Source organism: Macaca mulatta, chromosome 19 (genome assembly GCF_049350105.2).
Source record: "Macaca mulatta isolate MMU2019108-1 chromosome 19, T2T-MMU8v2.0, whole genome shotgun sequence".
Classification (NCBI taxonomy): domain Eukaryota; kingdom Metazoa; phylum Chordata; class Mammalia; order Primates; family Cercopithecidae; genus Macaca; species Macaca mulatta.
In genome coordinates, this window is record NC_133424.1 from 18082115 (window position 1) to 18607446 (window position 525332).

The 525332-nt window shown below is 52.3% G+C and overlaps 12 protein-coding genes, 5 long non-coding RNA genes, 1 other non-coding gene and 2 pseudogenes across 122 annotated transcripts; 11 read left to right on the forward strand and 9 right to left on the reverse strand.

Annotated features, from left to right (window-relative positions):
• Positions 1-10001: 10001 nt before the first annotated feature.
• UNC13A (unc-13 homolog A) lies at positions 10002-107653 on the reverse strand. 23 transcript variants are annotated; one of them, XM_028839139.2, is made up of 44 exons: positions 107477-107653; positions 95305-95334; positions 93934-94033; positions 91865-91982; positions 87998-88121; positions 86041-86114; positions 83670-83724; positions 80444-80479; positions 73583-73790; positions 70806-71318; positions 70196-70304; positions 68001-68047; positions 63980-64058; positions 63810-63815; positions 63385-63456; positions 62905-63124; positions 61610-61837; positions 60337-60478; positions 60041-60210; positions 57066-57181; positions 55599-55762; positions 54719-54869; positions 54043-54111; positions 53639-53728; positions 53290-53424; positions 50454-50587; positions 47536-47621; positions 47213-47339; positions 44765-44861; positions 44254-44397; positions 43358-43441; positions 42038-42115; positions 41683-41771; positions 40869-41021; positions 39148-39271; positions 37860-37865; positions 36152-36190; positions 35016-35045; positions 32948-33004; positions 32465-32545; positions 31746-31893; positions 24942-25034; positions 23126-23285; positions 14844-19851 (listed from the first exon to the last, which is right to left on the reverse strand). In XM_028839139.2, the coding sequence occupies exons 1-44, from the start codon at positions 107496-107498 to the stop codon at positions 19551-19553; spliced, it is 5109 nt and encodes a 1702-aa protein (XP_028694972.1). In that variant the 5' UTR covers positions 107499-107653; the 3' UTR covers positions 14844-19550. The 23 variants fall into 23 exon arrangements, 16 of the variants coding, with proteins under 16 accessions (XP_077834455.1, XP_077834454.1, XP_077834456.1 ...); XM_077978317.1 differs by lacking the exons at positions 37860-37865; positions 63810-63815 and having other exon boundaries at positions 43361-43441; XM_077978316.1 differs by lacking the exons at positions 37860-37865; positions 63810-63815.
• Positions 100129-104591, reverse strand: LOC144336856 (uncharacterized). The gene is made up of 2 exons (XR_013409227.1): positions 103381-104591; positions 100129-100239 (listed from the first exon to the last, which is right to left on the reverse strand). It is a non-coding gene; the product is annotated as an uncharacterized LOC144336856 (long non-coding RNA).
• A 28915-nt stretch (positions 107654-136568) lies between the features above and the next one.
• MAP1S (microtubule associated protein 1S) lies at positions 136569-153199 on the forward strand. Of its 6 annotated transcripts, none has more exons than XM_077976732.1 (7): positions 136569-136712; positions 138029-138130; positions 141507-141589; positions 142429-142683; positions 143230-145615; positions 151882-152117; positions 152956-153197. In XM_077976732.1, exons 1-7 carry the CDS (start codon positions 136595-136597, stop codon positions 153109-153111), a joined length of 3336 nt encoding a protein of 1111 aa, XP_077832858.1. In that variant the 5' UTR covers positions 136569-136594; the 3' UTR covers positions 153112-153197.
• Positions 153200-166113: 12914 nt separating this feature from the next.
• Positions 166114-175404, reverse strand: LOC144336861 (uncharacterized). Its single transcript, XR_013409266.1, has 5 exons — positions 175268-175404; positions 173660-173737; positions 169907-170049; positions 168695-169340; positions 166114-166333 (listed from the first exon to the last, which is right to left on the reverse strand). It is a non-coding gene; the product is annotated as an uncharacterized LOC144336861 (long non-coding RNA).
• On the forward strand, positions 172134-213677 carry FCHO1 (FCH and mu domain containing endocytic adaptor 1). Of its 48 annotated transcripts, none has more exons than XM_077978429.1 (29): positions 172134-172193; positions 178729-178878; positions 179004-179170; positions 179530-179603; positions 187189-187280; positions 188817-188891; positions 191357-191596; positions 194919-195071; positions 195280-195384; positions 196946-197044; positions 197134-197230; positions 198934-198978; positions 199092-199176; positions 199754-199778; positions 200152-200209; positions 200676-200854; positions 200939-200963; positions 201327-201378; positions 202831-202922; positions 203291-203566; positions 206148-206260; positions 206369-206456; positions 206627-206735; positions 207878-208033; positions 208957-209089; positions 209578-209777; positions 211710-211765; positions 212800-212964; positions 213401-213677. In XM_077978429.1, the coding sequence occupies exons 8-29, from the start codon at positions 195018-195020 to the stop codon at positions 213421-213423; spliced, it is 2235 nt and encodes a 744-aa protein (XP_077834555.1). In that variant the 5' UTR covers positions 172134-172193; positions 178729-178878; positions 179004-179170; positions 179530-179603; positions 187189-187280; positions 188817-188891; positions 191357-191596; positions 194919-195017; the 3' UTR covers positions 213424-213677. The 48 variants fall into 48 exon arrangements, with proteins under 48 accessions (XP_077834555.1, XP_077834556.1, XP_077834524.1 ...); XM_077978430.1 differs by having other exon boundaries at positions 191360-191596; XM_077978398.1 differs by having other exon boundaries at positions 191455-191596.
• On the forward strand, positions 205360-372154 carry CCDC124 (coiled-coil domain containing 124). 6 transcript variants are annotated; one of them, XM_077978485.1, is made up of 6 exons: positions 205360-205370; positions 359707-359728; positions 364171-364340; positions 370792-370981; positions 371398-371512; positions 371673-372154. In XM_077978485.1, exons 3-6 carry the CDS (start codon positions 364182-364184, stop codon positions 371878-371880), a joined length of 672 nt encoding a protein of 223 aa, XP_077834611.1. In that variant the 5' UTR covers positions 205360-205370; positions 359707-359728; positions 364171-364181; the 3' UTR covers positions 371881-372154. The 6 variants fall into 6 exon arrangements, with proteins under 6 accessions (XP_077834611.1, XP_077834613.1, XP_077834612.1 ...); XM_077978487.1 differs by lacking the exon at positions 205360-205370 and adding an exon at positions 251087-251096; XM_077978486.1 differs by lacking the exon at positions 205360-205370 and adding an exon at positions 265202-265212.
• B3GNT3 (UDP-GlcNAc:betaGal beta-1,3-N-acetylglucosaminyltransferase 3) lies at positions 220207-239562 on the forward strand. The gene is made up of 3 exons (XM_077978476.1): positions 220207-220385; positions 233040-233658; positions 236846-239562. The coding sequence occupies exons 2-3, from the start codon at positions 233089-233091 to the stop codon at positions 237395-237397; spliced, it is 1122 nt and encodes a 373-aa protein (XP_077834602.1). The 5' UTR covers positions 220207-220385; positions 233040-233088; the 3' UTR covers positions 237398-239562.
• On the reverse strand, positions 243518-248931 carry INSL3 (insulin like 3). Its single transcript, NM_001204361.1, is given in 2 exon segments — positions 243518-244065; positions 248740-248931. Coding segments are annotated over 2 exon segments (396 nt in total). The 5' UTR covers positions 248930-248931; the 3' UTR covers positions 243518-243859.
• On the reverse strand, positions 252686-275649 carry JAK3 (Janus kinase 3). 5 transcript variants are annotated; one of them, XM_077978375.1, is made up of 25 exons: positions 275492-275620; positions 273498-273580; positions 271429-271625; positions 270973-271125; positions 270565-270676; positions 270225-270370; positions 269514-269808; positions 268838-268960; positions 268587-268744; positions 267429-267540; positions 266390-266576; positions 264876-265003; positions 264545-264676; positions 263744-263828; positions 262476-262603; positions 261610-261742; positions 261379-261530; positions 261098-261248; positions 259310-259449; positions 259039-259228; positions 258207-258331; positions 257754-257926; positions 257044-257161; positions 256649-256759; positions 252686-254464 (listed from the first exon to the last, which is right to left on the reverse strand). In XM_077978375.1, the coding sequence occupies exons 4-25, from the start codon at positions 271113-271115 to the stop codon at positions 254297-254299; spliced, it is 3210 nt and encodes a 1069-aa protein (XP_077834501.1). In that variant the 5' UTR covers positions 271116-271125; positions 271429-271625; positions 273498-273580; positions 275492-275620; the 3' UTR covers positions 252686-254296. The 5 variants fall into 5 exon arrangements, with proteins under 5 accessions (XP_077834501.1, XP_077834500.1, XP_077834498.1 ...); XM_077978374.1 differs by having other exon boundaries at positions 270973-271096; positions 275492-275619; XM_077978372.1 differs by lacking the exon at positions 273498-273580 and having other exon boundaries at positions 270973-271096; positions 275492-275649.
• On the forward strand, positions 286044-289538 carry RPL18A (ribosomal protein L18a). The gene is made up of 5 exons (XM_015123281.3): positions 286044-286100; positions 287524-287703; positions 288316-288445; positions 289140-289249; positions 289394-289538. Exons 1-5 carry the CDS (start codon positions 286083-286085, stop codon positions 289484-289486), a joined length of 531 nt encoding a protein of 176 aa, XP_014978767.1. The 5' UTR covers positions 286044-286082; the 3' UTR covers positions 289487-289538.
• On the forward strand, positions 288807-288939 carry LOC114675604 (small nucleolar RNA SNORA68). Its single transcript, XR_003726524.2, has one exon. It is a non-coding gene; the product is annotated as a small nucleolar RNA SNORA68 (small nucleolar RNA).
• Positions 297738-471383, forward strand: SLC5A5 (solute carrier family 5 member 5). 2 transcript variants are annotated; one of them, XM_077978457.1, is made up of 16 exons: positions 297738-298463; positions 299921-299986; positions 300274-300325; positions 300453-300520; positions 301802-301956; positions 303844-303984; positions 304085-304214; positions 307631-307719; positions 308726-308838; positions 308915-308985; positions 310856-310942; positions 311027-311223; positions 315212-315336; positions 318155-318270; positions 321082-321560; positions 471277-471383. In XM_077978457.1, the coding sequence occupies exons 1-15, from the start codon at positions 298107-298109 to the stop codon at positions 321244-321246; spliced, it is 1932 nt and encodes a 643-aa protein (XP_077834583.1). In that variant the 5' UTR covers positions 297738-298106; the 3' UTR covers positions 321247-321560; positions 471277-471383. The 2 variants fall into 2 exon arrangements, with proteins under 2 accessions (XP_077834583.1, XP_077834585.1); XM_077978459.1 differs by lacking the exons at positions 299921-299986; positions 471277-471383 and having other exon boundaries at positions 297778-298463; positions 321082-321561.
• LOC719261 (ATP synthase F(0) complex subunit f, mitochondrial pseudogene) lies at positions 352295-352610 on the forward strand (annotated as a pseudogene).
• Positions 359699-364758, reverse strand: LOC144336867 (uncharacterized). The gene is made up of 2 exons (XR_013409274.1): positions 363955-364758; positions 359699-361539 (listed from the first exon to the last, which is right to left on the reverse strand). It is a non-coding gene; the product is annotated as an uncharacterized LOC144336867 (long non-coding RNA).
• Positions 380249-429203, forward strand: KCNN1 (potassium calcium-activated channel subfamily N member 1). Of its 7 annotated transcripts, XM_015123285.3 has the most exons (11): positions 394619-394829; positions 401636-402118; positions 403088-403183; positions 409294-409712; positions 410174-410182; positions 413267-413408; positions 416685-416795; positions 418917-419044; positions 422006-422014; positions 422439-422508; positions 428222-429203. In XM_015123285.3, the coding sequence occupies exons 1-11, from the start codon at positions 394662-394664 to the stop codon at positions 428474-428476; spliced, it is 1890 nt and encodes a 629-aa protein (XP_014978771.2). In that variant the 5' UTR covers positions 394619-394661; the 3' UTR covers positions 428477-429203. The 7 variants fall into 7 exon arrangements, 5 of the variants coding, with proteins under 5 accessions (XP_077834592.1, XP_077834593.1, XP_014978771.2 ...); XM_077978466.1 differs by lacking the exons at positions 394619-394829; positions 410174-410182; positions 422006-422014 and adding exons at positions 380249-380378; positions 382610-382733; XM_077978467.1 differs by lacking the exons at positions 394619-394829; positions 410174-410182; positions 422006-422014 and adding an exon at positions 380282-380378.
• On the forward strand, positions 430458-443877 carry ARRDC2 (arrestin domain containing 2). Of its 4 annotated transcripts, none has more exons than XM_001114031.5 (8): positions 430458-431691; positions 437248-437314; positions 437508-437655; positions 438118-438220; positions 438310-438566; positions 438723-438885; positions 439099-439256; positions 442685-443877. In XM_001114031.5, the coding sequence occupies exons 1-8, from the start codon at positions 431433-431435 to the stop codon at positions 442736-442738; spliced, it is 1209 nt and encodes a 402-aa protein (XP_001114031.3). In that variant the 5' UTR covers positions 430458-431432; the 3' UTR covers positions 442739-443877. The 4 variants fall into 4 exon arrangements, with proteins under 4 accessions (XP_001114031.3, XP_077834601.1, XP_001114050.3 ...); XM_077978475.1 differs by having other exon boundaries at positions 430463-431691; positions 442688-443877; XM_001114050.5 differs by lacking the exon at positions 430458-431691 and adding an exon at positions 436705-437118.
• On the reverse strand, positions 455253-458775 carry LOC144336863 (uncharacterized). Of its 2 annotated transcripts, XR_013409269.1 has the most exons (4): positions 458677-458772; positions 457837-458427; positions 456372-457380; positions 455253-456037 (listed from the first exon to the last, which is right to left on the reverse strand). It is a non-coding gene; the product is annotated as an uncharacterized LOC144336863 (long non-coding RNA). The 2 variants fall into 2 exon arrangements; XR_013409270.1 differs by lacking the exon at positions 457837-458427 and having other exon boundaries at positions 456372-457174; positions 458629-458775.
• On the reverse strand, positions 466939-470326 carry LOC144336865 (uncharacterized). The gene is made up of 2 exons (XR_013409272.1): positions 468594-470326; positions 466939-467020 (listed from the first exon to the last, which is right to left on the reverse strand). It is a non-coding gene; the product is annotated as an uncharacterized LOC144336865 (long non-coding RNA).
• A 6138-nt stretch (positions 471384-477521) lies between the features above and the next one.
• On the forward strand, positions 477522-478355 carry LOC720120 (small ribosomal subunit protein uS13 pseudogene; annotated as a pseudogene).
• A 9791-nt stretch (positions 478356-488146) lies between these two features.
• Positions 488147-513980, reverse strand: IL12RB1 (interleukin 12 receptor subunit beta 1). Of its 11 annotated transcripts, XM_077978440.1 has the most exons (18): positions 513843-513980; positions 513551-513705; positions 511430-511489; positions 509829-509955; positions 508901-509070; positions 505865-506004; positions 504649-504679; positions 504103-504222; positions 502366-502448; positions 500979-501216; positions 499120-499287; positions 497963-498100; positions 495344-495499; positions 493042-493176; positions 491379-491475; positions 490282-490357; positions 489037-489228; positions 488155-488758 (listed from the first exon to the last, which is right to left on the reverse strand). In XM_077978440.1, the coding sequence occupies exons 2-18, from the start codon at positions 513612-513614 to the stop codon at positions 488753-488755; spliced, it is 2001 nt and encodes a 666-aa protein (XP_077834566.1). In that variant the 5' UTR covers positions 513615-513705; positions 513843-513980; the 3' UTR covers positions 488155-488752. The 11 variants fall into 11 exon arrangements, with proteins under 11 accessions (XP_077834572.1, XP_077834570.1, XP_077834568.1 ...); XM_077978446.1 differs by lacking the exon at positions 513843-513980 and having other exon boundaries at positions 488147-488758; positions 489144-489228; positions 509829-509943; positions 513551-513802; XM_077978444.1 differs by lacking the exon at positions 513843-513980 and having other exon boundaries at positions 488147-488758; positions 489050-489228; positions 509829-509943; positions 513551-513802.
• Positions 513981-525332: the final 11352 nt, after the last annotated feature.

Below are 525332 nucleotides of genomic sequence, written 5' to 3' on the forward strand. Positions count from 1 at the left end.
AGGGCACACCTGTAATCTGGCTACTCATACTCAGGAGGCTGAAGCAGGAGTATCTCTTGAGTCTAGGAGGTTGAGGCTGCCGTGAGCCATGATCACACCACTGCACTCCAGCCTGGGCAACAGAGCAAGACCCTGTTTGTATAAAACAAACCAAACCAGAAAACTTCCCTGAAATAGCCCAGGGACAGGTGGCCAACTTCATTCTATCTTAGACCAACCACAGGATCGTCGCAGATGACTTCAAATGAGGAGAGGGGCTGTCATGGTTTGGGTCCCCCGAAACAGACCCCAAGATGAGGATTGAAGGGCACTTACGTTATCAGTGACCCCAGGAACTTGCCATGGGCCAGTAGGGAAGTGAGACGAGAAGGGAAAGAGCAGTCCCAGCCCAGGGAGAGAGGGCTGGGCGTTGCAACATGCCCAGTCGCGTTTGGATTTTCTGGGTCAAATGCTTATAAATCCTCAGGATTGTTACATCCTGAGAGTGTGCAAGAATATACCTGAGACTTTTATAAACTAACACAGGCCAGGTGCCGTGGCTCACACCTGTAATCCCAGCACTTTGGGAGGCCGAGGCTGGCGGATCACGAGGTCAGGAGTTCGAGACCAGCCTGACCAATATGGTGAAACCCCATCTCTGCTAAAAATATAAAAAAATTAGCCAGGCATGGTGGTGAGCACCTGTAGTCCCGGCTACTCAGAGGCTGAGGCAGAAGAATCACTTGAACCTGGGAGGTGGAGGTTGCAGTGAGCCAAGATCGCGCCACTGCACTCCAGCCTGGGCAACAGAGCAACACTGTCTCAAAAAACAAAACACGAACAACAACAACAACAAAAAAACCTAACACAGATGGTGTGCAATCAGTGTGAAAAAAATCAGAACCTACAGCTAAGCAAACTGACAAAGCAAGAAGTAAATCACACATTTTCAGACACAACTAACATTTTCAAAAACTTTCCAGCCTTCCTCATTTGCATGGTATAAACATATATGCATTGAAAAAAAAGGCGGTCCATGTTACATAAACTGCTGCAACCTGCCTTTTCATTTTTCATGGAATGCATTTTTATTTCTAAGCATGGGATCAAACTGTACCTATTTTTTTAAAAACAACTTTTATTTTTAAATTTAACAACTATTGTGGATATCCTTTGCAAAATAGGGTTAACATCTACCAGCTCTTTTTGTATTGGGTTTTTTGTTTGTTTGTTTGTTTGTTTTTTTTTTGAGACGGAGTCTGGCTCTGTCGCCCAGGCTGGAGTGCAGTGGCCGGATCTCAGCTCACTGCAAGCTCCAACTCCCGGGTTCACGCCATTCTCCTGCCTCAGCCTCCCGAGTAGCTGGGACTACAGGCGCCCGCCACCTCACCCGGCTAGTTTTTTGTATTTTTTAGTAGAGACTGGGTTTCACCGTGTTAGCCAGGATGGTCTCGATCTCCTGACCTCGTGATCCGCCCGTCTCGGCCTCCCAAAGTGCTAGGATTACAAGTTTGAGCCACCGCGCCCGGCTCTTTTTGTATTGTTATGGAAAATATTCCCTGTTGTTTCTCGCAGTGAATAGCATTATACAATACATCTTTCCTACTGGATTTTTTGTTTTTTTGTGGTTTGTTTGTTTGTTTTGTTTTGTTTTTTGAGACAGCCACACTCTGTCACCCATGCTGGAGTGCAGTGGTGCAATCTCGGCTGACTGCAACCTCTGACTGCCTGGTTCAAGTGATTCTCCTGCCTCAGCCTCCTGAGTAACGGATTACAGGCGCCTGCCACCACACCTGGCTAATTTTTGTATTTTTAGTAGAGACGAGGTTTCACCATGTTGGCCAGGCTGGTCTTGAACTCATGACCACAAGTGATCCACCTGTGTTGGCTCCCAAAGTGCTGGGATTACAGGCGTTAGCCTCGGCTCCTGGCTTTCTACTGGATTTTAAAATTTCAGTTGGGTAAATAGAGACAGGTGGGATTGCTGAGTCAACTGGGCTGTGCACTTCAAGTTTCAGTAGAGGCTACCATATTTCTTTTTCTTATTGAATCCTAACTATTCATCATCTATTGGCCAGAGTGAATTATCCATGTTTATTAAACGGTCCCTTCTGTGAAACATTTTTTTTTTCATTGAGGCAGAGTCTCATGCTGTCACCCAGGATGGAGTGTAGTGGCATGATCTCGGCTCACTGCAACCTCCACCCCCACCCTGGGTTCAAAAAATTCTCCTGCCTCAGCCTCCCCAGTAGCTGGGATTACGGACACCTGCCACAATGCCCGGCTAGTTTTTGTACTTTTAGTAGAAACAGGGTTTCACCATGTTGGCCAGGCTGGTCTCAAACTCCTGACCTCAGGTGTTCCTCCCGCTTCGGCCTCCCAAAGTGCTGGGATTACAGGCGTCAGCCACCGCACCCGGCCCCTTCTGTGAAACATTTTTTTTTCATGTTTTGCAGGGAAGTTTCTAAATCTTATTTAACCCCGTGAGTCTCAACCAGGGGTAATTTTGTTCTTCTGGGGACATTTGGCAGGATGTTTGTCTCCTAAACATCCTACAATGCTAACACCATCCTACATTGTACATCCTATGCAGTAGGATGCAGCTAAATATCCTACAGTGGACAGGTCGCCCCACCATACAGAATGTTCCAGTCCAGAATGTTCATAGTGCTGACATTAGGTCGCCCCACCATACAGAATGTTCCAGTCCAGAATGTTCATAGTGCTGAGACTGAGAATTCCGGTACCCGGCCAGATATGGTGGCTCGTGCTTGTAATCCCAGCACTTTGGGAGGTTGAGGCAGGCAGATCACTTGACCGCAAGAGTTTGAGACTAGCCTGGGGAAAACCTTGTCTCTATAAAAAAAAAAATAGAAAAACTTGGCTGTGTGTGGTGTCACGTGTCTGTGGCCCCAGCCTCAGGAGGCTGAAATAAGAGGACTGCTGGAGCCCAGGAGGTCGAGGCCGCAGTGAGCAGTGATTGTGCCACTGCACTCCAGCCTGGGCTACAGAGTGAGACCCTGTGTCAAAAAAGTCAAAAATAAAAAAAAGAATCCCTGTACCCGATTCCTTTTAGCCTCTTGGGGACATGAGTCCTTAGAAAGGTCTTGTCTGTGGCATGAAGTGAAGCTTCCTTTACTATGAAATGTATCTGAATAAAGCATAGATTCGCAGGCTCTTCTTACAGACTAAAGGGTTAGAATTTGGAGGCAGCCGGGTGCGGTGGCTCCCAACTGTAATCCCAGCACTTTGGGAGGCCAAGGCAGGCGGATCACCTGAGGTCAGGAGTTCGAGACCATCCTGGCTATCACGGTGAAACCCCGTCTCTAGTAAAAATACAAAACAATTAGCCGGGCGTGGTGGGGCATGCCTGTAACCCCAGCTACTCTGGAGGCCGAGGCAGGAGAATTGCTTGAACCCGGGAGGTGGAGGTTGCAGTGAGCTGAGATCGCACCACTGCCCTCCAGCCTGAGCAACAAAGAGCAAAACTCCATCTCAAAACAAACAAACAAAAAAAACTAACTTGGAGGTGGTGCCTGGGAACTGAATTTTATTTTGAAGGCCCCCATACAGTTACCTAATTCTGGTGTTGCCTTTGACCTCCGCACCTTCAGGAGACCCTCATACTTCTGGAGCTTTCTAAATAGACACACACACACACACACACACACACACACACACACACACACACAATGTGTACTTGTCTTGACTTTGTAAAATTTAATTTAATTTTTTTTTTTTTTTGAGACAGAGTCTCGCTCTGTCACCCAGGCTGGAGTGCAGTGGCACGATCTCGGCTCATTGCAAGCTCCGCCTCCCAGGTTCATGCCATTCTCCTGCCTCAGCCTCCCGAGTAGCTGGGACTACAGGCGCCCGCCACCACACCAGGCTAATTTTGTTTTTGTATTTTTAGTAGAGACGGGGTTTCACCATGATAACTAGGATGGTCTCGATCTCCTGACCTCGTGATCCGCCCGCCTTGGCCTCCCAAAGTGCTGGGATTACAGGCTTGAGCCACCGCGCCCGGCTGTCTTTGTAAAATTTTTATTATTATTTTTTTCTGAGACAGGGTCTCGTTCTGTTGCCTAGGCTGGAGTGCAATGGTGCAATCACACTTCACTGCAGCCTCAACCTCCCAGGCTCAAGTGATCTTCCCACCTCAGCCTCTTAAGTAGCCAGGACTACAGATATGAGCCACTATGCCGAGCTAATTTTTTATTTTTTGTAGAGATGGGGGTCTTGCTATGTTGCTTGTCTTGAGCTCCTGGGCTCCAGCAATGCTCCCCCCTTGGCTTATCAAAATGCTGGGATTACAGGCATGAATCACTGTACCCGGTACCTTTATTTTATGAATGCTGTTTTTAATTATGAAGTGATTCTTATTCATGGGAACACCCTTCAGTTGGTCCACTGGCTATTATATTAGTTCCCTGTTGCTGCTCTAACACATTTCCATAAACTTAGTCGCTCAAAACAACATCAATGCCTTAGCGTATGGTTTTGAAGGCCAGAATTCTGACAGTTTCACTGGGCTAATGTCAGATCAAGCTGAGGTCAGGTGTGGTGGCTCACGCCTGTAATCCCAGCACTTTGGAAGGCCAAGGTGGGTGGGTCACTTGAGGTCAGCAGTTCGAGACCAGCCTGGCCAACATGGCGAAATCCCATCTCTACTGAAAATACAAAAATTAGCTGCACATGGTGGCGCACACTGTAATCTCAGCTACTTGGGAGGCTGAGGCAGGAGAATTGCTTGAACTCGGGAGGCGGAGGTTGCAATGAGCTGAGATTGGGGCCACTGCACTCCAGCCTGGGCAACAGAACAAGACTCTGTCTCTCTCAAAAAAAATCAAGCTGGGTGCAGTGACACACACCTGTAATCCCAGCTACTCGGGAGACCGAGGCAGGAGAATCGCTTGAGCCCAGGAGTTCAAGATCAGTCTGGGTAACATAGTGAGACTCCCGTCTCTAAAAACAAATAAGTAAAAATAAATTCAAGTCAGCAGGATTGGTTTCTTCTTTTTTTTTTTGAGATGGAGTCTCACTGTGTTGCCCAGGCTGGAGTGCAGTGGCCGGATCTCAGCTCACTGCAAGCTCCACCTCCTGGGTTCACGCCATTCTCCTGCCTCAGCCTCCCAAGTAGCTGGGACTACAGGCGCCCGCCACCTTGCCCGGCTAGTTTTTTGTATTTTTTAGTAGAGATTGGGTTTCACCGTGTTAGCCAGGATGGTCTCGATCTCCTGACCTCGTGATCCGCCCGTCTCAGCCTCCCAAAGTGCTGGGATTACAGGCTTGAGCCACCGCGCCCGGCCACGATTGGTTTCTTCTGGAGGATCTGGGGGGAATCTCTCTCTCTATCTTTTCTGGCTTCTGAAACCCACTGGCATCTTTTTTTTTTTTTTTTTTTTTTTGAGACCAAGTCTAGCTCTGTCACCTACGCTGGGGCTGGAGTGCAGTGGCACGATCTCAGCTCACTGCAACCCCTGCTTCCCAGGTTTAAGTGATAGTTATGCCTCAGCCTCCTGAGTAGCTGGGATTACAGGCGCCCATCAACATGCCTGGCTAATTTGTGTATTTTTAGTAGGGAGGGGGCTTCACTATTTTAGCCAGGCCGGTCTTGAACTCCTGACCTCAGGTGATCTTCCCACTTTGGCCTCCCAAAGTGCTGGGATTGCCGGCATGAGCCACCATACCCCATCCCCACTGGCATTTTTTTTTTTAAAATGCTTTAAACAATTTATTTTTTTAGAATTCAAAAGCAAACTCTGGATCTTGAGCTTAACTGTAATGGAATATATTACGTTCCATTTATTTTTGTAAATTATTTTATTTCTTCCTTGATGATTTAGAGGGACTATCTTCAAGTCAGTACAAATATTTCATACATAATAACTGGCCAATTTCTAACCAATTGAGTAATTTGTTGCATAAAAAGCTACCTCACATCTTTCAGCAAGAAATACATTAAATTTAAATAGTGAAGACATTATATAACGAATTAGGACACAATTAAAATTTGCTTTAAATATTTCTTTGGGGGGAGAACACCACACTTCTACTCAATGGAGAGAAAGCTTTTCATAGTCCAGAGGCGTTTTATTTTATTTTATTTTATTTTTTTGAGACGGAATCTCGCTGTGTCGCCCAGGCTGGAGTGCAATGGCACAATCTTGGCTCACTGCAAGCTCTACCTCCCAGGTTCAAGCAATGCTTCGGCCTCAGCCTCCTGAGTAGCTGAGACTACAGGCCACCATGCCGGGCTCATTTTTGTACTTTTAGTAGAGACAGAGTGTTACCATATTGGTCAGGCTGGTCTCGAACTCCTGATCTTGTGATCTGCCTGCCTCGGCCTCCCAAAGTGCTGGGATTACAGACGTGAGCCACCCCGCCTGGCCTTTTATTTATTTATTTATTTTTAACACCTATTATGTCATGAATTCATAGGGAAGAGTTTCCAGCAGCTCAGGCTCCTTCCGACTGGTTTTCACGCAGTGTGTGCTTCTCTGGGTGGAGCAGGCTGCCACTTCAGTTGAACCCAGATACCTTGGTCTTTGGTTTCTTTCTTTTCCTGATTGTTTTCTTTCATGCGTTTCAGGAAGCTATCTTGGCTCTTTGAGAGTGCTTAATGTGCTCAATACGCACATTAATTCTCTTGGCAAGAATCTTGCCCTTAACTTGTTTGTTTACAATGCCAACAACATGCTGGGGAACATTGTAGGAGTCCAGTTTTGCCACGGTAACACTTGCGGGGCATTCCTTTTTGAATACCACGCACTCTCTTGATGTCTACAGTATCACCTTTCTTATAGATTCATGTATACATGGCCTAAGGAACAACTTCATGTTTTCTAAAAAGCCTAGAGAACATATATCAGGTGCCTCTCCTTTCCCTTTGTGTTTGTCATCTGGGCAAATTACTGGAAGATGGCGGTTCCGGCCGAAAGGCCCCACTGGTATCTTTTGCTTGTGGTCCCTTCTCGTGTCAATCCAAGCCACTTCAATCCCTTCAATTCTATGTATTCACCTAACCTTCTTGCCTCCCTCTTCCAAGGACACTTGTGATTACATTTACAGCCCATTCAGATGATCCAGGATAATCTCTCCATAATCTCAAAATCCTTGACTTAATCGTATCTGCAGGGCTGGGCATGGTGGCACGTGCCTGCAGTCCCAGCTATGAGAGAGGTTGTGGTGTGCAGTAGGATTGCTTGAGCCCAAGAGTTCAAGGCCGCAGTGAGCTATGATTGCACCACTGCACTCTAGCCTGAGCAGCAGAGCAAGATCCTGCCAAAAAAAAGAAAAAAGAAAAATCACATCTGCATCTGCCAAGTTTCTTTTGCCATTTAAACTAACATCCATAGGGCCAGACGAGGTGGCTCATGCATGTAATCCCAGCACTTTGGGAGGCCAAGGCGGGTGGAACACCTGAGGTCAGATGTTCAAGACCAGCCTGACCAACATGGTAAAACCCCATCTCTACTAAAAATATAAAAATTAGCTGGGCATGATGGCAGGCGCCTATAATCCCAGCTACTTGGGAGGCCGAGGTAGGAGAATTGCTTGCGCCCAGGAGGCAGAGTTTGCAGTGATCTGAGATGGTGTCATTGCACTCCAGCCTGGGCAACGAGAGCTAAATTCCATCTCAAATAAATAAAGTAACATCCACAGATTCTGAGCAACACACATGGATATCTCTGAGGGGACATTATTTAGCCTACTGCTACAGTATCCTTTGGAGGGGCTGCCATTGTGTCTGACTCTATGGATGTATCAGTCATATGATACATAGTTACGTATCATAGTACAGTGTATCAGTCATGGATCAAGGTGGGAAAACAGAAACCACTTGAGGTCTTTTAACAGAAAGGGGTTTGATACAGGAAATTCACAATGACTCAGTGCTGCCATTGCAGCCTGAAAAACAACCACAGGCAATACATAAATGAATGAGCTTGGCTGTGTGCCAATAAAACTTTATTTGCAAAAACCAGGGTTGGGTCAGATTTGGCCCAGGGGCTGAAGTTTGCCATCTCTGGGTACAAAGGATCAGGACTGAGTCTGGTTCTACAGAGATGACCTTGAAGAAGTGGCTTTCCAAAGCTCCCCGAGGTTGTCACTGAACAAGGGAATGCTGAAACCCCAACTGGTTCCACATCTGGCTGCTGCCAGAGTGAAGGGGAAGGAAAACCAAGACGACTCTGGTCCCTTTTGTTTTCCATACTTGAACTTGGGTGGACACCTTGGGTGTGCCTAGCTGCAGGGAGACCTACGCGTGTAGCTGGGGCTTTGGAATGGGGTGGGACAGGGGCAGATGCTGATGTCAACCTCCCATGAATGGCTTATTAGCATATGTTACAATGATGATAGGGACGGCGGTGTAACTGTAGGGTGCATAATCACAGTCACCATTACGTGTAATTGCAGGATTTGGAGCAGAGTAATTCTCATGCAATATAATCAATTATATAATGAAATGTAATCTCAGACAGATCATCAAGGACATAACTGTGTTACGCCCTCCAGGAAATGGAATATGCCTCGTTTTGAAGTTCCCAGGAGGTTCTGCCAGGTTGGCTGGTGGAGGGAGAAGAAGTCAAGAGCCAAATGGGGTTAGGATGAGAGGGTGATTGGGGTGGGGGTGTTTCAGGTGAGAGTGGAGGATAGTGATGGGCATGAGAATAGTTGGGAGTTTAGTCTGAGGTTGAGAGAAGTGAGGAGAAGCAGGGGAAAAAGTTCAAGAACAATGGGGTCAGGTCAGGGATTAGCAAACTGTGGATGAGGGCCAAATCTGACATCTGACTTTTTTTTTTTTTTTGAGACAGAGTCTCGCCCTGTTACCCAGGCTGGAGTGCAGTGGCGCAATCTCGGCTCACTGCAAGCTCCCCCTCCCTGGGTTAACGCCATTCTCCTGCCTCAGCCTCCCGAGTAGCTGGGACTACAGGTGCCCACCACCACGCCCGGCTAATTTTTTGTATTTTTAGTAGAGATGGGGTTTCACTGTGTTAGCCAGGATGGTTTCAATCTCCTGACCTCATGATCCACCCGCCTCGGCCTCCCAAAGTGCTGGGATTACAGGTGTGAGCCACCGCGCCCAGCCCGTTTTTTTTTTTTTCTGATACGGAGTTTCACTCTTGTTGCCCAAGCTGGAGTGCAATGGTGCGATCTCAGCTCACTGCAACCTCTGCCTCCCAGGTTCAAGTGATTCTCCTGCCTCAGCCTCTGGAGTAGCTGGGATTACAGGCGTGTACCACCACACCTGGCTAATTTTTGTATTTTTAGTAAAGATGGGGTTTCACCATGTTGGCCAGGCTGGTCTCAAACTCCTGACCTCAGGTGATCCATCCGCCTAGGCCTCCCAAAGTGCTGGGATAACAGGTGTGAGCCATGTCACCCAGCTTTTTTTTTTTGCGATGGTGTCTCTCTCTGTCACCCAGGCTGGAGTGCAGTGGTATGATCTCAACTCACCACAACCTCCGCCTCCTGGGTTCAAGCCATTCTTGCACCTCAGCCTCCCAAGTAGCTGGGATTACAGGCATGCTGCCACCATGCTTGGCTAATGTATTTTTAGCTGAGACGGAGTTTCATCATGTTTGGTGATTCCTGAAGTGCTGGGATTACAGGCATGAGCCACTGCACTCAGTTCCCCCAAATTTTTTAAAAACAAGTCAGATTTGAGGCTGGGCACGGTGGCTCATGCTTATAATCCCAGCACTTTGGGAGGCCGAGGCGGCTGGATCACCTGAGGTCAGGAGTTCAAGACCAGCCTGGCCAACATGGCGAAATCCTGCCTCTAATAAAAGTACAGAAATTAGCTGGATGTGGTGGCATATGCCTGTAATCACAGGTTCTCGGGAGGCTGAGGCAGGAGACTCACTTGAACCCAGGAGGTGGAGGTTGCGGTGAATGGAGATCATGCCACTGCGCTCCAGCCTGGGTGATAGAGCGAGTCTCCCTCTTAAAACAAGCAAGCAAACAAAACAAACAAACAAACAAAACCCCAAAAATTATTTGGCTGAACAAGAATCTGGAAAAAAAAAATTTTTAATTGAGGTAAGATTCAGACAACATAAAATTAACTATATTAAAATGTCCAATTTGGTGGCACTTAGCACATTCGCAATGTTGCACGACTATCACCTTTATCAAGTTCCAGAACATTTTCATCCCCCTCAAAAGTGATCTTGTTTCTATCAGCAGTCACTCCCCACTCCCTCTCCCCCAGCCCCTGGCACCACCAATGTGTTTCCTGTCTCTGTGTGTTCCCAGAAAGGGGTCCCGATCAAGACCCTAAGAGAGGGATGTTGGATCTCGTGCAAGAAAGAATTCAGGGCGAGTCCGCAGAGTAAGTGAAAGCAAGTTTATTAGGAAAGTGAAGGAATAAAGAATGGCTACTCCAGGGCGGGCGTGGTGGCTCACGCTTGTAATCCCAGCACTTTGGGAGGCTGAGGCAGGCGGATCATGAGGTCAGGAGATCGAGACCATCCTGGCTAACACGGTGAAATCCTGTCTCTACTGAAAATACAAAAAATTAGCCGGGCATGGTGGCGGGCACCTGCAGTCCCAGCTACTCGGAAGGCTGAGGCAGAATGGCGTGAACCCAGGAGGCGGAGCTTGCAGTGAGCCGAGATTGCGCCACTGCACTCTGGCCTAGGCTACAGAGCGAGACTCCGTCTCAAAAAAAAAAAAAAAAAAAAAAAAAAAAAAAGGCTACTCCAGAGAGCTATTAGAGTGACTGATGCGGATCTATTTGCCCCTCACTACAAAAGGGCCTCAAGTCTTTGATCTTGCGTCCTTCAGTGTGTGGGACCCATTGTGTTACCCATGGGGCTTGGGGACTGAGGCTCAGGGCTGCTTGCTGGGAAATGTAACTCCTTTGTCCCAGAAAGGTAGAAGGAGTGAGAATGGTCATCCAGGCCTAATGTCAAGTTTCTGCAACCCAACCCAATTCCCAGACGCATTTTGGTCATGATCAATACAGGGGTCAACCCTGAGGGCTGCTGCTTGCCCGTTGTTATGGTTATTTCTTGATGATATGCTAAATGAAGGGTGGATTATTCATGCCTCCCCTTTTTAGACCAAATAGGGTAACTTCCTAACATTGCCATGGTATTTGTAAACTGTCATGGTGACGGGGGGAGTGTAGCAGTGAGGATGACCAGAGGTCACTCTTGTCGCCATTCTTGATTTTGGTGGCTTTGGGCCGTTTTTTGTTGTTGTTGTTGTTGTTGAGACGGAGTCTCGCTCTGTCGCCCAGGCTGGAGTGCAGTGGCGCGATCTCTGCTCACTGCAAGGTCCGCCACCTGGGTTCACACCATTCTCCTGCCTCAGCCTCCTGAGTAGCTGGTGGGACCACAGGCGCCTGCCACCACGCCCAGCTAATTTGTGTATGTGTGTGTGTGTGTGTGTGTGTTTTAGTAGAGATGGGGTTTCACCGTGTTAGCCAGTATGGTCTCGATCTCCTGACCTCGTGATCTGCCAGCCTCGGCCTCCCAAAGTGCTGGGATTACAGGCATGAGCCACTGTACTCGGCCAGGCCGGCTTCTTTACTTCAAACTGTTTTATCAGCAAGGTCATTATCTTGTGCCGACCCCCCATCTCATCTTGTGGCTGAGAAGGCCTTAACTGTCTGGGAATGCAGCCTAGTAGGTCTCAGCCTCATTTTATTGAGCCGCTAGGCAAGATGGAGTTGCTCTGGTTCAGACGCCTCTGACTTACGGATTTGCCTGTTCTGGACATTTCATGTCAATGGAATCTCACACTATGTGGCCTTTGTGTCTGGCTTCTCTCACTCAGCATCATGGTTTTGGGCTTCAGTCACGTTGTAGCATGGATCAGTGCTTCCTTCCTTTTTTTTTTTTTTTTTTTGAGACGGAGTTTCACTCTCGTCGCCCAGGCTGGAGTGCAATGGCAGAACCTTGGCTCACTGTAACCTCTGCCAAATGATTTGATCTTGGGTCCTTCAGTGTGTGCGACCCATCGTGTTACCCATGGGGCTTGGGGACTGGGGCTCAAGATTGCTTGCTGGGAAATGTACCTCCGGTTCCTTTGGTTCTCAAAGGCCTGGAGTAGCCACTCTTTATTCCTTTACTTTCCTAATAAACTTGCTTTCACTTACTCTATGGACTCGCCCTGAATTCTTTCTTGCACAAGATCTAACATCCCTCTCTTGGGGTCTTGATCGGGACCCCTTTCTGGGAACACATAGAGACAGGAAGCGGGAAGCACCAAAACCAAATGATTCTCCAGCCTCAGCCTCCCGAGTAGCCGGGATTACAGGTGTGCGCCACCATGCCCGGCTAATTTTGTATTTTTAGTAGAGACAGGGTTTCACCACGTTGGCCAGTCTAGTGTCTAACTCCTGACTTCAGGTGATCCGCTCGCCTCAGCCTCCCAAAGTGCTAGAATTACAGGCGTTAGCCACCATGCCCAGCCACTTCCTTCCTTTTCACGGCTGAATCATATTCATTGTATGAATAGACCACGTTATGTTTATTCATTCATTTGTTGGTGGACACTTGAGTTGTTTCCACCTTTTGGCTATTGTGAATAGTGCTGTTCTGAACACGCATGTCCAAAGGTTTGAGTATATCTGCTTGATTTTCTAAATAAAGTTTTATTGGCATGCAGTCATGCCCATCATTTGCATGTTGTCATGGCTACAATGGCCGAGTTGGTTGCAACAGAGACAGCGTGGCACGCACAGCAAAGCTATTTACTAGCTCACCCTTTACAGAAAATTTTGTTGACCCCTGTGTTGATCGTAACCAAAATGAGTCTGGAAATTGGGTTGGGTTGCAGAAACTTTGCATTAAGCCCGAATGACCATTCTCCACTCCTTCTACCTTTCTGGAACAAAGGGGTTACATTTCCCAGCAAGCCGTCCTGAGCCTCAGTCCCCAAGCCCTATGGGTAACACGATGGGTCCCACACACTGAAGGACACAAGATCAAAGACTTGGAAGCTTTTTGTAGCGAGGGGCAAATAGATCCACATCAGTCACAGCGTGTAGCCTATGCACTTTGGTACAGGAACAGCTCGGTCTCTAAGCCCTGCAGTCTGGCTCACGCAGCAAAAATGAGCAGGGGCACTCAAAGACCAGCAGGCTGACTCTGGGGACAGGATGCAGACAGCTGTGGTTTGTCCCGTTTTCCCAGCTATATGCTGTTCTTCTTTGAGAAGATACCACACCCCCATGTGCAAGTTTCTCAGAGGGGAAGAAGTCCCTCAGGAGCGGGATTGCTGTGTGCTGGATAACTCCTGGCGTAAGCCACTGTCTGGCCCCAGTTTTAGTCCTGTTGGCTGTTACTTGCAACCAAAAGCACTCACTGAACCCACTCCTGGTGGTGGATCCCACAGTCCCCGTCCTGTCCACTCAAATGTATAAATGACCCTAGACATTAGGAGGTGAATTGCGGAATTTACCGAGGAAACTGGGCTGAATCAGATTCCATTTCTACTTCCTCGTGGGATGGGGACTCAAAACAAAAATTAAATTCAGTTGTTGGAAAATGGAGTTTCATTCATTGCACATTTGAGTTTATGAAATGAGATTCCCAGCTGGTACATTTAAAACAGACATGGCCAGGCACAGTGGCACACGCCTGTAATCTCAGCAGTTTGGAGGGCTGAAGCGAGAGGATAGCCTAAAGCCAGGAGTTCAAGACCAATCTGGGCAACATGGCGACATCCTGTCTCTACAAAAAGTACAAAAATTAGCCAGGTGTGGTGGCACACACTACTTAGGAGGCTGAGGTGGGATGATCGCCTGAGTCTGGGAGGTCGAGGATGCAAGGGGTTGAGATTATGACATTGCACTCCATCCTGAGTGACAGAGCAAGGCCCTGTCTCAAAAACAGACAGACAAGAAAATCCCAAATAAACCAACAAAACCAAACAAGCATGGGGGTGTGGGTTGAATCAACGGCCTGTATTCCTAGCATTTGTATCTTAACTTCCTTAAGGGCAACAGATGGCCAGGCGCGGTGGCTCACGCCTGTAATCCCAGCACTTTGGGAGGCTGAGGGGGTGGATCACCTGAGGTTAGGAGTTTGAGACCAGCCTGTCTGACATGGTGAAATCCTGTCTCTACTAAAAATAGAAAAATTAGCCAGGCAAGGTGGCGAGCGCCTGTAATCCCAGCTACTCAGGGGGCTGAGGCAGGAGAATCACTTGAATCTGGGAGGCAAAGGTTGCTGTGAGCCGAGACTGTGCCACTACACTCCAGCCTGGGCAACAGAGACTCCATCTCAAAAAAAAAAAAAAAAAAAAAAAAAAAGAGCAATGGTTGCAAATGTCCTGAGTTCAAATCTCAGCTCCATCTTTTCCTGGCTGTGTGATCTGAGCAAGATCTCATCGCTCTGTACTTCAGTTTCCTTCTCTGTAAAATGGGGATGACTCAGGCCGGGCGCGGTGGCTCAAGCCTGTAATCCTAGCACTTTGGGAGGCCGAGACGGGCGGATCACGAGGTCAGGAGATCGAGACCATCCTGGCTAACACGGTGAAACCCCGTCTCTACTAAAAAATACAAAAAACTAGCTGGGCATGGTGGCGGGCACCTGTAGTCCCAGCTACTCGGGAGGCTGAGGCAGGAGAATGGCATGAACCTGGGAGACAGAGCGTGCAGTGAGCTGAGATCCAGCCACTGCACTCCAGCCTGGGCGACAGAGCGAGACTCCGTCTCAAAAACAAACAAACAAACAAAAAATGGAGATGACTCCAGTCGTGGATGAGCCACATTCACTGGCAAGCAGTGTGTTCTACTGAGTCTGCAGGTGCTAAACGTACGTGAGAGTTTTCGTCGTTGTTGTTGTTTGTTTGTTTCTGCTGATACAGGAATGCGAGGAGGCAACCACGTGTCGGAGGCTGTGTGTGGTTTTTCTTTTTTTAATGTCTGCTGTTAATAAAATATTTTTACAGAGACCAAAAAGTCAGAATAGTGCAAAACATCTCAACACCATGCATTCATGACCACTTCTCGTTTGTGTTAAACATTTGTTCCAAGTCACATATTTACAGAGAAATGAAGGCGTCTGTGCAGACACCGGACCGACGGGGTGGAATCAAAACAAAACAAAAAACAAACAACGCTTTGATTTCACATCTGCAATCACATGCTAAGAGAAGTTGTGTGGAGGGGAAGCGTCCCCGGACTGCTTGGCCGGTTTGTGGGGGTCTGAGGGAGCACGAGACAGGGGTGGACAGGGGTCAAACACCCCTGGCTGTGTGGTCAGGGATGATCAGGGGACCCTCCGCCTGTGACCTGTGTCTCCAGAGAGCCACTATGGCTGGACGGGGGTAAGGGGGTGGGGTGTTACTTGACACAGTCAACTTGATTTTTCTCTAAAACAATAAAAGGCAAAGAGAAAAGCAACACGTGTCAGCAAAGACGACTTTGGTCCTCAACGATTCTTAGGAAAGGATTCTGGGGAGCAGACGGGGTTGTGATCCGGGACCAACGCCCTCCCCCCAACTTCCCCAGGGTGGCAGAGTTCCGGGAGGCCCCAGGTTGTCCCCATCTGCAAAATCGACAGCACATGGGGTAGGGGTCGGGGACAGAAAGGCTCTAAGATCCCAGCCGAGAGAGGTCCCAAGGATTTCTAGTTGGGTGTTTAGTTTTTTGCATCTCTGATGGGGGCATGGTGAGGTCTCAGGCTCTGGCACCTGAGAGAGGAATTGGGGGCATGGACAGGCACCTCCTCATTTTATGCAAATCATTCGAGGACAGACTGGTGACAATGGACAGAGCCTTCTTTCCTCGGGACACCCTCTTTACTTTCCCCCGACACCCCCTGCCCTGGTCTCTGCATTTCTCTTTCTCTGTATATTTCCACCTCTATGTCTCTCTCCGTTCTCATCAGGGCGTGATCTCACCCTCTCTGTGCCTTCTACTCTTTATTCCTCTTGGTCAGGGGACTTTGACTCTGAGGCATCCCTCAATGTTACCCCTTTAATCCCTGCCCTGCCACAGGCCAACCCTCTTGTGCTGTTTCCCTGATTCATGGAAATCTGCGGCCAGCTCCTTGCATAAAGTGAGGTCCAGGGTTCAGAATCCTGGAGGTGTCATCCAAGGCTGGGCTCTGTGGCCACTTGCTGGGTGGCGATGGGGAAAGCCCTGCTCCTCTCTGGGCTTTGTTCTGCCAATCCAGGAACTTCCTGATTTCAAAAGGCTTTCAGCCGCCTGGACTCCTTGTCTTGTCTCTGTCCGTGTCTCAGCCATGTCCACTCTCTGTCCCATGTGTTGGGCTCAGACACCTCCTATGTGCCCAGGTCCGTGTGGAAGGCGAAGGTTGGTATGGACAGACATGGACAGATACACATGCAGATGTGTATTCTCGCACTGACACTGCCCCAACACATAATTCCACTAGGCACAGACTCCCTGCCATCCACCTGTGCCCAACCTGTGCTAGGTAAAGTTGGGGGTCCTGAGAGGCCTCAGACCCCAGTCTGGGAGAAACAGAGCTGAAGAGAGAAACCCCAGTCCCATGGCATCAGGCTGGACTGGAGGAGGGATGGAGGCTGGGAAAGTCCTGAAGGGAAGGAAGGAGGGTTTTCTCCAAGAGGGATTTTCATGATGGGTTTCAAAGGATGAATAGGAGTTCTCTGGGAGGGAAAGAAAAGAGGGTGGAAATTGCAAAAACAGTTCTAGCCTGGGAGGCAGGAAAACTCATTCAACAAATATTCCCTGAAGCTTGTTTCCTTCACATGCCTGAGCCATTCTTGGGGAACCCTAAACACACACACACACACACACACATGTCTTGACCAGAAAGACTCCTAAGGAATCTTTTGGGAAATATCCTGACTATCTCAGGCAGCTCAATTTCCCCATTTCTTTCCAGCCATCCAAAAATGTTCCAGGTCACCCTCACCACAGGTCACAGATCACTTCCCCTTTGGGCTCTACGGGTTACAACCCTGAATCATCCATCCACCCAACCCCCACCCTCAGGCATGGCATGGTCCGAAATTCACATCTGCTCCTCAGCCCATATTACAGTCACATAAGCTTATCCCTGGCTACAGCTTCCCAAATCCTTTATGAGAATTTGCATTTTAGCCTTTGGTTCAGAACCTCCAGTTACCTGCATCTGTCTGAATTTAGGGGACACGCAACACCTTCAAGCAAATTAGAAAGTGGCGCCACTTCTTCCAGACACTTGGGCCATTCACATGTTGGGACACCAAGGTCATAAACATACAACACTCAATGTCTAGGATTTGCACGTGGCCTTCTTAGCGATGCCAAACCCTTGGGCAGTGTGCAACTGGGACAACTGTACTCAGCAGCCATGGAGCTCATCTAAGCGCAGGATTTTTTTTTTTTTTGGGGGGGCGGGTAGAGGGGAGGGAACGGAGTATTGGTCTGTTACCCAGGCTGGAGTGCAGTGGTGTGATCTTGGCTCACTGCAACCTCTGCCTCCAGGGTTCAAGCAATTCTCCCACCTCAGTCTCCTGTGTAGCTGGGATTACAGGCATGCACCACCACACCCAGCTAATTTTTGTATTTTTAGCAGAGACAGGGTTTCACCACGTTGGCCAGGCTGGTCTCAAACTCCTGACCTTAAATGATCCACCAGCCTCAGCCTCCCCAAAATGCTGGGATTATAGCCATGTCCACAGTTATAGGTGTCTTTTCAATACAGCCTTCAGAATCTTTCCAATAATCCATTTCAGTGTCTCCAAAGCACCCCCACCCCTCCTCACTGGTTTTAGTCTTCACAAAACAGCTTTTGCAGACTGGAATCCAATCTCTCCCCAGCTTAAACATCTCCTGGAGCTCCCCGACTGTCTTAGAATAAAAGTGAAACTCCTCAGGACAGCGTACAAGGTCCTGCCTGGTCTGATGCTTCTGCAGATCTCCCCAACCCCAAGGCTCCTCATGATCCCCCTTGCTGGCTCAGCTCCAGCTGTGCCACCTTTCTCCTTGTTTCAACAGTTCTCCTCTCCTGGTCTTCGCACATGCTGTTCCCAGGCCTGGAGCTCTTTTCTCTCTAGTAAGTGGTTCCCTCTCATTCTTCACCTCAGAAAGCCTCCCCATCTGATGTTCCATCCTCCAGGAACCCAGCTACTCATCTCACTCCGTTTTCATTTCTCCCTAGCACAGCAAAATCTTGTCTTTCTCAATCCAGCAGAAAAAGGCGTGCCATACGAGCACGAGGAAAAGCAGATCCCAGAGCAAATATGGTCCACACTGAACTTTCCCCTAAGGTCCTGTGTGCACAAGGTTAACTGCAGCCAAGTCACTGCAACTTTGCTTACTGGAGAAAGAGCTTCCAGCAGGCTAGAGGGCCATCTGAGGTATCCTGTGGCTTGGGTGTTTGAATCAATAAATAGGATCTTGGAGACTAAGCTCTCACTGTGTTTGGGTTTCTCTCTCTCTCTCTCTCTCTCTCTTTCTCTCTCTCTCATTCTCTCTCTCCCCCCTAGAGTTTCTGGTTTCTTTCTGTTCTTTCCTATTTGGAAAATTCTGGGAAAGGAAGAAGGGGTGGAGAAACCTGGGACCAGGGGATCCCAAATTCTCTTTTGTGGTGGGAGGTCCTCATGGCATCCCCCATGGAGTGCCAGGAGAAAGGGCTGAGGGCAGGGGTCTTGCTTGGCAGCCGGAGAAGGAAAGGCAAAGTAGGGGTCTTGGCCTGGAACTCCCACCCCTTGGAGGAGACCCCCGAGGGGGAATTAGCAGCAATAGGGAGCTGTGTCAGGTCATCCCGATCTCAGCCCACCCTTTCATGGGGCACACAGGCCTAAGGGAGAGGAATAGAGGGTATGGCACCTGGAACCTCGGCCAAGTCTCAAGCAGCTCTTTGAGCCTCAGTTTTGCCATCTGTCAAATGGGTGTGTTGAAATCTATGATATGAGGACTGGGTTTGTTGGGGGAGAGGGAGAGGCAAACTCCCAAAGGGAAGTAGGGGCAGCGTGGGTGCCCCAGAGCCGTCCCCTCGGCCCCCAGGGTTTGGGCGCCCAAGGGCGCATGTGCTTTTGAAATCCCATCCTCCCCCCTCCCCCCATTTATTTTTTGCACAAACATCTAAAGGGACTCCGGTATTCCGGGGCCCTCCAACCAGAATCCTGGTCCCTCCAGTCCCCAGATCACCTAGAGGGGCCCTCCAGGGAGCTCTATCCCTTGCCCAGGGCCCCCCCTTGAGGGAGCTGAGATTTCCATACTTGGCAATTGGTCTGGGGTCCCAGGGGTCTGGGTCCCGTCTTATGGCTTTTCCAGGGGACAGGAGGCTGTGCCTCCCAGTACCGGAGCGCCGGGATGTGGCCTCCTCCATGGGGACGAGGTTTCCCCCATCCCAGCTCAAAATGCCCCCTAGATGCTGGGGGCGTGGCCTCAAGTTGGGGATGTGGCTTCTTCCTTCATCGCGCCCTTGGGCGTGGCCTCCCGAGAGGGCGGGGCATCCTCCATTCCTAATTCTCCAAAAGGGAGAGCTCAGTCAAGGGCGTAGGCGCAGCCCACCCTCGGCGTGAAGTCTCCCGAGCCCCGCCCCTGGGGAGGTCCCACCGAGACGCAAGCCCCTCCCCGCCCAGCGCCCTCCGCGCAGGCGCAGTGCCGCTCGGCCGCCCGCCCCGCGCTAAGGCGCAGGCGCGGCACCACCCTCCTCGGCTGAGCGCGTGTCCGACTTGAGTTTCACGAACTCTTTGGCCACCTCGTCGTTGCTGCGCTGCGAGAGGATTCGCAGGACCGTGAGGCCGGTGTCGTCCATGTGGATGCGACGGCCTAGCGGCAGCCAGCAGGCGGCACTCCCGCGCTGGGCCAGCTCGCGCAGCTGCAGCACGGCCAGCCCCACCGTGCGGTCCTCGCGCGCGAAGCAGTAGTCCTTGACGCACACCTGCAGCTCGTAGCACTCGGGGCCCGCGTCGGCGCTCAGCGTACTGCGGGGGGCGGGGGGAACGAAAGTCAGGCCACACCCACAGTGATGCCCCGCCCCCACCGCATTTGCTGGCCACGCCCACGCCCGGGAGGACGACCCCGGGGTACCCACACCTGTCACCTCCCACGCTACGCTAGCCCCGCCCCTGCCCCGTTACGTGCCCTACAACCCTGCGCTTGGCCATGCCCACAACAGCTGATCTCGAGCTGGGCCATACCCATGCCTGTTTGTCCCGTTTTTCCACCCACGGAAAAATGACCGCATAGTTTTACTCCAGCTCCCGCCCCTCTAACCCTTTCCTCAGACACCGCCCCGCAAGGCCATGGCCGCACCCTGAGATACCCGCGCCTGTGCCCTCTGCCGGCTGAACTGCTGCCCGCACGGCCCCGCCCCTAATGTCCCATCCAGAAGCTCTTTAACCAGGCTCTCCTCTAGACCCACGACGTGGCCCTTTCCCCAGCCCCCCACACCCCCAGCCCACCCCTCTTACTTCCAAGATGCCCTCCAGACATGAGCTTGCCCTGGTGCCTCACCATGGGTGACACCACCGCCCGCATGCCCCTCACCTGTGCTCCTGCTCCTAAGCAGTCCCAGTGACCTGCCCTGACACCGGCTGGATAAGAGCCCCTCCTACAGGGCCACGCCGCCCAGCTGCTCCCTCTTGTCCCCCTCCCAGGTTGCACCTCTATCCCTGAAGTACTCCGGCCCACCCTGGCTGACATCTGACCTCCCACTAGACCATGCTTCTCCTCCTGAGTATTCCCTAAGGGGGCCAATCGCCCCAAAACCTTCTGACCAAGCGCCCTGTGCTGACATGACCTGGAACTGGCTTCAATCTTGTCCCATAAGAGCTCCCAGCCCCCCAGATGATACCAGCTAACCAGCTCTGATTTACCGTTACCTCTGTGCATTTTTATGTATTTATTTTATTTTATTATATTTATTTATTTTTTGAGCGGGCGTCTTCCCGTCACCCAGGCTGGAGTGCAGTGGCACAATCTCGGCTCACTGCAACCTTTGCCTCCCGGGTTCAAACGATTCTTCTGCCTCAGCCTCCCTAGTAGCTGGGATTACAGGCATGCACCACCACACCCGGCTGATTTTTTGTATTTTTAGTAGAGATGGGGGGTGGTCTCACCGTGTTGGCCAGGCTGGTCTCGAACTCCTGACCTCAGGTGATCCACTGCCTTGGCCTCCCAAAGTGCTAGGATTACAAGCGTCAGCAACTGTGCCTGGCTCATAGATTTTTGGTTTTTTAAAGGCAGGGTCTCGCTATGTCGGTCACCCAGGCTGGAGTACAGTGGCACAATCATAGCTCATTACAGCCTTAAACTCCTGAGCTCAAGCGATCTTCCTGCCCCAGTCTCCCAGGTAGCTGGGACTACTTTTGTCTGCACTTTTGTCCCCCAAGAACATCCAACATTGCCCTGCCCCAGTGCTTTATGAGGCTGACACTTGACCCAAGGATCCAGCCCACATGACCCCAACTATACCTCTGCTAACCACCACCATCTAGCCCTGTGAACAGACATTTTTTTTGAGACAGTCTTCTTGCTCTGTCGCCCAGGCTGGAGTGCCATGGCACAATCATGGCTCACTGCAACCTGTGTCTCCTGGGTTCAAGCGATTCTCATACTCCTTACCCTCTGGAGTAGCTGGGATTACCAGCGCCTGCCACCACACCCGGCTAATTTCTGTATTTTTATTTTTATTTTTTTATTTTTATTTATTTATTTTTTTGAGACAGAGTCTCGCTCTGTCGCCCAAGCTGGAGTGCAGTGGCTGGATCTCAGCTCACTGCAAGCTCCGCCGCCCGAGTTTACGCCATTCTCCTGCCTCAGCCTCCCGAGTAGCTGGGACTACAGGCGCCCGCCACCTTGCCCAGCTAGTTTTTTGTATTTTTTAGTAGAGACGGGGTTTCACCGTGTTAGCCAGGTTGGTCTTGATCTCCTGACCTCGTGATCCGCCCGTCTCGGCCTCCCAAAGAGCTGGGATTACAGGCTTGAGCCACCGCGCCCGGCCTAATTTCTGTATTTTTAATTTTTTTTGAGTCTCGCTCTGTAGCCCAGGCTGGAGTGCAATAGCGCCATCTGGGGTCATTGCAACCTCCACCTCCTGGGTTCAAATGATTCTCCTGTCTCAGCCTCCCGAGTAGCTAGGATTACAGGCGCCCACCACAACACCCAGCTAATATTTTATATTTTTAATAGAGATGGAGTTTCACCACGCTGGCCAGGCTGGTCTCGAACTCCTGGCCTCAAGTGATCTGCCCAAGTTGGCTTCCCAAAGTGTTGAGATTACAGGCGTGAGCCACCATGCTCGGGCAGAGCAGACTTTTTTTTTTTTGAGATGGAATTTCGCTTTTGTTGCCCAGGCTGGAGTGCAATGGCTCGATCTTGGCTCACTGCAACCTTCCGGGTTCAAGCGATTCTTCTGCCTCAGCGTCCTGAGTAGCTGGGATCACAGGCGTGCGCCACCACACCCGGCTAATTTTTTTGTGCGTTTTTAGTAGAGACGGGGTTTCACCATGTTGGTCAGGCTGGTCTTGAACTCCTGACCTCAGGTGATCTGTCTGCCTCGGCCTCCCAGAGTGCTGGGATGACAGGCGTGAGCCACCACACCAGGCCAGAGCAGACATTTTTATGCTCTCCACATCATCAGCATCCTCTAGACCCTATCCTGATACCCGCAGCCTAGGCCCACTCCCAACTCCGAGAACCTCCATCCAGTGTGACCCCACCCCCATGCCTGGGATCCATCCACACTCCACTCCTGTCCCCAGAGCCGACTCCTCCAGATGGGCTGCCCCGACGGTCCTGACAAGGCTCAATGTGGACTCCAGTAGTCCCCACCCCCATGCGACCTCGGTCCTGTCCCCAGGTCCCTCAGCCCCCCACTCATAAGCCTCATCACTGCCACCCTCATTCCTTCACCAGACAGAGTCTCCAGCCCCAGCAATGGCCCTGCCCAACATGCACTTCCTACCCAGACTTTCCCTCCCCTCCACAAGTCTTCATCACGAAGTTACTCCACTCTACTCATTGCCTCCCCTGGGATCTGCCTGCTCCCAAAGGTGACCTCCATCCTCGTGTCCCCTCCCTGATGCCATTCCTGCACTACTAAGGTGTCTCCCTTTCCAGCACCCGCACCTAGAATGTGGCCTCTCCCATTCTCGGGCCCAGATCCCAGATCCCTCCTGCCTAGCTGGCTTTGGGGTTCACCTCGCGGATGCCCCCGCCCTTGCCCCCATGCTCTTCGCAGCATCCCAAACTCACAACTGGAAGCTCTCATTGTACTTGGGAGCCCAGCTATTGTTCTTGGATTTGGTCGCAAACTTGCGTTTCTTGTCGCTGAGCTGGGGCCCAATGATGTTGACCTCGATGAATGGCCGGAAGATGCCAGAAGTCTGCCATTTGAGGTCATTGGCAGCCACCACTGTTGGGGGAAGTAGAGGGTAAGACAGGTCAGGTTCTCCCAGTTGGAAAAAGTAAATGTTTGTGGCTCTCAAAACCTGCCCCAAGGCTGGGCGCAGTGGCTAACGCTTGTAATCCCAGCACTTCGGGAGGCAGGTGGATCGCTTGAGTCCAGGAGTTTAAGACCAGCCTGGGCAACATGGTGAAACCCTGTCTCTACGAAAAATACAAAAATTAGCTGGGTGTGGTAGCACATGCCTGTAGTTCCACATACTTGTGGGGCTAAAGCAGGAGGATTGCTTGAGCCTGGGAAGCAGAGGTTGCAGTGAGCTGAGATTGTGCCACTGCACTCCAGCCTGTGTGACAAAGCAAGATCCTGTCTAAAAAAAATAAAACTAAAAACAAAACAAAAACAGCTTCCGCGCCCACCAAAAACTATGTCTGAAATAAAGACTACATTTCCCAGCATTCCCATGCAGCTAAGTGTGGTCATATGACTATGTTTTGGCCAATGAGATGAGAGAAAAAAAATCATGTGTACTACTTCCCCACTGTAGTTTAAAAGGCAGGGAGTGAACCCTAAACTTTCCCCTTCCTCTAGCTGCAGTCTGCAATGCTTGTGGGGCTGAGCTCTTTATGAGCCTACAGTGGAGGGAAAACACATTTGAATCCAGGTGTGGTGGCTTACGTCTGCAATCCCAGCACTTTGGGAGGAAGGATTGCTTGAGGCCAGGAGTTTGAGACCAGCCTGGATACCAGAGTGAGACCCCATCTCTACAAAAATATAATTAAAAAAGTAGCCAGGTGTGATGCTGCATGCCTGCAATCCCAGCGACTCTGGAAGCAGAGGCAGGAGGATTGCTAGAGCCCAGGAGTTTGAGGCTGCAGTGTACTATAATTGCACCACAGCACTCCAACCTGGGCAACAGAGTGAGACTCTGGCCTCTAAAACAAACAAACAAACAACAACAACACATTAGGGATGAAAATGCAACAAAAGATGTCAGCAGCACAGATCACCAGCACCGCGAAGCCGTCGTATCAGCTTGAGGCTGGTTGCTCTTAGACTGTTACCCCAGAGGAAACCAATTCTATCATTTTTGTTCATTTGTTTACATGGAGTCTCACTCTGTCACCCAGGCTGGAGTGCAGTGGCGCGATCTCAGCTCACTGCAACCTCCACCTCCTGGTTCAAGCGATCTTCCCACCTCAGCCTCCTGAGTAGCTGGGATTACAGGCGCACACCACCACACCCCGCTACTTTTTGAATTTTTAGTAGAGACAGGGTTTGACCACGTTGGCCAGGCTGGTCTCGAACTCCTGGCCTGAAGTGATCCGCCAGCTTCGGCCTCTCAAAGTGCTGGGATTCCAGGCCTGAGCCACCACACCTGGCCTAATTCTGTCTTATTTAAGCCACGTCAAAAACAACCCAATCTGTGTTCTAGTCAACAAAAGACAAGAAAAGGAAAGCAGGGCTGAGAGATGGAGAAAGTGGGATTCAGTCTTATAACACTGTTTACACTGCTGGATCCGGCCACGCCTGAAGGTGGTGACCTCTGGACATTTCCATTTCATGGACCATTAAACAACAACAACAAAAAAAGGTATTGCTTAAGCCAGTTTGAATTTGATTTCTGTTTTAGAACCTAGCAAGTCCCTCCCACCTCAGACCACTCACCTTTCACTGTGACCTTGTGTTCCCCAGTTCCTGGATGAGTAAACAGCTCAACGTGGACGGAGACTTCACCCACAGGGTCTTCTACACCCAAGCCTGGGCAGGGCAGGGGAGGATGGTCAGCATGAGCTCTGTTCTTTCCCACCCACCAGGAGGGACCTTGACGGCCTCCCACCCACCCGTGCTGGCGGCACCAGGTCATCAGCCCTGATAGGGAGGCACTGAGGGGGGCCGGGATGGGAGGTGCTCTTGGGAAGCCAAGAATCCTGGGTTCTGGCCTTTTACTGCCTTGCTGTGTGATCTTGGGTAGATCACTTAACCTCTCTGAGCCTAATGCAATTCTTTTCTTTTTTTTTATTCCATTGACTGCCATGTTGTCAAAATTCAGTCTTCACGTTACACTACATCTTGGCAACATCTGGCACCCTGGCCTCCTGTGGCTGTTTGTCCTCTTGGCTGCAACAACATCACCAACTCCAGATTCTCATCCTACATAGTTGTCACTCCTTCCAACCCCCTTTTGTCATTTTCTCCTCTGTGGGTCCTCAAACTAACCCTGCACCTCAATCTTTGACTCTCTTCTTTGTCTTCACTTCTTCCCTAGGTGCCCATAAACTGGAAAATCCTGCCAGCTCTACCTTCAAAATACATCCATATGTCTTTTACCTGTATCCTACACCTGCCCCCAGCATCCCATGCCTGGACTATCGCATTAGCCTCCTTACTGGTCTCCCTCCTTCCATTCTTTCATCGACTCTCAATATACCAGCCAGAAAAATTGTATTAAGTCAGAGCTTGTCGGCAGGGCATGGTGGCTCACTGCTGTAATCCAGCATTTTGGGAGAGTGAGGCAGGAGGCTCCCTTGAGCCCAGGAGTTTGAGACTAGCCTGGGCAACACGGCAAAACCCCATCTCTACAATAAATACAAAAATTAGTGGCCATGGTGGCGCGTGCTTGTAGCCCCAGCTACTCTGGTGGCTGAGGTGGGAGGGACGCTTGAGCTCAGAAGTGTCCAGGCTGCAGTGAGATGAGATCGCACCACTGCACTTCAACCTGGGTGACAGAGTGAGACCCTGTCTCAGAAAATTAAAAAATAAATACATAAATAAAATTTAAAAGTCAGATCATGTCCCTCCTCTGCTCAAAACTCTTCCGTGGGTTGGGCAGTGGTGGCTCATGCCGTAACCCCAGTACTTTGGGGGGCTCATGCCTGTAATCCCAGCATTTTGGGAGGCCAAGGTGGGCAGATAACTTGAGTTCAAGAGTTCGAGCCCAGGCTGGCCAACATGGTGAAACCCTGTCTCTACTAAAAATACAAAAATCAGCCGGGCGTGGTAGTGCACGCCTGTAATCCCAGCTACTTGGAAAGCTCAGACAGGAGAATCACTTGAACCTGGGAGGCACAGGTTGCAGTGAGCCGAGATTGAACCACTGCACTACAGCCTGGGTGACAGAGAGAGACCCTGTCTCAAAAAAAAAAAAAAAAAAAAAGAGAGAGAAAAGAAAATTAGCCGGGTGTGGTGATGCGTGCACCTGTAGTCCCAGCTGCTTGGGAGACTGAGGCAGGAGGATCGCCTAATCCCAGTAGGTTAAGACTGCAGTGAGCTATGATCCCGCCACTGCACTTGAGCCTGGGTGACAGAGTAAGACTGTATAAAATGGAAACAGAACAAAGCAAAAACAAACTCTTCCATGGCTCCCACCTCACTCTGAAATAATCAAAGTGGTTTTTGCGATCTACAACACTCCTTCCAATAGTGGCCCTTTCCAGTAGGTTACTATTACCTCTCCCCACTCACCCCATTCTTGCCCTTGTTAACTCTGACCCAGCCCCACAGGTCACCTCATTGCATCACCTGGCTCAGAATCCTCATCCCTCCTGATGTGACAGCTAGTAGGAGCATATTTTATTTTCCTTACCCGTATTTCCCTTCTAGTGCAGAATCTTTTTTTTTTTTTTTTTTTTTTTTTTGAGACGGAGTCTCACGCTGTTGCCCAGGCTGGAGTGCAGTGGCGCGATCTCGGCTCACTGCAAGCTCCGCCTCCTGGGTTCACGCCATTCTCCTGCCTCAGCCTCCTGAGTAGCTAGGACTACAGGCGCCCGCCACCGCGCCCGGCTAATTTTTTGTATTTTTAGTAGAGACGGGGTTTCACTGTGGTCTCGATCTCCTGACCTTGTGATCCGCCCGCCTCGGCCTCCCAAAGTGCTGGGATTACAGGCTTGAGCCACCGCGCCCGGCCTCTAGTGCAGAATCTTAAGTTTCTTTTCTTCCTTTTTTTTTTTTTTTTTTTGAGACGGAGTCTCGCTCTGTCGCCCAGGCTGGAGTGCAGTGGCTGGATCTCAGCTCACTGTAAGCTCCGCCTCCCGGGATTACGCCATTCTCCTGCCTCAGCCTCCCAAGTAGCTGGGACTACAGGCGCCTGCCACCTCACCCGGCTAGTTTTTTGTATTTTTTTGTAGAGACGGGGTTTCACCATTTTGGCCAGGATGGTCTCGATCTCTTGACCTGGTGATCCTCCTGCCTCAGCCTCCCAAAGTGCTGGGATTACAGGCGTGAGCCACCGCACCCGGCCTTCTTTTTTGTTTTTGAGACGGAGTCTTGCACCGTCCCCAGGCTGGAGTGCAATGACGCAATCTTGGCTCACTGCAACCTCCGCCTCCCAGGTAAAGCAATTCTCCTGCCTCAGCCTCCTGAGTAGCTGGGATTACAGGCATCCACCCACACGCCTGGCTAATTTTTATATTTTTAGTAGAGATGGGGTTTCACCATGTTGGCCAGGCTGGTCTCAAACTCCTGACTTCAAGTGATCCACCCAACTCAGCCTCCCAAAGTGCTGGGATTACAGGCATGAGCCACCACGCCCGGCCTCAACCCCTAATTTTTCCGTTCTGGAGTCAACAAGTTCCCTTGTCTGCTTGAATTGTGGTGTGGTGGGCTTCTGTGTGGGGTCACACGTGCCCTCCATGGTTCCAATGGGGATCATGGATGCGGCAGCCTGTAAGAATGTCTCCCAGTCCTGCCTTCTGTGACTCAAAAGGGCATCCTGTGGGGCCTGTGGACCTGTGACCGCCAGCACCTCCACCAGCCCCTCCCCAGCCCCTACCAGGCAGCTCCCCACTCCTGGACCACCCCATGCACGGGGAGAAGAAGGGGAAAGTCAGAGGTGAGGGCGGGAAGTTGGGTCAGTCCAAGGCTGATTGGGTTACCTCGCGCTGGACAGGAAGTGACTGAGGGTTGGGAAGCACAGGGGCCTGGAAACCCCCATCACCCCAGGACTGGGGTATGTGGCCCCGGTCTTTGCTGCCCACCCAAGGCCGCCTTCCTTGTTACCTCAGGCTCCCATTCCACCCCCGCCCCCCGCCACCAGTCACATGCTCAGCCGCCCTGCCCTCCCCCAGGCCGATGCTTCATAGCAAGCTCAATCCGGGCCAGACTGGGGTGCCGGGGGGAATTGGACAGTGGTGGGTCGGGTGAGGGGTCAGACCAAGGCCAAAGCTAGTAAGAAGGGGGGAGGGGGGCAGTGCTGGGTGCCCCCATCCCATGCTTTGCTGGCTCTGTGAGGAAGGGTCTGTCCTGGGCCTCTCAGTGCTTCTTCCAACCCCGCTCCCCACTCCCCAAGTCCCGGGACTCCTGCAGGTGAAGGTTCCTCGGACAAGTGGTTGAATCTCCTTTGGCTCTCAGCATCTCATCTGTGGAATGAGGGACCCCTCGTGGGGCAGTTAAAGAAATCTGTTTCAGATTCCCCAAGAAGGTTAGGCACGGAGGCTCATGCCTGTAATCCCAGCACTTTGGGAGGCCGAGGTGGGAGGATCATTTGGGGCCAGGAGTTTGACACCAGCCTGGGCAACATAGCCCAGGAGGTGGAGGCTGCAATGAGCTGAGATTTCATCATTGCACTCCAGCCCGGGTGACAGCACCTGCCTCAAATTGAAAACAAACTGGTCAGGTGCTGGGATTACACCTGTCATCCTAGCACTTTGGGAGGCCGAGGCCAAGGCAGGTGGACCACTTGAGGCCAGGAGTTCAAGACCAGCCTGGCCAACATGGCGAAACCCCCGTCTCTACTAAAAATACAAAAATTAGCCAGATGTGGTGGTGCAGGCCTGTCATCCCAGCTACTCAGGAGGCTGAGGCACAAGAATCGCTTGAACCCAGGAGGCGAACGGAGGTTGCAGTGAGCTGAGATTTCGCCACTGCATTCCAGCCTGGGTGACAGAGTGAGACTCTGTCTCAAACAACAACAACAAAACCAAACATAGATTCTTCAAGAAATGCCTGGCACAAGGTCCTGCTCAGCGTTAGAACCTGATAAGTGTTCACTGTTTTCTATGCTAGGAAATGTGACATCAAATATATTAATGAGAACAATAATAATGGCCGGGCGTGGTGGCTCACACCTGTAATCCCAGCACTTTGGGAGGCTGAGGTGGGCGGATCACCTGAGGTCAGGAGTTCAAGACCGGCCTGGCCAACATGGAGAAATCTGTTTCTACTAAAAATACAAAATTAGCTGGGCGTGGTGGCGCATGCCTGTAATCCCAGCTACTTGGGAGGCTGAGGCAGGAGAATCGCTTGAACCCAGGAGGTGGAGGTTGAGCCAAGATTGCGTCATTGCACTCCAGCCTGGGCAACAAGAGCAAAACTCCATCTCAAAAAAAAAAAAAAAAAAAAAAGAAAGAATGAAAGAACAATAATAACAGTGAGGAATTGCTGAGATCTTACTATCTGCCAGAAATCGCTCTAAATGTAACTCCTTCAATCCTAAAAATAATCTCCTCAGCCTGGCATAGTGGCGCACACCTGTAATCCCAGCATTTTGGGAGGCCAAGGAGGAGGATCACTTAAGGCCAGGAGCTCAAGATGAGCCTGGACAACAAAGTGAGACCCCCTCTCTACAAAAAAAATTTAAAAATTAGCTAGCCATGGTGGCATGTGCCTGTAGTCCCAGCTCCTCGGGAGGCTGAGGCAGGAGGATCACTTGAGCACAGGAGGGAGGCTGCAGTGAGCAGTGATTGCACCACTGCATTGCAGCCTAGGTGACAGAAGGAGACCCTGTCTCTAAATAATAATAATATCGATAACAATAATCTTATGAAGTAGGGTCCTTGACTGTCCCCATTTTACAGATGAGAAAACTGAGGCTCAGGGAATCAGATTCTTGCCCAAGGTGCCTACCCATGGAGTGGCTGGGCTGGAATCACAGCCCAGCTCTTAATCTGACAGGTGCCTGTCCCGGGGTCCCAGGATCTGGCTTAAAAAAATGTGTCATTTCAGGAGAAATGAATTCTGGGATTCTCACTGGAATCACTTCTTCCCCATGTAGAACCAGCAAATCGTCCTTCCCCCTCACCCGCCTGGGCCCTCCAAGCTGCTCAGGCCTGGGCGGCAGCCCTGCAGGCCCCTGAGGCAGAAGGACGATCCTTTTACTAGCCGGGGCCGGGAGGGGCGCAGGCACCGGGCACCAGGCGCGGGCGGCGGGCGGGCGGGCGGGCGGCGGAGGCACGTACCCTTCTCAGGATAAATGTCTTCACTAAGGGTAAACCTAGTACCTTTTCCACCATGGACTAATTGGGGGGTGGAGAGGGGAGAGAGGTGGGAAGCATGGGGAGCGGGGAGAGACGAGCCAGTGAGAGGTGAGGATGGAGGAGTGTGTGTGGAGCGGGCAAGGGAGGCGCGGAGAGGGGACAGCGAGTGAGAGGGAGGAAAAACAAGAGAGAGAGAAACGTCAGCTGCAGACAGACGGAGAGACAGACAGACAGCCTCCTGCTCCACGGACACCAGAGACACTAAAAGCAGCCAGGACTGGAAGGGAAGCTGAGCTCAGAGACCCAGCGCCCACGGAGGGCCCTGGGCTGGCTGGATCCGGGGGGAAGGGGGCCGTCGGAGGCCACAGGCCTTTACTCCCCTCGCCCCAGGCTGGGTGTCGATGGCGATTCTCCCTCTCCCTCCTGAGGTCAAGCTGCCAAACTTCTTGCCCTTGTTGGGACCAATTTTGAAAAGGGGGGCGGTCCCCAAGGAATCCCGCCCTCCATCCAGCCCCAGCTGCCGTGTGTGTGCACTCAGAGAGGGACAGGAGACCGAAGCAAAAGACAGAGAGAAAGAGAGAGAGAGTTTGAGAAATGGGAACTCCCTCTCCGTCCAGCCTCCCCCACCAAGTCGAGGTCCCTCCCACCCTCGGGGCTGTCAATCATTCCTTAGCCCCATGACGTCACAGAGGTCCCTCCTCAGGGGACTTCAACCACTCCCTGGGACCATGAAGTCAGAGGTCCCACCCGTGGACCTGCCAATCATTCCTTGACCCCTTGACATCAGAGGTCCTGCTCATCCTGAGCTGTCAATCACTCCTGAAGTCTCCCAGAGCTGTCAACCACTCCCTGGACCCATGACTGTCCAGGTCCCTCAGGAGCTGACAATCATTCATTGGCCCTGGGACACCATAGATTTTCCCGGGAGATGACAATCACCTTGTGGCCCTACGAAGTCACAGGTTCCACACCTAAGAGTCATCAAGCCTGCCCTGGTCCTTGATGTCAAAGACATTCCATCCCAGAGCTGCCAATCATTGTCTGGCTCCAGGACATCACAGATTTTCCCAGGAGCTGACAATCACCTCCCGGCCTGTGACGTCAGAGGCCCCGCCCCCACGAACCTTTGATCACTCATTGGTCCCCGGACTTGGTGCAGAGATGTCAATTCCGCCCCATCCATGAGATCACAGGGGGAGTGAGCCGCACAGCCGCTCAGGCTTGGGGCGGGGCTGTCTCTGCGGAGCGGGAAAGGGTGATGGGGTCTGGGCGCCCTTACCCTGGGCCGATTGCGTCTGTACAAAGGTCTTAATGAGCAGGTCGGTGGCCTGTGTGTAGAGCGACAGGGCATAGCGCAGGGATTGCAGGTCCGGGCTCTTCTCCAGGAAGGTCTTCTTGAGGCCCACGCCACCCGCATGGAAATATTGCTGGGGAGGACAGGGTGGGAAGAGGTGAGGCTGGTGGGACGCTCTACCCACTCATAGGGCGGGGTAGCCCTGCTGTCACCACTCCCAATTCCTCCCGCTACTACTTTCTCACCTCTTCCTTTGCTTTGCCTGGTGAACTCCTATGCATTCCTCAGAACCCACCTCTCACATGCCCTCTTCCAGGAAGCCCTGGCTTCTCCCACCTTGGGTTCACCCAGCCCCCATCCTTCCCTCTACCCTTCTACACCTCAAGAAACGCCTGGCACAAGGTCCTTTACATCCTTCCCTCTATACCTTCTCACTCCTTGGGCTCCCCCAGCCCACATCCTTCCCTCTACCCCAAGCCTAATCCTACAAGGCTGAGGATGTCTGTATCCAGCCGTCTTCCCTGACCTGGGGCTCCTTAATGCTCCGGCATTAGCCAGCCCAGCTCTGGCACAGAAGAGGGAATGAGGGAGTGTTTATCAATTGAATGAATTAATGTGGGTCTGAGGCAAACCTAGGTCCATGACCACAGCAGCCACACCCTCTACACCCCCCACCTGGCATGGGGAGGGGTAGGGCCTCTCACCTTGATTGTGTCCAGGGCCAACTCAACCACCGCGCACTGCTTTGGGGTCAAGCTCTTGGCTTCTTCTCGTACCATGTGGTCCTGGATGGATGGGGAGAGGGGCCACGTGGGTGGAGTGGGCTCCACCTTCGGAATCTGTGCTTATGGGTCTCATCCCTGTTAAACTTGGAGGAGCTGGGCTGAGGGTCTATGTTTTCATCATCCCAGCACCCAATATGTGACTGGTACACAGCAGGTGCTCAACAAATATTTGTTGAACAAATGACTTGCCCTCTTGATCAAGTTGTACCTGAAGCTGAACCATTCACATCTTTCCGACACACTGGGGAGCAAATATCTTGTGCTTCAGTGAGTAGTTTCTGTCCTTTGAGCCTGTAATGCACGTCATCATCCTGCAAACCCTCCCCCAGGATGGTGGCAACCTGGAAGCCACATGAGTTTGGGGAGCAGTCCCTCACCTCATACTCTAGCCCCACTCCTCACCTTGAGTTTGGACAGCTGACCCAGCTCCTTGGCTGCATTGAAGATCATCTGGGTTCCCTGTGGGTAACAACAGACAGCTGGGTGAGGGCAGGGGCGCTACAGCTGACACTCCAGCCCCAGAGACCATCTTGGTTCTTGCCCAAAGGCTCTGGGCAGGGCAATAATTGTGTCCCAGGGACAGAGGTCTGGAATTCCCCAGGAAGAACTGAGGAGGATGTGGTGACCTTGTCCCTGAAAATCCCAGTCCCATGGGGATAGTACCCACCCTCTCAGCCTCAACCAGGCTTGTGTAATGGGAGAAACAGACAGGGACCAGACTGAGGGGCAGTGGGTTGGGGGGGCCTCAGACGGTGGTGTTTGTGGGTATGGACAGGGTTTCCCAGGGAAAGGGAGCTTTGGGAAAACAAAAGGCCGGGCTGCGGTTTCAGAAAATGGCTCTGGTGAAACACTTCCTCCTCCTCAAGGAAGCATCCCCTCTGCAGGGAAATTTCCCCTGTAAGGACTTTCAGTCTGATTTTTTTTTTTTTTTTTTGAGACAGGGTCTCCCTCTGTTGCCCAGGCTGGAGTGCAGTGGCGTGATCATAGCTCATTGCAACCTCAAACTCCTGGGCTCAAGCAATCCTCCTGCCTCCCCAGTAGCTGGGACTACACGTGTGAGCCACCATGTCCAGCTAATTTGTGAAATTTTTTTCATAGAGATGGGGTCTTGCTGTGTTGTCCAGGCTGGTCTTGAATTCCTGGGCTCAATTGATCCTCCCACTTCAGCCTCCCAAAGTGCTGGGATTACAGGCTTGAGCCACGTTGCCAGCCAGTCTGACCTCTTTTTTCTTGAGACAGAGTCTTGCTCTGTCGCCCAGGCTGGAGTGCAGTTGCACAATCTCGGCTCACTGCAAGCTCCACCTCCTGGGCTCAAGCCATTCTCCTGCCTCAGCCTCCTGAGTAGCTGGGACTACAGGCGCCTGCCACCACGCCTAGCTAATGTTTTTGTATTTTTAGTAGAGACAGGGTCTCACCGTGTTAGCCAGGATGGTCTCCATCTCCTGACCTCGTGATCTGCCTTGGTCTCCCAAAGTGCTGGGATTACAGGCGTGAGCCACCATGCCCGGCCCAGTCTGACCTCTTAAAGGAAAAATCCTCCCTCTATACAAACACCTCCATATCCATCCTCCACCCCACTCCCAAACAGACACTGGCAAGATGGTGATGTGGTGATGGCTCTGACAAGCCAGATGGGCCTGGGTTCAAATTGCAGCCCTGCTGTGTGGCCCTGGGCAAGTCACTTAACCTCTCTGAGCCTCAGTTTTCCCATCTAGATGGGGAAAATCATATCCACTTTGTGGCTTAGTCTGAACTAAACATGTCTTTGCTCAGTGTTCACTAATTATCACTTGGTCTCAAAGTCATGGGCAATGCTAAGGGAGACGGGGTCCCAGCCTGGAAGGCATGTCTCTAGCCCCCTCTCTCACTGTTGGATGGCCCCAGTCTTGTCCCTGAATACTCTGAGCCTCAATTCCCACCCTGGCTACCATGGATACCCATGGTAACTTGGGGGACAGGGTGGGGCTGAGTATTGAGGTAACGAGTCTCGTATTACTGGGTCCTGGGGTGGTCTGGGGGTCCTGGGTGAGGCTATGTGGGGAGGGGGCCCATTTACAGTGGGGAAATTTGAATGATGTTTATAGTCTACCAGCTGGCCACCTGGTCATTCCTACTAGTATTATTATTATCATCTTGGCTGTTACTATTCTTATTTCTTGTCGTGATCCTGAGGTTCTTACAAGGCACAGTTATTCAGGGGTCCAGCGAACTGGGCCTCAGTTTCCCCTGCTGGACCCACCTGTAGTCTGGCAGGGCTCAGGGGCCTTCCTGGGTACCCTCTGCCCTACCCACCAACCCCCCACCCGCCACCCCAAACGAGCAAGCCAGACAGACAAAGGAAGAAGAGACCAACAGACAGTTTCACAGTACGCCCTCGGACGGCACGAACCACAGAGGTGGAAGGGGGCACAGGGGTGGGGTGGAGGGGAGTGGGGTGGGAGCCAGACAGACAGTGAGAGGCCGGTCTTACGTCTGAGTGGCTTGGCAATTTCACCCTGCCCTGTGGAGAGAATCAGGTGGAGGTCAGAGTTCTGGTGACTGCTGGGAGGATACTCAGTGGGACTTCCCTGCCCCCTCAAAGCACAGTCTCACTTCCCAGCCCAGGAGCTCCTCCCCAGGTCCTGAGTCTAATGGTGGGCCCCCTCCCCAGCTAGCACCTCCTCTTGTCCCCCAGCGGGGGTTTAGGGGTCAGACTCCTTGACTGCCAGAACATGCTCAGGGTGCCCAGGAGGCTGGAAGCAGCCTCATCCCACAGTCAGCCTGCCCCAAGATGGGGCACCTGGGGAGGTGGGGAGATGAGACAGGGCTAGGAATCTCTCCTCCTCCGTTCCCTAAGGGGCTGCCCCTATATCCCAGCACCCGAGTCTACAAAAAACATACTAACATATACTGTAAGTTCACTCAATGCTGAAGAATCCATACACTAAACTACATACGTGCACTCCTAAACACTTGCAGGCATGTGCACAATCACACACATAAACCCACACACCCTTGACCCCACACGGATTCACATCCACATATAGGGTGCCTGGACACTGAATATGCCCCCCAGAGGGCTGGCGGAGAAAGTAGAGAATGTGTGAATCCCTGTGACCCACATTCACAAAGCTATGTACTCCGTTAATATGCACAAAGGTACAACAATATCTTCTGCACAAGTGCACAGCAAGACAGCTGCTTGCGTGTTGCTGTAGCTCCCATCTCCTTAACAACAAGCACGCACTAGCACAGCAACAAAAAATATTTCTACATAAAAAACAACACGTCTCAATCCAGGGTGGCGATCCAGCGTATAGGCTCCTCAAGAAGTCACAGAATTTCAGCTGAGCCCAGGGCTCAGATGAGCCCTGTGGGTACTACTGTGGGAGGATGGGAGCTGTTTGTGCACACACATTAGTTCACATGTGCACACACACTGCATGTTCTGTCCCTGGAGAATCACTTCATCTCTGACTTCTGGATTTGCAGGACTTGGTTAGGACAGCTATCTCCTACCCATGACCCCCAGCTGCCCTTCCTGCCTAGGTGCACAGACACACACACATGCACACGCATGCCCAGACACCGGAGCTCAGGGCCTCAATGAGACGAGGCCCTCATTACCTTTTCTAATCCCTTGCCATGTTTTCTCAAGAGGTTCCCCTGCAGAGACAATGTTACAGGGTGATCAACCTGGCACGTCGTGCAGGGTGGGAACCTGGGATGCTCACAGGAATATTCACGGGGATGGGGGAATCCACACAGCACAGGGGACTTGACTGGGTTGCATGGGGATAGTGTGTTTGTTTGTGTGTGTGTGTGCACGTGTGGGCACACTTTAATGACTGACTCTTAAATGGTGTGAGTTAGAGACAGGAAAGAGAGAGAGAAAGATACAGATACAGAGCTAGAGAAAGCCAGAAAGAAGGGAAATAAGTCACTGCCAAAATAAAATCCATTTACATTTACTGTACACACGAGACCTTTGGTTCTTGGGTTAACAGGAAAGCAAATGTGCTGCATATTCAGACAGATCTGAATTTGAATCCTGACTGGCATATATTTACTATATGACCTTGAACAAGTGACTCCTCTCCGAGCCTCAGCTTTCCTCATCTGCAAAATGGGGATAATAATATCCACCTCACTCAAAGGGTAATCATGAAGGTGAGCTGAAACAGGGGCTATGAGAAGGTCTGGCATATGGGGAGTCATTAAATGTGAATTCCTTTATCCCCCTGCCTACAAATGCATTGCCTGTGGTCAGGTATGCTGCCACCAAGTGGTTATAGCCAAAGACCCAGGCTGCAGCTACCAGGAAGTAAGCACTTGTAAACTTTTGACAAAGTGAAATCTTGTAACAGCCTTGTCCTGCCCACAAAGGGAAAATCTGAAGTTGTTTTGTCTCTGCTCTCATACATGTCTGCATATCACCACCACCATCACCACCACCACCACCATTAGCTCTGATTTAGTGATCACTGCCTCTGGGCCAGTCACTGAGAGTGCAGTGGCGGGATCTCAGCTCATTGCAACCTCCACTTCATGGGTTCAGGCAATACTGAGATGAGTATTTTAATGCATCATGCCAGTTGGTTCTTAGAACTACCCTCAGGGAGGTGACACAATGAGCCCCATTTTCCAGACAAGAAAACAGAGGCTGGGAGGTCAAGTGACTTCCCAAGGTCACAGAGGGAGAGTGGCTGGGCTAGGATTTGACCCCAAATCTGCCTGACCTCAAAGCCATGACAAAAGTCTCCCACTTGGTCAACTGGGTGTATGTCTGGGATTGGTGTGTGTCGGTGTGGATGGCGGGAGTTGGGTAGGCAGGGTGTTGGGGCACCAAGGAATGGTCTGGAGCATGGAATTGCAGAAGAATCAGAAGTAGAGACCCTCATGGTGGGGACCTGCATTCTGAGAAGCTGCTGACAGTTCAGAGCCCAAAGAGGAGGTCAGAGGAATCCTGGGGTTGATCCTCTTTCTAGCTTCAAGGCATCTGGTGACATTTGGGCCCAGGAGCAAGGTTGGATTCTACCCTTAGATGGCAGGTCCGCTGCGAAGGAGGAGCTGGGATTTGGGTTTGGAAGCCGGTAAGGGGGGCTCCTCTGGACTTCAATGGAACAGAGAGGGTAGGCGTGGTCTCCTTCCCTCCCAGCCCCGCCCCCACCCCATGCCCCGCCCCAGACAGACACAGGCACATCTAGGCGGGAGGGAGGATGGTGGGTGAGGAGGGGGCGCTGGGTGGGTGGGGAGAGGGGTGCAGCGACGCGGTGGGCTGAGTCCAGACACAGAGAGGACGGACAGACAGACGGACAGACGGGCCTCTACTTACGATCATCTGTCAGCCGTGATGGGGGCGGGGCGGTGGGGGAGGGGGGAATAAGGTACCATGAGTCTCCCGGGAAGGCCAGGGAGGGGGCAGAGATGGCAGCACGGAGGGGCAAGACCCCTACCCCAGCCCAGCCCAGAGGAGACGGGAGGATGGGAAGTCCGAGCCTCCCCCACCATCGTCGCCTATCTATGGCCCCCACGCACCCTTCCCAAGCCTCCGTGGTCCACCTGGGAAAGACCTCCCCACTCCGCAACATACCCACAGCCCAAGTGCCATTGCTGTCCTCAGGTTCCTGACGCCTCCCTGAGGGACCCACGCCCAGCTACATCCCTCTACAGATGTCTGGGTCCCCCTGGTCCCTGGAGATTATGCCCTCTGGTCTATCGGTCCTGGTCTGTGGATGGCCACTGACCTCTGCTTGACCTCTTTGACCTTGGATGCCCTCCATGACCTCTGGCTGACCTCCAGGAGCCCCCTGGTCTATTGATCTCTGATCTTTGAAGTCCATGGTATCCCCCTTCTTTGGCTTTTGAATGAGCCCCAAAGCTCTTAAAAAAACCCATTGATGTCTATGCCTTCTTTCTTTTTTTTTTTTTTTTTTGAGACAGGGTCTCACCCTGTCGCCCAGGCTGGAGTGCAGTGGCACCATCTCAGCTCACTGCAGCCTCTACCTCCCAGGTTCAAACAATTTTCGTGCCTCAGTTTCCCAAGAAGCCGGGAAAAGCATGCGCCACCACATCCAGCTAATTTTTGTATTTTTAGTAGAGATGAGATTTCACCATGTTGCCCAGGCTGGTCTCAAACTCCTGACCTCAAGCAATCTGCCCGCCTCAAACCTCCCAAAGTGCTGGGATTGCAGGCATGAGCCACAGTGCCTGGCCAATGTGGGCCTTCCGTGACTCAAGGATAACCTTGATCCTGAAGCTGACTTGTTTTCTAGATGACCTCTGACCTCTGAATGCTATTTTGACCTACATGTGACCTCTATGACTTTAGCGGTCTCTTGACTCTACCTGATCTCTTCGACCCTGGAGAAACCACAATGGACTCTGAATGATCTCTTTAACTCTTCGATGATCTTTAACCCCCATGTGACCTCTCTGACCTCTGAATGGCCCCCCACTGACCTCTGGTGGCTTCCATGACCCTTGGATGGCCCTTGAGCCTGGATGACCTCTCTGAGACCGGATGCCTTTGTTCTCAACCCCCAGCCTCTAGGCACCAAGTTTTCTGGGCTCCCCCCAGGGATGTGACCCAAATATCCCCACGGGCCCCCTGCAGGTCTCACCGTCTGGTCGGTGAGGGGTGGCAGGACGATGGTTTTCTCCATAGTGTTCATAACCAGCTTCCACAGCTCCTTCAGCACTCGCTTCAGCACCGTCTTCTCACAGATTTTGGCAAAGAGGGTCAGGCTGGGGACGAGGGGCAGGTCTGAGAGAGGGCCCAGTTGGCCCCAACCCACAGATCCCCTTCCCTTAACAGGTGGGCAAGGCATTCCACAGATAGGAAAGAGGGCCCACAGCCTGTACAGGGACCCCTGGGTGGTTTGATGGGGCTATGATATCTGATGCATGAAGAAAAGAGTGAGTGGTGGTTGGACTGGTCAGCAGGGACCAGATGGGAAAGGGCCTCAATGTCTGCGAGGAAGGCTTAGGCCTTATCATGAGGATAGGGGTAGTGGGGAGCCATGGAGTGTTCAAGAGGGAGACACAGCCAGACTTTCATGTTTGAAAGAACAGTGTGGGGGAGGAACTGAAACAGGAAGGATGGAGATCAGGGACTAGGAGGGAGAAGGCCACGCCCAGGAGGAACAGGAGGGGAATGGTCAGAGGGCAGACTTGAAAGAGAAAACAGCAAAGAAATCGTGGTTGGATGGATAGGGGTTGAAGGAGACAGGCAGTCCACCATGATCCATCTGCCAACTGATCCAGTCACCCACCAATCCATCCCTCCTCCAGTGGTCCTTAATTCTCTATTTCTTTTTCTATCCATCCATCTGTCCATCTGTTCATCCATCCATCCTTCCATGCATCCTTCTACTCAGCCATCCACTTATCCATTTATTTATCCATCCACCCATCCATTCATCCATCTGTCCATCCATCTATGCATCAAAACATTTATTCATCCATCCAAATATTACTCAGCTATTAATCCATCCATCCATCGACCCACTCATCCACCCACCCACCCATCTGTCCATTCATTTATGCATCAAAATATTTATTTATCCATCCAAATATTTATCTACCTATATCTATCCACCGTCCGTCCATCTATCCACCCACCCATCCAACCATCCATTTATTTATCCATCCACCCATCTGTCCATCCATTTATGCATCAAAACATTTATTCAATGATCTAAATATCTATTGACCTATCCATCCATCCATCCATCCATCCATCCATCCATCCATCCACCCACCCATCCATCCATTTATTCATCCATCCACCCATCTTTCCATCCATTTATGCATCAAAACATTTATTCATCCATCCAAATATTTATCCACCTATCCATCCATTTATCCATCCATCCATCCATCCATTGGTCCATCCAACCATCCGTCCATCCAACCATTCATCAAGTCAGCCTGCCGGACATCCATCCATCTATGCATCAATCCATCTATGCATCAAAACATTTATTCATCCATCCAAATATTTACCCAACTATCCACCCATCCATCTTTTTAAAACATCTATCCTCCATCTAGCCTTCTAAACATTTATCTTTTAATCCATGCATCCACCCACCTATCCACCCCTCATGTCACCTATTCATCCACCATTCATTCATCCACAAAAGTATTTACTCACCGATCCTTCCAATTATTTGCCCACCCAACTTTCCATCCCCTTCATTCCACCCTCTACTCAGCCATCCAACTATCCAGTGACTATGCGGCAAACATTCCCTGCACACCCTCTCCAGCCAGTCCCTGGGTCTCTATGGCCCTGCCCCAGCCCCTCCCTGGCCAGCCCAGTCCACCTGGCCCGGCTCACTTGCTGTCCAGCAGGTCCATGATGGGCTGCAACACATTGTCAGCGTCCTGGGCCACGCTGCTGCAGGCACTGGCTGGCACATTGCCTGTGCCCTTAACCTGGCTAAGGATGTCACCCATCTGTTTAACACACTCTTCAATGTGCGGCTGGAAGCTGGGGACAGAAAGAAAAGGCTCAGACCACAGGAAGGGCTGGATGAGGACACAGATGCTCATCTTTGGTCCTCGAGGTCATATCATTAGCATCACAGCACATAACCGAGCAAGAATGGAGAACAGGCCAGACATGGTGGCTCACGCCTGTAATCCCAGCACTTTGGGAGGCCGAGGTGGGCGGATCATGAGGTCAAGAGATTGAGAGCAACCTGGCCAATATGGTGAAACCCCGTCTCTACTAAAAATACAAAAATTAGCTGGGTGTGGTGGCGTGCACTCCAGCCTGGAGACAGAATGAGACTTCATCTCAAAAAAAAAAAAAAAAATAGAGTGGAAAATAATAACAGCAGAACCAGGCAAAGGGATAAGATGTTTGCCCACATTGCTCATTTCATTCTCAAAATCCTACCCAGGTACTATTATTGTCATCACTCCAACTTTACAGAGGAATAAAAGAATATATAAGGCTCAGAGAGGTTAAGTGACTCACCCAAGGCCACACAGCTAGTAAGCAGTAAAGCCGAGATTTGAACTCAGCCTTGTCTAACTCTGAGCCTGCAATCTTCACCGCTACATCTGCTGAGCCTCCAGATGCCCCAGGCTCAGAGGGGTGAAGGCTGTTCCCTCCCCACTGCCCCCAGCCCTGGAGATGCTCCCACCTGGTAGCAAACACCCGGCTGAGCTCATCCAAGACGTTATTGAGTTTCACCTGAAGCTCCTTCAAGATGTCACTGGCTTCGGCATCCAGCTAACAGGGGAGAAGGGACATCAGGCCAGGTTCAGTAAGTATCCACATGTACTGGGCATTTTCTCATCTGACCCAGGGAAAGGGATCCCAAGGGGCTGGAGGGGAAACTGAGGCACAGACAGTTGTGTTGCAAGCCTGGGTTGAAGAGCATGGTTGAGCTGGAATTCATCCCCAGGCCTGGTGGCATATGAGCTTAGGGGCCTGCAGGGACACAGTGGTGGGGGTGCCCCCTTCCCTTCTCCAGCCCTGCCCTGGCCCTGCCTCACCTCCTTTCCTCCCATGGCTTCGAACATCTTCTCCAGCTGAACTCGTAGCTGTTGAGTGTTGTTCATGAGGATGCAGGGCTGCGGATGGGAACAGAGAGAGGAGTCAGGCCTCAGGACCTCTCCCCAGAGCCTCCCCTACCCACCGCCAGGGACCTCGGGATGGTTTCAGGGTCTGAGTTTGGAGGAAGCTGGGGTCCCGAGGGGTCACCTGCGAATGGAAGGCAGTGTTTGAGCTCAGGCTTCCGGGCATGTTGTTGCCGGAGCATCTCTGGGGATTGGTGGGGGCAAGGAGGACTCAAGTAATCCCACAACCCCAGGCCTGGTGGGTCCATGAGAGGGGCTGGGAACACTGGGGGTAGCAGAGTTTCCTGCAGGGGTCCAGAGCTTTGCAGCTCGCACAACGAAGGCTTCATTTGCAACACACTGAAGGCGTGTGCCCTCACCCCCAGATATACACACGAGACCCCCCCCCCCACAGATACACAAACTCAGACATGCACAGCCAGACACAGTCAAAGATACACCCTCACACCATGCACATTCGACACAGCCAGACCAAACCTGGTGAGACACACCCACCCAGACGTGCACACACACACACACACACACATACATAGACACACACTCACACTATATGCCGTTAACTCAGCCAGACGAAACATGGTCACACACACCCAGACACACACAGCTGGACACACACACAAGCATACACACACTAACACTATAACCAGTTAACACAGCTAGATAAAATATGAGACACACACCCAGATGTGTATGGTTGAACACACATACTCACACATACATACACTCACACTATACCCAGTTAACACAGATGAAACACGGCTAGACACCCACACTCAGATATGTACAGACACACACAGAGAGGCACACACACTCATGTTATACCCAGTTAACACAGCCAGACGAAATACAATCACACACGCACACTCAGACGTGCACAGTCAGACACACACACATTCATGCCATAGATACCCATTGAACAAAGCTAGATAACATATGATCAGACACGCACACTCAGATGTGCACAGACACACACACACATGTGCAGTGTACCAGTCAACACAGACAATACACAATCAGACACATGCACTTAGTTCCCATACACTCAGACACACACAACTAGATACACTCCAATCACACACATTCAAACAAGCACCTCTACACACACACACAGTCCAGTCAGATCACACACAGGTGGACATACATAGCCCCAGGTGTCAGGGCTCTGGGGAGAAGGGAGTCCTGGGGATGCTGAATGGGGCTGAGGAGGGGGATAGGTCAGGGGTTCCCTCAGGTCACCACTTTCTCCTTCTCCTTGGAGCAGTAGGAGGCGAAGTCCTTGGAGATGATGTCTGCATACTGGAGGAGCACATTACTGATGGTCTGGGGAAGACACAGCATGTGGGTGAGAAGAAAGGCTGGGACCAAGGCAGGCCCCAGTCACCAGGTCCCATCAAGGCCACTAGAGAGATCAGTGATGAACTCAAACCCTAATAGCACCTAAGATGGGCCCTTGGGCTAGGCAAATTCTCCACCCAAGATGACCATCAAGACCTAGAGGAGATACCGCTCGATGAAGACGATCATTTTATGTAGACCCAGCTCTTTTTCAGAGCAACCAAGCATCATATTAACCCAGTCTCAACCACAAGCATGACCTCATCTCAAATCAAAAGCCAGTTCCTACTTGTAATCCCCAAGGTCAACACAGCCTAATGCCAAACCTCAACCCCAATGATCCCAACCCTCAAACTCACCCCAAGACTCACTCGAATTCTGTATCAATCTCAGCACTCATTGCAACCTCAATCCCAGATCAAGACCCAACCCAACCTCAAACTCCAACCAAACAGCATTGCCAACTCGCACTAATGACCTCAATTCCAACCCTGATCTCAACCCACACCTCAATTCCAACCTTACCCTACACCTCAACTCCAACCCTAACTCAACTCCAATCTCAATTTAAACCCTAATCCCAACTCCAACCTCCATCCAAACCTCAACTCCAACCTCATTTCAACCTCAACCTCAACCCAAACTTCAACTCCAACCTCAACCCAAACTCCAACTTCAACCCCAACCTCAATAACATCACCAACTCCAACCTCAGCCTCAACCTTAGCCCATCTCCAACTCAGACCTCAATTCCGTGACCCCATTCCCTAGCCCCAACCCTACCCACTCTCCCACACCTTGGCAAAGCGCCTCATGTAGTGCCCCACAATCTGGGGGTCGGGACACTCAAGTTTCTTGATGATTTCAAAGCTCTGGTTGAGTTGGGAGAAGACGTCCACCACGGAGCAGGAGAATAGGGCATGCTCTGAGGTCTGCTGGAACTGCAGGGGGAAGCAGGCCAAGAGGAAGGAGGAGATCAGCACCAGAGAAGCCCCAGAGCCCGACTCTCCCACTCTCCATGGGGAAAGCAAGAGACCAACTTCCCCAGGGTGAGATGGACAGAGGGCGAGGTTGACTTAGAGTCAACTCTAGAGGTAGACGCAGAAGCCATGGGGTGCATGGAGGTGTCTGGCTTGATGGAACTCACATTTCATAGTTGATGAATGAACAAAAGATTTTTAAAAATCATGAGCAAGACAAAGATGGCGGACACCTACCAGAGACTGGCCTCATCCCAAGAGCAAATTTCCCCTGAAATTGGACCCCAGTGGGAAGATTAGGAACCTGATTGTGGGTTGACCTTCTTACCCCATCCTTCTTGTCTCGCTCCAGGGCACCGTGCAGGAAATCCCGGGACACCTCCTCATTCTCGTCCAGCCACTGGATGACGAAGGGTTCAAACCATCTGGAATGAAGAGCCAGGGTGGGGCTCTGCCACCTCTTGTCCTCCTCAACCTTTGCACTGCCTGGTTCTGACCCACTAATGAGTGGAGCTACGGCTGCTCCTATTCTCCCTGGAGCTCTCCCTGCAGCTCTCCCTGCAGCCTTGAGTGGCTGCTCCTCTGCTCGCCTCCTGCACTGAACCTTAGTTACTTTGCTCATGAAATAGAACGAGTGGCCCCTTTTACAGGAGGGCCCAGGCCTGCGGGAATCCTAGTTCAGATAAACTGCCTGTGGCAAATGAATTTATTCTCTGAGCCCTTCCTTCCTTCCTTCCTTCCTTCCTTCCTTCCTTCCTTCCTTCCTTCCTTCCTTCCTTCCTTCCTTCCCTCCTTCCCTCCTTCCCTCCTTCCCTCCTTCCTTCCCTCCTTCCTTCTTCCTCCCTCCCTCCCTCCTTTCTTTTCTTTTCCTTTCTTTTTTTCCTTTTTCTTTTTTTTTTCGTTTTTGAGACATGTCTTGCTCTGTTGCCCAGGCTAAAGTGCAGTGGTGCGATCATAGCTCACTGCAGCCTTGACCTCCTGGGTTCAAGTGATCCTCACACCTCAGTCCAAATAACTGGGACTACAGGCACGTGCCACCATTCCTGGCTATTTTTTTTTTTTTTTTTTTTTTGTCTTCTTTGTAAAGATAGGATTTCCCTATGTTGCCCAGGCAGGTCTTGAATTCCTGGCCTCAAGTGATCCTCCCACTTCGGCCTCCCAAAATGTTGAGATTACAGGCATGAGCCACCGCACCCAGCCAGAGCTTTCATTTCTTGTACAACAGAAGACTATCCGTCTGTGCTGTTGGGAGCAGTGAATGACACAGCACAATTCTCAGGAACTGGTGGTACCATACTATTCTCCAACACACAGCCCAGGAGTCAGATGTCCCGAGTTCAAATCTCGGGTCTGTCCTGTACTAGGAGTCACCTTGGGCAAGGCATTTGGCATTTATTCACTCATTCATTCTATTTTTATATTAATTTATTTTCTGAGATGGAGTCTCACTCTGTTGCCCAGGCTGGAGTGCAGTGACACTATTTCCGCTTACTGTAACCTCTGCCTCCTGGGTTCAAGTGATCCTGCTGCTTCAGCCTCTCGAGTAGCTGGGACTACAGGCGTGTGCCACCACACTCGGATACTTTTTTTTTCTTTCTTTTTTTTTTTTTTTTTTTGTTTTTGAGACGGAGTCTGGCTCTGTTGCCCAGGCTGGAGTGCAGTGGCGTGATCTTGGCTCACTGCAAGCTCCGCCTCCCGGGTTCACGCCATTCTCCTGCCTCAGCCTCCCAAGTAGGTGGGACTACAGGCGCCCGCCACCACGCCCGGCTAATTTTTTGTATTTTTAGTAGAGATGGGGTTTCAAGGTGTTAGCCAGGATGGTCTCGATCTCCTGACCTCATGATCCACCCGCCTCGGCCTCCCAAAGTGCTGGGATTACAGGCGTGAGCCACCGCACCCGGCCAGTTTTTTTTTCTTTTTTTGAGAAGGAGTCTCACTCTGCCGCCCCGAGATCACTGGTGTGATCTCGGCTCACTGCAACCTCCGCCTCCTGGATTCAAGCAATTCTCCTGCCTCAGCCTCCCAAGTAGCTGGGATTACAGGCACCTGCCACCACACCCGGCTAATTTTTGTGTTTTTAGTAGAGACAGGATCTCACCATGTTGGCCAGGCTGGTCTCAAACTCCTGACCTCTGATGATCCACCTGCCTTGGCCTCCCAAAGTACTGGGATTACAGGCATGAGCCACTGTGCCTGGTCAATTTTTGTACTTTTGTAGAGCTAGGGTTTTGCCCTATTGGCTAGGCCGGTCTCAAACTCCTGACCTCAGGTGATCTGCCCGCCTTGGACTCCCAAAATCCTGGTATTACAGGCACAAGCCACTGCGCCTGACCCATTTGTTCATTTCAGAGATGGGATCTCACGATCTTGTCCAGGTTGGTCTCGAACTCCTGGGCTCAAGTGAGCCTCCTGCCACAGCCTCCCAAATTATCGGGACTACAGGCATGTGCCACTGTGCCTGGCCATTTGGCATCTTTAACTCTCCAATTTCTTCTCCGCAAAATAGGAATTAAAATGATCCCACCTTAACTCATAGAATTGTCAAAAGGATAAAATGAGAAAGTCACATGGTTCCTGCTGCTGTTATGACTATGAATTTTCTGGGCTGTAGGAGTCAACTGCTCAATGGCTGAGAGCGGAGAACACTGGATTCAAGCCCCACCCGTGCCCCTGATGCCCAGGTAACCCTGAGTAGGTCAGTCCTCCTCTCTGGCTTTCCTTCTAGCTGTCAGCGCTTCAGTTCTGGCTTGGGCTGGGCTTGGGGCAGGGGACTTACGCAGGGTACTCAGGCACGCGGTCCTTAAAGGCCGGAAGTTCCGTCACATACTCATTGTAGAGCCATTTCACCTTGAAGTGGAGGTTCATGTAGTCGGCACTCTTGCATAGACGATGCTTGTCGTGCTCTGGCCAGGGACAAAGAGGGTGGCACAGCTGGAAGGGTCTGCCACCCTGTGTCTCGGCAGAGAGGCTGCCCACTCTGGCCATCACTGATGTCCAACTCAGGCATGAGGGTACAGGGCACTCACAGCCTTGGAGGGGACACAGAGGTGCAGCCACCTGGTTTGGCCAGGCTGGGGAACACTGGGGTGGGAAACTCACCCTCCATGGCATACTTCATGTCTTGGGCAAACAGATTCCACATCACTTCAGCGCTGATTTTACCCACATTCAGCTCCTGGGGAAACCTGGCAAAGTCATGGAAGTATAAAACTTTGGCAGGCAGAAGGCAGATGGGATGGGCTGCTTTGTCCTTCCCTGCCCCACAGGGGAGTGTAGGGTAGGGTAGAGGGATTTGGGTTCAGGTTCCCTCATAGCCACTGCTGACTGACTCTGCACTAAGGCTTTGCTTCTCTTTGAGCTTCCACCCACTCATCCATCTGTCCCTCCATTCATTCATTCATCCACTCATGCAACTATCCACCCATATATTCAACAACTAATTTATTCATCCATCTATCCATCCATCCATCCATCCATCCATCCATCCATCCATCCATCCATCCATCCATCCTTCTATCCATTCATTCACCCACTCATGCAACTATCCATCCATCCATGTACCCATCTATCTATTCATCCATCCACCCATTATCCACCCATCCAATCCTACCTTCCTCAATTCATTCACCCACTCATGCAACTATCTATCCATCCACCTACCCATCTATCTATTCATCCATCCACTCATCCATCCGTCCCTCTATCCATTCATTCACCTACTTATGCAACTATTCACCCATCCACTCACCTATCCATCTATCTATTCATCCATCCATCCCTCCATCCACTCATTAATCCAACTATTCACCCTTCCACCTAACCACCCATCTATCTGTTCATCCATCTACCTGTTCATCCATCTGTCCCTCTACCCATTCATCCAACTATCCATCCATCCACCTACCCATATATCTATTCATCCATCCATCCATCCATCCCTCTATCCATTCATTCACTTACTTATGCAACTATCCACCCATCCGTTCACCTATCCATCTATCTATTCATCCACCCATCCATCCATCCCTCCATCCATTCATTTGCTCATTCATCCAACTATTCATCCATCCACTCAACCACCCATCTATCTGTTCATCCATCTATCTGTTCATCCATCTATACCTCTACCCATTCATCCAACTATCCATCCATCCACCTACCCATCTATCTATTCATCCATCCATCCATCCGTCCATCCCTCTATGCATTCATTCACCTACTTATGCAACTATCCACCCATCCGTTCACCTGTCCATTTATCTATTCATCCATCTATCCGTCCATCCCTCCATCCATTCATTCACTCATTCATCCAAATATTCATCCATCCACTCAACCACCCATCTATCTGTTCATCCATCTATCCCTCCACCCATTCATCCAACTATCCATCCATACACCTACCCATCTATCTGTTCGTCCATCTATCCATCCATCCTTCCATCATCCACTTATTTATCCATCCCTCCATCCATTCATTCACCCACTCATACAACTATCCACTCATCCATTAAATGACCCATCTATCTATTCATCCATCCACTTATCCATCCATCCTTCTATCCATTTATTTACTCACTTATCCAGCTATCCACCCATCCATTTACCCATCCATCTGTCCATCCATCATCCATCCATCCTTTTTTTTGGAGACGGAGTCTCACTCTGTCACCCAGGCTGGAGTGCAGTGGTGCAATCTCAGCTCACTGCAACCTCCACCTCCTTGGTTCAAATGATTCGCGTGACTCAGCCTCCCAAGCAGCTGGGACTACAGGCATGAGTCACCATGCCCAGCTAATTTTTTGTATTTTTAGTAGAGATGGGGTTTTGCCATGTTGGCCAGGTTGGTCTCGAACTCCTGACCTCAGGTGATGCTCTTGCCTCGGCCTCCCAAAGTGCTGGGATTACAAGCGTGAGCTGCCGTGCCCGGCCCATCCATTCGTTTATCCACACAGTCATCCTTCTACCAATCTATCAGTCCATCTGTTATTTATTTATTTATTTATTTAGAGATGGAGTCTTGCTCTGTCACCCCAGGCTGGAGGTCAGTGGCACAATCTCGACTCACTGCAACTTCTGACTCCTGGGTTCAAGCAATTCTCCTGCTTCAGCCTCCCGGTAGCTGGGATTACAGGTTATGTACCACCACACCCGGCTAATTTTTGTATTTTTAGTAAAGATGGGGTTTCACCATGTTGGCTAGGCTGGTCCCGAACTCCTGATTCAAATGATCCACCCGCCTTGGCCTCCCAAAGTGCTGAGATTACAGGTGAGAGCCACCATGCCTGACCCCATCTATTTATTAATCCATCCATTCATCCACCCACACTTCAATCCATCCAAATCCCTGATCTTAATTCCCTAACCAGGATATGTTAACACCCCAAAGCTTGAGTCCTCTCTAGCACTCATCTGGCGGATAAATAGAACACAGTAACCCATTCAGCTAACACAGATGAAAATGCTACAGACATATAAATCCACAAACGAAAACAGTGCACATATTCATACACAATACACAATATTGTATATTGTACAATATTGTATGTTGAAGTGCATTCAACAATTTTACACATATACAAATTAAGCCCAAAACCCATTGACCACAATAATATACAAAATTGCTTACATCCACATGTGTAAGATATAATGCAATTTAAATATATGATATGTGTTAGGGTAGCACATAGTAATACTTGAGCAACATTATTATTAATTAACCTACACACACATACAAAATTATATACATATGTACACACTGTTATTCATGCAAATGAATACATACAAAATACATGTCTGATTATACCAGTGATTGTGAACATACACACAATTTTATATTTCTGTTTGCAAATTGGACCCATATTTGAATTTTGCACAGGCACAATCAGACCCACAATTACCCCCAGGTGCACATTTGTGTAATTAGAGAAAATCACCTTGACACGCAAGACACAAAGTTGTATACGAACGCATGATGATAAACCCAGATAATTAAACTACACAGATATGCAACTCACTGATTGAGGCAGGGAGTGTAGGAATTCTTGTCTTCCTCAATGATGGACACTATGAGGGTAATCAGCTTGGACCAGAAGTCGAGGTTCTTGATGCTGGGCCCCTGTTCCTCTGGGGGAACTTCCCCCTTCTTCGCCTGAAATGGGCAGTGGAGACCTCGGTTATAGGGGGTCCAGAGGTTGGTGTCTCAGTCAGTTTATTACTGAAGAACAAGAGGTTGTTGAGGAATGCATCCTATTAACATGTATACGGTTCAGGTAAGAAGTCTATATAGAGAGGAACTGAACTCATAAACTGGCCCAGAGCTCATGTCAATGCAGCTTGATAAAGCTTAAGATTTTTAGACTCCACTCTAAAACTGAATGGAAATAAATGAAATCAAATTTAGTTGAACAAATCCAGCTCCACTAAACCAAATGGAAATGAAATGAATGCAAATCAAGCCCACTTAGCTTAACGGAAGTAAGTTCTTCCTCAGAGTTAAATCAATGGAATTGAACTGGGGCCAATTACGCTGAATGGAGTGCAATTCAACCTAACTAGATTGAATTAAACTCAAATGAACTCCATTGGATTGAACCTAATCAACTTGTCCAAGATCAACATCAACTCAAATCAAAATAATGGAAATAAATCAACTTGAACTGAACTCTACCCAAGTCAACCCAATCCGATTCTACCTATCTAAATCCAACCTCACATACGCAGGGCAATTCAACCCAACTTTCGTTAATCAATGGAAATGAGTGTAATCAGCTGAAATTAGCCCAATTCAACTCAATTCAACTGAAATCAATTGCATCTAATCCAACAACCCAGTTCATCCTAACTCAAGACAATTTAACCCAGTTGAGAACAACCTGACTTGACTGTAAATGAACTAAATGGAAATGAATGAATTTGTACTCAGTAAAACTCAGCGCAATCTACCAACTTAGTTCCGCTCACTATTTTTTTTTTTCTTTCAAGAGACAGGGTCTCATTCTGTCACCCAGGCTGGAGTGCAGTGGTGCAATCATGGCTCAACATAGACTCAAACTCCTGGGCTCAAGTGATCCTCCCACCTCAGCCTCCGGAGTAGCCAGGACTACACGTGTGCCACCATACCTGGCTAATTTTTGTATATTTTGCAAAGAGAGGGTCCTGTTATGTTGCCCAAACTGATCTCGAGCTCCTGGCCTCAAGGGATCCTCCTGCCTCAGCCTCCCAAAGTGCTGACATTACAGGTGTGAGCCACTGAGCCCAGCCTGGCTCACTAATTTGTCAAGAACAATTTTAACTTAAGTCAACCAAATAGAAATAAATAGAACTAAACTGATTATGGTTGAAGTAAACAATCTAATTTAATCCAGTTCACCTCAACTCAGTTCAAATGAGAGCGAGACTGATTCCAACTCTAGTCAACTGAATGTAAAGGAAAAGAATGAAATCAAATTGAACTGAACACAGCTTATGTGTTATATCCTATCAGAACCTAGGTAGGGGCTGCCTCCAGCTCCCACAGCCTCCTGAGATCCCACTATCGCAATACTAACCATCCCTGTTTGTAAATTTCCAGTCCGTACATCTTTCCCTCATGATAGGCTATAAGCTCCTTACAGGTGGTGGCTCATGCCTGTAATCTCAGCACTTTGGGAGGCTGAGGCAGGAGGATCACTTGAGCCCAGGAGACCAGCCTGGGCAACATAGTGAGATGCCATCTCTACAAAAATACAAAAATTAGCCTGCCATGGTGGCGCATACCTATAGTCCCAGCCACTTGGGAGGCTGAGGTGGGAGGATCCACTTGAGCCTGGGAGGTCAAGGCTGCAGTGAGCTATGATTGCATCACTGCACTCTAGCCTGGGCAACAGAGTGAGACCCCATCTCAAAATAAATAAATAAATAAATAAATAAATTCAATTTAACTCAACATTTACTGAACAGTGACTGTATGCCAGACATAAATTTTTATGCCAGGCTGGGCATGGTAGCTCATGCCTACAATCTCAGTACTTTGGGAGGCCAAGGCAGCTGGATCATCTGAGGTCAGGAGTTCGAGACCAGCCTGGCCAACATGGTGAAACCCCGTTTTTACTAAAAATACAAAAAATTAGCTAGGCGTGGTGGTGGGCACCTATAATCCCAGCTACTCGGGAGGCTGAGGCAGGAGAATCATTTAAACCTGGGAGGCGGAGGTTGCAGTGAACTGAGATCATACCACTGCACTCCAGCCTGGGCAGCAAGAGTGAAGCTTCATCTCAAAAAAACCATTTTTTTTATGCCAAACTCAACTACGCAGCCAAGTGTACTGAGTGCCTACTATATTTTATCTAAACTTATAGCTCACGGCCGGGCGCGGTGGCTCACGCCTGTAATCCCAGCACTTTAGAAGGCCAAGACGGGCGGATCACAAGGTCAGGAGATCGAGACCATCCTGGCTAACATGGTGAAACCCCGTCTCTACCAAAGAATACAAAAAATTAGCCGGGTGTGGTGGTGGGCGCCTGTAGTCCCAGCTACTCAGGAGGCTGAGGTAGGAGAATGGCGTGAACCCGGGAGGTGGAGTTTGCAGTGAGCCGAGATCACGCCACTGCACTCCAGCCTGGGTGACAGAGCGAGACTCCATCTCAAAAATAAATAAATAAATAAATAAATAAATAAATAAATAAATAAATAAATAAAACTTAAAGCTCATGAACTCTTCTCCCTAATCCTGAGATGTGGGTTAATGACCCCATTTTATAGAATAAGATACTGAGGTTCAGAAGAGTTAAATCCTTCGGGAAGGGGCAGTGCTGGGACTTAAGCCTGTGTCTAGTTGGCGTCACTGTTCCCTCGACCCATCTGGAGTCTCACCGGGTCTGTCTGGTACTCCCGGCTGTAGAGTTCATGGCAGTTGTTGAAGATGTACTCGTAGGTAGAATTAAGGCAGGCTTTCACACAATCCTTTACCACCTGGCTGGCTCGGGGCGGGCTCTGGAGTTCTTGTACCTGAAGGGAGGGAGAGAGGCACAGGCGGCCACAGCTGCGACAGGAGGTCCCCAGGAAGTGACTGCAAGTCATTTTGGATTTAAGGAAATGAAGCGGTATGAAGGAAGGTTACTGAGAAAGGTTGCCACTCTCCAGGAGGAATGTCACTTGTCCTGGAACTGGGAACCCTAGAGAACCCTCCTTGGAGGGCAAATGCAACTGGATCCTTTCCTACCTTCATCCGAAAGAAGGTGATGCTGGTGAGAAGGTCCACAGTGGATTTGAGGTCCTGGAGTCTCTCTGGGCTGCTGGCTGGGAAGTTATTCTGTGGGAAGTAGGAAGAGAGGTGGGGTTATGGAAGAAGGTTGGGGGAGGATGAGAGACTGCTTTTCAGGGGGATACAAAGGCTTCCTGGTTTCAGGCTTGGGGTTGATTAGAGCACCTCGAAGCAACTGGGGATCTGCTTGGATGCACCAAGCACATTAGGGCAGGTAGTGCCCATGCAGGTGCACACACGCCGGAGGAACACACCGTACACGTGAAGATGCATCCTCCCATGCATACACCTGCTGGTAGCTTCCCCCTCCAGGCACACACACGTGCACAGGGTGAGCAAATCCTCCTGCACGCGCTTCCTACCCGGTACATGGAGAGGTCAATCCGCAGGGAGTTATGCAGCTGGTCCAGGAGTTTCACGAAGCGCTCTTTCTGAGGAGGAAGGGGAGGAGGGAGGATGGATGGAGCAGGACATGGCCGCCATACTGGCTGAGTGCCTATTGTACACCAAGTATACCTCATCCACCACCCTCGTAATGTCCATTTCCATTCTATAGTATTCTTTTTTTTTTTTTTTTTTTGAGACAGAGTCCTGCTCTGTTGCCCAGGCTGGAGTGTAGTGGCGCAATCTTGGCTCACTGCAACCTCTGACTCCCAGGCTCAAGCAATTCTTCTGCCTCAGCCTCCCAAGTAGCTGGGACTACAGGCACAGGCCACCACCCCTGGCTAATTTTCTTTTGGATTTTTAGTAGAGACGGGTTTTCACCATGTTGGCCAGGCTGGTCTCAAACTCCTGGCCTCAGGTGATCCACCCGCCTCAGCCTCCCAAAGTGCTGGGATTACAGGCATGAGCCACCGCACCCAGCCTCCATTCTATAGCAATCTACAGAGGAGTAAATGGAGGCTCAGAGACGGGTAGTGATTGGTGGAAAGTCACACAGCAGTCTGGTCTAGACTGGGGACCCAGGAGTCACATCAGATCTGACCGGCATAAAGTTGGGCTCTCCCTCATTCTCCAGTCCCAGTCCCCAGGACTGACCCCAAAGTTGGAGGCGGCGAAGCGGTCAGAGGCAGACACGTTGGTGGAGGCGGTGGTGTGCGCGTAGTAGGCATTGATGTTGGCGAGTAGGGTGCTCATGACGGCAGGCACCCCCGGGCACATATACTTGGAGGAGAGGCAGGCAAAGTGGCTGGAGAGAGGGAGCAGGAGGCACTGGGCCAGGGGTCCAGCTGGGATGGACCAAGTTCCCCCCTAGAATGCCTCCAAGATAGCATCTGTGAGTGGGTCTCCGTCACCTCCCAAGCCATCCCCTGCTTGATTCTGTCCTTTGGGTCTCTGCATCTCCTCTCCCCTCCATCTTTATATCCATTTGAGTTGCTCTAACTCTGCTTCTTATTTATTTATTCATTTATTTATTTTGAGATGGAGTTTCACTCTGTCACCCAGGCTGGAGTTTAGTGGCACAATCTCGGCTGACCGCAACCTCCGCCGCCTGGGTTCAAGCGATTCTTCCACCCTAACCTCCCGAGTAGCTGGGATTACAGGCGCACGCCACTACACCTGGATAACTTTTGTATTTTTAGTAGAGATGAGGTGTCACCATGTTGCCCAGGTTGGTCTTGAACTCCTGGACCTGGAGTGATCTGCCCACCTCGGCCTCCTAAAGTGCTGGGATTACAGGCTTGAGCCACCATGCCCAGCCTCTATCTCTGCTTCTAACTCCTCCTTCTCTTCCATGTCACTCCAGATGTCAACCACAACGCCGTCCTGATCTCCAGGGGAATTACAAAACACCCCCCCTCCACCATGCCCACTTCCTCTCTGGATCCTCCCCCTGAGAATCCCTCCCACCCCAGACCTGCCAGTGCCCACTTGGTGACCTCCCTCTTGTTTCCTGCACCCCAGCCTGCAGCCTCACGTCATGGCTTGGTAGATGGACTCAACGCCGTAGCGCATGGCAAACTCGTCCACAATCTCCTGGGCTGTCTCATCGTAGTAAACCTTCCAGGCATCGTCGCCCTTGGCATCCGGGATCTTCACAACCCCATTGTTCTGCACGTCGGTCACAAAGTGGAACAGGTTCTGCCACCATGGGAAAGAAAGTGTCATGGAGAGTGCAAGCGGTCGCCAGGGGTCAGAGGTCCCAGGGTCTGGGGCAGCTTATGTCATCCATCTGCCTGTTTATTCATTAATTCATTCATCTACTGTTTCATCCATCCACACACCCACCAATCTAACTACCCCAAATTTCACCCATCCACTCTTCCAACCTTTCAGTAGTTCAACCACACATCCATCCACCCATCCATCCATCTCATACATTGATCCACAACTTAATCCACCTGTCCAATCATGCATTCTTCCATACAACCAACCATCCATCCACCCATCAATTTATCCATCCATCCATCTATTCCTCATCTGTCCACCAACTACTCACAACCATCCAGCTAAATACTCAGAAATTATGAACCCACTTATCAATACTTGCAATAGTTCAACCACACATCCTTCCATTCATCCACCCACCCACCCACCCATTTATCCATTTGTCCATCTGCCTGTACATCCATCCATCCATCCATCCATCCATCCATCCATCTACCTATCTACCCATCCGACTATCAACAAGTTCACCTATCTACTCAATCTTCCTTCTAATAACTCAACCACACTTCCATCCATCCCGTCCAATACATCTTACTCTGCTCATCCAACATCTCATCTACCCACCCATTCAACCATCTATCCAGCAATCTATCTATCCATTCATCAAGTTATCCATCCATCATTCATCTATATCCATCCATCATCTAGCAATTACCCCCAAATTCACCCTTCCACACATCTATACTTCCAATAGTTCAGTCACATATCCATCCATCTGATCATCCATCCATCATACATCTAGCCACAAATCTACCTACTCATCCATCTATCCATCCATGTACTCACCCATCTCTCCATCCATCCTTTTATCTACTCATCACTCATTCATCTACTCAATCATTCATTCATTCACCAGCATTCATTCAACAAACTAGTTCCTGGGGATACAGTTCTTTCCAGGAACCCCAGGCAGCTGGAGGAGACATACCCAGACACAAACAGCCCAATCCTCAGTGGTTAGGGCTGGAATAGAAAGAAGAACCTGACGGTGAGTAGTGAGAGTCAACTTGGAGGCCAAGGAGGGCTTCTCAGAGGAGGTGACCCTGAATCTGGACCCTGATGGATAGTGAGGAGTTTTCCAGGTAAAGGGAATGGCATGGTGGGCAGTTTCAGAAGGCCAGGAGAGTGTGGATAGTGTGGCCAGAAAGAGGAAGAGCCGGGCAGGCAGGAATGGTGAGTGGAGGTGGTATGGGAGGGGCCAAGCAATGAAGCTCACCTCATGCAGACAGGTATACTGGACATGGTATGGGGCCACCTTCTCCTCGCCTTTGATCTCCACACTGATGTGGAGCCGGATGGCACCCGACACAGCAGATTTGTCAGTTCGCTTGTCTGCAGGGCAGAAAAGGATGACAGCGTCAGAACCTCCCACTATAGCCGTGGGCAACTTTTTTTTTTGAGACGGAGTCTTGCTCTTGTCACCCAGGTTAGAGTGCAGTGGGGCGATCTCGGCTCACCGCAACCTCCACCTCCTGGGTTCAAGCGATTCTCCTGTCTCAGCCTCCCGGGTAGCTGGAATTACAGGTGCCTGCCACCATGCCTGGATAATTTTTGTACTTTTGGTAGAGATGGGGTTTCACCATGTTTGCCAGGCTGGTCTCAAACTCCTGACCTCAGCTGATCCACCCGCCTCAGCCTCCCATAGTACTGGATTACAGGCATAAGCCACCGCGCCTGGCCAGCTGTGGGCAAATTTTTTTTTTTTTTTGAGATCCATCGTCCAGCTAATTTTTTATTTTTAGTAGAGACGGGGTTTCCCCATGTTTGCCAGGCTGGTCTTGAACTCCTGACCTCCGGTGATCCGCTCTCCTTGGCCTCCCAAGGCAATTTTTAATAGATGCACGATTCTGTAGTCCTCCCAGACTTCCGGAAGCTAAGGGCTTGGTGTCTCTCTTCTGATTGGCTCCCTAGGCTTGAGTCTCCCCGCTTAGGCTAGAATTCCTTAAGCCCTGTCTCTCCCTTCAAACAAGGATCCCAGACCTTGCTTCCTCACTCAGATCAAGTTCCTGGGTAGGTGCCTCCCTCCTTAGACTAGCAGCCCTAGGCCCTGCTTCTTTCCCAGTCTGAGCTCCCAGGCCCTGCCTCCCCCATCAAATCATGCTCCCTAGAGACTATACATCTTAGACATGGTTCCTGGGTCTGTCCCTCTCTCCTCAGACTAGGACCCCTGGTCTTTTCTCCCGCCTCCCCCATCAGAATGGATAGCTAGATGTCCTCCAACCTAAGAGGTTCTGCTCACCTTTCTCAGGCTAGGTCCTTTCTACCCCCTCAGATTAGGCTCATACACTCTGCCTTCTCCATTAGATTGGACTCCCCAGATTCTACTCAACTTCTTTTTGAGACAGAGTCTCGCTCTGTCCCCCAGGCTGGAGTGCAGTGGCGCAATCTCGGTTCACTGCAAGCTCCGCCTCCCGGGTTCACGCCATTCTCCTGCCTCAGCCTCCTGAGTAGCTGGGACTACAGGCGCCCACCACCACGCCCGGCTAATTTTTTTGTAAGATGGGGTTTCACCGTGTTAGCCAGGATGTTCTCGATCTCCTGACCTCGTGATCCGCCTGCCTCAGCCTCCCAAAGTGCTGGGATTACAGGCGTGAGCCACCGCGCCTGGCCTCAACTTCTTTACACAGGGTTCTTGGATCTGTAGCAGCCATCTCAGATTAGGATTCCCAAACAATACCTCCCTCTTTAGACTGGATTCTTTTCTTGTGGTGGGGGGTTGGGGTCACACAGAGTCTCGCTCCATCACCCAGGCTGGAGTGCAGTGGCATGATCATAGCTCACTGCAGCTTCAACCTCCCAGGCACAAATGATGCTTCCACCTCAGCCTCCCAAGTGACTGGGACTACAGGCATGCATCACCACACCCAGCTATTTTTTTTTTTTAAATGGAGACAAAGGCCTTGCTGTGTTGCCCAGGCTGGTCTCGAACTCCTGGGCTCAAGTGATCCTCCCATCTCAGCCACCCAACCAATGTGTTGGGATTACAGGTGGGAGCCACCATGCCCAGCCTGGATTCTTTTTTTTTTTCTTCTTTTTTTTTTTTGAGACGGAGTCTCCCTTTGTTGCCCAGGCTGGAGTGCATGGCTTGATCTCGGCTTACTGCAACTTCTGCCTCCTGGGTTCAAGCGATTGTCCTGCCTCAGCCTCCCCAGTAGCCAGGATTACAGGCACGTGCCACCATGCCTGGCTAATTTTTGTTATTTTTAGTAGAGACAGGGTTTCGCCATGTTGGACAATCTGGTCTCAAACTCCTGACCTCAAGTGATCTGCCTGCCTCAGCCTCCCAAACTATTGGGATTATAGGATCTCTCCCCGGGGCTGGAGTGCAGCAGTACGATCACAGCTCGCTGCAGTCTTCACCTCTCAGGCTCAGGTGATCCTCCCACCTTAGCCTCCAGAGTAGCTGGGACCACAGGTGAGTATCACCCCGCCTAGCTAATTTTTGTATCTTTTATAGAGATGGGGTTTCACTATGTTGTCCAGGCTGGTCTCAAACTCCTGGACTCAAGTGACTGGCCGCACCCAGCCTGGATTCTTTTTTTTTTTTTTTTTTTGAGAGCGAGTTTTGCTCTTGTTACCTAGGCTGGAGTGCCATGGCACGATCTCAGCTCACTGCAACCTCGTCTTCTTGGGTTCAAGCGATTCTCCTGCCTCAGCCTCCCGAGTAGCTGGGACTACAGGCACCCAACACCACGCCGGACTAATTTTTATATTTTTAGTGGAGACGGGGTTTCACTATGTTAGTCAGGTTGGTCTCGAACTGCTGATCCGCCTGCCTTAGCCTCCCAAAATGCTGGGATTACAGGTGTGAGCCACCATGCCTGGCCCCAGCCAGGATTCTTAAAGCTCAATCTTCTTTCTTAGATTTGGTTCCTAGGTCTCTGTCTCTCCCCTCAGACTAGGATTCCCAGTTCTTGCTTCTTGCCTCCCCCATTAGACTAGGACATGGAGATTCTGTCCCCACCCTCCCTTCTAAGCTGAACTAAGAGGTTTCTGGGCTCTGCCCACCCTCCTGGCATGGGTGCTTCCTGCTCCCATCATATTGGGCTCCTAGACCCTGGATTCCCCATCAGATTATGGTCCTCGACCAAACTCCTCCTGAGAATGCATCTCTCCGCTCTTCATGGGCTCCAGTTCTGGCTGGATCCCTGGGACCCGTCCCCACCCCCTTCAGAACCCAGCTTCTCTCACCCAGGTTGTACCACACGTCCATCTCGCCGCTGAGCGTCCGCACCTCAATGATCGTCTGCCCCAGGAAATCGTCAGATTCCCTCTTGAACCTCTGTTTCACGCGGGATTTGATGTCATCATCCTCGTCCCAGACGCGCACCTTGATGCGGTCGGAGGAATTGTGACATTCACTGTGGCAGGAGGAGGAGGCAGAGGCGGGGGTCAGGCGGCCAGTGTGAGTCCTATGCTTGGAGCCCTCTTTTGGCTGCCCCAGCAGAGTGCCCCACACGGGACCAGTGACCTAGCCAGGCACTTACAAGTGGAAATTCTCCTCCCACACCGGGTTGAGGTTCCCATAGATGGTTTTTGTCCGTTTCTTGGTCTTCCCAACCTGGACGGTGACGTAGGGGTCACTGGATCCCGTCTTGTCCTTTGCCTGCAAGCCCTGCGCGCAGACCACTGGAAGACACAGAGGGCATACAGAGGTGTGCACTCTAGGAGCGAGGCATGCTGGGAACAGTCACTGCCACACGCTACAGGCCAATAATTGGGACGCCTGCAGCATGGCTGGAGAGCAATGGCAGGACACGCTGGGCTTGCTAGAGAGGTTTTTTGTTTGTTTGTTTCTGAGACTGAGTTTTGCTTGTCACCCAGGCTGGAGTGCAACCCCTGCCTCCCAGGTTCAAGCAATTCTCCTGCGTCAGTCTCCCAAGTAGCTGGGATTACAGGCATGTGCCACCGTGTCCGGCTAATTTTTTTGCGTTTTTAGTAGAGATGGGGTTTCACCATGTTGGCCAGGCCAGTTTCGAACTCCTGACCTCAGGTGATCCACCTGCCTCAGCCTCAGCCTCCCAAAGTGCAGGGAGGGAGCCCCCAACCCATGAAGGATGGGAAGGTGCCCCAGCTGCCTCCCGCATGGATAGGACCACTCTCAGGTGTGAACTCTCTGAGGTCAGACACTCACAAGAACCCATTGTCCCTGATAGCTCCTGCTCGTTAGCGTCCCCTGCAGGGTGCCTTCCCTTCCTAAGTCACCACCCCAGTTCCATCCTGGGGTCACCCACTGGATAACCCATATACCCTGAAATCCTCATCCTGGGGTCTGTTTATGGGGAAACCCACATGAGGCTGGGTGTGGAGAAATGCCAGTATCCTCACCCCTGAGTGGGGTCACACTGAGCTGCATGCTCGACGTTCTCACCAACGGCCCCATGATGGGCTGAGCCCGTTGCCCATAGCATTGTCTGCTAAAGGCATCGCCTTCAGGACTCCTTCCATCCCTGTCTCAAGTCCTTGCCCCTCACCAGGACTTTCTGGGGTCACTTTCCAGATAAACTATGCACCCTCAATTCCTCTTCTTGGGGTCTCACTCTGGAAGGCACCATCCAAGACGAACCCAGATACAGTGCCCTGAACAGGCGTTTGGAGGCACGCATGTCCCCCCACATGCGTGCACAGGCGGAGATGGGATGGAATGCACGAGACTGAGTGCACGCTGCAAAGGAGAGGGACCTGGCCATGGGACAGGGCATGAGACAGGTCTCAGAGGGTGAAGAAGGAGGGGCCCTGTGGCGGCCCACGTCCCCTCACCGGTGATGCTGATCTTGGCGGACCACTTGGACGTGCCGTCCAGCACGCTCTGCTTGACCGCCTTCATCTGTTGCGTGTGCGCCGTCTTGGTCACCGCGAAGATCTCCTGGATGAGCTCGAAGATCTCGGGCTTGTTGCGCTCCCGGATCTTCATGCGGTCCTTGAGCACCATGATGATGTTCTGCGTCCGGTCCTCCGCCCCGTGCTTGGAGCTCTTCTCCGCAGCCCCTGAGGACGCCCGAGGCCGGCGCTGACTCCAGCGCCTCTGCCTAGTGGCTCCTCACCAAGGTGAGAGCCCGGCCCCCACTCATCAACTGCAGGGACTCAGGTGTCACCCCCTGAAGCCGGTTTCCTACCTACTCTCTGTACCCCCCACCCAGACCCTTCACCCTTTCACCTCCTCTCGGAGCCATGCTCCTCTGAGTCCCCATGTCCCTTCTCTGCCCCCCACCCCTTGGAGTCCCCACAGGTTTTTGGAGCCCCACTCCTCTAAGGCCTCTTCCCTAAGCCCCACTCCTCTGAGTCCCCGCCCCCTCTCTGCGTCCCACCCGAGTCCCCGCCCCCTCTCTGAGTCCCACAACTGTGAGTCTCCGGGCCCCTCTCTGAGTCCTTGCCGCCTCTGAGTCCCACCCCTCTGAGTCCCTGCCCCCTCTCTGAGCACCACCCCATCTGAGTCCCCGCCCCTTCTCTGAGCCCCACCCCTCTGAGTCCCCGCCCCCTCTGAGTCCCACCCTTCTGAGTCCCGCTGCCTGTCTGAGCTCCTCTCCTCTGAATCCCCTCCGCATCTCTGATCTCCATCCCTGTGAGTCCCCTCCACATTTCTGAGCCCCTTCCTTCTCTGAGACCCCTCCCTTTCTCTTGGTCCCACCTCCTCTGAGTCCCCTCCCCCTTCCAACCCCCCTCCTCCACAGTCCTCTTGCAGTCTGAACCCCTTCCCTCTCTGAGGCCCCCTTCCTCTCAGAGCTACCCCTAGCCAACCCATTTTATCCAGGGGAGCTGCCTCTTCTCACTAAGCCTGTCCTTTGCACAACCTAGCTAGTCCCTGAGCCCTGCCCCACTCCTCTCTGACACCCTCCCAGTTTCTTTCCCCATCGCTCGACCCCCTAGCCCTGCCCCCAGAGAGTCCTGCCTCTTTAACTCCACCCCCAGTTCCTCCCCTGCCTCACGACGCCCCGCCCCTTGCCCCGCCCCATGGTGCCCTACCCATCGCCTTGCCCCTTCAGCCTTTCCCCGCCATGCAAGCCCGGGGGCTCCCCACGCCAACCCACGACCCTGCGTTCAGGCCCTGCGCTCACGCTGCAGGCAATCGGCGTTGAGCAGGTCCTGGCACTTTTCGTGGCACTTGACACCACACTCCGTGCAGCGCATGCCCTGCCTCGCGATGCCCCACAGCAGCCCCTCGCACTCGTAGCAGTAGGTGGGCGTGGTGGCCGTCCACACTTCGAAGTTGTGTGGCGTCGTGCACGAGATGGGGTAGATTAAGGCTTGCAGGGTCTTCTTGTAAACGTGGTTTTTCTGCAGGGAGGGAGGGGATGCTGTTTGTGGGGGCTAACCTGGCGCTGTCCCTGTCCTGCCCCACTCCGCCCCAGCACTGAACGCGGTAAGGTTCCAGCCCCTCCCCGGCCTCCACGCTGTCGGAATCCCCGCTGCCTTCTGCCAGTCTGTGTCACACACACACCCCTCCTCTTCCCAGGGACCCACAGAGGCTTGGACAATTCCAGAAGCTCCCAGCCCAGTCCGTCCCTGACCCGGGCAAAAACGGGTGCCCCACGCACCAGCTCCTCGTTGTTCAACGTGCTGGAGGCCAAGGCCGAGGTGATGCCTGCTTTCCTGGACTGGACCAGGGACTACGGAGGTCACAGAAGAGGGAGTCGGGGGTTGACATCCATGAGATTACCACCGGGAGAGTTCACAGCCACGGATGGGGCCAGCAGCCACATTTTGAAGCCACAACCGCAAATTGAAAACAGGTCACCGAAGGCATCCGGGCCAGACCCAACAAAGAATTAGGAGGTGACAGAGGCTTTGAGTTAGAAGGGACCCTGGAAAGTGAGCAGCCCCACACCCCTGACTCACAACATGCAACACAGTGGGACACAGCAAGGTTCCCCCAGAATCCATGAATTGGGGACCTGTTAGAAGATCCCAGTGGGGGAGTTTGGGGAGAAGACCCCAAGGGGCCCATGTCGTCATCACTCACCATGGCCTGAAGTGTCCATGCAGCACGTGGGGGTAGAAATCAGATTACATTAGTCTCACAGAATCCCTAGCTAGCCCCCAACCCCAGGTTGACCATGGGCAGTTCCACAGGTTGTGTACTGCTTATAGCAGGCCTGCTCTGCTCGGGGTGTAAAGGACGAGGGCGCTTACCAGGTCGCTCACGAGTGGGATAGGTTTCCTCTTGCGGATGTCTGGCATGCTGTCGATGATGATGAGACCACCTCCTGGGCTGTAAGACACAGAGGGACATTGAGGGCCCAGATGTCCCTATTCCTCACATAGACATCACTCGAGCCCTGGAGACAATACTTAACCCCCACAGGTGTTAAAGGGTTGAATTGGGTCCCGCAAGAAAAAGATATGTTGATGCCCTAACACCCACTACCTCAGAAGGTGACTTTATTTGGAAACGGGGTTGTTGGAGATGAATTAGTTAAGATAAGGTCATACTGGAGTAGGGTAGATGCTTAATCTAATATGACTGGTGCCCTTAGAAGAAGAGATACATGGGGAGAAGGCGGCTGCATGACGGTTGAGGCAAGGAGTGACATATCTACAAACCAATACTCGGTGGCCAAGGATTTCAAGCAAACTAGAAGCTAGAAGAGGCAGCGGAGGAATTCTCTTCTACAGATTTCAGAGGGAGCGTGGCCCTACCAATGCCTTGATTTCAGACTTCTGGTCTCCAGAACTGCGAGAGAATACATTGCTGTGGTTTTAAGCCTCCCGGTTGTGGTACTTTGTGATAGCAGTCCTAAGAAATGGAGACACCAGGCCTCAACCTCCTCATCTGAAAAATGGGCAGATGATGTAGTTGCCCTCCTTGAATGAAAACGTGAATTAAGGCAAATCTAAATAATATACTAAAATACAGATGAGGCCGGGTGTGGCGGCTCATGCCTATAATCCCAGAACTTTGGGAGGCCAAGGCAGGTGCATCACCTGAGGTTAGGAGTTTGAGAGCAACCTGACCAACATGGTGAAACCCCGTCTCTACTAAAAATACAAAAATTAGCCGGGCGTGGTGGCGCGTGCCTGTAATCCCAGCTACTCAAGAGGCTGAGGCAGGAGAATTGCTTGAACCCCGGAGGCAGAGGTTGCAGTGAGTTGAGATTGTGCCACTGCAATCCAGCCTGGGTGACAGAGTGAGATTCTGTATCAAAAACAAAATAAAATGGCCGGGCGCGGTGGCTCACGCCTGTAATCCCAGCACTTTGGGAGGCCGAGACGGGCGGATCACGAGGTCAGGAGATCGAGACCATCCTGGCTAACACGGTGAAACCCCGTCTCTACTAAAAAAAAATACAAAAAACTAGCCGGGCGCGGTGGCGGGCGCCTGTAGTCCCAGCTACTCGGGAGGCTGAGGCAGGAGAATGGCGTGAACCCGGGAGGCGGAGCTTGCAGTGAGCTGAGATCCGGCCACTGCACTCCAGCCTGGGTGACAGAGCGAGACTCCGTCTCAAAAAAATAAATAAATAAAAATAAAAATTAAAAAAAAAATAGAATAAAAATAAAAATAAAATAAAATAAAATAAAATAAAAAATAAATAAAAAATAAAACCTTTCTTGGCTCACTGCAACCTCCCCCTCCCAAGTGTAAGCGATTCTCCTGCCTCAGCTCCCCAAGTAGCTGGGATTACAGGTGCCCACCACCGTGCCTGGCTAATTTTTATATTTTTAGTAAAAACAAGGTATCACCATGTTGGCCAGGCTGGTCTCAAACTCCTGACCTCAGGCGATCCGCCCACCTTGGCCTCTCAAAGCGCTGAGATTACAGGCGTCAGCCACCGTGCCCAGACTTCTTTTGAGACAAGATCTCATTCTGTCACCTAGGCTGGAGTGCAGTGGCGCAATCACGGCTCACTGTAGCCTCCATCTCCTGGGCTCCAGCAATCCTCCCACGTCAGCCTCCTGAGTAGCTGGGACCACAGGTGTACGCCACAACACCTAGTTATTTATTTATTTATTTTTTAAAGATGGAATCTCGCTCTGTCGCCCAGGCTGGAATGCAATGGCATGATCTTGGCTCACTGCAACCTCTGCCTCCTGGGTTCAAGCAATTCTCCTGTCTCAGCCTCCCAACTAGCTGGGATTACAGGTGCCCACCACCACACCTGACTAATTTTCTGTATTTTTAGTAGAGATGGGGTTTCACCATGTTGGCCAGGCTGGTCTCAAACTCCTGACCTCGGGTGATCCACCCGCCTCGGCCTCCCAAAGTGCTGGGATTACAGGCATGAGCCACTGCACCCGGCCCACATGCAGCTAATTAAAAAAAATTTGTTTTGTAGAGACGGGGGGGTCTCACTATGTTGCCCAGGCTGGTCTTGAACCCCTAGCCTCAAGCAATTCTCCCGCCTCAGCCTCCCAAGTGGCTGGGGTTACAAGCATGCACCACGACACCTGGCTGATTTTTGTATTTTTTAGTAGAGACGGGGTTTCACCATGTTGGCTTGGCTGGTTTTTTTTTTTTTTTTTTTTTTTTTTGGAGACGGAGTCTCGCTCTGTTGCCCAGGCTGGAGTGCAGTGGCGGGATCTCGGCCCACTGCAAGCTCTGCCTCCTGGGTTCACACTATTCTCCTGTCTCAGTCTCCCAAGTAGCTGGGACTACAGGCGCCTGCCACCATGCTCGGCTAATTTTTTGTATTTTTAGTAGAGACGGGGTTTCACCGTGTTAGCCAGGATGGTGTCGATCTCCTGACCTCATGATCCGCCCACCTCAGCCTCCCAAAGTGCTGGGATTACAGGGGTGAGCCACCGTGCCCGGCCGGCCTGGCTGGTCTTGAACTCCTGACGTCAGGCTTCAGGAGTTCAGCCTCCCAAAGTGTTGGATTACAGGTGTGAGCCACCACGCCTGGCCCCAAAATGTTTTCATTGGCCAGTGAGATAGGTGCCTGCAGCCAACGATTCCAGACAAGCCCTGCAGGGCTATTCAACCTACAAAGCTTTTTGCAGGAGCCACCTGAGGCTTTGAGACTCCTAAACCACATCTTTTCGGTCTCTACTAAAAATACAAAAAACTAGCCGGGCGTGGTGGCGGGCGCCTGTAGTCCCAGCTACTCAGAGGCTGAGGCAGCAGAATGGCGTGAACCCGGGAGGCGGAGCTTGCAGTGAGCCGAGATGGCGCCACTGCACTCCAGCCTGGGCGACACAGCGATACTCCGTCTCAAAAAAAAAAAAAAAAAAAAAAACCACATCTTTTCTCGGCAGCCTCCCCTTGTCTGACAGGTTTCTCCTGAGAGCACATCCTTCATAAATCACGTGCACAGGAATCCCCATTTCAGGCCCTGCATCCAAGGCTCTCAAGCTGGGGCACCTGCTCATTTATTAAGCAATCCCAGTTGCTGTCTCCCTGCCTGTTTGCCAAGGACGTACAAGGAAGGTCACTATCGTGCTGCTATTTTAAAACCTGAACATATTTTTAAAATATCTTGTGCATCCTCTAACCTGAAAATCCATAACATAAGAGGTTAGATGTGACCACATGCTCCACTGAAGACTAAACAACTATCTTTAATTAAAGAGCCCACAACTGTAGCAATCATCAAAGTGATTTAAAAATAGAAATCAAAGCAAAAATTTTGCTCCGGGATTACAAATGTATAGTGTATCTTTCCCAATAATGTCTAGTCCTAATAGTATCTGCTTTATCTTACATTTATTTACCTATGTATTTGTTTGTTTATTTTTGAGACAGCATCCCGCTCTGTCACCCAGGTTGGAGTGCAGTGGTGCGATCTCGGCTCACTGTAACCTCTGCCTCTTGGGTTCAAGTAATTCTCTTGCCTCAGCCTCCCGTGTAGCTGGGATGACAGGTGCCTGTCACCACACCCAGCTAATTTTTGTATTTTTAGTAGAGACAGGGTTTCACCATATTGGCCAGGCTGGTTTTGAACTCCTGACCTCAAATGATCCTCCTGCCTTGGCCTCCCAAAGTGCTAGGATTACAGGCACGAGCCACTGCACCCGGCCCTATCTTCAAAGATTACTGTCTTTTGCGTCTACGTGTGGTTGTGTACCTTATGAAAGTGACATATTTTGCCCAAGCTCAATTTGTCCTCTGTCTAAATGGAACCCCTCCCCATCCTCTCTGGGCCGAGGCTCAGGCGCAAACCAGCTTTGGGCTCGGGGTTCAAATCTTCCACCCACAGCTCACAGTTCCAATACTTACCCGCCTTTGAACCATAGGGATTTGGACATTTCTCCTTCACCCCGGGCCTGCAGGACAGACAAACAGATATGGTCAGTGTGGCTGTCCCTCCCCTTCCCAGAGCAGGCTCCACACCCACTTCTGACTCCCCTCTGGGCTGGGAGTCAGATGGCCTGGGTCCTAGTCCTGGCTGAGTGATTTTAGGAAGTTCCCTGGCTATCTCTGGGCCTTAGTTTGTCCATCTGTCAGATGGGCTGGGGGAGAAAGAAGCTCCCTTCTTTCAACCACCTCAATGGACCTGTCTCTTCATTGCTTATTCCCTAAACCCCCTACAGTCTCACTTGTTCATCTGCTCTCTGGCCCCGGGCCCTTTCCAGGAGTTGTGACTTCAGCTTGTACCTCTTTCCACCTTCTGCAGCCAACCAGCCTCTATTTATCATTCAGGTCTCAGCATAGAGCCGGGGTCTATGCCCCCTACCTTCCCTCCATCTTGTAACTAAAGGGTTAACATGGGGGAGTCCTATGAGGAAGACAGGCAGTACTCTTCTGTTCTGAAATATTGAGGGTGTGTTTGGTTTTTTTAAAGACAGGGTCTTGCTATATTGCCCAGACTGGTCTTGAACTGCCGGCCTCATATATCTTCCTGCTTCAGCCTCCTGAGTAGCTGGGACTACACGCATGAGCCACCACACTCAGCTCCCGAAATATTTTTGAGATGGAGTTTCCCTTTTGTTGCCTAGGCTAGAGTGCAGTGGTGCAATCTCAGCTCACTGCAACCTCTGCCTCCTGGGTTCAAGCGATTCTCCTGCCTCAGCCTCCCTAGTAGCTGGGATTACAGGCACCCACCACCACGCCCAGCTAATTTTTTGTATTTTTAGTAGAGATGGGGTTTCACTATGTTGGCCAGGCTGGTCTTGAACCCCTGACCTCAGGTGATCCACCCACTTCAGCCTCCCAAAGTGCTGGGATCACAGGCGTGAGCCACTATGCCCAGCTCTGAATTTTTTTTTTTTCTTTTAGAGATGAGGTCTCACTACGTTGCCCAGGCTGGTCTCAAACTCCTGAGTTCAGGTGATCCTCCCGTCTCAACCTCCCAAATTGCTGGGATTACAGGCGTGAGCTCCTGAAATATTGTTGAAATATTTTGGATGTCACTTTTCCTTAAGTGTCATCTCCTCCAGGGAGTTTTCCTGATTGCCTTGGATTAGTTTTATGCTTTTCCTATGAAACCCAGAGAGCCCTCCATGTGTCTTTTTCTTGTCATATTACTAGTTCCATAGTTTGTTTTTCTTGTATATCACATAGTTCCAGTAGTAGCTGCTATTTTTTCAATTTAGTGAAAGTTATCCAATAGCCTTTTCACTGTGTACTCTTCCATCTGTCTAATTTAGAACCATATGTATGTATCGCTGAGTCAAAAAATAGATTTCTATTTTAAAACTGATGAGAAATTTCGTTTGGTACTTTTGTGGCTCTGATATTTGATGGTCTAAACCTCTGGAAGCCTGTTTAGAATCTCCTCCTGCCAAGCCTACTGCAGTTTGGAGGGTAACCCTGGAGAGCAACACAGCTGTCCCCAGCCCAGGGTGAGCTGAATGAAAGAATAAATCAATGGCCTCAATCCTGCTGCCCATCTGAACAGTCACCTTGACCCTGATGCTAATTCCTTCCCTTGATTCCTACTCCCCTACTGACCCGGCCCCAGACCTTTCCCTAACCCTGACGATGACTTCCAATTTGACCCTAAGCACTGACCCCTTTGCCTAACACCAATTCTAACCCTGACCTCTGATCTTTGATAGCTGAACTAACCCTGACCTTGATCCCTAACCATGACTTCAGCCCTGTTTCAGCCCCAGTTTTCTCTCCTCCCTCTTGACTTAGAAACCCCAGGCTGACACTGGGGAGGAGGTTGGGCTGGGGATGGGTGGGGCCAGACTTGGTGTGGGGTTTGAGAGTGGGCATAGCCAGGCTAGTGTGGACAGGTCATGGGGATACCCTGGGCTGTGTGCATGCGTAGCTAAGGAAGGGTCAGGGTGGGTGTTGCATGGGCACAGTGTGCGGACTGCACTAGGCATCCCCAGCCTAGGCTTGGGTGCAGGTGGGGTGTTGGGCGTGGCCAATTTAGGTGTGGGTGTGGCCAAACCATGTGTGGGCGTGGCATTGGGCATGGCCTGGCTGAGTGTGGCAGGGGCATGGCTGGGCGTGTCACTCACCTCCTGCAGCTGCATCCGCACCTTGTTGAAGGCACGCAGCCAGTTGGCCTTGGCCCTGGACATGGAGTCCTGCCCCTCCTGGCCTTCCTCATCCTCTCTCGGCCTGAAACTGAGGCAGGGAACGCTATGAGGCTCCGGGCTGGCTCTCCGTGACTCCTGACCTTCCCTCGACCCTCCAGCTGTGAAAGTGATGCACGGCTCCCCATGGTATCTCTGACCCCTCAAAGACATAGGGACCCACCTGTGTCCCCTGGCCCACCTCGGTGCCCCTCACCCCTTCCCACACACCCAACGCTTCTCTGACACTTCACTGTTCCCCAGCTTCCTTTTCACCAGCCCAGTCCCTCTGGCACCCCATTTACCCAGGATCTTGACCTCCCTGAGCCCAGCAACCCCTAAGGTCACAACCTCTAAGACCCCTTCATGACGCCCCTGAACCCTCTTTGACCCCTGTACTCTGCTCTGTCACCTCTGATCCCTTTAAGAAACCCAAGGGCCTGTGACAACTTCAGCCCTGGCAACTGCCCAGGTTCACACTGACCCCATCACAGCCCTATTGACCCTGTGACCTTCTGGCAGCCCCTCTGGCCCCTTGGTCCCCTCCTGTTACCTCTCCTCGGCCTTGGGGGGCTCAGCCTCAGGGATCTGCTCAGCTGCAGGCACCTCCTCGGGTGTGGCTGGCTTGGGGGCCACCTTGGCCGTGTCGGGGGCCTCGGTGGGTGCCAGTGGGGTCTTGTCCTCCTTCCCTGGGGCAGCTGGCGGGAGGCTGATGCGTTTGAAGTCTTTGGGCTCAGCCACAGCCACCTCTTCACGCTGGGCATAGCTGCCCAAATCGTCAGGCACCTCCTCCTCCTCCTCCAGCTCCTCCTCGTCTTCAGGCAGCTCCTCCTCCTCCAGGAAGTCCTCCAGGTCCTCCTCCAGCTCCTCCTCATCCTGGTCCCAGCGAGGTGAGTCTTTGTGATAGCTGACCGAGCTGTGGCAGGAGTGGTAGGAGTCCCGGTCCCGCTCGTCCTCCATCTCGGAGCCCTGCAGGCTGTGCTCGTCGGGGTCGAAGTCCTCACTCAGCTGAGAGCTTCCCTGGCTCAGCTCCGCTGAGGAGGCGTAGCGGCTGCTACCTGTGGGGCTGTGGGGATGAAACAGGGTTCAGGCGCTGGGGTACCGAGTCACTGCCCACCTGAGCCCCAGTCACACAGGCATTGACTCATCACCGATTAAGTACCTACTCTGTGCCACGTCCTGCTCCAGGGGCCAGAAAACACAGCCATGATCAGAAAAAATAAAAATTCCCCCTTTTGGCCGGGCACAGTGGCTCACGCCTGGAATCCCAGCACTTAGGGAGGCTGAGGTGGGCAGATCACCTGAGGTCAGGAGTTCAAGACCAGCGTGGCCAACATGGTGAAACCCTGTCTCTACTAAAAATACAAAAAATTAGCTGGGCATGGTGCCGTATGCCTGTAATCCCAGCTACTCAGGAGGCTGAGGCAGAAGAATCACTTGAACCCGGGAGGCGGAGGTTGCAGTGAGCTGGGATCATGCCATTGCACTCCAGCCTGGGCAACAACAGTGAAACTCCATCTCAAAAAAAAAAAAAAATTCCCCGCTTTTGTGGCATTTGCGGTCTGTGGAAGACAGGCAATTGACTGTGCTGGGAACTCAGGGTCAGCGCCATCACCACAGCCCTGCAGCACGTCTCCTGGCCTCCACCTCGAAAAAGTATAGAAAATACATTCACTTCCCTGTACCCTCGGCCCCACCCCAGGCCAGCCTCTGCTGTCTCTACCAGATGCTGTCCCCACAGTTCCTGCTTCCCTTGGAAGCCACAGGGAGTCGTAAATCCAATCACCTCCCTCCCCTGCTCTAAATCCTACCATGGCTCCCTAGTGCCTTGCAATAAAATCTGTGCTAGCCCTGCGTGGCCCATACCCTCCAAACTCCCCCTGCATACCTCCCTCCACTTCTCCCCACCTCCTCCATTCCAGCCACACTGGCTACGTCATTGTCTCTCCAACACCATAAACCTGTGTACTTGCCATGGTCTCTTCCTTGTCTGCTTTATCTAGAAAACTCCTACCCATCCTCTGGTACCCACTGAAACATCACTTACTCGTGCGAATGCCCCCCATTCTCTGGCCAGGTCAGGCCCTCGGTTATATGCTGCTTATATGAACCCAGGATCGTGCTCAGCATCAATAGGAATATCTGTCTCTGTCTAAGTGCAGGCAGGGGAACATAGGGGCCGCCACTCAGCCCTCTTCTAATCATTCACTTAGTCACTCAACAAACTTTATCATCTCCTGATTAGATACCTCCTCCAATCTTAGTGCCTGGGACCCTCTTCCCTGGCCAGCCGTAGGGATGCTAGAGGAATAAAAAGGGGTTCAACGCCAGCCCGGGCGATGGAACAAGACCCCCATCTCTACAAAAAAATAAAAATAAATTAGCTTGGTGTGGTGGCCTGTGCCTGTAGTCCCAGCTACTGGGGAGGCTGAGGTGGGAGGATCGCTTGAGCCCAGGAGTTCAAGGCTGCAGTAAGTCACGATGGTGCCATTGCACTCCAGCCACCATGCCTGGCTGTGTAGAATTTTCTTGTAAGCTTTTGGGTAAAGAAAGAGGCTGGGCCGGGAGCGGTGGCTCAAGCCTGTAATCCCAGCACTTTGGGAGGCCGAGATGGGCGGATCACGAGGTCAGGAGATCGAGACTATCCTGGCTAACACGGTGAAACCCCGTCTCTACTGAAAAATACAAAAAACTAGCCGGGCGAGGTGGCGGGCGCCTGTAGTCCCAGTTACTCGGGAGGCAGAGGCAGGAGAATGGCGTGAACCCGGGAGGCGGAGCTTGCAGTGAGCTGAGATCCGGCCACTGCACTCCAGCCTGGGTGACACAGCCACACTCCGTCTCAAAAAAAAAAAAATAAAATAAAATACAAAAATAAAAAAAAAGAAAGAGGCTGGGTGCAGTGGTTCACCCCTGTAATCCTAGCACTTTGGGAGGCCGAGGTGGGCGGATCACTTGAGGTCAGGAGTTTGAGACCAGCCTGACCAACATGGTGAAACCTTGTCTCTACTAAAAGTACAAAAATTAGCCGGGCTTGGTGGTGGCGTGTGCCTGTAATCAGGAGGTGAGGCAGGAGAATCGCTTGAACCTGGGTGGCGGAGGTTGCAGTGAGCCGAGATGGTGCCACTGCACTCCAGCCTGGGTGACAGAGCAAGACTCCGTCTTAAAAAAAAAAAAGGAAAAGAGAAAAAGGGCTCATTCCCACAAGAAAATGTGAATTCTGCCCTCCTGGAACTCCACCTCCAGCTCCGTCCAGCCCCCAACCTCTCTCTCTACTCCAGGAGACACAGCAGGACCCTCATACACGTGCACACTGCACTCCACGGCACCTACCTGAGGGCCTGCGGCTCAGAGAACTCCTCATAACTGTGCATGGAGTCGCTGTAGGATTCCCGGGAGCCCAGGGGTGGTGGGCGAACAGAATACTGGTGGACTGAGGCGTTGGGTTGCGACGTAGTGTAATAGGGTGGCGGGATGCTGTTGCTCGTTTCACTGCGGTAGTCACTGTCGCGATCATCCACTGCACTGTCGGGGTCATCGTCTGGAAGAGAGAGGAGGTATGGGAAGAGGGTGAGGAAGAAAGAGTGCACATGATGGGGGCCAATATAGTTTCCCAGACTTAGGGTGCTGCTACTGAAGAAGAGAATTTTTTACTAGTATGGATAAAGAATTGTGGGTCATGTTAATAGAGATTTAGGCTTCAGAGCAAGGGAGGTGAAAACCCTACTTTGCTTTATGTGGGTCAAATTGGACCTACAGTCTAGGTGCTAGTGTCGGTTCTCCAAGGTGAAGAAAACAGGGACAAAATAGAGGGCATCCTTCAGCTCAAATGTGAGGAACAGCTTTGTTCAAGGTCAGGATCTCTGAAAATGAGATAGGATTTTTTTCCGCTGGACAGTTAGTTTCCATAACAGGAGTCACACAAACAGGAGGAAGTTGGAGGACAATCAGGAGTTCAAGGTGGAGGGAATGCCCTTTAACCCTTAGAGATTTCCTGATATCTGAGGGTGAGGACCCCAGACCTGAACTTACATGTACAAGAACTAAGAAGATGCTGAGACATGGTTCTGTCTGTTTCAAAAAAGGATTAGATTCTTAGCTTGGCAAAACCACCACACACTCAGAATCTATTGCTAAAATGGAATATGGTAGAGTTGCCAAACTTCATGTTTAATAAGAACTAAAAGATATTTTGGTTTAGTTTGGTTTCCTTAGAAAAAAGAACAGTTTGTTTTCTAAATCCTAAAAAAAAAATTCCAATTCTAAAAGCCACATGTCTGGGTGGTGGCATAATTGGGGATTGTACATTTTCTTCTTTATTCTTTGCTGTACCTTCTGAAAAAAAAAGATTTCAATAATGCAATCTTTTTAATTTTTTTAATTAAAAAGAATGATAAAAGTAGGGCCGGGCGCGGTGGCTCACGCCTGTAATCCCAGCACTTTGGGAGGCCGAGGCGGGCGGATCACAAGGTCAGGAGATCGAGACCACGGTGAAACCCCGTCTCTACTAAAAATACAAAAAATTAGCCGGGCGCGGTTGTGGGCGCCTGTAGTCCCAGCTACTCGGGAGGCTGAGGCAGGAGAATGGCGTGAACCTGGGAGGCGGAGCTTGCAGTGAGCCGAGATCGCGCCACTGCACTCCAGCCTGGGCGACAGAGCGAGACTCCGTCTCAAAAAAAAAAAAAAAAAAAAAAAAGAATGATAAAAGTAAAGCAAAGGCTGGGCACAGTGGCTCACACCTATAATCTCAGCACTTTGGGAGGCCAAGGCGGGCAGATTACCTGAGGCCAGGAGTTCGAGACCAGCCTGGGCAACATACCAAAACCCTGTCTCTACTAAAAATACAAAAATTAGCCGGGTGTGGTGGCAGGTGCCTGTAATCCCAACTCCTTGGGAGGATGAGGCAGGAGAATCTTTTGAACCCAGGAGGCGGAGGCTGCCACAAGCCAAGATCACACCTCTGCACTCCAGGCTGGGTGACACAGAGCCTGTCTCCAAAAAACAAAATAAAATAAAAGTAAAGTAAAATGTAGTCCATGGGCCAGGTGCAGTGGCTCATGCCTGTAATCTCAGCACTTTGGGAGGCCAAGGCAGGAGGATCACTTGAGCCCAGGAGTTCAAGATCAGCCTGGGCAACAGCAAGACTCCATCTTTTTTTTTTTTTTTTTTTTTGAGACAGAGTCTCACTCTGTTGCCCAGGCTGGAGTGCAGTGGCACAAGCTCCGCTCACTGCAAGCTCTCCTGCCTCAGCCTCCAGAATAGCTGGGACTACAGGCGCCTGCCACCACGTCCGGCTAATTTTTTGTATTTTTAGTAGAGACGGGGTTTCACTGTGTTAGCCAGGATGGAGTAAGACCCCATCTCTTTAAAAAATTTAAAAATTAGCTGGGTGTGGTGGTGGGCGCTTGTAGTCCCAGCTATTTGGGAGGCTACAGCAGGAGCATTGCTTGAGCCCAGGAGATCGAGGTAGCAGTGAACTATGATTACGCCACTGCACTGCAGTCTGGGCGACAGAATGAGACCCTGTATCAAAAAAAAAAAAAAAAAAAAAAAAAAAAAAAAAAAAAGTAGTCCATGAAGAAAACATGAGAAGTATGGGGTAGGGGAAGAGGATGTAAAAAAATGAAGAAACGCCCAGACCCCAAAGTCTCAGAGCAATGAGTGAAACCTTCAGACTTTTGCTGTATTCATCCATTCATTTAGACAGAGTCTCTCTCACTTGGGCTGGAGTGCAGTGGCACTTTCATAGCTCACTGAAGCCTCGACCTCCTGGGCTCGAGAGATCCTCCCACCTCAGACTACAGAGTACCTGGGACCACAGGTACACACCACCACGCCCAGCTAATTTTATTTACTTATTATTTTGTAGAGATGGGATCTTGCTATATTGCCCAGGCTGATCTTGAACTCCTGGGCTCAAGCAATCTTCCCGCCTCAGCCTCCCAAAGTGCTGGGATTACAGGCATGAGCCACCTTGGCCGGCCAGCATTCTTTCTACCCAATTGTCCTTGACCGGGCTGAGATGTTTCCAGCCAAATTGCATGAGGCTGTGCACATGTTCACCCAGTTTTTTTTTTTTTCCCCCTGACAAATTATCTGCTTATGAAGGGTAAATTACTTTGAATTGAATTCTTTTTGCTTTTGCCCAGGCTCTGCTTTCTTAAGTAGCTCTTGACTAAATTGCCTGCTTCTGGCTATTTTCAACCACTTTTGTTTTGACCCAGTGGTCTGTTTTTAGCTCAATTGTCTTTCCTTTTTGACCCAATTATCTATCAGCTTTAGCTGCATTGGTGTTTTGTTCTGTTTGTTTGGTTTTTGGGTTTTTTTTTTTTTTTTTTTTTTGAGACGGAGTCTCGCTCTGTCGCCCAGGCTGGAGTGCAGTGGTGCGATTTCGGCTCACTGCAAGCTCCGCCTCCCGGGTTCACGCCATTCTCCTGCCTCAGCCTCCCGAGTAGCTAGGACTACAGGCGCCCGCCACCATGCCTGGCTAATTTTTTTGTATTTTTAGTAGAGACATGGTTTCACCGTGTTAGCCAGGATGGTCTCGATCTCCTGACCTCATGATCTGCCCGCCTCGGCCTCCCAAAGTGCTGGGATTACAGGCTTGAGCCACCGCTCCCGGCCGGGTTATTTATTTATTTATTTATTTATTTGAGACGGAGTCTCACTCTATCGCCCAGGCTGGAGTGCAGTGGCACGATCTCGGCTCACTGCAAGCTCCGCCTCCCGGGTTCCCGCCATTCTCCTGCCTCAGCCTCCCGAGTAGCTGGGACTACAGGCGCCCGCCACCTCGCCTGGCTAGTTTTTTGTATCTTTTAGTAGAGACGGGGTTTCACCGGGTTAGCCAGGATGGTCTCGATCTCCTGACCTCGTGATCCGCCCGTCTCGGCCTCCCAAAGTGCTGGGATTACAGGCGTGAGCCACCGCACCTGGCCAAGGGTTTTTTTTTTTTTTTTTTTTGAGACGGAGTATTGCTCTGTTGCCCAGGCTGGAGTGCAGTGGCCAGATCTCGGCTCACTGCAAGCTCCGTCTACCAGGTTTAGGCCATTCTCCTGCCTCAGCCTCCCGAGTAGCTGGGACTACAGGCGCCCGCCACCTCGCCCAGCTAGTTGTTTTGGTATTTTTTAGTAGAGACGGGGTTTCACCGTGTTTGCCAGGATGGTCTCGATCTCTTGACCTCGTGATCCACCCGTCTCGGCCTCCCAAAGTGCTGGGATTACAGGCTTGAGCCACCGCGCCCGGCCGGGTTTTTTTTTTTAAGAAGGAGTCTCGCTCTGTCACCCAGGCTAGAGTACAATGATGCAATCTCAGCTCATTGCAGCCTCCACCTCCCAGGTTCAAATGATTCTCCTGACTCAGCCTCCCGAGTAGCTGGGATTACAGGCATGCACCACCATGCCTGGCTAGTTTTTGTATTTTTAGTAGTGACCAGGTTTCATCCTGTTGGCCAGGCTGGTGTCAAACTCCTGACCTCAAGTAATCTGCCTACCTTGGCCTCCCAAAGTACTGGGATTATGGCGTGAGCTGCCGTGCCTGGCCTGTCTTTGCTTTTGACCATACTGTTCGTTTGTGGCAAGTTGGTTGTTATCAAGCTTGCCCTGTCTGCCAAGCATTCATTTTGGTGAAATTGATTTTATTTATCTATTTATTTATTTATTTTAATATATTTATTTTTTAGAAATGGGGTCTCACACTGTTGCCTAGGCTGAAGTGCAGCCGCACAATGATGGCTTATTGCACCCTTGACCTCCTGGGCTCAAGCAGTCCTCCCGCCTCAGCCTCCTGAATAGCTGGGACTACAGGGGCACACCACCACACCTGGCCTTTTTTTTTTTTTTTTTTTTTTTTTTTGTAGCGGTGGGGTCTTGCTGTGTTGCCCGGGCTGATTTCAAACTTTGGGGCTCAAGCAATCCTCCCGCCTCAGCCTCCCAAAGTGTTGGAATTGTAGGTGTAAGCCACTGTGGCTGGCCTAAATTGATTTTTTTTTTTTTTGAGTTGGAGTCTCGCTCTGTCGCCCAGGCTGGAGTGCAGTGGTGCAATCTCAGCTCAGATCATGATCTGACCTCGTGATCCGCCCGCCTCGGCCTCCCAAAGTGCTGGGATTACAGGCGTGAGCCACCGTACCCGGCCCTAAATTGATTTTTAACCAACTCGTTTTTGATAAATTGTGGTGGACCAAAGTGTTTGTCAACAGTTTCACTGGTCCTGGAGATAGGTTTGTCCACCAGGATATAAGGAAGGAGTGAAGGACTTCCCAGTTGGTGGAGAAGAGAGAAGGAGGCAGATTTATCCTCAGAATAGAGGACTGGCCAGGCATGGTAACTCACACCTGTAATCCCAGCACTTTGGGAGGCCGAGACAGGAGGATTGCTTGAGGTCAGGAGTTCAAGACCAGCCTGGCCAACATGGTGAAACCCCATCTCTACTAAAAATACAAAAATTAGCCAGGCATAGTGGCATGCACCTGTAATCCCAGCTACTCAGGAGGCTGAGGCAGGAGAATTGCTTGAACCCGGGAGGTGGAGGTTGCAGTGAGCAGAGATCGCACCACTGTACTCCAGTCTGGGTGACAGAGCGAGACTCCATCTCAAAAAAAAAAAAAAAAAAAAAAAGAGAATAGAGGACTGGGTCTCTCTAGAAGAGGCAGGGTATGGGAGAAAGGGAGCAACTCCTTAGGGCACGGGTCTGGTCTGTGGCCTGTTAGGAGCTGGGCCGCACAGCAGGAGGTGGGCGGCGGTTGGGTGAGTGAGAGAAGTTTCATCTGTATTTTTTTTTTTTTTTTTTTGAGACGGAGTCTCACGCTGTTGCCCAGGCTGGAGTGCAGTGGCGCGATCTCGGCTCACTGCAAGCTCCGCCTCCCGGGTTCCCGCCATTCTCCTGCCTCAGCCTCCTGAGTAGCTGGGACTACAGGCGCCCGCCACCGCGCCCGGCTATTTTTTTTGTATTTTTTTTAGTAGAGACGGGGTTTCACTGTGGTCTCGATCTCCTGACCTTGTGATCCGCCCGCCTCGGCCTCCCAAAGTGCTGGGATTACAGGCTTGAGCCACCGCGCCCGGCCTCATCTGTATTTACAGTTGCTCCCCATCACTCACATTACCGCCTGAGTTCCGCCTCCTGTCAGATCAGCGGTGGCATTAGATTCTCACAGGAGGCCGGGCACAGTGGCTCAAACTTGTAATCCCAACCCTTTGGGAGGCCAAGGTGGGTGGATCACCTGAAGTCAAGAGTTCACAACCAGCCTGGCCAACATGGTGAAACCCCGTCTCTATTAAAAATACAAAAAAATTGGCCAGGAGCGGTGGCTCAAGCCTGTAATCCTAGCACTTTGGGAGGCCTAGACGGGCAGATCACGAGGTCAGGAGATCGAGACCATCCTGGCTAACCCGGGGAAACCCCATCTCTACTAAAAAATACAAAAAAAAAAAAACTAGCCGGGCGAGGTGGTGGGCACCTGTAGTCCCAGCTACTTGGGAGGCTGAGGCAGGAGAATGGCGTGAACCTGGGAGGCGGAGCTTGCAGTGAGCCAAGATCGTGCCACTGCCCTCCAGACTGGGTGACAGAGTGAGACTCCATCTCAATAAAAAAAAAAGAAAAAGAAAAAGAAAAAGAAAAATGGACATTAAATTTAGGGAGGGCGTGGCTTGCCTTCTTCCCTGGGACAGCAAATGAAGATGAAAGGTAAGGTGTGAGTATGGGCGGAGCCTAGGGGGTTGGTGAGGTCTCCGCGTGCATCTCCCTGAGGTTCCTGGCCCACCCCTCTGTTGGAGACCCCGGCCACCCACTACCCTCTGAGTGACACTGGACCCATTTCCAAGCGGAGAAGGAAGATAGGAAGACCAAAAGGCAGGGGATACAGGAGAGGAGGTGAGGTTATACAGGGGGAGTGGCGGGAGGAGGCCACAGCACCCAGCTGGACACAGGCAGGTTGTCGGTCTAAATGTCCACTCCTCCAGGCTGAACCCCCCCACCCCAACGACGGTGCCCACTCCCCAGCAGACAGCGGGCCTCCCAAGACAGGCACTAACGAACAGGGTACAGGAAAGCTTGAAAGGGGTCTCGCCAAGCCCCCTGGCCCCCATGTGCTGGTCACAGGCTCCCTGCTTCCCTGTGTGATAGTGGGGAGGGGCCTTGGGATCACCAAGGTGCCCACCTTCCCATGGGCCTCCCAGAACATCAATCAGGCTGAGTACTTACTGTGCTGCTCACCCCAGCCAAAATAATTCCAGTTGCCTACAAAGAGAAGGGGCAGAAATAATAAAAGGGAGCAGACAAAGGGGTGGGTGTAGGAAGCGGGCTCCCCTGCGGTCCTCCTCACTCTCTGCATCTGCTCCCCCCACCCCAAGAGCCCCTCTTGTCCTGAGTACCTTTCCTAAGTATCACTTTCATTGTTGACACTTGCTGTGTCTCTGCTCTCCACCTTGGGAGGAAGGTGGGATATCCCTGTTTGTTTATTTTTTTCTTCTCTTTAATTTTTTTTGTTTTTTGAAACAGGGTCTCACTCTGTCATCCAGCCTGGAGTGGAGTGGTGCAATCATGGCTCACTGCAGCCTCCAATTCCCAAGCTCAAGTGATCCTCCCACCTCAGCCTCCCGAGTAGCTGGGATTACAGGCACCCACCACCATGTTCAGCTAATGTTTTGGTTCTTGGTGGTTTTTCTTTTTGTTTTTTTTGTGTAGAGATGGAGTCTTGCTATGTTGGCCAGGGTGGTCTCAAACACCTGGTCTCATGTGAGGCCGAGTAGCTGTGATTTACAGGCATGAGCCACTGAGCCTGGCTCAGTTTTCAATGAGAGGAAAGGCTCAGTCAGGAAGTAACAAAGTGGGTATCTGGGCCCAGGGTTTTCTGACTATGAAGCCTGGGGTTAACAGTCTCCCAGTCTCCACCATTTTCCTCTCCCAGCTCTTGGATAAGGAAAGACACACTAAATTGGAAACCCTAAGGTTTAAAACACCTCTGTTGGGTGGTCTGCTCATTTTACGGGTGAAACTATGAGGCTCAGAGAGATGCAGTGAGCAGCCAAAAGTCACACAGCCTCTGAGCATCAGGGCCAGGGCGAGAACCCCTTTGCCTATCATGTGCAGTACCTGGCACTTCAGAAAAATGTCCTGGACCAGAATCCTGGCTCCTCTGACCATTGACTGCTTCCTCTGGGAAATGGGGGTGACAAAATACACCCAGGAAGGACTTGTGGGTAAATACTGAGTGGTGGTCTCCACTTCCCAAATCGAACTTGCCCCTGGCTCTAGTCCATCTGCCCAGGGACTCTCTGCCATTGCCTTCCCACTTCCACTCTGCCTGGCCCCACCCCCATTGCAACCTCTCAATGACCCCATTCACCCAGAGGGGGTTTGTAATTCCTTCCGGGCAGTGATGACTCCTCCCTGGCCAGGGAAGCCAAGGAACTTTCTCAATATCACACCCCAAGTTAGTGTAGAAACAGGATACTCCAGCTGGAGTTCCCCAAGCCCCCCTCAACCCCACCTCCATTACCACCCTCCTGGACACATGGTGGGGGAGACACAGATACAGGGAAAGCTGTGAGGGGGGAAAAAAGGAAGATGGAAAAGCAAATGGAAAGGGGTTAGGCATGGTGGCTCACACCTGTAATCCCAGCACTTTGGGAAGCTGAGGTGGGTGGATCACATGAGGTAAAAAATTTGAGACCAGCCTGGCCAACATGGCAAAACCCCATCTCTACTAAAAATACAAAAATTAGCTGGGCGTGATGGCATGTGCCTGTAATCCCCACTACTCAAGAGGCTGAGTCACAAGAATCGCCCAAACCCAGGAGGCAGAGGCTGCAGTGAGCCAAGATAGTACCATTGCAGTCCAGTCTGGGTGACAGAGGGAGACTCTATCTCCAAAAAAAAAAAAAAAAAAAAAAAGAAGAAGAAGAAGAAGAAAAGAAAGTAAATGGAAAGGAGAAGGAGTTGGCTGAAGAGTGAAGTGGGGTTTTGGTGTCAGCAGGTGGGAGCTCTGTCCTGAGGCTATATGATTTGCTGCTACTCCTCCACCACAAAGCAATGGGAAGTCATTTTAAGGAGGGAGACAGCTCTTCCATCCATGAAAAGACCTTGTCTGGATGCATCTGAGTGTCGACAGGGCCCAGGAAGATTAAAAAAATCTTGACAACTGCAGCCTTGATGGAAATAGGAAGAGAAACGTGATCATCATCATCAACAGACAAGGTGCAGTGGAAAGGGAAGCAAAGTTGGAGTCCCTCAGACCTGGTTTCAAATCCTGGCTCTGCCACTTGCCGGGTGTGTGGCCTTAGGTAAATCACATCTCCTCTTGGGCCTCAGTTTCTCCATCTAAGAAAATGGGTTAGTGAAACAGCCTCCATCTGTTGTACGTGTGCCCATTGTACATGTGCTGGCAGGATCTTCTGTCTGTGTCTGTCTGCGCCATCTGACTGTAGGCTGCTCGGGGTTTGTGCTGGCCCCGTGAATAGTTTGTGGAATGAGTTATACGCCCTCATCCAGGATGTGATGAATGGAAAGTGAAGCATCTACGAAGTGTTTTTCATATCTCTAGATGTCCTGGATCCTTCCAACAGCCCTTAGAGGGAGGGGGCTGTCAGATGCACTATTTCAAAGAGAGGGCCCCTAAATATAGAAGAGGGACGCTGGCCTGCCCATGACCACATAGCAAGGTGGGAATCAAGCCCAAGTCTCAGAACTCTCCCTTCCTTCCTTCCTTCCTTCCTTCCTTCCTTCCTTCCTTCCTTCCTTCCTTCCTTCCTCCCTGTCTTTCATCAAGCCCAAGTCTCAGAACTCTTCCCTTCCTTCCTTCCTTCCCTCCCTCCCTCTTTCTTTCTTTCTTTTCTTTCTCTTTCTTTCTTTCTTTCTTTCTTTCTTTCTTTCTTTCTCTTTCTTTCTTTCTTTCTTTCTTTCTTTCTTTCTTTCTTTCTTTCTTTCTTTCTTTCTTTCTTTCTTTTTCTCTTTCTTTCTTTCTCTCTCTCTCTCTTTCTTTCTCTTTCTCTTTCCTTCCTTCTTTTTATGAGTCACAGTCTCGTTCTGTCACCCAGACTGGAGTGCAGTGGCATGACCTTGGCCCACTGCAGATTCTGCCTTCTGGGTTTAAGCAATTCTCCTGCCTCAGCCTCCTGAGTAACTGGGATTACAGGCACCTACCACCATGCCTGTTCAATTTTTTTGTATTTTTAGTAGAGATGGGGTTGTGCCCTGTTGGCCAGGCTGGTCTCGAACTCCTGACCTCGGCCTCCCAAAGTGCTGGGATTACAGGGGTGAGCCACCATGCCTAGCCTCAGAACGCTAATTTCTAATATACTGTAAGTGGACACTGCACTCTCAGGACTTGTATCTCCAGACTGGAGGAGCCTTTAGACAGGACAGTCATGGGGTAGGGGAGGGATGAGTGTTTCAGCTGATGCCCAAGGAAGAATCAAGAGGTACTTACAGCACTGGTTGCTGGGGACAGGCAGAGGCTTGTCTTGCTCATCTTGGAACGAATACTGAAGGGGTGGGGGAAGGAGAAAGGGCTTATCTCAGAGGGGCCAAAGGCCAGGGGACCAGGATAGTCCTCTGTTCCATCCCATCCCGACTTCCCTCTGCCTCCCAAATTCTCTCCCCCACTATGAGAAGGATACAGGGAGTAAGAGAGAAAAGGAGAGAAAGATACACACACACACACACACACACACACACACACACAGATGTGAGACAGAGAGAGAAAGACGGAGACAGAGACAGAGAAAGAGTGAGAAACAGAGATAGAAAAAGACTAGGGGCCAGGTGCAGTGACTCACACCTGTAATCCCAGCACTTTGGGAGGCCGAGACAGGCAGATCACTTGAGGTCAGGAGTCTGAGACCAGCCTGGCCAACATGGTGAAACCCTGTCTCTATTAAAAACACAAAAAATTAGCTGGGCGTGGTGGCACGCGCCTGTAAGCCAAGCTGCTTGGGAGGCTGAGGTGCGAGATTCACTTAAACCCGGGCGGCGGAGGTTGCAGTGAGCTGAGATTGTGCCGTTGCACTCCAGCCTGGACGACAGAGGGAGGCTCCGTCTCAAACAAACAAACAAACAAACAACTAGGTATATACCCAAAGGAAAAGAAATTGTCCTACCAAAAAGACACATGCACACGTATGTTCACGGCAGTGCTATTCACAACAGCAAAGACATGGAATAAACTTAGGTGCCCATCAATGGTGGATTGGATTTTTTTTTTTTTTTTGGAGACAGAATCTTGCTCTGTCACCCCGGCTGGAGTGCAGTGGCGTAATCTCGGCTCACTGCAACCTCCTCCCGAGTAGCTGGGATTATAGGCGCATGCCGCCATGCCCAGCTAATTTTTCTATTTTTAGTGGAGACGGTTTCACCATGTTGGCCAGGCTGGTCTTGAACTCCTGACCTCAGGCGATCCTTCCACCTCTGCCTCCCAAAGTGCTGGGATTACAGGCGTGAGCCACCGTGCCCGGCTTGGATTTTCTTTTTGTTTTTTTAATGTGGTACCTATACTCCATGGAGAACTACACAACCATAAAAATGAATTAAATCATGTCCTTTGCACGAACATGGAGGTGGCTGGAGGCCAGTATAAAGCGAATCTATCCAAAAACAGAAAACCAAATCCCACATGTTCTTGCTTATAAGTGCAACCTAAACATTGGGTGCTCATGGACATAAAGATGGAAACAGTAGGCTGGGCACCATGGCTCCCATCTGTAATCCCAGCACTTTGGGAGGCCGAGGTGGGCAGATCATGAGGTTAAGAGATTGAGACTATCCTGGCTAAACAGTGAAACCCCATCTCTGCTAAAAATACAAAAATTAGCCAGGTGTGGTGGCGCACGCCTGTAGTCCCAGCTACTCGGGAGGCCGAGGCAGGAGAATCACTTGAACCCGGGAGGTGGAGGTTGCAGTGAGCCGAGATCGCACCACTGCACTCCAGCCCGGTGACAGAGCGAGACTTTGTCTCAAAAAAGAAAAAAAAAAAAGCGATGGAAACTGTAGACACTGGGAACTCCAGAACAGAGGAAGGAGGGAGTAGGACAAGGGTGAATAAACTACCTGTTGAGTACTGTGTTTACTACTTGAGTAATGCCGTGAAATTCCAAACCTTAGCCATAATGCAACATATTCGTGTAACAAACCTGCACATGTACCCCTGAATGGAAAATAAATTTTTTATTTTATTATTATTATCTATATTATTATTATGAGACAGAGCCTTGCTCTGTCGCCCAGGCTAGAGTGCAGTGGCGTGATCTTGGCTCACTGCAACCTCCGCCTCCCAGATTCAAGTGATCCTCCCACGGACCTGGAAAAACAGGCGCCCGCCACCACGCCTAGCTAATTTTTTGTGTTTTTAGTAGAGACGGGGTTTCACCATGTTGGCCAGGCTGGTCTCGAACTCCTGACCTCAAACGATCTGCCCACCACGGCCTTCCAAATTGCTGGGATTACAGGTGTGAGCCACTGAGCCTGGCTAATTTTTTTTTTTTTTTTTAGTAGAGACGGGGTTTCACTGTGTTGGCCAGGCTGATCTTGAACTCCTGACTTCAGGTGATTTGCCCACCTTGGCCCCCCAAAGTGCTGGAATTCCAGGCATGAGCCACTGCGCCTGGCCTCTGCATGTTTCTTGACCCCATCATTGTCTTGAGATTGGACCACATGGGTCATGGACGCAGTCAGGTTAACAAAGTTAGAAACAGAGACGCAGGGAAAGACAAGCTCAGAGAGAAACAGTATCAGTAAGTGAAAATCGTGGGGAGACAGAGACAGAAACAAGGAAGAAAACAGCCCCCTCCCACCGCAACACTCACTTCATCCTGGTCCCGCATAGCGTTGAGCTGCTCCAGCTTCTTGGCCCAGTAGCGAGCCTCCTCTTCCGGAATGTCTGCAAGCAGAGCCGTGTCCGTGAGCCTGGAAGCTCCTCCCTGCCCCTCAGCCTCCATCCTCCAGGCCTACTGAGTTCCAGCTGGGCCCTGGTTTCTGGGGTCTTTGGCAAAGCCTCAGAAGTAGGGGTGGGCGGCCGGGCGTGGTGGCTCAAGCCTGTAATCCCAGCACTTTGGGAGGCCGAGACGGGCGGATCACGAGGTCAGGAGATCGAGACCATCCTGGCTAACACGGTGAAACCCCGTCTCTACTAAAAAATACAAAAAACTAGCCGGGCGAAGTGGCGGGCGCCTGTAGTCCCAGCTACTGGGGGGGCTGAGGCAGGAGAATGGCGTGAACCCGAGAGGAAGAGCTTGCAGTGGGCTGAGATCCGGCCACTGCACTCCAGCCTGGGTGACAGAGCAAGACTCCGTCTCAAAAAAAAAAAGAAGTAGGGGTGGGCTGGTCTGGGGTCTCAAGAGGATGGATGGAGATGAAGGGGAGGTACTGTGGTGTCTCTGATGCCCCTCTTCCCAGAGCTGGATGGAGAATAGTTGGAGGATGAGAGGAGATGGTTCCTAGCCTTTACGAGGGTGGGGAAGCCATTGTTTTTATTTAATTTTTTTAAATTAAAAAAATTTTTTTTTGAGACGGAGTCTCACTCTGTTGCCCAGGCTGGAGTACAGTGGAGCAATCGTGGCTCACTGCAACCTTCGCCTCCCCGGTTCAAGCAATTCTCCTGCCTCCGCCTCCTAAGTAGCTAGGATTCCAGGTATGCGCCACCACGCCTGGCTTATTTTTTGTATTTTGAGTAGAGACAGGGTTTCTCCATGTTGGCCAGGCTGGTCTGAAACTCCTGACGTCAGGTGATCCATCCACCTCAGCCTCTCAAAGTGCTGGGATTACAGGCATGAGCCACCATGCCCATTGTTTTTATTTTTTATTTTTTAGAGACAGGGTCTCACTCTGTCACCCAGGCTGGAGTGCAGTGGCACAATCACAGCTCACTGCAGCCTCAAACTCCTGGGCTCGAGCTATCCTCCCGCCTCAGCCTCCTGAATAGTTGGGACTACAGGCACCTGGTGAATTTCTTTTTCTTTTTTTTTTTTTTGAGATGGAGTCTCGCTCTGTCATTCAGGCTGGAGTGCAGTGGCGCTATCTCAGCTCACTGCAAGCTCCGCCTCCCAGGTTCACGCCATTCTCCTGCCTTAGCCTCCCGAGTAGCTGGGACTACAGGTGCCCGCCACCAGACCGGCTAATTGTTTTGTATTTTTAGTAGAGACGGGGTTTCACCATGTTAGCCGGGATGGTCTGGATCTCCTGACCTCGTGATCCACCCGCCTCAGCCTCCCAAAGTGCTGGGATTACAGGCGTGAGCCACCTGCGCCCAGCAGCCACCTCGCCTGGTGAATTTTTAACTTTTTCATAGAGATGGGATCTCACTAGATCGCCCAGGCTGGCCTCAAACTCCTGGCCTTAAATGATCCTCCCACCTCAGCCTCCCAAAGTGCTTGGATTACAGGCATGAGACACTGTGCCTGGCCAGCCATGGGTTCTTAGAAGAATGAGGTGGAGAGACTCGAGGTGCTTCCGGAAAGGAAGAGGGGACTATCTGTTCTCAGCCTCTGTCTACATGTCTCTCTGTCTCTCTTTGTCTCTCTCTCTGTCTGTCTCTCCTCCTATCCCCAGCGCACTGTTGCAGCCTTAGGCATCACCAAGGAACCGCCAGGATAGCTCAGCCCTGAGCGCCGTGGGTTTGTGAAACATTTGCAGCTCATTGGGAAGGTACAGGGCCTGGGTCATGGCCTGCACGCAGCAGGTTCAGCCTGTTGACTCTCCTGGAATAGCTGAGTGAGTCCAGAAGTGGGGCCGGGCTGGGTGAATGTCCCGTGCCTGGGTACTCACCTAAGGGCAGCTCAAAGCGCGTGTCCAGGAGGATGCGGTGGAAAGTGGGGTCCTTGGTGCCGCAGATCTCACTGTCTGCCATGATGACCTGGGAGTCCAGTGTCAGCCACTCTCCAGGGCCCTCCTGGAGGTCAGTGGAGGAGGTATGTGGGTCAGGCATCTGCTACGCTGGTCCCTGGGGCCCCTACTCTCACATGAGACATCCCCCTCACCCCTACCCCAAAACAAAAGTCGTGTCTCCTCTCCCTCTTCCTTTCCTTCCTTCCTTCCTTCCTTCCTTCCTTCCCTCCTTCCCTCCTTCTCTCCTTCCTTCCTTCCCTTCTTCCTTCCTCTCTCTCCTTCCTTCCTCTTTCTCTCTTTCCTTCCTTCCTTTTTCTCTTTCTTTCTTCTTTCTTTCTCTTTCTTTCCTTCTTTTTTCTTTCCCTCCCTCCCTTCCTTCCTTCCTTCTCTCCTTCCCTCCTTCTCTCCTTCCTTCTTTCCCTCCTTCGTTTCTCTTTCTCTCCTTCCTTCTTCTTTCTTTCTCTTTCTTTCTTTCCTCTTTCTTTCTCTCTCCTTCCTTCCTTCCTTCCTTTCTTTCTTTTTCTCTTTCTTTCTTTCTTTCTTTCTCTCTCTCTCTCTTTCTTTCTTTCTCTCTTTCTTTCTTACCCTCCCTCCCTCCCTCCCTCCCTCCTTCCCTTCCTTCCTTCTCTTCCTCTCTCTTTCTTTCTTTTTAGAGATGGGGTGTCACTATGTTGCCCAGGCTCATCTCGAACTCCTGGCCTCAACTGATCCTCTTGCCTCAGCCTCCAGTAGCTGGGACTACAGGCACATGCCATTGTGCCTGGCTATGTCCCATGTTACACATGAGGAAACTGCGACTCAGAGAGGAGAAGGTCTCAGTCCAGGGCCACATGGTGAGTCAGGGGAACCCAAAGCAAAGGACCCAGAGGGGGAGTCCCTTGGGGTTATGTAAGGGCAGTCCCAGCCCGGCATGGTCATTCCCCACCCCTGATAAGGGGTTATGAGACTCTGACTTAAGATAAAAACCCTGGAGCCTCCCAGCATCCAGGGAGAAAGTCCCCCAGGACAACGAGCCCATTTCCCCTGGCTCAGGAATGTGAGCCTTTGAGCAACTGGGGTTCACCCTGAACCTCAGTTTGTTCATTATTCAAATGGAATGATCTTCGGCGGAATCCACTTTCTGTTGCCCCAGGTGACCAGGCCCCCCTCACACTTGAAGGGCCACTGAGGAAATTTTGGGTCTCCCTCAAGGCTTCCTTTTATATATTTAAATTTAAATTAAATTAAATTAAAATTTTTTTGAGACAGGGTCTCACTCTATCACCCAGGCTGGAGTGCAGTGGCGTGATCTCGGCTCACTGCAACCTCCGCTTCCCAGGCTCAAGTGATTCTCCTGACTCAGCCTCCTGAGCTGCTGGGATTACAGGTGTGCGCCAGCACGCCCAGCTAATTTTTTGTATTTTTTAGTAGAGACAGGGTTTCACCATGTTTCCCAGGCTGGTCTACTGAGCTCAGGCAATCCACATGCCTCAGCCTCCCAAAGTGCTGGGATTACAGGTGTGAGCCACTGCACCCGGCCAAGGCTTCCTTTTAGACTCACTTGCCTAGACTGTTGCAACCATTTCGTCCCTCTGTATTCATTCATTCAAACACAGACACTCACTGGCCAGGTGTGGTGCCTCATGCCTATAATCCCAGCACTTCGGGAGGCCAAGGTGGGCGGATCACTTGAGGTCAGGAGTTCAAGATCAGCCTGGCCAACATGGTGAAACACCATCTCTACTAAAAATGCAAAAATTAGCTGGGTGTGGTGGCGGGCACCTGCAATCCCAGCACTTTGGGAGGCCGAGGTGGGCAGATCACTTGAGGTCAGGAGTTCAAGACCAGCCTGCCCAACATGGTGAAACCCCATCTCTACTAAAAATACAAAAATTAGCTGGGTGTGGTGGAGGGTGCCTGTAATCCCAGCTACTCAGGAGGCTGAGGCAGGAGAATCACTTGAGCCAGGGAGGCGGAGGTTGCAGTGAGCCAAGACTGTGTCATTGCACTCCAGCCTGGTGACAGAGTGAGACTCTGTCTCTAAGTAAAATAAAATAAAATAAAATAAAATAAAATAAAATAACGAAACGAACAAACAAAAAACAGTCCCCAGTCCCTCCTCTATGCCTAGTTCATAGTGGATGATGCAAGGGTCCCCAAGAGGCCCCAGCCATCATCACCCTGGCCCCTGAGGAGCCCATAACCCTGGGAAACAAGGCTGGACACAGGCACCCCCAACCCCATGAGGTCATAGCTAGCCCAGAGGGAGGAAGGAGGACTAAAGGATCCAGAGGGAAGTCAGAGAGGGCTCCCTGGAGGAGGGCACATGGAATTTAGAGGGTGATGGAAAGGAGGACACTTGAAGCTCAGGGAACACACTATACAAAGGTTCAGAGGCTGCAATCTGGGAGGGGTGGAGGTTGAAGTGTGGGGGAAGATGAGGCTCGTGGGCAGGTGCCATCTGAGGGGCCTCCCAAGGCAGATGGACAGGGGAGGACAGATGAGAGCTCCAGCTAATAAGACCTTCCTGGGGTCAGCATGGAGGGGTTGAGACTTAAGGTCAGGAGGCCAGGGATTGGGCTGTGGGGACAGATGAATAGACATGACCACGGCCTGGTGTGGTGGCTTGCACCTGTAATACCAGCACTTTGGGAGGCTGAGGTGGGCGGATTGCTTGAGCCCAGGAGTTCGAGACCAGCTTGGGCAACATGGCAAAACCTTGTCTCTATTGAAAATACAAAAAAAAAAAAAAAAAAAAAAAATGAGTGGGGCGTGGTGGCATGCACCTGCAGTCCCATCTGAGGTGGGAGGATCACTTGAGCCTGGGAAGTCGAGGCTGCAATGGGCCATGATCGTGCCACTGCACTGCAGCCTGGGCAACAGAGTGAGACCCTGTCTCAAAAATAAATAATTAAATAAAAAATAGACATCACTGCTACCTGCTGACCGTGATGCACAGGCTGAGGGGCCAGGTTTGTTACCTAACACTTTCTTATGAGCTGGTGTAACCTTCCTGCTGCTGCCCATCTGGGACACAAAATGCTAATTGCCTACATTACCCCTTTTCTCCTTCCAAGGTAATACATTTTTAGCTGTGCCTAGGGTTGCACTACCTAGGACTACATTTTCCAGTCTAGGACTACATTTCCCAGAATCTCTTGCAGCTAGGTGTTGGCCACATGTCTAAGTTCTGGCCAATGAGATGTGCATGAACCACCCCCCTTCTCCCCACCATCACCTTTCTGTGGTTGGAATGAAGATGCAATGGTGAGCCTAAAGCAGCCATTTGGGGCCACAAGGTGGAAGCCACAAGGAGAGAGAGGCAGAGCAAAATGGAAGGTGTATAGGTCCTGGTGACTTTGGAAGGTTCGTGGCAATCTCAAGTGTCTACATTGATGTTGTTGGGGGATTGGAGATAAATGTCCATCTTGTTTTTTTTTTTTTTTTTTTTTTTTTTTTGAGACGGAGTCTCGCTTTGTCGCCCAGGCTGGAGTGCAGTGGCCGGATCTCAGCTCACTGCAAGCTCCGCCTCCCGGGTTTACGCCATTCTCCTGCCTCAGCCTCCCGAGTAGCTGGGACTACAGGCGCCCACCACCTCGCCCGGCTAGTTTTTTTTGTATTTTTAGTAGAGACGGGGTTTCACCATATTAGCCAGGATGGTCTCGATCTCCTGACCTCGTGATCCGCCCGTCTCGGCCTCCCAAAGTGCTGGGATTACAGGCTTGAGCCACCGCGCCCGGCCTAAATGTCCATCTTGTTTAGCCCACTGGTCTCTGGGCTTCTGCAAGGCACTCGTCCTTCCTCACCCTCAGGCCACCCGCCACTCACCTCATTGGACTGGCGGATGGTCCGCAGTGGGATCCACACAGTGCCCACCATTGTGTCCCAGATGAGACCTTTGTTCCACACCTCCACTGTCAGTCCCAAATCCAGACGGTTAATCTCGCTGCGGAAAAAGGAGAAGGGGCATCGAGGGAGCAGGAGGGAGGAAACGAGGGCCCAGAGAGGTTAGTTCATTCACCTGAGAACATACAGCATACTGCAATTCAAACCTAGGCTTGGGAGTGTCCTAGGTGGTAGGGTAACATGGTGGTTCTTATTTTATAGAGGGGAAACTGAGACCGGGGTGGGAAGTTAAGAGCTCGGGGTATCACAAAAGAACCAGGATTCAAAGCCGGGAAGGACGGCTTGGGAACAGATGTTAGACCTCGCCTGCACCTTCATCTTTCTGAGCCCTTCCTTGGCCCTCCAACCCTGATCATGCTGGGTAAGTGAGAAAGAGGCTCAAATACCCTCGTAGCTCCCTTTACCCCCAGGATAGGGACATTGGGGGCACCTCTGTCCTTCGCAGTGTCATCTCCATCTAATGAGGTGAGGACACAATCCCACCTCCAAGCACTTTCCCTACAGGCCTCGCCCTAGACATATGTGGATTCGGGGGAGCAGGAAACTTAGTGAAATGTGAGATTCACTGAATTTACAGTTCACCAAAGATTTATCTTAAAGAATGTATTTTTAAAATATGTCCGGGCGCGGTGGTTCACGCCTGTAATCCCAGCACTTTGGGAGGCCGCGACAGGTGGATCACCTGAGGTTGGGAGTTCAAGACCTGCCTGACCAACATGGAGAAACCCCGTTTCCACTAAAAATTCAAAATCAGGCCAGGTGCGGTGGCTCATGCCTGTAATCCCAGCACTTTGGGAGGCTGAGGCGGGCGGATCACGAGGTCAGAAGATCGAGACCATCCTGGCTAACACGGTGAAATCCCATCTCTACTAAAAATACAAAAAATTAGCCAGGCGTGGTGGCGGGCACCTGTGGTCCCGGCTGCTCGGGATACTGAGGCAGGAGAATGGCGTGAACCCGGGAGGCGGAGTTTGCAGTGAGCCGAGATCGCACCACCGCACTCCAGCCTGGGGGACAGAGCGAGACTCTGTCTCAGACAAAAAAAAAAAAAAAGGAAAAAAATCTGTTGGCCAGGCACAGTGGCTCACGTCTGTAATCCCAGCACCTTGGGAGGCTGAGGTGGGCGGATCACATGAGTCCAGGAGTTTGAGACTAGCCTGGCCACCATAGGGAAACACCATCTCTACTTAAAACACAAAAATTAGCTGGGTGTGGTGGCACACGCTTGTAATCTCAGCTACTTGGGAGACTGAGGCAGGAGGATCACTTGAATCTGGGAGGTGGAGGTTGAAGTGAGCCGAGATCACGCCACTGTACTCCAGCCTGGGCAACAGAGTGAGGCACTGCCTCAAAACAAACAAACAAACAAAACTGGTGGCAAGGCCTGGGAAGGCATGATGCCTTGAAGTTGTAGCTCGGGGGGTGGTGGTCAGGGAGGGCTTCACTGAGGAGGTGACACAAGCTGAGACCTGAAGGAGAAGAGCCAGCTGGGGACAGGAAAGCAAGTGCAAGGGCCCTGGGGCAAGAATGAGCTGGGAGGTGTTGGAGACAAGGGGCAGAGGTGGGTGTGGCTGGGGCAGGTGAGGGAGACAGAGCGAGAAGCTGGTGGGAAGTGCGGGGAAGGCGGTGGGTTTTATGGTGAGGTCGATGAGCCATGGACAAGTTTGGAACATGGGAGCGACAGGATGTGATTTGCAGTTTTAAAAATATTCCCCTGGCTGCCTGGAGAACAGATTGTAGGAGGTGGATGGCACAGGAGGCCAGGGCGGAGGCTGGCGGGCAGCGGGGACTTGGCTGGTGGCCACGGAGACCAAGGGAAGGGATTGGATTGGGGATGTGCTTTGGAGGCGAGGGTGATAAGGTGGACATGGGAAGAGGGAGGACAGAGGGGAGTCGCCAGGGATTCCCTGGTGTCCAGCTCTGCCCTGAGGGGCCAGCGAGGTGCTGGGCTGTGCCAGGGGCCCAGGTCATGCCAGACACTGCAGACTCACAACATGAAATCCTGCTCCCAGCTGGGCTGGCTGCCCCGCACCGCGATGGTCGTGCTCTTGACATTCTGAACTTTCAGGGTCACGTACGTGTTGAATTTCTCTGTGGCAGTGAGAGCAGCAGTCAGCGCTGGGGCTCAGGGACTCTCCAATGCCCTTCCCAAGCTCTAGACGATCTGCTATGATCTCTTCGGGAATTTCTGGGCCACTCACCCCCTAACCCACAACCCTAACCCTCAGGGCACAAGGGAGGGGCCTCAGTGCCGGGAGACGTGGAATTTTGGGATACTTCATCCACCTGCTTCGAAATGACCATGTCATTGGTTTTCGGCTAAAAAGACTGAGGTCCCAGAAAAGGGGAACAACATTGACCGTAAGAAACCCCCTTGGCAGGCCGGGCACGGTGGCTCGCGCCTGTAATCCCAGCACTTTGGGAGGTCAAGGCAGGAGGATTGCTTGAGCCCAGGAGTTCGAGACCAGCTTGGGCAACTTGGCAAAACCCTATCCCTACTAAAAATACAAAAAATAATTAGCTGGGTAGAGTGGCACCCACCTGTGGTCCCAGCTACTTAGGAGGCTGAGGTGGGAGGATCGCTTGAGCCTGGGAGGTTGAGGCTGTAGTAAGGCATGATTGCACCACTGCACTCCAGCCTCAAAAAATAAAAATTTAAAATAAAAATAATAATAATACAAAAAAGGCAGGGCAAGGTAGCTCACGCCTGCAATCCCAGCACTTTGGGAGGCCGAGGCGGGCGGATTAAGATCAGAAGTTTGAGACTAGCCTGGCCAACATGGCGAAACCCCATCTCTACTAAAAATAAAAAAAATAGCTGGGCGTGGTAGAAGGCGCCTGTAATCCCAGCTACTTGGGAGGCTGAGGCAGGAGAATCGCTGCTTTAACCTGGAGGCAGAGTTTGCAGTGAGCTGAGATCACACCACTGCACTCCAACAGAAGGAGACTCTGTCTCAAAAAAAAAAAAAAAAAAGAAGAAGAAGAAGAAGAAGAAGAAGGAAAGAAAAGAAAGAAACTCCTTTCGCCTCTCAGCTTCATTTTTCCCACCTGTAGCCCCATCTAAGAGTCCCCATTCTGCCTCTTAGGACCCTGGGAAGAGCCATTGGCTCAGGGCAAGCCCCACCCCTTACAGAGTCTCCAAGGATGGCTGGGGAGACCCGCGGACCCCCATACAAACTGCAGGGACCCCAGGCCAAGGGCTGCCCCTCCCCCTATTTAATCCTCTGACCCCTCTCCTGATGCTCCGAAGACATAAAGCCCAAGTCTAAGTCTGGGCTGGGACCCCCTCCCCAGTTTCTCCAAGAGACAGACAGACAGACAGACAGACAACACCGGACAGGACAGCAAAAGAAGCTACTTACCTTGGGCACCATCAAACTTGGCTTTTTTGACTGTGGAGAGAGACAGAGATAGGGAAGGGAGACGGGAGAGATGTGGGGAGAAGAAAGGCAAAGATACAGAGAGATTCAGAGACACATCAAGATAGAGACATAAGGAGAGAGACACGGAGGAGAGACAGGCAAAGATAAAAAGCAAAAGAGACAGATGTTAAAAAAGATAAAGATAGAAACAATGTCAGAGACAGAGACAAGGGGAGGAGGAGAGGTAGGAAAGAGGAGGCAGGGATGAGAGGGAGAGAGAGAAGCCATCAGACAGATGAGCACAGGCAACCCTAGAATGGAAGGAAATTTGGACACTGAGAGCATTCCCTACCTGTCCCCTCCCTGCATCCCCTGTCCTCATCAAATTCCCCAAGCTCCCAACTAGCTGTGCCTTTACCCACAATTGAACAAGATTAGAAAGAAAGAGCTGGGCAGATGGTGGGAAAGGCCTCCTACAGGAAGCCCTCCAGGATTGCCCCAGAAGAAGAGGGGAAGTTGAGGAGGTGGAGAGGAAGAAGGCGAGGATAAAGACAATCTCTGATGACTCCACCAGCCCTGTCAGGTCAGCAAGACCTCTCCCTCAATTGTCCAGCTCAGTCTGCGATGTCAAATGCTTCTAGGGTTTGGGAAAGCCTCAAAGAAGGCTGGGTGAGGTGGAACGTAGCAACCCAGAGAGCTGGCTGTCAAAATGCTTGTGGAGGGCAAGGCGCGGTGGCTTACACCTATAACCCTAGCACTTTGGGAGGCTGAAGCAGCTGGATCACCTGAGGTCAGGAGTTCGAGACCAACCTGGCCAATATGGTGAAACCCTGTCTCTACTAAAAATACAAAAATTAGCCAGGTGTGGTGGTGGGCGCCAATAGTCTCAGCTACTCGGGAGGCTGAGGCAGGAGAATCACTTGAACCCAGGAGGTGGAGGTTGCAGTGAGCCAAGATCATGCCACTGCACTCCAGCCTGGGCAACAGAGTGAGACTCTGTCTCAAAAACAACCAAAAGTAATGCACATGGAGACACCCGGGTCCTGGCTGGAGGGTTGACAGAGATCGTCCAGCCCCACTTGCTTGTGGGAAGTGCAACCTGAATATATGTCAGGCACCGCCCCGCGCCCCCGCCGAGGTCCAGTCTTCTCACATTTCACATAATCCCACAGCCCCAAGAGATTCATAAGCCATTTCACCCCATCCTGGCTCTTCTCAACGGGTATTCAGTTTCCACTGCCAACACCTCTCACACCTTGCTTTTGTCCTCCACATCTTTTTCCTCCACTAATTCTCTACTCCCACCCCCAATCTTCTCCCACACTGAGCTCTTCCCTCCTTTTCCTTTATTTTTTTTCTTTTTCTTTTTCTTTCTTTCTTTTTTTTTTTTTGATGGACCGAGTCTTGCTCTGTTGCCCAGGCTGGAGTACAGTGGTGCCATCTCAGCTCATTGCAACTTCTACCTCCCAGGTTCAAGCAATTTAGCTGGGACTACGGGCCAGCTAATTTTTGTATTTTTTAGTGGAGACTGGGTCTCACTATATGTTGGCCAGGCTGATCTCGAACTCCTGACCTCAGATGATCCGTCTGCCTTGGCCTCCCAAAGTGCTGGGATGACAGGCGTGAGCCACCGCACCTGCCCCTTTTGTTTCTTCCCTCTTTTCTTCTCCCTTTTTCCTTTTCAAACTAGTGTCTTTGTTTGTGTAGGCAGTGCATGCACATGTTGTAAAATCCAAAACAACCAAAAGATTAGACACCGAGAATAAAGCTCTTTCCATCCCAGCTCTTCATCTCCCTCCCAGATGCAATCAACGTTGGCAGTTCCTTGTACCACTGGAGATGGTCCATGCGTCGGCAATCATACCCACGTTCGTCTTGCTTGATTTCCAAGACAAATGGCAGCATTTGACACCCACTGTTCTAATCCTTCATGTTTTTTCAGTATGTCTTGAAGAGTGTGTACTAGCGAGCTGAAGGATAAATTCCTAGAAACAGAATTGTGTTTCTATGGGCAGATGTCACAGCCTCCCATCCCGGGTTTGTATCTCTGTCATCTCTTGAATTTCTGTCTCACAAAAGGCACCTGAGTGGAGCCAGTGAAGAGATAATTCTCATGAAGAGCGGGGGAAGTGTGATGGCCCTAAACACATGTCAGTGAAGACTGTCTGTTCCTGGCCAGGCGCGGTGGCTCATGCCTGTAATCCCAGCACTTTGGGAGGCCAAGGCAGGCGGATCACTTAACGTCAGGAGTTCGAGTCCAGCCTGAACAACATGGGGAAACCTCGTCTATCCTAAAACTACAAAAATTAGCCGGGCGTGGTGGCACGCACCTGTAATACCAGCTACTCGGGAAGCTGAGGCGGGAGAATCGCTTGAATCTGGAAGGCAGAGGTTGCAGTGAGCCGAGACTGTGCAACTGCACTGCAGCCCTTGGCTGGGCCTTGAGAGAGGTGAGTGCTGGTTTGAGCTGGGTTCAGATTCCAGAGCTGTGTGACCGTAGGCAAGTGAATCCCTCTCTCTGGTTCATCTCAGTTTGGTTCCATCTCTGTCTTTTTTTTTTTTTTTTCTAGGTCTGGTTTTCTCTGTCACATCCTCAGCTCCACCTAACCCCCAGGGAGCGCACCCACCCAGCACCTCACCCCTGGGACTGAAAGAGGCTCAGGAAGACTCAGGAATGAGCCCAGCAGGAGCTTTGGGCCAGGCTCCTGGAGGAGGTCCAGTCTGGAGGGGTGGGAACTCTCTGTGAAAGGGGTGGGCAGGGGAAGGGGCAGGAGGGAGAATGGTGACAGGGTTGGGGGTGGAGGGGACGCTGACAGAGGCTGAGAAAGGCACCCATAGCTGGAGGGACTCATATAGGGAGAGGAGAGAGGAAGAAATGATGGGCGTGAAAGCAAGAGAGGAGAGTCTGGACAGATGGAGAGAAATAGAGACACAAGGAGACAGCGAGAGCACCAGGCATAGAGGCACATGCCTGTAATCCCAGCTACTAGGGAGGCTAAGGCAGAAGGATCCCTTGAGCCCAGGAGTTCAAGACCAGCCTAGCCAATGTCGTAAGATCCCATGTCTAAAAATAATAATTTAAAAGAGAGAAAGAGGCCAGGCATGGTGGCCCACACCTGTAATCCCAGCACTTTGAGCCTGTGGTGGGTGGATCACATGAGGTCAGGAGTTTGAGACCAGCCTGGGCAACATGGTGAAATCCTGTCTTTACTAAAAATACAAAAATCAGCTGGGCGTGGTGGTGCACGCCTGTAGTCCCAGCTACTCGGGAGGCTGAGGCAGGAGAATCACTTGAACCCGGGAGGTGGAGGTTGCAGTGAGCCAAAATCGTACCACTGCGCTCCAGCTTGGGTGACAGAGCGAGACTCTGTCTCCAAAAAATAAAATAAAATAAAATAAAATAATATTATTTATTATTATTAATAAAAGAGAGAGAGGGAAAGATTTCCACTGGGGGGCAGGCAGGTGGAGGAGACACTGGGGAGAGGAGAGGCAGTTGGGGGAGAAGGGTGGGGATGCGTATGGGGATGGGAAAGTGACAGGCTCTGGGGGGGCCTCACTGGGGTCTAGCCTGAGCTGGGCTCACTTGAAGCTCCTCCAACTGTGCCCCGTTTTATAAACCATGGATTTAGGCTCAGAGGGGAGCCCAGTAGCTCCTTGATCTTTTCTGTGTGTGTGAGCCTCTCTCTGTTTCCCCATCCCTGTCTCTCATCTCCCTCCTCCCTGTTCTATTTCTCTCCACTCTGGTCGACTTCTTTTCCTCTCTGTTCTCCCCTTCTCTCTCTGACTGTCTCTGCCCTTCTTGTGCCCCTCCCTTGGTCAATTGGCTCCTCTTCCCTAAGCCTCAGCTCCTTCCCGCAGCCTCTCTTGGCTGGAGGGGAATGATCTCCGTTGGGGTCCTCAGGCAGTGGGGGACCGGCTGGAGGGCTGTACCCTCTGACAGCTGAAGCCAGGCTCCGGCCCTTAGCGCCCTGCCGAGGTCCAGGGTGAGGACATCCACGATTTTTCATCGCTGGGGCTCCGAGTGGGAGAGGGGTCTCAGAGGGAAAAGGGGACAGGGAAGGGGGCCGAGAGTGGAGAGAGGGTCCTCAGGAGGGAAGGGGGTTCGCGGTGGGGGAGGGGATTCGGGAAAGGGGATAGGCGCAGAGAGGAGGGTGGTCTCAGGGGGAGGGGCTTGGAGGAGGAAGGGTGCTCAGAGAAGGAACCGACTCTCTCTCCCCGTCTTCCCCGGTCAGTAAATGGTCCCTGAGTCACCGTCTTCGTCGTCATATCCCGCCACCTCCCCGCCCGCGCCGGGTTGCGGTATCAGGGTCAGCGGGGCGGAAGCACCACCCTTCCCCAGCGGGCTCCAGCGGGCTTCGGGTCACACGCACGAGGCTATTTATAGCGTGGGCGCGCGGAGGGCGTGGGCGGCGCGCCGGCGGGCAGGGGGGCGGGGAGGAGGGGGGTGCCCACTGCCGTCCCCAGCGCGTCATGCGGCCTCAAAGGTCTTTGGGGCCCCCCAGCAGCGCTGACTGATGAATGTAGTGGCTGAACCCGGGAGGCTGAAGCAGGAGTTCAGGCTGCGGGACACCCCTGCAGCCTGGCTCGGCGCCTCAGTTTCTGCATCTGGAAAATGGGGAGACGGAGTGGCTGACCTCCCTTCCCTCTTCTTTCTCCTCCTCTTCTTCCCTCCTCTTCTTCCCTCACCCCTTCTGCAGAATCATGATTGTAGTGTCGTATATACTACTATTATTATTACTGGTATCACTACTGTTTTTATTATTTGGTTGTGTTCTAAAGGTGTCTCTGGCCTGGATTCTAGGATTTGAACACCCTGGATTCTTTTCTTTTTCTTTCTTTTCTCTCCTTTTTTTTTTTTTTTTTTTGAGACAGGGTTTCTGTCTGTTGCCCAGACTCCAGGCTGGAGGGCAGTGGTGTGATGATCATGGCTCACTGCAGCCTCGACCTCCCAGGCTCAAGCAATCCTCCCCACTCAACCTCCCGAGTAACACAGACTGCAGGTGCGCACCACCATGCTTGGCTATTCCTTTTTATTTTATTTATTTTATTTTTTTGTAGAGATGGGGTCTTACTATGTTGCCATGGCTGGTTTCAAGGCTCAAGTGATCTTCCCACCTCGGCCTCCCAAAGTGTTGGAATTACAGGCATGAACCACATGGCTGATTGACCCTGATTCTAATTAAGGGGGACTCCAGGGACTCTTGGGGGCACTCGTTCCCTGACCTGCCACGTGGAATGGGGTGGGGAGACAGGAGGTGGAGATCCAGCTGTCTAGGGCTTCTGAAAGCCCACCCGCCCCAGGATTAGCTTGAGGGAGGGGAGGAAGCGTAGAGAATCCAGAAATAGATTCTAGGAGATTTGATCGTTTTGTGTGTGATGTTGGTGGAGGGCATTTCAGCGGGAGATGGATGGGCTTTAGGATAAAAGACCTCAGCTCTGCTGGTTTCGCATCTGGGAGAGACTAAATGAGGACCCTTATCCTCCGTTGACACAAATAGACCAGAGCCAGACTGAGCCTTCAGTGTAAAAAACACCAAGAACATGGAGTTCCAGAGAGCTTCAGGAATCAGGAATTTCTGTGTGTGTTGTTTACCATGTACCACTTAGAACTAGGCCTAGCCTATAGTAGGTGCTCATTAAATAGTAATTCATGGAAGGAATGACGTCACCTCCTCCAGCAGCCCTGGGAGGTTGAGCTAAGAGCTGTCCCCCAGTGGCCCCGGCAGGCGCTGTCCACGGTGCTGAATGCTCGGTCCCCGCCCTTGTACCCTCAATGAACTTGGCTCCCTCCTGCGAGTGGGCCTGGGGAAGTCTCTTGGAGCGCTCCTCAGGCCGCAGAATGCAGTGGACTCTCGGAAATGTCCTACACTTAGAACCGCCTTCCAGAAAGCTTTTAGTCCCCATTAATGAAAACATCATCACTGATTTTTTTTTTTTTTTTTTTTTTTTTTTTTTTTTGAGAAGGAGTCTCACTCTGTAGCCCAAGCTGGAGTGCAGTGGCGCGATCTCGGCTCACTGCAAACTCCACCTTCGGGGCTTCAGCGATTCTCGTGCCTCAGCCCCCTGAAAGGCTGGGACTATAGGCGCGCGCCACCATACCCAGCTAATTTTTTTGTATTTTAGTAGAGATGGGGTTTCACCATGTTGCCCAGGGTAGTCTTGAACTCCTGAGCTCAGGCGATCCGCCCGCCTCGGCCTCCCAAAGTGCTGCGATTACAGGCGTAAGCCACCGCGCCCGGCCCATCATTGATTTTTCATGTCTTTTGCTCATGATTATTGGGCCTTCCCGTAGGCTGGGCGTCGTGCCAAGGGCTCTGCAAGCCTCATTGGAGAGTTCTGACAAACATAGATGGTGGGTGTTACTCCTGTGCCCATTCCACAGATGAGCACAGCAAGGAATGCAGAGGATGTAGGACTTGTCAGGAAGTGGTGGACTTAGGAATTCACACTCAGGCGTGCTGGACCCAGAATGCCCTTATTGGCACCTTGCAGAAGAGGTTCATTGTGTGTGGAAGAAAAGTGAGGCCAGGTTAGGGAAAGGGTTAGGCTGCAGTCCTGAAGATGCAACTCTGGAGGGCATCCCACGAGGACGGTAGAAGCTAAGACCTAGATGCAGCTCCTCCTACCTGGAGGGTATCAGAGACTGAGTAGCCAGGAACAGAGGGATGTGTGAAGGCTTCTTAGGCAAGGCGCAGGGGAACAGCACCGATGAATGGAGAGATTGTGACATGTCTGTTTACTAGATGCATGAAAGAAGAAAGCAATCCTGACTGGGCACGGTGGCTCATGCCTGTAATCCCAGCACTTTGGGAGGCCAAGGCAGGTAGATCACTTGACAGACAGGAGTTTGAAGCCAGCCTGGCCAACATGATGAAACTCCATTTCCACTAAAAATACAAAAAATTAGCTGGGCATGGTGTTGGGCATCTGTAATCCCAGCTACTCGGGAGGCTGAGACAGGAGAATTGCTTGAACCCAGGAGGCGGAGGTTACAGTGAACTGAAATTGTGCCACTGCACTCCAGCTTGGGCATCAGAGCCAGACTCTCTCTTAAATAAATAAATAAATAAATAAATAAATAAATAGAAGAAGGCTATCCCAGGGCAGATCCTCACCCCACAGAAGGGACTTGGCTGTCTCCCAGGTCCTGGGGGCTGACAGAAGGCTCAACCTTCTTCTGCCAACCCCAGTAGGCTCTGGAGTCAGTCAGCTCCACCTCTGGCTTTGTTACACCAGGCAAGTTGTTAAAGCTCCCTGAGTCTCAGTTTTCCTCATCTGTACAATAGGGCTACTGTGAGAGTTAAAGAGGGCATGGGCATAAAAATCCTCAACATTGTGCCTATGAAATGCTGGGCCAGGCACAGTGGCTCGAGCCTGTAATCCCAGCACACTGGGAGGCCAAGGCAGGAGGATCACTTGAAGTCAGGAGTTCGAGACCAGCTTGGCCACTAGAGATGTATTTGTATTTTTAGTAGAAATGAGAAACCCCATCTCTACTAAAAATACAAAAATTAGCTGGGCGTGGTGGCACATGCCTGTAATCCCAGCTACTTGGGAGGCTGAGGCAGGAGAATCGCTTGAACCCAGAAGGTGGAGGTTTCAGTGAGCCGAGATCACACCACTGCATTCCAGCCTGGGTGACACAGTGAGACTGTGTCTCTAAAAAACAAAACAAACAAACAAACAAAAGCTGGATAAATGGAGTTTGTTGTTGATATTATTGTAAGTTGTGAAGCAAACCTGCCCTCACCTAAATTCACTGATTTGTTCATGTCATTTATTCATAAAATGTTTATAGAGCCTTTAAAACATCAGTTGGTGTGGTGGCTCACACCTGTAATCCTAGCACTTTGGGAAGCTGAGGAGGGCGAATCACTTGAGCCCAGGAGTTCAAGACCAGCCTGGGCAACAGGGCAAAACCCTGTTTCTGCAAAAAATAAAAAAATAAAAATAAAAGTTAGCCGGGTGTGGTGGTGCATGCCTGTAGTCCCAGCTACTTGGGAGGCTGAGGCGGGAGGATCGCTTGAGCCCTGGAGGTCAAGGCTGCAGCAAGCTGAGATCGTGCCACTGCACTGCAGCCTGAGTAACAAGTTTTGAGTGAGACTCTGTCTCAAAACAAAACAAAACATCAAGTGGTCTGTGCAAAATGCTGTGAAGCACATAGGAAGATCTGGAACTGACCTTTCACACCACCATGGTTTTGCTCATGCTGTTCCCTCCACCCAGAGCATCATCTCCCTCCTGCTAATCTCTCCCTCATCACATCTTCTGAGACTCAAATAAATGGTGGTGGTGGTGCAATCAGGGCAGGCTTCCCAGAGGAAGAGAGCCCTGGATACCCCACTCCTCAGCTCCCTTAGCCCTCCCTCACCTCTTTCATTCTAACTCCATGGGAGGTGCATGGGTGGTGAATAGGAATAGGGTTGGGTCCCCAGAGCCAGGAACAGTGGCTGGTATACAGTTGATGCTCAATTAATGCTTGTTGCATAAATAAAATGAGTGACTCCACGAAGGAACCAGGTAGCATTTGCCATTCACAGCCTCAGGATCCTGCCAGGACCTCGCGAGTGGATTAAAATGTTGGGGAGCAGCGGGACTCCACGTGGATAAGTAAATGAAGGGGGCAAAAATAAGACCCATGAATCATACAGGGTGGTCTGCTATGTGTTGGTGCTGGGTGTATACACAAGAGCTTGCATTTGCCTATACTTGCTTGGATATTTGCAGCAGTAGTTGGCTTATCTTACCAGAGCAGGCAGGCGCCTGCCTGTACATGGATATGAGCGTGCATGTGTGCAGGGTATGTGCACCATTTCAGTGCAGGTGGGAGTCTGCACATGTGTGTCTGGGAGTGGGGTGTCACTACATCAGAGACACATTGGTGTGTGTGAGCTTGTGGGTGATAGGTGGAAAACACACATATTGATGCTTGCACGTGTACATGGATGCAGTTCTGTGGCAGCTGTATTTGTTTATATGCATACATGTATGCACTTGTGTGCAATGAAATACTCAAATGTGTATTTACTTGTATGCATCATCATCCACTTGTTGAAAGGGGGTGGTTTGAATGTCCAGGCAAGTGTTGTCATGTGCGTACACACATGGCTTTGACATATGCTTATATGAATATATGTGTGCTTCATGGGGTTGGGGACCTTAACAGATATTTATGGGTACATGTCTGAGCGTTAGGACATGAGTGAATCTCTTTTTTTGAGACAGAGTCTCACTCTGTTGCCCAGGCTGGAGTACCGCGGCAGGATCTCAGCTCACTGCAGCCTCCACCTCCCATATTCAAGTGATTCTCCTTCCTCAGGAGCACGCCACCAAGCCTGGCTAATTTTTTGTATTTTTTTAGTAGAGACAGAGTTTTACCATGTTGGCCAAGCTGGTCTTGAACTCCTGACCTCAAGTGATCTGCCCACCTTGGCCTCCCAAAGTCAAAGTGATGAGATTACAGGCCTGAGCCACTGCGCTCAGCTGGACATGAATGGATCTTTATGTGACATGTATATTGTGAACATTCATCAGACACACGTGGATACATCTATATGCGTGCTGGCAGACACACAAACACACTCACACGTGTGTTGCCAGGACTATATCTGTAGTGGCAGACTGTGTCCTATATACATGTATATGCTTGTGTTCACACAGGCGTTTGAGTACACACGTGTGCCTATGGAATGCGCCTTCCCAGGCACATGGTCTGCGTGGAGCCTTCGTGCATCCTAAGCGTTTGTGTCCACACCAGGAACAAGTCTGGGTATGAATGTGTGTAGGGATTGGCAAACGCCTGTGGGTCCCCGGTGGAGGGGAGGCGGGGCAGGTATTTCCTCAACTGAGCTCAGGCAACACATCAACGCATCTCAGCCTAGCTTTACTCCTGCCAAGCCCACCCCAACACTCCCCATCTCTCCTGCTCAACCATCCCAGCCCCTCCTCTCTCTGGGCACCGTCCCACCTCTTCCTGGGAGACTGGCCTCACCCAGCACTTCTTCTTCTCCCCACCCCTCCCTGCCTCCTACTCCTCCTCACTCCAACCTCACACCTCCCTTTACACCTCAGGGCCTTACCTCCCACCCCCGTCAACCTCTTCCCCAGCCTTGCCCCTCCCAGCAACTCCTCTCCACTCAGCTGTGTCCCTCTCTATAAGGTCCACAGAATCCAGCACAGTCCTCCCCCCACGTCTCTGTTTCTGGAAGCCTCATCCCTCTTGCCTCCTGCTGCCCCCCCCTTAATGCCACCCCCGCAGCCGAGCCTCCTGTTTGCGTCAGAGTTAAGGGTGAGATCCCCACCCCCCTCACTCCACTAGGCAAACCTTCCAGAGAAGCCCAACTTGAAGGATGTGAGGCGGGGTGGGGCGGGATGCTGGGGGGAGAAGAGAGAGGACAGAGGAGTCTGCCAGGAACACCCACGTCGGAACCTCCTCCAGTGCCGCCTCTAAGAGCCCGGCTACTTAGGGCAGGGGGAGAGGTCAGTAGGGGGTCTGGATATTCAAGTTCTCCTCCCATTCCGTCCTCAGGCCTAGGCGGTGGAGGCCACCTAGGGGTCTCCTTCACTTCCCTACTCCCTTAACTCCATAAGCCTGGAGGCTAGGGGCTGAAAGAGTTGACCTTTGACTCTAGGGACCCTTCTTCCACCACCCCCAGCCCCGTCCAGCAGAAACGAGCTTAGAGAAAGGAAGCCCCTGTCCCTTTAAGAACACCCGCGTCCACGCCGGCCCATCCCGGCCTGATTTGCACTCGGAAGCCGCCGCGGCGGGGAGCGGGCGGGCGGGGCAGGGTTTGTGAATGAAGCGGCCGAGGGGGAGGGGAGGGAGGAGGAGGGGCAGCGGGGGCGGTTCCCGGATCCCAGGCCTGCCCACCCTGGGTCCAGGCAGCAGGAATTCAGCACACACACGCTTCCTGTCGCTCCAGGTCTCCCGAAGCCTGCCGTCTCAGGCTTGGCCGACACACCCCTTCCCCCACCCCAGCCTTCTTGAAGTAGGTGGGAGTGATGGGGGGACCCCAGTCCTTAAGAACCAGGGGTTCAGAGCTCTGTAAGCGTTGAACGGCGGTCCACCTCCACCCTTGCCGCCCAAGGTCTCCCAGAGCTTGAGTTCTCAAACAGGAGTGCCCAGAACGCCTGGGTTCGGGTGGGCTGGCTTCTCCCCAACCCCAGAGCCATAAAGGTGTGGGGTAGGGGGTCATGCCCCTCCCACGTCTCCCTCCCTCCCCCAACCCCAACGCATAGCGTGGGCCTGGGCGTGGGCCTCTGTGCAGATGGCGTTCTGGCCCCAAAATAGCTCCCCCCGCCACCCCACGTCTCCCTCCCTCCCTCTCTCCAGCGCAAAGTGGGTGAGGTGAGGATGGGCCGGGAGGGGGACCAAGGGACATTGCTCTTCCAAGAAGTAGGCTCCCTGCCAAGAAGGCCCTGAAACGTGTTTGGGAGAACTGGAGGGGGCAGGGAGCGGGAAGACCTTCTGGCCATTCCTCCAACCCCCTCACTCGGGAGACCAAAGAGTTAACTGGAAAAGTGCCCCCAGACCCCCAGTCACAGCCCTCTCTGGACGTTGGGAGGGGTCTCCTGTCTCCACACTCCCCCCACTCCAGTCCTCTTTACACCCAGGGCTGGGAGAGTCCTAGAACTCGTGGATGTCCTGATGGCCAAGCCCCTCTACCCATATCTTACATCCCCACGGCTTGGAGAACCCTCCCGCCGCACTCTCCTTCGAATTTCCAGCCGGGTCCGCGTCCATGAGGACCCGCAACCCAGCCCACAACACCAGATCCCTTCCAAGTACCCCTGCAGGCTTCAATCAAACCACCCAGCCCATACTCTTCCTCACTGACCCTCTAAAAACCCGGTCTACACAGACGCCCCAGTCTAAATTGTTTCCAGGTAGAACCCCGGATCCCCGTCCACGTCCACACGGGCCTCCGCGTTCAGCCGCATCCACACGACCCCTCCAGCAGCGGCCACCAGGACCCCCGAGAGCCCTGCCGTGTCTACACGGATCATCCCTTCCGGGGCCCTGCTGCGTCGACAAGGGCTACCCCTCTCAAAAGTCCAGCCGCCTGGACTCGGGCCACCCCCCAGGATCCCCCTAGGAGCCGCATCCATGCGGACCCCGAGCCCAGCCCGCGTCCAAACGGGTACCCCGACCCCCAGCCTCGCCTCCTACCTCCAACGCACAGCAGAGACATGTCTCCGGGCTCGCAGGCGGACCGGAGGCGGCCGGGCCGGCTCTGTCGGGTCGGGCTCAGCGGCCGCTGGGCTGGGGCATCTCCCGGCTGCAGCCCGCGCTTGGCTCACGCCGGGGCCCGGCCGCCACCGGCCATCTTGGTTCAGCACCGGGGGCGCGGACAGCGCCTGACGTGGCGCCGATGCGGGGCGGGCAGGCGGAGCCCAGGGACGCCTGATGGGGCGGGGGCGCTGCGGGCTGGGGGGGCGTTAAAGGGCCTGGCTCCGGGAAGGGGCGCCCCGCCCCAAACCTCCTCGTTGCAGGTGGGACAAGGGGCGAGGGCGGCCCCCAAGCAGGTTTCCTCCCGTGCAGACCCCCACCTGCACTGAAATGGTGCACGTGTCCCCCCGACCTATGCATGGACATTCCTGCCCTGGTAACCTAGGCAAACTCCTCCCTGCAATACTCAAGCAAGTACGGGCAAACGCAAGCTCTTGTGTGTACACCCGGCACCAGCACGAAGCAGATCGTCCTGTTCCTGAGTATCTCTCTTCCTCTGTCTCTACCTCTCGGTGTCTCTGACTCTGCTGACTGGTCTCTTTCTCTCCCTGGGTCTCTGTTCCTCTGACTCTGTCCACTGCTCTCTCTCAGTCATGTATCTCTTAGCCTCTCTCTGTACAGTCTTTTTGCAGGTCTACTGCATCCTGTCTAGGTCTCTCTCTGTGTCTCTAAGCCACCCAGCCCATGGGTCCTTACCCACACTCTGACTGGATCCCACCCTTCATGCCACTGTGTAACTGGAAAACTCCTATTCATCCATCAATGTCTTGTCTGAATATCCTCTCCTCCAGGAAGCCTTCCCTGACTGCCCCAAGCTGAGCCTTTGTTTCTCCTCTCTGGAGTCCCCCAGCCCCTATCCCTTCCTCTGATTGGGCCCTGACCCCAGTGAAACTCTGCCATTCCTCCCCTCTTTTTTTTTTTTTTTTTTTTAGTTGGAGTCTCCCTCTGTAGCCCAGGCTGGAGTGGCACATCTTGGCTCACTGCAACTTCTGCCTCCTGGGATCAAGTGATTCTCCTGCCTCAGCCTCCCCGAGTAGCTGGGACTACAGGAGCGTGCCACCATGCCCAGCTTTTTTTTTTTTTTTTTTTGTATTTTTAGTAGAGACGAGGTTTCCCCATGTTGGCCAACCTGGTCTTGAACCCTTGACCTCAGGTGATCCGCCCACCTCAGCCTCCCAAAGTGCTAGGATTACAGGCCTAAGCCACCGTGCCTGGCCCCCTCCCCACATACCTAACTGGGCAGTTCCATGTGGGCCCCTTGCCCTGCAACCTGCTCGCTGTATCACTGGCACCTAAAATAGTAAGAAAGGCTGAGCCCCACAGGGCCTCCTGCCCCCAGCCCACATGAAAGAGCTTCATAAATGCAGAATGTGCATGGAGTTGAGTGAGGCCATTGTTCAAAACCCAACTCTGCCTCTCATCACCAGCATGGCCTTGGGCAGGTCATGTGACCTCTTTGTGCCTCAGTTTCCCCACCTGTAGAATGAGTATGATAACAAGTCCTGCCTCACAAGGTTGCTGGAGGTATTACATGAGTTAACATATGAAACCAGTTGTAGGCCGGCAGCAGTGGCTCACGCCTGTAATCCCAGCATTTTGGGAGGCCAAGGCAGGCAGATCATGAGGTCAGGAGATTGAGACCATTCTGGCTAACATGGTGAAACCTCATCTCCACTAAAAAATACAAAAAAAAAAAAAAAATTAGCCAGGCATGGTGGCAGGCGCCTGTAGTCCCAGCTACTCGGGAGGCTGAGGCAGGAGAATGGCATGAACCTGGGAGGCAGAACTTGCAGTGAGCGGAGATGGCGCCAATGCACTCCAGCCTGGGCAACAGAGCAAGACTCCATCTCAAACAAACAAACAAACAAACAAAACATGTGAAAACCAGTTTTTTGTTTTGTTTTGTTTTTTGTTTTTGAGACAGAATCTCAACCTGTAGCCCAGGCTGGAGTGCAGTGGCACCATCTCAGCTCACTGCAACCTCCACTTCCAAGTGATCCTCCTGCCTCTGCCTCCTGAGTAGCTGGGATTACAGGCACTCGTCACCACATCTGGCTAATTTTTTTGTGTTTTTTGTAGAGACAGGGTTTCACCATGCTGGCCAGGCTGGTCTTGAACTCCTGACCTCAAGTGATGCACCCACCTTGGCCTCCCAAAATGCTGGGATTACACGAATGACCCAAAACGCCTGGCCCCAGTTGTAATCTTAATGCCTAATAGTAACTATGTTTGTATCTGTCACTGCTTTAAATTTTTAAAAAATCAGCACAGCTAATTTTTCTATTTTTTGTAGAGAGAGTTTCACCATGTTGCACAGGCTTTCTCAAACTCCTGGGCTCTAGTGAGCCTCCTGCCTCAGCCTCCCAAAATGTTGGGATTACAGGCTCGTGAGCCACCATGCCCGGTCTTAAATTTTTATTGAACATCAATGAGATGTAGGTATACTATAAGGAGCAGCAAAGACAGCCTTGGATAAAAAAACATTACCATCAAATAGAAGACCCCTGTGTGCCTCTCCCCAATCTCATCATCCTTCTCTGCAAATGGAAGAACTAGCACAAATTTTGCTTTTCATTTCCTTCCTTTTCCTTATAGTTTACCACATGCTTGTCAGCAAACAATACATGGTTACCTCTTGCACGTTTCTACTTTTTTGAGACAAGGTCTTACTGTGTCACCCAGGCTGTAGTACAGTGGTGTGAGCTCCTGAGCTCAGGCAATCCTCTCCGGTCTCAGCCTCCCAAGTACCTGGAACAACAGGCATGCACCACCATGCCTGCCTAGAGATGAGGGTCTCACTATGTTGCCCAGGCTTGTCTTGAACTCTGGGGTTCAAATGATCTGCCTGCCTTGGCCTCCCAAAGTGCTGAGGTTATAGGTGTGAGCCACCTCATTTGACCTTGTTCACATTCTTTACTAGTCTGTTTGTTTGTTTGTTTGTTTTTTGAGACAGAGCTGTACTCTGTCATCCAGGCTGGTGTGCAGTGGCACGATCTCCGCTCACTGCAACCTCTGCCTCCCAGGTTCAAGCGATTCTCCTACTTCAGCCTCCCAAGTAGCTGGGATTACAGGTGCCTACCACCTTGCCTGGATTTTTTTTTTTTTCTTTTTTTGAGACAGAGTTTCACTCTTGCCCAAGCTGGAGTGCAATGGCACGATCTCAGATCACTGCAACCTCCGCCTCCCGGGTTCACGCGATTCTCCTGCCTCAGCCTCCCGAGTAGCTGGGATTACAGGCATGTGCCACTATGCCCAGCTAATTTTTTTGTAATTTTAGTAGAGACAGGGTTTCTCCATGTTGGTCAGGCTGGTCTCAAACTCCTGACCTCAGGTGATCTGGTCACCTGGGCCTCCCAAAGTGCTGGCATTACAGGCATGAGCCACCACGCCTGGCCACGGAGGTTGCAGTGAAAATTTTTGTATTTTTAGTAGAGACAGGGTTTCACCATGTTGGCCAGGCTGGTCTCAAACTCCTGACCTCAGGTGATCCACCCACCTCAACCTCCCTAAGTGCTGGGATTACAGGTATGAGCCACTGCACCTGGCCTGCTAATCTGTTTTGTTTGCTCAATGTGATTCTGCTGATATCCATCCATATTGCTGTATGTGGCTGTAAGGCTTGCATTTTTCACTGCTGCATAGTATTCCTTTGTGTGAATCTTCTATTGGCTATTCATCTGTTCTCCAGGTCATGGACTTTTGGGTTGTTTCAAGCTAGGTTTATTACAAAAAAAAGTTTTTATGACCATCCTCAGACCCGACTTGTGTGCTGGCACACACAAGTAAGGATGGCTGGGTCAGAAAATACATATATGCGGCCAGGCACGGTGGCTCACGTCTATAATCCCAGCATTTTGGGAGGCCAAAGTGGGCGGATCACGAGGTCAAGAGATCAAGACTATCCTGGCTAACATTGTGAAACCCTAGCTCTACTAAGAACACGCAAAAAATTATCCAGGAGTGGTGGCGCATCCCTGTAGTCCCAGCTACTTGGGAGGCTGAGGCAGGAGAATTGCTTGAATCCGGGAGGCAGAGGTTGCAGTGAGCTGAGATCATGCCACTGCACTCCAGCCTGGTGACAGAGCAAGACTCTGTCAAAAAAAAAAAAAAAAAAAAAAAGAGAGAGAGAGAAAGAAAGAAAAAGAAAGACAAAGAAAAGAAAATGCATATATGCTAAGCTTCACCTGATAACATCATGTTTTTTATTGGGACTCTGGCAATTTACATCATACCAACACAGTATGATCATCGGTTCCTCTATGTTTTGATATTGTTTTTTGTTTTTTCTTGAGATAGTCTCACTCTGAGGCCCAGGCTGGAGTGCAATGTTGTAATCACAGCTCACTGCAGCCTCCACCTCCTGAGCTCAACAATCCTCCTGTCTTGGCTTCCCGAGTAGCTGGGACTACAAGCCTGTGCTACCATGCCTGGCTAATTTTATTTATTTATTTTTTATATGGGATCTCCCTGTGTTGCCCAAGCTGGTCTCAAACTCCTTAGCTCCAGCGAACCTCCTGCCTCGGCCTGCGGAAGTGCTGGGATTCCAGGCATGAGGTACCGTGCCTGGTTCTAAGTTCTTGCCAAAACTTTGAATTGTCCAAGTTTTTTCACTGGTCCAATGTGGAGGGAGGGAAGGAGTGCCTCATATGGGTTTTGGTTTGCTTTCTGATTGCTCTTGACATTGAACTTTTTATGTGATTACTGGTTTCTTTTTCTGGTGAAATGCCTGTTCAAGTCTTTTATCCATTTCTTTCTCTTTTTTTTTTTTTTTTGAGACTGAGTCTCGCTCTATCATGTAGGCTCGAGTGTTTCTACTAATGTTGACATCTTATATATGGTTACAGGGTACATTTTGAGATGGAATCTTGCTCTGTTGCCCAGGTTGGAGTCTGGAGTGCAGTGGTGAGATCTTGGCTCACTGTAACCTCTGCCTCCCAGGTTCAAGGGATTGTTCTGCCTCAGCCTCCCGAGTAGCTGGAATTACAGGTATACTCTCTATCATACCCGGCTACTTTATGTATTTTTTGTAGAGACAGGGTTTCATCATGTTGGCCAAGCTGGTCTCCAACTCCTAACTTCAAGTAATCCACCCGCCTCAGCCTCCCCAAGTGCTGGGATTACAGGTGTGAGCCACCGCTCCTGGCCTCTACTTATATATTTTTAATGAATTTAGTGGTGGGGGTCTTGCTGTGTTGCCCTGGCTGGTCTCAAACTCCTAGTCTCAAGTGATCTTCCCACCACAGCCTCTAGCAAAATTTACCATTTTGAACCGGATAATTCAGTGGCATTTCCCACATTCACTGTGTTGCTATGTTGTTGTGTATTCATCACCTCTGTCGCGTTCCAGAACATTTCCATCACCCTGAAAGAAAACCCCATCCCCATTAGTAATCACTCCCTTTCCGCCACGCCCAGCCCTGGGCTACCATTAACCTGCTTCCCATCTCTATGGATTTAAGTTATTCAACTTGCTCAGTCTTTTGCAGTGTAGGACAGCATGTCTAACTCATAGCATACTCGCTTGTTTAAGAAATCCTTACGGCCGGGCGCAGTGGCTCAAGCCTGTAATCCCAGCACTTTGGGAAGCCGAGACGGGCGGATCACGAGGTCAGGAGATCAAGACCATCCTGGCTAACACGGTGAAACCCCATCTCTACTAAAAAATACAAAAAACTAGCCGGGCGTGGTGGCGGGCGCCTGTAGTCCCAGCTACTCGGGAGGCTGAGGCAGGAGAATGGCGTGAACCCCGGAGGCAGAGCTTGCGGTGAGCCGAGATCGCGCCACTGCACTCCAGCCTGGGCGACAGAGCGAGACTCCGTCTCAACAACAACAAAAAAAAAAAAAAAAGAAGAAAAGAAATCCTTTCCTGGCTGGGTGCATTGGCTTACCTATAATCCCAGTACTTTGGGAGGCCAAGGCGGAGGATCACCTGAACCCAGAAGTTGAAGACCAGCCCAGGTGACATCGGGAGACCCCATCTCTACAAAACACACAAAAATTCGCTGGGAGAGGTGGTGCATGCCTGTAGTCCCAGTATCTGAGAGGCTGAGGTGGGAGGATCACCGGAGCCTGGGAGGTCAAGACTGCAATCTGCAGTGAGCTGTGATTGTGCCACTGCACTCCAGCCTGGGTGATAGTTTGAGACCCTGTGGAAAAAAAAGAAAAGAAAAGAAAGAAAAAGAGGTCAGGCGCGGTGGCTCACGTCTGTAATCCCAGCACTTTGGGAGGCCGAGGCAGGTGGACCACAAGGTCAGGAGATCAAGACCATCCTGGCTAACATGGTGAAACCCCGTCTCTACCAAAAATACAAAAAAATTAGCCAGGCATGGTGGCGGACACCTGTAGTCCAAGCTACTTGGGAGGCTGAGGCAGGAGAATGGCATGAACCTGGGAGGCGGAGCTTGCAGTGAGTGGAGATCACACTGCTGCACTCCAGCCTGGGCAACACAGAGAGACTCCATCTCAAAAAAAAAAAAAAAAAAAAAAAAAAAGCCAGGCATGGTGGCTCACGCCTGTAATCCCAGCACTTTGGGAGGCCGAGGCAGGTGGATCATGAGGTTAGGAGATCGAGACCATCCTGGCTAACGTGGTGAAACCCCGTCTCTACCGAAAATACAAAAAATTAGCCGGGCGTGGTGGTAAGCGCCTGTAGTCTCAGCTACTCGGGAGGCTGAGGCAGGAGAATGGTGTGAACCCGGGAGGTGGAGCTTGCAGTGAGCCGAGATTGCGCCATTGCACTCCAGCCTGGGCGACAGAGCGAGACTCTGTCTCAAAAAAAAAAAAAAAAAAAACCAGAGAAAGAGAAAAAGAAAAGAGAAAAGAATAGGAAGGAAGGAAAAGAGAGAAAGAAAGAGAGAGGGAGAGAGGGAAAGAGAGAGGGGGAAAAGAGAGAGAGAGGGAGGGAGGGAAAGAGAGAGAGAAAGAGAGAAAGAAAGAAAAAGAGATAGAATAGAAAAGAAAGAAAGAAAGAAAGAGAAAGAAAACAAGAAAAAAGAGGGAGGGAGGGAAGGGAGGGAGGAAGGAAGGAAGGAAGGGAGAAAGGAAAGAAATCATTTTCTGCCCCAGCGTCATAAAGATCTTCTCATACGTATTCTACATTTTTTAAATTTTGTCATTTGCAGTCATGTCTTGACCTCTCTTGGAACTGATTTCTGAGTGTGGAGTAAGATAAAATCCAATCGCATATTTTGTCCATGGAGATGATCTATTGTCCCAATACCCTGCAATGAAACTCACAGAGCAAGTTTTCATGCATGTGTGGATTTAACAGCAAGCATAGAACAACCAGAAGTCAAGCAGTGCTGCTGGATGTCTGCCCACCTGGAAGTCTGTTCTGGATCTCTCTTCTGTCCCAAAGGCTGATCTATCCCTGGTAGAAGCTTTGTGCTTTTATCTGCCAATACCAGTCACTCATCGTTTATGTCTGCCAATAGCAGTCACTCATCTTACTCTCCTTCACAAGCATCGGATTTATTCTTTGCCGCCTTCTCAGCTTTTTGGGTTCCATGGAGAAACTCAATTGGGACTTAGATTGGAATTGCATTGAATCTATAAAATCAGGAGAATGAGCATCTTTTGTGATTGAATCTTTCAAAGTGAACATACAATGAATCATTCCGTTTATCTATCTTTCAGCAAAGCTTATAACTTTGGGATTTGTTTCTAGATGCTTTGAGTATTTGGTGCTGAGGATAAGTGGCCTATTTATTTATTTGGGGGACAGGGTCCGGCTCTGTCACCCATTCTGGTGTGCAGTGGTGCAATCACAGCTCATTATAGCCTCAACCTCCCTGGCTCAAATGATCCTCTTGCCTCAGCCATCCCAGTAGCTGGGACTACAGGCGTGTGTCACCATTCTTGACTAATTTTTGATTTTTTGTAGATATGGGGGTCTCCCTATGTTGCCCAGGCTGGTCTTTGAACCCCTGGGCTCAAGCGATCCTCTTGCCTCATCTCCCAAAGTGCTGGGATTACAGTTGTGAGCCACTGTGACTAGCATCTATCAAGTTTCTCAACATTTTGTAAACCCAATAGTTAGATGTGCACATTCTTTGGGGGTTTATTGCATATGAGGATGTCATCTGCAAATAAACACACTCTTTTTTTTTTTTTTTTTTTTTTTTTTGAGGCAGGGTCTCGCTCTGTCACCCAGGCTGGAGTACAGTGGTGCGATCTTGGCTCACTGCAACCTCTGCCTCCTGGGTTCAAGTGATTCTTGTGTCTCAGTCTCCCACATAGCTGGGACTACAGGAGCAAACCGCCACACCTGGCTATTTTTTGTATTTTTAGTAGAGATGGGGTTTCGTTACGCTGGCCAGGCTGGTCTCGAACTCCTGGCCTCAAGTGATCCGCCCGCCTTGGCCTCCCAGAGTGCTGGGATTACAGGCGTGAGCCACTGCGCCAGGCCTAAAGACACTCTTAATTCCTCCTTTCCAGTCCTCAGAACTTTCATTTCTTTTTTCCTTTAGTAAAATGCCCAGCACCATGTTAACAGGCATTCCTGCCTTGTTCCAATTCTGAAACAGAATGTTTCAACGCTCACCATTGATCACTCGGATCCAATTAATTTTTAAGCCCTGGTGCCTCATTTCATTCCCACCAACAGCACAGCTTGGTTGATTTGAAAGCTATTGATTTGAGCCGTCTCCTCCTCCATCCAATTAATTATGCCATGCTGCTTCTGTCTTCTTTTGCCTTCTCTTCTCTGTGGCCCCCTCTTTTTTTTTTTTTTTTTTTTTTGAAGCGGACTTTTGTTCTTGTCACCCAGGCTGGAGTGCAATGGCATCATCTCAGCTCACTGCAACCTCTGTCTCCCAGGTTCAAGCGATTTTCCTGCTTTAGCCTCCCAAGTAGCTGGGATTACAGGCATGAGCCACCACACCTGACTAATTTTGTATTTTTAGTAGAGATGGGGTTTCACCATGTTGGCCAGGCAGGTCTCGAACTCCTGACCTTAGGTGATCCACCTGCCTCGGCCTCCCAAAGTGCTGTGATTACAGGTGTGAGCCTCCACACCTGGCCGGCCCCCTCTTTTATTTATTTATTTATGAGACAGTCTTCTTAACCCAGACTGAAGTGCAGTGACAAGATCTCGGCTCACTGCCACCTCCGTGTGGCCCCCTCTTAACTTCATTCCCCTCCATGTGCATCTGCATTTGGACCCTTTGCAAACCCCGACTCTCTATGTGCTTCCATCTCTCTTCTCTTGGCTTCCAATTTCATGCTTTCTCTCCACCACCCTAGGAAACCCACAAAGAAAAAAATAATAAATTGAAAGAGAAGTGATGGGAGATAATGTACAGGCTGGTGAAAAGTACAACCCCCTCCCCCACCTGCAGAGAGAGGCTCCCACTGCCAGCAAATGCAGACACATCCTTCCTGCCTTGCTGAGCTCCAGGGCCTCCCCAGGGACCCTGCTCTTATCAAAACCTGCCCACCCCCTGTGCCAAAAGCAGCGATGAAAACATCTGGGCTTTAGATGAGAAGAGTTTCGCTGCAACGTCTGTCCAGCTCAGCTTTTGAATGGAGAATGAATGGTAAGAGCTTTTTTTTTTTTCTTTTTGTGAGATGGTGTCTCACTCTGTCACCCAGACTGGAGTGCAGTGGCACGATCACAGCTCACTGCAGCCTCGACCTCCCTGGGCGCAGGTGATCTACCCACCTTAGGCTCCTGAGTAGCCGGGACTACAGGCACACACCACCATGCCCCCAGCTTTTTTTTTTTTTTTTGAGATGGAGTCTCACTCTGTTGCCCATGCTGGAGTGCAGCGGCATAATCTTGGCTCATTGCAACCTCCACCTCCCTGGTTCAAGCAATTCCCCTGCCTCAGCCTCCCGAGCAGCTGGGATTACAGGCATACGCCACCATGCCCAGCTAATTTTTTTGTATTTTTAGTAGAGACGGATTTTCACCATGTTGGCCAGGCTGGTCTCAAACTCCTGACCTCAGGCAATCAGCCCCCTTTGGCCTCCCAAAGTGCTGGGATTACAGGCATGAGCCACCGCACCCGGCTCCAGCTAATTTTTTGTACTTTTTGTAGAGTTGGAGTTTCACCATGTTTCCCAGTCTGCTCTTGAACTCCTGGGCTCAAGCAATCCTCCCACCTTGGCCTCCCAAAGTGCTGGGATTACAGGCATAAGGTACCCACACCTGGCTGGGCAGAGCTTTTTCTAGCAGCCCCAATCCAAGGCAAACTTGCTTGGTCTTCAAATAAATTCCCGGTCCTTACGGGGTGCATTTGATGTTTCTGGCACTGTGCAAAGCTCCACGGAGTAGACAGATATTGATGAGACATCAATTTGTTCAGCCAGCATTTGCTGGTGCCATCTGGATGCTGGTAACTATGCTTGTCACCAGGTTCTGCCAGGCAACATGGTCCCTAGCATAGGAAGTGGGAAAGAATAAGCAGGCAGAGGAAGTCAAGGACGATTATGAGGCGATGAGACGGGTCCCATGATAGAGAGGGATGGAAGGGGCAGGGGAATCTGCTTCCCGGAGGAGGCAACACGAGAGCCAAGCGGTAAAAGAGGTGGAGCCAGGCATGGGGAGAGATGACGGACAGGCATTCACAGGATAGGTGTGGAGGCCCTGAGGTGGGGCTGTGCCTGGTGTGTTGGTGTGTTGGAGAAGCCGAGAAGGCTGGTGTGAATGAACGAGGGGGAGACAGGAAAAGAGGCAAAGAGGAATGGGTGTGGTGACTCACCCCTGTAATCCCAGCACTTTGGGAGGCCAAGGTGGGCAGATCACCTGAGGTCAGGAGTTCAAGACCAGCCTGCTCAACATGGTGAAATCCCATCTCCACTAAAAAATTACAAAAATTAACCAGGGGTGGTGGTGCACGCCTGTAGTCCCAGCTACTCTGGAAGCTGAGGCAGGAGAATCACTTGAGACCAGGAGGCGGAAGTTGCAGTGAGCCGAGATTGTGCCACTGCACTCCAGCCTGGGCAAAAGAGCAAGACTCTGTCTGAAAAAAAAAAAAGAAGAAGAAGAAGAAGAAGAAGAGAGAGAGAAAGGGAACTATGGGGGAAGGTTGTTCAGAGCCTCAGGGCGGGCGATGGAGAAGGCTCTGGAATTTACTCTGAGACGGACAGACAGAGAGATGGAGACAGTGGTTGAGAAGGAAGAAGAGATGGGGGTTCAGCTCTGCAAGACAGGGCTGAGACTCCAGCCCAAGCCTAAGGGCCACTGAGGTCTTGTTCTCACCCATGTCTCCCCACCCCCAGACCTCTCTCTGATGCCCCCAACTGCACTGGCAGGGGGTGACCACCTTGAGCGGGAAAAGGAATCAGAACACTGTGGGCACTCCATAAACATGAGTGATTCAGTATGTGCTGGAAGGAGCAAGGGAGTGCTGGAGTTGGGGGCCAGGTCAGCAGGGACACAGACTATGCCAGGCCTCCTGATCATGGGGAAGAGTGTGGGCTATATTATGAGGATAATACGGAGCCATGGGAGGGCTTTGAGCAGAGGAAGGGCGTGATCTGCTTTATGATTTTTTTTTTTTTTGAAACAGAGTCTCACTCAGTTGCCCAGGCTGGAGTGCAGTGGCGCGATCTCAGCCCACTGCAAGCTCTGCCTCGCAGGTTCATGCCATTCTCCTGCCTCAGCCTCCTGAGTAGCTGGGATTACAGGCACCTGCCATTCTCCTGCCTCAGCCTCCCGAGTAGCTGGGATTACAGGCACCTGCCACCACACCCAGCTGATTTTTTTTTTTTTTTTTTGTATTTTTAGTAGAGACGGGGTTTCATGTGTTAGCCAAGATGGTCTCGATCTCCTGACCTTGTGATCCACCCACCTTGGCCTACCAAAGTGCTGGGATTACAGGCGTGAACCACCGTGCCCGGCCTGTTTTATGATTTTAAGAATCCATCTGGGGCTTCCTAGGGGAGAAGGGGTGGCTGGGGGCAGGAGTGTAGGTGGCAGGGAGCCAGGGCAGCATCCACACAGGATACAGCAGCGCCCCCTGGGAGCTCATGGAGGCTCAGTTTCATTCTGGAGCCTGAGACTGCAGGACCTGCTGATGCACTCGATATGCAGGGTAAGGAAAGAGAAGGGACAAGAGTGAGTCCAGGTCAGGCGCAGTGGCTTGTGACTGTAATCCCAGCACTTTGGGAGGCCAAGGCAGGAGAATTGCTTGAAGGAGACCAGGAGTTTGAGGTCAGCCTGAGCAACAGAGTGAGACCCCATCTCCACAAAAATTTTTAAACGAGCTAGGCATGGTGGTGTGCACCGGTAGTCCCAGTGCTCAGGAGGCTGCAGGGGGAGGACTGCCTGAGCCAAGGAGATGGAGGCTGCAGTGAGCCATTATTGCAACACTGCATTCCAGCCTGGGTCTGAGTGACAGAGTGAGACTGTCTCTTTTTTAGTTTGCTTGTTTTGTTTGTTTGAGACAGAGTCTCCCTCTGTTGCCCAGGCTGGAGTGCAGTGCCACGATCTCGGCTGACTGCAACCTCCACCTCCTGGGTTCAAGCGATTCTCATGCCTCAGCCTCCTGAGTAGCTGGGATTACAGGCACCTGCCACCACGCCCCACTAATTTTTTGTATTTTCAGTAGAGACAGGGTTTCACCATGTTGGCCAGGCTGGTTCTGAACTCCCGACCTCAAGTGATCTGCCTGCCTCAGCCTCCCAAAGTGCTAGGATTACAGGCACGAGCTGCCACGCCTGGCTGACCCTCTTAAAAAAATAAAATAAAGAGTGTATCCAGGAATCAGGACCCAGGCCACTGTGTGATAGTGGAGCCACCAACAGGATGGAGAAGTGGCAGATCTCAGGGCAAGTAACTTCTAAGAGCCAGGTTTTGGCCTTGTGGGTGTGAAATGCCTGCAAGGCACCCAGTGGAAATATCCAATGCCATTGGATACTGAGGTCTGGAGCTCTGGGGAGATTCGGGCTGGAGATACCAATGGGATAGTCAACAACATGCAATGAGGTGTGGCCATTTGGGGCAAGGGCATAGATATAAGGTCAAGGGACACCCTGCCCTTCCAGGACCATCAAAGCCAAGATATCACACCCAGAGGTCCACCCTTTACAACTCTGTCCATGCTCAACACCAGTCCCTGTTATCAGGTCAGCAGGAAAGTTACCTGCAGGGAACATGGAATTCAGGGTCCTTGGGCATACCATAGGTGCTCCTCTTCTTCTCTCAAGTGCTTATTTATTCATTTAGTTATTTATTATTTGAGATGGAGTCTCGCTGTGTCACTAGACTGGAGTGCAGCGGCGTGATCTTGGCTCACTGCAACCTCCGCCTCCTGGGTTAAAGCAATTCCCCTGCCTCATTCAATGAACACAGCCTGGATCCACATCCACGCCCATGTCGCGCTGATCTGAAAGGGGACGTTTCTGCTGGGTGTGGTGGCTCACACCTGCAATCCCAGCACTTTGGGAGGCCGAGGTGGGCGGATCACCTGAGGTCAGGAGCTCCAGACCAGTCTGGTCAACATGGTGAAACCCCATCTCTACTAAAAATACAAAAAAAAAAAAAATTAGCCAGGCGTGGTGGCGCATGCCTGTAGTCAGTCCCAGCTACTTGGGAGGCTGAGGCAAGAGAATCGCTTGAATCCCGGAGGCAGAGGCTGCAGTGAGCCGAGATCACACCACTGCACTTCAGCCTGGGTGCAACAGAGTGAGACCCCATCTCAAAATAATAATGATAATAGTACTAATAATAGTAATAACGAAAGGGGACATTTCGACGTTCACCATTGATCACTCGGATCCAATTAATTTTTAAGCTCTGGTGCCCCATTTTCTTCCTGCCAACAGCTTAGTTAATTCCAGAGCTATTGATTTGAGCCTTCTCATCCCTCCACTTAATTATGCCGGTGCTGTCTCCATCTGCTCTTGCCCTTTTTTCTCTGCGGCTCCTTCTTTGCCAAGGTCAGGGGTCCAGTGAGCAAGGAGGATCTCTCTCAGCACAGGGAATTGGAGGAAGGACATTCCTGGCCGAGGGCAGGGCGTGTGCAAAGGTTCTGAGACTGGACCTCTTATTGAACTTAATTGTAGCTGTCAGGCCGCCTGGGGCAGAGAAATCAATGAGGGCAACCTTGGTTTATCGCCTATAAAATGAGGATAAAAAATAATGGTTTCTGCCGGGCGCGGTGGCTCACATCTGTAATCCCAGCACTTTGGGAGGCCAAGACGGGCAGATCACCTGAGGTCAGGAGTTCAAAACCAGCCTGGCCAACATGGGGAAACCCTGTCTCTACTAAAAGTTTAAAAATTAGCTGGGCGTGGTGGCGGGCGCCTGTAATCCCAACTACTCCGGAGGCTGAGGCAGAAGAATCGCCTGAATACAGGAGCCAGAGGCTGCAGTGAGCCGAAATCCCGCCACTGTACTCCAGACTGGGCAACAGAGTGAGACTCTGTCTCAAAAACAACAATAACAACAACAACAACAACAAATAATAATAATAATTAATAATAAAATGGTTTCCCAGAGAATTAAATGGGACGAAGGCAACATCAATCTTTTGAAAGTTCCGGGCCCTGACCTGCAGGGATGTAGGGCGGAACTAACAGGAGGCAGCAAAATGACTGGATGGGCCTGGAGTGGTTGGATGGGATTGGATGGATCACAAACCAAAGTGATTGGATTGGTCAAGAAGATGAGACGGAGGCGGGAAATAAAGGGAGACGAAGGAACGTAATAGGTTCAGACTCAATGGGGGCGGGGTTCCGGAGTCAGAGACAGGGCCTCAGCCCAAAGTTCCAAGAGTGACCAGCTGGGGGCAGCACTAGGCCATCGGGCGATCCCACTGCTGGGAGCAGCGGGGAACCAGGGACTCTCTGTGACCCTCTGAGGGAGGTTAACTTGTTTAACATGTGCCTGCAGTGTGCCAGACATGGAACAGAACTCTACAAACACTCATTTAATCCCCATAATAGAGTTTGCAGATGGAGAAACTGAGAACGACAACGTTAAGTCGCTCACCTAACGTCACACATCAGGGGAGTGGCAGAGCTTGGATTTGAATTTAGGAAGCCCAGCTGAGGCCCTTAACCCCTGCACTCTGCTGGCTCTCCTTCCCCTAAATCTCCTAAAATGGCAGTTTAAAACGTTTTTTTAAGGTGGCGGGGGGCGGGGCACAGGTATGGTGGCTCATGCCTGTAATCCCAGCACTTTGGAAGGCCAAGGCGGGCAGATCACTTGGACTCACGCCTTTCCTCCAAGTCCTGTTTCCCCACTCTAGACTGGCTGGAGACCTCGTGGACTCACCCCCAACCTAAGAGGCTGAAGCAGGGAGGGGAGAGAACACTCACCGTAGGGCCTCTCTTTCCGTTGACCCATGAGAAAACCATGGATCAGAGATGCCGAGGCATTTGCCTATACCACCCAGGTAGTAGGAGACATTGCTGGACCCCAACTCAGGGGTTTGACTTCTCATATCTATAGGACCACCATAAGGGGACTGTCAGGCAGGCCTGTCTCAGACTCTCGGTGCCCGCAGCTGAAAAGTACTCTGGGGCCCTATCAAAATGCTTTACCAGGCACGGTGGCTCATGCCTGTCATCCCAGCACTTTGAGAGGCTGAGGTGGGCAGATCACCTGAGGTCAGGAGTTTGAGACCAGCCAGGCCAACATGGCAAAACTCCTTCTCTACTGAAAATACAAAAATTAGCCGGGCGTGGTGGCAGCTCCTGTAATCCCAGCTACTCGGGAGGCTGAGGCAGGAGAATCACTAGAACCTGGGAGGCGGAGGTTGCAGTAAGCCGAGATCACTCACTGCACTCCAGCCTAGGGGATAGAGTAAGACTCTGTCTCCGAAAAAGAAAAGAAAAGAAAAGAAAAGAAAAGAAAAGAAAAGAAAAAGAAAGAAAATAAAGAAAATGCTTGAGACCCAGAGACATGTTGGCTTTGGCTCCAAAATGCAAAACGAAAACTGCAAAGTCCAAATGAATCGATGTTTAATTACATTCAGACACAGGATGTCACCTTTATTTGGGGTTAAATTCAATGCATCTAGAAACAGTCCCGGGGTTGATTCGCTATCCCTAGGACGAAGGGATACCTAGAACGAAGCTGCAACCAGCTGCCAGAGAGCTACTTGTAGCCAGTAGATTTCCAAAATAAAATGATAAATTACAAGAATAAAGAACACCAGGTGAGCGCTTAGCACATGCAGGCCTACACCCTCGGACTGTTTTAACTCTTTAATCCCCACAGCGACCCTACTAGTTCAATTGATGGAGAAACCAAGGCCCAGGGAGGTCGCACCTCTGGGGAGAGACAGAGCTGAGATATGAACCCCACCAAGCTTGGTGTCTGTGCCCTTGATCCCTCAACCTCATGTTTTACAACAGGGTCATTAGTAGAAAGGGAGGTGCGGGGACGTTGGTGACCGTTTGACTTGGTGCGGGTCTGGATGTCGAGACATGGTGCTGCTTGGGAGCCCAGACCTGGGCGGGAATTGGAAACTGGGTCTGGACCCAGTTTGGTCACCTCCGCCGGGGTAACAACACTGCGCGCCACCCCGGCAGGTCGCATCCAGCTCGGGATCTGGACCAAGTGGCTGGGATGCAGCACAGTCCCTGACCACGCCCCTGTGACTGCCGCTGCCTGGACCACGGCTGGCGACCAATGAGAAGACGCACATCAAAAGCTCCGCCTACAAGGCCCTTCTTCCTTGGTGATTGGCCATTTCAGCTTCCCCTCACCTCTGCCATCCTCTGGCCTACAGCCTCCCTGGAAGTCTTTAATTTTTCCCACACATCTCCCCAGCAGGCCTTTGCACACGCTATTCCCACAGCCAGGAACACCCTTTCCCCTCTTCTCTGGGATAAACTGCTTTATCCCCCTGTCTCTGCCAAGATGTCCCCTCCTCCAGGAAGCCTTCCCTGACTCCCATAACTGAGTGGAGGAGGTCAGCTGCTCTCATCACATGAGTTTCCTTATTTGCCTCCCAAGCAGGCGATAAGCTTCTCAGAAGCCAGGACTGGGTCTCAGAAAGTTTTGTCTCTCCACTGCCTCACATGGTAGGTACTCAATAAACGTATGTTAAAAGGAATAATTAATGAATTAATCTGGTCTTAAAGATTGAGGAGCACTGAGCTAGCAGTTAGGAGCTAGGAAATCCTGAAGGCAGGGCTGGGACACCTGTTGCTGGCTTGGCACAGAGTCTAACACACAGTGAGTGCTCAATACATGTGTGTAGAAGGGAGGAGGGAAGGGACATGTATGTCATCCCTGAGGACGGCCCATAGTATGTGCTTAATGTTGGCTCACTGCACCATTTCATAGTCCCCCACAGCCCCAGGGACCTAAGTCAGTCTTATCCTAGTTCCAGCCTGTCCAACTGGCCACATCTCTACTCATGTGCACCCCATAGCCAGCCCTGAGGGTGGTGGCGGAAGCATGGTTTCACTCTGTCGCCCAGAGTGGAGTGCAGTGGTGTGATCTTGGCTCACTGCAACCTCCACCTCCAGAGTTCAACCAATTCTCATGCCTCAGCCTCCCAAGTAGTTGGGACTACAGGTGTGTACCACCACACCTGGTTGATTTTTGTATTTTTAGTAGAGACAGGGTTTTGTGTGGTGACCAGACTGGTCTCGAACTCCTGACCTCAAGTGATCTTCCTGCCTCAACCTCCCAAAGTGCTGGGATTACAGGCGTGAGCCTCCACACCCAGCCTAAGCCGTATATTTCAAAGCAAAAGTATTTGGCTGGGACCGGTGGCTCATGCCTGTAGTCCGGCACTTTAGGAGGCCGAGGCAGGTGGATCACAAGGTCAGGAGTTTGAGACCAGCCTGGCTGACATAGTCAAACCCCATCTCTACTAAAAATACAAAAAATCAGCTGAGTGTGGTGGTGGACACCTGTAATCCCAGCTACTTGAGAGGCTGAGGCAGGAGAATTGCTTGAATCTGGGAGACGGAAGTAGCAGTGAGCCGAGATCAAGCCACTAACCATCAACTTCCACTCTGAGGGAATCAATTGCAACCACACCCTCCTGTCCTAAGAGACCCCCATATGGTCCCCTTCAGAGCCCGCTGTTCCTCTACCCAGGGCACCTCCTGCTCTCACCCCTTCTTCCAGCCCATTCATGATCACTTGGAGAGTCTGTATCTGGTTCTGTCTCCCTGAGCCTGGAGGATCCTTGAGGCCAGGCTGGAGTGAGAGTAGCACAGAGGTTTTGGCTGGTGGTAGTGGGGAAGGGGAACTGTTGAGTAAATGAACACATCCTCTGACTGGCAAACTCCCACGCACTCCTCAGAACCCCAGTTGCAAAGTCTCATTTTTCAGGATAAGTTCCCTGCCTCCCCAGATATAGTCCCCACTTTTCCAGCTCCTAGCTTCACCCTCTATCCCAGGCCTGACATCACACAGATGAGGGAGATCCGTGTCCGGCTGATCTTCCTCCAGACTGACGTCTCCTTGGGCACCAGGACTGAGACCACTTAGGTACGCCAGCATCACCCAGCACAGGAAAGTTGTCAGGGAGTGTTTATTGAAGGAATGAATGAATGAATGAATGAATGAATGAATGAATGAATGGATGGATCTGTTGCAGGGCCTACAGTCAGTTCCCCTGGGTTCACATCCAAGTAAATGCACAGGTCACTGAATCTGTCCCTTGATGTCTTGACCCTCACATTCCAGGCAACTACACGTGTTTACTCAAAGCCCATGCCCCGGGTGGTTGCAAAGATAAACTAACACACAAATCTTGTGACTAGAGGGATGTCAGGCTCCCTGGCATCCCAGAGCAGGAGTGAATCGCACCCAGGACCAGCTCCGTCCTCCCCCTGCCACCCCGACAGGTGAATTGCGCCACCACTAGCACCAGCACCCAGAACCGGGATGTTGTCAACACAAGCGCTCAGTGAATGCTGACACACAGGGTTGGTCTGAGGGCGAGGCAAGGAGTCAAGAAAGGTGACTATTAAAAATCTAACAACCTGAGTTTGGTACAGTGGCTCATACCTGTAATCCTAGTGCTTTGGGAGGCCCAGGTGGGAGGATTGCTTGAGCCCAGGAGTCTGAGACCAACCTGGGCAACATAGTGAGACCTTGTCTCTACCAAAAAAAAAATTTTTTTTTTTTTTTTCAAATTAGCTGGGCATGTTGTCACGCACCTGTAGTCCCATCTATTCAGGAGGCAGAGGCAGGAGGATCACTTGAGCCCAGGAGATCAAGGATGCAGTGAGCCATGACTCCTGGAATCCAGCCTGGGCAAGAGTGAGGCCTTGCCTCTTATAAAAGGCCTTGCCTTTCATAAAAAAATAGCTGGGCACCGTGGCTCACGCCTGTAATCCCAGCACTTTGGGAGGCCGAGGCAGGCGGATCACAAGGTCAGGAGATTGAGACCATCCTAGCTAACACGGTGAAACCCTGTCTACTAAAAACTTCAAAAAATTAGCTGGGCGTGGTGGCGGGCGCCTGTAGTCCCAGCTACTCGGGAGGCTGAGGCAGAAGAATAGCGTGAACCCGGGAGGCGGAGTTTGCAGTGAGCTGAGATTGCACCACTACACTCCAACCTGGGTGACAGATGAGACTCCGTTTCAAAAAATAAAAATAAAAATAAAAATAAAAAAATAAAAAAATAAGTGGCTGGGTGTGGTGGCTCACGCCTATAATCCCAGTGCTTTGGGAGGCCAAGGTGGGCCAATCACATGAGGTCAGGAGTTCAAGACCAACCTGGCTAACATGGTAAACCCCATCTCTACTAAAAATACAAAAATTCACTGGGTGTGGTGGTGGGCGCCTGTAATCACAGCTACTCGGGAGGCTGAGGTGGGAGGATCGCTTGAACCCGGGAGGTGGAGGTTGTAGTAAGCCAAGATCATGCCACTGCACTCCAGCCTGGGCAACAGGGTAACACTCTGTCTCAAAAAAAAAAAAAAAAAAAATCCAGACCTGGCGTGGTGGCTCACACCTGTAATCCTAGCCCTTTGGGAGGCCAAGGCAGGTGAATCACTTGAGCTCAGGAGTTCAAGACGAGCCTGGGCAACATGGCGAAACTCCATCTCTACTAAAAATACAAAAATTAGCCTGGTATGGTGGCATGCATCTATAGTTCTAGCTACTTGAGAGGCTGAAGTTGAGAGGATCGCTTGAACCTGGAGGAAGAGGCTACAGTGACCTGAGATGACGCCACTGCACTCCAGTCTGGGTGACAAAGTGAGACCCTGTCTAAAAGAAAAAAAAAAAAATCTGAGCACTGAAATGTTGGTAGGAAACAACCTAGATATTTGTTATCCAGCCGTTCCAGCCCTGGGCACTCACTAGAGAGAAAGGGGGTATATCACCAAAAGATATGTATAAAAAGGCTTAAAACAGCTTTTTTCTTTAAATATTATTTGAGACATAGGATCTCATTATGTTGTCCAATCTGGTCTCGAACTCCTAGCCTCTAGCAATCCTCCCGCCTCGGCCTCCCAAAGTGCTGGGATTACAGGCGTGAGCACCCACGCCTGGCAATCAAAACAACAACTTTATCCACAATTGTCAACACCTTGTTGAGGCTCAGAAAACAATACCCCTAAAATGAAGGCCTCAGAAACAAGAGATTTTCTCTGAACTTCTCTCCTCTGTCTCCAAGGTCCATTCTCCCCCCAGGGTTACCATAGAAACTAGAATTATTTTCCCCAAAATAGGACAGAGAAAACAGAACCCCTTTTCCCCAGAGCCAGCCATAAACCCTAAAAATATCACTAACTTGCCCTCTGACCTTCTGTGTAAAAACTGGCCATAAAGAAATTGGCCAGGCGCATGGCTCACGCCTGTAATCCTAGCATTTTGGGAGGCCAAGGCCGGTGGATCATTTGAGGTCAGGAGTTTGAGACCAGCTTGACCAACATGGTGAAACCCCATCTCTACTAAAAGTACAAAAAAAATTAGCTGGGCACAGTGGCATACGCCTGTAATCCCAGCTAATTGGGAGGCTGAGGCAAGAGAATCGCTTGAACCTGGGAGGTAGAGGTTGCAATGAGCCGAGATCACACCACTGCACTCCAGCCCGGGTGACAAGAGTGAAACTCTGTCACAAAAAAAAAAGAAGAAAGAAAGAAGGAAAGAAAGAAAAAAGAAAAAAAGAAGAGGCTGTGTGCAGTGGCTCATGCCTGTAATTCCAGCACTTTGGGAGGCTGAGGTGGGTAGATCACAAGGTCAGGAAATCGAGACCATCCTGGCTAATGGTGAAACCCCGTCTCTACGAAAAATACAAAAAAACTAGCCAGTCGTGGTGGCGGGTGCCTGTAGTGACAGCTATTCAGGAGGCTGAGGCAGGAGAATGGCATGAACCCAGGAGGTGGAGTTTGCAGTGAGCCAAGATTGTGCCACTGCATGCCAGCCTGGGCGACAGAGCGAGACTCCGTCTCAAAAAAAAAAAAAAAAAAAAAACCAAAAAAAAAAACAAGAAATGATCTAACCTACCTTGTTTGTACATCATAAGATGCCCATTCCAGAGAGGGTCCTGCCCCTATTCCCAGAAGGAAGGAATGCTGCTCAGAGAAGCCAAGAAGAATCTAGACAGACAGGCCTTGCAGGGTTTCCCCACTCTGTCTCTGCACATTGATTCTTTTTTGCCCAATGTTTGTTTTTTGTTTTGTTTTGTGTTTTGGAGACAGCCTGTCACCCAGGCTGGAGTGCAGTGGCGTGATCTCAGCTCACTGCAAACTCCTCCTCCCGAATTCAGGTGATTCTCCTGTGTCAGCCCCCCAAGTAGCTGGGATTACAGGCACCCACCACCATGCCCAGCTAATTTTTTTTTTTTTTTGAGATGGAGTCTTGCTGTGTCACCCAGGCTGGAGTGCAGTGGCGCGATCTCAGCTCACTGCAAGTTCCGCCTCCCGGGTTCACGCCATTCTCCTGCCTCAGCCTCCCGAGTAGCTGGGACTACAGGCGCCTGCCACCACGCCCGGCTAATTTTTTGTGTTTTTTCTTTTTTTTTTTTTTTTTTAGTAGAGATGGGGTTTCACCGTGTTAGCCAGGATGGTCTCTATCTCCTGACCTCATGATCTGTCTGCCTTGACCTCCCAAAGCGCTGGGATTACAGGCGTGAGCCACCGTGCCTGGCCACTGATTTTTGTATTTTTATTTCATTTATTTATTTATTTATTTTTTTGAGACGGAGTCTTGCTGTGTCACCCAGGCTGGAGTGCAATGGCCAGATCTCGGCTCACTGCAAGCTCCGCCTCCCGGGTTCACGCCATTCTCCTGCCTCAGCCTCCCGAGTAGCTGGGACTACAGGCACCCGCCACCTCGCCCGGCTAGTTTTTTTTTTATTTTTTATTAGAGACGGGGTTTCACCGTGTTAGCCAGGATGGTCTCGATCTCCTGACCTCGTGATCCGCCCGTCTCGGCCTCCCAAAGTGCTGGGATTACAGGCTTGAGCCACCGCGCCCGGCCTGATTTTTGTATTTTTAGTACAGACGGGGTTTCACCATGTTGGCCAGGCTGATCTTGAACTCCTGACCACTGGTGATCCTCCCGACTCCGCCTCCCAAAGTGCTGGGATTACAGGCGTGAGCCACCGCGCCCGGCCAGCCCGATCTTATCTCTACACCGCTGCCCATACTCTGGTAAACCAAAGCATAAAAATGGACAACTTCCCCGGTGTCTTGGGGGCTTCATTCTGAAGGCTCCCGCATATACACATTAAATAAACTTCAGTGCCTTTTTTCCTAGTAATCAATCGGCCCCACGGCAATGACTTTTCTGTGAACCTTCAGAGGGTCAAGGAAAACTTAACCCCTTATCCCTGCAACCTGGAAACAACCCAACAGCCCACCAATAGGTGAATGGATAGTGAAAAATTGGTACCCAGTGGTTATGCTTTTTTGTTTGTTTTGTTTTGAGACGGAGCCTCGCTGTGTTGCCCAGGCTGGAGTGCAGTGGCGCAATCTTGGCTGGCTGTAAGCTCCGCCTCCTGGGTTCATGCCATTCTCCTGCATCAGCCTCCCGAGTAGCTGGGACTATAGGCGCCCGCCACCACATCTAGCTAATTTTTTGTATTTTTAATAGAGACGGGGTTTCACTGTGTTAGCCAGGATGGTCTTGATCTCCTGACCTCGTGATCCACCTGCCTCAGCCTCCCAAAGTGCTGGGATTACAGGCATGAGCCACCGCGCCCATGCCCAGCCTCTTTTTTTTTTTTTCTGAGACAGAGTCTTACTTTGTCACCCAGGTTGGAGTGCAGTGGCATGATCTCAACTCACTGCAACCTCTGCCTCCTGGGTTCAAGTGACTCTCCTGCCTCAGTCTCCCAAGTAACCGGGATTACAGGTACCCGCCACCATGCTCAGCTAATTTTTGTACTTTTAGTAGAGATGAGGTTTTGCCAGGTTGGCCAGGCTGGTCTTGAACTCCTGACCTCAAGTGATGTGTCCACCTCGGCCTCCCAAAGTGCTGGGATTACAGGCATGAGCCACTGCGCCCCGCCATAATTTTTTTTTTTAATAGGAAAACCCCACCGAAGTGTTGTTGAGGATGTGGGCATATTAGAACCCCCATACGATGCTGGTGGGAGCGTAAAATAGTGCAGCTGTTGTGGAAAACAGTCTGGTTCTGGCAGTTCTACAAAAAGCTAAACATAGGCCGGGTGCTATGGCTCATACCTGTAATCCCAACACTTTGGGAGTCCAAGGTGGGAAGATCGCTTGAGGCCAGGATTTTCAAGAGCAGACTGGGAAACATAGGAAGTCCTTATCTCTAAAAAAACAAAAACAACAAAATAAAAGTTGAAGGGCTGGGCACGGTGGCTCATGCCTGTAATCCCAGCATTTTGGGAGGCTGAGGTGGGAGGATCACCTGAGGTTGGAAGTTGGAGACCATCCTGACCAACATGGTGAAACCCCGTCTCTACTAAAGATACAAAATATTAGCCGAGTGTGGTGGCATGCGCCTGTAGTCCCAGCTACTCGGGAGGGTGAGGCAGGAGAATCACTTGAACCCAGGAGGCAGAGGTTATAGTGAGCTGAGATTGTGCCACTGCACTCCAGCCTGGGTGACAGAGCAAAACTCCATCTCAAAAAAAAAAAAAAAAAAAAAGTATTCAAATGAAAACTTGTACACAAATGTTCACAGCAACAACAACAACAACAACAAAAAAAAAAAAAAAAAAAAAAAAAAGCCAAAAGGTGGAATCACAAGAGCCAATAATCATGATAGCCAAAAGGTGGAAACAACCCAAATGAGGCCGGGCGCGGTGGCTCACGCCTGTAATCCCAGCACTTTGGGAGGCCGAGGCGGGCGGATCACGAGGTCAGGAGATCGAGACTATCCTGGCTAACACAGTGAAACCCCGTCTCTACAGAAAATACAAGAAAATTAGCCGGGCCTCGTGGCGGGTGCCTGTAGTCCCATGGCGTGAACCCAGGGGGTGGAGCTTGCAGTGAACCGAGATCGCACCACTGCACTCCAGCCTGGGGCACAGAGCAAGACTCCATCTCAAAAAAAAAAAAAAAAAAAAAACCCAAATGTTTATTAACAGATAAATGGATAAAGAAATGTGACCCATCCATACACAGGAATATTTATAATTCAGCCATAAAAAGGGAATAACGCACGGACACAGGCTACAACATGGGTGAAGCTGGAAAACATTATGCTGTGAAGGAAGCCAGCTGCAAAAGGCCACTTACTGCCTGAAATGCCTAGAATGGGCAAATCCTTAGGACAGACAGTTGATTTGTCGCTGTGAGGGACTGGGGTCGGAGGGTAGTAGAGAGTTACTGCTGTTGAGGATAGCATTTCTTTTCTTTCTTTTTTTTTTAATTTTTATTTAAAAAATTATAGGCTAGGCATAATGGCTCATACCTGTAATCCCAGCACTTTGGGAGGCTGAGGTGGGTGGATCACCTGAGGTCAGGAGTTCAAGACCAGCCTGGCCAACATGGCGAAACCCCCATCTCTACTAAAAATTAAAAAATTAGCGAGGTGTGGTGGTGCATGCCTGTAATCCCAGCTACTCAGGAGGCTGAGGCAGGAGAATTGCTTGAACCTGGGAGGCAGAGGTTACAGTGAGCTGAGATGGTGCCACTGCACTGCAGCTTGGGTGACAAAAACAAGACTCCATCTCAAAAAAATTTTTTTTATGAATAGAGAGATAGGATTTCCTTATGTCGTCCAGCCTGGTCTCGAACTCCTGGGCTCAATGAATCTTCCTGCCTCCACCTCCCAAAGTGTTGGGATTACAGGTGTGAGCCACCACGCCCAGCCTAGGACAGAGTTTGTTTTTAAGAGGATGAAAGTATTCTGGAACTAGATATTACCAAGGGTGGCAGGACGTTGTAAATGCACTGAATGTCACTGATTTGTACACTGTAAAGTGGTTAAAATGGATGCCAGGTGCAGTGGCTCATGCCTGTAATCCCAGCACTTTGGGAGGCTGAGGCAGGTGGATCACCTGAGCTCAGGAGTTTGAGACCAGCCCGGGCATTATGGCAAAATCCCATCTCTACAAAAAATACAAAAATTAGCCAGCAGTGGTGGCCTGCACCTGTAGCCCCAGCTAGTCAGGAGGCTGAGGTGGGAGGACTGCTTGAGCCCTGGAGGCAGAGGTTGTAGTGAGCTGAGATTGTGCCACTGCACTCCAGCCTGGGTAATCTGACCCTGTAATCCCAGCATTTCAGGAGGTCAAGGTCAATTGCTTAAGCCTAGGTGTTTGAGAGCAGCCTGGACAACAAAGCGATGTCATCTCTACGAAATATACAAAACATTAGCCAGGCATGACGGTGCATGCCTGTAGTCCCAGCTACTTGGGACGCTGAGGTGGGAGGATTGCCTGAGCCCTGAAGGTCAAGGTTGCAATGAGCTGAGATCAAGCCAGTGCACTCCAGCCTGGGTGATAGAATGAGACCCTGTCTTTAAAAAAAAAAAAAAAAAAAAGAGCCTGGGCATGGTGGCTCATGCCTGTAATCCCAGCACTTTGGGAGGCCAAGGCTAGTAGATCACCTGACATCGGGAGTTCGACACCAGCCTGGCCAACACGGTGAAATCCCGTCTCTACAAAACATACAGAACTTCCTGGGCATGATGGCAGGTACCTGTAATCCCAGTTACTTGGGAGGCTGAGGCAAGAGAATCACTTGAACCTGGGAGGCAGAGGTTGCAGTGAGACGAGATCACACCACTGCAGAGAGAGAGAGAGAGAGAGAGAGACAGAGAGAGACTGACTCATTCTGTCAAGCAGGCTGGGTTGGAGTGCACTGGTGTGATCCCAGCTCACTGCGATCTCCACAGCCCAGGCTCAAGTGATCCTTCCACCTCAGCCTCCTGAGTAGCTGGGATTACAGGCGCGCACCACCACACCTGGCTAATGTTTGTATTTTTAGTAGATATGGAGTTTCACCATGTTGGCCAGGCTGGTCTCAAACTCCTGACCTCAAGTGATCTGCCCGCCTCAGCCTTCCAAAATATTGGGATTACAGGTGTAAGCCATTACGGCCAGCCTGACCATATCTATATTAAACCTCAATAAAAATGTTAAAATGAGAAAATGATTGTCACGAGAAGATGAGAATATCCAGCAGTCCTGAGGGTCCAGGGTTCCATTTTCCCCGCAAATGCCATCAGCTGACCCCTCTGGGGATGGTGACCTTGAAACAGTCATGGAGCTGGGCCAGAAACCAGAGACCTGAGTCCCATGCCTGAGATGTGAGCAGTGGTCTCACAGGCTTCTCAATTTCTAGGAAAATGCGCCCCACATGCCCCACACCAGAGTACTCAAGCCTGGGAGATGCTTTGGGACAGGAAGACGTTATCCCCCAAAAACCCAGTGGGGGAGACCTTCGCCCCCAAATCAGATCCCCCTGGTGGAGACATTTCTTCGCACCTCAGGCCCTGTAAGACCAACTAGTAATAGAACTAATACCAACAGGCTGGTGCAGTGGCCCATACCTATAATCCCAGCGCTTTGGGAGGCCAAGTGGGGCAGATGACTTGAGGTCAGGAGTTCGAGACCAGCCTGGCCAACATGGTGAAACCCCATGTCTCTACTAAAAATACAAAAATTAGCCAGGCATGGGGATGGGCACCTGTAATCCCAGCTACTCAGGAGACTGAGGCAGGAGAATCCTTTGAACTGAGGAGGTGGAGCTTGCAGTGAGCAGGCGAGATCATGCCACTGCACTCCAACCTAGCCTGCTTGAGAGAATGAGACTCTCTCTATCTCTCTCTCTCTCAGAGAATGATTCTGGCATGGGCGACAGAGTGAGAATCCGTCTCAAAAAAAAAAAAAGCATTATTACCAAGAATCGTAACTCAGAGCGTGGGCAGAAGGAAGTGGATAGCCTTCCATTCAGAAGCTCCTGGGTTCAAATCCTGGACCCATCCATAAATACACAAGGAATGAATGAATGAATGAATGAATGGTAGACCAATAGGCCTTTCAGCCCATTCCAAAAGACTTTATCGTATCCCTTTTCAGATGCCCAAGCCTCGTGTTGCACAAGGCCAGGGCCCCAGAGAGGCCTCAGGCTTCCAAAAGTTTCCAGCCTTGTAGGGGAGATAGTGCCCGAAACAGACACTCTCACTGGTATTACTGCTCACAGCAATAACAGAAGAAATTACAGGCAGGCGAGACGCAGGGAAGGGAGCCAAGGGGGAGGGACAAGGATAGAGGAAGGATGCCAGAACCAAAAAGAGAGAGAGGAAGTGTAGTGCAAGAATGGTAGACGGCACGTGGCCAGTGGCTGTTACACACTGGCCAGGGAGGAAGTTGGGCTGAACAACCCAGATAATAAACGGCAGCGGGAGGCTGATTCTCCTTCCCAGATCTTTCCCATTTCTGTCCTGCTTTGCTTTGCATAGTCCCAGAGATGGGGAGCTCACTCCTGAGGAAGGCGGCTCAATCTTTCCTGGGCATGGGCCACTGTCCAAAAAGTTCCATCCAAAAGTTCCAAGCAAGATGATTTGTCAAGTAGTAGCTCCTATGCGTCAAAGGGCTGAAGGGGACCAGGCGCAGCAGCTCACGCCTGTAATCCCAGCACTTTGGGAGGCCAAGGCAGGAGGATCACTTGAGGTCAGGAGTTCGAGACCAGCCTGGCCAACATGGTGAAACCCCATCTCTACTAAAATACAACAGTTAGCAGGTTATGGTGGTGGGCGCCTATAATCCCAGCTACTTGGGAGGCTGAGGCAAGGGAATTACTTAAACACGGGAGGCAGAGGTTGCAGTGAGCTGATATCGTGCCACTGCACTACAGCCTGGGCAGTAGAATGAGACTCTATCTCAATAAAACAAAATAAAATAAAATAAAATAAAAGGGCTAAAGGGGATTATCTGGGGGGAGAGAGGTGTCCAAGTGTGCAACACAGGCAGTCCCTTGCATAGGCTGGATCGAGAGTAAGACCCACTTGGGTTCAAACCGGCTCTACCACTTAGACAGGCTTGGTGACTTCATCCCTCCAAATCTCAATTTCCTCTCCTTTCCTCTGAAAGTGACCACAGTAACTGTGCCTACCTCATCGCTTTGTGCTTGTATGTAATGAGCTAATGCAATAAAATGCCTGGCGCACGGGAGGTGCAGAATAACTGTTGCCCTGTTCTAGGCAGGCCCAGAGTGCTTCGGTTGTGTCCCAAACACACATGTACTTTCTTACCTCTAAAACTTTGCACGTGCTGTAAACTTCTGCCTCAGGTGCTCTTGCCCCACCACACACACAAGGCAAACTCCTACACATCCCTTAAAGCCCTACCTACAAGATAGAGCTCTTTTCTCTGTTCAAGTCCTGACCTAGAGAGCTGGGACCATCCATAGGCGCCGGGTTCTGATCCGGCCTACTGTCATGTGATGTGAGTTCCTGGGGGGCAGGAATTCTGATCCACATGCACCAGGCACGCGATCAAAGCTTGTTCAATTAAAAAAAAAAAAGTGAATGAATGAATGGTCACTTGGGAGAGGCGGCTCCCAAGCGGACACCCGGGAGTCCGCCAACCCCTTTAGGCCCCGCATTCCCTGATCTCCACGACCTCAAAGGGCCTGTAGGTGGTCGACAAAAAGGGGCGGGGAGGGGGTGGTTCCGGGCGGGGTCTTCAGGCCTTCCGGTGCGGCCCCTTTAAGAGGCGGGGCCTGCGGGGCGGGCGCTGAGAACGCCGGGGCGGCCCGAAGATGGCGGCGGTAACTGGGTCTGGGCTTGCAGCGGCCCCGAGCTCGCTGCTCCTCGTGGTGGGCAGCGAGTTCGGCAGCCCAGGGCTCCTCACCTACGTCCTGGAGGAGCTCGAACGAGGTCGGGCTGGCCCGGGGGCGTGCGGGAGCCCGGGAGGCGGACACGTTCGCGCGTCTGGGCCCGGGGCCGGGGGGGTGGGGCGGCTGCGGCGGGGCCCGGGCTCCGGGGCGGGGGTCGCGGGCCCGGGGTTGGGTCCCCTTCACCGTTAGGCGCCCAACGCGAGCAAAGGCGGGTTCCTGTGGGTGCCCATGGAGGAAGTGGCATCGGGGCCTGGGCTGGGGCAGGGCTGCCCCGCCCCAACTCCGGGTGAAGATCGGGGAGGGGACACGGGCCTGGGCCTGGGGACCCGTGCAGTTGGACCACGGCTCCGCTTCTCTCCTGATTGGCCCGCCCGGGGGGAGGGCTTGGGGTCGCTTTGGATCTCTAGGTCTTAGCAGCTTAGAGATCTCCCGGAGGGAGAAGCAGATATGGGGGAGGCTGGGCCAGGAGCCCCGGGGCCCGCTTTCTGTTGCCGCACAAGGAGCTGCTAATTGGGGTGTGGGCGGGTGCGGCCTGCCCTGGGGATTTGGCACCTAGGTAGTTGAGTCATAGGTGCACCTGCCAGGTTCACCTGCAGCCACTTGGCACAGTGGTACTGGCACAGTGGGACTGGCGGGCGTGATGCGCCCGTGGGTGGAGATGGGTGTTCATCCCCCATTCCACGGAGCATCTGGACCTGCGCGTTTCATTGCGTGTAAAATGGGACAGGAACACGCACCTCGGTTCATGTGCTTGAGGAGTGTTTAGTGAGCACCTGTTATGCGCCAGGCCTTTGGGCAGTGGGCACAGGGATATGGCCGGGATGATAGACAGGTTCAGCCCTGCCAGCACAGGTCTGGTGGGGGGATGGACCCAAAGCCAGTGAGGAGATGGAAGAAGCTTCCAGCTCACATGGTGTCAGGAGGCATCAGAAGGCTGCAAGGGACTGCGAGGACAGTCAGTCTTAGCACCCGAAGGTGCTGAGGGGGAAGGGCCCTTGGCCAGTAGGAACAGGTGGGGGCGGCAGGGGGATGGGCTTCCAGGCAGGGGGAACAGCTGTTGCAAGGGCGGCGAGTGGAAATGGGTCTGACAGGGCATAGGAGCAGCGAGGAGGTGGAGATGGAGGAGGTGGAGGCTTTGTTGCTGATGAATCTTGCCTGTAAAATGATGAGGTGTGCTCTGGGTGCCCTGGCTCAGCTGCAGTGAGACCTGAAGGTGTTGGGTACTTTTGAGTCTTCAAGCTGTGAGTGAAGGGAGGAGGCTGGGGCGCTCCCCACCCACGGGGTGCTCATTATTCAAATATCCTGGGAGCTGGGAGGCCTGGCTGAACTCCCGCCTTGATCCCTCCTTCTCACCAGGCATCCGGTCTTGGGATGTCGATCCTGGCATCTGCAACCTCGATGAACAGCTCAAGGTCTTTGTGTCCCGACACTCTGCCACCTTCTCCAGCATTGTGAAAGGTGAGGCTGGGGTCCCCCTGGCTGCTCCCTACCTCTTGTTCACTGGGCAAGTGCCAGCCGTGTGCCAGGCATGGGGGGTGGGGTGCAGCTGTAAATAACAACAGTAGTAATACAGCTGAGACCTTTCAAATGTAAGCCCTGACCTAGTGATAACCCCTTCAGTCCTCAGCAACCCACAGTGCAGGAACTGGTATTTTTGTCCCCGATTGACAGATGAGGAAACTGGTACTGAAGGGGGAAGAGGCAGGGAGCTCTCTGAGGAGGGAGTTTTTTAATGATAAATGCTATGACTGGTATGTCCAGTGGGAGGGAAGCGCCCCAGCCAAGACCCAGCAGTGGACAGAACATCTAGAATGGACTGGGCACGGTGGCTCATGCCTCTGATCCCAGCACTTTGGGAGGCCACGGTGGGTGGATCACTTGAGGTTAGTTCAAGACTAACCTGGCCAACATGGAGGAACCCTGTCTCTACTAAAAATACAAAAATTAACTGGGCGTGGTGGCAGGCACCTGTAATCCCAGCTACTTGGGAGGCTGAGGTGGGAGGATCACTTGAACCCAGGAGGCAGAGTTTACAGTGGGCTGAGATTGTGCCACTGTACTCCGGCCTGAGTGACAGAGTGGGAGGGACTCTATCCCCCCCCAAAAAAAAACCATCTAGAAGGTGGAGGGGGCACTGAGGAGGCCCTGGAAGATGGAGTGTGGGCCCCTTGCAGGCAGGGACTGAACTTGGTTCACAGCCACAGGGCTGGGTATACAGTAGGTAGGGAACTGAAAAGGAGTGAGATCAAGGATGGCCCAACTCAGCAGGAGGCTCCCTTCTGGGGTGACCCAGTGTGAGCAGGGCAGCAGGCAGGCAGGCAGGGCTTGGGTTTGCCTGCAGCTGCCCCCTGCTCTTGATGGTCTCTTGAGTCACCTCCCAGCGGCTGCTGGAGAGGAAGGAAGTGTCCGTCATCTCATTGTCCCAGTGGGTCCTTGTGGCTTCCTGACACTTCATGGAGCAGAAAGTGGAGCTGGAAATCCTGTCTGCTGTGTGCGACCTTTGTGGCCGCTTCCCCTCTCTATGCCTTGATTTCCCCACCTGAATGGGGCAATATCCGTGTGTGGCAAAAAGCGTGCTAAGGCTGGGTGGGGTGGCTCTCGCCTGTAATCCCAACACTTTGGGAGGTCAAGGTGGGAGGACTGTTTGAGGTCAGGAGTTTAAAACCAGCCAGGGCAACATGGCGAAACCCTGTCTCTACTGATAATACAAAAACAAGGTGGGCCTGGTGGTGCATGCCTGTAGTCCCAGCTACTCAGGAGCCCGAGGAGGGAGGATCGCTTGAACCCAGGAGGCAGAGGCTCCTGTGAGCTAAGATTTGTGCCACTGCACTTCAGTCTGGGCAACAGAGCGAGACCCTGTCTCAAAAAATAAAGTTAGACCTGGCACGGTGGCTCACGCCTGTAATCCCAGAACTTTGGAAGGCTGAAGTGGGTGGATCACCTGAGGTCAGGAGTTCGAGACCAGCCTGACCAGTATGGTGAAACTCCGTCTCTACTAAAAATACAAAAATTAGCCAGGTGTGGTGGCAAGCGCCTATAACCCCAGCTACTTGGGAGGCTGAGGCTGGAGAATTGCTTGAACTCAGGAGGCGGAGGTTGCAGTGAGCCGAGATCACGCCACTACACTTCAGCCTGGGCAATAGAGGGAGACTCCATCTAAAAAAAAATGAGAGAGAGAGGGAGGGAGGGGGAGAGAGAGGGAGGGAGAGAAAGAGAAAGCTCAATGTGATAGAGGTGAGAGAGAGAGAAAGAGAGAGAAAAGGGAAAAGAAGGAAAGAAAGCAAGCTAAATGTGATAAGGGCTGGCAATACCAGAGGGTCTTTGCCTCTCCAGACTCAGCCTTGTTTACAGTTCAGTCCTGCCTCAGGGCCTTGGCTCGTGCTGTACCCTGGTCCGAGTTGGCCCTCACTGGCCCTCCCCTGGCTCTGGTTCCTTGCCAGCCTTCTCTCAGTACGGATGTTTAAAACACAGATAGGCCCTGGGGGACAGAGCAGGGTCAGGATCCCAGAAACAGTCCCACTTCAGCCCAGGCCCTTATGCTGCCCCACCCCTAGCTGAGTCCTGCCTCAGGGCCTTTGCTCCGGATATACCCTGGTCCAGGATTGCCCTCATTGGCCCTCCTCGAGCTCTGGCTCTGTCTAAAAAATAAATGTGGGCCGGGCGCGGTGGCTCAAGCCTGTAATCCCAGCACTTTGGGAGGCCGAGACGGGCGGATCACGAGGTCAGGAGATCGAGACCGTCTGGCTAACACGGTGAAACCCCGTCTCTATTAAGAAATACAAAAAACTAGCCGGGCGAGGTGGCGGGCGCCTGTAGTCCCAGCTACTTGGGAGGCTGAGGCCGGAGAATGGCGTGAACCCGAGAGGCGGAGCTTACAGTGAGCTGAGATCCGGCCACTGCACTCCACCCTGGGCGACAGAGCGAGACTCCGTCTCAAAAAAATAAAATAAAATAAAAAAATAATAAATGTGGCTGGGCGGGTGCAGTGGATCAATCTTGTAATCCCAGCACTGTGGGAGGACGAGGCAAGCGGATCACCTGAGGTCAGGAGTTTGAGACCAGCCTGACCCACATGGTAAAACCCCGTCTCTACTAAGAATTCAAAAAATGAGTGGGGCGTGGTGGCGTGTGCCTGTAATCCCAGCTACTTGGGAGGCTGAGGCAGGAGAATTGCTTGAACCCAGGAGGCGGAGGTTTCAGTGAGCTGAGGTTGTGCCATTGCCTGGGCAACAAGAGCAAAACTCCGCCTCAAAAAAAAAAACAAAAAAAAAGAAGGGCTGGGCACAGTGGCTTACGCCTGTAATCCCAGCACTTTGGGACTTTGGGAGGCCAAGGTGGGCGGATCACCGGGTCAGGAGATCGAGACCATCCTGGCTAACACGGTGAAACCCCGTCTCTACTAAAAATACAAAAAATTAGCTGGATGTGGTGGCGGGGACCTGTAGTCTCAGCTACTCGGGAGGCTGAGGCAGGAGAATGGCATGAACCTGGGAGGAAGAGCGGAGCTTGCAGTGAGCTGAGATTGCACCACTGCACTCCAGCTTCCACTGCACAGAGCAAGACTCCGTCTCAAAAAAAAAAAAAGGAGTGTAACGGTGGCATCACCCACAGGGGTGACAGCTGCAAACCAGGCCCTGCTCATGATGGGGCCCTCTGGTTACTGCCTCTCTTAGGCCAGCCAGGGTGGTTGAGTTTCTCTTTCTTGCCTGGTTCTCTGCCGTGCGCCTCTTAATCTCCGTATGTTCCCTGGGTGGGTTCCCAGAGGGGTTCGTGTTCCCTGAGGGTCACACGGGGAGGCAGGATTTGACTCCAGGATGGCCTGATTCCCCCACAGGCCAGCGGAGCCTGCACCACCGTGGAGACAGCCTGGAGACCCTGGTCCTCCTGAACCCATCAGACAAGTCCCTGTGTGATGAGGTAGGGAATGGCTGACATCCTGGAGGGGGCGGGCTGCTGGGACCCATGCCGTCTCTGTCTTCCTGTCTCGTGTCCTTGTCTTCATGCTGCCCCAGATCCTCTCGAGACACCCGGCACCACACTTCCTCGCCCACGAAGCCTTCCCCGTGGCTCCAGCCTCTGCTTCTTCCCTCCTCTGGGGTGGGAGCAGAAAAGCCTGGGTTTGGGAGGGAGGGAGTAAGCACTCCCAGCCTAGGGCCCAGGACAGCGTGGGTCTGGAGCCCGGAAGGCCAGAGCAGACTGAGGTTTGCGTCCCGTGGGTTCCCTCCGGCTAGGCCCCAGGAGTTGTCTGAATTGACTCACTAATACTAAACGGCTTGTGGCCATCTGTATTCCACCAATTATACATCAGGAAGATGACCCAGACAGAGCCCTGGGGCATCCCACTGCACACTTTCTTACAGGTTGATTCCTTGGATCAGAACTTTTCCCTTTTATTCCCTTGAGGAACTCTCAGTCTTTAGGAGACAGAGCGAGACACAGACGCCCCCAGCCCTGTGGCATCAGGGCTGGGCTGGAGGGAGAGGTGGACTAGAGAGAGCCCAGAAAGGGCAGTGAGTGCCTTTAGAAGGAAGGGACATCAGAGTTGGGCTTTGTAAGATGAATAGGAGTTTGCTAGAGTTGCTCCAGGGCCCAGCAAGAGACCTGGAGACTGCCCTCATAGCTAGTTGAGCACTGGGCTGGCTGTGGGGTGAGGGCAGGAGAGGGGTGGTTATGTATCAACTTGAGGCCACCCCAAAGAGGACTGCTGGATACGTCACTGCACAGAACGGGGCCTTTAGTGCTCACCCCTCCCTCAGCTCCGGAACCTTCTGTTGGACCCTGCCTCTCACAAGCTACTGGTGTTGGCTGGGCCCTGCCTGGAGGAGACAGGGGAGCTGCTGCTACAGACAGGGGGCTTTTCGCCTCACCACTTCCTCCAGGTCCTGAAGGACAGAGAGGTAAGCCACCCCTTTGCCATCCCCCACTTTCCCAGCTCAATCCTGGCTTGTCTGCATCGGGCTGTGTGGCCCCAGCGACCTGCTGTTTTCCATGACCTGGTCTCCCCCTCCTCTGTAGGGTGGCAGTGGTGACACGTGCCTCCTGGCTGTCCAGGGTTAGTCCCATTGCCCGGAAAGGGTGTGGTGTGAGCTGGGTCTGTAGAGCAGCTGATGTCCCAAAGTCCTGATGTGGGATGGAGCCAAATGGGTCTTTCTGGTGCCCACAGTCTGGGCAGGACACGTGGGCAAAAGTCTCTGGCAAACCACATTTTCACACTGGAGTGGGGCACTTAAAAGTGATGAGAAAAGGTTCAGTAGACAGAGGTGGGCCGTGGAGGGTCTCCTTGGAGGAAGCTGTGCCCTGGGAGGAGAGAACGGTGAGTGTAAAGGCCCTGGGGCAGGGAGGCATTTGACGGGGAAGGAGAGGCAGGAGGTGAGGCCAGACCAGAGAGCCTCCTGGCGCTGGAGAGGGTTGGGTTTTGGCGGGAGGGTGCTGAGGAGCAGGCCTCGGGGTGGGGGAAGGCTGAGGGTATCCTCGCCCAGGTTTCCCACTGGGCTGGGTGTTGCCACGGTGGTCCCTTACCATTCCCCCTCTAGGTGGTTCCTTCCCACTAGCTTTAGGTGGTCCCTTACCACTCCCCCTCCATACAGATCCGGGACATCCTGGCCACCACGCCCTCACCTGCGCAGCCGCCCATACTCACCATCACCTGCCCCACCTTTGGTGACTGGGCCCAGCTGGCACCTGCTGTGTCCGGCCTACAGGGGGCGCTCCGGCTCCAGCTGCGGCTGAACCCCCCGGCGCAGCTGCCCAACTCCGAGGGCCTGTGCGAGTTCTTGGAGTACGTGGCTGAGTCTCTGGAGCCGCCGTCCCCCTTCGAGCTGCTGGAGCCCCCGACCTCCGGGGGCTTCCTCAGGCTGGGCCGGCCCTGCTGCTACATCTTCCCCGGAGGCCTCGGGGATGCCGCCTTCTTCGCCGTCAATGGCTTCACCGTGCTGGTCAACGGTGGCTCAAACCCCAAGTCCAGTTTCTGGAAGCTGGTGCGGCACCTGGACCGCGTGGATGCCGTGCTGGTGACCCACCCTGGCGCCGATAGCCTCCCCGGCCTCAACAGCCTGCTGCGGCGCAAACTGGCTGAGCGCTCCGAGGTGGCTGCTGGTGGGGGCTCCTGGGACGACAGGCTGCGCAGGCTTATCTCCCCCAACCTGGGGGTCGTGTTCTTCAACGCCTGCGAGGCCGCGTCGCGGCTGGCGCGCGGCGAGGATGAGGCGGAGCTGGCGCTGAGCCTCTTGGCGCAGCTGGGCATCACGCCCCTGCCACTCAGCCGCGGCCCGGTGCCAGCCAAGCCCACTGTGCTCTTCGAGAAGATGGGCGTGGGCCGGCTGGACATGTACGTGCTGCACCCGCCCTCCGCCGGCACCGAGCGCACGCTGGCCTCCGTGTGCGCCCTGCTGGTGTGGCACCCCGCGGGCCCTGGCGAGAAGGTGGTGCGCGTGCTGTTCCCTGGCTGCACCCCGCCCGCCTGCCTCCTGGACGGCCTGGTCCGCCTGCAGCACTTGAGGTTCCTGCGAGAGCCCGTGGTGACGCCCCAGGACCTGGAGGGGCCGCGGCGAGCTGAGAGCAAAGAGAGCGTGGGCTCCCGGGACAGCTCGAAGAGAGAGGGCCTATTGGCCACCCACCCTAGACCTGGCCAGGAGCGCCCTGGGGTGACCCGCAAGGAGCCAGCACGGGCTGAGGCACCGCGCAAGGCTGAGAAAGAAGCCAGGATCCCCCGAGAGTTGAAGAAAGACCCTAAACCGAGTGTTTCCCGGACCCAGCCACGGGAGGTGCGCCGGGCAGCCTCTTCTGTGCCCAACCTCAAGAAGACAGGTGCCCAGGCGGCACCCAAGACCCGCAAAGCACCCAGCACAGCGCCCAGCACATCCCAGTCTGGCTTCCCGCAGGTAGCAAATGGACCCCGCAGCCCGCCCAGCCTCCGATGTGGAGAAGCCAGCTCCCCCATTGCGGCCTGCGGCTCCCCGGCCTCCCAGCTGGTGGCCACGCCCAGCCTGGAGCTGGGGCCAATCCCAGCCGGGGAGGAGAAGGCGCTGGAGCTGCCTTTGGCCGCCAACTCTTTCCCAAGGCCACGCACACCCTCCCCTGAGTCCCGCCGGAGCCCCGCGGAGGGTAGCGGGCGGCTGTCACTGAGCCCACTGCGGGGCGGCGAGGCGGGGCCCGACGCCTCACCCACAGTGACCACACCCACGGTGACCACGCCGTCACTGCCCGCAGAGGTGGGCTCCCCGCACTCTACCGAGGTGGACGAGTCCCTGTCCGTGTCCTTTGAGCAGGTACTGCCGCCATCCGCCCCCACCAGTGAGGCTGGGCTGAGCCTCCCACTGCGTGGCCCCCGGGCACGGCGCTCGGCCTCCCCACACGATGTGGACCTGTGCCTGGTGTCACCCTGTGAGTTTGAACATCGCAAGGCGGTGCCCATGGCACCGGCACCTGCGTCCCCCGGCAGCTCGAATGACAGCAGTGCCCGGTCACAGGAACGGGCAGGTGGGCTGGGGGCCGAGGAGACGCCCCCTACATCGGTCAGTGAGTCCCTGCCCACCCTGTCTGACTCGGACCCCGTGCCCTTGGCCCCCGGTGCCGCAGACTCAGACGACGACACAGAGGGCTTTGGAGTCCCTCGCCACGACCCTTTGCCTGACCCCCTCAAGGTTCCCCCGCCACTGCCTGACCCATCCAGCATCTGCATGGTGGACCCCGAGATGCTGCCCCCCAAGACAGCGCGGCAGACGGAGAACGTCAGCCGCACCCGGAAGCCCCTGGCTCGCCCCAACTCACGTGCTGCCGCCCCCAAAGCCACTCCACTGGCTGCTGCCAAAACCAAGGGACTTGCCGGTGGGGACCGTGCCAGCCGACCACTCAGTGCCCGGAGTGAGCCCAGTGAGAAGGGAGGCCGGGCACCCCTGTCCAGAAAGTCCTCAACCCCCAAGACTGCCACTCGAGGCCCGTCGGGTGAGTGCTGGAACTGGGGCCCTGGGCTGGGTTAGCAGCTGCTTAGGCTGGAGAGAGCATAGCTCTTCCTCCTGTTTTTACTTTTTCCGTTTTTTTTTTAAAGAGATGGTCTCACTCTGTCTCCTGGGCTGGAGTGCAGTGGCGAAATCACAGCTTACTGCAGCCTCGAACTCTGGGGCTCAAGCCACCCTCCCAGTTCAGCCTCTCCAGTAGCTGAGACTACTGGCACGGCCACCACGCCTGCCTAATTTTAAACTTTTTGGTAGAGATAGGGTCTTACTATGTTGCCCAGGCTGATTTCAAACTCCTGGCCTCAAGCTATGTGCCCACCTCAGCCTCCCAAAGTGCTGGGATTACTGGCATGAGCCACAGTGCCCTGCCAGTCCTCCTGTTCTTTTTTCTTTTTGAGACAGAGTTTCGCTCTTGTTGCCCAGGCTGGAGTGCAATGGCACGGTCTTGGCTCACTGCAACCTCTGCCTTCTGGGTTCAAATGATTCTCCTGCCTCAGCCTCCCGAGTAGGTGGGATTACAGGTGCGAGCCACCACGCCTGGCTAATTTTTGTATTTTTAGTAGAGTCTTGGTTTCACCATGTTGGCCAGGCTGGTCTCAAACTTCGGACCTCAGGTGATCTGTCCACCTTGGCCTCCCAAGGTGCTGGGATTACAGGCGTGAGCCACCACGCCCAGCCAAGTCCTCTTGTTTGTAATTGTGTGACCTCAGCCATGCCCACCCTCTCTGGGGCTCAGTTTCTCCTGTGAAATGGAAACTGACCTCAGTGTTGAAGCACTTGCCATTCTGAGGTGCCTGGACAGGTGAGCATGTATGCCAATTGTGGGTTTCTAGAAGCCACAATGAGTAAAATGAAACATTTGAAAAAAAAATTTTTTTTTTTTGAGATGGAGTCTCACTCTGTCGCCCAGGCTGGAGTGCAGTGGCGTGATCTTGGCTCACTGCAAGCTCCGCCTCCCGGGTTCACGCCATTCTCCTGCCTCAGCCTCCCAAGTAGCTAAGTCTACAGGCACCCGCCACCACGCCCGGCTAGTTTTTTGTATTTTTACTACAGATGGGGTTTCACCGTGTTAGCCAGGATGGGCTTGATCTCCTGACCTTGTGATCCACCTGGTCGGCCTCCCAAAGTGCTGGGATTGCAGGCATGAGCTGCTGTACCCGGCCCATTTGAAAATTTAAATAGCGTATTTTATGTAACTGATCGGTTAGGAGAACGCGGCCTATGGTTGCACTCATAGCAGAGCAAAATCAGTAAAGAGAAAAGGCACATAGGGTGAAGTCCAAAGGAAGAAGTTTCCAGAATCCTCTCCCAGTAGGGCTGCACACCACAGGCTGCATTTATCCAGTAGCAAGTTGTAACAATGTGTCCCTCATGGAGCTCATTAGAGACAGCATGTCCGGGTTGCTATTGGGCCATTACATAGGCCTCCCTTGCCTGGCACTCACACTCTAGACTCCCCAAAAAGGAGAAATCAGGTATGTGGTCCAGTCCAGGCACAGGGAGCCCCTCTCAGACAGGGAATGGTGGGAACCCTCTTCCTAAGATCCAAGTTCCCAGACACCAGCCAAAGGCTTACGTTTTAAGCAGGCCTTGTGGAGGAGAGGGTCTCTGGCCTGCTGTGCTGTTTTTTCCTTGTTTTTTTTTTTTTTTTTCCTGAGAGTCTCACTCTGTCATCCAGGCTGGAGTGCAGTGGCACAAACAAGGCTCACTGCAGCCTCCACCTCCCGGGTTCAAGCAACCCTCCCACCTCAACCTCCTGAACAGCGGGGACCACAGACACGCACAATAACGCCCAGCTAATTTTTTTTTTTTTTTTTTTTGAGACAGAGTCTCGCTCTGTTGCCAGGCAGTGGTGCAATCTCACCTCACTGCAACCTCCACCTCCCGGGCTCAAGCGATTCTCCTCCCTCAGCCTCCCAAGCAGCTGGGATTACAGGCACGCGCCACTATACCCGGCTAATTTTTGCATTTTTAGTAGAGACAAGGTTGCACCATGCTGGCCAGGCTGATCTCGAACTCCTGACCTCGTGATCTTTCCGCCTTGGCCACCCAAAGTACTGGGATTACAGGCGTGAGCCACTGCGCCAAGCCTATGCCCAGCTAATTTTTAAATTTTTCCATAGCACTGGGGTCTCACTATGTTGTCCTGGCTGGTCTTGAACCCCTGAGCTCAAGTGATCCTTTGGCCTCAGCCTCCCAAAGTTTTGGGATAATAGGCATAAGCCACCACGCCCGCCTCAATGTTTAATTTTGGATGAACTGCCAGACTTTTCCACAGCAGCTGCCTGACACTAGTCAGTCTAATGGGTGTGAGGTGGGATCTCATTGTGGTTTTGATTTTTGTGTCCCTAATGACTAGTGATGTTGAGCATCTTTTCATATGCCTATTGGCCATTTGTCTGTCTTCTTTGGAGAAATGTCTATTCAGTTCCTTTGCTCATTTTTAAATTTTATTTTGCTTTTTAGAGACAGGGTCTCAATCTGTCACCTATGCTGCAGTGTAGTGCAAACAGCTCATTATAGCCTCAACTTCCTGGACTCAAGTGATCCTCCCAGCTCAGCCTCCCAAGTAGCTGGGACTACACGGTGCATGCCGTGGTGCCTGGCTAATTTTTTAATGTTTTGTAAAGATGGAGTCTCACTCTGTCTTTAGCCCAGACTGATCTTGGACTCCCAGCCTCAGGCGATCCTCTTGCCTTGGCCTCCCAAAGTGTTGGGATTACAGGCGTGAGCCACCATGCCTAACCCCCTTTGCCCATTTTTAAATTGAGTTCTTTTCCGTTGCTGAGTTTTAGGAGTTTTTTAAATCATTCTGGACATTAATCCTGTAGCAGATACATGGCTTGCAAATATTTCCTCCCATTCTGTGAGTTGTCTTTTTATTCTTTTGCTAGTGCCCTTTGATGCACAAAAGTTTTAAATACGAAGTTCATTTTGTCTATTTTTTTCTTTTGCTGCCTGCACTTTTGATGTCAGACCCAATAAATGATTACCACATCCCATTTATTTTTCTTTTCTTTTTTTTTTTTTTTTTTTTTCAGATGAGTCTCGCTCAATTTCCCAGCCTGGAGTGTGGGGGCGCGATCTCGGCTCACTGCAACCTCCGCCTCCTGGGTTCAAGCGATTCTCTTGCCTCAGCCTTCCTGAGTAGCTGGGATTACAAGCACCCACCACCACACCCAGCTAATTGTTTTGTATTTTTAGTAGAGATAGGGTTTCACCATGTTGGCCAGGCAGATTTCAAACTCCTGAACTCAAATGATCTGCCTGCCTCGGTCTCCCAAAGTAATAGGAGTATAGGCCTAAGCCACCGTGCCTAGTCAAATCCAACATTGAGAAGCTTCTACCCCATGTTTTCTTCCAGGAGTTTTACAATTTTCCTTTTCACATTGAGGTCCATTTGGAGGTAATTTTTGTATGTGATGAAAAGATCCAGCGTCATTCTCTTGTATGTGGAGGCCCGGCTTTCCCAGCACCATTTGTTGAAAAGACTGTCCTTTCCCCTTTGAATATTTGGAACCCTTGTTGAAGATCATTTGACTACACATGTGATGACTTATTTCCGGGCCTCTCTATTCTATTTCATTGGTCTATATGTCTGTCTTTATGTCAGTATCACACTGTTTTGACTACTGTAGCTTTGTAGTAAGTTTTGAAATCAGGAAGTGTGAGTTCTCTATCTTGATTCTTCTGTTTCATGATTGTTTAGTTTCATTTTCACATTGTTCATTGTTCACGTATAGAAATTCAACTGCGTGGCCAGGCATGGTGGTTCACGCCAGTAATCCCAGCACTTCAGGAGGCCGAGGCAGGCGGATCACGAGGTCAGGAGATCGAGACCATCCTGGCTAACACGGTGAAACCCCATCTCTACTAAAAATACAAAAAATTAGCCGGGTGTGGTGGCGGGCGCCTGTAGTCCCAGCTACTCGGGAGGCTGAGGCAGGAGAATGGTGTGAACCTGGGAGGCGGAGCTTGCAGTGAGCCGAGATCACACCACTGCACTCCAGCCTGGGTGACAGAGTGAGACCCCGTCTAACAAAAAAAAAAGAAATTCAACTGCGTTTTGTCTGTGGACTTTGTATCTTGCTTCTTTGCTGAATTCATTTTTTATTATTATTATTTTTTTTTTTTTTTTTTTTTTTGAGACGGAGTCTCACTCTGTCCCCCAGGCTGGAGTGCAGTGGCACGATCTCAGCTCACTGCAAGCTCTGTCTCCCGGGTTCACGCCATTCTCCTGCCTCAGCGTCCGGACTAGCTGGGACTACAGGTGCCCGCCATGGCACCTGGCTAATTTTTTTATGTTTTAATAGAGATGGGGTTTCACCGTGGTCTCGATCTCCTGACCTTGTGATCCGCCCGCCTCGGCCTCCCAAAGTGCTGGGATTACAGGCGTGAGCCACCGCGCCCGGCTATTATTATTTTTTGAGATGGAGTCTCGCTCTGTCGCCCAGGCTGGGTGCAGTGGTGCAATCTCAGCTCACTGCAACCTCCACCTCCCGGGTTCAAGCAATTCTTCTGCCTGTGTCTCCCAAGTAGCTGGGATTACAGGCGCCTGCCACCACGCCCAGCTAATTTTTGTAGTTTTAGTAAGAGACAGGGTTTCACCATGTTGGCCAGGCTGGTCTGGAACTCCTGACCTCAAGTGATCCGCCAGCCTCAAGCCTCTCAAAGTGCTGGGATTACAGGCATGAGCCATGGCACCAGGCCTGATTTTTTACATTATTGTTCATAAAGGCTGTTGTTCATAAAGGCTATTGAACTGTCATTTTCTTGTAGAATTAAATATGTGTGCCTGGCTTTGGTATCAAGACAGTTCTGGTCTTACGAAATGAGTTAGGAAGTGTTCCTTCCTCTTTAGTTCCTTGGAAAAGTTTGAGAGAGGCTGATGTTAGTTCTCTAAATGTTTGGTGGCTTCCCCAGGGCTTTTCTTTGTTGGGAGGTTGTAAGTTACTGATTCGTTCTCTTTGCTAGCTACAGGTATATGCTGATTTTCTATTTTTTTGTGATTGTGTCTTGGTAGTTTTTGCGTTTCTAGGAGTGTGTCCATTTCGTTTGAGGGTATGCATTTGTTGGTGTACAGACAGGGGTTAGTATTCTTTTTTTTTTTTTTTTTTTTTTTTGAGACTGAGTCTGGCTCTGTCGCCCAGGCTGGAGTGCAGTGGCCAGATCTCAGCTCACTGCAAGCTCCGCCTCCCGGGTTTACGCCATTCTCCTGCCTCAGCCTCCCGAGTAGCTGGGACCACAGGCGCCTGCCACTTCGCCCGGCTAGTTTTTTGTATTTTTTAGTAGAGATGGGGTTTCACCGTGTTAGCCAGGATGGTCTCGATCTCCTGACCTCGTGATCCGCCCGTCTCGGCCTCCCAAAGTGCTGGGATTACAGGCTTGAGCCACCGCGCCCGGCAGGGGTTAGTATTCTTACCCTCTGAGCTGGGCAGCAGCTGTGATTGTAAGATGCAGGGTCTGGCAGGCTTCTCGTGCCCAAGACCCGGCCGTATCCTTTGATTCCGTTGATCATTCACTTGCCCGGGGCTGGTGGCCTTGTTCCCTTTGGCCCTACGGTCAGGGTTTGGACAAGGCCCCCCGAGCTGTCTCATCCCCATCCAGCACCCACACTGATCTTGGACCCGCCTCTCAAGGCTCTGTCCACCTACCCTGGCTCCCCATTACCCTTGGGGCGGGGATTCTGTCTGTCTGGGTCACAGCCCTGTTTCAGGGCCTGGTGCCCAGGAGGTTCTGTTAAATACCCCTTGAGCCAGAGAGATGCTGCAGAAGCAGCAGGGTGGCCCAGGCACTGGCTGCTTTCAGGGCTCAAACTCTTAAACCCTCTTCCAGGAAGCATTCCCTGATTGCCACCCACTCGCCCCCTGACCCTGGGGATGTCTATGTCCAGGGACTGGCTGGGGATGAGTCAGGCTCTTGGCACAGAAGGGTGGCCGGTGGTGTTTGTAGAGTGAGTGAAGAGTCACTGGAGTCAAGGCGTGGTGACCTGCACCTGTAGTCCCAGTTACTTGGAAGGCTGAAGCAGGAGGATCACTTGAGCCCAGGAGTTTGAGACAAGCCTGGGCAGCATAGCGAGACCCCATTTCTTAAAATAAGATTCACTGGAGTCATGAGCGCACCAGGGCTCCCCAGAAAACTCTGAGATCAGGCCTCCTGCTGAGGAGGGAGCTGCTCTGACTGGTGCAGTTCGGAGCCTCAGCCCCTCCCCAACCCCAGGAACTCATCCCTTCCTCCCCATCCCCCTGCCCGCAGGGTCAGCCAGCAGCCGGCCCGGGGCATCGGCCACCCCACCCAAGTCCCCGGTCTACCTGGACCTGGCCTACCTGCCCAGTGGGAGCAGCGCCCACCTGGTGGATGAGGAGTTCTTCCAGCGCGTGCGTGCGCTCTGCTACGTCATCAGTGGCCAGGACCAGCGCAAGGAGGAGGGCATGCGAGCCGTCCTGGACGCACTGCTGGCCAGCAAACAGCATTGGGACCGAGACCTGCAGGTGCGTGTCACCCCAGGGCCTCTGGTGGTGAGTGTAGTTAGCACAGGTGGGGAAAACCACCCTCGACCCTCAGAGACTAAGCTGTGTCCCCCAGGCCACAGGGCAATGGGGGCAAATATGGGAGTCTCACACATCTCAGCCCTTAGGGGTCTCTTTGGACTCTGTGTCGTGTCACCGTCCTCATCGGCTGTGCTGGAAGCCTGGGGGAGGACGCAGGGCCTTGTGAAGCCTCGTGGTTCTATCCCTTCCCCAGACACCTTGTCACTTAACCATTGTTCCGCTGTGAGAATTAGTTGGGATGGAATAGGTGGGCTGGGTGGTGTCTGTGCGGCTGAGAACCCTCCCCCGTGGCTGCATGAAGCTGAGAGACTGAAACCAAGCCCTGCAGGGCGAGGCGCGTGTGGGCAGAGGGAGGACCGCCTCACACCATGGCCCCTGCCCTCTCACAGCTGCTAGGCTGGCTTCAAAGGAGCGTCCCTGTAGGGTGCATGACCCAGGCAAAGGCCCAGAGGTAGGAAAGAGGTTGGTGTGTTCAAGGAGCAGGGGGAGATCCAAGTGAGTAGAGGGCGTCTTAGGCCAAGGAAGGCCTTGCAGAGGAGGAGCTCCATCTCCTGTGTGCTGAGAAGGCTCTTTGGGTGCTGGTTGGGAGGAGCAGAGACCTCATAGACAGGCTGACCACCCAGTGCAGACCTCAAGGTGGAGCACAGAAGATCAGGGAGAAGCCTGGAGGGGTCTCAAATGCCAGGAAAGGAAGGCGACTTGGGACCCAGGCCAGAAGGACAAGGGGCACCCCCCTTACTGGTGGTCCATCCTCCCCACACGCCCCCCCCACCTGCAGGTGACCCTGATTCCCACCTTCGACTCAGTGGCCATGCATACGTGGTACGCAGAGACGCACGCCCGGCACCAGGCGCTGGGCATCACGGTGTTGGGCAGCAACAGCATGGTGTCCATGCAGGATGACGCCTTCCCGGCCTGCAAGGTGGAGTTCTAGCCTCATGGCCGACACATTCCCCCACTCAGCCCAGCCCGCCCTTCCCTAGATTCAGCTGCGTCAGAAATAAACCATGACTACACTTGGCTGTGGCCTCTCTTCTTTCTGTGATGGGAGACTTGGCATGTACCTCCCGGTCCTGCGGGTGGGGACAGCTTCCGTGGAATCCCCAGCGACCCTGCGGTCAGGCCCACTCTGACCTCCATGTCGCAGATGGAAGAAACGCAGGCTTCGCAGGGCCTGGTTTGGGAAGGAAGTGCCTCTCAGAGTCAATGACCGCTGGCCAGTGGAGCTCCTGACTGCGGCCTCCACCCCGACCCAGCAACGGTGAGGGGCCCAAGCTAGAGGCGCGAAGTAGCTACCTGACTACCTGTCACAAACCAGTTGGTGGCAGGGGGAGATTGAATACCCGTCTCTGCTCCAAGGCCATCAAACAAAAGCTATTCTGTCCCTAGAGGAGATGGATGCTTGTTCCAGAAAGTCTTACTCTGCAGGAAGGATTTACAGAGGAATGTGAAACCCAGAGATGACAGAACATCCACTTCTGACTAATGCACTCTGACCCGTCTCTGCACAAATACAAGCACTTAGGTTTCCTATTAGATACAATGTCATCTGTACTGGGTTGAATGGCAGCCAACCCCCAAAACACATTCAACTCCTGACCCCTGACACCTGTCAATGTGATGTTATTTTGAAAAAGGATCTTTGCAGATATAGTTTTATTATTATTTTTTGAGATGGAGTCTTCCTCTGTTGCCCAGGCTGGAGTGCAGTGGGGCGATCTTGGCTCACTGCAACCCCTGCCTCCTGGATTCAAGCGATTCTTGTGCCTCAGACTCTCTAGTAGCCGGGATTACAGGTGCCACCACCACACCCGGCTAATTTTTTTTTTTTTTTTGAGATGGAGTCTTGCTCTGTCCCTGAGGCTGGAGTGCAGTGGCGTGATCTCGGCTCACTGCAAGCTCCGCCTCCCAGGTTCACGCCATTCTCCTGCCTCAGCCTCCTGAGTAGCTGGGACTACAGGCGCCCGCCACCACACCCAGCTAATTTTTTTGTATTTTTAGTAGCGACGGGGTTTCACCATGTTAGCCAGGATGGTCTCGATCTCCTGACCTCGTGATCCTCCTGCCTCGGCCTCCCAAAGTGCTAGGATTATAGGCTTGAGCCACCGCACCTGGCCTAATTTTTGTATTTTTAGCAGAGGGTTTCACCATGTTGGCTAGGCTGGTCTTGAACTCCTGACCTCAAGCGATCCACGCACCTCGGCCTCCCAAAGTGCTGAAAATACAGGCATGAGCCACGGCACCCAGCCTTTGCTCAATGAAGAAGCTCAAGAGGTCACCCTGGATTGTCCAGACAGGCTCTGCATCCAGTGACATGGGATCCTCTAAGAGACAGAAGGTGCTGGGCACGGTGGCTCACACCTGGAATCCCAGTATTTTGGCAGGCCAAGGCAGGCAGATCACTTGAGCGCAGGAGTTCCAGACCAGCCTGGGAAACATAGCAAGACCCTATCTCTACTAAAAATTCAAAAATCACTGGGCATGGTGGCACACGCCTGTAGTCCCAGCTACTCCAGAGGCTGACGTGAGAAGATCACTTGAGCCTGGGAGACGGAGGTTTTAGTGAGCCAAGATCAAACCACTGCACTCCAGCCTGGGTAACAGAGTAATATCCTGTCTCAGAAAAAAACACAAGGCCATGTGAGGACAGAGGCAGAAATTGGAGTGATGTGGCCACAAGCCACTGTTAGAGACAAGCAAGCTTCCTCCCCTAAGCTACTGTGGAAGCATGGCTCTGCTGACCTGATTTTTGGACTTCGGACCCCCAGGGCAGTGAGGGAAGAAATTCCTGTTTGAAGGTTCTTGGCTGACTGCAACCTCCGCCTCCCGAGTTCAAGCAATTCTTCTGCCTCAGCCTCCCGAGTAGCTGGGATTACAGGCATGTGCCACCATGCCCGGCTAATTTTTGTATTTTTAGTAGAGACGGGGTTTCACCAGATTGGCCAGGCTGGGCTCAAACTCCTGACCTCAAATGATCCACCCGCCTCGGCCTCCCAAAGTGCTGGGATTACAGGTGTGAGCCACTGCCCCTGGCCCTTCATGAGGTCTTATGGTCACAGGGTAGGTGCCCCTGGCCCTTCACGAGGTCTTATGGTCACAGGGTAGGTGCCCCTGGCCCTTCACGAGGTCTTATGGTCACAGGGTAGGTGATCAGGAAGGGCAGTTGGAGCAGAGGAGCCATGCCTGTGCCTGCCGCCTCCTGTCCGATGCCTGCTGGCGATGCCAATATCGCTGAGCTCAGCCAGCCACCTCCCACTCCCACCTACCTACTCTCCACACCTCCACAGCGGAAGCTTTACAGGGATGGGAGTCCTCGGAGAAAGGCCCCAGCCTAGGCAAGTGGACACAGCAGTGCAAAGCCAGCCCTGCCCAGTCCCCCATCAGCTAGGACTCAGGTTATGGCCTTTTCTCTGTTGCCAGGGTAAGGATGGACCTCTTCTGGGGTCACCATGTATACATGAGGATGACTCTCCCGGGTTTCTTGTTTTGGCCAAACTGTCTAGTGACCCCTGCTGCCTACTTGTTCTTATTTCAATTGTCCCATTACCAGGGAGGTTTCCTTCTATTTATGGGCGTTTTTTTTTTTTAAAGACAGTTTCTCTCTCTTGCCCAGGCTGGAGTGCAATGGTGCAATCTCAGCTCACAGCAACCTCAGGCTCCTGGGTTCAAGCAATTCTCGGTGCCTCAGCCTCCCGAGTAGCTGGGATTATAGGCATGTTCCACCATGCCTGGCTAATTTTTGTATTTTTAGTAGAAATGGGTTTTTGCCATGTTGACCAAACTGGTCTCAAACTCCTGGCCTCAAATGATCCACCCACTTCGGCCTCCCACAGTACTGGGATTCCAGGCATGAGTCACCATGCCCAGCCCGGGCCTTTTTTCCTTCTTTCTTTTGAGACAGGGTCTTGCTCAGTAACCCAGACAACTGCAGTGGCTCAATGATGGCTCACTGCAACCTCTGCCTCCTGGGCTTAAGCGTTCCTCCCACCTCAGCCTCCTGAGTAGCTGGGACTCTAGGCGTGCACCATCAGGCCTGGCTAATTTTTTGTATTTTTGGTACAGACAGGGTTTCTCCATATTGGCCAGGCTGGTCTCAAACTCCTAAACTCAGGTGATCCACCTGCCTTGGCCTCCCAAAGTGCTAGGATTACAGGCATGCAGGCATGAACCACTGCGCCCAGCCCTTTTTTTTTTTCTTGAGACAGGGCCTCACTGCATTGCCCAGGCTGGAGTGCAGTGGCATGATCATGGCTCACTGCAGCCTCGACCTCCCAGACTCAAGAGATCCTCCCACCTCGGCCTCCCAAGTAACTGGGACCACAGGGGTGTATCACCACACCCAGCTAATTTCTTTTACTTTTGTAGAGATGAGATCTATGTTGCCCAGGCTGATCATGAACTCCTGGGCTCGAGCGATCCTCCTACCTCGGCCTCCCAAAGTGCTGGGATTTACAGGCATGAGCCACTGTGCCTGACTTATGGGCCTTTTTCTAATTAGCTGGTTTGATATTTTTCTCATTGGATATTTGTCTTTTTCTCATTCCTACACAATTTTCTTTTTTAAATTAGGGCTAATAAACTTACATGGTAAATGTTTTCCAAATGTACTTTTCCATTTTGTTTAGGCATGGTTTTGCTGTAAATATTTTTGTGTGGTGGGGTTTTTTTGTTTGTTTTTTTGTTCTGTTTTGTTTTGTTTTTTGACAGTCTCTCTTTCCCAAGCTGGAGTGCAGTAGAGCAGTAGATGGGATCATAGTTGATTCACTGCAGCCTCGAACTTCTAGCCTCAAGTGATCCTCCCGCCTCAACCTCCGAAAGTGCTGGGATTACAGGCACGAGCCACTGCACCTGACCAAACTGCAATTTTTTTTTTTTTCTGAGATGGAGTCTCGCTCTGTCAACCAGGCTGGAGTGCAGGGGCGCAATCTCGGCTCACTGCAAGCTCTGCCTCCTGGGTTCACTCCATTCTCCTGCCTCACCCTCCTGAGTAGCTGGGACTACAGGCACCTGCCACCACGCCCAGCTAATTTTTTTTTTTTTCATATTTTTAGTAGAGACGGGGTTTCACTGTGTTAGCCAAGATCGTCTCCATCTCCTGACCTCGTGATCCGCCCGCCTCGGCCTCCCAAAGTGCTGGGATTATAGGCGTGAGCCACCATGCCCGGCCCAAACTGCAATTTTAAATGTCTCTCTTTTATGTTTGAGAGGTGTTTCCTGCTGTTGGTACAAATTCTCCTACATTTTTTTCTTTTTCATAATTTCAACTTTTATCCTAAGATTTACTTGGGATTGAAGAGAGGGATAGAAGTTGCCTCACCCCAAAGGCTCCTTGATTGTCCTATGCTGTATACGGATTTGAAATGCCTTGTCCTCCTTAAATAAGGTCCCCTGTGGGTCTGCACCTGTTTCCAAATCTGCTCTAATTCATCACCAACTTTTCTGGCCAAGTCCTTGTTGTTTTCCTTTTTTTTTTTTTTTTTTTTTTTTTTTGAGACAGAGTCTTGCTCTGTTGCCCGGGCTGGAGTGCAGTGGCACAATCTTGGCTCACTGCAAGCTCCGCCTCCCGGGTTTACACCATTCTCCTGCCTCAGCCTCCTGAGTAGCTGGGACTACAGGTGCCCGCCACCACGCCCAGCTAATTTTTTTGTATTTTTAGTAGAGACAGGGTTTCACCGTGTTAGCCAGGATGGTCTCAATCTCCGGACCTCGTGATCCACCCGCCTCGGCCTCCCAAAGTGCTGGGATTACAGGTGTGAGCCACCACGCCCGGCCTGTTTTCCTTTTTTCTTAGATGGAGTCTCACTCTGTCACCAGTCTGGAGTGCAGTGCAGTGGTATGATCTCGCCTCACTGCAGCCTCTGCCTTCCAGGTTCAAGTGATTCCTCTGCCTTAGTCTCCTCCTAAGTATCTAGGATTATAGGCATGCACCACCAAAACCGGCTAATTTTTGTATTTTTTTAGTAGAGTCAGAGTTTCACCATGTTAACCAGGCTGGTCTCGAACTCCTGACCTCAAGTGATCTGCCCACTTCGGCCTCTCAAAGTGCTGGGATTACAGGTATGAGCCACACTGTGTCCAGCCTAGCTTTGTGTATCTTTTTTTTTTTTGGGGGGGGGATGCAGTCTTGCTCTGTTGCCCAGGCTGGAGTGCAATGGCGCAATCTCGGCTCACTGCAACTTCCGCCTCCAGTGTTCAAGTGATTCTCCTGCCTCAGCCTCCCGAGTACCTGGGACTACAGGTGCGTGCCACCACACCTGGCTAATTTTTGTATTTTTAGTAGAGACAGGGTTTCACCATATTGGCCAGGCTGGTCTCAAACTCCCGACCTTGTGATCCACCCCCCTCAGCCTCCCAAAGTGCTGGGATTACAGGCGTGAGCCACTGCACCCAGCCAAAAATACATTTTTAAATTAGTCAAGTGTGGTGGCATGTACCTATGGTCCCAGCTACACGGGAGGCTGATATGGGAGGATAGCTTGAGCCCAGGAGTAGGAGGCTTCGGTGAGCTATGATCACACACCACTGTACTGCAGCCTGGGAAGCAAAGTGAGACCCTGTCTCTAAAATAAATAAATACATAAATTTGGAGGATGAGAATGAAATGAAGACAGCAGCTGAGAATTTATCTCCTGCAGACCCTCATTGAAGGAAATTCTGAGGAAGTTTTTCAGGCAGAAAGAAAGTGATCTAGGTACAGGGCTGACGTGCAGAAGGAATCGGCGAGCAGAAAAGTAGAAAATTTGTGGGTGTGCCAGGCGCGGTGGCTCAAGCCGGTAATCCCAGCACTTTGGGAGGCCGAGATGGGCGGATCACGAGGTCAGGAGATCGAGACCATCCTGGCTAACCCGGTGAAACCCCGTCTCTACTAAAAATACAAAAAACTAGCCGGGCGAGGTGGTGGGTGACTGTAGTCCCAGCTACTCGGGAGGCTGAGGCAGGAGAATGGCGTAAACCCGGGAGGCGGAGCTTGCAGTGAGCTGAGATCCGGCCACTGCACTCCAGCCTGGGCGACAGAGCAAGACTCCGTCTCAACAACAACAAAAAAAGAAAATTTGTGGGTGAATCAATAAAAAATAACCACCATTAAAAATAATTATAATGGCCGGGCGCGGTGGCTCAAGCCTGTAATCCCAGCACTTTGGGAGGCCGAGATGGGCGGATCACGAGGTCAGGAGATCGAGACCATCCTGGCTAACACGGTGAAACCCCATCTCTACTAAAAAATACAAAAAACTAGCCGGGAGAGGTGGCAGGTGCCTGTAGTCCCAGCTACTCGGGAGGCTGAGCCAGGAGAATGGCGGGAACCCGGGAGGCAGAGCTTGCAGTGAGCTGAGATCCGGCCACTGCACTCCAGCCTGGGCGACAGAGCGAGACTCCGTCTCAAAAAAAAAAAAAAAAAATTATAGTGATAGGGTTAAAAACTAAACTTCAACAACAATGGCAAATAGGAAGAGCTAAGTGGAGGAAGAAGGTCTTAAAATCTTTGTGGGGAGGTAACATATTACTTGGGTGAGCATAGGAGAAATAGTAAAGATTTTGCAGTAAATACTAGGAGAACAGAACTAGTCTATGACTTCCACATAGTAGAGGGAGTAAAATTAGAATGAAAAAGATATATTCCCACCTAAGGCTCATAGGGAAAGGGTACAAATAGAAAGCCCCAAATAAGATGAGGAAAGTACATAAAACTTGCCAGTCATTTCAACAAACGTAAATGGACAAAAATCTCTAGTTAAAAGGCAAAAGGTGGCTGGGCACAGTGGCTCATGCCTGTAATCCCAGCACTTTGGGAGGCTGAGGTGGGCAGATCACTTGAGGTTAGGAGTTTGAGACCCCCAACCTGGGCAACGTAGTGAAACCCCATCTCCACTAAAAATACAAAAGTTAGCCAGGCATGGTGGCATATGCCTGTAATCCCAGGTACTCGGGAGGAGGCTGAGGCAGAAGAATCACTTAAACCGGGGAAGAAGGACATTGCAGTGAAGCCATCGTGCCACTGCATTCACACCTGGGCAACAGAGCAAGACTCTGAAAAAAAAAAAAAAAGTCAAAGAGTAAACTTTGTTGGTATTTTAAGCCATATAGTCTGTCCAGACCACTGAATTGGCTGTTGTAGGCTGAACAGATTACAACAAATGGGTGTGGTATAAACATAGAACCAATCCAATCTGGTTCAGCTTTGTTAGTAACAAAATGTAACAAAATTATGAGTTGTTTTTCAGTGCAATGGACCCCCAGGGTGCAAGTCACATATGGCTGGAGCATTAACAGATGAACAAAGCATGCCCAATGCATAACCCTTGAGTGGAATGAAAAACTCAACCACAGGTAGAACCCAAGTACTCAGATCAAGGAATGGGGATTATGCCGGGCGTGGTGGCTCACACCTGTAATCCCAGCACTTTGGGAGGCCCAGGCAGACAGATCACCTGAGGTCAGGAGTTCCAGCCTGGCCAACATGGTGAAACCCTGTCTCTACTAAAGATACAAAAGAAACTAACCGGGTGTGGTGGCACGCACCTGTAATCCAGCTACGTGGGAGGCTGAGGCAGGAGAATTGCTTGAACCCAGGAAGTGGAGATTGCAGTGAGCTGAGCTTGCACCACCACACTCCAACCTGGGTGACAGAGTGAGACTCCATCTCAAAAAAAAAAAAAAAAAAAAAAAAAGGAATGGGGACAAAATTCAAAAGAGAAAGCTGGGTGTGCTCTCTCATGGCCAGGAGTTGGAGACTAGCCTGGGCAACATAGTGAGACCCCGTCTACAAAAAATACAAAAATTAGCTGGGTGTGGTGGCATATGCCTGTAGTCCTAGCTACTTGGGAGGCTGGGGTGGAAAGATCACTTAAACCCCCGGAGGTTGAGGCTACCGTTAGCTGTGATTTCGCCATTGCACTCCAGCCTGGGCAACAGAGCAAGACCCTGTCTCAAAAAATAAAAGGGGGAAGGCGGTGCCTTGTTTATTGCAGTGTGGACTTGAGCACCGAGAACGCATCATCACCCCTGCACATGATGCAATCATATCATCCCCATGGTAATCCTCTGCCTATGAAACCTGCTCCCTTGGCTGGGCGCGGTGGCTCATGCCTTTAATCCCAGCACTTTGGGAGGCTGAGGTGGGCGGATCACTTCAGGTCAGGAGTTCGAGACCAATCTGGCTAACATGGTGAAACCCCATCTCTACCAAAAATACAAAAAATTAGCCGGGTGTGGTGGCAAGCACCTGTAATCCTAGTTACTCTGGAGGCTGAGGTGGGAGAATCGCTGGAACCCAGGAGGCGGAGGTTGCAGTGAGCTGAGATCGCGCCACTGCACTCCAGCCTGGGAAACAGAGACTCCATCTCAGAAAAAAAAAAAAAAAAAAAAAAAAGAAACCTGCTCCCAAGCTCCAGCTTGAAGAGACAGATTTGAAATTCGCCTACTGTCTCCTTGCCAGTTGACTCTCAAGAAAGCTTTTTAGGCCGGGTGCAGTGGCTCACACGTGTAATCCCAGCATTTTGGGAGGCCGAGGTGGGCACATCACTTGAGGTCAGGAGTTCAAGACCAGCCTGGCCAACATGGAGATACCCCATCTCTACTAAAAATACAAAAATTAGCCAGGTGTGCTGGTGCACATCTGTAATCCCAGCTACTATGAGGCAGGAGAATTGCTTCAACCTGGGAGGCAGAGGTTGCAGTGAGCCGAGATCCAACCTGGGCAACAGAGCAAGATTCCATCTCAAAACAAACAACATTAAAACAAAAACAAGGCCGGGCGCGGTGGCTCAAGCCTGTAATCCCAGCACTTTGGGAGGCCGAGGCGGGCGGATCACAAGGTCAGGAGATCGAGACCACAGTGAAACCCCGTCTCTACTAAAAATACAAAAAATTAGCCGGGCGCGGTTGTGGGCGCCTGTAGTCCCAGCTACTCAGGAGGCTGAGGCAGGAGAATGGCGGGAACCCGGGAGGCGGAGCTTGCAGTGAGCCGAGATCGCGCCACTGCACTCCAGCCTGGGCAACAGCATGAGACTCCGTCTCAAAAAAATAAATAAATAAAATAAAATAAAATAAAAAACAAAAACAAAAACTGTTGGAAGTTCCTCCCACGGGGCAAACAGTGTCAACTGGGCCAACGAAACACAAAGAAGTAACAGCTTATGGTGTGAGGTGTGGGGAGGTGGCACGCGCACCCCGAGGGCTCAGAGGAGGCCTGCAGCGCTGCTGCGTGGGGAGTTAAAGGAGGCTTCCCAAGGATGCAAAAGGATGAGCCTTGCTAGGGAAGGGGAAGGGCGCTCCTGGAGGAGGCACCAGCAGAGGCAAAGGCCTGGTTTGCGGGAGGAACCGAGAGAAGGGTGACACTGAAGCCCCGGCAAAGGGGGAAGAGTGTGGGAGGCAGCTGCCTGGAGGCCTCACTGAGCAGCTGGGACCAAACCCCATGGGGCCTGGGGGAGGGGAGACGCAGGGGAAGCAGGCTTAAAGTGTGGACTTGGGAGAGGCCTGCCAGTGCGAGTGGGTGGAGGCGCCAGGTCCTGGTAGGGCGTGGCCAGTGCTAATTTCTAGGATGATGTCAGCTCTTCCCAGTGAGAGGCAGTGATGGGGCAGGGCGTAGTGGAGCCCTGCCTGCTATGGCACCTCCTCCAGGTAGCCCTCCTTACTACCTCTTAGTCCACTGCCTGGACCCTTCCTGACCCCCTCTCTTAAAAGTGTCCTGGCCAGGCCTGGTGGCTCATGCCTGTCATCCCAGCACTTCGGGAAGCTGAGGTAGACAGATCACCTGAGGTCAGGAGTTCGAGAGCAGCCTGGCCAACATAGTGATACCCCATCTGTACTAAAAATACAAAAATTAGGGCCAGACGCAGTGTCTCACGCCTGTCATCCTAGCACTTTGGAAGGGGGAGGCGGGTGGCTCACCTGAGGTCAGGAGTTCGAGACCAGCCTGGCCAACATGGTGAAACCCATCTCTACTAGAAATACAAAAATTAGCCAGGTGTGGTGGCACATGCCTGTAATCCCAGCTACTCAGGAGCCTGAGGCAGAAGAACCCAGGAGGCGGAGGTTGCAGTCACCTGAGATCGCGTCACTGCGCTCCAGCCTGGGTGACAAAAGCAAAACTCCGTCTCAAAAAAAAAAAAAAAAATTAGCCGGGCGTGGTGGTGGGCGCCTGTAATCCCAGTTACTCAGGAGGATAAGGCAGGAGAATTGCTGGAACCTGGGAGGCAAAGATCGCAGTGAGTTGAGATGGCCTGGGCAACAGAGTGAGACTGTCTCAAAATAAATAAATAAAGCCGGGTGTGGTGGCGTGGTGACTCATCCCAGCACTTTGGGAGGCTGAGGTGGGTGGGTCACCTGAGGTCAGGAGTTTGAGACCAGCCTGGCCAACATGGTGAAATCCCATCTCTACTAAAAATACAGAAACTAGCCGGGCATGGTGGCGGGCACCTGTATTCCCACCTATTCGGGGGGCTGAGGCAGGAGAATCGCTTGAACCCGGGAGGCAGAGGTTGCAGTGAGCCGAGATGGCGCCATTGTACTCTAGGCTGGGGTACAAGAGCAAGACTTCATCTCTAAATAAATAAATAAATAAAAATTAAAATTAAAAACTGTCATCCTGTCCACCAGCACATCTCCCTGTTGTATTTCTTTTTAGTCCGTAGCCCTAGCAGACTCTTACTTGTTTACATGTTTATATGTCAATGTGTCAATATGTTTCTATTGATTCCCCTCACTCTGAGCTGCACCCTCTCCATCTTGGTTGTTTCTGGGTCCCCGCTGCCCAGGACAGGACCCAGTACCTGCCCCCACACAGTAGGTTCTTGGGAAATGTTGGTTGTGCCCCAGCTTGGCAGCGCTGCTGGGTGACTTCGGGAATGTTATTTAACCTCTCTGGGCTTCTCCTCTTCCCCAATCTCAGAAATAAGACAGTTGGCCTGAATCTCCAGGAGGAGTAGGGAGCCTTGGGCTGTTTTGGCAACTGGACCCCTGAATTTTCTTCCCTGGCCTGTTTGGCCCCAGGTACCCCCAAACAGGCCTGCCCTATGTCATCCTGTCCTCCCCACCCCCTACAGCATCCTTTGGGATCTAGGCCCAGGGCAGGTGTGAGCTGTGGTACCAGCACACCCATGTCAAGTCCTGCCTCTGACATGTGTTTGCTGTGTGACTTCCGAGAGTAGCTTGCTTTCTCTGAGCTCACTTTCCCCTGGCCCAGGCTTGGGAGAGGAGTGTCTGGGGGAGTGTGGATGCAGTTCAGACCTCACCTGACAGGTGTGGATGGTACCAGGGCCCCTAAGAAGCTCCCAGGCTGGAGGGGGAGGGGGCAATGCCTAACATAACATCCCAGTCCTGGGGGATCAGCACTGGCTTGGAAGGAAGGCCAGATGGGTTTTCAGGAGCCCGGGAAGCCAACTGGAGGGCTTTTTGAAGGAGGGGACCACATAGGAACTAAGAGCTAAAGGTGGGAAAGAAACCTGGGATGCCAGAAGGAGGACTTCCTGGAGGAGGGGACCACATAGGAACTAAGAGCTAAAGGTGGGACAGGAGCCTGGGAGGCCAGAAGGAGGGCTTCCTGGAGGAGGGGACCACAAGAGCTAAAGGTGGGAAAGGAGCCTGGGAGTCCAGATGGATGGCCTCCTGGAGGAAGGGACCACAAGGGCTAAAGGTGGGAAAGGAGCCTGGGAGGCCAGATGGAGGGCTTCCTGGAGGAGGGGACCAAACAGGAACTAAGAGCTCAAGGTAGGAAAATTACCAGTCAGATGGGCCCTGAGGTGGAACTGCTTTTGTGCCCCCTGCATTGAGGCAGGTAGAGAGAGATGAGGATAGGAACGTAGGGAGGGCTGGACCCCATAAGCATGATGGGCTGCTGAGATGGGTTTGCAGTTTTTACCAAGAGTGTGGGGGAGTCTGGGGAGTGTTTCAAGCTGGAGAAGAAGGTGATCAGTTTCTGTCTGAAACCCTGCTGTGGGTCCCGGTTCAACATTCTGGAATTGCTACACACGTGCACTGCAGTGGAATAGCTGAGCACGTGAAGGTGATGAGGATGAGTGAGCTTCAAAACTGGGGCTTAGCCTGGAAGGGTTCTTGGCTTCACCCAGGAAGGAATTCCAGGGCAAGTCAATTGTGTTAAATAGCAACTTTTCTTTTTCTTTTCTTCTCTTTTCTTTTCTTCTTTTTTTTTCTTTCTTTTTTTTTTCTTTTTTTGATAGGGTCTCACTCTCATGCCCATGTTGGAATGCAGTGCCATGATCTTGGCTCACTGCAGCCTCCAGGAGTCCTCCCACCTCAGCCTCCTGAGAAGCTTGGACCGCAGGCACATGCCACTATGCCCACCTAATTATTTCTTTTCTTTTTTTTTTTTTTTTTGAGACGGAGTCTCGCTCTGTCGCCCAGGCTGGAGTGCAGTGGCCGGATCTCAGCTCACTGCAAGCTCCGCCTCCCGGGTTTACACCATTCTCCTGCCTCAGCCTCCCGAGTAGCTGGGACTACAGGCACCCGCCACCTCGCCCGGCTAGTTTTTTGTATTTTTTAGTAGAGACGGGGTTTCACCGTGTTAGCCAGGATGGTCTCGATCTCCTGACCTCGTGATCCACCCGTCTCGGCCTCCCAAAGTGCTGGGATTACCGGCTTGAGCCACCGCGCCCGGCCAGAATTATTTCTTTACTTATTTATTTTTTTGAGACGGAGTCTTGCTCTGTCACCCAGGCTGGAGTGCAGTGGCATGATCTCCGCTCACTGTTCCCTCCACCTCCTGGGCTCAAGGGATCCTCCCACCTCAGCCTCCCAAGTAGCTGGGTCTACAGGCAGGCACAAGCCATGGAGCCCAGCTAATTTTTTGTATTCTTGGCACAGGCAAGGTTTCACATTTTGCCCAGGCTGGTCTCAAACTCCTGAGCGCATGTGATCCTCCCACCTGGGCCTCACAAAGTGCCGGGATTGCAGGTTTGAGCCACTGTGCCTGGAGTAATTTTTGTATTTTTTTTTTTTGTAGAGATGGGGTTTGGCAATGTTGCCCAGACTGGTAAACAGCAACTTTTCTTCTTCTTCTTTTTTTTTTTTTTGAGATGGAGTTTAGCTCTTGGAGTACAACGGCGTGATCTTGGCTCACTGCAACCTCTGCCTCAAGCGATTCTCCTGCCTCATTCTTCCAAGTAGCTGGGATTACAGGAGCCTGCCACCACACCCGGCTAATTTTTTTGTTTTTAGTAGAGATGAGGCATCATCGTATTAGCCAGGATGGTCTTGAACTACTCCTGACCTCAGGTGATCCACCCATCTCGACCTCCCAAAGTGCTGGGATTATAGGAGGGAGCCACCATGCCTGGTCTTTTCTCTCTCTCTCTCTTTTTTTTTTTTTTTTTTTTTTGAGAGAGGTCTTGCTCTGTCACCCAGACTGAAGTGCAATGGCACCATCTCGGCTCATTATAACCTCCGCTTCCCAGTATCAAGTGAATCTCATGCCTCAGCCTCTCAAATAGCTGAGACTACAGGCGCCTGCCACTAGGCCTGGTTATTTTATTTTATTTTATTATTATTTTTTTTTGAGACAGTCTCGCTGTTGCCCAGGCTAGAGTGCAGTGGTGTGATGATAGCTCACTGCAGCCTCCAGCTCTCTGGCTCAGGCAATCCTCCAGCCTCAGTCTCCCAAATGGCTGGGCTTATAGGCATGAGCCACCACGCCCGGCTAATTTCTGTATTTTTAGTAGAGACAGGGTTTCGCCATGTTGGCCAGGCTGGTCTCGAACTCTTGACCTCAGGTGATCCACCCACCTCGGCCTCCCAAAGTGCTGGGATTACTGGCGTGAGCCACCGCGCCTGGCCCTAAACAGCAGCATTTGTTGACGTGGCTGTGTAGAGCAGCATCAGAGGTGCTGTTCCTTGCTGAGCAAGACTACTCTGCATAGACAGTGCGCCCAGAATAGTAGTTCACAGGCACAGCTGCACTCATATGTATACCCACTTTTAATTGTATGCAAATGAAGGCCAGGCATGGTGGCTCACGCCTGTAATCCCAGCGCTTTGGGAGGCCGAAGTGGGCGGATCACCTGAGGTCAACAGTTCGAGACCAGCCTGGCCAACATGGTGAAAGCCCGTCTCTACTAAAAATACAAACATTAGCCAGGCATGGTGGTGTGCGCCTGTAATCCCAGCTACTCGGGAGGCTGAGACGGGAGAATCGCTTGAGTCCAGGAGGCAGAGGTTGCAGTGAACTGAGATTGCACCACTGCACTCCAGCCTGGGCAACAGAGCAAGATGCCATCTCAAAAAACCAAAATGTATATATATATATATGCAAATTAAGGCAGTTTATGCAGAAACTTCCAGGAAAAGGGTGACAACTTCCGAGTCATCAGGGTTGTTGCCATGGAAAGGAGTGGTAACTTCTGCATGTTGCCATGGCAACGGTAAACTGACATGGCACACCGGTGGGCATATCTTAAAAAAAGCCCCTTCCCTGGGGGTCTGTTTTATAATAGCTAGTCCTCAATTTGGTCCAATGTCACAGCCCCACCTCTGGAGTTGAGTCCTGCCTCCTACTTTGGAGGGCTGGCGGTGGGAGCCAGGTTTCTCGGGGATAAAGTAGAAGATTACAGACGAGCAAGGGGAGGAGGCTGAGCTCATGTTCTGCCCAATATAGATAGTTACAGCAAAATATGTATAGATATGTGTATATACATATATACACACATATGCCTCCCTGCTCTGTCTGCAGACAGGTCCTTCAAGACACAACACCCCAGTAACAACAAGTACACAGGCTGGGCGCGGTGGCTCAAGCCTGTAATCCTAGCACTTTGGGAGGCCAAGACGGGCGGATCACGAGGTCAGGAGATCGAGACCATCCTGGCTAACACGGTGAAACCCTGTCTCTACTAAAAAATACAAAAAACTAGCTGGGCGAGGTGGCGGGCGCCTGTAGTCCCAGCTACTCGGGAGGCTGAGGCAGGAGAATGGCGGGAACCCGGGAGGCGGAGCTTGCAGTGAGCTGAGATCCGGCCGCTGCACTCCAGCCTGGGCGACAGAGCAAGACTCCGTCTCAAAAAAAAAAAATAATAATAAAAAAACAAGTACACATTAGCCGGGTGTGGTGGCTCATGCCTGTAATCCCAGCACACTGGGAGGCCCAGGCGGTGGATCATTTCAGGTCAGGAGTTCAAGACCAGCCTGGCCAACATGGTGAAACCCCGTCTATACTAAAAATACAAAAACTAGCCGGGAATAGTGACATGCACCTGGAATCCCAGCACATTGGGAAGCACAGGCGGGTGGATCATTTGAGGTCAGGAGTTCAAGATCAGCCTTGCCAACATGGGGGAACCCCGTCTCTACTAAAAATACGAAAAAAAAAAAACCCAAAAAAATTAGCTGGGCGTGGTGGTGCACATCTGTAGTCCCAGCTACTTGGGAGGTTGAGGCAGGAAAATCACTTGAACCTAGGAGGTAGAGGTTGCAGTGAGCTGAGATCACATCACTGCACTCCAGCCTGGGCGACAGAGTGAGACTCCATCTCAAAAACAAGCAAACAAACAAACAAAAAACAAGCACACTGACGACCCAGGTCTTGGTTTCTAACACCGTTCTCCACTCAAAGGTACCGGGGCTACTCCTCGGAGAAAAGGCTGATTCTAGAACCAGGACAGGAAATATACAAGAAGAGCCCAGAGCATCTTGCAGTGCCGGAAAATAAGGACATTCTGAAAGAAAAAACAGGCCAGGCACAGTGGCTCACGTCTGTAATCCCAGCACTTTGGGAGAGCGAGGCGGGAGGATAACCTGAGGTCATGAGTTCACGACCAGCCTGGTCAATATGCTGAAACCCTGTCTCTGTAAAAATACAAAACGTAGCTGGGCATGGTCGCGGGCATCCGTAATCCCAGCTACTAAGGAGGCTGAGGCAGGAGAATCGCTGGAAGCTGGGAAGCGGAGGTTGCAGTGAACCAAGATTGCGCCACTGCATTCCAGCCTGGGCAACAGAGCGAGACTCTGTCTCAAGAAAACAAAGAAACAAAAAACAAACAAACAAAACAAAAAACAAACAACCCCCAAACCTGACAGATCCCATTACGGCCAGGAAATCAAGGTCAACACCAGCAGAGTAAGGCATGTTGACAGTTTGTACCTTTGATATGGTGTGATGAGATGGGCGCTTCAGCTCTGTGGTCTTCCTTCCCCAAATCCATCACCCTCATTTAACTGTGAGAAATACATCAGAAAAACCTCAGTGGAGAGACATTTTATAGAACACCTGACCGCCATGCCTCAAAACTGTCACCAAAAACAAGACAGTTTGACAAACCGTCACACCCCAGAACAGCCTAAGGAGACATGAGGAGTAAATGTCATGTAAGATTCTAGGACAGAAAAAAGACATTGCAACCAGTGGCCATACCAGTGGAAGGTGATGATCATGTGGGAGGCGGGCTGGGCACAGTGGCTCACTGTTGTAATCCCAGCACCTTGGAAGGCCGAGGCAGGCAGATCACCTGAGGTCAGGAGTTTGAGACCAGCCTGGCCAACATGACAAAACCCCATTTCTACTGAAAATACAAAAATTAGCTGGGTGTGGTGGTGGGTGCCTATAATCCCAGCTACTCGGGAGTCTGAGGCAGGAGAATCGCTTGAACCCGAGAGGCGGAGGTTTCAGTGAGCCGAGATGGCGCCACTGCACTCCAGCCTGGCCAACAGAGTGAGACTCCGTCTCAAAAAAAAAAGAAAAAGAAAAAGAAAAAGATAAAAGACATTGTAATAAATGGACATACCAATGGACGGTGTTAATCATGGGGGAAGCAGGCCAGGTACAGTGGCTCACGCCTACAATCCCAGCAGTTTGGGAGGATGAGGGGAGAGGATGGAGTGAGCTCAGGAGTTCAAGACCAGCCTAGGCAACATGGTGAAACTCCGTCTGTGCAAAAAAATACAAAAATTAGCTGGACGTGGTGGCGCGTGCCTTTAATCCCGGCTACTCAGGACTCTGAGGTGGGAGGATTGCTGGATCCTGGGAGGCAGAGGTTACAGTGAGCTGAGATGGCGCCACTGTACTTCAGCCTAGGCGACAAGAGCAAGACCCTGTCTCACCAAATGAATAAATTAATAATAATAATAATAATAGGCCGGGTGCGGTGTCATCCCAACACTTTGGGAAGCCAATGCGGGTGGATCACGAGGTCAGGAGATCGAGACCATCCTGGCTAACATGATAAAACCCCGTCTCTACTAAAAACACAAAAAATTAGCCAGGTGTGGTGGCGGGCACCTGTAGTCCTAGCTACTTGGGAGGCTGAGGCAGGAGAATGGCGTGTACCTGGGAGGCAGAGCTTGCACAGCAAGCTGAGATCCTGCCACTGCACTCCAGCCTGGGCGACAGAGAGAGACTCTGTCTCAAATAATAATGATAATAGGCCAGGCGCAGTGGCTTATGACTGTTAATCTCAGCACTTTGGGTGGCCGAGATGGGAGGATTGCTTTAGCCCAGGGGTTTGATACCAGCCTGGGCAACATGGGGACACCCTGTCTCTATTAAAAAAAAAAAAATTAAAGAAAAAAATAGGAGAAAGCTGAGTGTGGGGTATACAGGAACTCTCTGTATTATCTTCACAATAATTCTATAAATCTAAAACTGCTCTAAAATAAAAGGTTTATTTGGAAATAAAATGAACTGGCCAGTTTCAGTGCTTCATGACTGTTGTCTCAGCATTTTGGAAGCTGAGGCAGGAGGATTACTTAAGCCTGAGAGTTTGAGGCTGCAGTGAGCTATGATCATGCCACTGCACTCCAGCCTGGGCAACTGAGCAAGACCTCATCTCTAAACAACGAAAGAAAGAAAAGAAAGAACATCTGTAGCTGCCTTGGAGAACAGGGATTGTGTAGGGCTGGGATGGAGGGAACAAGAAGCACAAATAGGAAACTGAGGCAGCATCCAGGCTGAAGATAATTGGACCACTGTGGGGTGTAGGAAAATGAATTTGGAACTGTTTCAGAGACACTGAATCCACAGGATGAAATGCTGGTGATGAAGGGAAGAGAAGATCCTTAGGGTCTCCCAAGCTTCTGGTCTGTGCTCCTGGGCTGCCCTGACTGAGCCTGGGAGGCTGGTGGAGAGAGGCAAGAGCAATCAGCCGGGTGCCCTGTCCCTAAGCAGAGGGTAGAACGGGGGACTGGCAGGTGTTGTGTAAGTTTATTTTTTCTTTTTCTTCGTTTTGTTTGTTTTTTTAAGACGAAGTCTCACTCTTGTCACCCAGGCTGAAGTGCAGTGGTGCGATCTCGGCTCACTGCAACCTCTACCTCTCGGGTTCAAGTGATTCTCCTGCCTCAGCCTCCGGAGTAGCTGGGGTTACAGGCAGCTGCCACCACGCCCGGCTAATTTTTGTATTTTTAGTAGAGACGGGGTTTCACCATGTTGGCCAGGCTGGTCTCGGACTCCTAACCTCAAGCAATCGAGTTCGACCTCCAAAACAGAACTGTCATATGTCCTATGAGGGGATGACCTCCTGTGCAAGGGGCCGGATCCCGGGGCTGCCCTAGGCCGGCTGCAGACTTGCTGTGTGGCCTCCAAACAAGACCTTGCCCTCTCTGAGCCTCAGATTTTCCACTTGTAAAATAAAGACCAATAACGTTCCGGTTACAGGCTTGTGGGGGGTCATCAAATGAGCCCTGCCTGGGCGATGAATAAACGTTGGTCGCTCCTTACCCTTTACCACTGACTCTCAGGGGGAAAGAGTGGCGCCTGTCTCTTTAAATTATGCAAATGGCTGCGGGTGGCGTAAAGGGGGGGACTATTAAAAAGATCCTGGTCTTAGGCTGGACCAATCAGCGCGCTGGGCTGGCGGAGACGGCCGTCTAAATGGCCCAATGGGGGACTGCGCGGGATCAGAGCCCGCCCTGCCTCCTGGCGCCGTCGCGGGGGTGGGGACTTTGTAGGCCACGCCCAGGGGGCGGAGCCAGTCGGCAGCCGCGCCGCAGCCGCGGAGGGAGGGGCGGGGCGGGCTCGGGTGTCAGCGACCGAGCCGCAGGTGGCGGCGAGCGCGGGGCTCGGCCGGAGCTCAGGAGGTGAGTGTTGCCCCCCGGAACCCCCTGGGACACCCTGGCCCGCGCAGCCTCCCACGCGCACCGTGCCCTGCAGCCCCGGCGGCTGCGGAGGGCAAAGGCGCGGCGGGACGCGAGGGATGGAGAGCAGGGGTTAGGGGCTAAGCGGTGGGCGCCCCGGCTTCTTCCCCAAGTGGTAATCGGGGGTCCGCAGGCGGAAACGGGGACCGCTCCCCAAATCCACCGTCTCCTGGCCTAGAACCGAGCGTGCACGGGGGCGGTGACGACGCGAGACCCCTCCCCAAATCCTTTTATTCTAAGCCTAGGTCTGGGTTCTGGGGCTGCAAAGATGGGGGCGCCGCTCCCCTTCCAGCCTGGAACCCTGGGCGGTGGCCGAGATGGGGACCACCCGCAAATTCCCTCTTCCCAGCTCCGGCCTGCAGACCACCGGGGACCGAGGATGAGGTACCCGCTTCCCTTTTCCTCCACTGTGAACCCCTCTCCAGGCCTGATGGCTGGAGGAGCTGGAGGGTCACCTGGCCCCTCCTCTAATCTGCCCCATCCCAGTCCCCCACCTCAAGGATGGGGTGGGAGGCGTTTCACTGGCATCTTCTGTGCGGACCCCAAGGTTGGAATTTTGGGGAGGAGGTCAGTGTGGGGTCCCCTGCCTGGCACGGTTTATCCAGGCCAGGCCTTGAAGGGCCTGGAGCCTGGACTTGGGGGGGTCCCTCTCTTACTGAGGGGCGGGGTGTACAGCTAGCATCTGTTCCTGGGGATTAAAATAAATCGAGGTAAATTAGGATCTTGCCAGAGGCTGGCTGTGAGTGGGGTGCGGAGGAGGTTTGGGTGGTGGGGGGCCCCTCCATCTGCCTTGGATCCCCCGAGTCACCTGCCCCAGCCGCAATGGGGACCAGGAGGCAGAGTCGAATGGACCTGCTTCACTGGTGACCTTGGGCAGGTGACAGCGCCTTCCCAAACCTCGGTTTCCTCTTTTGAAAATTGAGGTTGGGAGCTTCGGACCCTGCATTTTACAGATTCTGAACTCACCCAGCCCACATTTTGTCTGATGGTGATTCACTCTTTTGCTTAACATGTGGGTGGTTTGGGGTCAAGAGAGTATTGGGTTTGGAGACCCTCCCACAGTGCCTTGCTATCCTCTGAGCCTCAGTTTACTGCACTGCAAAATAGGTTGATGATGACACTCTGATATTGGGGCTGGGGGTATGGGGGCAGGGAGTAAAACATAGGACCAAGCTGCAATCATTGGGACGGGGCATCACCACCCTGGTCTCACCAGTGGGGCCACCTAGGGCACACCCTGACCCACATACCATCACCCACACCAGGGGCGAACCTGTTCTTGGGCGAGGTCCTGGGCAGGAGGAGGTGGGAGTTGCCAGGCCAGCTCATGCCCTGTCCCTTGGAGCCCCCTCCCAGTGGTGGGCACAGGGCTGGGAGTCTGACACCCCCAGGTTTGAATTTGCCCCTACCTGTGTGTGTTTTCACTTGGTCCCTTGGTTTGTTCTTCTGTGAAATGGGCTGAATTCCTCTGGGAGGATGAGAGGAGTCTGTGGGAGGAGGAAGCTCTGTAAATACAGACATGATCATTATGATATTAATGACAGCATTAGTGCTCTTTAAATCGGGTCACAGCTGACCAGGAGGAGGGAGGGGAAGGGGGAGTCTACCAAGGGCATTGCCGAAGGAGACTCTAGCACCTGGGAAAGTTAGGCATACAGTAGGCATTCGATAGATGTTTGCCAAATGAAGTGAGGAAGAGGGAGGAGACCCATGGGGAGAACAGAAAATTCCTGAGAATCCCTGGCTCAGATCCCCACTTGGTGGCCTGAGTGTGTGACCTGGGGCATGTGCCTCAGTTTCCCCATCGTGGTGCTGGTCGAGATAAGACCCTGCCTTGAGGTGCGGTGGTGAGAATCAAGCCAGATTGTATAAGTGATCGCAGCCCAGGTGGCTAAGCCAAGAGGGGAGACATGACATAGTGGGTCATGGAAACAGCATGGTACCTGCCTGAACCAAGTGACCGGTCCGTGGGAAGGATGAGGAAACCGCTGCTACTGGCCCTACTGTACATTCACTGGGGTCCGAGAGAGAGAGGGAAATGGCAGATCCTGCTTCCCAGGATCCTGGAAGCCAGATCCTGCTTCCCAGGATCCTGGAAGCCAGATCCTGGAAGGTCAGGAGTGGCCCAAGGTCACCAGGCAAGACGTCAGTGGCTCTGGACACCCAGCCAGGCACCACTCAATTCCCAGAATGGGAGCTCGGGTCTTGCCTTTGTTGCTGATGTGGTTCCTGCTTTGTTTTAACTGTTCTGGGGCTGCTTACATGTCTCAGCCCCAGGTTTGCAAGACTTGGTGCCGGGAAGGCAGGATGGGGACCTCTGAGTCAGCTGGCAGTGTGCTGTGTGACCTTGGGCAAGTCTCTGGCTGTCTCTGGGCTTTGTGCTGGCGCTGTACAGGCTGGGAGACTTGGGTTCTAGCAGGGCTGACTTCTCCATCAGACCCAACAAGCCCGATGTCTCAGGCTCACAGTGCTTTTAGGGGTCCGTAGGTTGATGTTTTCACTTCTTTTAAAATCCGAAGGGAAAAAAAATGAACTTTTGGGTTGAAGGAAACATTTTTGTGTGTAATATTAATATATTCATGTTTATGCCAATGTAATTGGCAAATATAGTTTTGTTTTGTTTTCAAGACAGAGTCTCTCTCTGTCGCCCAGGCTAGAGTGCAGTGGCTCGATCGCAGCTCACTGCAACCTCCATATCCCGGGTTCAAGCGATTCTCCCGTCTATCTCTCTCTCTCTCTCTCTCTCTCTCTCTCTCTCTCCCCCCCCCAAGTAGGTGGGACTACAGGCACGTGCCACCACGCCCAGCTAATTTTTGTATTTTTAGCGGAGACGGGGTTTCACTGTGTTGGCCAGGATAGGTTTGATCTCTTGACCTCATGATCTCCCCGCCTCGGCCTCCCAAAGTGTTGGGATTACAGGCGTGAGCCACCGCGCCTGGCCATGTCTTCCCCTTTCTGAGTGCATTTCCCTCTCTGAGCCTCAGTTTGCCCCCTCTGTGAAGCGGGTATCGGCCTACCTCGGGATGGCAAGATGTTGAATGCCTGGGCTAGGGTTGGTGCTCACTTATTTCCCAATTGTTGTCATGATTAATATTTGTTCGGTAAGAACAGCTCCAGGTTCAGGCTGGGGGGGGGCTCCAGGTTCAGGTGCCTCTTGTTTACTCACCCATGGCCTATGTGGTTCCAGGGAGGTCCCACGGGTGCTGATTGGGCGGGGGAGGTAAGGTGGCGGTTGGATGGTAGGCGGGGCGGGGTGAGCTTCCTGTCCCCCCCATGCACACAAGCCTCCAACTTGGTGCTGACGGAAGTGGCCTCGTGGCTGTCTCCTGGCGCCTGCCCCATCAGACGGGGGCCCCATCCCACTCGCTACCCTGTCCGGTGAGTTTCAGCCCTGGCCAGTAGATACCCATCATCTCTCCTTGGCCCCCCTCAGGAACAGAGGGGAGGCCCCCCCTGCCCGGAACCTGGGTTTCAGGAGAAGTAGCAGGTGTCACTTCCTGGGCTGGCCAAAGCCTGATGGGGCCACCCGTTGCCCTGCCCCCCATCCTCCATTCCAGCTGTGAGTGGTGGTTTGGGTTGGGGGGGCGACAGAGGGGGCTTGGAAACCCAGAGAGCCATGCGTGATGGTTTCAAACAGGAGGTCATTGGCAGACAGACCAGGGGCAAAATCACAGTCAGCCGGGACCCATGACTGATTGCTCTGTGCCTCAGTTTCCCTCATAAAGTTGGGGTTGCATCTGAGGGCATGACATGAAGCTTGGATGAGCAGAGGCGTGTGAATAGTTAGGTACAGGGTCGCACACATACTGGTGCTCCGTGTATATCTGTTTGCCAGAGGTGGGGTGAGGCAATCTAATTGAAACTGTAAAAACAGTAGTGAGATTCTTGGTTTCTGGGGAACTTGGGCTCCTTGGTTCCTGGGATCTTCTAGAACAATGTTGGCGGCAGGGCTTTCTCATCTGTGTCATCCATTACAGCAGCCACCAGCCCCATGTAGCTACTGAGCCTTGGAAGAGAGGCTGGCACAGCCGAGGAGTTGGGTATATAATTTTATTTATTTATTTATTTATTTATTTAATTAATTTTTTTTTTTTTTTTTGAGACGGAGTCTCACTGTGTCTCCCAGGCTGGAGTGCAGTGGCGTGATCTCGGCTCACTGCAAGCTCCGCCTCCCGGGTTCACGCCATTCTCCCGCCTCAGCCTCCCAAGTAGCTGAGACTACAGGCGCCCGCCACCACGCCCGGCTAGTTTTTTGTATTTTTAGTAGAGACGGGGTTTCACCATGTTAGCCAGGATAGTCTCGATCTCCTGACCTCGTGATCCACCCGCCTCGGCCTCCCAAAGTGCTGGGATTACAGGCTTGAGCCACCGCGCCCGGCCTAATTTATTATTTTTAAGACAGAGTCTCGCTCTTTCACCCAGGCTGGAGTGCAGTGGTGCGATCTCGGCTCACTACAACCTCCGCCTCCCAGGTTCAAGCGATTCTCGTGCCTCAGCCTCCCAAGTAGCTGGGACTACAGGTGTGTGCCACCACGCCCTGCTGATTTTTATATTTTTTTGGTAGAGATGGGGTTTTGCCATGTTGGCCAGGCTGGTCCCGAACTCCTGACCTCAAGTGATCCACCCACCTCAGCCTCCCCAAGTGCTGGGATTACAGGCGTGAGCCACTGCGCCCAGCCAATTGTATTTAATTTTCCTTGGTTTAACATTAATACAAAAATTAAGGCCGCGGTGGTGGCTCATGGCTGCAATCCCAGCACTTTGGGAGTTCCAGGCAGGAGGATGGCTTGAGCTCAGGAGTTCGAGACTAGCCTGGGCAACACTAGTGAGACCTAGTCTCTACAAAAAAAAAAAAAATTAAATTAGTTGGGCATATAGTCCCAGCTACTCAGGTGGCTGAGACGGGAGGATCACTTGAGCCTGGGAAGTCAAGGCTGCAGTGAGCTGTGATCGTGCCACCGTACACTCCAGCCTAGGTGACAGAGCAAGACCCTGTCTCCAAAAAAAATTAAAAAATTTAAAAAAAAATACAAAAATTCAGGTGTGAGCCTGTAGTCTCAGCTACTCAGGAGGCTGCTATTCAAGACTCCCTTGAACCTGGGAGGTCGAGGCTGCAGTGAGCTATGATCGCACCATTGCACTCCAGCCTGGGCAACAGTGCGTGACCCTGTCTCCGAAAAAAAAAAAGAAAAATTAAGTCACCACATGGGGCTAGTGGTTCCCACGCCAGTCAGCAGAGCGCTAAGAGATTTGGAGATGCTTAGGGTCCTGGTCATGGACAGAAGCTAAGAAATGATATGGAAATTTAGGGCTTTTCCCCTAGGGATGTCAGTGTAGCATGGTCACCACCCTACCCCCGCCACCAAACTAGGTTTCCTAAGGGGCTGCAGAGGGGACTGAAGGTTTTCAGGGGCCCTGTCATTAACCAGTGCAGGGTTGGGAATGTTTGTTGAAACAAATAATTCCTTGCCCAGTGAACTCCTATTCATGCTTTAAAACCCCAACTCCCATGAGCCCTCCTTTAGTCTAGGCTCTTTTGGACCTTGTCCCTCCATCTGGCCCAGCCCTGACCATGCAGGATGGGGGGATCTGTGTCCAGCTCTGTCTCTCTAGACTGGGGACTCCTGCAGGGCCAGGCCCAGGGCTGAATCAACTCAGGGACCCTGACATTGTCCTAGTCTGGGTGAGCAAATGGGAGCTCTTGGGTGACTCACAGAAGTCCCGGGATTGGAGGCTCAATGATAATGGGTCCAATTAAACTAACTTTCTTCTCTTCTCCTCTCCTCTCCTCTCTTCTCTTCTTTCTCTCTTTCTTTTCTTTTCTTTACTTTTCTTTTTTTTTTTTTTTTGAGACAGGGTCTTACTCTGTCGCCCAGGCTGGAGTGCAGTGGCGCCATCTCAGCTCACTGCAACCTCCGCCTCCCAGGTTCAAGCGATTCTCCTCTCAGCCTCTCGAGTAGCTGGGATTACAGGTGCCCACCACCACACGTGGCTAATTTTTGTATTTTTAGTAGAGACAGGGTTTTACCACTTTGGCCAGGCTGGTCTCGAACTCCTGACCTCAGTGATCCACCTGCCTCAGTCCCCCATAGTGCTGGGATTACAGGTGTGAGCCACCACTCCTAGCCTAAACTAACTTTCAAGATTAGGTAAACTGAGGCACAGCGAGGGGCAGCCTTGCCCAAGGTCTTGCTCAGTCCTTTCCTGGGAAGGCCCCGGGAGCTTCCCCATCCTGTGGTCGCGGGTCCCTGTCACTCCTGCCGCTGTGCCTCCCAGGCTCCCAGCTGCTACCGAGCTGCCTGTGGGGTCATGAATTATGGATGAGGCCTGCAGGCTCCAGTGACAAGCCTGGCCTCTAGAACATGCCAAGGACACTGCCTGTGCATCCCCTGCCAGGCGGCCTGACCCAGCCTTTTGTGCAGAAACACCTGGGTTTCCCCAGCAAGATCCCTTGTAAGCATTCCTTCTTATTTTGCAGATGGGGAAACTGAGGCACGGAGCTGGACAGTGACTCAGACACCAGGTGAACACTGGCTTTCGAGGGCAGGGTTGGGACTCATGGGGGCAGCAGTGCCAGCTGGGTCGTCACAGTGAGGAGTGAGCTCTGACTCCCAGGAGGGTGCATAAGGTGGGGACTGTCCTAGAGGAATTCAGAAGACCCCAAGGGACCCTCAGGGACACTTCAGGGACCCCAAGCCCTATGTGGCTGATGACAGCCCCTGCATCTATTTCTCTTCAAACCTCTTCCTGCAGGAGCCGCCTGGAGTGGAGTCGAGAGCTCAGGTCTGGGCTCAGCCAGTCCAGAGTACAAATCTACTGTCCCTTCCTAGCTGTGTGATCTTGGCAAGTGGCTTCCCCTCTGGGGGCGGGGAGGGCTCAGTTTTCCCATCTGTGAAGTGGATCAGAGTTTTCCTGCCAAGGTTAGGGGTCATCCAGCACTGCTCCTACCCACTGCTATGAACTCTTACATGTACCTAAAAACCCCACATTCCATGCCACCTCCTCCAATCTAGACTCCCTCAGCTCTTGTTCCTCCACCTAGTCTAGTCCTGACTCTGTGGAATTGGGAGCATCTATGTCTTGTTCTGACCCCCTCTGCTGGAGCTACTTGGGACCAGCACTGGGGCTGAATTATCTCAGGGGTCCTGGCATGCTCTTAGCATTGGAGCTTTCAGTTCCTCCTTCGTCCTTTCTCTCCTTCCTCTACAGGGAGGGACTTTCCCCCCATCAAGCCCACACTGGCAATGACTCTGTAGCTCAAACTTGCCTCTCTCTTCAGACAGGCACTGGACGGGGCCTGCAGGGGTCTCCACAGAGACCATCAGGATGTCGTATTTTGGGGAGCATTTTTGGGTAAGACCGACTCTTATTTTGGCGGGGGATGCTGGCAGGGCTGCAGGGACTTTTATGGAGATGGGGGGACTGGGTGAGTTGTGGGTAGAGTGTTGGACAGGTGGATGGTCTGCAAGGGATGGAAGTTAAAGTGGGAAGAGTCAGGCTGGGTTTGAATTCACACTGATCCCAGACCTCACAGGCCTTACGACCTTGGGCAAGTCATAGCTTGTGTCATAGGGAGACCAAGGCCCAGAATGGGAACATCTAGGCAACCTGAAGTTGCCCCATGAAAAAGTGCAGAGTCAGTGCTCAAACCCAGGGCCAAACTGAACTTCTAGGACCCAGGGTCATTCCAGCCAGGGAATTTCCACCCCCTTCCCACCCTGGAGAATTAGGGGGTTTTCCTGACCTGGCCTCTCATGGCCTGTGCACCCCTCCACTGTTCAGGCTGGAGATCACCTACTGTAGCCCAAGGGATGCTGAGTGAGACAGATTTGTTTTCATTCATTCATTTCCTCTCTCCCTGCCACTGTGACCTCATCCCCAGCCAGCCCTAGGAGATGCTGGGGCCTCCGAGAGAATCCATCCCAGCCCCAGCCCCAAGGGAGGAGTCCTCAGTCTAGGGGACCCAGAGCCAACTTAGACACCTTCAGAGCCAGCTTAGACACCTTCAGCCCTGCAAGACCAGGGCTGAACCCAGCCTTGGGGGTCCTACAGTGGGAACCAGGACACGGAATCGTGTTTGCTGTGGGACAGCCTGGGCAAAAGACCAGAGGTGTGACATTGAGTGGCAAGTTCGGGGAACAGGGACTTCTCTTGCAGAGCCAGGCTAATGGGGTGCCACAGAGGATGGGTAAACAGGGGAGGGCCCAGGAGTCAGGGAAGGACCAGGTCAGAAAGCCCCTTCCCCAGTTGCAAGCCCTGAGCTTGCAGGGAGGAAGCCTGTTGCTAGGTGACTGGTTGCCCCTGGCAACAATCCCCACTCCTGCCCTTGCTCCCTCCCCAGCTGGGGCTCCTGTTACTGGCACTTGCTTTCTTAAAGGGGCCGCACTCCCTTGCCACCTGCAGGGGTGTGACCTCCGCCCTCTCTCCAAAGGTCAGACTCGATTTGCCCCTGAAAGGCTGTGTGACCCCAGCAAGGGGCTACCCTTCTCTGAGCTCCTGTTAGTACTGCTGTGTAATGGAGGTGACCATTTGAGGATCAGAAGTTACCCTCATTTTGGAACTCTGACAATGGCACCTACATTTATTTTAAATCCCTTTTAATTGTGTGAGGCGTGCAGGCTCGCTGCAGAAAATTCAGATCAGCAAAGAGAAAATAGAAACCGCCCCCGACTTCCCCACCCCACCCAAAGATATCCTGGTAGAGAATGGTTAAGAGCTTTGAGTTCAGGATTCGAACTGGGCTCTGCTGGAAGCCCTGGAGCAAATGGCTTTGTCTGCCTGAACCTCCGTTTCCCCATCTGGGAAAAAGGGATGAAATTCCTGCACTGCCACTCCCACCCCATGCACCCCATGCACCCCATGCACCCCCAGACTCAGGGAGGCCTTCTGTCACTGTCAAGGTTTCTTTTTATCAGTTGCTGGTATTGAAGCCGCCACAGAAGCCTGTTTCTTTGCTGGGTGATGCCGGGGCCCTGATGGATCAAAGGAGGTTCTCATCAGGGGAGATTAAACCAGACAGGGATGCCCAGTCTCATCGCGCCAGGGCAGGGCTGAAGCATAAAGTGTACTAGGAAGTCATGGGGGAAGGGTGAGCAGGGGAAGGACATAAATAAGCTCTGTTACAAAGACCACACTCTTGGCTGGGCGCAGTGGCTCATGCCTGTCATCCCAGCATTTTGGGAGGCCGAGGGGGGCGGATCACCTGAGGTCAGGAGTTGGAGACCAGCCTGGTCAACATGGCAAAACCCCATCTCTACTAAAAATACAAAACTTAGCTGGGCATAGTGGCATGAGCCTGTAGTCCCAGCTACTTGGGAGGCTAAGGCGGGAGAATCGCTTGAACCTGAGAAGTGGAAGTTGCAGTGAGATTGTACTACTGTACTCCAGTCTGGGCGATGGAGTGAGACTCTGTCTCAAAAAAAAAAAAAAAAAAAAAAAAAAAAAACCAAAAAACCGTTTGGCTGGCACTGAAGCAAGTCTGAAGTCTTGAAGTTCTGGTGGGAGAGACAGACCTGAGACAGCCCCTCCTAGGACCCTCGGCTGCCAGCCCAGTCCAAGGGAGGCAGACGCCGCTGGGGGTTTGCCAGGTCTGGGAAACGGGCCAGTAGTTGGCTCTGAGTCAGACCCAGATGCTGGCCTGGGCGGTGGTGCCTGGTGCAGCCTCACCCGAGGATCTCCTGGGGCCAGCACTGTGCCAGCCTCAGCCCAGCAAGACCCTTGGGAATTGGGTGCTGTTGTTGTCCCCACTTGTCACACAAGGAAGGAAACTGAGGCCAGAGAGACGAAGTCACCAACCCAAAGTGACCCTGTGCGTATAAGGCGATTGGACACTTGAACTTTGAAAGTACAATTCTAAACACAAGAAGAGAGAAAATATAGGTGGCGCACGGTAGCTCACGTCTATAATCCAAACACTTTGGGAGGCTGAGATGGTGGATTGCCTGAGCCGAGGAGTTTGAGATGAGCCTGGGCAACATAGCAAGACCCTGTCTCTACTAAAAAGACAAAAAGTTAGCTGGGCATGGTGGCGTGCACCTGTGGTCCCAACTACTTGGGAGGCTGAGGTGGGAGGATCGCTTGAGCCTGGGACGTGGAGGTTGCAATGAGCCAAGATATCACTGGACTCCAGCCTGGGTGACAGAGGGAGACCCTGTCTAAAAAAATAAAAAATAAAAAATAAAATATATTCCTGGCGAGCTGGAGGGAGCAACAGTGAAGTGGGGAGGGGGGTTGAGCAGAGTTAGGGAAGTTTTTAGAGCAGGTGGCAATGACCCTTGAGAAGTGGAAGGATGTGGATGGGTGGAAGGAGATGGAGACTGGAGAGCTGATGGTGGGAATAGCCTGGACAAAGGTGTGGTGGTGGAAGGGCACTGCCTGTCTTTGCTATTTGCTGTTTTGTGGGTGAGGCTAAGAAGAAGCTAGGAAATGAGGCTGGAGTGGCAATTCCAGGCCATGGACTTGAACTTCAGCGTCTGGTGGGCAATCGGGACCCATCGATGATTCTAGAATGAAGTGTGACCATTGGGAGATTTGGGGTTGAGGCTGACCTGGGTCTGCCCCAATCTTGGCTTCAGTTTCTCCATTGATGCAGCAGGAAACGCTATCTAGCAGTGACTTCTGGCTTTAACCTTCAAGCTTCTGGCCAAGTGTGATGGCTCACGCCTATAATCTCAGCACTTTCGGAGGCTGAGATAGGAGAATTGCTTGAGTCCAGGAGTTCGAGATCAACCTTGGCAACATAGTAAGGCCCTGTCTGTACTAAAAATCAAAAAAATTAGCCGGATATGGTGGCATGTGCCTGTGGTCCCAGCTACTTGGGAGGCTGTGGTGGGACGATTTCTTGAGCCCAGGAATTTGAGGCTGCAGTGAGCCATGATTGTGCCGCTGCACTCCAACTGGGGAGACAGAGCGAGACCCTGTCTCAAACATAGAAAAATATATATAACATTCAAGCTTCCAGGTACCTGGGAGGGTGAACGGCAGGTTGGAGGAGGGCACAGGAAACTACCATTTATGGAAAACCGGCCAAATGCTGCCAGAGGGATGACTTCACTGATGTATGTTGGGACTTAAATGGCATCAGATCCCTCCACAAGCCTTCTCTTCCAGTATTTTTTTTTTTTTTTTTTTGAGACTGAGTCTGGCTCTGTCGCCCAGGCTGGAGTGCAGTGGCCGGATCTCAGCTCACTGCAAGCTCCACCTCCCGGGTTCACGCCATTCTCCTGCCACAGCCTCCCGAGTAGCTGGGACCACAGGCGCCCGCCACTTCGCCCGGCTAGTTTTTTGTATTTTTTAGTAGAGACGGGGTTTCACCATGTTAGCCAGGATGGTCTCGATCTCCTGACCTCGTGATCCGCCCGTCTCGGCCTCCCAAAGTGCTGGGATTACAGGCTTGAGCCACCGCGCCCGGCCTCTTCCAGTATTCTTACAAGACCTGATTTGATGCTAAAATGTCCCCAGTTCCATCAGACCCCAAGACCCCAGCTGATTACCTTTTTTTTGGGGGGGAGGGGTGGGACAGAGTCTCACTCTGTTGGCCAGGCTGGAATGCAGTGGTGGGATCTCAGCTTACTGCAACCTCTGCCTCCCTGCTTCAAGCAATTCTCCTGCCTCGTCCTCCCGAGTATTTGGGACTACAGGTGCCCACCACCACGCCTGGCTAATTTTTGTATTTTTAGTAGAGACAGGGTTTCACCATGTTGGCTAGTCAGGTCTTGAACTCTTGACCTCAAGTGATCTGCCCGCTTCAGCCTCCCGAAGTGCTGGGATTACAGATGTGAGACACCACACCCATCTAGTCATTGGTTTTAAAGTTGTAATGGTGAGTTTTAAGTCCAAATCTAAAGGTGTCCAATCCCAACAGCGGGCACAGAGGACCAGGTCTGCAAGGGGTGGAGAGAAGTGGGATTAGAAGGTGTGTATGAGGCCAGGTGTGGTGGCTCACACCTGTAATCCCAGCACTTTGGGAGGCCGAGGCAGGCAGATCACTTGAGGTCAGGAGTTCGAGACCAGCTTGACCAACATGGTGAAACCCTGCCTCTACTAAAAATACAAAAATCAGCCGGGCATAGTGGTGGCATGTGCCTGTTAAAGAAAAAAAAAATCCCCATGTTTAATCTATATTGGTCTTGCTTTTATCCTCTTCCTCAGTTCTATTAATTTTGTTTATTCTTTTTTGTTTTCTGTAGTCAGTCATATAATGTGGTCTCAATCCTTTTTCTTATCTTACTGCATTGGCCAGCACCTCCACATCAGCATTAAATATTAGCCATGATTTGAGGCATTCCTGCTTCATCCTGAAATATGTTGTGTCTCCTGTTTTACCACCCCCTTTTTTTTTTTTGCAACGGGGGACAGAGTCTTGTTATGTCATCCAGGTTGGAGTGCAATCGCACAATCTCAACTCACTACAACCTCTGCCTCCCAGGTTCAAGAGATTCTCCTGCCTCAGCCTCCGAATAGCTGGGGTTATAGTCATGTGCCACCACTCCTGGCTAATTTTTGTATTTTTAGTAGAGATGGGGTTTCACCATGTTGGCCAGTCTGGTCTCGAACTCTTGACCTCAGATAATCTGCCTGCCTCAGCCTCCCAAAGTGCTGGGACTACAGGCGTGAGCCACCTCGCCCAGCCTGATTACCATTTTTAATGGACAGCTTAGTAGTGTTCAGGCATGATGCCCTTCCCAGGTGACAGAATCTGGCTGGCATTAAGATATAGTTGTTGCCTCATTTTCTCCGACTCTTTTCATGCGGCAAAGGGTCCCAATTTTCCATCGAGAGTGGCAGAAAAAGTTGCCCTTTTACATAAATGTCTTTGGGGGAGAAACATAAGCAAATTTAAAACAAATGCTAACTATTAATAACTAATGTTACAAATTAGCAAAAGCTAGAGTTGCCTTTGGGGCTTTGGGGAGCATTGACATGGATTATGTTGCTGCTTGTATCATCCCCATGTAAGAGGCGGGTGTCTCCCAGGCTGTAGTGTAGTGATGTGATTTTGGCTCATTGCAATCTCCGCCTCCCGCGTTCAAGCGATTCTCCTGCCTCAGCCTCCTGAGTAGCTGGGATTATAGGCACCTGCCACCGTGCTTGACTACTTTTGCATTTTTAGTAGAGACAGGGTTTCACCATATTGACCAGGCTGGTCTCAAGCTCAAGACCTCAAGTGATCTGCCTGCCTCAGCCTCCCAAAGTGCTGGGATTACAGGCGTGAGCCACCGTGCCCAGCCTCCCTGCCCCATCTTAATGAGGAGCTGCTAAAAGCTCAGAGAGGGGCAGTGACTTGCCTGCGTCACACAGTGCAGCCCTAGCCTCCTCCACCATGACAACCCCAGAAATTGGAGTAAAGAGATTTTGTGCAAGGCATTCTCAGGCACCAGGGTAGAAATGCTCAGTTCCCACTGGCACTAGCAGGTAACAGCAGAATCATTTGCTCATTTTTTCGACAAACTCAAATGCCCTTTCTGTCTCTCATTCTGTGCTGGGTTTTGCTGGGTCCTGGGAGAGAACTCAAACCTGGACCCTACTTTGGGTTCTCATAGAGGGAGTTTCCATGTTGACAAGAACAGAAAACACAACTACAGTGACTTAAGCAATGGGGACTGTATTGGCTTTTAAGATCGAATGATTATGGGGGAATGTGGCTTTCAGGGTTTGTTTGATCCAGCAACTTGATTCAACACACCTTTTTTTTTTTTTGTAGCTATTGTAAATGCGATCACTTTCTTGATTTCTTTTCAGCTATTTTATTAATGGTGTATAGAAACGCTACTGATTTTCATATGTTGATATTTGTATTTTGCAACTTAACTGAATTTGTTCATCAGTTCTAGGAGCTTTTTGGTGGAGTGTTTAGGCTTTCCTATACATAAGATCATGTCACAAAGAGAGAATTTGACTTTTTCTTTTCGTGTGTGTGTGTGTGTATATATATATATATTTGTTGTTTTGTTGTTGTTGTTGTTGTTGTTTTTCTTCCCGAGATGGAGTCTTGCTTTGTTGCCCAGAGCTGGAGTGCAGTGGCATGATCTTGGTTCACTGCAACCTTTGCCTCCTGGGTTCAAGCAATTCTCCTGCTTCTGCCTCCCAAGTAGCTGGGATTACAGGGGCACGCTACCATCCCTGGCTAATTTTTGTATTTTTAGTAGAGACAGGGTTTCACCATGTTGGCCAGGCTGGTCTCAAACTCCTGACCTCGTGATCTGCCTGCCTCAGCCTCCCAAAGTGCTGGGACTACAGGCGTGACACACTCCAATTTATTTTTATTTTTATTTCATTCATTCATTCATTCATTCATTCATTCATTCATTCGAGACAGTCTTGCTCTGATACCCAGGCTGGAGTGCAGTGGTGGGCTCAAGCAATCCTCCTGCCTCAGTCTCCCAAGTAGCTGGGATTACAGGCACGCGCCACCACGCCCGGCTAATTTTTGTATTTTTAGTAGAGACGGGGTGAGCCACCGCGCCCAGCTGAACACACATTTTTTTTTTTTTTTTTTAATACAAAAGCCCTCTGGTTCAGCTTCTTTCTAAGGTTCGCGGTTTCCATTTGACTTACAATATCCCCTGTGGCCATATAATTCCTCATTTATGGAAAGACAGAGAAAAGGGGAGGAGACTGAGAAAGAAAATGGCAGAGAGACTCAGAAAAACAGAAAGAGACACAAAGACAGAAGGAGACAAAGACACAGAACAAATGAGATTCCTCCCCAGCAACTACGGGACAAAAAGAAAATCCCAGGCTTCTCTCTGATTGGACAAATTTAAGGTCCATAGACAATCCTATGGCCCAGGGGAAATACAGCAAGCTGATTCGCTCAAGTCTGAACGAGACCCTACAGCCAAGGGGATGGACTTCTGCTCCTTGGCCACGCCCCCGTTGCTAAGCAACTGTGATGCCCTCTCCATTCTTTCTCAGTCTCTACTCCCATCCACTACAGGGCGAGAAAAATCATGGCTTTGAGGTCCTGTACCACAGCGTGAAGCAGGGGCCCATCTCCACCAAGGAGCTGGCGGAATTCATCCGGGAGAGGTGAGGTCCCCAAGCCCCATCCACCAGGGGCCACGCCCACCACCCTGTAGTCACGCCCACCTCATGGTTACGCCCTGGATGGTCCGCGGCTAGATCCCTGGGGATTCCAGAAACCAGAGTGGCTAGGAGATCCTGGAAATGACCGATTCTCAACCCTGTCAGCCCCATATCTCCTTTTAAACAACAATCACCTGATTTCTAAAGCTCCCCTCCTCAAAAGAGGATGATATAACCTGCTCACAGTGGGAATTTTTTTTTTTTTTGGAGACAAGATCTCGCTTTGTTGCCCAGGCTAGAGTGCAGTAACCCGATCATAGCTCACTGCAGCCTCGAACTCCTGAGTTCAAGGGATCCTCCTACCTCAGCTTTCCGAGTAACTGCGACTATAGGCATGTACCACCACATCTGGCTTTTTTTTTTTTTTTTAACAGAGGTTTGCTCTGTTGCCCATGCGCAGTCTCGGCTCACTGCAGTGGCGCAGTCTCGGCTCACTGCAACCTCTGCCTCCCAGGTTCCAGCGATTCTCCTGCCTCAGTCTCCCAAGTAACTGAGACTACAGGTGCCTGCCACCACGTCTGGCTAATTTTTATATTTTTAGTAGAGACGGGGTTTCACTGTGTTGGCCAGGTGGGTCTCAAACTCCTGACCTCAAGTGATCTGCCCGCCTCGGCCTCCAAAAGTGCTGGAATTACAGGCGTAAGCCACTGCACCCTGCCTTTTTTTGTTTGTTTGTTTGTTTGTTTTTTAGAGACAGAGTCTCACTTTGTTGCCCAGCAACGTAGCTGGGCATAGCTCACTGCAACCTCGACCTACCAGGCCCAAGCGATCCTCCCACCTCAGGCTCCTGAGTAGCTGGGACTACAGGCGTGCACCACCATACCTATCTAAGTTTTAAAAAATTTTTTTGTAGAGAAGGAGTCTCGTTATATTGCCCAGGGTGGTCTCGAATCCCTGGGTTCCAGTGGTTCTCCTGCCTCGGCCTCCCAAAGTGCTGGGATTACAGGCATGAGTCACCATGCCTGGCCCACTACTGTTGTTAATAAAATATATTACGTAAGAAAAAATCTTCTATGAATTTTCAAAACATCCTTCAGAGGGTTGTGTCATCACCCCATCATGGAAAGCCACGGTTCAGGTGTTTAAGATGGGGAAACTGAGGCCCAGAGGAGCAGTGCCTCTCTCAAGGGTGTCTGAAAGCTTCTTCATCTTTTTTGTTTTTGAGATGGAGTCTTGCTCTGTCACCCAGGTTGGAGTGCAGTGGCACGATCTCAGCTCGCTGCAACCTCCACCTCCTAGGTTCAAGCGATTCTCGTGCCTTAATTTCCCGAGTAGCTGGGAATTACAGGCATGCACCACCACACCTGGCTTATTTTTGTATTTTTAGTAGAGACGGGGTTTCACCAAGTTGGCCAGGCTGGTCTTGAATTGCTGACCTCAGGTGATCCGCCTGCCTCTGCCTCCCAAAGTGCTGGGATTACAGGCGTGAGCCACTGTGCCCGGGCAGTTTCTCCATCTTTACCTCATTCTCCTACCCAGGGCAACCATCGAGGAGACCTACTCCAAGGCAATGGCGAAACTCTCCAAGCTGGCCAGCAATGGGACCCCCATGGGGTGAGTGGGGTAGGGGTCACCAATGTGGGGACATTGGGAGCCTCCTCCTTGGTGGACATCTCTTCACACTCGGGGCATGTAGAATAGAGTGTCATCCATCTCAATTATGGGGCTAATTGGATAGAGGAATATATATCATTCATTTACACACTAGCTTATTCATTCCACAAATATTTATTGAGTGCCTTCTGTGTGCCAAGCACCAGCAGCAACCCAGACAGATAAAACCCCAGTCACCTTCATGCAATGTACATCTGGGTTGCATGACGAGACAGATGTTAAACACACACAAAAAAACATTTTTTTTTCTGGGGTGAAAAGTGCTGGGAAGGGGGCCAGGCACAGTGGCTCAAGCCTGTACTCCCAGCACTTTGGGAGGCTGAAGTGGGCAGATCACCCGAGGTCAGGAGTTCAAGACCAGCCTGGGCAACATGGCAAAACCCCATCTCTACTAAAAATACAAAATTAGTCGAGTGTAGTGGCGGGCGCCCGGAATCACAGCTACTCAGGAGGATGAGGCAGGAGAATCGCTTGAACACGGGAGGCGGAGGTTGTAGTAAGCTGAGATTGTGCCACTGCACTCCAGCCTGGGCAACAAGAGCGAAAACTCTGTCTCAAAAAAAAAAAAAAGGTGCTGGGGAGGGAATGAAATAGGACTATGAGAGGTTGGGCACTTTCTCAGGGGTGGGCCCGGCCTCCCTGAGCTGAGACCTTAATAGAAAGGGGCTGGTAGGCCGGGTACGGTGGCTCACGCCTGTAATCCCAGCACTTTGGGAGGCTGAGGCGGGTGGATCACAAGGTCGGGAGATTGAGACCATCCTGGCTAACACTGTGAAACCCCGTCTCCACTAAAAAATACAAAAAAAAATTAGCCGGGTGAGGTGGCGCAGCCTGTAGTCCCAGCTACTTGGGAGGCTGCGGCAGGAGAATGGCGTGAACCTGGGAGGCGGAGTTTGCAGTGAGCCAAGATCGCGCAACTGCACTCCAGCCTGGGCAATAGAGCGAGACTCCGTCTCAAAAAAAAAAAAAAGAAAGAAAGAAAGAAAAGGGCTGGCCATGGGGATGTCTGAGGGACAGAGACCAAGGCAAGTGGCTCAGCCAGTGCAAAGGCCCTGAGTTGACAGGCGTGGCATGTTTAAGGAAGAGTGGGGAGGTTGGCGTGGCTGCAGGGGTTGGGCAATGAGGAAAGGAAGTAGGAGGGGAGATGGCAGGGCGAGGCCTCAGGGGCCTGACACACTAATGACTCTATATGAACCTTGTGCCTGGGTGCGGTGGCTCACGCCTATAATCCCAGGATTTTGGGAAGCTGAGGTGGGAGGATCACTTGAGGCCAAGAGTTCAAGACCAGCCTGGGCAGCATGGAGAAACCTCTGTCTCTACTAAAAATGCAAAAATTAGCCGGGCATGGTGGCATATGCCTATAGTCTCAGCTACTCAGGAGGCTGAGGTGGGAGGATGGCTTGAGTCCAGGAGATTGAGGCTGCATTGAACCATGATTGCACCACTGCACTTCAGCCTGGGTGACAGAGCCAGACCCTGCCTCAAGAAAACAAAAACAAAACACATAATGTGGTCCCGATGGCATTTGTAATTTTCTTTGTGGCTGCTATGAGGCAAAAAGTTCTGTGGGGAGGGCAGGAGTGGAGGTAGCAGGAGAAGGCGGGGGAAGGCTGGACAGGGCTTCTGCTGAGTGGGGCAGGCCAAATTGACTTGATTGGGGCATATGGTGTCTTAGCCACTCTTTTTTTTTTTTTGAGACGGAGTCTCCGTCTGTTGCCCAGGCTGGAGTGCAGTGGTGTGATCTCGGCTCACTGCAAGCTCCGCCTCCCGGGTTCACGCCATTCTCCTGCCTCAGCCTCCCGAGTAGCTGGGACTACAGGCGCCTGCCACCACGCCCGGCTAATTTTTTGTATTTTTAGTAGAGACAGGGTTTCACCATGTTAGCCAGGATGGTCTCGATCTCCTGACCTTGTGATCCACCCGCCTCAGCCTCCCAAAGTGCTGAGATTACAGGTGTGAGCCATTTTATTTTATTTATTTATTTATTTTGAGATGGAGTCTCGCTGTGTCACCCAGGCTGGAGTGCAGTGGTGCAATCTCAGCTTACTGCAAACTCTGCCTCCCGGGTTCAAGCGATTCTTCTGCCTCAGCCCCCTGAGTAGCTGGGATTACAGACTCCCTCCACCACACACAGATAATTTTTGTATTTTAAGTAGAGACGGAGGTTTCACCATGTTGCTCAGGCTGGTCTCGAACTCCTGACCTCAAGTGATCCGCTCGCCTCGGCCTCCCAAAGTGCTGGGATTACCAGGGCCTGAGTTTAAATTCCAGCCCTGATGTTCATTTGTTGAGGGGCCTTGGGATGACCTATAGAGCTCCCTATGCCTCAGTTACCCCATCTGTCACAGGCCCGCCTCTTACGGCTGAAATGGAGATTAAATGAATTAGTATGCATTCATGTTTAGCAGGGATCAGCGCACAGCACATACCTGAGCCAGTGCCAGCGCTGTCCCGGGGTGGGGTGAGCCTGATAAACCCTGGGTGTGACCTTGCCTGCCCCCAGGACCTTCGCCCCGCTCTGGGAGGTCTTCCGCGTCTCCTCCGACAAGCTGGCGCTGTGCCATCTGGAACTCACACGGAAGTTACAGGATCTCATCAAGGACGTTCTCCGCTACGGCGAGGAACAGCTCAAGACGCACAAGAAGGTGTGTGTCGTGGGCGCCGCCCAGCGGCTGGGTGGGTGTGGAACACCAGCAGCTCACAGGACCCCAGATCTTCTGGGGCCTTAAAACCTGCGGATGTGCGCCTCGGATAATTCTGTTAATTCCACAGCGTCAAGCCCAGGGTCTTACGGACCTGAGTATTGTTGAATTTCAAATTTGCAAAATTCCAGACCAGGAGTTAGCACACTGGCCCGCGGGCCACATCCAGCCCACCTCCCACCACCAGTGTTTGTACAGCTAAGAAGGGTTTTTTTTTTGTTTGCTTGTTTTTGAGAGACGGGGTCTTGCTCTGTCACCCACGTGCAGTGGCATCATCAGAGCTACTTGCAGCCTCAAACACTTGGGCTCAAGCGAACCTCCTTCCTCAGCCCCCACAGAATAACTGGGACTACAGGTGCACGCCCCGTGCCTGGCTAATTTTTAAAAAATGTTTGGGCCCAGTGCAATGACTCATGCCTATAATCCCAGCACTTTGGGAGGCTGAGGCGGCAGGATGGCTGGAGCCCAGGATCCTCCAGGAGTTTGAGACCAGGCTGGGCAACATAGGGAGACCCTGTCTTTACCAAAAAAAAAAAAAAAAAAAAAACTACCCAGGAATGGTGGCACATGCCAGTAGTCCCAGCTACTCAGGAGGCTGAGGTGGGAGGATCACGAGCATGGGAGGTCGAGGCTGCAGTGAGCCATGATCGCGCCACTGCACTCCAGCCTAGGCAACAGAGAAAGAACCCGTCTCAAAAAAAAAAAAAAAAAGAAAAAGAAAGAAAAGAAAAAAGAAATGGGTTATCACTAGTTTTTACATTTTTAAAGGTTTAGAAAAAATCTAAAGAAAAATAAAATTTCAACACGTGTGAAAATTATATGACAGTCACACATCAGTGCCAGTAAATAAAGTTTTATTGGCACACAGCCATGCCCATTGATGTGCCTGTCATTTGTGGCTGTTTTGCACTGCAGTGACAGAGTCAAGTGTTTATAATAAGCCAAACACATTTGCTATATGTCCCTTTACAGAAAGCATTTGCCAACAGCTGTTCTAAAGCATTGGAAGATACAGATATTCATTTTTACTATTTTTACAGTCTTATAAACCTAGAATCTTGGAAGAACCATCTTAGACTCTTAGAATTCCACAATATTCAAAACTTATAATTGTAGAATCATAGATGCATTGCCTTTACAGAGTTCCGAAATCCACATATTTTAACTCCTGTTTAAAAAGGGAGTTGGTAATACTTTGTTTTTGTTGTGTTTTGTTTTTTTGAGATGGAGACTCGCTCTGTTGCCCAGGCTGGAGTGCACAATCTCAGCTTACTGCAACCTCCGTCTCCTGGATTCAATAAATTCTCCTGGCCGGGCGCGGTGGCTCAAGCCTGTAATCCCAGCACTTTGGGAGGCCAAGACGGGCGGATCATGAGGTCAGGAGATCGAGACCATCCTGGCTAACACGGTGAAACCCCGTCTCTACTAAAAATATAAAAAACTAGCCAGGCGAGGTGGCGGGCACCTGTAGTCCCAGCTACTCGGAGGCTGAGGCAGGAGAATGGCGTAAACCCGGGAGGCGGAGTTTGCAGTGAGCTGAGATCCGGCCACTGTACTCCAGCCTGGGCCGCAGAGCGAGACTCTGTCTCAAAAAACAAAAAAACAAAACAAAACAAAAAGAAATTCTCCTGCCTCAGCCTCCCAGGTAGTTGGGATTACAGGCGTACACCAGCATGCCTGGCTAATTTTTTGTATTTTTAGTAGAGACAGGGTTTCACCATGTTGACCAGGCTGGTCTTGAACTCCAGAGCTCAGGTGATCCACCGACCTCGGCCTCCCAAAGTGTGGGATTACAGGCGTGAGCCACCGCACCCGGCCTTGCTAATTTTTAAATTTTTTGTAGAGAAGGGGTCTCGCTAGCCAGGAGCGATGGCTCACACCTGTAATCCCAGCACTTTGGGAAGTTGAGGCAGGCATATCACTTGAGGTCAGGAGTTCCAGACCAGCCTGGCCAACATGGTGAAACCCTGTCTATACTAAAAATACAAAAATTAGCCAGACGTGGTGGCACGCATCTGTAATCCCAGCTACTCAGGAGGCTGAGACAGGAGAATTACTTGAGCCTGGGAGGTGGAAGTTGCAGTGAGTTGAGATTGCGACACTGCACTCCAGCTTGGGTGATAGAGTGAGACTCCGTCTCAAAAAAAAAAAAAAAACAGCCGGGCGCGGTGGCTCAAGCCTGTAATCCCAGCACTTTGGGAGGCCGAGACGGGCGGATCACGAGGTCAGGAGATCGAGACCATCCTGACTAACATGGTGAAACCCCATCTCTACTAAAAAATACAAAAAACTAGCCGGGCGTGGTGGCGGGCGCCTGTAGTCCCAGAGGCTGAGGCAGGAGAATGGCGTGAACCCGGGAGGCGGAGCTTGCAGTGAGCTGAGATCCGGCCACTGCACTCCAGCCTGAACGGCAGAGCGAGACTCCGTCTCAAAAAAAAAAAAAAACACAAAACACGCACACACACACACACACACACACACACAAAAGGGTGAGTTAAGCAACACAGTCTGCCACCGTTTGTCATAAAACATGGGTTAGAACAAGCATCTTTATCCATATGCAGATTATTTCTAGAGACGTATCACAGTAATAATTGGGGACTTCTAGGCTAGAGGGCCCATATATGGGAGGCATTTTCCTGGCTTAACCCCTTACAACTTTCAGAAATATGAACCATGTGTAAATAGTACTTTTTTAAAAAGTGAAAAATGTTTTGAAACGAAAAACATACAGGCCGGGCATGGTGGCTCACGCCTGTAATCCCAACACTTTGGGAGGCTGAGGCAGGTGGATTGCTTGAGTCTAGGAGTTCGAGACCAGCCTGGGCAATGTAGCAAGACCCCATTGCTACTAAAAACACACACACAGGCCAGGCACAGTGGCTCACGCCTGTAATCCCAGCACTTTGGGAGGCTGAGGTGGGCAGATCACCTGAGGTCAGGAGTTTGAGACCAGCCTGGCCAACATGGTGAAAGCCCGTCTCTACTAAAAATACAAAAATTAGCCGGGTGTGATGGTGGGCGCCTGTAATCTCAGCTACTTGGGAGGCTGAGGCAGGAGAATCGCTTGAACCCGGGAGGCAGAGATTGCAGTGAGCTGAGATTGTGCCACTGCACTCCAGCCTGGACAACAAGAGCGAAACTCCGTCTAAAAAAAAAGAAACAAAACACACACACACATAGAAAAAGACTAGCGCTGGCATGAAGTATTTGGGAGGTCAGGAATTTCACAGTCTACCCACGATCTCCTCTCCTATCCCTGCAGTGCAAGGAGGAAGTGGTGGGCACCTTGGATGCTGTGCAGGTACTCTCGGGCGTCAGCCAGCTCCTGCCCAAGTCCCGCGAGAACTACCTGAACCGTTGCATGGACCAGGAGCGGCTGCGGAGGGAGAGTACCAGCCAGAAGGAGATGGACAAGGTGGGCTCACAGCAGGGGGTTCTGAGGAATTTGCCCCGGGGCAGAGGGGCTGCCTGATGAGTGGAAACACGTCCCAGAGCGACGGTCCTGGAACCTGTGGGTGATCACACCTTGGGTACCCCAGGAGTCCACCTGCCAGGTGATGGGGCCTGGGGGAAGCCCCCTGAGTGTCCCCCTTCCATCCCCATTTCCTCCCTGGGCTTTGTAGGCAGAGACTAAAACCAAGAAGGCGGCAGAGAGCCTGCGGCGCTCAGTGGAAAAATACAACACAGCCCGAGCTGACTTTGAGCAGAAGATGCTGGACTCGGCCCTGGTAAGAACCAGGCATCTGTACCTTTAAGACCCACACATGCCTTTGCCCTGGAGGTTATGGGCCGCAGAAATTCCAGGCAGGGTGTGGTGGCTCACACCTGTAATCCCAGCACTTTGGAAGGCTGAGGTGGGCGGATCACCTGAGGTCAGGAGTTTGAGACCAGCCTGGCCAACATGGCGAAACCCCGTCTCTACTAAAAATACAAAATTAGCCAGGTGTAGTGGCAGATGCCTGTAATCTCAGCTACTCAGGAGGCTGAGGCGGGAGAATCACTTGAACTGGAAGGCGGAGATTGCAGTGAGCGAAGATCGAGCCACTGTACTCCAGGTTAGGTGATAGAGTGGAACCCTGTCTCGAAAAAATAAAATAAATAAATAAAAGCAGATTGGAATCTCAGGATTAGGAATCAGAACTTTTTTCAAGCTACAAGTGATAGAAACTTTCATTCAAACTGACAAGGTGTACATAAAGAGAAAGAACAAGGCTAGGCACGGTGGTGGCTCACACCTGTAATCCCAGCACTTTAGGAGGCCAAGGCGGGTGGATCACGAGGTCAGGAGATAGAGACCATCCTGGCTAACACAGTGAAACTCCGTCTCTACTAAAAACACAAAAAATTAGCCGGGCGTGGTGGCGGGCGCCTATAGTCCCAGCTACTCAGGAGGCTGAGGCAGGAGAATGGCGTGAACCTGGGAGGCGGAGCTTGCAGTGAGCTGAGATTGCACCACTGCACTCCAGCCTGGGCGACAGAGCAAGACTCTGTCTCAGAGAAAAAAAAAAAAAAAAAAGAACAAACCAAAATAAAATTTTAAAAAACTGACATGCTCAGGGAACTGAAAAGTTTTATTTTTGAGTTGTGGAGGTTTCAGTTATAGCTGAATCCAGGTGCTCAAATAGTGCTGGCAGGAAATTGTGCATTTCTGCTTTTTTTTTTTTTTTTTTTTTGAGATGGAGTCTCTCTGTCGCCCAGGCTAGAGTGCAGTGCCACAGTCTCGGCTCGCTGCAACCTCTGCCTCCTGGGCTCAAGTGATTCTCCTGCCTCTGCTTCCCTAGTAGTAGTTGGGATTACAGGCACGTGCCACCACACCCAGCTAATTTTTGTATTTTAGTAGAGACAGGGTTTCACCATGTTGCCCAGACTAGTCTTGAACTCCTGACCTCAGATGATCCGCCTACCTTGGTCTCCCAAAGTGCTGGGATTACAGGCGTAAAACACCACACCCGACCACCATTTCTGCTTCTTAAGTCTATTTTCCTCTCTGGGGACATCACTCCCAGGCAGACGTGCCCGTGTGTGTGTGTGTGTGTATGCATGCACATGTGTGCATCAAAGTGGGCCCCAACAACTCCCACTTACATCCTATCCACTCATTAGTTCAGAAATGGAAGTGTCTTTTTCTGTTGATTCAGAGAAAGTCCTAGGGCAGACTATCATTGGCCCTTCCCCAAATCAATCAGTGAGCCAAGGGCTTAGGGTGTTCTGATTGGTCAGGCTGAGTCACATGGCCACTCCTTCTTGGCCCTGACATTCTTTCCACCTGCCTCTCCCGTCCTGCTTCAGCGCTTCCAAGCCATGGAGGAGACACACCTGAGGCACATGAAGGCGTTGCTGGGCTCCTATGCTCACTCCGTGGAGGACACGCACGTGCAGATCGGGCAGGTGAGTTGGGCAGGTGTGAGGAATGAGGCTGGGGTCACTGTTGGGCAAAGGGGCCTTGACCAGTTTCACACCCCGCCCACCTGGCACAGGTGCATGAGGAATTTAAGCAGAACATCGAGAACGTCAGCGTGGAGATGCTACTCAGGAAGTTTGCAGAGAGTAAGGGCACAGGCCAGGAGAAGCCAGGTGAGTCAGGGCAGCCATCAGGGGTCGGGCTTTAGTGCCACAGCTGCAGGTGATGGGCAGGACTCCAGAGGCAGGAGACTGAACCTCCCTGGGGCTTGGTTTCTTTCTTTCTCTCTCTTTTTTTTTTGAGATGGAGTCTCCCTCTGCCTCTGTCGCCCAGGCTGCAGTGCAGTGGTGCGATCTTGGCTCACTGCAACTGCTGCTTCCGGGTTCAAGCTATTCTCCTGCCTCAGCCTCCCGGAGAAGCTGGGACTACAGGCACGTGCCACCACACCCAGCTAATTTTTTTGTGTGTATTTTTAATAGAGATGAGGGTTCACCATGTTGGCCAGGCTGGTCTTGAACTCTTGACCTCAGGTGATCCCCCCGCCTCGGCCTCCCAAAGTGCTGGAATTACAGGCGTGAGCCACTGCTCATGGCCAGGCCTTGGTTTCTTCGTGGGAAAAATGGGATGCTGACGAGTCCAGCTCTCCAGCTTGATCTTACGGGTAAATCTCTTTGAACCAGATCCCACAGGAGCCTTGAGTGCCAGGCTCAGCTGTTCATACTTCACCCCCAGGGCCTAAGGGAGCCGTTGAGGGTTGTTGAGCAAAAGAACAATTTGCAAATGCTCAGATACAGGACTAGGGAGGAGTTAAGAGCAAAAGTTTTAGAGTCAGACCTGGGCTTGAGTCTTTTCTTCATCACTTGCTGTGTGACTTAGGACCTGTGCTTTGACTTCTCTGAGCCTCAGTTTCCTCATCTGTAAAGTGAGGATGTTAATAATGTTGTAACGTTCAGTGATTTAATTCAGGTAAAGGGCAAAGGGTGTGCCAGGCACACAGTAGGCACTCACTAAATGCTGGTATACAGTTATGTCTTCAAGTCTTGTTAACCAGCAAAACCTGTTCTTTCTCCCTCTTGTCTCTCTGGCTCGGCCCTGGCTCAGGTCACCCCTCCCTGCATGGGGCCCCACTCTTGCCTTTCACAGGCCCCAGATCTGTTGTGTCCTCCTCCTGCTCACACACCTTCCATGGCTCCCCATTGTTCTTGGGAGAGAGTTCCCACGCCTCATCCTGTCACTCAAAGCCCAGCCCACTGCACACATGCATGGTTCATCCCCCAACCCAACCCAAGTTCCAGCCACAAATGCTGGAAGTACGTGGAAGTAGCTCATGTCACCCCCTACAGTGGCACTAACCAGCTGGAACCAGACCAGCCCCTTGATCCATCCCACTCCTGATGATCTGGGGCTGGTTCTTGTCTGGGAACCTGATGGACCTTGAGTTCAGATCCAGGTGCCATTTTGTGGCCAAAAGTGTTCTACTCTTTCGAAGCCCAGTCTCCCCACCCTCAGTTTAGTTTCTCTCTCTCTCTCTCTCTTTTTTTTTTTTTTTTTTTTAATTTTTTTGAGGCAGAGTTTGCTCTGTCACCCAGGCTGGAGTGCAGTGGTGCAATCTCGGCTCACTGCAACCTCCGCCTCCTAGGTTCAAGCGATTCTCCCACCTCAGCCTCCCGAATAGCTGGGATTACAGGCACCTGCCACCAGGTCCGGCTAATTTTTTTGTAATTTTAGCAGAGACAGGGTTTCACCATGTTGGCCAGGCTCGTCTCGAACTCTTGACCTCAGGTGATCCACCCGCCTCAGCCTCCCAAAGTGCTGAGAATACAGGCCCGGGCCACTGTGCCCAGCCCCGCAATTGAGTTTCTGTCTCCCGTCTCAGGACCTCTGGACTTCGAGGCATACAGCGCGGCTGCCCTGCAGGAAGGCAAGTACGTCTGGGCCTGGATGCCCAGGCTGGACCGTGGGGGTGAGGAAGGCTGATATGAACGTGAAAGAAGGCACCTCCCAGTGCTCAGTTGCCCCCCAATCTATCCTCAGCGATGAAACGTTTGCGGGGAGCCAAGACCTTTCGCCTTCCGGGATTAAGCCGGCGGGAGCGGGAGCCAGAGCCACCTGCAGCTGTGTGAGAAAGCGCCCCTGCCCGGTCTGGCCCAGGCTAGCCCGGGATCCCTTCCCCTGCCCAGGCTATCCCGGAAGTCCCCTCCTAGGATAGCCCAGGAGTATCCATATTCCAGGCTGGACCAGGATTCCCTCCACCCAAGCTAGACCAGGAGTGCCTCTGCCCCAGGCTAGCTCAATATTACCGCTGCCCAAGCTAGTCCAGAATTCTTCCTTTTGCCAGGTTAGGCCAAGAACTGCCTGTCGCAGAGTAAGCTAGCATTTCCCCTGTCCGAGCTGGCCCAGGATTGTTCTGTTTGCCAAGGCTAGCCCCGACTTTCCCTACCTTCACAAGGCAGCCCTTCAAATGAGTTCCAGGATTCCTCCCCTCCCAGGCTGTTTGAGAACACTCTCTACTCAGCTAACTTCAGATTCAACCCCCTCCCCAAGCAAGCCTCAGGGTCCCACTGCCTCCAGGGCTAGCTCAGGGCAATATCACAGCCGGGGAGCTACCCCAGCTTCCATGTCCAGTGTTGGGGGCTGACAGGGGGCACCAGATGGGCTGCGGAAGCTGATACCAACATCTCTTCCTCCATCCCCAGAGATTTCCTGGAGCCCGATTCAGGGGTGAGTGACGTGGGAGGGGTCAGGCTGAGCTACAAGTGGAAGGAGTTTGATCCCACTCTTGGCTCCTAGAGACCGGATCCCTACTGGAAACTAAAGAGCCGAGATTGAGGGGCGGGCTGGAGCCTGGGGCTGAGTTCATATCCCACCTCAGCGGCAAAGTCCCGTGGACTACGTGGGTGTGAATAATGTCCCTGACGAAGCTCAGTTTGTCCCAGGAACCTGCCCACACACCCAGGGAAGACAGTCGTTGCCATCAGGGTTGTTTTGAGGTCTGAGTCAAGGCCTGGGGGCGGGGCAGGCGGTGGTTGGCAGGGTGAGATGGAAGGTTCGATAGTGGGGAGCCTGACTCACCGCTGTCCCCCAACTCCCCTAGACATGTCCAGAGGTGGATGAAGAAGGTTTCACTGTCCGGCCTGATGTGACCCAGAACAATATCCTTCTGGCACCCCCCAGGAGCAGTTGTTGGCACAGCAAGGTCAAAACTGTCCACAATAACCAGTCCACCTTCAGCATGCCTCTCTGGGTACATCCTGGAGAGTCTCCCTTGTGGATGAAGCAAACCTAAATGTAAACACCCACTCTATGGAGTCAGCACTGGGCAAGAGGGAGAGAGAAAAGGAAAGCCAGCAAGGCTTCCTGGAGGAGGGGGCACCGGTGTTGGGGTTTTGCAGCTGAATAGGAGTTTGCCAGTTAGGTCTGCACATGCTTGTGCAAAGGCTTGGCTGGGGGGTGGGAGTGCTGGTGGGACATGGTGTCAGGACTGAAGGTGGCACATGGCGAGCGATGGGATTGGGCAGGACCTCGAAGGGTTTGAGCAGGGAGGGACAAGGTTGGACTGGAGAGCTGACTGGGGAGAAGCTTGTGTTGGGATTGGCTTGGACCTTGACTGCAGCCCACGCACGGCCGAGCCCTCCCATTTCTCATCCAGCGACTCCGACTTCGATGACGAAGAGCCCCGCAAGTTCTACGTGCACATCAAGCCCGCCCCGGCCCGGGCTCCAGCCTGCAGCCCCGAGGCAGCAGCGGCACAGCTCAGGGCCACTGCGGGCAGCCTCATCCTTCCTCCTGGCCCAGGGGTGAGGCATGGGAGGGGTGCCCTGGGTGGTGCTGGCAAGGCTGGCGGGATGTGCTCATGTTGATGCTGCCCACTTTGTCCACAGGGCACCATGAAACGCCATTCTTCACGTGAGTAGCCTTTGGTCTTCAGAGTAGGGACGATCCTAAGGAGGGGAGGCTATGGGTGTGGGCTTGAATCAAAGCTCTGTTTTGTAACTTGGGGCAGGCTGCTTAACCACACTGACCTTCAGTCTCCTTTTCTGTAAAATGAGGTCATTATGAAATTAAGTGAGAGCTGAAAGGGGCAGCTGGGGCCAGGAGGAGCCAGCATCTGGAGACGGGCTCGCTCAGGCTTGAATCTGTGTCTGCCTGATTTGCTGATCACCTTGGGCAACTGGCTGGACACCCCCAAGCCTTGGTCCCTTGGTCCGTGAAGTGGGGAGCATTGCAGGCAGGGTGACAAGAAAGCTCAAGGAGGTACATCTCTTGTAGGGGACGCTGCTGGGAAACCCCAGAGACCTCGGTCTGCCCCCAGAACTGGCAGGTGGGTTCCACACGAGTGGGCAGGTGGGGGCTGTCCCCACCTCCGCCTCCCCATGTCTCCACCTGGTGTTCTCTTGTCTCGGCTGGGAGTTGATGTCATGCTGGGGTTTTTTTTGTTTTTGTTTTTGTTTTGAGACAGAGTCTTACTCTGTCGCCCAGACTGGAGTGCAGTGGCGCGATCCCGGCTCACAGCAGCCTCCACCTCCTGGGTTCAAGCAATTTTCATGCCTCAGCCTCCCAAGTAGCTGGGACTACAGGCACACACCACCACACCCAGCTAACTTTTGTATTTTTAGTAGAGACAGGGTTTCACCATGTTGGCCCGGCTGGTCTCGAACTCCTGACCTCAAGTGATCTGCCCGCCTCGGCCTCCCAAAGTGCTGGGATTACAGGCATGAGCCATTGCGCCTGGCCCATGTTGGCTTTTGAGGGACCATTTAGTCATTCATTTGATGAACATTTATTGAGTGCCTGCTATGTACTTGTGCTGTTCTAGGGCCTGGGTTCTGAGACAGGCATCCCTTCTCAGAATCACATTCTAGTGACTCAGATTTTAAGAATAGCAAATAAGGCCAGGTGTGGTGGCTCACACCTGTAATCCCAGCACTTTGGGAGGCCAAGGTGGGCAGATCACCTGAGGTTGAAAGTTCGAGACCAGCCTGACCAACATAGAGAAACCCCATCTCTACTAAAACTACAGCATTAGCTGGGCATGGTGGCGCATGCCTGTAATCCTAGCTATTCGGGAGGCTGAGGCAGGAGAATCGCTTGAACCTGGGAGGCGGAGCTTACAATGAGCTGCTGTTGCACCATTGCACTCCAGCCTGGGTAACAGGAGGAAACTCTGCCTCAAAAAAAAAAAAAAAGCAAATAAGTTAGAGCATATTCAATATTTCTAAGTGCTACGAAGAAATGAAAGCCGATGATGCAAAGACAGAAGGAGGTGACTTCCCTTGAGGTGTGGATGGGAACCTCCTCGAGGGGGTGACTTGGAGCTAAGCCCCAAAGAGGAGCCAGGAGGTGGCTATGAAGAGAGCTGGGGAAATGGAACTCCAGACTCGGAACAGGCTGAGCACCGTGGCTCACACCTGTAATCCCAGCACTTTGGGAGACCAAAGCGGGCAGATCACTTGAGGTCAGGAGTTTGAGATCAGCCTGGCCAGCATGGTGAAACCCTGTCTCTGCTAAAAGTACAAAAATTAGCCGAGCATGGTGGCAGGTGCCTGTAATCCCAGCTACTCTGGTGGCTGAGGCAGGAGAATTGCTTGAACCCAGGAAGCGGGGGTTGCAGCAAGCTGAGATTGTGCCGCACTGCAGCCTGGCCGAACGGCGAGACTCCGTCTAAAAAAAAAAAAAAAGAAGAAAAAGACCGGGAACAGCATGTGCAAAGGCCCTGGGGTGGGATGAGGCTTGGGAAAAATAGAAGCAGTCCTCTTGGCCTCACCCTCTCTAGCTGTGCAGAGAGATTGCAGTCAGAGGAGCAGGTGTCCAAGAACCTCTTTGGGCCGCCCCTGGAGTCAGCCTTTGACCACGAAGATTTTACAGGTGATGGGGATAAGGGATTGGAGGTCATGGGTGTGGCCGGAGGGAGGATGGGTGGGGCCATTGCAAAGTTAGACCAATGGAGTACCTTGGAGGCCAGGCTGGAGGGAGGACTAGTCCGTGTCAGGGTGGGCGGGGCCAGAGTACAGGTGGGAGGGGCCATAGATAGGACGGGGCCTTGGCCAGTGGGCGGTGACTGGGTGGATGGGCCGGACTTTTGTGTAGAGGGAAGTCACCAGAAGGCATAGCCTTGGGGGCTATGAATGGGGGCCCCCCTGACCTTCCCTCGACGTGGCCGTGGCCTGCAGGAGGATGGGCAGGGACTCCAAGTGGGCGAGGGTCGGAGCTGACCGCCCGCTTCCCTCCCCAAGGCTCTAGCAGCCTGGGCTTCACCTCCAGCCCCTCCCCTTTCTCCTCCTCGTCGCCCGAAAACGTGGAGGATTCCGGCCTGGACTCTCCGTCCCACGCGGCACCTGGCCCCTCCCCAGATTCCTGGGTCCCCCGCCCAGGCACCCCGCAGAGCCCGCCCAGCTGTAGGGCGCCACCCCCAGAGGCCAGGGGTATCCGAGCACCGCCTCTGACAGACTCGCCGCAGCCCCTCGCCCCGTCTCCAGGCCCCTGGGGGCTGGAGGCCTTGGCCGGAGGAGGTGAGTCCAGCGGGTCTGGGCCTGAGAGTTGCTGGAACCCTGGTCGGGTGATTGAGCGCCCGCTGTGGGCAGGGCCTGATCAGGCTGCTGGAGACACAGCTAGGACCAGGCAGGCAGAACCTCCCACCGTTGCAGGGGCAACAATGAGATGGACATTTAGCAAGGCAGGCGGTAGCGGGTGCCAGGTGGGGGCCCTCCCTGAGGAAAGAACATCTGAGCTGAGATTTGAGGGAGGTGAGGACAGAACCACGTGGACATGAGGGGAAAGACGTGCTGGGCAGAGGGCACAGCCCCTGCAAAGGCCCTGGGGCAGGAGCGCGCTAGGCCTGTCTGAAGAACAGCAAGGAGGTCTGCCTGCTGGAACAGGGTGATGAGGGGAGGAGGAGGAAGAGAAAGGGGGTGTGGGCAGGGCCTGATGGGCACGGGGAGGGCTTGTGAGTGTTACCCTGAGTAACGCTGAGGGCCATGAGCAGGGGAGGGGCGGATGGACATCGAGGCTGGGCCTGTAGGTGTCAGGTGCACAGTGGACCCTGAGTTTGGGAAAGGTCAGGTCAGAGCACCTTCTCGACAGAGCACCCCCTCCTTGAAGACGTCATCAAAACAGGAGGAGCAGCCGCCCAGAGAGAGTAGAGGAGAGGACAGAGCCGGGGACCCTGGAGGGGTTGGAGACAGGAGGACAGCAGGTTGGGGGAGAGGGGCGGGGTGGGCTCCTAGGGGCTACCTGAGGAGAATGGGAAGCCCCTGAGTCAGAGCGACTGTGGGCTGTGACCACCTCGAGGTCCCCAGCAGTGCCAACAAGGGCGCTTGGCACCCTCCATAGGAAAGGGCCTGGCTGGAGCCTGTTCAAGGGAGAGCCGAGTGGGTGGAGACCACAGACTGGGGGCAGAAGTTGTTTTTTGTTTTTTTTTTTGAGAAGGAGTTTTGCTCTTGTTGCCCAGGCTGGAGTGCAGTGGTGCGATCTTGGCTTACTGCAGCCTTTGCCTCCCAAGTTCAAGCAATTCTCTGCCTCAGCCTCCCAAGTAGCTGAACTACAGGTGCACACCGCCACACCTGGCTAATTTTTTTTTTTTTTTTTTTTTTTGAGGCAGAGTCTTGCTCTGTCGCCCAGGCTGGAGTGCAGTGGCACCATCTCGGCTCACTGCAAGTTCCACCTCCCAGGTTCACACCATTTTCTGGCTTCAGCCTCCCGAGTAGCTGGGACTACAGGCGCCCGCCACCACGCCCGGCTAATTTTTTGTGGTTTTTTTTGTTTTTTTTTTGTTGTTGTTGTTGTTGTTGTTTTTTTGAGACGGAGTCTCGCTCTGTCGCCCAGGCTGGAGTGCAGTGGCCAGATCTCGGCTCACTGCAAGCTCCGCCTCCCGGGTTCCCGCCATTCTCCTGCCTCAGCCTCCCGAGTAGCTGGGACCACAGGCGCCGCCACCTCGCCCGGCTAATTTTTTGTGTTTTTAGTAGAGACGGGGTTTCGCCGTGTTAGCCAGGATGGTCTCGATCTCCTGACCTTAGGTGATCTGCCTGCCTCGGCCTCCCAAAGTGTTGGGATTACAGGTGTGAGCCCCCACATCCGGCCTGAGCAGAGGCTGTTATCCAACCCGGCAAATTCTGCCCCCCAGGGGACATTGTCAGTGTCTAGAGACATTTTTGGTTGTCACCACCAGGCAGGAGTGGTGCTCCTGGCATTCAGTGGGTGGAGGCCTCGGTTGCTGCTCAGCACCCTACAGTGCACAGGGCAGCCACCACCCACAAGAATGGTCCAGCCCCCAAATGTCTGCGGTGCTGAGGCTGAGAAAGTCAGGTAGAGGGGGGGAGCGCAGCCTGGGGTGCAGGTGAGAGGGGAGGTAGGTGGGAGGGGAGGTAGGTGGGAGGGGAGGTAGGTAGGTGGGAGGGGAGGTAGGTAGGTGGGAGGGGAGGTAGGTAGGTGGGAGGGGAGGTAGGTAGGTGGGAGGGGAGGTAGGTGGGAGGGGAGGTAGGTAGGTGGGAGGGGAGGTAGGTAGGTGGGAGGGGAGGTAGGTAGGTGGGAGGGGAGGTAGGTAGGTGGGAGGGGAGGTAGGTAGGTGGGAGGGGAGGTGGGTAGGTGGGAGGGGAGGTGGGTGGGAGGGGAGGTAGGTGAGCAAGTGAGCACGTTCATAGATGGAACACAGCCAGAACCCTGAAGAAGCAGGAGAGGGAGGGGAGCTTGGGTGTTAAAGGCATGAGACTCAGACACAGGCCACAGTAGGTGGCTGCAGTCAGGTTCCCGGAGAGGGTAGAGGTCACAGAATGGCTGAATGTTGGCTAAAAACCCTCTGCTGAATCCCCCCTACAGTATACCTGCGTCTTAAGCCTTCAGTGCTTGCTTGCATATCCCCAGTAATGGGGAGCTCACCCCTTATTGGGCCACCATTCTGGCGTCTGGGAGGGTCAGGGGTGTGGACGGTATCCGCAGTGCTGTCTGGCACCTTTTCTGCAACCCCAGGACTTCAGACTCATTGGGGGTCTCCACGGAAAAGCCCATCTCCTATATTTTGGCTGAGTGTGTGCCCCTGGGGAGGCCCCAGAGGCCCTGGGCAGCATCTCAGCAGTGCCTCTTTGTATTTGCTCCCAGACCTGATGCCTGCACCTGCCGACGCCACAGCCAGGGAGGCCCTGGCAGCCCCACCCAGGAGACTCCGCTCTAGGAAGGTGTCCTGCCCTCTCACACGTAGCAACGGGGACCTGGTAGGTGAGGGGGTGTGGCAGGAGCTGGGCTGGGGGTCGTCTCCGGGATCAGCTTTTGGGCGCTGGTCCTGGGGCACTCATAGCCCAGACTGTCTATTTCCCTTCCAGTCTCGTTCCCTGAGCCCCTCCCCACTGGGCTCTTTAGCCCCCAGCACTACCTTGGAACGGCCCAGCTTCTCATCCCAGACAGGACATGGTACGTGAGAGCGGTCCTGGGCCCAGCTTTAGGCCTCAGTGTCACCTTCTCTGGTCTGGGTGGGTGGCTTCTCTGTTGGCAGAGGTGTGGTTGGGCGGGGGGTCTCGAGCCTGGAGCCTGTGTTCATGCTGTCTGTCCGTTGTTCCCCATTCCCTCCCCACCACCCCCAGGAGTCTCCCGGGGTCCGAGCCCTGTGGTCCTGGGCTCCCAGGATGCCCTGCCCGTAGCCACAGCCTTCACGGAGTACGTCCATGCCTACTTCCGTGGCCACAGCCCCAGGTACCCGGTGATGGGCAGACAAGGGCCCGTGGGGGGTCTGTGTTGGGGAGGGTCCAGCAGGGACAGCTTTCAAATGTGCTTCATGGTCTATCTGAGTCAAGTGACCAGGCCCCTGTCCTGAGGGCAGTGGAGCCATAGGAGGGCCTTTTTTTTTTTTTTTTTTAACTGAGACGGAGTTTCACTCTTGTTGCCCAGGCTGGAGTGCAGTGGCTCAATCTCAGCTCACTGCAACCTCCGCCTCCCGGGTTCAAGCCATTCTCCTGCCTCAGCCTCCCGAGTAGCTGGAACTACAGGTGCGTGCCACTGCACCTGACTAAATTATTGTATTTTTTGTTTGTTTGTTTTGAGACAGGGTCTCACTCTGTTGCCCAGGCTGGAGTGTAGTGGTGTGATCTTGGCTCACTGCAAACTCTGCCTCCTGGGTTCAAGAGATTCTCCTGCCTCAGCCTCCCAAGTAATTATGGGATTACAGGCACACATCACCACACCCGGGTGATTTTGTGTTTTTAGTCGAGACCGGGTTTCACCATGTTGGCCAGGCTGGTCTCGAACTCTTGGCCTCAAGTGATCCACCTGCCTCGGCCTCCCAAGGTGCTGGGATTATAGACATGAGCCACCGTGCCCGGCCATAGGAGAGCATTTGAGCAGGGCTAGGCATTGCTGTAGACTCCAAGGCTGCCGTGGGCATTGAGATGAAGGGAGTGACACTAGAAGTTAGGCCCAGTAAGGAGGTAAGGGGATGGGTTAAGGACGAGTGGAGGGCAGGGGTATATATTGGGGTGGCTTTCAGCAGAAAAGATCTAAAAGTCAAACCATGAAGAAGAGGAGAGTGTCAGATCAAAAACCCAAGCAAAGGACAGCTAAAAAAACTGAACATTTTAATTTGAGCTCCCTGGTGGCCTAGGAGAAAAGAGAACTAGGGAAGGAGATGTTGCTGCCTCCTTCAGCCCAGGGTGGATTCTTCCTGTCCAGGCAGGAATGAAAGAGGAGGAGGTTGGGGGAAAGGATATGGGGGATCATCAGGGCCATCCTAGATCTGAGGTGTCTGGGGAGCCACAGGCATCAGTGGAACCAGGAGAAGGGGGAGGATGAGACACCAGGCAGAGCCCTAAGCCAACACCCAGTCCCCTCATCCTCCCCAGCTGCCTGGCTCGAGTAACTGGGGAGCTGACCATGACCTTCCCTGCTGGCATCGTGCGTGTGTTCAGCGGGACCCCACCCCCACCTGTCCTCAGCTTCCGGCTTGTACACACAGCCCCTATTGAGCACTTCCAGCCCAACGCCGATCTGCTCTTCAGGTACTATGGATGGGCAGTGGGAGAGGGCCTCGGAGGCTGCTGGGGGTTAGGGGCTTCCGGGCTCTGAATTCCCTCTCTGCTTCCTGGGAATTTTTTTTTTTTTGTAGAGATAGAGTCTTGCTCTGTCACCCAGGCTGGAGTGCAATGGCGTGATCTTGGCTCACTGCAACTCCGCCTCCCGGGTTCAAGCAATTCTCCTGCCTCAGCTTCCCGAGTAGCTGGGATTACAGGCCACTACACTCAGCTAATTTCTTTTGTATTTTAGTAAAGACAGGGTTTCACCTTGTTGCCCAGGCTGGTCTCGAACTCCTGAGCTCAGGCAATCCGTCTGCCTTGGCCTCCCAAAGTGCTAGGATTACAGGCGTGAGCCACCACACCCGGCCTGATTTTTTTTTTTAATTATTATTATTATTGTTTTGAGATACAGTTTTGCTATCGTTGCCTAGGCTGGGGTGCAGTGGTGTGATCTCGGCTCACTGCAACCTCCACCTCCTGGGTTCAAGTGATTCTCCTGCCTCAGCCTCCTGAGTAGCTGGGATTACAGGCATGTGCCACCATGCCTGGCTGATTTTTGCATTTTTAGTAGAAATGGGGTTTCACCACGATGGTCAGGCTGGTCTTAAACTCCTGACCTCAGGTGATCCACCTGTCTCAGCCTCCCAAAGTGCTGGGATTACAAGCATGAGCCACCGCACCCAGCCGCCTCCTGGGATTTGCCGTGTGGCCTGGGGCAAGTAACTTGCCCTCTCTGACCCTTGTTTTCCATCCCTCCTTTACTGCCACCACCACTACCATCCAGGTAGGGCTTTGCTGGGCCCAGGGTGGACCAGGAAATTACATCTTTAGGAAGGGGTAGATTGAATGCTGGGAGCCCTGGGAGGGCATGTCCCGAGGATTGCGGTGATCAGTCCGGGTTTCTGCAGTGACCCCTCCGAGAGTGACCCTGAGACCAAAGACTTCTGGCTCAACATGGCAGCTCTGACCGAGGCTCTGCAGCGCCAGGCAGAGCAGAACCCCACCGCCTCCTACTACAACGTGGTGCTGCTGCGATACCAGGTGTGCCACCCGCATGGGTCCGGGAGGAGGTGGTGGAGTAGGGGACACGGTGAGCTGGCAGCAGACCTGGAGGCGCCTGCATGTTGGTCAGGCTGGTCTCGAACTCCTGACCTCAAGAGATCCAACCCGTGAGAGCTGATGAGCTGGAGGGAGTAGGCAGGGTGGGTGGGGAATGAAGGGTGGAGGAGTAGGCAGTGTGGGAGAGCATGCATCCCCTGTTGCAGATAGCATCTTTATATGAACTAGAAGCAGCCTAGCCCTGGAATCTTTCACTTGAACTTCCCTGGGAGAGTTTGTTAGAATGAGGCGCTCTCCTGCCCCCTGCTGGAAACCTGGTGTAATACAGCCTCTCATCCATCAAATCTCCCTGTGATTGGGCCCCCTTGGGGCGGTGTGTGCATCGCGGGGTCAAGTGGTTGAATAGCACATGATGTGGCAAGACGGGATGGCCCAAGCTGTGTCCTCTCTCCCATTCTCATTCTTCCTAGTTCTCCCGCCCGGGTCCCCAGTCTGTGCCTCTGCAGCTCAGTGCCCACTGGCAGTGTGGGGCCACCCTCACCCAGGTCTCAGTGGAGTACGGCTACCGGCCCGGTGCCACAGCTGTGCCCACGCCACTCACGAACGTCCAGATCCTGCTGCCTGTGGGGGAACCTGTGACCAACGTCCGCCTGCAGCCGGCCGCCACCTGGTGAGGGCGTGCAGGAAGCCAAGGAAAACTTAGCAGTTTCCCCCATAACCCCAGACTTTCTCCTTGATGCAACAGTTAAAGGGTGCACCCTAGGCCTGACCGTTAACTGTGAGCCCACCTTCCTTAGCACTGAGGGTGATATTATGAGGGCCAGGCGCTGTGGCTCATGCCTGTAATTGCAGTGCTTTGGGAGGCTGAGGTGGGAGGATCACTTGAGGCCAGGAGTTTGAGACCAGCCTGGGCAATATAGTGAGACCTCATCGCTACAAAAAAATATTTTGTTTATTTATTTATTTTATTTATTTTGAGATGAAGTCTCACTCTGTCGTGCAGGTTGGAGCGCAGTGGCACGATCTCAGCTCACTGCAACCTCCGCCTCCCGGGTTCAAGCGATTTTTCTCTGCCTCAGCCTCCCGAGTAGCTGGGATTACGAGGGCCTGCTACACGCCCAGCTGATTTTTGTATTTTTTTAGTAGACGTGGGGTTTCACCATGTTGGCCAGGCTTGTCTCGAACTCCTGACCTCAGGTGATCCACCCGCCTTGGCCTCCCAAAGTACCGGGATTATAGGCATGAGCCACTGTGTCCAGCCTTGCAAAAAAAATATTTTAAAAAGTAGTCAATCATGGTAGTGTGCTCTTGTAGTCCCAGCTACTCAGCAGGCTGAGACAGAAGGATCGCTTGAACCCAGGAGTTGAGGCTTCAGGGAGTTACCCTGGGTGACAACTGTCTCTTAAAAAACAAAAATTGTCACCCCTGTAATCCCAGCACTTTGGGAGGCTGAGGCAGGCGGATCACGAGGTCAGGAGATCGAGACCATCCTGGCTAACACGGTGAAACACCGTCTCTACTAAACAAAATAGAAGAAATTAGCCAGGCATGGTGGCGGGCGCCTGTAGTCCCAGCTACTTGGGAAGCTGAGGCAGGAGAATGGTGTGAACCCGGGAGGCGGAGCTTGCAGTGAGCCGAGATCGTGCCGCCGCACTCCAGTCTGGGCGACAGAAAGAGACTTCATCTCAAAAAAAGAAAAAACAAAAATTAAATTAAAAAAAAAAAGTCGGCCGGGCGCGGTGGCTCACGCTTGTAATCCCAGCACTTTGGGAGGCCGAGGCGGGCGGATCACAAGGTCAGGAGATCGAGACTACGGTGAAACCCTGTCTCTGCTAAAAATACAAAAAATTAGCTGGGCGCGGTGGCGGGCGCCTGTAGTCCCTGCTACTCAGGAGGCTGAGGCAGGAGAATGGCGGGAACCCGGGAGGCGGAGCTTGCAGTGAGCCAAGATCGCGCCACTGCACTCCAGCCTGGGAGACAGAGCGGGACTCCGTCTTGAAAAAAAACAAAAACAAAAAACAAAAACAAAAACAACAACAACAACAAAAAGTCTGCTGTGAAAAAGCCAGACTTATAGGACAGAATGCATCATCTAAAAGTGCAAGGAAGCCGGACATGGTGGCTTATGCCGGTAATCCCAGCACTTTGGAAGACCCAGGCAGGTGGATCACCTGAGGTCAGGAGTTTGAGACCAGCCTGGCCAATATGGTGAAACCCTGTCTCTACTAAAAATACAAAAAGTAGCCAGGCATGGTGGTGGGCGTCTGTAATCCCAGCTACTCAGGAGGCTGAGGGAGGAGAATCGCTTGAACCCGGGAGGCATAGGCTGCAGTGAGCAGAGATCAGGCCAGTGCACACCAGCCAGGGCAACAGAGTGAGGCACCATCTCAAAACACACACACACACACACATAAAAGTGCTGCAAGGCTGTGTGGCTCCGCGGCTGTTCCATATCTCACCCCCATTTCACAGATGGGGAAATTGAGGTGAAGTGGGGGAGAAAGTTTGCTGGGGTCACACAGCTAGGAGGCTGCTGAGGCGGGACCCTGGGCTCTCAGCATCCTCTGTGGGGAAGCCCTGATCAAGATTCTCTCACGGCCAGGAACCTGGAGGAGAAGCGGCTCACGTGGAGGCTTCCAGATGTGTCTGAGGCAGGGGGTGAGCTGTGGTTGTGCATGAGGGCTGGGTGGGAGGGACTGGGGTCAGCTGGGAGGCCCTTATTTATGTTGGGGAAGAATTAGGGACATACTGAGGGCGGGCAAGTATGGGCATTGAGGAAGGCTTTAAAAAGCTGGAGGAGGGCCGGGCTGGGTGGCATAGTCTGTAATCCCAGTGGTTTGGGAGGCCCAGGCTGCAGGATCACATGAGTCCAGCAGTTGGAGGCTGCAGTGACCTATGATCGCACCACTGCACTCTAGCCTGGGCAATAGAGCCAGACCCTGTCTCTAAAAAACAAACAAAAAAGGCCAGGTGCAGTGGCTCATGCCTGTAATCCCAGCACTTTGGGAGGCCAAGGCAGGTGGATCACTTGAGGTCAGGAGTTCAAGACCAGCCTGGCCAGCATGGTGAAACCCCGTCTCTACTAAAAATATAAAAATTAGCCAGGCGTGGTGGCATGCATCTGTGATCCCAGCTACTCGGGAGGCTGAGGCAGGAGAATCGCTTGAACCCAGTAGGCGGAGGTTTTAGTGAGCTGAGATCATGCCACCGCACTCTGGCCAGGGTGACAGAGTGAGACTGTCTCAAAAAAAAAAAAAAAAAAAAGCTGGAGGAGGGCCGAGCACAGTGGCATAGGTCTGTAATCCCAGTGCTTTGGGAGGCCCAGGTGGGAGGATCACTTGAGCCCAGGAGTTGGAGGCTGCAGTGACCTATGACTGTACCACTACACTCCAGCCTGGGCAACATAGCCAGACCCTGTCTCTAAAAAAAAAAAAAAAAAAGCTGGAGGAGAGGGCGTCCCAGGGCCAGATGGCCAGACACAGCAGGTGCAAAGGCTCTGAGGCTGGACTCCCTTGCCAGCCACACAAAGCCCAGGGATGCCAGGAGAGACGGATGCAGGGGATTGAAGGGAGGTCTGATGGGGCACATGAAGGCCACAGAACAAAGGGCTTCAGGTGTGGGCCAAAGAGGAGCCTGTTTCACAGCTGGGATGCGGCTGGTGCCAGGGCACAGCTGACTGCAGGTCTCCCCAGGCTCTGGCCGCCTCTCTGCCAGCTGGGAGCCGCTCTCAGGGCCCAGCACACCTAGCCCCGTGGCCGCACAGTTCACCAGCGAGGGGGCCACTCTGTCGGGCGTGGACTTGGAACTGGTGGGCAGCGGTTACCGCATGTCACTGGTGAAGAGGAGGTTTGCCACAGGTACTCCCCAGCCCTGCTCTGGGTGACCTCAGGAGCCGGGACCTTGCTGGGGGCAAGCCCTGGGATGTGGGGAGGGATTGGGGCGTGGGGATCCTTGGGAAGGATAGGTGGGTGTTGGGGCCAGGAGACCCCAGATGGGGGGCACAGGTGGGCAAGGAGTCAGGGCCCCATGTGTCTGGGGCTGGCCCCTGGAGGACATCCTTGAAAGGACCCAAACCAGGGAGCCCGAAGTCCCCCCTGCCATCCCCTCCTCCAGCCCCACCCTGTTCTCCTGCCCCCAACAAGGGGCTCCTGGGGCCCAGTGGCAGCAAGGACAAGAGATACGGGGGTGTTTTGAAGAGGACAAGGATGATTGAAGCATCCCAGAGTCAGAGCCGGGGAACCCCTCCTGTACCCCTTCTCCCCACCGCTCCCCCTCACTGCTGCGCCCCCACAGGGATGTACCTAGTGAGCTGCTGAACCCGTAAATGCTGCCGCCCCAGCTCTACACTGCGCCCTGGTGCTGGCTGACTGCTCCCTACCCTCCTGCTGGACCCTGGGGCCTCCCGCCCCAGTCTCCCTGAGGCCCAGACTCCACGGAGAGGAGCCCCATGCCCAGCCGGCTGAGCCCAAGATTCGCTCCTCCCCCTCATGCCAACCCCACACAGGTCCTGGCCTTTTAATGTTCTTTGAATAAACACTTTATTTTCTAATAAAATAAAAAAGGAAACCTTTTCCTGCTCCAGGAAGTATCCTTTGCATTGCCAGAGAGGGGAGGAAGAGAAGGCGGATGAACGTGAGAGAACTAACGCACCTCCCTCCCTGCACTGCGTTCAACCTGTACAGGGCCATTCTGGGAGAGAAGGAATCAGACACCGCAGCCCCATGGGCCCAGAGGTGGGCTAGAGGGAGGGGGGAGGACTAGAGAAGCCCAGAAAGGGGTGCCAGGAGTCTTCCCAAGCAGTCAGGAAAACTTTCTAACGAGGGGGCATTATAAATGGGATTTTGAGGTATGAGTAGGAGTTAGCAAGCTAGGCATGGGCATCCCAAGCAAAGTGATAGAAGGTTGTTAGTTCAGTGAGGAAGCAATTAGTCAACCTACAAACATTAATTGAGTATCTACTGTATACCATGTAGCGGGGAGAGAGCTGTGAGCGGGACAAAGTCCTTGGAAGCCAGGAAGTGGAGATAGGAAGCCTGAGTGAAGAACCTGCTTGGCTGCCACTGGCTGTGTGATTTTGAGCGTGGGACTTGAGCCTCAGTTAGCGCATCTGCAACTCACCTCACTGGGTATCTGTGGGAGGTCACACACTTAGAAGAGTGCCAACTATAGGGCAAAACCCCCAGTAGTACCAGGCAGCTTTGGGAGCCCTAGGAGGAGGGTCGGCATTGGTGCAGGTGTGCAAGAGTGGCCCGCTGGGGAGGGCAGGACAGAAACAGTAACAGAGACTGCAGTGGGGAGCAGGTCCGAGCCCAGTGGACAGTCTTAGGTCCTGATGGACATTCAGGGAACCAGGTCCCATGTTCCTGACCTTGAGGCTGTACAGACCCCAGAGAGCAAGCCCAGACTGGACGAAGCTCAAAAGGAAGGAAGGAGGAGGCGGGATTTGGCCTGAGACCTGCTGTGCGCTTTCTCTGATCCTCCCACCCTGTCCTCGAAAGAGAGAGTGCCTCTGGCTGTGCCTTGGTTTCCTTGTCTGTAAGGTGGGAGGAATCCTGTAGTTGGGAGAGGTTCAGGGAGCATTCCTGGCGCAAAGCAAGTGCATAAGTAACATTGGCTGAGAGTTGGGCACCGTGGCTCACACCTGTAATCCCAATGCTTTGGGAGGCTGAGGCAGGAGGATCACTTGAGACCAGGAGTTCAAGACCAGCCTGGGAAAATAGCAAGACCCCCTGTTTCTACAAAAATAGGAAAATTGACCAAGCATGGTGGCACACGCCTATTGTCCGAGCTACTCAGGAGGCTGAGGCAGGAGGATCAAATGAGCCCAGGAGGTTGAGGCTACAGTGAGCTAAGATCACACTGGTGCTCTCCAACCTGGGCAGCCACAGAGTGAGACACTGTCTCTTAAAACAAAATAGGCCGGGTAGGGTGGCTCATGCCTATAATCCCAGCACTTTGGGAGGCCGAGGCAGGTGGACCATTTGAGGTCAGGAGTTCAAGACCAGCCTGGCCAACATGGTGAAACCCCGTCTCCCCTAAAAATACAAAAATTGGCCAGGTGATAGTGGTGTGTACCTGTAGTCCCAGCTACCTAGGAGGCTGAGGCAGGAGAATTGCTTGAGCCTGGGAAGCAGAAGTAGCGATGAGCCCAGATTGCACCACTGCGCTCCAGTCTGGGCGACAGAGTGAGACCCTGTATCAAAACAAAACAAAATAAAAACAACAAAAAAAAGTCAACTGTAGGAAGGAATGATGATTATAGGAGTTGGGGCATCAAATGGGGGCAGAGGTGGCTGCAGCACCTGCCCTGTCTGGCTACAAACAGCCCAGGGACTTCCAAGCCCTTCATGTCTTCTCCCTTGCAGGTCTTAGCATCTAGGCTGTAAATTCAGAGACCACACCTGCGCAGCGGGGCCCTGGGTGTTGGAGAGAGCTGCAGCTTTATAGAGGTGATAAAATCAAAATTTGTTTGCCATCACCTCCTCATAATGTAGCCTGATCTGGGTGTGGGTTCTTTCCTGTCTCATAAGTGGCAGGTACGTGGCACCTCCAAGTAGTTTTAATTGGCCTTCCTTGGGACACACATGAGGCTGGGCACCTTTGAAAATGAAGAAGTCATCTGGGATGGTGACTCATGCCTGTAAGTCCAGCACTCTGGGAGGCCAAGGCAGGCAGATCACTTGAGGTCAGGAATTCAAGACCAGCCTGGCCAACATGGTAGAACCCCATCTCTACTAAAAATACAAAAATAAGCCAGGCGTGGTGGTGGGCGCCTGTAATCCGCTATTTGGGAGGTTGAGGCAGGAGAATCGCTGGAGCCCAGGAGGAGGAGGAGGTTGCAGTGAGCTGAGAACATGCCACTGCACTCCAGCCTGGGAGACAGAGTGAGACTCCATCTCAAAAAAAAAAAAAAAAACACCAAACAAACAGGGCTGGGTGTGTTGGCTCACGCCTGTAATCCCAGCACTTTGGCCAACATGGCCAGGAGTTGAGGCCAGGAGTTCGAGACCAGCCTGGCCAACATGGTGAAACCCCATCTCTACTAAGAATACAAAAGTTAGCTGGGTGTGGTGGCAGGTGCCTGTAATCTCAGCTACTGGGGAGGCTGAGGCAGGAGAATTGCTTGAATCCGGCAGGTGGAGGTTGCAGTGAGACGAGATGGCGCCACTGCACTCCAGCCTGGGTGACAGAGCAAGACTGCATCTCAAACAAACAAAGACAACACAAAAAACACAAGCAAACAATAAAGCGCAGAAGGCATTTTTCCCAGGTGTGGTCTCCTAACTGCCCAACCTTCCAGAGCAGGTGTGACATAACCTGTCTTAGAAGAGTGAATTCCAAAAGAGAGGGCATGGAACCTGTTAAACCTGCCAACCCCGGGCAGGCGTGATTCCATTATTCAGTTTACATGACCTGGTCTCTTCCACCCGGGTGGCCTTAAAACCTCAGCTGTGACACAGAGTGATCCGTTGGCACTGCGCCATCAACTGGGTCACGTGTCAGAGGCCACCCCCAGCTGGTAAGTGACCTAACTGGATTTTCTTTTGAGCTGAAATTCACAAAACAAAAAATGAACCACTATAAGGTGAACAATTCAGTGAGTTTCAGTATATTCATAATACTGTACAGCCACACCCTTTATCTAATTTCAGCACATCTTCATCCCCTTGGAAAGGAAACCCCGTCCCCTTCAGCAGTCATGCCCCATTTCCCCTCCCACAGCCCCTGGCAACCACTCATCCGCTTCCTGTCTCTCTGGATTTGCCTGTTCTGGGCATTTCATATAAATGGAATCATACAACACGTGGCCTTTTGTGTCTGGCTTCTTTCACTCAGCATCGTGTTTTTGAGTTTCATCCCCGTTGTAGCATGGATCAGGACTTCAATATCTTAACAGGACTTCAATCTCTCACTCTGTCACCCAGGCTGGAGTGCAGTGGCATGATCTCGGCTCACTGCAACCTCCATCTCCTGGATTTAAGCAGTTCTCCTGCTTCAGCTCCCCGAGTAGCTGGCATTACAAGCATGCACCACTATGCCCAGCTAATTTTTGTATTTTTAGTAGAGACGGGATTTTGCCATGTTGGCCAAGCTGGTCTCGAACTCCTGACCTCAAGTGATCTGCCCATCTCAGCCTCCCAAAGTGCTGGGATTACAGGCATGAGCTACCGCGCCTGGCCAGGACTTTAGTATTTCTGATGGCTGAATAAAACTCCAGGCAGGATACAGTGGCTCACACCTGTAACCCCAGCACTTTGGGAGGCCAAGGCAGGTGGATTGCTTGAGGTCAGGGGTTCAAGACCAGCCCGGGCAACATGGTGAAACCCCCATCTCTACTAAAAATACAAAAAGTAGCTGGGCATGGTGGCAGGTATCTGTAATCCCAGCTATTCGGGAAACTGAGGCAGGAGAATCACTTGAACCTGGGAAGTAGAGGTTGCAGTGAGCCAAGATCCTGCCACTGCACTCCAGCCTGGGTGACAGAGTGAAACTCCGTCTCAAAAAAAAAAAAAAAAAAAAAGAGACTCAAGACTCCACTGATGGACCACATATTGTTTATACATTCATCCACTGGACATTTGGGCGGGTTACCTCCACCCAAACAGCTGAAAAGAGCATTGTGAATCATGCTATGAACTTGCCTATGCAAGCATTTGTTTGAACACCTGTTTTCAGTTCCTTTGGGTAGATACCTAAGAGGGCAATGGCGGGATCATAGGGTCATTCTAGTCTGTATTTGAACCCAGGCCCTTCACCACCAGAATTCACTCTATTGCATCCAGTGAACCCCAGAATCACCCGGTTTAAAAGGACTGGGGGCTCAGGTGTCTGCATGTCTTACACATGGGAAAAGGGTAGGAGCGTTCAGTTTCCTAGGTGAGTGGGGCGGGGCTAGAGCTCACATCCTTCCAGCACCCTCAATTATGGAGAGCCAGCACCTGGTGGAGGAGGGGATGGGCCGGGACCCTGTCACAGGATGGTACTTTTTTTTTTTTTTTTTTTGAGATGGAGTCTTGCTCTGTTGCGCAGGCTGGAGTGTAGTGGTGCTATCTCTGCTCACTGCAACCTCTACCTCCCAGGTTCAAGCGATTCTCCTGCCTCAGCCTCCTGAGCAGCTGGGATTACAGGCACCTGCCACCACACCTGGCTAGTTTTTTTGTCTTTTTGTTTTTTATGAGACGGAGTCTCACTCTTCTCCCAGACTGGAGTGTAGTGGCATGATCTCTGCTCACTGCAACCTCTACCTCCCAGGTTCAAGCGATTCTCCTGCCTCAGCCTCCTGAGCAGCTGGGATTACAGGCGCCTGCCACCACACCTGGCTAGTTTTTTTGTCTTTTTGTTTTTTATGAGACGGAGTCTCACTCTTCTCCCAGACTGGAGTGTAGTGGCATGATCTCTGCTCACTGCAACCTCTACCTCCCAGGTTCAAGTGATTCTTCTGCCTCAGCCTCCCCAGTAACTAGGATTACAGGTGCCCGCCAGTATGCCTGGCTAATTTTTGTATGTTTTAGTAGAGAAAGGGTTTCGTCATGTTGGCCAGGCTGGTCTCAAACTCCTGACCTCAGGTGACCCACCCACTTTGGCCTTGGCAGGTGCTGGGATTACCAGCATGATCTGCCCACCTCAGCCTTCCAAAATGCTGGGATTACAGGGGTGAGGCGCCCCGCCCAGGCAGCACGGGACTTTTGATTCCGGCTCCGTTCCGGCTCCTTCCCGGCCAACAACTCCCTTCCTGGGGCCCATGACTTGGAGAACCCAGGGGCCCAATAGGCTGAGCATAGACTCTGAATCAAAGTCCGAGGATTTATCACAGTAAGAGAGTGTGTGCACCTGGTACCACTGAGAACAGTAGTGCCACATTTGACACTATGACATTTCCGGTAATTGCCTTCCATACAGTTTTAATCATGCATTTGCTCTGAGGGTTCACTCCCCAGACCTCTCCCATCTAGAGGACCCAGGAGCTATTTCTTACATTTTACAGGTGAGGAAACTGAGGCACAGCCAGGCCATGTATACATCTCGGCTTCCTCCTCGGGAAGAAACAGGGATGGCTTTCTGAAACCATAGCCCAGCTCACACACCTGGACTTCCCCAACCCCAGAGCTCCCACCGCGGGCTCCAGGCTAGAATATTCTAGAGATTCAGAGGCAGCATAGGGCAGGGTTTGAATCCTAGCCAACCCCAAACCTAAAAATCTACAAATCTGAGGCCAGATGCAGTGGCTCACGTCTATAATTCAGCACTTTGGGGATCTGAGGCAGGCGGGTCACTTGAGGCCCACAGTTAAGACCAGCCTGGGCAATATGTCAAAACCCCATATCTAGAAAAATGACAAAAATTAGCCAGGCATACTGGCCGGTGCCTGTAGTCCCAGCTACTCAGGAGGCTGAGGTGGGAGGATCGCTTGAACTGGGGAGGTCGACATTGTAGCGAGCCGAGATCACACCATTGCACTCTAGCCTGGGTGAAAAAACAAGATCCTGTCTCTCAAAAAAAAGAAAAAAAGAAAAGACTACAAATCTGTCTGATTTTCGACTTCCAGAACCTTTCCAAATGCCAGGGATGTCTGGGGGCACATCGTAGGCTTTTGGGTCCTGGAATTATTTAAAATATAGAGATGGAATCTCACTATGTTGCCCAGGCTGGTCTCAAACTCCTGGGTTCAGGTGATCCGCCCCCCTCGGTCTCCCAAAGTACAGGAGTGAGCCACCGCGCCCAGCCCTGGGTTCAGGAATCTTTTTTTTTTTTTTTTGGAGGGGGTTCAGGAATCTTTGAACCCCCTGCAGAGAGCCTGCCTCCCTCCCTCCCCCACGGCCTTATCCAATCATTTCTTCACCGAACACACGTGGGCCAACGCTGACAGGGCTCTGTGCCAGGAACCCGCAAGGCGTTGCTTGTTCATCTCCAGCCACGGGGAGCTCATTCTCCAGATTCCCTAGCAGCGGACCAGACCCAGGGTGGGGTCGTGCGCCCCGAGAGGGGCGAGGGTGGCAAGAGGGGAATGGCAGAGGTGGGGGCCGGGCCCGGGGAGGGGAAGGGGCGTGGCCGGGGAGGGAGGAGCCGGCGGGGTACTCGCCTGGGCCACCAGGAAACTCAGCTCAGCTGGAAGAGGGGGCCTGGCAGGAGGCGAAGGCGGAGGGAGGCGGGAAGGCGTGAAGTCCGGTGGGAGGGAAGAATCGGGGGAGGGGCGGGAGCTCTGGCTCAGGTGAAAACTCTTCGGCTGGCGAGCGGAGAGGAGCAGGTAGAGGGGCAGAGGCGTGACTGTCGTCTGGGGGTGAGTGTCGGCAGCCCCCGGAGGATCTGGCGGACCCCAGTGGTGGGGATTTGGGGTTGGGGAAGTTGGGGCTCTGGAAAAGCCCCTGCCGGTCTCCACTGCGTATACCCTGAGACTCGGGGCTCCTGAATGTTCCCACACCCATCCGTAATTGTCTCCGGCGTTCCCAAGGCCAGCTCGGACCTAGGTCGGGGAGGAAGCCTCTCCCACGGCTGGCGACCCTGGACCCCGGCCCCCCTCCCAGATTGGGTGGGATCATACCCCGGAGGCAGATGCTGCGCAGTCAGCTTTGGCTGTTACTATTACTGTTGCCTGCGTTGTTGAGATTGTTGGCCCCTTGGGAGGAGCTGGGCAAGCCAGCACTGGGGTCCCCGGTTGGGTTTAGGAACTGCAGGTGACCCCCAGTCTCTCCCTGCGGCTCCGGTGCTGCAGGCCCTGCCAGGTGCTGGGCGGCATTCCAGGGGCCCTGGCTGTGTGGCATGGACACACTGCTCTTGTTCTCTGAACCGGCCTCAGTTTCCCCTCCGTGAGGTGGAACAGTGACTCAGCTGGGATGAGGATGCCCGAAGCGTTCAGTCAAAGTTTTTGTGATGAGGTGTACTGCTGGCCACTGGGGCCCTTGCGTGAGTGGCGTTAGGTCTCTGAGCCTCAGTTTCCCTGTGTGTCAAGGGGGGGGTCTCATAGCATGGGACCTTGGCGACGATGAGTTGAGTGGATAAGAGCTGTGGCCACTCAGTGGGTGCCCAGGGACAGTCAGCTGTCATCATAATTATGTTAATAATAATTATGTCTGTAGCCACTGTTCAGATTCATTCCTGTTCCAAGGATCCTGACTACCTTTTCCTCTGGGTCAGATTTAAACTTTGTTTGTTTGTTTGTTTTATTTGTAGAGGTTGAGGGGTCTCCCTTTGTCACCCAGGCTGGAGAGCAGTGGCTCGATCATAGCTCACTGCAGCCTCAACCTCCTGGGTTCAAGTGATCCTCCCACCTCAGCCTCCCGAGAAGCTGGGACCACAGGTGCACACCACACACAGCTAATTTTAAAATTTTTGTGTGTGTGGAGACAGGGTTTCACTATGTTGTCCAGGCTGGTCTCAAACTCCTGGACCCAAGCAGTCCTCTTGCCTTGGCATCCCAAAGTGCTGGGATTTCAGGCATGAGCCACCATGCCTAGCCTTGATTTTTTTTAAATGGACACTTCTCAAGAGGAAACTGAGGTCCCCCCTCAACTTGGGCCGGAGCCTCCTGCAGTCCAGATCTGGGATTCAGGACCCAGGGGCAGCCACCTGGCTGTCTAGGTCTGGGGCCAGCCCTGGGGGCCATCACTTCCTCCCACTGCCCTGTTCTCAAGGTGACACCAGGCAGGGCTGGTATCAGGGCCTGGAGTCAGGAGGAATTAGGTGTGGCCAGGTCAGGTAGCTGGGCCCCCACCTGGCCTAGGTTATCAGTTGGCTGTTTGCCCAGCCCAGCCTGGACACCTTCTCTGACCCTCACCCCTAGGGTGTGGCAGTTCCTGGCAGGTGCTCTGGGTGTGGGGGAACCAAAAGGGCGCCTTGGTGCCTCTGTGTTCCAGGCCAGAGTTCAGGGAATCCAGACAAGCCAGGTCGGCCCAGGGGGAGCAAGTAAGGGCTCACTGAGTGACATTTCCTCCTGCCACCAGCCTCTGAGGCCCACAGCAAGGCAGGAATTTGCTCACTCCCCCAACCCCATGAGCCAGGGAGGATGCCTATTGTGGACCCTTTTCCTGGTGGGAATCTGTCTTGCTTGATTGCTCCTCGTGATGGTGAGCTCACTAACAACACGGCAAACTGAAGGAAGTCTCATCAGCTGGGAGTTAAAGACAGGAACTAGGCTCCCACCCAACCTTTCTTAGATGGATTTCTAGACTTCTCTGTGCCTCAATTTTCCTATCCATAAGCATGGGGCAAATACAGCCCTACTTCTCAGCACAGATATGGAGTTTAGATGGACAGATGGTGGCCAGGCTGCACACAGGACCTGGTGTATTGATTCTAGTCCTGATTATGCAGCTCATTATGTTCTCATTTATAACATGTATCTTTGCACGACAGAAATAATATCATGAATATTTCTGGGCTCTAAGCACAAGGCTTGGAGAAGAGCCCTGATTGGCCTGAGGGCATGGGGGTCCAGAAAGTCCCCAGAGGAGGGGGCCCATGATGCCTCAGTTCCCCCATCACTCATGGATTGTGGGAAGGCCCTGAGGTTGAACTGCAATGCACGGCCTGGCTTCCCAGCCTCGGTTTCCCCATCTATGGCATGATCCCAGAGATGTCCTTTGAGACTCCACTGGGCCAGGTCTGGGGTTTATTCGGCTCCTTTCCAGTCTCACACAGATGCCCCAGGCAGTTCCTGCAACGGGGTAGGGCTGGCATGGGTGACGTACAATGAGTCATCCATGACAGAGCCTCGGGACCTAGAAACCCAGGACACCAAGGTCTAAAGTGCATGTGTCATCTGTTATCCTGCCCCGCCCCACCCCTTTTTCCACATCCAGGCGTTCTTCGGTGTGAATATTGAGTGTATATTGATAGAACTCACTAGCACACATGGTTTCACTAAAGCAGGGTCTGGCCATTGTGAACCTAAAGAATTTACTGGGCTATTTCTTCTTCTTCTTTTTTTTTTGAGACGGAGTCTCACGCTGTTGCCCAGGCTGGAGTGCAGTGGCGCGATCTCGGCTCACTGCAAGCTCCGCCTCCCGGGTTCCCGCCATTCTCCTGCCTCAGCCTCCTGAGTAGCTGGGACTACAGGCGCCCGCCACCGCGCCCGGCTAATTTTTTGTATTTTTAGTAGAGACGGGGTTTCACTGTGGTCTCGATCTCCTGACCTTGTGATCCGCCCGCCTCGGCCTCCCAAAGTGCTGGGATTACAGGCTTGAGCCACCGCGCCCAGCTATTTCTTCTTCTTTTCTTCCCCTTCTGTTTGCAAAAGCAACTCCTGCTCCTTGTAAAAAGCGACCAGCCCATCATTATTGGGAAACCCAAACTGGTAAGAACAGGTGAGGAACCACCCTCAGGTCAGGGTTCAAATCCCACCAACCTGCCCTGGCGTCAGTTGGCTGTGTGATCTTGGACAGAGGTGCACCCTCTGCACAGATCGCCCACCTGGACCCTAGGCTCCCCTCTGGAAGGCTCGGTGAGACTCCTCGGCTTCCTCCACAGGCCAGGGGCTCACACCTTCTCCTGCAAGCGTCCCCAATTTCCACCCTGGAGTTTCTTCACCCCCAGAGGTTGCACTCCTCTGGAAAATTGTCCTGTTTGCCACTTCTCTGTCCCCTATCAGCATCCTGTGCACACGAGTGTTTCTCTCCATCATCTTGGCTGTGTCCTCGGAACCTAGACCCAGATGTGGCACACACTAGGTGCTCAGCACTTGCTCAGAGCAGTAACAGTCACAACTATGTGAGTGATAAGGGTGGTGGCAGTTGCTATTAAATCTCATTGTGGCTGGGCGTGATGGCTCACACCTGTAATTCCCAGCACTTTGGGAGACCAAGGCGGGCGGATCACCTGAGGTCAGGAGTTTGAGACCAGCTTGGGTGACGTGGTGAAACCCCATCTCTACTAAAAATACAAAAATTAGCTGGGCATGGTAATGCACACCTGTAATCCCAGCTACTCTGGAGGCTGAGACAGGAGAATCTCTTGAACCCTGGAGGCAGAGGTTGCAGTGAGCCAAGATAGCATCACTGCACTCCAGCCTGGGCGACAGAGACTCTGTCTCAAAAAAAAAAAAAAAAAAGGCCGGGCGCGGTGGCTCAAGCCTGTAATCCCAGCACTTTGGGAGGCCGAGACGGGCGGATCACGAGGCCAGGAGATCGAGAGACGATCCCGGCTAACATGGTGAAACCCCGTCTCTACTAAAAAATACAAAAAAAAACTAGCCGGGCGAGGTGGCGGGCGCCTGTAGTCCCAGCTACTCGGGAGGCTGAGGCAGGAGAACGGCGTAAACCCGGGAGGCAGAGCTTGCAGTGAGCTGAGATCCGGCCACTGCACTCCAGCCTGGGTGACAGAGCAAGACTCCGTCTCAAAAAAAAAAAAAAAAAAATTCATGACTGGATGTGGTGGCTCACACCTGTAATCCCAGCACTTTGGGAGGCCAAAGTGGGAGGATCACTTGAGCCCAGGAGTTGGAGACCAGCCTGGGCAACATAGCTAGACCCATCTCTACAAAAATGAAATTAGCCAGTGGTGGTGATGCACGCCTGTGGTCCCAGCTACTCAGGAGGCTTAGGCAGGAGGATCAGTTGAGCCCTGAAGTTGGAGGCTGCAGTGAGCTATGATCGTGCCACTGCACCACTCCAGCCTGGGTGACAGAGCCAGACCCTGTCTCAAAAAAAAAAAAAAAACTCATTGTTGGCGCTTCACATATGTGCCACTTGGAGAAAAGGCCACTGCTTGGATCTGCCACTTGACCCTCTAGCCTTTCCCAGGACTCAAGTCCTTATGTATTCAAACAGGATTCTTCCAGAAGCTTCTCTCACCCTCCACTCCTTGCCTTGCCTTTTGGCAGCCTCAGAATGTTCCACACCTCCATCCAAATCCCAATTTAGGATTGGTGAGAATTGGAGAAACAGCGGCCACAACAATGCTGATTGTCAGTTGGTGGCTCTGCCACCATCCCAGCTTTTTTTATTTTTTATTTTTGAGACGGAGTCTCACTCTGTCACCCGGGCTGAAATGCAGTGGTGCGATCTCGGCTCACTGCAACCTCCGCCTCCTGGGTTCAAGCGATTCTCCTGCCTCAGGCTCCTGAGTAGCTGGGATTACAGGTGCCCACCATTACACCTAGCTAATATTTTGTATTTTTAGCAGAAATAGGGTTTCACCATGTTGGCCAGGCTGGTCTCAAACTCCTGACCTCATGATTTGCCTGCCTCTGCCTGTCAAAGTGCTGGGATTACAGGTATGAGCCACCACACCCAGCTGACCATCCCAGCTTTGCAGAGGAGGATGCTAAGGTCTGGGTGGCCCCACCTACTCGGCCCACGTCCCATGGATGGTCAGTAGCTGGGTCAGAAGGTCCTTCCTCAAGGGCTGTCGGGGGTCCCCATGGCTGCTTCAAAGGCATCAGCTCACAGACCAGTCCTCCCAGCTGCAGGCAAGGCGGAGACCGAGAGCCAGCGACTGGGCCAGTTAGGAATATCCGGGCCTGGGAGTAGCTGAAGAGGCATCCAGAAGTAGCCCTAACTGGGCCTCAGTTTCCTCATCCGGAAAGTGGGAGTTACACAGGGAGAATTACCTTAATGCTATGGAGACCTCTGAGTCAGTGTCAGGCAGGACATTCCCCGCCCCCCTGTGCCACTCCCCATCATCCGTGGTCTCCAAACAGTTCTGGGAGTGAGGGGGGCAGATCTAGCCCCGGGTGGTACCAGCAGGGTCCTCGATGACTTTCACATGCCCCACGTCTCTTAGAGACAGTGACAAGAACAGGGTTGAGACCAGGCGCAATGGCTCATGCCTGTAATCCCAGCACTTTGGGAGGCCGAGGCGGGCAGATCACTTGAAGTCAGGAGTTTGAGACCAGCCTGGCATGATGAAACGCTGTCTCTACTAAACATACAAAAATTAGCCGGGTGTGGTGGTGCACACTTGTAATCTCAGCTAGTTGGGAGGCTGAGGCAGGAGGATTGCTTGAAACCAGGAGGCAGAAGTTGCAGTGAGCTAAGATCGTACCACTGCACTTCAGCCTGGGGAACAGAGCGAGCAAGACTGTCTCCAGAATAAAACAAAAAAAAACAGGGCTGAGAACGACAGAGGTGCCTGGAGCCACATGCACCTGGGGCAAGAGCCCATCCTTGACTGCCCCCTGAGAGTGGCAGAGGACATGGGGCCAGGGTGCAGCCGCCAATGCCCACGATTCTGCTGGGCAGACAACCTTTCTGCGTATTTAGTGGTCGTTAATTTTCAATAAGTCATTAATACTTAGTATCATCTGTGCATTGAAGCATGAATATTCAGTGACCATGAATATGTGGTATCTGAAGACTGTTTATGGCTTGTTAATATTCCTCATGATACTATTAGGCTGGGTGCGGTAGCTCACACCTATAAGCCCAGCACTTTGGGAGGCCAAGGCGGGTGGATCACCTGAGATCAGGAGTTCAAGACCAGCCCAGCCAACATGGCGAAACTCCATCTCTACTAAAAATACAAAAATTAGCCAGGTGTGATGGTACATGCCTGTAATCCCTGCTACTTGGGAGGCTGAGGCAGGAGAATCACTTGAACCCAGGAGGCGGAGGTTGCAGTGGGCCAAGATCCCGCCACTGCACTCCAGCCTGGGTGACAGAGGCTCTGTCTGAAAATATATATATATATTCCTCAAGATACTATTAATATTAATGTATCATGTATGTGAGTTGCAACTTTAAAAAAAATTCAGAAAGTATATTTGGACACAACTTGCAACTTTTAATTGTTGCTTTGCAACTATTTTGTATGTTACAAATACTAGGCACCTCCTCTGTAGTTAATAGATTGTTAATATTCAGTACTTCACTAACACATAGCACTTTTTTTTTTTTTTTTTTTTTAAGACAGGGTCTTGCTCTGTTCCTCAGGCTGGAGTACTGTGGCGAGATCATGGCTCACTGCAGCTTGACCTCCCGGGCTCAAACGATCCTCCTACCTCAGCCTCCTAAGTAGCTGGGACTACAGGCACACACCACCATGCCTGGCTAATTTTTGTATTTTTTATAGAGATGGGGTTTTGCCATGTTGCCCAAACTCTTGGGCTCAGGTAATCCTTCCATCTCAGCCTCCCAAACTGCTGGGATTACAGGTGTGAGCCACCACACCCAGCTGTTTTGTTTTGTTTTGTTTTGAGACAGGGTCTTGCTCTGTTGTCCAGGCTGGAGTGCAGTGGTGCTATCATAGCTCACTGCAGCCTCGAACTCCTGGGCTCAAGCGATTCTCCTGCCTCAGCTTCCCAAGTAGCTGGGACTACAGGTGCACGCTGCCACTGCACCTGGCTAATTTTTAAATTTTTAGTAGAGACGGGGTTTTACCATGTTGCCCAGGCGGGTCTTGAACTCTTGGGCTCAAGTGATCCTCCCACCTCAGCCTCCTGAGTAGCTGGGACTACAAGCACTCACCACCACCACACCAGGCTAATTCAAAAACTGGGAGGTTGAAGCCTCTCAGAGGTGACACTTCAGGAGAAGCCTAAATATGAAGACTGGGGAAAGAGCTGGAAGGAAGGGGGTCTTAGGTGGAGGCAGTGACTGGTGCAAAGGCCCTCAGACAGGGCTGAGCTTGGATGATTTTTGTTTGTTTTGAGACAGGGTCTCGCTTTCTTGCCAGGCTGGGGGTGCAGTCACAGCTCCCTGCAGCCTTCACTTCCAGGGCTCAAGTGATCCTCCCACCTCAGCCTCCTGAGTAGCTGGGACTACAGGCATACACCACCACACTCAGCTAATTTTTTTCTTTTTCTTTTTTTTTTTATTTTTAGCACATACAGAGTCTCCCTTTGTTGCTCAGGCTGGTCTTGAACTCTTGGGCTTAAGCAATCCTCCTGCCTCAGCCTCCCAAAGTGCGAGGATTATAGGCATGAGCTACTGCATCCGGCCTGAGCCTGGGTGTTAAAGAATTTTTTTTTTTTTTTTTGAGACAGAGTCTGGCTATGTTGCCCAGGCTGGAGTACAGTGGCACGATCTCGACTCACTGCAACCTCCACCTCCTGGATTCAAGCGATTCTCCTGCCTCAGCCTTCTGAGTAGCTGGGATTACAGATGCGTGCCACCACGCCTGGCTAACTTTTGTATTTATAGTAGAGACAGGATTTCACCATGTTGGGCAGGCTGGTCTCGAACTCCTGACCTCAGGTGATCTGCCCTCGACCTCCCAAAGTGCCAGGATTACAGACGTGAGCCACTGCGCCAGGCCATGTTTAAGGGGCTGGTACAGCTGGAGCAGATGAGTGAGGGCAGAGATTGTGCGGGAAAGATGGCAGCAAAGAGGACCCACGTCCTGCAGCCACACCCCAGGCGGAGGCTTCTGGGTCTTGGCAGAGGAAATAAGTGGCTTTTCTGTGTGCATTTGAGGAAGTGGGTTCTGGAGAATGACAAAATCACACTGGCACGTGAAGGGCAAACAGCTCCAGGCAGAACCGACTGGTCTGGCAGCGGGCGGCCAGGCGAGGGTCCCCAGGAATCAGCCTGGACGTCACTGCTGGACACTGGTGGCACCATGTCTGGCTTGGGGTGAAGTTTCTTCACCCACCTTGAACAGGAGTGCAGGAGAGGCACTGTTACCTGCAGGGAACATCTGATGTGCTCCTCCATCAATCGCCTGTTGGCACCAGGGGTGGTGACTGGTGCCTGTGGTCCCAGCTACTTGGGAGGATAAGGCAGGAGGATCACTTGAGCCCAGGAGCTGGAGGCTGCAGGGAGCTATATCGTCACTGCACTCCAGCCTGGGCAACAGAGCAAGTGAGATCCTATCGCTTAAAAAAAAAAAAAAAAAAAAAAAAATTTAAATTAGCTGGCAAGGTGGCTCATGTCTATAATCCCAGCACTTTGGGAAGCCAAGGCAAGAGGACTGTTTGAGGCCAGGAATTCAAGACCAGCCTGGACAACATAGTGAGACCCCGTCTCTTAAAACACAGCACACACAATCAATACCTGTTGAGCCTTCCTGGCTTATAGGCCGTCGTGTGCCAATAGTTCTCACCTGGATACCAGACTGAGTCTCCCACTGCCCAGATGTTCCTTACATTCTGTTCCTTCTGGTCCTTCTTTTTCCACCCCCCTAACATCTGGGCTGTAATCAAAACATTGATGAATTTCTTCATCTTATTTTTTCTCTTTTTTTTTTTTTTTTTTTTTTTGAGATAGAGTCTTGTTCTATTGCCAGGCTGGAGTACAATGGCGCGATCTTGGCTCACTGCAACCTCCACCTCCCAGATTCAAGTGATTCTACTGTCTCAGCCTCCTGAGTAGCTGGGATTACAGACACCCACCACCACACCCGGATAATTTTTGTATTTTTAGTAGAGACTGGGTTTTGCTGTGTTGGTCAGGCTGATCTCGAACTCCTGAGCTCAAGTGATCCACCCACCTTGGCCACCCAAAGTGCTGAGATTACACGCGTGAGCCACTGCCCCCAACCTTTTTTTTTTTTTTTCTTTTTTTTATTTTGGAGACATAGTCTTGCTCTGTCACCCAGGCTGGAGTGCAGTGGTGTGATCTTGGCTCACTGCAACCTCCGCCTCCTGGGTTCAAGCGATTCTCCTGCCTCAGCCTCCGGAGTAGCTAGGATTACAGTCATGAGCCACCATGCCCTGCTAATTTTTGTATCTAATTTTTTGTATTTAGTAGAGACAGGGGTTTCGCCATGTTGGCCAGACTGGTCTTGAACTCCTGACCTCAGATGATCCACCCACCTTGGCCTCCCAAAGTGCTGGGATGACAGCTGTGAGCCAATGAGCCTGCCCTTCACCTTATTTTCTAAACCTGTCTACTCTCCTATACCTCAGCAGCCAGCCTCTGTCTAGACCACCAAACTCTTCCACCTAGATGTTACCCAATCTCCCCCGACCTCAGCCTCCCGAGTAGCTGGGACTACAGGTGTACACCACCACACTCAGCTAATTTTGTTTCACTTTTTTACTTTTAGCAGAGACAGGGTCTCCCTTTTGTTGCCCTACCCTGATTGAAATATTCCTAATCCCTTCGTGACCACAGGGAACCATTTTTTTTTTTTTTTTTGAAATGACGGTCTCTCTCTGCTGCCCAGGCTGGAGTGGTGTGATTATAGCTCACTGCAGCCTCAAACTCCTGGGATCAGGCCATCCTCCCACCTGAACCTCCTGAATAGCTGGGACTACAAGCATGCATCACCACGCTGGCTAACTTTTGTATTTTGGGTAGAGACGGGGTTTCACCATGTTACCCAGGCTGGTCTCGAACTCCTAAACTCAAGCGATCCTCCCACTTCAGCCTCCCAGAGTGCTGAGATTATAGGCCTGAGCCACCTTGCCTAGCCCACAAGGGACTTCTTAAAGGCATAAATCAATCTGATCCCTCCCCTGCTCATAGACCCTCCATGGCTCCCCATTGCTTCTCACAGGAAACAAGACATTCTTCCTGGCCTGCCCATTCTATTCTGGTGCCCCAGCAGAGTCCCATAATTCCATCATCACCTCCTTTCTCTCCCCCTGTCCCAACCACATGAGCCTCCTTGCTCTGCCACCAACACCCTAAATTTATATCCATCTCAGGGCCTTTGCACGTGCTCCACTCTGTCTGGAATGCCCTTCCCCCCAGTCTGCCCAAGGGAATCCCATCATCCTTTAGGACCTCCGTGATCCTACGTTGCTCAGGTCCCCTGTGGACCTGCCTCAGTAGCAATTAATTTGGCTGTCACTAATTGTTCATATCATTTATAATTTTTTTTTTTTGAGACAATGTCTTGCTCTGTTGCCCAGGCTGGAGTGCAGTGGTGTGATCATAGCTCACTGCAGCCATGAAGTCCTGGGCTCAGGTAATCCTCCCACTTCAGCCTCCCGAGTAACTGAGACCGCAAGCGCATGCTACCACAGCCTGCTCATTTTTTGTTTTGTTTTGTTTCGAGACAGAGTCTTGCTCTGTCATCCAGGCTGGAGTGGAGTGGCGTGATCATAGCTCACTGCAGCCTCCACCTCCTGGGTTCAAGTGATTTTCCTGCCTCAGCCTCCCAAGTAGTTGGGACTATAGGCGCCCACCACACCTGGCTAATTTTTTTTTTTTTTTTTTTTTTTTTTTTTTTTTTTTTTTTTGTAGAGAGTGAGTTTCCTCATGTTGGCCAGGCTGGTCTCGAACTCCTGACCTCAGGAAATCCACCTGCCTTGGCTTCCTAAAGTGCTGGGATTCTGGGTGTGAGCCACTGCGCCCAGACTAATTTCTGTGTTTTTTGTACAGACAGGGTTTCACCATGTGCCTAAGGTGTTCTACTTATTATAGTGAGGGCAGGGCTGGCTTGGTCACGGCTGCCTCCCCAGCATCTAGCGTACAGTAGGTGCTCAGTTAACACTCTAGGGCTGCTGAGTCACTGTGACAGTTAACAGGATTGGACTCATGCGTATTCACAGATATTCACCTGTCTGTGCCCCACGTGGCTGAGAGTTGGCCAGGTTCTCTTTGAGGGATGTTTGGTGCCATCCATGACGCAGTCCCTTGTGATAGATTCTGGGAGGCCCTGAGGTCTGGGAAGGGAGTCTCCCAGTGACCCTGAGTTGAGGGATGTATGAGGTGGGCATACTGTACCTGTCAAAGTTCTGGGTTCTGGCCGGGCACGGTGGCTGATGCCTGTAATCCCAGCACTTTGGAAGGCTAAGGTGGGCAGATCATGAGATCAGGATATCAAGACCATCCTGGCCAACATGGTGAAACTTCATCTCTAAAAAATTAACCGGGTGTGGTGGCACGTGCCTGTGGTCCCAGCTACTCTGGAGGATGAGGCAGGAGAATCACTCGAACCAGGAGGCGGAGGTTGCAGTGAGCCGAGATTGCACCACTGCACTCCAGCCTGGACAACTCCATCTCAAAAAAAAAAAAAAAAGTCCTGGCTGGGCACGGTGGCTCACGCCTGTAATCCCAGCACTTTGGGAGACCGAGGCGGGTGGATCACGAGGTCAGGAGATCGAGACCATCCTGGCTAACACGGTGAAACCCCATCTCTACTAAAAATGCAAAAAATTAGCCAGGCATGGCAGTGGGCGCCTGTAGTCCCAGCTACTTGGGAGGCTGAGGCAGGAGAATGGCGTGAACCTCAGAGGCGGAGCTTGCAGTGAGCCGAGATTGTGCCACTGCACTCCAGCCTGGGCGACTGAGCGAGACTCCGTCTCAAAAAAAAAAAAAAAAAAAAAAAAGTCCTGGGTTCTGATACTGTTCCATGCTGAGCCTCAATGTCTCTGTCTGTAAGTGGGGAATAGCTGGATAGTTAAGGTAGCCAGGGTGGTGGACTGACAGTCACTGAGGTGGTCACCACACAGCTAATATGTGTCAAGCCCTTCTGCAGTCAGGGAGCAGTGGCCCCATTGTATGTGTGTGCGTGTGTACTGGAGCAGGGAATCTCAGCACCCCCATGTCCTAATAAGAAAACTAAGACTTCACATGGAAAGGCAGGGTAGGGTGGCTCATGCCTGTCATTGCAGCCCTTCGGGAGGCCAAGGCAGGTGGATCACTTGAGGCCAGGAGTTCAAGACCAGCCTGGCCAACATGGTGACACCCCATCTCTACTAAAAATACAAAAAAATTAACCAGGCACGGTGGCACACACCTGTAATCCCAGCTACCCAGGAGGCTGAGGCAGGAGGATCGCTTGAACCCATGAGGTGGAGTCTGCAGTAAGCTGAAATTAAGACACTGCACTCCAGCGTGGGCAACAGAATGAGAGAGAGATGCTGTCTCAAAAAAAAAAAAAAAAAAAAAAAAATTAATCACCAGCAGGGAGGGCCAGGGCACCTGTCAGAGCCAACAGGGGTTGGAATGCCTTGAAGTGGATCTTGTAAGGGGTGGAGGAGTTAAGTGGGGGGTGAATTTCAATATTTTGCCAACCTGAGCAACTGTACAGGTACAACCAGGTGTTGGGGGTCACAGGAAAAGCACTTTGCTCAAGGTGAGTGTTCAGTGAGTTTTGTTTTCCACAGGAGCCGCCCGGGGGCTCCTCAGGCTGACCCCAGACCCTGGCTGGCCAGGATGAGGTGTCTCCGGCACCTGCGGCCCAATGCCACCCTCATTCTGGCCATCGTCGCTTTTACTCTCCTCCTCCTCTTCAGTCTGCAACTGTCACCACCCACTCGCAAGGTCCAGGAGCAGCCACCGGCGACCCCGGAGGCCCTGGCCTGGCCCACTCCACCCACCCACCCAGCCCGGGCCCCGTGCCAGGCCAACACCTCTATGGCCAACCACCCGGACTTCGCCAAGCAGCCGAAGAATGTTCGGGACTTCCTGCTGTACAAACACTGCCGCGACTTTCCCCTGCTGCAGGACGTGCCACCTTCTAAGTGCGCGCAGCCGGTTTTCCTGCTGCTGGTGATCAAGTCCTCCCCCACCAACTATGAGCGCCGCGAGCTGCTGCGGCGCACGTGGGGCCGCGAGCGCAAGGTGCGGGGTTTGCAGCTGCGCCTCCTCTTCCTGGTGGGCACAGCCTCCAGCCCACACCAGGCCCGCAAGGTCAACCGGCTGCTGCAGCTGGAGGCACAGACTCACGGAGACATCCTGCAGTGGGACTTCCACGACTCCTTCTTCAACCTCACGCTCAAGCAGGTGCGCTGGGTTGGGGTCACCTGATCAGGGCCACCTATCCTTCTTGTCCAAATTGCCACCCACTCCTGAGGGACCCAGGGAACCAGAAGCCCTCATCAGTCCATCACAGCCCATTCTGCCCCTCCGCTGTCCTCACTAGCCTCGTGGTGACCCCAAATTGTCTTCTTCCCAGGGAGGCTGGGGGGAAGGGTAGAGGAGCTAGGTCACTAGCACAGAGCTCAAGCCTGATGATGCGGGTTCGAATCCAAGCTCTGCCTCTTACTTGTTGTTCGACCTTGGAGGAGTTCATTCACCTCTCTGTGCCTCAGTTTTCTCACCTGGAAAATGGGATGTGAATGAGTCCCACCCACCTCTGAGGGCTGCTGTGAGGTTTACAGGAGACGGCATTTATAAGGCACCCAGACCAGTGCTGAATGTCCAGCTTATCTTGGCAATGACAGAGACACATCTTGTTTATTTTTATGTTTATTTATTTATTTTTTTAATGGAGTCTTGCTCTGTTGCCCAGGCTGGAGTGCAGTGGTGTGATCTGGGCGCACTGCAACCTCCGCCTCCTGGTTTAAAACAATCCTCCTGCCTCAGCCTCCCAAGTAGCTGGGATTACAGGCACTCGCCACCACGCCCAGCTAATTTTTGTATTTTTAGTAGAGACCGGGGTTCACCATGTTGGCCAGGGTAATCTCGAACTCCTGACCTCAGGCGATCTTCCCACCTCAGCCTCCCAAAGTGCTGGGATTACAGGTGTGAGCCACTGCGCCCAGCCAACATCTTCTTGTTTATTTGTTCTGGTTCTGTCTCCCAATGAGGCTGGGGGCTGTGTCTGTTTCACTCACTGCTGTGTCCCTAATGCCTAGAATAGATTCAGGTGCACAACAGGTGCTCAGTCGAGACCTTTTTGATGGACAAGAATCCATGAGCGGTAGCTGGGCGTGGTGGCTCATGCCTGTAATCCCAGCACTGTTGGAGGCTAAGGAGGGAGGATTGCTTGAGCCCAAGAGTTTCAGGCCAGCCTGAGCTACATAGCAAGACTTCGTCTTTTTTTTTTTTTTTAATTTTAATTAATTAATTTTTATGTTTTTAAATTAATTAATTTTTTTTCCTGAGATGGAGTCTGGCTCTGTCACCCAGGCTGGAGTGCAGTGGTGCGATCTCGGCTCACTGCAACCTCCACCTCCCAGGTTCAAGTGATTCTCCTGCCTCAGCCTCCTGAGTAGCTGGGATTACAGGTGCATGCCACTATGTCCAGCTAATTTTTTTGTACTTTTGAGCAGAGACGAGGTTTCACCGTGTTGACCAGGCTGGTCTGAAACTCCTGACCTAAGTTCATCCACACTGCATTGGCCTCCCAAAGTGCTGGGATTACAGGCATGAGCCACCACACACAGCCTCATCTCTATTTTTTAATAAAAGAACCCAGGAGAGGTGAGAAAATCCCGCCCATCTGCAGATGAGGAAATGGAGGGACTCCAAGGACCCCTCCTAGGTCCTTGAGTAGAGCAAGACAAGTAGAGACAACATTTTCAAGGAGGAACAGGGAACTCTGCAGGATCCTGCTCGTAGGAGATACAGGCAGGCCTGGGTTCAAGGCCTCTGGTAGCCGTTTCTCTGCAGGTGACCTTACTGCAGTTTTCTCTGGAGAGCCTCTGTTCCCTCGTCTGTAAATAAGATTGAGGACCACTTCTGCCTCCTAACGGTGAATTCAGGATTCAAGGTAGGTAAGCACTAAGCACAGCACCCAGCAACAAGCAGATACCCAACCCATGTAGGTTACCATAGGGGAAACTGAGGCTGAGGTGGGTAGGGGCCACGGCCTCTCAACGTGCTGTGTTCTGAAAACACAAAAGTGGCCGGGCACAGTGGCTCACGCCTATAATCCCAGCACTTTGGGAGGCCGAGGTGGGCGGATCACTTGAGGCCAGGAGTTCGAAACCAGCTTCTTGGGAGGCCGAGGCAGGAGGATTGCTCGAACCCTGGAGGTGGAGTTTGCATAGAGCCAAGATCCTGCCACGGCACTCCAGCCTGGTTGACAGAGTGAGACTGTCTCAAAAAAACAACCTGCAAAAGTCTGTGATAAACGTCAACTTGACAAATATGAACTTAGCACCTGTGAAGCACTGGCACTATGCTGGGTGCTGAGGGAGATGGCATGAATAGAAAGAGAGAGACACAGACCCAAGTAGGGAAGCCCAGTGTTTGCTGGGAGAGGTGAGTGTTAACAATCACACAGGCAGGGCACGGTGGCTCACGCCTATAATCCCAGCACTTTGGGAGGCCAAGGCAGGTGGATCACCTGAGGTCAGGAGTTCAAGACCAGCCTGACCAACATGGTGAAACCCCATCTCTACTAAATACAAAAAATTGGCCGGGCGTGGTGGTACATGCCTGTAATCCCAGCTGCTTGGGAGGCTGAGGCAGGAAAATTGCTTGAACCCAGAGGGTAGAGGTTGCGGTGAGCCGAGATTGTACCACTGCACTCCAGCCTGGGCAACAAGAGCGAAAACTCCATCTAAAAAATAATAATAATAATAAATTAATTTACACAGGGGTGGTGGCTCATGCTTGTAATCTCAGCACTTTGGGAGGCTGAGGTGGGAGGATCCTTTGAGGCCTGGAGTTTAAGACCAGCCTGGGCAGCATAACAAGATCCCATCTCTAAAAAAATATAAATTTTTTAATTAGCCAGGAGTAGCGGCATGTGTCTGTAGTCCCAGCTACTTGGGAGGCTGAGGTGGGAGGATCACTTGAGCCCAGGAATTCAAGGCTGCAATGAACTATGATCGTACCACTACACTCTAGCCTGGGCAATAGAGCAAGACCCTGTCTCAGAAACAAACAAACAAAATTCACACAAATGATGATTTAACAACAGGGCTTGGCCAGGCAGAGTTGGAAGGAATAGCAATAAATGTAAATGTAACAATTTTCCAGCATTTCTTGGTGCTTCATGGAGCATGGTCTCCATGGATTCTCCAACACTCCTAGAGGCACATGATAAGGCCTGTTTAGAGAGTTGGAAACTAAGGCACAGAGAGGGTTTCCCAAGTAACCCCACAGGGCAGGGATTCAAACCCAGGCCAGATTGTGGACACTCTCTTTCCTGGGCTCACTGGACTGGAGTGGCCAACAGAGACCCAAGGCCAATTTCTCCAGCCCTCAAGCAAGCATGCCCTGCCCACCCTGCCTGCAGGTGCTGTTCTTACAGTGGCAGGAGACGAGGTGCGCCAACGCCAGCTTCGTGCTCAACGGGGATGATGACGTCTTTGCACACACAGACAACATGGTCTCCTACCTGCAGGACCATGACCCTGGCCGCCACCTCTTTGTGGGGCAACTGATCCAAAACGTGGGCCCCATCCGGGCTTTGTGGAGCAAGTACTATGTGCCGAAGGTGGTGACTCAGAACGAGCGGTACCCACCCTACTGTGCGGGTGGTGGCTTCCTGCTGTCCCGCTTCACTGCCGCTGCCGTGCGCCGTGCCGCTCTTGTCTTGGACCTCTTCCCTATTGATGATGTCTTCCTGGGTATGTGTCTGGAGCTCGAGGGACTGAAGCCTACCTCCCACAGCGGCATCCGCACGTCTGGTGTGCGTGCCCCATCACAACACCTGTCCTCCTTTGACCCCTGCTTCTACCGAGACCTGCTGCTGGTGCACCGCTTCCTGCCTTATGAGATGCTGCTCATGTGGGATGCACTGAACCAGCCCAACCTCACCTGCAGCAAACAGACACGGATTTACTGAGTCAACATCAGGGTCCCCAGCCTCTGGGCTCCTATTTCCATAGGAAGGGGTGACACTTTCCTCCCAGGAAGCTGAGACCTTTGTGGTCTGAGCATAGGTGAGTGCCAGGGAAGGTTTGATGAGTGAATATTCTGGCTGGTGAACTCCTATACATCCTTCAAAACCCACCTGGTACTGTTCCAGCATCCTCTCTGGATGGCTGGAGGGACTCCAGAAAATATCCGTCTTCTTTTTATGGCAGCTAATGGCAGAATTGCCTCTGCTAGGGTTCCAACTGTGGATGCATCCATCCCGTTTGAGTCAGAGTCCTACTTCCCTGCTCTGACCTACTCACAGATGGGATGTGCAGTGTACCTGTAGTGGTTTAATGGTGGATAAGCTCCATCTACAGTTCCAGGCCAGCCAGAAACTCCTGTGTCCACATAGACCTGACGTGAGAAATATCTTTCAGCCTAGGAGCGATGGGTCCTGATCTTAACCCTTTCCTGGGTCTCAGACAACTCAGAAGATTTGGGGGATACCAGAGAGGTGCTGAAATAGGACCACTCCCTGCTTACTTGTGGGATCAAATGCTGTAATGGTGGAGGTGTGGGCAGAGGAGGGAGGCAAGTGTCCTTTGAAGGTTTTGGGAGCTCAGAGTTTCTGGGGTCCCCATTGGGAGCCCCCATCCCTGTGTTCCCCAAGAATTCAGAGAAAAGCACTGGGACTGGAAGGATCTTTAATGGGCCCAAGGCCAAGAGGCACATGCCCCACTACTGCCTGGAGAATGGAGAGATTCGGGTCCTCCAGCGGCCCCCCTGCCCAGTATGTTTTACAGATTACAGGGGACGAGTGAGCCAGTGACCCCCTGGAGCCCCCAGCTTCAGGCCTCAGTGTCTGCCACTCAAGCTTCACAGGCATTGCGATGGAGCATCCTTGGGGAATTGTCAGGAAAAGAAAATGAGATCAGACTGTTACTGTGTCTATATAGAAAGAAGTAGACATAAGAGACTCCATCTTGTTCTGTATTTGAGATGCTGTTAATCTGTGACCCTACCCCCAACCTTGTCCTTGCAAGAGATATGTGCTGTGGTGACTCAAGGTTTAATGGATTTTGGGCTGTACAGGGTGTGCTTTGTTAAACAAGTGCCTGAAGGCAGTATGCTTGTGACAAGTCATCACCGTTCTGTTAATCTCAAGTACCCAGGGACACATACACTGCGGAAGGTCGCAGGGACCTCTGCCTAGGAAAGCTAGGTATTGTCCAAGGTTTCTCCCCATGTAATATTCTGAAATTGGCCTCGTGGGAAGGGAAAGACCTAATTGTCCCCCAGCCTGACACCCGTGAAGGGTCTGTGCTGAGGAGGACTAGTATAAGAGGAAAGAAGGCCTCTTGGCAGTTGAGATAGAGAAAAGCATCTGTCTCCTGCCCATCCCTGGGCAATGGAACATCTCGGTGTAAAACCTGATTGTATGTTCTATTTACTGAGAAAGGAGAAAACTGCCTTAAAGGCAATGCTGCTCTTTATGCACTAAAAAGGTTTATGGAGATATTTGCATATGCATATCAAGGCACAGCATTTTTCCTTAAACTTATTCATGTCACAGAGATCTTTATTCACATGTCTTTTTTTTTTGAGATGGAATCTGGCTCTGTCTGTCGCCCAGGCTGGAGTACAGTGGCGGGATCTCAGCTCACTGCAAGCTCCGCCTCCCGGGTTTACATCATTCTCCTGCCTCAGCCTCCTGAGTAGCTGGGACTACAGGCGCCCGCCACCTTGCCCGGCTAGTTTTTTGTATTTTTTAGTAGAGACGGGGTTTCACCAGGTTAGCCAGGATGGTCTCGATCTCCTGACCTCGTGATCCGCCCGTCTCGGCCTCCCAAAGTGCTGGGTGAGCCACCGCGCCCAGCCATTCACGTGTCTTACTGCTGACCTTCTCCCTACAATGATCCTATTATCCTGCCACTTCCCTTTTTCTAAGATGGTAAAGATAATGATCAATAAATACTGAGGGAACTCAGAGACCGGTGCCGGCGTGGGTCCCCTGGGCCCACTTTTTCTTTCTCTATACTTTGTCTCTGTGTCTCATTTCTTTTCTCAAGTCTCTCGTTCCACCTAATGAGAAACACCCACAGGTGTGGAGGGGTAGGCCACCCCTTCAGGGAATAAAAAGTTTTGTGAAGACTTGGAGATTTTTTTTTTTAAGCAAATTTATAAGTTTCAACAGACAAGTCCACATGCATCCCTAAAAATCTCGTTTTCCAGTAGAAAATATACACTGGTAAAAACAGGGCATGGGGCCGTGGTTCAGGGCTATAATTCTAGCACATTGGGAGACCAAAGTGGGAGGATCACTTCAGCCCAGGAGTTCCGGATCCTGTCTCTGCACAAAATAAAAAATTACTCGGGCGTGGTAGTGCTCACATGCCTGTAGTCCCAGCTATACTTGGGAGGCTGAGGTGAGAGGATCGCTTGAGCCCAGGAGTTGGAGGCTGCAGTGAGCCATGATTGCGCCCCTGTATTCCAACCTGGACAGCAACATGAAAACAAAAACATAAAATGGGATGTGGGTGAGGCAAAAGCTGCAGGAATTTCTGTCAGGCAGATCTGACCTCATCCCACCCACCCCCTGCTCAGATACCCTTCATAGCTCCCTATTGCTTTCAGCTCATATCCCCAAAGACAGATTCTATTTTTCTTTTTTTTTTAAACGGATTCTTGTTCTGTTGCCCAGGCTGGAGTGTAGTGGCATGATCTCAGCTCATTGCAACCTCCGCCTCCCTGATTCAAGCAGTTCTCCTGCCTCAGCCTCCCAAGTAGCTGAGATTACAGGTTACAGGCATATGCCACCATGCCCAGCTAATTTTTGTATTTTTGATAGAGACAGGGTTTCACCATGTTGCCCAGGCTGGTCTCAAACTCCTGACCTCAAGTGATCCACCTGCCTTGGCCTCCCAAAGGTGCTGGGATTATGGGCGTGAGCCACAGTGCCTGGCCAGCCAAAGATAGATTCTTGCTTCCAGCTTGTCAGCAGACTCAGGAGTGGGAGGGACAGGGAGAGCTGTTCTTAGCTGGATTGGACACTGGGCCCACCTTGGCCTCCCGCTTCCAGCAAGGCCCCCTCTGAATCCCATCCCAGCCACCAGCAGTCTCCCTCTCCTTACTAGGCTTGCTTTCCCTGGTTGGAACCTCGGATCTACTGCCCTCTCTAGCTCATCCTTTCCTCCCCTCAAGTATTGATTGTGCACCTACTGTGTGCTACATGCCTTGCCCTGTACTCCTCCTCCCTCCTGTGGGAAGGGTCAGCGGACACAGACCCACCTTATAGCGAGGAAACAAACCTGAAAATGATCAAATGGGAAGTTCTTGGGAGCAATAAAAGCTTTGAGCAGAATATTTTTTTATTTTACTTTTATTTTATTTATTTTTGAGACTGAATCTCGCTCTGTTGCCCAGGCTGGAGTGTAGCGGTGCAATCTCAGCTCACTGCAACCTCCGCCTCCTGAGTTCAAGCGATTCTCATGCCTCAGCCTCCCAAGTTGCTGGGATTACAAGCATGCACCACCACGCCTGGCTAATTTTTGTATTTGTAGTACAGACAGGGTTTCACCATGTTGTCCAAGCTGGTCTCGAACCCCTGGCCTCAAGGGATCCACCTGCCTCGGCGTCCCAAAGTGTTGGGATTACAGGCATGAGCCACTACACCAGCCTGAGCAGAATTTAAATGGGGTGATAGGGCCAAACACAGTGACTCATGCCTATAATTCCAGGGCATTGGGAGGCCGAGATGGGAGGATCACCTGAGCCCATGAGTTTGAGACCAGCCTGGGCAACATAGCAAGACCCTGTCTCTACAGAAAAAAATTAACCCAGTGGTATGGTAGTGCCCACCCATGGTCCCAGCTACTCGGAAAGCTGAGGCAGGAGGATCACTTGAGCCCGGGAGATTGAGGTTGCAGTGAGCCAGGACTATGCCACTGCACTCCAGCCTGGGTGGGAGGGAGACCTTGTTTCAAAAATAAAATGAGGCTGGGCATGGTGGCTCACGCCTGTAATACCAGCAGTTTGGGAGGCTGAGGTGGGCGGGTCATCTGAAGTCAGGAGTTTAAAACCAGCCTAGACAACATAGCGAAACCCCATCTCGACGAAAAATACAAAAATTAGCAGAGTGTGGTGGCTCATGCCTGTGATCCCAGCTACTTGAGAGGCTGAGGCAGGTGAATCGCTTGAACCTAGGAGACGGAGTTTGCAGCGAGCTGAGATTGAGCCACTGCACTCCAGCCTGGGCAACAGAGTGAGACTCGATCTCAGAAAAATAAATAAGTAGGCCGGCCATGGTGGTTCACACCTGTAATCCCAGCACTTTAGGGGGCCAAGGTGGGTAGATCACGAGGTCAAGAGATAGACACCATTCTGGCCAACATGGTGAAACCTGGTCTCTACTAAAAGTGGGAAAAATAGCCGGGCGTGGTGGTGTGTGCTTGTAGTCCCAGCTACTCAGGAGGCTGAAGGCAAAAGAATCACTTGAACCTGGGAGGCGGAGGTTGCAGTGAGCCAAGATCGTGCCACTGCACTCCAGCCTGGGTGACAGAGCAAGGCTCAGTCTCAAAAAAAAAAAAAAAGGCCAGGCGCAGTGGCTCACGCCTGTAATCCCAGCACTTTGGGAGGCCGAGACGGGCGGATCACGAGGTCGGGAGATCGAGACCACCCTGGCTAACACGGTGAAACCCCGTCTTTACTACACAATACAAAATTCTAGTCGGGCCAGGTGGCGGGCGTCTGTAGTCCCAGCTATTCGGGAGGCTGAGGCAGGAGAATGGCGTGAACCCAGGAGGCGGAGCTTGTAGTGAGCTGAGATCCGGCCACTGCACTCCAGCCTCGGCGACAGAGCGACACTCTGTCTCAAAAAACACAAACAAACAAAAATTAGCCGGGCACGGTGGTGGGCACCTGTAGTCCCAGCTACTCGGGAGGCTGAGGCAGGAGAATGGCGTGAACCCAGGAGGCAGTGCTTGCAGTGAGTGGAGATCACACCGCTGCACTCCAGTCTGGGCGACAGAGCGAGACTCTGTCTCAAAAAAAAAAAAAAAAAAAAAAAAAAAAACAAAAATTAGCCGGGTGCAGTGGCGGGCGCCTGTAGTCCTGGCTACTCGGGAGGCTGAGGCAGGAGAATGGCGTGAACCCGGGAGGCGGTGCTTGCAGTGAGTGGAGATCGCACCACTGCACTCCAGTCTGGGCGATAGAGGGAGACTCCGTCTCAAAAAAGAAAAATAGATGGTTAAAAATGGCTGCTGTGGGGACTGGAGGGAATTGGGAGGCTGAGACATCATCCAAGCAGGACAATCAGGCCTGGATGAGATGGGGCTGCAGGTCTTTCTAACAGGCACATCTGACCTCATTCTGCCCCCTACTCACACACCCTCTGTGGCTCCCTATTGCCCTCAGGGGACAGTCCCTGGAAATAGAGTCTTTGTAGACGGAGATGAGGTTATCATGGATTAGGGTGGACCCTGAATCCAATGACTGGGCCAGGTGCAGTGGCTCACGCCTGTAATCTCAACGCTTTGGGAGGCCGAGGTGGGCAGATCACCTGAGTTCAGGAGTTCAAGACCAGCCTGGCCAACATGGTGAAACCCCGTCTCTACTACAAATGCAAAAATTAGCCGGGTGTGGTGGCGGGCGCCTGTAATCCCAGCTACCTTGGAGGCTGAGGTGGGAGGATCACTTGAGCCCAGGAGTTGGAGGCTTCAGTGAGGTATGATTGTGCCACTGCACTCCAGCCTGGGCGACAGAGTGAGACCCTGTCTGGAAAAAAAAAAAAAAGACCAGTGTGTTTTGTGATGATCATTTTCAGACGTTTGTTTTGTGTCTAATGTCCTGCCATTCTAAGTCCTCAATGCTAAGGACTCCCATGGACCTTGGTAGAGACCTCGGCTCAAGTCCTGCACTTAACCCTTCCCTCCCTGGGTGACCTTGGCAAGCAGCCCTCACCCTGGGCCTCAGTTTCCCCACTTTGCGTCGCAATGCCTCTCAGTTATCAAGCTCCTGGAAGTGCCAGTGGGTCTGTGGCTGCTGGGGGACAAGCCCACACAGGGACTGACTGAGGCTTTTCCCTTTTTCTAGAGAAAAATGCAGGAAGCTGCTTTGGGTCGTTTATTTACTAGGAGACAGCAAGAAGGGGTGTTACACATGCAGGGAGTGGAGCGTCTGGGGCGCCTCTGGAGTAAAGACATTTGGCTCTCAGTGTCCAGCATCTGTGAAAGTGGGGATCCTCCAAGCCAGGGCTAGGGTGTGATTTATTCTGCAGTTGACTCCACAGGCTGCAGGTGGCATTGGTCTGGGGTAGATAGTGAGCACCCCATCCCAGGAGGTAATCAAAAGCTTGCAGACACGAGACTTTATGGTGCTGTGTGGCCTCAGGAGCTCACCAGACCAGACCCTCTGGGCCTCAGGCCACTCTGAGGCTGCACCCAAGGAGGAATCAGTAGGGACAGAGGGTCAGCAGATCTTGTTGGGTACACCCACTGAGGCAGCAGTAGTGTGCAGGGTTGGTGGCAGCTGCACGGTGGTGGCGGTGATGGTGAGAAGTCTGGGGCAGGGGCTGCAGGCCAGGTCCCAGCACAGGGTTGCTGTCGGTCACCAGCCCATGGAGCAGATGTCGTTTCTCCAGCCACTGCAGCAACTCACCTGGGGACAGAGTGAAACTCAACTGGAACGGAAATGACAGAGGACACGCTACCCCATGCTGCATGTGCACAAATGCACACACATCCCACTGAGTGACCCACCAAACACGCATCATGCATGCAAATAAAAAGTGAGTACTGGCTGGGCGCAGTGGTTTACACCTGTAATCCCAGCACTTTGGGAGGCCAAGGTGGGTGGATCACAAGGTCAGGAGTTCGAGACCATCCCGGCTAACATGGTAAAACCCCATCTCTACAAAAAAAAAAAAATACAAAAACTTAGCCGGCGTGGTGGCGGGCGCCTGTAGTCCCAGCTACTCGGGAGGCTGAGGCAGGAGAATGGCATGAACCCGGGAGGAGGAGCTTGCAGTGAGCTGAGATCCCGCCACTGCACTCCAGGCTGGGCAACAGAGCGAGACTCCATCTCAAAAAAGAAAAGAAAAGTGAGCACTGGCCAGGCGCAGTGGCTCACGCCTGTAATCCCAGCACTTTGGGAGGCCGAGGTAGGCAGATCACTTGAAGTCAGGAGTTGGAGATCAGCCTGGCCAACATGGTGAAAACCTGTCTCTACTAAAAAATACAAAAATTAGTCAGGTGTGGTGGTGGGCGCCTGTAATCCCAGCTACTCGGGAGGCTGAGGTGGGAGAATCACTTGAACCCAGGAGGTGGAGGTTGCAGGGAGCTGGGATCGTGCCATTGCACTCCAGCCTAAGCAACAAGAATGAAACTCTGTCTCAAAAAAAAAAAAAGCACTTATTAAGCGCCTACTGTACACCAGGCACCTGGTTAATCCTCTCATCCACTCAACTCATGTCCACACTCACATCCCCAGCTGCGTGTGTCCCCATATGCCACCTGAGTGCTCCAAGCCCTGCCCAGGGAGTGTCAGGGGTCTTGGAGCTACAGATGGTGTCAGTTTCCCCAACAGGTCCGAGGGTCCATGAGGTACCCAGAGCAGGTCAGAGACCCGCCCACAGACTCCTTATGGCACAGAGACGTGCAGGGGTGTGCATGTGTCTATGGGTCCACCTCCTGGTCACCCATGCATGTGTGGTGGACCCACAGACACACACACACCCCTACGTGGACACACCCTTGCAGACCCCCTCTCCTGGATCCCTAACGCCCCAAGTGGAGTGGCACACAGAGGTATGTGGACACACGTTAACACATCTGCACAAACTCGTCTTCTATACCGGCACCAGGGCCAGGACTAGGGTACGGAGAGGGAAGCATGAAGCCATCAGGATACTTTTTTGAGGCCAGGCACCGTGGCTCACACCTGTCATCCTAGCATTTTGGGAAGCCTAGGTGGTGCGTGGCTTGAGCCCAGGAGTTCATGACCAGCCTGGGCAATACGGCAAAACCTCGTCTCTGCAGAAAATACAAATATTAGCCAGGCATGGTGGTGCGTGCCTGTAGTCCCAGCTACTTGGGAGGCTGAGGTGGGAGGATCACGTGAGCCTGGGAAGGCAAGGCTGCAGTGACCCGAGATCATGCCACTGCACTCCAGCCTGGGTGAGAGAGCAAGACTGTCTCAAAAGAAAGAGAAGAAAAAAAAAGGACTTATGAAAATTTAGAGGGTTGTTTACCCCCTACCCAATCTGCGGTTTACAATTGACACCAGTGGTTCTCAAACTAGGGTGATTTTGTTTCCAGGGTATACTTGTCTGGGGACAGTTTTGGATGTCACAACTTGGGTGGGGTGTGAGGCTATTCATGGCATTAGGGGGCAGAAGACGAAGATGTTATCTAACACCCTACAATATACAGGACGGCCCCTCTACCATACACATCCCCAAATGTCAGCGTCAGCTTTTTTTTTTTTGAAATGGAGTCTTGCTCTAGCGCCAGGCTGGAGTGCAGTGGCATGATCTTGGCTCACTGCAACCTCCACCTCCCGGGTTCAAGTGATTGTCCTCCCTCAGCCTCCTGAGTAGCTGGGACTACAGGCACGCACCACAACTCCCAGTTAATTTTTGTATTTTTAGCAGAGACGGAGTTTCACCATGTTGGCCAGGATGATCTCAATCTCTTGACCTCATGTTCTGCCCACCTGGGTCTCCCAAAACGTTGGGATTACAGGCGTGAGCCACTGCACCCAGCCAGCATTAGTTTTTTTAAATAAAATAGAGATGGGGTCTCCCTATGTTGGCCAGGCTGCTTTTGAACCCCTGGGTTCAAGTGACTTCCCTGCCTCAACCTTCCAAAGTGTTGGGATTACAGATGTGAGGTCGGGAGTTCAAGACCAGCCTGACCAACATGGAGAAACCCCTTCTCTACTAAAAGCACAAAATTAGCCAGGCGTGGTGGCACGTGCCTATATAATCCCTACTACTCGGGAGACTGAAGCAGGAGAATCGTTTGAACCCGGGAGGCAGAGGTTGTGGTGAGCTGAGATCGTGCCATTGCACTCCAGCCTGGGCAACAAGATCGAAACTCTGTCTCAGAAAAACAAAACAAAACAAAACAAAAAAAACTTTGTGGCCAGGCCTTGTAATTCAAGCCTTTGGGAAGCTAAGGCGACCAGACTGCCTGAGCTCAGGAGTTTGAGACCAGCCTAGGCAACATGGTGAAACCCCTATCGCTACTAACAATAGAAAAAGTAGCCAAACATGGTGACATGTGCCTATAGTCCCAGCTACTCAGGAGGCTGAGGTGGGTGGATTGCTTGAGCCTGGGAGGCAGAGGTTGCAGTGAGCCGAGATCACGCCACTACACTCCAGCCTGGGTGACAGAGCAAGACCCTGTCTCAAAATATAATAATAATAATAATAATAATAATAATAATAATTTTTCTTTTTTTGAGATAAGGGTCTCTGTCTCAGGCTGAGTCTCATATTGCCCAGGTTGGTCTCAAACTCTCGGCCTCAAATGATCCTCCCTCCTCTGCCTCCTGAGTAGCGGGGATTACAGGTGTGAGCCACCATGTCCAGCAAGATAAGTATTTTAATGCAATACTTTTAAAATCAAATTTAAAATATTTGTAAAAAGGCCAGGCATGGTGGCTCACTTTTGTAATCCCAACACTTTGGGAGGCCAAGGTAGGGCAGATCACTTAGGGTCAGGAGTTCAAGACCAGCCTGGCCATCACAGTGAAACCCTGTCTCTATTAAAGATACAAAAACTAGGCCGGGTGCAGCGGCTCATGCCTATAATCTCAGCACTTTGGGAGGCCGAGGCAGGCAGATCACCTGAGGTCAGGAGTTCAAGACCAGCCTGGCCAACATGGTGAAACCTCATCTCTACTAAAAATACAAAAAAGTCAGCGGGGCATGGTGGTGGGTGGCCTGGGCAGTGGTCTGTAATCCCAGCTACTCAGAAGGCTGAGGCAGGAGAATTGCTTGAACTCAGGAGGCGGAGGTTGCAGTGAGCTAAGATCATAGCGCTGCACCCCAGCCCGGATGACAGAACGAAATTCCATCTCAAACAAACAAACAAAATACAAAAATTAGCCCGGTGTGATGGTGCGTACCTGCATTCCCAGCTACTCGGGAGGCTGAGGCAGGAGAACGGCATGAACCCGGGAGGCGGAGCTTGCAGTGAGCTGAGATCCCGCCACTGCACTCCAGCCTGGGCGACAGAGTCGAGACTCCGTCTCAAAAAAATAAAAAATAAATAAAATAATAATAATAATAATAATAAAATAAAATAATTGTAAAAAGCAATACTTTCCCAAAGCAATACTTTTAAATATCTTTAAGGCTGGACACAGTGACTCACATCCCTAATCCCAACACTTTGGAAGGTCAAGGTGGGAGGATTATTTGAGCTCAGGAGTTTGAGACCAGCCTGGGCAACAGAGTGAGACTCCCTCTCTACAAAAAAGGAAAAAAAATTAGCTGGGCATGGTGGCAGCACCTGTAACCCAGCTACTCCGAGGCTGAGGCAGGAAGATCGTTTGAGCTGGGGAGGTTGAGCCTGCAGTGAGCCAAGATCACACCACTGCACTCCACCCTGTCTCGAAAAACAAACAAACAAACAAAGCAAAATTAAGGCAAAAATTCATGAAGATCAAAATACAGAAATTTTAAAGACAGGATCTCATCGTGTACTTGCAAGAGCCTACCTCTCCTGCCTCACACTGTTTCTGGCCCCTCAGGGGACTCATGCTCCAGGGACTTTCTTTCTTTCTTCTTCTTCTTCTTTTTTTTTTTTTTTTTTTTTTTGAGATGCAGTTTCACCCTGTTGCCCAGGCTGGAGTGCAATGGCATGATCTCAGCCCACTGCAACCTCTGCCTTCCTGGTTCAAGCGATTCTCCTGCCTTGGCCTCCCAAGTAGCTGGGATTAGAGATGTACACCATTACGCCCGGCTAATTTTTTTTTTTTTTCATTATTTTTAGTAGAGATGGGGTTTCACCATGTTGGCCAGGCTGGTCTGGAACTCCTGACCTCAGGGGATCCGCCTGCCTCAGCCTCCCAAAGTGGTGGGATTACAGGCACGAGCCACCGCGCCTGGCTAATGGCTCCGGGGACTTTCACACGCAGGTTCACACACACTCCAGTGGGGATCCATGATCTGTGCACGCAGCCGGCAGGTGAGCCCTGGGCACACGCATGCAAGCCTACCCACCTGCCCTGCACGTGTGCACCTGCGCCTGCGTGCACCTGCGCCTGCGTGCACCTGCCCCACCTCAGCTTCCCAGAGCGCTGCCCCTGCCCGTCCCCACTCACGGTCGCCTCCTGCTGCAGGCCTCCTGGCCTCCGTGGACCAGCGGGGGCCCCCGCACACGCGCACCAGCGCGCGCACGAAGTGGTGGCCGCACAACTTCTCAGGCATCTCTGGGGTGGGCGCGGGGCCCAACGCAAACACGAGGGCAGGGCCCAGCAGCACCAGCGCCCAGGCAGGCAGACGGGGGTCCATGGCGGTGGATGGCGCCTAGGCCAAGCGGGGACCCCCTTTATAGGCGCCTGGGACGCCCCAGCTGGGGGCCTTGGAGAAGGGACAGAACATTCTTCAGGACCGCCCAGGAAGAAGGCCAAGGGTGGGGTTAGTGCCAGGGCCTTTCTCCCAGGGCCAGGGCCTTGGATGTATTTCTCCCAGAGGGAGCACTGGGCAATGAGTCTTTCTTTTTTCTTTTTTCTTTTTTTTTTTCTTCTTTTTTTTTTTTTTTCTTCTTTTTTTTTTTTTCTTCTTCTTTTTTTTTTTTTCTTCTGAGATGGAATCTGGCTCTGTTGCCCAAGTTGGAGTGCAGTGACTTGATCTCAGCTCACTGCAACTTCTGACACCCGGGTTCAAGAGATTCTCCTGCCTCAGCCTCCTAAATAGCTGGGATTACAGGTGCACACCACCATGCCCGGCTAATTTTTTTTTTTTTTTTAGTAGAGACTGGGGTTTGCCATGTTGTCCAGGCTGGTCTCCAACTCCTGACCTCAAGCAATCCGTCTGACTTGGCCTCTCAAAGTGCTGGGATTACAGGCATGAGCTGTGCCTGGACTATTATTACTTTTATTATTATTATTGAGACAAAGTCTTGCTCTGTCGCCCAGGCTGGAGTGCAGTGACGCAGGTTCAAGTGATTCTCCCACCTCAGCCTCCCACGTAACTGGGGTGACAGGCGTGAGCCACCAGGCCCAGCCGCCTATTTTTACGTTTTATTTTTGAGATGAGGTCTTGCTCTGTCACTCTGGCTGGAGTACAGTGGCGTGATATGGGCTCACTGCCACCTCCCTGTCCCTGACTCAAGCAATTCTCCTGCCTCAGCCTCCTGAGTAGCTGGGACTATAGGCCCACGCCACCACACCCAGCTAATTTTTTGTATTTTTTTGTAGAGATGGGGTTTCGCCATGTTGCCCAGGCTGGTCTCAAACTCCTGGACTCAAGTCATCTTCCCGCCTCGGCCTCCGAAAGTCCTGGGAGAAGCGAGAGCCACCACACCAGGCTATTTATTCATTTTTGACATAGGGTCTCTCTGGGTTGGACTGTAATGGCAGGATCATAGCTCACTGTAACCTCGTTCCCCTGGGCTCAAGCCATCCTTCAGCCTCTGCCTCCTGAGTAGCTGGGACTACAGGCCTGCAATACAATGCCCAGCTAATTGTTAAATTTTTTAATTTTAATTTTTATCTTTTTTTTTTTTTTTTTTGAGACGGAGTCTCGCTCTGTCGCCCAGGCTGGAGTGCAGTGGCGTGATCTCAGCTCACTGCAAGCTCTGCCTCCCAGGTTCACGCCATTCTCCTGGCTCAGCCTCCTGAGTAGCTGGAATTACAGGCGCCCACCACCACGCCCGGCTAATTTTTCTATTTTTAGTAGAGTCGGGTTTCACTGTGTTAGCCAGGATGATCTCGATCTCCTGACCTTGTGATCCGCCCGCCTTGGCCTCCCAAAGTGCTGGGATTCCAGGCGTGACCCACCGCGCCAGGCACTTTTTTGTATTTTTAGTAGAGATGGGGTTTCACCGTGTTAGCCAGGATGGTCTCGATCTCCTGACCTCGTGATCTGCCCACCTCGGCCTCCCAAAGTGCTGGGATTACAAGTGTGAGCCACCGCGCCCAGTCTATTTTTATCTTTTTAGACAGAGTCTCGCTCTCCCAGGCTCCAGAATCCAGCCACTCCCAGGCTGGAGTGCAGTGGTGCGATCTCAACTCACTGCAACCTTTGCCTCCTGGGTTCAAGTGATTCTCCTGCCTCAGCCTCCTGAGTAGCTGGAATTACAGGTGCCCACCACCACGCCTGGCTAATTTTTGTATTTTTCGCAGAGACGGGGTTTCACCGTGTTGGCCAGGCTGGTCTCAAACTCCGACCTCAAGTGATACACCCACCTCAGCCTCCCAAAGTGCTGGGATTAAGGCGTGAACCACCGTGCCCAGCCATTTTTAATTTTTTAATTGTAGAGGTGGGGGTCTTGCTATGTTACCCAGGCTCATCTAGAACTCAAGTGGTCCTCCCTACTCAGCCTTCCAAAATGCTGGGATTACAGGTGTGAGGCACCACACACAGCCAAGTCTTCCCTATTGTCTTAACCATTTTAAAGAGATGAAATAGATCAACTGAAAAATAATAATCCTGCATTTTCTGGGGGGTAGGGGGGAAGAGAGCAGGCATCTTCCAAGACCAGCAATGTTCAGAATTTTGTAGTTTCTATTACCGTACAAATAAGAAAACTGAGGCACACAGGCCAGACACAGTGGCTCACACCTGTAATCCAAGCACTTTGGGAAGATGGGGCAAGTGGATCACTTGAGGTCAGGAGTTCGAGACCAGCCTGTCCAATATGGTGAAACCCTGTCTCTACTAAAAATAAAAAATTAGCCAGGTGTGGTGGCGCGTGCCTATAATCCCAGCTACTCGGGAGGCTGAGGCAGGAGAATCGCTTGAACCCAGGAGGCGGAGATTGCAGTGAGCCGAGATTGCACCGCTACACACCAGCCTGGGGGACAGAGATTCTGTCTCCTCACTAGAAAAAAAGAAAGAAAAGAAAAAGAAAAAAAGAAAGAAAAGAAAAGAAAACTGAAGCACAGAGAAAGGACCTTAAACTTGCCCAAGGTCACAGGAGGCCGAGCAGAGCCCAGGTCTCCTCAAGGCGCCTGACACGCAGGACTGGGGGTGTCTCATCCAAAACACTGTCTCCCCAACACGGTGGTCCCCTCTGGGTGAGCAGGGGCTGGGGGAGCCGGAATAGAGCAGGATTTATTTGTTCAGCGGATGCTTGGCCCCAGCTTCCTGCCTAGGGGGTCTTATAGCTTTGTTTTATAGGAGGGAATCTGAAGCTGAGAGAGGGAAGGATGACCCGAGGCAGGAGAGAACCTGGGCTGGAACTCTGGTCTTACTTGACCACAGAGCAGCTCCCTCCCCATTTCTACCAAATTAGGGGATTCTCTGGGGCTACGAGAGTAGGGACAGAGATCTCTCTCTCTCTCTCCGAGTCTCTCTCGGCCTTCATCTCTCAGTTTCCTTCTGTCTGTCTGTCTCTTTCCACATCTTTCTTTTTATTGAAACGGAATCGCTCTGTCGCCCAGGCTGGAGTGCAATGGCATGATCTCAGCTCACTGCAACCTCCACCTCCCAGTTTCAAGCAATTCTCCTGCCTCAGCCTCCTGAGTAGCTGGGATTACAGGCATGTGCCAGCACACCAGGCTCATTTTTGTATTTTTTAGTAGAGACAGTTTCGCCATGTTGGCCAGGCTGGTCTCAAACTCCTGACCTCAAGTGATCCTCCTGCCTTGGCCTCCCAAAGTGCTGGGATTACAGACGTGAGCCACTGAACCTGGCCACTCTCCACATCTTTCTAGCAGTTATGAGGTGCACATGACGGGGGCCGGTGTGGGGGAGGTGGCCTAGCCCCAGTGATGTTGGTCCCCTCTCCACAGCCTCACTCCCCCAACCTGGCCTTGTCCTCTGACCACTGGGAGAGCAGCCTGTTCCTTCCCCACCCACAGAGAGCCTGTAATCAGCTCCCCCAGGCTGCAGCCAAGGCCAGCAGCTAGGCCTGGGAGTGAGGGGGCTCTGTCCTCGAGGGCTCCAGCCAAGCCCTACCCAGTGGTCCTCCTCCACCAGCCTGCCCTGGGGCCCCCACAGTGGCTCCCTGAGAGGTCTCTGGCCCACAGCCCTAACCACATGCCTCCCAGCTCACACACCCTCTGAGGCTCCCCATCGCCCCAAGTCCAGCACAAACCATCGTTTCCACTGAATTCCTTTATTCAGTCAACAAACACTCCCAGAGCCCCCTCTGCGTTGAGGCCTCAAGGAACCCTGAGGTCAGGGGAGACAGCTGGACACAGATACTTCCTCAACTCCAGGGTCACAGTGGGGCTGGAGGGAAGGACAAGGGTGCAAGAGTGGTGGGGGTATATGAGGGAAGGCTGCAAGGATGTGGTAGCTAGAGTTTAGAGAGATGGATAAGAGTTTTCCAAGGAGCAAAAGTGGCAGAAAAGCAGCAGGAGCTTAACCTGCATGAGAATCCCTCTCACCAGTCAGAAAGTTGACCCTGCACAGCCAAGGGGTAAGCTCTGCCCATTTTGCAGGTGACGGAACTGAGACCCAGAGAGGGAAAGGAACTTGCCCACCGTCACACAGCGTAGAAGGGGCAAAACCCTAGGCTCCAATACCTGGACTCTTAACCTCCTTACTCTGAGCCTTCTCACACTTGGCATGCTGTTCCCTCTGCCAGGAATGCCTTTCCTTCCCTTGACTTCGTGAAAAGTTCCTGCCAGGTTTGGTGTCATCCCTTTGTGCCCCTTGTAGGGTGAGGACAGAAGGGGTCCCATTGGACAGGTGGGAAAACTGAAGCCCTGGGATGCTCAGGTACCATTAGGGTGGACTGGGACCCCAGCCCCTCCTGCCCCCTTACAGGACACCAAAGAGATACACGGGCTACCCCAAAAGACAGAGTCCCAGCCAGGGCAACAGCTCTTGTCCTTGGCTTCCTCCAGAGAAACAAGAGATCGGGGAGCAGAAGTCAGATCATATACATTTAAAGCTACATGAATGTCCCCATTGAAAATAAGACAGGAAACTCAAAACTGGGTGCCTGTAGTCCCAGCTATTTGGGAGGCTGAGGCAGAAGGATCACTGTAGCCCAGGAGTTCAAGACCAGCCTGGGCAACATAGCAAGATCCTGTCTCTTAAAATTAATAATTATAAATTAAAAAAATAAAAGCCCGGGCGTGGTGGCTCATGCCTATTATTCCAACACTTTGGGAGGCTGAGGTGGGAGGATCACTTGAGGTCAGGAGTTTGAGATCAGCCTGGCCGTCATGGTGAAACCTCATCTCTACTGAAAATAAAAAAAATTAGCTGGGTATGGTGGTGCACACCTGTAATCCCAGCTACTCAGGAGGCTGAGGCAGGAGAATCGCTTGAACCTGGGAAGCAGAGGTTGCACCGAGCCGAGATCGCACCACTGCACTCCACCCTGGGTAACAGAGCGAGGCTCTGTCTCAAAAATAAAAATAAGAATAAAAAGAGAGAGAGAGAGAAAAGGAAATTCAGGGGGCCAGGGCTTGAGGGCATAGGAAGATGGGAGGGTCTTAAATTTGGTTCCTTGCTTCTTTGGACCAGGACTCAGAGAATGTCACTGGCACATCTGCCAATCTGTCTTGAATCTTAACAGATTGCAAAGGCCACAGGCTATTCCACAAGCCACGGGAGCCCGCCAAATGCAATGTCATGGGGGTGTTCCTGAAGTAGAGGACCCTTATAAAGCCTCTGAGGCCCAGAGAGGGGCAGCTCCCTGTCTAAGGTCACACAGCCAATCAACAGAGACCTAATCCAGAGGTCTGCCGGCAGGAGCTATAAAAAGGACAGGGAGTGTGGTTTGCCCTCTGGGTGAGCAGTGAAGGCGTGAGTCTCACACCCCCGGCTTCCGCTCCATAGCATGTCCAGCTGGGGGCCCAGGGTGCTGAATGATGGGCGGTCCTGTGGGCTAGGGGCCCAGCACAGCTTCATGAGCTCGTGAACCTGAGGAGTGGGGGACAGAGAATGGGGTCATGCCTGAGCAATCAGAAGGACACGACTCCCATTCAGTGTATTTGTTTTTGTTTTTTTGAGACAGAGTCTAGCTCTGTTGTCCAGTCTGGAGTGCAATGGCATGATCTTGGCTCACTGCCACCTCCACCTCCCGGGTTCAAGCAATTATCCTGCCTCAGCTTCCCAAGTAGCTGGGATTACAGGTGCGTGCCACCACGCCCCGCTAGTTTTGTATTTTTAGTAGAGACGGGGTTTCACCATGTTGGCCAGGTTGGTCTCAAACTCCTGACCTCAGGTGATCCACCTGTCTCGGCCTCTCAAAGTGCTTGGATTATAGGCATAAGCCACCACACTCAGCCCCATTCAGTTTTAAAACACAAATGGCCGGGCGCGGTGGCTCAAGCCTGTAATCCCAGCACTTTGGGAGGCCGAGATGGGCGGATCACGAGGTCAGGAGATCGAGACCATCCTGGCTAACACGGTGAAACCCCGTCTCTACTAAAAATACAAGAAAATTAGCTGGGCGAGGTGGCGGGCGCCTGTAGTCCCAGCTACTCGGGAGGCTGAGGCAGGAGAATGGCGTGAACCCGGGGAGGCGGAGCTTGCAGTGAGCCGAGATCGCGCCACTGCACTCCAGCCTGGGGCACAGAGCAAGACTCCGTCTCAAAAAAAAAAAAAAAAAAAACACAAATTAATTTCCATCCCATCTCTGCTCCAAAACCTCCCATGGCTCCCTAGGGATCTCATTTATTTATTTATTTATTTATTTGAGACAAAGTTTCGCTCTTGTTGCCCAGGCTGGAATGCAGTGGTGCGATCTCGGCTTACTGCAACCTCTGCCTCCTGGGTTCAAGTGATTCTCCTGCCTCAGCCTCCCAAGTAGCTGGGATTACATGCACACACCACCATACCTGGCTAAGTTTGTATTTTTAGTAGAGATGGGGTTTCATCATGTTGGTCAGGCTGGTCTTGAACTCCTGACCTCATGTGATCCACTCGCCTCGGCCTCCCAAAGTGCTGGGATTACAGGCATGAGCCACCGCACCCAGCCCCTATGGATCTTAGAACACACTTCTTTCAAGACCACCCTGACCAACATGGAGAAACCCCATCTTAACTAAAAATAAAAAGAAAAAAAATTAGGCCAGGCGCGGAGGCTCACGCCTGTAATCCCAGCACTTTGGGAGGCCGAGGCGGGCAGATCATGAGGTCAGGAGATTGAGACCATCCCGGCTAACACAGTGAAACCCCGTCTCTACTAAAAATACAAAAAATTAGCCAGGTGTGGTGGCGGGCGCCTGTAGTCCCAGCTACTTGGGAGGCTGAGGCAGGAGAATGGCATGAACCGGGGAGGCGGAGTTTGCAGTGAGCCAAGATTGCGCCACTGCACTCCAGCCTGGGTGACAGAGTGAAACTCCGTCTCAAAAAAAAAAAAAAAGAAAAAAAAAAATAGCTGGGCGTGGTAGCGTGCGCCTATAATCCCAGCTACCTGGGAGTCTAAGGCAGAAGAATTGCTTGAACCTGGGAGGTGAAGGTTGCAGTGAGCCGAGATCACGCCATTGCACTCCAGCCTGGGCAAGGAGAGCGAAACCCTGTCTCAAAAAAAAAAAAAAAAAAACCACCTCTCTCCTGATGCCCTCCTTCGCTCATCTCCATCCCTCCTTGCCTCATTTGTTCCAGGCAGTCACACCTGCCTCCATCGCACTGGTGCTTAAACGCACCCAGCTCATTCCCTCCCCAAGGCCTTTGTCCCTTCCGTGTCTTCCACCGGAAATTTCTTCTCCTAGCTTTACTCGTGGGTAGGCTTCTCCTCCTTCCAGCATCGCCCCCCGTAAGAGGCCCTGTTTGACCACCCCCACCCCACCATTTCCCTCTGTTCATCTCTTTCAAGGCACTTACCACTACCAGAATTTGCTCACTATGTTGCCCAGACTGGTTTGAACAGGAGGTGGAGGTTGTAGTGAGCTATAATTGCGCCCCAGCCTGGGCAACAGAGTGAGCCCCCATCTCTATGCTCTGACTTGCCTCACAGCAAGAGAGTAGCCAAGTGGGGGGTCAGGATCCTCATCAGCCTCACACTCTAGCCTCTTTCTCAGTCCAGAGACTCAGGCGCCAGCTGGCTTGCCCGAGACCCCGGCCCAATCTACAGACTGGGAAACTGAGGCTGGCGCTCACCTCAGCAGGGCAGGCAGGAGGCGCCGGCAGCCTCTGGCCCTCCTCCAGCAGTTCCAGGAGGCGGCAGAGGGCGGGGACATCCCGCTCACATCCCATCATCCGCAGAAACTCCTGGAGTCAAGGAGGAGCGCATGTGGTGGGGGAGGGGCCTCCGTGGGTGGAGGGGGAGGGGCCGCCCGTGGTGTGGGGAGGGGCCACCTGTGATGGAACGGGGAGGGGCTGCCTGCACCGTGAAGGGGTCAGAAAAGTGAGGTAGGGTCCTCCCCACTGAGGCCTATGATGCTGGGACCAGGTGACCCCATGCTAAAGAGGGACGCAGGCGCAGACAGGTTGGAGACTGGCCACGAGGGGCGTGGAGGGAGAAGGAGGCTGGGGGCCCACGGGAGCCGACTCACGGCCGAGGGGCTGCAGCTTTTGTCGCAGTAGGTGAAGAGCTCGTACAGGACGACCCCGAAGCTCCAGACGTCTGACTGGCGAGAGAAGATGTTGTCCGAGAGGGATTCGGGGGCATACCTGGAGAGGGGACAGTGAGGTCTTGAGATGCGAAGGTGGAGAAAAGACAGGAAGAGGGGGGCAGCCTTGGAATGGGGAACTGGTCAGGGTAGGTGGGGACTGTGTGCAGGTCAGTCCCGTCTCCAGGGTCTTGCTTTCCCTGGCTGTGGGATGGGCGGATTCTCCAGCTCTGGGAGGTGCCTTGGAAGAGCCAAGGGGAGGGGGCGGGGCCAGCGTGGAGGGGCGGAGATGGGGCGGAGCCAGAGTCGAGGGGGGTGGCCAGAACTAGGGGAAGGGCGGAACTAAGAGGGGCCAGCACTGAGGGGCGGAGCCAGGGTGTTGGAGGGGTGGGGCTCTTAAGTTTGGGCGGGGCGAGAGCTGAGAGAAGGGCGGGGCTAAGGCTGGGGGCAGCTGACAGCAGGGCTGCAGGAGAGGAGGAGCCAGTGCTGTTGAGGGGGCGGGGCTCTGGGGGAGTGGGAGGGGCCAAAGCTGGAGCGGAGGAAGGGCGGGGCTAAGGCTGGGGAACAAAGCGGCGGCAGAGGGCGGGGCCATGGCTGGGAGAGGAGCCAGAGCCGTGGGGAGTAGGGGCGGAGCCTGGGCACGGGTTCCCCACCAGAAAATGGGGCTCTGGCCCGGCTCGCGGACCACGTAGTAGTCTTTGTCAAGCGGCAGCAGCTTAGCTAGGCCGAAGTCAGCGATCTTGACGTGTGCCTCGCTCTCCACCAGGATATTTCGGGCGGCCAGGTCGCGGTGCACGCAGCGGCGGGAGCCCAGGTACTCCATGCCCTGTGGGCGGGCGGTGTGAGCGTGCAGAGAGGATCCCAGGCTAATCCGGCAGGCACCCCAAGCCTGACCTGGACTCTAACCCTAACCCAGACCCCAACTCTAACCCTACCCTCGAGCCATCCTTCACTGAAGTTCTGATCCTGAACCCTAAGCCAACCCCACCACTCCCGAGACCTGGACCCCAAACTTCACTCCTCAGCCTTCACCGCGACCTCCACGCAGACCCCTGCCCAGGCCGAGCCAGCTGAATCCCCACAAGTCCCGGAGCGCCCCCTCGCACCTTGCAGATCTGCGAGGAGTAGAGCAGGAGGCGGCTGGCATCCAGGCGCGCGCGGTGCCGCTGCAGGAAGTCGCGCAAGCAGCCGCTGGGCAGGTACTCCATGACCAGCCGCAGGCTCTGGCGGCCTGGAGAAGGCAGGAGCTGTCACAGCAGGGCCCAGCTGTGCTCCTCCCCTCATTCTTCCCCCGTTTCACAGTGGGACCTTGTGTCCCTCTCGCCCTCAGTTTTGCTGACTGTAATATGGGAACCGCGACAATTACACATGGCTAATATCTCGAGTACTTTCTACAACATACATTGATGTGTTTATATATCACAGCCAGGCGTAATGGCTCACGCCTGTAATCCCTCACTTGAGGTCAGGAGATCAAGACCAGCCTGGCCAACATGGTGAAAACCCATCTCTACTAAAAATATAAAAATTAGCTGGGTGCGGTGGCACACTCCTGTAATCCCAGCTACTCGGGAGGCTGAGGCAGGAGAATCACTTGAACCTGGGAAGCAGAGGTTGCAGTAAGCCGAGATTGAGCCACTGCATTCCAGCCTGGGTGACAGAGCGAGACTCCGTCTCAAAAAAAACCAAACAAACAACAACAACAAAGTAAATATCACAATGACCCATTTTTCAGCTGGAGAAACTGAGGCTCAGAGAAGTTAAGGTTGCACAACTGGTAAGGGGTAGAGTCAGGATTCAAACCTGTAACCCATGTGAATCTGGATCAATCAATAATCACGTTCCCAGCCTACCTAAAGTGGCCTGGCAGGAAGGTAAGAATGTGCACTTTGAAAAGCACCCATACGTCTCAGTTCACTCATCCGGGACCTGGCTCACCCGGGCCGTAGCTGACACCACGATACTTGACAATGAAATCACTGTGCAGTGCTTTGAGGATCTGAATCTCCCGCTGGAAGTCCCTCTGCTGGTCTGGCCCGCTGTGCTGCAGCTGTTTCACGGCCACCAGGGCACCTGTGTTGTCGCCTAGCGGGTCATAGCGGCACAGCTCCACGCTGCCAAAGTTGCCCTGGGGGATAGCAGGACTGGTGTCCAGTCATCTGGATGCTGCTCTGCCCTCTCCAACCCATCCTGGCCCTGCCCACCTTACCTTGCCCAGCTGTGAGATGTACTTGAGGTGTCTCTCCTCGAAGATCGTGGGGTCTTGGCAGGCATAGAGCTGGGCACCATTCCACAGCCCATCACGAGGTGCCAGGGCACCAGGTGTGGGGTCTGAGAGGAGCTCATAGTCTGGGATGGGGACATGGGCAGTGGTAAGCAGCGCCTCTCATCCTGGGCCCCACTCCTGAGTTGACTTGCGGTGCAACCTCCATCTGCATATTGACCCTCTCTGTGCATTATGGCAGGGCCATTGCAAGCCAAAGGGTACCTTGTGGAGACTGGAAAAAGTTGTCTCCCACTCCATCCCAGGCAAAGGAAGCCTCCTTGTGCAGTGCACACCCTGTGCAACTCCACATGGCTACAAAGATGGAGGATATAATGAGAACTCATTTCCCCAGTTCCACTGCTATGAAATGTGGCCACATGACTGAGCTCAGGCTGATGGACAAGATATGCTGGGTGACCCTCCAGTCGTGGCCCATGGAAACCTAGTATGGGGCCCTTCACACTCTCTCTTTTATCCACAAAGGATCCAACAGAGACCCAACACCAGAGGTGAGTGCAGCCACAAGGTGAGAGGTTCCTGTGGGCCTGGACACCCTCATCGAATAAAGACTAAATATCACACTGGGTATGGTTGTGTGTGCCTGTAATCCCAGCTACTTGGGAGACTAAGCCAGGAGGATTGTTTGAGCTGGTAATTCAAGACCAGCCTAGGGCACACAGCAAGACCCCATCACAAAAAAAAAAAAAAAAAAAATCCAGCCAGGCGTGGTGGCTCACGCCTGTAATCCCAATACTGGAGGCTGAGGTGGATGGATCTTTTTGAGACTGGGAGTTTGAGACTAGCTCAGCCACCATGTCAAAACCCTGTCTTTACTAAAAAATACAAAAATGTAGCCATGTTTGGTGGCACACCCCTGTAATCCTAGCTACTTGGGAGTCTGAGGCACAAGAATTGCTTGAACCAGGGAGGTTGCAGTGAGCCAAGATCGTACCACTGCACTCCAGCCTAGGTGACAGAGGAAGATGGTGTCTCAAAAATATAAAATAAAATAAAATAAAAATGCATACAGGCATGCATCACCATGCCTGGCTAAATGTTTTTTGTTTTTTGTTTTTTTTTTTAATTTTGAGAGATGGAGTTTTGCCATGTTGCCCAGGCTGGTCTGGAACTCCTGGGCTCAAGTGATACACCTACCTATAGCTGGAACTACAGGCATGAGCCACTGCACCCAGCCAAACATTTTTTTAAAAGAATGAAATGGGCCAGGTATGGTGGTTCATGCCTGTAATCCCAGCACTTTGGGAGGCCGAGGCGGGAGGATCACTTGAGGTCAGGAGTTCGAGACCAGCCTGACCAATATGGTGAAACCCCACATCTGCCAAAAATACAAAAATTAGCTGGGCATGGTGGCATGCACCTGTAATGCCAGCTACTTGAGAGTCTGAGGCAGGAGAATCCCTTGAACCAGAGGTTCAAGGAGGCAGAGGTTGCAGTGAGCCGAGATTGTGCCACTGTACTCCAGCCTGGGCAACAGAGCAAGACTCTGTCTCAAAAATAAATAAATACATACATAAATAAAATATCATCATGTTGAAACTTGAACTGAGGGGACTGTTTGTTACAGCAGCCATTGAAGCTCACACTGACTGTCACAGTCACCAGCCCCTCCAACCTTGCCAGACACACAAGGTGTGGCCTGCTGCAAACCACACTCCTTCCCCTGGGCCTAATATGACATCACCTTCCCACCCAACCTGGCCCAGCGGGCACCTGAAGAGATGAGGCTGTTGAGGTCACGAATGACGGCTCGGAAGGAGGGCCTCTGGACTGGCTCATAGGCCATGCACTGTTGAATTAGCAGGGCCAGCTCTGTCCACTTGGGGGCTGGCAGCTGCTGCCGGTCCTCATAAAATTGGAGTTTCTGAGGGTGAGAGGAGGAGTTGGTAATTCCCAACCCACCAGACGCACCCCAATCTCCCCAAACTGGATATCAGTCTACCCTTCTGTCAAAGTGGGGACTCGGAGACCGATGCCAGGTGAGAGACTCTGACCTTAGCAGGATCCAGGGCGCTGATGGGCATGGTGACGCCACTAAACACCTCCCAGACCGTGGCGCCGAAGCCCCACTTGTCAGCTTCCAAGCTAAGTGTCTGGGCCTTCCGAAGACACTCGGGAGCCACCCAGGGGATCCTGTCGGTGAGCACTGAGGGAATGGAAGTGGGATCAGGCATCCGCTTCCTTACCCTGTTCAGCTCCTCCCTCCTCCACCTCCAGGAACTTACTCTCCAGGCTTAACACAGCGGGGCTGACCCCAGGGTCACTTAGCTTGATGAAGGGCGGGCTCCCATCAGTGCCCTCCCGAGCCAGGAGCACCTTCCGGGCGGAGACATTGCCATGGGGGAGGCCTTTGTCCTCCTAAGGGGGCCAGGCATAGGGAAATGCCAGGGAGGATTTAATGAATGAAGAGTCTGTTTGGCAAACTCCTATACATCCTTCAAAGCCCATTTGGTACTGCTCAGATGGGCTTTTCCCATCTGGAGCAGGGACATGCTCCAGCATCATCCCTGACTCTTGATATCCTGTCTTGCCCCTCTAGTTCACCCCCTACACTGACCTGGCTATGTCCCTCCCCTTCTCAAACACCACCCCATCCTGTGACTCCCCAGTGCCTTTGACACAAAGTGAAGCTCCTCAACCTGGCATTCAAGGCCCTTGCTCAAGCTTCCAATGGACTTCCCTTCCACACTTGCACCCTGGTATCCTGCCAACAGAACTGCCTGATAGACCCCAGGGGATGCAACACACTATCTAGCCTGCAGGCCTTTGCCTAGGCTGTTCCCACAGCCTGACGTGCCTGCCTTCCTTTCTTCTCTTGATGAACTTCTACTCAACCTTCAAGACCCCATCTCCAATGTTCCTTCTTCTAGGAAGACTTTCTCCATGCCCAGCCTTGTCATTCACTATAGCCCCTGACATCCATGAATGACTTGTTGTCTTCTAGTGTTCTCACAACCTCAACCTAAAATGCCCTCCCCTTGAACATTTACCAAACTCCTATGCATACTACAGAGCCCACTCCCAATTCCTCTTCCACCCAGAGAAAGCCTTCCCTGGGAATGGAGGGTGGAGCAGGCAGAGGAGCACTCACCAGATAGTTGAGGGCGTAGGCCAGCTGTTTGACCACCTGCAGCTTCCAGCTGGCTGGCACCAGGTGGCCACGTTTTCGCAGATACGTGTCTATCGCCCCCAGGTGTACAAATTCTTGCACCATGGTGCCTGGTTGGCAGCAGGGAGAGGCAGGATTGGGTGTGTTGAGCAGGTTCTGCCAACACCCTAGCTCTCAGGGTCTCTCAAACTCTCATCTCTGTTCCCTCCCCTGCTACCTCTGTTCATCCTGTACTCACCTCTCCTCCCACCTCCATCTCTGAATGATTTGCCTGGAATGCCTGGAAGGTGCTGAGCCCTTTCTGTATCTGTATCTCACTTTTCTTTCCTTCCTTCCTTCCTTCCTTCCTTCCTTCCTTCCTTCCTTCCTTCCTTCCTTTCTCTCTCTCTCTCTCTTTCTTTTCTTTTTTTTCTTTCTCTTTCTTTCACAGAGTCTCACTCTGTTGCCCAGGCTGGAGTGCAGTGGCGTGATCTTGGCTTACTACAACCTCCGCCTCCCGGAGTCAACCTATTCTCCTGCCTCAGCCTCCCAAGTAGCTGGAACTACAGGCGCATGCCACCACACCCAGCTGATTTTGTATTTTTAGTAGAGACAGGGTCTTGCCATGTTGACCAGGCTGGTCTTGAACTCCCGATCTCAGGTGATCCACCCGCCTTGGCTTTTCAATTACAAGCGTGAGCCACCATGCCCAGCCTTTGTATCTTACTTCTAACCCTTTGCATGTTCTGTGTCCTCTGCCTAGGACACTCCTCTTCCTTTCCTAATTCACACTTGTCCTTATCTTTCCAGCTTAGAATGCATCTGTCTGCCCACAAGCATTGCCTGACCCCCAGGCTGGCCCCGCAGGCTCTCTGATCATCCACAGTGCCCCATGCTGCCCTCCTCGCCCCTCATCACACCCTGCCTGTCACATTCTAGCCTCTGTCCCCAGCTCTTGGCCCATCCTGGACTCCCAAACAATGAAACCAAGGCTCAGAAAGGTTATGTGACCCGTGCAAAGCTGCAGAGATTAGAAAGCCAGGTTTGTCTGACTTCAGATCATTCTGGGGCTGAGTATGGGTGGGAACCTGGAGCCACTTTCTAAGCAGTGATGATGAAGAGACATAAATAAAGGGTTATGAACGTGGCCCCCATCCACGGAGGCCCAGTGTGTTGCTGGTGCTGTCATATAGAGGCTCAGAACAGAGGCGGGAAGAACAGCCTGGACTTGGGTGAGGCAGGGGTGGGGTGGGAGGGTGAGGGGCTCTCACTGTCTCCAGCCATGCACACGCCATGGAGCAGCACGAGATGCCGGTACGACACTTGGCTCATCAAGCTCGCTGCTTCCAGGAATGACTGCGGAAGGTGGGAAGGGAGAGAAGATACGTGGGTTCCTTCCACTCCAACAGTCCCAAATTTTGGGCTCACAAACCTGCCTTAGGTGAACATCTGGCCACAGTTCACCTTTGGCCCTGGAGTCTGTCATTGGTGCACACAGCACTACCATGATTTTCTGATACAGGACGGAACTTCCCACTATCATCTACCTTTTCTTTTTTTTTTTTTTTTTTTTTTTTTGAGATGGAGTCTCCCTCTGTCACCCAGACTGGAGTGCAGTGGCGCGATCTTGGCTCAGTGCAACCTCCACTTCCCAGGCTCAAGCGATTCTCCTGCCTCAGCCTCCCGAGTAGCTGGGATTACAGGCATGCACCACCATGCTTGGCTGATTTTGTATTTTTAGTAGAGACGGGGTTTCTCCATGTTGGTCAGGCTGGTCTCCAACTCTCAACCTCAGATGGTCTGCCCGCCTCACCCTCCCAAAGTGCTGGGATTATAGGCGTAAGCCACTGTGCCCAGCCTAAAATTTGTAAAGATGAGATGTCGCTAGGTTGCCTAGGCTGTTCTTAAACTCCTGGCTTCAAACCATCCTCCTGCCTCAGCCTCCCAAAGTGCTGGGATTACAGGCATGAGCCACCACGCCCAGGCCCCTGTGTGTTTTTAAATTTCTCTATATCCACGACCCCCTCTCCAGCCAGCCCTGACTCCAAAAGTCTGGTCCCCACCACTCTCACCTCCATGCAGTTCTTGTGCTTAGCATCCATCACTTTTAGCAGCACCTCTGTCTTTCGGGACTCCCCATCCACCACCTCGTGGCGACAGCCCCGGTAAATCTTGGTGAAGGATCCATGGCCCAGGTTCTCATGCTGAATGGTGAGGGGACAGCAGAAGAGGCCAGTGAGGGGGTTCCTGCAGGATCCCAGCCCAAGTGATACATAGCTGCTAGCCCCATTTTACAGATGGGAAAACCGAAGCAAGGCAAAGCTATAGCATGTGCCTGCGGCCACACATCTGAGTCTCTGGTCCATAGACTGAGGTATCGCCCCATTTCCCAGGGCCCCTTACCCACTCTAGGCTGTCAGCGGGGATCTTGTGAAATATCATCTGACTCAGCTGGCATTGGGATTGGGGCTGAACCAGGGAGGACGTGGGTGGGCTGCGACCTCTCTGGACCACGATCAAGTTGGACTTTTCTATGGGGAGAGGATGAGGGACAAAAACCAGAAATCAGCGGTGAAAAGTCCCCAAGGGTTAGCTAACTCATGCCTTAGTTTGGGGTACCTCTAGAAGCTGCCCCTGATGAAGACTCCAGGGCACATGGTTTTCTGTTGTTGTTGTTTTTGTTTTGTTGTTGCTGCTGCTGTTGAGACGGAGTCTCACTCTGTCACCCAGGCTAGGGGGGCAGTGGCGAGATCTCAGCTCACTGCAACCTCCGTCTCCCGGGTTCAAGCGATTCTCCTGCCTCAGCCTCCCGAGTAGCTGGGACTACAGGTGTGTGCCACCATGCCCGGCTAATTTTTTTTTTTTTTTTTTTTTTTTTGAGACGGAGTCTCGCTCTGTCGCCCAGGCTGGAGTGCAGTGGCCTGATCTCAGCTCACTGCAAGCTCCGCCTCCCGGGTTCATGCCATTCTCCTGCCTCAGCCTCCCGAGTAGCTGGGACCACAGGCGCCCGCCAGCTCGCCCGGCTAGTTTTTTTTGTATTTTTTAGTAGAGACGGGGTTTCACTGTGTTAGCCAGGATGGTCTCGATCTCCTGACCTTGTGATCCACCCGTCTCGGCCTCCCAAAGTGCTGGGATTACAGGCTTGAGCCACCGCGCCCGGCCCAATTTTTTTTCTTTATTGAGACAGAGTCTCGCTCTGTCACCCAGGCTGGAGTGCAGTGGTGCGATCTCAGCTCACTGCAACCTCTGCCTCCCAGGGTCAAGTGATTCTCCTGCCTCAGCCTCCAGAGTAGCTGGGACTACACGTGTGTGCCACCACACCCGGCTAATTTTTGTATTTTTAGTAGAGATGGAGTTTCACCATGTTGGCCATGCTGGTCTCAAACTCCTGACCTCAAGTGATCCGTCTGCCTCAGCCCCCCAAAGTGCTGGGATTACAGACGTGAGCCATCGCACCTGGCTGGCATATGGTTTACTTCAAAGGAGATCCAGAAAGCCCTCACAGGGATTTGGGATGAGAGACAAGGAAGGAAGGAGCCCTGCAGGGCGCTTTAATGAGCAAGTGGCACTGTGGACAACCAGAGCTCGGTTCTATTAGGGATTCTGGGAGACTCTGAAGAACTCACATCTCCGAGTTGTCCCATCAGAGGGGTTTGTTGAAGAGTGAAATGCACCCAGAGCTGAGAGATGGAGAGAGACTAGGTGCAGGTGACATGGCTCACATCTAGCTGTGCCTAGATCAAGCCAGACCTAAAGGTTATATATCTCTAACTTCCTGAGCCAATAAATCACCTTTTCTTCCCTAACCCACCTTGATCTGCAGTTTCTGCCACTTGCCACCCACACAGGAGTTGTCACAGACATAGAAAGCCAGGGTCCCAGATCAGCCACTCATTTCAGGGGAGGAGGGGGCTCACCTTTGGGTCTGGGGATACAGCAGGAGGTGAGGGTCACTGTGACCCCATCTACGTGCAGCCCCCCATCCCAGCAGGCTGCCAGGAGCTCTCGAAGACTGCTGTGGGATCGGCTGAGGCCAACCAGAAAGAAGCTCCCTGTGGGGCTGCGCCGAATGAGGCAACCCTTATAATCAGGACCAAGGGGGGTCTGCAAAAGAGGAGTGAACCCTGAGTGGGAGTGAGCAACACTCTCCCTCTGAGTCCTTCTTCCTTTTTTTTCTTGGAGACGGAGTCTGGCTCTGTCACCCAGGCTGCAGTGCAATGGCACGATCTCGGCTCACTGCAACCTCCGCCTTCCGGGTTCAAGCGATTCTCCTGCCTCAGCCTCCCGAGTAGCTGGGACTACAGGTGCGTGCCACCACGCCCAGCTAAGTTTTGTATTTTTAGTAGAGACAGGGTTTCACCATTCTGGCCAGGATGGTTTCAATCTCTTGACCTTGTGATCTGCCCACCTTGGCCTCCCAAAGTGCTGAAATTACAGGTGTGAGCCACTATGCCTGGCCTTTTTTTTTTTTTTTTTTCTTTTGAGACAGAGTCTCGCTCTGTTGCCCCAGGCTGGAGTGCAATGGCATGATCTCTGTTCACTGCAACCTCCATCTCCCAGATTCAAGCGACTCTCCTGCCTCAGCCTCCTGAGTAGCTGGGATTACAGGCTTGTGCCAACACACACAGCTAATTTTTATATTTTTAGTAGAGACGGGGTTTCACCATGTTGGCCAGGCTGGTCTCGAACACCTGACCTCAGGTGATTTGCCTGCCTTGGCCTCCCAAAATGCTGGGATTACAGGTGTGAGCCACCATGCCCAGTCTCAGTCCTTCCTCCTAAAGCACCACAAACTCATTCCAGTCTCTAGACCTTTGAATATGCTGTTCTGTTCACTGAGGGTATCTTTTCCCTCCTATTCTTCAGGAACCAAATGCTGACTGATCTTTTAAATCTCAACTCAAATGTCACCTCCTCCAGAAAGCCCTCCACTACCCACCCTAGCCGTAGACCGACCTGTACACAGACAGTGAGGAGGAAGCTGTCAAAGTCCTGGGGGCTGCGGCGGAGAACATAGGAGCCAGGACGTGAGCCCCCAGTCTTAAGCTTGTTTATGGCAAAGTCCAGACTGTGGGGAAAGGTGAGAGGGAATGGGGAGGAGTCAGAGACAAAAGAAGACAGAGAGACCTGGGTTCAAATTCAGGTACCTCTGTAGCCCTGGGATCCTTGCCAGGTGACACTTTCCCCCCATTTATAAAATTAGCCATGGGCAGGGAGTGGTGGCTGAAGCCTGTAATCCCAGCACTTTGGGCGGCTGAGGCAGGCGGATCACGAGGTCAGGAGATCAACACCTTCCTGGCTAACACGGTGAAACTCCGTGTCTACTAATGATACAAAAAATTAGCCGGGTGTGATGGCAAGCACCTGTAGTCCCAGCTACGCGGAAGGCTGAGGCAGGAGAATGGTGTGAACCCCAGGAAGTGGAGGCTGCAGTGAGCCGAGATCGTGCCACTGCACTCCAGCCTGGGCAACAGAGCCAGACTCCATCTCAAAAAAAAAAAAAAAAATCGGCCGTAAGTCTTGGCGTCTTCCTGAGAGATTGTCTGTTTGTTTGTATTAATAGAGACAGGGTCTTGCTCGGTTTGGTTGCCCAGGCTGGAGTGCAATCTCAGCTCACTGCAGCCACCAACTCCCAGGCTCAAGTGATCCTCCTGCCTCAGCCTCCAGAGTCGCTGGGACTACAGGTCAACCACCACAGCCAGCTGTTTTTGTTTTTGTTTTTGTTTTGTTTTTTGTAGAGATGGGGTCTCTCTTGTTGCCTAGACTGGTCTCCAACTCCTGAGTTCAAACAATCCCCGCCTTGGCCCCTCAAAGTGCTGGGATTGCAGATGTGCACCACTATGCCTGGCCCTTCCTGGGAGATTAAACAAGAGGCTGTAGGTGAAGGTGGGCGACTTATCCATCTCCAGGAAATGGCCCTAGGGTCAGAGAGAGAGAGAGAGTAGTGGTCGCCCTGTGCAGCAAAAGGAATACTTCAGCTTCACTGAGCGCTGACTGTGGGGCAGGTGTGGTTTGAGCACTTGACCCCTGTCCAGGGCTCCTGGAAGGTGAGGACACTGAAGCATGGACAACCTGCGTGGCCGCAGAGGCCAGGAATGGGGGACAGGTTCTTACGTGATGGGGCCGTGGCACTGCTCTGCCACCTCCTCCAGCAGCCTCGGCGGTGCCACCTCCTTGCAGAAGAAGTGCTGGGAGTCTGTGGTCAGCCGGAAGTAGCCGTCCACGAGCGCCACGAAAGACAGAGCCTCGGGCAGCCCCGGGAACTCGGCCTCCTGCGAGGGACAAGCGTCAGAGCCCAGTGCAACCGGAGGGTGCCGGTCCCGCCCTCGGGGTAAGGCTGGAGGGGAGGGGGATCCTGCACCCACCAAAATCTGGTTGTCTGTCCTGGTGACAGTGACCAGGCGGTGCTCCCCGGCCGGGCCAACGCGCGGGGCCTGCTTGATGCTAATGTCTACGATTTCTGGAAAGTCGCAGAAGGGCTGGAGGACCTGGGAAGGAGGGGGATACCGAAGTGGGGGCCCTGCTGGATCCCACCAAACCATGCCCATGAGCCCCCCAAACCACTCCATCCCCTTCCTTACCCCTTTCCCACTCAACCCTTCCAAGCCGCGCCCCCTCCTATCAACTCCAACCCTCTCAACCCCTCCCCTGCCCATCCCCAAACATCTCCCACCCACTCTGCCAATCCCCGCCTCCTTCTCTCTGCTGGTACCCCGCTCCTTGATCCCTGCCCCACTTCGCAGCCTCCCAGGTTTCGGAGCCTCACTCCGTCTCTTAGTCCTGCCTCATTCCAGCGCCCACCCACCCACTCCCTCCTCAACCCCTCCCATTTTCATTCCGGCGTCGCTCAGCCCCACCCTTCACTCAGTTTGCCCCTCCCACTCCCGTAGTCTCCTCCCTTCCTAAGCCCCGCCCCTCCTTAAGCCTCGCCCACTTCCTCATCTCTTTCGCTTTGGCTCCGCCCCACATCCCCGCCCACTCTCCGGCCCCTCCCGAGCCCCACCCCACGTTGGTCCCGCCCAGCGGAGGGTCCGCCCTCACCTCCTGTTCTCCCTGGGTCCAGGCGATTCCTCCGTCACCAGCCACGCGGAGCAGCCCCAGCCCGTCCTGGCCACCAGGGACCCCAGGGAGGCTCACGTGGAAGGTCTCGGCGGCCCCAGCCGGATCCAGCCGCTCCAGATCCATAATGTACTTGGCCATGAGCGAGTGCCGGTCGGCCTGGCAGGCGGCCACGCGGCGCAGTGCCCTGCGCACTGTCCTCCGAATACGCCTCCGCGTCACGAAGCTCAGGCCCTGGATCAGGTCGCGCAGGCTTGGGGGCAGGCAGGCCTTGTAGCTGCGGGGGTTGGAGGGTAGGGAGCCGGTCTTCAGCGTCGGGAGGAGTCACCGCGGGGACACACACAAACCCAGGCTTTAGGCCAGGGGCTGGGGTCCGGCCCCAGTTGGAGTAAGAGGCACATACAGACTCTCATTCAGGGTCAGGTATGGGGACAGGACCTCAGAGTAGGGGAGGGCCATTGGCGCCCACAGGTCGGACAGGGACCCCACAGGCCTTTTAGCTGGGGGAGGTCAGGTGTCTTTCGAGCTGGAGCCTGGAGGTGGAGAGGGCTGGGTTCGTGGGAGGCCCTGGGTCATGGGAATACCCTGAAAGCTTGCAGGGGAGCTCCATTTTGGGAGCCCGGCAAAGCCCCAAAGGAGCCCACGTTGTTCACTCCCAAGCAGAGGCCGTCCCCACAGTCTGGTGGCTCTCACCTGACAGTCTTCAGCAGCTCTCCTGGCCGCTGGGCCTGCTCTCGCGCCATCCGGGCCAGGTCCAGCACGGCCAGGCTGAGACACTCACCCTGCTCCTTGAGGCTGAGGCCCACAGCAAGGCGCCCACTCACCAGGTCACCGCGGTGCTGGGGGGCCGCCACAGGGAGCATCAACTGAGGCGGCCCAACTTCAAGCCCTGAAGACCCCCCAATCCTGGGCTGACCCCCACCCCTGGACTGCCACAGGGAGGGTCAGACGAGGCCCCACCTGACTGCAAGCCAGCCCTGATGTTGTCCCTCGGGCCCCCAACCCCTGGGTCAAACCCCAGGCGGAACCCCACCTGGGCAAAGAGGTGCTCCAGGACTGGCAGGTCAAGGATAGCGCTGGCCAAATCCTTGCGTAGCCCGAAGCGGTGGCACTTGTCCAGCCCAAACCAATTGGGGAAGTAAAAACTGTTAGGAGAGGAGAGAACCCTGGGATGAAAGTGCAACCCAGCCTCAGTAGGAGTGACAGTATGGTGGTGGGGCGGGGAGGGGGGTACAGATTCTGCAGAGGCCTCACAGAGCCCAGCTTGTACCTTTAATTTGCTGTGTGACCTTGGGCAAGTGACCCACCCTCTCTGTTCCGTTTCCTCATCTGAGAAATGGGTAGTGATCATATCCTCCCTGGGACGGGGGTATGGGCACCTCAAAATGCAAGGAGATGATAAAATTGTACAATCCCTGGAGGCTGGGGGGGCACTTCCTACCGAATCCTGTAGAGCAGGACTTGGGTGCTGGCATCCTCCACGGAGAAGATGTGGCTCGGGGGGAACCAGTAGGACAGGTCCTCCGTGGCCAGAGCAAAGAGGGAGTGGTACACAGGCAGGATGCCTACAGGGGACGGTCCCATCAGCTTCCTCCTGAGTCACCCCATCGGTGGCTTCATGAGTGCCAGGATCATACCCAACCATCCAGATCCTTCCATACCTCAAGAGATGACCAGCTGTTCCCTTCATGTGCCGTCACACCTCTCAGTCTGCACAGGCCATTCCCTCTGCCTCAGAGGCTCACCCTGCACACCCTTCTCCATTACCAAACTCCTACTCATCCCCCAAAGCCCCAGCTCCAATGCTGACTTCTGCAGGCAACTATTCCAGCTCCCAATCTTGGCCCCACACAGCCCTATCCTTTCCTCTGGCCCGATCTACTAGAGATGCACTCACCGCTGGCCTTGGCAGCCTGCACGCACAGGTCCTCAGCCAAGTGGTCCCCAAAGGAGAAAGATAGGCGCTGGGGGGGCCCCGGGCCCCGAGCGGGCAGTAGCACGTGCAGGGCACCAGCCTCCGTGGACAAGAGGCTGCAGGAGCGCTGAGGGATCAGGGGTGTCTCCTCACTCGGAGGTGCCATGAGTGCAACTTGCCTGGGCCACAGAGAGAAAAAGCCCTTCAGTCCTGCTCAGAGAGGACTGGACTTCTGAGCGGGGAGGGCATGGAAAGGAGTAATGGAGGCCAGGCACGGTGGCTCATGCCTGTAATCACCGTATTTTGGGAGACCAAGGCAGGGGGATCACTTGAGGTCAGGAGTCTGAGACCAGCCTGGCCAACATGGCAAAACCTTGTCTGTAAAAAGTGCAAAACTTAGCTGGGTGTGGTGGTGTGTCCGTGTAATCCCAGCAACTCAGGAGGCTGAGGCAGGACAATCACTTGAACCCAGGAGGCGGAGCTTGCAGTGAGCCAAGATCATGCCATTGCACTCCAGCCTGGACAACAGTGAGCCGGTCTCAAAAAAAAAAAAGAAAGAAAGAAAGAAAGGGCCGGGCGCAGTGGCTCAAGCCTGTAATCCCAGCACTTTGGGAGGCCGAGGCGGGTGGATCACGAGGTCAGGAGATCGAGACCATCCTGGCTAACATGGTGAAACCCCGTCTCTACTAAAAATACAAAAAACTAGCCGGGCGTGGTGGCGGGCGCCTGTAGTCCCAGCTACTCGGAGGCTGAGGCAGGAGAATGGCGTAAACCCAGGAGGCGGAGCTTGCAGTGAGCCGAGATCGCGACACTGCACTCCAGCCTGGGTGACACAGCGAGACTCCATCTCAAAAAAAAAAAAAAAAGAAAAAGAAAGAAAGAAGGAAAGCCTCCCTGGGATGGGCCCAGGAGGAAACCGACCCCCTGCTTCCCAGCTCCCAACACCTCCCACCCTCTCGCTCACTTGCCCTCAGAAACCTCAGCGCTCAGGGCCCCCAGCTGGGTGGGGCAAGTGGTGGGGCTTCGAGTCCCCTGAGAAAAATCGGGGAGAAAAAGCAGGTCACTCAAATTGACCTGAATGAAGAAGATCTGAAGAAAATATCGGGAAAAACAAACACAAACAAACAAAAACCTATGTTCCAGCAGGGCGCAGTGGCTCATACCTGTAACCCCATCACTGTGGGAGGCCAAGTAGGAAGGATAGCTTGAGACCAGGAGTTTGTTTGTTTGTTTGTTTGTTTGTTTTTTTTGAGACGGAGTCTCGCTGTGTCGCCCAGGGTGGAGTGCAGTGGCCGGATCTCAGCTCACTGCAAGCTCCGCCTCCCGGGTTTTTACGCCATTCTCCTGCCTCAGCCTCCCGAGTAGCCGGGACTACAGGCGCCCACCACCTCGCCCGGCTAGTTTTTTGTATTTTTTAGTAGAGACCGGGTTTCACCGTGTTAGCCAGGATGGTCTCGAACTCCTGACCTCGTGATCCGCCCGTCTCGGCCTCCCAAAGTGCTGGGATTACAGGCTTGAGCCACCGCGCCCGGCCCAGGAGTTTGTTTTACGTTTTTTTGAGACAGAGTCTCGCGCTGTTGCCCAGGCTGGAGTGCAGTGGTGTGATCTCAGCTCACTGCAACTTCCGCCTCCCAAGTTCAAGAGATTCTCGTGCCTCAGCCACCCCAGTAGCTGGGATTACAGGTGGGCACCACCATGCCCAGCTAATTTTTTTGTATTTTTAGTAGAGATGGGGTTTCACTATGTTATCCAGGCTGGTCTCAAACTCCTGACCTCAAGTGATCTGCCTGCCTCAGCCTCCCAAAATGCGGGATTACATGTGTGAGCCACCACGCCTGGCTGAGACCAGGAGTTTGAAACCAGCCTGGGCAATATAGTGAGACCGCCTCTCAAAAAGAAAAAAAAGCCTTGTAATCCCAGCACTTTGACAGGCGGAGTCGGGTGGATCACTTGAGGCTAGGAATTTGAGACCTCATCTCTAAAAAATTAGCAAGGCACGGTGGCACACCCCCATAGTCCCAGCTACTTGGGAGGCTGAGGCGGGAGGATACCTTCAGCTCTGCAGGTTGAGGCTGCATTGAGCTATGATCACACCACTGCATTCCAGCCTGGGCCACAGAGCAAGACCTTATCTCTAGAAAAAAAAACAACAACAACACGATACAAAACTATGATCCAAAATAATGCCCCAGGGCTGGGGTGGGGCGGCATTAATAAGGGTTTTTGTTGTTTCTGTTTTTGTTTTTTTTGTGAGACAGAGTCTAGCTCTGTCTCCCAGGCTGGAGTGCAGTGGCGCGATCTCGGCTCACTACAAGCTCCGCCTCCCGGGTTCACGCCATTCTCCTGACTCAGCCTCCCGAGTAGCTGGGATTACAGGGGCCCGCCACCACGCCCGGCTAATTTTTCTATTTTTAGTAGAGTCGGGGTTTCACTGTGTTAGCCAGGATGATCTCGACCTCCTGACCTTGTGATCCACCCACCTCGGCCTCCCAAAGTGCTGGGATTACAGGCGTGAGCCACCGCGCCCGGCCCAAAGGGACACTTTGATGTCACCAATGCCCAGACCAAGAATGAGCACATTCCTAGTCCCAGGAACCTTGGAGAAGCCCCATGTCTCCCACAGAGAGATGATGCCTAGTTTTGCCCTTTATAGAAATAAAATCACACAGCATGTCCTCTTTATCTTCCCCTCAACATCAGTCAATCAAGTTGTTTTGTTTTGTTTTGTTTTGAGATGGAGTCTCGCACTGTCACCCAGGCTGGAGTACAGTCGCACGATCTTGGCTCACTGTAGCCTCTGCCTCCTGGGTTCAAGCTATTCAGTCTCAGCTTTCCGAGTAGCTGGGATTACAGGTGCGCACCACTGTGCCCGGCTAATTTCTGTATTTTTAGTAGAGACAGGGTTTCACCATGTTGGCCAGGCTGGTCTCAAACTCCTGACCTCAGGTGATCCGCCCGTCTCAGCCTCCCAAAGTGCTGGGATTACAGGCGTGAGCCACCTCGCCTGGCCTTTTTCTTTTTTTTTTTTTTGAGACGGATTCTCATTCTGTCTCCCAGGCTGGGGTGCAGTGGCATGATCTCGGCTCACTGCAAACTCCACCTCCCAGGTTCAAGCAATTCTCCTGCCTCAGCCTCCCGAGTAGCTGGAATTACAGGCACCCGCCACCATGCCTGGCTAATTTTTGTGTTTTTAGTAGAGATAGGGTTTCACCATGTTGACCAGGCTGATCTCAAACTCCTGACCTCCAGTGATCCACCTGCCTCGGCCTCCCAAAGTGTTGGGATTACACGCGTGGGCCACTGTGCCCAGCCCCAATCAAGTTTAAAATAAAGCTTCAGTGGCAATGGTGCCCCGCTGCAATCCCAGCTACTCAGGAGGCTGAGGCAGAGGGATGGCTTGAGGCCAGGAGTTAGAGACCTGCCTGAACAACATAGCAAGACCCCCTCTCCAAAACCAAAAAAAACTTAACAACATATATTTTTTTTAATATTGAACGAAAACAATGAAGTCAGAGGTGATGTTTGGGCCCAGAAAACGCCATGGGTTTTTTTTGTTTGTTTGTTTTTTAAAAATGTTTGTAGAAATGGGGGTCTGGCTACATTGCCCAGGCTGGTCTTGAACTCCTGGCCTCAAGCTCTCTTTTCGCCTCGGTATCCCGTTTATAATCCCCAGCGTTCTACATCCTGGCATGGTCGGGCACCCTGTGTCTGGACCAGGAAGGCTCGGAGGGTCGGGGATGGGAACTCCACCCCCCAACCCCTCCTTCCCACCCCTCAACCTCACTTCCCCCATTGCACACGCGCAGTGACCCCTCCAGGTCCGCAAGGCGGGCAACTCCCAGCCTTATTAAAAGCTGAGGTCCAGAGAAGCGAGCAATCGGAGGATGCGAGTCCCAGCTTGCGTCTGTCTGGCAGCTTTCCTCTGAGGCCTGGAAGGCGAGCTCACCTTTGCCCTGGCAGTACCCTGTGCCAGCCCAGCCATCCCCAGCCACCACCGTCCTCCCCCAGTGTCTGGGCAGAGCCCTGCGGCATCACCAGCTCTTACCTAGCAGGCAGGGACCCTGGACCTTCGAAGGGAGAGCAGAGCCGGGAGGCAGCGAGAGGAAAGTCCCACTCGGCTCCTTCCTGTGTGGGCCCCTTGGTTTCCTGAGCCACTGTCATTTACCGAAAGTCAGGGCCCTGTGGGAGACGGGGGCGGGGAGGCGGCCAAGGAGGGGCAGAAAGTTCCGGAAGCCTCTGCAGCAGCCGCCCCGCTCAGACAGGCTGCTGGAGACCCCTAACCCAGAGGAACCGATGATAACACAGAGAAGGGTCTGGGTCACACCGGGGGCTCAGCCGACTCTAGACCCACTTGTTAAGTGGGGGCTCTGGCCCGGCCCTTGTTGCCTCAGTTAATCCATCTGTCGCATGTGTGAGTTGAGCACCCAGTGGAACTAATTTTGCACCCAGGGAAGGAAACCTGGCTGGATTTGCCCAGGAGGGAAGCAGGGAAGTTGCCCCAGAGGAAGGTCAAGTTCTTCTTTGAGGTATTTCTCCTTTAAGACTCAGGGAGACACTGGACGCAGTGGCTCACGCCTGTAATCCCAGCACTCTGGGAGGCTGAGGCAGGCGGTCACTTGAGATCAGGAGTTTGAGACCAGCCTAGCCAACATGGCGAAACTCCATCTCTACTAAAAATACAAAAATTAGCCAGGCGTGGTAGCCTGTGGCAGCACTTTGGGAGGCTGAGGTGGGTGGATCACTAGAAGTCAGGAGTTTGAGACCAGCCTAGCCAATCTGATGAAACCCCATCTCTACTAAAAATAGGAAAATTAGCCAGGCCTGGTGATGCCTGTAATCCCAGCTACTCGGGAGGCTGAGGTGGGAGGATTGCTTGAACCTAGCAGGCAGAGGTTGCAGTGAGACGAGATGGCACCACTGCACTCTAGCCTGGCAACAGAGCGGGACTCCATTTCAAAAAAAAAAAAAAGACTCAGGGAGAGATAATGACCCACTTCTGCCTTTGGTGCCCTGGGCCCAGTCCTAAAAAACCAGGTGGATCCGGCCTGGCCTCTTGGAACTTGTGATCTGGCCCCGAGACAATGAGCAAATGAAGGAGCCAAATCATCGCAGATAACAAAGAAAGCCAGGGTGTCAGGACCGGCACAGACTAGAACTTGGACCCGAGGCAGGACAGGGAGCTGGCCAGGGAAAGGGCGCTGCAGGAGGAGGGCACAGGATGGGCGAAGACCTTGAGAGAGCAATGATCTTAGCAGCTTGAAGAGCAGTCAGGAGGCCAGGGCAGGGGTGAGATGAGGGGGAAGGGGACTGCAGGGCGGTCAACAGGGGCAAGATCGTGCGGGGACAGGGGGATCAGGGTCTTTGGGAGAAGGGTGGGTTTTACCCGGATCATAATCTGGAGCCACAGGAGGGTTGGAAGTAGGGGCCGTTATAAATGGAAGAGGCAGAAGGCCCGGGCAGCATCCAAATGCAAAGAGACTTGGGCCAGTGTTCGTAGGATAATAGGATCGGAGCCCCTGGCAGTAGAGCTTCAGGAATAAACTGACAAGTGTGACTGGGTGCAGTCACTCACATCTGTAATTCCAGCACTTTGGAAGGCCCAGGTGGGAAGATTGCTTGAGCCCAGGAGTTCGAGACCAGCCTAGCCAACATGGGAAACCCCATCTCTACTAAAAATATAAAAATTAGCTGGGCGTAGTGGCATGTGCCTGTAATCCCAGCTACTCAGGAGGCTCAGGTAGGAGAATGACGTGAACCCAGGAGGCGGAGGTTGCAGTGAGCTGAGATCCTGCCACCGCACTCCAGCCTGGGTGACGGAGCAAGACTCTGTCTCAAAAAAAAAAAAAAAAAAAAGGAATAGATTTAAGAAGTTGTGGCCAAGAGCATTGGCTCAAACCTGTAATCCCAGCACTTTGGGAGGCTGAGGCAGGAGGATGGCTTGAGCCCAGGTGTTTGAGACCAGCTTGGGCAACATGGTGAAACCCTGTCTCTACAAAAAAATACAACAAAAAAAAATTATAATAAGCTGGGTGTGGTGGCATGTGCCTGTAGTCCCAGCTACTAGGGAGGCTGAGGTGGGAGGATCACCTGAGCCCAGGAAGTTGAGGCTGCAGTTAGCTGTGGTCATGCCACTGCACTCCAGCCTGGGCAATGGGAGTGACACCCTGTCTCAAAAAAAAAAAAAAAAAAGTCATCTTCATCTCTGTATCACCATCACAAGTCTTCACACAAAAATGGTTTGGGAAGTATTTTGTTGACCTTAACTGTTCAATCATCTAGAGATGCTTATTGCACACAGCCTGTGTGCAGGGAATCGGGGACAAAGCAGACCCAATCCCTGCCCAGGGGAGCTGAGAGTCCAGCAGGGGAAATGGCAATAAACAAGCTATTGCCCAATAATGATACCAGTTGCCCCTGGGACCAGGCTGCTAAGAGAGATGACTGGATCTGGGAGGGCTTCCTGGAAGAGGTGGCTTTGATACTGACATCCAACAACAAGTGGGACTAGCCCGAGAGTGACCTGAGAGTGTGGGAGTGTGGGCAGTTCTGGCAGGCAGAACAGCCCAGGCAAAGGCCAGGAGGCTTCGCGAATTCACAGTGTTCCCGAGAAGAGCAGGATGTCAGGGCCACGGGGAGCTGAGACTCATTTGATGGCGTGGGTAGGGCCGCGTGGGTCAAGGGAAAGAGATAGAGATTACGTCCTCAGCTCAGTGGAGCCACAGCTGACCTGCGGCAGGAAGTGAGGCAGATCACTTGAGCTCAGGAGTTTGAGACCAGCTTGGCCAATATGATGAAACCCTGTTTCTACTAAAAATACAAACATTAGCCAAGCATGGTGGTACATGCTTGTAATCCCAGATACTCAGGAGGCTGAGGCATGAGAATGGCTTGAACTGGGAAGGTGGAAGTTGCAGTGAGCCAAGATCATGCCACTGTACTCCAGCCTGGGCTGGGCAACAGAGCTATACTCAGGAAAAAAAAAAAAAAAAAAAAAAAAAAAATGGCCGGGCACGGTGGCTCATGCCTGTAATCCCAGCACTTTGGGAGGCTGAGGTGGGAGAATCACAAGGTCAGAAGTTCGAGACCAGCCTTACCAACATGGTGAACCCCATCTCTACTAAAATTACAAAAATTAGCGGGACATGGTGATGCATGCCTGTACTCTCAGTTACTCAGGACTCTGAGGCAGGAGAATCGCTTGAACCCGGGAGGCAAAAGTTGCAGTGAGCCAAGATCGTGCCACTGCACTCCAGCCTAGGCAACAGAGGGAGACTCTGTCTCCAAAAAAAAAAAAAAAAAAAATTAAAAATTGGCAGGGTGTGATGGCTCACACCTGTCATCCCAGCTACTTGGGAGGCTGAGGATTGCTTGAGTCAGGGAGGTCAAGGCTGCAGTAAGCCATCATCACACCATTACACTCCAGTCTGGGCAACAGAGCGAGATCCTGTCTTAAAAAAAAAATAGGCTGGGCGCAGTGGCTCAAGCCCGTAATCCCAGCACTTTGGGAGGCCTTGACGGGCGGATCACGAGGTCTGGAGATCGAGACCATCCTGGCTAACCCGGTGAAACCTCGTCTCTACTAAAAAATACAAAAACTAGCCGGACGAGGTGGTGGGCGTCTGTAGTCCCAGCTACTCGGGAGGCTGAGGCAGGAGAATGGCGTAAACCCGGGAGGCGGAGCTTGCAGTGAGCTGAGATCCGGCCACTGCACTCCAGCCTGGGTGACAGAGCGAGACTCTGTCTCAAAAAAAAAAAAAAAAAAAGATGAGAAAAATAAACAAGTCAGGTGTGACTAGGCATGGTGATACATGCCTGTAGCCCTAGCTACTGGAGAAGCTGAAATGAGAGCCCACGAATTTGAAGGCAACATAGCAAGATTCTGTATAAAGCAAAACAGAACAACGTAAGTAAATAAAATTGTTGCTATTTGCAGATGATATGATTGTATATGTCAAAAACCCAAGGGAATCTATAAGACAACTACGGAAACTAATACATAAATTCAGCAAGTTAGCAAGTTTAAAAATCCATTGAATTCAATACAAAAGTCAATTGAATTTTTATATACTAGCAGCAAACAATTGGAACATAAAAAAATTTTGAAAAATTTCCTTTGCAGCAGCGCTGAAAAAGATAAAATACTGCGATGGTCTGAGAGTTTGTGTCTCCCCAAAATTAATACATTGAAATCCTAACCTCGAAGGCGATGGTATTCAGAAGCAGAACCTTTTAAGAGGTGATTAGATCATGAATCATAAACCTCTTGAATGGGATTCATGCCCTTATAAAAGAGGCCCCTAGGCTGGGTGTGGTAGCTCATCCCTGTAATCTCAGCGCCCTGGGAGAACTGCAGGCTGGTCTCCGACAAAGAACTTTTGTTTGAAATCAGCCTGGGCAGCATGGCGAAACACCACCTCTACCAAAAAAACCACAAAAATTAGCTGGGCATGGTGGTGCACACCTGTAGTCCCAGACACTTGGAAGGTTGAGGCGGGAGGATCACCTGAGCCCAGGAGGTCAAGGTTGCAGTGAACCAAAATCATGCCCCTGCACTTCAGCACAGGCAACAGAGTGAGACTGTTAGAAAGAGAGAAAAAGAGAAAGAGAGGAAAGAAAAGAAAAGAGAAGAAAACAAGTAAAAGAAAGAAAGAAAGAAAACAAGTAAAAGAGGCCCCAAGAAAGGAAGAAAGAAAGAAAGAGAGAGAAAGAAAGAAAGAAAAGAAAAGAAAAGAAAAGAAAAGAAAAGAAAAGAAAAGAAAAGAAAGACAAAAACAAGTAAAAAAGGCCCCAAAGAGATGCCTTGACCCTTCTACCATGTGAGGGCACAGTGAGAAGCCACCATCTATGAACTAGAATGTGGGACCTCAGCAGACACTGAATGTGCTTTGATCTTGGACTTCCCAGACTCCAGAACTGTGAGAAATAAATTTTTGTTGTTTGTAAATTTCTTTCTTCTTTTCTTTCTTTCTTTTTTTTTTTTTTTTTTTTTTTTTTTTTTTTGAGACAGAGTCTCCCCTCCATTGCCCAGGCTGGAGTGCAGTGGCTCAATCTCGGCTCACTGCAACCTCCGCCTCCCAGGTTCCAGCAATTCTCCTGTCTCAGCCTCCTGAGTAGCTGGGACTACAGGTGCACACCACCACACCTGGCTAATTTTTTGTATTTTTAGTAGAGACGGGGTTTCACTTTGTTGGTCAGGCCGGTCTTGAACTCCTGACCTTGGGTGATCCACCCATCTCTCCAGACCTGGCCGAAACTTTTTTTTTTACAGATGGGATCTCACTATGTCGCCCAGGCTAGTCTTGAACTCCTGGCCTGAAATAATCTTCCCGTTTCAGCCTTCCGAGTCACTGGGATGACAAGTGAGAGCCACCATGCCTGGCTCATTTTTCTTATGTATCTTGTTTTTCCCGTTTCCCCCATCCTTTTCCCTTTCAACTCTCCCAGGTCTGGGATTTTTGTTTGTCCCAGTCACAGCTGTGTCCCCTGTGCCATGTGTCCACACAGTAAGTACTCAGTGAATGAATGAATGAAATGAATTCAGAGGAGGACTCTTGGGAGAGATGGGAGCAGGGATCAGGGACAATTGGAGGCAGAAGAGGACGGGGTGGAAGGTCAGGGCCTGGGCCGGGCACAGTGGCTCATTCCTGTAATTCCAGCACTTTGGGAGGTTGAGGCAGGCAGATCACTTGAGGTCAGGGGTTCCAGACCAGACTGGCCAACATAGTGAAACCCAATCTCTACTAAAAATACAAAAACTGGGCCAGGCGCGGTGGCTCACACCTGTAATCCCAGCACTTTGGGAGGCCGTAGGCGGGTGGATCACGAGGTCGGGAGATCGAGACCATCCTGGCTAACATGGTGAAACCCCATCTCTACTAAAAATACAAAAAATTAGCCAGGTGTGGTGGTGGGCACTTGTAGTCCCAGCCACTCTGGAGGCTAAGGCAGGAGAATGGTGTGGACCTGGGAGGCAGAGCTTGCAGTGAGCGGAGATCGCGCCACTGCACTCCAGCCTAGGTGACAGAGCCGGACTCCATCTCAAAAAAAAAAACATAAAAAAACAAAAACTAGCCTGGTGTGGTGATGGGTACCTGTAATCCCAGGGACTCGGGATGCTGAGACATGAAAATTGCTGGAACCGGGGAGGCAGAGGTTGCAGTGAGCCGAGATCACGCCACTATACTCCAGCCTGGGTGACAGTGAGACTCTGTATTTAAAAAAAAAAAAAAAAAAAAGTCTGGGCACTGTGGCTCACGCCTATAATCCCAGCACTTTGGGAGGCCGAGGTGGGCGGATCATCTGAGGTCAGGAGTTCGAGACCAGCCTGGCCAACATAGTGAAACCCTGTCTCTACAAAAATTAGCCGGACATGATGGTGGGTGCCTGTAATCCCAGCTACTCTGGAGGGTGAGGCAGGAGAATCGCTTGAACCCGGGAGGCAGAGGCTGTGGTGAGCCGAGATCACGCCATTGCATTCCAGCCTGGGGAACAGAGTGAGGCTCCATCTCAAAAAAAAAAAAAAAAAAGTAAAGAAAAATAATAAAGCTTTGAAACAAACAGTCAGCACCTCACAACCCGTGCCCTTCCCCACCCTGGCATGCCCTCCCTCTGCTCCAACCCAGGCCTTGAAGGCAGAAGCACCAGGCCCCAAGGCCAGGGCTGGGTCTCGGGGATCTCCCTCTCCTCTTCCTCTTCCCCATCCTCCCTAAATTCCTTTTCCTGCCCCTCTCCTGCTGTTCTAGGATCCAATTTGTGCTCCAGGCTGCGCTCTGCCCTTTCCAGGTTCTCCTTCCACCTGCTTGTAGCCTAACTAAGGCCAGCGTGGTGAGTTCTAGCACAGAGGGAGGGACAGGGCCTCAACAGGGACAGGCTCCCCCGTCCAAACAATCATACGCCATTTAAATCTCACAACAACCCTAAAAAGCTGGCGACTATTATTGGCCTCATTGTGTGGAAGGGGAAACTGAGGCCCAGAGCGGCGACGTGGCCAGTGAACCATCGGTGGGATTTGAACCTGGTTGTATATCATTCCACGGTCTCCCGCTTGGCCTCAGCTGGGCCACCGCAGACGGGACGTGGTTCTGCTGCCACCTGGTGGACATTCGCGGCAGCGCTGTTCAGATAGAGTCGCCTCTCACCTGACGTCCTTCCTGCCCAGAAGACCCCAGCCAGAGGAGGGCTGACCTGCTCCTCTGGCCTCCCTGTCCCCCATCATACCCATCAGTTTTCCGAATTTTCACAGTCTAAGTGTCCATCAGGAAGGGACTGGGTAACTAACCACCTGTGTTACAGTTGGGCTAAAGATTTTAGCGCAAAAGTTAATTTGCCCACCTTACAAGAAATACCAATCTTTTTTTTTTTTTTTGAGATAGAGTCTCACTCTATTGCCCAGGCTGGAGTGCAGTGGTGTGATCTCGGCTCACTGCAACCTCCGCCTCCCAGGCTCAAGTGATTCTCATGCCTCAGTCTCTCAAGTAGCTGGGACTACAGGCGCCCGCCACCAACACCCAGCTAATTTTTGTATTTTTTAATAGAAGCGGGGTTTCACCATGTTGGCCAGGCTGATCTCAAGCTTCTGACCTCAGGTGACCCGCTCACCTGGGCCTCGAAAAGACCTGGGATTACAGGTTAGAGCCACCGCACCCGCCCAAAAGAAATTCTTTAGGCTGAAAACAAGGGACCCCAGACATTTATTCCAATCCATGCGAAAATCTGAAGAACACATATAAAGGTAATGTATGTAATTTTAAAAGATTGCATAAGGCCGGGTGCTTTGGCTCACGCCTGTAATCCCAAAACTTCGGGAGGCTGAGGTAGGCGGATCAATTGAGCTCAGGAGTTTAAGACCAGCCTGGGCAACATAGAGAGACCTTGTCTCTACAAAAAATACAAAACTTGGTCGGGTGTGGTGGCTCATGCCTGTAATCCCAGCAGTTTGGGAGGCTGAGGCAGGTGGATCACGAGGTCAGGAGTTCAAGAAAAGAAATACAAAACTTAGCTGGGTTTCATGGCACACGTCCTAACTACTCGGGAGGTCTGAGGTGGGAGAATCTCTTGAGCCTGGGAGTTTGAGGCTGCAGTGAACGGAGATCTCGCCACTGCACTCCAGCCTGGGCAGCAGAGTGAGATCCTGTATTAAAAAAAATAAAAATAAAATCTGCCAGCTACAGTGGCTCATGCCTGTAATCCTAGTATGTTGGGAGGCCACGACGGGCAGACCACTTGAGGTCAGGAGTTCAAGACCAGCCATAGCCAACACAGAGAAACCCTGTCTCTACTAAAAATTAAAAATAAAATTAGCCAGGCATGGTGGCGCACACCTGTAATTTCAGCTACTTGGGAGGCTGAGGCAGGAGAATCATTTGATTCTGGCAGGCAGAGGTTGCAGTTAGCCAATATTGCGCCACTGCCCTCCAGCCTGGGTAGCAGAGCGAGACCCTGTCTCAAAATAAATAAAAAGAAAATCTAGCATAAATGCAAATTTCTTCTATCTTTGCTTCTTAACACATTTAAAAAGCAATTGTACAAAACTATATATTGGCCAGGCCTGGTGGCTCATGTCTGTAATCCCAGCACTTTGGGAGGCCGAGGGGGTGGTTCACCTGAGGTCAGGAATTCGAGACCAGCCTGGCCAACATGGTAAAACTTGTCTCTACTAAAAATACAAAAAATTAGCCAGGCGTGGTGGTGCACGCCTGTAGTCCCAGCTACTCGGGAGGCTGAGGCAGGAGAATTGCTTGAACCTGGGAGGTGGAGGTTTCAGTGCAACTCGCGCCACTGCACTCTAGCCTGGGCGACAGAGTTAGACTCCATCTCAAAACAACAACAACAAAAACTATATATTAATTGTATTGTTGGGTCTATAATACAGAGAAAGGTAATATGTTTGACATTAACAGCACAAAGGAGGTGAAGGGAGCCAAGCCATACTGGAATAAGAAAATCATTGGGCCGGGCGGGGTGGCTCACGCCTGTAATCCCAACACTTTGGGAGGCCACGGCAGGCGGATTACCTGAGGTCAGGAGTTCGAGACCAGCCTAACTAACATAGTGAAACCCCATCTCTACTAAAAATACAAAAATTAGCCGGGCATGGTGGTGGGCACCTGTAATCCCAGCTACTCTGGAGGCTGAGGCGGGAGAATCGCTTGAACCCAGAGGCAGAGGTTGTAGTGAGCCGAGATCTCACCACTGCACTGCAGCCTGAGGAACACGGTAAGGCTCTGTCTCAAAAAAAAAAAAAAAGTAAAGAAAAGAAAATCGCACCCAGTAGTGACTTGAATCCACAAAACCAGATTCAGAGAAACTGAAATGCAAAATAAGAAAATGAAAATAAAAAATTGCATACTTGCTGCCCTTTTTCTTTCTTTTTTTCTTTTTGTTTTTTTCCGAGTCGGATCTCGCCCTGTCTCCCAGGCTGGAGTGCAATGGCGTGATCTCGGCTCACTGCAGCCTCCATCTCCCAGGTTCAAGCGATTCTCCTGCCTCAGCCTCCTGAGTAGCTATAATTACAGGCACCGGCCAGCACGCCTGGCTGATTTTTGTATTTTTAGTAGAGACGGGGTTTCGCTATGTTGGCCAGGCTGGTCTTGAACTCCCGACCTCGTGATCCACCCACCTCGGCCTCCGAAAGTGCTGGGATTACAGGCGTGAGCCACCGCACCTACCTGGCTTTTTTTTTTTTTTTTTTTTTTTTTGAGACACAGTCTTACTCTGCCGCCTAGGCTGGAGTGCAAAGGCGCGATCTCAGCTCACTGCAACCTCTGGCTCCTGAATACAAACGATTCTCATGCCTCAGCCTCCTGCCTCTTTCCTCTTAATTTTACTTCACAGCCTTGTCATCAGGGAGTTGTTTGCGGCTCTTTTTTCATATCTGGTCTCCGTCCTCATCCCCAGGAGGGCTTCTTTCTGTCCGAGCCCCTCAAAGTGGGCAGCTGGATCTTGATCCATTCTCGCGTTCTCCGCGCGCTCTCCCCCAACCCCCGCTCCCCCAGGTTCTTTATGAACTGGAGGCAGGCAGACAGGGTTTGAAACCCACCTACTACGAAACACAAATCGGACCCCAAATAAAAACGGCATTCCAGCGCTTACTCAATATTCGTGCTGCAACATCGCTAGGAGAAAAACATATAATTTGTATTCCAGTTTTACAGATGAGAACCCTCAGGTATCTGGCTGGAGACCTCCGTAACACACCTCCCCGGAGGACGAGGCCAAGAGTGTAAAGCATCGGCATCTCATCGTAAACACCGCAGCCACCCGAGGTCCAGTTCAATGCTTAGGCATCCTGCAGGCGGCGCGCGCCCCCGCCCCTAGTTGCAGCCGGGACTGGCTGAGTGACTACAACTCCCGGCGTGCAGCGCGCGCCGACGCTCCGTTACGGTCGTGGTGGAACAGGTGGTGCTTGCCTCGTTGCTTTCTGGGAAACGAAGTCTCGCTGTGAAGAGAGGACGAGCTTTGAGTAGTAGGTGGATCCGTAGCCAATGAAGACGCGGGTCGCGTTGAGTGCGGGGCAGAGAAGCCAATGGGCGTGCGGCATTGAGAGGGCGGGTCTTCCGGTAATGAAGGCCTGGTGAACGGCTGCGCGAAAGAGGGTACTTCCTTTTGCTGGTGGCTGGGAGAGCGGAGAGGACGCCATGAAGGCTTCTGGCACAGTAAGGCGAGCGCGACGCAGCAGGGGGCCAAGAGATGGGGCACGGGCCCCATCGGGGGTCTGCAGAGGTGGCGTGGGTCGGGTTGGTGGCGCGCGCTCCTGTCGGTCCTGCTTGGCCGCGCGCCGCGTTCTCTTGTTGCAGTCAACATGGCGGCCATCGTGGGCGCCGCGTGGAGAGAGCGATGCGTGGCCTGGGCCAGCTCAGGGATCGCGGTGGTCCAAGGACTCCGGGTCTTCTTCCCGGGGGACGGAATAAGTCGCGCAGCGTGGAGGCCCGAGCCCCGGCACCTCGTCAAGCCGCTAGGTTTCTGTTTTCTTGTCTACAATGTGGACGTGGCGGTGGAGCAGTAGCATTTTCTTTTTCCCAGAATGACTGTGAGAAGCAGATGAAAATTGCTGACAATGAGCCGAAACGGGGAGCGTGAGGCTTAACGCCGTGACACATACTGGATAGAACCAAACGGCGTTATGGCGCAGAGATAGGAGAACCCGGACACCCATGGAGTGGGTGTGTTATGTCCAGATCTCCAGCCTCAGTTTCCTTGCTGTTAAAGGGGCGGGCCCCATTGCCAGGGGCAAATGCCAGAGGCTACCAGGGCAGGAGAGTCTCAGAGCTGGTGGCGGGGCACAGGAAGACGAGAGGATGCCCCGGGCCCCAGCTGCTTCCTGAACGTGTGGTGCCGAGGACGGTGGGTCAGGTTCACAGTAAAAGTAGGAACTGAGTCTGCGATAATTTGTGACTATTTTTCATTGATACTAGTAAAAAGCTGACGAGTCAGTATCAGAGGTGGTTTCTTTGTGCCATATCACAGAGCCTGGACTTGACCAAAGATTCTCACCTCTGCATCTGTAAATCGGGAGCCTTCCCTGGGCCAAACGTTTGGATTGCAGTTGGGAAAACGGAGGCAGCCGCAGCTCGCATGGCGACAGTGCAGGGATCCCAGGACTGGGGAGAGACCTGAGGTCTTGTCCTAGTTCTGCCTGGAATGGGCTGTGAGATCCCATACTGGTCACTCTGCCTGTGGGCCTCAGGGTGAAAGAAGATGTTGGCTGGATGTTATTAGGTGCAGAGTGGCTGCTTGACGGGGACTGCAAAGCGGTTCAGGACTGCAGCATGAAGAAAGGAGACTGTGGGTCTAACTAAGCCTCAGCTTTCCTGGTCTGAAACCCTTAGCCCAGGCAAAGGAGAAGCAGGCAACTTAATTAATTCTCCCTGGAGACCTCTCTCCCCTCAGTTCATTTTGTGGATAAAGCTGTGTTGGGGAGTGTGACCCACAGTCACCAGGAATCCACATGGAGGCCCTGGGGGTGGCCCTGCCTCCTGCTGCCCGAATCTGTGGTCATCGGTTGCAGGCAAGGGAGTGAGGTGAATCTCCACAGTTGCCGGGTGTGCTGGCCTTAACCTCAGTCCTGTTTCCTTTCAGCTACGAGAGTACAAGGTGGTGGGTCGCTGCCTGCCCACCCCCAAATGCCACACACCACCCCTCTACCGCATGCGAATCTTTGCGCCTAATCATGTCGTCGCCAAGTCCCGCTTCTGGTACTTCGTATCTCAGTTAAAGAAGATGAAGAAATCTTCAGGGGAGATTGTCTACTGTGGGCAGGTATGGGGAGGCTGGGGCCATGTAGGTCTGGAGTGGATTTGCGCCTCATGGGGCATAATGCATCTCAAGAATTAATCAGACATGGACCGGGCACGGTGGCTCACGCCTGTAATGCCAGCACATCAGACATCAGAGCCACGGGTCGTGTTTCTCTCTGGGTCATGGGACTGGAACAGAGCTTATGTGCCATTTCCCTGACTAGAAAGCCAGGGATGCAGGGAGGGGGTGGGTGGCATGGTGGGATACCTTGGTTGGTGCTGTCTTCTCTGGGTCCTGTTTTATCAAGTGAGGAGAGGCGATGGCTATCCGGTCAGTGGTGGTAGCTAACTTGGCCCAGACAGGTCCCAGGAGACCTGAGTTCAGGGACTGCATCTGGGGTGGGTTGGTCTCCGTGGAGGAAGCCTGGACTTCAGGCTGTTGGCATGGAAAGTTCCCTTACCTGGCAGGCTCCCCAAGGGTTCCTGAAGGTGGATGGGGCTGGGAAACTGAGGCACAACAGTCTGGCCATAGAGTAAGCCTAGAGGCTGGGGTGTGCTTTAGAGGCCGAGGGTTCAGTGAGGATGGGGCTAGGGCGGATCTGGCTCACCTCTCCGTGTGGCCTCTTCTCGGCAGGTGTTTGAGAAGTCGCCACTGCGGGTGAAGAACTTCGGAATCTGGCTGCGCTATGACTCCCGGAGCGGCACCCACAACATGTACCGGGAATACCGGGACCTGACCACTGCGGGCGCTGTCACCCAGTGCTGTAAGCTGTGCTTCCCGCCTCTGGCTTTAGATGCTCCTTGATTCCCTCACACTGAGGCGGGGCAAATGCCAGAGGCTACCAGGGCAGGAGAGACTCAGAGCTGGGGGCGGGGCGCAGGAAGACGAGAGGATAACCCGGGCCCCAGATGCCCTTTTCTGAGAGCCCTACCAGGCTCAGTTGTAAATCACATCGCATCTGGAAACTCCCATTTTGGGTCTGCACCTTGTTTAGACTGGGGTCCACTTCACCACTGTCTTCTGGGACCCACTTACAACCGAGTTCAACCCCTGCCCACTGTTGGGAGCTGGCACCTTTTCCTTGGCTCACCCGCCAGGGTTTGTGAGACCCCCACACCTCCCTGATTGCACCTAAACCCAAGAATCACTGTTTCTTATAGCGGTGGTTTAAACAGAGGTGCAAACAGCAAGCGGATCTCGTCGCCTTTGGGAGGCTGTGGCTGTGCCCCTCAAAGTGAATTTGGAGGTTCTACAACTCTAGTGGCCAATGCCTGCTGGGACCCAGGCCTTGGGCTATCTCGCTTCCTCCCTGCCACCTTCCCGTGAGCCCTGAGCCCTCAGGCAGTTGCTGTGACCAACAGGATGTGCCAGGTCATTGGGCAGGCACTGAGCAGGAGGTTTGCTGAATGCCCAGAGCCCAGGCAACACCGTTACACTGCCCCTCCTCCTTTCCACAGACCGAGACATGGGTGCCCGGCACCGCGCCCGGGCCCACTCCATTCAGATCATGAAGGTGGAGGAGATCGCGGCCAGCAAGTGCCGTCGGCCAGCTGTCAAGCAGTTCCATGTAAGTGCCCTGGGGGACTCCCCTGGAGGGAAGTACCTGCTCTGACGCAGGAGCCCAGTGGGGGGCGGCTACACCTCGGTGACCCCACAGGGACGGGGTGTTAAGAGACTTCTAACCTCCTCAACCTGCCTCCCCTCCTCACAGGACTCCAAGATCAAGTTCCCGCTGCCCCACCGGGTCCTGCGCCGTCAGCACAAGCCACGCTTCACCACCAAGAGGCCCAACACCTTCTTTTAGGTGCAGGGCTTTCGCCTGGGTATGCCCCAAATAAACTCAGGAATGCCCTGGTGCTCACCGCATGTTTTCTTTGCACACACTGCAGAGCTCAAAGGGATGCTATGAGAGGCTGGCCCAGTCACCTCCTGGGGTGCAGCTGAGCTGCTGTTTCTCTGTCCTAGGAGGGGTTTTCAGTGCAAACAAACCCTCACATTCTCCTCTCCTGGAGTGGGCCCTCCAGGAGCCCCCACCCCTGAGCGCCCTCTTGCTTGGTCAGTTCTTAGCCCTGCTCATCCCTGGGCTATTAGCTTCAGGGGTACTGTCTGTCCTGGGCCACTAAATCTGTCCCAACTCTCTTGTCAGACACAGGCCTCTGAGGCTTCCCTCCTGAGTCTGGACCAGGGAGAGTCTCCCTAGATAGTGGGATTGGGGGTCGCTCCCTGGGGATTCTCCTAAGTCCCCAAAGTTCTCAGAGTAGACACAAGAGGGCACCCAAGGGGCGCGCTCTGCTGCTTGGAGGCTGTTTTTCTCTTTCGCTGGTTGGGGGCCTCTTAGATGACACCCTAATCTTGCCCAAGGAGGTCAAGGACTCACCACAGGTACTTGTCTCCAGGAAACCGCTTCAGGCCTGGAAAATTCCAGGCATGACACTAATCCCATCCTGGCTGAGTCCGTCTTGTCAGGTGGAGGCTAAGCTGGCGTTGGAGAAGCTTGAGACACAGCCAAGAGCTCAGGCCCCCACCCATCCTTTGTTGTGTGACCTTGGGCAACCCTGTTCTGGGCCAGTCTTGATCTGGGACTTGCCGTCTTGGTCTGAACATGAGGTTCCGCACTGATGTGGGAGGTGCTGCTGTGCAGTTGCTGCGGGCAGCCTGTGGGGCCCTCCTTTGTCCCAGGGAGCGCAGGATCAGGAGAAAGCCAGGACTTAGATAGCAGTTACGGCTTTTTGAAAGAGGGTCTTGCTCTGTCATCCTGACTGGAGTGCAGTGGAGAGATCATGGCCCACTGTAGCCTTGACCTCCTGGGCTCAAGTGATCCTCCTGCCTCAGCCTCCAAGTAGCTGGGACTAGAGGGGCACCACCACACTCAGGACAAGGACAGTCTTCCACATGTGGAGTTGCCGTGTGGTTTCCAGGAAACCAGGCCTTTTTCAGCCTCACCTGAGAGGCGCCCAGAGCCTGGGCAGGGCCAGCACACAAGCAACCATCTGGGTAAGACCCAGGCCTGGGGACAGCCCTGCAGACCATAGAACCCCATGGGTCCCCAACAACTGGTTCCTTCCCACGTTAGGGTCTTTGTACTTGCCTGGAATACCACGGATTCCCCCAGGCTGGCCTCACTGGAGTTTGTGAAACTGTTCATGGGTTCCCGGGACTGGGCTGTATTTGATTTCTATCCCCCACTAGTTCTGAGAGGGCAGGGGCCATGTGTGTCACCCAGTGTATCCAGGAGGGACTCAGCTTTCCTATGGGATCCTTTTTTATTTTGTAAAAGTTCTTTACATATGCGGGCAAAAGCTTGGAGAAAATCATGGTTTTCCAGAATTACTTTTGTTTTTGAGATGGACTCTCGCTGTGTTCCCCAGGCTGGAGTGCAGTGGCACGGTCTCGGCTCACTGCAACCTCTGCCTCCCAGGTTCAAGGGATTCTCCGGCCTCAGCCTCCAGAGTAGCTAGAATTACAGGTGCCTACCACCATGCCTGACTTAATTTTTTGTATTTTTAGCACAGATGGGGTTTCACCATGTGGGCCAGGCTAGTCTGGAACTCCTGACCTTGTGATCTACCCGCCACAGCCTCCAAAGTGTTGGGATTACAGGCATGAGCCACCCTGCCTGGCCCAGGATATCTTTTGATGTTCCTCAGAGTATATTGGGTGTGTGGGGGGGTGATAACTGGAAATTTCAAAATTTTGCCTGAATTTCATCTCTTGTGGTTTCTAGTACAAACTCTCCTTTCTCCGTAAGGGAATCTTCATACTTAAGTGCCACCCAGAAAAGAAAATAAATTTCCTGGTCTCCATAGCAGTGGCCAGGTGTGGCTCATGACTGTCAGCACTTTGGAAGGGTGAGGTAGGAGGATCACTTGAGGCCAGGAGTTTGAGACCAGACTGGTAGACTTGCGAGACCCTGTCTTTACCAAGTAACATTAGCTGGCTGTAGTGCACACCTGTAGTCCCAGCTACTTGGGGGCCTGAGGTATGAGAACCACTTGAGCCTGGAGGTTGAGGCTGCAGTGAACCACCATCGTGCCACTGTACTCCAGCCTGGCAACAGGGCGAGACCAAACAAAACAAAAATACAGCAGTGATGGGCCATTTCCAAGACAGAACGTGTCTGGCTGGTGTGTGGGCATGATGGCCAGTGCTCCAGCAGTCATTTTGGACCATGAAGAAGCAACACAGGAGCAGCGAGGGAGAAGGACCTTGGGTACCTGACCCTGTGCAATGCTGCCCCCCTCCCTAAGGCTTGACCCTTCTACCCCCTTGATTAGAACATGGGGAGGAAACTAGTCCTGCTTAGGCTGTAATGGAGCTGCTCTGGTAGATGTGACCTTATCTTGAGCTGGGCCTGAAGCAGGGCGTGGCACTGTGAACTCAGGCCATAACTGCCTGGAAGTCCCTGCCCACTCTGAGCCATTTCTTCCTGTATACAGTGAGGGCGGTGATCCCTCTAGGCTGTGGGGCAGGCGAGGTGATACTGAGTGAGTTGGAGGATGAGAGATCAGGAGAGTGGAAGGCACGGAAGGCTCAGGGCCCCACCAAAGCTCACTGCACACCCGCATCTCCACCTCAGTCCCCTTCCTGTGCCTTGGAGCCCCTCCAGGGCTTCAACCACGTGGCAGCAGCCTGGGAACCAGTTGGGAGAGCTGCCCCAACCAGCTGAGACATGGAGGCCAATCCCATTGTTGAGGTGCCATTGACAGGATGAATGCACTTACAGAACACCAACCTGCCATCTACTCAGCCTCTCGTAAATGTGCCCAGAAGCTCCTCTACCACCGAATTCCCCCACCCCCAGTGAATCACTATCCTTCCATTCAGTCACATTCCTCCACCAACCAGCTACCTGTCCATCCATTGGTCCACTCAATCCACCCACCCCATTCATTCATCCATCCATCCATCCATCCATCCATCCATCCACCCATCCACCCACCCATGCATTCATCCATCCATCCATCCATCCACCTACCCACCCACTCATCCATCCATCCATTCACCCACCCACCCCATTCATTCATCCATCCATCCATCCACCCACCCACGCATTCATCCATCCATCCATCCACCCATCCACCGACTCACCCATCCATTCATCTATCCATCCATCCATCCACCCACCTACCTGCCCGTCAACCCACCCACCCATCCATCCATCCATCCACCCACCCATCAACCCACCCGCCCATCCATCCATCCATCCACCCGCCCATCAACCCACCCACCCATCCATCCATCCACCCATTCACTCATTCACCCATCCAACCACCCACTAGTCCATACATACATCTATCCATCCATTCATCCATCCATCCATTTACCCATCCACCCATCTGTCATATCCAATCCTTTACCCAAACTCCACGTGCCCGCCCTCACCCCACACACACCATCCCTTTGTTGCAGCCTCAATCGTCCTTGAGCCCCTACTTTGTGCAGGGGCCTGTGTTAATTCCAGTGTGGGTGCTTGAAGGAATAGACAGCCCCTGGTTCTTTCTCAGGAGGGAAAAGAGAGTCACAATCCCATGCAGAGGCTGGGTGTGGTGGTGGTGCTCCCGTAGGCCCAGCTACTTGGGAGTCCGAGGCAGGAGGATCACGTGAGCCCAGAAGATTGAGGTTGCAGTGAGCCATAACCTCCACTGCACTCCAGCCTGGGCAACAGAGTGAGCCACTGCCTCAGAAAAACAAATACAAAAATAAAAAAGAACTCCTGGCTGTTGAGGAGAGGAGGTACAACACCAACCAGAGCGAAAGCCCTGGGGCTGGGCAGCAATGGGTCATTTCGCATGGGTGTGAGTGGGGCCGATAAGGCAGAGGCTGGCCAGGGAGAGCCTGGATGTCTGCTGGGGTCTGGAGCGGGACAGGTCCTACCTAGGCTCATCCAGTTAACCCAAGGATAAGCAAGGGCAGGAATCCAGGAACTCCTCCCACCTCCTCAGGTGCCGAGGCGCTCCTGGGTCTCATTCCTGGGCTTGTCAAGGTGCCAGGTGTCACCTCGGTAGGGCTGTGATCCGTGGGGAAGCGACATTCAAAGCCTCCCCTCCCTGACCCGCCCTGCACCTCTGCTCCTGAGTCAGAACCAATGGGGACAAGGGCAGTGCCAAAGCAGGACAGACGAGTAGGGACCCCAAGAAACCCCAGCCCCAGTTCCTGCAACCAAGAGAGACTGTATAAGAATCACAGAATCTGAGACTCACAGTTGAGTATCAGGACTTAGAATTATGGAATTTTTTTTTTTTTTTTTTGAGATGGAGTTTCACTCTTGCTGCCCAGGTTGGAGTGCAATGGCACGATCTCGGCTCACCGCAACCTCTGCCTCTCGGGTTCAAGCAATTCTCCTACTTCAGCCTTCCGAGTAGCTGGGATCACACGTGCCCGCCACCATGCCTGGCTAGTTTTTTGTGTTTTTAGTAGACATGGGGTTTCATCATGTTGGCCAGGATCGGCTTGAACGCCTGACCTCAGGTGATCCACCTGCCTGGGCCTCCCAAAGTGTTGGGATTACAAGCGTGAGTCACCGTGCCCAGTTGAATTATGGAATCTCACAGACAGCAGCAGCAACAAGGAAAAATAGTTTACATTTATTTATTTTTTTAGAGATAGGGTCTCCCTCTGTCGCCCAGGCTAAAGTGCAGTGGCACAATCACCGTTCACTGCAGCCTCAACCTCCCCAGCTCAAGCAATCCTTCTGCTTAAGCTTCCTAAGTAGCTGGGACCACAGGGGCACACCACCAAACTCAGCTAATTTTTAAAAATGTTTGGTTGGGCACAGTGGCTCACACCTGTAATCCTAGCACTTTGGGAGGCAGAGGCGGGTGGATCACGTGAAGTCAGGAGTTCGAGACCAGCCTGGCCAACATGGTGAAACCCCTTCTCTACTAAAAATACAATATATATATATATAGAGAGAGAGAGTACCGTTGGGGTCTCACTATATTGCCCAGGCTGGTCTCCAACTCCTAGCCTCCAGCCTTCTTCCTCGCTTGGCCTCCCAAAGTGCTGAGATTACAGGCATGAGCCACTGAAACTGGCCTTTTTGCACTTGTTGAGTGCAGAATTGAAGTTCAAGGACAGATTCTGGCTCCCCATGGCGTGGGTTCAAGTCCCACTGTGGCTCCTAGCTCGCAGAAGGATAATTTATATCCAGGGCCACCCAGCAGGTCATGCTGCAGTCACAGCAGCTCACAACTTCTCACCCCAACCCCTGCTACATCTCCCAGGGAACCAAGGGGCGGGGTACAGCTCCCCGACACTGCCACCATTCTCCCATTCCTGCACATTCTGCTCACATTGTCTGCTGCGGCCTTGGGCCCTTGCCAACTCACATCCTGGGGTCCTGCTGCCCGCTCCTATGATTGGAATCACAGTCAAGGAAGGTGTGACCTGATTCTCCCCACTCTGCTGCTTTTCCTCTCCAGGCTCACAATTCCCTCCCCTAGGTCAGGAAATGGTCCCGCCCACTCTGCATGGGCCCTCACTCCAGTCCTCCTTAGGCATTCCAAACTGTGTTCCAAATGCACCCTCCTCTCCCCACCCGGCAGCCACCCCACTCCTGCCACTCGGATGTGACCCATTTTTCAGAATCTGGAAATCTCATCGGACTCCTCACCTGCTCCAAACTCTCCTAGAGTTCCCCAGCACCCCCAGAATAAAATCCACACCCCTTATGAAGGCCCAGAAGATACCCCGTGATTGTCTGTCTCCGCTCACCCCGTATCCAGGCTGGAATTCAGTGGTGTGATCACTGCTCACTGCAGCCTCCACCTCCCGGGCTCTGGCGATCCTCCCACCTCAGCCTCCCAAAGTGCTGGGATTTCAGGTGTGAGCCACAGCGCTGGACTGAAATTAGTATTTATCTGCTGTGAGGTTAGGGCCATCACCACCCTGGGGTGGATCCACCTGGATCATGCTCTGTCCCCAGCACCTGGCAGAGGGCCCTGCACACAGTATGCAATCAATGAACGGGCCTCAGCCCAGGCCTCTGGCCGCAGCCTGGACCCCCATGGTGGGAAGAAGAGAAGCTATGCCTTCCCAGAACTTCCCTGGAGAGAAGGGGTCTATTTGCATGTATTTGCACAATTTGCATATGTTCACATTGGTCGGCAGGGCTTTGCAAGTAGGGGATCCCGCTGGGATCTCTCACTGATTGATTGATTGATTGATTGATTGATTGATTCAGTCACAGTCTTGCTCTGTCGCCAGGCTGGAGTGCAGTGGCACGATCTTGGTTCACTGCAACCTCTGCCTCCCAGGCTCAAGCGATTCTCCCGCCTCAGCCTCCTGGATTACAGGCGCCCTCCATCACGCCCGGCTAATTTTTGTATTTTTAGTAGAGACAGGGTTTCACCATGTTGGCCAGACTGGTTTTAAATGGATCTCAAGAGATCCTTCCGCCTCGGCCCAAAGTGCTGGGATTACAGGCGGGAGCCACGGCGCCCGGCCAGATCTCCCCTTTTCCAACTGGGTTTCCAGGAGGATGCCTGACCAGGGTGGAAGGAGAACTTGGTGACCAACGCACTCTCCTGGCGAGGGCAGGAGGTATGCGTCAGCCGGCAACAGGTGCCCGTGTAGCAGCCTCAGTGTCACAGTCCCGGGAGGAGGGACAGGCCCACCTTGCACAGCGGAGAGGGAGCAAGAGGACTGTCGGGGGTTAGGTGGGAAGGCGTGGAGAAACGCTGGACCCAGCTGGAGCGGCCAGTGCAGGGTAGGCCAGAGGAGGCCACCAGGGGGCAACAGAGGATGGCGAGAAGCACTCGAACACAGCTTTTTTTTTTTTTTTTGGAGACAGGGTCTTGCTGTACTGCCCAGGCTGGAGTGCAGTGCAGTTCTCGACCACAGCTCATTGCAGCCTTGGCCTCCCACACTCAAGCGATCCTCCCTTGGATAAGTGACTCCCACCTCAGCCTCCTGAGTAGCTGGGATTACAGGCACGTGCCACCACGCCTTGCTAATTTTTGTATTTTTCATACAGACAGGGTCTCACTATGTTGCTCAGGGTAGTCTCGAACTCTGGGACTCAAATGATCCTCCCACTTCAGCCTTCCAAAGTGCTGGGATTACAGACATAAGCCATCATGCCCAGCCTCTGATGCTGTTTCATTCAACCCCCAGGATTTCAGATTCCACCAGCTTATGGAGAAGGGAACCAAGTTTGAGATGCATGATCACCCAGAAAGTTGGAGGCTGAGCTGAGACTTGAACCCAGAGACCAGAACCTCCAGAGGCCAAAGTCCTCCTGGGTCCCCCAGAGAAGGGCCCTGAGATGACAGCTCCTTGGTCCTCATGGTAGCATGACCCCCCTCAGTAGACTTTCTCCCACACCCAACCTTGGTTTATGAATGAAGCGGTAAATGAATAAAGGAATAAATGAATGAGGCACTTATCATGTACCAAGCTTTTGTTACCAGGTCCCAGTTATTCCTCTGAGGCAGGGTCTATTTTATCCTTGTTTACAGATGGGGAAACTGAGGCCCAGGGAGGAGCAAAGTCTTCCCCAAGTATGTACCCACTCAGGACTTGAGCTCTGAATGTCTCCCACCCAGCTTAGCCCAAGAGTGGGGTTCAGTGGTGCCCACCCCCTAAGGCTCTAGAGAAAGGAGGTAGGCCCATATGCCAGTTCAGGGTTGGTAAAGCCGGATAAGTTTTCTTTACGGGTCCCCTGAAACCCTGAAAGTGAACCCCAGTCCTGCATGAAAGTGAGCTCCCCATAGCTCAACGTATTCAAGCACAATGCGGCTTTGAGTGCTGAAGCAGGCTGTGCAGCCTTGGATAAGTGACATGCCCTCTCTAAGCCTCAATTTCTCCACCTGTCAACAGCAGTGACAGCTGTGATCAGGGGATCACAGTGCATGGGGATGGCTGAGTGCATGGGGATGGGGAGGCATTTGGGAGCCCTCCCCAATACCACCCCCTGCAGCCACCCAGGTAGCCTGTCCCGGCCTGTCTGTCCCAGTCCAGGGCGGAAAGGGTGCGAGTCCTGCCCGCCCCTAGGTCTGGAGGCGGAGTCGCGGTGACCTGGGAGCCCAATAAATCTGCAGTCCACAATCACGAGCTGCTCCCTAAGCCCCAAGGCGACCTCCAGCTGTCAGCGCTGAGCACAGCACCCAGGGAGAGGGACAGACAGCTGGCTGCATGGGACAGCGGAACCCAGAGTGAGAGGCGAGGTGGCCAGACAGACAGCAGGGGCAGACGCGGAGACAGAGCAGGGATAGGGAGGCGGACACGGACATCGACAACCCGTAGATTCTTAACCCAGGGAGCCCCGGCCCCTCTCGCCGCTTCCCACCCCAGACGGAGCAGGGACAGGCTGCCGAGCATCCTCCTACCCGTCCGTCCGGTCCTGCCTCCTCGGCTTCTGCCAGCTTCCCCGGCTTGAACGCACAGGGCGTCCGAGGACGCGCTGGGCCTCTGCACCCGCCCTCATGAAGGCCGTGGAGACCGGGGAACGGCCCACCTTCGGAGCCTGGGACTATGGGGTCTTTGCCCTCATGCTCCTGGTGTCCACTGGCATTGGGCTGTGGGTCGGGCTGGCTCGGGGCGGGCAGCGCAGCGCTGAGGACTTCTTCACCGGGGGCCGGCGCCTGGCGGCCCTGCCCGTGGGCCTGTCGTTGTCCGCCAGCTTCATGTCGGCGGTGCAGGTGCTAGGCGTGCCGTCGGAGGCCTATCGCTACGGCCTCAAGTTCCTCTGGATGTGCCTGGGCCAGCTTCTGAACTCGGTCCTCACCGCGCTGCTCTTCATGCCCGTCTTCTACCGCCTGGGCCTCACCAGCACCTACGAGGTACCGGACAGAGGCCCAGGGGCAGGACCCGCCCCACTGGCAGTGCTGGGACCCGGTGCGGGGGAGGCGCTGGGGCTTTGAGCCGCTGTGCAGGAGGAAGCGAATGGCACCTCGGTGCTTTAACGGAAGGGGCCCCTAGGCAGACACGTGGGGAGGTTTCTAGGAAAAGGCCCCAGGCGCCCGGAGAGGGGCAGGAGGGAGGAAGAGAAAGCCTGGCGTCCTGCTTCTTCGGTGGAAGCGCGCGAGGGGCGGGGCCCGGCTCCACCAGGTGTGTACTTATGTGTGGACACACACCTGCCTCCCACCTGCCCGGGCGTGGAGACCCACGTTTGCGCGATAGAGGGGAGTGCTGACGGCTCCAGGGTTCGAAACCTGGCTTCACTGCTTTCTTCTATCTTGGACAAGGGGCGTGCCTCTGTTTGGGTTTCCCAGCTGTCAAATGGGCGAATTACAGGACCTCCCTTCAGGGGAGAGGGTAAAGGGATTAAAATCGTGGCTCACGCCTGTAATCCCGGCACCTTGGGAGGCCAAGGCCGGCGAATCATTTGAGGTCAGGAGTTCGAGACCAGCCTGGCCAACATGGTGAAACCCCGTCCCTACTAAAAATACAAAAATTAGCCGGATGTGGTGGTGGGCACCTGTAATCCCAGCTACTCGGGAGGCTGAGACAGGAGAACTGCTTGAACCCGGGAGGTTGCAGTGAGCCGATATCGCTCCATGCACTCCAGCCTGGGCGACAGAGCTAGACTCTTCTCTCAAAGGAAAAAAAAAAAAAAAAAAAAATTGTGGCAGGGCGCGGTGGCTCACGCCTGTAATCCCAGCACTTTGGGAGGCCGAGGTGGGTGGATCACGAGGTCAGGAGTTCAAGACCAGCCTGGCTAACATGGTGAAACCCCGTCTCTACTAAAAAGACAAAAATGAGCCGAGCGTGGTTGCGCGCGCCTGTAATCCTAGCTACTCAGGAGGCTGGGGCAGGAGAATTGCTTGAACCTGGGAGGTGGAGGTTGCAGTGAGCCGAGATCGTGCCACTGCACCCCAGCCTGGGCGACAGAGCGAGACTTCGTCTCAAAAAAAAAAAAAAAAAAAAAAAAAATTGTGACAGGTGTATCCTAGGCGGCCAACACCATTGGCCCCGGGCACTGTCTACACTGTGCGCTTGCGGGCCACGTTGGTGTCCGCTGAGCGGTGGCTGTTCCAGGAGCCCGCGCCCGTCAGGCGCAAGTGGGAGGGCGCGTGCACAAGCATGGACCAGTCCTCCAGGTCCACGGGGTACGCACAGGCACGGGATGGCACCTGTAAACGCGTGTGTGCGTGTGACGGGGCCCCCACGTGCAAGAATCTGGCGAGCGCGGTTGGCTTCCGGAGGAACGGGCCCACCTAGAGAGCAAGCGAGGGACCCCAGAGGCCTCAGCTCCCGGCTAGGGACTGTCCAGGTGACCTCGAGTCCCTCCTTGCAGTATCTGGAGATGCGCTTCAGCCGCGCGGTGCGGCTCTGCGGGACGTTGCAGTACATTGTAGCCACGGTGAGTGGCCTCGGCCCCGCCCTCCGCGCAGGGTCCCGCGAGCGCCAGCCTTCACTAGCCCCGCCTCAACCATTCAAGACCCCGCGCAGACCCCGCCCCACGCTCCCATTCTGACTCCGCCCCCACCAGTCCCGTCCCATCCACACCTAGCCTGACCCCGCCTCCACTCTGCGAGACCCGGCTTATCTGCCCCGCCCATATGCTGGGACCACCCTTCTCCCTCCTCTCCCCATCCCCAACTCGCCCAGACACCCTCCCCGTTCACCCGCTCCACACTCTGTCTACAGATGCTGTACACTGGCATCGTGATCTACGCACCGGCCCTCATCCTGAACCAAGGTGTGACTCTGGGAGATCAGGGGAGGGTGTCTGGGAGGAGAAAGGGAGGGAGAGGAGGACCCAAGACGCTGGGAACTAAGTTTGTGCCCCGCCCAGGGGCCTAACAGAGGGACCTCTTTTTGCATAGTGACCGGGCTGGACATCTGGGCGTCACTCCTATCTACCGGAATTATCTGCACCTTCTACACAGCTGTGGTGAGTGGCCCTGGGAACCTACTCCACACGGGGGATCGGGCCCACTGTGTCACTTGTGGGGAGACTCTGGGCTTGCCCCTTTCTCCCGAGGAAGCCTCTGTCCCAGCTGGGACCCAGTGTCCTCATCTTTATAGTGAAAAGTGAGCTGAAAAGCTTATTGCTGAGAATGTAGAGGTATAGTAGCTTCAGGCGTGGCTGGATCAAGGCACTCTGACCTCGTCCTCTGGGTCCCTCCCCCAGGCCCCATCAGCTCCAGGCTTCCACCTCTTCTGGCTTCCCGTCCAGCAGGAAGTGAGCTCCTGCTTCATCCTGGGGCTGGCTGAGGTCCAAGGGAGGGTTACCTTTGGCTGGCTCAGGTCTGACCTTGATAGTGATATTGTCATTATAGTGATAATAATAGTAATGGCGGCAGGGCGCAATGGCTCATATCTGTAATCCCAGCACTTTGGGAAGCAGAGGCAGGCTGATCACCTGAGGTCAGGAGTTCAAGACCAGCCTGGCCAACACGGTGTAGTAGCACTTCTACTAAAAATACAAAAATTAGGTGGGCGCAGTGGCACATGCCTGTAATCTTAGCCTCTCAGAAGGCTGGGGCAGGAAAATCGCTTGAACCCGGGAGGCGGGGGTTGCGGTTCGCGGAGATTGCACCATTGCGCTCCAGCCTGGGCAATAGAGCGAGACTCCGTCTCAAAAAAGTAAAATAATAATAATAGTAATGGCAGCAGTCACTCACTGACGCTCATATATATCATGTCATGTTCCAAATCTTTTTCACTTATTAACTTGTTTAATTCCACTGAGCACAGTGGCTCATACCTGTAATCCCAGCACTTTGAGATGCCAAAGTGGGAGGATCACTTGAGGCCAAGGGTTCGAGACCAGCTTAGGCAACATAGTGAGACCCCCCCCCCATCTCTACAAAAAAAATTTTTTTTAATTAATCGGGCATGTGGTGGTACCTGCTGTAGTTCCAGCTACTCTGCAGGCTGAGGCAGGAGGATCACTTGAGCCTAAGAGTTTCAGGTTGCAGTGTGCTGCCATCACACCACTGCACTCCAGCCTGGGCAATAGAGAGAAACCCTTTCTTTAAAAATAAAATAACTTACTTAATTCTTACAACAACACAGTAAGAAGGTATTATTATTAATCCCACTTTAGAGATGAGGAAACTGAGGCATAGAAAGGCATCAGTTCCAGGCACCACTGAAGGCCAGGTAGGGTTAGCCACGGCCAGGTCCCCCATCTAACTGCCCCTCTCCCTCTCTCTGTCCCATGCTGCAGGGCGGCATGAAGGCTGTGGTCTGGACTGATGTGTTCCAGGTCGTGGTGATGCTAAGTGGTTTCTGGGTTGTCCTGGCCCGAGGTGTCATGCTTGTGGGTGGGCCCCGCCAGGTGCTCACCCTGGCCCAGAACCACTCCCGGATCAACATGATGGAGTGAGTGAAAATGCAGAGGATACTGCAGCAGGATGGGGCTGGGACCAGCGTGGTGGCTCACGCTTGTAATCCCAGCACTTTGGGAGGCCGAGGCAGTCAAAGCACTTGAGCTCAGGAGTTCGAGACCAGCCTGGGCAACATGGTGAAACCCCATCTCTACAAAAATACAAAAATTAGCTGTGTGTGGTGGTGTGCACCTGTGGTCCCAGGTAGTCGGGAGGCTGAGGCTGGAGGGTTGCTTGAGCCCAGTAGGCCGAGGCTGCCGCGAGCTGAGATCACACTACCGCACTCCAGCCTGGATGACGGAGCTAGACTCTGTCTCGGAAAAAAAAAAAAAAAAAGCAGGGGGGCGGCTGGGCGCGGTGGCTCACGCCTGTAATCCCAGCACTTTGGGAGGCCAAAGTGGGGGGATCACCTGAGGTCAGGAGTTTGAGACCAGCATGACCGACATGGAGAAACCCCGTCTCTACTAAAAAGTACAAAATTAAGCTGGGCGCGGTGGCTCACATCTGTAATCCCAGCACTTTGGAAGGCCAAGGTGGGCAGATCACGAGGTCAAGAGATCAAGACCATCCTGGCCAACCTGGTGAAACTCCATTTCTACTAAAAATACAAAAATTAGCCGGGCATGCTGGTGGGCGCCTGTAATCCCAGCTACTCAGGAGGCTGAGGCAGGAGAATTGCTTGAACCTGGGAGACGGAGGTTGCAGTGAGCCGAGATGGTGCCACTGCACTCCAGCCTGGTGACAGAGAGAGACTCGGTCTCAAAAAAAAAAAAAACCAAAAAAATTAGCAGGGCATGGTGGTGCATGCCTGTAATTCCAGCTGCTCGGGAGGCTGAGGCAGGAGAATCACTTGAACCCAGGAGGTGGAGGTTGCGGTGAGCTGAGATCACGCCATTGCACTCCAGCCTGGATGACAAGAGTGAAACTCCATCTTAAAAAAAAAAAAGAGAGAGAATGCAGCTGGCCTCCATTTGTGCCCTGGGATGGTAGAAATCAGTCAATGCCTCCTGCTCCAGGAGGTCCTTGCTGCTCTCTGCTCCTCCCCTCAGATCAGACTGGGAGCTAAAGCAGCTCTGAACTCTCAGCTGGGCAAAGAAAGAATGGTTTTTGAGTGCATAGATAGATGACTCAGTAAACAAATACATGAGGCCGGGCGCGGTGGCTCAAGCCTGTAATCCCAGCACTTTGGGAGGCCGAGACGGGCGAATCACGAGGTCAGGAGATTGAGACCATCCTGGCTAACACGGCAAAACCCCGTCTCTACTAAAAAATACAAAAAATTAGCTAGGCGAGGTGGCGGGCGCCTGTAGTCCCAGCTACTTGCGAGGCTGAGGCAGGAGAATGGCGTAAACCCCGGAGGGGGAGCTTGCAGTGAGCTGAGATCTGGCCACTGCACTCCAGCCTGGGCGACAGAGCGAGACTCTGTCTCAAAAAAAAAACCAACCAAAAAACAAATACATGAATTTTCAATCTGGCAAATTCCTATGCATACATCAAACCCACTCCATTTATTTTTTTATTTATTTTTAATTTAATTAATTAAATTTTTTGTTGTTTTGAGATGGAGTCTTGTTCCGTCACCCAGGCTGGAGTGCAGTGGCGCGATCTCAGCTCACTGCAACCTCCACCTCCTGGGTTGAAGTGATTCTCCTGCCTCAGCCTCCCAAGTAGCTGGGATTACAGGCACCCGCCATTATTCTCAGGTGATCCATCCGCCTTGGCCTCCCAAAGTGCTGGGATTACAGGCATGAGCCACCGCGCCCGGCCAACAAAACCCACTACAAATATCCCCTATAAGGTCCAGAAGTGCTGTCTGGGGCCCTTGGGAGGGTGAAGTCAGCGTGACATCTCCACGTGACTAACTTGCCCTGTCCCCACCCAGCTTTAACCCTGACCCGAGGAGCCGCTATACATTCTGGACTTTCATGGTGGGTGGCACGTTGGTGTGGCTCTCCATGTATGGCGTGAACCAGGCGCAGGTACAGCGCTACGTGGCTTGTCGCACAGAGAAGCAGGCCAAGCTGTGAGTGTTTGGGGGGAGCAAGGTGGGGGTGTCTGGGACACGCTGTCCCCTCCACCAGCCTGAGGCTGTCCCCTAAGCCTTAGGCCACCTCTTCCCCCAGGGCCCTGCTCATCAACCAGGTGGGCCTGTTCCTGATCGTGTCCAGCGCTGCCTGCTGTGGCATCGTCATGTTCGTATTCTACACTGACTGCGACCCTCTCCTACTGGGGCGCATCTCTGCCCCAGATCAGGTGAGTCCCACCCAGGCTCCTGGTTGGCTCTGCACTCCCTCACTACCTTGGTGGGACTGAGGTCAAAGAGCATTTCTAGCAGAATGAATGGCCTGTGCAAAGGCCAAGAAGCAGGAAAGCGCTCAGAGGAGGCCAGGCGCAGCGGTTCACGCCTATAATCCCAACACTTTGGGAGGCCGAGGCAGGTGGATCACCTGAGGTCAGGAGTTTGAGACCAGTCTGGCCAACATGGTAAAACCCCATCTCTATTAAAAATACATAAATTAGCTGGGCGTGGTGGCACACACCTGTAGTCCCAGCTACTCAGGAGGCTGAGGCAGAAGAATCGCTTGAACTCAGGAGGCGGAGGTTGCAATGAGGGGAGATCGCACCACTGCACTCCAGCTTGGGTGACAGAGTGAGACTCTGTCTCAAAAAATAAAAATAAAAAATAAGGCCGGGCGCGGTGGCTCAAGCCTGTAATCCCAGCACTTTGGGAGGCCAAGACGGGCGGATCACGAGGTCAGGAGATCGAGACCATCCTGGCTAACACGGTGAAACCCCGTCTCTACTAAAAAATACAAAAAACTAGCCGGGTGAGGTGGCGGGCGTCTGTAGTCCCAGCTACTTGGGAGGCTGAGGCAGGAGAATGGCGTGAACCCGGGAGGCGGAGCTTGCAGTGAGCTGAGATCTGGCCACTGCACTCCAGCCTGGGCGACAGAGCGAGACTCCGTCTCAAAAAAAAAAAAAAAATAAAAAATAAAAAAAATAAAAAATTAAAAAATAAAAAATAAAAGAGCTCAGAGGAGGATCTGTGAGGAGTGGGGAAGGTGAGTCTGGGAGGCAATGGACCGCCCTCAGTGGGTGTGAGCAGGAGAGGGCCACATTCAGATCCAGAGTTCCAGAGAGTTCCAAAGATCCCCTGCGAGATGCTCAGGAGGAGATGAAACCATGATGCAGGCTGGGAGTGGTGGCTTTGGAGGCCTTTGGAGGCCGAGATGGGCAGATCACTTGAGGATAGGAGTTCGAAACCAACCTGGCCAACATGGTGAAACCCCCTCTCCACTAATACAAAAATTAACCAGACCTGGTTAATTTTTGCCTGTAATCCCAGCTACTCGGGAGGCTGAGGCAAGAGAATAGCTTGAACCCACGAGGTGGAGGTTGCAATGAGCAGAGATCGCACCATTGCACTCCAGCCTGGGTGACAGAGACTCCATCTCAAACAATAACAACAACAACAACAACAAAACAAAACAAAACAAAAACAAAACAAGGCCGGGTGCAGTGGCTCACACCTGTAATCTCAGCACTTTGGGAGGCTGAGGCGGGGGGATCACCTGAGGTCGGGAATCGGAGACCAGCCTGACCAACATGGAAACACCCTGTCCCTACTGAAAAATACAAAATTAGCTGGGCATGGTGGCGCATGCCTGTAATCCCGGCTACTCAGAAGGCTGCGGCAGGAGAATCGCTTGAACCCGGGAGGCGGAGGTTGTGGTGAGCCGAGATGGCGCCATTGCACTCCAGCCTGGGCAACAAGAAAGAAACTCTGTCTCAAACAAAAAACAAAACAAAACAAAACAAACCCACAAAAACAAAAACTGTGATCCAGCAGGAACGAATCATGTTGGTTATAATAATAATGGCCAGCTCTGGTCTCCCACGTCCCAAGTGTCTACTCTGTGCCCCTTGCTGTTCCTTTCACCAACAGTTAGTTTCCCATCTAATCTTTCTTCTGAGAAAGGCAGGGCGGTCACGGCTCCCACTTTACAGATGAGGAAACTGAGGCTCGGGGGGGAAGTAACTGCCTGAGGTCAATGGGCAAGTCGGTGGGGGAAGTGCCAGGACCCATGCCTAGGTCACACCCCAAGTAGAGTTTTGACCATGGGGTTCAGAGTTAGCAGAGGGTACCGGGGACCACCCCATCTGCACTCCTCCCTGGAGATCAGATCCGGGACTGCTGGACTGTGTAACTTCAGGGAGGGACTGTGCCTCTCGGCCTCACAGTCTTCATCAGTAAAACGGGGATGACACAGGTCCCTGCTTCACAGGGATCCCAGGGCTCAGCACACAGTGGGGCTCAGGGACAATTCTCAGGTTCGTGCAGTTGATCAATAAACACACATTACAGCCTGAGGAACATAGGAAGACCCCATCTTTAAACAATTTTTTTTTTTTTTTTTTTTTTGAGACGGAGTCTCGCTCAGTCGCCCAGGCTGGGGTGCAGTGGCCGGATCTCAGCTCACTGCAAGCTCCACCTCCCGGGTTCACGCCATTCTCCTGCCTCAGCCTCCCATGTAGCTGGGACTACAGGTGCCCGCCACCGCGCCCGGCTAAGTTTTGTATTTTTAGTAGAGACGGGGTTTCACCGTGTTAGTCAGGATGGTCTCGATCTCCTGACCTCGTGATCCGCCCATCTCGGCCTCCCAAAGTGCTGGGATTACAGGCGTGAGCCACCGCGCCCGGCCTTTTTTTTTTTTTTTTTCTTTTGAGAGTCTGGCTCTGTTGTGCAGGCTGGAGTGCAGTGTCACAATCTCCGCTTACCTCTGCCTCTCGGATTCAGGCGATTCTCCTGCCTCAGTCTCCCAAGTAGCTGGGACTATAGGTGTGAACCACCACACCAGCTCCACCACACCCACCTTAATTCTGTGTTTTGGGTAGAGATGAGGTTTCACCGTGTTGGCCAGGCTGGTCTTGAACTCCTGAGCTCAAGTGATCCACCCGCCTCAGCCTCCCAAAGTGTTGGGATTATAGGCGTGAGCCACTGTGCCCGGCCAGACCCCTATCTTTACACAAAAATTAAAAAAAATTAGCCAGGCATGGTGGCGCACACCTGTGGTCTCAGCTACTGGGTGGCTGAGGCAGGAGGATCGCTGGAGCCCAGGAGTTCTAGGCTGCAGTGAGCCACAATCGTGACACTGCACTCCAGCCTGGGCGACAGAGCAAGATCTTGTCTCAAAACAAAACAAAACAAAACAAAACAAAAACCACAAACAAAAACTAAATGCATATTAAGGCCGGGCGCGGTGGCTCAAGCCTGTAATCCCAGCACTTTGGGAGGCCGAGGCGGGCGGATCACAAGGTCAGGAGATCGAGACCACGGTGAAACCCCGTCTCTACTAAAAATACAAAAAATTAGCCGTGCGCGGTGGCGGGCGCCTGTAGTCCCAGCTACTCAGGAGGCTGAGGCAGGAGAATGGCGTGAACCCGGGAGGCGGAGCTTGCAGTGAGCCGAGATCGCGCCACTGCACTCCAGCCTGGGCAACAGCGTGAGACTCCGTCTCAAAAAAAAAAAAAAAAAAAAAAAAGCATATTAAATGCTGACTGTGAACCCCGTCTGTCCTGGGTGCTGGGGACGTGCAGCATCAGGACAGATAGAAGCCCCTGCCCTCGGGGTGCTGCTGTCTGGGAGACTGACCCCCAGTTCTCCCCAGTACATGCCTCTGCTGGTGCTGGACATCTTCGAAGATCTGCCTGGAGTCCCTGGGCTCTTCCTGGCCTGTGCTTATAGTGGCACCCTCAGGTGAGCACCCCCGCTTGTTCATGGAATGTTATTTCAGCCCCTGGGAGCCTCCTCATCCCGACCTGCCATCCCCCTGGGGCATGGAATGTTCTGGACCTGTCCATCATTCCCAGTTCCTGCTTGATCCCTAGAAGACAGCTCAGGGAGGTGCTGGCAGAGAGCATGCCCTGGGCACAGGGACCCCAACTGCAGGGGTTTACCTTCTTATCACCTGTCATGGCCACGCCTGACTCTCCTCTCTTCTTCTTCCTTCTTTCCTTCCTTCCTCCCCCAGACAAATATTTATTGAACATCTACCATGTGGCAAGCACTGTTGTTCTTTTTTTTTTTCCAGATGGAGTCTTGCTCTGTTACCTAGGGTGGAGTGCAGTGGTGCGATCTTGGCTCACTGCAAATTCCGCCTTCTGGGTTCAAGCGATTCTCCTGCCTCAGCCTCCCAAGTAGCTGGGATCACAGGGGCACGCCACCATGGCCGGCTAATTTTTGTATTTTTAGTAGAGATAGGGTTTTGCCATTTTGGCCAGGCTGGTCTCGAACTCCTGACCTCAGGTGATCCACATGCCTTGGCCTCCCAAAGTGCTGGAATTGCAAGCGTGAGCCACTATGCCCAGCCCAGGTGCTGTTGTTCTAAACCCTGGGGCACAGCCATGACCAAGCAGTCCCCTACTCCTGCCTTCCAAGGCCACACACTCAGGTGGTTTCCACTCTTCTGGGACTTCTGGTCACATGCTTTCACTGTCCCTTTTGCAAATCTCCCACATGTGACTATAGTCCCTCTGGAACCAGAACCTGCCTGTCTGTCCCACCTGCCCTTGGTCACAGGTGTCCTTGCTCCTGTGGGGATGTCTCAGGTCTTCGGGGAGGGGAGGGGTGGATATCTCCTTCACTTTTGCAGGACTGGGTTACCCCCACCTCTGCCCTCAGGCTGGGTGAGGTCTGGCAGGCCAGATGGTGTGGATGGTCTCTCCATATGGCCTGAGGACCCCCCACCGCCTTCCTCACACAGCACAGCATCCACCAGCATCAATGCCATGGCTGCAGTCACTGTGGAAGACCTCATCAAACCTCGGCTACAGAACCTGGCACCCAGGAAACTCGTGATTATCTCCAAGGGGCTCTGTGAGTTTCAGGGAGACCTGGGTGGGAGGCCAGGGCAGTCCCTCCCCATTGACCATGCCACCCCCGTTCACTACAGCACTCATCTACGGATCGGCCTGTCTCACTGTGGCGGCTCTGTCCTCGCTGCTTGGAGGAGGTGTCCTCCAGGTGAGACCCCACCTGCCCCCTGCCCTGGTCTCCCTGAGAGGCGGAGGCATCTTTCCCATTGAACTGAGGCTCAAAGAGGTCACATGTGGCCACGGCAGAACTCCTTTTTTTTTTTTTCTTTTTTTTTTTTAGGCGGAGTCTCGCTCTGTCGCCCCGGCTGGAGTGCAGTGGCGCCATCTCGGCTCACTGCAAGCTCCGCCTCCTGGGTTCACGCTATTCTCCTGCCTCAGCCTCCTGAGTAGCTGGGCCTACAGGCGCCCGGCACCACGCTGGCATTTTTTTGTATTTTTAGTAGAGATGGGGTTTCACCGTGTTAGCCAGGATGGTCTCGATCTCCTGACCTCAAGTGATCCACCCGCCTCTACCTCCCAAAGTGCTGGGATTACAGGTGTGAGCCACCATGACTGGTCTGGCTAATTTTTTGTTTGTTTGTTTGTTTGTTTGTTTGTTTGTTTGTTTGTTTTTTTTGAGACGGAGTCTCGCTCTGTCGCCCAGGCTGGAGTGCAGTGGCGCAATCTCGGCTCACTGCAAGCCCCGCCTCCCGGGTTCACGCCATTCTCCTGCCTCAGCCTCCCGAGTAGCTGGGACTACAGGCGCCCGCCCCTGCGCCCGGCTAATTTTTTCTATTTTTAGTAGAGACGGGGTTTCACCATGGTCTCGATCTCCTGACCTTGTGATCCGCCCACCTCGGCCTCCCAAAGTGCTGGGATTACAGGCGTGAGCCACCACGCCCGGCCTGTTTTTGTTTTTTGAGACGGAGTCTCGCTCTGTCGCCCAGGCTGGAGTGCAGTGGCGCGATCTCGGCTCACTGCAAGCTCCGCCTCCTGGGTTTACGCCATTCTCCTGCCTCAGCCTCCTGAGTAGCTGGGACTACAGGCGCCCGCCACCGCGCCCGGCTAATTTTTTGTATTTTTAGGAGAGACGGGGTTTCACCGTGGTCTCGATCTCCTGACCTTGTGATCCGCCCGCCTCGGCCTCCCAAAGTGCTGGGATTACAGGCGTGAGCCACCACGCCCGGCCTTTTTTTTTTTTTTTGAGATGGAGTTTCACTCTTGTTGCCCAGGCTGGAGTGCAATGGCACAATCTCGGCTCATTACAACCTCCACCTCCCGGATTCAAGCAGTTCTCCTGCTTCAGCCTCCCTAGTAGCTGGGATTACAGGCATGCACTACCACGCCCGGCTATTTTGTATTTTTAGTAGAGATGTGGCTTCTCCACGTTGGTCAGGCTGGTCTTGAACTCCCTACCCGAGGTGATCTGCCCGCCTCGGCCTCCTGAAGTGCTGGGATTACAAGCGTGAGCCACTGCGCCCAGTCTGGCTTGGCTAATTTTAAAACTTTTTTTAGAGACAGGGTCTCGCTTCGTGCCTAGGCTGGTCTTGAACTCCTGGCCTCAAGCAATCACCCATCTCACCCTTCCAAGGCGCTGAGATTAAGAACTAGGTTCTATTTGATGCCAGAGGCCATCAGGGGACTTTTTTGCAGCTGGCTGGCTTGGGGCAGAGGAATTGGGAAGTGGGGGGTGGCGACCTTACGGAGGTTGCAGTGAGCCCAGATCGTGCCACTGCACTCCAACCTGGGCAGCAAAGTGAGACTCTGTCTAAAAAACAAAAAGAAGAAAAAAGGGCCTCCCTGGCTTGAGGGTGGGACTGCCACCCACAGGAGAAAATCAGTATCTTTGCCTCCAACCCAGGGGAGAGAGGCAGGAACGGGGGGTGGGGGGTCCTCTTCCCTTTAGGGAAACTGAGACACAGAGGAGTCCTTGAGCCCCACAGTGGCGTTCCTGAGGTCTCGCTTTCCCAGCGGGTAAACTGAGGCCCGGAGGGGTGGGAGGGCTCCGCCTTCAGCCCCACTTCCACCTACTCTCCCAGGGCTCCTTCACAGTCATGGGAGTCATCAGCGGCCCCCTCCTTGGAGCGTTCGTCTTGGGAATGTTCCTGCCAGCCTGCAACACCCCGGTGAGTGGGGGCGGGGGCGAGGGGCGGGGCGGGGGCGGGGCCAGACAGGCCCCTCCCCTTCCCTGACGCCGGCTCTGCCCCCAGGGAGTCCTCTCCGGACTGGGCGCCGGCTTGGCGCTGTCGTTGTGGGTGGCCTTGGGCGCCACACTGTACCCACCCAGCGAGCAGACCATGAGGGTCCTGCCGTCGTCGGCTGCCCGCTGCTTGGCTCTCTCAGTCAACGCCTCTGGCCTGCTGGACATGGCTCTCCTCCCTGCTAACGACTCCAGCAGGGCCCCCAGGTGAGCCGACTTGGGGTGGGAGGGACCCGATCCCGGGATGGTGTGATCTTGAAGGGAAACTTGCTTGCCCTGAACTCTGCCTAAGAAGCCTGATTAGTAAAATGCATTCCTGGTGGAGGGAATGGTAGGTGCAAAGGCCCTGAGGCCACAATCAGGCTAGTCCCAGTCCAACTGCACTGAGGTTAGGGTGCATTTAATGGGAGGAGAGATGGGTGGGAGATATGGTGCAGCCAGAGGAAGCTAGTACTTTTTTTGTTTTGTTTTTCTGAGACAGAGTCTCGCTCTGTTGTCCAGGCTGGAGTGCAGTGGTGCAGTCTCAGCTCACTGCAGCTTCAAACTCTTAGGTTAAAGCAATCCTCCCAGCTTGAGGGCAGCCCAGAATTTGGTTTGATTCCAATTTTTATTGAGATAAATTAGCCATATAAAAGTGGCATTTAGGCCAGGTGGGCGCAGTGGCTCACACCTGTAATCCCAGCACTTTGGGAGGCCGAGGCAGGTGGATCACCTGAGGTCAGGAGTTCAAGACCAGCTTGATCAACATGGGAAAACCCTGTCTCTACTAAAAATACAAAACTTAGCCAAGCATGGTGGCAGGCGCCTGTAATCCCAGCTACTCAGGAGGCTGAGGCAGGAGAATTGCTTGAACCCAGGAGGTGGAGGTTGCAGTGAGCTGAGATCGTACCACTGCATTCCAGCCTGGGCAACAAAAATGAAACTCCATCTCAAATAAATAAATAAATAAAAATGGCATTTAGTATATTTGTGCAACCATCACCACTATCTAACTCAAGAACGTTTTCTTTTTTTTTTTTTTTTCTAATTTTGTATTTTTAGTAGAGACGGGATTTCACCATGTTGGCCGGGCTGGTCTCGAACTCTTGACCTCAGGTGATCCCCCCACCTCAGCCTCCCAAAGTGCTGGGATTACGGGTGTGAGCCACCGTGCCTGGCCCCAAAAACATTTTATTTTCTTTTCTTTCTTTCTTTTTTTTTTTCTGAGACAGGGTCTTGCTCTGTTGCCCAGGCTGCAGTCCAGTAGCGCGATCATAGCTCACTGCTGCCTCAACCTCCTGGGCTCAAGGAATCTTCCTACCTCAGCCCCCCCTAGTTGCTGGGACCGCAGGCACACACCGTCATGTCCTACTAGTTTTTATTTTTATTTTTTGTAGAGACAGGATCTGACTATGTTGCCCAGGCTGGTCTGGAATTCCTGGGCTCAAGTGATCTGCCCGCCTAAGCCTGGCAAAGTGCTGGGATTACAGGTGTGAGCACCCAGCCAACCAAGAACATTTTCTGTTTTGTTTCTTTCTTTTTTTTTTTTTTTTTGGTTTTTGGGTGGGTTTTTTTGCTTTTTGGTTTTTTGGAGACAGGGTCTCACTCTAACACCCAGGCTGGAGTGCAATGGCACAATCACAGCTCACTGCACCTTTGACCTCCAGACTCCAATGATCCTCCAGCCTCAGCCTCCCAAGTAGCTGGGACTACAGGCATGCACCACCATGCCAGGCTAAATTTTTTGTATTTTTTATAGAGATGAGTTTTTGCCATGTTGCCCAGTCTCAAACTACTGGGCTCAAGTTATCTGCCTGCCTCTGCCTCCCAAAGTGCTGGGATTACAGGTGTGAGGTACTGTGCCCGGCCACAAGAACATTTTTTTATCATTCCAGAAACAAGCCCTGTCCCCATCAGCAGTCACTTCCCACTTCCCCCGTTTCCCCAGCTCCTGGCAAGCACGAATCCACTTTCTGTTTCTATGAATTTGCCTGTTCTGGGCATTTCATGTAAATGGAATCATAAAATATGCGACCTTTTGTGTCTTAGCATAATACATATATATTTTTTGAGACAGTTTCACTTTGTCGCCCAGGCTGGAGTGCAGTGGCGTGATCTCGGCTCACTGCAACCTCCTCCCATGTTCAATCTATTCTCCTGTCTTGGCCTCTTGAGTAGCTGGGGTCACAGGTGTATGCCACCACGCTTGGGTAATTTTTGTATTTTTAGTAGAGATGGAGTTTCACCATATTGATCAGGCTGGTCTTGAACTCCTGACCTCAGGAGATCCACACAGCTTGACCTTCCAAAGTGCTGGGATTACAGCAGAGTACAGTGGAGCCACTGCACTCCAGTCTGGGTAAGAGAGTTGAGACTCCACCAAAAACAAACAAACAAGCAAACAAAAAAACCCAAAAACGTGAACAAGTTTTGGTATGGACATATGTTTTAATTTCTCTCGGTATATACCTATGAGTGGAATTGCTGGGTCATATTGTAATTCTTTATTTAACTTTTTTTTTTTTTTTTTTTTTGAGATGGAGTCTTGCTCTGTCACCCAGGCTGGAGTGCAGTGGTGTGATCTCGGCTCACCGCAACCTCCGCCTCCTGGGTTCAAGCAATTCTCCTGCTTCAGCCTCCCAAGTAGCTGGGATTACAGGTGTGCGCCACCACACCTGGCTAATTTTTATATTTTTAGTAGAGAAGGGGTTTCACCATGTTGGTCAGGGTGGTCTCAAACCCCTGACCTCAGATGATCCACCTGCCTCGGCCTCCCAGAGTGTTAGGATTACAGGCCTGAGCCACCACGCCCGGCCTATGTTTAACTTTTTGAGGAACTACCAGACTGTTTTCCACAGCGGCCACATCATTTTACATTCCCACCAGCAACATATGAGGATTCTAACTTCTCCACGTCCTCGCCAATACTCATTATTCTCCATCCTAGTGGGTGTGAAGTGATACCTCACTGTGGTTTTGATTTGCATTTCCCTGATGAATAATGATGTTGAGCATCTTTTCATGTGCTTATTGGCCATTTGTGTATCTTCTTTGGAGAAATGTCTATTCAAACCCTTTGCCCATCCAGCCTGGGTAACATAGAAAGACCCCATCTCTATAAAAATGAAAATGAAAACAGCTGGGCATGGTGGTGCACACTTGTAGTCCTAGCTACTTGGGAGGTTGAGGCAAAGAGGATCGCTTGAGCCTGGGAGGCCAAGGCTGCAGTGAGGCATGATCCCACCACTGCACTCCATCCTGGGCAACAGAGCAAGACCCTGTCCCAAATTAAACAAAAACAAAAGCAAAAACACCCTTTGCCCATTTTTAAATTGGGTGATTTGTCTTTTTATTGTTGAGTTATAATTTACATATTTTTGTATCTTTATATATTCTGGGTACAAGCCCCTGATCAGATGTATAATTTGCATGTGATATTTTCTCCCATTCTGTAGGTTGTCTTCATTCTCTCGATGGCATCCTTTGATGCACGGAAGTTTTTAATTCTTTTTTTGGGGGGTGGGGATGGAGTCTCACTCTGTCACCCAGGCTGGAGTGCAGTGGTGCGATTTCAGCTCACTGCAAACTCCACCTCCCAGGTTCAAGGGATTCTCCCACCTCAGCCTCCTGAGTAGCTGTGACTACAGGTGCACACCACCATGCCAGGCTAATTTTTGTGTTTTTAGTAGAGATGGGGTTTCACCAAGTTAGCCAGCCTGGTTTCAAACTCCTGACCTCAGCCTGCCTCAGCCTCACAAAGTGCTAGGATTACAGGCATGAGCCACCACCATGCCTCATTAATTTTTGATGAAGTCCATTTGATTTATTTTTTCTCTGGTGGCTTTTGCTTTTGGTGTCATATCTAAGAAACAATTACTGTCATGAAGATTCCCACCTGTGTTTTCTTCTGAGAGTTTAATTTGGTTTGATTTTGAAGGTGACAGGAAGCCCTAGAGAGTGATGGGCAGCAGCAGGTGATCTGAGCTACATTTTAGTAATGCGCTCTCTGACTGCGTGTGGAGGATGTCCAGGGTGGGCATAGGATACCTGGAGGGAAGGAGCGTTGCCTACTGCACAGGTCTGGACAGACAGTAGTGGAGGTCTGTGCTAGGTCATGGCAGTTGGGGGAAGGAAGTAAGGAGTGAGGTGGGAACAGCTTTTGAGCACAGGCAGGGGATAAAAGAGGAGGTTCAAGTCTGTCTGTCCCAACCTGCAGCTCAGGAATGGACGCCAGCCGACCCGCCTTAGCTGACAGCTTCTATGCCATTTCCTATCTCTATTATGGTGCCCTGGGCACGCTGACCACTGTGCTGTGCGGAGCCCTCATCAGCTGCCTGACAGGTAGGTAAACGGAGCCTGTGGCCTTAGAGGTCACCCCATTCATCTCTCTGTGTCAAGGCTCCACCCAGAAGGGAGGGGAGAAAGGACGCTCCCATTGGCCGAGCTACCACTGCCTGTTGTACACATTTGCACATAATTATTATTATTATCATCATCATCATCATTTTTAAGATAGAGTCTCACTCTGTCACCCAGGCTGGAGTGCAGTGGTGTGATCTCAGTTCACCGCAACCACCACCTCCCAGATTCAAGCGATTCTCATGTCTCAGCCTCCCGAGTAGCTGGGATTACAAGGGTGCGCCACCATGCCTGGCTAATTTTGCATTTTTAGTAGAGATGGAGTTTCACCATGTGTCTTGAACTCGTGGGCTCAAGTGATCCACCCACCTTGGCCTTCCAAAGTTCTGGGATTACAGGTGTGAGCCACTGCACCTGGGCTGTACCTATTTTTTTAAAAGGAAAAAAAAAGTTTGTGAGGAAAAAAGAAGGGTATATGTGTATATATATACACACACACACACACACACTCTTTTATGTATATGTATACATAAAAGAAATTATGAATTTATATAAAAATTATGAATATATATATACATAAAATAAAGTGTGTGTGTATATATATGTGTGTGTGTATATATATAGTTCCTTTTAAAGAGACTGGGTCGGCTGGGTGCGGTGGCTCACACCTGTAATCCCAGCACTTTGGGAGGCTGAGGCGGGTAGATCACCTGAGGTCAGGAGTTCGAGACCAGCCCGGCCAACATGGTGAAACCCAGTCTCTACTAAAAATACAAAAAAAAAAAATTAGCTGGGCGTGGTGGCAGGAGCCTGTAACCCCAGTTACTTGGGAGGCTGAGGTAAGGGAATCGCTTGATCCGGAGAGGTGGAGGTTGCAGTGAGCCAAGATCGCATCACTGCACTCCAGCCTGGGCAAGAGAATGAGACTCCATCTAAGAAAGAAAGAAAGAGAGAAAGAGAGAAAGAAAAGAAAGAAAGAGAGAGAGAGAGAAAGGAAAGAAGGAAGGAAGGAAGGAAGGAAGAAAGAAAGAAAAAGAAAGAAAGAAAGAGAAAAAAAATAAAAGAAAAGAAAGAAAGAAAAGAGACGGGTCTCACTCTGTTACCCAGGCTGGAGTGCAGTGGCACGATCATGGCTCACTGCAACCTTGAACTCCTGAGCTGAAACAATCCTCCCACCTCATCCTCCCAAGTAGCTGAGACTACAGGTGTGCGCCAACGTAACCAGCTCACATTTACACCCTTTAAAGCTATGTCGCTTTCTTGACAACCCTGCACCTCTCAGAGCTTGCCCTATTTTGCAGAGACAGAAACTGAGGCATCGCCTGCAACTCCTCTCCCCCGTAAGATTAAGTCCTCAGTAGAGGATATGGGATGGGGCGGGTGGCGCTATCCCTGGTGCTGAAATATCTTTTAAAGCTGCCGGTGACTCTGCACTTGTCAGGAAATTCTAAATTCCACGGAAAAGTAGAAGGAGACAAAGAGGGGAAAATCAGTAGTGATAACAGTACCTGCTCACACTTCTTGAGTCTCAGACTTCACATTCATCAGGCCTTTATCGAGTCCTCCTCTGTGCTGGGCACTATTTTAGGCACTGGGGATGCAGCAGTGAATGGAACCGTGTGCTGAACCCTCCCAGCCATCCATTAATGTCTTTGTTTTGTTTTTGTTTTTGTTTTTGTTTTTGTTTTTGTTTTTGTTTTTTTTGAGACGGAGTCTCGCTCTGTCGCCCAGGCTGGAGTGCAGTGGCGCGATCTCGGCTCACTGCAAGCTCCGCCTCCCGGGTTCACGCCATTCTCCTGCCTCAGCCTCCCGAGTAGCTGGGACTACAGGCGCCCACAACCGCGCCCGGCTAATTTTTTGTATTTTTAGTAGAGACGGGGTTTCACCGTGGTCTCGATCTCCTGACCTTGTGATCCGCCCGCCTCGGCCTCCCAAAGTGCTGGGATTACAGGCGTGAGCCACCGCGCCCGGCCTGTTTTGTTTTTTGAAATGGAGTTTCACTCTGGTCGCCCAGGCTGGAGTGCAATAGTGCGATGTTGGCTCACTGCAACCTCTGACTCCCAGGTTCAAGCAATTCTCCTACCTCAGTCTCCTGAGTGGCTGGGATTACAGGCACCCACCCCTACGCCTGACTAATTTTAGTATTTTTAGTAGAAATGGGGTTTCACCATGTTGGCCAGGCTAGTCTCGAACTCCTGACATCAAGTGATCCCCTGCCTCGGCCTTCCAAAGTGCTGGGATTACAGGCGTGAGCCACCATACCCAACCTCCATTGATGTTTTTGTTTTGTTTTGTTTTGTTTTGTTTTGTTTTGTTTTAGAAACAGGGTCTTGCTCTGTCACCAAGCTGGAGTGCAGTGGCACAATGACGGCTCACTGCAGCCTTGACCTCTTGGGCTCAAACGATCCTCCTGCCTGAGCCTCCCAAGTAGCTGAGACTAGAGGCACGCGCCACCATGCCTGGCTAATTTTGTAATATTTTGTAGAGATGGGGTCTCACTATGTTGCCTAGGCTGGTCTCCAACTACTGGGCAACTCCAAGCAATTCTATCGCCTTAGACTCCCAAAGTATGATTATAAGCATGAGCCACCATGCCTGGCCTCACTGATATTTTATTACAACCTCACTGAATAGATGAGGAAACTGAGGCTCAGAGACTTGCCAGGGTCCCTCAGTGAGACTGGAGCCTGTTAGACTTCATAGTCCAGGGATCTTCTTTCTCTTTCCCAGGGCCTGGTCTCCAACCCCCATGACCCCTTCATTAAATACCTGGATTTCTCCATTTCTTCCCGCCTCTCAGGCCCCACCAAACGCAGCACGCTGGCCCCGGGATTGTTGTGGTGGGACCTCGCACGGCAGACAGCATCAGTGGCCCCCAAGGAAGAAGTGGCCATCCTGGATGACAACTTGGTCAAGGTCAGTCTTAGGCTGAGTTCCCAGATCTAGAGGCAGCCACGTGGCTTTGGGACATGACCATAGCTCAGGGGAGGGACATGGTACATCAGCACCTTTCTCCATCTCTTGTTATATCCAGTCAAAAGACTCTGTTGGGAGCTGATTCATCCTCAACAGTTTTTATTATCTCCCTTCACAAGGACTGAACGGAGTTTAATACTATTCCTTTTTGTTTGTTTGCTTGTTTTTTGAGACAGAGTCTCACTCTGTTGCCCAGGCTGGAGTGCAGTGGTGCAATCTTGGCTCACTGCAACCTCCACATCCTGAGTTCAAGCGATTCTCCTACCTCAGCCTCCTGAGTAGCTGGTACTACAAGCACATGCTACCGCGCCCAGCTAATTTTTGTGTTTTTAGTAGAGACGGAGTTTCACCATGTTGCCCAGTCTGGTCTCGAACTCCTGACCTCAAATGATCCACCCACCTTGGACTCCCAAAGTGCTGGGATGACAGGCGTGAGCCACCAAGCCCAGCCTCATCTTCAAGTTTTTATTATCTCCCTTCATAAGGACTGAACAAAGTTGAATACTATTCCTTTTTGTCGTTATCTGTTCTTACAGTGACTTCTAATCTTTGGCAGGTGAAACTGGTGTGCCGTTAGGGTATTGATGTAAAGTCTCTTCTTAAAATAAAATTACTTAATTCAAAAGTGAGTCAACTTGGGGGAAAACTCTTACATAAGAAACACAACAGATGGTAGACCGATTTTGGCTAAAACCGCGTGGTTGCTTTGTGAATTCCCAGAGTTTGGAAAATGCTGTCCCTGGGGGACCTGATCCCATGCCTACCCCTGTTTTGGAATCCCTGTTACATTCTCTCATTTACTGAGAACCTGCTGTGTACCCAGTCCTGCTCTGGGCTATGGTCAGAGGCCCCCACCCCACCCTCATCTAGCAGGGGCAGGTGAAAACTAAAAAGAGAAACATGTAGGGTCTGTCTCAGCATGTGATAAGCATTCAAAAGATAATACAACCAGATGCTGTCAGGCTGGGCACGGTAGCTCACGCCTGTAATCCAAGCACTTCGGGAGGTTGAGGTGGGAAGATTGCTTGAGGCCAGGAGTTCCAGACCAGCCTGTCGAACATGGCTAAACCCGGTTTCTACTAAAAACACAAAAATTAGCCGGGCATGGTGGCGTGTGCCTGTAATCCCAGCTACTTGGGAGGCTGAGGCAGGAGAACTGAGCACTTGAACCCGGGAGGTAGAGCTTGTAGTGAGCTGAGATCATGCCACTGTATTCCAGCCTGGGTGACAGAGCAAGACTTTGTCAAAAAAGAAGGAAGGAAGAGAGGGAGGGAGGGAGGGAGGGAGGGAGGGAGGAAGGAAGGAAGGAAGGAACGAGAAGGAAGGAAAGGAAAGAAAGAAGGAAGGAAGGAAAAAGAAGGAAGGAAAGGAAAGAAAGAGCCCGGTGTGGCGCCTCACCTCTGTAATCCCAGCACTTTGGGAGGCCGAGGCAGGTGGATCACCTGAGGTCAGGAGTTTGAGACCAGCCTGGCCAACATGGTGAAACCCCATCTCTACTAAAAATACAGAAAAATTAGCCGGGTGTGGTGGTAGGTGCCTGTGATTCCAGCTACTCGGAAGGCTGAGGCAGGAGAATTGATTGAACCCGGGAGGCAGAGGTTGCAGTGAGCAGAGATCGTGCCATTGTACTCCAGCCTGGGCAACAAGAGCCAGATACTGTCAGAAAGAAAGAAAAGACAGACGAGAGAGAGAGAGAGAGAGAGAGAGAGAGAGAGAGAGAGAGAGAGAACGTAAGAGAGCAAGCAAGCAAACAAAAAAGAAAAACATGTAGGGTCTCAGCATGATAAACATTCAAAGGATAATAAAACCGGATGCTGTGATGGGGAGCAACTTTAGCCAGGGAAGTCGGGGGTGGCCTCTTGGGAGAGATGACATTGATTAACCCTGAGTTAGGAGAAGGAACCAGCCACAGACAGGAACAGCTTTGACTGAGAAGGGGATTGGGAGGGGAGGGGTTTAGCTGAAGGGGTTTAAAACTCCCTCCAGCTGCCCTAGAGAAGTATTTATCTTTTCTTTATTCCTCTTTTCTTTTCTCTTCTTTCCTTTCTTTTTTTTTCTTTCTCTTTTTCTTTTAGTTTTTGTTCTTTATTATTTTATTTTTCTTTTTTTGTTGTCTTTGTTTTATTTGTGTTTTTTTTTTCTTTTTCTTTTTTTGAGAGAGGATCTCATTCTATTGCCCAGGCTGGAGCGCAGTGGAATGGCCATGGCTCACTGCAGCCCCAACCTCCATGGCCTGAAAAATTCTCCTGTCTTTCAACCTCCTGAGTAGCTGGGATTACGGGCGTGCACCACCAAGCCTGGTTAATTTTTTTTATTTTTGGTAGAGATGGGGTTTTGCCATGTTGGCCAGGCCGGTCTTAAACTCCTGGGTTCAAGTGATCTGCCCGCCTCGGCCTCCCAAAATGCTAGGATTACAGGGGTGAGCCACCGTGCCTGGCCAGAAATGTTTATTTTTTTGAAGGTGAATGAGCAGAGAAGCAGAGAGAGGAGGGAGGAACTATAGCAGGCATCTGAGAAAGCGTTGATGGCCTGGGCTGTAGGTGACATGTGAGTGGGAAAGAGAAGCACATGGAAATTTTGGAGGCAGAGGGGGCAGGACTGGCCTGTGCACTGAACAAGGGGATAGTGTGCAATTCTGTGCATGCCCCGTCCCGCCAGGTCCACAAGTGGCCCCATCTGGGAGGTGAGCTGATACGTAACAGGATGGGGACAGGGTCTCTGATGGGGTCTCTTTACCCCATTTTTCCCCAGGGTCCTGAAGAACTCCCTGCTGGAACCAAGAAGGCTCCTGGCTTCCTGCCCACCAACGAGGACCATCTGTTTTTCCTGGGGCAGAAGGAGCTGGAGGGGGCTGGCTCCTGGACCCCCTGTGGTAGACATGATGGTGGTCGAGACCAGCGGGAGACAAACCTCTGAGGACAGAGCCAGCTGCTGACTGATACCCTGGGATGGAACCTCAGGATGGGTCAATCCCAGACCATGGGCCCACGGCCTCGGGCTGCGATTGGCTGGATTGCCTTGTATGCAAATGAGTTCAGGACTACAAGACCCTACCCCATGGGGAGGCCCTGCCTCCAGGAGGTCATTTTTTAAATCCAGCCCCTTTCTTCAACTGTTCCTAGTATTAGATGCTGCAGCTCCGACGGCTCCCCCAAAATAAGGCTGGGTTTTTCTCTCTTTCTCTTTTTATTTTTTTTGAGATGGAGTTCTGCTCTGTCACCTAGGCTGGAGTACAGTGGTGTGATCTCGGCTCACTGCAACCTCTGCCTCCCAGGCTCAAGTGATTTTCCTGCCTCAGCCTCTTGAGTAGCTGGGATTACAGGCGCCCACCACCATGCCCAGCTAACTTTTTGTATTTTTAGTAGAGATGGGGTTTCACCATATCGCCCAGGCTGGTCTCGAACTCCTGACCTCAAGTGATCCACTCACCTTGGCCTCTCAAAGTGCTGGGATTACAGGCATCAGCCACCATGCCCGGCCTACCATTTTTCTCAGTCTATAATAGAAAGATGTTGGCCGGGCGCGGTGGCTCAAGCCTGTAATCCCAGCACTTTGGGAGGCCGAGACGGGCAGATCACGAGGTCAGGAGATGGAGACCATCCTGGCTAACACGGTGAAACCCCGTCTCTACTGAAAAATACAAAAAACTAGCCAGGCGAGGTGGCGGGCGCCTGTAGTCCCAGCTACTCGGGAGGCTGAGGCAGGAGAATGGCGTAAACCCAGGAGGTGGAGCTTGCAGTGAGCTGAGATCCGGCCACTGCACTCCAGCCTGGGCGACAGAGTGAGACTCCGTCTCAAAAAAAAAAAAAAAAAAGAAAGAAAGATGTTGTTGGAATCCCCTCTGGACAACAGGACAACACAGGAAACTCCCAGATCTGACATCAGAATCTGAGAAAGACCCCAGCTCTTACCTGAAACGTGTTTAACCTTATTATTATTTTTGAAACAGAGTTTAGCTCTTGTCGCCCAGGCTGGAGTGCAATGATATGATCTTGGCTCACTGCAATCTCTGCCTCCCGGGTTCAAGCGATTCTCCTGCCTCAGCCTCCCAAATAGCTGGGATTATAGGTGCCTGCCACCACACCCACCTAATTTTTGTAGTTTTAGTAGAGACGGGGTTTCATCATATTGGTCAGGCTGGTCTCGAACTCCTGACCTCAGGTGATCCACCCGCCTTGGCCTCCCAAAGTGCTGGGATTACAGATGTGAGCCACCAGGCCCAGCCAGAGCCACTGTGCCTGGCCTGTGTTTAACCTTAGCAAGCATTTTGCAAGTCTTCAGGCCCAACTTCCTGTGCCCCATTTCACAGGCAGAGAAACTGAGGCTCGGAGAGGAGGGCAATGACTTGGCCAAGGATACAATAGTAATCCAGGCATTCACCAAGAGTTGAACACCAACTCTCCTTTCTTTGTTCTTTCTTTTCTTTTCTTTTTTTGAGACAGAGTCTCGCTCTGTCACCCAGGCTGGATGCAGTGGCGCAATTTGCTCACTGCAACCTCCGCCTCACGGGTTCAAGTGATTCTCCTGCCTCAGCAACCTGAGTACCTGGGATTACAGTGAGCGCCGCCACGCCCGGGTAATTTTTGTAATTTTGTGTTTTTGTAGAGACGGGGTTTTGCCATGTCAGCCAGGCTGGTCTCAAACTCCTGATCTCAGGTGATCCTCCTGCCTTGGCCTCCCAAAGGGCTGGGATTACAGGGGTGAGCCACTGTGCCCCGCCTCTTTCTTCTTTATTTTCTTCCTGGGATTGGAGAGGGGATAATTCAGACCCCACATGGCCTCCAACCTTGGCCCACACACCTGCCATGGCTCCCATCACCCTGAGCCTGCTGGCGTCCCCTCCTCACCTGACAATGGAGGCTCTCGAATTAGGTTGTGTCCCCTCAAAAGTCATGTCCACCCAGAACCTCAGACCTATTACTTGGAAATAGGGTCTTTGCAGGTGTAACTGGTTAAATTAAAAGAGGTCTTACTGGAGGAGGATGGATGAATCCAGTGACTGGTTCCTCATATGAAGTAGAGAAGAGATGCAGAGAAACAACTGAGGAAGATTCCACGTGGAGACAGAGGTAGAGGTTGGATCAATGCGTCTACGAGTCAGAGAACCCAAGGATTACCAGCAACAACCAGAAATCAGGAGACAGGGCATGGGATGCATTATTTCTTAGAGCCTTTAGAGGGAACATGGCTCTACTGACACCTTGATATCAGACTTCTGGCTGCCAGAACTGTCAGAGAATAAATTTCTGTTGTTTGATGCCACCAGGCCTATAGCGATTTGTTACAGCAGCCACAGGAGCTCATACACACCTTTTTTTTTTTTTTTTTTTTTGAGACACAGTCTTACTCTGCTGCCCAGACTGGAGTGCAGTGGCACGATCTCAGCTCACTACAACCTCTGCCTCCCAGGTTCTCCTTCCTCAGCTTCCCAAGGAGCTGGGATTATAGGCATGCGCCACCATGCCCAGCTGACTTTTGTATTTTTAGTAGAGATGGGGTTTCACCATGTTGGTCAGACTGGTCTCGAACTCCTGACCTCAAATGATCTGCCTGCCTCGGCTTCCCAAAGTGCTGGGATTACAGGCGTGAGCCACCACGCCTGGCCTCATACTCACCTTCTGATCCCGCTTCTGTCTACCCGTTGGAGACCTGGTCCTCTGTGCCTGTTGTTGGGATTGGACACCTTTAGATTTGAACTTAAAACTGGCCATTACAACTTTACAATCAATGACTGGACGGGGGTGGTATCTCACACCTGTAATCCCAGCACTTTGGGAGGCTGAGGCAGGAGGATTGCTCAAGACCAGGAGTTTGAGACCAGCCTGGGCAATATAGCGAGACCCCATCTCTATAGAAAAATTTCAAAATTAGCCAGGTGAGGTGGCGCATGCCCATAGTCCCAGCTACTTGCTAGGCTGAGGTGAGAGGATTGCTTGAGCCCAAGACGTCGAGGGTGCAGTGAGCTGTGATCGCACCACTGCACTCCAGCCTGGGGGACAGCAAGATCCTGTCAGTACTTTTGAAAACTATTTGTGGGGATATATACAGATGCTCCTCGAGGTGGTTATGTCCAAGTAAACCCGTCATAAGGTGAAAATATCGCACACCATAAAAGTATTTAACACACCTAACCTAGTGAACACGGTAGCTCAGCCTAACCTACCTTAAACATGCCAGGAACACTTACCTTAAGCCCAGCGCGGTGGCTCACACCTGTAATCCCAGCACTTTGGGAGGCCGAGGCTCTCAGATTGCTTGAGCCCAGGAGTTTGACACCAGCCTTGGCAATGTGGTGAGACATTGGCTCTACAAAAAACACAAAAATACAAAAAAACAAAAAAAATAGCTGGGCGTGGAGGTATGTGTTGGTGGTCCCAGCTACTTGGGAGGCTGAGGTGGGAGGATTGCTTGGGCCTATGAGGGCAGAGGTTGCAGTGAGCCGAGACCTCACCACTGCACTCCAGCCTAGGTGACAGAGCGAGACCCCATCTCTAAAAAACAAACAAAAAGGCCGGGCGCGGTGGCTCACGCCTGTAATCCCAGCACTTTGGGAGGCCGAGGCGGGCGGATCACAAGGTCAGGAGATCGAGACCATGGTGAAACCCCGTCTCTACTAAAAATACAAAAAATGAGCCGGGCGCGGTGGCGGGCGCCTGTAGTCCCAGCTACTCGGGAGGCTGAGGCAGGAGAATGGCGTGAACCCGAGAGGCGGAGCTTGCAGTGAGCCAGGATAGCGCCACTGCACTCCAGCTTGGGCGACAGAGCGAGACTCCGTCTCAAAAAAAAAAAAAAAAAAAAAAAAAAAAAACACTTGCCTTAGCCTACAGTTGGAAGTATCATCTCACACAAAGCCTATTTTGTAATAAACTGCTGCATACCTCATGTAATTTATTGAATACTATACCGAAGTAAGGTTTCTACTGAACACAGATCACTTTTGCAGCATCATAAACCTGAAAAATCGTAAGTCAAATGATCAAAAGTCAGTGGTCATCTCTACTTTTGTAAGCAGACAGGGAGGGCCTCCAGGTCTACAGGAATTTTTTTTTTTTTTTTTTTTTTTTTTTTTGAGACGGAGTCTTGCTCTGTCGCCCAGGCTAGAGTGCAATGGCATGATCTCGGCTCACTACAAGCTCCGCCTCCAGGGCTCAAGTGATTCTCCTGCCTCAGCCTCCCAAGTAGCTGGGACTACAGGTATGTACCACCACTGCACACACTACCATGCCTGGTTGATTTTGTATTTTTAGTGGAGACGAGGTTTCACCATGTTGGCCAGGCTGGTCTCAAACTCCTGACCTCCAGTCATCTGCCCACCTTGGCCTCCCCAAATATTGGGATTACAGGCATGAGCCATTGCGCCTGGCCAGGGATTAAGGAATTCTTTTTTTAATGTTTCTTTTTTCTTTTTTTTTTTTTTTTTTTTTTTGAGACGGAGTCTCGCTCTGTAGCCCAGGCTGGAGTACAGTGGCCGGATCTCAGCTCACTGCAAGCTCCGCCTCCCGGGTTCACGCCATTCTCCTGCCTCAGCCTCCCGAGTAGCTGGGACTACAGGCACCCGCCACCTCGCCTGGCTAGTTTTTTGTATTTCTTAGTAGAGACGGGGTTTCACCGTGTTAGCCAGGATGGTCTCGATCTCCTGACCTCGTGATCCGCCCATCTCGGCCTCCCAAAGTGCTGGGATTACAGGCTTGAGCCACCGCACCCAACCTGGTGCAGCACACCAACATGGCACAAGTATACATATGTAACAAACCTGCATGTTGTGCACATGTACCCTAGAACTTAAAGTATAATAATAATAAAAAATAGAATACTACTTTGTGGGAAAAAAAAAAAAGCATTAAGTTTTAAAAGGGAAACAGAGTATAAAAGTTTGAAAAATTTGCAGCCTGACAATGTGATAGAAAAGAAAATTCCATTTTCTAAGGAGAAATTCAAGCTGGCTGCAGAAATTTGCATAAGTAATGAGGAACCGAATGTTATTCCCCAAGACAATGGGGAAAATGTCTCCAGGGCATGTCAGAGGTCTTCACAGCAGCCCCTCCCATCACAGGGCTGGAGGCCTAGGAGGAAAAAGTGGTTTTGTGGCCTGGGCCCAGGGTCCCCAAACTATGTGCAGTCCAGGGACTTGGTGTCCTGCATCCCAGCTGCTCCAGCCATGGCTGAAAAAGGCCAATGCAGAGCTCAGACCATGGCTTCAGATGGTGCAAGCCCCAAGACTTTGCAGCTTCCACATGGCGTTGAGACTGTGGGTGCACAGAAGTCAAGAATCAAGGTTTGGGAACCTCCACATAGATTTCAGAAGATGTATAGAGATGCCTGGATGCCCAGGCAGAAGTTTGCTGTAAGGGTGGTACTCTCATGGAGAACCTCTGCTAGGGCAGGGCAAAAGGGAAATGTGGGGTCAGAGCCCCTATGCAGAGTCCCTACTGGGGTACTACCTAGTGGAGCTGTGAGAACAGGGCCACTGTCCTCCAGACACCAGAATGGTAGATCCACCGACAGCTTGCACAATATGCCTGGAAAAGCCACAGACACTCAACATCAACCCATGAAAGCAGCCGGGAGGGAGGCTGTACCCTGCAAAGTTGCAGGGATGGAGCTGCCCAAGATCATGGGAACCCACCTCTTGCATCAGCATGACCTGGATGTGAGACATGAAGTCAAAGGAGATAATTTTGGAGCTTTAGGAGTTGACTGCCCCACCGGATTTCAGACTTGCATGGGGCCTGTCGCCCCTTTGTTTTGGCCAATTTCTTCCATTTGGAATGGTTGTATTCACCCAATGTCTGTACTCCCATTTTATCTAGGAAATAACTAGCTTGCTTTTGGTTTTACAGGCTCATAGGCAGAAGGGACTTTCTTGTCTCAGATGAGACTTTGGACTGTGGACTTTTGAGTTAATGCTGAAACGAGTTAAGACATTGGGGGACTGTTGGGAAGACACGATTGGTTTTGAAATGTGAGGATATGAGATTTGGCAGGGGCCAGGGACAGAATGATATGATTTGGCTGTGTGTCCCCACCCAAATCTCATCTTGAATTGTACTCCCATAATTCCCACGTGTTGTGGGAGGGACCTGGTGGGAGATAATTGAATCATGGGGGTGGTTTCCCCCTTACTGTTCTCGTGGTAGTAAGTCTCACGAGATCTGATGGTTTTATCAAGGGTTTCCGCTTTGTGTCTTCCTCATTTTCTCTTGCCACTGTCATGTAAAGAAGTGCTTTTGCCTCCTGCCATGATTCTAAGGCCTCCCCAGCCATGTGGAACTGTAAGTCCAATTAAACCTCTTTTTCTTCCCAGCCTCAGGTATGTCTTTACTAGCAGCATGAAAATGGACTAATACAGGGTCCACCGTCATCATTTTGCTGTGGGTATCCAGTTTTCAGCACAATTTGTTGAAAAACACCTGTCCTTTCCCATTTAATAGTCTTGGCATCCTTGTCAAAAATCACCTCACCATGTATTAAGGGTTTATTTCTGGGCTCTCCATGTCTTTTATTGATCTGTATGTCTGTCTATACAATTTTGACCTCAAGGTTGCTTGAGATGAATTTAAGAATGGATTTTTCTCTTTCTGAAAATAACATTGAGATTTTGATAGGATTGCATTCAATCAACAGATCACTGTGGGTACTATAGCCATGTTAGCACTATTACGTCTTCCAATCCATGAACATGGGATGTCTTTCTTGTATTTTTGTCTTTAATTTATTTCAGCAATGTTTTACAGTTTTCAGTGTACAAGTCTTTCACCTCCTTGGCTAAGTTTTTCTTAAGTTTTTTATTCTTTTGGACACTACCATAAGTGGAATTTTTTCTTATAGTGAGCTGCAATCTTGCAGTGAGCCTCAGTTATGCCACTTGTTTTTTTTTTTTTTTTTTTTTTTTTTTCCTTTTCTAAAGCAAATAGCCAGACAGAGTTCATCATTTTTACTTTTAAAAACCCAACCTTGGCCGGGTGCAGTGGCTCATGCCTGTAATTCCAGCACTCTGGGAGGCTGAGTAGGTGGATCACTTGAGGCCAAGAGTTCAAGACCAGCCTGGCCAACATGGTGAAACCCCATCTCTACTAAAAATATAAAACTTAGCTGGGCACCTATAATCTCAGCTACTTGGGAGGCTGAGGTGGGAGGATCACTTGAACCCAGGAGGTGGAGGCTACAGTGAGCTGAGATCGTACTACTGCATTCCAGCCTGGGTGATAGAGTGAGACTCCATCTCAAAAAAACAAAAACAAAAACAAAAAACCCACCTAAACTTAACACTACATATTTTTATTTTTACTTTTTAAAGACAAATTCTCACTCTCTCACTGTCTCTCAGACTAGAGTGTAGTGGCCCAAACTCACTGCAGCCATGAACCTCTGGGTTTAAGTGATCCTCCCACCTCAGCCTTCCAAGTAAGTGGGACTACAAGCATGCACCATCACACCTGGCTGATTTTTAAAATTTTTTGTAGAGATGGGGCCCCACTATGTTACCCAGGCTGGTCTCGAACTCTTGGGCTCAAGTGATCTTCCTGTGTCATTCTCCCAAAGTGCTGGGATTATAGGCGAGAGCCGCCTCACCCGACCTCATATGCCTTTTTCACATCCTGGGGTGAGGCATGTCTCTGCATGCCTAGAACTTAGTGGTAATCCTCCATGTTGTAACAGATGGTGTGACCAGGTCCAAGAATGCAGGCAGCCAGTGGTGGGAAGCAGGGGAGGCTGAAGGTGACCCCAGTATCCTCTGGGCTCCTGCAGGGTTGTGCTGGTGGCGATAGTGGTGGAGGTTCTTTGTGCTTTCGTTTTTCTCCTTTCTCCAACAACAAACTGGAATTGGTTTCTTTTTACGTTGTTGTTGTAGAGACAGGGTCTCTGTCACAGAGGCTGGGATGCAGTGGTATGATCATAGCTCACTGCAGCCTCAACCTCCAGGGCTCAAGTAATCCTCCAACCTCAGTGTCCTGAGTAGCTATGACTACAGAAAGCACCAGCATGCCTGGCTAATCCTAAAATTTTTTGTATTGGGGTCTTGCTATGTTACCCAGGCTGGTCTTGAACTCCTGGGCTCAAGTGGTCCTCCTGTCTCAGCTTCCCAAAGTGTTGGAATTACAGATGTGAGCCACTGTGCCTGCCCTGTTTGCCTAATTTCCTTTTCAGATTGTTCATTGTTAGTGGTGTAAAAATACAATCGATTTTTTTTTTTTTTCCTGGAGATGGAGTCTCTCTCTGTGGCCCAGGCTAGAGTGCAGTGGTATGATCTCGGCTCACTGCAACCTCCACCTCCCGGTTTCAAGCTATTCTCCTGCCTCAGCCTCCTGAGTAGCTGGGACTACAGGTGCGCACCACCATGCCCAGCTAATTTTTGTATTTTTAGTAAAGACGGGGTTTCCCCATGTTGGCCAGGATGGTCTCGATCTCTTGACCTCATGATCCACCCACCTCAGCCTCCCAAAGTGCTAGGATTACAGGCATGAGCCACCGCGCCTAGCCAATAAAATTGATTTTTTGGTTTCGTATTCTGCAAATTTGCTCTATTTGCTTATTTTAACAGGTTTCTGTGGACGTGTGTGTAACTTCTGGGATACTCTATGTATAAGATCATGTCATCTGCAAACAGGGATCATTTTATTTCTTTTCTTTTTTTTTTTTTTTTTTGAGACAGAGTCTCGCTGTGTCTCCCAGACTGGAGTGCAGTGGCGCGATCTCGGCTCACTGCAAGCTCCACCTCCCCGGTTCACGCCATTCTCCTGCCTCAGCCTCCCGAGTAGCTGGGACTACAGACGCCCGCCACCACGCCCAGTTAATTTTTTGTGTTTTTAGTAGAGACGGGGTTTCACCGTGTTAGCCAGGATGGTCTCGATCTCCTGACCTCGTGATCCACCCGCCTCGGCCTCCCAAAGTGCTGGGATTACAGGCGTGAGCCACCACGTCCGGCCCATTTTATTTCTTCTTTTCCAATTTGGATGCAGAAATTTTCAATTTTTGTTTCATACCTAATCACGTTGGCTAAAACTTCATATATATATGATATATATATTCTTCATATAGAAAACTTCATATATATGTATATATTCTTCATATATAAAACTTTACTTTTTTAAGACAAATTATATATATATTAAGAAGGAGTATAGGTCTGTCACCTAGGCTGGAGTGCATGGTGTGATCTTGGCTCACTACAACCTCCACCTCCCACGTTCAAGCAATCCTCCTGCCTCGGCCTTCCCGAGTAGCTGGGATTACAGGCATGTGCCACCATGCATGGCTAATTTTTGTATTTTCAGTAGAGATGGAGTTTCACCATGTTGGCCAGGCTGGTCTCGAACTCCTGACCTCAAGTGATTCACTCACCTTGGCCTCCCAAATTACTGAGATTACAGGCATAAGCCATCACACCTGGCCTGTAGGATGTTTAGCAACATCTCTGGCTTCATCCCACTAGGTGCCAGTAGCACCAGCATCCCCTCTAGTGACAATCAAAATTGTTTCTAGATATGGCCAATGTTCCCTGGGGCCTGGGATGGAGTAGGAGAGCAGAATCATCCTTGCTTGAGGATCATTATTCTGTGCTAAAAAAGAATCAAGGATATGTAGAGTTCCCTTTTCCATAATATATATTTATTATTTTTTAATTTTTTCGAGACAGAGTCTTGCTCTGTTGCCCAGGCTGGAGTGCAGTGGCACAATCTTGGCTCACTGCAACCTCCGCCTCCTGGGTTCAAGCAATTCTCCTGCCTTACCCTCCGGAGTAGCTGGGATTACAGGTGCATGCCACCACACCCAGCTAATTTTTGTACCTTTAGTAAAGATGGATTTTCAACATGTTGCCGGGCTGGTCTCCAACTCCTGACCTTGTGATCTGCCTGTCTCAGCTTCCCAAAGTGCTGGGATTACAGGTGTCAGCCACCAAACTTGGCCCATATTTAATTTTTTTTTTTTCTCCCCGAGATGGAGTTTCGCTCTTACTGCCCCGGTTGGAGTGCAATGGTGCGATCTCAGCTCACTGCAACCTCCACCTCCTGGGTTCAAGCGATTCTCCTGCCTCAGCCTCCCAAGTAGTTGAAATTACAGGTGTCCGCCATCACACCTGGCTAATTTTTTGTATTTTTAGTAGAGATGGAGTTTCATCATGTTGCCCGGGCTGGTCTCAAACTGCTGACCTCAGGTGATCCACCTGCCTCGCCCTCCCAAAGTGCTGAGGTTGTAGGCATGAGTCACCGTGCCTGGCCTATATTTAATATTTAAAGTGATTCATTTTTATAGCCAGAAAATAATGTTTTGAAATTATTGGCCAGGTACACTGGCTCATGCTTGTAATACAAAAATATAAAAACTAGCCAGCTGTGGGGGCTTGTACCCATAGTCCCAGCTACTTGGGAGGACCACTTGAGCCCAGGAGGGGGAGGTTGCAGTGAGCCAAGATCATGCTACTACACTCCAGCCTGGACAGCAGAGTGAGAACTTTTCTCAAAAAGAAAGAAAAAAAGAAATTATTTACATTTATTGAGCATACAATACGTGCCAAGAAGTTTACCTGTATTAAAAGTATTGATGGCCGGGCGTGGTGGCTCACACCTGTAATCCCAGCACTTTGGGAGGCCAAGGCGGGCAGATCATGAGGTCAGGAGATCGAGACCATCTTGGCTAACACGGTGAAACCCCGTCTCTACTAAAAATACAAAAAATTAGTTGGGTGTGGTGGTGGGTGCCTGTAGTCCCAGCTATTCAGGAGGCTGAGGCAGGAGAATGGCGTGAACCCAGGAGGCGGAGCTTGCAGTGAGGTGAGAGGGCGCCACTGCACTCCAGCCTGGGCAGCAGAGTGAGACTCCGTCTCAAAAAAAAAAAGTATTGATGTTTGCCAGGCGTGGTGGCTCACGCCTGTAATCCCAGCACATTGGGAGGCCGAGGCAGGTGGATCACCTGAGGTCAGGAGTTCAAGACCAACCTGACCAACATGGAGAAACCCCATCTCTACTTAAAAAATAAATAAATAAATAAATTAGCTGGGTATGGTGGCACATGCCTGCAGGCCCAGCTACTCAGGAGGCCAAAGCAGGAGAATCGCTTGAACCCGGGAGGCGGAGGCTGTGGTGGGCCAAGATTGTGCCATCGCACTTCAGCCTGGGCAATAAGAGTGAAACTGCATCTCAAAAAAAAAAAAGTTTTTGTTTTGTTTTGCTTTTGAGAGGGAGTCTCGCTCTGTCACCCAGGCTGGAGTGCAGTGGAGCAATCTCGGCTCACTGCAAAGTCCACCTCCCAGGTTCATGCCATTTTCCTGCCTCAGCCTCCCGAGTAGCTGGGATTACAGGCACCTGCCACCACACCCAGCTAATTTTTTGTATTTTTCGTATAGACGAGGTTTCACCGTGTTCAGGATGGTCTCGATCTCGTGACCTTGTGATCCACCCGCCTCGGCCTCCCAAAGTGCTGGGATTACAGGCGTGAGCCACCGCCCCAGGCAAAAAAAAAAAGTATTGATGTTTATTGCTGGATTTGGTGGCTCATGCCTATAATCCCAGGGCTTTCAAAGCCTGAGGCACGAGGATCGCTTGAGGCCAGGAATTTGAAACCAACTGGAAAAATATAGTGAGACCTCCATCTCTAAAAATAAAAAAATTAATCAGGCAGGGTGGTGTGTACCTATAGTTCTAGCTACTCAGGAGGCAGAGGAAGAAGGATTGCTTGAGCCCAAGAGTTCTAGGCTGCAAGTAGCTATGACCATGCCACTGCACTCTAGCCTGGGTAACAGAGTGAAACTTGTCTCTTAAAAAAAATGTATTGGGCTGGGCGTGGTGGCTCACGCCTGTAATCCCAGCACTTTGGGAGGCCGAGGCAGGTGGATCACGAGGTCAGGAGTTCAAGACCAGCATGACCAACATGGTGAAACGCCGTCTCTACTAAATAATACAAAAATTAGCCGGGTGTGGTGGCACACGCCTGTAATCCCAGCTACTCAGGAGGCTGAGGCAGGAGAATCACTTGAACCTGGAGGCGGAGGTTGCAGTGAGCCAAGATTGCACCACTGCACTCCAGCCTGGGTGACAGACTGAGACTCTGTCTCAAAAAAAACTCCAAAACCCTCCTTGCACCGCAGTCTGCCCTAGATAGAGATCATGCCACTGCACTCCAGCCTGGGTGACAGAGCGAGACTCTGTCTCAATAAACAAATAAATAAATAAATAAATAAATAAATCCCCATGGTTAATCTATATTGGTCTTGCTTTTAGCATCTTCCTCAGTTCTATTCATTTTGTTTATTTATTCTTTTTCATTTTCTGTAGATGGTCATATCATCTAGTCTCAATTCTTTTTCTTATCTTGTTGCATTGGCCAGCACCTCCCACATAAGTGTTAAATATTAGCCATGATTTGAGGCATTCCTGCCTCATCCTAAAATATGTTGTGCATCCTGTTTTACCATCTTTTTTGTTTTGGGTGTGTGGTGGGGGACAGAGTCTTGCTATGTCACCCAGGCTAGGGTGCAATGGCACGATCTCAGCTCACTGCAACCTTTGCCTCCCAGGTTCAAGTGATTCTCCTGCCTCAGCCTCCTGAGTAGCTGAGATTACAGGCACACGCCACCACACCTGGGTAATTTTTGTGTTTTTGGTAGAGGCGGGGTTTTATGATGTTGGCCAGGCTGGTCTCGAACTCCTGACCTCAGGTGATCTGCCCGCCTCTGCCTCCCAAAGTGCTGGGATTACATGCATGAGCCACTGCACCCAGCTCTGTTTTACCATCTAACAGGCTGCAGGAGGTGATTCTTTCTAATCACCATCGATGGTGATTAGAACTTTTAAGAAAAATTCTAAGAACTTTAAAAAAAAAAAAAAAAAAAAAAAGGAAAGTGGTTTCTGAATGTTATCCATAGTTTTTCCATGGTGAAATGATCACGTGGAATTTTTCTCCTTTTATCTTTTCGTTAAATAAATGAAGCGTTCTAAAGCTGAACTTTCCTTGTCTCTTTGGAATAAGACCCTGCATACTCCTAGTATAGTGTCTTTTAAAGCACAGCGGAACTCAATTTGCTAATGTTTTATTTAGCATTTTTGCATGCACCAAGAGCCCTGACCTCTTCCCGGCAGCTCAGTACCCTGCTGCTGAGCCGATTCCACAGGAATCCTGGAACCTCTGCATAAGGTCAACTGGGTGACTTCAACCGAGCAGCTCCAGAGGCCTCCTCCCAGAATCTTCTCTTCCTCCGGGCAACCCTGCTGCCTACCCCAGCACCCTCGGCAGTGCCCTTGCCTCCTTTTCCTCCTCGCCCTCTGAGCCCTATCCTGCAGCCCTGTTGAATGTTCTCCTAAATGAGTGTGAGGTGGGGCCCCTCCCCTTTAGGTCCACAGGCTTGTCTCTGTCTCCCCTGCTGATCTTGGTATCTGTAGCTTAAGCTAATACTGAGGCCCTGAATTCCTGTTCTTTCTGGTACAGCGGGAGAGTTGTCAAGAAGCCAGGCAGAGTAGAGGACAAGACCAGGCAGGAAGCAGGTAAGTTTCCACTGGAACGACTCCACTTGCCTCCTACCCAGGCCCAGGGCTATGTCAGCTTCAGGTGTGGCTGGCTCCAGGACCACCTGGAGCACAGCACGGCAAGGATGGAGGGTCTCCCCTACATTCTATCCTCCCCAGAGCCAGGTCTCAGACTGGGGCTGGGATTGAGGATCATCCCAAAACTGGTGGCTCTCAGGAGGTAGCTGACCTCATGCCACCTACCCCACCAGGATGGAATCTTTTTTTTTTTTTTTAATTGAGACAGACTCTTGCTCTGTCACCCAGGCTGGAGTGCAGTAGCGTAATCTTGGCTCACTGCAACCACTGCCTCCTGGGTTCAAGTGATTCTCCTGCCTCAGCCTCCCGAGTAGCTGGCATTACAGGCTTCCGCCACCGCGCCCAGCTAATTTTCATATTTTTAGTAGAGACAGGGTTTGGCCATGTTGGCCAGTCTGGTCTTGAGCTCCTGACCTCAAGTGATCTGCCCACCTCGGCCTTCCAAAGTGCTGGGATTACAGGCATGAGCCACTGCACCCGGCCTAAGGATGGAATCATAATGAAATTGCTGTGTGGCCTGCAGCCAGTTGCTGCCCCTCTCTGGGTCATCTACATTGCTTTCTCCAAGTCCTGACCTGGCAATGGATTGTTCAAGGAGCTGATCAAATCCACAGTTGCCCCAGCAATGCAGAGCCCTCAAACATGAAAAAAAAAAATGTAGAGAGGAAGACTTTTTTTTCTTTCCTTAGAAAAATGAGCTGAGTGCAGTGCTTCACCACTTTGGGAGGCAGGACGATCATCTGAGCCCAGGAGTTTGAGACTAGCCTGGGCAACATGGTGAAACTGCATCTCTACAAAAAAGACAAATATTAGTCTGGTGTGGTGATGCATGCCTGTGGTCCCAGCTACACAGGAGGCTGAGGTGGGAGGATCACCTGAGCCTGGAAGTCGAGGCTGCAGTGAGTCGTGATCACACCACTGCACTTCAGCCTGGGTGATGGGAGTGAGACCCTGCCTCAAAAATCTAAAAAAAGAAAAAAAAAATTAGATTACAAAATTCACATTACTGTGAAAATTGCTTTTGTCCTTCCAAAACAAATCATAAAAATGTTTCCTGAGGCCGGGCGCGGTGGCTCAAGCCTGTAATCCCAGCACTTTGGGAGGCCGAGACGGGCGGATCACAAGGTCAGGAGATCGAGACCATCCTGGCTGACACGGTGAAACCCCGTCTCTACTAAAAAATACAAAAAACTAGCCGGGCGAGGTGGCGGGCGCCTGTAATCCCAGCTACTCGGGAGGCTGAGGCAGGAGAATGGCGTGAACCCGGGAGGCGGAGCTTGCAGTGAGCTGAGATCTGGCCACTGCACTCCAGCCTGGGCGGCAGAGCGAGACTCCGTCTCAAAAAAAAAAAAAAAAAAAAAAAAAAATGTTTCCTGGTGAATACATATAAATCTTATTAAAACTTCTTTTGAATACATATAAATATTATTAAATCTTCTTTTAATTTATTTTTTAAATTTGGTTTTTCTTTTTTTTTTTTAATCACAAAATAATTTCAAAAGCCAATTTATCCTGAAGGCCTTGTTATGAAAATCTGCAGCACCCCGTGGCTCTCATGTTTGACGAAATCAAGAAAAACATCAACACAATCGTTGCAGAAATGTGACCAATGCAGTTGCTTTGCGGCTGAATATTGGTTTTATTTCAAAACTTATTGTAAGAGAAACAAACAAAACACACACCCCACTCAACACTACACTTCTGACACCAGATGTGCGGGTTGTTTTTATTTTTTCCACATAGCAAGCAATTTTCCAGTGGACACCAGCTGGGATTCCTCTGATGCAATTTGGTTCTGATGCTATCTACTCAGACGCAGCATCAGATCCCACAGGTTAAGGGCTCAATCCCACAAAACGGCCCCGCCTTGAGACACAATGGTCTCTGTAGAGTGGGGTACCCCACCCTTGCAACCTGCAGATGTGTTCGTCAACTCGGAAGCTCTTCAAACCCCATCTTTTGGGGATTTTTATGGAGGCTTCATTGTGAAGGCATGATTGATTATTAACTCAGTCTCCAGCTCCCCTCCGGTCTCCAGAGAAAGGGGGTGGGGCTGAAAGCTCCAGGCTTCTAATCACGGCTTGGTCTTTTTGGTCCCCACCCAGGAACCCACAAAGAGTCATCTTTTTAGAACCAAAGACGCTCTTGTCACCCAGGAAATTCTAGGGGATTTAGGAGCTCTGTGTCAGACATTCCCATCACTCTGTGTCAGGAACTGGGGTCAAAAGACTAAATATTATTTATTTATTTTTTATTATTATTCTGAGATGGAGTCTCGCCCCGTTGCCCAGGCTGGGGTACAGTGGTGCAATCTCAGCTCATTGCAGCCTCTGCCTCCTGGGTTCAAGCGATTCTCCTGCCTCAGCCTCCCAAGTAGCTGGGATTACAGAGGTGTGCCACAGGCCTGGCTAACTTTTGTATTTTTAGTAGAGATGGGGTTTTGCTATGTTGGCCAGCCTGGTCTCAAACTCCTGGCCTCAGGTGATCTGCCCACTTCTGCCTCCCAAAGTGCTGGGATTACAGGCATGAGCCACCATGCCCAGACTATTTATTTTTATTTTAAAACATTTTTAGAAAGAGAATCTTGCTCTGTTGCCCAGGGTGGAGTGCAGTGGGGAGATCTTGATTCACTGCAGCCTCAAATTCTCAGGCTCAATCCATCCTCCCACCTCAGCCTCCCAAGTAGCTGGGACTACAGGCGCACACCACCATACCCAGCTAATTTTTTATCTTTTGTAGAGACAGCAACTCACTAAGTTGCCCAGGCTGGTCTTGAACTCTTGTGCTGAAGCAATCCTCCTGCTTCAGCTTCCCAAAGTGCTGGGATTATAGGCATGACCCACCATGCCCAGCCCCATGCCCTGTTTTTCACTGGTGCATATTTTCTACCAGAAGTGAGAGTTTTAGGTATGAATGAAGACTAGTCTGTGTGAAAACTTGTAATTGTGCTTTTGAAAAAAGATCTCCAGGTCTTTACAAAACTTTGTATTCCCTGAGGATGCCCCACTGCAAACGCCTGTGAAGCTGGAGTGCCAGACACTGAAGCCTGAGGCTGGGGGACACAGAGGCTACCAGCTTGCTTGGACCTCTGCAATCTGTCAAACAAATTGGCGTGGGGACCACTGGAGGACCCGAATCTCCCTCTTCTCTGGGCAGTGGGGCTTGTGCATGCTGGCCTTGGACCTGCTGAAGACTCTTCCAGCCCCAATGCTGTTCTCTGAATTCATGGGGAGCAGAGGTGTTGGGACTGAGTCCTGCTGGAGACTCCAGAAACACTGACGTTTCTTGTTTGGTCCTGGGGGTAGGTAACAACGGCAGTTTCTTTTTTCTTTCTTTTCTTTCTTTCTTTTTCTTTTTTTTTCTTTTTTTTTTTTTTTTGGTGGAGTCTTGCTCTGTCACTTGGGCTGGAGTGCAGTGGTGAGATCTCAGCTCACTGCAACCTCCACCCCCTGGGTTCAAGCGATTCTCCTGCCTCAGCCTCCTGAGTAACTGGGACTGCAGGTATGCACCAACATGCCCAGCTAATTTTGTATTTTTAGTAGAGACAGTATTTCTCCATGTTGGTCAGGTTAATCTCGAACTCCCGACCTAAGGTGATCCACCTGCCTCGGCCTCCCAAAGTGCTGGGATTACAGGTGTAAGCCACCACACCTGGCCAACAATTTATTTTTAGTCACTTGTGCACTATCCTCGGTGGCTCCTGCCTAGATTATTCTAAGAATTTCACCATTTGGACAGCTATTAGCCAGCTTTGGTTGGTCATGTGGGTCACCACTGCATTCAACTCAGTCCTAGCCTGATCTTCAGTTTCCAATAATATCATAATGTCATTGAGATAGTGTATTAATACACTTAAGATCTGCATCACGTCCAAATCCCACTTGTGACACCAAAAGTAAGAAGAAAACATAAATTAATTTTTTTCTGCTCACACATCACTCAACACAACATTTCTTTCTTTTCCTTCTTTTCGTTTTTCTTTATTCAGATGGAGTCTCATTCTGTCACCCAGGCTGAAGTGCAATGGCATGATCTCCGCTCACTGCAACCCTCTGCCTTGCGGGTTCAAACGATTCTCCTGCCTTGGCCTCCCATGTAGCTGGGACTACAGGCATGCACCACCACGCCCAGCTGACTTGTTATTTTTAGTAGAGATGGAGTTTCACCATGTTGCCCAGGCTGGTCTCGAACTCCTGACCTCAGGTGATCTGCCAGCCTCAGATTCCCAAAGTACTGGGATTACAGGCATGAGCCAATGTGCCCGGCCTTAACACAACATTTCTGACACTAGATGTATGGGAACTTTTCCAAACATCAAGTAATTCTCCAGCAGACACCAACTGGGTGGGTTTTTTTTGTTTGGGTGGTTTTTTGTCTTTTTATTTTTTAGCTGGGTGTTTTTAAATTCAATTTAGTTCTGAAGCTATCTACCTGAAGATAGTATCAGATTCCACAGGTTAAGGGGTCAGTCCCACAAGACGGTCCCTACTGCAGATGCCATCTGCAAACAGTAGGTTTTCACCTGTACTTCTAATGCACTGGCTATAAATCAAGACTCCCTTAGGCTGGGCACAGAGTCCCTTCCTGTAATCCCAGCACTTTGGGAAGCCAAGTTGGGAGGATCACTCGAGCTCAGGAGTTTGAGAACAGCCTGGGCAACATGGTGAAACCCTGTCTTTACAACAAATCCAAAAAATTAGCTGGGCATAGTGGTGTGCGCCTGTGGTCCCAGTTACTTAGGGGGCTGGAATGGGAGAATTGCTTGAGCCCAGGAGGTGGAGGTTGCTGTGAGCTGAGATTGCATCCTTGTACTCCAGCCTGGGCAACAGAGCAAGACTCCATCTTTTTTTTTTTTTTTTTTTTTTTTTTTGAGACAGAGTCTCGCTGTGTCGCCCAGGCTGGAGTGCAGTGGCCGGATCTCAGCTCACTGCAAGCTCTGCCTCCCGGGTTTTTACGCCATTCTCCTGCCTCAGCCTCCCGAGTAGCCGGGACTACAGGCGCCCGCCACCTCGCCCGGCTAGTTTTTTGTATTTTTTAGTAGAGATGGGGTTTCACCGTGTTAGCCAGGATGGTCTCGAACTCCTGACCTCGTGATCCGCCCGTCTCGGCCTCCCAAAGTGCTGGGATTACAGGCTTGAGCCACCGCGCCCGGCTAAGACTCCATCTTAAAAAAAAAAATTGGTAGCCAGCCGCAGTGGCTCATGCCTGTAATCCCAGCACTTTGGGAGGCCAAGGTGGGCCGATCACCTGAGGTCAGGAATTCAAAACCCATCTCTACTAAAAATACAAAAATTAGCCAAGCGTGGTGGCATATGCCTGTAATCCCAGCTACTTGGGAGGCTGAGACAGAAGAATCACCTGAACCCGGGAGGCAGAGGTTGCAGTGAGCCGAAATCACGCCATTGCACTCCAGCCTGGGCAACAAGAGCAAAACGTCATCTAAAAAAAAAAAAAAAAAACTTTAAAAAGTATTATTTTTTAAAAAGGGGGGCATGGCCAGGTGCAGTGGCTCACACTTGTAATCCCAGCACTTTGGGAGGCCAAGGTGGGAGAATCAGTCAAGCTCAGGAATTCAAGACCAGATTGCACAACGTGGTGAGACCCTGTCTCTATGAAAAATACCAAAAAAATAGCCAGCTGTTGGAGGCACCCACCTGAGATCCCTGCTACATAGGAGGCTGACGAGGGAGGACTGCTTGAGTCTGGGAGGTTGACGTTGCAGTGAGCCAAGATCACCCCTGCACTCCAGCCTGGGTGACAGAACAAGACCCTGCTTAAAAAAAAAAAAAAAAAAAAAATGGTGGCTAGGTGCAGTGGCTCACACCTGTAATCTCAGCACTTTGGGAGGCTGAAGCAGGTGATCACCTGAAGTCAAGAGTTCGAGATCAGCCTGGCCAACATAGTGAAACCCCGTCTCTACTAAAAATACAAAAAATTAGCCAGGCATGGTGACACACATCTGTAATCCCAGCTACTTGGGAGGCTGAGACAGGAGAATTGCTTGAACCCGGTGGTGGAGGTTGCAGTGAGCCAAGATTGCACCGTTGTGCTCCAGCCTGGGCAACAAGAGTGAAACTCCGTCTCAAAAAAAAAAAAAAAAAGGAAAAGAAAAAGAAAAAAGAAAAATAATAATAGCTGTGCGTGGGGGCTCACGCCTATAATCCAAGCACTTTGGGAGCCCAAAGTGGGTGGATCACCTGAAGTCAGGAGTTCAAGACCAGCCTGACCAACATGGAGAAACCCCGTCTCTACCAAAAATACAAAATTAGCTGGGTGTGGTGACACATGCCTGTAATCCCAGCTACTTGGGAGGCTGAGGCAGAAGAATTGCTTGAACCTGGGAGGTGAAGGTTGCAGTGAGCTAAGATCGCACCACTGTACTCCAGCCTGGGCAACAAGAGCAAAACTCCATCTCAAAATAATAATAATAGTAATAATAATAATAATAATAAAAAGATGCAGGTGAACAGCCAGATGAGGAGATACCTAGAGCAGGGTCTGGAGGGAGACAGGAGCTTCTGCCTCCATGGAGTGGGGTCCACCACCCTCCTGGTACGTGGAAGTGTTTACCAATGTGGAAGCTCTTCAAACTCTGTTGTTGAGGGATTTTTTTTTTTTTCTTGAGACGGAGTCTTGCTCTGTCGCCCAGGCTGGAGTGCAGTGGTGCGATCTTGGCTCACTGCAAGCTCCGCCTCCCGGGTTCACGCCGTTCTCCTGCCTCAGCCTCCCGAGTAGCTGGGACTACAGGCGCCCACCACCACGCCCGGCTAATCTTTTGTATTTTTAGTAGAGACGGGGTTTCACTGTGTTAGCCAGGATGGTCTCGATCTCCTGACCTCATGATCCACCCGCCTCAGCCTCCCAAAGTACTGGGATTACAGACATGAGCCACGGCGCCCAGCCGAGGGATTTTTATGGAAGCTTTGTTACGAAGCCATGATCGGTTAATAACTCCATTTCCAGGCCCTCTTCCCTTTCCAGAGAAATGGGGTGAGGCGGAAAGCTCCAGGCTTATAAGCATGGCTTGATCTTCTTGACCCCCGACCCAGGAACCTCCCAAGCGTCACCTCATTAGAACAAAAGACACTCATCTCACCCAGGAAATTTGAAACTCTGCATGAGATGTTCCCATCACTCAGGAGATTACAAAGATCTCAGGAGCTCTGTGTCAGGAACTGGGGCAAAGACCAAATATTTATCTTACCATAAATTATAATATCGGCCGGGCACAGTGACTCACACCTGTAATCTCAGCCCTTTGGGAGGCTGAGGTGGGTGGATCACCTGAGGTCAGGAGTTTGAGACCAGTCTGGCCAACATGCAGAAACCCCGTCTCTACTAAAAATACAAAAATTACCTGGGCATGGTGGTGCACACCTGTAATCCCAGCTACTCCAGAGGCTGAGGCACGAGGATTGCTTGAACCCGGGAGTTGGAGGTTGCAGTGAGCCGAGATCCCACCACTGCACTCCAGCCTGGGCAACAGGCTGCCTAAAAACAAAACAAAACAAAACAAAATAAGTGTGCCCTTGGCCGGATGTGTGGCCAGAGTAAAGACTCAAGCCTCAGTTGCTGATGGGGAGCAAGATTGATGCAGGGAAAGAGGCACCAGATTGGCAGTTACCAGAAAAAAGGGAAAACACACCCAGGGTGGACAAAGGCTGCGGGAAGCCCACAGATTCCAGTCTACTGGGGCAAAGGGTCAAGTCCACAAAGCAAACAGAGGTTTTGTGTCTCTGAGGGGCTTGGCTGCATGTTAACGCCGGGTTCCTGCCCCAGCCCACACCGGCCCAGCCATCCTGCACGGAAGCACAGGCTGTTTGCTGAATTTAAGCCTTGCCCAAACATTTGTTTTTTTGAGACAAGATGCTTGAAGGTGCCTCATGCCCTCTAGCCAGGTCAGAGCTCACAGCTGTGGCAGAGGAGGAGAGGCTGCAGAAGGCTGGACCTGTAGGTTTCTCTCCAACTCTGAGACTCCAGGCAGGGAGTCCTGGGGTCAGAGCATGGACAGGGCTCACAGTGTTGGGTCACAGACTCAAGACTCTCCAGATGTCCTCATAAAAAGGAAGGAAGCTGCCGTGCGCGGTGGCTCATGCCTGTAATCCCAGCACTTTGGGAGGCCGAGGCAGGCAGATCACTTGACGTCAGGAGTTTGAGACGGTCTGGCCAACAAGGCAAACCCCATCTCTACTAAAAATACAAAAATTAGCCGGGTGTGGTGGCATGTACCTGTAATCTCAGCTACTCGGGAGGCTGAGGCACGAGAATCACTTGAACCTGGGAGGTGGAGGTTGAAATGAGCTGAGATCCCACCACTGCACTCCAGCCTGGGCAACGGAGTGAGACTGTCTCAAAAAAAAAAAAAAAAGAGAGAGAGACAGAGAGAATCTAATGCCTGATGATCTGTCACTGTCTCCCATCACTCCCAGATAGGACTATCTAGTTGCAGAAAATAAAGCTCAGGGCTCCCACTGTTTCTACATTATGGTCAGTTGTATTATTACAATGTAATAATAACAGAAATAGGCCGGGTGCAGTGGCTCACGCCTGTAATCCCAGTACTTTGGGAGGCCAAGGCGGATCATGAGGTCAGGAGTTTGAGACCAGCCTGGCCAACATGATGAAAGCCCGTCTCCCTTAAAAATACAACAATGAGCTGGACATGGTGGCAAGCTTCTATAATCCTGGCTACTTGGGAGGCTGAGGCAGGGGAATTGCTTGAACCTGGGAGGTGGAGGTTGCAGTGAGCCGAGATTGCAAATTTCCCTCCAGCCTGGTCAACAAGAGCGAAACTCTGTCTCGAAAAACATACATATAATAATAATAAAGTACACAATAAACGTAATCTGCTTGAATCATTCTGAAACCAGTCTCCTCCCTGCCTCCTGAGTAGCTGGGACTATAGGCACGTGCAGCACACCCAGCTCATTTAAAGAAAAAATGATTTTTTTTTTTTTTTTTTTTGTAGAAATGGGGCTTTACTATGTTGTCCATGCTGGTCTTGAACTCCTAGCCTCAAGGGATCCTCCTCCCTTGGCCTCAGAAAGCACTGGATTCCAGGCCATAAGCCACCACACCTGCCAAAGAAAAACTCTTTTTTTGAGACGGAGTCTCACTCTGTCGCCCAGGCTGGAGTGCAGTGGCGCGATCTCGGCTCACTGCAAGCTCTGCTTCTTGGGTTGAAGCAATTCTCTTGCTTCAGCCTCCTGAGTAGCTGGGATAACAGGATGCACCACTAATTTTTTGTAGTTTTAGCAGAAACGGGGTTTCACCATGTTGGTCAGGCTGGCCTCAAACTGCTGACCTCAAGTGATCTGCCTGCCTTGGCCTCCCAAAGTGCTGGGATTACAGGCGTGAGCCACCACCACTGGCCCTTTTGCTTATTTATCTAGCATTAAGAAGAAATCCAGAACGAGGTAGCTTCACAAGTTTCTTCTTGGTTGTGGTTGTTGTTGTTGTTGTTGTTGTTTTTAGACAGAGTCTTGCTCTGTCTCCCAGGCTGGAGTGCAGTGGCCTGATCTCGGCTCACTGCAACCTCCGCCTCCCAGGTTCAAGCAATTCTCCTGTCTCAGTCTCCTGAGTAGCTGGGACTATGGGCACCCGCCACCATGCCTGGCTAATTTTTGAATTTTTATTTATTTATTTTTGAGACAGAGTCACGTTCTGTCCCCCAGGCTGGAGTGCAGTGGCGCGATCTCGGCTCACTGCAACCTCCGCCTCCTGGGCTCAAGCAATTCTCCTGTCTCAGCCTCCCAAGTAGCTGGGACTACAGGTGTGTGCCACCACGCCCAGGTAATTTTTGTATTTCTAGTGGAGATGTGGTTTCACCATGTTGTCCAGGCTGGTCCTGAACTCCTGACCTCAGGTGATCCAGCAACCTCAGCCACCCAAAGTGCTGGGATTACAGGCGTGAGCCACCGCATCTGGCCCACGTTTCTTCTTTACCTGCTCCATGATGCCACAGATCTTCTTTTTGGTTCTGTCATCTCTAGTGTGTTCCCTTTATCCTCGTGCTTGTTGCCTCTCGTTGCAGAATGGCTGCTGCAGCTCCAGACATCACATTCAAGTCAGAAACAAGGGGTAAGGGGAAAAGCACATTCAAGGCAGAAACAAGGGGGTAAGGGTGAATGCCAGCTGCATTTCCCTTTGATCAGATAAAGGCATAAAAATATTTCCCAGAAATTCCCACAGCATCCTTCCTCTTAGGGCTCATTGGTCAGAACTGGGTCCTGGGCCACCTCTACCTGCAGAGGCGGCTGGGAAACTGGAGAATAGGAAGCCATTGTCTTTTAAATCTAATTTCAGAAGTGATGGCTCCTTGCTTCTATTGTATAATAGTGATTAAAAGGCAGTCAGTAAAGGCTGGGCACAGTGGCTCACACCTGTAATCCCAGCACTTTGGGAAGCCAAGGCAGGTGAATCCCTTGAGGTCAGGAGTTCAAGACCAGCTTGGCCAAACCCATCTCCACTAAAAATACAAAAATTAGCCAGGTGTGGTGGTGGGCGCCTGTAATTCCAGCTACTTGGGAGGCTGAGGCAGGAGAATTGTTTGAACCTGGGAGGCAGAGGTTGCAGTGAGCCAAGATGGCCATTACAGTCCAGCCTGCATGACAGAATGAGACCCTATCTCAAAAAAAAAAAAAAAAAAAAAAAAAAGGCAATCAGCACACATTCAAAGAGAGGGAATTCTACAAAAGAAAGAATGCCAGGAGGTGGGGATCATTGCAAACCATCTTAAAGGCTTTCCCCATGGCCAAGTGCACTGGCTCATGCCTGTAATCTTAGTGCTTTGAGAGTACGAGGCAAGAGGATTGCTTGAGTCCAGGAGTTCAAGACCAGCCTGGGCAACACAGAGTGACTCCATCCCCACCTCAAAACAAACAAACAAAAAACAAAGAAAATAAAAATTTAGCTGGGCATTGTGGCCCATGTCTTTGGTCCCAGCTACTCGGGAGGCTAAGGCAGGAGGATTGCCTGAGCTCAGGAGTTTGAGGTTACAGTGAGCTTGATAGTGCCACTGCACTCCAGCCTGGGCAATAAAGCAAGACCCTGTCTCAATAAATAAATAAATGAGTGAGCCGCACAGCAATCCCTTAAGGGAAGGAGTTTTCTTTTCTTTTCTTTTCTTTTTTTTTTTTTTTTTTTTGAGACAGAGTCTTACTCTGTTGCCAGGTTGGAATGCAATGACATGATCTCGGCTCACTGCAACCTCCGCCTCCTGGGTTCAAGCAATTCTCCTGCCTCAGCCTCCCAAGTAACTAGGACTATAGGCAAGCACCACCACGCCCGGTTAATTTTTGTATTTTTAGTAGAGACGGGGTTTCACCATGTTGTCCAGGATGGTCTCAATCTCCTGACCTCATGATCTGCTGACCTTGGCCTCCCAAAGTGCTGGGATTACAGGCATGAGAAACTGTGCCTGGCTGGGGAAGGGGTTTTCTAAGGTCAGTTAAACAGTTCCTGCAGTGGCTGAGGTGTCCCTAAGAACACATTGACTATTACGATAAGGATAATCCCAATATTTGTTTCCACTCTTGATGGGCTGGGCTTCCCGATAGGGTTGCAATGACTTCAGCAGAAGCAGTTTGTGGACATAGGATTAAGATCCAATTTTGAAAGATGAAGGTTGGAATTAAGTATGTGAAGAAAACATACATTCTAGGAGATTTACCTTATAGAAGTAAATCTATGACATGAGGTTCCTGAGGCTGATGTAACCTCGCTCCACAAACTAGGTGGCTTAAAACAGCAGAAAAGGCTGGATGTGATGGCATACACCTGTAATCCCAGCACTTTGGGAGGCCGAGGCAGGAGGATTGCTTGAGCCAAGGAGTTCAAGACCAACCTGGGTCACATGGCGAAACCCTGTATCTAAAAAAATAACAAAAAGTTAGCCAGGTATGGTGGTGCACACCTGTAGTCCCAGCTACTAGGGAAGCTGAAATGGGAGAACTGCTTGAGCCCAGGAGGTGGAGGTTGCAGTGAGCTGAGATCGTGCAACTGCATTCCCGCCTGGGTGACAGAACAAGACCTTGTCTCAACAATAACAACAAGCCAGGTGCGGTGGCTCACGCCTGTAATCCCAGCACTTTGGGAGGCCGAGGTGGGTGGATCACAAGGTCAGGAGATCGAGACCACGGTGAAACCCCGTCTCTACTAAAAATACAAAAAATTAGCTGGGCGCCGTGGCGGGCACCTGTAGTCCCAGCTACTCAGGAGGCTGAGGCAGGAGAATGGCGTGAACCCGGGAGGCGGAGCTTGCAGTGAGCCGAGATCGCGCCACTACACTCCAGCCTGGGCTACAGAGCGAGACTCTGTCTCAAAAAAAAAACAAAAAAACAACAACAAAAAAATAACAACAAAAAGCAGAAAAACAGAAAACTACAGAAATGTATTGTCTCACAGCACTAGAGGCCAGAAGTCTGAAATCAAGGTGTGGGCAGTGCTGGTTCCTTCTGGAGGCTGAGAGAATCCATCCCAGGCCTCTCCCCTGGCTTCTGGTGGCTTCAGCCGTCCTTGGCAATTCCTTGGCTTGTGGCCACATCTCTCCAGTCACTGCCTTCTTCACATGGCCCCATGTTCCAAATTCCCTCGTCTTTGTTTTTTGTTTTTTTATTTTATTTTATTTATTTATTTATTATTTATTTATGAGATGAAGTTTCACTCTTGTTGCCTGGGCTGGAGTGCAATGGCATGATCTCGGCTCATGGCAATCTCCGCCTCCCAGGTTCAAGCCATTCTCCTGACTCAGCCTTCCGAGTAGCTGGGATTACAGGCTCACACCACCACGCCCAGGTAATTTTTTGTGTTTTTAGTAGAGATGGGGTTTCACCCTGTTGGCCAGGCTGGTCTCGAAATACTGACCTCAGGGTGCCTTGGCCTCCCTAAGTGGTGGGATTACAGGCATGAGCCACTGCGCCTGTTCTGATTTTTTATTTTTTAGACAGAATCTCGCTCTGTTGCCCATGCTGGCGTGCAGTGGCACAATCTGGCTCACTGCAGCCTCAACCTCCTGGGCTCAAGCAATCCTCCCACCTCAGCCTCCTGAGTAGCTGGGACCACAACTATGCACCATCACACTCGGCTATTTTTTTTTTTTTTTTTTTAGATGGAGTCTCACTCTATCACCCAGGCTGGAGTGCAGTGGCGTGATCTCGGCTCACTGCAACCTCTGCCTCTCAAGTTCAAGGATTCTCGTGCCTCAGCCTCCCAAGTAGCTGGGATTACAGGCACCCACCACCATGCTGGGCTAATTTTTGTATTTTTAGTAGAGACAGGTTTTTACCAGATTGGTCAGGCTGGTCTGAAACTCCAGACCTCAAGTGATCCGCCCACCCCAGCCTCCTGAAGTGCTGGGATCACAGGCATGAGCCATAGTACCCAGCCCCACACTTGGCTAATTTTTAAAATTTTTGTGTATATGGAGTCTTGCCATGTTGCCCAGGCTGGTTTTATTTATTTTAAGCCCTTCTTTTTTGCCCAATTCATTTAGCACTTTATTATTTTTGAAATCTTTCTATTTTTATTCATTAAGAGACAGTGTCTCACTCTGTCACCCAGGCTGGTGTGTACTGGCATAATCAATGCTCACTGCAGCCTCAACTTTCTGGGCTCAAGTGATCCTCCTGCCTCAGCCTCCTGAGTAGCTGAGACTACAGGTGCATGCCACCATGCCTGGCTAATTTTTTGTATTTTTAGTAGAGACGGGGTTTCACCGTGTTAGCCAGGATGGTTTCGATCTCCTGACCTTGTGATCTGCCCACCTCAGCCTCCCAAAGTCCTGGGATTACAGATATGATCCACCATGTCCGGCTCTGGCTAATTTTTAAAACTTTTTTTGGATAGAGACATGGTTTCTCTGTGTTGCCCAGGCTGGTCTTGAACTCCAGAGATCAAGTGGTCCTCTGGCTTTAGCCACTCAGAGTGCTAAGATTACAGGCATGAGCCACCGTGCCTGGCTGTTTTGTAGAAATGGGGTCTTCTTGCATTACCCAAGCTTGTCTCAAACTTCTAGGTTCAAAGCAATCCTCCCTCCTTGGCCTTCCAAAGTGCTGGAATTACAAGTGTGAATGACCATGCTTAACCCTAGATATTTCTTCTTCTTCTTTGAGACAGAGACTCACTCTGTCACCCAGGCTGGAGTGCAATGGCACAATCTCGGCTCACTGCAACCTTCGCCTCTGGGGTTCAAGTGATTCTCCTCCCTCAGCCTCCCAAGTAGCTGGGATTACAGGCACCACCACCACACCCAGCTAACTTTTGTATTTTTAGTAGGGACAGGGTTTCACCATGTTGACCAGGCTGGTCTCGAACTCCTGACCTCGGGTGATTCGCCTACCTCGGCCTCCCAAAGTGCTGGGATTATAGGTGTGAGCCACCATGCCCGGCCATGATCCTGGACATTTTTATAAATGGAATCAGACACTCTATGGTCTTTTGTGCCTGGCTTCTTTCACTCAGCATCGTGTTTTCAGGGTTCATCCGTGCTGTAGGATGGATCAGTGCTTCATTCCTTTTTATGGCTGCATAGTATTCCATTTCATGGATTGACCACAGTCTGTTGATCCACACATCCTTTAAGGAATAGCTGAATTGTTTCCACTTTTTGGCGATCGTGAACAATACTGCTATAAATGTGTGTCTTTTAGCCCTTTTTGAATAGTTAACCTGAGTGGATACTCCTTTTCTTTTCTTTTCTTTTTTTTTTTTTTTTTTTTTGAGATGGGGTCTCCCTCTGTCACCCAGGCTGGAGTACAGTGGTGCGATCTCGGCTCACTGCAACTTCTGCTTCCCAGGTTCAAGCAATTCTCCTGTCTCAGCCTCCCGAGTAGCTGAGACTACAGGTGTGCACCACCACACCTGAGTTTTGTAGTTTTAGTAGAGACAGGGTTTCACTATATTGGTCAGGCTGATCTCGAACTCTTGATCTCAGGTGATACACCTGCCTTGGCCTCCCAAAGTGCCGGGATTACAGGCGTGAGCCACCGTGCCCAGCCATGAAGTGGATACTCCTATTCTGGACATAGAATGACAATGATTTTTCCGCACATAACAATGATTTTTCCTTTTCTTTCTCTCTTTTTAATTGGAGACAGGGTCTCACTTTTGTCGTCCAGGCTGGAGTGGTGTGATTGTATCTCATTGCAGTCACTCCTGTGGTCAGGAAATGGGGAGGTTTGGCCGTGTCTGTGGTTTGGACAATGCTCTTATATTCATCTGTGGTAAGACTCAGTTACGGAAGGGTTTTCATTTTTGTCTGGTTTCATCCTGGACAGAGTGGCCCTGTTTGATGTGGTCATTCTGTGAAATTGTATATGTTCAACCAAAGAACTCCTCGGCTTCGCTGTGACTACCAGCCCAACTCCCAGTTGACCAGAACCTGGGGCCAATTTTTTCTTCTTTACTTTACATTCACCTTCTCGCCTTTGCATATGCTGTTCCTTCTGCTCAGAATACCTTTCCTTCCCTGTCTTCGCTCAGCTCTTTCCTTCTCAAGTTTCAGAGCGCTGCTTAAATGCCACCTCCTCTGAGAAGCCCTCTTTGATCACACAGGCTGTGGGCCTCTATAACTCATTTCAACAGCAGACACATCTTTTGGTCACAGTTAGGATTTTTTTTTTTTTTTTTTTTTTTTTTTTGAGAGAGGGTCTCACTCTGTTGCTCAAGCTGGAGTGCAAGCAGTGCAATGGCGGCTCACTGCAGCCTCCAACTCCTGGGCTCAAGCAATCGTCCTGAGTAGCTATGAAGACAAGCTCGCCACCACACCAGCTGATTTTTTTTTGTTTGTTTTATTTTTGTAGAGACAGGGGTCTCTCTTGTCTTGTCTCTCTCTACAGATCATGTCTGTAATCCCAGCCCTTTGGGAGGCTGAGGTGGGCGGATCACAAGGTGAGGAGATCGAAACCATCCTGGCTAACACGGTGAAACCCCGTCTCTACTAAAAATACAAAAAATTAGCCAGGCATGGGCAAGAGTTTTGAGGCAGGTCTCAAAACTCCTGGCCTCAAATGATCTTCCCACTTTGGTCTCCCAAAGTGCTAGGATTACAGGCATGAGCTACTGTGGCTGGCCTGTCATCTTTCAAGTTTCCCAAGTGAGGAGAAAAGGGAGGGAGAAGGCCAGAAAAAAATAAGTTAGAGGAACAGTTCTTGCTGTGGGTCTCAGTATGTTGCCATGTCCCTATGAAAGAAAGAGAAAGAGAGAAAGAAAAGGAAGGAAGGAGAGAGAGAGGGAGCCCAGAAAGAAAAGAAAGGGAAAGGAAGGAAAGATATGAGAAAGGAAGGAAAGAGAAAGAAATAAAAAAGAAAAGACAAGAAAAAGGGAAAGGAAGGAAGAAAAAAGAAAAATTAAAGAACGGAGATAAAGGGGGCTCCAGACAAACATAAAAATTGGACCTTCAAAAGACAATTGGCCAGGTGCGGTGGCTCACACTTGTAATCCCAGCACTTTGGGAGGCTGAGACGGGCAGATCACCTGAGGTCCCAAGTTCGAGACTAGCCTGGCCAACATGGCAAAAACCCGTCTCTACTAAAAATACAAAAATTAATTGGGCATGGTGGCTCACACTTGTAGTCCCAGCACTTTGGGAGGCCAAGGGGGGAGGATCTCTTGAGCCCAGCAGTTCGAGACCAGCCTGGGCAACAGAGCGAGACCCTATTGCAATTTTTAAAAAAACGTTTCAGGTAGCCGGGTGTGGTGGTACACACCTGTAGTCCGAGCTACTCGGGAGGCTGAGGCAGGAGGACTGCTAGAGCCTGGGAGGTCGAGGCTGCAGTAAGCTGTGATTGCACTACTGCACTCCAGCCTGAGCAGCAGAGTGAGACCCTGTCTCAAATAAATAAATAAATAGCACAACAGATGATCGCCTCATGAGAATTTGATCTTTCCATTAAAAGTCTCCTCTCCAGTGGAAAAGTCTCACAGTGGCCACTCAAATTCTAAATTGTCCCCAGTGGGAGGTACCATTGGAGAGAGACACATTTTGTTTTTTTGAGACAGGATCCGGCTCTGTCACCCAGGTTGGAGTGCCATAGTGTGATCATGGCTCACTGCAACCTCTGCCTCCCGGGCTCAAGCGATTCTCCTGCCTCAGCCTCCTGAGTAACTGGGACTACAGGTGCACAACACTGTGCACAGCTTCCTTATAAGATTTTGAAATGGTGAAAAGTTTCCCAAAGGACAGTGGTCCAAGGAGATCTTTGGAACACTTTGGCCATCATCATTGACTCAAGGGTGACTTACTGAGTCTAGACCTGTCCTCCCTCTATCTACATTTCCCCGATGGATCCACAATGCAATCCCAGCACTTGGGGAGGTCAAGGCAGGAGGATCACTTGAGCCCAGGATTCGAGACCAGCCTGGGCAACATGGTGAGACCTCGTCTCTACAAAAAATACAAAAATTGACAGTGGACACCAGGGCTCCAAGATGGCGTCAGTTGTACCAGTGAAGGACAAGAAACTTCTGGAGGTCAAACTGGGGGAGCTGCCAAGCTGGATCTTGATGTGGGACTTCAGCCCTAGTGGCATTTTCAGAGCATTTCGAAGAGGTTACTACCAGTACTACAACAAGTACATTGACGTGAGGAGGGGAGCATCTCGGGGATTACCATGGTGCTGGCATGCTACGTGCTCTTCAACTACTGCCTTTCCTACAAGCATCTCAAGCACGAGCGGCTCCGCAAATACCACTGAAGAGGACACACTCTGCACCACCCCTTGACCCCATGACCTCGGCCCGAGCCCCTCCGTGAGGAACACAATCTCGATCGTTGCTGAATCCTTTCATGTCCTAATGGGAATTAACCTCCAAATAAAAGATGACCAGTAAAAAATAAAAATTAAAAAAATATACAAAAATTGGCCAGGCACAGTGGCTCACACCTGTAATCCCAGCACTCTGGGAGGCTGAGACGGGTGAATCACGAGGTCGAGAGATCAAGATCATCCTAGCCAACATGGTGAAACCCCATCTCTGCTAAAAATACAAAAATTAGCTGGGCGTGGTGGTGCACACCTGTAGTCCCAGTTACTCGGGAGGCTGAGGCAGGAGAACTGCTTGAGCCCGGGAGGCAGAGGTTGCAGTGAGCCATGATCACACTACGGCACTCCAACCTGGGTGATGGAGGCAGATCCTGTCTCAAAAAACCAAAACCAAACATGTCCCTCTCCAATGGTACCTCCCACTGAGGACAAGGAGAATCACTTCAACCCAGGAGGCGGAGGTTGCAGTGAGCCAAGATCGCAGCACTGCACTCCAGCCTGGTGACAGAGTGAGACTCCATCTCAAAAAAAAAAAAAAAAAAAAAAAAAAAATTAGCTGGACTTGGCGGTGAGGCCTGTAGTTCCAGCTACTTGGGAGGCTGAGGCAGGAGGATCACTTGAGCCCAGGAGGTCAAGGCTGCAGTGAGCCAAGATTGCACGACTCCACTCCTCCCTGGGCAACAAAGTGATACCTTGATTTTAGACTTAAAGCCTCCAGGACTATGAGAGAATTGATTTGCACTGTTTCCTTTTTTTTTTTTTGAGACGGAGTCTCGCTCTGTCGCCCAGGCTGGAGTGCAGTGGCCAGATCTCAGCTCACTGCAAGCTCCGCCTCCCGGGTTCACGCCATTCTCCTGCCTCAGCCTCCGAGTAGCTGGGATTACAGGCGCCCGCCACCTCGCCTGGCTAGTTTTTTGTATTTTTTAGTAGAGAAGGGGTTTCACTGTGTTAACCAGGATGGTCTCGATCTCCTGACCTTGTGATCCACCCGTCTCGGCCTCCCAAAGTGCTGGGATTACAGGCTTGAGCCACCGCGCCCGGCTTTTTTTTTTTTTTTGAGACAGAGTCTTGCTCTGTCTCCCAGGCTGCAATGCAGTGGCACTATCTTGGCTCACTGCAACCTCTGCCTCCCAGGTTCAAGAGATTCTTCTGCCTCAGCCTCCTGAGTAGCTGGGATTACAGGCATACACCACCACACCTGGCTAATTTTTGTATTTTTAGTAAAGATAGGGTTTCACCATGTTGGTCAGGCTAGTCTCGAACTCCTGACCTCAGGAGATCCACCTTCCTCGGCCTTTCAAAGTGCTGGGATTACAGGCATAAGCCACCGCACCCAGCCAATTTCTGTTGTTCTCAAAACCACTAGTTTGTGGTCATTTGCTACTGCAGCCACCAGAAACTCATACAGGCCTGCACAAGAGACAGACCACAGGAGGAGGTATCCAGAGAGAAAACAATTTAACCAAGGAACAGAGTGACTGATCAGAAAACAAAAAAAAAAAAACCCGGAAAAACTCATTCCTAGAATAGCAAATGAAATAAACCCTGTGTGGAAGGGCCCTAATGAGATCATAACCGAAACTCCATTCAGCATTAACTTACCTTCCAGCCATAGGCAGAATCACCTTAAGCAGATAGAGACACAAAGGTCTCAGACGTGCACACTTTTTTTTTTTTTTTTTTTTTTTTTTTGAGACAGAGTCTTGCTCTACCACCCAGGCTGGAGTTCAGTGGCCGGATCTCAGCTCATTGTAACCTCTGCCTCCCGGGTTCAAGCAATCCTCCTGCCTCAGCCTCCCGAGTAGCTGGGATTACAGGCGCACACTACCGCGCCCAGCCACTTTTTGTATTTTTAGTAGAGACAGGGTTTCACACTGTTGGCCAGGTTGGTCTTCAACTCCTGACCTCAGGTGACCTGCCTGCCTTGACCTCCCAAAGTGCTGGGATTACAGGCATGAGCCACCGCGCCCGACCTCAGATGTGCGCACTTTTGCTGAGTCCAGGTTACTGATTGGTGGCAGGGAGGGTCTCAGCCCAATCTCAGTAGGACGTCCAGTCCTGTTGATGTCAAATACCACCAGAAAAACAGCTGCAGTGAAACCCAGCTGGGTTTATGGATTAATGCATTGAAGGAAGAAACACCGGAAGGGGTTCTGTCTATCTCAGAAAGTGAGAAAGAGCATGTTACAGAACTAGGGCAACTGTGGGGTGATTTGAGGAGAGTTCAAGGGAGTGGGATTCTGCCTTGGATTGCCTGCAAACAGCTAGTGGGGACAATTCTCTAAATATTTTAATAATCTTTTTTTTTTTTTTTTTTTTTTTTCTGAGATGGAGTCTCGCTCTGTCGCCCAGGCTGGAGTGCTGTGGCTCGATCTCGGCTCACTGCAAGCTCCGCCTCCCGGGTTCACGCCATTCTCCTGCCTCAGCCTCCCGAGTAGCTGGGACTACAGGCGCCCACCACCATGCCCGGCTAATTTTGTATTTTTAGTAGAGATGGGGTTTCACTGTGTTAGCCAGGATGATTTCAATCTCCTGACCTCATGATCTGCCTGCCTCAGCCTCCCAAAGTGCTGGGATTACAGGCGTGAGCCACGGCGCCTGGCCTTTAATAATCCTTTTACCTAGAAGGCAGGGGAACCTGCTGGGAATTGGCGAAAACTAGCAGTCACACCCTTTGGCCAGGAGATGGGGAGGTTTGGCCATTTTTGTGGTTTGGACAATGCTCTTGTATTCACCTGTGCTAAGACTCGATTACGGAAGGGTTTTGTTTTTCTATGGCCAAGTGTCACTGGTCTGAGTGTCCCTGTCTGATGTGGACATTCCATGAAATTGGTTTCATCAATCAAAAACTCCACAGCTTAGCTGTGACTGCCAGGCCAACTGCTAGCTGACAGTGGTCCAGGGCTACTTGTTTCTTCCTCACTTTATATTCACCTCCTCACCTTTGCATATGCTGTTCCCTCTGCCCAGAACACCTTTCCCTCTCTTTTTCATTCAACTCTTTCCTTCTGAAGCTTCAGAGCTTTGTTTAAATAACAGCACCTCTGAGAAGCCCTCTTTGATCACCCAGGCTGTGGGCCTCCACAACCCTGTTTCAACCCCAGGCACATCTTTTAGTCACGATTAGGATCATTATTATTATTATTATTATTGTTACTACTTTTGAGACAGAGTGTTACTCTATCACCCAGGCTGGAGTGCAGTAGCATGATCTCAGCTCACTGCAACCTCCGCCTCCCAGGTTCAAGTGATTCTCCTGCCTCAGCCTCCCAAGTAGCTGGGATTACAGGCACATGCCACCACGCCTGGGTAATTTTTAGATGGGGTTTCACCATGTTAGCCAGGCTGGTCTTGGACTCCTGACCTCAAGTGATCTGCCCACCTCAGCCTCCTGAAGTGCTGGGATTATAGGCATGAGCTACAATGCCTGACCTTTATTATTATTATTTATTTGAGATGGAGTCATGCTCTGTAGCCCAGGCTGGAGTGTGATGGCATGATCTTGGCTCATTGCAACCTCTGCCTCCTGGGGTCAAGTGATTCTCCTGCCTCAGCCTCCCAAGTAGCTGGGATTACAGGCATGCACCACCAAGCCCAGCTAATTTTTGTGTTTTTAGTAAAGACAGGGTTTCACCATGTTGGTCAGGCAGGTCTCGAACTCCTGACCTTAGATGATCTGCCCAGCTCGGCCTCCCAAAGTGCTAGGATTACAGGCGTGAGCCACTATGCCTGGCCTTTATTATTATTATTATTATTTTTGTTGTTGTTGTTGAGACAGAGTCTCGCTTTGTCGCCCAGACTGGAGTGCAGTGGCCGGATCTCAGCTCACTGCAAGCTCCGCCTCCCGGGTTCACGCCATTCTCCTGCCTCAGCCTCCCGAGTAGCTGGGACTACAGACGCCCGCCACCTCGCCCGGCTAGGTTTTTGTATTTTTTAGTAGAGACGGGGTTTCACCGTGTTAGCCAGGATGGTCTCGATCTCCTGACCTTGTGATCCGCCCGTCTCGGCCTCCCAAAGTGCTGGGATTACAGGCTTGAGCCACCGCGCCCGGCCTATTATTATTTTTTAAGAGACAGGCTCCTTTGCCCGGGCTGGCTGGAGTGCAGTGGTGCTATCATAGCTCACTACAGCCTCCAACTTCTGGGCTCAAGTGAGACTCTTGAATGGGAGGATGAACATGCCACCATGCCCAGCAAATATTTTTATTTTCTGTAGAGATGGGGTCTCATCATGTTGCCCAGGCTGGCCTCAAGCGATCCTCCCATCTTAGCCTTCCAAAGGGTTGGGATCCCAGGCATGAGCCACCGCGACCAGCCAAGATAATAATCTTTCATGTGATTTTCCGACTTTGAGCCCCCTGCAACCAGAGCCCTTTCTGTCTCATCCTGCTGTGTGGTACCAGCTGTGGCGCACAGTAGGACTTCAATACTTGAGAACGCGCACATCTAAAAGTTACAGAATGTTAGAACAATAGAAGCTATACGGTTCTGGGCACTGCACTCCGTGGCGGGGTGCCTTGGAGACACCAGAAGTCACCTTGCTGAAGACGTGGCTTGTTCTGGATTGAAATTCACTTGATCTACACCCCTAAGTTATGTCAATATGAAGGAAGAGGCTATCTTATCACACTTAGGAAAGTGTGACAAGCCTGGTCGGGAAGGCGTGACAGGCCTGGTTCTTTATCAGTGGAAGGTTAATTAAGATGCCTTTGGCACCTTCCAACGCCTCCCTCAACACTGACAATACATGGTTATATTGAGCCTCTTCTTCTAAGGGCCAAACGAACTTCACCTCTGGACATCGAAGCCATGGGGGAGACCAAAACTAAACAGGTCCACAAAATGTTAAAGCAACTTGATATTACAAAAGAAAAAAAAGAAAGAGGGGCCGGGTGTGGTGGCTCACACCTGTAATCCCAGCACTTTGGGAGGCTGAGGCGGTTAGATCAACTGAGGTCAGGAGTTCAAGACCAGCCTGGCCCACATGGGTGAAACTCCGTCTCTACTAAAAAAAAAAAAAAAAAAAAAAATTAGCCGGGCGCAGTGGCACATGCCTGTATTCCCAGCTACTTGGGAGGCTGAGGCAGGAGCAGGAGAATCGCTTGAACCCGGGAGGCGGAGGTTGCAGTGAGCCTAGATCACGCCACTGAACTCCAGCCTGGAAGACAGAGCAAGACCGTGTCTCAAAAAAAAAAGAAGGAAGGAGGGAGGGAGGGAGGGAGGGAGGGAGGGAAAGAAGGAAGGAAGGAAGGAAGGAAGGAAGGAAGGAAGGAAGGAAGGAAGGAAGGAAGGAAGGAAGGGAGGGAGGGAGGGAGGGAGGAAGGAAGGAAGGAAGGAAGGAGAAAGAAAGAAGCCTGGAGAAGGACGTGTCCATTTTGCCTGGTGGCGGGGGTGGGGGGATCTGGGAGAATCTCTCTGAGGAAGGGATATTTAGGGTAAGGCCTGAAGGGAGGGAGGAAGCTGGCTATGGAAAAACCTGGGAAATTCCTGGGGGAACTCCCTGAGGCAAGCCTGCGCCTGGCAATTTGTAAGACCGGGCTGGTGCGACCTGAGCTGAGAGCTAACGGAAGGATGAGAGGGAGGACAAGGGAGATGGGGTTGGAGGTGGGAGGAGTCTTATGGGACAATGAGAACCCAGGGGAGGTGTTAGAGCAGGGGAGGTGCATCGCGCACTGGGATTTAGGTCCCTTCGGGGTCACTGAGGGGATGCCTTTTAGGGAATGGACTCTGTGGTCAACTACTCCTACCCAAACTGCCCCAAAAGCATTTGCTTTTCCCTCTCCACAGTCAGATCCAGTGTAACCATCCTTAGACACCTAATACCGCCATTTTTACTGATGAGGACACTGAGAAATAGTAAATGCACAAAATCTAAAGTATAGTGCCTAAGACAAATCAGCGCCCCAAACCTAATTTCTAAATAAAATTAATAAATAATATTGCAAAAGTGGGGAGCGGGTCAGCAATCCAGGGGGAGGCACTGGCAGGAGTTGTTAGGCAGGAATCTAGACCCAACATGGCGGCGTTACCCGGCGTGGCAGGCCTTTTGTTAAAAGACTCCCTTCACCCTTGTACACACCCGCAGACTTACATACGTCAGAGTTCTGGCTAGGCAACCACACTCCCCCATGACCTGCAGCTCACCTGCATTCCGCAAGTTGGTAAACAGCAATTTCGGTTGACAGTTTCCAAAGACCCCTTCCTCATGACCCTTACTCAACTCCAGCCCTAGTAGTTTCAAGATCCCCCAGGCCCTGTTTGCACAACCAGCTTCCCTACCTCTCGGGCTATAAAAAGCCCCTACCCTCCTCCCTCAGCGCGACTTCCTCGGCCCACGCCTTTGGACCGAGGAACCTCGCCGGCAAGCCCTAATAAAAGGCTATTCTTACTGCCATTTGCCTTGTGTCTTCGTTCCCGGTTTGGCTCCAGCCTCCGTTTACCTTTACAGGAGCAAGAGACGGAATTTGAGCCTACTCGCGGTTACATTTTGGCCAAACTCAATTCCTGGTCTCTCTGAACCTCAGTTTCCCTACCTGGCCTGCTTGGTGTGTGTTAATTTCTCTGCCCCATTTATCTCCCCTCTCCCAGTTCCACCCCAGAGTCACAAGTGGGTCGCAGAGACTCAGGACTAGGAAAGCAATTTTAAAGCGCTAAGGCATTGCAAAGAGCTACGGAGAGGCTTCCACAAGGCTCTGTCGTCGGGTCCACCTCCCCTCACGGACCGCGGGCGCGCTCTGGCGGCCGGGCAGCTCCTGGCTGAAACCGCCAGTCCACGTGTGTAGTCGCAGCTGCCATCTTTCGTCCGGGCATCGGCCATCTTGGTAAAGGCAATGTTCTAGATTTTCGCCTCTGCCGGCCCCTCCTGGTTCGTCAATATATAAAGCGAACGTAGGGAATGAGGGCGTATTAAGTGTCCTCTTTTTGAAGAGACAAAGAAGTGGATGAATACCCTGGCTTGGGTCCGAGGCCCAGCCATCCTTTCCTTTACCAAGATGGTGGCGGTACCGAGGCGCAATGAGCGCGCGCCGCCAAGAGCTCAGCGCGCAGGCCCCGCGGTGACGTCACGGAGGCGCGACCGGGCCGGCGCTGGGGTAAGGAGGTACGAGCGCCTGCGGCGCGAGCGGAACCTGGGTTCGGGGGGCAAAGGCGCGGGGCGGGGGCTGCTTGGCCTGGGACCATCCCCTGGGAAGGCTGGAGGAGGGATGCTGGGAGGCGGGAGCACTTCCGGCATCCAGTCTGAACCACACCTAATTGGGGGCGATGCCCATTTCCAGACCAGACGACTGAAGCCCGACGCGACAGCGTAGTGTTCGAGGCCCCCTGGTCCCGGACTGTCCCAGGGCAGCTTCCGGTCTCGAGAGGGACAGAGTTGGGTGCGGACGACCCCGGCCTCTTGTAGGGGGATTAGTGGTGGGGAACCTCAGAAGGGATAGCCGGGAGGGCTGCTTGGAGGAGGCATTGTTGATCTTCGTATTCTGTTCTTTTACCTTCACATCCGTGGGGTCTTGATCCCCGTGGATCTTGATTCCCTCCTAAGTGTGCCCCTCGCCCAGCCTGAGCCACTCCCTGGGTCCCGCCTGGGCTCCCAGCTCCTGCCATCTGGGGAGTCCACCTCCTCAACAACCCCAGAGGGCTTGTGTGACCCACAGATTGGGCCTCCCGGGTCTAACGCCCTCCACACCTTCCCTTCTCCCTGGAATACAAATCGCCCCTTTTTTCCAGCCTATCTCCTGCATCCCCCGTGCAGGCTGGGATCTCCCCCACTCATTCAGACTTTTCCTTGGTTGTCTCCTCTAGGAAGCCCTTTGACCCAGGCTGGGTCAGAAGCCCTCTCTGGGCTTCCCCAGCGCCCTGTGTGCCCTTGTTAGGACTCTGACTGCATGTGGTGGCTCTTGTCTGGGAGTCCCATGCAGGCAGGAAGCTCATTTGTGCCACCTCTTTCCCCAGCATCGCACACGTATTAGGTGCCCAGTACATATTTGTTGAGTGACGTGGTGTGTGTGAGTGAGTGTTTACCACACACAGAAGAGTGTCTGTATTTGTCAGCTTGGACTGTCATAACTAATACCACAGACTGGGTGGATTAAACAGCAGAAATTGCCAGGCACTGTGGCTTATGCCTGTAATCCAGCTCTTTGGAAGGCCGAGGCAAGCGGGTCACTTGAGGTCAAGAGTTTGAGACCAGCCTGGCCGACATGGTGAAACCCCATCTCTACTAAAAATACAAAAATCAGATAGGCATGGTGGCGCACGCCTGTAGTCCCTGCTACAGGGGAGGCAGAGGTGGGAGAATCACTTGAACCCAGGAGGTGGAGGTTGCAGTGAGCTGAGATCGTGCCACTGCACTCCAGCCTGGGTGACAGAGCAAGACTCCGTCTGAAAATAAAATAAGAAGAGTGCTGAGTCTCACGCCCTGGATGGCACAGCGCTGGCATCCTCAGCACCCTGGTGGAGTGCTATTAATTTCTCAGCTGGTGGCCTTCCCCCGCTTCACCTGAAAACAGACTTTTGAGATAAGGCTCCAGGTTCAGCCCTGTGTGTCCTGGCCAGAGACCTCGGCTTCCCCTCTTTAGAATGGGGATAAATGACAGTCCCCACGTTTAAGGTTTTGGGGACATTCCATTGTTTTGGTCCTTGTAAAGCACTTCACCAAGGGCCAGACATTTGGTGAACGGTGGTGCCTACCATTTGTGTGTGCCTTGTCATTCCCTGGCTTCTCACGTGGGCCTCACACCAGATAGGGACCAGGTGCCCAGGGGCCCGAAGCTTTAGGATTGTTATAACATCTCCCAGCGGTGCAGACCCGAAGCCATCGCGGGCAATTTATGGTGGCTTTATTGTTCACCCAGCTCTAGGAAATTTGGGGACTGAAGTCTCCCGGGGGCAGACAGGGGAGGGACCCCACACAGACTGCCACATGGTCACAAAAGCATGACTTGCAAGAGACCTGATGGGGCCAGGCGCGGTGGCTCACACCTGTAATCCTAGCACTTTGGGAGGCCAAGGCGGGTGGATCACCTGAAGTCAGGAGTTCAAGACCAGCCTGGCCAACATGATGAAACCCCATCTCTGTAAAAATACAAAAATTAGCCAGGCGTGGTGGCGGGCACCTGTAATCCCAGCTACTCGGAAGGCTGAAGCAGGAGAATTGCTTGAACCCGGGAGGTGGAGGTTGCAGTGGGCGGAGATTGTGCCACTGCACTCCAGCCTGGGTGAAAGAGCGAAACTCTGTCTCAAAACAAAACAAAAAAAGATCCCCACTGTGGAAATAGCCCAGATGTCTAGCTGTAGACAAATGGACAAACAAAATGTGGCGTATCCATGCAGTGGAGGAGTATTCAGCCATAAAAAGGAAAGAAGGGCCAGGCGCAGCGGCTCAGGCCTGTAATCCCAGCACCTTGGAAGGCCCAGGCAGGAGGATCACTTGAGCCCAGGAGTTCAAGGCCAGCCCGGGCAACATAGACCCTGCCTAAAAAAAAAAAAAAAAAAAAAATCTAGGCATGGTGGCCTGCACCTATAGTCACAGCTACTTAGGAGGCTCAGGTGGTAGGATCTCTTGAGCCCAGGAGGTCAAGACTGCAGTAAGCCGAGATCTCGCCACTGCACTCCAGCCTGGGCGACAGAGTAAGACCCTGTCTCCAAAATAAATGAATAAATGTATTCTCACACTGTGTGGCCTTTTGTGTCTGGCTTCTTTCACTCAGCATCGTGTTGTTGAGGTTCAACCACATTGTGTCATGTATTGGTGCCTCATTTCCTCTTTTTTTTTTTTTTTCCTTTTAATAGACGGGGTCATGTTCTGTTGCCCAGGCTGGAGTGCAGCGGCTCAATCAGCTCACTGTGGCCTCAGCCTCCTACGCTCAGGTGATCCTTCCACCTCAGCCTCCTAAGTAGCTGGAACTACAGGCACAAGCCACTGTGCCTATTTTTTATTTTGTAGAGATGGAGTCTTGCTCTGTTGCCCAGGCTGGTCTTGAACTCCTGGCCTCAAGCAATCTTCCTGCCTCAGCCTCCCAAAGCATGGGGATTACAAACGTGAGCTATCGCACCCAGCCTATGATTCCGTTGATATGGACTGAAATGTCCAGAACAGGCAAAGCCATAGAAACAAAGCAGATTGGTGGTTGCCAGGGGCTAGGGGAGGAGGAACAGGGAGTGACTGCTGATGGCGATGTGGCTTCGTTTGGGGGGATGCAAGTGTTCTGCAACTAGACAGAGGTGGTATTTGTACAACGCTGTGAATATACTTAAACACTGAATTGTACACCTTTTTTTTTTTTTTTGAGATGGGGTCTCGCTCTGTTGCCCAGCCTGGAGTGCAGTGGTGTGATCTCAGCTCATTGCAACCTCCGCCTCCTGGGTTCAAGTGATTCTCCTGCCTCAGCTTCCTGAGTAGCTGGGATTACAGGCATGCGCCACCACACCCAGCTCTTATTTATTTATTTTTTTGAGAGGCAGTCTCATTCTGCCGCTCAGGCTGGAGTGCAGTTGCACAATCTCGGCTCACTGCAGCCTCTGCTTCTCAGGTTCAAGCAATTCTCCTGCCTCAGCCTCCCAAGTAGCTGGGATTAAAGGTGCCTACCATCTGTAATCCCAGCACTTTGGGAGGCCGAGATGGGCAGATCACGAGGTCAGGAGATTGAGACCATCCTGGCTAACACGGTGAAACCCCGTTTCTACTAAAAAATACAAAAAACTAGCCGGGCGAGGTGGTGGGCGCCTGTAGTCCCAGCTACTCGGGAGGCTGAGGCAGGAGAATGGCGTAAACCCGGGAGGCGGAGCTTGCAGTGAGCTGAGATCCGGCCACTGCACTCCAGCCTGGGCGACAGCGAGACTCCATCTCAAAAAAAAAAAAAGGTGCCCACCATCACACCCAGCTAATTTTTTTATTTTTAGTTGACACGGGGTTTCACCCTGTTGACCAGGCTGGTTTTGAACTCCTGACCTCAGGTAATCTGCCCACCTTGGCCTCCCAAAGTGCTGGGATTACAGGCGTGAGCCACCGCGCCCGGCCTGAATTGTACACCTTTAAATTAGTTTTTTTTCCTTTCATTGAGACGGAGTCTCGTTCTATCGCCCAGGCTGGAGTGCAGTGGCATGATCTTGGCTCACTTCAACCTCCACCTCCTGGGTTCAAGCTATTCTCCTGCCTCAGCCTCCTGACTGGCTGGGAATACAGGTGCACACCACCATGTCCAGCTAATTTTTGTAGTTTTAGTGGAGGTGGGGTGTTGCTGTGTTGGCCAGGCTAGTCTCGAACTCCTGACCGCAAGTGATCCGCCCACCTCGGCCTTCCAAAGTGCTGGGATTACGGGTGTGAGCCACCAGACCCGGCCCAAATGAGCTCATTTGGTGTCATGATGTGAATTTTGCCTTAATAAACTTTTACAAGGAGAGCGCTAAGTCCAAAGCCCTTGTTTTATACAGAGAAGGCCATGGAGGCCCCAGGAGGGTCCTGGCTGCCCAGGTGTGAGTCTGGGGGTGCTGAGTGCCGATGTCCCCACCAGCCCCTGCTCCCCTGCCCCCATCCTCTTCCCACAGCCTGCTGAGGGATGCCCAAGAAGTTCCAGGGTGAGAACACCAAGTCGGCAGCGGCCCGGGCACGGAGGGCAGAGGCCAAGGCGGCCGCTGATGCCAAGAAGCAGAAGGAGCTGGAGGATGCCTACTGGAAGGACGACGACAAACACGTCATGAGGAAGGAGCAGCGCAAGGTGTGTGTGCCCCGAGTCCCCGCGGCCTGTGTGCCCTGTGGCCGAGGCCAGTGGTCCTTATGTCAATGTGGGTGAATAGCAAGAGGCCCCTCTGAGCTTTGGTCTGAAAGGCCAGGAGGGACTGGGCACGGTGGCTCACGCCTGTCATCCCAGCACTTTGGGAGGCCAAGGTGGGCAGATCACCTGAGGTCAGGAGTTCAAGACCAGCCTGGCCAACATGATGAAACCCCGTCTCTACTAAAAATACAAAAATTAACTGCATGGTGGTGCACACTTATAGTCCTAGCTACTCTGGAGGCTGAGGCAGGAGAATTGCTTGAACTGGGAGGCGCAGGTTTGCAGTGAGCCGAGATCTCCCTGCTGCATTCCAGCATGGGCAACAGAGCGAGATTCCATCTCAAAAAAAAAAAAAAAAAAAGAGGCCGGGCGCTGTGCCTCATGCCTGTAATCCCAGCACTTTGGGAGGCCGAGGTGGGCGGATCACCTGAGGTCAGGAGTTCAAGACCAGTCTGGCCAACATGGTGAAACCCTGACTCTATTCAAAATACAAAAATTAGCTGGGTGTGGTGGCACGCTCCTGTAATCCCAGCTACTTGGGAGGCTGAGGCAGGAGAATTGCTTGAACCTGGGAGGCGGAGGTTGCAGTGAGCTGAGATCGTGCCATTGCACTCCAATCTGGGCAACAGAGTGAGACACTGACTCAGAAAACAAAAAACAAAACACCAGAGGCACTGGAAATGGCAGAGGGGAGGGAGGCAGAGGAAATGGTGTGTGCAAAGGCCCTGGGGTGGCACGGTCTTGCTTGTTTGTGGACAGTGAGGCTGTCATTGCTCTCTGTGGACGTTTTTCTCCTTTCAGTAATGCCAGGGTTAGGCTAGATGGTCATTCTCACGATGGAGCCACTCTGCCCCTGAGGACGCTTGGCAACACCTGGAGATGTGTTTGGTTGTCATAACTCGGGGAGAGGGCGTGTTGCTGGCATCTAGAAGGTGGAGGCCAGAGATGCTGACACCCTAGAATGCACAGGACGCCCCCACAGCAAAGAACGAGCCAGCCCCAGAAATCAGCAGTGCCGAGACAGAGAAACGCTGTGATCAGGCCCCCGTTTCCAACCTGCTGACCCAGGTCCACAGGTTCTTCTAGGTGTTTATTTTGTTGTTGTTGAGACGGAGTCTCGCTCTGTTGCCCAGGCTAGAGTGCAGTGGCCCAATTTCGGCTCACTGCAACCTCCACCTCCCGGGTTCAAGCAATTCTCCTGCCTCAGCCTCCTGAGTATCTGGAATTACAGGCATGCACCATCACACCCAGCTAATTTTGTATTTTTATTTTTTTATTTTTATTTTTTATTTTTATTTCTTTATTTATTTTTTTGAGATGGAGTCTCGCTCTGTCGGCCAGGCTGGAGTGCAGTGGTGTGATCTCCACTCACTGCAAGCTCTGCCTCCCGAGTTCACACCATTCTCCTGCCTCAGCCTCCTGTGTAGCTGGGACTACAGGCACCCACCACCGCGCCAGGCTAATTTTTTTTTGTATTTTTAGTAGAGACGGGGTTTCACCATGTTAGTCAGGATGGTCTCAATCTCCTGACCTCATGATCCGCCCGTCTCGGCCTCCCAAAGTGCTGGGATTACAGGCGTGAGCCACCGCACCCGGCCTAATTTTGTATTTTTAGTAGATATGGGGTTTCTCCATGTTGGTCAGACTGGTCTCAAACTCCCAACCTCAGGTGATCTGCCTGCCTCAGTCTCCCAAAGTGCTGGGATCATAGGTGTGAGCCCCTGCGTCCGGCCCAGGTGTTTATTTTTTAAAAGCCATGGTTTGGTGTGCTGGCTCATGCCTGTAATCTCAGTACTCTGGGAGGCTGAGGTGAGAGGATTGCTTGAGGCCAGCCTGGGCAACATAGCAAGACCCCATCTCCACAAAACATGTAAAAATTAGCCATTCATGGTAGTGCATGCCTGTCGTCCCAGCTACTTGGGAGGCTGAGGTGAGAGGATCACTTGAGCCTGGGAGGTCAGGGCTGCAGTAAGCTATGATCGTGTTACTGCATTCCAGCTTGGGCAACAGAATGAGAACGTGACCCGAGATCCATCAAAAAGCCCAGGGCCAAGCACATAGTGCTTGCTTCATTGGTGTCTGGATTGTGGTTTAGGGCTGATGCTGATCTGCTTGGCCCAGTAGGTGGCGCCAGTGACCCATGCTAGCCACAGCTCCTGGTTTCCACCCCTGGGGTAGCTGAGACACCGGCTCCCTAAGCAACCCCCAAGCTTAGGGGCTGCTCTCCAGACAACATGCCCAGTTCTTGGGGGGAATCTGGACATTTCCACCTGCTTTACCTGTCATATATATATATATATATATATTTTTTTTTTTTTAAAGACGGTCTTGCTCTGTCGCCCAGACTGGAGTGCAGTGGCATGATCACAGCTCAATGCGGTCTTGACCTCCCGAACTCAAGCAAGCCTCCTGCCTCAGCCTCCCAAGCAGCTGAGACTACAGGCATGCACCACCATGCCCAGCTATTGTTTGTATTTTGTGTAGAGAAGGGGGGTCATCTCACTGTGTTGCCCAAGTTGGTCTCAGACTCCTGGGCTCAAGCAGTCCTCCCACCTCAGCCTCCCAAAGTGCTGGGATTACAGGTATGAGCCACTGCGCCTGGCCTTCCATCACCTTTCTGTGAAGGGGTAGATCCTGCCTTGTTTTTAGCACACACTGACTGTCCCTGGCTTTCTTCCAGCCCCACCCCTACCCACCCTGCTGCACTGGGTCCATGAAGATATTTATAGTTTGGGGTGGGGGGATCATCAAAATTTTGACACTATAGGAAGGTTGAAAACTCAAAAGGAAAAATGATGTCAAAGATCCAGTATCCATCCGGGTGCGGGGGCTGACGCCTGTAATCCCAGCACTTTGGGAGGCCGAGACAGACAGATCACCTGAGGTCAGGAGTTTGAGACCATCCTGGCCAACATGGTGAAACCCCATTTCTACTAAAAATATAAAAATTAGCCGGGCGTGGTGGCACACACCTGTAGTTCCAGCCACTCGGGAGGCTGAGGCACAAGAATCGCTTGTACCTAGGAGGCGGAGGTTGCAGTGAGCCAGGATCGTGCCATTGCACTCCAGCCTGGGCAACAGAGCAAGAGTCTGTCTCAAAAAAATAAAATAAGGCTGGGCGTGGTGGCTCACGCCTGTAATCCTAGCACTTTGGGAGGCCGAGGTGGGTGGATCACGAGGTCAGGAGATCAAGACCATCTTGGCTGACAAGGTGAAACCCCCTCTCTACTAAAAACAAAACAATTAGCCGGGCGTGGTGACGAGCGCCTGTAGTCCCAGCTACTTGGGAGGCTGAGGCAGGAGAATGGCGTGAACCCGGGAGGCGGAGCTTGCAGTAAGCTGAGATTGCGCCACTGCACTCTAGCCTGGGCGACACAGCAAGACTCCGTCTCAAAAAAATAATAATGATAATAATAATAAAATAAAAAAATAAAAAGATCCAGTATCCAGACAGAGAATCCAGAGACCTTTCCGCCCATAGAGTCAGGATCATTGGCCTAGCCCTCCCCGTGGCCTGCATCTTGGCCACTGGTGTTGGCCCCATCCTCTGGGAGGAAACAGGCAGAGAAGGCAGAAAGCCCAGATCACATGGCTATGAGGAAGAGCTGGAGCCAGACTGGCACCTTCTAGTTTGTTAAGCGTTTTTTTTTTTTTTTTTTTGAGGCAGTTTCACTCTATCACACAGGCTGGAGTGTAGTGGTGCGACTTTGGCTCACTGCAACCTCTGCCTCCCAGGTTCAAACCACTCTCTTGCCTCAGCCTCCTGAGTAGCTGGGATTACAGGTGTGTGCCACCAAACCAGGCTAATTTTTAGTAGAGATGGGGTTTCATCATGTTGGTCAGGCTGGCCTCAAACTCCTGGCCTCAAGTGATCCGTCCACCTTGGCCTCCCAAAGTGCTGGGATTAGAGGTGTGAGCCACCGCACCTGGCCTTGTTTTGTTTGTTTGTTTGGTTTTTCGGTTTTTTTAGACAGTTTCTGTCGCCCAGGCTGGAGTACAGTGGTGTGATCTCAGTTCACTGCAACCTCCGCCTCCTAGGTCCAAGCGATTCTTTTGCCTCAGCCTCCCAAGTAGCTGGGATTACAGGCATGGCACCACGCCTGGATAATTTTTGTATTTTTAGCAGAGATGGGGTTTCACCATGTTGCCCAGGCTGGTCTCCAACTCCTTACCTCAAGTGATCCGCCCACCTCAGCCTCCCAAAATGCTGGAATTACATGCGTGAGCCACTGCCTCTGGCCTGTTAAGAGGTTTGATTAAGGGACAGCAAAGCGTGCCTGTCCTAGGAGTGTAGGTCAGAGAGCATGTACCTCTGAGCACACCTGTATTGCATGTACCCGGGACAAGGTATAGAGAGGGTTGGACAGGCAGTTGGGGCCAGGTGGTGAATAGCTTAGTCTTCAGTTAGGGGTCAGACAGGAAGCCACTAGACCCTATCATTGAGCATGAAGGCCACCACTGACAGTAGGTTAGCAAATAGGTATGGCTGCGTGCCCATAAAACTTTACCAAAGGGGCCAGGCGTGGTGGCTCTTGCCTGTAATTCCAATACTTTGGGAGGTCAAGACAGGTGGATCGCGAGGTCAGGCGTTCGAGACGAGCCTGGCCAACATGGTGAAACCCCATGTCTACTAAAAGTACAAAAAATTAGCTAGGCATGGCGGCGGGCGCCTGTAATCCCAGCTATTCCGGAGGCTAAGGCAGGAGAATCAGTTGAACCTGGGAGGCGGAGGTTGCAGTGGGCTGAGGTCGCACCACGGCACTCCAGCCTGGGCGACAGTGCGAGACTCTGTCTCAAAAAAAAAAAAAAAAAGAAAACATTTACCAAAGCAGGCAGTTGGCTACAGTTTGTCAACCCCTGCTCTCTAGAACATTCCCAGCCCCGTGAGTTTCCCTCATACCCATCCTGGTCTGTCCCCCACCAGTGATACCTCTCCTCACTTCAAACATCGTGCATTGGCCAGGCACAGGGGCTCACACATGTAATCCCAGCACTTTGCGAGGCCAAGGCAGGCAGATCACTTGAGGTCAGGAGTTCGAGACCAGCCTGGGCAACATGGTGAAATCCTGTCTCTACTAAAATTAGAAAAGGTTAGCCAGGCGTGGTGGTGGGCACCTGTGATCCTAGCTATTTGGGAGACTGAGGCATGAGAATTGCTTGAACTCAGGAGGCAGAGGTTGCAGTGAGCCGAGATCGCACCTCTGCACTCCAGCCTGGCTGACAGAGAAAGACTTTGTCTCAGGAAAAAAAAAAAAAAAAAGCCTCAGGCAGGGCCTTGTCTGAATCAGAATGTGTGTGTGACATGCGTCAGTCAGGGAGCCTCAGGACATTGCCTCTGACCGAGGCAGAAACAGCCTCCTCAGCACAGCAGTGGGAGCTGTTTGTGCACTCTAACATCCTTGACTTTAACACCCCCTCCAACTTTCCTGCTGTGCAGGTGGGGGTGGGGGTCAGGCCCTGGCGCTGTCTTAGGTGCGTCTACCCCTATTCTGTGACATTTCCTTCTGTCAAATCTATCTGGAGACGCAGTGGTAGTGTCCCAGGGGGACACTGTGGGTGTGGGGATCATCCCTGGGAAGGCTGAAGGTGTGAGAGTCAGATGGTGGAGTCTCAAGCAGTGAGCGGGCAGGCAAGGGTGTCCAAGACCAGGGCCCTGCGGGAGTGCCAGGCAGCGGGCAGAGTACTGCCCTGAGCTTCCAGCAGCACTATATATAAACCATGGGCTCACTCGGCCCCCTGGGGTAGGTGCAGGACAGGGCAAGGGCAAGTCCCCTAGCCCAGATGTCCCTTATCCAGCGAGCATCAGGGCTTCCCTGGGTGGCCGATGTGGGATCAGTTTCAGCTTCAGTGACCCACGTCAGGGAAAAGTGGACAGTGCTGCCCGACTCATAAGGACAGAGCCCCTGCCCTAGCCTGAAACGGGTCCAGGCCTCCCACCGCTCTTAGAATCCAACATGAACCCCTCCCTGGCCTCCAGAGGCTCCGCATGGCCCAGCCATCTCCCTCCCAACCTCTTCCCCCGCCCCCTTCACTCCCACTCCAGCCTCCAAGCTGTTCCTGTTATAACAAATGGCTCCTGCCTCGGCGCCTTTGTACTAGTACCCCTGCCTCTAAGGACGCCCCTGTTCCCCCGCTCTCCCCCTTGGCCGGCCCTCTTCGGACCCAGGAGCGTCACTTCTTCAAGAGCCACCCACCTGCCCTGTCCAAGGTTCCCCTGCTGGCCTCACATCCCCCGCCCAGGGCAGCACCAGGACCCATCTTGTTCCTGGCATGTCCCCTGCACCCAGCAGAGAGTCTAAATCTTTATTGGCTGAGATGAAAACTCGAACCCCAGGCTAGTGGGTGCCGCGGGGGTGTGGGGTCCTCTGCCTGACCATGCACGCGGCCCCTGCAGGAGGAGAAGGAGAAGCGGCGTCTCGACCAGCTGGAACGTAAGAAGGAAACGCAGCGCCTGCTGGAGGAGGAGGACTCCAAGCTCAAGGGCGGCAAGGCGCCGCGGGTGGCCACGTCCAGCAAGGTCACCCGGGCCCAGATCGAGGACACGCTGCGCCGAGACCATCAGCTCAGGGAGGCCCCGGACACAGGTGGGGCGGCATCCCGCTCTGGAGCTGCACTTTTGCCCACTGCAGAGGCAGTGGACTTTGAGTCCATTAGACCCCCTCCTGGCCCCCAGAGAAGCTGCCAGGGCTCCGCGTGGTGCAGGGTGGGTGGGTAGGCCGCCTCCTGGTAAGCCTGGCCGTGAGCACAGACAGCCTCTGGGCTTGGGCCCCCTGGGGTCCTCTTGTTTGCAGGGCTGCCGCAAAGGAAGGCAGAGAACTGGGCGCCGGGAGGGTGGGACCTCTCCCAAGAGGGCTTACCAGCTCAAGTCGGTTGCATACCCCCTCATCTCTCCCGCCTTTCTCCCGCCCCTAGCTTCTCCTGCCAGTCTCTATCTCATCTCCTTGGAACTGTGCATCTTTGCTTATCTCTCTCTGTCTCTGTCACCCACCCACCCGCCCAGCCGAGAAAGCCAAGAGCCATCTGGAGGTGCCGCTGGAGGAGAACGTGAACCGCCGCGTGCTGGAGGAGGGCAGCATGGAGGCCCGCACCATCGAGGACGCCATCGCGGTGCTTAGGTAACGGGGCGGGGCCTGGGGCTTCCCAGGGGTGGAGCTGGTCCTCTGGGGGCGGGACCTAAGACCTCCGAGGGGGCGGGGCTACCGGGGGGCGGGGCCGGGCTTTTCGGGGCGAGGCTGCGCCCAAGGCCCCCTGACATGCATGTCCATCCCCACTCAGCGTGGCGGAGGAGGCGGCCGACCGGCACCCAGAAAGACGCATGCGGGCAGCCTTCACAGCCTTTGAGGAAGCCCAGCTGCCGCGGCTCAAACAAGAGAACCCCAACATGCGGCTGTCGCAGCTGAAACAGCTGCTCAAGAAGGAGTGGCTCCGCTCTCCCGACAACCCCATGAACCAGCGGGCTGTGCCCTTCAATGCCCCCAAGTGAGCCCAGAACTGGGGGAGCCAGTTCACCCACGGGTGGTCCAGGTCACGACTCTGCACGCCCTTACGCCAGGTCAGCTTCAAGGGTCACAGAGCGTTCCGGGGGGGGGCCAAGGCGTCAGGCCCCGGGGCCATGCTGTTATCACCAGCCACCCGTCCTCCCGCCAGAGGATCCCTGCCCCAAGTGACACCCCACCCCCTCCCATCCCCCAGCGCGTGTGTGTAGAGCCTCAGAGCTGAGTGCCCAATAAAGGTGGCGGCAAGGCTGCAGTGAGGCACTTGAAGCCTAAGTGAGTGGGTGGGGAGAGGTGGGCGGAGACGGGGGAGAGGGAAGAGCTTTGGGGACCTGTTGTGAACCGCACTGGGACCATAGCTAGAAAAGACAAGAGCCCCAACAGCGCACTCCTTCCTACTGCCAGCTGTACCTCATCGGCTCCTGCCAGCACCCCTCCTTGACTGTGCCACTTGTCCAGTGAGGGACCTGCTCCACTATCCCCTGCACACGCTCAGAAAGGTGGAAGTGGAGGTGTTGGCCACACTTCAGGGGCAGAGCCAGAGAAGAGCTGGAGGCTGTCTGCCTCCTGAGATTCTAGTTCAGGGTGGGCCCTAGGACTTCACTGGGGGTTCCATGCTGTGTTTGGGGTCAGGAAATGCTGACGGCTGTGGTGTTATTCCTACAGAGGAGGCATCTGGGCCAAATCCTTCTGTGATGAATCCTGGGCAGGCTTCCCAGTGGAGGATTTCTTCCTTAGTGGGGGATGAGTCAGATCTCATCGCAGAGGGAGGAGGAAGGCACTGGGCCGGGAAAGGCCTGGAGGCTGCAGTGAGCAGGTGGATTGGAGTGGGTGTGAGCAAGCGTCCCGTCGGAGACTGCACGCCTGGGAAGGGTGGAGTGGGATTTGAACTTAGTTCTGGCTTCCTAGAGCTTAGCCAGACCTTAAGAACAGAGGAAGGGCAGCTGGGAGATGGGCCTATGAGGCTGTGTGGGCTGAGCAAATTGCTTATACCCAGGAGGGCGAGCAGGGGAAGGAGGTACCCCCAGAAGTTGCAGTGGTCAGGGCTGGGTGCAGTGGCTCATGCCTGTAATCCCAGCACTTTGGGAGGCCAAGGTGGGCGAATCACCTGAGATCAGGAATTTGAGACAAGCCTGGCCAACATGGTGAAACCCCGTCTCTACTAAAAATACAAAAATTAGCTGGGTGTGGTGATGCATGCTTATAATCTCAGCTACTCGGGAGGCTGAAGCACAAGAATTGCTTGAACCCGGGAGGCAGAGGCTGCAGGGAGCCAAGATCACAGTTCTGCACTCCAACCTGGGCAACAGAGCAAGACTCCGCCAAAAAAAAAAAAAGTTGCAGTGGTCAGATCATCTGCAGCACTTACCTAGTGGGCAGTGGGCCTGGGTAGAGGTCGGAGCAGCCCCTGGTGCCAGAAATGGCCATCAAGGCCCCACTGTGTGCCTGGCCTTGGACAGCCCTGCTGTCCCCTGACTCCCCATTACCCTCTCAGCTCAGTACTTCCAGCCTCCTTACTCTTGGCTTCTCAAGCCTCCAACACAGCAGGCTTGTTCCCTCCACCAAGAACGCTGTCCTGCCGGACACGGTGGCTCACGCCTGTAATCCCAGCACTTTGGGAGGCCAAGGTGGTCGGATCACCTGAGCTCAGGAATTCAACACCAGCCTGGGCAACATGGTGAAACCCTGTCTCCACTAAAAATACAAAAAATTAGCCAGGTGTGGCGGCAAGTGCTCGTAGTCCTAGCTACTTGGGAGGCTGAGGCAGGAGAATCACTTGAACCCGGGAGGCAGAGGTTGCAGTGAGCCACTGCACTCCAACCTGGGCAACAGAGCAAGACTCCGTCTCAAAAAAAAAAAAAAAAAAAAAAAAAAAAACCATCCTCCCAGATCACAAGTCTTAGGTGCATGCAGGTCCCCACAGAGGTCCTCAGCTCTGTGTAGTCAGGGCTGGCTGGGCAGGCTGGAGGGGGCTAGGCTCTGCCCAGAGGTGGGAGATGGAATGTATCTTTCTGGATGCATAGGAGCTCTCCACACAGACAAGGGACAGAAAAGTCAAATAAATCACACGTGCAAAAGTCTGGAAGTCATACCACTTCCTGTTCAATGGAGGGTAAAAGGTGCCAGGAATAACTAGGTACAGGCGAGGCACCATGGCTCATGCCTATCTATGATCGCAGGACTTGGGAGGCCACAATGGAAGGATCTTTTGAATCCAGCAGTTTGAGACCAGCCTGGGCAAGAAAGCAAGACTTTGTCTCTACAGAAAAAGTTTAAAATTAGGGCGTGATGGCATGTGCCTGTGGTCCCAGCTTCTTGGGAAGCCGAGTTGGAAGAATCCCTTGAGGTTGAGTTGGATGCAGTGAGTAGGTTGCAGTGAGCCCTAACTGTGCCATTGGCACTGCAGCCTGGGCGACGGAGCGAGACCCTGTCTCAAAAAAATAAACTGGGTACAGCTGAAGTTGACATAAAAACTAACCAATATATGGTGGGCACTAGCTTAGTTTGGAGGTCCCCCAAGAACCAACCCTGAGACAGTGACTGTAGGAAATATGGGATATCTGGGAGAGACCTTTGGTGAGGGTTAAGGAAAGGAGAGGAAGGTAAGGCATCCTGCAGGGGGCACCAATGTGCAGAGTCCCCCACGTGGGAGGAGAAAGGCACTGGCACTACTGGGCACCAGGCCTTGGCCAAACAGGTGGCAGCAGCCCCTCACTGAGCCCTGGGGACAGCCCCTATGACATATTGATCCTCTTTGTATATAAGAAAACTAAGGCTGGGCACGGTGGCTCATGCCTGTAATCCCAACACTTGGGAGGCTGAGGTGGGTGGATCACCTGAGGTTGGGAGTTCAAGAGCAGCCTGACCAACATGGAGAAACCCTACTAGAGATTTAATAAATCTCTATTAAAAATATAAAATTAGCCAGGCGTGGTGGTGCATGCCTGTAATCCCAGCTACTCGGGAGCCTGAAGCAGGAGAATCGCTTGAACTCGGGAGGCAGAGGTTGCAGTGAGCCGAGATCGCGCCACTGTACTCCAGCCTGGGCAACAGAGAGAGACTCCATCTCAGAAAAAAAAAAAAAAAAGCCGGGTGTGCTGTGGGCATCTGTAATCCCAGCTACTCTGGAGGTTGAGGCAAGAGAGTCGCTTGAACCCGGCAGGTGGAGGTTGCAGTGAGCCGAGATCGCACCATCGCACTCCAGCCTGGGCAAGGAGAGCAAAACTCTGTCTCAAAAAAAAAGGAAAAGAAAAAGAAAACTAAGTCACCTGCCTATGTCACATAGCCGGGAAGCACCCAGAGCCGCCAGGAAGGCAGCAGGGGTAGTTTTGGGGCCCAGAATCGGGGCTGAAGGTGCCAGCCAGGAAATGGGTGGAATAGCCCACATAGCTCCCCACAAATGGAGGCCTAGTTTCGAATCCCACCTCTGCCTCTTTTGAGACCTTAGACAAGGTTCTGAATGATTTAAGCCTCAGTTTCTCCTGTAAAATGGGACTAAAAACCGCGCCCAAACCCAGGCTATCTGGAGAATCAAGGCGATGGTACCTGGGGAGCGTACGACGGGAAGGGCTTGGCCCACATGACCATGTTAGGGTCTTTGTGGCTGGGGATGACAGAAGGTCGGGGACCAACGGTAATCGACCCGAGGGAAGAAGCCGACGGGAGGGCCAACCAGCCACGACTGGGCACACCGGGCCTCGGACGCCAGGCAAAGGAGTGGGGCTTCACCCCAGGACGATAGGGAGCCCCGGTGGGGTTGTGAGCAGGGCAGGGAGCGGATCAGAGCGGCGCGCGACAGGCTCTTCCGGGCGCCTGCAGAGGGACAGCCGGGGGACAAGAGTGAGGATGAAACTCAGGACAGGAGCTGAGAGGGTGGTCGTCAGCCCTCGGGCACAAAGACAAAGTAATAACGTTTGTTCCCTGTTACAGAAAGGCCCTTACTCGCTTCGGCCCCTGGCCCGGGTCCGGGCCCCGCCTCCGCCTCCACCCCCGCCCCCGCGGAATCCCGAGCCCGCGCGTGCGCTTTGGCAGCAGGGAATCCCCAGCTCCGCCGCAGAGAGCTGGGGGGGGGCGTGAGAGGGGAGTTCCGTGCGCGCCCAGTCCGCCCCGCGTGCGTTGCCAGGACGACCGGGCTGGGCCGCGGGGCCACCGGGCGCTCACTGCGCCTGCGCGGGGGTGCTCGCCTTTTGCGCCGGGGCTTTCCCGTCGCGCGCCAGCCGAAGAGGGGAAGCCGCGCGCAGCGCGCATGCGTCGGCCCCACCCGACCCCCCCCCCCCCACCTACCCACCCGCCCACCCTGAGGGCCGGGGAATCCTCACCCGCCGCAGTGCGCATGGGGGCTGGGCGGGGAAACCGGCTCAAACCGGAGTGGGGTTTGCCGAGGAGGTGGCGGGGGAGGGAGCGAGAGCGGGGTCTTCCGGAGGTTCCCACTCCAGCCCCTGTCGTTGCCTTAGCAACCGGGCGCGCGGGCCGCAGTGCGCGGGCGGCGGCGGCCTCGGGGAAGCCGGGTGGCTCTGCGCCTGCGCGGGGCTCCGCGCCTGCAGCCGGGGTTCCCCCTCGAGCACCAGGGGGACGGCGGGGGAGTAGAGGATGGGCGCGGGGGAGCGAGTGCTGGGGAGGAAGAGACCGTGGGGGAAGAGACCGTGGGGGAAGAGACGACGCTGGAGAGGCGCGGGAGGAGAGAAGGAGAGGAGGGGTGCGTGCGGAGGAGGGAGCGGTGGGGGAAAACGCAATGGATAGGGACGATAGGGAGGGGTGCAGGGAGAGGCGAGCCTGGGGGTGAGCGCCAGGGAGGGGGTGACGGGGGAAAGCGTAAAGGGAGGGGGACGACAAAGGCGGAGGGGGATGGGAGGGGAAGTTTAGGGAGTAGAGAAGGGATATGGACAAGGAGAGGGGTACATTGGGGCAGTGGGGGCGATGGGAGGGGGCGCTGGAGGACACCTTAGGCTCCTGCAGCCTCCTGCCCAGCAGATTGGTCTGCGAGGGTGGGGGTTGCTGTGCCAGAAAGTCAGGATCTTCGAGTCCGAGCTTAAGGTTTCCAGATTTAGGAAAAAAATTAAAAAAAAAAAAAAAAAAAAACACGGCGCCCACTTAAACTTGACTTTCAGATAAACGAGCAATTTTTTTATTATAAGTATGTCCCATTCCGTATCCTCTACTTTATCCAGCAGCCCTAATCTTGGCTATTGTTGTTCCCCCCCACCCCCCAAATTTACACACCACCTGTCCCTATCCTTTCCGAAAGCCGTGCGGACCCTCGCGGAAGACGCCTTTGTCTCCCGCCTGCCTAGAGCCCCACAGCCCGGCATGTGGGGTGTCCCCTCGGACCTCGCCATCCCCTCCCCCAGCCATCTGCCGTCCTCCTGGCCTTGAACAGCAGCCTGAAGTCGAGTCCGGGCTAGGCAGGGGAATGCGCAAAGGCGCAGCGCACACCCTCGGGGATTTTCTAAGCGCTCCTCCACCCCCCACGACCCCCAGACCCTCCCCTATGGGCCTGGCCCTGCCAAGGCCACATCGCCCCGCGGGTCCCAGACACCCGCACATTCTCCTCCAGGAACCTCCAGGGCTCTGCTTTCGGGCAGCGTCCCTCACTCTCTGGGCGCATAAGCACACAGGCACATAGTAGGTGCTCACGAAAAAAACATTTGAGGGTGATTTTATGGGGGCAAGTCCTGGGGAAGGAGTGTTGCATTTCTCGACACGGACAACTGCGTCCTCATCCCACGGGGATATATGCCCTCTCTGGGCCTTTGTCCCCTCCAACAAAGCAGTTTCCCTTTTATCCTTCCCTTTGGTTTCAAAAAGTGTAAGATAACAAAACACTTTGTTTTGTTATCAAAACAAAGGGGGAAAGGTCAGCCCACAGGGGTCCCTGGCCCTGGGCTGTCCCCAGCGCCTCCCCCAACACTTCCCCCACTTGCCATGTTCTCTTCTTTTTCTTATTCGCCATCGAAACAGTGGAACAGTTGCGCCTCCGGCCTGGCTTGTGCTCAACAGGCCGAGAACTCGGTCCCTGCGGATCATTTTCCCCAGGGGCATATTATTCCGGAAACGGGCTAAGCGGTCCCGGGTTGGGGACACGTGGGCGCCTGTGCTTTTAGTTTCGTTGACCTAGGTGACGCCCCTGCAGAAGCCGGCCGTGGATCTGCTGTGCCGTGTCTTGGAAGCATTTATAGGGCGGCTAGCTGGGCAGAGGGTGGTGCTGTCCCTTTAGTTGAAGCTGGGTAGTTGCTGGGGTGGTGCTGGGTCTGGAGCGGCCCTCTCCTCCCATCAGCCAGGACCAAGGTGCACCTGGCCCCTCATTCCCAGGGATGGGGAGAGGAGAAGATGAAAGAGCAAGCAAGTTCACACCAGGAGCTGAGGGCAGTGAGAACAGTAAACCAGGGCGACGTGCCCAGAGAAGCGGCGACTCTAGGGAAGAGGAGACCTCGGATGGAGCCCTGAAGACCACGGGTGGGGGATAAGGGGTGAGGAGAGCCAGGGAAGGGCGATCCCGGCCCAAGGAACCACAGATGCAAAGGCTCTGAGGCTGAACCGGTTAGGGGGAGACGCTGGGCGTGTCCAGAGTGTGGTGGGCGGTCCAGGGAGACCGCGGAGGGACTGGAACAAAGGGTGGGAGTTGGGGGGGCAGAGCGCGCCGGCCCGTGAGGAGTCAGGGTGCTCCTCTTGGTTCAAGAAGAGAAGGGAGGTGGGGGGAGGACGGTCATGCGGGACAGGGACGTGACCTGTCACACGGGTGAGGACTGAAGTCTGTGGCTGCGTCAGGGAGAAGGACTGTGGCGGGGACAGGAGGAGCCGCGGGACTGGGGAGGGTTTTCGGGCTCCACTGGGCGATTGTGGGGTCCACGGGGCATGAGGGAATCCCCTGATCATGCGTGTCCTTGTCACCTCTGCAGCCTGACTCCTTCACTGTGTCTGACTAAAGCGTGGGTCACAGCCTTCCCCAACAGGGTCGGGAAGTCCCCCCAGGAAGGCTGCTGGGTGGCACCCCTCGTCCCCGGCTCCTGCGAACCCACCGGCTCTCTGCCTCCACAATGCAGACCCGAAGGCCTCCTCCCCTTTGTTCTTTTTCCCTCCACACGGTCACGGTCACACCGGCGGCTCCCTCTGAGCGCATCTCACACACAATGAGGGGGGCGCGCTCCCAATTTCCCCTCCCCTCGGTATCTGCGTCCCCGAGCCCCGCCCGCGCCTCGGAATCCCGGCCTCCAGACCCCGCCTGGGAAGCTCGTTACCTTTCCAGAGAGGCTCCCCGCCGGGGGGCTGGGGAGGGGGGAGGGCTATTTTTAGAATGAATGGAAGAAAAGAGAGGAAAAAAAAGAAAAAAAACAAAAACCAGAATGGAGGTTTGTAGAAGCCTCCCCGCTTCCAAGAGGAACCCCCCTCCTCGTCCCCCACCCCAGACCAAGGCTGAAGGTGGGTGGGGGTTCAGAGACGGGGCGGGGCAGGGGGCTTGGAGGAGGAACACTGTGGTCTGAGCTGGAGCCACGCTTTCTGTTGGAGGGGGACAGCTGAAGGAGAATAGCAAGACATATCCGGCGGCCCCACGGACTCGGAGAGCTGGAGGGACCCCGGAGGTGGGCACTTGTCCATTCGCTGGAGGGAAACTGAGGCTCAGAAAGGGGCTTGGCAGGGCCGAGGTCATGGGAGGTGCTTGCCCCTGGACTTCTCCCTCCCATCCCCTACCGAGCCAGACCCCCGGGAGCCACATTGTTCTAAGGTGGCAGAGTGACCTTCACAACTCTGCCACCCAAGCCCTGGCCAGTCAGTCTGGAGGGGTCCCTAATCGCGCAGGTTGGATGGAGGGTGTCACCAGCCCAACAATGAAATAGAGAAGTTTTCTGTGGTTTGGTTCTGGCCACCCAGGCTCCCCCTTCCTATCTGGGACCTTCCAGCCCAGTCAATGTCGCCAGCAGCCCGAAGCCTCTGGGTCCCCCGATCCTCCCCAGTCGCGTGGTGGGGAGGCTTTAATTGTCTGCCTTCCTCTCTCCCTGACTCTGTTCTTTCCTGGGTCTGGGAGAGCGGCCGCCCAGAGTGAGGGGAGCAGCCTCTGTTCCGTGCTGCCGGGACACTGGGCCCTGGCCAGGGGCTTCCGCTCTCTGGGCCTCAGTTTCCCCATCTGTAAGATGAGCACCTTGGGCCAGAGGCGGCAGAGGGTCCTCCCATCTCTTTGACCGTTTTCTAAGATTTGCTGTCACGCCCCTGGGTGGAGGGGGGAGAGTGGGCATTGGCGAGAGACCTGGAGGGGGATTCCATCCCTCTAGAGGAGACGCCTTGCGGGGGGAGGGCCCAGGCTGCCTCCCTCGGCCTGCGGGGTCCGCGCCCCCTCCCCGGGCGGCGGGGCGGGGCCCAGGTCGGCGGGGAGGGGGTCGGCTCTGCGGCGGCGCGCGCACACCCTCCCGGCTCACACGCCCTTGCCCGGCCGTGCACTTGTCTTCGCGCTCGGGCAGGGCGCAGGGACTCCGGCTGCGGCGGCCGACTCCGGCCGGTGAGTGGCAGTGGGGGGCACGGCGGGGAGCGTTCGGTCCCGGCGGCGGTCCCCTTCTCTTTGGTGGGCGGATCGGTCAAAGCTTGCCCGACTCCGGGAATTCAAAGGGGAGCTGCGGGAGGAGGGGGGCATCCCTTCTTCAACCTCCGCCCTCCAACACCGATCCCGGGAGTCAGCTCCTGACCCCACCCCCATGCCCTGTGAGGAGGGTGTTCCTGCTTCCAGGTCTGGGGATGCGCAGACATCCCCCTCCCTCCGCGAGGTGAAGGTGGGGACATGGGGACCCTCCACGCCTGCACCTCCTCAGTGGTGGGGGGAAAGGAGCGCTGGTTCGCGTTGCCCCCTCCTCCCTCTCTGTCCCCCCATGTTTCTCCCTTTCTCCTTGCGTGGTGGCGGGGATTCCCTGTGCTGGCCCGGCTGCACAGCGGGAGGGAACCCCCCCACCTGCCAGCCTACTGTGCGCTGGGCTCCGGGCTGCTGTTCTTTTCCCTAAGCTCTCTCCCTTCCCCCCTCCCCTCTCCCGGACAGGAGGAGGGGCTGAGGCCCAGAGAGGGTTACCACTAGCCCAAGGTCACCCAGCCGGGCTGGGGCAGAGCGGATTTCTGGTCAGATCCACAAATCCCGGGACCCAGCTGGTGAGGTCAGCTCTGAGATCCTCTGCCCCCGCCGCCGTTTAACCCTGAGCGTGGGGTGCCAGGGCCCCAGAACTGGGGGGATTCCTTACTTTCTCCAAGTTTCTCCTCCAGCTAGAGACCCAGACAGGACTGAGCCAAGAAGCTCCGGCCTCGCTCTCTTCCGGGGCTCCCAGATCTCACCTCCTCTTGTCCCCCCCTGTTCCCCCGCTCCCAGCCTCCTCAGGCTGCCCAAGATCTCATCAAAGGAAATCCCTGAGGGGAGGGGGTTTCTAGATGGGGAAGCCAAAGCTTCTGGAGCCACGGAGGAGAGAATTTTTACTCTGGCGCAGCAACCCACTGAGTGACCTTGGACAAGACCCTGCCCTCCCAAGGCTAGGGTCAGCATCAAGGTCCCCCTGGCTGGAACAGGTGGTCCCTGAGCCATCCAAGGTGACCATTGCCCCGACCCAAGGTCCTGGTGAGAGAAAGGGCAGCTGAGTGTTCCCCTTCAGTCCTGTTCTGGGGTCTGGCATTGCCCCTGCCCACCATGGGATGTCCCTTTCTGCCCCCTTCTCCAGGATCAGACTTGGGTAACATGTGCTTCTATAAGCCCTCTGCAGACAGCACTATATAGATGAAGGGAGTACCCCAAGGGAGTTACAGGCCCCCAGGGCAGCTTCAGAGCTGGGGAGCAAGAGATCAGCTGGTCTGCCAAGCAAGGTGGTTCACAAGTGTAATCCCAATTCTTTGGAAGGTCAAGGCAGGCTCAGGAGTTTGAGACCAGCCTGGGCAACGTACTGAAACCCTGTCTCTACAAAAAATAAAAAAATTAGGCAGGTGTAGTGGTGCGCACTTGTAGTCTCAGCTACTTGGGGGCCAAAGGTGGGAGGATTGCTTGAGCCCAGGAAGTGAAGGCTGCAGTGAGCCGTGTTCATGCGGCTGCACTCCAGTCTGGGTGAGAAAATGTTACCTCCCGGAATGTTACCCATCTAGATCTCCCCGTGGCGAAGGAACTAGGGGCAATGTAGGGGGTGAGCAGGAACAGCATTGGGAAAGACAGATAAAGCATTCAGTGTCTAGTGTCCGGAACCCAGTGAAAGGAGGAGTGGCCTTAGGGAGGGGACATGGAAAAGGTGGGGCTTGCCCAGGGCCCCTTTGGAGCAATAAAGCCACTGTTCTTAAGCTTCCTGAAAGCTTAGGAGATGACCTAGCTCAGCAACACCAAGCCGGGATCACAGATCTCGCAGATCTGCTCTAAAGACCATTGTATGTAATAGGCTGAGGCAGGTGGATTGCCTCTGACCAGGAGTTCAAGTCCAGCCTGGCCAACACAGCAAAACCCATCTCTACTAAAAATACAAAAATGAGCCGGGTATGGTGGCAGGCACCTGTAATCCCAGATACTTGGGAGGCTGAGGCAGGAGAATTGTTTGAGCCCTGGAGGCGGCGGTTGCAGTGAGCTGAGATCACGTCACTATACTCCAGCCTGGGTGACAGAGCAAGACTCTGTCTCAAAAAACTAAAAAATAAAAAAGATCATTGTAGTCCGGGAGCTGTCTGCACCCTACTCTTTTAGGTCCCCGCCTCTACCCTGCACGCCCTGTCTGATCATTACAGATCTCAAAGGGACAGGAAGGGCAGCAGCATCAGCCACCCTCTCTCCCAGTCAAGTGGTCACCAGCAGGACTGAAGGGGACAGCCCCTTTGCAGTGGCTCGGCGAGGATACTCCTGCACCCTAGGGTGAGTGAGTCCCAGACTTGGGTCACCTTTGGGGGTGGGGGTGGATCAAGGGTTGGATAGAAAAATTGGTAACTGGGCAGGCTAGATGGCTCATGCCTGTAATACCAGCACTTTGGGAGGCCAAGGCAGGTGGATCACTTGAGGTCAGCCTGGCCAATATGGCGATACCCCATCTCTACTAAAAATACAAAATTTACCCGGGCATGGTGGTGGGCACCTGTATCTAAATAAATAAATAAATAAATAAATAAATAAAAGGGTGACCTGAGGAAAACGTGCCAGCTTTTGAAATAATAACAAGCTGGGTGCAGTGGCGTGTACCTGTGGTCCTAGCTACTCAGAAGACTAAGGTGAAAGTATCAAGAGTCCAGGAGCTTGAGGCTGCAGTCAGTGATGATCATGCTTGTGAATGGCCACTGCACTCCAGCCTAGGTGACAGAGCGAGACTCCCATCTCTTTAATTAAAAAAAAAAAAAAAAAAAAAAAAAAAAGGCCGGGCATGGTGGCTTACGCTTGTAATCCCAGCAGTTTGGGAGGCCGAGGCGGGCAGATCACCTGAGGTCAGGAGTTCAAGACCAGCCTGGCCAACAAGGTGAAACCCCCATCTATACTAAAAATACAAAATTAGCCAGGCATGGTGCTGCATGCCTGTAACCCCAGCTAGTTGGGAGGCTAAGGCAGGAGAATCGCTTGAACCCAGGAGGCGGAGGTTGCAAGCCAAGATTGCAGCCTGGGCAACAAGAGCGGGAAACTCCCTCTCAAAAAAAAAAGAAAGAAAAATAATACTAATATAATAATTGTTATTATATCATGTATATCATGATGATGATGATAGCAAGGACTATGCTTTCTAGACCCTCCGGGGAGTTACTGTCCACTTTCTTTGATCGCTGGAGTTAGGGAACCTATTCAGAGAGACCAGACGACCTAGGAGTGGGGTGTTGAGCCAGGTTGGAAGAGCTCTATCCCACCACTCCTGCCCCCACACACAGCCTCTACCTCCCAGCTCTCGTGGTCTCGCTGGAGACAGTCCCCAGGGTAGGCCAGCTCTGTGGAAGGCAGCTCCCGTGCGCCTTTCTCCAGTGAATTTTTTTTTTCAGTTTAGTTTTGTTTTGTTTTGTTTGTTTTGAGACGGAGTCTGACCATGTCACCCAGGCTGAGCGCAGTGGCATGATCTTGGCTCACTGCAACCTCCGCCCCCCAATCCCCTGGGTTCAAGCAATTATCCTGCCTCAGCCTCCCAAGTAGCTGGGATTACAGCCATGCGCCACCACGCCCAGCTAATTTTTGTATTTCCAATAGAGACGGGGTTTCACCATGTTGGCCATATTGGTCTCGAACTCCTGTCCTCGGGTAATCCACCTGTCTCAGCCTCCCAAACTGCTGGGTTTATAGACGTGAGCCAACGAGCCAGGACTCCTTGGTGAACATTGACTGACATCCAGGGTCAGCACTAAGCTGCCCATGGGGTTGTGGAGAAAACAGAGGTGGTGGTCATTTAGTCAATCAACAAAGGCCAGCCCAGGTCAGCCCTTGTGGAATTTCATGGGGCATCAATTAAGCAAGTGTTATGTGCTGGATGCAGGTGCTCACGCCTGTGATCCCAGAACTTTGGGAGGCCAAAACAGGAGGATAACTTGAGCTCAGGAGCTTGAGACCAGCCTGGGCAATGTAACAAGACCCCATCTCTACAATTTTTTTTTTTAAATTAACCAGGTGGGGTGGTGCCTACCTGTGGTCCCAGCTACTCTGGAGGCTGAGATGGGGGGATCATTTGAGCCCAAGAGGTCGAGGATACAGTGGGCTATGATTGCACCACTGTACTGTAGTCTGGGTGACAGTGAGACTCTGTCTCAGAAAGAAAGTGAGAGAGAAAGGGGATCGGGTGTGGTGGCTCATGCCTGTAATCCCAGCACTTTGGGAGGCCGAGGTGGGCAGATCACGAGGTCTGGAGATAGAGACCATCCTGCATGGTGAAACCTCATCTCCACTAAATACAAAAAATTAGCTGGGGTGGTGTCGGGAGTGCCTGTAATCCTAGCTACTTAGGAGGCTGAGGCAGGCAGGAGAATCCCTTGAACCAGGGAGTTGGAGGTTGCAGTGAGCCGAAATCGCGGCACTGCACTCCAGCCTGGTGACAGAGGGAGACTCCGATACTCTGTCTCAAAAAAAAAGAAGAAAAAAACAGAGAAAGGGAGGGAGGGAGAGAAAAAAAGAAAGGAGAAGGGAGGGGAGGGGAGGGGGAAGGGGAAAGGGAAAGGGGAAAGGGAAAGGGAGAAAAGAGAGGGAGGATGGGAGGGAGACAGAGAAAAAAAGGAAGGAAGGAAGAAAGGAAGGAAGGAAGGAAAAAGAAAGAGGAAGGGAGGGAGGGAGGGAAGGAAGAAAAGTGTTTTGTGTTAGGAAGAAAATAGAATATGAGGATGTATTAGTGACCAGAGGAGCAGGGAAGCCTCTTGTAAAAGTCAGAGGGGCCTCTCTAGGGCAGTGAGCATGAGCTGAGACCTTAAGGAAGAGGAGGAACTGGCCCGCTGAGAGCTGGGAACAGCATACCCAGCAGAGGGAACCACATGTGCAAAGGTCCTGAGATGGGAATGAGCTTGGCATGTTAGAGGAACAGTGAGGCTGCTATGGCTGGAACAAAGTGAGTGGGAGAGAGGAGGAAGATGAAGGCAAGGAGGTGGGCAGGCAGGAGCCAAGCTACAAGGAACTCAGGGGCTGCGGTGAGGGTGTGGACTTCAGAGCAATGGGGAACTGTGGCAGGTGTGTGAGCAGGGGAGAGGCATGGTCTCAGTTAGGATTTTCAGAAACCCTGTGGCTGCTGTGGAGAGCAGGGCAGGAGTGGAGGTGGCAGGAGCCCAGAGTGGAGGCCCGGGAGATGTCTGGTGGTTTCAGCCAGGCTGGTACCAGGGTAGGGCCTCGGATGGAAAGAAGTGGGCATAATCTGGGACTGGGTTGGGGATGGAGGATGAAATGTGGCCAGGTTTCCATCTCATGCCAAGGAGCCACTGGGAAGGAAGGGAGCACTCATTGTGCCTGGGGGAACCTGGGAAGGCATCCTGGAGGAGGTGCTCATTGGGCTAAGTCTGGAAGATCAAGTAGGAGTTTGCCAGCAGCTAAGGCTGGGATCATATGGGATCTAATTGCTCAGTTGCCAGGAGATTGGTGAGCACCCGGAATCTGGGGTGACATGATCAGATTTGTAACCAAGAAAGATCCCTGTAATCCCAGCACTTTGGGAGGCCAAGGAAGGAGGATCACTTGAGGACAAGAGTTCAAGAATAGCCTCAGCAACATGACAACACCCCATCTCTACAAAAGGAAAAAAATAGCCAGGCATGGTGGCACACATATGTAGCCCCAGCTACTCAGGAGGGAGGATTGCTTGAGGACAGGAGATCGAGGCTGCCAGTGAGCTGTGACTGCACCACTGCACTTAAACCTCTTGTGAGACAAAGGGAGACCCTGTCTCTCTCTCTCTCTCTCTCTTTTTTTTTTTTTTTTTTTTTTTTGATGCAGGGTCTTGCTCTGTCACCCAGGCTAGAGTGCAGTGATGCAATCTCAGCTCACTGCAACTTCCACCTCCCAGGCTCAAGTGATTCTCATGCCTTAGCCTCCTGGGTAGCTTGGGACTATAGATAGGTGCCTGCCACCATGCCTGGCTAATTTTTATTTTATTTATTTATTTTTTTAATTTTATGTATGTATGTATGTATTTATTTAGTTAGTTTCGAGACGGAGTCTTGCTCTGTCACCCAGGCTGGAGTACAGTGACGCGATCTTGGCTCCCTGCAACCTCCACCTCCCGAGTTCAAGTGATTCTCCTGCCTCAGCCTCCCGAGTAGCTGGGATTACACGTGTGTGCCACCATACCCAGCTAATTTTTTGTATTTTTAGTACAGACAGGGTTTCACCATGTTGGCCAGGCTGGTCTTGTTTTTTTTTCTTTTTCTTTTTCTTTTTTTTTGAGACAGAGTCTCGCTCTGTCGCCCAGGCTGGAGTGTAATGGTGCAATCTCGGCTCACTGCAACCTCCGCCTCCTGGGTTCAAGTGATTCTCTGTCTCAGGCTCCTGAGTAGCTGGGATTACAGGCGCCCACCACCACGCCTGGCTATTTTGTATTTTTAGTAGAGACAGGGTTTCACCATGTTAGCCAGGCTGGTCTTAAACTCCCGACCTCGTGATCCGCCCGCCTCGGCCTCCCAAAATACTGAGATTACAGGCGTGAGCCACCACACCCAGTTATATTTTTAAAATTTATTCTTTATTTTAGTAGAGACAGGGTTTCATCATGTTGCCCAGGCTGGTCTTGAAGCCTTGAGCTCAGGCAATCAGCCCAACTTGGCTTCTCAAAGTGCTAGGATTACAGGCGTGAGCCATGGGACCCTGTCTCTTAAAAATAAAAAAAGATTCCCTCTGGGTGGGGGGCTCTGGGGGAGGTTAGACCTGAGTGAGAGAGTTCAAGAGGTGCTTTTGAAATCGTCCAGGTCAGCCGGACGCGGTGGCTCACGCCTATAATCCCAGCACTTTGGGATGCCGAGGCGGGCAGATCATGAGGTTAGGAGTTCGAGACCAGCCTGGCCAACATGGTGAAACCCCGTCTCTACTAAAAATATAACAATTAGCCGAGCGTGGTGGTGGGCACCTGTAATCCCAGCTACTCAGGAGGCTGAGGCAGAAGAATTACTTGAACCCGGGAGGCGGAGCTTGCAGTAAGCTGAGAACTGTGCCACTGCACTCCAGCCTGGGCAACAGAGTGAGACTCCACCTCAAAAAAACGAAACAAAAAAAAAGAAAAAGTAATAGTCCAGGTCATGGTCAGGCCAGTAGCAGCTGTAAGCATCCATGGAGTGCTAGGACATTTGATGGAGATTACCTTCTGAACCTCATGCCACTGGCCTCCAAAGAGGCCCTATCATTGCCTGCAGAGGAAATGGAGCTCAGAGTTACCAGTCCCTCGTCCACAATCACTGCCTTCATTCCTGTGGCTGCTGCCACAAATGACCATGAGCTGGATGACTTACAACCACAGAAAGTTGGCCGGGCGAGATGGCTCACGCCTGTAATCCTAACACTTTGGGAGGCTGAAGTGGACAAATCACCTGAGGTCAGGAGTTCGAGACCAGCCTGGCCAACATGGTGAAACCCCGTCTTTACTAAAAATACAAAAATTAGCTGGGCGTGGTGGCGGGTGCCTGTAACCCCAGCTACTCGGGAGGCAGAGGTTGCAGAGAGCCAAGATCTCACCACTGCACTCCAGCCTTGGGTGACAGGAATAAAACTCTGTCTCAAAAAAAAAAAAAAAACACAAAAAAAACAAGCAAACAAACAAAAAAACACACAGAAAATTGTGCTCTCACAGTTCTAGGGGCCAGATGTCCAAAATCAAGGTGTCAGTGGTGTCGCCTTCCCTCTGAAGGCTCTGGGGAGGATCCTTTCCTGACTCTTCCAGCCTCTGGTGGCTCCTGTGTTCTTTGGCTGTGTCACCCCCATCTCTGCCTCTGTTTTCACATGACCTTCTCCCCGTTTGTCCATCTGTATCCTCACATGGCCTTCTTATAAAAAAAGCAAAAACGAAAACAAAAACAGTTGTTAGATCAGAGCCGGCCCTAATCTACCAATGAGCCCCTCTTCATCGGGTGGGCCGAGGCGAGTAGATCACTTGAGGCCAGGAGTTCGAGACCAACCTGGTCAACATGGTGAAACCCCGTCTCTATTAAAAAATATAAAAATTAGGGCCGGGCGCGGTGTCTCAAGCCTGTAATCCCAGCACTTTGGGAGGCCGAGACGGGCAGATCACGAGGTCAGGAGATCGAGACCAGCCTGGCTAACATGGTGAAACCCCGTCTCTACTAAAAAATACAAAAAACTAGCTGGGCGAGGTGGCGGGCGCCTGTAGTCCCCCCAACTACTCGGGAGGCTGAGGCAGGAGAATGGCGTAGACCCGGGAGGCGGAGCTTGCAGTGAGCTGAGATCTGGCCACTGCACTCCAACCTGGGCGACAGAGCGAGACTCCGTCTCAAAACAAACAAACAAACAAAAAAATATAAAAATTAGCTTGCTCTGTTGGTGCGTGTCTGTAATCTCAGCTACTCAGGAGGCTGAGGCAGGAGAAATGCGTGAACCCAGGAGTCAGAGGTTGCAGTGAGCTGAGATTGCACCACTGCACTCCAGCCTGGGCAACAGAGTGAGACTCTTGACTCAAAAAAAGAAAAAACCCAGAAACCAGTTATTAGATCAGAGCCAGACCTAACCCACTATGACCCCCTCTTCATTTAACTACGTCTTCGAAAACCTTATTTCCAGGCCAGGCACAGTGGCTCACGCCTATAATCCCAGCACTTTGGAAGGCCAAGGTGGGAGCTTCACTTGAGCCCAGGAATTCGACAGCAGCCTGGGCAACATAATGAGACCTCGTCTACATTGAATAACAAAAAGAAAAGAAAAAGAAACAGGAGGATCTCTTGAGCGCAAGAGACAGGCTGCAATGAGCATGATCGTGCCACTGCACTCCAGGATGGGTGAGAGAGCGAGACCCAGCTTCAAAAACAAAAGAAAACAAAACCCTATTTTCTTTCTTCTTTTTTTTTTTTTTGTTTTTTTGAGACGGAGTCTCGCTCTGTTGCCCATGTTGGAGTGCAATGGCACAATCTTGGCTCACTGTAACCTCTGCCCCCTGGGTTCAAGCAGTTCTCCTACCTAAGCATGCTGAGATTACAGGTACGTGCTACCATGCTCAGCTAATTTTTAAATTTTTATATTTTTAGTAGAAACAGGGTTTCGCCATTTCGGCTAGGCTGGTCCTGGTCTCAAATTCCTGATCTCAGATGATCCACCCGCCTCAGCCTCCCAAAGTGCTGGGATTACAGGCATGAGCCATCGCGCCTGGCCGAAAAACCCTTATTTTCAAATAAGGTCTGAGGTTCTGAGGAGGACTCAAATTTTGGGGGGACACCATTCAAACCAGTCTGCCCGTGTAGCAAGACATTGGGCTTTGGAGTCAAACCTTTGCTCCTCTAGGGGGCTGCCCCAGTCGGGAGAGAGGGGTGCCCTGGAGCAAATTCATGGGATTGGTTGAACCCACTGGATGTGAGCGTGGTAGAGGAAGGAGACTAGAGCCTTCTAGCCTGAGAGTGAGGAGGGACGGGGCGTTCATGTCTGAATGGACAGGACAGGACAGTCCCAGGGTGGGGCCCCTGATGGGCATAACAGAGCCTCCCTGACAGCCTTGGATGCTTTTAGGGACTCCTTGCTTAAGATGGAGCTGCTACCCTGCCTGCCTGTCACCCCAGGCTCCCACCTCCTCCTCTAGGGCTGAGAACACAGCAGGCAGCCCATGGGGAGGACCCTGAAGGATCAGGCCCAGTCCCTCCCCTCCCATCCTGGGCCCCTTTTTCCTCTGTGTTTGTCTGCAGAGCTCTTGTGTATTTATCATATCAAAGCTGGTCTTGTCTTTTGGCCTGAAACTGGGAGTTTGGGGGACTTTATGTGTCTTTATCACCACAGTGTCCCTGCCTTAGGGTACAACTCCTGCATACAGGAGGTGCTCAGTAGATGCTGATGGAAGGAATCCCAGGTCCCTGAATCCTGAAAACTCAGGAACAAACCCTCTGCGACACCTGCCCCAGCTCCCACCCTGGTCTTCCCATTTCCCTTCCTGCCCCTGCAGTTCCCAGGAGCCCGAGGGAGCCAGCACTCCAGATGTGGTTTTGTTTTGGTTTGGTTTTTATTGAGATAGTGTTGCCCAGGCTGGAGTTCAGTGGCATGATCTCGGCTCACTGCAACCTCCGCCTCCTGGGTTCAAGGGATCTCCTGCCTCAGCCTCCCCAATAGCTGGGATTACAGGTGCCCGCAACCACGCCCGGCTAATTTTTTTGTGTTTTTAGTAGAGACGGGGTTTCACCATGTTAGCCAAGATGATCTCGATTTCCTGACCTCATGATCCGCCCCTCTTGGCTTCCCAAAGTGCTGGGATTACAGACATGAGCCACCGCGCCCAGCCTTTTTTTTTTTTTTTTTTGAGCCAGAGTCTCTCTCTGTGACCCAGGCTGGAGTGCAGTGGTGCCATCTCGGCTCACTGCAAGCTCTGCCTCCTGGGTTCATGCCATTCTCCTGCCTCAGCCTGCCGAGTAGCTGGGATTACAGGCGCCTGCCACCACACCCGGCTAATTTTGTTGTGTTTTTAGTAGAGATGGGGTTTCACCATGTTAGCCAAGATGATCGCTATCTCCTGACCTCGTGATCCACCCTCCTCAGCTTCACAAAGTGCTGGGATTATAGGAGTAAGCCACTGTGCCCGGCCACCTTTTTTTTTTTTGAGGCAGAGTCTCACTCTGTTGCCCAGGCTGGAGTGCAGTGGCACAATCTTGGCTCACTGCAACCTCCACCTCCCAAGTTCAAGTGATTCTCCTGCCTCAGCCTCCCAAGTAGCTGGGATTACAGATGTGTGTCACCACGCCCGGCTAATTTTTTGTATTTTTGGTAGAGACAGGGTTTTGCCATGTTGGCCAGGTTGGTCTCGAACTCCTGACTTCAGTTGATCTGCTCTCTTTGTCCTCCCGAAGTGCTGAGATTATAGGCATGAGCCAGCACACCCAACTCAAATGATTTCTATTCTAAGACGCCTCCCCGACCGCCCTAACTCAAGTCTCCCCATCCTCATTCTTAGTTCTTTCAACTTTATTGAATCTAAAATTTTTGTACAGACAGGGTCTCGCTACGTACCTAGGCTGGACAGTACTTTTGTGTATCTAAAATTCTCAGTTTTATTTCTCTTTTTAGAGAGAGTTGTCCCCCTCCTCTAGAAAGCCAGCTTCAAATGGGGCACAGTTTGTATCTCTCTAGGGCGCTGCATTCCCCAGCACCAGGCTCAGAGAACGGGCTGCATGGATATGTGAATGAATGAATGAATTAGTGAATGAATGAATGAATCACTGAATAAATAAATGGCTGAATGAGTGAATATCTTACTCACCCTTGCCATCCTTACACTCACTGGAGCCCAGGTTCCAGCCTCCATCCAGGCAGCCAGGGCTGGGTCCAAGATTTCGGTAGATGCACATGTGGAGGGGTGCTGGGGATGGAGGTGTAATGCTTGTGTGCCCGGCCACTCCCTGCTCAGGCCACTACCTTTGTGTCCCACAGCTCCTGTAAACATCTTCCAGTTCTCTTGCACCCAGACCCTCAGCCACTGCCCAGAGATGAGTGGCCCAGCCCTCAGGCACCCCCCAGGTCCCCTGTGGAGGGGCTTGCTGTCCAGCCGCCTCCTCCATGCCTGACGTTTGCAGAGGACACAGCCTGTGCGCAAGGCAGTTTCCCAGGGCATGAGTCCCGGGGGCGTCTTGGCTGGCTGACAGGCTTACTTGCAAGCTTCTTGGGTCTCTTCCAGCCAACCATGGGCTGGTGAGAGGCTCTGCCTGGAACGGAGACCCAGACGGCCCCCACCAGAAGCCCCACCTCCATTCCAACCTTGATTCCCATTCACGCTGCCTGCTGCCGACCTTGTCTCTGAGGGGTGGGATTCCAGCAGGTGGCAGGACTGACTCAGGTGGGAGGCAAGGCCGTTGATCACCAGATTGACTGTCCAAGTTCCACTTGATGGGGGCAGTCCCCAATCCCTCAGGGCAGGTAGATGCACAGGAGAACAAGCAGAGGTCTTTTCAGAGGGAGAAGGTGGGTACCGGGGCTTTAGGGCATGGGCAGGGATGCAGGGGATCGGGGGCAGGGATGCAGGGGATTGGAGGCAGTGGTGTGCTGTGGCTGACGCTTTTGTGAATTTCAGGACAGTTACATGTTAGACTTGAATTCAAAAAGCGTCAGGCCGGTCGCGGTGGCTCACGCCTGTAATCCCAGCACTTTGGGAGGTCGAGGCGGGTGGATCGCTTGAGGCTAGGAGTTCGAGACCAGCCTGGCCAACAAGGTAAAACCCTGTCTCTACTAAAATTACAAAAACTAGCCAGGTGTGCTGGTGCACGCCTGTAATCCCAGTTTCGTAGGAAGGCTGAGGCATGAGAATTGCTTGAACCCAGGCGGTGGAGGTTTGGAGGCTGCGATGAGTGGAGATTGCGCCACTGCACTCCAGCCTGGGTGACAGAGCGAGACTCTGTCTCAAAAGAAAAAAAAAAAAAGCATCTGATGCTGCAGCCTGTGCAAGCAGACCAGGGTCAGCCTGTGGGCATGGTATGCTTCTCGTGGCTCAGGGACCTGTGTAGGGGCTGGGTTGAGCTGTCAGGGACCAGGAGCATTGAATGTGGTACAGGGATGTGCCCGATCCTGAGGGAGCTGTGGGTGGCTCCAATGTTGTGCTGTAGAAAGGGCTCCTGGTGGTCCAGGCAGGGGAACAGCAAGTGCAAAGGCCTGGAGATGGGAACCGTGGCGAGGGGGGACTGAGGAGGCTTGACTAGAGGCCGGAGTGCTGGTGAGTCAGCAGAGAGATGCAAGAGGGGTGGTTGGTTCTCAGGCGTGGCTGAAAACCCACCGCTTCGGGGTCCCCATGACCCCTTTCTTGCTTTGCAGTGACTCTCAAAGCTGCTTGTGTCTGGTCAGGTCACTTGTAACAGCCCCCTGTTACGGATCCTATCCGGCCCTGCCTGGTACCTCTGTGGATATGACTGGGACCACCCAGGCCTCTATTTCCTGATTGTCACAGCCCTGGGCATTGCCACCACGGCCAGGCCTTGTGCAGAGCAGTCTGGACAGGCTGGGATGAGGAACAGGCTCTCCGGGAGGGAACAAAGGTCCTGTCTGCAACTTTGAGCCATCACCTGGCCCCTCTGTGACTCACCGCCACCCCCAACCCATGCAGCTATCCCTCATTCATGCATTCCTTCCTTCCTTCATTCATTCTGTCCAACCGTTTTCTGAGCTCCGCAGAGGAAACATAGAAGACCAGCCTCCCTCAGGAATAAACACTCAGATGTTCCTGACCTGGGCCAAAGCTCTGGGCTGGGAAGAAAACAGATGGAGGGTGTGGGAGAGAGATAGGGGGGTGGGATCTGCTGGCTCCAGGAAACCCCCAGGCTGGTGGGGGACAGAACTGAACACAGTCACCTCAAGCCTGGTGGGAACAGGGTGAGGCAGAGGCAGAGGCAGTAAGACTGTCTGGAAGAGGAGGAAGGAAGAGCTCCCTACCCACTGATCCCTCAGGCTCCCTGGAGCCGCCATTAACTTTAATGAATGAGTCGGCCAAGTTCAGCCTGGGTGCTGGGGGAAGGAGCACTGTTTTGGGGACCCCCAGCCCTGGTGATCCCAAACTCCCTGGGGCTCCGGCTTCCTGTCATCCTGGGCATGGTGTTGGGGGTTAGGACTGGGTGGCCTGATCCAGACGGGCATCTTTCCTTCCAGAGAAGGTGGCCTCTAACCGAGTGCCCCAGGATGTACCCAGTCCCACCCCTGGAAGCCCCTACACAGGGCTCCCAGGCACCCCCCGCACTTACAATCACCCTAATCCCTCCAAGGCTCCCCTGTGCAGACCTAGACCCCGGAGGAGGTCGTTTGAGGGGCAGGCATTGAGTCGCTTTGCTAAGTTGTCTTACAGCTGATGCTAACGGGGAGGACGGTCCCAGGCGTGCAAAGGTTGACAGAGCTGCAAAGGTTGACAGAGCGCCTGAAGTTTGGGACCTAATTTTGGGGAGGGGGTATAGTTAGGAGGTCCGGAGGGCTGTTGGGGGTGGCGGTTGGAGATTCACCAAGGTCCTCTTCGTCGCACGGGGCAAGAGGGGGAGTTCGAGGTCCAGTCGCACGCTGGGGGATTGCAGGGGGCTCCGGGGAATGTGGGATCTTTAAATATGGGCGGGGCTTGCGGGGTCGTCGAAGGCGGTACCAACCCGGGCTCGGCCAATCGGCGGCGGCTCCCGCGTCGCACCGCCCCCTTCTCTCCCGGCCCGGGCGGGCGCTCGCCCCCCGCCGGGCCCGTGGACTGGGCGGCGGGGGATGCGCCTGCTGCCGCCGCCCCCGGCCCCGCCGCCCCCGGGCCCCGCGCCCGCTCGCTGCTGCCCGCCCCGTCCGCAACCCCGGCTCCGGTCCCCGACCGGGGGTCCGCGGCCGCGCGGGACCCTCTCCCCTCCAGCCTTGTCCGCCCGCCCGGGCCAAGCCCAGCAGGTACTGGGTGGGATGGGTGAGGGTGCGGGAGGATCCAGGGTCTGCAGCTCAGTGCGCCCAACGAGGGAGGCACGTCCCGGAGGGGGACGCGGTTTGGGGCAGGGGCCAAGAGGGAGGGTCTCCGTGCGGTCCGGAGCCTAGGGAACAAGGAAAGGTGGGGGGAATGAATGCATGTACATTGCCCGAGTGAGTGAGGATCCACGCACCCTCATCCTGGGAGGGGGAGGTTGCAGGGTTCACTTTGGGGGAGGGCAAAGCTGTGAGTCTCCAAACTCCACAGATAGGGTTGGAGGTCGGGGAGCTCTCAGGGATGGACAGTGACCCACAATGACTTAGGAATGGGAAGGAGGTGACCCACCACTGGCCCCTGGATCCAGGGGTTGGGGCACTCAGGGAGGGGTCAGGGAGCCGGGTCTTCCAGCTCTCCCCGGACAGAAGTCCCGGACCCAGCTCGGGGCACTGCCCCTGCTGTTCTGGAGGGCTGGCCAGCAGATGGGAGTTCCCGAGGCTGGGGTCTGAGCGGAGAGGCTGATGGAGATGCATCAGAATGGAGGGCCCCCGAGGGAGGCAGCCTCCGGGAGGGCAGGCTAATTGCACCCTGCTGGCTGCTGGCAGGCTCCTGGCGGGTGGTGATGGGGGGATCGGGCCGGCAGCCAGCGCCTTGCTGCACTGGCTCCTGGGCGGCCCATGGGACAGGAGGGCAGGCAGTGCCTGTCTGCCCTGCAGAGCTAGGGCCCTAGGAATATTGCGGGAGGGGAGGGGTGGTGGTGATGAGAAGGGGGATCCTCGGAGACCTTCCTCAACCTCAGCAGGGACACCCGGACTCTGGCTGCGCCCGCTGGGGACCCACAACAGGCCCACATGTCCCAGAAGTTTCTGTTGTGTGCTGATCTGGTTGTGGTACCCGGAAACCCCTGGGTGTGCATCTGGGGGCCAGGGGCTGTCTGCCTTGTGGATTGAGGGGCAGGGGGCACCTTCTGTTGGTCCAGTTCTGAAGAACAGAAATCAATGGCACCAAGCTCTTACAGCCTGCAAAGCATTTGCCATGCAAGATCTCACTCTGTTCTGGACAGCAACCCTCGTTGTGGGAGTGGGGGTGCGGCACCATGGGGAACCTTTACAAAGCAGGTGGCCGAGGAGTGGGCAGTAACTTGCTCCCTGGCAGGGGTGCCTGAGGGCCCCTCCTCAGTGGCTGCCTCAACGAACCTGTCATTTGTAAAAATACTCACTGGAGGGCTCTGGAGGCTTGGCTGGGATTCTGTCTCTTCCCATGTCCTGTTGGGTGGGGAATCTAAGAAGCCATCAGCCCTGCTCCCTGCTACCCTCATCCTCTCCTCAAGAGCTCTCTTGGGTCCCCCCAGGCCCACCAGATTCCCCCGGAAGTGTGTGTCTCCAGGGGAGGGTGTGGAGGGGAGTCTCTGCTCATCCCCCCTACCCCAGGCTTCAGGGAAGGGAGATCTCATGACCAGACAGAGTAGTAAAAGTAAGGCAATACTTTCCAGCCCAAATACACCCTGTAGGATGTTTTTTTGTTGTTGTTTGTTAGAGATGGGATATTCCTAGTTGTTCAGGCTGGTCTCGAGCTCCTGGGCTCAATCGATCTCCTGCCTCGGCCTCCCGAGTAGCTGGAACTATAGGTGCATACCTGGCTAATAGGGTTGTATTCCTCACTTGGCAAACCCAGGACTGTTACCCAGAAAAACATACCCTTTCATGGACATCTAAACCTTGGCTGAGGGTTCCCAGGGGCTCCTGGGTCTCTGGGAATCCCTGAGGGTCCCAGGGACTCCAGTGTTAGGCCCAGATTGCAGTGGGGGAGGGGATGTGTACCCAGGAATGGGGAAGGCCCAGGCACTCATCAGTTCTGTGCTCCAAGCTCGTGGCTTCTCAAGGGCAGGACCAGGCTGGTTCCCCTCCCAGAAAGCAGACCCTGCCACCTGCCACACCTGGATGGCACTAATTTAGTCCCTGCCTTTCCTGGCTGGATGACCTTGGGCAAAAGGTGCTGAGCTTCTCTGAGCTCTGTCTCCCGTCTGTAAAATGGGAACGGGAATGCCACCTTGCTCACCAGTGGTGATAGGGATTAAATGTGATCATCCTGATCTCAGGCTCAAAACACAGTAAGAGCCCCGTCCACGATAACGTGCTAGATGCTGGGAAAGCCCTCCACCCCTCCACCCCTCCACCCTCTTGGAAGCCACCTGCCATTTCTCTCCTCCTCCCCACCCCCTCCCTGCCCAGGGCACCTTAGGACGCGGCTGCCAGGCAAGGAGGAACATGGCAGACACACGGCTGAATTTGGCCCATGCGTCGGGTGGCTGAGTCACATCCCCAAATTGCATCTTCATTGGTGCATTTCAGAAGGTCGTTTGCAGAGGCCCTCAGAGGCCCATACCCCCTCTGGGTTCTGTCTGCCCAGCCACCCGCCTCTCTTCCCTGTGCCCCCCGTCCCCAGCCGGGGAAGTTTTGCACCCTCAGGGGGATGGTGGAAGGGGTGCCTGGGTTTTCCTGGGCTCCCTGGATGAGGGCACGATCTGGGGTCCCTGTGTGCACCCTAGTGCAAGTTCCCAGCCCCACCTGGCAGCCAGCAGACATTCAGGTGGTAGGCAGGGGTTTGCGCCTCGGAGCGGAAGCCGCACCTAAGTATATGTGAGGTTAGGGAAAGATCAGGGCCAAGGTCACAGTTTGAGGCTTCACAAACTGTCAAATGCTGGGCCCACAGGAGGCCAGGTCTTATAGGCTGTAAAGTGCTGGGCCGGCAGGAGTTCAGGCCTGATAAACTATGAAGTACCAGGCCACATGAGGCTAGGCCTGATAAACTGGGAAGTGCTGGGCCTGCAGGAGGTCAGGCCGTATAAGCTGTGAAGTGCCTGGTTATAGGAAACCACAGCCTGATTGATGTGATGGATGAGGGTGGGAAGGGGCGGGACAAGTTCTGAGACTCATGAGGTCACCTGACCATCAAAGGAATAACTTTTTTTTTTTTTTTTTGAGACAGGGTCTCACTCTGTCACCCAGGCTGGAATGCAGTGGCGTGATCTCGACTCACTGCAACCTCCACTTCCCAGGTTCAAGTGATTCTTGTGCCCCAGCCTCCCAAGTAGCTGGGATTATAGGCGCCCACCACCATGCCCAGCTAATTTTTGTATTTTTAGTAGAGACAGGGCTTCACTATGTTGGCCAGGCTGGTCGCGAACTCCTGACCTCAGGTGATCCACCTGCCTAAGTGTTGGGATTACAGGTGTGAGCCACTGTGCCCAGCAGTTTTTACCATGTTGGCCAAGCTGGTCTTGAACTCCTGACCTCAGGTGATCCACCTGCCTCAGCCTCCCAAAGTGCTGAGATTACAGGCGTGAACCACCATACCCAGCCACGAAGGAATGATTCTTGCACTCCTGTGTGCTGACACCAGTATCTGGAGACACATGGTGAGGGACAGACACAGTGTAGGGGGTGCGGGACAAAGGTACAGGTGGTCCTGCAATGTGTGCGGTGGCCAAAGTCACCCAGCAGTGTAGCTCCTTTTCTTTTTTTTTCTTTGAGACAGTCTCACTCTGTCGCCCAGGCTCCAGGTTGGATTGCAGTGGTGTGATCTCAGCTCACTGCAGCCCCCACCTTCTAGGTTCAGGCGATTCTCCTGCCTTAGCCTCCCGAGTAGCTGGGATTACAGGTGCCCGCCACCACACCTGGCTAATTTTTGTAGTTTTAGTAGAGACAGGGTTTCTCTATGTTGGTCAGGCTGGTCTCAAACTCCTGACCTCCAGTGATCCGCCCACCTTGGCCTCCGAAAGTGCTGGGATTATAGGTGTGAGCCACCGTGCCCGGCCAGTGTGGCTCATCTTGCTGTGTCCTTGAATGACGGTCTCTTAGTCTGTCACCCCCAGTGGGAATGGGAAGTGTCCTGCCTGTGCACACAGCTGCCCCCCCAACCCTTCTCCCAGGCCTGGCACACAGGGGACCCCCCAGCGCACGCTGTTGTGATCATTTCAGAGGGGATAACACTTGGCCTTCCACCCACCCCTGCCCAGCTTGTTGGGAAAATCTCACAAAGGAGCCGGGTCCAGAATCTTCCTTGCAGGGAGAAGGTGTGTCTTCAGGCAGGTTATTTTATTTTACTTTCATTTTTATTTTATTTTATTTTATTTTATTTTATTTTTTGAGATGGCGTTTTGCTCTTGTCACCCAGACTGGAGTGCAATGGCATGATCTCGGCTCACTGCAACCTCCACCTACCGGGTTCAAGTGATTCTCCTGTCTCAGCCTCCTGAGTAGCTGGAATTACAGGCATGGGCCACCACACCTGGCTAATTTTTTGTCTTTTTAGTAGAGACGGGGTTTCACCATATTGGTCAGGCTGGTCTCGAACCCCTGACCTCAGATGATCTGCCCACCTTGGCCTCCCAACATGCTGTGATTCCAGGCATGAGCCACCGTGCCCGGCCTAGGCAGGTTTTTTCTTTTTTTTTTTTTTTCTCTTTTTTCTTTTCTTTTTTTCTTTTTTTTTTTGTGTGTGTGACAGAGTCTTGCACTGTCACCCATGCTGGAGTGCAGTGGCACAATCGCTACTCACTGCAAGCTCCGCCTCCTGGGTTCAAGTTATTCTCCTGCCTCAGCCTCATGAGTAGCTGGGACCACAGGTGCCTGCCACCACACCCAGCTAATTTTGTTTTTGTATTTTCAGTAGAGACGGGGTTTCACCGTGTTAGCCAGGATGGTCTCGATCTCCTGACCTCGTGATCCGCCCACCTCGGCCTCCCAAAGTGCTGGGATTGCAGGCGTGAGCCACTGCGCCCGGCCCCCAGGCAGGTTCTTTCACAACATCGTGCCACAGTTTCCCCATCTGTAAAACTGGCCAAATCCCAGGACCCACTTCTTGGCAGTATTAGGATTCAGGAGAACATTTACATAAAGAATGGAGCCTGGGACCAGGCACAATGGTCCATGCCTGTAATCCCAACACTTAGGGAGGCCAAGGAGGGAGGATCAGTGGAGCCCAGGAGTTCAAGACCAGCCGGGGCAATGTAGCAAGACCTGATCTCTACTAGAAATAAAAATAAATCATCTACAGCCATACCACCCTGAACACGCCTGTTTGCATCTGATGTCGGAAAAATAAATCATTAGCTGGGTTGGGGGGGATGGTGCATACCTGTAGTCCTGGCTACTTGGGAGGCTGAGGTGGGAGGATCCCTTGAGCCCAGGAGTCCGAGGCTGCAGTGAGTTAGGATCGCCTCACTGCACTCCAGCCTGGGCTACAGAGCAGGTAGGGAGTGCATTTGAGGGTCTGAGATACTGGGCTGGGCAGGGCAGGGGAGAATCTAGCAAGTTGGATCCAGAGACTCAGACAGCCTCATCAGTGCTTTGGTGAGCATGACTGTGTCACCATCAATTGAGGTCCCTCCTCTCACACATGATGCCACAGGGCATTGCTCTGTAATCACACAGGATGCTCTTCAAATAGCCTGGCAGGGAAACTGAGGCTGGCCTGAGGTCATAGAACCCAGCCAAGCATGTCTTACATCTTATAAAGCCCTGCAGAATCGCTTCCAGATCTTGGAGTTAAATCCTGCATTGCCACACTGGTCCTGGAATCTGTTTAGAGATTATGGATCCCCGCCTGCCCAGGCAGGAGGGAGCCTCAGAATCGCTGTAGCCAGGGTCCCTAATGTCCCATAGGCCACAATGCAGGAGCCTCCAAATGCAGCAGGCACAGTGAGGTGAGGTTAACTCATCCAGGAGTCTGAAGGTTGGAAGAGGATAAGTACAGACGAAAACCACCCTCTAAGCATACCACTGGCCACCCTATCCTCCCAGGCAAGCCCGTTGGTAGATTTCATCTTCCAGCGTTCAGCAAGTGTTTCCTGAGTGTCATCTGTTTGCTAGGCATTGTTCTAGGTACTTGGATACACATAAAGTCAGCAGGCAGGGGTCTGGGAGATAGTGGGGGGCATTCCAGGCAGAGGGCACAGCCTGTGCAAAGGCTCAGAGAAGGATGAACTAACTTGTTGGAATCTGGTGATCGGGAGACCATTGTGGCTGGAGGGATTGGGTCTGGGGAGAGTAAGAAGGATGAGATAGGTGGGAACCAGATACAGAGGGCCCCTTGGCCATAGTGAAGAGTTTGGTGTTTTATTTTATTTGTTTTTGTTTTAGAGATAAGGTCTTGCTATGTTGTCCAGGCTGGATTTAAACTCCCAGCCTCAAGCAGTCCTCCAGTCTCAGCCTCTAAGTAGCTGTGATTACAGGTGTGCACCAGGAGGCCCAGCTCTCGAGTTTCTTTGTTCTGTTTGTTTTTTTTTTTTTTTGAGACATAGTCTCACTCTGCCACCCAGGCTGGAGTGCCATGGCATGATCTTGGCTCACTACAGCCTCTGCTTCCTGGGTTCCAGCCATTCTTCTGCCTCAGCCTCCCAAGTAGCTGGGACTACAGGCGTGTACCATTACGCCTGGCTAATTTTTGTACTTTTAGTAGAGACTGGGTCTCACCATGTTGGCCAGGCTGGTTTCAAACTCCTGACCTCAAGCGGTCCTTCTGCCTTGGCCTCCTAAGTAGCTGCAATTACCAGAGCTGCACCACCATGCCCGGCTCTCTGGAGTTTATTTTTTCAATGAGACGGCACTGGGGAGCCATGGGAGGGCTTTGAGCAGGGGAGGGATTCAGGCTGACTCAGATGTTTCTGGGATGGTAAACCCACATGCCAGCACTCTGGGCCACTCCCAAACTTAGAATGTTCTGGGATGGGTCCTTGCCTTTCTGGTCAGTAAGCTGGACCCTGCTGTGACCACGTCCCTCTGTCCCCTTGCAGGACAGTGCAGGAGCCCAGCCGCTGAGCCATGCCGGGCCCCGGGCGGCCTGCAGCGAGCCCAACCCCTGCACCCAGGTAGTCATGAACAGCCACAGCTACAATGGCAGCGTGGGGCGGCCGCTGGGCAGCGGGCCAGGCGCCCTGGGACGAGACCCTCCGGACCCCGAGGTCGGCCGCCCCCCGCAGCCCCCGCACAGCCCGGGCCTCCAGGTGGTAGTGGCCAAGAGTGAGCCAGCCCGGCCCTCACCCGGCAGCCCCCGGGGACAGCCCCAGGACCAGGACGATGACGAGGATGATGAGGAAGATGAGGCCGGCAGGCAGAGGGGCTCGGGGAAACCCTCAAATGTGGGCCACCGCCTGGGCCACCGGCGGGCACTCTTCGAGAAGCGGAAGCGCCTCAGCGACTATGCCCTCATTTTTGGCATGTTTGGCATCGTCGTCATGGTGACGGAGACCGAGCTGTCCTGGGGGGTGTACACCAAGGTAGGTGCGGTCCTCCCCCAGGCGGTCCAGGGAGGTTCCACCGGGCCCACCTAGCTTTCTTGACATGGGGTTGGGGGTGGCAGGACCCCCCAGGAGGTAGGGAGTGTTAGGGGGCTCCTGGAGGTGAGGGCTCCCTGGCCTTCTGCATACCCACCTCCGGGAAGGTAGCAGGGAGGCTGCACGTGGGGAGGGAAGGTTCCAGCCCATTCCCTGGCCAGGTGGCTTAAGGCGGAGGGGGGCTTCCCCCCAGGACAGGGGGTCCCCAGAGTGGGCCTGCTCTGGAGAGCAACAGAACAGCTTCCTCCCCTTCCGAGAGTGAGTGCGTCCAGGTCACAAGCCTGGCTGTGGGCTCCCTCCTGCCACCTGGAGAGAGATCAGGGTTGTGTCAACCTATAAACTGTGAAGTGCTGAGGCTGGATGAAGTCAGGCCTTGTGAACTGTGACATGCTGTGCCCATGTGAAGCCAGGCCTTATAAACTGTGACGTGCTGTCCCCATGTGAGGCCAGGCCTTATAAACTGTGACATGCTGTGCCCATGTGAAGCCAGGCCTTATAAACTGTGATGTGCTGTCCCCATGTGAGGCCAGGCCTTATAAACTGTGACGTGCTGTGCCCATGTGAAGCCAGGCCTTACAAACTGTGAAGTGCTGTGCCCATGTGAGGCCAGGCCTCATAAACTGTGAAGCACTGGACACATTTTGCTGTCAGCCTGGTCCCTAGGAATAAGGCCAGGAGAGCGCCACTTCCTGAACACAGCACCTGCTGCATGCCCAGCCCTGATAAGCTGTTTCACACACAGTGGCCCCAGGACTGGGGAACTAGCAGAAATTCGGGGTACAGTGGGAGAAGCCACTGGGAAGAGCCCCATTTGGCTGACTCCCATGCCCAGGAGCCAGGGTAGGGGGATGGGAGGGCCGCCGGCCCGCCGCCTCCAGCATCCATCCGGTTGTGTCCTCTCTTTTTACCCAGGAGTCTCTGTACTCATTCGCACTCAAATGCCTCATCAGCCTCTCCACGGCGATCCTGCTAGGTCTCGTTGTCCTCTACCATGCCAGGGAGATCCAGGTCAGTGCTGAATGCTGCCAGGAAGCAGCTCCTCTCTTCAAACCCCCGACACCAGCCCACCTTTAATTTTCATTGATTATTTACAAAGAAGAACAGGCAGTGAGAAGTGAGGGGCTGAGCTGGGACTCTGGGACACACGGGTTGTTTCCAGGCTGGAGTGCAGTGGCGCGATCTTGGCTCACTGCAACCTCCGCCTCCTGGGTTCAAGCGATTCTCCTGCCTCAGCCCCCCGAGTAGCTGGAATTACAGGCGCACGGCACCACACCTTGCTAATTTTTGTATTTCTAGTAGAGCCGGGGTTTCACCATGTTGGCCAGGCTGGTCTCGAACTCCTGATCTCAAGTGATCCACCTGCCTCAGCCTCCCAAAGTGCTGGGATTGCAGGTGTGAGCCACTACTCCTGGCCTATTTGTTTAGTGTTTGAGACAGGGTCTCACTTGTTGCCCAGACTGGAGTGCGGTGATATGGTCATAGCTTTGACCTCCTATGTTCAAGAGATTTTCCTGCCATAGCCTCCCAAGTAGCTGAGACTACAGCTGCACACCACCACACCTGGCTAATTTTTCTATTGTCTTGTCGGTGACTGGCCATATTGCCCAGGCTGGCCTCAAACTCGTGGGCTCAAGTGATCGGCCCACCTTACCCTCCCAAAGTGCTAGGACTTTACAGTCGTGAGCCACCATGCCTGGCCGCACATGCATGTTGATAACAGCACTGTTCAAAATCGCCAAAAATCACACCTGTGATCCCAGCACTTTGGGAGGCCGGGGTGGGTGGATCACCTGAGGTCAGCAGTTCAAGACCAGCCTGGTCAACATGGTGAAACTCCGTCTCTACAAAAATACAAAAATTAGACAGGCATGATAGTGGGTGCATGTAATCCCAGCTACTCGGGAGGCTGAGGTGGGAGAATCACTTGAAGCTGGGAGGCGGCGGTTGCAGTGAGCTGAGATCGAGCCATTGCACTCCAGCCTGGGCAACAGAGCAAGACTCTGTCTCAAAAAAAAAAAAAACAAAGTAGCCAAAAAGCAGAAACAACGTCCAAGGGACCATCCAGGCATGAATGGATAAATAAAATGTAGTGCATCTATACAATGGACAATTATTCAACCTTTTTTTTTTTGAGACGGAGTCTCACTCTGTTGCCCAGGCTGGAGTGCAGTGGCGTGCTCTTGGCTCACTGCAACCTCCGCCACCTGAGTTCAAGTGATTGTCCCGCCTCAGTCTCCTGAGTGGCTGGGATTACAGGTGCCTGCCACCATGCCTGGCTAATTTTTGTATTTTTAGTGGAGATGGGGTTTTACCATATTGGCCAGGCTGGTCTCGAACTCCTGACCTCAGGTGATCTGCCCACCTCGGCCTCCCGAAGTGCTGGGATTACAAGCGTGAGCCACCGTGCGCAGCCTATTCAACCTTAACAAAAGAATGAAACACCACAACAACAGAAATGTATTGTCTGAAAGTTCTGGAGTGTGGAAGTCTGAGATCAAGGTGTGAGCAGTGTTGGTTCCTTCTGAGAGCCATGAGACAGAATCCGTTCCAGGCCTCTCTCCTAGTTTTTGGTTGCTGCTGGCAATCTGGGGGATTCTCGGCTTAGGAGATGTGTCACTCCAATCTCTGCCTTGATGATCACATGATGTTCTCCCTTTGAGAGTGTCTGTGTCCAAATTTCCTCTTTTTTAGATAAGAACACCAGTCAGTATTGGATTAGGGCCCACTGTAATTAGATGATTCCACTTTTTTTTTGAGACAGAGTTTCGCTCTGTCACCCACACTGGAATGCAGTGGCTTGATCACGGATCACTGCAGCCTCGGCATCCCGGCCTTACACAGTCCTCCCACCTCAGTCCCCAAGTAGCTGGGATTACAAACACTTGCCATCATGCCCAGCTAAGTTTTAATTTTTTTGCTTTTTTTTTTTTTTTTGGGGAAAGGGGGTCTTACCATGTCGGCCAGACTGGTCTTGAACTCCTGGGATCAAGCGATCCTCCCGCCTCAGCCTCCCAAAAGTGCTGGGATTTCAGGCGTGAGTCACTATGCCTGGCCTGATTCCAGCTTAACTTCATTTTAACTAGCCGACCTCGTTACAATGACCTCATTTAACGAGACGACTTCTATAAAGACCTTATCTCCATATAAGAGCACATTCCAAGGTACTAGAGGTCAGGATGCCAACATGTCTTTTTCAGCAGAACACGAATCAGCCCGTAACAATTTCTGATATTGAACATGGATGAACCTTAGAAATATGACGCTCAGTGGAAGAACCCAGGCATAAAAAGCCACAAATCTTATGCTTTCGTTTATGTGAAATTTTCAGAAGATGCAAATCCACAGAGACCGAAAGGAGATTAGTGGTTGCCGGGGAGTGGGAAAGGGAGCAACCGCTAATGGGGACAGGGCTCCCTTTTGGGGTGATGGAAGTGTTCTGAAATTAGATAGAAGTGGTGCTCGCACAACAATGAATGTACTAAATGCCACTGAATTGTGCACTTTAAATGGGAGCATTGTAGGGTTTGTGAATTTCATATATGTATACTTGCGGGGGTTTTCTTTGTTTTGTTTTTTGAGATGGCGTCTTGCTCTGTCACCCAGGCTGGAGTGCAGTGGTGCGATCTCAGCTCAACGCAACCTCTGCCTCCTGGATTCAAGTGATTCTCCTGCCTCAGCCTCCTGAGTAGCTGGGATTACAGGCACCTGCCACCACACCTGGCCAATTTTTGTATTTTTCATAGAGAAGGGGTTTCACCATGTTGGCCAGGCTGGTCTTGAACTCCTGACCTCGTGATCCACCCGCCTCGGCCTTCCAAAGTGCTGGGATTACAGGTGTGAGCCACCGCCCAGCCTTTTTTTTAAAAAAAAAAAAACAAAAAAAACCCACAGGATCTCGTTCTGTTGCCCAGGCTGGAGTACAGTGGTGCAGTCAGAGCTCACTGCAGCTTCCACCTCCTGAGATCAAGCAGTCCTTCTGCCTCAGCCTTCCAAGTAGCTGGGACCACAGGCACAGACCACTATGCCCAGCTAAATGTAAAACCTTATATATATAGATATAGAGAGATATATAAAATCATATATCTATAAAGACAGGGTTTTCCTGTGTTGCCCAGGCTGGTCTCAAACTCCTGGGCTAGGGTGATCCTCCTGCCTCAGCCTCCCAAAGTGTTGGGATTATAGGTATGAGCCACGGACCTGGTGTTTTTGTTTTTGTTTTTGTTTTGAGACGGAGTCTCGCTCTGTCGCCCAGGCTGGAGTGCAGTGGCCGGATCTCGGCTCACTACAAGCTCCGCCTCCTGGGTTCACGCCATTCTCCTGCCTCAGCCTCCCAAGTAGCTGGGACTACAGGCGCCCGCCACCTCGCCCGGCTAGTTTTTTGTATTTTTTAGTAGAGACGGGGTTTCACCGTGTTAGCCAGGATGGTCTCAATCTCCTGACCTCGTGATCCACCTGTCTCGGCCTCCCAAAGTGCTGCGATTACAGGCTTGAGCCACCATACCCGGCCTTTGTTTTTGTTTTTAACTGTAATTCAGGCTGGATACATTGGCTCATGCCTGTAATCCCAATAGTTGGGAAGGCCTACGCAGGAGGATCACTCAAGCCCAGGAGTTTGAGATCAGCCTGGGCAACATGGGGAAACACCGTCTCTGCACAAACATTTTTTAAACAATTGACCAGGCATGGTGGTACACATCTGTAGTTCCAGCTACTTGGGAGGTTGAGGTGGGAGGATCGCCTGAGCCCAGAGAGGTCAAGGCTGCAGTGAGCCATGATCGTGCCACTGCACACCAGCATGGGGGACAGAATGAGACTCCCTCTCAAAACAAAAACAAAAACAAACAAACAAACAAAACCCGGAGGCAGTATGGATGGCAACATAGCAAGACCCCCTCCTCTTGAAAAAAAAAAAAAAAAAAAAAAAAGGAAGGAGTTAGAGGCCGCAGTAACCTATGATCCCGCTAGAGCAGGACCACCGCTCTCAAACAAAAGGGCGGGGGGGCGGGGGGCGGGGGAGGGGGCGTGGCCATATTCCTGATGATACCTTTTGCCTCCAGCTCCAATATGATTGGTCCCGGCTCCGTAACTGACAGATGTTATGTACCTTGGCGCTCGCTCCGCTCACCTCCCCTAGGACTGGCCCTGGACATGGCCAGGGTACCCCATGGAGGGCCCGGGGGAGCAGTGGCGCTGCAGGGTGTCCTTTATGTCAACGCTTTGCGGATGTGCGAGCGGAGGAGGCCCCTAGAACGCGCGGCCGCCACATTTTAAGGAAGTGACTTTTTTTTCTTTTTCTTATTTTAGAATGACTTTATTGCTTCTTATTTTTAAAATGACACGTGAAAAAGGAAAAAAAATGATACTTAGGAGTTATACACACGTTCAGAAGGAAGAGAAAAGTACAGTGAAAGGCTGGGTGCGCACACCTGGAATCTCAACCCTTTGGGAGGCTGAGGTGGGAGGACTGCTGGAGCCCAGGAGTTCAAAACCAGCCTGGGCAACAGAGCGAGTCCCCATCTCTGCATAAATTTTCTTTTTTCTTTTCTTTTCTTTTCTTTTTTGTACTCTGTTGCCCAGGATGGTGTGCAATGGCGCAATCTTGGCTCACTGCAACCTCTGCCTCCCAGGTTCAAATGATTCTTGTGCTTCAGCCTCCCAAGGCTGAGATTACAGGCATGCGCCACCACACCTGGCTAACTTTCTTGTATTTTTAGTAGAGACGGGGTTTTGCCATGTTGCCTAGGCTGGTGTCAAACTCCTGGCCTCAAGCAGTCCTCCTGCCTCGGCCTCCCAAAGCACTGGGATTACAGGCAGGAGCCACCGCACCCATCCTGTTTCCACTTTTGGAGGTTGTGAATAGTGCTGTTGTGAATGTGTCTGTCCAAGGGTTTGCTTAAACACTTGTTTTCATTTCTCTTGAGTCTGTCTAGGAGCGGGATTGCTGGGTCATTAGGAACTCTATGTTGAACTTTTTGGGGGAACACTCATCTGATATTTCGTTCGAATTGTGGCCAGTGCTGAGAACTACAGAGTTTTGCATATGAGGTCACATTTCTGACTTATCTTGGAAAAATTTGAAGCTGGCACGGTTGCTCACACCTGTGATCCCAGCACTCTGGGAGGCTGAGGCAGGAGGACACTTGAGGCCAGGAGTTTTAGACCAGCCTGGGCAAAATAGAGAGACCCCATCTCTGCAGGAAATTTTAAAAATTAGCCAGGCATGGTGTTGCATGCCTGTAATCCCAGCTCCTCAGGAGAAGGCTGAGGTGGGAGGATCACTTGAGCCCAGGAGGTCAAGACTGCAGTGAGCTGTGATTGCGCCACCGCACTCCAGTCCAGGCACAGAGCAAGACCTTGTCTCCAAAAAAAGGAAAAAGAAAAGAAAAATCCTCGCCAGGCACAGTAGCTCACACCTGTAATCCCAGCACTTTAGGAGGCCAAGGTGGGTGGATCACTTGAGGTCAGGAGTTCGAGACCAGCCTGGCCAACATGCTGAAACCCCGTATCTATTAAAAATACAAAAATTAGCCGGGCGCAGTGGCAGGCGCCTGTAATCCCAGCTATTCGAGAGGCTGAGGCAGGTGAACTGCTTGAACCCGGGAGGCAGAGGTTGCCAAGATCGTCTTCATGGCACCTGAGCCAAGTGAACCAAGATTGCGCCACTGCACTCCAACCTGTGCAACAGAGCGAGACTGTCTCAAGAAAAAGAAAAAGAAAGAAAAGAGCCTGGGCATGGTGGCTCACGCCTATAATCCCAGCACTTTGGGAGGCCGAGGCGGGCGGATCACGAGGTCAGGCGATCACGGTGAAACTCCGTCTCTACTAAAACTACAAAAAAGTTAGCCGGGCGTGGTGGTGGGGGCCTGTAGTCCCAGCTACTCGGGAGACCGAGGCAGGAGAATGGCGTGAACCCGGGAGGTGGAGCTTGCAATGAGCAGAGATCGAGCCATTGCACTCTAGCCTGGGCGACAAGAGCAAAACTCCATCTCAAAAAAACAAAAGAAAGAAAAATCCGAGCCTGTGGGGTTTCAGGCCAGGCTGACCTCACTCTCTGGGGTTGGGCGGGGAGCGCAGCGCGTGTCTGACACCCATGGCTGGCTCCCTCCTGCCCTCCACAGTTGTTCATGGTGGACAACGGGGCTGATGACTGGCGCATCGCCATGACCTGCGAGCGCGTGTTCCTCATCTCACTGGAGCTGGCGGTGTGCGCCATTCACCCGGTGCCCGGCCACTACCGCTTCACGTGGACAGCGCGGCTGGCCTTCACGTACGCGCCCTCAGTGGCCGAGGCTGACGTGGATGTGCTGCTGTCCATCCCCATGTTCCTGCGCCTCTACCTGCTGGGCCGGGTGATGCTACTGCACAGCAAAATCTTCACGGACGCCTCGAGCCGCAGCATTGGGGCCCTCAACAAGATCACCTTCAACACGCGCTTTGTCATGAAGACGCTCATGACCATCTGCCCCGGCACGGTGCTGCTGGTCTTTAGCATCTCCTCCTGGATCATCGCAGCCTGGACAGTGCGCGTCTGCGAGAGGTGCGACCCCGCCCCGGGAGCCCCCCCATGCCCCCAGCCCCCGTTTCCCTGGACCTCCCTGCCCATTCATGATTTCACTGACCCTGGGCTCCTCCCGACCCTGGCCATTGCTTCTGTCTCCCCGATTGCAAGACACCCATGGTGCCTCCTGTCTCCCAGTTTGTGGCTTCAGTAATCATCCTCTCTGGGGATCTAGTCCTGTGTCCCCAGCTGCCCTCAACCAGGGAGGGACCCCAGCTCCCTCTCCCTCATCCTCCCCGCCGGGGTCTCCCAAGCCTCCTTCTCCCAGCCCCTCGGCTCCCTGGGAGGCTGACTTCTGATCTCTGGGAGGCTGACTTCTGATCTCTGACCCCAGGGGCGCAGGCAGCAGGCACAGGAATGCCTCCCCTTCCCCTCTGTCTCCCACCTCCCACGTTTAACCAGCTTTCATTTTCCCCTCTGCCCGCTCCACCGGACTTTAGGGAAAACATGTGAGTCCCACCCTTGGCTGAGCTGTGTGCGCAGAACAGCCGCTGCCACCGCTGCCGCCATCCCCGACCCGCCAGGAATTTAAGATTAGCTGCCGCAAGGGGAGGGAGGCAGGGAGAACGGGCCAGCAGGGTGGGTCGAGGTCAGTCCCCCCATCTCAGGGACAGGCCGCTCCACTGGGCTTCCTTTCCGAGTCTCAGGGCCCTTGTGTCCGAATGGCGGGGGTTAAGGAAGGGCTTGGCTCTCATGTTGTGTTTGGGCAGCTGACCGCTGCGAGCTCCGATGTTTCCTCCCAAGACTTAAATAGATCTGGGGTGGGCTGGGCGTGGTGGTGGTGCCTGTGATCCCAGCTACTCGGGAGGCTGAGGCAGGAGAATTGCTTGAACCTGGGATGCGGAGGTTGCAGTAAGCTGAGATTGTGCCACTAAACTCCAGTCAAAAAAAAAAAAAAAATAGGCCGGGCGCGGTGGCTCAAGCCTGTAATCCCAGCACTTTGGGAGGCCGAGACGGGCGGATCACGAGGCCAGGAGATCGAGAGACGATCCCGGCTAACACGGTGAAACCCCGTCTCTACTAAAAAATACAAAAAAACTAGCCGGGCGAGGTGGCGGGCGCCTGTAGTCCCAGCTACTTGGGAGGCTGAGGCAGGAGAACGGCGTAATCCCGGGAGGCGGAGCTTGCAGTGAGCTGAGATCCGGCCACTGCACTCCAGCCTGGGTGACAGAGCAAGACTCCGTCTCAAAAAAAAAAAAAAAAAAAAAAAAAAAAAAAAGACAAATAAATGGGTCTGGGGTGAAGCAAAACCGGCCGCGCCTTCGGGACCTCCAAACAGGAGGGAGTCTGTTGTGAATACCCCTAGGAGGTGGTAGGCCATCAATCCGGTTTACAGAGAGGGAAACTGAGACTCTGGCAGGCAAAGGGACTTGCCCCGGGGCCTGAGTCTGGCGGTCTCAGAGGCAGGAGGGGCTCCGCCAGGCCTGGGGTGTGAGGGTGCCTTATCTGGGAGAGGGTCTCCCTGCCATGCGCCTAGCTGGTGGAGGCCCTGGAGGGGTCCCTGACTGGACCCCTGCTTGCCCTCAGCACCCCATCCTCATGCCTTCACCCAGCCCCCACCCCCCATACCCCCACGGGCCCTGCCTGGGCCTGAGGCCTGGTGCTCAGAGATGAAGGCCCCAGTTTCTCCGGCTGTCAAGGCTTCCAGGGGTCTCCTTGGGCCTTTGATGTTCCCACATGCAGCTCCTACATACCCCTGGTGGGTGGGGTCAGAACTAGAGTCGGGGGTATGGGGTGCCCCTCATCAGGTATCCCTGAGGTCCAAGCTGGGTCCTTGCAGGACTCTGGGGGGGTGGGGCACGGGGCAGGGCCGGCAGGCAGCCAATCCTAAATTCTGAGCCTGGCGACCATGCTTGAAGCCCCCTTGCCTGCCTCGCTCTGACCCACCCCCGCCTCCCGCATGTCCCTCAGCCCTGCTCCTGGGTGGTCCTACGGCACCCCCACCTTATTGCTCTGTCTGGATCTGGGGCTCACCCACCCACCTACTAGAGGGCCCCCCTCGCCCCTCCTGCCCTCTGGGGGTCAGGCAGCTTGGGGCTCAGATGTTTTGGTGTAAGATGGGGGTCAGTCAGCTGGGTGCGGTGGCTCACGCCTGTAGTCCCAGCACTTTGGGAGGCCGAGGCAGGTGGATCACGAGGTCAGGAGATTGAGACCATCCTGGCTAACATGGTGAAACCCTGTCTCTACTAAAAATACAAAAAAAAAAAAAAAAATTAGCCAGGCGTGGCGGCAGGTGCCTGTAGTCCCACCTACTCGGGAGGCTGAGGCAGGAGAATCGCTTGAACCCAGGAGGTGGAGGTTGCAGTGAGCCAAGATCGTGCCACTACACTCCAGCTTGGGCGCAGAGAGACACTGTCAAAAAAAAAAAAAAAAAAAAAAAAAACAGAAAAGATGGAGTCAGTCCCTGGGCCTTCACCCAGCAAGCATCCTAGAAGCCCAGACCGGAGGTGCCTGGAGTGGCATTCAATCTCCACAGGAATGAAGACCCCCAAATGCCAATCTTTGGGGAGCCTCCATCTCCTTCCCGCTGGAGCCTCTTACTCCAGCCCTATCCTTAGGCTCTGTCACCCACTGTGTCTGGCACAGGCCTCCCCTGAAGATCCTGCTCTGTCCAGGCCACTTCCTCGGTGCTACCCCAGTTGACCTCTGACCTTGAATCCCCCAGAGGCTGGCTTGGGGCTCAGATGATCTAAACCCTGCAAAGGAGTGGGTTAGCTGGAAGCCAGGTCAGAGGGGGCCCAGCCCCCAGAGAAAGGCCAAGGGGATTCGGGGACTCAGAGCTGAGCGGGAACAGATCCTAGAGCCACCCCCAGACCCAGAGAGCCAAGCCCTTGGCACCCTGGCATGGCTACAGGCAGAATCTCTTTGCAGCCTCTCTGGCCGAAGTCCTAAGCCCGGCTGTGACCAGGACTAAGTTCTGTCAGTTTTAAGCCCTTGGGGCCTGTCTCCCTGGGTCCCAAAATGTAGCCCCAGGCCTCTCCCCAGTGCCAAAGCCCATGCCCCTCTCCTCCCAACCCCCAGGTGCAACATGGGCCTGGAGTTGGGGGACTCATGCTGTCCTCCAGTCTATGTCCTTCATATATGGGCGTCCCTTCTTGCTCGAGCCCCAGGTCGTGATCCTCCAGCCTCCCACCTCCTCCAGTCCTCCTACCTCCTTGGGGCCTCGCTGGCTGGGGAAGTTCTTCCTGGTGTCTGACCCGAATCCTTGCCTCCACCTCCTGCCGCTTCTGGTGCTGTGGTCACCCGTCCCCCTGTCTGTGTGTGTCTGTCGTTGGGAGGGGGATTGTATGTTCATACAACCTCACCTGGGCCCCTCTCTGCCCCATCCAGGGAAGCAGCTTGGGGGGCAGGTGAAGGGAATGTGGAAGGGCTGTAGGGGAGATGGTGCACCTGTCCTATACCCACAGGACATGGCCCCAACGCAGCCAGGTGGACTCAGGGCCCTGCAGCCCTGGCGCTGCCCCAGGCAGTGTGATGGAGGCAGAGGGGATGGTGTAGACTGAGCCCTCCCTCTTCCCACTCTGGCTCCCCAGGTACCACGACAAGCAGGAAGTGACCAGCAACTTCCTGGGGGCCATGTGGCTGATTTCCATCACCTTCCTCTCCATCGGCTACGGCGACATGGTGCCCCACACCTACTGTGGGAAGGGCGTGTGCCTGCTCACTGGCATCATGGTAAGGGCGAGGCTCCATGTGCATGATCCTGGGAGGTCCAGCCAGCCATCCATTCCACCAGCCCTTGCATACCCCTTGCTGACAGGGTGCTCACCCCATCACGAGCTGTGCCTGATCAGCATCCCTCCGTCTGTCAGTCCACCCCTCCTCTGCTCTGCTCTTTTCCTCTGACATCACGTGGAAGCCACACCCACAGGCTTCCTGGGACATCTCCCTGCAGTCCTTCCAGGCCTAGATATGCAGCTCCCACCATGCCTGCCCAGTAAGAAGCTGTGGTCCACTCTGACCAGAGAGTCATTGTCACCCCTTTATTCTCTACAGCCCGATTTATTCACAGCCTTTGGATCCAGGGCAAGGGGCTTGATGCTAAGGTGCCTTAGTTTCCTTGGCTGTGACCAATGCTACTTCCTCTGCTTTGCAAGGGCTAAGTCGGTTATTTATGTGAGAATCCCAGAACCATGAATGCCGTGGACACGCTGTAAATACCTGCTGGAGGCCAGGCGCAGTGGCTCATGCCTGTAATCCCAGCACTTTGGGAGGCCAAGGTGGGCAGATCACCTGAGGTTGGGAGTTTGAGACCAGCCTGTGACCAACATGGAGAAACCCCCATCTCTACTAAAAATACAAAAGTAGCCGGGAGCGGTGGCTCACACCTGTAATACCGGTACTTTGGAAGGCCAAGGTGGGCGGATCACGAGGTCAGGAGTTCCAGACCAGCCTGGCCAACATGGTGAGACCCTGTCTCTACTAAAAATACAAAATTAGCCAGGCATGGTGGCGGGCGCCTGTAATCCCAGCTACTAGGGAGGCTGAGGCAGGAGAATTGCTTGAACCCAGGAGGCAGAGGTTGCAGTGAGCCGAGATCACGCCATTGCACTCCAGCCTGGACAACCACAGCAAAACTTCATCTCCAAAAAAAAAAAAAAAAAGAAACCTGCTGGGCTGTGTCCTCTGCAGCCCAAACCCCCTTCCTTGGCTGACTTTCAGGGTGTTCCCTGAGTCCCCATTTGTCTTTCGTGAGTCGGTGGGCGCAGGCAGCACCCCGTCTCCCCGAACGATTCTCCAGTCTGCCGTGGGTGCCTGTAAACATCCTTTCATGATCACTGCTTTCTCTTTTCCCTGATTCAATCATCGGGGTCCCTGTCCATCCCCTCTTTCCAGAACCTTCTTTCTCTCCAGACATGTTTTATGCCCATGCCAACAAATGCTTTTCCATGTTTTACTTTATTCAATTTTATTTTTATGTTTTTATAAAGATGGGGTCTCACTATGTTGCCCAGGCTGGTCATGAACTCCTGGGCTCAAGTGATCCTCCTGCTTGGGCCTCCCAAAGTGCTGGAGTTACAGGCCTGAGCAATTGCACCTGGCCCATGTCCGACTTTTTTTTTTTTTTTTTTTTATTGAGATGGAGTCTCACTCTGTTGCCCAGGCTGCAGTGCAATGCCGCAATCTCGGCTCACTGCAACCTCCACCTCCCGAGTTCAAGCCATTCTCCTCTCTCAGCTTCCTGAGTAGCTGGAATTACAGGCGCCTGCCACCAGGCTCGGCTAATTTTTGTATTTTTAGTAGAGATAGGGTTTCATCATGCTGGCCAGTCTGGTCTTGAACTCCTAACCTCAGATAATCCACCTGCCTCTGCCTCCCAAAGTGCTGGGATTACAGGCGTGACGCCAGCACGCTGGCCCCCCCTTTTTTTTTTTGAGATGGAGCCTCACTCTGTCGCCCAGGCTGGAGTGCAGTGGCGTGATCTTAGCTCACTGCAACCTTCCCCTCCCAGGTTCAAGCGATTCTCCTGCCTCAGCCTCCCGAGTAGCTGGGATGACAGGCACCCGCCACCAGGCCTGGCTAATTTTTGTATTTTTAGTAGAGACGGGGTTTCACTATGTTGACCAGGCTGGTCTCGAACTCTTGACCTCAGGTGATACGCCCACCTCAGCCTCCCAAAGTGCTGGGATTACAGGTGCAAGCTACTGCACCTGGTCCATGTCTGGCTTTTTACTGGCAGCCCAGCATGGGTCCCTCCCTGCAGCGTCTGTGCGGTACATCGTGCTGTTGCAGAGCCTTTGTCCATTCCTTTTCCTTGCTGTCTAGTATTCTAGGTGGAGGTTTCCAGCAGGTCGCTCTATCCCAGTTGACAGGGCTTTTCCTGAGAACAGGCTTCTAGGTGCTCTCAAAACCTTTGTCCTGGCTTGGAAACTGAGACAGGGTTTCCTCCGGGAACCTGTGCTTGTGCTCTAGGCCAACCTTGCTCAGGCTCAGGGTGTTGGCATCTAAACTTGCCTGGGGCTGGGCATACTAATGGCTCATGCCTGTAATCCCAGCACTTTGGGAGGCTGAGACAGGTGGATCATTTGAGGCCAGGTGTCCGAGACCAGAGTGGGCGACATAGTGAGACCCCATAGCTCTACAAAAAAAAAAAAAAAAAAGGTGGGGGGAGGGGGCAGGCGCAGTGGCTTACACCTGTAATCCCAGCACTTTGGGAGGCCAAGGCGGGTGGATCACCTGTCTGGAGTTCGAGACCAGCCTGACCAACATGGTGAAAACCGCTCTCTAGTAAACACACACACCCCCATACACACACACAATTAGCAGGACGTGGTGGTGCGCGCTTCTAGTTCCAGCTACTCAGGAGGCTGAGGCAGGAGAATCACTTGAACCTGGGAGGTAGAGGTTGCAGTGAGCCGAGATTGTGCCACTGCACTCCAGCCCGGGTGACAGAGCGAGACTCCATCTCATAAAAAAAAAAAAAAAAAAAGAGGCCGGGCGCGGTGGCTCAAGCCTGTAATCCCAGCACTTTGGGAGGCCGAGACGGGCGGATCACGAGGTCAGGAGATCGAGACCATCCTGGCTAACACGGTGAAACCCCGTCTCTACTAAAAAATACAAAAAACTAGCCGGGCGAGGTGGCGGGCGCCTGTAGTCCCAGCTACTTGGGAGGCTGAGGCAGGAGAATGGCGTGAACCCGAAAGGCGGAGCTTGCAGTGAGCTGAGATCCGGCCACTGCACTCCAGCCTGGGCGACAGAGCATGACTCTGTCTCAAAAAAAAAAAAAAAAGAAGAATCGTCCTACCTCCTGGAGTTGCTGGGGGTCGAATGAGCTAATGTGTGGGACATGCTGGGAAACAAGTAGACCTGGAGTCAGTGAGCTCCGCAGATGGAATCTACTCACACTGCTGACTCAGGGAATGGGGAGGCTGCAATCTGGGCAGGCTTCATGGAGGAGGGAGTGACCTCAAGATGGGACGCTGATGTGCCCCCACTCTGCCCCACACACAGGGAGCTGGCTGTACCGCGCTCGTGGTGGCTGTGGTGGCCCGGAAGCTGGAGCTCACTAAGGCTGAGAAGCACGTGCACAACTTCATGATGGACACTCAGCTCACCAAGCGGGTAAGGACCACGGTTCCCATGGAGGCCGCCTCCTGGCCTTGTCAGTGAGCGTAGAACTTCCCTGCTTTCCTTCTGTATGTGCCGGGCACGCGCATGTGCCCATGGGTTACCATGCAGCCCCATGTGCTGGCTTTGGGAGGCCGAGGCGGGTGGATCACCTAAGGTCAGGAGTTCGAGGCCAGCCTGGTCAACATGGCGCTAACCCATCTCTACTAAAAATACAAAAACTAGCCTGGCATGGTGGCAGGTGCCTGTAGTCCCAGCCTCTTGGGAGTCTGAGGCAGGAGAATCGCTTGAGCCTGGGAAGCAGAGGCTGCAGTAAGCCAAGATGGCACCACTGCACTCCAGCCTGGGTGACAGAGCAAGGCTCTGTCTTAAAAAAAAAAAAAAAAAAAAAAAAAAAAAAAGGCCGGGTGCGGTGGCTCACGCCTGTAATCTCAGCACTTTGGGAGACCGAGATGGGCGGATCACGAGGTCAGGAGATCGAGACCATCCTGGCTAACACGGTGAAACCCTGTCTCTACTACTAAAAATACAAAAACTAGCCGGGCGCGGTGGCGGGCGCCTGTAGTCCCAGCCACTCGGGAGGCTGAGGCAGGAGAATGGTGTGAACCCGGGAGGCGGAGCTTGCAGTGAGTGGAGATCGCGCCACTGCACTCCAGCCTGGGCGACAGAGCGAGACCCCATCTCAAAAAAAAAAAAAATGACTGTGCTTGACTCTGCCACCACACACCCATCTGTGAATAGTGCACAGAGCGACATCATGGCATCTACCCTTGTGCCCAGTCATATCCACCCATGGGCATTCAGCGAGAGGCTTGGGCCAGACTGCAATATGCAATTTTTTTTTTTTTTTTTTTTTTGAGACGGAGTCTCGCTCTGTCGACCAGGCTGGAGTGCAGTGGCGCGATCTCGGCTCACTGCAAGCTCCGCCTCCCGGGTTCACGCCATTCTCCTGCCTCAGCCTCCCGAGTAGCTGGGACTACAGGCGCCCACAACCGCGCCCGGCTAATTTTTTGTATTTTTAGTAGAGACGGGGTTTCACCGTGGTCTCGATCTCCTGACCTTGTGATCCGCCCGCCTCGGCCTCCCAAAGTGCTGGGATTACAGGCGTGAGCCACCGTGCCCGGCCGCAATATGCAATTTGAGAGCTGCCTGACCCTAGCAGGTTGACTGCTCTGTACCTCAGATTCCTCATATATAAAATGGGAGATGGCTGGGCGCGGTGGCTCAAGCCTGTAATCCCAGCACTTTGGGAGGCCGAGACGGGTGGATCACAAGGTCAGGAGATCGAGACCATCCTGGCTAACACGGTGAAACCCCGTCTCTACTAAAAAATACAAAAAACTAGCCGGGCGAGGTGGCGGGCGCCTGTAGTCCCAGCTACTCAGGAGGCTGAGGCAGGAGAATGGCGTAAACCCGGGAGGCGGAGCTTGCAGTGAGCTGGGATCCGGCCACTGCACTCCAGCCTGGGCGACAGAGCGAGACTTCGTCTCAAAAAAATAAAAAAAATAAAAATAAAATAAAATAAAATAAAATGGGAGAAATAAAAACACATGCCGATTCACTGAATTAACATCTGCATCATGGCTGGGTGCGCTCACGCCTATAATCCAAGCATTTTAGGAGACAGAGGCAGGTGGATCACTTGAGGTCAAGAGTTCGAAACCAGCCTGGCCAACATGATGAAACCCCCATCTCTAGTAAAAATACAAAAATTAGCTGGGCATGATGGCAGGCGCCTGTAATCCCAGCTACTAGGGAGAGTGAGACAGGAGAATCACTTGAACCCGGGGTGTGCAGTGAGGCAAGATCGCACCACGGCATTCTAGCCTGGGCCACAGAGCGAGACTCTCAAAAAACAACAACAACAAAAATACCATAAAAAACATTTGCATGTTTGCAGAGAAAGGGCCTGGCCCATCATGAGTGATGTGTGTTAGGTATACACACATTGCGCAGACGTTGCTGTGCAAGCATGGCCCTGCCTTATAGCCCAGGGACCCTGAGAGGCATTTTCAGAAGTTTCTAGAGGTTTCTGGAAGATTCTAGACATTTCTGCAGCCTTTTGGAATTTCATGCCAACCCTGAGGCATGAAATTGTTCTTTTTCTGGCCCCAGGTAAAAAACGCCGCTGCTAACGTTCTCAGGGAGACGTGGCTCATCTACAAACACACCAGGCTGGTGAAGAAGCCAGACCAAGCCCGGGTTCGGAAACACCAGCGTAAGTTCCTCCAAGCCATCCATCAGTAAGTCCAGCACCTTTCCAGCTCACGTTTCTGTGTCCACATGGCGCGGAGGCAGCCCTCGCAGCTCAGTGTGGCCTCTTCACAGCTCCCTGCCAGGGATGGGTGGTCAGTTGGTTGGGGCCTGTATCTTCTGAGCTGGGTGGATGGGAGGATCTTCAGAGGGAGGCAGATTATGGGTTCTGCTAAGTCATGGACACTACTCAGTAAGTGGCAGGATGTATATTTTATTCTCTGGTATAACCAGGATGATTCTAACCCTTTAGACTTTGAAGAGATTTCCTCTTTTTGCTTTGTCTGCCAGGAAGCTCATAATTAAATCCGTGGTCTGATCCATGGGATCATGTGGGGTAACTAGAAATGAATTGGGCCAGGTGTGGTGACTCATGCCTGTAATTCCAGCACTTCGGGAAGCTGGAAGATCGCTTGAGTCCAGGAGTTAGTTCAGCACCATCCTTGGCAATACAGGGAGACCCCATCTCTACAAAAACTAATAACTTAGCTAAGTGTGGTTGTGTGCCTCTGTGGTCCCAGCTACTCAGGAGGCTGAGGTCGGAGGATCACTTGAGTCTGCAGGGTCAAGGCTGAAGTGAGCCATGATTGTGCCACTGCACTCAGCCGGGTTACAGAGTGAGACCTTGTCTCAAAAAAAAAAAAAAAAAAGAAAAGAAAGAAAAGAAAAGAAAGGAAGAAAGAAATTAAGAAATTGCTTGATTTCCTGTGTTGCTTCTTTGCCCCGAGAATTATTTAATAAAGTAACTCTAAATCCTTGGCTGCTCATTGAAGTCACCAGGGGGCTTTTTAAAAATCCCAAGAGCCACATCCAACATCAATTACTTAGTAGAGTCTGGGTTGCAGCCTGGAATTACATTTAAATTCCTCAAATGGCTGCTTGGTTGGGCATGGTGGCTCACGCTTATAATCCCTGCACTTTGGGAGGCCAAAGAGGGAAGACTGATTAAGGCCAAGCTTTGGAAACCAGCCTGAGCGACATAGTGAGACCCCACTCTATGTAAAAATTAAAAAATAAACCTGGGCGTGGTGACTTACACCTTGTAATCCCAGCACTTTGGGAGGCTGAGCCAGGAGGATCGCTTGAGGCCAGGAGTTTGCAACCAGCCTGGGCAACAAAGTGAGACCCCGTCTCTACAAAAATAAAAAAATTAGCCCAGTGTGGTGGCACGTGTCTGTGGTCCCAGCTACCCAGGAGGCTGAAGTGGGAGGGTAACTTGAGCCCAGAAGGTCAAGGTTGCAGTGAGCTGTGATTGCGCCATTGCACTCCAGCCTGGGCCACAGAACAAGACCTTGCCTTAAAAATATATATACGGCTGGGCGCAGTGCTCACGCCTGTAATCCCAGCACTTTGGGAGGCCAAGGTAGGTGGATCACCTGATGTCAGGAGTTCGAGACCAGCCTGGCCAACATGGCGAAAGCTTGTCTCTACTAAAAATATAAAAATTAGCCCGGCATGGTGGCACACACCTGTAGTCCCAGCTACTCGGGAGGCTGAGGCAGGAGAATCGCTTGAACCCGGGAGACGGAGGTTGCAGTGAGCTGAGATCGCACCACTGCACTCCAGCCTGGGCGACAGAGTCTCAAAAACTAAAAAATAAAATATATTACAATAAGTAAATAAATAAAATTTCCTCAGGTGAGTCCAATATGCAGCCAGTCAGCAATTTTTTTCTGTAAAGGACCAGATGGTAAATCTTCCAGGTTTTATGAGCCAGTTTCTGTTCCACTCTTCAACTCTCTGCTATTGAGGCAGGGAAGCAGTGAGGATAACCTGGTGTGGCCATGTTCCAAAGAAACCTTATTTTCAAGAGAGGTGGCCGGCTAGAATTGACCCACAGGCCATAATATGCTGACGACGATGCTGTCCACTAGAATATCATGTGAACAACATATATAATTTTAAATTTGCTAACAGCCACGTTAGAAAAAAGTACAAAAGGCCAGGCACGATGGCTCACGCCTGTAATCCCAGCACTTTGGGTGGCCGAGATGGGCGGATCATTTGAGGTCAGGAGTTCAAGACCTACCTGACCAACATGGTGAAACCCCATCTCTACTAAAAATACAAAAAAATTAGCCAGGCCTGGTGGCACATGCCTGTAGTCCCAGCCACTCGGGAGGCTGAGGCAGGAGAATCACATGAACCCGGGAAGCTGAGGTTGCAGTCCCCTAGACTGGCTTAGGTACAGAAGGGATGGACAGCAGGCACAGTGGCTCACACCTGTAATCCTTTGGGAGGCTGAGACGGGCGGATCACCTGAGGTCAGGAGTGCGAGACCAGCCTGACCAACATGGTGAAACCCCATCTCTACTAAAAATGCAAAAATTAACCGGGTGTGCTGGTGAGCACCTGTAATCCCAGCTACTCAGGAGGCTGAGCAAGGAGAATCGCTTGAACCGGGGAAGCGGAGGTTGCAGTGAGCTGAGATCGTGCTGGGATCGCGCTGAGATCGCACCACTGCACTCTCGCCTGGGCAACAGAGTGAGACTGTGTCTCAAAAAAAACAAAGGGGTGACCAAAAGGAGCAAGGGCATACACTAACCAACTCCCCCTGTGGCCAGCTGTCCAGAGACCAGGGTCACCAGTGCCAACACCAACACCAAGTAGCAAGTGTGGGTTCAAATCCTGCCAGGGTGCGGATGGGCAGTGGCTTTACCCCTCTGAGCCTCAGTTTCCCCCCGGCAGATGGCGTGGGAATAGTTTTCTGAATGACACACCACCTCCGGGACAGGACAGAGGACAGGTGTGTCCCTGAGGGGCTGGCACAGAACCCTCAGAGGCTGGGCACTTCCCCAGAGCAAGGGCAGCCCCTCGGCCATCTGGGAACCCTGTGCGGGGCCCTGGGGTGGCACCCCCGGGGGTTGGGCAGGGTTGGGTACATGCCGCACAACTGTGCTGAGGTTAAAATTGCCTTGTGATTTTTCTCCTGCTCTGCCCGGTCCTGCCAGGGCTCAGAAGTAAGTCTTCTCCCAGGGGCTTGGTGGGGCTGGAAAATCGGGGGCGCATGGTGGTCACAGACAGGGGCACACCCGGGGCATGCCAACCCCAGCCTCAGAGGCAGGCAAGGTTCACATCTGCCCCATGGATCGGTGCAGGCTTCACCTTGGTCTGGGATCCAACGTCCTGGGGTCCCGAGTTGGGCTGGAGACAGGACCAGCCAATGGGTGGTGTGGGCGGTGGCCAGGCTGACTCCTGGCCCTGCCGCACCCGCTGTGTGCTGGGAGGGAATAGACCACAGGGAATCGGCCGCCCAGCTCCCACCTTATCCTCTGATGCATGTCCCATAGGTGACCCCAGGTGGATGCATGAAAGTCTCTGCCCCTACTGCAGCCTCCATGGGAACCTGCCTAACCCCCTCTCCCCAACCCCGTGTCCCCACAGGCTCCGGAGTGTGAAGATCGAGCAAGGGAAGCTGAACGACCAGGCTAACACGCTTACCGACCTGGCCAAGGTGAGTGGGTTGGGGCAGGGTGGGCCGGACAGGGCAGGTGGGACCCTGGAGCAGACAGGATGGGGCTCAGCTCCTGCCGGAGGAGGGCACAAGGACCCACAGTGGGCTGAGTGCAGTGGCAGGCAGATCTCTTGAGCTCAGGAGTTTGAGACCAGCCTGGGCAACACGGTGAAACCCTGTCTCTACAAAAAAATACAAAAATTAGCCAGGCGTGGTGGCGGGCGCCTTTAATCCCAGCTACTTGGGGGCTGAGGCAGGAGAATCGCTTGAACTTGGGAGGTTGAGGCTGCAGTGAGCCAAGATGGCACCGCTGCACTCCAGCCTGGGTGACAGAGTGACCCCCTGTCTCAAAAAAATAATAATTTTTTTTTTTTTTTGAGACGGAGTCTTGCTCAGACGCCCAGGCTGGGGTGCGGTGGCGCGATCTTGGCTCACTGCAAGCTCCGCCTCCTGGGTTCACGCCATTCTCCTGCCTCAGCCTCCTGAGTAGCTGGGACTACAGGCGCCTGCCACCTCGCCTGGCTAATTTTTTTTTTTTTTTTTTTTGTATTTTTAGTAGAGACGGGGTTTCACCATGTTCGCCAGGATGGTCTCGATCTTCTGACCTCGTGATCCGCCCGTCTTGGCCTCCCAAAGTGCTGGGATTGAGCCACCGCGCCCGGCCAATAATTTTTAAAATAATAAATTTAAAAAGAGTGTATAGTTAGGGGGCTAAGTGGAAGAAGAGGTATTTCTAGATTTAGGCATACTACCTCAATTCAAGCTCTGAAATTGAAAAGAAAAAAATTCCTTTGCTGTGGGTATAAATTCAAATGATAGCCTTGGGAGAAAGCTTATTTGTATAGCAATTAAACGTCTGTCAGGAAATTTAAATTGATTGCAAGAGAAATTGGGGCCAGGTGCCATGGATCCTGCCTGTAATCCCTGTACTTTGGGAGGCTGAAGCAGGCAGATCACTTGAGCCCAAGAGGTTGAGACCAGCCTGGGCAACATAGAGAGACCCCGTCTGTACAAAAAGAATAAAAAAATAAACCAGGCATGGTGGTGAGTGCCTGTAGTCCCAGCTATTAGGGAGGCTGAGGTGGGAGAATCACTTAAGCCCAGGAGGTCAAGGCTGCTGTGAGCTGTGATCACTCTGCTGCACTCTAGGTTGGGCAACAGAGCGAGACCCTGTCTCAAAAAAAAAAAAAAAAAAAGCAAGAAAGAAATCAGTTTGTGTTATACATGGATCTGTGTGTTGATTCTAATATCAAATCATTTCCCACTTTTTTTTTTTAGCTTTATTTATTTTTTGAGACAAAGTCTTGCTCTGTCGCCCAGGCTGGAGTGCAGTGGTATGATCTTGGCTCACTGCAACTTCCGCCTCCTGGGTTCAAGCAATTCTCGTGCCTCAGCCTCCAGAGTAGCTGGGACGACAGGCATGCACTAGCATGCCCGGCTAATTTTTTTTTTTTTTTTTTTTTTTTTTTTTGAGACGGAGTCTCGCTGTGTCGCCCAGGCTGGAGTGCAGTGGCCGGATCTCAGCTCACTGCAAGCTCTGCCTCCCGGGTTTTTACGCCATTCTCCTGCCTCAGCCTCCCAAGTAGCTGGGACTACAGGCACCCGCCACCTCGCCCGGCTAGTTTTTTGTATTTTTTAGTAGAGACGGGGTTTCACCGTGTTAGCCAGGATGGTCTCGAACTCCTGACCTCGTGATCCGCCCGTCTCGGCCTCCCAAAGTGCTGGGATTACAGGCTTGAGCCACCGCGCCCGGCCTAATTTTTGTACTTTTAGTAGAGACGGGGTTTCACCATGTTGGCCAGACTGGTCTCGAACTCCTGACCTTAAGTGATCCGCCCACCTCGGCCTCCCAAAGTGTTGGGATTACAGGCGTGGGCCACCATGCCCAGTCCATTTCCTGCTTTTTGAATTCTTCCACTGGAAGATGTGTTATTGGACCAGTTGCATTTAATCAAGTGCTTGAGATCTTTGCAACACTGATTTGAATTCCCTCCTGACCAATGACATAGTTTCGGAAAATAGCTTTTGCTTAGTGGCTACATCCCCTGATCTACCAGTCAGCCTGAGGCCAATTTCATGTTATCTTTAGAAAATGTTAAGTCCCATTTCTATTTTATTTCTTGTCCCCAGTGCATTTTGGACTCACTTCCCCCATCACTAGGAAGAGAATGCAATCTAGCTTAATATTAACCTACAATAAATTTAATTTGGAAGGGAATTTTTTTTTTTTTTTTTTTTTTTTGAGACAGAGTCTTGCTCTGTGGTACAGGCTGGAGTGCAGTGGTGAAATCACGGTTCACCGCAGCCTCAACTTCCTCAGGCTCAAGCAATCTTCCCACCTCATCTTCCCAAGTAGCTGGGACTACAGGTGCACACCACCAGGTCCTGCTAATTTTTGTATTTTTTGTAGAGATGGGGTTTCACCATGTTGCCCAGGCTGGTCTCAAACTCCCGAGCTCAAGTGATCCTTCCGCCTTGGCCTCCCAAAGTGATGGGATTACAGGCGTGAGCCACCGCGCCCAGAAAATAATCTTACAGAGAGAAAAACATATTCTAGACCCCTGAAGATACACAGTTAACTCTCGAACAACATCGGGGTTATGGGGTGCTGACCCCTTAAAAGTCAAATATTCCCATATAACTTCTTTTTTTCTTTTTGAGACAGAGTCTCACTCTATTGCCCAGGCTGGAGTGCAGAGGGGCGATCTCAGCTCACTGCAGCCTCTACCTCCTGGGTTCAAGGTATTCTCCTGCCTCAGCCTCCTGAATAGCTAGGATTACAGGTGCATGCCACCACACCTAGCTAATTTTTTTTTTCTTTTTTTGAGACAGAGTCTCACTCTGTCGCCCAGGCTGGAGTGCAGTGATGCAATCTTCGCTCACTGCAAGCTCTGCCTCCCGGGTTCAAGTCATTCTCCTGCCTCAGCCTCCCGAATAGCTGGGACTACAGGCACCTGCCACCATGCCCGGCTAATTTTTTGTATTTTTAGTAAAGACAGGGTTTCACTGTGTTAGCCAGGATGGTCTCGATCTCCTGACCTCATGATCCACCCACCTCAGCCTCCCAAAGTGCTGGGATTACAGGTGTGAGCCACCGCGCCCAGCCTAAGTTTTGTATTTTCAGTAGAGATGGGGTTTCACCATGTTGGCCAGGCTGGTCTCGAACTCCTGACCTCAAGCAATCCACCTGCCTTGGCCTTCCAAAGTGCTGGGATTACAGGCATAAGCTACTGTGCCCAGCCTCATATAACCTTTGACGCTCTCTCATCCCAAATTGAACTACTGATAGCCTACCATTGACCGAAAGCCTTATTGATAAACAGTTGATTCACATGTATTTTGAATATATATTATATACTGTATTCTTACAATAACGTATGGTACAGAAAGGAAAATACTAAGAAAATCAGGCCAGGTGCAGTGGCTCATGCCTGTAATCCTAGCACTTTGGGAGGTTGAAGAGGGTGGATCACTTGAGCTCAGGAATTCAAGACCAGCCTGGGCAACATGGCAAAACTCCATCTCTACAAAAAAAAAAAAAAAAAAAAAGTAGCAGGAGGCTGAGGCAGGAGAATTGCTTGAGCCCGGGGTTCAAGGCTGCAGTGAGCTGTGATTGCACCACCGCACTCCAGCCTGGGAGATACAGCAAGACTCTGTATCTAAAAATTAAAATTTTATGGCTGGGTGCGGTGGCTCATCCCTATAATCCCAGCACTTTGGGAGGCTGAGGCGGGCGGATCACCTGAGGTCAGGAGTTCGAGGCCAGCCTGGCCAACATGGTGAAACTCTGTCTCCACTAAAAATACAAAAATTAGCCAGGCATGGTAGCGGGCGCCTGTAATCTCAGCTACTCAGGAAGCTGAGGCAGGAGAATCGCTTGAACCCAGGAGGCGGAGGTTGCAGTGAGTCAAGATCATGCCTCTGCACTCCAGCCTAGACGACAAGAACGAGACTCCATCTCAAAAATAAAAATAGGCCGGGCGCGGTGGCTCAAGCCTGTAATCCCAGCACTTTGGGAGGCCGAGATGGGCGGATCACGAGGTCAGAAGATCGAGACCATCCTGGCGAACACGGTGAAACCCCGTCTCTACTAAAAAATACAAAAAACTAGCCAGGCGAGATGGCAGGCGCCTGTGGTCCCAGCTACTCGGGAGGCTGAGGCAGGAGAATGGCGTAAGCCCGGGAGGTGGAGCTGGCAGTGAGCCGAGATCGCGCCACTGCACTGCAGCCTGGGCGACAGAGCGAGACTCCGTCTCAAAAAAAAAAAATAATAAAAAATAAAAAATAAAAATAAAAATTTTAAACCTCAGAAAAGGCTAAAAAGAACCACCTGAAGGCTGGACGCTGCTCTGGCCACCAGGTGTCACCTTCTGGCCCTAGGGACTGTGGTGCCTGAGAGAGGCCAAGGTGAGGTCAGTGGTGCTAGGAGGGGCGTCCCCCACGAGATGTTTGCACTCGGAGCGGGGTCTGCCTTCCAGTGATGGAGGGAAAAGGGTAGGGGGCACAGTGGGGGAAGCTGGGAGGAAGAGGCTGGGGGTGAGAGGACAGAGGAGCTGGGGTGGGCACCTCTCTGTCCTGTCTTCCTTCCACCACTACCTCCATCCTCCCATGGAGGCCGCCGCCGCCAGGTGGCAAACCGGTGTCCTCACCCAGCTGCGCTCAGAGCCGTGGAGTGATGTTCTAGTGCCACCTGGTGGCCAGAGTAGCATCTGCACCCAGGGTTATCCCTGTCTGGCCGGCCCCCCCTGCCCACAGTGGGACAGCGCCAGAACCGGGCAGTGGAGGTGGTGGGGACGCCCCACTGGCTGCTGTAACAGTAATTGTGGCTGTTGTGTTCCCAGTCTGTGATTGTGTCAGATTCTCAGGGCAGTCACCTTACTCATCAGACCCCTGTCCCCTCCCCAGCCTAATGGGAGGGGTGGCAGTTCACGACCCAGTGGGGTTCCCCCTCCTCTTCCTCCTAGGCGGCCATGTCCCCAAGCTCCTGCTGTTCCCCAGCCTGGAGAAACATCAGTCCAAAACATCCCCCAGGTCTGTGGGTACCACTTGAGCACCGCCTCTGGCTGTGTGTGCCCTGTGGCTACCAGATCCCCCCAGGGCAGCTCTGGCCATGTGCTTCCCACCCCAAGACCTCATTAGGCCTTTCCCAGGCCTGCCAGCCCTGAGCTTGGCTTTCTTTTCTTTTCTTTTTTTTTTTTTTTTTTTAGACAGAGTCTTGCTCTGTGCCCCAGGCTGGAGTGCAGTGGCGCGATCTCAGCTCACTGCAAGCTCCGCCCCGCCGGGTTCATGCCATTCTCCTGCCTCAGCCTCCCAAGTAGCTGGGACTACAGGCGTGAGCCATCACGCCCAGCTGAGCTTGGCATTTAAGACCTATCTTTTAGGCTGGGCGCCTCCCGGGAAGAGGAGGCTGTAGTGAGCCAAGATTGGGCCACTGCACTCCAGCGTGGGTGACAGAGGGAGACTCTGTCTCAAAGAAAAAAAAAAAAAGGAGACCAGTCTCTCCCCTCATCCATTCTCTAATCCTTCCCTGGGCCCAGCAAGGGACCTCTGGGGCTGGGGGTGTCCTCCCAGCCACCCCCCACATGGGCCCCATTAGCAGCCGCCACCCACCTGGAGCATGTGAGCTGTCCCTCTGTGTCATTGTTGTCGTGGTATCGTCCTCCTCTCTCTCACTCAGCGGCACCTCTCTCCTGCCCCTCTCTGTCTCCGGCAGACCCAGAGCGTCATGTATGACCTTGTATCGGAGTTGCACGCTCAGCACGAGGAGTTGGAGGCCCGTCTGGCCACGCTGGAAAGCCGCCTGGATGCGCTGGGTGCCTCTCTGCAGGCCCTGCCCGGCCTCATCGCCCAAGCCATACGCCCGCCCCCACCGCCCCTGCCTCCCAGGCCCGGCCCCGGCCCCCAAGACCAGGCAGCCCGGAGCTCCCCCTGCCGGTGGACGCCCGTGGCCCCCTCGGACTGCGGGTGACGGCCCTGCCCGCCACCAGACCCCTAAATCTTGGCCATCGTGTGGCCGCCACCTCCGGGAAGCCTTGTACAGTGGCACCTCTTGGAGTTCAAGAAGCCGACGCCGAGTCAGGCTGAGTGGACTGAGGCCTGCCCCGCCCAGACTGCCCGGGCAGAGGGCAGGGCTGGACCATGGGTGAGGGCAGGGGAGCCCGGAGCTTCCTCTGGTCACCTGGTCCCCCGACTCTCCCCAGGCCCCCGGCGGGCATGGAGCAGCCCCGGGAGGGGTCCGTGCTGGTTCTGAATAAAGCAGGACCCGCCTAGTGGCTGCCTGTGTGCGTGGCTGGGAGGCACTGGTGATGTCTCAGGAGGTAGAACCCCAGCCCCGGGTACCAAGATAAATATGGGAATCAAAAAACCTGTTCCCATCACCGGCCTAGCCTAGAACCTTAGCGTAGAAGCCCCCTCTCCTTCTGGGCTGAAGCTCAGTGAAGGACAACTCTCTAGGGGGACACCTGTGCCAGCCCCACCTGGCGCTGATAATGCGATCCCTCAGAGGGCGTGGCCCAGCCCTGGCCAGAAGCATCTCTCCCCTTCAACCAACCGCGCTGATGGACACCCACTGTGTGCCCGGCCTCAGCAGAGCCCATGGGGGAGGTGACCTGGGTGAGGAAGGTCTTTTGGGTTTTTGTGAGATTTGTATTGAGTACCTGCTGCCTACAGAGAATGTGATGATGTCAATTACCACACTGATTCCTCATCAGAGCTTGATCACGGTGGAATGAGGGGAAACTGCGGCCCAGAGAGGTAAATCTACCCGCTTGGGACCACACAGCGAGGAGGGATGGTGCCAGATTCGAACTGGAAATCCCCTAGGCCAAAGTAAAGAACCGGACTGGCTGGGCGAGGTGGCTCACACCTGTAATACCAGCACTTTGGGAGGATAAGGCGGGTGGATCACCTAAAGTCAGTTCAAGACCAGCCTGGGCAACATAGTGAAACCCTGTCTCTACTAAAAATATAAAAATTAGCTGGGTGTGGTGGTGGTGCACACCTGTAATCCCAGCTACTCGGGAGGCTGAGGCAGGAGAATCGCTTGAACCCGGGAGGTGGAGGTTGCAGTGAGGAAAAAAAAAAAAAAGAACCTGGACTTGGTGAAAGGGACTCCATGGAGGAGCCATGGGGACGGCAGGAGGAGGGGGTATTTGGTGACATCCAGGGGTCAGAGAGACCCTTCAGGGGAGGGTTCCAGACACAAGTAGAATCAGAAAGGTCCCTGGAGGACGTGGGCTTGGGTGCTGGGAGCAGCAGGCACTTACTTGGCAGATGCTGAGCCCTGGGTGGGACAGGGAGGCCTGGCTCCTGGGGAGACAATGCTGTGCCCAGCCAAGGAGCCCCAGGTCCTGGCAGCCTCTGATAAGGCCATCCATCGCCTGGCTCAACGAGATAACTAGGCCGTTGCTGGTGCATGAATGACCAGCTTGGGCCCAAGCACAAGAAGGGTATGAGGAGTGCTGGTCAGACCAGGGTTCGAGTCCTGACTCTGCCACTGCTGGGTGACTCTGGGCAGTGGCTGCCCCTCTGGGGCCTCTGTTGTTTCATCTATAAAATGAGGGTGACAGTCTATTTAACCAGAACTCCCTAAAAAGGGCCAGGCAACTGGTAGGTGCTCAATAAATGCTCCTTCCCGCCTGAGGGATCACATCGGAGTCTTTGGCAGGACTCATCCTTTATACCCTGTTATCTGGCTGGGGAAACTAAGGCCTGAGAAGGAAGGGGGCTGTCTTTCAGGGTGAGAACCCAGGGTTCAGTTAAGGAACATCCGTGGGTGTACCTTCTGAGCCCAGTGGTAGCTCCCAGGTCTGATGGCAGAGGCACAGTCAACCCATAGTAGTTTAAAAAAAAAAGAAAGAAAAACACCAAAGCCATAAAGTTGTAAACAGGCCGGGCGTGGTAGCTCACGCCTGTAATCCCAGTACTTTGGGAGGCTGAGGTGGGAGGATCAGTTGAAGTTAGGAGTTGGAGACCAGCTGGCCAACATGATGAAACCCCATCTTTACTAAAAACACAAAAATTAGCTGGGTGTGGTGGTACACGCCTGTCGTCCCAGGTACTTGGGAGGCTGAGGCAGGAGAATTGCTTGAACCAGGGAGGTGGAGATTGCGGTGAGCCCGGATCACCCTACGGCGCCCCAGCCTGGGTGACAGAGCAAGACTCTGCCTCAAAAAGAAAAAAAAAAAGAGAGCGAGAGAAAGAGAAAAGTAAACAAGGCAAGAAAGAAAGAGAGAAAGAAAAGGAAAGAAGGAAAAAGAAGAAAGGAGAGAAAGGAAGAAAGAGAAAGGAAAGAAAGAAGAGAGAGAAAGAGAGAAAAAGAAAGAAAGAAAAAGAGAAAAGTAAACAAGGCCAGAGGTGGCAAGGGGACTCTGAGGAAATGGCATTTGGGCGTGGGCAGGATGGGTGGGAGAACGGATCTGGCAGCGGAACAGCGCAGTGCGGAGGCGAAGAGGGCTACTCGAGGTGGATTTTGTTTGGGGGACAGCCATGAAGTGACAATGACGGGGAGGCTGAGGCAGTGCCGGGTTCGGGGCGGGGGCGAATTAGACCATAGGGCTGAGCTCTGCGGCCGCCTCGGTGCCTCCCCAGCCACCTCCGCCCCTGCCTGCCTCTAATTCAACAGCACCCACCCTACAAAAACAGGGCCCGCCCAGCTCCGTGGATGGCAAAGTTAACAGCGCGGGCACGCGGGCGGCCCGTCCCCGGCAGCCCGCGCGCGTCACAGGGGCGGATGCAGAGGACCAGGAAGTTCGCCGACTACGCGCCCGCCCTGGGGCACCGGCGCCGGCCCAGGTTCGCCGGGGGGGCCCGGAGGAAGCTCGGGGGACGCGACGGGGGAGCGCGCAGACCCCGGGGATCTGCAGGCGCGCCCCGGCCGTGCGCCTCCTCGCCGCGTGTCCAGGCCGTGTCCCCCGCCGCGCGCCATGCGCCCTGGGGGCGTGCGCAGCTTCGCGCTGGAGCTGGCGCGGGGCCCGGGCGGCGCCTACCGCGGCGGGGAGCGGCTGTGCGGCCGGGTGCTGCTGGAGGCGGCGGCGCCGCTGCGGGTGCGAGCGCTCGAGGTGAAGGCGCGCGGTGGGGCGGCCACCCACTGGCTGGAGGGTCGCAGCGTGGGTGTCAACGCCTTATCCAGCGACTACGCGGCCGCCGAGACCTACCTGCGGCGTCGGCAGCTGCTGCTCCGAGGTGAGACACTCGTCGCGCCGGCCCCACAGCAGCCGGGACCCCCTCGGCCGGGACCCTCTTCGGGGCCGGAAGCCTCTCAACTTAGAACCTCTGCGGTCGGGTGATCCTTTTCAAGGAGCGGGAACCCCCTTCCCGGGGTCCTGACCCTCCCACAGGTCAGGAGTTCAAGACTAGCCTGGGCGACATGGCGACACCCCATATCTCCAAAAACTACCAAAATTAGCCAGGCGTAGTGGCGCGCTCCTGGAGTCCCACCTACAGGCTGAAGTGGGAAGATCGCTTGAGCCTGGGAGATAGAGGTTGTAATGGGCTGAGATCGCACTCCAGCCTGGACACCCACCCCGCCCTGGTCAGGACCCCCACTAACCCGGAACGTCTACCCAGGGTCTGGGCGTTCCCTTCTCTGGAGTCAGAGGCCCTCGACTTAGAGGCTGTGCGGTGGGGAGACCCCTTTCAAAGCAGGGGGACCCTCCTATTAGAGTTCAGGGAACCCCTGGGAAGTGGAGTGGGAGATCTCCCTGGTGGACCCCAGGGTCCCCGTTGATCCCAGGCCTGGAGTCCCTGATTCTCAAAGAAGGCCCCCAACTCGTGTTACCCAGGGCCCAACCTCAGTTTACCCCACAGGGTCTGCAGCGCTGAGTTCTTCCCTGGGGTAGGGTTGGGGGTCTAGTGGTATTTCCCGGTGAGGAGGTGGAAATGCATCCCAGAGGGGAAGAGATGAAGTGGGGTCACATTCTCCTGGGAGTCTGGGTCTTGGGCAGGTCTCTACTCTTCCCCGAACCTCAGTCTTTCTCGCACCCCAAGCGTCCCTAGGATACACAGCTGGTCACCAGTGAGCCAGGGGCCACAGAAGGAGGCAGTCCATACCCTCACACCCTACTGTGTGGCTATGGGAGGGCATCATCCTCTCTGGGCTGCCCTGGCTATTCCTCCGGGCCAAGCCAGACCTCGCTATATCCGTCTGTAAAATGGGCCAGGAGGGAGGCAGACCAGATTCCCGACAGCCCCACTTTTTCCCCAGCGCTGCGGGCAATAGAAGCTTTGCGCATGCAAGAGCCACAGGTGCGGGGGACCCTTCCCTCCCCAGCAGTGGAAACAGAGGAGCAAGCGCGGTGGGGCGGGGCAGGAAGGAGCCCAGGAGGCACTTCCCTTCCCTGGCAACTCGGAGAACTATTTGGGGCCGCTTTCACCTGAAGGCTGCCTGGACACTCAACGGCGACTTCCTTAAAACACTGGAGAGGCAGCCTGGTGCGGTGGCTCGTGCCTGTAATCCCAGCACTGTGGGAGGCCGAGGAGGGCAGATCACCTGAGGTCAGGAGTTCGAGACCAGCCTGGCCAACATGGTGAAACTTTGTCTCCATTAAAAATACAAAAATTAGCCGGGCGTGTTGGTGGGATCCTGTAATCCCAGCTAGTAAGACAGAAGAATTGTCTGAACCCGGCAGGTGGGCAGAGGTTGCAGTGAGCTGAGATGGCACCACTACACTCCAGCCTCCGTGACAGAGCAAAACTCTGTCTCAAAAACAAAAAAACAAAAAACACTGGAGATGCGAGCCTGGTGGGCCTGCCTGCCTGTGGTTCCAGCTACACAGAGGCTGAAGCAGAACGATCGCTTGAGCCCAGAAGTTCGAGGCCAGCCTGGGCAACATAGCAAGACCTCCCATCCCCCGCCCCATTTTTGTTTCTGTTTGTTTTTGTTTTCGAGACAGGGTCTTACTCTGTTGCTCAGGCTGGAGTGCAGTGCCGCGATCTTGGCTCACTGCAACCTCTGCCTCCTGGGTTCAAGTGATTCTACAACCTCAGCCTCCTGAGTAGCTGTGACTACAGATACCCGCCACCATACCCAGCTAACTTTTGTTAGTTAGTTTTTTTTTTTTTGAGACAGAGTCTCACTGTCACCCAGGCTAGAGTGCATTGGCACCGGCGCAATCTCGGCTCACTGCAACCTCTGCCTCCTGGGTTCCAGTGATTCTCCTGCCTCAGTCTCCTGAGTAGCTGGGATTATAGGTGCCCGCCAACATGCTGGCTAATTTTTGTATTTTTGGTAGAGACGGGTTTCACCATGTTGGCCAGGCTGGTCACGAACTCCTGACCTCAGGTGATCCACACGCCTTGGCCTTCCAAAGTGCTTGGCTTACAGGCATGAGCCACCGTGCCGGCCCCCATCTCTTAAAATACATAAAAATTGGCCAGGCGCAGTGGCTCACGCCTCTAATCCCAGTACTTTGGGAGGCCAAGGCGGGAGGATCACCTGAGGTCAGGAGTTCAAGACCAGCCTGGCCAACATGGTGAAGCCCCGTCTCTACTAAAAATACAAAAATTAGACAGGCTATTTTTTTTTTTTTTTTTTTTGAGGCAGAATTTAGCTCTTGTTGCCCAGGCTGGAGTACAATGGCGTGATCTCAGCTCACTGCAACCTCTGCCTCCCAGGTTCAAGTGATTCTCCTGCCTCAGCCTCCCAAGTAGCTGGGATTACAGGCATGTGCCACCACACCCAGCTAATTTTGTATTTATTTATTTATTTATTTATTTATTTTGAGATGGAGTCTCCCTATGTCGCCCAGGCTGGAGTGCAGTGGCGCGATCTCCGCTCACTGCAAGCTCCGCCGCCTCCCGGGTTCACGCCATTCTCCTGCCTCAGCCTCCCGAGTAACTGGGACTACAGGCGCCCGCCACCACGTGCGGCTAATTTTTTTTTTTTTTTGTATTTTCAGTGGAGACTGGGTATCACCGTGTTCATCAGGATGGTCTCGATCTCCTGACCTCGTGATCCATCCGCCTTGGCCTCCCAAAGTGCTGGGATTACAGGCGTGAGCCACCGCGCCCGGCCAATTTTGTATTTTTAGTAGAGACAGGGTGTCTCCATGTTGGTCAGGCTGAATTTGAACTCCTGACCTCAGGTGATCTGCCTGCCTTGGCCTCTCAAAGTGCTGGGATTACAGGCATGAGCCACCTCGCCTGGCCAATTTAAATTTAAAAATTTAAATAAAAGTTTAATTTAAAAATTAGCCCAGCTACTCAGGGGGCTAAGGCAGGAGAATCTATGGAACCCAGGAGGTGGAGGTTGCAGTGAGCCGAGATGGTGCCATGCACTACAGCCTGGGTGTCAGCGTGAAACCCTGTCTCAAAAAAAAAAAAAAAAAATTAAATTAAAATTTTGGCTGGGTGCAGTGGCTCACACCTGTAATCCCAGCACTTTGGGAGGCTGTGGTGGGCAGATGGCTTGAGCTCAAGAGTTCAAGACCAGCCTGGGCAACATGGTGAAACCCCATCTCTTCAAAAAATACAAAAATTAGCCGGGTGTGGTGGTGCGCACCTGTAATCCCAGCTACTCTGGAGGCTGAGGTGGAAGGATCGCTTCTTTCCACCTGAGGTGGAAGGGAGGCAGAGGTTGCAGTGAACCGAGATCGTGCCACTGCACTCCAGCCTGGGCAACAGAGTGAGATCCTGTCTCAAAAAATAAATAAATAAATAAATAAATAAATAAATAAATAAATAGTTAAACATTTAAGGGAAAAAAACAGTGGCACTGGAGGCCAGTGGAGCTGCTGTGTGACCCCGGGCAGGGCCCCGCCCCTCTCTGGGCCTCTGGGGTCCATCTGTGAAATGAATTGAGGGAGGCGCTGGCTCAGTAGTCCCTTCAGGGTTACGTCATCCCGCTTCTCCTCCCGGACTTAACGGCCTACTGTCTCCCTTCTAGTATCCACTGAAACCTGGCCTAAGGTCCCAGACCTTCCTTTCAACTCCAAAGACCCATCCTCCCAGGCAGCCTTCCAGGCTGATCACTGTGCCTCCAACCCCTTCGTTCCTGTTCTGACCCCCGTCACGGACTGCGGGTGACCGTGTTTGTTTATGACCGCCCCCTCCACACCCACACACCTCACTGAGGTGGTGGAAGTCTCGTGGTCTTCTGAACCGAGCTCAGAGGCGGACAGTCAGGGCAGGGGATGGGTTCAGCAGCAGCGCATTCCGCTGCCACGAGAGGGCGCCCGCGTCCCGCAGACGACGCAGAGGCAACTCCCGCTGGAGAAACTCCAAGCGACTTTTCTTTGGGGAAACTAAAGCCCAGAGAGGTGTTACGTGGTCCCGAAACCACACCGCAGCCGTGGACCTGGGGGTGCCCGAGCGTCCCCTGCATTCAGCTCTGTGAAGGGAAAGGGGCTGAGGATGACTGGAGCAAGCACAAGGGCTGCGGGGAAGGTAGGGTTTGCCAGAGGGTGAAAATTGGGAAAGGAACATCAGGTCGTAGGTACCGCTCCTGGGCGAATGCGCCGAGGCGCGACCGGGTGACGGTATGACGGTATGTCAGGAGCAGGTTGATGACCCGGGGGCGAGGCTCTTGGAGGAGTCCGGCTGGGGCTGCACGATGATCCATGCACGACTTTCTGAGGTCGGGACTGATTTTTATTTTCTCCCGGCTCTACACAGGTGGAAACTGAGGCTCCAGGAGGTTGTCATTTGCCCAGAGCCACCAGCTGAAAGGGACTTGAATCAGGGAAGGGGTGCAGCAGGCACCAGCGTGGAGGGCAGTCCCACTCACGTCTTCCACTTCTCCCTTTGCATAGCGGGGGGAAAAAGCCTGGAACAGTCATAGGCTCTAGGGCCCTCAACTGGGGCGAGAGCCCCCCGCCCCAAATCGGGCTGGACATGCCTCGAGTCACGTCTACGAGTGGCGGCTGGTGAGCGATTAAGCCGAGAGGCTGAAAGCTCTGCTAGGTGACCTCAGGCCTGGGCCCTGCCTCTGGACCTCTTTTTCCCTCTTTGCTCCCGGGGTCCTCGAGAGACCAGCTTTGACCGCCTCAGGGCTTCAGTTTCTCCCCGGGGTCCGCGAGGGAGTGAGGCAGCGTGGGGCAGCCGGCGGTGAGCAGGGGCGTTTGTTATTTTGCTCCACGCTAGGGCAGAGTCACGCCCCTTGTCGCGCTATTGGTGGAGTCCCTTCAGGGGGCGGGGGAGAGACGGTGACCCCGCCCCCCGCCCTGCCGTATAAAAGCGGCGCCGCCGCACGGCGCGGGTATTTTCTGCTCGGGCTGGTGAACGCGCCTGCGTGTTGCGGGCGATTTTGCGTTCTGAGGCTGCAGCGTCGGCACCTTGAGCTGCCGGTTCACGGGTTCGAGGCCAGGTTCCGCGTGTCGTGGGTTCGCACCCCGGACGCGATGCTATTCGACAAGGTGAAAGCGTTCTCGGTGCAATTGGACGGTGCGACCGCGGGCGCCGAGCCCGTGTTCAGCGGCGGCCAGGCCGTGGCGGGCCGGGTGCTGCTGGAGCTGGCAAGCGCCGTACGCGTGGGTGCCCTGAGGCTGCGCGCGCGGGGCCGCGCCCATGTGCACTGGACCGAGTCGCGCAGCGCGGGCTCGAGCACGGCTTACACGCAGAGCTACAGTGAGCGCGTGGAGGTCGTGAGCCACCGTGCCACGCTCCTGGCGCCAGGTACGGATGGGTGACCCCTGCTCGGCGCACCAGTTGTGCGCCAGCCACCGCCTGGATGGCGGTACCTTTGTCAGCCCTGGGACCCCAACGCAAGCACTCAGTCGCCTCCTTTTGCTTCTCTACCTGCAGATACTGGGGAGACCACCACGCTGCCTCCTGGGCGCCATGAGTTCCTGTTCAGCTTCCAGCTGCCCCCGTAAGTCCTCTGAGGTGCAGGGTTGCCCTAAGCCTGCAGCCCCTTCCAGATTTGTACCTCCAATACTGGATATCTGGGCACCTCTGAGCCCCAAGACCCTCCCCCTGGGAGGCCCCTAGAGTGTCTGTGTCTCCTTCTCCCTGCCTGTGTGTCTCTGTATCTTGCCCCCTGAAGTCCCATCCCTCCACCCCAGGAACCTGGTGACATCCTTCGAGGGCAAACATGGTAGTGTCCGCTACTGTATCAAGGCAACCCTGCACCGGCCCTGGGTCCCAGCACGCCGGGCAAGGAAGGTGTTCACTGTCATCGAGCCTGTGGATATCAACACGCCAGCCCTGCTGGTGAGTGGCCACCCTTGGTGGGTAGGATGGGAGTATTGTAGGAAGGGGCCTGGCTGCTGGGTGACACCAACCGATAAGATGGAGGTCATAGGTGGGCCCTGGCAGGGAGGGAGACGGGTGTGGGAATGCGTGTGGAATCCACTGCTATCTGCACCCATTTGCCGTGTGACTCTGGGCAAGTGTCTTGCCCTCTCTGAGCCCCACGTGCCTCTTCTGTGAAACAGACCAGAGCTAGGGCTTACCAAGAGCGAATCACACACCAAACACTTGGCTTGTACATTTCATTTCTGGCTTTATATGGGTTGTGTCCCTGGCTCTATTTAACAGATAGTTCCTGGATTGTTAAAAAGAAACCAAGCCCTGCCCAAAGTCCTCCCTCAGCTGGGGGTGGTTTGGAAGCTCCACAGCGACTGTGGTTTGCACAGAGTGACTCATCCACATCACTTTCCTCTACACCGACAGGCACCTCAAGCGGGGGCTCGGGAAAAGGTTGCCCGATCCTGGTACTGTAACCGTGGCCTCGTCTCCCTTTCGGCCAAGATCGACCGGAAGGGCTACACCCCAGGTAGCAGGCGGACGGGACTGGGTCGGGACGGGAGCTGGTGTCGGGGCTGCAGGAGGGGAAACTGAGGCCCCCCCTGCTCCTTGCTGCAGGAGAGGTCATCCCCATCTTTGCCGAGATCGACAACAGCTCCACACGTCCTGTGCTGCCTCGGGCAGCCGTGGTGCAGACACAGACGTTCATGGCCCGAGGCGCCCGAAAGCAGAAACGGGCGGTGGTGGCCAGCCTCGCAGGAGAGCCGGTGGGCCCCGGGCAGCGGGCGCTGTGGCAGGGCCGGGCACTGCGGATCCCCCCAGTAGGTCCTTCCATCCTGCACTGCCGTGTTCTGCATGTGGACTATGCACTCAAGGTAGGGCACCCTGCTGGCCCTGGGGGACAGCGGCCACATTCACCCTGTATTCCCTCAGACCGGGGGAAGCTGAGGCCTCAGTCTCCCCAGGCATAGGAGGGAGGTGGGAGTCGGGGAGGTTGCCTGGGCACCCTCCCTCATGGATCCTTCCTCCAGGTCTGTGTGGATATCCCGGGAACGTCCAAGCTGCTGCTGGAGCTGCCACTGGTGATTGGCACCATTCCCTTGCACCCTTTTGGCAGCCGTTCTTCCAGCGTGGGCAGCCACGCCAGCTTCCTGCTGGACTGGAGGCTGGGGGCCTTGCCGGAGCGGCCTGAGGGTAAGCTCCCACCCTGCTTGCATGCAGAGGGTGGGTGGATACACGGAGAGGTGGACGCCGGGCCAACTCTCTCACCACGAGTCTCCCGGAATCCCAACCAAAGGACACACAGCCTGGCAGCCCCAGAGCTGGCACAAGCCAGCTCCTGGCCCCTGGTGCCTTGGAGGAGGGCTCTCTCTTGCCAAACTCACCCGCCCTGTCTCTCACTTCCAGCTCCACCTGAGTACTCGGAGGTGGTAGCCGACACTGAGGTGGCAGCCTTGGGGCAGAGCCCCTTCCCACTCCCGCAGGACCCCGAAATGAGCCTTGAAGGCCCATTCTTCGCCTACATCCAAGAGTTCCGCTACCGCCCACCACCCCTGTACTCTGAGGTGAGCTCAGGGGTCGGAGAACCACCCACGCCTCTCTGGGCCCTGGGAGGCTCGATGGGGTGGCAGACATAGTAGATGGGTTTGTTTTTTGTTTTTTTAGACAGGCTCTTGCTCTGTCACCCAGGCTGGAGCGCGGTGGCATAATCATAGCTCACTGTACCCTCAACCTCCTGGGCTCAAGCAATCATCTCGCCTCAGCCTCTTGAGTAGCTGGGACTACAGGCGCACGCTGCCACATCCTGCATTTGTGTTTTGTTTTATTTTACTTTGCTTTTTGAGATGGAGTTTCACTCTTGTCACCCAGGCTGAAGTGCAATGGTGCGATCTCGGCTCACTTCAACCTCCGCATCCCTGGTACAAGCGATTCTCCTGCCTCAGCCTCCCGAGTAGCTGGGATGACAGGTGTTAGCCACCAGCCCAGCTAATTTTCATATTTTTAGTAGAGACAGGGTTTCACCATATTGGTCAGGCTGGTCTGGAACTCCTGACCTCAGGTTATCGCCTGCCTTAGCATCCCAAAGTGCTGGGATTATATGCATGAGCCACCACGCCCAGTCAATTTTTCCATTTTTTGTAGAAATGGGGTCTCACTATGTTGCCCAGGCTAGTCTTGAACTCCTGGGCTCAAGTGAACTCCTGAACTCCTCCCACCTTGGCCTCCCCAAAGTGCTGGGATTACAGGCATCAGCCACTGCACCCAGTTGGCAGTGGATTTTAATTGTTGACAGAATTTCTATACATACAGTCGGTCCTCTGCATTAGCTGGTTTGGAATCTGCAGATTCAACCAAACATGGGTCAGAGACATTTGAAAAATAAATACATACATGGATAATACAGATTAAAAATATGATAGGCTGAGTGCAGGGGCTCACGCCTGTAATCCCAGCACTTTGAGAAGCCAAGATGGGAGGACTGCTTGAGGCCAGGAGTATAAGACCAACCTGGGTACCAGAGCAATACCCCCATCTCTACTGCAAATAATACAAAATTACCCAGGCGTGGTGGAGCCCACCTATGGTCGGGAGGCTGCGGCAGGGGATCGCTTGAGCCCAGGAGTTTGAGGCTACAGTGAGCAATGATTGTGCTACTACACACTCCAGTCTGGGAGACAAAACAAGACCTCATCTCTTTTTTTTTTTTTTTTTTTTTTTTTGAGACGGAGTCTGGCTCTGTCACCCAGGCTGGAGTGCAGTGGCGCGATCTCGGCTCACTGCAAGCTCCGCCTCCCGGGTTTACGCCATTCTCCTGCCTCAGCCTCCCGAGTAGCTGGGACTATAGGCGCCCGCCACCTCGCCCGGCTAGTTTTTTGTATTTTTTAGTAGAGACGGGGTTTCACCGTGTTAGCCAGGATGGTCTCGATCTCCTGACGTCGTGATCCGCCCGTCTCGGCCTCCCAACAAGACCTCATCTCAATACTACTACTAATAGTAATAATGCAGCATAACAGTGATTAAATAGCATTTATATTGTGTGTGTGTGGTGTGTGTGTGTGTGTGTGTGTGTGTATATATATATTTTTGTTTTGTTTTGTTTTGTTTTGTTTTTGTGAGACGGAGTCTCGCTCTGTTGCCCGGGCTGGAGTGCAGTGGCCGGATCTTGGCTCACTGCAAGCTCCGCCTCCCGGGTTCACGCCATTCTCCTGCCTCAGCCTCCCGAGTAGCTGGGACTACAGGCGCCCGCCACCTCGCCTGGCTAGTTTTTTGTATTGTTTAGTAGAGACGGGGTTTCACCGTGTTAGCCAGGATGGTCTTGATCTCCCGACCTCGTGATCCGCCCGTCTCGGCCTCCCAAAGTGCTGGGATTACAGGCTTGAGCCACCGCGCCCGGCTATATTTTTTTTTTTGAGATGGAGTCTTGCTGTGTCACCCAGGCTGGAGTGTGCAGTGGCACAATCTTGGCTCACTGCAACCTCCACCTCCCGGATTCAAGCAATTTTCCCTGTTTTAGCCTGCCGAGTAGCTGGAATTACAGGCGTCCACCACTATGCCCGGCTAATTTTTGTATTTTTTAGTAGAGACAGGGTTTTGCCATGTTGGTCAGCCTGGTCTCGAACTCCTGACCTCAGGTGATCTGCCTGCCTTGGCCTCCTAGAATGCTGAGATTACAGGTGTGAGCCACCACACCTGGTCATAAAGTATTATAGGTAATCTACAAGAGATTTAAAGTACACGGGAGGGCTGGACACAGTGGTTTATGCCTGTAATCCCATCACTTTGGGAGGCTGAGGTGAGCAGATCACTTGAGGTCAGAAGTTTGAGACCAGCCTGGCCAACATGGCAAAATCAGGTCTCTACCAAAAATACAAAAATTAGCTGGGCGTGGTGGCGTCCACCTGTGATCCTAGCTACTTAGGAGGCTGAGGTGGGAGAATCGCTTGAACCCAAGAGGTAGAGGTTGCAGTGAGCCGAGATCGTGCCACTGCATTCCAGCCTGGGTGACAGAGCGAGACTCTGTCTTAAAAAATAAAATGAGGCCGGGCGCGGTGGCTCAAGCCTGTAATCCCAGCACTTTGGGAGGCCGAGACAGGCGGATCACGAGGTCAGGAGATCGAGACCATCCTGGCTAACACGGTGAAACCCCGTCTCTACTAAAAAATACAAAAAAAAACTAGCCGGGCGAGGTGGCGGGCGCCTGTAGTCCCGGCTACTCGGGAGGCTGAGGCAGGAGAATGGCGGGAACCCGGGAGGCGGAGCTTGCAGTGAGCCGAGATCCGGCCACAGCACTCCAGCCTGGGTGACAGAGCGATACTCCGTCTCAAAATAAATAAATAAATAAATAAATAAATAAATAAATAAATAAATAAAATGAGACCGGGCGCGGTGGCTCACACCTGTAACCCCAGCACTTTGGGAGGCCGAGACGGGCGGATCACAAGGTCAGGAGATTGAGACCTTCCTGGCAAACACGGTGAAACCCTGTCTCTACTAAAAATACAAAAAAATTAGCCGGGCGTGGTGGCGGGCGCCTGTAGTCCCAGGTTCTAGGGAGGCTGAGGCAGGAGAATGGCGTTAACCCAGGAGGCGGCAGAGCTTTCAGTGAGCGGAGATCGCGCCACTGCACTCTAGCCTGGGCGACAGAGCGAGACTCCGTCTCAAAAAAAAAAAAAAAAAAAGAAATAAAAATAAAGTACACAGGAGGATGGGCTTAGACTATCCGCAAATATTATGCCATTTTATATCAGAGACCTGAGTATCTGTGGATTTTGGTATCCACGGGGTTCCTGGAACCAATCCCCTGTGAATACCAAGGGACAGTATACGCTCCACTCCAAAACTCTCCTTGCACCCCAGTCTGCCCTAGACACCACCTCCAGATGGCCTCTTCCCTGGTCAAGGGTGGGAGTTGGGAGATGGCTGGATGGGGAGGGGTATTTCTGAATTTCTGTTTCCAGTGTCCTCTCAGGCTTAATGGTAACATTTCTCTCAGGAGGATCCAAACCCACCCTCAGGGGCCATGAGGCCGCGCTGCATGACTTGCTGAACGGCACAGGGACCCCGTGAGGAACAAGGATGCACACCGGCTTTCAGCCATCGTGACTGTGGGGAGCGGCTGGACCAAGGGCTGACCTCCCCGACTGCATTTAAGCTGGGAAACCAAGTCTCAGAGTGAGGCGGGGCCTTTCGGATTATCACATGGGACAGAGGAAGAGCCCAGCTGGAGTCTGACTTATCTGGACCGCCACTGTCCTTGTGAGGCATGGAATGTCCAGTGCAGTATCCCAGGGACTGTTTAATAACCTGTCCTCCCAGCCTGTCGGCAGTGCTGGAGTCCACCAGGAGCCTTCAGTCTGGGAGAAACAGAGCCAGACATAGACAATTCCAGCATCACGAAACCAGAAGAAGAGACCTGCAGCTGTGAGAATCCAGACAGGAAGCAGAGATGGCATCCTTGTGGAAAGGGCATTTTAGCTGAGGCTTTGGAGTACACACAGGAGCTCAGCAGGCAGACGAATGAGGAAGAAAAGTCAGAGAAGGTCAGAGCCGAGTGACGTTTGGAATCCACCCCATTTATTGTAGAACTGGGGGTTCAGAGGGCAGGTGCCTGAAAGTTGAGGCCACACAGTGAGGTCCGGTGGGTGAAAGGACCCAGGAACGAGGCGTTCAGGAAAGCAGGTTGTCGGAGCTATGTGGGGTCTGTGGGTGGCAGGGGCAGCCGCTCCAGCCTTTGAAGACTTTGAAAGCCAGAGATTCCTGGCGCAGGCTTGGACTTCCTGGGAGCTCCTCCAGGTACCCAGGAGCATCAGAGCTGCCTGGGTGTTCCATGGCCCAGGGAACCCAGGTTCAGGGTAGGACAGGCAAGACCAGATACCAAACGTGCAAAGTGAAAACACTGGGGTCCCCGTTAAATGATGAAGAATTCAAGACAGTGACAACATTACGTCATACCTGGGGACAGAGGTCAGCCTAAAGTGACAGCCGGGGACTACTGTGCTTCCCGGAGGCTCCTTGTGTCCTGGAGGAGAAGAGCACTCGAGGGGGCCACTGGACAAGCTCCCAACTGCAGGGTGCCAGCGCTGGCTGGGGCAGGGCCCCGGGCTGGAACTCAGCATTTCTGATATGCCTTAAGAAATCATTGTTTTGTACAATTATTTTTTAAAAGTAAATGTGTGGAGAAAGAAACCGGGCTTCTTGGTTTATTTTCCGCCCCCATCTGGCTGCTGAGGGAACTGGGACTGCCATTCCTGGTCACTATCTTGGAGACTAAATTCCTGGCCAAGGAAAGTGGAGGGGCCCATGATTCAGAAGGGGAGACTGAGGCCCAGGACTGGGAGGGGGTTGGCCCGAGGACACATGAGGAGGCTGAGCTGGGGTGGGAGCTGAGCCCTGGGCCCCTTACTTGCACTCCCTGTGGGAGTCTCAGAGGCGAGTGGAGGCTAAACAGTGGAAGCCAAGCACAAAACTCCTCTATCCTCAGAGAGTGGCGGGCTGGGGCTGGGAGGAGCCGCTTGAGTACGGGAACATCCTGTTACCTGAGTCTAGGTTTGGTTTTTGTAGGTTTTTTTTTTTTTTTTGGTGGTGGTTTTTTGTTTTTAGAGGGAGTCTTGCTGTGTCGCCCAGGCTGGAGTGCAGTGGTGTGATCTCAGCTCACTGCAACTCCTGCCTCCTGGGTTCAAGCGATTCTCCTGCCTCAGCCTCCCAAGTAGCTGGGATTACGGGTGCCTGCCACCATACTTGACTAATTTTTGAATTTTTAGTAGAGACGGGGTTTCTTTTTTTCTTTTCTTTTTTTTTTTTTAAGACAGAGTTTCATTCTGTCACCAAGCTGGAGTGCAACGGCTTGGTCTCAGCTGACTGCAACCTCCGCCTCCCAGGTTCAAACTATTCTCCTGTTTCAGCCTCGAAAGTAGCTGGAATTACAGGCATGCGCCACCACACCCGGCTAATTTTTCTTTTTCTTTTTCTTTTTTTTTTTTTTGAGATGGAGTCTCGCTCTGTCGCCCAGGCTGGAGTGCAGTGGCACAATCTCGGCTCACTGCAAGCTCCGCTCCGCCTCCCGGGTTCACGCCATTCTCCTGCCTCAGCTTCCCAAGTAGCTGGGACTACAGGCGCCCGCCACCACGCCCGGCTAATTTTTTGTAATTTTAGTAGAGACGGGGTTTCACCATATTAGCCAGGATGGTCTCGAACTCCTGACCTCGTGATCCACCCGCCTCGGCCTCCCAAAGTGCTGGGATTACAGACGTGAGCCACCGCGCCCGGCCATTTTTCTATTTTTTTAAATAAAAAATAGAAACCTGTTGGCCAGGCTGGTTTCAAACTCCTGACCTCAGGTGATCTGCCTGCCTCAGCCTCCCAAAGTGCTGGGATTACAGGCGTAAGCCACCATGCCTAACCCTGGATTTGTTTTTATGGAGGTGAAATTAACATATTATAAAATTCACCATTTGAAAGTGTTCAATTTAGTATACTTTACAATGTAGCATTTAGTATATTCATAATGTTTCTTTTGTTTTGTTTTGAGATGGTCTCACTCTGTTGCCCAGGTTGGACTGCAATGGCCCCATCACCGCAGCCTCAAACTCCTGGGCTCAAGAGATCAACTTGCCTCAGCCCCCCAAAGTAGTTGGGACCACAAGTGTGTACCACCACACCCAGCTGATTATTTTTTTGTAGAGACATGATCTCCCTTTGTTTCCCAGGTGGGTCTCGAACTCCTGGGCTCAAGCAGTCCTCCTGCCTCAGCCTCCCAAAGTGCTGGGATTACAGGTATGAGCCACCACAACCGACCTGGCTATTTACAATGTTATGCAACCATCACCACCATCTATTTCCAGAACATTTCTATCCCTGCCAAAGGAAACCCCGTCCCCACTAGTGATTAATCCCCATTCCCCCTCCCCCACCTCTGGCAACCACTAATCCACTTTCTGTCTCTATGGATTTGCCTGTTTTGAACATTTCACATCGATGGAATCATGTAGCCTTTTGTGTCTGGCTTTTATCACTCAGCATGTTTTTGGGGTTCATCCACATTGTACCATGTATCATTCCTTTTTCTGGTTGAATAATATTCCATTGTCTGCACAGACCACATTGTGTTTAGCCATTCATCCGCGGATGGACACCCGGGTTGTTTCCATGGCTTCGCTATAGTGAATCTTGCTGCTAAGAACACGCGTGTTCAAGGATTTCTTTGAAAACCCACGGAGCTGTTAGGTGGCCCTAGTGGCATGGGGCTGTCATTCTTCTGGAGTTACTGGTGGGGATAGTGAGCTCAAGAGAAAGAGACTAGCGTGGCCGACATGGTGAAATCCTGTCTCTTCTAAAAAGAATACAAAAATTAGCCAGCTGTGGTGGCAGGCACTTGTAATCTCAGCTACTCGGGAGGCTGAGGCAGAAGAATCGCTTGGACCTGGGAGGTAGAGGCTGCAGTGAGCCGAGATCGTGCCACTGCACTCCAGCCTGGGTGACAGAGTGAGACCCTTTCTGAAAAAAATAAAAAGGAAAGGAAGGAAAGAAGAAGGAAAGGAAAGGGAAAGGAAGGGAAAAGAAAAGAAAGTGGGGGAGGGAGGCAGAGAGAAAGAGGGAGGAAAGAGGGAGGGAGGAAGGAAGGAGGGAGGGAGGGAGGGAGGGAGGGAAGGAAGGAAGGAAGGAAGGAAGGAAGGAAGGAAGGAAGGAAGGAAGGAAGGAAGGAAGGAAGGAAGAGAGATGCTCCACCCAGGGTCCCACAGTCAGGACTGAGACAGCCAGCACTCAAAACTGCCCCTTGGGCCAGGCACAGTGGCTCACACATGTAAATCCCAGCACTTTGGGAGGCCAAAGCAGGAGGATCGCTTGAGCCCACGAGTTTGAGACCAGCCTGGGCAACATAGCAAGATCCTGACTCTACAAAAAATATAAAAAATTAAGCAAGTGTGGCAGTGTGGACCTGTAATTCTAGCTACTTAGGAGGATGAGGTTGGGAGTATCACTCGAGCCTGGGAAGTCAAGGCTGCAGTGAGCTATGATCGCACCACTGCACTCTAGCCTGGGCGACAGAGCAAGATCCTGTCTCAAAAAATATATATAAACACTGCCCCTTAGACTCCAGTGTCCGTGCCCCCCTCAGGCCACATGATACTGTGCCCCTCAAGCTCCCGCTGAAGCTCCACCTGTCCCACCTAAGCCCTCATGCCCCTCCAAGTTTGGGCAAGGCCCTATTGAAACCCTCATCTGGGCCAGGCATGGTGGCTCATGCCTGTAATCCCAGCACTTTGGGAGGCCGAGATGGGCGGATCACGAGGTCAGGAGATCGAGACATCCTGGCTAACACGATGAAACCCGTTTCTACTAAAAATACAAAAACTTAGCCGGGCATGGTGGTGGGCACCTGTAGCCCCAGCTACTCAGGAGGCTGAGGCAGGAGAATGGCGTGAACCCGGGAGGCAGAGCTTGCAGTGAGCTGAGATCGTGCCACTGCACTCCAGCCTGGGCAACAGAGCAAGACTCCGTCTCAAAAAAAAAAACCCTAGTCTGATACCCCAGGATGTCCCAGTCAGCCTGCCCAAGGCAGCAGAAATTAACTGGCAGGCTGGAGTGGCCATTGTCGGGGCCAGGAGCCAGGGATGAGGACTGGGGGGACCCAGGGACTGGACACGAGGAGATCTGCATTAGGACTTGGCTCTCTGTGTGATTCCAGGCAGGTCACCTTGTGTCTGAGCCTGTTTTGTCATCTGAGACTCTGGGAGACACCCACCCCTCACACCCTGCCACAGTCCTCAATCACTTCCTTCCTCTGGCCTGAGGGTGAGCCCTCCTTTCCTGCTACCCCTGGTCCTAAGGTCCACCGAGACCTCCTTTGACCTGGCATCGAGCTTGGAGCATGCCATATGTGGGAGGTCCCAGAGTCCAGGCGGAGGGGAAGCGTTCCTACAACACAGTCACTAGAAGCCGAACTGACAGTCTCAGTAGGAAATGAGTTCTTTGTCACGCGGGGTGTGCAAGACATAAGGTATCAGTTTCCAGATCCATGTTCCCAAACAGAGGAGAGTCTACGGTATTTATTCCAGCAAGGGATGTGGGTACAGTGCGACCAAAAGATTCCGCCCAGCGGGGGTGGGAGGACAAGACGCCCGGTGTCCTCAGGACTCCTGAGTCTGCAGCTATGGGGAACTTGATCCCGACAGAAGGAGAACTTTCCGGTTCAGATGATCGACAACCAGGATAAAGCTGGCCCAGGTAGTCCCAATTCAGGAAACTTCCTGAACTTCCCGGGGAGGGGCCCAGGGAGCCCAAAGGCAGGTGGTCAATTTCTATCAAACATGAAATAAGGCCGGGCGCAGTGGCTCATGCCTGTAATCCCAGCACTTTGAAAGGCTGAGGTGGGAGGATCACGTGAGGCCAGGAGTTTGAGACCAACCTGGTCAACAGAGTGAGACCTCATCTCTACAAAAAAAAAAAAAAAAAAAAAAGTAAACATCAGCCGGGCCTGATGGCATGTGGTCCCAGTTACTCAGGAGACTGAGGCAGGAAGATCACTTGGCCCAGGAGGTCTAGCCTGCAGTGAGCTGTGATCAAACCACTGTACTCCAGCCTGGGTGACGCAGCAAGAATTTTTCTTAAATAATAATAATAACAACAAACCCCGCACCTCTATAGGCCCGTAAGACCCCCTGCCCTCCTTTCCCTCCAGCTCCCCATCCCTCCCTGTCTGCTACTCAAACACTCCAAGCTGATTTTTATTTTTATTTTTAATTTTTAGACAGAGCCTCTCTCTGTTGCCCAGACTGGAGTGCAGTGGCTCAATCTCGGCTCACTGCAACCTCCACTTCCCAGGTTCAAGTGATTCTGCTGCCTCAGCCTCCCAAGTAGCTGCGACTACAGGTGCGCGCCACCATGCTCAGCTAATTTTTGTATTTTTAGTAGAGACTGGGTTTCACCTTACTGGCCAAGCTGGTCTTGAACACCTAACCTCAAATGATCCACCTGCCTCGGCCTCCCAAAGTGCTGGGATTACAGGTGTGAGCCACCACGCCTGGCCCTCCAAGATGATTTTTACCTTGGGGACTTCTCATGTACTATTTCCCCTGTGAAAAGGCTCTTCCCCCATTGGCGGTTTCTCTTTACCCTCTGGCCTCACGTTTTCAGAGCCACTCCAACCTCCTGGCCAAAGTTGCCACCCACTCCATCACTCCCTCTCCTGTCTCTCTGCTCTGTAGTCTTCCTAGCCCTCATCACGCTCTGAAATTACTACCTAGATGTTCATTTATTTGTCTGACGCTCTGTGGGCAGGGCCAGGTCCAGGCTCTGACCCCAGCCCCAGCATCATATAGCAGGCATGAGGGTGGTTGACTAAGTGACTGGGGGACTGCTGCTCTGCCTACTCTGATGTGGATGAAGACGCCTCCTTTTTATTTATTTATTTATTTATTTATTTATTTATTTATTTTTGTTTTGTTTTGTTTGAGATGGAGTCTCACTCCCTTGCCCAAGCTGGAGTGGAGAGCCTCAATCTTGGCTCACTGCAAACTCTGCCACCCGAGTTCAAGCAATTCTCACGCCTCGGCCTCCTGAGTAGCTGGGATTACAGGTATGCACCACCGCACCCAGCTAATTTTTGTATTTTTAGTAGAGTCAGGGTTTCACCATATTGCCCAGGCTGGTCTTGAACTCCCGACCTCAGGTGATCTGCCCACCTTGGCCTCCCAAAGTGCTGGGATTACAGGCGTGAGCCACCGTGCCCAGCTCGGGTGAAGATTCTGATGGGGGTGGAGGTGTCACCCCTTGCACTTGCTCCCAAGACCCCCTAGAGTCAGACGTGTCCCCCATGCAGAGAGTCGAATGCCAGGTCTCTATCTCTCAAGGTCTCTGTCTGTCTCATTCTGACTCTGACCATCTTTTCTTTCCCATCTCTGTCTCTCTCTCAATGTCTCTCTTGCTTACTATCTCCGTCTCTCAGTCTTGTTGCCTCTGTACTTCTGTCTCTGTCTCCCTGTCTCTGTCTCCCTCTGTCTCTGACTCACCATCTCTCTTGGCCACCATCTCTCTATCTCTCTGGGTCCCTGACTCTCTCACCATCTCTGCCGCCTGCCCTGGCCCGGCCAGTTGGGGGACAAGGGGTGACAAGCAGTCAGGGCGCCTGCCGCTTGTTTTCCCGCCCATGCTGGCAGGGAGCCCAGCCCTGCCGGGCCACTGTTCAGGAATCCTCCAGCCTCCCCGCTCCAGCCACCAGGCGCGGCCACCGCCAGCCTCTCCACCCAGCACATTCTGTCCCAAGCAAAGAGCGCCAGGGGTGGGGTGGGGGTAGGGGTGGGAGGGGGACGCATTCCTGCTGAGCTCTAGTTACAGGACAGCTTGTCCTGGTGGCCCCACCAGCACAGCCTCCTGATGGCTCCCCGTCCTGCTCTGGGGTTAGACCTTCCTGAATGAGGCCAAACCCCCTCTGCCAGTTCGTGCCCACCTCAGGGCCTTTGCACCAGCCGTGCCTTCCACCTGGCACTCCGTCTCCCTAGATCTCCCCAACACCTCCTCCGCCTGCACATCTGAGACCTCACATCACCTTCTCAGTAAGTCCCCTCTGTCCCTAGGCCAGGGCACCCCGAATTCCCCTCCTGCTGCCCCAGTGCATTTAACTTCCTGGTCCTCCCCACCTCCCCGGGGTTACATATTCACTCGTTTGTTGATGTGGTGTCTATTACACCAGGGCCCCACTGTGTCCCAGCATCCCGAACACACAGTAGGCGGCTCAGTGAAGGTTTTTACAATTGACATCTTTTCCTCCCAAAGCTCAGCCCACCCAGGTTCACCCATGTGGCTCCCCAGTTCCTGACCTACCCCACCCCTGCCTCGCCCTGCCTCCACCACCCCTGCACCCCAATGCACCAGGATTCTCCAAGCCCCCCTGCCTTGGTCCAGGGAGTTCTCTCCACCAGATGTACCTTTCTGAGAGAGGGGCTGGGTGCATTGAGGGGCAGGGGCGGCTGGAGTTCAGACGCACCTTTTGAGCGAGGGGCTGGGCCTCTCTGTCACTGGGCTCCAGGCACAGGGCAGTCATGATGTACACACACACGTGCAAACACACACGCACACTAAGCCTCTCTGCAACACAGAAAAACCAGCCAGTGAACTCGGGCACAAGCAGCCGGGCATGTGGTGTTCATGGGGTGCTCACATGTGAGGTCCCCCAATTCCTAGGGCAATGCGGTTATGGCCCGGATCCTACAGGTGGGGCCCAGATGTGGGCTTTGAACCCACGCCAGATATGCACAAACCTATCCAAACACTACACGTCTCTGCCCTCGCTTCCCCCACCCGGGAGTCACCCCCCACACCTTGTTTTTGATGTTCAGGAAAGTCCCCAGAAAGCATCGGGCCCGGGCAAGGGGCCAGGAGGAAATGGTGACTCAGCCGGTGGCCATCAGTGCCTGCCACGCTGGGCTGGGTGGCCTGATCTGGACTGGGCGGCCCTATCTGGGAGGATCCACAGAAGACAACAATAAGAGATGAGGGCGTGGGTGCGGGGTAAAAAGGACTTGGCCCAAGAACGATCAGAGAGGGGATGGACCACCCTGTGCTCCAACACTTCAACCCTGCTGGGCCTGATTGACAAGTGGGGAAACTGAGACACAGGGAACAAGTGACTTGGCCAAGGCCCCCCAGCCAAGATGGTACAGGCAAGGGGATCCCCTAAGTCCTTAGCACAGGGGTCTGGGGGAATGTCTATCTGCCCTACATTTTTTTTTTTTTTTTTTTTTTTTTTTTTGAGACAGGGTCTCACTCTGTCCGTCAGGCTGGAATGCAGTGGCACGATCTCAGCTCACTGCAATCTCCGCCTCCTGGGTTCAAGAGATTCTCCTGCCTCAGCCTCCAAGTAGCTGTGATTACAGGCACCTGCCCCCACGCCCAGCTAATTTTTGTATTTTTAGTAGAGACGGGGTTTCACCATGTTGGCCAGGCTGGTCTCAAACTCCTGACCTCAGGTGATCTGCCCACCTCGGCCTGCCAAAGTGCTCGGATTACAGGCATGAGCCATGATGCCCGGCTCCCTGCCCTACTTTCTGAGGCTCAGAAAGACCCAGATCTACTTCCTGGTTTCCTGTGTGGTCATGTGACCAGGCCTGGCCAATTAGAGCCTTTTGTTATCACAGACACAGGGATTGGGTCAGGGGTAGGCACGTGATCCTGGCTGGGCCAATCATGTTACGAGTTTGGAGACTCCCTGGAAGAAGGCCCAGAAGTAAGGAAAATCATCTTGGACGCATAATGAGGACAGTGGATCAGAGAGTCCTAAGGACACTGGCAAAGAGCAGAGCAGGACTCACATAACCCCAGATCCCCGTGGAATCAGGGTGGAGCCAGAGGGAAAGCTGAAGGCTGGAGGGTCCTGAGAGGCCTTGCAGAAAGAGAGGGCATTGGAGTTGGGGCTTTGATGGATGAAGAGGAACTAGGGAAAGGCATTCCAGGCAGAAGGAACCGCCTGTACAACCACAGCAGGCAGGTGGGAGCTAGGCGTGTCCTCAGCCACCCCAGTGGTCCATGGGGCTGGAGCATAGAGAAGCATCTGCAAATGTGTTTATTTATTTAATATTTGAGATGGAGTTTTGCTCTGTTACCCAGGCTGGAGTGCAGTGGCACGATCTTGGCTCACTGCAACCTCTGCCTCCTAGGTTCAAGCGATTCTCCTGTCTCAGCCTCCTGAGTAGCTGGGATTACAGGCGCACGCCACCATGCACAGCTAATTTTTTTGTATTTTTAGTAGAGACGGGGTTTCACCATGTTGGCCAAGCTGGTCTTGAACTCCTGACCTCAGGTGATCCACCCGCCTGGGCCTCCCAAAGTGCTGGGATTATAGGCGTGAGCCACTGCGCCCGGCTATTTATTTATTTTTTGAGATGGAGTCTTGCTCTATTGCCCAGGCTAGAGTGCAGTGGTACGATCTTGGCTCACTGCAAGCTCCGCCTCCCAGGTTCAAGCAATTTTCCTGCTTCAGCCTCCTGAGTAGCTGGGATTACAGGCGCCCGCCATCACGCCAAGCTAATTTTTGTATTTTAAAAGAGACGGGGTTTCACCATGTTGACCAGGCTGGTCTTGAACTTCTGACCTCAAGTGAGCTGCCCGCCTCAGCCTCCCAAAGTGATGGGATTACAGGCGTGAGCCACATGCCCGGCTTAGATGTGTTTATTTGTCTTTGTGCTCAATTCTCCCACCTACAAGCCCCCTAAGGGCAGGACCGGGTCTGCTTTGTTGGTGGCCAGCAGTTGTCCGTTAATATTTGTGATACAGGTGAACCAGGCCACGTGAATCCTTGAACCGGGGCTGAGAGCCAGCGCTTTCTTTTACGGACACAAACAGGCAGGATGGGCAGGGGGTGGTGAATAGGGAGGATTGGGTACATGAGGCAGAAGAGCCTGGGGCTTTATGACCCCTGAAGCCTGTGACCCAGAAGGGACCAGGCCCAGGCCACAGTCCAGGCAGGAGAGGGCGTGTCCCCATCGGTGAACCACCGCACCACCCCCCACCCCACCCCTGGCCCCTGGCCATGGTGCTTAGGAGGGATGCAGGGTGGAGCTCCCGGTCTGGGCTCTGGGACCACCTCTTCCTCCTTGTGTGACCGTGACCGTGGGCAAAGGACCGCGCCCCTCTGAGCCTCAGTTTCGTCATCTGGAGCTTGACTTCGCTGTATGTCAGGGTAAGGACTGCACACAGAGTGGGTGCAGCGTCTGTGGGGTAGCATAGGGGTGCTGAGGCAGCGGGTGAGGGGTAGGCTTGTCTGGAACATGCCGTTAGCAGTTCCCAGCCTCTTTGAAAACAGGAAACTGGCTCTCGTGGGAGCCCCCTGCTGCGCTTCCTGAGTCTCTGCGCGTGCTGCGGCGGTGTGGGCAGGCACGTGTGTGTTTGCGTGTTTGCAGGCGGCCTGGAATACAGCTGGACCCGCCTGCGTGTGCCTGTGTGTGTGTGTGTTGGGCCACCTGTGGCGTTGCCCAGAGGCATGTGCGCAGACACCCGTTGCCTGTGCTAGAACATGGATCCGTGGATCTCAGCCAATGTGGGAAGCAGACAGTGGCTTGATTGGGGCACTTTTGAGTCTGAGTCTAAGTGTTAAGCCTGTGTGACGGTCAGCAGCGGCGGCTGGTGTGTGCTGGGACTGATTTGGGCCGGCAGAACCTGTATGGTGGCCCCAAGGCCTCTGAAACCCCGGATCAGCCCTGATTCAGCTGCTGATGTTGGCTTTATTTATTTATTTATTTATTTTGAGACAGGGTCTTGCTCTGTTGTCCAGGCTGGAGTGCAGTGGTGCCCTGATAGCTCACTGTGGTCTCAACCTCCTAGGCTCAAGCTATCCTTCCATCTCATCCTCCTGAGTAGCTGGGTCGACCACCACACACCCAGCTAATTTTTGTATTTTTTTAGACACGGAATCTTACTATGTTGTCCAGGCTGGTCTCAAACCCCTGAACTCAAGCAATCCTCCTGTCTCAGCTCCAAAAGCACTGAGATCACAGACATGAGCAGCGGCCCCCCCTTTTTTTTTTTTTTTTTTGAGACAGTCTCACTCTGTTGCCCAGACTGGAGTGCAGTGGTGCAATCATATCTCACTGCAGCCTCGACCTCCCGGGCTCAAGTGGTCCTCCTGCTTCAGCCTCCCAGCCATCGGGGACCACAGACACAAGCTACCATGCCCGGCTAACTATTTTTTTTTTTTTTTTTTTAGATGGAGTCTCATTCTGTCACCCAGGCTGGAGTGCAGTGGCAAGATCTTGGCTCCCTGCAACCTCTGCCTCCCAGGTTCAAGTGATTCTCCTGCCTCAGCCTCCAGAGTAGCTGGGATTACAGGCATGCACCACCACATCTGGCCAATTTTTTATATTTTTGGTAGAGACAGGGTTTCACCATGTTGGCCAGGCTGGTCTCAAACTCTGGAACTCAAGTGATCATCCTGCCTCAGTTTCCCAAAGTGCTGGGATTACAGGCATAAGCCACCATGTCTGTAATTTTATTTTGTTATTATTTTTATTTTTGTAGAAACATAGGTTTCCCTGTGTTTCCAGGGCTGATCTCAAAATGCGATCCTCCTGCCTCAGCTTCCCAAAGTGCTGGGATTACAGGAGTGAGCCACCACGACTGGTCTACAACAGGTTCATTGTCACCTCAGGGCCCTTTTTTTTTTTTTTGAGACGAGTTTTGCTCTTGTTGCCCAGGCTGGAGTGCAATGGCGTGATCTCGGCTCACTGCAACCTCTGCCTCCAGGGTTCAAGCGATTCTCCTGCCTCAGCCTCCCAAGTAGTTGGGATTACAGGCATGTGCCACCACGTGCAGCTAATTTTGTGTTTTTAGTAGAGATGGTTGTTCTCCATGTTGGACAGGCTGGTCTCGAACTCCCGACCTCAGGTGATCTGCCCGCCTTGGCCTCCCAAAGCGCTGGGATTACAGGCGTGAGCCATCGCACCCAGCACCTCAGGGCCTTTCTACGTGTTGTTCTTTCTGCCCAGATAGCTCTTCCCCTCGCTCATTACAAAGCTTGCACTTTCTCTTCCTGAAGATGTCAGTTTAATAATTTCCTCCTTTGAGACCTTTCCACTTCTTCTTCTTCTTTTTTTTTTTTTTTAATTTTTGTGGAGCGCAGTGGCATGATCTTGGCTCACTGCAGCGTCTGCCTCCCAGGTTCAAGCAATTCTTCTGCCTCAGTCCCCCAAGTAGCTGGGACTACAGGCATGTGCCACCACACCCAGCTAATTTTTGTGTTTTTAGTACAGACGGGGTTTCAACGGGTTGGCCAGGCTAGTCTCGAACTCCTGACCTCCAGTGATCCACCCACCCTGGCCTCCCAAAGTACTGGGATGACAGGCGTGAACCACCGTGCTCAGCCCCTTTCACCTCTTTCACAAAAGCAGCCCTATTCTGTCTCTCAGTTCCTTTTAATTCCTTGCCTTGCCCTTCTCACGGTTTGTAATTACAATGTATTGACAGGATCACAGCCTGTCTTCCACCTCTCCTCTGTACTGGGAGCTCCAAGTAGGCGGGTCATAGCATGCAGTAGGTGCTCAATAAATTTCCTGGCTGGGTGTGGTGGCTGACACCTGTATAAAGCGCTTTGGGAGGCTGAGATGGGAGGATCGCTTGAGGCCAGGATTTTGAGACCAGCCTGAGCAACGTGGTGAAGCCCCATCTCTACTAAAAAAAAAAAAAAAAATTAGCCAGGCATGGTGGCACATACCTGTATCCTAGCTACTGGGGAGACTGAGGTGGAAGGAATGCTTGAGCCCAGAAAGTTGAGGCTGCAGTGAGCCGTGATTGCACCGCTGCACCCCAGCAGGATGGGACCCTATCTCTAAAATAAAGAAATAATATAAAAATAAATGCACTGGCCGGGCACGGTGGCTCAAGCCTGTAATCCCAGCACTTTGGGAGGCCGAGACGGGCGGATCATGAGGTCAGGAGATCGAGACCATCCTGGCTAACACGGTGAAACCCCGTCTCTACTAAAAATACAAGAAAATTAGCCGGGCGAGGTGGTGGGCGCCTGTAGTCCCAGCTACTCGGGAGGCTGAGGCAGGAGAATGGCGTGAACCCGGGGGAGCGGAGCTTGCAGTGAGCCGAGATCGCGCCACTGCACTCCAGCCTGGGGCACAGAGCAAGATTCTGCATCAAAATAAATAAATAAATAAATAAATAAATAAATAAATAAATAAATGCACTGTGATAAATGAGAGTGTGGAGCCTGCACAAGATGCAGAGAGCCGGGAATGGGGAGGTGGAAGACAAGGGCCCTCCCTCAGTAACTGCTCAGTTAGTATATGATGGATTAATGAAGCTCGAAGTGAGACCCTGAGCCACTGGTCCTGGGCTCCTAAAGAGGAGTCTTCTGGCCTCATCCGTAGCCTCCTGGCCCCAGGTCACACTGTGTGAGCAGCCCCTGGAGCCTGCTTGGCAGGGGAGGAACAGAAGTCCCTGCTCAGTTATTTGCACACTGGCTTCTCCCACGAAGTCCTAACATCACAACTCCAAGTGCCCTTTCCTTCCAGACCCCAGGCCTGGAAAGGTCTTTATTTTGGCCACCTCAGCCCATTGCACAGAAGGGATGTCCAAGGCCAGAAGCAATCCCGTCCCTCTGTCTAGGTTGAGCATGTCCCTCCTCTGCTCACACACCCTCCATGGCTCCCTATTACCCTCAGGGGAAAGTCCGGCTCCTCAACTCAGCAGTCACAGTCCAGCCTGAGTGTGGCAAGATCTTTTTTCCTTTGTCTAATTCTCAGTCACTCTTTGGGTCTCATCTTGGTTATGTTTCCCAGTGTTGACCATTGACACAGTCCCAGGACACACTAACTGCTGTCAGAAACCAAATGTTTGTTGCATTAATTATGTGAGAACATCAGGCGGAATATGTCTTTTGTTGTTGTTGTTAAGAGACAGTGTCTGGCTTTTTCACCCAGGCCGGAGTACAGTGGTGCAATCATGGTTCACTGCAGCCTCAACCTCCGGGCTCAAGCGATCCTCCCCCCTCAGCCCCCCGAGTAGCTGGGACTGCGCACACTACCACACTCAGCTAATTTATTTATTTTTTGTAGAGATGGGGTCTTACTCTGTCGCCCAAGTTGGAGTGCAGTGGTACAATCATGGCTCACTGCAGCCTTGACCTCTGGGCTCATGCGATCCTCCCACCTCAGCCTCCCAAGTAGCTGAGACTACAGGCACACAGCACCACGCCTGGCTAAGTTTTTTTTTTTTTTTAATTTTTTGTAGCGACAAGGCTCATCATGTTGACCAGCCTGGTCTCGAACTCCTGGACTCAAACAATTCCTCCCACTCTGCCTCCCACTGTGCTGGATTATAGGCATGAGCCGCCACACCCATTAGGATATGACTTTGTTTGTTTGTTTGTTTTGTTTTTTGAGACAGAGTTTCACTCTTGTTGCCCAGGCTGGCGTGCAATGGCGCAATCTCAGCTCGCTGCAACCTCCACCTCCCGGGTTCAAGCGATTCTCCTGCTTCAGCCTCCCGAGTAGCTGGGATTACAGGCATGTGCCACCACACCCGGCTAATTTTGTATTTTTAGTAGAGACAGGGTTTCTCCATGTTAGTCAGGCTGGTCTCGAGCTCCTGACCTCAGGTGATCCACCCACCTTGGCCTCCCAAAGGGCTGGGATTACAGGAGTGAGCCACCATGCCTGGCCTAGGATGTGACTTTTACAAAGTAAAAAGACTCACAGTTTGCATTGCATGTGAACACTGTGGACCATTGACTATTAACAGGGTATTAAATTCAATATAAAGAACAGTGACTGCCCAAGAGCTTAGATCAGGAATTGGCAAACATTTTCTATAAAGGGCCAGATAGGAAATATTTGAAGCTTTGCCAGCTACACAGTCTCTTTTGCAATTACTCTACTCTGCTGCTCTTTGAAAGCATTCATACACAGTACACAAATAAGTGAGCATGGCCGTATCCCAGGAAAACTTTGTTCATGGACACTGAAGTGTGAATTTCATGTAATTTTCACCTGTCATGAAATAGTCTTCCTCCAGTAGTTTTTCAGTCATTTTAAAACATAGGCCAGGCACGGTGGTTCTCGCATGTAATCCCAGTGCTTGGAGAAGCTGAAGTGAGAGGACCATTTGAGGTCCGGAGTTCAAGACCAGCCTGGGCAACAAAGGGAGACCCCCCTCCCCATCCTTACAAAAAGTTTTAAAAATTAGCTGGGATGCCTGTAGTCTCAGCTATTCAGTAGACCGAGGTGGGAGGATCACTTAAGCCTGGGAGTTGGAAGCTGCAGTGAGCTATGATCCCACTACTGCACTCTAGCTTGGGTGACTGAGAGAGATCTTGTCTCTAAAAAAAGGAGGGAGCCAGGGCCAGCCATGGAGACCAGCCTGGCCAACATGGTGAAACCCTGTCTCCACTAAAAATACAAAAACAAAAACAAAAACAAATTAGCCAGGCGTGGTGGCAGGCACCTGTAATCCCAGCTACTCCAGAAGCTGAGGCGGGAAAATGGCTTGAACCCAGGAAGTGGAGGTTGCAATGAGCTGAGATCGAGACACTGCACTCCAGTCTAGGAGACAAGAGTGAAACCCATCTCAAAAAAAAAAAAAAAAAAGGAACTGGGAATGGTAGCTCACACCTGTAATCCCAGCAGCACTTTGGGAGGCTGGGGCAGGCAGATCACTTGAGGTCAGGAGTTCTAGACCAGCCTGGCCAACATGGTGAAACCCCGTCTCTACTGAAAATACAATAATTATCTGGGTGTGGTCCCAGCTACTCGGGAGGCTGAGGTGGGAGATTCGCTTGAACCTGGGAGGCAGAGGTTGCAGTGAGCCGAGATTACGCTGTTGCACTCCAGTCTGGGTGACAGAGTGAGACTCTGTCTTTAAAAAAAAAAAAAGGAAAAAAAAGTGAATACTGTTTTGGGTTCATGGTTAAAGCTGAAGTTTGCCAACCCCGATGGATCATAAGTGTCATGATTTGTGTTTACAGAGTCTCAGAACTTTGTTTAAAGTTACCAGCTGATAAAATATGAGGACAGGTTTATGGCTAATAGCATTTGATCATTGACAGGTAGCAAGTATCAGGATTAATCTTTTTTTACAAAGTATCAGAACACAGCAAGCGCTGATGGCTAATCAGGTGTCAGGACCTGGGTTTAAGTCCAACCCTGCCTGGGGGCCTCGGGACCGCACCGCTAACCACCAACTACTGTCCGCTCTCAGGACACTGTTTACTAAGTATCGAGTGACAGGCTGATAGCAAAGTATCGGGTCATGGAGAAGTCACACTGCGAGTTGGGCACTGTGACAGTGTCTCCAGATGCCAGCTGTTTACAGTGACAGAAGACCGGCTGTTTACAGGGGATGAGTCAGTCCCACTTCCAGATACCCAAATCCAGATGGCAGATGGGACTGGAACCTCTCCAGGTGTTTACAGAGTACTGAGGTCCTGGAAAACTGGACTTCTCTCCTGCAGCCACCTCTAGCCAGGGTGGGGAATGAGGCAACCCTGAAGGCTCTGGGACCCATCTCCTGCTCATCCCTGGCTGTGCTGCCTCAGGCACGTTACTTAACCTCTCTGGGCCTCTGCCACCTCATCTATAAAATGTGCATGATGAGGAAGCTAGGTTGCCAGATAAAATATAGGCTACTTGGCTAAATGTGATGTTCAGATCAATATTGAATTTGGTTTTAGTATAAGTATATCCCATGTAACATTCGGGATATACTTACACTAAAAAAAAATATTATGGGTTGTTGCTGTGGTTTGTATGGTCCCCCAAAGTTCGTATGTTTGAAACTTAATCCTCAAAGCAATAGCGTTGAGAGGTGGGGCCTTTAAGAGGTGATTCGATCTCTGGAGTGGGTTCGTCATTGTGGGAATGGATTTGTTATAAAAGTGAGATTGGAGGCCGGGCGCAGTGGCTCACACCTATGATCGTAGCACTTTGAGAGGCTGAGGCAGGCGGATCACTTGAGGTCAGGAGTTTGAGACCAGCTTGGCCAACATGGTGAAACCCCGACTCTACTAAAAATACAAAAATTAGCTGGGTGCAGTGGCAGATTCCTGTAATCCCAGCTACTTGGGAAGCTGAGGCAGGAGAATTGCTTGAACCTAGGAGGCAGAGGTTGCAGTGAGCCAAGATCGCGCCATTACACTCCAGCCTGGGGGATAGAGTGAGACTCTGTCTCAAAAAAAAAGAAAGAAAAGAAAAAGTGAGATAGGAGGCGGGGCACGGTGGCTTATGCCTGTAATCCCAGCACTTTGGGAGGCCAAGGCAAGCAGATCACCTGAGGTCAGGAGTTCAAGACCAGCTTGGCCAACATGGTGAAACCCCACCTCTACTAAAAAACCAAAAATTGGCCAGGCGCGCTGGCTCACACCTGTAATCTCAGCACTTTGGGAGGGCGAGGCGGGCAGATCACAAGGTCAGGAGATCGAGACCATCCTGGCTAACACGGTAAAACCCTGTCTCTACTAAAAATGCAAAAACTTAGCCGGGCGTGGCGATGGGCGCCTGTAGTCCCAGCTATTTGGGAGGCTGAGGCAGGAGAATGGCGTGAACCCGGGAGGTGGAGCTTGCAGTGAGCCGAGATCGCGCCACTGCATTCCAGCCTGGGCGACTGAGCGAGACTCCGTCTCTAAAAAAAAAAAAAAAAAAAATTACCGTGGTATGGTGGCACATGCCTTTAATCTTAGTTACTCAGGAAACTGAGACAGGAAAATTGTCTGAGCCAGGGCGGCAGAGGTTGCAGTGAGCCGAGATCGTGCTACTGCACTCCAGCCTGGGTGACAGGACGAGACTCCGTTTCAAAAAAAAAAAAAAAGTGAGATTGAGATGAACACAGTGGCTCACACCAGTAACCTCAGTGCAAGGCAGGAGGCTCACTTGAGCCCAGGGGTTTGAGAATAGCCTGGGCAACATAGTGAGAGTCCGTCTCTACAAAAAATTTAAAAATTAGCTCAGTGTGGTGGTATGCACCTGTAGTCCCAGCTACTCAGGAGGCTGAGGCAGGAGGATCACTTGAGCCCAGGAGTTCAAGTCTGCAGTGAGCTATGATTGCACCACTGCACCCCAGCCTGAGAGACAGAGCAAGACCCTGTCTCTGTTTTAGAGACAAATACATGTCTCTAAAATATATGTATAATATATGAAAATATATATCATACATATAGATACATGTATATGTATTATATATATTATATATATATGTATAGTGAGACCCCATCTCTACAAAAAAGAACAAAATTAGCTGGGTGTGGTGGTATGGGCCTATGGTCCCAGCTACTCAAGAGGCTGAGGCAAGAGGATTGCTTGAGCCCGGGAGGAAATCAAAGCTGCAGTGAGCTGAGATTGCACCACTGCACTCCAGCCTGGGCAAGAGGGTAATAACTTGTCTTTAAAATATTTTAATGTAAAAATAAATAAAAATGTAAAAGAAAAGGCTGGCCAAGTGCTGTGGCTCATGCCTGTAATCCCAGCACTTTGGGAGACTGAGGCAGGCAGATCACAAGGTCAGGAAATCGAGACCATCCTGGTTAACTCGGTGAAACCCTGTCTCTACTAAAAATACAAAAAATTAGCCAGGCATGGTGGCACACACCTGTAATCCCAGCTACTCAGGGGGCTGAGGCAGGAGACTAGCTTGAACCCAGGAGGCAGAGGTTGCAGTGAGCCAAGATCATACCACCGCACTCCAGCCTGGGCAACAGAGCAAGACTCCGTCTGACAAAAAAGAAAAGAAAAGAAAAGGCTGTTTGGGGCTTCCCTTGCTCTCTAACGTGTTTCTCTTACCACGTGATGCCTGTAACACGTCATAACACAGCAAGGAGGCCCTCGCCGGATATGGCCCAATCTTGGACTTCCCAGCCTCCAGAACCACAAGCCAAATAAACTTCAGTTGTTTATAGATTACCCAGCCTGTGGTATTCTGTTATTGCAAAGCAGAAAGCTGACTAAGACAGTTGTTTCTCTGAAATTCAAAGTTAACGGGGTGCCTGGATGTGTATTTACTAAGCCTGGTCCCCCTGTGATGAAGCCTCCCTCATCACAAAAAAAAAACTTAGAAATTTAAAATTTAGCCAGGCATGGTGGTGCATGCCTATAGCCCCAAACTCGGGAGGCTGAGGCAGGAGAATCCCTTGAGCACAGGAGGTCAAGGCTGCAGTGAGCCATGATCGCACCACTGCATTCCAGCCTGGATGACAGAACAAGACTTTGTCTCTGTCCTTTTTTTTTTTTTTTTTTTTTTTTTTTTTTTAGACAGAGTCTTGTTCTGTCGCCCAGGCTGGAGTGCAGTGGCGCCATCTTGGCTTATTGCCACCTCTGCTTCCTAGGTTCAAATGATTCTCCTGCCTCAGCCTCCCGAGTGGCTGAGATTATAGGCATGTGCCACCATACCTGGCTGATTTTTGTATTTTTAGTACAGATGGGGTTTCACCATATTGGGCAGGCTGGTCTTGAACTTCTGACCTCAAGTGATCCACCTGCCTCAGCCTCCCAAAGTGCTGGAATTGCAGGTGTGTGAGCCACCACAACTGGCCAAGACATTTTCTCTAAATATATATATATAACCTAGACAAGACCTACCAAAGGGAGATGCTCATTACCAGGACCCTGTCCCCATTTATTCAAATGAATGAATTGTGGGGTCAATCCAAGAGGGCTTCCTGGTGGAGGTGATTCCTTATTGAGTCCTGAAGGCAGAGGTTTCGTAGCTACAAGCAGGAGACAGAGCATCCCAGGTAGAGGGCACAGCATGTGCTGAGGCCCTGGGTGGGAGGCATTGTGATGATTTCAGGGGCTGTCTTCATGCCACCTCCACCTGTCTTCACAATTTGCCAGCTCACAGTTGATGAGGCTGAAGGTAAGTTTGGGATGGCCTGGATCACCTGGCAAGTCAGGCGGATGTGGCATCGTCACTGCCCACTCTGGGGGAAAGGACGCAAGGTCCCACTGCATTCTCGGCCTAGGCAGAGGCAGGATGATCAGTGAGGCTGCAGAACCAGACACCACCTCTGCCCTGGAATTTCCTGAGCTGCTGGCCGGGTATATCCTCCTCTTCCACATTGCAGAGCAAGAGGAAGGAGACTTGGCCTCGGGCTGCTGGGCGGGGCGGGGAAGCAGAAAACAGAGCTTCGGGTCACCTGGCTGAGCCCACTCAGGACCAAGAACCAGGACTGGGATGACAGTCATAGCAACAAAAGCCCCACCAGGCTGATTCTGTAAACATCCCCATTTTACAGACAGGAAAACAAAGGTCCAGAGGGACAAAACTGCTTGCTGAGGACTCCTGGTGACCCATGAACACCACCTTTTCCCTTTTATCCTTACTTATTATTATTATTATTGTTATTATTATTATTTGAGACAGAGTCTCTCTCTGTCGCCCAGGCTGGAGTGCAATGGCGTGATCTTCGCTTGCTGCAACCTTCACCTCCTGGATTCAAATGATTCTCCTGCCTCAGCCTCCTAAGTAGCTTGGATTACAGGCACACACCACCATGCCTGGCTAATTTTTGTGTTTTTAGTAGAGACAGGGTTTCACCATGTTGGCCAGGCTGGTATTGAACTCCTGGCCTCAAGTGATCAGCCCGCCTCAGCCTCCCAAAATGCTGGGGTTACAGGCATGAGCCACTGCGTCTGGCCTTCACCTTTCTCTTTTATTCTTACTTTTTTTTTTTTTTTTTTTTTTTTTAAAGACCAGATCTTGTTCTGTCTCCTAGGCTGGAGTGCAGTGGTACGATCGTGGCTCACTGCAACCTGGACTTCCCAGGTGCAAGTGATCCTCCTGCCCTAGCCTCTCAAGTAGCTGGGACTATAGGTGTATGTCACCATGAAAGGCTAAAACCTTTTTTGTTGTTGTTGTTGTTGTTGTTGTTGTTGTTGTTGTTGTTGTTGAGACGGAGTCTCGCTCTGTCTCCCAGGCTGGAGTGCAGTAGCCAGATCTCAGCTCACTGCAAGCTCTGCCTCCCGGGTTTATGGCATTCTCCTGCCTCAGCCTCCCAAGTAGCTGGGACTACAGGCGCTCGCCACCTCGCCCGGCTAGTTTTTTGTATTTTTTAGTAGAGATGGGGTTTCACCGTGTTAGCCAGGATGGTCTCGATCTCCTGACCTTGTGATCCGCCCGTCTCGGCCTCCCAAAGTGCTGGGATTACAGGCTTGAGCCACCGCGCCTGGCCGTTTTTTGTAATTTTTAGTAGAGACGGGGTTTCACCGTGTTAGCAAGGATGGTCTCGATCTCCTGACCTCGTGATCTGCCCGTCTCGGCCTCCCAAAGTGCTGGGATTACAGGCTTGAGCCACCGTGCCCAGCCACTTTTTTTTTATTTTATTTTATTTTTTTTTGAGACGGAGTCTCGCTCTGTCACCCAGGCTGGAGTGCAGTGGCCGGATCTCAGCTCACTGCAAGCTCCGCCTCCCGGGTTCACGCCATTCTCCTGCCTCAGCCTCCCGAGTAGCTGGGACTACAGGCGCCTGCCACCTCGCCCGGCTAAGTTTTTGTATTTTTAGTAGAGACGGGGTTTCACTGTGTTAGCCAGGATGGTCTCGATCTCCTGACCTCGTGATCCGCCCGTCTCGGCCTCCCAAAGTGCTGGGATTACAGGCTTGAGCCACCGCGCCCGGCCTTTTTTTTTTTTTTTAAACAGATGGGATCTTGCCATGTTGCCCAGGCTGGTCTTAAATTCCTGGGCTCAAGTGATCCTCCTGCCTCGCCTTCTCAAAGTGTTGAGATTATAAGCATGAGCCACTGTGCCTGGCCTTATCCTTGCTTTTGAGGTGAGAAGATGGAGGTCTAGCATCCATGGCCAGATTTGAGCCCACCGGGTCATTTGTCTCTAGCCTCAGTAGCACTGGCCATGAAATGGGACTTTAGCCAACCTTGCATCTCAGGCTGCTGGGGCCCCTCTGAGCTCAGCCCTGGGGGCTTGTTGCAGGAAGGTCCCTCACTTTTATTTATTCCCACACCCCCATTGTGTATGTAACTGTCTGAAACTCACTGTTATCCCCATAAGGAAAAATGCGCTTGGCTGGGCACCATGGTTCATGCCTGTAATCACAGCACTTTGAGAGGCCGAGGTGGGAGGATCACTTGAGGTCAGGAGTTCGAGACCAGCCTGGGCAACATGGTGAAATCCCATCTCTACTGAAAATACCCAAATCAGCTGTACATGGTGGCATGTGCCTGTAATCCCAGCGTCTTGGGAGGCTGAGGCAGGAGAATTGCTTGAACCTGGGAGGCAGGGGTTGCAGTGAGCCGAGATCACATGACTGCACTCCAGCCTGGGTGACAGAGTGAGACTCTGTCTCAAAAAAACAAAACAAAACTCATTCACCTGTACTTTATTGGATATAAGTTATACCTTAATACACTTGACTCAAGATTTATGTATTTAATATTTTATTTTGAGAATGTGAGAAAAAAAAGTAACATAAGAATAAAATCCAGGCTGGGAGTAGTGGTTCACGCCTGTAAACCCAGCACTTTGGGAGGCCGAGGCAGGTGGATCACCTAAGGTCAGGAGTTTGAGACCAGCCTGGGCAACATAGGGAGACCCCTCGTCTCTACAAAAAAAATTTTTTTAAATTAACCAGTCGTGGTGGTGGACACTGAAATGTTACAGAATGGTTCTTGTGACTAGGCCTTTAGTCACAGCTACTTGGGAGGCTGAGGTGGAAGCATCACTTGAGCCCGGAAAGCTGAGCCTGCAGTGAGCCGTGATGGTGCCACTGCACTCCAGCCTGGGCAACGGACTGAAACTGTCTCAAGAGAAAAAAAGAAGGCCGGGCGCAGTGGCTCACGCCTGTAATCCCAGCACTTTGGGAGGCCGAGGCACCTAAAGTCAGGAGTTTGAGACCAGCCTGGCCGTCATGGTGAAACTCCGTCTCTACTAAAAATACAAAAATTAGCCGGGCATGGTGGTGGGCACCTGTCCTACCAGCTACCTGGGAGGCTGAGGCAGGAGGATCGCTTGAACCCAGGAGGTGGAGGTTGCAGCGAGCCGAGATCGCTCTATTGCACTCCAGCCTGGGTGACAGAGCGAAACTCTGTCTAAAAAAAAAAAAAAAGGCCGGGCGTGGTGGCTCAAGCCTCTAATCCCAGCACTTTGGGAGGCCGAGACGGGCGGATCATGAGGTCAGGAGATCGAGACCATCCTGTCTAACACGGTGAAACCCCGTCTCTACTAAAAATACAAAAAACTAGGCCGGGCGAGGTGGCGGGCGCTGAGGCAGGAGAACGGCGTAAACCCGGGAGGCGGAGCTTGCAGTGAGCTGAGATCCGGCCACTGCACTCCAGCCTGGGTGACAGAGCAAGACTCCGTCTCAAAAAAAAAAAAAAAAAAAAAATACAAAAAACTAGCTGGGCGTAGTGGCGGGCGCCTGTAGTCCCAGCTACTCGGGAGGCTGAGGCAGGAGAATGGCGAGAACCCAGGAGGCGGAGCTTGCAGTGAGCTGAGATGGCGCCACTGCACTCCAAGCTGGGCGACTGAGCAAGACTCTGTCTCAAAAAAAAAAAAAAAAAAAAAAAAAATTCAATGGTTTATACAAAGTCTTCTGTTTTGGAAAACTCGTGTTATTAGTTCCAGCTCTGGAAGGATGAATAGTGGTCTCTTGCTACATACCCTAGCTATCCAGATGTGTCTGTTCATGTTCTTTTTCTTGCTTCAAAACAAAACACATCTGTGTTTTAAGTTATAAGTGTTAACTTGCTAGATTCAAAGCATTCATGAAACATATGTGACCACACCATTAAAGAAACACAGAAAAAAAAGGAGAAAACAGTCCATTTATTTATTTATTATCGAGACAGGGTCTCAGTCTGTCACCCAGACTGGAGGGCAGTGGCGCAATCATGGCTCACTGCAGCCTCCCAATTGTACAGATGAGGAAACTGAGGCACGCATCTGTATGTCTCAGACTGATGGGCAGCATGGCTCACACCTGTAATCCCAGCACTTTGGGAGGCTGAGGCAGGAGGATCGCTTGAGGATCCAGCCATAAAGCAGTCAGTTTAGAAGCGGAGATAGTATGGCGGTTACAGCCATACTGAATCAGGCACCATGGCTCCGGTTCCATGCGTAACAGCCCTAGAACTATCAATCTGGATAAAATGATTCTTTTCATTTATTTATTTTTTGGTAGAGATGGGATCTTGCTATGTTGCCCAGGCTGGTCTTGAACTCGTGGGCTCATGCAATCCTCCTGCCTCAGCCTCCCAAAGTGCTGGGATTACAGGTGTGAGCCATGCCGCCCATCAGTCTGAAACACACACATGTGTGCCTCAGTTTCCTCATCTGTACAATTTTGTAGCGACGAGGTTTCGCCATGTTGCCCAGGCTGGTCTCGAACTCCTGGGCTCAAGTGATCCTCCCACTCGAATGCAAGGTTCATCACCCCCTTGCGCATGGGGTCATTGTGAGGACAGGGTGGGTTGGGCCTGGTGCAGTGGGCATTGTCAGAGCAGGAGAAATAAGTCCCAGGTTGGATTTAGTGTCTTCTGTCTTCTCAGCTGCCTTCACTTGTTTACGCTGGTGTGAGCCAACCTAAAGTCTCACTCTGACACATTGTCATCATCCAAATGGCCAACTGCTAATCATCAAGCACTTCCCGGCCACCGCAGCGAGGCAGTAGCAGCAATGTCCCAGGATCTGCCAGTTCCTGGTCACATCCCATTGCACGTCTGCCCCTAAGCAGTCCTGGGGCTGCTTAGATTCTAGAAAAATCTTGGGAGCGAGGAGCCCAGGGTGGCATCCTGTGGTCTTGATCCCAATACCATGCTCTCCCAGGGTCACTTGGAAGCTGGACTCAGGGTCCCAGTTGGGGAGCTGGTGGCTCAGGCAAAGAGACGCAGAGGAACCCCCCTGGGGACTCAGCAATGTGGCCCTAAGGGAGCTGGGTGCAGCGCAGTGGCCCACACCTATAATCTCAGCACTTTGGGAGGCCGAGTGGGAGGATCACTTGAGCCTAGGAGTTCGAGACCAGCCTGGGCAACATGGCAAAACCTCGTCGCTACAAAACTACAAAATAGAGCCGGGCGCCGTGGCTCACCCCTGTAATCCCAGCACTTTGGGAGGCTGAGGCGGGTGGATCGCCTGAGGTCAGGAGTTCGAGACCAGCCTGGCCAACATAGTGAAACCCTGTCTCTACTAAAAATACAAAAATTAGCTGGGCATGGTGGTGGGTGCCTGTACTTTCAGCTACTCCAGAGGCTGAGGCAGGAGAATCACTTGAACCTAGGAGGCAGAGATTGCAGTGAGCTGAGATAGCACCACTGCATTCCAGTCTGGGTGACAAAGCGAGACTCCGTCTCAAAAAAAAAAAATTAGCCAGGCGTGGTGGCATGCACTTGTAATCCCAACTACTCAGGAGGCTGAGGCAGGAGAATAGCCTGAACCTAGGAGGTGGAGGCTGCAGTGAGCCATGATTGCGCCACTGCACTCCAGCCTGGGAGACAGAGTGAAAAAAAAAGGAAGAAATACCAGGTGTGAGAAAATCGAGAAAATCTAGTAGAATCAGGAACATAGTGGAGAAGAAATCATCTGGTGCTGTGGAAGCTCAGGACAGAGCCCTGCATCAAGAAAGAAGAGATTGTGCCGCTGCACTCCAGGCTGGGTGACAGAGTGAGACTCCATCTAAGAAAAAATAAATAAATAAATAAAGGCCAGGTGCGGTGGCTCACGCCTGTAATCCCAGCACTCTGGGAGGCTGAGGCGGACGGATCACAAGGTCAGGAGATCAAGCCCACCCTGGTTAACACGGTGAAACCCGTCTCTACCAAAAATATAAAAAATTAGCTGGGCGTGATGGCGGGCGCCTATAGTCCCAGCTACTCAGGAGGCTGAGGCAGGAGAATGGCGTAAACCCGGGAGGCAGAGCTTGCAGTGAGCCGAGATCGTGCCACTGCACTCCAGCCTGGGCAACAGAGCGAGACTCTGTCTCAAAAGAAAAAAAAAAAGGAAAGAAAGAGGAATAAAGGAATCAAAAAGTGTTTTCAACCCTGTAGGGAAACAGACACAAACTGTATTAAGAGAGATTAATGATGCAAGATGGATGTCCAGGACCCACCTGCTGGGGGCCACAGTGGCTTAACTCCACTGGCTCTAGGAACTCGGAGGTCATGGCAAGCAGAGCAGTGAAATTCCTGCACCAGGAGGGGGCCCAGGCCATGCATGAGGAGTTGCTTCAGGAGTACCAGCATGGCCCAACTTACAGAACTGGCTGGGCTCAGCTGTTCAACGTCATTGCCAAGGCATATCCTCCCATATCCATGTCCAGGGCCCCTGCTGCTGTCCCAATCATCTGTGGCCCAGGGAATAATGGAGAAGGGAGCCTGCTCTGTGCTTGACATCCCAAACATTTTGGTCACCAGCCAATCATCTTTGACCCCAAAAGACCCAACAAGCCACTCTACACTATACTGGTGACCCACCATCAGGAAAGGGTCATTCTTTTTCCTGGTGAAGTGCCCCCAGAGCCCACACTGATCAATGAGCTGTATGGGCTGGGGGTGGATGCCATCTTTGGCTTCAGCTTCAAGGGCAATGTTTGAAAGCCATTCTGTAACATTCTGAGTGTCCTGAATGGACTCACTGTGCCACTGCCAATGCTGACATTCCCTTGGGATGGGACATACAGAAGGAAAACTCCGGAGGGGGACATGGAGAAGGAGAACTCCGGAGGGATCCAGCCAGATCTGCTTCTCTCCCTGATAGCACCCAAAAAATCTGAAACCTAGTTTACAGATTGCTACCACTACTTGAGGGGTTGTTGACTGCCACTTGCTTTGTAAAAGAAGTACCAGCTAAAACCTGCCATTGTACCCTAACACTGAGTATGTCTCATCATCTGCAGTGAGGGAAGGTGGATGGACATTCTTCCCAATAAAGACTTAGTGTCTCCTTCTCCCAGAAAACACACACACACAAAACGCAGAGAGAGACTACTAAGGCTAAAGAGACGGTGGGCATACCATGTTCATGGACAGGAAGGCTGAGGCTCATACAGATGCAGATTAACTCATTTAATAGTCCCAACCCACCAGAAGGAACTAATCTTGCAGATACCTTGATTTCAGACTTCTAGCTTCCAAAGCTGTGAGAGAATAAACACATTAAATTAATTTCCCCCTCTGTCGTTTCAACACAATCCCAATTAAAGTCATGTCACAGCTTTCCCTGGAACTCAATATGATAATTGAAACATTTAACTGGAGCAGCAGAGGGTTGCAAATACTTGGGGCATTACTGCAGAAGAACAGGGCGGTCCTACCTGACATACCAGATATTGGAACCCATGGCAAAGCCTGTAATTAAGTCAGCAAAATACTGGCACAGAAAGAAACACATTGACCAATGGATTAGAATTAAATGCCCACAGACAGCCCTATGCAGGTCAGGAATTTTGCTTCAAGAAGGAGAGAGTCTGTCCCAGGAGTGGAGAGGGGAGGCTATCCCATAAAAGGATCTGGGAAATGGGAGACCATGTTGAAAACAATATTGGTTCTCTACTTCACACCATATGCAAAACAAAAATCCACATGGGTTAAGGAGTTACACACAAAAATATAACAAAATTAACCTTTTTATTTTATTTTTTTAGACAGGGTCTTGCTTTGTCACCCAGACTGGAGTACAGTGGCATGATCATAGCTCACTGCAGCCTCAGACTTACAGGTGCACATTACCACGCCTAACTATTCTTTTTAAATTTTTTTGTAGAGACAGGATCTTGCTGTCTCTAGATCAAGATCTTGCTGTCTTGCTATGTTGCACAGGCTAGTCTTGAACTCCTGGTCTCAAGTGATTCTCCTGCCTCAGCCTCTCAAAGTGCTGAGATTACAGGCATGAGCCACTGTGCCTGGCCCAAAAGAAAGCTTTAATGTCTTGGTAGAAAATAGAGGTGAAGCCGGGCGCAGTGGCTCAAGCCTGTAATCCCAGCACTTTGGGAGGCCGAGACGGGCAGATCACGAGGTCAGGAGATCGAGACCATCCTGGCTAATACAGTGAAACCCCGTCTCTACTAAAAATACAAAAAAAAACTAGCCAGGCGAGGTGGCGGGCGCCTGTGGTCCCAGCTACTCGGGAGGCTGAGGCAGGAGAATGGCGGGAACCCGGGAGGCGGAGCTTGCAGTGAGCTGAGGTCCGGCCACTGCACTCCAGCACGGGCGACAGAGCGAGACTCCGTCTCAAAAAAAAAAAAAGAAAAAGAAAAAGAAAAAAAGAAAATAGAGGTGAACTCGAGGGCAAGCCTTGGTGCCTCATGCCTGTAATCCCAACATTTTGAGAGGCCAAGAGGAGAGGATCATTTGAGCCTAGGAGTTTGAGACCAGACTGGGCAACATAGGGAGACCCCATCTCTACAAATTAAAAAATTAGCTAGGCATGGTAGTGTGTGCCTGTAATCTCAACTACTCAGGAGGCTGAGGCAGGAGAATTGCTTGAGCACAGGAGTTTGAGGCCGCAGTGAGCTGTGATCATGCCACTGCACTCCAGCTTGGGCCATAGAGTGAGACCCTGTCTCAAAAAAGAAAAAGAAAAAGAAAAAAAAGGCCAGGTGCCAGGGGCAGTGGCTTACGCCTGTAATCCCAGCACTTTGGCTGAGGCAGGCAGATCTCTTGAGGTCAGCAGTTTGAGACCAGCATGGCCAACATGGTGAAACCCCATCTCTACTAAAAATACAAACATTAGCTGGGCGTGGTGGCGGACACCTGTAATCCCAGCTACTTGGGAGGCTGAAGCAGGAGAATCTTTTGAATCTGGGAGGTGGAGGTTGCAGTGAGCCGAGATCACACCACTGCACTCCAGCTGGGCCACAGAGGGAGTTTTCACCTCAAAACAAAACAAAAAGACTAGTTACAAATTAGGGGAAGATATTTGCAATATACTCAACAGATGGAGGAATACTATCAAACCTACATAAAGAATTCCTATAATGACAGCCAGGCACAGTGGCTCACGCCTGTAATCCCAGCACTTTGGGAGGCTAAGGTGGGTGAATCACCTGAGGTCAGCAGTTCAGGATCAGCCTGGCCAACATGGTGAAACCCCATCTCTACCAAAAATACAAAAATTAGCCAGGCAAGATGGCAGGCACCTGTAATCCCAGCTACTCAGGTGGCTGAGGCAGGAGAATCGCTTGAACCTGGGAGGCGGAGAGTGCAGTGAACTGAAATTATGCCACTGCACTCCAGCCTGGATGACAGAGCAAGATGCGGTCTCAAAACAAAACAAAAAGATAAGTGACAAATTAGGGGAAGATATTTGCAATATACTCAACAGATGGAGGAATACTATCAAACATACATAAAGAATTCCTGGCCGGGCGCGGTGGCTCAAGCCTGTAATCCCAGCACTTTTGGGAGGCCAAGACGGGCGGATCACGAGGTCAGGAGATCGAGACCATCCTGGCTAACACGGTGAAACCCCGTCTCTACTAAAAAATACAAAAAACTAGCCGGGTGAGGTGGCGGGCGCCTGTAGTCCCAGCTACTCGGGAGGCTGAGGCAGGAGAATGGCACAAACCCGGGAGGCGGAGCTTGCAGTGAGCTGAGATCGGGCCACTGCACTCCAGCCTGGGCAACAGAGCAAGACTCCGTCTCAAAAAAAAAAAAAAAAAAAAAAAAAAAGAATTCCTATAATGAACACCACAAAGAACACAGAGTAAGATTTCACGAAGGAGGAAATCTGCATGTGGCAAGTGGCACATGAGATGGCAAGGAGATGATCATCTATTGGGGATCAGGAAGATACAAATTAAAACACCAGGTAGACGCCATTTGATTGTCAAAAGCTACAAAATCCACCAATACCAAGTGTTTCCCAAGATACATTCATGAGAAAGTCACAAATGGCTGGGGGAGGGTGAATAGTGCTGACACTTGGGAAAAACCTCTGGAGTTTCCAAGTGTCTCTGAGTCTACAACCCACATGCTCCAGAAATCCCCAAAGAGAAACACACACCTTCCTGCTCCTGGCCAGAGTGCAGGAGGTAGGCACTACCCTCTCAGACCTGGAGGACCTGCAGGAGGACAGGGGAGTTTATACTTGGGGTTGGAGAGGGGACTGTCTAAGTTTCCTGGGGCTAATGTAACAAATTTGCACAACCTGGGCGGCTCCAGACAACAGAAATTTATTCTCTCCCAATTTTGGAGAGAAGTCTGAAATCAAGATAATTGCCAAGGTTGATTCTTTCCAGTGGTTTGAGATGTTTAAATGAGCTAATATCTGGTACACACTAAACACTTAGTATATGCTTGCTGGGAGAATAATAAAATGCAGGAATACAGCAAAGCATAAAATAAGCATCAGTTGTTGATTGGATGGGTGATTAAGACTAAGTGAAGGGCGGGGCACTGTGGCTGATGCCTATAATCCCAGCACTTTGGGAGGCCGAGGAGGGTGGTTTGGCTGAGGTCAGGGGTTCGAGACCAGCCTGGCCAACGTGGCAAAATCCTGTCACTACCAAAAATACAAAAATTAGCTGGGCATAGTGGTACATGCCTGTAATCCCAGCTACTCAGGAGGCTGAGGCAGGAGAGTCACTTGAACCTGGGAGGCGGAGGTTGCAGTGAGTCTAGATTGTGCCACTGCACTCCAGCCTGGGCGATGGAGTGAGACTCTGTCTCAAAAAAAAAAAAAAGTGGTGGCCGGGCGCGGTGGCTGATGCCTGTAATCCTGGCACTTTGGGAGGCTGAGGCAGGTGGATCACTTGAGGCCAGGAGTTTGATACCAGCCTGGGCAACATGGTGAAACCCTGTCTCTGCTAAAAATGCAAACAATAGCCAAGCATGGTGGTATGTGCCTATAGTCCTAGCTACTTTGGAGGCTGAGGCTGCAGTGAGCTTGAACCCGGGAGGCAGAGGTTGCAGTGAGCTGAGATCATGCCACTGTTCTCCAGCCTGGGCGACAGAGTGAGATTCTCTCTCAAAAAAAAAAAAAAAAAAAAAAAGACAAGACTAAGTGGAGATGAGGGCTCAGTGCACCCCCATCCCCTGGCCCTGCTGCCCACGAGCCAGACCCTGAGCTGACAGATTGATTGCCCATTTCCTCTTATGGATTGATACGGGTCTCTTACCTCTGGGTTTGCTCAGCCCAGCGGCAGGCAGTCAGAGCCAGAAGCTGTTTGCAAACCGAAACCGGTCTGTGGCTTGGGCCACCTACTTGTGAAACCAGCTGTCGCTGTTTCCTCCCTGTGAGAAAGTCCCCCAGTAAAGCTGCGTGGGGGAGGAGAGGGAGGGTGGAGGAGGGCAGAGTAGCTTCCCGGGAGACCTTGGGGCGTGGCGGCGCTGCTCTGGACTTTGGTTTGCTCATCAGCAACCGGGCACCATGCGGAAAGGGGATTGCAGGCTCCTGGCTGGGGAGTTTGGATTTGGGGATGCTGGACAAGTGACTTCACCTCTCTGAGCCTCAGTTTCCTTATCTGTGAACCAGTGAGAAACACATGGCCATCGGAGCTGCTGCAAAGGGGCATGTCCCTCTCTTCATTCAGGCCTGGGCCCCAAATGTCGTCTATTCCAGGACTGCCTGATCAGGCAACGCGCTCCCCCTGCTGCATCTGGTCACGTATTCTACTTTATTCATCGCACTTTTCAACACCTGATTCCACATTACAGATGCATCGCTTCAGGTGCATAATGTCCTCTGGGTCCCACCTTTGTCCCCAGACCATGAGTCCTACAAGGACGAGATTGCTCTCAATTTTCCCCAGCTGTGTCCCCAGACCACAGCCCAGGGCCTACAGCACAGCAGGCATCTGGTATTATCAGCGTATAATTATCTGTGAGCACACTCATTAAACCCCAGCTGTGTAGAGGAGCCGGAGACACCACCATGAATGAGATACAAATTATTATTATTATTTTTTTAGATGGAATCTCATTCTGTTGCCCAGGTTGGAGTGCAGTGGCACAGTCTCGGCTCACTGCAACCTCCACCTCCCAGGCTGAAGTGATTCTCCTGCCTCAGCCTCCCAAGTAGCTGGGATTGGTAGCTGGGACTACAGGCTCCCACCACCACGCAGTTAACTTGTGTACTTTCAGTAGAGATGAGGTTTCACCATGTTGGCCAGGCTGGTCTTGAACTCCTGACCTCAAGTGATTCGCCCACCTCAGCCTCCCAAAGTGCTGGGATTACAGGCATAGCCACCACACCTGGCCAAGATACAAATTCTTGATGGCAGAGGAGGGAGAGAGAGAGTGTGACTGACGATGATATTTGAACCGAGACCCAAAGGAGGTGGGGGAGACATATGGGCGTCTATGGGAAGATGGTCCCCGGGAAAGCACAGCCTTTGGACAGGCCCCGAGGCAGGAGCCTGTCTGACTCACTGGAGGATCTTGGAGGAGGCTGAGGTGGCCTAAGTCGATTAAGCAGGGTTGTAGGGAAGAGGCAATGGTGCAGTGAGACCAAGCAGGGCTTTGAGGTCTGGGGGAGAGCTCTGGCTTTTGCTCTGAGGAAGGTAGGAGCCGTGGAGGTTTCTAGACAGAAGAAGGACTAGTTGGACTCAGGATACCAGGGTGGGGTATCTCTGGGGGATAAAGGGAGAAGCGAGGAGACCACAGAGGGGTGCCTGTGCTGGTCCTAAGATGTAAGGATAGTCTGGACCAGGGAGAAGGACCTTCATTAGAAGGAATCGGATGTGGGAGCAATTTTGATGGTGGATGAGTGGAAGAAGAAGATTTAGGGGCGCCCGCGTGAGCCCATCTCTGAAGGGAGGAGACTGAGACTCTGGGGGCAGAGGGATCTCAGTAAAGGGAAAACTGGAAGAAACCGGTGGGACGCTCAGAGGTGGCCAGGGACCAGGAGGGAGCCCCCGCACCTCCCTGAGTCACAGGGGTTGCCAGCTTCTGCCTGATGCAACCTGACCTTCCATCTCTCTGTTTTTCCTTTTTTTTTTTTTGAGACAGAGTCTCACTCTGTCACCCAGGCTGAGGCGCAGTGGCACGATCCCGGCTCACTGCAACCTCCACCTCCCATGTTCAAGTAATTCTACTGCCTCAGCCTCCAGAGTAGCTGGAATTACAGATGCACACCAGCATGCCCAGTTAATTTTTGTATTTTTAGTAGAGACGGGGTTTCGCCATGTTGGCCAGGCTGATCTTGAACCCCTGACCTCAAGTGATCTGCCTGTCTTGGCCTCCCAAAGTGCTGGGATTACAGGCGTGAGCCACCGCCCCCGGCCTGTCTTTGATTTTATCTCTATAATTCCCCTCCCTGTCAGAGGGAAGAGGCTCTTCCACCTACGGACGCCGATAGGCCTGACTCAGCTTCCCACAGATTCATTTACTAACCCCCAAACCCCAAGACATGGGTACCAACCCTGTTTTACAGATGGGGAAACTGAGGCTCATATAGGCGAAGTGGTTTTCCAGGTTGACTAGCAGCAGAGGCAGGATTAGAACCCCGAGCCTTGACACTAGACCCCTGCTCTTGAGATGGCACGCTGCTGGGGGTCATCAAACATTCCACCCCGAGATGCATTATTCAGTTCCCAGCTTCTGAGAACTTCGACTTGGGTGGGAGCCCCCTGCAACATGCTAAAAATCCAGGTTTAGGCATTTTTTTAATTAAAAAAAAAAATATTTATCGTCCAGGCGCGGTGGCTCATGCCTGTAATCCCAGCACTTTGGGAGGCCGAGGTGGGCAGATCATTTGAGGTCAGGAGTTCAAGACCAGTCTAGACAACATGGCGAAACCTCGTCTCTACTAAAAATGCAAAAATTAGCCAGGTGTGGTGGCGCATGCCTGTGATCTCAGCTACTATAGAGGCTGAGGCAGGAGAAATCGGTTGAACCCAGGAGGTAGAAGTTACAGTGAGCTGAGATCTTGCCACTGCACTCCAGCCTGGACAACAGAGCAAGACTTCATCACAAACAAATGAACAAACAAAACTTATTTATTTATTTTCTAGAAACAGGGTCTCACTATATCACCCAGACTGGAGTGCATTGGCATGATCATAGCTCATGGCAGTCTCAAGCTCCTGGACTCAAGCGATCCTCCTACCTCAGCCTCCCTGAGTAGCTGGGACTGCAGGCACCTGCCACCGTGCCCAGCCACATTTTTTTCAATTTTTTGTAGAGAAAGGATCTCACTATGTTGCGCAGGCTAGTCTTGAACTCCTGGGCTCAAGCAATCCTACAGCCTCCGCCTCTGAAAGTTCTGGGATTACAGCCTTGAGCCACCAACCTTGGCCAGATTTCTATTTGTATGGCCTTACGTTTCTGAGTTTGTAAGATTATATATGATTCATTTGCTCATTCATGTTCATTCATTCCTGGACACCTCCAGGTGCCTGCCTTATTTGGGGCGATGCTTGAGGCACCAGCTTGGGAAGGTCCAGGCTGGATAGAGATATTCTGGTTCCCACAGGGTCAAGGCTAGGCTGGAGGGAGGTACCCAGGGCTGGGGGTCCCCAGCGATCCAGGAGGTGGGGGGCTTCCTGAAGAAGGGAACCTCATGCCAAGGGCCTGGGTCCCTTCCTCTTCACATCTGCCACCCCCATGACGAAAGCCAGAGAGGATGAGGGCAATGTGGGGCTTCCAGACCCCAAATCTGAGCCTGGTGCCTGGCATGGAGCCCCAGAGCGTGCCACCGTGTCTCTAGTGATCCCTGAAAAGTTCCAGCATATTTTGCAAGTACTCAACACCAACATCAATGGATGGCAGAAAATAGCCTTTGCTATCACTGCCATTAAGGGTGTGGATGGAAGATACGCTCATGTGGTGTTGACCAAAGCAGACATTGACCTCACCAAGAGGGCGGGAGACTCACGGAGGATGACGTGGAATGGGTGATCACCACTATGCAGAATCCACAGCAGTACAAGATCCCAGACTGGCTCTTGAACAGACAGAAGGATGTAAAGGATGGAAAACATAGCCAGGTCCTAGCCAATGGTCTGGACAACAAGCTCCGTGAAGACCTGGAGCGACTGAAGAAAATTCGGGCCCACAGAGGGCTGCACCACTTTTGGGGCCTTCGTGTCTGAAGCCAGCACGCCAAGACCACTGGCTGCCGTGGCCGTACCCGTACCGTGGGTGTGTCTAAGAAGAAATAAGTCTGTAGGCCTTGTCAGTTAGTAGTTTATGGCCGGGCGCGGTGGCTCACGCCTGTAATCCCAGCACTTTGGGAGGCCGAGGTGGGCGGATCATGAGGTCAGGAGATCGAGACCATCCTGCTAACACGGTGAAACCCTGTCTCTACTAAAAATACAAATAATTAGCCAGGTGTGGTGGCACACGCCTGTAGACCCAGCTACTCTGGAGGCTGAGGCAGGAGAATCTCTTGAACTCGGTAGGCAGACGTTGCTGAGATCTGGCCACTGCACTCCAGCCTGGGCGACAGAGCAAGACTCCGTCTCAAAAAAACGAGTAGTTTATATACCAAAAAAAGAAAAGAAAAAAAACCTGAGCCCAAAGCCTCGCCCTAAACGTCACCTCCGGTCCCCATTCCTGGCTTGCACCAGGCAGCAGCCAACACCACGGGGACGTGGCCTGGGCTTCCCGTCAGACTGCCTGCTGCAAAACCAGCTCTGGGAGGTGGGGGTGTCACCGTCCAGTATGTCGGGGTGAAACTTTCTGGGCTGACCATTTATGGGACAGGCTCCTAGAACGGGAGGCCCAGGATAGCTGGAGAGCCACAGAGCCCAGCAGCTGGACCAGGGTGACCGTGAAACCACTGGGGCTGGGACACCTGCACGAGACTATTCGGGAACAAGGCCCTATTTCCCCACCTAAAAATGGAAGTGGGGCCGGGCACAATGGCTCACGCCTGTAATCCCAGCACTTTTGGGAGGCCGAGGCAGGTGGATCACTTGAGGTCAGGAGTTCGAGACCAGCCTGACCAACATGGTGAAACCCCGTGTCTACAAAAATACAAAAATTAGCCGGGCATGATGGTGGGGGACCTGTAATCCCAGCTACTCGGGAAGCTGAGGGAGGAGAATCATTTGAACTGGGAAACAGAGGTTGCAGTGAGCAGAGATTGCACCACTGCCCTCCAGCCTGGACCACAGAGTGAGACTCTGTCTCCAAAAATAAAAAGAGACAAAGAAACAGAGAAACAAAGAGAGACGGAGGCAGTGAGAGATAGAGACACAGAAAGATAGACAGGGAGAGACAGAGACAGATGAAACAGAGACAGAGAGAGATGACACAGAGAGACAGAGACACAGAGAGACAGAGAAAAAGGGAAAGAGAGACAGGGAGACAGAGATAGAAAGAGACAAAAGTGAGACAGAGAGATGAGACAAAGAGACAGAGAGAGAGAGAGACAGGGAGACAGATGAGAAATGAGATAGACAAAGATAGAAAGATGACACAAATATTTTGGGAAGCTGAGGGGGAAGGATTGCTGGAGGCCAGGAATTAGAGATCAGCCTGGGCAACATAATGAGACCCTTATCTCCTACAAAAAGAAAAAGAAAAAAAAAAAAGATGGCATAGAAAGAGACAAGGAGAGAGAGAGAGAGGCACAGGGAGAGAGACAAAAAGAGGCAAAACAAGCCAGGCATGGTAGCTCATTCCTATAATCCCAGCACTTTGGGAGGCCGAGGAGGTTGGATCACCTGAGGCCAGGGGTTCAAGATTAGCCTGACCAACGTGGTAAAACACCGTCTCTACTAAAAATACAAAAATTAGCCTAGTGCAGTGGTGCACGCCTGTAATCTCAGCTACTTGGGAGGCTGATGCAGGAGAATCACTTTAACCTGGGAGGCGGAGGTTGCAGTGAGCCGAGATCGCGCATGGCACTCCAGCCTGGGCAATAGAGACTCTGTCAAAAAAAAAAAAAAAAAAGGCAAGACAGAGAAATAGAGACAGACAGAGAAAGACAGGAAGATGAGACATGAGAGATAAGGAGAGACAGGGAGGGAGGAAGGAAATAGGAAGCTGCGGGTGGGGCCGGGGCACAGTGTCTCATGTTTGTAATCCCAGCACTTTGGGAGGCAGAGATGGGAGGACTGCTTGAGGCCAGGAATTTGAGACCAGCCTGAGCAGCAGAGTGAGTGCTCTTTCTACAAAAAATTCAAAAATTCGCTGGGCTTGGTGGCACACACCTGCAGTCTCAGCTACTTGGGAGGCTGAGGTGGGGGGATTGCTTGAGCCCAGGAGGCTGCAGTGAACTATGATCACACCGCTGCACTCCAGCCTGGGTGACAGACAGAGACAGAATCTCAAAATAAAACAAAATGAAAATTAGCCAGGAATGGTGGTGGGCACCTGTAATCACAGCAACTTGGGAGGCTGAGGCAGGAGAATCGCTTGAACCCGGGAAGTAGAGGTTGCAGTGAGCCGAGATTGCACCATTGCACTTCAGCCCGGGAAAGGAGAGCAAAACTCCGTCTCAAAATAATAATAAAATAAAATAAAGATCACTGCTGTTCAGTTGGTTAAGGAAAAAAAAAAAAAAAAAAGAGGTTAGGGGTACAGGACCAGCCACTGGGAGAAGAGGGCCCTCCTCCCCAGCCAGAGGAGCCCCTGGCTGGAGCTCCTGATCCCAGCACATAAGGTTTAATATTATTAAAGGTGATGATATCTTGGAGGGTTGGGCACCTCCTTCACCTAGCTCCCTCTCACCTCTCATAGGCCCCCCGGGGGGTTAACTACCCCATTGCACCGATGGGGAAACTGAGGCTCAGAGAAGCCCTGGCTGCACAACTAGTTGGAGGCAGAGCCAGGACTCGGCTGGACCCTTGAGACGTTTGTCGACTGTGTGATCCCGGGCCCCTTCAGTCTCCAACCCGGAGGAGAAACCCGCCCCTCTCTCCCTCCCCCACCCCCGGCCCGCCTGGCGGGTGTTTTTTTCCCCCTCCTCCTGGGTATTTTGGTTTCGGCAGGAACCGCACGGGGGAGCAGACCGTTCCTGCTGGCAGGGTCAGGCCAGGGCGGGGACCGGAGCCAGGAGCAGCTCCAGGCCAGGAAAGGTGGGGAGGACTCGGGGAGGGAGCCCGGCCGTGGCCCCGACCACTGGGACCAGGCACGTCGCGTCCCCATCTCAATCTTCCGGTGCCTCAGTTTCCCCACCTGGAAAGCGGGGCCCTGCGTGATCGCGGCACGGCCCGTGGGGACGCGTAGCGCATGGTGCCGGGCGGGGTGTCTCCGTCTCCGCCAAGGTTCCGTCCGCTCAGTTATTAAACATTGATGGAGGCCTCCGATTCGGGGACGGAGCCACAGGCCACTGCCCCAAACTGGGGCGGGAGGTGGGGAGAGGAGGAGGGGAGGAGGGGGGAGGGACAGGCCAGAGGTGGGGGCTGGGGGCGGGGAGGATGGGAGAGGTGCCCGCAAGAGGGGTTTATCAAGATCAGGAGGATACTTAAGTAGCGCACCCAAAGCACAAGCCAGCAAAGGAAAATAGATCAACCCGACTCCATGCAATGTAAGACTTTTCTTCTGCAAAGGCCATTATTAAGAGAGGCCGGACACAGTGGCTCACACCTGTAATCCCAGCACTTTGGAAGGCTGAAGCAGGCAGATCACTCAAGGTCAGGAGTTCAAGACCAGCCTGGCCAACATGGTGAAACCTCGTTTCTACTAAAAATACAAAAATTCGCCAGGCATGGTGGCTAACACCTGTAATCCCAGCTACCCGGAGGCTGAGGCAGGAGAATCTCTTGAATCTGGGAGGCGGAGATTGTGGTGAGCCAAGATAGCGCCACTGCACTCCAGCCTTGGCAACAGAGCAAGACATCATCAAAAAAGAAGGAGGAGGAGGAGGAAAAGGAGAAGGAGGAGAAGGAGAACGATAAGAAAAAGGTGGCCAGGCTCAGTGGCTCACACCTGTAATCCCAACACTTTGGGAGGCTGAGGTGGGCGGGTTACTTGAGCTCAGGAGTTCCAGAACAGCCTGGCCAACATAGTGAAACTCCGTCTCTACTAAACATACAAAAATTAGCCAGGCTTGGTGGCAAGAGTTTGTAATCCCAGCTACTTGGGAAGCTGAGGCACGAGGATGATCACTTGAACCCGGGAGGCAGAGGTTGCAGTGATCCGAGATCACGCCACTGCACTGCAGCCTGAGTGACAGAGCGAGATCCTGTCTCAAAAAGAAAAAATAAAAAGGAAAATAGCAAGTGTTGATGAGGATGTGGAGAAATTTGAACCCTCATGCCTTGCTGGAGGGAATGTGAAATGGTACAGCTGACGTGTGGAAAAGGTTGGCAGATCCTCCAGAAGTTAAACACAGAGTTACCATGTGACCCTGTGATTCTACTCCTAGATATATACGGAGAAAACTGAAAACAGGTGTTTATGCCAAAATTTGTACACAAACGCTCAGAGCTCCACTATCCACAATAGCCAGAAAATGGAAACCACCCAAATGTCCATCGATGGCGGAGTGGATAAATGAATAGTGACACATCCACACAATGGAATGCTATTCAGCCATCAAAAAGAATGAAACCCTGACACACACTATAACGAGGATGGGTTTCAAAAACATCTGAGTTTCTTTCACAAAAGAACAGACAAAAAGGCCACATATTGTATGATTTCATTGATATGAAATGCCCAGAACAGGCAAATCCATAGAGACAGGAAGCAGATTAGTGGCTGCCAGGGGCTAGGGGAGGGGAATGGGGAGTGGCTACTATGGAACGAGGTTTTCTTTTTGGGGAGATGAAAATGTTCTAGAACCTGTGATTGTACAAAAACCACTGAATTGTACTTTTTTTTTTTGAGACAGGGTCTCACTCTGTCACCCAGGCTGGAGTGCAGTGGTACAATTATGGTTCACCGCAGCCTCAACCTCTTGGGCTCAAGTGATCCTCCCGCCTTGGCTTCTCAAAATGCTGGGATTGCAAGCGTGTCAACTGTACACTTTAAATTGGTGAATTGTATGGTGTGTGAATGTATCTTTAAAAAGGAGGAATGGCTGGGCGCGATGACTCACGACTGCAATCCCAGCACTTTGGGAGGCCGAGGTGGGCAGATTGCCTGAGGTCAGGAGTTTGAGACCAGCCTGGCCAACATGGTGAAACTCTGTCCCTAGCAAAAATACAAAAATTAGCCATACATGCATGGTGGTGGGTGCCTGTAGTCCCAGCTACTCAGGAGGCTGAGGCAGAAGAATTGCTTGAACCCAGGAGGCGGGGTTGCAGTGAGCCGAGATGGCGCCACTGCACTCCAGCCTCCTGGGCGACAGCGTGAGATTCCATCTTAAAAAAAAAAAAAAAAAAAAAAAAGAAGGGAGTAAGTCTGGGCTCAGTGGCTCGTGCCTGTAATCTCAGCACTTTGGGAGGCTGAGACAGGAGGATCCCTTGAGCCCAGGAGTTCAAGACCAGTCTGGACAACATAGCAAGACTGTCTCTACTTTAAATTTTTTTTTTTTTAAAGAAAGAAATGAGTTAAAAAGAGAGAGAGAAATGGGCAGAGGGCAGATTTGGAAGAAGGGGCTTCTTGGCCGGGCGCGGTGGCTCAAGCCTGTAATCCCAGCACTTTGGGAGGCCGAGACGGGCGGATCACAAGGTCAGGAGATCGAGACCATCCTGGCTAACACGGTGAAACCCCGTCTCTACTAAAAAAATACAAAAAAAAAAAAAAAATTAGCCGGGCGAGGTGGCGGGCGCCTGTAGTCCCAGCTACTCGGGAGGCTGAGGCAGGAGAATGGCGTGAACCGGGGAGGCAGAGCTTGCAGTGAGCCGAGATCGCGCCACTGCACTCCAGCCCGGGCGACAGAGCGGGACTCCGTCTCAAAAAAAAAAAAAAAAAAAAAGAAGGGGCTTCCTGGACAGAAGGCTTGGCATCTGGGCACAGATAATAAAGTATCAGGGGCCAGGCCAGGAGCTACCCTGAGTCCAGGGGTCATCTCCTGCAGCCCATGGTCCCCAGAAACCTCTGACACCTCAGTCCCATCCTGGCTCAAGGGCAGAGGCAGAGACAACATCTGTTTCTGACCACACCCAGAGGCTACTGGAGAGATCGAGAAGGAAGGTACCTGGGGAGGTAAACTGAGGCAGCCTATCTCCCTGATGGAGACAGGCTTCCCACCTATAGGTGGGAGCCGTGGAGAAGAGAAAAGATGGATCAGGAAAGACAGAGACAGAGGAAGGGAGGTGGGAAGAGGGGCAGAGGCTCTGGAGAGGCTGCCTGACCACATCCATTTTATGGACCGGAAAACTGAGGCTCACAAGATGAATCACTTACTTCCAGCTGAACCGCAGCCAGAATAAACTCTGAACATCTCACCAGTCAGGCCCTGACTCTCCAGCTCCAGGACCCCACAACCTAAGAAGAAAACCTTAGCCCACGGGTGCAGTGGCTCATGCCTGTAATCCCAGCACGTTGAGAGGCCAAGACAGGAGGATCACTTGAGCCTAGGAGTAAGAGACCAGCCTGGGAAATATGGTGAAACTCTTATCTCTACAAATAATCAAATAAACTAAGCTGAGTGTGGTGGCACATGCCTGTGGTTCTAGCTACACAGGAGGCTAAGGAAGGAGAAACAGTTGATCCCGAGAGGTCGAGGCAGCAGTGCGCTGTGGTCACGCCACTGCACTCCAGCCTGGGTGAGAGAACGAGACCCCATCTCAAAAGAAAAAAAACAACTCTGGCCCATACGCTCCCAGCCTCACGTGGGCAACAACCTCTTCCCCCATCCCCCATCCATTCCCCACTAGCCACCTCAGGGCCTTTGCATTCCCTCTTCTGGCCCCTCTTTACCACCTTAGTCCAGCATTGCCTCCTCCAGGAAGCCTTCCCTCACTCCCTACTCCTCACATCCCCACTCGTCACTCTTACGGTTTCTCATAACTCTCTGTGTGATCATTAGATTAGTGTCCGCCTTCCTACCCAGGTAAGAGTCCCTCATGATCAAGAAGATCTTGACTTGTGCAAGATGGGACCTGTTATACAGTAGGCACTCGATGCTGACTTTTTTTTTTTTGAGACAGAGTCTCACTTTGTCACCCAGGCTGGAGTCCAGTGGCATCATCTCAGCTCACTGCAACCTTGACCTCCCCAGGCTCAGGTGATTCTCCCACCTCAGCCCTCAGCCTCCCAAGTAGCTGAGACTACAGGCGTGTGCCACCAAACCTGGCTAATTTTTGTATTTTCAGTAGAGACGGGGTTTCACCAGGTTGGCCAGGCTGGCCTCGAACTCCTGAGCTTAAGCGATCAGCCCGCCTTGGCCTCCCAAAGTGCTGGGATTACAGGGGTGAGCCACCGCGCCCGACCCTGATTTCTTAAATGAATGAATGAAACTGAGCTGTGAAATGGGGGCTAACATCGTCCTGACCCCCGGAGCTGCTGGGAGAAGCTGAGGCATGGCTGCTCTGAGGAGCCCTGGAGTAATAGTTGTATAGCAGCCCTTGCTCAATATTTACCAGGCCAGGGCCCTGCTAAGCAAACTTGCTGAACCCATTGAGAAAAGGACTCCAAACCCCTTCGTATTTTTTTTTTTTTTTTGTATTTTTTAGTAGAGACGGGGTTTCACCGTGTTAGTCAGGATGGTCTCGATCTCCTGACCTCATGATCCGCCCGTCTCGGCCTCCCAAAGTGCTGGGATTACAGGCTTGAGCCACCGCGCCCGGCCACCCCTTCGTATTTTATAGATGGGCAAGCAGAGGCCCAGAAAGAACCTCCAGTTGGTCATTTTCTAGGGGCAGAAGAAGGACTCAAAGTGGCTTCATCAAAACAGGGAACTGAGGCCGGGTGCAGTGGCTCATGCCTGTAATCCCAGCACTTTGGGAGGCCAAGGCAGGTGGATCATTTGAGCTCAGCAGTTTGAGACCAGCCTGGGCAACATGACAAAACCCCGTCTCCACAAAAAATACAAAAAAATTAGCTGGGCGGGGTGGCTTGAGCCTGAGGTTGAGGCTGGAGGATCACTCGATCCCAGGAGGTGGAGGTTGCAGTGAGCCAAGATGGCGCTACTGCATTCCAGCCTGGGCAACAGAGTGAGACCCTGTCTCAAAAAATAAATAATAAATAAAAAATAAAAATAAAATATCTATTTATTTATTTATTTTTGAGACCGAGTCTCACTCTGTCGCCCAGGCTGGAGTGCTGTGGCACAATCTCGGCTCACTGCAACCACCACCTTCCAGATTCAAGCGATTCTCCCGCTTCAGCCTCCCAAGTAGCTGGGATTATAGGCGCTTGCCACCATACCCGGCTAATTTTTGTATTTTTAGTAGAGACAGGGTTTCGCCATGTTGGCCAGGCTGGTCTCAAACTCCTGACCTCAGGTGATCCACCTGCCTCGGCCTCCCAAAGTGCTGGGATTACAGGCATGAGCCGCTGCGCCCAGTCTAAAATATTTATTTATTTATTTATTTATTTATATTTATATATTTTTTTGATACAGAGTCTCGCTCTGTCACCTACGCTGGAGTGCAGTGGCACCATCTCGGCTCACTGCAAGCTCTGCCTCCCGGGTTCACACCATTCTCCTGCCTCAGCCTCCCGAGTAGCTGGTACTACAGGTGCCCACCACCACGCCTGGCTAATATTTGCATTTTTAGTAGAGACGGGGTTTCACCATGTTAGCCAGGATGGTCTCAATCTGCTGACCTCGTGATCTGCCTGCCTCGGCCTCCCAAAGTGCTGGGATTACAGGCATGAGCCACTGTGCCCGGTAAATATTTTTTAAAAAAGAGGAACCAGATGGAAAATACTGGGTTTCAGGTAAGGCTGGATCCAGGAACCAATGCTTCATCTCAGTGCTGCTGTCTTCCCTGCAGACTCCTCTCTCAGGCAGGCGTCCCCACGGTGGGAAGGAAAGAGGCTCCAAGCTCCAGGCTTCCCTCTGTCCAGCTCAGCCTCCCACTAGCGGAAGCAGGGTGAGCATTTTCCCCATGCACTCTGGCAAAAGTCCCAGCTGCTACACAATAAACATTGCCTGTCTCCTACTTCTCGCATCCAAGAGACTGTGCATAGGGGTGGGTTTGCGGCCAACTCCAGGGGCCTCCAGGGCTCACACCTGCAATCCCAGCACTTTGGGAGGCCAAGGCGGGTGGATCTTGAGGTCTGCAGTTCGAGATGAGCCTGGCCAACATGGTGAAACTCCATTTCTACTAAAAACACAAAAAATTTTTAGCTGGTCATGGTGGCGGGCACCTGTAATCCCAGCTACTTGGGAGGCTGAGGCAGGAGAATCACTTGAACCCTGGAGGCGGAGGTTGCAGTGAACCAAGATTGTGCCATTGCACTCCAGTTTGGGCAACAAGAGCGAAACTCTGTCTCAAAAAGAAAAAAAAAAAAAAAAAAAAGGAAGATAAACGCTCAAGGGAGAGCAAGCCTGGTGGAGGGAACGGCTTGAGCAGAAGCTGGGATGTGGCAGATCCGGAGCGGGGCGGGGGGCATCTGCAAAGCTCTGAGCAACCACTTTGTGGCTAGGGCACGGGAGCCCAGGCCTCTGTTTCCCCATCTGGATGCATCCATGGGGAAACGGAAGTCCCCCCACCAAAGGGTCGGGGCCTGGGACTCTTGCTGCAAGAGGTCTCTCCCCGAGAGGTCTCATCCTTTTTTTGCCACAAAATTCAGTAGTTCTGGGCTTTAATCCCCCTCCTCTGAAACCGGAAAAGTCTGTTTAACAAACACCGTAGGAGGAGGCAGGGCGGGTCCGGCCGGGGAAACGCGCGCCGCTGTTGCCACCTGGTGGCCATGGGGGGAATCTGAGACTACTTGCTAATCGCCGGGACTGGGGTGGGATTTCAGGAGGCCCCCAACACCTCGGCTCAGACCGCAGTGGAGATCAGGGGGAGGCGGCTGCAGAGCGTGGGCAGAAAGAGGGAGGATTCAGGGTGTGTAAGGGGGGCAAGGGTCCTGCTGTGAGTTGCTGGGCGTGAAGAGGAAGGAGCGTAGGGGCAAACCACGGTTCCTGTTACGGGAGCACCCGGCTGCTCCACTCCCCCTAGGCCGTCCCTTCCCCTGCTCAGTCCCAGCTTAGCAGGGTTCCCAGCTCTCATCCGGCTCTGTCTCCCCCAGATTAGGTGCTCCTGGAGGAGACCCAGAGGAAGAGATTAATAAATACATGTGGAATGAATGAATGAATGAATGAACTCAAAGGCTCGTGTTTTGAGATTCTGAGGACATTCAAGCTTCAAACGGGAAAAAATACCCAATAGGAGGCTCATTTACGATGATTTTGAACAGCTGTGTAAGGTCATTGTCATCACCCCCATTTTATAGGGGGGTGGGGATGGGATCGGAGGACCATCATTTTTTCCACAATGTTTACAGTCCCCTTCCCCCATATGCCTGGATCCTCCGAGCTACAAGACCCCACAATGCTGCAGGGAGCCCTTGAGTCCAGACTCCCCATCCAGTGCTCCTGGGGGTGGATGCCCAGCCCAGGGTCCGGGGATCCATCTGAGTCCCCTTTGCCCCCATTCCCAGTCTATTCTACTCCAGAACAGGTCAATGGCAGGGTCTGCTCCTGCTCCACGGATGCCAGGCCCAGCAGGGTGCAGCAGCTTCTATTTCATGGCAGCATCTAGGGTTCCCCCACAGGATGTGTGGCAACAGGTGCCGGGCAGACAGGAGGCAGGTGCACTAGAGCCTGGAGGAGCTCTGGGTTATCTGGGTCCAAATTTGACTCCTGTGTGTGCTGCGTAGCCTCAGGCGAGTCACTCACCCTCTCTGAGCCTCAGTGATCACATCTGTAAAATACAACAGTTATGGTTCCTTTCAGGGGGTGGTTGTGGGAATTTGGTAGGGAATCATGTGAGTGGATGGAATGGGCTGGGTATGCCATAAGTGCTTAATAACCAGCCGTTGTGATTGAGATAGTCGCTCTTCCTGTCTGTAAGACAAAGTGGATGTTCCCGTTTCTCCTTCAAGCCTCCAGGCCCTGATCTTCCAGGAGGGATGGACATCTAGCCCCTCACCCCCGGGCAGGGTTGCACCCCTGACCGTCTGGCCCACTGGGCCTCAGGACCTTGGCCTTGCACCTGTCTCCATCCTCCAAGGACAGCTGTGTATCCAGGGCCAGCTCAGGGGCACCCTCAGGTAGCTCTGCCTTCTCAAGAAGCTCAGTCCTCTCGCCTTTGTCCCAGGACATCTCCACCACCAGGGCCTCCTGCAGGGATGCCTCTTCCTGGAAGTCCACTGGGTTGATCCACTGCCAAGTCTGCAGAGGGAGGGTAGGGCAGAGTTCTACTTCCTATCCACAGCAGGATGGAACGGACCGGGTCTCTGCTGGCTAAATTCTCTAAAATCCTGAGACCTGGATGGGCGCACTGGCTCACACCTGTCATCCTCGCACTTTGGGAGGTTGAGGCGGGTGGATCACTTGAGGTCAGCAGTTTGAGACCAGCCTGGCAAACATGGCCAAACCCTATCGCTACTAAAAATACCAAAATTAGCTGAGCTTGGTTGTGCACGCCTGTAATTCCAGCTACTTGGGAGGCTGAGGCAGGAGAATCATTTGAACCCAGGAGGCAGAGGTTGCAGTGAGCCGAGATGGTGCCACTGCACTCCAGGCTGGGTGACATTGCAAGACTCCATAAAAAAAGAACTATATATATATATATATATATCCTGAGACCAATTTGAGGATGAACTCTGCCTCACTGACCCCCCATTCAGCCCCTCTTAGGAAGAGCACTTCCTTCTCTCTTTGGGAAATTTCCCTCCCCTCTTTTCACAGATGGTGTGGCTGACAGTGCAGTGGCCCCACCTCAGCTCTAGCACTGGTCATGTGACCCTGGCCAGCCCACCCATCAGACCCTTCCCTAACCCTCTGGTTCCAGCCATAGGCTCAGGGAAGAGCCTGTGAACCAAGCTGGACCAATCAGTGATGGCCCTGAGACTGTTGCCCTAGGTAATGGGGAGAATGGACACTCTGCTTCCAATCAGAGAAGGCTCAGCATGCCTGGGGGAGAACTCTGAATGGGCAGCTCCGAGATAGACCCCAGTCGCTGGATTCAGCCATATCTAGAAGCCCACTCCCTTAGGATTTTTCCATCAGGTGCCCTTTATAATAAAGCCACTTTGAGTTCTGTTTCTAGTGCCAGGAAATGTACCTCTGCTTGCCTGTCTTTAAAATGGGAAGGGGTTTGGAGCACTGGTTTTGGAGTCCTTACCTTGATGGATTGGGGGAGAATAAAATGAGCTAATGGGTGACCCTTGTCCAGCGTGTGCACCCAATAAAAAGACTTAGGATTAGAAAAGGAGTCCTTACCTCCTTCCCTGCAGGGAACTGAATGGCGGAGCTGGCACAGGGTGTGGGCAGCGGCGGGCACAGGTGCCGTGTGGCCCTGAAGAGGAAAGGGGGACGGTGAGAGGAGCTGAGCATTTTTTTTTTTTTTTTTTTTTTTTTTTTTGGAGATGGAGTCTCACTCTGTTGCCCAGGCTGGAGTGCAGTGGCGCGATCTCGGCTCACTGCAACCTCTGCCTCTTGGGTTCAACTGATTCTCCTGCCTCAGCCTCCCGAGTAGCTGAGATTACAAATACGTGCCACCACACCCGGCTAATTTTTGTATCTTTAGTAAAGACAGGTTTCGCCATGTTGGCCAGACTGGTGTCCAATTTGTGGCCTAAATTGATCTGCCTGCCTCAGCCCCCCAAAGTGCTGGGATTACAGGCATGAGCCGCTGCTCCCGGCTTGAAAGCAGCTTTCAATCAGACATGCCCACCAGTGTCACCGCCCCTTTCCATGGGAATGACCCAAGGACCCAAAACTTACTACCCTTCCCTAGAAATTTCTGCATAGGATCACTTGAGGTCAGGAGTTCAAGACCAGCCTGGCCAACATGGTGAAACCCTGTATCTACTAAAAATACAAAAGAAATAGCTGGGTGTGACAGCATGCACCTGTAGTCCCAGCTACTTGGAAGGCTGAGGCATGAGAATGGCTTGAACCTGGGAAGAGGAGGTTGCAGTGAGCCAAGATCATGCCACTGCACTCTAGCCTGGGTGACAGAGTAAGACTCCACCTCAAAACAACAACAACAACAAAAGAAAATAAAAGAAAAAAGAAAAAGAAATTTTGCATAAACTGCGCTCTTAATCTGTATGCAATTAAAAGTAAGTATAAATCTGACTGCAAAACCGCTCTCAGTGGCTACTCTCCGCCTACAGGGAAGCCGTGCTCTGCAGAGGCAGTCACGGAGCTATAACTGCTTCTTCAGTAAAGCTGTTTTCTTCTACCTCTGGCTTGCCCTTGAATTCTTTCCTAGGCGGAGCCAAGAACCCAATCAGTGGGCTAAGCTCCACTTTGGGGCTCCCCTGCCTGGCATCATTACCATTGCTATGGTAACAGTAAGAGGTGTCAATTACCTGTTCAGGCCAAGGTAGCCAAGGACGCCCACGAGAAGGATGCTCAGGAAGCTCCCCAGGGAGGCGAAGAAGATGAACCAATCAGAAACCTGCACTTCTGGGGTGGGAGAGCGTGGGTTGGCAGAGGGCTACCTCCTGCCTCTTCCTCAGGGAAGGAGCTGGGAGGGCCCGGTTTCTCCATGAACTTGCTGCTGACCCTGGTGCACATGCCACAGGCTTCTCACTGGGAGACCACAGAACCCACCTGCCCAGTAGCTGTCAAGGAATAAAGGCCTGGAATGCAGGAAGTGTTCAAGACTCTGTAATTCCAGGCCGGGCACAGTGACTCATGCCTATTACCCCAGCACTTTGGGAGGCCAAGGCGGGCAGATCACCTGAGGTCAGGAGTTTGAGACCAGCCTGACCAATATGGTGAAACCCATCTCTACTAAAAATACAAAAATTAGCCGGGTGTGGTGGTGGGTGCCTGTAATCCCAGCTACTCGGGAGGCTGAGACAGAAGAATCTCTTGAACCCAGGAGGCAGAGGTTTCAGTGAGCCGAGATCGCATCATTGCACTCCAGCCTGGGCAACAAGAGTGAAAATCTGTCTCAAAACAAAAAAAAGACTCCGTAATTCCAAGAGCCTACACATAGGGCACATGTGGCTGCCCCTGGACCCAGGCCTGCCTGCCCCACCCAACCCTGACTCTTTTGTTCTCTGGGTTCCAGTTGGTTCTCTTGGAACTGAAAGGACACCGTGGCATGTACAGTGATCATTTGATCTCTGAATCTCTTATAACCATGCACCCCAGACAACAGAGCCTGTGTTGTTCTCTTCCTTCTCCTCCTTCTCCTCCTCCCTCTTCTTCTCTTCCTCTTCCTCTTCTTCTTCTTTCTCCTTCTTCTTCTTCTTTTTTTTTTTTTTTTTCTTTTGAGACAGGGTCTTGCTCCGTTGCCCAGGCCAGAGTGCAGTGGTGCGGTCACGGCTCACTGCAACCTTGAATTCCTGGGCTCAAGCCATCCTCCCACCTCAGCCTCCTGAGTAGCTGAGACTACAGGTGTGTACCACCACACCCCACTATTTTTAAAATATTTTTTTGTAGAGATGAGGTCTCACCATGTTGCCCAGGCTGGTCTTGAACTCCTGGGCTCAAGCAATCCTCCAGCCTCAGCCTCCCAAAGCGCTGGGATTACAGGCGTGAGCCACCGCACCAGGCTTCGCCTGCATCCTCCTTATTTTTGCATTGATTTATTTCTTGCTCAATGAACAGATTCCTGCACCTCCCTCCTCCCCAAGAGCCCCCAGATACTTTGACACATCTACCCCCAACCCACGGTGTCAGACCAGGGAGGAGGGACAGTTGTAGACAAGGGCATGGCCAGAAGGAGGCAGAGAAGGCTTGCTGGAGGAGGGAACTTTTGAGCTGAGTTTTGAAGGATGAATAGGAGTTGGACCGTGGGGAAAACAAACATTCCAGGCAGGAGGGAGGGAAGGGCCTGCATGGGCAAGGCTCCTGGAGTGTGAGAGGAAGCTGCAAGAGAAGGCAATGGGAGCAGGTTGAGCTGCTGCTTTCTCCTGAGGGCAGTAGGGAGCCATGGAGGGAATGAGGGTGAGGGCAGGGCTGCTAAGATCATTATGGGAAGCGCAGTGCAAATAACTGGGTCCCACCCCCTCCACTCACTGATGCTGAAGCGCTGGGGCTGGCTCCAGGCACCCCTCAGCCACGCCGTGTCTGCTCGCACCTGCACTGTGTAGGCTACACCAGCCCGCAGGTCACTGAGGGTTACTTGGGTCTCTGTGGGCTGCACAGGATGCTCTGCAGTGGGAGAGGCAACCCTGAGTCCTGGGACCCCTGGAGGCAGGGCTTGGACACAGGACCAAATTGAGGACTAGCTAAAACAGGTCCTGGGCTTTCCATAAGACACGCCCACAAGTGTGCCATGTCAGTTTACCATTACCATGGCAACACCCAGAAATTACCACCCCTGTCCATGGCAATGATCCCACAACGCGGAAGTTACCACCCTCATCCTAGATATTTCTGCATAAACTGACCTTTCATTTGCATATAATTAAAAGCGGGTATAAATATGAGAGGTAACTACCCTGCCTGTGGGGTGTTCCCGCTCTGCAAGGAGCGGGACTTCTGCTGCGGCCGTACATGGCCACTTCAGTAAAAGTTTCTAACACCACCGACGTGCGCTTGAACTCTTTCCTGGGGAAAGTCAAGAACCCTCCCAGCTAAACCCCATTTTGTGGGCTTTCCTGTCCCTCATCAGATCCCCCCTCCAGGCCTCGGTTTCCTCATCTGTGGCATGGAGACAGTCATCCCTGCCTGATGAGAGTCCAGCTGCTGCTACATGTGAGGGGCAGCCTCCCATGGATGAACCCAACACACCGTAAGCTCTTGGCTGGTGCCCACCCAGCCTTCTCCAGGGTCTGCAAGGGGTGATCAAGACCCTCAAGTTCAGCTGGGTGCAGTGGCTCATGACTAATCCCAGCACTTTGGGAGGCCAAGGTGGGAGGATAGTTTGAGGTCAGAAGTTTGAAACCAGCCTGGGCGAGGCCGGACATGGTGGCTCACACCTGTAATCCCAGCACTTTGGGAGGCCAAGGCGGGTGGTTCACCTGAGGTCAAGAGCTCGAGATCAGCCTGGTCAACACGGTGAAACCCCGTCTCTGCTAAAAATACAAAAATTAGCCAGGCATGGTGGCAGGTGCCTGTAATCCCAGCTACTTGGGAGGCTGAGACGGGAGAATTGCCTGAACCCGGGAGGCGGAGGTTGTAGTGAGCTGAGATTGTGCCACTGCACTCCAGCCTGGGTGACAGAGCCAGACTCCCTCTCGAAAAGAAAAAAAAAGAAAAAAACCCCAGCCTGGGCAATATAGCAAGACTTTGTTTCTACAAAAAATAAAATATTAACTGTGCATGGTGGTGTGTACCTCTGTTTCCAGCTACTAGGGAGGCTGAGGTGGGAGGATCGCTTGAGCCCAGGAGGTTGAGGCTGCAGTGAGCTATGATGGCACCACTGCACTCCAGCCTGGGCACAGAGTGAGTCCCTGGCTATAAAATTAAAAAAAAAAAAAAGGCCAGGCACGGTGGCTCACATCTGTAATCCTGGCACTTTGGGAGGCCAAGACGGGCAGATATAAAAAAAAAATTAAATTAAATTAAAAAAAAAAAAACCCTGAAGTATAATTCTCTTGTTTTTGTTTTTTGTTTGTTTTTGTTTTTGTTTTTTTGAGACAGAGTTCTCACTCTGTCGCCCAGGCCGGAGTGCAGCGGTGCAATCTCGGCTCACTGCAATCTCTGCCTCCCGGGTTCAAGTGATTCTCCTGCCTCAGCCTCCCAAGTAGCTGGGATTACAGGCATGAACCACCATATCCGGCTAATTTTATATATATATATATATTTTTTTTTTTTTTTTTTTGAGGCGGAGTCTCGCTCTGTCGCCCAGACCGGAGTGCAGTGGCCAGATCTCAGCTCACTGCAAGCTCCGTCTCCCAGGTTTACGCCATTCTCCTGCCTCAGCCTCCTGAGTAGCTGGGACTACAGGCGCCCACCACCTCGCCCGGCTAGTTTTTTGTATTTTTTATTAGAGACGGGGTTTCACCGTGTTAGCCAGGATGGTCTCGATCTCCTGACCTCGTGATCCGCCCGTCTCGGCCTCCCAAAGTGCTGGGATTACAGGCTTGAGCCACCACGCCTGGCCTAATTTTATATTTTTAGGAGAGACGGGGTTTCTCCAAGTTGGTCAGGCTGGTCTCCAACTCCTGACCTCAGCTGATTGACCCCCCTTGGCCTCTCAAAGTGCTGGGATTACAAGCACGAGCTACCGCGCCCGGCCAATTCTCTTGTTTTAAGGGTCTGATAACCAAGGCTTAGAGAGGGACAGCAAGGTGCCCAGGGTCACACAGCAAAGGAGATCTCAGGCTAGGATCCTCCCTTCTTACCCGAGCCACATCTGCACTGCCTCACGTACCTGACACCTGGTTGCTGTCTTCATCTCGGCAGCGGACAACATACTCCTTTAGGACGCCGGGACAGGTGCTCAGCAGGGATGGTGCCCAGTCCACGGACACTGAGTCCAAGCTATGATTCTTCACCGAGACGTGGTGCGGTGTCCCAGCTGCTGAGGCTGCAACCAGTACCATTGTCATAGTAAACGCCAAGAGTGCTGGTCGAGGCCTGGCACAATGACTCGCGCCTGTAATCCCGGTACTTTGGGAGGCCGAGGTGGGTGAGTCATTTGAGGCCAGGAGTTCGAGACCAGCCTGGCCAATATGGCAAACCCCTTCTCTACTAAAAATACTAAAATTAGCCAGGCATGGTGGCGGGCACCTGTAATCCCAGCTACTCAGGAGACTGAGTCAGGAGAATCACTTGAGCCCAGGAGGCAGAGGTTGCAGTGAGCCTAGATGTCGCCCACTGCATTCCAGCCTGGGCGACAGAGCAAGACCCTGTCTTAAAAAACAAAACAAAACAAAAAAAAAAACAAAGCCCGCCATGGCGACTTATGCCTGTAATCCCAGGACTTTGGGAGGCCAAGGAGGGCAGCTCACTTAAGGTTAGGAGTTTGAGACCAGCCTGAGCAACATGGTGAAGCCCTGTTTCTACTAAAACTACAAAAATTAGCCGGGCGTGGTGGTGGGCGCCTGTAATCCCAGCTACTTGGGAGGCTGATTCAGGAGAATCGCTTGAACCCAGGAGGCAGAGGTTTCAGTGAGCCAAGATTGTGCCACTGCACTCCAGCCTGGGTCAGAGAGTGAGACTCTGTCTCAAAAAAAAAAAAAAAAAAAAAAAAAAAGGAGTGCTGGTTGAGCACTTCCTGAATGCCCAGCCTCCCACTGTCCAGAGACGGGGGTAGCATTGGCCACAGAGTCAGGTGGGCTGGGTTTTAATTCTGGTTCTGCCACTCAGTCACTGTCATTTTCCTTCCCTGGGCCTCAGTTTTCCTATCTATAAAATGGACAATGCTGGCCGGGTGCAGTGGCTCACACCTGTAATCCCAGCACTTTGGGAGGCCAAGGCAGGTGGATCACGAGATTAGGAGTTTGAGACCAGCCTGGCCAACAGGCTGAAACCCCGTCTCTACTAAAGATACAAAAAATTAGCCAGGCATGGTAGCGCACATCTATAATCCCAACTACTCGGGAGGCTGAGGCAGGAGAATCGCTTGAACCCGGGAGGCGGAGGTTGTAGTGAGCCAAGATTGTGCCACCATTGCACTCCAGCCTGGGCAACATGGCAAGACTCTGTCTCAAAAAAAAAAAAAAAAAAAAAAAAAAAAAAGGACGATGCTGTTAAGCCAGACAGAATGGCTCACACCTGTGATCTCAGCACTTTGGGAGGCTGAGGTTGGTGGATCTCTTGAACCCAGGAGTTCAAGACCAGAAGACCAGCCTGGGCAACATAGTGAGAACCTGTCTCTACAGAAAGAAAAAAATTTGCCATCCATGGTGGCATATGCCTGTAGTCCCAGCTACTCAGGAGGCCGAGGTGGGAAGATCACTTGATCCCAGGAGTTCGAGGCTGCAGTGAGCTATGATTGTGCCACTGCATTCCAGCCTAGGAAATAGAGCAAGACTCTGTCTCCAAAAAAAGAAAAATATGAACAATGCCACTCAGAATGTCTTTGCTGTCCACTGAGCTGACCTCCATATGTCTGGCCTAATGTGCTGCAGGTGCCTCTAAATGTTCATTCTCTTCTCCTGACACTGAAAGTTCCTGCTGAATCCTCCATAGAGATAAACCTGCAGGTGGCTGAGTGCAGTGGCTCACACCTGTAATCCCAGCACTTCAGGAGACCAAGGTGGGAGGATCGCTTTAGTCCAGGAGTTTGAGACCAACTTGGGCAACACAGCGAGACCCCGTCTCTATTTTACTTTATTTATTTATTTTGAGACAGATTCTTGCTCTGTCGCCCAGGCTGGAGTACAGTGGCACGATTTTGGCTCACTGCAACCTCTGCCTCATGGGTTCAAGCAATTCTCCTACCTCAGCCTCCCGAGAAGCTGGGATTACAGGCACCCACCACCACACCTGGCTAATTTTTGTATTTTTATTTATTTATTTATTATTTATTTATTTTATTTTATTTTTATTTATTTATTTTTTTGAGACGGAGTCTCGCTCTGTCGCCCAGGCTGGAGTGCAGTGGCCGGATCTCAGCTCACTGCAAGCTCCGCCCCCCGACTTACGCCATTCTCCTGCCTCAGCCTCCCGAGTAGCTGGGACTACAGGCGCCCACCACCTCGCCCGGCTAGTTTTTTGCATTTTTTAGTAGAGACGGGGTTTCACCATATTAGCCAGGATGGTCTCGATCTTCTGACCTCGTGATCCGCCCGTCTCGGCCTCCCAAAGTGCTGGGATTACAGGCTTGAGCCACCGCGCCCGGCCTAATTTTTGTATTTTTAGTAGAGACAGTGTTTCACCATGTTGGCCAGGCTGGTTTCAAACTCCTGACCTCAGGTGATCCACCCACCTTGGCCTCCCAAAGTGCTGGGATTACATGTGTGAGTCACCACGCCCAGCCTCTATTCTTTTTCTTAATTATTTAAAAAGAAAAAATAATGTAAACCTGCAGGTTTGGGTCACTTACCATTGCCCCCAAAGTGGTAGGTGGACAGGACCGTAGACCACAAGGTGAGCTTCTTTGGGTGCGCAGAGGCAAAGATAGTAATGTGGTAACACTTTTCCTGCCCCATTGCCCCAGACTCTCGACTCCAGCTGTAGGTTGCTGGAAGGATAAGCAAAGACCAGACCATTCAGTAGATTGTGTTCCCACCTCTGCACCTTTGCATTGGCTGTGCCAGCTGCCAGGATCCCCCAGAAAACTCCTACTCATGCTTCAAAGCCCTTGCACCAATATCCCCTCCTCCAGGATCTCCTCTCTGTGCAATGCCCCCAACCCCATCCCCATCCTCCTCTAACCCAGCCCTTACTCCATGGAACCAGGGCTTCTTTTTTTTTTTTTTTTTTTGAGGCGGAGTTTTGCTCTGTTAACCAGGCTTGAGTGCAATAGCGCGATCTTGACTCACTGCAATCTCCACCTCCCGGGTTCAAGGTATTCTCCTGCCTCAGCCTCCTGAGCAGCTGGGATTACAGATGTGTACCACCATGCCTGCCTAATTTTTATATTTTTTGTAGAGACAAGGTTTCTCCATGTTGGCCAGGCTGGTCTCGAACTCCTGACCTCAGGTGATCCACCTGTCTCAGCCTCCCAAAGTGCTGGGATTACAGGCGTTAGCCACCTTGCCAGGCCAGTGGGGTCAGGGGTTCCGTGTCCAGTTCTGTCTCCTCAAGCTGTGAATTCCTCAAGGAACAGGCTGAGGTTGAGGCTTTCTGGGGCTCTGGCAAGGCCCAGAGCAGGGAGCAGGAGAGTGAGAGGCTACCTGAGCCTCACAGTCCCCTCTTTCCCTAAAGACTCATTAATTTGCCACCAGCATCTCACGAACTGCCACCTTCCCTGGCGCAGTTGAATATTTAACAAACACCTTAGGATGTGAGATTCATTACCTGCAGGTGTGCAATCTGCCTGGAACTGAGCTCAGGATGCCAGCAGGAGGTTCCAGACCCATATGGGTGAGAGGCTCCGAACCTCACCCTGTCCCTACCTCTGTGTGATCTCGAGTAAGCAGCAACACCTCTCTGGGCCTTAGACACCCGCTATGTGCCTTCCCTGCAGGTTTGAACCCACCAGGAGCTAAAAGGGAGGGCACAGAGGAGGAGCAGAGGCAGGCCATTCCAGGCCATTACCCATTCCAGCCGGATCCGGGTCTTGCGGCGCAGTCAGGTTGCAGGTGGCAAGGCTTCCTTCCTGGCCCACGGGCTGCCATTCAATGCAGTACGTCGTGCTCTGAGCCCGGGCTGGCCAATACATAGTGGTTCCGTTGGTTCCGACGCTGATATTCAGAGCCACTGGTTCTGGAAGGAGAAGGGAGAGACCCATCAGACAGTTGCCGTCCCTCTCCCCAGCCCCCTTCTCTGGCTCCTGCAGCCTCTCTCCCACCCTTTCGTCTATACCTCTGACCCTACAGGCCAGGGTGTCTGTGTTTGGCTGTTTCCCTGCACTGGAGGCTGCCTGGGGAGTCACGCACAAAGAGGGTAGCAGATGGCGTTTGTTTTTTTTTGTTTTTTTTCTTTGGAGACGGAGTCTTGCTCTGTCGCCCAGGCTGGAGTGCAGTGGCATGATCTCAGCTCCCTGCAACCTCCTCCTCCCGGGTTCAAACGACTCTCCTGCCTCAGCCTCGAGAGTAGCTAGGACTACAGGCACGTGCCACCATGCCCGGCTAATTTTTTTTTTTTTTTTTTTTTTTGGTGGAGGCGGGGTTTCACCGTGTTGCCCAGGCTGGTCTCAAACTCCTGACCTCCAGTGATCCACCTGCCTTGGCCTCCCAAAGTGCTGGGATACAGGCGTGATCCGCCGCATCCAGTCAGCAGATGGTGTTTGAATGAGCTGAGTCCTTCTCCAGCCTAACTGCTGTCTCCTTGCCAGGATATTCACCATGAGGGCTTCCTGTACTGCCATTACACCCACCTCCAGCCTTGTAGGCGTCTCCGGCTGCGGCAGATACCTGGCCGCCTACGGCTTGCCTCGCCTGGGCGGAGAGTGAGATGCAAGACCAGGCTCCCCGGCCTGACTGGCCCCACTGGTGGTCTCATGCCAAACTCAGAAGCACGAGCACACACCCACTCAGTCCCTGGGCAAATCTCTCCCACTCCCTCCCGCCAGGGTGTCTGCACGAATGTCAGAGACGGATACTGCTTGCAATTCTGGGGATAGCAACAGCCGTTTATTGAGTACCGACTGCATGTGCCAAGCCAATGCTGAGAATTTTACAGGCACCATTTCACTATGATATGGGACCAGGCTGGGTGTGGCAGCTCACACCTGTAATCCTAGCACTTTGGGAGGTGGAGATGGGTGGATCGCTTGAGCCCAGGAGTTCGAGACCAGCCTGGGCAACATAGGGAGACCTGTCTCTACAAAAAATAAAAATTAAAAATTAACCAGGTGTGGTGGTGCACGTCTGTAGTCCCAGCTACTCTGGAGGCTGAGGCGGAAGGATCACTTGAGTCTGGGAGTTCATGGCTGCAGTGAGCCATGATTGCACTCTAGTCTGCCAACAGACTGAGAACCTAGCTCAAAAATAATAATAATAGTAGGTCGGTCACGGTGGCTCACATCTGTAATCCCAGCACTTTGAGAGGCTGAGGCAGGTGGATCACCAGCCTGGGCAACATGGTGAAACTCCATCTCTACTTTTTAATACAAAAATTAGGCTGGCATGGTGGCTCACGCTTGTAGTCCCAGTGCTTTGGGAGGCCAAGGCAGGCAGATCACCTGAGGTCAGGAGTTCAAGACCAGCCTGGCCAACGTGGTGAAACCCCATCTCTGCTAAAAATGATCCGCCTGCCTTGGCCTCCGAAAGCATGGGGATTACAGGCATGAGCCACTGCACTCGGCTGATTACTGAATTTTTGATATACCCCTAAATTAGGCACTGCTTTAAAATTTTCTGCTTCACTCCTCTCACCCTGGTCTAGCTGAGGCTTAGAGTAGGTGCTCAGCTCTGAGGGGCCCTTATACTGCCCTCCCCACCCAGAGGAGGCACCTGTGTGGGTGTCAGCAGGAATGTGCCACGTCTGGTTTGGGCCAGGACCAAATCGGTTCGAGGAGATGACAGCCACATTGTAGGCAGCACCCGAGAGATAGGGCATTTTCTCCAGGGGCAGGGTCCTGGTGGCCTTGGCCTTACACGGGCAGGACAGCATGTGGAGCTGCAGTTGGTAGGTGACCTCCGCTCCAGGCGCCGGCCCTTGACAGCCTTCTGGAAGCTCCAGCTGGGTTGGCTGTCAGGAGTATGAAAGACAGCTCGTGGGGACCTGATCACATTCATCATCCCATAGGGAGACAGCAGGACACAGCCTATGAGGACAGACTTGGCCAAAGGCCACAGTCGATAACACACATCAAAAATTAAGAAAATAATAAACCTCAATGCTGGCAAAGCTGCTGTGAGACAGCCATTCACCGCCCGCACACATCTAGCTTGGGGGAAGTGAGAAATTGACAAAACCCACTGACATTCAGGAAAAAAAAATGTTTCCATCTTTTAACCCAGTTACCTCAAGCAGAACATTTTTCCTTAGGAAAGGAATTTGAGTTAGAGGAACATAGGAAGTAAAGAATTTTTGCTACAGCCTTATAGTAACAGCCCATTAGGGACCTGGCTAAGACGACTATGGTAAAGTCAATGAGTGGAATATTTGCCAGTTTTGTCTCAACAGAAATAGTCCCTCTGTGCCTCAGTTTCCCTCTCTGTAAAATGGGGCTAATCAGACTGCACTTAATGGGTTGTTTTGGGACTTTTTTTTTTTTTTTGAGACAGAGTCTCACTCTGTCGCCCAGGTTGGAGTGCAGTGGTGCAATCTCAGCTCACTGCAAGCTCTGCCGCCTCCGGGGTTCACGCCATTCTCATGCCTCAGCCTCCCGAGAAGCTGGGACTACAGGCGCCCCCCACCATGCTCGGCTAATTTTTTTTTTTTTTTTTGTATTTTTAGTAGAGACGGGGTTTCACCGTGTTTGCCAGGATGGTCTCGATCTCCTGACCTCATGATCCGCCCGCCTCGGCCTCCCAAAGTGCTGGGATTACAGGCGTGAGCCACCGCCCCCAGCCTGTTTTGGGACTTAAAGCAATAACCTGCTACCCAGGCGAATGCAGTCATCATTGTCTCCTTCCTGGCCTTCTGGCTTCTGTGCAATTCCCACACACTCTGTTTCTCACACGGGAGCCAGGGAAAGCCTGTGAACATCTGAATCCAGTCATGTCCCTCCCCTGCTCACACACACTCCATGGCTCCCTATGACCTTCGGAGTTAAACCCACAATCTGCCCACTCACTGCCACCTCTACTTCTCCCACTTGCTCATCAGCCTCCAGCCTTTTGCCTCCTGCTCCCCATCCCAGGCCACCCCACAGCCCTGTGATAGCCCCGTTACCTGCTCTTTCAGGGTCAGCCGCCTCCTCCCATCCCGGCCCAGCTGCTCCACTGAGAATCTCACCTGAGGCTGTGGGGGATTTTCTGCAATCAGAACCAAACCAACCAGACGAATTGGAAGGAGAGAAAGACTGATGGATGTTTTCTTTGTAAATGATGGATTCTCCACATTCACAAAGTGAGAATCCCTTGCTGCCCCAAATTGCAGGAAAGAGAAAAAACTGGAGGAAGAAAAATTAACACCGTTCGCATCCCCAGGGATAACTGCCACCTGTAATTTCATGTTGTCTAAGGTTTTTTGTTTGTTTGTTTGTTTGTTCGTTTGTTTTCTACCGCCCAGGCTGGAGTGCAGTGGTGCAATCTTGGCTCACTGCAACCTCTGCCTCCCGGTTTCAAGCGATTCTCCTGCCTCAGCATTCCGAGTAACTGGGACTACAGGCGTGCACCACCACGCCTGGCTAATTTTTTATTTTTAGTAGAGACGGGGTTTCACCATGTTGGTCAGGCTGTTCTCGAACTCCTGACCTTGTGATCTGCTTGCCTCGGCCTCCCAAGCTGCTGGAATTATAGGCATGAGCCACCTCGCCTGGCCTCTAAGTTTCTCTTTGAATGCAAATATATTTCTCCGCATGGTTTTGTTGTTGCTGTTATTTTATAGACTAGAGACAGGGTCTCGTTTTGATTCCCAGGCTTGTCTCAAACTCCTGGCCTCAAACAATCCTCAGGCCTCGACCTCCCACAGTGCTAGGATTACAGGCATAAACCACAGCACCAGGCCTTTCTGCATGATTTGAAACCCTCTCACTCATTTCCCTGTTGCCCAGGGTCAGGGCAGCAGCCATTTAGTACACCCTGCCACCTGCAGGTGACATTGTCCTTGAGACACTGTGAGGTTCAGCCCGATGATTTTCACTTGATAAAGCTCTGTAGTGGGTGGAGTGCAGTGGCTCATGCCTGGAATTCCAGCACTTTGTGAGACCAAGGCGGGACGATCACTTGAGGCCAGGAGTTCGAGACCAGCCGGGCCAGCATGGTTAAACCCCATCTCTACTAAAAATAAAAAAAATCAACTGGGTGAGGGTGCGGTCACCTGTAGTCCTACCTGGGAGGCTAAGGCAGGAGAATCACTTGAACCCGGGAGGCGGAGGTTGCAGTGAACCAAGATCGCACCACTGCACTCCAGCCTGGGTGACAGAGCAAGACACTGTCTTAAAACAAAACAAAAAACCCTAAAGTGAGTGCAGCAAGACCAGATGCCACATTGTCAGGGTTTGAACACCCCTTTCTCCCTCTGCCTTATTTCTAACACTTACCACCTCGTTTCCAATACCTGCTGCCTTATTTCTTTTTCCATCTTATTTTATTATTATTATTATTATTATTATTATTATTATTTTACTTTTTGAGACAGAGTCTGGCCCTGTTGCTCAGGCTGGAGTGCAGTGGCGCGATCTCCGATCAATGCAACCTCCACCTCCCGGGTTCAAGCGATTCTCCTGCCTCAGCCTCCCAAGTAGCTGGGATTACAGGCATCAGCCACCACGCGTGGCCCCATTTTATTTTATTTTTTAGAGATAGGGTCTCACTATGTTGCCCAGGCTGGTCTCAGATCACTGGCCTCAAGTGATCCTCCCGCCTCAGACTTCTGAGTAGCTCGAACTACAGGGTGCACCACCACCTCCAGCTGCTGCCTTATTTCTAACACTTGCCCCTGTTCCTGTGCCCAGAGTGATCTTACCAGGGGGAACACACACAGGGCTGCTCCACTTGCTCCAGGAACTCCCCTGGCTCCCCAGCCGCCGTCGTCGGAGCTGGAATTCCTGGGCCACATTCATCTCCAGGGGACAGAGGCAGGACTCTGGGGAGAAGCAGGTCAAACATCAGGCTGTAAGAATTGTCCAGGACTTGGCACCAGTCACTTAGCCATCATGCACTTATCGAGCTCCAACTGTGTACAGAACCATGTGCTGGGTCCTGGGGGCTCAGCAGAAGCAGGCCAGGCCCTGTCCTCTTAGGGCCTCCAGGATCACCCACATACATCCCTGCCCTCAGTTCAAGTCCTGGCCATGGCCATCCCTTGGGTCATGACCTTGGCCAAAGGCTTCTCACCCCCTGCAAGTCTTGATTTGTTTCCCCACTTGGAATATGGAAATAATCCAATACTGAACTATGAGGCAGGGTAAGAGGCATACAAAAAATTCAGCATTGGACCTGGCATACAGTAGGAGCTCAATTAATGCCAACTTGTTGCAGCTGTTGTTGTCATTACTATTATTATTCTCACCAGTATCATCATCCTGAGGTCCGCAGTCGCCCTAGAATAAGAATGTATTCATATATTGTTTTGCATTTTAATGCTGAAAAATATTTGCTGTTTTACAATTATTTATTTATTTACTTATTTATCTGAGACAGGGTCTCACTCTGTCATCTAGACTGGAGTGCAGTGGTGTAATTATGGCTCACTGAAGCCTCAACCTCCCAGGGTTCCGTGATCCTCCTGCCTCAGCCTCCTGAGTAGTTGGGACTACAGGCACGCACCATCACACCTGGCTAATTTTTGCATTTTTGGTAGAGACAGGGTTTCGCCATGTTGCCCAGGCTGGTCTCAAACTCCTAGCCTCAAGCAATCCCACCCCAACTCGGCCTCCCAAAGTGCTGGGATTACAGGTGTGAGCCACCACACCTGGCTAAATTTTTTTAAATTAAAGACTATACCTTCAGGGATTATTTCTATAGTTAATTACTAGAGAACTTTCTCTAGGTTCAAACCTTCTTTAGAAACATATAAAGCAGTAAAAAATTATTATAACTAAATTTTAAAAATTAATAATTATTTTTACTAAACACAATGTGGGATCCTGGATTGAATCTGGGAACAGAAAAAAGACATTCCTGGAAAAATTGGTGACATTCAAATAATGCCTGGAGTTTATATAAGATATTAACATTTAGAGGAGTTTGGGTAAGGGGTATACGGGCGTTCTCTGCACTAGTTTATAAAGTAACATTTCTGAAAATTGAAGATTATTCCAAAAGAAAAAAATTATTTTAAAACATTTTAGTGGGAGCCAGGCACAGTGGCTCTTGCCTGTAATCCCAGCACTTTGGAAGGCCAAGGTGGGCAGATGACCTGAGGTCAGGAGTTTGAAACCAGCCTGGCCCACATGGCGAAATCCCGTCTCTACTAAAAATACAAAAATTAGCTGCGCGTGGTGGCAGGTGCATGCCTGTAATCCCAGCTACTCGGGAGGCTGACGCAGGACAATCGCTTGAATCTGGGAGGTGGAGGTTGCAGTGAGCTGAGTGCCACTGCACTCCAGCCTTAGCGACAGAGCAAGGCTCCGTCTCAAAAAAAAAGAAAAAGAAGAAACCACCTGAGGGGCTAGAGTGGGGGTTGGTTGGGAGCGGGGACAGACGCAGTGATGGTGAGACTGATTTGAGGGTGAAGGTGCCCTGGAGAGGCCCGTGTCCACCCTGGACTTGGGAAATAAACTCACCAACTTCCATGAGCTGCTGGGCGTCCGGTGCCGGAACTGCACCTCAGCACCAACCTGGTTATCCGGGGTCTCCCACTCCATACGCAGCTGCCCAGCCAACTTGGACACCTTGATGTCTCCCAGAGGAGGCTTATATTTAACTGGAAGCAGAGGCAAGGATTGGCGAGGGGCAGCCCACACGTATGTCAGTTAATGGGCCCTGAAAATCTACCCGGTCCAGGGTAAGCAACTGAATCCCTAAATATGAATTAGCGAACACCTTGCAGGTCCCAGCTAAGCCTGGTATACTATGATTCAAAGAGTCAAGATTTATACACAAGCCACATATGGTGGCTCACCCTGTAATTCCAGCATTTTGGGAGGCCAAGGCAGGAAGATCACTTGAGTCCAGGAGTTCGAGACCAACCTGGGCAACATAGGGAGACCCCCATCTCTACATAAAAATTAGCCGGGCATGGTAGTTCATGACTGTGGTTCCAGCTACTTAGGAGAGTGAGATGGGAGGATCACTCGAGCCTAGGAGGTTGAGACTGAAGTGAGCCCTGATCGCACCACTGCACTCCAGTCTAGGAGACAGAGGGAGACCTTGTCTCTAAAAAATCAACAAATAGGGCCGGGCGCGGTGGCTCAAGCCTGTAATCCCAGCACTTTGGGAGGCCGAGACGGGCGGATCACGAGGTCAGGAGATCAAGACCATCCTGGCGAACACGGTGAAACCCCGTCTCTACTAAAAAAAATACAAAAAACTAGCCGGGCGAGGTGGCGGGCGCCTGTAATCCCAGCTACTTGAGAGACTGAGGCAGGAGAATGGCGTGAACCCGGGAGGCGGAGGTTGTAGTTAGACGAGATCGCACCACTGCCCTCCAGCCTGGGTGACAGAGCAAGACTCTGTCTCAAAAAAATAAATAAATAAAATAAAATTAAATTAAAATTTAAAAATAAATAAATAATTTTTCATAAAGATTGATACACAGGATCCTGCTAGTGAATATATCTTTAAAATATTAACACCCATTGCTGGCAAGGCTGTGAAGAGACAGGTACTTTTGTGAATTGCTTGGCAGAGGATAATTGATTCTGACAAGCAATTCACAAAAGTGCCTGCTTTTGAGGGTGATCTGCCCGCCTCGGCCTCCCAAAGTGCTGGGATTACAGGCATGAGCCACTGTGCCCAGCCAATTCTTTTTTTTTTTTTTTTTTTTTTTTTAAGAACTCTCAGGGAAATTGTACTTAGTTTTTAGATCCGTTTCAAGGAACCTGACCTAAGGAGAGACATAAATTAGCATAAATTAGTCTTGCTGCACTGTGGCCATACTCTGCCTGATTCTTTATTATATCATTGTATAAATTTAAGAGGTATGATGGTTTGATGTACCTATCCATAGTGAAATGATTACTACAGTAAGCAATGTAACATATCCATGGCCAGGCACAGGGGCCCACGCCTATACTCCAAACACTTTGGGAGGCCAAGGCAGGAGGATCATTTGAGCCCAGGAGTTTAAGACCACCCTGGCCAGCATAGCAAGACCCCATCTCTTAAATATATATATATATACATATCCATCACCTTCCATAATTACTTTTTTGGTGTGTGATGAGAGCACCTAATTTTTTTTTTTTTTTTTTTTTTTGAGACAGAGTCTCACTCTGTCACCCAGGCTGGAGTACAGTGGCGTGATCTTGGTTCACTGTAACCTTCATCCCCCAGGTTCAAGCGATTCTCCTGCCTTAGCCTCCCAAGTAGCTGGAATTACAGGTGCCCACCACCACACCCGGCCAATTTTTGTATTTTTAGTAGAGACGGAGTTTCACCATGTTGGTCAGGCTGGTCTCGAACTCCTGACTTCAGGTGATCCTCCCACCTTGGCCTCCTGAAGTGCTAGGATTACAGGCGTGAACCACTGCACCTAGCCCTAAAATCTGTTATTGTAGCAAATTTTCAATATACAATATGCTATTTTTAATTATAGTTCTCTACTGTACATTGGAACTCTAGACTTATTTATGCTGCGTAACAGCCAATTTTATTCCTTTGACCTACATCTCCCCCATTTCCTCCTTCTCCCCATCCCCGGTAACCACGGTTCTACTTTTGGTGTCTAGATATTTGACCTTTTTTTTTTTTAAAGATTATACATGTAAGTGAGATCATGCAATATTTTTGTTTCTGTGCCTGGCTAACTTCACGCAGCATAATGTCCTCCAGCTTTGTCCATGTTGTGGCAAATGACATGATTTCCTTCATTCTTTTATTTATTTATTTATTTTTTTTTGAGACAGCGTCTTGCTCTGTCACCCAGGCTAGAGTACAGTGGTGTGATCTCGGCTCACTGCAACCTCTGCCTCCCAGATTCAAGCCGTTCTCCTGCCTCAGCCTCCTGGGTAGCTGGGATTGCAGGCACCTGCCACCACACCAGGCAAATGTTTTGCCTTTTTTGTGTGTGTTGCTATTGTTTTTTAGATGGAGTCCCGCTCTGTCGCCAGGCTGGCGTCCAGTGGCTCAATATCAGCTCACTGCAACCTCTGCCTCCTGGGTTCAAATGATTCTCCTGCCTCAGCCTCCCCAGTAGCTGGGACTACAGGCGTGCGTGGCCTGCACCTGGCTAATTTTTGTATTGTTAGTAGAGATGGAGTTTAACCATGTTGGCCAGGATGGTGTCTATCCCTCTACCTCGTGATCCGCCCACCTCAGCCTCCCAAAGTGCTGGGATTACAGGCGAGAGCCACCGCGCCCGGACAAATACATGGTGTTGAGTCATGAGAACAGATATTCAGAACCCAAGCAGCTCCTGGTAGCATTATGGACAGCAGAGAGAAACCAGAAGCAGCCTTAGTGCCCAGGAATAGGGGATTGGTAAGAGGACCATGAAAGACTGCTTTGTCACAATAGTGTTTGTGTGACACTACATGAAGTGACAATGGCTAGTAGTATCAAGTCCCTTGCCAGGGGCCAGGAATTCCCCTCCAGCTCCAGCCTTGCAGCCTGATGGCCTCTGGGTATAAAAGGGACAGCGGGGAGAACAAGGTGCTAACCTGACTTGTAGAGCTGCAGGGTCACCTCAGGAGATTTCTCTGTCCGGTTCCTGGCCCAGGATTCCACCCAGAGCGTGACGGTGTGCAGCACAGACACCCCGGCCTGGTCGGAGAACTGCAGCCTGGTGGCTGAGCCTGTGGCGAAGTAGCAACAGCGCCCAGAGCTAAGGCTGCAGCAGGAAGGAGCGTGTCAGTGCCGAGTCTGGGGTCCTGGTGGACCCCACAGCCGACTTTGTGCATCAAATCCCGGCATCATTTTATGGGTGTTTGTTTGTTTGTTTGTTTGGAGATGGAGTCTCGTTCTGTCGCCCAGGCTGGAGTGCAGGAGTTCAAGACCAGCCTGGCCAACATGGTGAGACCCTGTCTCTACTAAAAAATACAAAAATATAAAAATTAGCAGGCACGGTGGCGTGTGCCTACAGTCCCAGCTACCCAGGAGGCTGAGGCAGGAGAATCACTGTAACTCGGGAGGCAGAGGTTGCCATGAGCTGAGATCATGCCACTGCACTCCAGCCTGGGCAACAGAGCAAGACTCCGTCTCAAAAAAAGAAAAAAGAAACAAGTAAGTAGATGGATGGATGGATGGAAGGAGGGATGGATGGATGGATGGATGGATGGATGGATGGATGGAAGGATGGATGGATGGATGGATGGATGGATAGATGGATAGATGGATGGATGGATAAGTGAAAGGGTGAAGAAAAAAGGACTAAAGAGACCCTCATGGCCACCCACCCTGGGATGCCTACCATCACTGACCACCCCCCACCACAATCCTCCAACCCTCTCTTCTTAGATGAGAAACAGAAGCCCAGGAAGGAGTGTTGACCCAGCCAAGATCACGCATCCGAGAGTAGGGGCACCAGAGGGGGTTGGAGCAAGAGTGGGATGGTGGGTGAGGGTTTAGGAATGGTAGAGGGGTCCTCACCAGCACCGCAGGAAGTGGCTGACCCCAGCTGTGGGACCCTCATACTGCCAGGAGCACTCGTAACCAGCGCTGGATATCCGATAGCAGCTCAGGTCCCTAGGGCCCGAGGCTGAGCCTGGAAGAGATCCTGTAGGCTTGGGAACAGACCAGAGTCTGGAGGGGTCTTTGTGCCCAGGACAAATCTTTGTGATGCTTACATCTTTCAGTGTCACCTCAGCCTAAACCCTCCCTGCGTCCTTCCTACCTCATCTCCCGCCATCTCTCGCCTCAACCTATTCGGAATCCTCAGCCTTCGAACTCGTCCTCAAAGAGGCCTCAAAGAGGTCCTGCCACCTCCCTCTCTATTCCTCACCCTCCTTCTGGTGTTGTTTTTTTTTTGGGGGGGTGCCCTGGGCCCCAGCTTCCCTCCTCTGGTTCTTCAAAACACATCATCACATGCAGTATAGACATGTGTTTGCCTGTTGTCTATCTCTTCCACTAGGCTGTGGTCTTGGGAAGTCAATTGAGCTCACAGCCCCCTATGTCTAGATCCATGTGCGCACATAGAAGGTGCTCAGTAAATCGTTATCAAACAAGAGAATGGACGGTGTGTCTGCTCAGTGTCAGACCCTTTGCAGGGTGCATTATGAGCATAAATGTTCCAACAGTATGTCTGGGCGTGATGGCTCATGTCTGGAATCCCAGCACTTTAGGAGACTGGGGCGGGTGGATCACCTGAGGTCAGGAGTTCGAGACCAGCCTGGGCAACATGGTGAAACCTCGTCTCTACTAAAAATACAAAAATTAGCTGGTTGTGGTGGCAGGCACCTGTATTCCCAGCTACTTGGGAGGCTGAGGCCGGAGAATGGCTTGAACCTGGGAGGTGGAGGTTGCAGTGAGCTGAAATCAGGCCACTGCACTCCAACCTGGGCAGCAAAACAAGACTCTGTCTCAAAAATAAATAGGCCAGGAGAGGTGGCTCATGCCTGTGAGCACCCAGCACTTTGGGAGGCTGAGGCGGGTGGATCATGAGGTCAGGAGATCGAGACCATCCTGGCTAACATGGTGAAACCCCGTCTCTACTAAAAACAATACAAAAAAATTAGCCGGGTGTGGTGGTGGGCGTCTGTAGTCCCAGCTACTCAGGAGGCTGAGGCAGGAGAATGGCGTGAACCCCGGAGGCAGAGCTTGCAGTGGATCCAGATCATGCCATTGCACTCCAGCCTGGGCGACAGAGCGAGACTCCGTCTCAAAAAGAAAAAACAAACAAATAAAAAAATAAAATAATAAAATAAAATAAATGTTCCAATAATTTATTGGGGGGGGGCTTCAAAATGCTTAAAAGGTACTTTCTCCCATGTACCGACCAATCTGAACGGACATAGACACCAGCCCTGAGACCGTGCTAGGGAAGTGATGAGGTTCAGAGAGGCAGCTGGCTGCTCCAGGGCACCTTGAACCTGTTGAGAATGGGCCAGCAGGTAGTGGGGTGGGGGCTCCCAAGACCACAGGCGGGGCTGGGTCTTTGGCCAGGTGGCAGAGGCCATGGGAAGGGCTGCTGTGGATGGGGTCAGGTAGAGCCCTACATAATCCTCAGCCAACAATGAGGAACTGCTCCGAACCTGGGTCTGCATCCGAATATGGTGGGTCCTGAAAACAGCACTCACTGGTTCTGCAGGCAGCTGCAAAGGCAATGAAGACATAATGACATCCCTGGCCTTGCACTGTGTGGGGAGAAGGGCTCGGCCTTGGGGTCTACACCCAAGTGATCATCAGCTCTCCCTCCCACCCACCTTCCCATCTATGCACCCACCTACCACCACTCATCCATCCATCTGCCCATGTATTCATCCACCCATCTACCCATCCATCCATGTATTTATTCGTCTATCCACCATCTACCCATCCATCCACCCATGAATTCATGCATCCATCCATCCATCCATCCATCCATCCACCCACCCACCCACCCACCTACCCATCCATACATCCATGTACTCATCCATCCATTCACCCATCTACCCATCCATCTATCCAATCATCCATGTATTCATTAATCCATCCACCCATCTACCCATCCATCCATCCACCCCACCATCCACCCATCCACCCATCTACCCATGTATTCATCCCTCCATGTATTCATCCATCCATCCACCCATCTACCCATCCATCTATCGGTCAATCCATGTATTCATTCATCCATCTACCTATCTACCCATTCATCCATCCATCCACCCCACCATCCATCCATCCATCCACGTATTAATCCATTCATTCATCCACCCCACCATCCATCCACCCATCCATCCATCCATCCATCCATCCATCCATCCATGTATTAATCCATCCATCCACCCCACCATCCACCCATTTATCCATCCATTCATCCATCCATCCATGTATTCATCCATCCATTCATCCATCCACCCCACCATCCATCCACCCCACCATCCACCCATTCACCCATCCATCCGTGTATTCACCCATGCATCCATGCATTCATTCGTCCAGTATCCATTCACCCAACCGTCCATCTATCCATCTACTCACCAATCTATCCATCCATACATCCATGTATTCATTCATCCATACACCCACCCATCCATCCATTTATCTACCTACTGATATATCCATCCAGCCACACATCCATCCATCCATCCATCCATCCGTCCATCCATCCATTCATCCAACCATCCATGTATTTATTAATTCATCCATCCATCATTTACCCACCCATCCACCTGTCTATCCATTCATCCACCATCCTTTAGTCCTCAGAGGTTGAGATGCATATTTGGGAGATACTCTCAGGAGGTCCCCCCAGCAGGAAAGAACAGTAAGACCAACAGTCTGGAGGGCAGAGAGAAGTGGGGGTGTGCCTGGGGTGGCACCAGTGTCTGAAGCCAGCATGGGGAGAGACAGTAGAGGGTGCATGGCAAGGAGAGGCCTGCCAGGGCTGGCCCAGGCAAGCACACTTGGCCCACTAGCAGTTGGGGCAATAATTTATAACATTTCTCCAGGAGGCAGCGACCTCCTTCAGCCACTGGGACCCTGTCTCTGTAAAAAGTACGCGCCAAAAAAATTAACCTGGCACGGTAGTGTGCGCCTGCAGTTCCAGCTGCTCAAGGAGCTAAGGCAGGAGGATCACTTGAGCCCAGGTGGTCAAGGATGCAGTGAGCTATGATCAGGTCACTGCACTCCAGCCTGGGCAACAGAGTGAGACCCTATCTCAATAAATAAATAAAAAGGGTATATGGAAGGATGTGCATAGGTTATATGCAAATACTTCACCATTTTATATCAGGAACTTAAGCATCCTTGGATTTTGGTATCTGCAGAGGGTCCTGGAACCATTGCCCCATAAATACGGAGACAACTGTATACATTATATTATGTATGTCTATCTATTGTAAACTACATACATAAGATACTATACCATGTATACCTATTAGATACATACTTGCTTTTCATTCATTCCTTCCTTAGTTTTTTTTCTCACTGAACTCAGGGAGGTGGTGGAAAAGATTTAGTGCATTTCACAGAAGAGAAAAATCAAGATCGGAGGAAAGATGTCTAAGTTCGATCCCAGAAGCCATGACTGCCCATCTCCCATTTGACAGCAGGAAAGACTGAGGCACAGAGAGATGAAACCAACCCACACAGCAGGCCCACAGCTCTCCACACATACACGTGTCTCCCCCCGGCAAGACGAGCTGCCATGCCAGGGTCGGGGGACTCACCACCCTGCCTGGATCGCAGGAAGAGGAGGAGGAGGGGGACCACCCAGGTCACCAGCGGCCCCATTGGATCCACGCAGAGCCCCACAGCCCCAGGGGAGCCTCTCTGCCACCTGCGAGGTTCAGCCACCCCGTCCCCACTCCGGAACACATTGAAGCTGAACAAAGGAAAAAGACCAAAAAAAAAAAAAAAAAAAGTGAGTGTCACAGCCCATCCCTAGTGCAAGTCAAAGCGAAAGAGAAACCCAGGAAGTCAGCTTCGTGGTGGTGGTGATGGTGGTGGCCACAGACTCACCTTTGGAGCAAGTCAGGGTTCTAGGGGTTCTGCCCTGCTGGCCCCAGACCTGAACTGAACACCCAGATGCCAGCCCCATGGGCCACCTGTAGTTCTATGCACTTGACCAGGTCCCTGGCCCTCTCTAGCCGATTTTTTTTTTTTTTTTTTTTTTTTGAGATGCAGCCCTGCTCTGTCACCCAGGCTGGAGTGTGGTGGCATGATCTCCACTCACTGCAACTTCCACTTCCCAGGTTCAAGCGATTCTCCTGCCTCAGCCTCCCGAGTAGCTGGAATTACAGGCAACTGGCACAACACCCGGTTAATTTTTGTATTTTTGGTAGAGATGGGGTTTCACCATGCTGGCCAGGCTGGTCTCTAACTCCTGACCCCAAGTGATCCTCCTGCCTCAGCCTCCCAAAGTGCTGGGATGACAGGCGTGAGCTACCGTGCCCGGCTGCCAAATTCTTTTTTTCCTTCTTTTGAGATAGAGTCTTGATCTGTGACCCAGGCTGGAATGCAGTGGCCCAATCACGGCTCACTGCAACATCAACCTCCCCAGGCTCAGGCCATCCTCCTACCTCAGCCTCCCCAGGAACTGGGACTACAGGCATGCACCACCATGCCCAGCTAATTTTTGCTTTTTTTTTTTTTTTTTTTTTTTTTTTTAGAGAGGGGGTTTTGCCATGTTGCCCAGGCTGGTCTCAAACTCCTGGGTTCAAATGATCCATCCGTCTTGGCCTCCCAAAGCGCTGGGATCACAGGCGTGAGCCACTGCACCGAGTGGCTCGCCAACTTCTGAGTCTGAGACTCAAGAGCTGAAGGAGGGCAATGTTCTTGGATGGCCTGAGTTCATCCTTCCAACAAATTGTTACAAAGAGCTTGCAGCATGCTGGCTACTGGCCCCCCAAAATGCCCACTTCCCCATATGCCAAGCTCCAGTTTTGTGCACCTGGACTCACCCCTCTAATCCCAGCACTTCAAGAGGTTGAGGTGGGAGTATCATTTGAACCCAGGAGTTTGGGACTAGCCAGAACAACATGGCAAGACCCCACCTCTATAAAAAATAAAAAGGCCAGACGCAGTGGCTCACGCCTGTAATTCCAGAAGGCAGAGGAGGCCGAGGTGGGTGGATCACGAGGTCAGGGGATCTAGAGCATCCTGACCAACATGGTGAAACCCTGTCTCTACTAAAAATACAATAATTAGCCAGGTGTGGTGGCGGGCACCTGTAATCCCAGCTACTCAGGAGGCTGAGGCAGGAGAATCGCTTGAACATAGGAGGTGGAGGTTGCAGTGAGCTGAGATCGCACCACTGCACTCCAGCCTGGGCAACAGAGTAAGACTATGTCTCAAAAAAAAAAAAAAAAAGAAAAGAAAAAAAAATCTATATATGTATATAGATATAATAAAAACTCGGCCGGGCGCGGTGGCTCAAGCCTGTAATCCCAGCACTTTGGGAGGCCGAGACGGGCGGATCGCGAGGTCAGGAGATCAAGACCATCCTGGCTAACACGGTGAAACCCCGTCTCTACTGAAAAATATGAAAAACTAGCCGGGCGAGGTGGCGGGCGCCTGTAGTCCCAGCTACTCAGGAGGCTGAGGCAGGAGAATGGCGTGAACCCGGGCGGCGGAGCTTGCAGTGAGCTGAGATCCAGTCACTGCACTCCAGCCTGGGCGGCAGAGCGAGACTCCGTCTCAAAAAAAAAAAATAAAATAAAATAAAAAAATAAAAATAAAAACTTAGCCAGGCGTGGTGGCATGCATCTGTATTCTCAGCTGCTTGGAAGGCTGAGGTGGGAGAATGGCTTGAACCCAGGAGGTTGAGGCTTCAGTGAATCATGATCATGCCATTGCACTACAGCCTGGGTAACAGAGGAAGATCCTGCCTCTAAAAAAAAAAAGAAAAAGAAAAAAAAAATTTAAGACATGCAACTTAGTTTTTCCCCCATGTTCCATTTCTTTTTTTGTTTTTTCTTTGAGACGGAGTCTGGCTCTGTCGCCCAGGCTGGAGTGCAGTGGCGTGATCTCGGCTCACTGCAAGCTCCGCCTCCGGGTTCATTCCATTCTCCTGCCTCAGCCTCCCAAGTAGCTGGGACTACAGGCGCCCGCCACCTCGCCCGGCTAGTTTTTTGTATTTTTTAGTAGAGACGGGGTTTCACCGTGTTAGCCAGGATAGTCTCGATCTTCTGACCTCGTGATCCGTCCACCTCGGCCTCCCAAAGTGCTGGGATTACAGGCATGAGCCACCGCCCATGTTCCATTTCTTAGCCTCTGAGTATTTCATTTCCTGCCCCTCCCTCCCCACTGTCAGCAAAGCCTCTAAATGTCAGTGGAGAAGCTCTGATCCAAGCTACCGCGTGGATGAACCCTCAAAAACATTATGCTGGGCTGGGCGAGGTGGTTCGCGTCTGTAATCCCAACACTTTGAGAGGCCGGGGTGGGCGGATCACCTGAGGTCAGGAGTTCGGGACCAGCCTGGCCGACAAGGTGAAATCCTGTCTCTACTAAAAATACAAAAATTAGCCGGGTGTGGTGGCATGTGCCTGTAATCCCAACTACTTGGGAGGTTGAGGCAGAGAGAAAAACTTGAACCTGGGAGGCAGAGGTTGCAGTGAGCCAAGATCACACCACTGCACTCCAGCCTGGGTGACAGAGTGAGACTAAGTATCAAAAAAAAAAAAAAAAAAAAAGCCACACACAAAAAAACCCGATCATGCTGGGTGGATGAAGATGGACAGGAAAGGCACACATTGTATGATTCCACTTATATAAAACATCCAAAATAGGCAAATGTACAGAGGCAGACAGTAGCTGAGCGGTTGTCAGGGGCTGGGGGGAGGCGGGAGTGAGAAGTGACTGGTGATGTATGCGGGGTTTCCTTTTGGGGTGATGCAAATGTTCTGGAACCAGATAGAGGTGGTGGTTGCACAACACTGTGAATGTGCTAAATGTCACTGAATCGTTTGCTTTAAAGTGATGAATTTCCGGCCTGGGCACGGTGGCTCACTCCTGCAATCCCAGCACTTTGGGAGGCCAAGCCAGGTGGATCATTTGAGGTCAGGAGTTCGAGACCAGCCTGGACAACATAGTGAAACTCAGTCTCTACTAAAAATACAAAAATTAGCCGGGCGTGATGGCAGGCGCCTGTAATCCTAGCTACTCGGGAGGCTGAGGCAGGAGAATCGCTTGAACCCGGGGGACAGAGGTTGCAGTGAGCCAAGATCACGCCACTGCACTCCAGCCTGGGTGAGAGAGTGACACTCTTTCTCAAAAACAAATAAAAGATCAATTTTAGGTTATGCGAGACGCATCTGCAGAAAAAAGAAATATTATTAGAGTCCAGGGGCACTGAGGAGGGAGAGGGGGAGGGTCTCTTCTAGGGGGTGAGCATCTGTGGAAACTGAGGCCCAAGCGGCCAGGGTCGCACCACACAATTCAGCCTCCTGGGAGGAGGTCCCTCCTTCAAGAAGCCTGGCCCCTAGGGGCAGCTGAGCTGGCCAGGGTCAGGCGCCCAGCAGGCTATGAGGTCAGCGAGTTGGGGACAAAGACTCAGTGTCCTGGGCCTGGCACACTGGGGACGGGGACCCTGTGACCCCATACAGAACAGCCTTCTCTGGCCCCAGGGCCCAGGCCAGGGTCTGCTGGGGGATGGATATGTGAGGCCTGGGGGAGGGGCAGAGACAGAGAAAGGACAGAGATAGAGAGATACATAAAGATGGAGGAGCCCAGGCAGGGTGGATTATGCCTGTAATCCAGCACTTTGGGAGGCCAAGGCAGGAGGATCGCTGTAGGCTAGAAGTTCAAGAGCAGCCTGGGCAACATAGTGAGACCTTATCTCTACAAAAAATAATTTGCTGGGCCTGGTGGCAGGCACCTGGAGCCCCAGCTACTTGGAAGACTGAAGCTTAAGCCAGGGAGGTGGAGAGTACAGTGAGCTCTAATTGCGCCACTGCACTCCAGCCTGGGCCACAGAGCCCAGGCTGGGCTCAAAAAATAAAAATAATTTTTGTTATTTTTTGCGTCAAAAAATAACAAGAAAGGTGGAGGAAACAGGTAGAGATCAGAGGAAAGTCACGGCCCCCTCCTGACCATCCTGAGACCCTCCCGACTCCACCAATTCCCGGAGAGTCCCTCACTTGCCCCATTTCACAGATTGGGAAACTGAGTCCAGGGGCACTCAGACCACCTGAGGCCCCAGCTGGAGATGAAGAGATGGATTCAAACCACCCCTTGTGGAGTACACTTTTGCCCCTTCCACAGTGGAGACCGTGCCTCAGGGCTTCCCCAACCCCCACAGAGCTTGGCCCTCCCAGGCCTCATCTTTCCCACCTGCAAAATGGGCTGTTGTGAGTATGCAGGAGGGCTTGGCTCGCAGTGAGCGCTGTCCACCCGCTGGCCAGTGTGATTAGTCATTGTTGTTCCCCAGTGGCCTCTGCCTGGCAGCTGCTGGAAAAACATCGAGGGAGGGAGATACAGGGCTGGGGAGGTGAAAAGCTGGACACAGACGCCCCAGCCCCTTGGGATCAGGGACAGATGAAGGCCGGGTGCCCTAAAGTAGAGCAGGGAGGGCTGCCTGGAGGAAGGACACTTGAGCTAGTATTTATAGAATTACAGGGCATCTCTAGCAGGGGCCACAGCAGAGCCAAAAGTCCAGAGGAGGTGCTTTGGGGACCACCAAGATGGACACAGTGGATCTGGGGTTCTGTAGGGTGACAGGCTGGGGCCTCGAGTGCCAGGCTAAAGGGCCTGGCTTTCTCCGAGGGCAGTAGGGAGCCATGGCAGATGTGTGAGCTGGTGGGGTACCCCACACAAAGGTGAAGTGGTATTTCTCCCCTTATTGAAGTCACAACCTGACACTCCCTCTGAAGTTCGCCACATCCCACCTTCCCCTTGCCACATCTTGGCATGCCCACCTCCTTCCCTTCCTCTCTAGGCTTGCCAGGAGGCCCTGTGGGCCCCTTATGGCCCCACCCAGCTGCCCCAGAAGTTCATCTGAGATAAGCTCCCAGGGCTGCCCCACTTTCAGATGCCCCACAGACTCGGGGGAGGGTGAAACAGGAAAGATCGAGTCACGGGGGCCCCGGAAAACATGATGGGAGGAACCACAGCACTTCCCCACCTCCTCAGCTTCTGCCTTCTTCTCAGGGAGAGAGACCTTCAGCCGGAGGAGGAGGGCCAAGCGTCCCTCCATGTGGCCAAGATACCCTAATGCTGCTGAGGATCATCTAAAGAGGGTGTTGAAGGATACATAGGAGTTAGCCAGCAGAAAATACATTTGTTCATTTAACAAACTCGTAGGCATCACTCATCAACAAGAACAATTTTCATCATTCAATCAAACTTTCTAATGCCTCTGGGGGATCATTTGAGGATGTTTAATTATTATTTTTCTTTGAGACAGGGTCTCACTCTCTTACCCAGGCTGGAGTGCAGTGACACAATCATAGCTCACTGCAGCCTCAACCTCCCAGGTTCAAGCTATCCTCCCACCTCAGCCTCCGATATAGTGGAGACACAGGCCTATGCCACCATGCCCTGCTTTTATATCTTTTTCTTTTTCTTTTTACTTTTGAGACAGAGTCTTGCTCTGTCACCCAGGCTGGAGTGCAGTGGTGCGATTTCAGCTCACTGTAACCTCTGCCTCCTGGGTTTAAGCAATTCTTTTGTCTCAGCCTCCTAGTAGCTGGGATTATAGACGTGTACCACCATGCCCAGCTAATTTTTGTATTTGTAGTAGAGACGGGGTTTCACCGTGTTGGCCAGGCTGGTCTCAAATTCCTGACCTTAAGTGATCTGCCAGCTTCAGCCTCCCAAAGGGCTGGGATTACGGGTATAAGCCACCACCCCCAACCATCCAGTTATTATTTTCAATTTTTTTTTTTTCTTTTTGAGACAGTCTCGCTCTGTTGCCCAGGCTGGAGTGCAGTGGCCGGATCTCGGCTCACTGCAAGCTCTGCCTCCCGGGTTTACGCCATTCTCCTGCCTCAACCTCCCGAGTAGCTGGGACTACAGGTGCCCGCCACCACGCCCGGCTAGTTTTTTGTATTTTTTAATAGAGATGGGGTTTCACCGTGTTAGCCAGGATGGTCTCTATCTCCTGACCTGGTGATCCGCCCTTCTCGGCCTCCCAAAGTGCTGGGATTACAGGCTTGAGCCACCGCGCCCAGCCAAATTTTTTTTATTATTATTTTTTAAGTTTTTGGTAGAAATGTGGTCTCACGGCCGGGAGCAGTGGCTCACGCCTGTAATCCCAGCACTTTGGGAGACCGAGGTAGGCGGATCACCTGAGGTCAGGAGATCGAGACCATCCTGGCTAACACGGTGAAACCCCATCTCTACTGAAAAATACAAAAAACTAGCCGGGCGAGGTGGCGGGCGACTGTAGTCCCAGCTACTCGGGAGGCTGAGGCAGGAGAATGCCTTCAACCCAGGAGGCGGAGTTTGCAGTTAGCTGAGATCCGGCCACTGCACTCCAGCCTGGGTGACACAGCGAGACTCTGTCTCAAAAAAAGTACAAATAGGCCGGGCGCGGTGGCTCAAGCCTGTAATCCCAGCACTTTGGGAGGCCGAGACGGGCGGATCACGAGGTCAGGAGATTGAGACCATCCTGGCGAACACGGTGAAACCCCGTCTCTACTAAAAAATACAAAAAAACTAGCCGGGCGAGGTGGCGGGCGCCTGTAGTCCCAGCTACTCCGGAGGCTGAGGCAGGAGAATGGTGTGAACCCGGGAGGCGGAGCTTGCAGTGAGCTGAGATCCGGCCACTGCACTCCAGCCTGGGCGACAGAGCCAGACTCCATCTCAAAAAAAAAAAAAAAAAAAAAAAAAAGTACAAATTAAAATAATAATAATAATAAAATAAAAATACAAAATTAGCCAGGCATGGTGGCACGCACCTGTAATCTTAGCTACTCAGGAGGTGGAGGCAGGAGAATCGCTTGAACCCGGTAGGCAGAGGTTGCAGTGAGCTGAGATTGTGCCACTGAACTCCAGCCTGGGAGACAAGAGCAAAACTCCGTCTAAAAAAAAAAAAAAGAAAGAAAGAAAAAAGAAAAAAGGAAATGTGATCTCACTATGTCGCCTAGGCTGGTCTCAAACTCCTCGTCTCAAGTGATCCTCCCACCTCAGCCTCCCAAAGTGCTGGGATTACAGGCATGAGCCACGGCTCCTGAACAGATAAGAGGATGTTTTAAGGAAGACACAGGAGGTTACCAAGAAAAAAATTCATTCAACCACCACACCTCCCGATATCCCTTACAGAGACATGTGAGGAGAGTTTTGATGGGTGCATAGAAACTCACAAGAATAAAATGTATTTGCTCATTCAATACAAGGTCCTCTGATGCTTCTCAAAGAGAATTTGAAGTGGGTTTTGAAGAATATATAGATGTTAGGCTGGGTGCGGTGACTCACGCCTGTAATCCCAGCATTTTGAGAGGCCGAGGCGGACGGATCGCCTGAGGTCAGGAGTTTGAGACCAGCCTGGCAAACATGGTGAAACTCTGTCTCTACTGAAAATACGAAAATTAGCCGGGTGTGGTGGTGGGTGCCTGTAATCCCAGCTACTTCGGAGGCTGAGGCAGGAGAATTGCTTGAATCCTGGAGGCGGAGGTTGCAGTGAGCCGAGATCGCGCCACTGCACCCCAGCCTGGGAAACGGAGCGAGACTCTGTCTCAAAATATGTGTGTGTGTGTGTGTATGTGTCTGTGTGTGTGTGTGTGTGTGTGTGTGTGTGTGTTGACCATAGAAAAACTGCATTCATTCATTCAGTCAGTCCAGTCAGTCAGTCACTAAGTAAGCAGTCCTTCTTGCCTATTAAGGGGTTGTTCGGGAGGCAGTTCTGTGTAGGAGTTCTCCAGAAGGAGCAGCGGATTTGAGACCTCTCTGGTGGCTCTCTCCAGCAGGTTCCCACATGCCCAACCCAACCCTGGTTCAGGGAACCTCTCTTTCCCCAGGATTCCGTTCAAAGCCCCAGGGAGGGCTCTGATAGGCTGAGCTTGGGTCACATGTCCACCTTGAACCTATCACAGTGGCTGAGGTGGATAAACGACTCTGGGTTACGTGTCCACCCCAGGCTGGACTAAGGGAGAACTTTGAGGCAGAGCTGACCAGAGTCAGAACAATTGGCCATTGTAGGACATGAGCTTCCCATCACTTGGGGTGTGCAAGCTACAGCCTGAAGTTCACTTAGTGTAGGATTGTCAGATAAAACACAGGACTTCCCCACGCCCATTGGTTTCTGCCTTCTCAGGGACCTTCAGCCTGAGGAGTGGGGAGCTTCCCTCTATGTGGCCAAGAGACCCTGATGCCCCTGAGGGGTCATCTAAAGAGGGTGTTGAAGGATGTATAGGAGTTTTCCAGGAGAAAATCTATTCATTCATTTAACAAACTCGCTTATAGTCATTATTCATTAAATAACATTTAAGTTAAATTCCCAGTTAAATTGGAATTTCAGACAACCAACATATTGGTTTGTGTGTTGTTTTGTTTTGTTTTGTTTGAGGCAGAGTCTCGCTCTGTCACCCAGGCTGGAGTACAGTGGCACTATCTCAGCTCACTGCAACCTCTGCCTCCTGGATTCAAGTGATTCTCCTGCCTCAGGCTCCCGAGTAGCTGGGATTACAGGTGTGCCCCATTACTCCCAGTTAATTTTTGTAGTTTTAGTAGAGACCTCTCTGGTGGCTCTCTCCAGCAGGTTCCCACACGGTTTCACCATGTTGCCCAGGCTGGTCTCAAACTCCTGACCTCAGATGATCCACCCACCTCAGCCTCCCAAAGTGCTGGGATTACAGACATGAGCCACCAAACCCGGCCAACACATTGTTTTTTAATATAACTATGTCCCAAGTACTCAAGGGGGCATACTTATACTGAAAAACATTCATTGTTTATGGAAATTTAAATTTAACTGGGTGTTTGCTTTGGAAAACAGCCTGGTTGTCTTTTACAAATTTAAAACATAGAGTTGCTGGGAGTGGTGGCTCATGCCTGTAATCCCAGCACTTCGGGAAGCCAAGGCAGGAGGATCGCTTGAGCCCAGGAGTTTGAGACATGGCGAAACCCTGTCTCTACAAAAATTTAGCTGGGCATGGTGGCGTGTGCCTGTAGTCTCAGCTACTCCACGCTCCAGCCTAGGCGAAAGAGCAAGACCCTGTAATCCTAGCACTTTGGGAGGCCAAGGTGGGTGGATCACTTGAAGGTCAGGAGTTCGAGACCAGCCTGACCAACACGGTGAAACCCCGTCTCTACTAAAAATGCAAAAATTAGCTGTGAGTGGTGGCGGGTGTCTGTAATCCCAGTTACTCAGGAGGCTGAGGCAGGAGAATCAATTGAACCTGGGAGGCAGAGGTTGCAGTGAGCCAAGATCGCGCCACTGCACTCCAGCCTGGGCATCAGAGCAACACTTCATATCAAAAAAAAAAAAAAAATCTATGCAAAACATTGTATGCCAAAGTTCATAGCAGCTCTATTCAGAATAACTACCAAAAAGTGAAAAAATCCAAGTGACCACCAACAAATGAGTGGATCAGCAAAATGTACGTGTACATATACGCAATGGAATATTATTTGGCCATGAAACTGAATGAAGTACTGATATTTGCCACAACGTGGGCACATCTTGAAAGCATGATGCTGAGAGAAGCCAGACACATAAGGCCACATGTTATATGTTTTCTTTTTTTTTTTTTTTTTTTTTTTGAGACGGAGTCTCGCGCTGTGTCACCCAGGCTGGAGTGCAGTGGCGCGATCTCGGCTCACTGCAAGCTCCGCCTCCCAGGTTCACGCCATTCTCCTGCCTCAGCCTCCGAGTAGCTGGGACTACAGGCGCCCGCCACCACGCCCGGCTAGTTTTTTGTATTTTTAGTAGAGACGGGGTTTCACCATGTTAGCCAGGATGGTCTTGATCTCCTGACCTCGTGATCCACCCGCCTCGGCCTCCCAAAGTGCTGGGATTACAGGCTTGAGCCACCGCGCCCGGCCATATGTTTTCATTTTTATGAACTATCCAGAACAGGAAAATTCATAGAACGGGAAGCAGATTGGTGGTTGCCAGGGACTGAGGGAGGGGGAATGAGGACTGGCTGCTAATAGGTACAGGGTTTCTTTCGGGGATGATACAAATATCCTGGAATTAGATCGTGGTGATGGTGAGTATGCTTAAAACACTGAATTGCACACTTTAAAAGCGTGGATTTTATGGTATGTGAATTTTATGTCAATTTTTAAAATTATATGAGAAAAACAAGTTTTCCCTGGGATCCTGTATTTTTATTTGCTCAATCTGGCCATCATAACTTGATGCAACTCTACAGTACCTCATGGACAATCGGGCCCAGTGATCCTTCCTAGGGTCTCTTCGAGCCTGAAAACATACTCCAGTGTCCAAACTGAACAGTGGGGCAGCTGAAGACAACTGCGGCTGCAGAGAAAGTGCGAGTCGCAGGGAAATAAAAAATGCAGGTGCTAAGCCAGGCACGGTGGCTGATGCCTGTAGTCCCAGCGCTTTGGGAGGCTGACGCAGGAGCATCACTTGAGGCCAGGAGTTCGAGACCAGCATGGGAAATATGGCAGTACTCCGTCTCTACAAAAAAAAATGCAAAAATTAGCCGGGCATGGTGGCATGCGCCTGTGGTCCCACCTACTCTGGGAGCTGGGATATGGGGGCTGAGGCGGGAAGATCGCTTGAACCCGGGAGGTTGAGGCTGCAGTGAGACAAGATTGCACCACAGCACTCCAGCCTGGGGGACAGAGCAAGACCCTGTCTCAAAAAAAAAAATTTTTTTTTTTTAATGTGGGCGCTATTTTGGGACTTTGGGCTTTTCTCAGCCTCAGTTTCCCCTTCTGTAAAATGGAGTAGAACAATTATCTTCAAATATCTGCGAGAGGTGGTGCTTATGAGACATTTAGGGCAGAAAGGCAATCATCCTCAAAAAAGAAACTGACAACTGCAGCAGCTACCTGTTTTGTAAGTAAAGTTTTATTGGCACCAGGGCCAGGATTAAAGGGAGGCAAATGAGGCTGAGTGGTGCAAGAACAAGGGTCTGATCATGTCTTAAGAGTTTTAGTGTTTTGGCCAGGCAAAACACTAAAACTCTTTGGCCTGTAATCCCAGCACTTTGGGAGGCTAAGGTGGGTGGATCACCTGAAGTCAGGAGTTCGAGACCAGCTTGGCCAACATGGTGAGACCCCATCTCTACTAAAAATCCAAAAAAAAAAAAAAGCCAGTCTGGTGTGGTGGTGGGCACCTGTAGTCCCAGCTACTAGGGAGGCTGAGGCATGAGAATAGCTCAAACCAAGGAGGCAGGGGTTGCCGAGATCATGTCACTGCACTCTAGTCTGGGTGTCACGGCGAGACTCGTCTCATAAATTTAAAAAAAAAAGTTGTGGTGTTTTGGCCATACACCTATAATCTCACACCTATAATCTCAACACTTTGGGAGGCCTAGGCAGAAGGATCATTTGAGGCCAGGAGTTCAAGACTAGCCTGGGCAACATAGTGAGATCCCC

Bases quoted from the DNA above. Each gene is read 5' to 3' on its own strand.
- UNC13A (XM_028839139.2), bottom strand. From the start codon at position 107,498: ATGTCTCTGCTGTGCGTTGGAG. The intron at 60,211-60,336 runs GTAAGTGCCTGG...CTCCTGCCACAG, and splicing joins TGGGAGGAGAATTTCCACTT to TGAATGTCACAATTCCTCCG. The intron at 25,035-31,745 runs GTAAGGGCGCCC...TGCCCTGCCCAG, and splicing joins ACAGACGCAATCGGCCCAGG to GCTTGGGTGTAGAAGACCCT.
- MAP1S (XM_077976732.1), top strand. From the start codon at position 136,595: ATGGCGGCGGTAACTGGGTCTGGGCTTGCAGCGGCCCCGAGCTCGCTG. The intron at 141,590-142,428 runs GTAGGGAATGGC...CCCCTCCCTCAG, and splicing joins ACAAGTCCCTGTGTGATGAG to CTCCGGAACCTTCTGTTGGA. The intron at 145,616-151,881 runs GTGAGTGCTGGA...CCCTGCCCGCAG, and splicing joins TGCCACTCGAGGCCCGTCGG to GGTCAGCCAGCAGCCGGCCC.
- FCHO1 (XM_077978398.1), top strand. From the start codon at position 179,577: ATGTCGTATTTTGGGGAGCATTTTTGG. The intron at 187,281-188,816 runs GTGAGGTCCCCA...TCTCCTACCCAG, and splicing joins GCGGAATTCATCCGGGAGAG to GGCAACCATCGAGGAGACCT. The intron at 209,778-211,709 runs GTGAGGGCGTGC...TCTCACGGCCAG, and splicing joins CTGCAGCCGGCCGCCACCTG to GAACCTGGAGGAGAAGCGGC.
- B3GNT3 (XM_077978476.1), top strand. From the start codon at position 233,089: ATGAGGTGTCTCCGGCACCTGCGGCCCAATGCCACCCTCATTCTGGCC. The intron at 233,659-236,845 runs GTGCGCTGGGTT...CCCTGCCTGCAG, and splicing joins TCAACCTCACGCTCAAGCAG to GTGCTGTTCTTACAGTGGCA.
- JAK3 (XM_077978372.1), bottom strand. From the start codon at position 275,607: ATGACAGTGGCTCAGGAAACCAAGGGGCCCACACAGGAAGGAGCCGAG. The intron at 269,809-270,224 runs GTGAGAGCCACC...CAACCCCCGCAG, and splicing joins GAGCTGCTGAAGACTGTCAG to CTACAAGGCCTGCCTGCCCC. The intron at 259,229-259,309 runs GTAAGGTGGGCA...GCTATCCCCCAG, and splicing joins ACATCTCACAGCTGGGCAAG to GGCAACTTTGGCAGCGTGGA.
- RPL18A (XM_015123281.3), top strand. The intron at 288,446-289,139 runs GTAAGCTGTGCT...TCCTTTCCACAG, and splicing joins GGGCGCTGTCACCCAGTGCT to ACCGAGACATGGGTGCCCGG. The intron at 289,250-289,393 runs GTAAGTGCCCTG...CCCTCCTCACAG, and splicing joins CAGCTGTCAAGCAGTTCCAT to GACTCCAAGATCAAGTTCCC.
- SLC5A5 (XM_077978457.1), top strand. From the start codon at position 298,107: ATGAAGGCCGTGGAGACCGGGGAACGGCCCACCTTCGGAGCCTGGGAC. The intron at 304,215-307,630 runs GTGAGTCCCACC...AGTTCTCCCCAG, and splicing joins GCATCTCTGCCCCAGATCAG to TACATGCCTCTGCTGGTGCT. The intron at 311,224-315,211 runs GTGAGCCGACTT...CCCAACCTGCAG, and splicing joins GACTCCAGCAGGGCCCCCAG to CTCAGGAATGGACGCCAGCC.
- CCDC124 (XM_077978485.1), top strand. From the start codon at position 364,182: ATGCCCAAGAAGTTCCAGGGTGAGAACACCAAGTCGGCAGCGGCCCGG. The intron at 370,982-371,397 runs GTGGGGCGGCAT...CCACCCGCCCAG, and splicing joins CAGGGAGGCCCCGGACACAG to CCGAGAAAGCCAAGAGCCAT. The intron at 371,513-371,672 runs GTAACGGGGCGG...ATCCCCACTCAG, and splicing joins GACGCCATCGCGGTGCTTAG to CGTGGCGGAGGAGGCGGCCG.
- KCNN1 (XM_015123285.3), top strand. From the start codon at position 394,662: ATGCGCCTGCTGCCGCCGCCCCCGGCCCCGCCGCCCCCGGGCCCCGCG. The intron at 413,409-416,684 runs GTAAGGGCGAGG...CCCCACACACAG, and splicing joins GCCTGCTCACTGGCATCATG to GGAGCTGGCTGTACCGCGCT. The intron at 422,509-428,221 runs GTGAGTGGGTTG...TGTCTCCGGCAG, and splicing joins CGCTTACCGACCTGGCCAAG to ACCCAGAGCGTCATGTATGA.
- ARRDC2 (XM_001114050.5), top strand. From the start codon at position 436,845: ATGCTATTCGACAAGGTGAAAGCGTTCTCGGTGCAATTGGACGGTGCG. The intron at 437,315-437,507 runs GTAAGTCCTCTG...CCTCCACCCCAG, and splicing joins TTCAGCTTCCAGCTGCCCCC to GAACCTGGTGACATCCTTCG. The intron at 438,886-439,098 runs GTAAGCTCCCAC...TCTCACTTCCAG, and splicing joins CTTGCCGGAGCGGCCTGAGG to CTCCACCTGAGTACTCGGAG.
- IL12RB1 (XM_077978440.1), bottom strand. From the start codon at position 513,614: ATGGGGCCGCTGGTGACCTGGGTGGTCCCCCTCCTCCTCCTCTTCCTG. The intron at 504,680-505,864 runs GTGAGTTTATTT...TTCTTATTCTAG, and splicing joins CCAGCAGCTCATGGAAGTTG to GGCGACTGCGGACCTCAGGA. The intron at 493,177-495,343 runs GTACGTGAGGCA...CTCCCACTGCAG, and splicing joins AGACAGCAACCAGGTGTCAG to AGCATCCTGTGCAGCCCACA.